We start from the raw sequence: 503,197 nt of genomic DNA on the forward strand, positions 1-503,197 counted from the left end.
TGCTCCTGCGCTCCTTCCTCCTCAGACTTGGCAGCTTGGCTTTTCTCAGGACAGTCTTCAGGAATGATTTCCCCTGGCCAGCATTCTGAGAACTTTGTTTTTCCCAAAGTGATTCTATTGATACATATTAATAAATCCTACCATACGTCAGTGCTTTGGTAACTCGCCTAGTTGTGCATGCATCACTTCAATCATTAGCAGTGTATTTTCATTATTTCAATCATAATAATAAACATGAAAACAAGAAACTTCACCCCTCAATCTGTTTCCCCTGCTGTACAGAGCTGCTAGTACTGGCTATAATAATATAATTATTTATTTATTAAATGGTTTTATTCAGAAATATTCACATACGATACTAAGGTGTATATTCAATGACTTTTATTATAATTGCAAAGTTGTGCGTTCATCATAACAAAAACCTTTAGAATTATTTCTTTACTCTGAGAAGAAAAACTCCACACTTCTTAGATGCCTTCCCTAGCCCTACGTAACCATTAATCAAAATTCATCTTTATAAATTGATTTATATTTATTTTATATAAGAGGAATGATACATCTTTTTAACTTTCCTTTGTACATTTCATAATTGAAATATAAACAATTAAAAAGGAAAAAAGAAAATACATTTGAATAAAAGCATCCATTTCTCAATTAAATTTATTGGATACATATAATTTTTTTTCAATGGTACAATATATTCCACAATATGTTTGGTTCATAGTATCACAATCATACAGTACTTGTCCATTGGTGTCTGGCTTGCTTCGTTCAACATAGTGTCCTCCAGGTTCATCCATTTTGCAAATGTTTTACTTCATTTCTTCCTGCGTAACAGTCCAACGTTTCACTATATCACAGTATGTTCACCCAACCTTCTGTTGACGGACACCTGGGTTGTTTCCAGCTTTTGGCAAACCGCTATGAACATAGGTGTGCAGATGTCAGTTCTTGTCACTGCTCTCAGTTGTTCTGGGTATATGCCCAAGAGTGGTATTGCAGGGTCACATGGGAAATCTATATTCAATTTCTTTAGAAACTGCCAAAGGGTCCTCCACAGTGTCTGTATCATTAAGTATTTCTACCTCTCCACATCCGCTCTGACACATGTAGTTCTTTGTCTTTTTAATAGTGACAATTCTGGTAGGTGTGAAATGATATCTCATTGCAGTTTTTTCTTTTTCTTTCTTATTTATTTTCTTTGTTTTGTTGTTTTATTATTTCATTGTTGCTTTGATTCGCATTTCCCTCATTCTTAGTGATGTACATTTGCACTAGCTCACAAAGGACACCCTTGCATCTGTTACCATCAACCATGATTCTCATCCACCTCTTGGATTACTGTGCTATTCAGTTCCTAGATTATTCTCTAGCATTCTGTCAATTGGCATTTACATCCCTACACTACCATTTCAGCCACGTCCCCTTTTATATACTAGTTGTTACTCACTATGTGTTACCATTCACTCTATACATTTCTACACTTTTGCAATAATGCTAATTAAAACTTCTACATACATTAAACATCAGTAGTCCATCTCAGTCCTCCTCTTATCTCCATTAAGAACCCACCACCTACCACCAGGTCTTGAGGATATTTTCTTACAATTTCTTCCAGAAATTTTATGGTTCTTGCTTTTATTTTTAGGTTTTTGTTCCATTTTTTATTAATTTTTGGATGAGGTGTGAGATAGGGGTCCTCTTTCCTTCTTTCTAGTATGGATATCAAATTCTTTCAGCACCATTTGTTGAATACCCTGTTGTCCCCGAGCTGTGTGGGTTTGACAGGCTAGTCAAAAAAATCTTGATCATACATGTGAGCATCTGTTTCTGAACCATAAATTTGGTTCCGTTGATCTCTGTGTCTGTCTTTACACCAATACCATGATGTTTTTAACACTATACCTAGCTAATATGACTTAAAGTCTGGAGACATGGGTTTGTTTATCTTTTATGATGATTCTGGCTATTCAGGACCACTTATCCTTCCAAATAAATTTGATGATCATGTTTTCAAAATTTTTTTATGCTAGTGGAATTTTTACTAGGATTGCATAGAATCTCTAAATCAATTTGAGTAGAATGGACATCTTAATTATAGTTAGTCTTCGATTCCATGAGCATGGAATGTTCATCCAGTTACTTAGAGCTTTTTAAAAATTTCTTTTAACATTGAGCTGCAGTTTTCTGAATACAAGTGCTGTATATTGTTGGTTAAGTTTATTCCTGACTATTTTAGTTTTATCTGTCATATTTTATTTTCACCACTCCTTTGGCACTTTTAGTTACTATTATTGATATAAACTTCTTTTCTAGACTCTCTTCCAGGCCTCACTCTCCTGACTTTTCTTTTCAGGCTCTAGCACACCCTTTAGTATTTCCTGAAAATCTGGTCTCTTGCTTAGAAATTCTCTCAGTTTCTGTTTATCTGTGAATATTTTATTTGTACCCTCAATTTTGAGAGCAGTTTTGCTGGATATAAGATTCTTGGCTGGAAGTTTTTCTCTGGTAGTATCTTAAACATATCAGAACACTGTCTTCTTGTCTCCATGGTTCTGGTGAGAAATCACTTCATCTTACTGGGTATTCCTTACATGTAATGCCTTGCTTTTCTCTTGCTGTTCTCAGAATTCTCTCTTTGTCTTTGGCAGCTGACGTTCTGATTAGCATGTGTCTCAGCATTTGTCTATTTGGATTTTTTTGGATGGGAGTATGTTGTGCTTCTTGAACATGGATATCTAGGTCCTTCAATAAGGTTGGAAAATTTTCTACCATTATTATTTCAAATATTACTTCTGCCCCTTTCCCCTTCTCTTCTCCTTCCGGGACACTCATGACACTTAACGTTTGCCTGCCTTTTGCTGTCATTTATTTCCCTGAGATCTTATTCAATTTTTCCCATTCTTTTCTTCATCTGTTTTTCTCTATGTTCATTTTCAGAGGCCATTTCTTCAAGCTCGCCAATCCTTTCTTCTGCCTCCTCAAATCAGTTATTACATGATTCTAATGTTTTCTAAAATTTCATTTATTGCACCTTTCACTCCCATAAGATCTATTTTTCTACGTAAGCTTTCAAATTCTTCTTTGCGCTCATCCAATGTGTTCTTAATATCCCTAGTCTCTTTACACTGTTTGGACATCTATGATTAGTTGTCTCAACTCCTTTACATCATCTGGAGGCTAATCTTGTTCCTTTAACTGGGCCATAGCTTCCTGTTTCTTGGTATGGATTGTAATGTTTTGTTGGTATCTTGGCATCTGGTTTATTAGAGTATTTATTCTGGGTGCAGTTTTTCTCTTTAGGGCTTCCTGCCCTGTCTCCCCTGCTGGTTGTGCAGTAGGAGTGAAGGGTGTAGTTGGCGCTATAAGCTGTGGAGGCTCAAGCTGCCCTCATTGCCCCAGGGACTGATCCTTCTCCCCACCTTCTCCGTTGCCAGGAGTAGGGACAGAGTCGCAGCTGTGTGAAACAATCCAAGTCATGCAAGCCTAGACTGTAGTTGCCCAGAGAGACTGGTGAAGCTTCATGCTCCTTTCTCCCCTGCCTGTGGCAGGGATGGAGCTGCAGGTGTGGGCAGCAATCTATGCAGTGCGGATCCAAGATGACCTCAGTTGCCCCAGTAGACTTCTGATTTTCAGTCTGGGCCAGCCAAAATGGACCTGCAGTTAGCTGGGTAGCCTGGTGCAGAGCCCACTAGCCTCCTCCCTGCCAGAGGTGGGGCTGAAGCCAACGCTAGCCCTTTCCTTTGAAAGAAACCGGTTCCTGTCCACACAGAGAGTTTGTCAGTAAGGCTTCCCCTCAGGCTGGGGGCGGAGTGAAATGGCGGCCACCAGCCTCTTTCCGACTTTGGCAGATTCACACCCCAGCTGTTCCTCAGGTTATACCTTAACTACTGGAGTCTACATATCAGTAGCCAAAGCAGTCCACCGTCTCCTGAGCCCTTGTTTTTGGGAAATGGGGCTTCCAATTCCCATCACAGAACAGCTCCTGGGGTGGCTCGTGCCATCAGAGCAGGACAATTACTAGCCTCGGCGGCTTGCCCGGTAATTTCCCAGAGAGGCTGGCGCAGGTCCCCGCAGCTTCCTCCCTGCTGGAGGTGGGACTGGGGCCGAGGCTAGAGCTGCATTCCGACCTCAATGGAAAGAAGCCAGTCCCCACCAGCACTGGGATTCCTAGTCTGCCCCGCTCCCCGTGGCTCCTGGCCTCTTTCTGACTTGGACATGTTGAAACTTTAGCTGTTCTCAGGATTATACTTTAGCCCACTGAGTTTACTCATCAGTAGCTGCAGTTGGTGCCCAACTGTCTCTTCCTCCCCCGTTTTTGGGAAGTGGAGCTTTCAATTCCAGTCACGGAAGAGCTCCCGAGTAGGCTTGTGCCTCCAATAGAGGATGGGCACCAGCCTGCCCATTTTTCAATTGGGTCATTTGTCTTTTTATTGTTGAGTTATAACATTTTTTTATTTTTTTTATTTTTTATTTTTAAAATATTTTTATTATTTATTTATTTTTTAAATTTCTCTCCCCTTTCCCCCACCCCCACCCAGGTTGTCTGTTCTCTGTGTCTATTTGCTGTGTGTTCTTCTTTGTCTGCTGTTGTTGCTGTCAGCGGCACAAGAATCTGTGTTTCTTTTTGTAGCATCATCTTGTGTGTCAGCTCTCCATGTGTGCAGCACCATTCTTGGGCAGGCTGCACTTTCTTTCACGCTGGGCGGCTCTCCTTACGGGGCACACTCCTTGAGTGTGGGGCTCCCCTATGTGGGGGACAATCCCCTGCATGGCACAGCACTCCTTGGGTGCATCAGCACTGCACATGGGCCAGCTCCACATGGGTCAAGGAAGCCCGGGGCTTGAACTGCAGACCTCCCATGTGGTAGATAGACACCCTAACCACTGGGCCAAGTCTGCTTCCCGTAACATCTTTTTATATATCCTAAATATTAAACCCTTATTGGATATGTGATTTCCAAATATTTTCTCCCATTGTGTTGGCTGTCTTTTCACCTTTTTGCCAAAGTCCTGTGAGGTGCTGAAGTGCTAAATTTTGAGAAGGTCCCATTAATCTATTTTTTCTTTCGTTGAATGTGCTTTGGGTATAAGGTCCAAGAATCTACCACCTACCACCAGGTCTTTAGGATGTTTCCCTACATTTTCTTATAATAGTTTTATGGTCCTGGCTTTTATATTTAGATCTATGGTCTATTTTGAGTTGATTCTTGTATACAGAGTGAAATATGGGTCCTCTTTCATTCCTTGGTTATAAATACCCAGTTGTCCCAGTACCATTTGTTGAAGAGACTGTTCTGTCCCATGAACGTGCACTTGGTAGGTTTGTCAAGAACAAGTTGGGGACTAAAAGCAGAACCAAAGTTGGAATTCCAACAAGATGATCATTGTGCTCTCACTTTCACCCTCCCCAAAGTCCTCCAACTGCTTCATCTGCACCAGAATTCCAGTTCTTTGTGCCTCCTGTGGGGCCTCCAGCATGGCAGCTGCTTACACTGTTTCTAACCTTCATTGGTGTGTATTTTGTATGAACCCAAAGTGGGTACACTGAGATTCTTTCTTTTAAAAAAAATCTTGTGGGGTGGGGGAGTGGGGGTATACAGGAACCTCTTATATTTTTTAATGTAACATTTGTTGTGATGTATATATCTTCAAAAAATACAATTTAGAGAAATGATGTATGGGAGGTGGGGATTGGGGTATATGGGAACCTCTTATGTTTTTAATGTTTTCTAATGTAATATTCTTTGTAATCTACTAACTTTAATTTAAAAAGTGTAAAATGAATAGATAAAGAAATAAATAAATGAGACATGGGGGGAAAAATCTCTGCTAGATGATAACTTCCTAGAGATGAGAGTAACATCTTTCATTCTGCACAAAGTACGTACACACACACCTTCAATAGACACATGGCAATTATGCTTAAACAACCAATGCCTGGGGATATCTGTTTTTCCAGAATGGCCAGTTCTTTCTCTCATCTTCGGATTGATAATTCCATATCAGGGGATGTCAGAGCCCAGAGGAAGTTAAAAAGTCAATCGTAATCAGCTAATGCATCTTTTTGCCTTCCCAAAGAGAGGATGCAACTCGAGCAGACTGATGCAACAAGTACACAGAGCCACTGGGTGCTCAGCTCTGGTGGCAGAGCACACCAGCTGTGCTCCTGGCTCCTGGTGCCTCTCAGGGACCCCAAAAGCTCTGGCCATGCCCTGCAGGTCACCTCTGTGCCTGCTTGAGAAAGTTTCCATCCTCGGCCTGGCCTCCAGCCCAGTCTGTGGGGAAGCCACCAAAGGACCTGCTTCCCAGAATGCACTGCCTCTTCCCTCTACGAGGCCAGCCCCAGCCTCACCCGCTGCTGGGCCACTTCCATCTTCTCTGCCTCGCCAGGGCTCTCACCCTCTTTCCGATCATTTTCTCCCAGATTGCTGCAGAAGCACAGACCAAATAAGAGGGTGGGAAGGGATCTTGAGGCCCATCCACCAGACACAGAGAACCCTGTCCACTCTAGCTCTGATTCTGTCCTCCCCCACGGGCAGGCAAGGGTGGGCCAGGTGAGTGGCCAGAGGGTTTTGGGAATGAAGAAACTTGAGCCAGCACCCAGACTGGATTTCATCCATGCTTTGGGGGTAAGCTTTCAGGTGTTCGCTCCTTCCAGGGGAGTAGAACAGCCAGTGCCATGTCTAAGGGAGGAGTTATTGCTCAATGGGCATTGGGTTTCTGTTTGGGGTGATGGACAGTTCTGGTAAAGGGTGGTGATGAGGGAAGCACAACACTGAGTGTGATCAACCGCACTGAATGCTATGCTCCAGAGGGCCGAGATGGGAAAGTCGATGTCGTTTGTACGTTTCCACAACTGGGTGAAGAGCCACTGAAGAGACAGTGACAATTAAATACAATACATGATCCTGGATGGGATCTAACAACAGAGGGGAAAAGTCTCAAGAGGATAATTCTGGGACATAAGAAAAAAAATTGGATTATAGACTGTCAGCTTTATCTCAAGGGAAAATTTCTTGAATTGAAAACTGCACTTCCCCCTATATTTTTGGCATATCACTTATGTAACCTAAACCTTCTTTAAAAAGAAAAGAAAATTGCACTTGTTTTTACATAAATGAATATCTTCTTCTTAGGAAATGGACATGCCTGTAAGAAGTATTCAAGAAGCATGAGTGCACAATCTACCCTGAAAGGTTTAGAAAAGACTTAGATGACAGATAGATGATGGAATGATGCAGCAAATGTGGCAAAATATTAGGCTGGTGGATGTGGGTATCTGGGGAAGTGGTTGGAGTTCTCTGTATGAGTTTTGTACTATTTTTGCAACTGAGCTTTCAAGTTTCAAATTATTTCAAAATAAAAAAATTTACAAAAAGAGAGAGTAGAGTGGTTGAGTATCTGCTTCCCATGTATGAAGTCGTCGGTTCAATCTCTGGTACCTCCTAAAAAAACAGAGGGGGGAAGCAGCTGTGGCTCAATCAGATCAGCTCCTGTCTACCATATGGGAGGCCGTGGGCTCATGTCCCGGGACCTCCTTTTGAAGGCAGGCTCGCCTACATGCTGCGGAGCACTGCCCACCCCACAAGTGCCACAGAGAGCCGACTGAGCAAGGTGACACAACAAAAGAAGGGAGACAAGTGAGAGCACAGAAGAGCACCCAGGGAATGGACACACAGAGCAGACAGCAAGCACACCACAAGGGGGAAGGGAAAATTTCAAAAATAAATAAATAAATAAATAAATAAATAAATAAATAAATAAATACAGACACAGAAGAATGCAGAGTGAGTGGACACAGAGAAGCAGCTGGCACACACAAAATAAAAACCACAGGAGAGAGGGTGGGATAAAAAAAGATGGGAGAGGATGTGGCTCAAGCAGCTGGATGCCTGCCTCCCACATGGGAGGTCCCGGTTCAGTTTTATGTACATCATCAAGAAGATGAGAGACACGAGTGGACACAGTGAGCAGAGAAAACAAGCAGATATTGTTAGCAGACAACTGATAGGAACAATGAACAATGACCAAACAACACAAGCAGGGAACAGATGTGGTTCAAGCTGTAGGATGCCAGCCTCCAATACGGGAGGTAGCAGGTTGGTTCTAGGTGCCTCCTAAGGAGGATGAGCAGACACAGTGAGCAACAATGAGCAGACAGTGAGCAGACAACAATAGCGAGCAAAAACAATGAGTAGACAATGCAGGAGCCATCTCCGTGGGGGGGGGAGGGGGCGGTTCAGGGTATATAATAAAAGAGAGAGTGAAACCCAGGATGCCAAGTTAGATTTGAATTTCAGGTAAACAAGGGGCACTAGAGTTTAGGTTAAGTATGTCAGACTCAAGATCCAATGATGGCCCTGTTAGACATCAATCTGGGACTGGAATAATCCACTCAAAACAAGCTCCCAGCCCAGCTGGGGGGGCACTCACCAAAGCATGAGGGAGGGTCTGGTTCCTTGAGGGTAGAGGGAGTGCTCTGGCTTTCAAAAGTCCCCTCTGGCCCCGTGCTTGTGACCCTGAGCTGGCTCCTCCTTTTGGCCACCTTCCTTTGACCATGACCTGCAATGATCATCCTTCCACACCAGGAAGGGGTCTTGTGTCACTCGTGCATGAGGAGCTAGATGCTTGGCTTCTTGGGGTTGGGGTGGGGCAGGGCAGATCTAGGTTCTGGACCTTTCCAAGGGGAGCTTAGAGAAGTCATCCTGGGTTTTCTGAGGGAGCAGACTTTGGCTGCCTGTCGGCACTTGGGATGAGGAGCACCCAGATGAGGCATGAATGGTTGGAAGACTGCAGAGAGTGGAAAGTGGCCGTGTGGCAGTGCACCAGGTGAGCCGAGGCCACACTGGGAGTCTGTCTTTGGGAAAGCCTACTGGCCTTGCACCCCGCAGACACACAGGTGTCCCCACTGCCAGGCCAGGCACAGGGAGAGGCTGGAAAAATTCCCTGAGAAATAATCCCCTTATCTTCTTGGCTTTGGTTATTGGTTTTGTTTGAAATTTTATTGTGGTAAAATACATATCACACAAAAGTTCCCATTTTAGCCATTTATAAATGCACAACTCAGTGTCATTTATTTCATTCATGTCACCTCCACCCACCACCCAAACTCTTCCATCACCCCAGATGGACCCCTGGCCCCATTAGGTATCACCACTCCCTGTGTCCCCACCACCAGCCCCTTGTCACCTCTGATGTTCTTTTTTTTTTCTTTGAGCAGTTTTGAAATGTGTTCATATATATCTCAATATTCTCATATATCTTCTTCAGGACTGTTTGGCAGTTCTTAAGAAATTTCAATGTAGGTGTGCCACATGGCCTGGAAATGCCACTACTGGGTATATACCCAGGAGAACTGAGAGCAGTGACATGAACAGACATCTGCACACCTGTGTTTGTAGTGACGTTATTCACAATTGCTTAAAGTTGGAAACAACCCAGGTGTCTATTAGCCAATGAATGGATAAACAAACTGTGGTATAGTCACACAATGGAACGTTATGCAGATGGAATACGTAGGTCACATGTCGTGAAGCCTATGACAACATGGGTGAACCTGGAGGGTATTATGGGGAGTGAAGCAAGCCAGACACAAAGGGACAAATACTGTAGGACTGAGCTATTATGAACTAATTATATTGTGTAACATACTGTATGATTCCATTTACATAAAACGCTAATATAAATCAATTCATAAACATGAATTAGATTAGTGATTATGCAGGGATGGGGAAGGACTGCTAAGGAGTATGGACTTTTTCTTTTTGGAGTAATGAAATTGTTCTAAAGTTTTTTGTGGTGATGAATGCACAAAATTGTGATTATACTAAAAGCCACCGATTATACTCTTTGGATAGATAGATTTTATGGTATGTGAATATATCTCTGATCTACTTTCTATTGCCATGAATTTACTTATTCTGGATATTTCATGTAAGTGAAACCAAACAATAGTGGCCTCCTGCACCTGGTCCTATCCCTCAGTACTGTGTCCCCACATTGCAATGTGGGTCAGAACTCCATTCCTGTTTTTACTGTTTGTTTTTGTTTCTAGGAGGTACCACAGATCAAACCTGGGCCCTTGTACATGGTAAGCAGGTGCTCAACCACTGAGCTACATCTGCTCCCCTCCTTTGTGTGGCTGAGTGACTTTCCATCAGCTGGCTGGATCACATTTTGCTTCCCCAGAATCTGCTGATGAATGCTTGGGTGGCCTCCACCTCTGGACTAACTCAAATAAAGCTGAAGTGAATGTTGGGGTACAAGAATCCATCCCAGCCACCTTTTTCAATTCTCTTGGGCAGAAACCTTAGAGTGGGATTGCCAAGTCCTAGGGTTATGCTACATTTAACTTTCTGAGAATCCACCAACCGGCCTTGCTTTTGATGCAGAGCGAGATGCCGAGACAGAAAACAGACCTAGGGGAGGGGGGACCTGGGATGTGACCTGGTGGGCATTTCCTTCTGTCATGCCAGGGGACAGAGGGACATCCTGATGGCAGGAAGAATGTCTTGGAGAGGTGACATCCCCTTTCTGAGGGAGGGGGTGGTTCAAGAGGCAGCCCAGTGGCTGCCAGGTGGGGTCTTCTTGGGAGCTGGGACCACAGATCTGACTCTGGAGCAGCTCCTCAGTCACACCCTGTCATCTCTTGACTGTGCAGCATCTACTTGGTACAGGAGCCTTCACTTGACTCTCAGCCTCAGGCTAGGGGTCACGGCTTGCTGACCTTGAGGGCCCAGCCTTGTTGGGGATCTGTGTCCAGTCAGTCCCAGGGAGGGGGGGAGCCGTGTGGCGGGGAGGTGGCCCCACCATGGGCACATGGGGCTCCAACCTCTGGCCATGGAGCCCTCCATGTCCTTGGCATGGAATGCAGGACATTGGCTCTGGGCAATGCCTGGGAGGCATGTTTGATGGCCCTCACCTGCCTTGGAAAAGCTGCAGGCAGGATGAACAGTTCCAAGGCCACCCAGTGCCCCTGGCAGCCCTGTCACCAGACAGTGGTGGGCCCCATTCCGCTCGGATGTCCATGCCTTGGGACCTCAGAGCAGAGCAGAACAGGTTGGTGGCTCTGACCGCTTGGCCCCCTGCCTGTGCCATCACTTTCCCCACATGTCTGCAGTGGCCCTCTCCTCACTGCGCTCTGCTCTCTTCTCCAGGAGGGGATGACACCTGCTCCCCATCATTGTCAGGCTCTTCAGGAGAATGACCCCTCCCCAGGGGTGGGAATTAGATCCCTCAGGATTCCTGATGCCACCTGGACACAGGAAGCCCTCCTCACATATTTAGGGAATGAACAACACTGACACAACACTGGAATCACCTCAAGCATGGGCACAGGAGGGGAAACTGAGGTAGTGGGTGCAGGCCACCCAACACCAATACTCCATGGGGCAGCACCAGGTCCACAGGCTACCCCACCCGGGTGGCTCCCAGGCCCACAGCGCCTCCTGGTGGAGACGCCAGAAGCACCAGAGCCAGCTGGTTACCTCAGGGGAGACCCCTGCCTGCACCCAGGTGGGGAACCAGATCCTCACCATCACCCAGGCGAGCTTGGCCCCGACGCTCAGCCTGCGCTGCTGTAACAAACACGACGGACACAGGAGCAGGCAGGAGGCATCTACCCTTTCACCGCTTCCGAGGCCAGAAGGCCAAACCTAAGGGTGCTTTCTCCAGGGTCTGTGGCTCCAGCTCTGGCCTGTCAGCCCCCTGACTGCTCCTGCCCCCATCACACAGCATCTGCCTTCTTCCAAGAGCCTCTGCTCTAAGACTCCAGCCACACAGGGTCAAGGCCCCTTCCAATTCTCTTTGGCCTCAAGTTAACCAATAACATCTTCCAAGATCCTACTCACAGATGAGTTCGTGCCTATGGGACCTGGGTTAGGCCTGGAGCTGGTCTTCGTGGGGGACCCCAGTCAGTCCAGAAGGGGTGGGCATACCCCTGTCTGCCTCCCCAGCCACCAGCACCTCACGGCCAGCTGGCCACCCTGAGGCCCACATGGATATCTTTGGGGAAGCTGGAAGGGGACAGGCCAGTGAGTGTCAAAGGGAGGAATTTTTGTCCAGGTGCTGGAAAAACAAGCTGAGATGTCCATCCATCTCAGCTTCCCAGGACTGTGGCATCCAAATGCCACCAACTGGGGACTTACGAGCAGAGATCTGTGGTCTTGGCCCTGTAGGCAAGACCCTGGAATCCTTAGCGTGGAGGCTTCTTGGTGGTGGTGGCAATCCTTGGTTCTCCACTCTGTCATCGTGTGGCCATCTCCCCAGTGTCCATTTGTGTCCATTCTCCCTCTTGGTATGAGGCCACCAGCCCTTTTGGATCAGGGCCCTCTCACCTCCAGTTTGCCTTAGTTTAGCGAATCATATCCACAAAGACCCAATTTCCAAATAAGGCTCCTTTCCCAGGACTGGGAGTTAGCTTGAATGTGTCTTCTAAGGGGATGCAGTTCACCCCATAACACCATCTCACCCAAAAGTGGTTTCTATGGAGCAAAACTTCAACCCAAAAACTCCATGTGGCTTAGGTGGGAAGCTGATGCATGATGGGACCATTTTCCAATCCTCAGGACTCCTTGGGCCCCCTGACCTTGGGGCTGGCAAGCCTGAGCTGCCACTGACAGTCACCCTCACTTAGGCCCCTGCTCCCCACAGTTGGGGCTGTTCTCTGTCCGCCCACCTGCTGCTGGGCAATCCTGCTGGGCCTCGTGCTTAGTTCAAGGGGAATGAGAAGGAGCCCGAGTTCCCAAAGGGGCAGAAAGTGCAGGCAGGAGCCATGTTGTATTCCTTCCCTCCTACCAGGGCCAGGACTGGGCCAGGGACCACCGGCCTCAGTCCATCAGCAATGCCACTTCAGGGTGAGGCTGCCTGGCCCGGCAAAGGGGAGCCTCAGCAGGAGCAGAGGTGCCACCAGGGAGTAGACACTGGGAGATCGTGCCGGGCAGGGAACCGGTGGAAACATGCATGGAGCATTCTGGAACCTTCACAGAGAGGCGAGGAGTTTGGGAAGTCAGAGGGAGGTGTTCTTGCTTTTCTTTGGCCACCAAGTGAGAGTGGCCACTTGGGGGAGGTCGGAGAGGAGGCTGGATGGCTGTCTGATGGGATAATGGGGCGTGGGGGTTCAGACGCCGGGGGGAATGGAGAGGGCCAGGAAGTGTTTGGAGTGGTAAGATGGGAGGGGCTTCAAGGACGCAGGGTGACCCCTGCTCTGGGCCTTTCCCCTTCTCTGCCCATGTGCCCCATGACCCACTCCCTGAGCATGTCCTGCAAGGAGCCCATTTTTGCCTACTGGAAAACACCTGCCTAGCTTTCCTGAGAGTTTCCCATAATTCCATGGCCACGGCATTCTTTCTTCATGTGCTAACACCCAGTGTTTTGTGGAAACTCCTCTGGGAACTGCTGGTACATTGGACCAGATCCCTGCTCTCTGGCCAGATGCCTGCATGGGGCCCCCCCAGCACCTGCCCTCAGCCACGTGTGTATGTACATGGGTCCTCTTCTCCTTCCTGACCCCCAGGCACCCCTCTTGTCACCCGCTTCACCTAGAGGCACCTCCCTGCCCCAGCCCCATACCCTGCCTCAAGCCCACCATTCACGCACGTCTGCCAGGGCAGCTCCTGGGGCACCCAGCCCCCTCCCCAGGGTGGAGTGTGCGCTCGCGGCCTTGTCATCTGGGTTCTGTACCAGCTCTTGGCCACTCTGCATCTCCAGACCTGACTGGCAACACCTTGGAGGGATGTGAAGCTGGGAGGATTCCCTCCTGAACCTTCTCAGCACCTGTTGGGTTCTGGACATGCCGGGTGATGGAACTGGGGGGGAGGTGGATGTGGGCACTGCGTGAGGAGAACAGCACCTGCTTCCCAGGTGGGGTGGTCCTGGAGCCCCACAGAGATGCTGGGAGGCACACCCGACCCCTGGGGGCACTTTATTTGGGGGGGGTGCCACATGAACATCCTCCCTGGAGGCCAGCAGAAGATGTCTGGGTGAGGTCCCCAGTTTGTCCCCAGGGCCAGACATGGGACACAAAGTGATTCAGGACACCAGGGTGCACACCGTGCTCTGGTCAGGGACCTCTGGGCTTACAGGTGGTGAGGCAAGGTGCCCACGATACCCTCCCCTGCCACATGAAGGGCTGTGAGAAGCAAGTATGGCAGAGCTGCCTGAAGCTGCGGTGGGTGGGGTGGGGCGAAGGGACCCCATGCCCTGGGGACAGCTCAGGGAGAGAGGGGCCCACGCACAACCACAGACAGCAGCGAGGGTTCCTGCAGCTGTTTACTTTGAAAATACAGGAACAGAAACCCACCAACAGGGAGCGACATCCTGTGTATATGTCAAATAAATCTTGGTTTGGGAGTGGATGTGCCTCAAGTGCTTGAGCCCCTGCCTTACAGGAAAGGTCCTGGTTTGGTTCCTGGTGCCTTCTGAAACAATAAAAACAAACAACAAGCAAAACAAACAAAGCCACCTCGGGGCAGCCACATGGCCCAGTTTGGTAGCCCCAAATGCATGTTCAGATTGGGGTCACAGGGATATTTTGGGCCTCAAAATTAATGTCAGTTCTGAGTCAGTGTCCAATAATCCCTGAGTGTCTGATCATTTCCTTTTCTCATGGGGAAAGCTGGGAGGAAGATGAACAGTATAAAAGGGGGAAGCATAGCAGGGTGCTACCTGAAGAAGACCCGGGCATCCCTTCAGTCAGGGCTTCCAGGTCTGTAAATGATCCTGATTTTGGAATTGACTGAGGGGGCATGACTGCTTTTTGGCACTTGATCTAAAATCCTTCTCTTATACAAATCAAGAAAGGATTGAGTAGATTTTCTATTTCACTTACACATATCCCACAATCCCCTACCCAATATCATAGGTTTCTGCAGGGCAGACTCTTGCGACTGCTGCTTTGAGTCTAGGGTCATTACACTAGCCACGCCCACTTGGTCTTTGTCAAGTGCTGCCACTTAGCTCCTGACACCCTGGCATTCCATCATCCCTGTTGTGTGGGAAAATTTCTTTCAAAAAAATCAAGCACAAAGTTTCTTAGATGCTATATAAAAGTGTTAGTAACCTGCCAATACCTGGAGACATTGCTGCCATGGATGACGCATTTTGGGCAAGAGGAATGTGTTGCCTTGGGCTTGACTCACCACCCGCTCAAAAGTCACATTTAAGAATTCTCAGTTGGGGGTAATTCTCAGATTACATTACCAAACTGTAAGGGAGTTTTGAGCTACTGTGGCATTTTGCTTTTTCCGTTGGTTAGTGCTTGGTGTGTGAGTTGTTGGAGAAATAACAAATTATCATGAAAAGCAGCGGCTTGAAGGAAGAATAACTTTATTTCTAGAACACATTAGTTCATGTGTGGGAAACACCCTATGCAGCACAATCTCCCCCATTTGAAATGTCTCCCCGAATGTTCTGGGTTTTTTACTTTGTCGTGGCAAACCACTGCGTCTGGCAGGAGCTCACAGGGGGCAGAGTCAGGATAATAAATGAGACACTCTGAGGAAGCCTCAAAGCGGACTTTTCTGGGGTGGGGTTTCCGTGGCTTCTTTCTGAGGCCCCAGTCCCCCCCAGGTCCAGCCTGAGGTTCAGGGAGTGCATTTGGTGCAGCTAAAGCTCCCTTTCGGGAGCAGCTGGATTCAGATTCTTTTTCTCCGGTGCGTGGGGACATCCCAGGGGCTGGTCTTCCTTTTGCTCCCTTTGGGGGTCCTTCCTGCCCCTTGGTCTTTTTCCGGTGTGTAATCCAGTGAAGGGCCCTCCGTACGATGTTGTTTCTTCTGGGTTCCTGGAAATCCTGTGTTTTTTCCAGGCCTGATGGGATCATCAAGAAAGGGTGTCAGGAAAATCTCTGATCTGGGTGAGGGGCTTCTCTTCCCTTGGCCTTGGGGATCCCTCAGCCCTTTTTCTGGTGGACGTTTTCTAAGGAGGACTTTAGATTGTCCCCCAATTGGAGAAGTGGCTGGAACGTGGTCCGATTATAGTGCTTCTTTGTACGGAGGGCTAAGAGAAGTCCTCCTGCCACAGGTGGCTCTCCCTGGTCTCCCTCCAGGATCCACCACCTGCGAAGTGGCCAGGCCCCCACTGGCTCCTCCCTGGGCGTGGCCTGAGAGGCCCCAGAAGCCAACGTACCTGATTCCAGGTTTAAGTCCACTGGGCTGGCCTGGACTTGTGGCTCTATGTCCACCCCAATGGACAGGGGGTTAGTTGGGCTGCTTGAAGTTGTAGCAGCAGCAGCCAGGTGTGCAGGGGTCAGGGGTAGAGGGCGACTGCCCAGGACACCCCTGCACAGCCTAGGATTGGCCCTGATTTCACTGGGCTGAATTAAGGGGAGGGAGAGGGCACAAGGGTGGGGTGCAGGGATGCCTCTTGCCCATGCCCTCTGTAGATGTTCTGAAGGTACAGAGGGCAGAGGGGAGAGGCAAGGCAAGGCAAGGGAAGGGGTGGGCAGGGGCAGGGAGCAGGACAGGGTTGTGGGGGAGGAAAGGGAGGAACAGAGGGCTGGCAGGTGGAATGGGCCAAAAGCCACCTGGGGCAGAGATGGAAGAGCTGCCGGTGGGGATGAGAGGAACTTTGGGAAGACGGTAAAAGAGGAGCGGGGTGTGGGAAGCCAGGATGCAGGGGTGAGTGGGCTCGGGGTAAAGGTCAAAAACAAGGTTGGGAATGTGGGGGGCAGTGCCAGGGAGGATTGTAGAAAGAGGGAAATGGCCAGTGGTGGGGAGGAGGGGGTGGTCAGGGTGGAATAAGGGGGGAAGGAGTAAAAGGGAGGGAAGGAGGAAGGAAATGAAAGGACCAGGATGGTGCCTGCAAAGGGAGGGTGGGCTTCCCCAGACACCACCTGGAGGGAGGTTCTCACCCCCAGCAGTGCTGCTGGGGCCTCCCACAGAGGGGCAGGTGGTTGTGCCCCTGGAGGGAAGAGTGGGCCGCCAGAGGCAAGTCTCCCAGAGGACCCTGCCAGAGATCTCACAGGCGGGTCACTCTGTGGGTGTGGAGGTCGCCTGGCGGCCAGACACCAGGCCACCAAAGGGGTCCCAGATGGAGCAGCACCCTCTGCACGGTCCCCCTTTGGCGGGCGGTCATCCCGGGGAGGTGGAAAGGCCCACGGGTGACAGGTGACGCGACTGTGTCTGGCCGGTCCAGGTTCCTTGCGCAGGGGGCTGCAGGAAAGAAATCAGAGGCTTTAGTCAGAGGAAGAAGGGGGCAGGGAGCCCTAGCAGGCCTGGCCGGGGAGGGGCTGCTGCTGCCTCCGTCCCAACTGATTGCTTGCATCCCGGGTTTCTCGCAGACATTTGACCCAATCCCCATGGCTTTCCTGTGCATTTGTTCTCTCTGTGGTCCCATTTCTTATCCCCCTGAGAGTGCTCTGGGAACCTGGAGAGCACAGGCCATGCTCAGGAGGGGGAGCAGGAAAGAGGGAATAAACAGGAATCACCTTTTCCGAGGAGGACTCACACCTGGTGTCCCCACGGCGCCTCCCTGGCAAGCTCTCCAAGCTGGGAAATCAGGAGACTGGGTTACAGGTGGTGAGGGCAGGAGGAAAACACCTGCTCTGGGGCTGCATGCCATAGCCTGTTGGGTGAGGCTTCTAGAGAAATAGATTCCAGGAGCTCCAAGAATGGGGAGATCATGTCCAATGGTCACGGGAAACAATGGAGGGGCTCACACACGCTTCATGGGCAATCATTTCTCAAGGACTTTCCCACGAATTGTATCATGTGATCCCTACAAATAGCCTGTTCATTCCTTCCAAAAAAAGCTATTTCACGGGAGGAATCTCAGGTTTAGTGTGCTTAAACTCTTTACCCCTAGCAGGCCACACAATTCCTGCTTTCCCATTCCACCAAGATTTGTTGCACTGTATCGCACACACGTTGTATGTCCAGCCTCTTCCCTCTTTCTTTGTCAGGATGTGTGGAGGATGTGAGAGTGTCCCAAGGTCTGAGAGTCTTCCTTGTGTTCATGGCCTCTGGGACCTCTGCTCTCTGAGAGGGTCTTTAACAACTTTGACAGGCTCAGACTAGGAAGGTGACTTTGGCTGTGCAGGATTGAGGCTTTGGTTCACCCTTGGAGCAGTTGTGTTGGGAGAACAGAACCTTACCTGTTAATTCACCCTTTTCCTCGATTCTCCTGCCTCTGCGCTGACACTGTCAAACCAAAAAAGAAGATAGGATCTCATGGGATACAAACTCTGTCTTTTCAAGGAAACCTTCAGAACCCTATCCATCAATAACGTATCCCTTGTAGTAGTCTGCTAAACCTTTTTAGGGAGTTAATTCCAATGATTATCTTTTCATCTTTGAATAACACATTTTTTTCTGGATGAGCTATCAATTGATTTTTAGTGGAGTCTTTTTTGAGAAGAGCCTTCTTATGAAGAGGACACAGAATCTGCACTCTAGAGGAGCAAGTGTGGCTTCACAGAAGGCTGCTGGTCCCTGATATCCCAACTTGGACAAGAACATGTCCTTGAGCCTTCCCAGGGCTCAGCACTGCTCTCCACACCAACCCTCCCACATGGAACCCGCTTGGCCAAGGGATACCTGCTGAGAGATATGAAGAGTGAGCAAGTGTTGAGAGACTGCCTTTAGTTGAATACCCTGAACTTCTTAAAACTTACAATCCATTGCCACCAGTATGACTGAATTTATCCTGGAGCCCTCTGCCACACCCACATGGACGATTTATGAGTTTTGAAATGAAACAGTTGCCCCACTTCAAAACAGCCTTCCCCTACCTGCTCCCTAGATGATAGGGTCTACTCTGTGAGAGGTTATTACTAAGGTGTCCCTCTGGGCCTACATAATGGGTGTAGAAAGTGAGAAGTGGGATAGGCAAAAACAGTGAGTCTCGACCATTAACTGATCCCAGGGTCCCTTACCTCACTCAAGTCCCGGTGTCGCTGGACTCTCCGAAATTTCACCTTCCTCTTCTTAGAGTGGGCCAAGATGGTGAAGAGCCCCACTCCAAGGAAGAGGAAGAAGAGAGATCCGAGTACCGCTGTGGCTGTGCTTTCGCTCAGCCACAGGGTACTGAACAGAATTAGAACGAACAGGAATGCCTCCATACTGCATACGCAATCGCTGCCTCAGGCAACTGGCCCTGAGCAAGCACATTTCAGCCTAGAGTTCTGAGGTGACATCACAGGGCCTCAAACAGTCACAGTGGTTCAGTTGGTGGGGGAGGGGATGACCAGAGGAAGGTGTCCCCACAGCCCATCCCCCCTTGTTCTCAGACCCCACCAACACCCTTCCTCATCCTCTTGTTCTCTCCATAGTTTTCTGTGGCTTCCTATTCTACAAATACACACTTAACTCACTTCATTGGTATATACTTTTAGTGTAATTTTCCATTTCACTCTGGGCAGAAATATATACTAACCAGTGTAGTAATTCATCATTTCCATCATGGCCTTTGACAATGTGACTTTCTCCCAGGAATTTTGCCAAAACTCTTGATTTACACCTAGAGACTCCTCTCAAGCCTAGTGGCCTGTTTTTTGTTTGTTTGCTTGCTTGCTTGTTTCTTTGTATGTGAGTGTGTGAAATACCCTGACATATATCAGAGTTTCTCCCCATGATCACTACTGAAATTTGAGGTTAGATATTTCTTTTTGGTAATGTTTTTGGTCAGATTTTTCTTTTAGGTAGAGAATTTACCTGAACTGGCAGGTCTTCTCTCTACCAGCTTTCTCCAGTGTCAACTTCCCCATCAGCTTCTTGACCCAGGGAACTTACAATTCAAGCCAAGTTCCTGTATGTATTCTCCCTTGACTTCAGGAGGGTTCTTTGTTTTTCATTAAAGTCTTTTCAGAAAACTTGCCATTTAATGTTTCACTTAATTAATATGATTAAAATTTTAATGTATTGAAGGATAACATTAGCTTAAAATCAAGTAGTAGAAAAATGAATATATTTAGACAAATTTAGCCTTGAGAACAATCATTGCCCACTCATAATAGTGTAAGCATAGAACCAAGATTTCACCAAAATTGTCAGAGACTATTTTTCATAAATTCTTATAATTAAAATTCAATTTAAGATGACAAGGCACTCAGAAATGACCTCCCACTTGAAAATATCACAATGCTGGATTATTTAGATTGAGCCCATTTTGAAAAATATTTCTGAGCTCTCCCGAACTTGGAATAAATCCTCAATGGACTACAGCAGTCACCACTACAAAAATTTCAGCAATGAAAATCAAAAGAGTATTAAACTTATGACTGGAACTAGAATGGAGAGACCACACTGCGTCCAGTTAGCCTTGGAATTGTGCCCAATGCATGGTCCTAGTGGTTTACTGGATGTGAGCCCCACTGAGGAACTGCCTTGCAACTTGGCTAATGGGAGGAGCTGGATATGTAATCCCATGTAATCAAAATGTCACATATCTGCTGCAAAAGATCTTTGTCTTTAATTGAAAAGAGGGACTTAGAAAAATTTAGGTGATGCCCAAGTGAATGAAACATCTAGCTTTTGTTGGTACTTGGTGGGAACTTGATAATTACTATCAAAATCTTCCTGAATAATGTATAACTGTAGCCTCTCCCTCATATAATCCAAGTATTTGAATTATACCATTCTCATGGAATGAGGATCCCAATGAAAGAAAGAGCATGAAAATCCATCCAAATTGTTCAGTCCATAGCATCTGGCAGAAACCAAGTCAAATCACCTTTCAACATCTTCTGAAGAGTCCTAAAGTTAAAACTCAAACATATTGCTCCTATTTTATACTTAGAAAATAGATGAGCAAACCATTTACCCTGAGCAAGATTGAAAAGAAACTTTGAGCAAGCAGCAGAAATTAAGTATGAACTGGAGATACTAAAAATGTATGAAGCTGGAGCAGTCTGATATGGTTATGAATTCCAAAAATAGAAATTGGTTTATGTTTTTAATCTGGGCATGATTAAGTGAGGAGTAGGGCTTTGAGTTGGCCATGTCATTAGGGCACTGAGTCCCTGCCTCTTGGTGGGTGGGGACTCACAGATCAAAGGCATGGCAAAGGACAGAGTTAAGGGTTTATGATGTTGGAGTTTGATGGTGAAGCCTTCAGCTGGGGCCCAGGACATGCTCACAGAGGAAAGAGAAGCCAGCCCCAGGAAGAGAGGAATGCTGAGCTCAGGAAGAAGCAAGCCCTGGGAAGAAAGGAATCCTGAACCCAGAGAGAAGCAAGGCCCTGGAAGGGAGGAACCCAGGAAGCCTGAACCCTCACAGTCTCCAGAGCCATCTTGCGCCAACATATGAAAATAGAATTTGGTGAGGAAAGTAAATTTTGCTTTATGGCCTGATATCTGTAAGCTCCTACCCCAAATAAATACCCTTTATAAAAAATAAACCCATTTCTGCTATTTTGTACCAGCACCTTTCTGGCTGACTAATACAGAAGCAGTATACAAAGTAAGCATGCTTAAAGAGTTTCAAAAGAATTCTCAGCTCTAGGCCTCCTTTATATTTCAGGCACACAGTCTCATAAGCATAGTCATCAGTATCAAGGGCTCCTTATTGGACCATTCTTCTTTGTTGTTCTTTGCCGTGACACTTGGGGATTATTGTTGTTCCACTGGGGAATGTGACAGAGCTCCTCTGGGTAGGAACTCAGCACTCCCTCAGTTGACGTTTGTAATTGCAACTACTATAAAAATACCCAACACATTTTTGTAAATTGTAGTTTTTGAAGATACATACATCATAAAAAATGTTACACTAAAAATTGTACTCCCCACATCCCCTACCCCACTCCTCCCACACCAACAACCTCCCCCATCATTGTGGCACACTCATCGCACTGAGTGAACACATTTTGGGGCACTGCTGCAGGTGGTAGATTCTTAAAGGAGATAAGAGCAGGGCTGAGATGGACTACTGATGTTTAATGTGTGTAGAAGTTTTAATTAACCTTACTGTAAAAGGCTGGAAACATATAGAGTTGACGGTAATATATTATAGTGAGTCATAGTTGGTGTATAAATGGGAATGTGGCTGAAAAGTGTAGTCTAGGGATGTACATGTCAATTCACAGAAAGCTAGAGAATATTCTAGGGAATGAATAACACAGTAAACCCAGAGGTGGCTGAGCATTGTGGTTGATGGTACAGATGCAAGAGTGTCCTATGTGAACTAGAGAAGATATACATCTGCAGATATACATATTGCAGGGTGGTAGGAATGTGGAGAAGCATGGAAAATATACAACTGGAATGACCTACAGACTGTGGTTAACAGTAATAATGTACCATTTATGCATCTATGCCTAGGATGTACTGTTTAGATAATGGGGAAGCATGGAAAAAGTGTGCCAAATGTAAGCTATGGCCCTGGTAATAATCTGATGACATCATCACATAATCTGTAACAAATGTGCCACCACAGTGTGGTGTATTGATAGAGGGGTGTTATATGGGAATTCTGCACATGTGTATGATTGTTTTGTAAGTTTACAACTTTGCCATAAAAAGTATTTAAAAAGTAATAATAGGGTATGTTGGAGCAATAACATACCAAATGAAAGATAAGGACTGTAGTTAGTAGTGAGATTTTGACAATATTCTTTCATAATTTGAACAAATGTCTCATAACAATGCAAGGTGTTGGTGTTGAGTTCATGTATGGGACCCCTGTATGATGTTATGCATGTTTGCTTTGTAAGTTCACAACTTTTACTATATACATTGTTTATGTCTGTAAATGTATAAATCATATAAAAAATAATAGAGTGGGTTGGGGGAAAAAATACACCAAATGTAAGATACTTTGGTTAGTAGTAATATTCTGATGATGCTCTTTAATCATTAGTTATGAATGATTCACAACAATGTTAGGCATTGGTGACAGAGTGAAGTATGAGAGCCCCATATGCTGTTATATATGTTTCTTTTGCAAGTCCACAACTATTACTATACACTGATTTTTTATATATTTTGTGTATAAGTGATATATTTCAATAAATAAATAAAAAAAAAGAATTCCACAAGTCAAAAAAATAAAAATAAAAATACCCAACATATAATCAGAACATTTTTATGTCCCCTATACACATGCCCTGGAGAACTACCTCCACTCACGTGCCCCCCCATCAATAACACCCCACACCAGTGTCCTCCCCTGCCAGCGCTGAACCTCTCTGTGGTCCAAAACTTCACAACAGTGAAGCCTAATACATTGCCAAATTCAATTAATAGGAAATTGAAATATAGCGATGGGTTTTAATGTTTAGAAATGGAATGCATAACAATTTAAAAATACTAAAATAAAGTAAAAATAAATGGTTGTATTAATAAAATGAAAAATATAATAATGATTTGTTTCAAACATTTTGATTTTCATCACTCTAATAGCTGTTGCCCTGTATCTACAGTGGCACGGCACTTTCTTTCATTTCTTCCTTGGTGTCTTCATCCTTTTTATTTTTTTTTCCTAATTTTTAAAGTTTGTCTTCAAAAAAGTTTCAGATCATCATCATTCACAAACACAGTATATGGGACTCCCACATATCCAACATCAAACCTTTTTCCCCTTTCCCCAGCAATGATCTTTTTACATGTTCATGTTATATTTTCTGTAGCTGATGTACAGATTTTGAAACATAGCTATCAAACATGTTTCCATTTTGGTTTCCATTATGGTTTATATTTTAGACTGTATAAAATTCTAAATTTTTAGCTTCCTTGTGTTTTACACTATGGTTTACATTTTAGCTTACAGACTTTTATACACTTTTGGTATAAGTTAACATGTCCTATGTCCATCATTGCATGAGCTTGTGGAGCACTTCCATTGCCGCCAAGTTGTCCTGCTTCCATCTATTCTGTACCTCTCTCCCCCTCCACTCAGGGCCCACAGTGACAATCTTCATTACTTGGGGTAGTAAACTAGGCCTAGACCTACAAGGTGTCTAAGAATTACCTCCTGAGATCCTCCGTGTTGCTCAAATGTGGCCAAACTCAGCGTATAAATGCATTACCTTCCCCCTAGCATGGGACATGATTCCTGGGGATGATCTTCCTTGCCACCAAGGGATTATTACCAATCACTAACTGGTGATGCAACTAGAGAGAGACCTTGAATAAAAGGGTCAATTCAGACCAACAGAATATCTCAGTCTACATGTTGGAACAAGTGCTTAAAATTGCTTTTTGACCTTGAATCAAAGGGGGAAATGGCAAAGGCAAAGGAATTCATATGGCTAAGAGTCTTACAAAGAGAGTCAGGAGGTCATCAGAGGGGTCACGCTTAAACACACTTCAGCAGGACCCCAGAGAGAACCAAAGCAGGTACATCCCTAGGTGCTGGTTCTCCTGAAGGCTATGGAAATCCCCAGATATATATGGTCATGGCAGATGGATTTGGAGTTCTGTGCTATGTGAGAGGGCCCTATTTGGAATTTGTGCTCCTGAGTGTGATAGAGCTGGACTCAGATGTGACCTTCCTACATGTATCTCTTCTGTCACTTTTATTGACCCTGTGGTTGGCACTAGGGTTGGTGTATACTCAGGGGATTTGAATCTCTGGACTGCCCATGTGCTAGCTGGGCCATGAACCTCAGCAGAGTTGCCACTCCTAATCTCTGGTTCTTTGGATTTACCAGGTCAGGTACCAGGAAGGTGAAGTTGGTCAACCAGGTAACTAAGAGTGCCAACAACTGCAAGCAGAGGATTGCATCCATTATCCATGTGGAATCTAAGCTTCCTCTTGATCGAGAGGTGGAGTGGATATCACCAAACTAGGGTCCACAGAATGAAGGAATAAAATATGGATTAGCATGTACTTACTGATATTCTACTATAAAACTATTGTGACTAGTAATAGAAGAAATCGTAGCATTGAGGTGGAGAAAGTGGCCACAGTAGTTGCTGAGGGCAGGAAGAGGAAAGAAGAGATGTGATGTGGGGGCATTTTTGGGGCTTTGAGTTGTCCTAAATGTATTGCAGGGTCAGATGCTGGACTTTATGTATCCATAACCCAGTGAATGTACTGGGGGAGAGTGTGAACTACAGGGTAAACTATTATCTATATGTTGCAGTAGTGCTCCACCATGTGTTCACGGCTTGCGATGACTGTGCCACAATGATGGGGGAGGTTGTTGGTGTGGGAGGAGTGGCACTGAGGGATGGGCGGTGTATGGAACCTCATTTTTTTGTCTTTATTTTTTTAGTATTACATTAAAAAAATATGAGGTTCCCAAATATCCCCCACCCGCCTCCTCCCACGCCTCCCCCCATAACAACAGTCTCCTCCATCATCATGAGACATTCATTGCATTTGGTGAATACATCTCAGAGCACCGCTGCACCTCATGGTCAATGGTCCACATCATAGTCCACACTCTCAGTGGGTGATGGGAGGACATACAATGTCCAGTAACTGTCCCTACAGCATCACCCAGGACAACTCCAAGTCCCGAAAACACCTCCACATCTCATCTCTTTCTCCCATTCCCTATTCCCAGCAGCCACCATGGCCACTTTCTCCACACCAATGCCACATTTTCTTCAATTACTAATCACAATAGTTCATGAATAGATTATCAGTAAGTCCACTCTAATCCATACTCTATTCCTCCATCCTGTGGACCTTGGAATGGTTGTGTCCACTCCACATCTGTAACAAGAGGGGGCTTAGATTCCACATGGATGCTGGATGCAATCCTGCCTTCAGCTGTAGGCACTCTTTTTTTATAAAGATTTATTTATTTATTTATTTCTCTCCCCTCCCCCCCCACCCCGGTTGTCTGTTCTCTGTGTCTATTTGCTGCATCTTCTCTTTGTCCGCTTCTGTTGTTGTCAGCGGCATGGGAATCTGTATTTCTTTTTGTTGCATCATCTTGTTGTGTCAGCTCTCCGTGTCTGTGGAACCATTCCTGGGCAGGCTGCACTTTCTTTCGCACTGGGCGGCTCTCCTTACAGGGTGCACTCCTTGTGTGTGGGGCTCCCCTATGCGGGGGACACTCCTGCATGGCACAGCATTCCTTGCACACATCAGCACTGCGCATGGGCCAGCTCCACACGGGTCAAGGAGGCCCGGGGTTTGAACCGCGGACCTCCCATGTGGTAGACGGACGCCCTAACCACTGTGACAAGTTCGCCGCCAGTTGTAGGCCGTCTTGGCTCCATGGTGTCATGGTTGACCTTCTTCAACTCCATGTTAGCTGACTGGGGTAAGTCCAATAAACCAGAGTGTAGGAGCTGAAGTCTGTTGAGGCTCAGGGCCTGCCTGGCTATCACATGGTCAGTCCAGAGATTCAGATCCCCTGGGTATATATTAAAACCCAGCACCAACTATAGCTCCGGTAAAAGTAACAGGAGAGGCTTGTGAACAAAGATCATATCTGAGTCCATTCCATCACACAGAAACACAAACTCCAAAGCAGGGCCAACTGACATGGCACTGAACTCCATCTGCCATGACCATAGAACCTGTGGGTCTCTGTAGCCCTCAGAAGAACCAATACTCGGGGTGGTATCTACTTTACCTGTCCCTGGGACTCTGCTGAGGTGTGCATAAGGCCAACCCCTCTGATAACCTCCTGGCTCTTTTTTTGAGACTCATAGCCATATAAACTCATTTGTCCCTTCCATTTCCCCCCTTGATCCTGGTATTATAGGTAGATTGAGATATTCTGCTGGTCTGAGTTGACCCTTTTATTCGAGGTCTCTTTCTAGTTCTTCGCCAGTATTAAAAACTGCTTTTTGACCTTGAATAAAATAAAAGGGGGAACTGGCAAATACAAATGGGTTTATATGACTAAGTGTCTTCATAAAAGAGTCAGCAGGTCATCAGAGGGGTCACACTTACACACACCTCAGCAGAACTCCAGAAACAGCCAAAGCAGATACAACCCCAGGTACCAGTTCTCCTGAGGGCTACGGAGACCCATACATTCTATGGTCATGGCAGATGGCTCTAGAATTCAGTGCCATGTCAGCTGGCCCTATCTTTTTCAGGACTGTTTGGCAATTCCTAAGGAATTTAATGTAAGTTGGCCACATGGTCTGGAAATGCCCCTACTGGGTATATACCCAGGACAACTGAGAGCAGTGACATGAACAGACATCTGCGCACCTGTGTTCGTAGCGACATTATTCACAATTGCTTAAAGTTGGACACAACTCCGGTGTCTATTAGCTGATGGCAGGAAGAATGTCTTGGAGAGGTGACATCCCCTTTCTGAGGGAGGGGGTGGTTCAAGAGGAAGCACAGTGGCTGCCAGGCAGGGTCTTCTTGGGAGCTGGGACCACAGATCTGACTCTGGGGCAGCTCCTCAGTCACACTCTGTCGTCTCTTGACTGTGCAGCATCTACTTTGTACAGGAGACTTGACTTGACCCTCAGCCTCAGGCTAGGGGCTACGGCTTGCTGACCTTGAGGGCCCAGCCCTGTGTCCAGTCAGTCCCAGGGAGGGGGACCACAGTGTGGTGGGGAGGTGGCCCCACCATGGGCACATGGGGCTCCAACCTCTGGACATGGAACCCTCCATGTCCTTGGCATGGAATGCAGGACATTGGCTCTGGGCAAGGCCTGGGGGCCACTTGTGGTGGCTCTAACCTGTCTTGGAAAAGCTGCAGGCAGGATAAACAGCTCCAAGGCCACCTGGTACCCCTGGCAGCCCTGTCACCAGACAATGGTGGGCCCCATTCTGCTCGGATGCCATGCCTTGGGGCCTCAGAGCAAAGCAGGACAGGTTGGTGACTGACTGCTTGGCCCCTGCCTGTGCCATCACTTTCCCCACATGCCCCCAGTGGCCCTCTCCTCATTGCGCTCTGCTCTCTTCTCCAGGAGGGGATGACACCTGCTCCCCATCATTGTCAGGCTCTTCAGGAGAATGTCCCCTCCCCAGGGGTGGGAATTAGGTCCGGACCCTCAAGATCCCTGTTGCCACCTGGAGACACGAAGCCCTCCTCACATATTTAGGGAATGGACGACACTAACACGACACTGGAATCATCTCAGGGATGGGCACAGGATGGGGAACTGAGGTAGTGGGTACAGGCCACCCAACACCAATACTCCATGGGGCAGCTCCAGGTCTACAGGCTACCCCACCCGGGTGGCTCCCAGGCCCACAGCGCCTCCTGGTGGCAGACGCCAGAAGCACCAGGGCCAGCTGGTTACCTCAGGGGAGACCCCTGCCTGCACCCAGGTGAGGAACCAGTCCCTCGCCATCACCCAGGCGAGCTTGGCCCCGACGCTCAGCCTGCGCTGCTGTAACAAACACGATGGACAAGGGAGCAGGCAGGAGGCATCTAGCCTTTCACTGCTTCCGAGGCCAGAAGGCCAAACCTATGGGTGCTTCCTCCAGGGTCTGTGGTTCCACCTGTGGCCTTTCAGCCTCCTGACTGCTTCTGCCTCCATCACACAGCATCTGCCTCCTTCCAAGAGCCTCTGCTTTAAGGCTGTAGCCACACAGGTTCAAGGCCACTCCCGATTCCATTTGGCCTCAATTGAAGCAATATCATCTTCCAAGATCCTACTCACAGGTGGGTCGCTCCTATGGGACCTGGGTTAGGACTGGAGCTGGTCTTTGTGGGGGACCCGAGTCAGTCCAGAAGGGATGGGCATGCCCCTGTCCTCCTCCCCAGCCACCAGCACCTCATGCCCAGCTGGCCACTCTGAGGCCACATGGATCTCATTGGGGAAGCTGGAAGGGGACAGGCCAGTGAGTGTCAAATGGAGGAATTTTTGTCCAGGTGCTGGACAAACAAGCTGAGATGTCCATCCGTCTCAGCCTCCCAGGACTGTGGCATCCAAATGCCACCAACTGGGGACTTACAACAGCAGAGATCTGTGGTCTCAGCTCTATAGGCAGGAGTCTGGGATCCTTAGCGTGGAGCCTTCTTGGTGGTGGCAGCAATCCTTGGTTCTCTGCCCCGTCATCGTGTGACCATCTCCTCAGTGTCTGTTTGTGTCCAACCTCCCTCTTGCTATGAGGCCACAAGCCCTGTTGGATCAGGGACCTCTCACCTCCAGTTTGCCTCAGTTTAATGAATCACATCCACAAAGACCCAATTTCCAAGTAAGGCTCCTTTCCCAGGACCAGGAGTTAGCTCGAATGTATCTTCTGGGGGGATGCAGTTCACCCCATAACACCATCTCACCCAAAATTGGTTTCTTTGGAGCAGAACTTCAACCCAAACACACCACATGACCGAGGTGGGAAGCTGATGCATGACGGGACCATTTTCCAATCCTCAGCACTCCTTGGGCCACGTGATGTTGGGGCTGGCAAGTCTGAGCTGCCACCAACAGTCACCCTCACTTAGGCCCCTGCTCCCCATAGTGAGGGCTGTTCTCTGTCCACCCACCTGCTGCTGGGTCATCCTGCTGGGCCTCGTGTTTCGTTCACAGGGCATGAGAAGGAGCCTGAGTTCCTAAGGGGGCAGACAGTGCAGGCAGGAGCCACGTTGGGTTCCTTCCCCCCTACCAGGGCCAGGACTGGGCCAGGGACCACCGACCTCAGTCCATCAGCCAGGCCTTTTCAGGGTGAGGCTGCCTGGCCCGGCAAAGGGGAGCCTCAGCAGGAGCAGAGGTGCCACCAGGGAGCAGACACTGGGAGAACGTGCTGGACAGGGAACCGGTGGAAACATGCATGGAACATTCTGGAACCTTCACGGAGAGGCGAGGAGTTTGGGAAGTCAGAGGGCTGTGTTCTTGCTTTTGTTTGGCCACTGAGTGAGAGCGGCCACTTGGGGGAGGTCAGAGAGGAGGCGGGATGGCTGCCTGATGGAATAATGGGGCGTGGGGGTTCAGGCACCGGGGGGAATGGAGAGGGCCAGGAAGTGTTTGGAGTGGTAAGATGGGAGGGGCTTCAAGGACGCAGGGTGACCCCTGCTCTGGGCCTTTCCCCTTCTCAGCCTGTGTGTCCCATCACCCACTCCCTGAGCGTGTACTGCACGGAGCCCATTTTTCCTGACAAGTCCTGCTGGAAAACACCTGCCTAGCTTTCCTGAGAGTTTCCCACAATTCTATGGCCACGGCACTCTTTCTTCATGTGCTAACACCCAGCGTTTTATGGAATCTTCTCTGGGAACTGCTGGTACATTGGACAAGATCTCCGCTCTTTGGCCAGGTGGCTGCATGGGGACCCCCAGCTCCCGCCCTCAGCCACGTGTGTATGTACATGGGTCCTCTTCTCCTTCCTGACCCCCAGGCACCCCTCTTGTTACCCGCTTCACCTAGAGGCACCTCCCTGCCCCAGCCCCATACCCTGGCTCAAGCCCACCATTCACGCACGTCTGCCAGGGCAGCTCCTGGGGCACCCAGCCCCCTCCCCAGGGTGGAATGTGGGCTCTCGGCCTTGTCCTCTGGGTTCTGTACCAGCTCTTGGCCACTCTGCATCTCCAGACCTGACTGGCAACGCCTTGGAGGGATGTGAAGCTGGGAGGATTCCCTCCTGAACCTTCTCAGCACCTGTTGGGTTCTGGACACGGTGCTGGGTGATGGCAGTGGGAGGGGAGGTGGATGTGGGCACTGCGCGAGGAGAACAGCACCTGCTTCCCATGTGGGGGTGGACCTGGAGCCCCACAGAGATGCTGAGAGTAACACCCGACCCCTGGGGGCACTTTATTTGGGGGGTGCCACATTTTTGTCCTCCCTGGAGGCCAGCAGAAGATGTCTGGGTAAGGTCCCTGATTTGTCCCCAGGGCCAGATGTGGGACACAAAGTGATTCAGGACACCAGGGTGCACACCGTGCTCTGGTCAGGGACCTCTGGGCTCACACGGTGGTGAGGCCAAGGTGCCCACGATGCCCTCGCCTGCCACACGAGAGGCTGTGAGAAGCTAGTAAGGCACAGCTGCCTGATGCTGGGGTGGGAGGGGTGGGGCAAAGGGAACCCATGCCCTGGGGACAGCTCTGGGTGAGAGGGGCAGAGGCACAAACACAGACAGCAGCGAGGGTTCCTGCAGCTGTTTACTGTGAAGACACAGGAAGAGAAACCCACCAACAGGGCGTGACATCCTGTGTATATGTTGAATAAATCTTGGTTTGGGAGTGGATGTGTCTCAAGTGCGTGAGCCCCTGCCTTACACAGGAGGTCCTGGTTTGGTTCCTGGTGCTCCTGAAACAATAAAAACAAACAACAAGCAAAACAAACAAAGCCACCTCGGGGCAGCCCCATGGCCCAGTGGCTGAGGGCAGGCTCCCCACATACAAGGTCCCGGGTTCAATCCCCAGCTCCTGGTGCAGGGCAGGGCAGGGCAGAGCAGAGCAATCAGTTTGTATTTACAATTATTTTTCCTGCTCAAGAGCAGCGGCTGAAGTGACAGTCTGCCAAAACCACAGAACACCAGGAACCCAGGGGAGACGTCCTGCCAGCACCTTCCTACAAAACCGTCAGCAGCACCTGCTGCCCAGGGTGCTGCCCCCTCCCGCCTTTGGGAGCCCCAGCAGTGTAGGAAGACCCTGCCAGCCCCCATCGTGACAGCTGGGTGCGCTCCCAGCCACACCATGCCCTGCTGCCCCCTCCTGAACCCCCAGGGACAGAACGTGTAAAACTTGCCGCCCACAGCAGCAGAGCCGCGGGGTGGGGTCACGCCACCCATGTGGAGAGGGCCGGGCCACAGGGGGCTCAGATTTGGGTGGGAACCCAATGCCTGCCCCGCAGTCCCCAGAAACAGCTGCCGATGGGACTGGCACCCGGTAAAGGTGGCGCTTTGGGGCCCGCTAATGCCCCATGAATCTTGGCTGCCGGGCAGCGGCCAGTGTGGAGGCAGCCAGGACGTCTGAAGGCCCTGGGCAGAGCCCGCCACCACGGGACTGCTGTGGAGAGAGGGCAGCATGGCCTCTGCCTCCAGGTGAGGCCTCTGGGCTCCAGAAGGTGCTGCACGCAGAGGTCAGAACGGGGCCAGCGCACACTGGGCATGGGGGTGGGTGGGCCTGCAGTGGGTGCCCAGCAGAGGCGGTACTGAGGCCTTGTCCACACCCCAGCTGCCTCCAGCCCAGGAGCACTTCCTGTGGGGCAGGGCTCTGACCTGGAGAGGGGGTCAGCAGGCAGCGTCTGCTAGAAGGGGCGGCACTGGAACCCCAGCTGCAGTGTCCACCAGGAGACAGCGCAAGCTGTGGTCCTGGGGTCTGACCACAGACGTTCTCTTCCCGTGAGGATGGCAGCTCCCAGCGGTCCCCAGGGATGTGGAAGCCCAAGAAACAGTCAAAAGAGAACAGCGGGTACACCCGTGGGGACACATCTCTAGGGTGTGGCAGCTCCAGCACCTCCCGGTGGGGAAGTTGGAGCCCGTGGAGCCTGTTAGATCCTGTGCTGGCCGTGGAGCCCGTGGAGACTGGAGCCCGTGGAGGCGGTGGAGGCCCTGGGCAGGCCCCGAGGCTGGCCATCCCCCTCCAGGACTGGGCCTCACTCTCGGACCAGCCTCACAGGAGACTGGCCAGGCTGGGGCTGGGTCTCTTCTGAGCTTGAAGCTGAATGGGGGGAGGGCTCAGGCCCTCCATCCACTGCGGGGAGGGACACAGCTGAAGCCCCCGACCCTCCCCACCTGCCCGCCTCCCCCCTCACACCTGCGGCCTGGGCCCCTGGTGCCATCACCCCCTCAGGCAGGGACGTGTGGGGCCTGGCTAAGACCCCAGGACCCAGCGGGCCTGGAAGGGGGTTCGCTGAACAGGGGTGCCTGCCTCACGTCCCTCCCTGTGCCCCTGCCCTGATGAAGCTGTGCTCGGGGAGGCTGCAGGCCCTGATGTGCTCCTGCAGCAGGTGCTGCGAGAAGTTGTGGAGCTTCTGGAAGGCCTCATGGGTGTCCATGGTGAGGCCACACACCTTGTTCAGGTCGGGGGGGGGACGCATGCGTGGGGCTGGGCCACCTGTTCCCTGGCCCCAGCCCTGAAGTTGCCCACCCTTGGCCTGGGGACACCGTCCTCAGAGGGGCTGTGGGTGAGCAGGGAGGGCCTGAGGACAGAGCGGGGGCCAGCTCTGTGGTGGAGCTGGGCCTTGCCAGCCTGGGGCCCACGGAGCTTGCTCGAGCCCCAAGTGGGGCCCACCGGGGCCTCCCCACAGCTCTGCCACGAGCAAGGGGCGCGGGGCCACCACCTCCCCGAGGGGCCTGTTTCCCCAGCTGCAGCACGGGCCAGTGGCAACACCAGCCTACGCCCCGCGTGCGCTCAGTCCTGCCCACCCTGAGCCAGAGCCCCTCAGGGCTCCTGCATCGCCCAGACCCCGCAGTGTCCCCCAGGGCCGCCCTCACCTTGAGCAGCTCTGCTGGCCACAGCGGCTCCAACACGTCCGGGATCTTGCTGGCCAGCTGCATGGCCGGCACCACCATGTGGTTGCCCAGCACGGAGACGATGTGGCCAAGGAGCAGAGCAGCAGCTTTCAGCCGGTCAGGGCCTCCGCAGTGGACGTCTTCAGGTTCCTCACAGAAACTGCCTTCAAGAGGCAGCGGACATGGCCCAGTGGTGAGGGCGTCCGTTTGCTACATGGGAGGTCTGTGGTTCAAACCCCGGGCCTCCTTGACCCGTGTGGAGCTGGCCCATGCGCAGTGCTGATGCACACAAGGAGTGCTGTGCCACGCAGGCCTACAAGAGGATGCAGGGGGCAGCAGGGGGCAGCAAGGGGCAGGAGGGCGCAGGAGGGCGCAGGAGGGCACAGGAAGGGGCAGGAGGGCGCAGGAGGGGCAGGGGCTCTGGAGCAGAGGAGGAAGCCCCAGCCCACTCACCCACCACTCTCGTGGCTTCGCTTTAGTGGCCCTGGAAGAAGACGAGGCTGTGCCTGCAGGCAGGGCGAGCTAGGGAGGGGCAGGTGGGCCCCAAGGAGCGTGGGGCAGGCCCTGCCACAGTGACCACCCCTGACCCCCCAGGAGACCCCAGGAGCCCCCCCAAGGCACTGGGAGGTGCTCACCCGACAGGGAAGCTGTGGTCCAGTCCGCCCTCTCCAGCAGGCTGTAGAGCTGTGAGCAGAGGGGCCGTCAGAGCCCCCGAGGGGCCTGCCCAGACCCCCAGGTCTGAGGGGAGTCCTCAGGAGAGAACACCCCGCCGTGCAGTCTGCCCCTCACAGTCCCCAGCAAGGCCTGGATCTGCAACCACCCTGGGACTCAGGATGAAATGACCCGCGTGGCATCCCTAGGGCCAAGGGGTCCATCCTGGCCCCTCCCGCTCCTGCACGGGCAATGAGGCCCAGGTGCCCCCACCTGCCAGCTGCAGAACAAGGGCTCACAGCTAAGGAGCAGGAGGGGCTATGGCAGGTGGGGGGCAACGAGGGGGAAGGGGTGTGCCTGGGGGGCTGGTACTGAGGGGGCTTATCTGGGGTAACAGGGAGCCCAGCAGGGTGCGGACATTTCAGGAGCCCCTGGACACCTGTCGAGTGGGTGGAGGTGGGGCTGGGGGTCACCTCCCAGCCTGTCTCCTGACTGTCAGAGAAGAGGGAGCTGGGATTCCCCTCCACCACCCCAAGCCCCCAAGCCCACCCCACCTCCGCTGTGCCAACATGGGAGGGGAAATGGCTGGAATGAGCCCCTCTTGAGGGAGGCACCAGGCGCTGCAGGGGCCAGCTCTCCCACCCATGGGCGTCCACACAAAGCCTGAGCCCCAAGTGTCCAACTCCACACCCCACGTGGACCCTTGACCCTGCCAGGCCCCCTGGCCCACAAGCCTGGTCACCCTCACAGGGAGAGAGCCTCTGCTGGGACTGGAGCAAGCCTGGAGCACTTCCCCAGGAGAGCAGACTCAGGCTCTGGAGGGCTTTCAGAGCAGACTCAGGCTCTGGAGGGCTTTCAGACCCAGCTTCAGCCGCGCTCGTGGCCACCGGGGGTGAAGCAGGTAGAGAAGGGAGACACCAGCAGTTGCAACAATCCACAGTGCTGCAGCGCAGGGGTTCAAGGACCACGGGCAGCCGGCTTTCAGGGAGAATATTCACCTGATGATGCCTGGATTTAGACATTTCCTCAGTCTCGAACCTGCAAGTTTGTAAGTTGATAAATTCCCATGATTAAAGACAACTGATTTTATGGCATCTGCTTTGAACAGCTTTAGCAAATGAGAACAATACTATACAATTTTACCTGTAGTTTTATCATCTTTTCTCATAGACATATATATCCCAGAGAAATGAGTGCAAATGCCCAGCAAACATGCACAAGAAAGTTCTTAACAGCCTTAATAAAGAGATAGATATTTTTCTTAAATCCCATCAAAATAAAATGGATGTAAAAAGTGTGCCATATTAATTTAATAGAAATATACCAGGAAATGAAAAGGAATACATTACTTCTACAAATCCAAAGGGTACATCTCACAGGAAATAGTCAAAGAAGATAAAGGCAAGTATAGATTTTGTGATTTCCTTTATTTAAGCTTTTAAAAATACAGGTAAAATTAAACTATGGAGATGGGGATGGAGTAAAATAGGTTTAACACAGGGATAAGGTGTCTAGAGGGGAGGAGGAAGGAGACTTTGGGCATTTCTTCAAACCAGAAACCTATAAATGGGTGATATTGTGAGCTTCTAAAACCAAGGCATAGATGGCACAGCCTCACTTGAGTCATTTATAATTCTTGCAGAAAGCTAGCTGCAAGAGTGTCTGGAAAGGCTTCTGTTCATAACCATCGTCTCTTCGGTCTAGCAGGGGACTAACTGGGATCACTAATTGTGAGGCATGCTTATAATAATGTATGCTGCACCTCTTGATCATGTTGAACTGAAGTTTGAATAATAACCTTTGTTTCAGGAGTTAACCCTTCTAGTTGTTCTGGCATTATAAAAGCTTGATAATACTTGGTGATGTACTCCAATTTCTCCTTAGAAGTTAAAAACTGTAGGCGGCACTTGGAACACTGAAAGACTCTGTCGTTCCAATGTCACCAACAATCCAACACATATGATACTGATGTTTTGCAAATTTTCAGACAAATGGGACACAGCAAGTTTTTGGAATTTTCATGGCATGCTCAGAAATGGGTTTCCATCTCAGCAAAGAGTGATGAACTATAACTACAAACCTGGCAGATAAAGGGCACCTCGCCAGGCTTATGAATGTCCTTCAGGTGTTGTAAGAGAACCTGCTCTGTTTCAAATTACAATTTACAGATTTTACAGAGGACGATTTCTGAGGTATGTGTTCATGTTCAATGTGACACTGCAGCTGCAAAGGAATGGGAAACAGCCAATGGCAGTGCTGGCAGGTGCTGTGAACTTCCCAGCCATTGTCTCTCCTCTTCTCAAGCCCCAAATGCTCTTTCATATGCTTCAAAAGTTTACATTTTTTATAACTTTAAAGCAACTGGCATATTTAAAGTTCACATTTAAGTCTTCTCTACTGGCTGCTTTTCTCCTTCAGGTTGACCATAGAAAAAGTGAGCTATTAACATGATCCTATTTCCTTCCTTAGAATTCAAAGTCTTCTTCTGACTTTTTGTGCTTCCAATGTCTGTTTTTGCTGGTCCTCCAAAGCTATTTGCTATAGCTGGGTTCATTATATACAACGTGCTTTGTCATTTGGACACGCCAATGGAGAAAATGCTCCATTTTGACCATGGTTAAATGAGGTTGAAATCAACTTTGGGTCTTCACTGGGGTTCAATGTAGGAAAGAAACTTTCCTTTTCAGTATCTTCACCGAGTTTAGGCCTTTTGAGATTGCCCCTGTTTACATCAGAAAGAGGACATCACTTTAAAATATGAGGACTTTCCTTCTTGACTCCTACAGAAAGAGAAGGTCCAAGTGAATTCTGAGGCCACGGTGAGAGTTCATCGAAAAAATCTTCAGGCATGACTGGCAATGGATTCCCATTACAACCGGGTTTGGATGAATGCGCCATAACAATAGGATGGTCTGTTGGTCTTGATTCGGGTTGAGGAAACTGCAAATTGGCCACTTTTTCCGAACTTGGGGCTGCTTCATGTGAAGGCTTCCATGAATGATTGCTACTGTCACTCATGATGTGTTTCCTACTTTTTGGACCTGAGCCTGGAGTAACTCTGCTCAAAATCTTTGAAATGACAGATTTCAGATATGAGATCTCCTTAACAAAGGCAATTTCAGCATCTTCATTGACATGTTCCACCCAACAAAGACCATGTCAGCATTTTCACCTCCTTGGCATTTGGAATCTTTGCTATTCTTCATCCACCGTGTTGGCTGCTGATCTTTCTCACACGTGAGATCTGCCATTTTACTATTATTTCCTGCTTGAAGCCAGTGGCCCCTTCAACTGCAAGGTCTTTCTACTGGTCAGTAGCACCTAAAGACAGCAACATGATATTAGTCAGAATTTATTTGAAATGACAATCATTCCCTTTTTTAATCTTATCCCTAAACACTGAGATGACTAATAACATAGCTGTTTTACACCTGAGGAGCATAGGCTGAAACCATTGAATAACACCTAGATAAAGACTGAGCCAGGATTAAAAACCTAGCTGTGCCTGATTTGAGCATCAGATCTCTAAATAACATACCAGTTTATCTGTTCTAAAAAAACATGAGATAAAATTACTGTTGGGAATCACCACAAGAAGGTCTATTTTTAAAATACTAAGACCAGTTCCTAGAACAACATTAGTTCTCAGACTCTCTACCATTTCAATGCAATCACGTATCTTTACTATTTGCTGCTAATTCCAAATTGACTTCTCCTGCCATACACCAGCCACACTGTGCCCCAGAATTGCCAGAGAACTAGTTTGAAAGAGAGGCCCAAAAGGTACAAGATTGAAGGATGGGTGTTCAAACTCTCAGAGAGTAAACCTTTGAAATCCTCAACCACTGGTACCACACTGCCACCTTTTTAGTCCCAGATCCATGTGGACCGTCTTTGAGGGTTGGAATTCCTCAGTAAGTTTGTTCTCAAAGCTCTGCCTAAAACCCTGCTCCTTCTGGACTGTTCCTTTTCCCGTAAACCCAATGGGCTGTTTAGTTCACAAATTTTGGCTGTCTTTCCCTCAAACCTGATAAAGGAAACAAGATAAAATATATTTTCTGTGGTTCAGAGACTTAAAATATAGTCAGGAGGTCATTCTGGAAGTTACTCTTAGGAAGTTCCCAGGTAGGTTTTTACACTGCTGAAGAGTGTAAAGCCTGAAGTAACAATGTTCCTTCAAACTCCAGGACATGTAGACATCTTAAAACAAACCATAAGGTTAAGAACTCACTTAGGTAAACTGAAGGACAATGGTAGTACCCCAAATATCCTCTAACCACAAGCATCTTGTGTATTGTCTTTCCTTTAAAAACCTTTGCCTGGAATTCCACCTTGGGACATGATTGGATTGCTACCTGAATCTTTCAGAATTGAAATTATAAGACCCTAACCAAATACCTTTGGTGACCTGCACCTCAGTGGTTTTTTCCACATTTAGAGTGTCCATAAATAAAGCTTAGTTTGAATATAGCCTTGATAATTGGTGTACTGCTATTTTGTGGCTGCTTTCACAATTATACCCAGGCTAAATTAAAGAACTCAGGACCCTACTATGGCCTGAGTAGCCTAAAGAATTTACTAGGTGGCCTTTCCAATAGCCAAACCCTGGTCAAAGGAAAGTAATATGGAGGCTACCAAATTTCTTATCTCACCAGTTCAATGTTGTGTGTCCAGCTGATTTGGTGTGGCTTGGTATTTTCAATCAGTGCCACAGGGAGGATGAAACCAAAGTATCTTTGCATCCAAGCCACAAAGAAATTTCTCAAGAGTCCCCCTGAGATAATTCTGGGTCTGCACAGCTCTCCCCTTCTCTCTCGAAGATGTTCTGAGGCCAGAACTGAAGATTCAACCCTTTTATAGCTCAAATAATCCCGTCTATGACAGATCCATGGGGCTCCAATCACATTCCTGCACCTGATTAAATTTGGGGATGAGGTCCAATGCGATTGCCAACATACTTCATCTACTCAAAGGGCAGAAAGTGGATGGGGCCTTACTCCAGGCCCAGAGTTCATTAGGGTTGGGGCCAGGGGAGGAAGTCTCCCAGCTCTTTATCCTGCATGAGCCCTAACATCTTATCTCCAGTTTACCAGGGAGCTACTGTGGGTGGACAGAGGTGTCCACATATCAGATCAGACAGTGCTGGAGCAGGGGTGTGGCAGTGTGAGATTAATTATTAATCCAAAAAAAAGATTATATTTGTGAACTGATCTATTCCTCTAAGTGTGATACACTTTGACTGCATTAGATTTGGCTGATATGTTTCGATTAAATTACTGGTTAGGATTTGGGCTTTGAGTCAACCATGTGAGTAGACCCTTAGTAGTATTAATCAATTCTATTAATCTATTAATAGATTAATAGATTAATAGAAAACCTAGACTGAAGCACCTCCATTGAAACTTGGGCTGAACAGCACCATCTGCTGACTGGTCAGAACACGTGAGTAGAGACTCAGAGTTGAGTCCAGTCCCCTTGGTGGGCTGATAGAAACAGATACCCATTCATAAAGACACAAAGAAGAACAGAGCGCTCTGTCATGTTTGATTTTGGGGTCCCCGAGAGAGGTGAGCCATTCATCTGATACTTTGCAGTAGAGAGATGAGTAGATGAGAAAGCCTGGAAAGAAACAAGCCCTATGCCAGACTGATATAAAAGCCCAGAGTGTCAAGCCCTATGCCAGCCCATGGCTGAGAGCAGAAGAATCTGGCCCCATGAAGCCTCAAGGGGAAGAGGGAAGGAGAAGCCGGGCAGAGATCACCCACCATCTTGACTCAACATGTGGTAGCTAACCTTGATGAGAAAGGAGCCTGCGGTTGTACTCTTCAGGGCCTTCTTACTGTAAGCTTTTACCCCAAATAAGTATACTTTATAAAAGCCAACAGATTTCTGGTACTTTCCATCAGCACCTCTTGGGCTAACTAACACAAGGGGGTAAGGAAAAGAAAAGGGAAGAATTATTGCCAGATGCAGTTTATCACTTTTTGGTTGAAAGTGTCTACACACAAAGTTTTATTAGATTGCAGTCATGAACACTGATTTATTTTATTGTCTGTGGATCCTTTCTACCTGCTACACCCTGTAGAGTTAAAAGTAGTGCAAAGTTATTATGGCCTGCATAGCCAAAGGTATTTATTCTTTGGTCCTTCCTGATTCTGACTCATGGTTTAAAAGAAGCAATGTGGAGAGACCAATTTTCCTAAGCTCAACAGTTCCTGAACTGGAGAGAACTAAAACCTGCCTGTGACCACTCCCAAGGTTGTGAGAGGGCAATATCAGCTGCTCTGATTAATCACAGAGTGGTCTGCACTTAATTCCTAATTGCCCCTACATTTTTTATATAGCAGCACTTCCATCCTAAGCCATTTCCCCTGGTACTAGATCATAACATGACTACAAGGAGGCCTCTCACTCTCTCCTTGCCCACCCCTACCACACCTATACTACTCCCTCCCCCACGTTCTAGATTTAAACCTGGGATTTCCTTCCCACCTCATGACTGTCCTCTTCCTTGGATCTTTCCATTAAGACTCAATTGCATGAATTTGGAAAAAGAACTTAACCAAAAGGGAGAAATATTAAATAAAAATGAGTGTTTTTGGTTAAGAGATTTCAAAGTGAATTGGAAGGTCATTTCAGAGGTTACCCTCATGAGTGTTGAAAGAGGATCACATTGACTGCCACAGTAAACCCTGTCTTAATTCGGGGTCCTCCTTAGGACTCTAGAGACATCTAGACACTCTAGGCAGGCCAGACAATCTCAGGAATTCGGTGGACCTTACCTTGAAATATATATTTCCCAATGAAATAGAGTTAAATTCATTTATAAGTTCCCTATATATGCCCCTTCTGCTATTTTATTTGAACCTTTATTTAGAACTATTCTCATTAAATATGTTTACCATAGACTTCAATCTTCAGTTGTTCATATGGCAGCTGAACCCTGAACCTCAGCTGTGTTTCAACACTTACTCTCCGGTTCATCTGACTCACCTAGGACAACTAGCAAAATGATGATGACGGAAAATTCTTATTCCCAAAACAGAGTGCAAGTACAATTGCAAGCATGACATTTCCATCCATCTACCCCATGGTATCCAAGTCCCCCTCTTAGTCAGAAACACAGAGAGCATAACCATCCTAAAAGCCTTAATATTGAAGAGTGAACAAACATAGGAGGGAAATGCAACTATGGGCAAAGTAGACAGGCTAATTTTCTAGCAATGGATGATCTTGTAACAATGTTGTAAAAGCAGTGGTCACCAGAGGTTCTGAGGGGAGGGATAGGGAAGAGTAGATGTAATGTGAGGCAATTTTGGGAAGGACATTTCGATGATAGATAGAGACCATTATACATTTTGTAAAAACCTATAAAAATGTGTGCTGCAAAGCATAAGCTATAATGTAAACTGCTGACCATGGTTAGTAGCAAAGCTTCAATAGGAGCTCACCAATTCTACGGACTACACCACACTAATGAAAGATGTTACTGGGGAACAGTGAGGGAGGGTGAGTGCCTGGCTTATATGGAAATCCACCTATATTTTCGGTGTATCAGTGAAGCAGTTTGGAATTACTTATGAATTCCAAAAACAGATATTGGATTATGTTTGCAAACTGGTCTGTTCCTCTGGGTGTATTAGATTGTATTAACTTTAGAGATTTCACTCTTATTAAATTATGATTAGGGCTTTGATTGTGCCACAGCAGAAGAGGGAGTTTGAGTTTGAGCTGGAGCCCCAGGAAATAAACTCACAGGAGAAGAACACAGAGGAATAGAGATGGCTCCATGGACAGGGCAGAGGCCCCAGCGAGAGAGAGAGCCTGATAATCTACAGCTGACCTTGTAGAGAGACCAGAGCAGCTGAGCCTGGAGAGAAACAACCCCTGGGAGTGGGGAGACTTGGCCCAAGCTACAGCTGATATTGGAATAAGCTGGGACCAGGAAGCCTTAAGGGCAAGAGGATGGCTGGACCCTCCCAGATGTTGGAAGCCATCTTGCTCCAACATGTGACAGAAGACTCTGGTGAGGAAGTAGCTTTCAGTTGGACTCTTTGGGGACTTGTAACTATAAGCTACTACCCAAATAAATATCCTTTATAAAAACCAACTGATTCTGGTATTTTGCATCAGCATCCCTTTGGCTGACAGATACAATCATTTATGCAATCTAAAGCATCTTTGAAAGTAAAAAATAATAATAATAAGTAGAAGAATTCACAGCAATGCTTCTTTGCATTGAAGTCCATCCTGAACACCCTTCTTAAAAGTGCCACTTTCTACTAGTGTTGAATCCCCTGTAGTGCTTTCCCCACTACAGTTCTTGCACAGTGTTCCACCAGCCATCTTCCCCTTCTAAGAGATGTTGAAGGTAATTATTAATAATTATTTTTAAATTAATATAAGAAACAATTCTTAAAAACATTACTAATTGTTCATGTTTATTGTGTGTCTTGATAGGACATAATCCCTATGAATAGAACAATTTTTTATGTCATTCATTCACTAACATATCCCAAGTACCTAGAATAGAGCAGGCATTCAAGAATATTTATTAAGCAAACAATATATATCTGAATATATGGAGAAATAGATTAGGCATAAGGATGTAAATTCTGACTGTGGCTCAGACTATACAAACTGGGAAGTCAGCCATAACTCTCTGTTCTTTGTGATTCATCGACGTGTGTGGTGTGTGATGCCTGTGAACTTGGAGCCAAGAAGAGGAATATCTCCCACCTGAAATCATCACTTCTCTATAATCAAGAGGTTGAACCTATTTTTTAATATATATTTTTTTATTTCTAAAAGATACATAGATCACAGGATTGAACCTTTGAAGCAGAACTGTACAGTTGAGAGCTGCTTCCCAAAGTTCCTTATGGCATTGTGCTTCAGAAGGCAACCCAGTTTGGCCGATCTCTATAACTGAGACTCACTCCTGCTTACTAACAGAAGCTACATCTTGGTTAGAAGATTCCAGGAAGTGTCAGCTTTGGAAGGCGGTGGAAATGATTCCTGTTGATGGTCGTCAAGGTGATGGTGAGTGCCCAGGAACAGCTGAAAATATCTCAGAATGACTCCTTCATCTCATCAGATGTTGTCGCATAGTCTTTACATTTTTAGGTTTATATTTAATTTTTTAAAATATTTGTCTTTTTTTAAAAGGAGCTTTAGATTACATAATTGTTACATCAAAACATATGGGGATTTCCATATGCCACACCTGCTCCCCCTCTTCCTTTCCCACATTAACAACATCTTTTATTAGTGTGGTATCTTTATTACAATTGATGAACACATATTGTAGCATTTCTACTAACCATGGAATATAGTTTACATTATAGCTTACACACTGCCCTGCACCATTTTATAAGTTTTGTCAAAGTGTATAATGGCATGTATCCATCACTGCAATGTCATTCAGGAAAATTCCAATGTTCTGAAAATGCCCCCACATTACACTTATTCTTCCCTCTCACTGCCCTCAGGACCTTTATGGCCCCTGCCTTTATATCAGTGATACAAGTTCTTCCATTGCTGGAACAATAATTCTTCAATAGAATAATAATAAGTTTATTTTAGTCCATTGTCTGTTCTCCAATCTTGAGAATTTGGGGATGGTGACGCCCAGTCTGTTTCTGATTGAAAGGAGGCTTAGTTCCCATGGGTCAGATATACGGAACTATCTTGCTTGCAGTTGCGGGCACGCTCTGTTCCTTGGGATGGGCTATGTCCATCATCATCTCCTTGTTGATTGATCTGGGTGAGTCCAATGAACTGGAGAGTAGCTTTTGCAACTCTGCTGAGATTCAGGATTCAACTGGCACATAACAGACCAAAAATTTAAGTCTCTGGGACATATCTTTAACAAGTGTAGTGTTAATTACAGGTTCAGATAAAAGGGGCAGAGAGCCAGGTGTAGAGATAAATGAGTCTAACTTCTATGGGAGTGACTCCAATGGCCAGAGAGTGGCTCCCTGCCATGTTCCTGGTCTGTGCCCACAGCTGCCTCTCGGAGCATAAGGGAGTTTCCCTCCAGGGCACTTCCTGTTACCACCAGCTCTTGATGCTCTCTGAGACTCTCCACTTTAATGTGAAAATACCCGACATGCTTAGGCACCCAAAGGGTTTTTGCGAATATGAATTAGACAGCAATCACCAAGAAATATATTACAGTATTTTGCTCATGTTTCAATCCACCATATCCTAGGGTATAAAGCCCATCAGGGGTATTTCCATAGACTTATTGAATGTGTACAAGAAATTCACATTACACATATTTATCATGGTATGTGAGTAGGGTTTTATTGCATTTTATTTTCATCGAATATAGCATCTCATATCTAACAGGACCCAATAGAAATTCTTAGTTTTAGTTTTCCTTAGATGCTCCTCTCTCATTTTCCCAAACTCCTGGAAAGACCAACCTCTATGAATGACATTTGACCTAACCCTCACCTCATTCCCTATTCCAGTCCTAGCACACTAGAAAGCAGCTGGCATCTCTTTGGCCTCCATACCATGTATGGGGGCTCTCCTCCTGCCAGCGTCCTTGTCTACACAGAAGACATTGCTGGGTCTGTCCTCTGCACCAGTGACCTCTGCACACCCTGAGACCCTGTGCTCTGAGCTCTTCACCTTCAAGAGGAAAAGTCTCTTGACTTCTTGTTTTCAAGAGGCTCCTAGAGAAAGATGAGTCATCAAAATAATACATAGGGATGTGGGGTCATTGATTGAACTTGACTCTAATATGAATAAGGGGATGGATATAGAATTAGGGGGATGACAACTCCTTAGGGAAGATCTCTCAGCATCACCACAGACCCCACAGGTCTATTTCTTTAAGTCCTTAAGAACTGTGTTCTATAAACCAGGATGAGAAGGGTTCTTAGGTCACTTAAGTAAATGTTCACCTTCAGGACTAGGGTTGATGAAGAGAAAGGCTTGTTATACAGATGTGGTGCTTGTGTGCTTTCTCTATACATAGTATGTGGGCATCATTAATTTTGCTAGACCTCCCTGACATTTTCTTATTAACTTTCTTAGATGTTTCCTTTCAAGAAGCACATCATCCAAATGTAAATCTCAATAATGAAGTGGGAGGGCAGGCTAACTCTTCAGTCATCAGCACATTGAGGAGAGGGCCTGGTTTTAGAGACAGGGGATGGGTGTGTGGCTCTTGGTGCCACCCTAGAAAGTTTTCCAGGTGATTCCCCATGTCTGAGCTCAAAATTCCCCTTCTTTTCAGTATATCTTAGAAGAACCAAAATTCACATTCACCTCCGGCCTTTATTTCTCCACCATCTTTGTCTATTGGTGGGAGTCTCCAAGGGGTGATGTCATGTTTCAAATTAAATTCTAATTTCACCAAAAAATTCAAAGGAGAAGAATTAAGGGAGACAAACTTTTACAATGGAACAATGAAAAACAGATATTTACACTTAGTATTGATTTAGTCGTTCTACTTCATTGAACTTACTGAGAATGAGGAGAGAGAATCATGAGCTGGATGAAAAACCTTCCAAGAGATCACACCACCTGTGTGAGGAGGATTTGGCAGAAACCCATGGTACCCTTGGCTGGGCAAAGACCCATCACAGCCCCATGACTCTGAGGAAAAAAGGTTTACCACCCACATGGAAAAGTAATGGAATGTTCCTTAACATGTTCAGGGTACTGTTTCCTTGGGGAGAGGGACAGATGGACATGCTTGGAGCAGTGGTACATGTAGGAATGGGTGAATGTGTTTCTATTTATGAAAATTGTTTAATAAACTGTACATATTCATTTCATGCATTCTTCTTTAGATATGATAAATTTCAAAATAATAGAAAAAATACTTACATGGCAAACTGAACCTGAATTTTCCTTCTTTCTTTAATCACATAGGACACAGGCAGAGACCAAATGCAGAATTTGAGAATGTTCCCATGAGAAACAACCAGAAAAAGGTGAAAGAGCTAACTCTGAGGTCTTGGAGGAGGTGGGAACAAAGTCACTAGAATCCAGGCTGACTAATTAGGAAAATAGAAGGACAGAGCCAAGGGCAGGACAAAGCTGTCCCCCACTGATCTAATCACGCTGAGACTCAGGCCCAGGACCTCTATCCCTGCCCCTTCCCACCCATCCAGGGCATGTCCAGACAGCAGGTGGAAAGGAAGGGAGATGCCCTTCAACATGGGGTTTCTTGGGAAGCCCAAAGAATGTCACAGGAGAGCAGCCTTTGTCTCTCTTAAAGAAAGACCTAGAGGGAAAATTTTGTCGTGTTTTCTTTTTCATGGGCAGTGATGGAAGTGATATGGTTTCAAAAAACCTTCAGAAAGGATTCCTCAATCTCATGGTTGAGGAAGAAGGCATAGAAAAATAATGAGAGTCCATCAATTGATAAATGGATAACTGAATGTGATATTCCATAAAATGGGATGTTATTGGACCATAAAGGGAATGAACAATTCCTACATGCTATAACATGGACAAATCTTAAAATATTAAATTATGGAAAATAAAAGAAATACAGTGGGTCATATAGTGAAGTAAAATTTAAAGAAATGTTCAGAAAATTCTTGTCATTACAGAGAGTGAAGGGATATTTTAGACTGCCAGATCCTGATTGAGGGCTATTGAAATGAATATGGCGTCATCTTGGGGAGTGTTGAAAGTATTCTGAAATTAGTCATTGTCTACTTATGAATTTAATAACTCTACCCAGTTGGACATATAAGAAAAGGGATTTTTTTTTAAATAAAGGCAACTTTACCTATGTGAATTAGCAAAAAATACAAGTATTGTAGGGTAAAGATAGTGATGTGTACCATGTAGATGCAAGTTGATTAAAAAATGACACATGTATATGGATTGAGGTATAAATAAATACAAAGTGAGAAACAAAGAAGGCAGGGAGAAAAAGAGGATGATGAAGCACATTTGCATATGTTAAAAAATGATCAATGTCAGTAAAGAATGTACAGTTCCTAAGAAAACAAATGAGAGACTGAAGTCACCAGGAAGTGCCCTGAGTGAGCTCAGGCAGGTTTTGGTCTCACTTCACCATGAACTTGTATCACTATGGGAAATGCCGTTGCCCACGTATGAGCAACAATAAAAGTCCTCCTCATCCTCAGGCTGGAACCCAGAGATGCTTAGGGAGGCCGTGTTGCCAGACTTGGAGCCAGAGACATGAGCAGGGATCCCTGAGGGTCATTTATTGGTGTCATAAATGAGGAGTTTGGTGGCCGTGCCTGTGTGCTGTTGGTATCAGGATACATCATTATAACCCCTGATGTTGCGGCTCCTTCCAGCACAGGAGAGGGCGACCATCTGTCCCAGAGCCCCAGACACAGAGGAAGGCTGAATCAGGGCAGACTGAGCCTGGACCCTGAAAGGAAAACAAAGACAGTGAGTTCAGGACCAGGTTCCAGGTGGGTCAGGAAAGGAAGGGCACATCATGAACCAATAACAGGGTGTCTCACCTGTGCAGTGATGGGGACTGACATACATGGGGTTGGTGGGAATGCATCTCTGCAAGTGACAGTCCCTGCAGGGTGGGACCCTGGGAGCTGACTGGGTGGGTGATATCAGGGTGTGAGCAACCACAGGGTGGGGGATGTGGCAGGAGTCACAGCTGATAGTTGGGGGAGGGGTGAGGTCCACACATTTGGCTAAGCAGGTCTGGGGAGCTGAGACGGTGGACCCCGAACTGGCCCACGGCCCACAGGCTACCCTTACTCCAGCCTGATTACCTCTGACTTAACCCTGAACCTTGTTCTGATTTGACCTCTTATCCACCTTTCCAGGGACAAATTTAAATGCCATCACCTGGGAAGATGCTCTTCCCCACTTGCCATAATGTAACCTGTGTCTGTCCTGACAGTGCATGATATTCTCAAAACTCTGTTCATAAAGGTGTCCTCAACTCTATCCTTGAGCTTGACTTCAGTATTGAGACCCTTAAGGATCCTTACCCCCACCAGGATCTCCTTGTCCTTGACTGCTCCCCATGTCCATGTGAACCCAGGGCAACTACCCTGGGGCCCTCAGCCTCCCAAATTAGTGTCCATGGAATACCCATGCCTACCAAGGATGTTGGGATTTCTAAGGTGCTAAGAATGATCAAATGATTTCAGGAAACTAAGTGACCCAACATGAAGCCATTTATCTAATGCAGGACATGTCACTGACTTTACTCAACCCAGGAATCTTATGAAGCACAAGGCCATTGGATTTCACAAAGCTTTCCACACTCCTTGGTGCCTGTGCAACCACTGGCAATTCCTGGGAAATGCTTTTGTCCCTTGCCTGGACCCTGGAGGTGACCCTGATTTTGTGCTGTGACTGTGGCCTTGGCTCCACTGGGCTCTCACTCCCTTGGCCTGTCTCTAGCCCCACTGGGCACTGGGAGCTCCTCATCCCCCCATTCACTCTCCAGGGTGCCCTATCATCTCTTTGGGCCCCTCTCCCTCAGGGCAGCCCCATGACATCTGGTCCTGCGCCGATGGCGGTTTGACTAGCACACAGAATTCACCCAGATTCCCGGGTGTTGGGAGGGTGGGACACTGGGGAGATGGGATCCCTATTCCAGAATGCCCTTGACCCTTGCTGGTGATCCACTCCCCAGAGACATGAGCAGACACACAATGTGCTTTAGACAGAGTTGGATGATAAATGGTGTGCCCTTTATTGAGGAGAAGTGCAAATAGGGGAGAGGTAGGGAAATCATGCATTGGAACCGATCCCGGGAAGGGGCCTGAGGGACAGAGCAGAGAGGTGGGGAAGGGCTGTCTGGGATGAGGGAAGACCCTCCCCAGGGGCCTGCACTCCAGGCTCCCCTAAGGGCTGGGGCCTGAGGTCAGGGAGCTAAGAACTCTGTGCAGGGGCAATGCTGTTCTCCACAGTGCTCCCCTCGTGCGTGACCTGGCAGCTGTACTGATCTGCATCCTTCCACTGGGCAGGCGTCAGCGTCAGGTAGCTGCTGGTGGCTACTTGTTCATCTGTTTGGAGGGCTTGGTGGTCTGACACCCTCGGTGTAGTCATGACCGTCTTTCTTCCACTTCACGTCCACGCTGCCTGGGTAGGAGGCACTCATGAGACATACCAGCGAGGACTTGGTCTTCAGCTCCTCAGGGGATGGCGGGAACTCACTGACCTGGGGTGAGGCCTTGGGCTGATGAGCAGGCGGGGCGGGAGGTGAGTGTCCCGGCGGCCATCCTGGGAGCCCCTGAAACATAGGCTGTAGGTGGGGATATCCGGGCTCCCAGCCCCATGCCTAGGTCCCAGGCAGGGTCCCCCCTGCTCCCAGGATGCATCCAGGGGCTTGGGGGTCCTGATCCTGTACATGTGCCATCAGTTTTCCTTAGTCCCTTCTAGCACTGGCTTCCCACCTGACCCACCCCCTAAACCACCTGTCCACGAGTGTTCTTGGCCACCACCGGGGCTCTGTTTGGAGGGTCAGTCTCTGCCCAAGAGGATGGTGTGAGCCCTTTAAGTCCACTGCAGGGACTTGCATTGCAGTCAGTGAATACATTTTGGAGCACTGCTGCACCACATGGATTAGAGTTTACATTGTAGTTTACACTCTCCTCCAGGACATTCAGTGGGCTATGGCAGCATATATAATGTCCAACATCTGTTCCTGCAATATTCTTGATTTGCAATGTCAGTGGTCATGTCTCATGTTGAGCCCCCAATCACTTGTGGAACCACTCACTCAAGAAGACAGACATAGAGGAGACAACTTTTCACTTTTGATCCTGCCATGTGACAGAAAGGAGAAGGCACTATCAGCTAAAGCCCTGAAAGAGATGGACATTTGGGTGTTTCCAGTTCTTGGTTATTATGAATAATGCTGCTCTAATTATATAGACGCAAACACACACATTCTTGCTGGTAATTTGATTGGTGTAACTACATTTACAGATGGATTTCACAAAAAATAACCTTTGTAAAATATAGAATCTTCCTTAACCTTTCCCTGTTCCCCCTATAGCTTTTCTATTTCTAAAGAGTTTGCCTTGATGAAATACTTCATTAGCTAAATTTCTCATTCCTGTACTTTTTTGTTTGAAGTTGGGAACACATGTGTTGTAGGTTTCAGTTAATATAATACATAATTGTCTGCTCATCATTCACACTTGAATGATAACTTGATTGAGAATATTATTATTAGAATGCACTTGACTCAAAAATTTTTAAACCTAAGTCTACATACTTCTTGATTAAGAGTGAGGGATGGGGAAGTGGATGAGGCTTAACTAATAGAGCATCTGCTACCACATGGGAGGTCCAGTGTTCAAACCCAGGGCCTCCTGACCCATGTGGAGCTGGCCCACACACAGAATTGATGTGCACAAGGAGTGCCATGCCACACAAGGGTGTCCCCTGCATAGGGGCACCCCACGCTCAAGAAGGGCACCCTGTAAGGAGAACCACCCAGCGTGAAAAAGTGCAGCCTGACCAAGCGTGGTGCCGCATACATAGAGATCTGATGCAGCAAGATGATGTAACAAAAAGAGACACATATTCCCAGTGCTGCTGATGAGAATGCAAGCAGACATAGGAGAACACACAACAAATGAACACAGAGAGCAGACAACCAAGTGTGTGTGGGGGGGGAGATAAATAAAAAATAAATCTTAAAAAAAAAGAAAAGTGAGGGATGGATTTGTGATTCTCCTCTGATAAGAGAGTTGCTCTTTCTGCTATTGTGTGGACATTTCTTTCCTTTATTAGTCAAGTTCAATAACAAACCTACTTTGGCTAAATGGCAATTACTCCTTGACAATTTCCCATATATATATATGATATGTGTATATATATATATGTATATATATGGAACCATTTGTCCCATAAGTTTGGCTTTTTGTCCCAATCACAAATGAATGACACCTTTTTAATACTTCGTTGGTTTGATTGCTAGATTTGCTGCATAGATACAATCCATTGTCCTCATGTTGGGTAATTTCTCTGTCTCTACTAGTGCTATCTTCCTTTCCATCCAACTTTTACATTTTTACCCACATTGCACTATGACTAGGTTGGCCCATGCATTAGACAGTCAAAGGGGTGCTGATGCACAATACCAGAAATCTGCTGGCTTTTATACAGGGTATTTCTTTGGCCACAACAGTTACTAGGCCATAAAGACTAAATGACTTCCATCATCAACGTCTATTGCCCTATGTTAGAGCAAGATGTCTGCTGACGTCTGCAAAGGTTCAGGCTTTCCTGGGTTCCTTTCTTCCCAGGGTTTGTTTCTCCCTGCCCAGGAATGGCACCGCCCACACTTCTCGTGCCGCTGATGACAACAGAAGTGGACAAAGAAACAAGACGCAGCAAATAGACACAGAGAAGAGACAACCGGAGGGGGGGGATTAAATAAATAAATAAATCTTAAAAAAAAAATTTCTCTGCCTTTTCCCCTCCCTCCAGTTGTCTGCTCTCTGTGTCCATTCGCTGTGTATTCTTCTGTGACCTCTTCTATCCTTTTCAGCGGCACCGGGAATCTCTGTTTCTTTTGGTTGCGTCATCGTATTGTGTCAGCTATTCGTGTGTGCAGTGCCATTCATGGGCAGGCTGCACTTTCTTTCATGCTGGGTGGCTCTCCTTACAGGGCACACTCCTTGTGCATGGGGCTCCTCTAGGCGGTAGACACCTTGCAGAGGGTGGCACTCCTTGCGTGCATCAGCACTGTGCATGGGCCAGCCCACACAGGTCAAGGAGGCCCAGGGTTTGAACCGTGGATCTCCCATGTGATAGCCAGAGGCCCAATCCATTGGACCAGGTCCGCTTCCATCATATGCTTTTTACTGTTATTGCTTCCTGTTCCTGTTAATTTCTATTTTATGAGGAAATTCTTAAAGTATGCCACCATTTCTACCAATTTTCCAGAATTCAATCATTCATCTTTGAAAGATAGTTGTTTGTTAAACAATTTTAATTGAAAATTTCCTTATTGTTAGCTTTTGAAAGAAATCATACATCTCAATTTAAATTTTGGCAATGCTTCGGTCTTCTCTTTCACTTTCTTATGTTTTGGTTCCACTATGATGTGAATAGAAATAAAGTTTTGAACTCATTTTGCTTCTGAAAGCTGAGAATTCTTTTAATTTTTTTACACTTCTTAAAGTTAATAGATCACAAAGAATGTTATATTTAAAAAGATATAAAAATATGAGGTTCCCATATACCCCACTCCTCACCTCCCCCACTCCATCATTTTTTAAATTGTATGGTTTTGAAGCTATATACCTCACAAAAAAAGTTACATTAAAAAATATCGGACAAAGAAACAAGACGCAGCAAATAGACACCAAGAACAGACAACCAGGGGAGGGGGGGAAATTAAATAAATAAATAAATCTTTAAAAAAAAAAATCAGTGCGGCAGACTTGGCCCAGTGGTTAGGGTGTCTGTCTACCACATGGGAGGACCACAGTTCAAACCCCAGGCCTCCTTGACCCATGTGGAGCTGGCCCACGTGCAGTGCTGATGCAGGCAATGAGTGCCCTGCCTTGCAGGGTTGTCCCCCACATAGGGGAGCTCCTCGCTAAGCAGTGCACCACGTAAGGACAGCCGCCCAGCGGGAAAGAAAATGAGGCCTGCCCAGCAATGGTGCGGCACACAGGGAGAGCTGATGGGACAAGATGACTCAACAAAAGAGACACACATTCCCATGCCATTGACAACAACAGAAGAGGACAAAGACGACGCAGCAAATAGACACAGAGAACAACCGGGGTGGGGGGGGAAGAGGAGAGAAATAAAAAAATAAATAAATCTTCAAAAAAAAAATGAGGTTTCCGGATCCCCTCAACCCCCCCACGCCACTCCTCCCACACCAACAACCTCCTCCATCATTGTGACACAGTCATCGCACTTGGTGAATACATGGTGGAGCACTGCTGCACTATATAGATAATAGTTTACCCTGTCGTTCACACTCTCCCCTAGTATGTTCACTGGGTTATGGCAGGATACATGAAGTCCAGCACTTGACCCTGCAATATCATTTAGGACAACTCAAAGTCCCAAAAATGCCCCCACACCACATCTCTTCTTCCCTCGCCCTGCCCTCAGCAACTACTGTGGCCACTTTCTCCACCTCAATGCTATGATTTCTTTTATTACTAGTCACGATAGTTTTACAGTAGAATATCAGTAAGTACACTCTAATCCATATTTTATTCCTCCATTCTGTGGACCCTAGGATGGTGATATCCACCCCACCTCTAGATCAAGAGGAGGCTTAGATTCCACATGGATGATGGATGCAATTCCTCTGCTTGCAGTTGTTGGCACTCTTGGTTACCTGGTTGGCCATCTTCACCTTCCTGGTAGCTGACCTGGTAAGTCCAAAGAACCAGAGATTAGGAGTGGCAACTCTGCTGAGGTTCAGGGCCCAGTTGGCTCATGGGCAGTCCAGAGATTCAAATCCCCTGAGTATACACCAACCCTAGCACCAACCACAGGTTCACTAAAAGTGACAGAAGAGGTATGTGTAAGAAGGTCACATCTGAGTCCAGCTACATCATAGTCAGGAGCACAAATTCCAACGTAGGGCCCTCTGACATAGCACAGAACTGCAAATCCATCGGCCATGACCATATATACCTGTGGATTTCCATAGCCTTCAGGAGAACCAGCACCTAGGGTTGTACCTACTTTGGTTGTCTCTGGGGTCCTGCTGAAGTGTGCTTAAGCATGACCCCTCTGATGACCTCCTGACTCTCTTTGTAAGACTCTTAGCCATATGAATTCCTTTGCCTTTGCCATTTCCCCCTTTCATTCAAGGTCAAAAAGCAATTTTTACACTTGTTCCAACATGTAGGCTGAGATATTCTGTTGGTCTGAGTTGACCCTTTTATCCAAGGTCTCTCTCTAGTTGCATCACCAGTTAGTGATTGGTAGTAATCCCTCAGTGGCAGGGAGGCTCATCCCCGGGAGTCATGACCCATGCTAGGGGGAAGGTAATGCATTTATACGCTGAGTTTGGCCACATTTGACAACAGGGAGGCTCTCAGGAGGTAATTCTTAGACACCCTGTAGCTCTAGGCCTAGTTTACTACCTCAAGTAATGAAGATTGTCACTGTGGGTCCTGAGTGGAGGGGGAGAGAGGTGCAGAATAGATGGAAGCAGGACAACTTGGCAGCAATGGAAGTGCTCCACAAGATCATGCAATGATGGACATAGGGCATGTTAACTTACACCAAAAGTGTATAAAAGTCTATAAGCTAAAATGTAAACCATAATGTAAATCATAAGGAAGCTAAAAATTTAGAAATTTGTACAGTCTAAAATATAAACCATAATGGAAACCAAAATGGAAACATGTTTGATAGCTATGTTTCAAAATCTGTACATCAGCTACAGAAAATATAACATGAACATGTAAAAAGATCATTGCTGGGGAAAGGGGAAAAGGGTTTGATGTTGGCTATATGGGAGCCCCCTATACTGTGTATGTGAATGACTATGATCTAAAACTTTTTTGAAGACAAAATTAAAAAACTAGGAAAAAAAAAAAAGGATGCAGACACTGAGGAAGAAATGAAAGAAAGTGCCTTGCCACTGTACATACAGGGTAACAGCTATTAGAGTGATGAAAATCAAAATGTTTGAAAAAAAGCTTTATAATATTTTTCATTTTATTAATACAACCGTTAATTTTTACTTTATTGTAGCATTTCTAACTTGTTATGTATTCTATTTCTAAACTTTAAACCCATCACTATATTTCATTTTGCTATTAATTGAAATTGGCAATATATTAGGCTTCATTGTTGTGAAGTTTTGGACCACAGAGAGGTTCAGCTCTGGCAGGGGAGGAACACTGGTGTGGGGTGTTATTGATGGGGGGGCACGTGACTGGGGGGTAGTTCTCCAGGGCATGTGTAGAGGGGACATAAAAGAGTTCTGATATATGTTGGGTATTTTTATAGTAGTTAGAATTACAAACATCAGCTGAGGGAGTGCTGAGTTCCTACCCAGGGGAGCTCTGTCACATTCCCCAATGGAACAACAATAATCCCCAAGTGTAACGGCAAAGACCAACAAAGAAGAATGGTCCAAACTACGGGACATTGTAGATCCCCCCAGGGCCCACTGGATGGAATGTGGGAGAGTGTGGGCTATGATGTTGACCATTGACTATGGGGTGCAGCGATGCCCAGAGATGTACTTACCAGGTGCAAGGGATGTGTCATGATGATGGGAGAGAGTGTTGCTGTGGGGGGAGTGGGGGATGGGGGCGGTGGGGTTGAATGGGACCTCATATTTTTTTAATGTAATATTTTTTTAAAAATGAATAAAAAAAATAAAGTCCTTTGTAAAATAAATAAATAAACACATTACTTAAATATTAAAAAAAAAAAAAAAGAAGAATGGTCCAATCATGAGCCGTTGATACTGATGACTATGCTTATGAGCCTGTGTACCTGAAATATAAAGGAGGCCTAGAGCTGAGAATTCTTTTTAAACTCTTTAAGCATGCTTACTTTGTATACTGATTCTGTATTAGTCACCCAGAAGGGTGCTGGTACAAAATACCAGAAACGGGTTGGTTTTTATAAAGGGTATTTATTTGGGGTAGGAGCTTACAGATACCAGGCCATAAAGCAAAATTTACTTTCCTCACCAAATTCTGTTTTCATGTGTTCGAGCAAGATGGCTGTGGATGGCTGTGAGGGTTCAGGCTTCCTGGGTTCCTCCCTTCCAGGGCCTTGCTTCTCTCTGGGTTCAGGGTTCCTTTCTTCCCAGGGCTTGCTTCTTCCTGAGCTCAGCATTCCTCTCTTCCTGGGGCTGGCTTCTCTTTCCTCTGTGAGTATATGTCCTGGGGCCCCTGCTGAAGGCTTCAGCATCAAACTCTAACATCATAAACCATTAACACTGTCCTTTGCCATGCCTTTGATCTGTGAGTCCCCACCCACCAAGAAGCAGGGACTCAGTGCCCTAATGACATGGCTGAATCAAAGCCCTACTCATAACTTAATCATGCCCAGGTACAGACCAGATTACAAACATAATCCAATATCTACTCTTGGAATTCATAACCATATCAAACTGCTCCAACTTCATCCATTTCTAGTATCTCCAGTTCATACTTAATTTCTGCTGCTTGCTCAAAGTCTACTTTCAATCTTGCTCAGGGTAAATGGTTTGCTCATCTATTTTCTAACTGTAAAATATGAGCAATATGTTTTTTAACTTTAGGAATCTTCAGAAGATGTCTAAAGGTGATTTGACTTGGTTTCTGCCAGATGCTATGGACTCAACAATTTGGATGGATTTTCATGCTCTTTCTTTCATTGGGATCCTCATTCTGAGAGAATGGTATAATTCAAATGTTTGGATTATCTGAGGGAGAGGCTACAGTTATACATTATTCAGGAAGGTTTTGATAGTAATTATCAAGTTCCCACCAAGTACCAACAAAAGCTAGATGTTTCATTCACTTGGGCATCACCTAAATTTGTCTAAGTCCCTCTTTTCAATTAAAGACAAAGACCTTTTGCAGCAGATATGTGACATTTTGATTACATGGGATTACATATCCAGCTCCTCCCATTAGCCAAGTTGCAAGGCAGTTCCTCAGTGGGGCTCACATCCAGTAAACCACTAGGACCATGCATTGGGCACAATTCCAAGGCTAACTGGACGCAGTGTGGTCTCTCCATTCTAGTTCCAGTCATAAGTTTAATACTCTTTTGATTTTCATTGCTGAAATTTTTGTAGTGGTGACTGCTGTAGTCCATTGAGGATTTATTCTAAGTTCCAGAGAGCTCAGAAGTATTTTTCAAAATGGGCTCAATCTAAATAATCGGGCATTGTGATATTTTCAAGTGGGAGGCCATTTCTGAATGCCTTGCCATCTTAAACTGCATTTTAATTGTAAGAATTTTTGAAAAATAGTCTCTGACAATTTTGGTGAAATCATGGTTCTATGCTTACCCTAGTATGAGTGGGAAATGATTGTTCTCAGTATGCTAAATTTGTATAAATATAGTCATTTTTCTAATACTTGATTTTAATCTAATGTTATCCTTCAATACATTAAAATTTTAATCATATTAATTAAGTGAAACATTAAATGGCAAGTTTTCTGAAGAGACTTTAATGAAAAACCAAGAACCCTCCTGAAGTCAAGGGAGAGTAAATACAGGAACATGGCTTGAACTGTAAGTTCCCTGGGTAAAGACACCGATGGGAAAGTTTATACTGGAGAAAGCTGGTGGAGAAAAGATCTGCCAGGTCTGGTAAATTCTCTACCTAAAAGAAAAATCTGACCAAAAACATTACCAAACAGAAATATTTAAACCCAAATTTCAGTAGTGATCATGGGGAGAAACTCTGATATATGTTAGGGTATTTCACACACACTCACATACAAAGAAACAAGCAAGCAAACAAACAAACAAAAAACAAGCCACTAGGCTTGAGAGAAGAGGAGTCTCTAGGTGTAAATCAAGAGTTTTGGCAAAATTCCTGGGAGAAAGTCACATTGTCAAAGGCCATGATGGAATTGGTGAATTAGTACACTGGTCAGTATATATTTCTGCCCAGAGTGAAATGGAAAATTACACTAAAAGTATACCAATGAAGTGAGTTAAGTGTGTATTTGTAAAATAGGAAGCCACAGAAAACTATGGAGAGAACAAGAGGATGAGGAAGGGTGTTGGTGGGGTCTGAGGGGAACAAGGGGGGATGGGCTGTGGGGACACCTTCCTCTGGTCATCCCCTCCCCCACCAACTGAACCACTGTGACTGTTTGAAGCCCTGTGATGTCACCTCAGAACTCTAGGCTGAAATGTGCTTGCTCAGGGCCAGTTGCCTGAGGCAGCGATTGCGTATGCAGTATGGAGGCATTGCTGTTCGTTCTAATTCTGTTCAGTACCCTGTGGCTGAGCGAAAGCACAGCCACAGCGGTACTCGGATCTCTCTTCTTCCTCTTCCTTGGAGTGGGGCTCTTCACCATCTTGGCCCACTCTAAGAAGAGGAAGGTGAAATTTCGGAGAGTCCAGCGACACCTGGACTTGAGTGAGGTAAGGGACCCTGGGATCAGTTAATGGTCGAGACTCACTGTTTTTGCCTATCCCACTTCTCACTTTCTACACCCATTATGTAGGCCCAGAGGGGCACCTTAGTAATAACCTCTCACAGAGAAGAGCCTATCATCTAGGGAGCAGGTAGGGGAAGGCTATTTTGAAGTGGGGCAACTGTTTCATTTCAAAACTCATAAATCGTCCATGTGGGTGTGGCAGAGGGCTCCAGGATAAATTCAGTCATACTTGGTGGCAACGGATTGTAAGTTTTAAGAAGTTCAGGGTATTCAACTAAAGGCAGTCTCTCAACACTTGCTCACTCTTCATATACCTCAGCAGGTTTCCCTTGGAGAAGCGGGTTCCATGTGGGAAGGTTGGTGTGGAGAGCAGTGCTGAGCCCTGGGAAGGCTCAAGGACATGTTCTTGTCCAAGTTGGGATATCAGGGACCAGCAGCCTTCTGTGAGGCCACACTTGCTCCTCTAGAGTGCAGATTCTGTGTCCTCTTCATAAGAAGGCTCTTCTCAAAAAAGACTCCACTAACAATCAATTGATAGCTCATCCAGAAAAAAATGTGTCATTCAAAGATGAAAAGATAATCATTGGAATTAACTCCCTAAAAAGGTTTAGCAGACTAATACAAGGGATACGTTATTGATGGGTAGGGTTCTGAAGGTTTCCTTGAAAAGACAGAGATTGTATCCCATGAGATCCTATCTTCTTTTTTGGTTTGACAGTGTCAGCGCAGAGGCAGGAGAATCGAGGAAAAGGGTGAATTAACAGGTAAGGTTCTGTTCTCCCAACACACCTGCTCCAAGGGTGAACCAAAGCCTCAATCCTGCACAGCCAAAGTCACCTTCCTAGTCTGAGCCTGTCAAAGTTGTTAAAGACCCTCTCAGAGAGCAGAGGTCCCAGAGGCCATGAACACAAGGAAGACTCTCAGACCTTGGGACACTCTCACATCCTCCACACATCCTGACAAACAGAGAGGGAAGGGGCTGGACATACAACATGTGTGCGATACAGTGCAACAAATCTTGGTGGAATGGGAAAGCAGGAATTGTGTGGCCTGCTAGGGGCAAAGAGTTTAAGTGCACTAAACCTGAGATTCCTCCCGTGAAATAGCTTTTTTTGCAGGGAATGAACAGGCTATGTGTAGGGATCACATGATACAATTCGTGGGAAAGTCCTTGAGAAATAATTGCCCATGAAGCGTGTGTGAGCCCCTCCATTGTTTCCCGTGACCATTGGACATGATCTCCCCATTCTTGGAGCTCCTAGAATCTATTTCTCTAGAAGCCTCACCCAACAGGCTATGGCATGCAGCCCCAGAGCAGGTGTTTTCCTCCTGCCCTCACCACCTGTAACCTAGTCTCCTGATTTCCCAGCTTGGAGAGCTTGCCAGGGAGGCGCCGTGGGGACACCAGGTGTGAGTCCTCCTCGGAAAAGGTGATTCCTGTTTATTCCCTCTTTCCTGCTCCCCCTCCTGAGCATGGCCTGTGCTCTCCAGGTTCCCAGAGCACTCTCACGTGGATAAGAGATGGGACCATAGAGATGAACAATGCACAGGAAAGCTGTGGGCATTGGGTCAAATGTCTACAAGAAACCCTGGGACATAAGCAATCAGTTTGGATGGAGGCAGCAGCAGCCCCTCCCCGGCCAGGCCTGCTAGGGCTCCCTGCCCCCTTCTTCCTCTGACTAAAGCCTCTGATTTCTTTCCTGCAGCCCCCTGCGCAAGGAACCTGGACCGGCCAGACACAGTCGCGTCACCTGTCACCCGTGGGCCTTTCCACCTCCCCGGGATGACCGCCCGCCAAAGGGGGACCGTGTGGAGGGTGCTGCTCCATCTGGGACCCCTTTGGTGGCCTGGTGTCTGGCCGCCAGGCGACCTCCACACCCACAGAGTGACCCGCCTGTGAGATCTCTGGCAGGGTCCTCTGGGAGACTTGCCTCTGGCGGCCCACTCTTCCCTCCAGGGGCACAACCACCTGCCCCTCTGTGGGAGGCCCCAGCAGCACTGCTGGGGGTGAGAACCTCCCTCCAGGTGGTGTCTGGGGAAGCCCACCCTCCCTTTGCAGGCACCATCCTGGTCCTTTCATTTCCTTCCTCCTTCCCTCCCTTTTACTCCTTCCCCCCTTATTCCACCCTGACCACCCCCTCCTCCCCACCACTGGCCATTTCCCTCTTTCCACAATCCTCTCTGGCACTGCCCCCCATATTCCCAACCTTGTTTTTGACCTTTACCCCGAGCCCACTCACCCCTGCATCCTGGCTTCCCCCACCCCGCCCCTCTTTTACCGTCTTCCCAATGTTCCTCTCATCCCCACCGGCAGCTCTTCCATCTCTGCCCCAGGTGGCTTGTGGCCCATTCCACCTGCCAGCCCTCTGTTCCTCCCTTTCCTCCCCCACAACCCTGTCCTGCTCCCTGCCCCTGCGCACCCCTTCCCTTGCCTTGCCTTGCCTCTCCCCTCTGCCCTCTGTGCCTTCAGAACATCTACAGAGGGCATGGGCAAGAGGCATCCCTGCACCCCACCCTTGTGCCCTCTCCCTCCCCTTAATTCAGCCCAGTGAAATCAGGGCCAATCCTAGGCTGTGCAGGGGTGTCCTGGGCACTCACCCTCTACCCCTGACCCCTGCACACATGGCTGCTGCTGCTACAACTTCAAGCAGCACAACTAACCCCCTGTCCATTGGGGTGGACATAGAGCCAGAAGTCCAGGCCAGCCCAGTGGACTTAAACCTGGAATCAGGTACGTTGGCTTCTGGGGCCTCTCAGGCCATGCCCAGGGAGGAGCCAGTGGGGGCCTGGCCACTTCTCAGTTGGAGGGTCCTGGAGGGAGACCAGGGAGAGCCACCTGTGGCAGGAGGACTTCTCTTAGCCCTCCGTACAAAGAAGCACTATAATCGGACCACGTTCCAGCCACTTCTCCAATTGGGGAACAATCTAAAGTCCTCCTTAGAAAACGTCCACCAGAAAAAGGGCTGAGGGATCCCCAAGGCCAAGGGAAGAGAAGCCCCTCACCCAGATCAGAGATTTTCCTGACACCCTTTCTTGATGATCCCATCAGGCCTGGAAAAAACACAGGATTTCCAGGAACCCAGAGGAAACAACATCGTACGGAGGGCCCTTCGCTGGATTACACACCGGAAAAAGACCAAGGGGCAGGAAGGACCCCCAAAGGGAGCAAAAGGAAGACCAGCCCCTGGGATGTCCCCACGCACCAGAGAAAAAGAATCTGAATCCAGCTGCTCCCGAAAGGGAGCTTTAGCTGCACCAAATGCACTCCCTGAACCTCAGGCTGGACCTGGGGGGGACTGGGGCCTCAGAAAGAAGCCACGGAAACCCCACCCCAGAAAAGTCCGCTTTGAGGCTTCCTCAGAGTGTCTCATTTATTATCCTGACTCTGCCCCCTGTGAGCTCCTGCCAGACGCAGTGGTTTGCCATGACAAAGTAAAAAACCCAGAACATTCGGGGAGACATTTCAAATGGGGGAAACTGTGCTGCATAGGGTGTTTCCCACACATGAACTAATGTGTTCTAGAAATAAAGTTATTCTTCCTTCAAGCCGCTGCTTTTCATGATAATTTGTTATTTCTCCAACAATTCACACACCAAGCACTAACCAACGGAAACAGCAAAATGCCACAGTAGCTCAAAACTCCCTTACAGTTTGGTAATGTAATCTGAGAATTACCCCCAACTGAGAATTCTTAAATGTGACTTTTGAGCGGGTGGTGAGTCAAGCCCAAGGCAACACATTCCTCTTGCCCAAAATGCGTCATCCATGGCAGCAATGTCTCCAGGTATTGGCAGGTTACTAACACTTTTATATAGCATCTAAGAAACTTTGTGCTTGATTTTTTTGAAAGAAATTTTCCCACACAACAGGGATGATGGAATGCCAGGGTGTCAGGAGCTAAGTGGCAGCACTTGACAAAGACCAAGTAGGCGTGGCTAGTGTAATGACCCTAGACTCAAAGCAGCAGTCGCAAGAGTCTGCCCTGCAGAAACCTATGATATTGGGTAGGGGATTGTGGGATATGTGTAAGTGAAATAGAAAATCTACTCAATCCTTTCCTGATTTGTATAAGAGAAGGATTTTAGATCAAGTGCCAAAAAACAGAGTCATGCCCCCTCAGTCAATTCCAAAATCAGGATCATTTACAGACCTGGAAACCCTGACTGAAGGGATGCCCGGGTCTTCTTCAGATAGCACCCTGCTATGCTTCCCCCTTTTATACTGTTCATCTTCCTCCCAGCTTTCCCCATGAGAAAAGGAAATGATCAGACACTCAGGGATTATTGGACACTGACTCAGAACTGACATTAATTTTGAGGCCCAAAATATCCCTGTGACCCCAATCTGAACATGCATTTGGGTCAACCAAACTGGGCCATGTGGCTGCCCCGAGGTGGCTTTGTTTGGTTTGCTTGTTTGTTTTTATTGTTTCAGGAGCACCAGGAACCAAACCAGGACCTTTCCTGTAAGGCAGGGGCTCAAGCACTTGAGACACATCCACTCCCAAACCAAGATTTATTTGACATATACACAGAATGTCGCTCCCTGTTGGTGGGTTTCTGTTCCTGTGTTTTCAAAGTAAACAGCTGCAGGAACTCTCTCTGCTGTCTGTGGTTGTGCATCTTCCCCTCTCACCCTGAGCTGTCCCCAGGGCACGGGTTCCCTTCGCCCCACCCCACCCACTGCAGCTTCAGGCAGCTGTGCCTTACTAGCTTCTCAAAGCCCTTCATGTGGCAGGCGAGGGCATCATGGCACCTTGCCTCACCACTTGTGAACCCAGAGGTCCCTGACTAGAGCACGGTGTGCACCCTGGTGTCCTGAATCACTTTGTGTCCCCTGTCTGGCCCTGGGGACAAACTGGGGACCTCACCCAGACATCTTCTGCTGGCCTCCAGGGAGGATGTTCATGTGGCACCCCCCCAAATAAAGTGCCCCCAGGGGTCAGGTGTGCCTCCCAGCATCTCTGTGGGGCTCCAGGACCACCCCACCTGGAAAGTAGGTGTTGTTCTCCTCACGCAGTGCCCACATCCACCTCCCCCCCAGTGCCATCACCCAGCACCGCGTCCAGAACCCAACAGGTGCTGAGAAGGTTCAGGAGGGAATCCTCCCAGCTTCACATCCCTCCAAGGCGTTGCCAGTCAGGTCTGGAGATGCGGTGTGGCCAAGAACTGGTACAGAACCCGGATGACAAGGCCAAGAGCCCACACTCCACCCTGGGGATGGGGCTGGATGCCCCAGGACCTGCCCTGGCAGACGTGTGTGAATGGTGGGCTTGAGCCAGGGTATGGGGCTGGGACAGGGAGGTGCCTCTAGGTGAAGCGGGTGACAAGAGGGGTGCCTGGGGGTCAGGAAGGAGAAGAGGACCCATGTACATACACATGTGGCTGAAGACAGCTGCTGGGGGGGCCCCATGCAGGCATCTAGCCAGAGACCAGGGATCTGGTCCAATGTACCAGCAGTTCCCAGAGGAGTTTCCAAAAACACTGAGTGTTAGCACATGAAGAAAGAGTGCCGTGGCCATAGAATTGTGGGAAACTCTCAGGAAAGCTAGGCAGGTGTTTTCCAGTAGGCAAAAATGGGCTCCGTGCAGGACACGCTCAGGGAGTGGGTCATGGGGCACACGGGCAGAGAAGGGGAAAGGCCCAGAGCAGGGGTCACAATTCGTCCTGAAGCCCCTCCCATCTTACCACTCCAAACTATTCCTGGCCCTCTCCTTTCCCCCCCCCCCCCGCGGTGTCTGAGCCCCCACGCCCCATTATCCCATCAGGCAGCCATCCAGCCTCCTCTCCGACCTCCCCCAAGTGGCAGCTCTCACTCAGTGGCCAAACAAAAGCAAGAACACAGACCTGTGACTTCCCAAACTCCTCGCCTCTCTGTGAAGGTTCCAGAATGCTCCATGCATGTTTCCACCGGTTCCCTGCCCGGCACGTTCTCCCAGTGAGTGTCTACTCCCTGGTGGCACCTCTGCTCCCGCTGAGGCTCCCCTTTGCCAGGCCAGACAGCCTCACCCTGAAGTGGCATTGCTGATGGACTGAGGCGAGTGGTCCCTGGCCCAGTCCTGGCCCTGGTAGGAGGGAAGGAACGCAACGTGGCTCCTGCCTGCACTTTCTGCCCCCTTGGGAACTCGGGCTCCTTCTCATGCCCCTTGAACTAAGCAAGAGGCCCAGCAAGATTGCCCAGCAGCAGGTGGCTGACAGAGAACAGCCCCAACTGTGGGGAGCAGGGGCCTAAGTGAGGGTGACTGTCAGTGGCAGCTCAGACTTGCCAGCCCCAAGGTCAGGGGGCCCAAGGAGTCCTGAGGATTGGAAAATGGTCCCATCATGCATCATCTTCACACCTAAGCCACATGGAGTTTTTGGGTTGAAGTTTTGCTCCAAAGAAACCAATTTTGGGTGAGATGGTGTTATGGGGTGAACTGCATCCCCCCAGAAGACACATTCAAGCTAACTCCCAGTCCTGGGAAAGGAGACTTATTTGGAAATTGGGTCTTTGTGGATATGATTCGCTAAACTGAGGCAAACTGGAAGTGAGAGAGCCCTGATCCAAAAGGGCTGGTGGGCTCATAGCAAGAGGGAGAATGGACACAAATGGACACTGGGGAGATGACCACATAATGACAGAGTGGAGAACCAAGGATTGCCACCACCACCAAGAAGCCTCCACGCAAAGGATTCCAGGGTCCTGCCTACAGGGCCAAGACCACGGATCTCTGCTAATAAGTCCCCAGTTGGTGGCATTTGGATGCCACAGTCCTGGGAGGCTGAGATGGATGGACATCTCAGCTTGTTTGTCCAGCACCTGGACAAAAATTCCTCCCTTTGACACTCACTGGCCTGTCCCCTTCCAGCTTCCCCAAAGATAGCCATGTGGGCCTCAGGGTGGCCAGCTGGCCGTGAGGTGCTGGTGGCTGGGGAGGCAGACGGGGCTATGCCCACCCCTTCTGGACTCACTGGTGTCCCCCACGAAGACCAGCTCCAGGCCTAACCCAGGTCCCATAGGCGCGAACCCACCTGTGAGTAGAGCGGCGGCTTGCTCGGTCGGTACAGGTGGGGTCTGGCTGCGGACGAGGGGTCGGTCCAGCTTTGGACGAGGGGTCGGTCCCGCTTGGGACGAGGGGTAGGTCCCACTTGGGACGAGGGGTCCGTCTCACAGGGGTTGCGCGGTTCGGCTGACGGGGTCGCCCGGCAAAGCCAGCGATGAAGGGGTCGCCCGGAGAAGCAGGCGACGAACTGGGGACAAGGGAGGCCAGGCCCTTGTCGGGGGCTCAGGACTGGAGGGCGCATGGCAGAAAAACTACCATGGAGACAAGGTAAACACACAAGTCCACTTTATTGAGGGAGAGGCAACAGTTTTATAGGGGCTGGGGAAGGCTGATTGGTCGAAGCCACACCCTGTTCTGATTGGTTGCCGGAGAAAGGTCAGTGGGTGGTACTGGATGGGGGAGGGGTGGTGATTAGGGATTGGCTGTTGCTGTTGCTGGGGGAAGTGGCAGGGTTTAGTGATTGGTGGCTGCTGTTGCTGGGGTAGAGGGCAGACTGGAGTTTCCCGCCCACGCCTGGCTGTTGCTGCTGTCGGGGGGGGGGGGGGCGGGGGAGGGAAAAGGGCAGACTGGAATTTTCCGCCCTGCGCCTGTGCAGGGAGAAAGAAGAAGGGTGCTGCCCCACAGGCATCGTGTGGCGCCATTTGTGAGGAGGGGCGGCCGCGGAAGCATGGCTGCCGAGAAGGGGAGACCCGAGGGCACTCTGCGCCCATGCCGAGTTCCCTTCAGGGTGGCGGTGAGTCCGACCAGCCACCCTATTATGGGGGCAGCGGCTTGGCCTGCCACGGCTGCTCCCCCGCCAGGCCAGCAAACCACACTTCAGCCCGAGGGGTGACCACAGAGTAGGATTTTGGAAGATGTTATTAGTTAACTTGAGGCCAAAGAGAATCGGAAGGGGCCTTGACCCTGTGTGGCTAGGGCCTTAGAGCAGAGGCTCTTGGAAGGAGGCAGATGATGTGTGATGGGCGCAGGAGCAGTCAGGGGACTGGCAGGCCAGAGCTGGAGCCACAGACCGTGGAGAAAGCACCCTTAGGTTTGGCCTTCTGGCCTCGGAAGCAGTGAAAGGCTAGATGCATCCTGCTTGCTCCCCTGTCTGTCGTGTTTGTTATGGCAGCGCAGGCTGAGCTTCGGGGCCAAGCTCGCCTGGGTGATGGCGAGGGTCTGGTTCCCCACCTGGTTGCCAGCAGGGGTCTCCCCTGAGGTAACCAGCTGACCCTGGTGCTTCTGACGTCTGCCACCAGGAGACGCTGTGGGCCTGGGAGCGACCCGGGTGGGGTAACCTATGGACCTGGAGCTGCCCCATGGAGTATTGGTGTTGGGTGGCCTGCACCCACTACCTCAGTTTCCCCTCCTGTGCCCATGCCTGAGGTGATTCCAGTGTCGTGTCAGTGTTATTCATTCCCTAAATATGTGAGGAGGGCTTCCTGTGTCCAGGTGGCATCAGGGATCCTGAGGGACTTAATTCCCACCCCTGGGGAGGGGACATTCTCCTGAAGAGCCCGACAATGATAGGGAGCAGGTGTCATCCCCTCCTGGAGAAGAGAGCAGAGCGCAGTGAGGAGAGGGCCACTGCAGACATGTGGGGAAAGTGATGGCACAGTCAGGGGCCAAGCAGTCACAGCCACCAACCTGTCCTGCTCTGCTCTGAGGCCCCAACGCATGGCGTCCGAGCAGAATGGGGCCCACCAATGTCTGGTGTCAGGGGCACCAGGTGGCTTTGGAGCTGCTCATCCTGCCTGCAGCTTTTCCAAGGCAGGTGAGGGCCACCACAAGTGGCCCCCAGGCCTTGCCCAGAGCCAATGCATTCCATGCCAAGGACATGGAGGGTTCCATGTCCAGAGGTTGGAGCCCAAGTGCCTATGGTGGGGCCACCTCCCCACCACACTGTGGTCCCTCCCTGGGACTGACTGGACACAGGGCTGGGCCCTCAAGGTCAGCAAGCCGTAGCCCCTAGCCCGAGGCTGAGGGTCAAGTCAAGGCTCCTGTATGAAGTAGATGCTGCACAGTCAAGAGACGACAGAGTGTGACTGAGGAGCTGCCCCAGAGTCAGATCTGTGGTCCCAGCTCCCAAGAAGACCCTGCCTGGCAGCCACTGGGCTGCCTCTTGAACCACCCCCTCCCTCAGAAAGGGGATGTCACCTCTCCAAGACATTCTTCCTGCCATCAGCTAATAGACACCTGGGTTGTTTCCAACTTTAAGCAATTGTGAATAATGTCGCTATGAACACAGGTGCGCAGATGTCTGTTCATGTCACTGCTCTCGGTTGTCCTGGGTATAAACCCAGTAGGGGCATTTCCTGGCCATGTGGCACACCTACATTGAAATTCCTCAGGAATTGCCAAACATTCCAAAAAAGATAGGGCCAGCTGACATGGCACTGAATTCTAGAGCCATCTGCCATGACCATAGAATGTATGGGTCTCCGTAGCCCTCAGGAGAACTGGTACCTGGGGTTGTATCTGCTTTGGCTGTTTCTGGGGTTCTGCTGAGGTGTAAGTGTGACCCCTCTGATGACCTGCTGACTCTTTTATGAAGACACTTAGTCATATAAACTCATTTGTCTTTGCCAGTTCCCCCTTTCATTTTATTCAAGGTCAAAAAGCAGTTTTTAATACTGGCGAAGCAACTAGAAAGAGACCTCGAATAAAAGGGTGAACTCAGACCAGCAGAATATCTCAATCTACCTATAATACCAGGATCAAGGGTGGAAATGGAAAGGACAAATGAGTTTATATGGCTATGAGTCTCAAAAAAAGAGTCAAGAGGTTATCAGAGGGGTTGCCCTTATGCACACCTCAGCAGAGTTCCAGGGACAGATATAGTAGATACCACCCCGGGTATTGGTTCTTCTGACGGCTACGGAGACCGACAGGTTCTATGGTCATGGCAGATGGAGTTCAGTGCCATGTCAGTTGGCCCTGCTTTGGAGTTTGTGTTTGTGTGATGGAGCTGGACTCAGATATGATCTTTGTTCACAAGCCTCTCCTGTTACTTTTACTGGAACTATAGTTGGTGCTGGGGTTTAATATATACCCAGGAGACCTGAATCTCTGGACTGACCATGTGATAGCCAGGCCCTGAGCCTCAACAGACTCCAGCTCCTACACTCTGGTTTATTGGACTTACCCCACTCAGCTAACACGGAGTTGAAGAAGGTTAACCATGACACCATGGAGCCAAGAGTGCCTACAACTGGCGGTGGACTTGTCCCAGTGGTTAGGGCGTCCATCTACCACATGGGAGGTCTGTGGTTCAAACCCCGGGCCTCCTTGACCCGTGTGGAGCTGGCCCATATGCACTGCTGATGTGCACAAGGAGTGCTGTGCCACGCAGGGGTGTCCCCCATGTAGGGGAGCCCCACCCACAAGGAGTGCGCCCTGTAAGGAGAGCCACCCAGTGTGAAAGAAAGTGCAGCCTGCCCAGGAATGGAGCCACAGACATGGAGAGCTGACACAACAAGATGAACCAACAGAAAGAAACACAGATTCCCATACTGCTGACAACAACAGAAGCGGACAAAGAGAAGATGCAGCAAATAGACACAGAGAACAGACAACCGGGGTGGGGGGAAAGGGGAGAGAAATAAATAAATAAATAAATAAATAAATAAATAAATAAATAAATAAATCTTAAAAAAAAAAAAAAAAGAGTGCCTACAACTGAAAGCATGATTGCATCCAGCATCCATGTGGAATCTAAGCCCCCTTTGTTACAGATGTGGAGTGGACACAACCATTCCAAGGTCCACAGGATGGAGGAACAGAGTATGGATTAGAGTGGACTTACTGATAATCTATTCATGAACTATTGTGATTAGTAATTGAAGAAAATGTGGCATTGGTGAGGAGAAAGTGGCCATGGTGGCTGCTGGGGATAGGGAATGGGAGGAAGAGATGAGATGTGGAGGCGTTTTCGGGACTTGGAGTTGTCCTGGGTGATGCTGTAGGGACAGTTGCTGGACATTGTATGTCCTCCCATCGCCCACTGAGAGTGTGGACTATGATGTGGACCATTGACCATGAGGTGCAGCGGTGCTCTGAGATGTATTCACCAAATGCAATGAATGTCTCATGATGATGGAGGAGACTGTTGTTATGGGGGGAGGCGTGGGAGGAGGCGGGTGGGGGATATATGGGAACCTCATATGTTTTGAATGTAATACTAAAAAAATGAAGACAAAAAAAATATGAGGTTCCGTACACCACCCATCCCTCAGTGCCACTCCTCCCACACCAACAACCTCCTCCATCATTGTGGCACAGTCATTGCAAGCCGTGAACACATGGTGGAGCACTACTGCAACATATAGATAATAGTTTACCCTGTAGTTCACACTCTCCCCCAGTACATTCACTGGGTTATGGTAGGATAATAAAGTCCAGCATCTGACCCTGCAGTATCATTTAGGACAACTCAAAGCCCCAAAAATGCCCCCACATCACATCTCTTCTTCCCTCTCCCTGCCCTCAGAAACTACTGTGGCCACTTTCTCCACCTCAATGCTACGATTTCTTCTATTACTAGTCACAATAGTTTTATAGTAGAATATCAGTAAGTACACGCTAATCCATATTTTATTCCTTCATTCTGTGGACCCTAGGATGGTGATATCCACCCCACCTCTAGATCAAGAGGAGGCTTAGATTCCACATGGATGATGGATGCAATTCCTCTGCTTGCAGTTGTTGGCACTCTTGGTTACCTGGTTGGCCATCTTCACCTTCCTGGTAGCTGACCTGGTAAGTCCAAAGAACCAGAGATTAGGAGTGGCAACTCTGCTGAGGTTCAGGGCCCAGTTGGCTCATGGGCAGTCCAGAGATTCAAATCCCCTGAGTATACACCAACCCTAGCACCAACCACAGGTTCACTAAAAGTGACAGAAGAGGTATGTGTAAGAAGGTCACATCTGAGTCCAGCTACATCATAGTCAGGAGCACAAATTCCAACGTAGGGCCCTCTGACATAGCACAGAACTGCAAATCCATCGGCCATGACCATATATACCTGTGGATTTCCATAGCCTTCAGGAGAACCAGCACCTAGGGTTGTACCTACTTTGGTTGTCTCTGGGGTCCTGCTGAAGTGTGCTTAAGCATGACCCCTCTGATGACCTCCTGACTCTCTTTGTAAGACTCTTAGCCATATGAATTCCTTTGCCTTTGCCATTTCCCCCTTTCATTCAAGGTCAAAAAGCAATTTTTACACTTGTTCCAACATGTAGGCTGAGATATTCTGTTGGTCTGAGTTGACCCTTTTATCCAAGGTCTCTCTCTAGTTGCATCACCAGTTAGTGATTGGTAGTAATCCCTCAGTGGCAGGGAGGCTCATCCCCGGGAGTCATGACCCATGCTAGGGGGAAGGTAATGCATTTATACGCTGAGTTTGGCCACATTTGACAACAGGGAGGCTCTCAGGAGGTAATTCTTAGACACCCTGTAGCTCTAGGCCTAGTTTACTACCTCAAGTAATGAAGATTGTCACTGTGGGTCCTGAGTGGAGGGGGAGAGAGGTGCAGAATAGATGGAAGCAGGACAACTTGGCAGCAATGGAAGTGCTCCACAAGATCATGCAATGATGGACATAGGGCATGTTAACTTACACCAAAAGTGTATAAAAGTCTATAAGCTAAAATGTAAACCATAATGTAAATCATAAGGAAGCTAAAAATTTAGAAATTTGTACAGTCTAAAATATAAACCATAATGGAAACCAAAATGGAAACATGTTTGATAGCTATGTTTCAAAATCTGTACATCAGCTACAGAAAATATAACATGAACATGTAAAAAGATCATTGCTGGGGAAAGGGGAAAAGGGTTTGATGTTGGCTATATGGGAGCCCCCTATACTGTGTATGTGAATGACTATGATCTAAAACTTTTTTGAAGACAAAATTAAAAAACTAGGAAAAAAAAAAAAGGATGCAGACACTGAGGAAGAAATGAAAGAAAGTGCCTTGCCACTGTACATACAGGGTAACAGCTATTAGAGTGATGAAAATCAAAATGTTTGAAAAAAAGCTTTATAATATTTTTCATTTTATTAATACAACCGTTAATTTTTACTTTATTGTAGCATTTCTAACTTGTTATGTATTCTATTTCTAAACTTTAAACCCATCACTATATTTCATTTTGCTATTAATTGAAATTGGCAATATATTAGGCTTCATTGTTGTGAAGTTTTGGACCACAGAGAGGTTCAGCTCTGGCAGGGGAGGAACACTGGTGTGGGGTGTTATTGATGGGGGGGCACGTGACTGGGGGGTAGTTCTCCAGGGCATGTGTAGAGGGGACATAAAAGAGTTCTGATATATGTTGGGTATTTTTATAGTAGTTAGAATTACAAACATCAGCTGAGGGAGTGCTGAGTTCCTACCCAGGGGAGCTCTGTCACATTCCCCAATGGAACAACAATAATCCCCAAGTGTAACGGCAAAGACCAACAAAGAAGAATGGTCCAAACTACGGGACATTGTAGATCCCCCCAGGGCCCACTGGATGGAATGTGGGAGAGTGTGGGCTATGATGTTGACCATTGACTATGGGGTGCAGCGATGCCCAGAGATGTACTTACCAGGTGCAAGGGATGTGTCATGATGATGGGAGAGAGTGTTGCTGTGGGGGGAGTGGGGGGTGGGGGCGGTGGGGTTGAATGGGACCTCATATTTTTTGAATGTAATATTTTTTAAAAAATGAATAAAAAAAATAAAGTCCTTTGTAAAATAAATAAATAAACACATTACTTAAATATTAAAAAAAAAAAAAAAGAAGAATGGTCCAATCATGAGCCGTTGATACTGATGACTATGCTTATGAGCCTGTGTACCTGAAATATAAAGGAGGCCTAGAGCTGAGAATTCTTTTTAAACTCTTTAAGCATGCTTACTTTGTATACTGATTCTGTATTAGTCACCCAGAAGGGTGCTGGTACAAAATACCAGAAACGGGTTGGTTTTTATAAAGGGTATTTATTTGGGGTAGGAGCTTACAGATACCAGGCCATAAAGCAAAATTTACTTTCCTCACCAAATTCTGTTTTCATGTGTTCGAGCAAGATGGCTGTGGATGGCTGTGAGGGTTCAGGCTTCCTGGGTTCCTCCCTTCCAGGGCCTTGCTTCTCTCTGGGTTCAGGGTTCCTTTCTTCCCAGGGCTTGCTTCTTCCTGAGCTCAGCATTCCTCTCTTCCTGGGGCTGGCTTCTCTTTCCTCTGTGAGTATATGTCCTGGGGCCCCTGCTGAAGGCTTCAGCATCAAACTCTAACATCATAAACCATTAACACTGTCCTTTGCCATGCCTTTGATCTGTGAGTCCCCACCCACCAAGAAGCAGGGACTCAGTGCCCTAATGACATGGCTGAATCAAAGCCCTACTCATAACTTAATCATGCCCAGGTACAGACCAGATTACAAACATAATCCAATATCTACTCTTGGAATTCATAACCATATCAAACTGCTCCAACTTCATCCATTTCTAGTATCTCCAGTTCATACTTAATTTCTGCTGCTTGCTCAAAGTCTACTTTCAATCTTGCTCAGGGTAAATGGTTTGCTCATCTATTTTCTAACTGTAAAATATGAGCAATATGTTTTTTAACTTTAGGAATCTTCAGAAGATGTCTAAAGGTGATTTGACTTGGTTTCTGCCAGATGCTATGGACTCAACAATTTGGATGGATTTTCATGCTCTTTCTTTCATTGGGATCCTCATTCTGAGAGAATGGTATAATTCAAATGTTTGGATTATCTGAGGGAGAGGCTACAGTTATACATTATTCAGGAAGGTTTTGATAGTAATTATCAAGTTCCCACCAAGTACCAACAAAAGCTAGATGTTTCATTCACTTGGGCATCACCTAAATTTGTCTAAGTCCCTCTTTTCAATTAAAGACAAAGACCTTTTGCAGCAGATATGTGACATTTTGATTACATGGGATTACATATCCAGCTCCTCCCATTAGCCAAGTTGCAAGGCAGTTCCTCAGTGGGGCTCACATCCAGTAAACCACTAGGACCATGCATTGGGCACAATTCCAAGGCTAACTGGACGCAGTGTGGTCTCTCCATTCTAGTTCCAGTCATAAGTTTAATACTCTTTTGATTTTCATTGCTGAAATTTTTGTAGTGGTGACTGCTGTAGTCCATTGAGGATTTATTCTAAGTTCCAGAGAGCTCAGAAGTATTTTTCAAAATGGGCTCAATCTAAATAATCGGGCATTGTGATATTTTCAAGTGGGAGGCCATTTCTGAATGCCTTGCCATCTTAAACTGCATTTTAATTGTAAGAATTTTTGAAAAATAGTCTCTGACAATTTTGGTGAAATCATGGTTCTATGCTTACCCTAGTATGAGTGGGAAATGATTGTTCTCAGTATGCTAAATTTGTATAAATATAGTCATTTTTCTAATACTTGATTTTAATCTAATGTTATCCTTCAATACATTAAAATTTTAATCATATTAATTAAGTGAAACATTAAATGGCAAGTTTTCTGAAGAGACTTTAATGAAAAACCAAGAACCCTCCTGAAGTCAAGGGAGAGTAAATACAGGAACATGGCTTGAACTGTAAGTTCCCTGGGTAAAGACACCGATGGGAAAGTTTATACTGGAGAAAGCTGGTGGAGAAAAGATCTGCCAGGTCTGGTAAATTCTCTACCTAAAAGAAAAATCTGACCAAAAACATTACCAAACAGAAATATTTAAACCCAAATTTCAGTAGTGATCATGGGGAGAAACTCTGATATATGTTAGGGTATTTCACACACACTCACATACAAAGAAACAAGCAAGCAAACAAACAAACAAAAAACAAGCCACTAGGCTTGAGAGAAGAGGAGTCTCTAGGTGTAAATCAAGAGTTTTGGCAAAATTCCTGGGAGAAAGTCACATTGTCAAAGGCCATGATGGAATTGGTGAATTAGTACACTGGTCAGTATATATTTCTGCCCAGAGTGAAATGGAAAATTACACTAAAAGTATACCAATGAAGTGAGTTAAGTGTGTATTTGTAAAATAGGAAGCCACAGAAAACTATGGAGAGAACAAGAGGATGAGGAAGGGTGTTGGTGGGGTCTGAGGGGAACAAGGGGGGATGGGCTGTGGGGACACCTTCCTCTGGTCATCCCCTCCCCCACCAACTGAACCACTGTGACTGTTTGAAGCCCTGTGATGTCACCTCAGAACTCTAGGCTGAAATGTGCTTGCTCAGGGCCAGTTGCCTGAGGCAGCGATTGCGTATGCAGTATGGAGGCATTGCTGTTCGTTCTAATTCTGTTCAGTACCCTGTGGCTGAGCGAAAGCACAGCCACAGCGGTACTCGGATCTCTCTTCTTCCTCTTCCTTGGAGTGGGGCTCTTCACCATCTTGGCCCACTCTAAGAAGAGGAAGGTGAAATTTCGGAGAGTCCAGCGACACCTGGACTTGAGTGAGGTAAGGGACCCTGGGATCAGTTAATGGTCGAGACTCACTGTTTTTGCCTATCCCACTTCTCACTTTCTACACCCATTATGTAGGCCCAGAGGGGCACCTTAGTAATAACCTCTCACAGAGAAGAGCCTATCATCTAGGGAGCAGGTAGGGGAAGGCTATTTTGAAGTGGGGCAACTGTTTCATTTCAAAACTCATAAATCGTCCATGTGGGTGTGGCAGAGGGCTCCAGGATAAATTCAGTCATACTTGGTGGCAACGGATTGTAAGTTTTAAGAAGTTCAGGGTATTCAACTAAAGGCAGTCTCTCAACACTTGCTCACTCTTCATATACCTCAGCAGGTTTCCCTTGGAGAAGCGGGTTCCATGTGGGAAGGTTGGTGTGGAGAGCAGTGCTGAGCCCTGGGAAGGCTCAAGGACATGTTCTTGTCCAAGTTGGGATATCAGGGACCAGCAGCCTTCTGTGAGGCCACACTTGCTCCTCTAGAGTGCAGATTCTGTGTCCTCTTCATAAGAAGGCTCTTCTCAAAAAAGACTCCACTAACAATCAATTGATAGCTCATCCAGAAAAAAATGTGTCATTCAAAGATGAAAAGATAATCATTGGAATTAACTCCCTAAAAAGGTTTAGCAGACTAATACAAGGGATACGTTATTGATGGGTAGGGTTCTGAAGGTTTCCTTGAAAAGACAGAGATTGTATCCCATGAGATCCTATCTTCTTTTTTGGTTTGACAGTGTCAGCGCAGAGGCAGGAGAATCGAGGAAAAGGGTGAATTAACAGGTAAGGTTCTGTTCTCCCAACACACCTGCTCCAAGGGTGAACCAAAGCCTCAATCCTGCACAGCCAAAGTCACCTTCCTAGTCTGAGCCTGTCAAAGTTGTTAAAGACCCTCTCAGAGAGCAGAGGTCCCAGAGGCCATGAACACAAGGAAGACTCTCAGACCTTGGGACACTCTCACATCCTCCACACATCCTGACAAACAGAGAGGGAAGGGGCTGGACATACAACATGTGTGCGATACAGTGCAACAAATCTTGGTGGAATGGGAAAGCAGGAATTGTGTGGCCTGCTAGGGGCAAAGAGTTTAAGTGCACTAAACCTGAGATTCCTCCCGTGAAATAGCTTTTTTTGCAGGGAATGAACAGGCTATGTGTAGGGATCACATGATACAATTCGTGGGAAAGTCCTTGAGAAATAATTGCCCATGAAGCGTGTGTGAGCCCCTCCATTGTTTCCCGTGACCATTGGACATGATCTCCCCATTCTTGGAGCTCCTAGAATCTATTTCTCTAGAAGCCTCACCCAACAGGCTATGGCATGCAGCCCCAGAGCAGGTGTTTTCCTCCTGCCCTCACCACCTGTAACCTAGTCTCCTGATTTCCCAGCTTGGAGAGCTTGCCAGGGAGGCGCCGTGGGGACACCAGGTGTGAGTCCTCCTCGGAAAAGGTGATTCCTGTTTATTCCCTCTTTCCTGCTCCCCCTCCTGAGCATGGCCTGTGCTCTCCAGGTTCCCAGAGCACTCTCACGTGGATAAGAGATGGGACCATAGAGATGAACAATGCACAGGAAAGCTGTGGGCATTGGGTCAAATGTCTACAAGAAACCCTGGGACATAAGCAATCAGTTTGGATGGAGGCAGCAGCAGCCCCTCCCCGGCCAGGCCTGCTAGGGCTCCCTGCCCCCTTCTTCCTCTGACTAAAGCCTCTGATTTCTTTCCTGCAGCCCCCTGCGCAAGGAACCTGGACCGGCCAGACACAGTCGCGTCACCTGTCACCCGTGGGCCTTTCCACCTCCCCGGGATGACCGCCCGCCAAAGGGGGACCGTGTGGAGGGTGCTGCTCCATCTGGGACCCCTTTGGTGGCCTGGTGTCTGGCCGCCAGGCGACCTCCACACCCACAGAGTGACCCGCCTGTGAGATCTCTGGCAGGGTCCTCTGGGAGACTTGCCTCTGGCGGCCCACTCTTCCCTCCAGGGGCACAACCACCTGCCCCTCTGTGGGAGGCCCCAGCAGCACTGCTGGGGGTGAGAACCTCCCTCCAGGTGGTGTCTGGGGAAGCCCACCCTCCCTTTGCAGGCACCATCCTGGTCCTTTCATTTCCTTCCTCCTTCCCTCCCTTTTACTCCTTCCCCCCTTATTCCACCCTGACCACCCCCTCCTCCCCACCACTGGCCATTTCCCTCTTTCCACAATCCTCTCTGGCACTGCCCCCCATATTCCCAACCTTGTTTTTGACCTTTACCCCGAGCCCACTCACCCCTGCATCCTGGCTTCCCCCACCCCGCCCCTCTTTTACCGTCTTCCCAATGTTCCTCTCATCCCCACCGGCAGCTCTTCCATCTCTGCCCCAGGTGGCTTGTGGCCCATTCCACCTGCCAGCCCTCTGTTCCTCCCTTTCCTGCCCCACAACCCTGTCCTGCTCCCTGCCCCTGCGCACCCCTTCCCTTGCCTTGCCTTGCCTCTCCCCTCTGCCCTCTGTGCCTTCAGGACATCTACAGAGGGCATGGGCAAGAGGCATCCCTGCACCCCACCCTTGTGCCCTCTCCCTCCCCTTAATTCAGCCCAGTGAAATCAGGGCCAATCCTAGGCTGTGCAGGGGTGTCCTGGGCAGTCGCCCTCTACCCCTGACCCCTGCACACATGGCTGCTGCTGCTACAACTTCAAGCAGCACAACTAACCCCCTGTCCATTGGGGTGGACATAGAGCCAGAAGTCCAGGCCAGCCCAGTGGACTTAAACCTGGAATCAGGTACGTTGGCTTCTGGGGCCTCTCAGGCCATGCCCAGGGAGGAGCCAGTGGGGGCCTGGCCACTTCTCAGTTGGAGGGTCCTGGAGGGAGACCAGGGAGAGCCACCTGTGGCAGGAGGACTTCTCTTAGCCCTCCGTACAAAGAAGCACTATAATCGGACCACGTTCCAGCCACTTCTCCAATTGGGGAACAATCTAAAGTCCTCCTTAGAAAACGTCCACCAGAAAAAGGGCTGAGGGATCCCCAAGGCCAAGGGAAGAGAAGCCCCTCACCCAGATCAGAGATTTTCCTGACACCCTTTCTTGATGATCCCATCAGGCCTGGAAAAAACACAGGATTTCCAGGAACCCAGAGGAAACAACATCGTACGGAGGGCCCTTCGCTGGATTACACACCGGAAAAAGACCAAGGGGCAGGAAGGACCCCCAAAGGGAGCAAAAGGAAGACCAGCCCCTGGGATGTCCCCACGCACCAGAGAAAAAGAATCTGAATCCAGCTGCTCCCGAAAGGGAGCTTTAGCTGCACCAAATGCACTCCCTGAACCTCAGGCTGGACCTGGGGGGGACTGGGGCCTCAGAAAGAAGCCACGGAAACCCCACCCCAGAAAAGTCCGCTTTGAGGCTTCCTCAGAGTGTCTCATTTATTATCCTGACTCTGCCCCCTGTGAGCTCCTGCCAGACGCAGTGGTTTGCCATGACAAAGTAAAAAACCCAGAACATTCGGGGAGACATTTCAAATGGGGGAAACTGTGCTGCATAGGGTGTTTCCCACACATGAACTAATGTGTTCTAGAAATAAAGTTATTCTTCCTTCAAGCCGCTGCTTTTCATGATAATTTGTTATTTCTCCAACAATTCACACACCAAGCACTAACCAACGGAAACAGCAAAATGCCACAGTAGCTCAAAACTCCCTTACAGTTTGGTAATGTAATCTGAGAATTACCCCCAACTGAGAATTCTTAAATGTGACTTTTGAGCGGGTGGTGAGTCAAGCCCAAGGCAACACATTCCTCTTGCCCAAAATGCGTCATCCATGGCAGCAATGTCTCCAGGTATTGGCAGGTTACTAACACTTTTATATAGCATCTAAGAAACTTTGTGCTTGATTTTTTTGAAAGAAATTTTCCCACACAACAGGGATGATGGAATGCCAGGGTGTCAGGAGCTAAGTGGCAGCACTTGACAAAGACCAAGTAGGCGTGGCTAGTGTAATGACCCTAGACTCAAAGCAGCAGTCGCAAGAGTCTGCCCTGCAGAAACCTATGATATTGGGTAGGGGATTGTGGGATATGTGTAAGTGAAATAGAAAATCTACTCAATCCTTTCCTGATTTGTATAAGAGAAGGATTTTAGATCAAGTGCCAAAAAACAGAGTCATGCCCCCTCAGTCAATTCCAAAATCAGGATCATTTACAGACCTGGAAACCCTGACTGAAGGGATGCCCGGGTCTTCTTCAGATAGCACCCTGCTATGCTTCCCCCTTTTATACTGTTCATCTTCCTCCCAGCTTTCCCCATGAGAAAAGGAAATGATCAGACACTCAGGGATTATTGGACACTGACTCAGAACTGACATTAATTTTGAGGCCCAAAATATCCCTGTGACCCCAATCTGAACATGCATTTGGGTCAACCAAACTGGGCCATGTGGCTGCCCCGAGGTGGCTTTGTTTGGTTTGCTTGTTTGTTTTTATTGTTTCAGGAGCACCAGGAACCAAACCAGGACCTTTCCTGTAAGGCAGGGGCTCAAGCACTTGAGACACATCCACTCCCAAACCAAGATTTATTTGACATATACACAGAATGTCGCTCCCTGTTGGTGGGTTTCTGTTCCTGTGTTTTCAAAGTAAACAGCTGCAGGAACTCTCTCTGCTGTCTGTGGTTGTGCATCTTCCCCTCTCACCCTGAGCTGTCCCCAGGGCACGGGTTCCCTTCGCCCCACCCCACCCACTGCAGCTTCAGGCAGCTGTGCCTTACTAGCTTCTCAAAGCCCTTCATGTGGCAGGCGAGGGCATCATGGCACCTTGCCTCACCACTTGTGAACCCAGAGGTCCCTGACTAGAGCACGGTGTGCACCCTGGTGTCCTGAATCACTTTGTGTCCCCTGTCTGGCCCTGGGGACAAACTGGGGACCTCACCCAGACATCTTCTGCTGGCCTCCAGGGAGGATGTTCATGTGGCACCCCCCCAAATAAAGTGCCCCCAGGGGTCAGGTGTGCCTCCCAGCATCTCTGTGGGGCTCCAGGACCACCCCACCTGGAAAGTAGGTGTTGTTCTCCTCACGCAGTGCCCACATCCACCTCCCCCCCAGTGCCATCACCCAGCACCGCGTCCAGAACCCAACAGGTGCTGAGAAGGTTCAGGAGGGAATCCTCCCAGCTTCACATCCCTCCAAGGCGTTGCCAGTCAGGTCTGGAGATGCGGTGTGGCCAAGAACTGGTACAGAACCCGGATGACAAGGCCAAGAGCCCACACTCCACCCTGGGGATGGGGCTGGATGCCCCAGGACCTGCCCTGGCAGACGTGTGTGAATGGTGGGCTTGAGCCAGGGTATGGGGCTGGGACAGGGAGGTGCCTCTAGGTGAAGCGGGTGACAAGAGGGGTGCCTGGGGGTCAGGAAGGAGAAGAGGACCCATGTACATACACATGTGGCTGAAGACAGCTGCTGGGGGGGCCCCATGCAGGCATCTAGCCAGAGACCAGGGATCTGGTCCAATGTACCAGCAGTTCCCAGAGGAGTTTCCAAAAACACTGAGTGTTAGCACATGAAGAAAGAGTGCCGTGGCCATAGAATTGTGGGAAACTCTCAGGAAAGCTAGGCAGGTGTTTTCCAGTAGGCAAAAATGGGCTCCGTGCAGGACACGCTCAGGGAGTGGGTCATGGGGCACACGGGCAGAGAAGGGGAAAGGCCCAGAGCAGGGGTCACAATTCGTCCTGAAGCCCCTCCCATCTTACCACTCCAAACTATTCCTGGCCCTCTCCTTTCCCCCCCCCCCCCGCGGTGTCTGAGCCTCCACGCCCCATTATCCCATCAGGCAGCCATCCAGCCTCCTCTCCGACCTCCCCCAAGTGGCAGCTCTCACTCAGTGGCCAAACAAAAGCAAGAACACAGACCTGTGACTTCCCAAACTCCTCGCCTCTCTGTGAAGGTTCCAGAATGCTCCATGCATGTTTCCACCGGTTCCCTGCCCGGCACGTTCTCCCAGTGAGTGTCTACTCCCTGGTGGCACCTCTGCTCCCGCTGAGGCTCCCCTTTGCCAGGCCAGACAGCCTCACCCTGAAGTGGCATTGCTGATGGACTGAGGCGAGTGGTCCCTGGCCCAGTCCTGGCCCTGGTAGGAGGGAAGGAACGCAACGTGGCTCCTGCCTGCACTTTCTGCCCCCTTGGGAACTCGGGCTCCTTCTCATGCCCCTTGAACTAAGCAAGAGGCCCAGCAAGATTGCCCAGCAGCAGGTGGCTGACAGAGAACAGCCCCAACTGTGGGGAGCAGGGGCCTAAGTGAGGGTGACTGTCAGTGGCAGCTCAGACTTGCCAGCCCCAAGGTCAGGGGGCCCAAGGAGTCCTGAGGATTGGAAAATGGTCCCATCATGCATCATCTTCACACCTAAGCCACATGGAGTTTTTGGGTTGAAGTTTTGCTCCAAAGAAACCAATTTTGGGTGAGATGGTGTTATGGGGTGAACTGCATCCCCCCAGAAGACACATTCAAGCTAACTCCCAGTCCTGGGAAAGGAGACTTATTTGGAAATTGGGTCTTTGTGGATATGATTCGCTAAACTGAGGCAAACTGGAAGTGAGAGAGCCCTGATCCAAAAGGGCTGGTGGGCTCATAGCAAGAGGGAGAATGGACACAAATGGACACTGGGGAGATGACCACATAATGACAGAGTGGAGAACCAAGGATTGCCACCACCACCAAGAAGCCTCCACGCAAAGGATTCCAGGGTCCTGCCTACAGGGCCAAGACCACGGATCTCTGCTAATAAGTCCCCAGTTGGTGGCATTTGGATGCCACAGTCCTGGGAGGCTGAGATGGATGGACATCTCAGCTTGTTTGTCCAGCACCTGGACAAAAATTCCTCCCTTTGACACTCACTGGCCTGTCCCCTTCCAGCTTCCCCAAAGATAGCCATGTGGGCCTCAGGGTGGCCAGCTGGCCGTGAGGTGCTGGTGGCTGGGGAGGCAGACGGGGCTATGCCCACCCCTTCTGGACTCACTGGTGTCCCCCACGAAGACCAGCTCCAGGCCTAACCCAGGTCCCATAGGCGCGAACCCACCTGTGAGTAGAGCGGCGGCTTGCTCGGTCGGTACAGGTGGGGTCTGGCTGCGGACGAGGGGTCGGTCCAGCTTTGGACGAGGGGTCGGTCCCGCTTGGGACGAGGGGTAGGTCCCACTTGGGACGAGGGGTCCGTCTCACAGGGGTTGCGCGGTTCGGCTGACGGGGTCGCCCGGCAAAGCCAGCGATGAAGGGGTCGCCCGGAGAAGCAGGCGACGAACTGGGGACAAGGGAGGCCAGGCCCTTGTCGGGGGCTCAGGACTGGAGGGCGCATGGCAGAAAAACTACCACGGAGACAAGGTAAACACACAAGTCCACTTTATTGAGGGAGAGGCAACAGTTTTATAGGGGCTGGGGAAGGCTGATTGGTCGAAGCCACGCCCTGTTCTGATTGGTTGCCGGAGAAAGGTCAGTGGGTGGTACTGGATGGGGGAGGGGTGGTGATTAGGGATTGGCTGTTGCTGTTGCTGGGGGAAGTGGCAGGGTTTAGTGATTGGTGGCTGCTGTTGCTGGGGTAGAGGGCAGACTGGAGTTTCCCGCCCACGCCTGGCTGTTGCTGCTGTCGGGGGGGGGGGGGGCGGGGGAGGGAAAAGGGCAGACTGGAATTTTCCGCCCTGCGCCTGTGCAGGGAGAAAGAAGAAGGGTGCTGCCCCACAGGCATCGTGTGGCGCCATTTGTGAGGAGGGGCGGCCGCGGAAGCATGGCTGCCGAGAAGGGGAGACCCGAGGGCACTCTGCGCCCATGCCGAGTTCCCTTCAGGGTGGCGGTGAGTCCGACCAGCCACCCTATTATGGGGGCAGCGGCTTGGCCTGCCACGGCTGCTCCCCCGCCAGGCCAGCAAACCACACTTCAGCCCGAGGGGTGACCACAGAGTAGGATTTTGGAAGATGTTATTAGTTAACTTGAGGCCAAAGAGAATCGGAAGGGGCCTTGACCCTGTGTGGCTAGGGCCTTAGAGCAGAGGCTCTTGGAAGGAGGCAGATGATGTGTGATGGGCGCAGGAGCAGTCAGGGGACTGGCAGGCCAGAGCTGGAGCCACAGACCGTGGAGAAAGCACCCTTAGGTTTGGCCTTCTGGCCTCGGAAGCAGTGAAAGGCTAGATGCATCCTGCTTGCTCCCCTGTCTGTCGTGTTTGTTATGGCAGCGCAGGCTGAGCTTCGGGGCCAAGCTCGCCTGGGTGATGGCGAGGGTCTGGTTCCCCACCTGGTTGCCAGCAGGGGTCTCCCCTGAGGTAACCAGCTGACCCTGGTGCTTCTGACGTCTGCCACCAGGAGACGCTGTGGGCCTGGGAGCGACCCGGGTGGGGTAACCTATGGACCTGGAGCTGCCCCATGGAGTATTGGTGTTGGGTGGCCTGCACCCACTACCTCAGTTTCCCCTCCTGTGCCCATGCCTGAGGTGATTCCAGTGTCGTGTCAGTGTTATTCATTCCCTAAATATGTGAGGAGGGCTTCCTGTGTCCAGGTGGCATCAGGGATCCTGAGGGACTTAATTCCCACCCCTGGGGAGGGGACATTCTCCTGAAGAGCCCGACAATGATAGGGAGCAGGTGTCATCCCCTCCTGGAGAAGAGAGCAGAGCGCAGTGAGGAGAGGGCCACTGCAGACATGTGGGGAAAGTGATGGCACAGTCAGGGGCCAAGCAGTCACAGCCACCAACCTGTCCTGCTCTGCTCTGAGGCCCCAACGCATGGCGTCCGAGCAGAATGGGGCCCACCAATGTCTGGTGTCAGGGGCACCAGGTGGCTTTGGAGCTGCTCATCCTGCCTGCAGCTTTTCCAAGGCAGGTGAGGGCCACCACAAGTGGCCCCCAGGCCTTGCCCAGAGCCAATGCATTCCATGCCAAGGACATGGAGGGTTCCATGTCCAGAGGTTGGAGCCCAAGTGCCTATGGTGGGGCCACCTCCCCACCACACTGTGGTCCCTCCCTGGGACTGACTGGACACAGGGCTGGGCCCTCAAGGTCAGCAAGCCGTAGCCCCTAGCCCGAGGCTGAGGGTCAAGTCAAGGCTCCTGTATGAAGTAGATGCTGCACAGTCAAGAGACGACAGAGTGTGACTGAGGAGCTGCCCCAGAGTCAGATCTGTGGTCCCAGCTCCCAAGAAGACCCTGCCTGGCAGCCACTGGGCTGCCTCTTGAACCACCCCCTCCCTCAGAAAGGGGATGTCACCTCTCCAAGACATTCTTCCTGCCATCAGCTAATAGACACCTGGGTTGTTTCCAACTTTAAGCAATTGTGAATAATGTCGCTATGAACACAGGTGCGCAGATGTCTGTTCATGTCACTGCTCTCGGTTGTCCTGGGTATAAACCCAGTAGGGGCATTTCCTGGCCATGTGGCACACCTACATTGAAATTCCTCAGGAATTGCCAAACATTCCAAAAAAGATAGGGCCAGCTGACATGGCACTGAATTCTAGAGCCATCTGCCATGACCATAGAATGTATGGGTCTCCGTAGCCCTCAGGAGAACTGGTACCTGGGGTTGTATCTGCTTTGGCTGTTTCTGGGGTTCTGCTGAGGTGTAAGTGTGACCCCTCTGATGACCTGCTGACTCTTTTATGAAGACACTTAGTCATATAAACTCATTTGTCTTTGCCAGTTCCCCCTTTCATTTTATTCAAGGTCAAAAAGCAGTTTTTAATACTGGCGAAGCAACTAGAAAGAGACCTCGAATAAAAGGGTGAACTCAGACCAGCAGAATATCTCAATCTACCTATAATACCAGGATCAAGGGTGGAAATGGAAAGGACAAATGAGTTTATATGGCTATGAGTCTCAAAAAAAGAGTCAAGAGGTTATCAGAGGGGTTGCCCTTATGCACACCTCAGCAGAGTTCCAGGGACAGATATAGTAGATACCACCCCGGGTATTGGTTCTTCTGACGGCTACGGAGACCGACAGGTTCTATGGTCATGGCAGATGGAGTTCAGTGCCATGTCAGTTGGCCCTGCTTTGGAGTTTGTGTTTGTGTGATGGAGCTGGACTCAGATATGATCTTTGTTCACAAGCCTCTCCTGTTACTTTTACTGGAACTATAGTTGGTGCTGGGGTTTAATATATACCCAGGAGACCTGAATCTCTGGACTGACCAGGCCCTGAGCCTCAACAGACTCCAGCTCCTACACTCTGGTTTATTGGACTTACCCCACTCAGCTAACACGGAGTTGAAGAAGGTTAACCATGACACCATGGAGCCAAGAGTGCCTACAACTGGCGGTGGACTTGTCCCAGTGGTTAGGGCGTCCATCTACCACATGGGAGGTCTGTGGTTCAAACCCCGGGCCTCCTTGACCCGTGTGGAGCTGGCCCATATGCACTGCTGATGTGCACAAGGAGTGCTGTGCCACGCAGGGGTGTCCCCCATGTAGGGGAGCCCCACCCACAAGGAGTGCGCCCTGTAAGGAGAGCCACCCAGTGTGAAAGAAAGTGCAGCCTGCCCAGGAATGGAGCCACAGACATGGAGAGCTGACACAACAAGATGAACTAACAGAAAGAAACACAGATTCCCATACTGCTGACAACAACAGAAGCGGACAAAGAGAAGATGCAGCAAATAGACACAGAGAACAGACAACCGGGGTGGGGGGAAAGGGGAGAGAAATAAATAAATAAATAAATAAATAAATAAATCTTAAAAAAAAAAAAAAAAGAGTGCCTACAACTGAAAGCATGATTGCATCCAGCATCCATGTGGAATCTAAGCCCCCTTTGTTACAGATGTGGAGTGGACACAACCATTCCAAGGTCCACAGGATGGAGGAACAGAGTATGGATTAGAGTGGACTTACTGATAATCTATTCATGAACTATTGTGATTAGTAATTGAAGAAAATGTGGCATTGGTGAGGAGAAAGTGGCCATGGTGGCTGCTGGGGATAGGGAATGGGAGGAAGAGATGAGATGTGGAGGCGTTTTCGGGACTTGGAGTTGTCCTGGGTGATGCTGTAGGGACAGTTGCTGGACATTGTATGTCCTCCCATCGCCCACTGAGAGTGTGGACTATGATGTGGACCATTGACCATGAGGTGCAGCGGTGCTCTGAGATGTATTCACCAAATGCAATGAATGTCTCATGATGATGGAGGAGACTGTTGTTATGGGGGGAGGCGTGGGAGGAGGCGGGTGGGGGATATATGGGAACCTCATATGTTTTGAATGTAATACTAAAAAAATGAAGACAAAAAAAATATGAGGTTCCGTACACCACCCATCCCTCAGTGCCACTCCTCCCACACCAACAACCTCCTCCATCATTGTGGCACAGTCATTGCAAGCCGTGAACACATGGTGGAGCACTACTGCAACATATAGATAATAGTTTACCCTGTAGTTCACACTCTCCCCCAGTACATTCACTGGGTTATGGTAGGATAATAAAGTCCAGCATCTGACCCTGCAGTATCATTTAGGACAACTCAAAGCCCCAAAAATGCCCCCACATCACATCTCTTCTTCCCTCTCCCTGCCCTCAGAAACTACTGTGGCCACTTTCTCCACCTCAATGCTACGATTTCTTCTATTACTAGTCACAATAGTTTTATAGTAGAATATCAGTAAGTACACGCTAATCCATATTTTATTCCTTCATTCTGTGGACCCTAGGATGGTGATATCCACCCCACCTCTAGATCAAGAGGAGGCTTAGATTCCACATGGATGATGGATGCAATTCCTCTGCTTGCAGTTGTTGGCACTCTTAGTTACCTGGTTGACCATCTTCACCTTCCTGGTAGCTGACCTGGTAAGTCCAAAGAACCAGAGATTAGGAGTGGCAACTCTGCTGAGGTTCAGGGCCCAGCTGGCACATGGGCAGTCCAGAGATTCAAATCCCCTGAGTATACACGAACCCTAGCGCCAACCACAGGTTCACTAAAAGTGACAGAAGAGATACGTGTAGGAAGGTCACATCTGAGTCCAGCTCCATCACACTCAGGAGCACAAATTCCAAATAGGGCCCTCTCACATAGCACAGAACTCCAAATCCATCTGCCATGACCATATATATCTGGGGATTTCCATAGCCTTCAGGAGAACCAGCACCTAGGGATGTACCTGCTTTGGTTCTCTCTGGGGTCCTGCTGAAGTGTGTTTAAGCGTGACCCCTCTGATGACCTCCTGACTCTCTTTGTAAGACTCTTAGCCATATGAATTCCTTTGCCTTTGCCATTTTCCCCTTTGATTCAAGGTCAAAAAGCAATTTTAAGCACTTGTTCCAACATGTAGACTGAGATATTCTGTTGGTCTGAATTGACCCTTTTATTCAAGGTCTCTCTCTAGTTGCATCACCAGTTAGTGATTGGTAATAATCCCTTGGTGGCAAGGAGGATCATCCCCAGGAATCATGTCCCATGCTAGGGGGAAGGTAATGCATTTATACGCTGAGTTTGGCCACATTTGAGCAACACGGAGGATCTCAGGAGGTAATTCTTAGACACCTTGTAGGTCTAGGCCTAGTTTACTACCCCAAGTAATGAAGATTGTCACTGTGGGCCCTGAGTGGAGGGGGAGAGAGGTACAGAATAGATGGAAGCAGGACAACTTGGCGGCAATGGAAGTGCTCCACAAGATCATGCAATGATGGACATAGGACATGTTAACTTATACCAAAAGTGTATAAAAGTCTGTAAGCTAAAATGTAAACCATAGTGTAAAACACAAGGAAGCTAAGAATTTAGAATTTTATACAGTCTAAAATATAAACCATAATGGAAACCAAAATGGAAACATGTTTGATAGCTATGTTTCAAAATCTGTACATCAGCTACAGAAAATATAACATGAACATGTAAAAAGATCATTGCTGGGGAAAGGGGAAAAAGGTTTGATGTTGGCTATATGGGAGTCCCGTATACTGTGTATGTGAATGATGGTGATCTAAAACTTTTTTGAAGACAAAATTTAAAAATTAGGAAAAAAAAAAGGATGCAGATACTGAGGAAGAAATGAAAGAAAGTGCCTTGCCACTGTAGATACAGGGCAACAGCTATTAGAGTGATGAAAATAAAAATGTTTGAAACAAATCATTATTATATTTTTCATTTTATTAATACAACCATTAATTTTTACTTTATTGTAGCATTTCTAACTTGTTATGTATTCTATTTCTAAACTTTAAACCCATCACTATATTTCATTTTGCTATTAATTGAATTTGGCAATATATTAGGCTTCACTGTTGTGAAGTTTTGGACCACAGAGAGGTTCAGCTCTGGCAGGGGAGGACACTGGTGTGGGGTGTTATTGATGGGGGGGGGGCACGTGAGTGGGGGTAGTTCTCCAGGGCATGTGTATAGGGGACATAAAAATGTTCTCATATATGTTGGGTATTTTTATTTTTATTTTTATTTTTTTGACTTGTGGAATTCTTTTTTTTAAATTTATTGAAATATATCACTTATACACAAAATATATAAAAAATAAGTGTATAGTAATTGTTGTGGACTTGCAAAACAAACATATATAACAGCATATGGGGCTCTCATACTTCACTCTGTCACCAATGCCTAACATTGTTGTGAATCATTTATAACTAAAGATTAAAGAGCATCATCAGAATATTACTACTAACCAAAGTATCTTACATTTGGTATATTTTTCCACCAACCCACTCTGTTATTTTTTATATGATTTATACATTTACAGACATAAACAATGTATATAGTAAAAGTTGTGAACTTACAAAGCAAACATGCATAACATCATACAGGGGTCCCATACATGAACTCAACACCAACACCTTGCATTGTTACGAGACATTTGTTCAAATTATGAAAGAATATTGTCAAAATCTCACTACTAACTACAGTCCTTATCTTTCATTTGGTATGTTATTGCTCCAACATACCCTATTATTACTTTTTAAATACTTTTTATGGCAAAGTTGTAAACTTACAAAACAATCATACACATGTGCAGAATTCCCATATAACACCCCTCTATCAATACACCACACTGTGGTGGCACATTTGTTACAGATTATGTGATGATGTCATCAGATTATTACCAGGTCCATAGCTTACATTTGGCACACTTTTTCCATGCTTCCCCATTATCTAAACAGTACATCCTAGGCATAGATGCATAAATGGTACATTATTACTGTTAACCACAGTCTGTAGGTCATTCCAGTTGTATATTTTCCATGCTTCTCCACATTCCTACCACCCTGCAATATGTATATCTGCAGATGTATATCTTCTCTAGTTCACATAGGACACTCTTGCATCTGTACCATCAACCACAATTCTCAGCCACCTCTGGGTTTACTGTGTTATTCATTCCCTAGAATATTCTCTAGCTTTCTGTGAATTGACATGTACATCCCTAGACTACACTTTTCAGCCACATTCCCATTTATACACCAACTATGACTCACTATAATATATTACCGTCAACTTTATATGTTTCCACCCTTTTACAGTAAGGTTAATTAAAACTTCTACATACATTAAACATCAGTAGTCCATCTCAGCCCTGCTCTTATCTCCTTTAAGAATCTACCACCTGCAGCAGTGCCCCAAAATGTGTTCACTCAGTGTGATGAGTGTGCCACAATGATGGGGGAGGTTGTTGGTGTGGGAGGAGTGGGGTAGGGGGTGTGGGGAGTACAATTTTTAGTGTAACATTTTTTATGATGTATGTATCTTCAAAAATTACAATTTACAAAAATGTGTTGGGTATTTTTATAGTAGTTACAATTACAAACGTCAACTAAGGGAGTGCTGAGTTCCTACCCAGAGGAGCTCTGTCACATTCCCCAGTGGAACAACAATAATCCCCAAGTGTCATGGCAAAGACCAACAAAGAATGGTCCAATAAGGAGCCCTTGATACTGATGACTATGCTTATGAGACTGTGTGCCTGAAATATAAAGTAGGCCTAGAGCTGAGAATTCTTTTGAAACTCTTTAATCATGCTTACTTTGTATACTGCTTCTGTATTAGTCAAACAGAGGGGTGCTGGTACAAAATACCAGAAATTGGTTGGTTTTTATAAAAGGTATTTATTTGGGGTAGGAGCTTACAGATACCAGGTCATAAAGCAAAATTTACTTTCCTCACCAAATTCTATTTTCATATGTTGGAGCAAGATGGCTCTGGATGACTGTGAGGGTTCAGGCTTCCTGGGTTCCTCCCTTCCAGGGCCTTGCTTCTCTCTGGGTTCAGGGTTCCTTTCTTCCCAGGGCTTGCTTCTTCCTGAGCTCAGCATTCCTCTCTTCCTGGGGCTGGCTTCTCTTTCCTCTGTGAGCATATGTCCTGGGGCCCCAGCTGAAGGCTTCAGCATCAAACTCCAACATCATAAACACTTAACTCTGTCCTTTGCCATGCCTTTGATCTGTGAGTCCCCACCCACCAAGAGGCAGGGACTCAGTGCCCTAATGACATGGCCAACTCAAAGCCCTACTCCTCACTTAATCATGCCCAGATTACAAACATAAACCAATATCTATTTTTGGAATTCATAACCATATCAGACTGCTCCAGCTTCATATATTTTTAGTATCTCCAGTTCATACTTAATTTCTGCTGCTTGCTCAAAGTTTCTTTTCAATCTTGCTCAGGGTAAATGGTTTGCTCATCTATTTTCTAAGTATAAAATAGGAGCAATATGTTTGAGTTTAACTTTAGGAATCTTCAGAAGATGTCAAAAGGTGATTTGACTTGGTTTCTGCCAGATGCTATGGACTTAACAATTTGGATGGATTTTCATGCTGTTTCTTTCATTGGGATCCTCATTCTGCAAGAATAGTATAATTCAAATACTTGGATTATATGAGGGAGAGGCTACAGTTAAAAACTATTTGGAAAGATTTTGATAGTAATTATCAAGTTCCCACCAAGTACCAACAAAAGCTAGATGTTTCATTCACTTGGGCATCATCTACATTTTTCTAAGTCCCTCTTTTCAATTAAAGACAAAGATCTTTTGCAGCAGATAGGTGACATTTTGATTACATGGGATTACATATCCAGCCCCTCCAATTAGCCAAGTTGCAAGGCAGTTCCTCAGTGGGGCTCACATTCAGTGAACCACTAGGATCATGCATTGGGCACAATTCCAAGGCTACCTGGACCCAGTGTGGTCTTTCCATTCCAGATTCAGTCATAAGTTTAATACTCTTTTGATTTCCATTGTTTGTTGAGATTTTTCTAGCGGTGGCTGCTGTGATCCATTGAGGATTTATTACAAGTTCTGGAGAGCTCAGAAATATTTTTCAAAATGGGCTCAGTCTAAATAATCCAGCATTGTGATATTTTCAAGTGGGAGGCCATTTCTGAATGCCTTGTCATCTTAAATTACATTTTAATTGTAAGAATTTATTATTTGAATTGGGCTGAAAGAAATTTTAAAATAAAGTCCAATTTTTAAATAACTTTTTAAAATAACTAATTTTACTCAGATAATGTTTAGATATCAAGTACTTCTATAAAAATAATAAAAGTTTTAAAGAACAATGAATCTCTTAGTCTCCTGTTGCAGTTACTTCCTTTTTTTTTTTTAAATTTATTTATTTATTTATTTTTCTCCCCTTCTTCCCCCACCCCGGTTGTCTGTTCCCTGTGTCTATTTGCTGCACCTTCTTTGTCCGCTTCTGTTGTTGTCAGCGGCATGGGAATCTGTGTTTCTTTCTTTTTTTTTTTTTTAAACAAGTTTTTGTTTTTTTTAGATTTATTTATTTATTTAATTTCCCCCCCTCCCCTGGTTGTCTGTTCTTGGTGTCTATTTGCTGCGTTTTGTTTCTTTGTCCGCTTCTGTTGCCGTCAGCGGCACGGGAAGTGTGGGCGGCGCCATTCCTGGGCAGGCTGCACTTTCTTTTCTCGCTGTGCGGCTTTCCTAACGGGCGCACTCCTTGTGCGTGGGGCTCCCTCACGCGGGGGACACCCTTGCATCGCACGGCACTCCTTGCGCGCATCAGCACTGCGCATGGCCAGCTCCACACGGGTCAAGGAGGCCCGGGGTTTGAACTGCGGACCTCCCATATGGTAGACGGATGCCCTAACCACTGGGCCAAAGTCCGTTTCCTGTGTTTCTTTTTGTTGCATCATCTTGTGTCAGCTCTCCGTGTGTGTGGCACCATTCTTGGGCAGGCTGCAATTTCTTTCACGCTGGGTGGCTCTCCTTATGGGGCACACTCCTTGTTCGTGGGGCTCCCCTACGCAGGGGACACCCCTGTGTGGGAAGGCACTCCTTGCACGCATCAGCACTGTGCATGGGTCAGCTCCACACGGGTCAAGGAGGCCCGGGTTTGAACTGCGGACCTCCCATGTGGTAGACAGACGCCCTAACCACTGGGCCAAGTCCACCGCCTGCAGTTACTTCTTGAGAACAGCTTCCCAGAAGCAACTTCTTCAAACTATCAGCTCTTACATTCATTATTGACCTCCATACTTTAAAATACTAATTGCCCCATGATTTCATGAATAATTAATTTGACATTTAATTCGACCTTTCCTGTGGTCAGTAAGGACTTTTCTTTCACAACCAAACTCATTATCACCCAATAATCATTATGAAAAATAGTCTCTGACAATTTTGGTGAAATCTTGGTTCTATGCTTACACTATTATGAGTGGGAAATGATTGTGTTCAGTATGCCAAATTTGTATAAATATATTCATTTTTCTAATACTTGATTTTAATCTAATGTTATCCTTCAATACATTAAAATTTTAATCATATTAAGTTAAACATTAAATGGCAAGTTTTCTGAAGAGACTTTAATGAAAAACAAAGAACGCTCCTGAAGTCAAGGGAGAATACATAAGGCACATGGCTTGAATTGTAAGTTCCCTGGGTCAAGACGCTGATGGGGAAGTTGAACTGGAGAAAGCTGGTGGAGAAAAGATCTGCCAGTTCTGGTAAATTCTCTACTGAAAAGAAAAATCTGGCCAAAAACATTACAGAAAAGAAATATCTAACCCAAAATTTCAGTAGTGATCATGGGGAGAAACTCTGATATATTTTAGGGTATTTCACACACTCACATACAAAGAAACAAGCAAGCAAGCAAGCAAACAACAACAACAACAAAACAGGCCACTAGGCTTGAGAGAAGACGAGTCTCTAGGTGTAAATCAAGAGTTTTAGCAAAATTTCTGGGAGAAAGTCACATTGTCAATGGTCATGGAATTGGTGAATTAGTACACTGGTTAGTAGATATTTCTGCCCAGAGTGAAATGGAAAATTATACTGAAATTATACCAATGAAGTGAGTAAAGTGTGTATTTGTAAAATAGGAAGCCAAAGAAAACTATGGAGAGAACAAGAGGATGAGGAAGGGTGTCAGTGGGGTCAAAGGGTAACAAGGTAGCGGGCGATGGGCTGTGGGGACACCTTCCTCTGGTCATCCCCTCCCCCACCAACTGAAACACTGTGGCTCTTTGAAGCCCTGTACGACTGTCACCTCAGAACTCTAGGCTGGAATGTGCTTCCTCAGTGCCAGTTCCCTGAGGCAGCAGTGGAGTGTGCAGTTTGGAGGTGTTTCTTTTCATTGTAATTCTTTTCAGTATCCTGTGGCTGAGCAAAAGCACAGCCATAGGGGTACTAGGATCCCTCTTCTTCCTCTTCCTTGGAAAGGGGCTCTTAAACATCTTGACCCACTCTAAGAAGAGGAAGGTGAAATTTCGGGGAGTCCAGAGACACCTGGACTTGAGTGAGGTAAGGGACCCTGGGATCAGTTAATGGTCGAGACTCACTGTTTTTGCCTATCCCACTTCCCACTTTCTACACCCATTATGTAGGCCCAGAGGGACACCTTAGTAATAACCTCTCACAGAGAAGAGCCCATCATCTAGGGAGCAGGTAGGGGAAGGCGATTTTGAAGTGGGGCAACTGTTTCATTCCAAAACTCATAAATCATCCATGTGGGTGTGGCAGAGGGCTCCAGGATAAATTCACACATTTTTGGTGGCTATGGATTGTAAGTTTTAAGAAGTTCAGGGTATTCAACTAAAGACAGTCCCTCAACACTTGCTCACTGTCCATATCCCTCAGAAGGTATCCCTTGGCCAAGCAGGTTCCATGTAGGAGGGCTGATGTGGAGAGCAGTGCTGAGCCCCAGGAAGGCTCAATGAGATGTTCTTGTCCAAGTTGAGACATCAGGAACCAGCAGCCTTCTGTGGAGCCACACTTGCTCCTCTAGGGTGTAGATTCTGTGTCCTTTCAGAAGGAGGCTCTTCTCAAAAAAGACTCAAAATCAATCGATATCTCATCCAGAAAAAAATGTGTTATTCAAAGATGAAAAGATAATCATTGGAATTAACTCCCTAAAAATGCTTAGCAGACTAATACAAATGATATGTTATTGATGGATAGGGTTTGGAAGGTTTCCTTGAAAAGACAGAGATTGTATCCCATGAGATCCTATCTTCTTTTATGGTTTGACAGTGTCAGTGCAGAGGCAAGAGAATCGAGGAAAAGGGTGAATTAACAGGTAAGGTTCTGTTCTCCCAACACACCTGCTCCAAGGGTGAACCAAAGCCTCAATCCTGCACAGCCAAAGTCACCTTCCTAGTCTGAGCCCGTCAAAGTTGTTAAAGACCCTCTCAGGGAGCAGAGGTCCCAGAGGCCATGAACACAAGGAAGACTCTCAGACCTTGGGACACTCTCACATCCTCCACACATCCTGACAAAGAAAGAGGGAAGGGGCTGGACATACAACGTGTGTGCGATACAGTGCAACAAATCTTGATGGAATGGGAAAGCAGGAATTGTGTGGTCTGCTAGGGGCAAAGAGTTTAATCGCACTAAACCTGAGATTCCTCCTGTGAAATAGCTTTATTGCAGTTTAATGAACATGACATTTGTAGGGATCACATGATACAATTAGTGGGAAAGTCCTTGAGAAATGGTTGCATTAAACATGCGTGAGCCCCTCCATTGTTTCCCATGACCATTGGACATGATCTCCCCAGTCTTGGATCTCCTAGAATCTATTTCTCTAGAAGCCTCACCCAACAGGCTATGGCATGCAGCCCCAGAGCAGGTGTTTTCCTCCTGCCCTCACCACCTGTAACCCAGTCTCCTGATTTCCCAGCCTGGAGAGCTTGCCAGGGAGGCGCCGTGGGGACACCAGGTGTGAGTCCTCCTCGGAAAAGGTGATTCCTGTTTATTCCCTCTTTCCTGCTCCCCCTCCTGAGCATGGCCTGTGCTCTCCAGGTTCCCAGAGCACTCTCACGTGGATAAGAGATGGGACCATAGAGATGAACAATGCACAGGAAAGCTGTGGGCATTGGGTCAAATGTCTACAAGAAACCCTGGGACATAAGCAATCAGTTTGGATGGAGGCAGCAGCAGCCCCTCCCCGGCCAGGCCTGCTAGGGCTCCCTGCCCCCTTCTTCCTCTAATTAAAGCCTCTGATTTCTTTCTTGCAGCCCCCTGCGCAAGGAACCTGGACCGGCCAGACACTGTCGCGTCACCTGTCACCCGTGGGCCTTTCCACCTCCCCGGGATGACCGCCCGCCAAAGGGGGACTTTGCGGAGGGTGCTGCTCCATCTGGGACCCCTTTGGTGGCCTGGTGTCTGGCCGCCAGGCGACCTCCACACCCACAGAGTGACCCGCCTGTGAGATCTCTGGCTGGGTCCTCTGGGAGACTTGCCTCTGGCGGCCCACTCTTCCCTCCGGGGGCACAACCACCTGCCCCTCTGTGGGAGGCCCCAGCAGCACTGCTGGGGGTGAGAACCTCCCTCCAGGTGGTGTCTGGGGAAGCCCACCCTCCCTTTGGAGGCACCATCCTGGTCCTTTCCTTTCCTTCCTCTTTCCCTCCCTTTTACTCCTTCCTCCCTTATTCTACTCTGGCCACCCCCTCCTCACCACCACTGGCCATTTCCCTCTTTCCACAATCCTCCCTGGCACTGCCCCCCACATTCCCAACCTTGTTTTTGACCTTTACCCCGGGCCCACTCACCCCTGCATCCTGGGTTCCCCCACTCTGCACCTCTTTTTCTGTCTTCCCAATGTTCCTGTCATCCCCACCGGCAGCTCTTCCATCTCTGCCCCAGGTGGCTTGTGGCCCATTCCACCTGCCAGCCCTCTGTTCCTCCCTTTCCTCCCCCACAACCCTGTCCTGCTCCCTGCCCCTGCCCACCCCTTCCCTTGCCTTGCCTTGCCTCTCCCCTCTGCCCGCTGTGCCTTTAGGACATCTACAGAGGGCATGGGCAAGAGGCATCCCTCTACCTCACTCACGTTCCTTCTCCCTCCCCTTAATTTAGCCCAGTCAAATCAGGGCCAATCCTAGCCTGTGCAGGGGTGTACTGGGCAGTCGCCCTCTACCCCTGACCCCTGCACACCTGGCTACTGCTGCTACAACTTTGAGCAGCACAACTAACCTCCTGTCCTATGGGGTTGAAACCACTATGGACATAGAGCCACAACTCCAGGCCAGCCCAGTGGAATTAAACCTAGAATCAGGTAGGTTTGCTTCTGGGGCCTCTCAGGCCATGCCCAGGGAGGAGCCAGTGGGGGCCTGGCCACTTCTCAGGTGGTGGGTCCTATAGGGAGACCAGGGAGAGCCACCTGTGGCAGGAGGACCTCTCTTAGCCCTCCGTACAAAGAAGCACTATAATCAGACCACGTTGCAGCCACTTCTCCAATAGGAGGACAATCTAAACTCCTCCTTAGAAAATGTCAACCAGAGAAAGAGCTGAGGGATCCCCAAGGCCAAGGGAAGAGAAGCCCCTCACCCAGATCAGAGATTTTCCTGACACACTTTCTTCCATGATCCCATCAGGCCTGGAAAACACACAGCAACCCAGAAGAAACATCTTACGGAGGGCCCTTCATTGGATTACACACAAGAGAAAGACAAAGGGGCAGGAAGGACCCCTGAAAGGTGCAAGAGGAAGACCAGCCCCTGGGATGCCCTCCCAAAGAGGAGAAAAAGACTCCAAATTCAGCGGCTCCCAAAAGGGAGCTTTAGCTACAGGGAATGCATGCACTGAGCCTCAGGCTAGACCAGGTGGGGACTGGGGCCTCAGGAAGAAGCAACAAAAACACTGGCCAAAAAAAGTCCACTTTGAGGTCTCCTCAGATTGTGTCATCTGTTATCTCACCTCTCCGCCCTGTGAGCTGCTGCCAGGCACGGTGGTTTTCCATGTTGAAGTGAAAAAAAAAACAATATTCGGGAGATATTTTAAATGCGGGAGACTGTTGTAGAAGGTATTTTTCCCACATGAACTGAATGGATTCTAGGAATAAACAGTTATTCTTCTTTCAAGCCACTGCCTTTCATGATAATTTATTTCTCAAACAACTCACACACCAAGCACTAAACAATGGAAAAAGCAAAATGCCACAGTAGCTCAAGACTCCCTTACAGTTTGGTAATGTAATCTGAGAATTTCCCCTCATTGAGAACTCTTAAGTGTGACTTTTGAGCAGGTGGTGAGTCAAGCCCAAGGCAACACATTCCTCTTGCCCAAAATGAGTCATCCATGGCAGCAATGTCTCCAAGTATTGGCAGGTTATTAATACTTTTATATAGCATCTATGAAACTCTTTGTGTTTGATTTTTTTGAAAGAAATTTTCCCACACAACAGGGATGATGGAATGCCAGGGTGTCAGGAGCTAAGTGGCAGCACTTGACAAAGACCAAGTAGGCATGGCTAGTGTAATGACCCTAGACGCAAAGCAGCAGTCGCAAGAGTCTGCCCCGCAGAAACCTATGATATTGGGTAGGGGATTGTGGGATATGTGTAAGTGAAATAGAAAATCTACTCAATCCTTTCTTGATTTGTATAAGAGAAGGATTTTAGATCAAGTGCCAAAAAACAGAGTCATGCCCCCTCAGTCAATTCCAAAATCAGGATCATTTACAGACCTGGAAACCCTGACTGAAGGGATGCCTGGATCTTCTTCAGAAGGCACCCTGCTATGCTTCCCCAACTTTATACTGTTCATCTTCCTCCCAGCTTTCCCCATGAGAAAAGGAAATGATCAGACACTCAGGGATTATTAGACACTGACTCAGAACTGACATTAATTTAGAGACCCAAAATGTCACTGTGACCCCAATCTTAGCATGCAGTTTTGGGCAACCATGGGGCACACTGAGGGTGAATGCTTTGACTGGTTTGGGATCCCAGAGTTGCAGGGAGGAGGGTATCATCTCTGAAGAGATGTGCCATATGGATGCCACAGAGTCCATGACACTGGTTTGCCCATGAACCTTGGGTCTTAGGGTCCTACCTGAAATAGCACCCTTCTGTGGATTAACGCAGCCCAGAAAACACCAGGGCTGGCAGGTGTTGTCAGCCAAAAGCCCACCTTTGAAGAACAACTTTTGGAAGGCTGGGAGGAATGGTCAGCCTAAAAGTCTTGCTTTTAGGCAAACTGAGTCACATCTGCCCAATGTCTGTCTTTAATCCTCCTGGGGGTTGAAGGAAGTGAGAGACACAGTCAATGGATCAGCTTTTGTGTTTCACTTCCCCATGTGCCTCTGTCATTGTGAGCTTCATCACTGCTCTCACCCCCCATTTGACATAAACAGCATTCCCCTGCGACTGGGCCTTTTTCAAACTGCAGTTTCATAGCCTGTCCAAAAAGAATGGATGCTTCCATCACATTACAGGCCAAGTGCTGACATCTCAACCTCAATTTCATGGCAACATTGCTCTCTGTAGGCAGCTTGTTATTCAAATGAGATAGAACCACTTTTACCAAAGAGAAAAAAATAACAGAAATTTCTGACTTTCTTCTTTAGATATTACCTGTTTTCTTTTTTCTTTCTTTCTTTCTTTTCTTTCTTTTTTTTTTTTTTTAAGACTGAACTAGTTCTTCTGGAAATTTGGCTCCCTTAAAAGGATTATAAATGAAATGAATGAATGGGTGAATGAATGAATGAAAGTCTTTGCTCAATGTTCAAATCGACTCTTCAGTTTTACTTTGGCACACCCAGCCATCCAATTCAAATGATAAATGGAACAGGCAGCAAGGATTTGATACTATTGAGTCATAAAGGCCTTTACCCATGAAAGGAAATTTGGGCAAGGGGGTGGGGTCCAGCCAGGAGGAAATACCTGAGAAAAGCTCCAGAGGTTCTCAACAGAGATTCTTAACAAAGGCTTGGGTTTTGTGGTGTCTCCTACGTTGTCCTACTGGCCTATTTCAGGAGCATCTGAGGGGGACTGAGAGGGCTCAGTCTGGTCCCCTGAAGTCGACCTGCCTGACCAGGGTAGGAAGTCCTCAGAGGATGTTGGCCATGATGTCCCCATAGCTTCTGACAGAGCCTCTGGGCCTGGCCTCCTGGGCTGGGCCTGGGCATGGAACAGAGCAAAGTACCATAGTGTGGAGGGCCTGATGTTGGGGTTATGCAATGCCCAGAAAAGGATGATGATGATGGAGATTAGAGTCCACAGATGATCATGAGTAAAGGAGGAAGGAGCCTGGGAAGATGCTAATGGGAAGATTTGGGGCAGGGGCAGGTCAGGAGGGGGAGCTGTATGCAACTGAAGAGGGTAGCAGAGGCTAATGGAATGAGAAGTGACCCCCTCAGAGGGAAGGAGCAGCCAGGGAGGATAAGGGGAGGCCCCAAACCAGGGTTAGCCAGGCAATAAAACTGAGGGCAACCTGTTCTCTCCATCTGGAACGAATTCCCTCAAACACCTGCTTCTGGGCCTGCCATATGGTCATTTCCACCAAAGGGATTAATACGTACGGACGCAACATCTCTCATTTCTGTACATTTGTTGTTTTGCCTGCATCACTCCTTTCTCTTTCACAATCCCTTTTAAAAATATATAATGTCATTACAGAAGTCATGAACTTAGAAAACAGTCAGGCATACATGTGGAAATCCCACGCAACACCCCTTCACCAATACACCACATCATTGTGGAACATGTGTTACAGATTATGAGATAGTTTCATCTGACTATTATCACGATTATCCATAGCATGCATCCGGCTTGTTTTTCCTATGTCTCCTATTATTAATGCAGTACATCTATGGCACTGATACAAGGATATTATAGTATTGCTCTTAACTGTACTTCACAGGTTACATTAATTTTATTCATCCAATGCTTCTCCACATCCTCACCACCCAGCAATAGAGACATCCATCTATTCAAGTTTGCAGAAGGACATTCTTGCCATTGCACTATTAACCACAATTCTCCTCCATGTCTGGGTTCACTGCTCTTTCATTATCACTTTTCATCCTGCAATGAATGCCCTGTGTGAATCAATTTTCCAATCGTGCTCTCTCCTTGTCCCTGACCATTCTGCCAAACCATGGCTCACAGCTCATGAATCATTGTACAAATGCAAATCTGACCATTTCTCCCTCCAGGCAAAATGAACAGCCAGATATACTGCTCTAACTACTGCCCACTGGATGGATTTCCCTTCAACACTGTTTTTCAGGGGTGTCCCAGAATTGGACTGCAGTGCTGCAACTGTCCACTTATAGATGCTACCTATATATCATACAAAACTGTCTGTTAACTGGACCTTAATATTCTTTTCCTCAACTCCTTGTTGGAACTCTCCAAGAAGCCATAGCGTTGGGCTGGGAAGGAGAAGGTAATACAGTGGGAGTTGGGGAGGAACATGGGCATTTGAACCACTTCATATAACTTACTTGTGCCTTCAGGTCTGGCTTGAACCCAGTCTTGTATATCACACTGCCACTTCATAAGGGGTAGTGCTGTGCACACCCAAACTTTATGGCTTTGTGGGTCAGACTACACCCAGTTCATGCTGGCAAGTCAGTTCTCATGGTGACTTGCTGTCCCAGGGTTAAGCATTTGATTTCCACTGAGGCCCAGGAACATAACAAAAACTGTTTCTCAAAAGGAGAGTACTTTATCTGCAGAGGATGGCAGGGTTTTGCTCCAAAAACCTAGGAGTCTGCTGTGATTCTCCCAAAGGGGGTTACTGGCATGTCAGTCTATGTTGTAGATCCAGAGAAAGTGAGGGGTGTCATGGGCTGGGTTATGAGAGAGCATAGAGATATGCTACAAGCCAACTCCCTCCGGGCAGTCCATTGTTTCACCTGGTAAATCATGGTCAGTCTCTTCAAAGGGTGGTGTGCACGATAGTTCTAGAGGAGGTAATTATGGGATGTAATTCCTGGGTGTGACTGGCATAGATTCTTAGGAGAACATTCCAGTCTGTACTGGGTTTGTCTTGACCATGATATGAAGAGTTTCTTTCTTCCCCTTCATGCTCTGATGCATCCCTCGGCCATGAAATATCATCTTTTCTTCTTCCTCAGAAGTGTTTCAGACTTTTCCTGGGTTCCCTGTAGAATGAAGGAGCATAAAACATGGGGCAACTGATGTCCTGAAAAGGTTCCCATCAGGAGCCAGGTAGGAGGCCCCTACCCAGTCAAGCCTGAGGTCCACCTATGGAGTTTCCTGACTCTACCCTGGTTTTGGACTCTGGAAACCCCAGGGAAGCTCAGACAGACACTGACCCCACAACATGATACTGATTCAAAGCAGATATTAATATCAGGGACCCCAAATGTCACTGTGACCACAGTCTCAGTTGAGGTTCATATCTCTGGGAACCTGGCCTAAAGTTACAATGCCTTTGATTACTCAGCTGGTTTGTTGGTTGATACACAATATTCAAAAGTATAAACAATTGGTTTGGGTGGACATCCCTAGGTGGAAAGAAGGTAAAGAAATGAAATGGATTGGTAAGTGCCAAATTCAAGATACAGCATCCTTGGGGAGAAAAAGGAGGGATATGTTCAGGAAGAGACTCTGGGAGATAGGTGTAGGAATGGGGATATGTGTTTCCATATATGATAATTGTGTGAATTGTCAAGGTTCATTTCATTAACTTTCTTTTATAGAATATATTTCATAATAAAAAATGATTTAAAAGGTGAGTTGTACCTGAATTTCCATCTTTATGTAGAACTCTTGTGCCACAGAACACATGCAGAACTGGAGAAAGTTTCCATGAGAAATGATCGGCACAAGGTGAAAGAGCAGCCTCTATGGCCTTGGAGGTGATGGGAACAAAGTCACAGTATTATTAATAAAGAAACTGGAAAATAAAAGAACAAAGCCAAGTGCATGACCAAGCTGTCTCACTCTGACCTGATGATACTGACCAAGGCCCAGTACCACCTTCCCTGACCCCTCCCACACACCCAGGGCCTGTCCAGACACCAGGTAGAAGGAAGGAGATGCCTTCAACATGGGGCTCCTCGGGAGGCTCAAAGAGTGTCACAGAGCAGCCTTGGCCTCTCCTAGAGAAAGCCCTAGAGGGAAGTACTGGTTTGCTTCCTCCTTTTTCAAATGTGAAGTCATGGTAGTGATCAGATCTCCAATATCTCAATAAGAAAGGTTTCCTGAATCCAAAGATTCTATATGAAAGGGTAAATAATAATAATAAGGCCATCAATGGGTGAATGGGTTAACAAACATGGCATAGCCATAAAATGGAATATTATTGGACCATAAAACAGAATGAACAATTCATTCCTACCACAACATAGAGAAGTCTAGAAAATATTGTCTTAAGAAAAGGAACAGGAACACAAAGAATGACATACTGTATAAAACCTTTATAACAAATGTTCAGGAAAGGCACATCCATAGAGACAAAAAATGAATTATTTACATCCCCTGGTGCTGAAGGATGGGGAAATGGGGAATGACCACTATTTGGGATGTAGTCTTTTTTGGGGGGTGTTGAAATGTTCTAAAATTAAATAGTGGCAATGGCTGTACTGCCTGTGGATATTGTGAAATCACTCCATTATGCCCTTTAAAAAGATCATTTTTTGAAAAAAGAGACTTTATCTTTGTGAATTACCTACAGAAATACTTTTTACTGGGAAACTGTCATGATGTATAGAAGGTAGTCTGGAGTAGTTAAGAAACTGAATACTTTCTGTTTATCGATAAATATTTGGTGAGAGTGAGAGACTCACAAAGAAAAAGACAAAGAATGATAAGACAGGTGGTAAAATGTTAAAAACTTATAAAACTGAAGGAAATATAGGAGTTGTTTTATATTTGGTTGGTAATTTTGGATAAGTTAGTAATTATTTCAAAATAAAATAGCAGACTTGGTCCAGTGGCTAGGGCGTCCATCTACCACATGGGAGGTCCACGGTTCAAACCCCGGGCCTCCTTGACCGGTGTGGAGCTGGCCCATGCGCAGTGCTGATGCGTGCAAGGTGTGCCATGCCATGCAGGGGTGTCCCCGAGTAGGGGACCCCATGTGCAAGGAGTGCGCCCCATAAGGACAGCTGCCCAGCACCAAAGAGCAGCCTGCCTATGAATGGTGCCGCCCACATGGAGAGACGACACAAGATGACACAGCAAAAAGAAACACAGATTCCCATGCCACTGACAATAACAGAAGTGGACAACGAAGACGCAGCAAATAGACACAGAGAATAGAGAATCGGGGTGGGGGGCGGGAAGGGGAAATAAATAAATAATCTTTAAAAAAAAAAGAGATCAAATGAATAAGAGATTTAATTAGCAAGGAAGGCTCAGGATGGGTTTTGGTCTCACTTGCCCGTGAACTTGGAGCACTGTGGAAAGTGCGGCTGCTCATGTAAACCATGCAGTGGTCATCAGCCTCGTCCTTGGGCTTAAGCCTGGAGATGCTCAGGGAGGCCATGTTACCAGACCTGGAGACTGAGAGGTGACCAGGGATCCCTGAGGGGCCTTTGCTGACTTCGTAAATGCAGAGTTTGGGGATCTTGCCTGGGTGCTGTTCATACCAAGACACATATCCAAAAACAATGTCGCTGCTGCTTCCAGCACAGAAGAGGGTGACCATCTGTCCTGGAGCCCTGGACTGTGAGAAGGGCTGAGTGAGGGTAGACTGAGCCCAGGACCCTGAAAAGGAAAAGAAAGTTGGTGAGTTCAGGACCAGGTTCCCAATGGGACTGGGACAGGAGAGGAGTAAAGGAAGGGGTCACCCATTCTCCGTTAAAGGGTGTCTCACCTGGGCAGTGAGCAAGGAGCTCTCAGGATGGTCTCTGTGAACACAGTGCAGCTGAATGTGTGTGTGGATGACTCCACCAGTGAGCCCTGCTCTTACCACAACCCCTCAGAGAAGTCCACAGCCCTCCTTGACCTCTGCTCAAGGCTGTCCCTGTTGAGTCCCTGAACTGGGGTGAGTGAACCTGGTGCCAAAATGCAAACATCTTATCATGTCTTAATCAGCGTCCATCCACAGATGCCTCCATTAGATAAAGGAATTTCCCCAGGGGCAGTTCTGTCAACATCAGCCCTGTTCAATGGCACGGCCCTGCTCTTGTAATGACTAAAGTCACAGACCCATCCTCAAGCATCCACAAGGGTCTTGAGTTTCCTCCTCATCTCTGTCACACACTCTGGCCACCAAGCAACCCCACAGAATTTGAAAACTTTCCTCAGTTCATATCTCAGACTGATGTACACAGTTGAATTTTTCCTTAGTAAACCACTATCCCTGCTCTTATGTTCTTCCTCTCCATGACCTTCCTTACCTCCCTCTGGCTCACTGTCACCCAACTCCCAGAGCCACCTTTTTTCTGTGGGACACTCTGAGCAGCCAATTCTGGTCTCACCATGACCCCTGGTGGCAAACTTCCTCTAAGGGTAAATTAGACAGGGGATGAGCTCTGGAGGAAGGTGGGAGAGCAAGAAGAGTGAACAGGGATTTGGAAAAGTCATTGAAGGAGCAAAACCTGCAGAGAAACCCAAGGAGTGTTCATTGTGGAGAGAGGGGAAACCTCAGTGAATCCCACAGGGTCACATCTGCTCCTGTGTCATATTGATGAGGTTGAGAATGAAGAGCAGCTGACATCCTCTCTCCCTGAGGCCTCTGTCCAGGGGCTTTCCTCACACTGGCCTCCTTCTCCTCACAGAGGAGGACACTGGCTCTGTACTGTGCACAGTGGGCTCTGCACATCCTTTTAGCCTGTGCTCTGTGCTCACCTCATTCCTCAGTAAATTTCTCTTGACTCCAAGCAAAGACTGGGTTTCAAGAGGCTCCTAGAAAATGATGCAAGGTCAAAATACTAAATAGAGATGTGAGATCTTACAATGAATGGGAAAGTGCTCATCAACCTGACTCCAATAAGAATAGGTGGATGGATATAGAAATAGGGGGATGACCACTACCTGAGGTTGATCTTTTGCGATAACAGCCCACCCCACAGCTCCACCTTTCTGAGGCTTAAGACCTGTGGTCTGTAAACCATGGTGAGAAGGGTTCTGAGGTCACTCAGCAAATATTCACAGTGAGGACTAGGGTTGATGAGGAGGAAATGTTTGTTATACAGACACAGAGCTTGTGTGCTTTCTCTGTAGAAGCTAAGAGGACATCCTTTACTCTTCCAGATCTCCATGAACTTTTCTCATTAACTTTTTCTCTATTTTTCTGAATGTTACATTCAAAAAATATAAGAGATCCTCATATATCCGCACCCCCTCACCCCGCTCCTCCATCAACAACCTCTTTCATCATCGTCGGACATTCACTGCATTTGGTGAATGCATTTTGGAGCACTGCTCCACCATGTGGATAATGGTTCACATTACATTTTTACAGGTGTCCTTCCATGTAGCACATCACCCAAATGGAAACCTCACTAATGAAGCGGCAGAGCAGGTGAGCTCTTCAGTTGCCAGCACATTGGGGAGTGGGCCTGGTTGTGGAGATGGGATGGAAGTATGTCTCCTGGTGCTGCCATGTAGAGGTCTCCAGTAAAATCCCTACCTCCAAACTCTAAAATCCCTTCCTCTTTGTCTTTTTTTTTTAAGATTTATATCCCTCCCCCGTCATTGTTGTACTCATTGTTTGCTCTCTGTTTGTCTTCTTCTTTAGGAGGTATTGGGAATAAAACCTGAGACATTCCCTGTGGGAGGTAGGCACCCAATCACTTGACACACATCTGTTCCCTGTTTGTTGTGTCTCGCATAGTGTTTCCTCACTGTGTCTCTTGGTTGCATCATCTATGTCTTTTTGTTGCATCAGCTTGCCATACTAGCCCTTGTGTCAGATCACTGTCTTGATCATCCTCTTGAGGACACACCAGAAATCTAACCCAGGACCTCCTATATGGTAGGTGGGTGCCCAACTGCTTGAGCTATATCTGTTTCCCTAAGATGTCCTCTAGAAACACACTTCAGATTTACCTCCATTCTGTGAAGTTTATGCTAAAAAATAAAATGTAAAGAACTAAAAGAAACATATTTTACAATGAAACAGTAAAAAATATTATTTGTACCCAGGATTGATCTAGTTGTGCAACTTCATTGAAATCACTGAGAATGAGGATAGAGAATACATTCTGCATGCTAACCATACCCAGGCGCTTGGAACACAACCTCGGTGTACTTGCTTGGCACAGACACTTCCAAGGATCTTTCATCTAAGTAAAAGAGGCTTCCACCCATGTGGAAAACAATGGAATTTTCTATGCCGTGGTCAGGATGCTGATTATGTGGGGAGATGGACAGATGGATATGCTTGAAGCTGGGGTTAGAGATGTAGGAACGGGTGGACGTTTTTCCATTTAAACAGTTGTTTAAATTGTAAATATTCATTGTATGAACCATTCTTTACATATGATTCATTTCACAGTAGCAGAAAAATGTTTAATAGTGTTACCATAAGCACGGCTATTTCCAAGAGAAGGGCCAGCCTTATCTTTTACACAAAGGTGAAAAATGTCCCTCATTGAGAAGGTGATTTACTCTGCATACCCAAGGAAGGAACTGGGGGAAACTGCCCACAACCAGGTCCAAGTAAGAATGTCAATGAGGGATTTTATAGGCAAAGGTGAGTGGTAGGGGAGGAGAAAGACAGGTGATGCCAGGTGTATTAGGCAGCCAAAGGGGTGCTGATGCAAAGTACAAGAAATCTGTTGGCTTTTATAAAGGGAAATTATTTGGGGTAAATCTTATAGTTACAAGGCCCTAAGGAGTCCAACTCAAGTTTGTTTGCTCACCAAACTCAGTTGCCTCATGTTGAAGATTGACAGCAGGCCATCTATGAGAGGGTTCAGCCTTCCTCTCTTTCAGCTATATCCTGGCATGGGGCTTGTTTCTTTTTGGGCTTCCTAGGGCTGTGGGATCACAGTTCTCTCCTCTGCTGTGTCCTTGGAGCTCTTGCTCTCTTCCTGAGTCTTCTGGGTGTCTTCTTAACTGAGTGTCCACTTCTATCAGCCCATCAAAGGGCTGGTGACTCAATCCTGAGTCTGCCCTACTGAATGCTCAAATCAAAGCACCAATCCTAACAGGTAATTTAATCAAGACATGTCAGCTGAATCTAGTGTGTTCATAGGGTAACATACCCAGAGAAATGCATTAGTTTACAAACATAATCTCTCTTTTTGAGATTCATAAATAAACTCACTCTACCCTCTGAACTCCAAAAAGAGATTATGGTAATTTAAAAAAACTTTAAATCCTTGCAGTTAGCAATGCTAAATACAAACTCACATCACAATCAGTTTACAGAAATACAGTTTGCCTTGGGGGCAAAGTCCTCTTTAGATATGCACCTGTGAAGCTTACAAAACAAGTTATCTCCTTCTAATATACTAAGGGACAGACATAGGAGAAACATTTCCTTTGCTATAAGGAGAATTTTGGAGGGAAACATGAGTCACTGGTCCCCAACAGTTCTGAAACCCTGCAGGGGCATAATACATTCGATTTCTGCATCTGAGAATCATCCTTAAGATGATGGTTTCTTCTCATTTTGGGGGCCAAATGGGGCCCCACCCTTTCCACAGGCTGGCCCAATTACCATTTTCTTTGTTCCACTCTCATGAAGCATCTGGTTAGGGACTGAGCTTCAGACCTCACCATCCAAGAACTTTAGGGTGATGGCCACACATCACCCAATCTCTGGGGTAGAGTTGCAGCCCCCTTAGCACAGTGATGAGGTGGTAGCATTCTCTCTACTCTCTGGTGTATGGGCCCAAACCAATCAGAACATTGAATTGGCAACCTGGCCTTCCCTAATCTATGGGGAGTAGGCCCACCCTCTCAGAGCACTGAGGTATTATTGACTTCACTCTCCCCAACCCATGGGGAACAGGCTCACCCTTCTCAGCACAGTGGGGTGGTGACCTGACTCTCAGAAAACACTTGGGTTTGTGCTCTACCCTCTCTGTTGCCTGGGGTGGAAAAATTCCCTGAACAGTGGGCTGGAACATCCATGCTCGTCAAATGCTTGGGCAAACTCACTCACTCTGAGTACATGGCTGGGGTTCCTCTCTTGGCCCAAGGGAATGTCTTAATTCCAGAATTCAGCCTCCATGGTTTTCCTCTTAAAGTCATTTTCCCTTCCATCTTTCCCCTCCATTCTCTTTTATTCCAGTCTGAACGTGGTAATGTTCATATAGATCTTGCACAAAACTTGTTGGTTTAGCATGCAGGAAGCAGGGATCCAGTCATCAGACAGTAACATTTTCCACAAGTCTTTCCCGAATAATTGCATTTTCAATCCTGGTTCACAAGGTCCAAGGTTAGATAATTCCTCAAATGGGGTATTATAGTCTGGGATCTTGAATGCCATTGGTTTGGAATTTCTGAAATCAGTTTCTGGTTTCTTTGTGCCCAACAATTCAGTTCTCAGCTTAACTAATTCATCTAGCATTTTCCTATAGCTGCAAGGAGAAGCCAAGATTCATTCTCTGAGTTTACTTTGGAAAGCTCTTTACCAAAATGGCCAGGCACTCCATTTTCAAATTCTGACTTCCATATAACATCAGGGGTCAATCTCGCTAAGTTTTCTGCAATTTGAAAACAGACATCAACTTTCCTCTACCTTGCAATAATACTTCTATCATTTCCTTCTAAAGCCTTATTAGAAATAACTTTAGGCCCCATATTCCTCCCAAGAAGCTCTTCAGAGCAACATAAGCATTTTCCATGAAGCTTTCCACAATTCCTCCAAAAAAACAAAAACAAAAACAAACCCTTACCCATTTATAAAAATATGTTCCAGATCTGCAGCTACTTTCCAACTCTTTAGGGGAAAAGAAAGAAGCATTTTTGGTAATTGCAACAAACTGTCCCTCATTCTCCTGGTACCAAATTCCATAAAAGTAGGATTATGTTTACTAACTGACCTGTTCCTCTGGTTATGGTCCCAGTTAGTTGTATTTGGTTCAGATGAGATGTTTGATTAAATTACTTGTTAAAATCAGGGTTGGGTCCCTGCCCCATTCTTGGGCTAATGTAAATGTACATTCACAGAAGACAGAGGGAGAAGAGAGAGAGCTTCAAAGATGTGAAGAGGAGAGAATTTGCTCATTTCGATTCTGCCATGTGACAGAAAGGAGAAGGCTCGAACAGCTGAAGTCTCAGGAAAAGAGATGAGCCCTATGCAAGCCTATAGCAGAGATCAGAAAAAGATGGGCCCAAAAAGCCTTAAGTGGAAGAAGGTCCAAGGGAAGAGGCAGAGATCGCCCACCATCTTGCTTCAACACATGGGAACAGACTTGGATGAGAAATTACCTCCTATGGTACCTCGAGTAGGACTCTTTGCGACCTTGAAACTGTAAGCTTTTTATCACCAAAGTTGTACCCTTTATAATAGCCAACAGATTTCTGGATCTGTGCATCAGCACCCATTAAGCTAACTTAAGCTGTTGGGTTTATAAAGGGTATTTATTTAGGTTAAGTGCTCACAGGTAAAAGGCCATAGAGTGCTTAACTCAAGGTTGCTTTTTCACCAAATTATTTTCCATTCTTTTCCTCATCTGTTCTTTTATATGTTCACTTTCAGAGACCATTTCTTCCACTTCACCAATGCTTTTTCCTGCCTCCTCAAATCTGCTGATTCCAATGTTTTTTAATGTCTTTGATTGCACCATTCATTCCCATAAGATCTGCTGTTTTTCTACGTATGCTTTCAAATTTTTCTTTGTACTCATTCAATGTCTTCTTAATATCCTTAATCTCTTCAGCCATCTCATTGAATTTATTAAGGAGATTCGTTTGAACATCTCTAATTACATGTCTCAACTCCTTTATGTCATCTGGAGGCTTATCCTGTTCCTTTAACTGGGCCATAGCTTCCTGTTTCTTGGTGTGTTTTGTAATTTTTTGTTGGCGTCTTCACATCTGGCTTACTAGAGTATTTTTTCTGGGTACAGTTTTTCTCTTTAGTTTAGGGCTTCCTATCTTTTTTCCCTTGCTGGTTGTGCAGTAGGAGCCAAGCATGTAGTTGGTGCTGTGAGCTGTGGAGGCTCAAGCTGCCCTCATTGCACCGGGGCCCAAAGAAGCTTCTGCCAACTTTCTCCTTTGCCAGGGGTAGGGACAGAGTCACAGCTATGTGGGATAATCCATGTGCAGGCCTAAACTGTAGTTGCCCAGGGAGACTGATGATGCTTCATATCCCTTTCTTCCCTGCCTGGGGCAGGGATGGAGCTTCAGGTGTGAGCAGCAATCTATGCAGTGCAGGTCCAAGATGACCACAGTTGCCCTGGTAGAATTCTGATTTTCAGGCTATACTAGCCACAGTTACCTGCAGTTACCTGTATAGGCTTGTGCAGAGCTCCTCAGCCTCTTTCCCACCAGAGGCAGGGCTGAAGCCTAGGCTAGGGCTACAGGCTGATCTGCATGAAAGAAATTGGTTCCTATCCAGTGCTCTTGCTACCATTTGATGCCATTTCCTTTCATATGTATGAGTTTCTTTAATATTTCTTGTAGGAGAAGTCTTGCAAAAAAGCTCTCCATTGTATTCATAATCTTGGAACATGCTTATTTTTCCTATTTCTTAAAGAAAAACTTTCTATTTTGAAACAATATTAGAATATAGAACAAATAGTACATATTGTAAAGATCATACAGCAGTCCCATCTTCCCTTCAAACAGCATCCTCCAATGTTAACATTACTTATAACCATGGTTTATTTGTAAAAAATGATAAATCTACATCATTATTTCATTATAATACTATGTACTAAACTAAAGAATTATTCACTTTTCACCAGTGTTTTCAAATAATGTCCTTTTTGAGCTTTGATCATCCAATCCAGAATGTTAAAATGTATTTATTTACTTTAAGTTTTGATTTTTAAAGAATTATTAAATTACACAAATGCCACATAAAAAATATAGGGGATTCCCATATACCCCATCCCCACCCCTCCCATACTTTCCCCCATTAACAACATCTTTCACTAGTGTGGTACATTTGCTATAATTCATGAACACACAGTGAAGCATTGCTACTAAACATGGATATAGTTTTCATTGTAGATTACACTTTGCCCCATAAAAGTCTCTAGGTTCTGACAAAATGTACAATGGCCTGTATATGTCACTGCAACATCATGCAGGACAATTCCAACATCCTGAAAACACCCCCATGTTACACCCATTTTTCCCTCTCCCTCCCCTCAGAACCCTTTATATAAACTGCCTTTATTATCAATGATAGAGTTTCTTCCATTGCTAGAATAATGAGTCTACTTTACTCTGTAGTTGCTTCCATCCCTATGTTAGTTCCTCAATCTTGAGGATTTGGGGATGGTGATGCCCGTTTCTCACTGAGAGAGAGCTTAGAATCCATGGGACAAACGGATAGGACCGTCTCACTTGCAGTTGTGGATATTCTCTAATTATTGGTATAGGTGTTGTGCATCATCATCCTTTTGTTAGTTGTCTGAGGTGAGTCCAATGCACTGCAGAGTAGGTGTTGCAACTCTGCTGAGATTCAGGGCTCAACTGGCATATGAACAGACTGAAGATTTAAGTCTCTAGGACATAGACTTAATAAGTATAGTTCTAATTATAGGTTCAAATAAAAGGGGCAGAAGAGTCATGTGTAGGGAAATTATACATGAATCTAACTCAGTTAAATTGGAGAGCATATGTTCAAAAATAAGGCTCACTGGCAGGGTCCCAAATTCTTGAGATTGTCTTCCTTGCCTGTAGCGTTTTGATGTTTAGAGCCCTCAGAAGACCCACTGTTTGAGGCAAGGTGTACTGTGGCAGTCAAAGAGATCCTGCTGAGACATGAATCAGTGTAACCTCTGGAATGAATATCATTCTTCAAACATAGAAACTTAGTAGTTACCATAGTTTCCAAGGGGAGGAAAGGGAAGAATTGAATCGAATAGAATAGAATAGGAGATAGTGAAGCAGGCTAGTAAGATAGGGAATCAATAGCTGGATCTGGAACTTGGCAGAGAGTCCATGTGGACATCAATAACTCGCCAGATGGCTGCCGGAAGACCTGCACCCCCAAGATTCTTCTATTCAGAACAAAGACTTCTTCTGAAAGCCATGAGAAGCCCCAGATATTCCCCAAGGACTTTATCATTGGGCCCTCATGGGGGATTGATGGGTGGGGTAATCAATCAAAACAGCAAACAGCTGGAACCCCTCCCCTGCCATTAGCAAAGGGGTAGAATAATTAAAAGTTCAAAAAGGTAGGCACGGAGCCTAAGCGCACTCTTGTGCTCTGCTCTCTTGCCTCTGGACCCATTCCTGCCCTCCACGCACTGCTCTCACCATTTTTCCTCTGCCACGTGGCCACACAAGTAAACCTGGGCATTTCTAATCCATAATAGGGAATTGTAGCCCTCTTTTTTTAAAATGTTGATTTCTTTCTTTATTTCTCTCCCCCCCCCCCACCCCTCACCCCTGTTGTCTGTTCTCTGTGTCTATTTGCTGCATCTTCTTTGTCCGCTTCTGTTGTTGTCAGTGGCACAGGAATCTGTGTTTCTTTTTGTTGCGTCATCTTGTTGTGTCAGCTCTCCATGTGTGCAGCACCATTCCTAGGCAGGTTGCACTTTCTTTTGCACTGGGTGGCTCTCCTTACGGGGCGCACTCCTTGCACATGGGGCTCCCCTATGCGGGGGACACCCCTATGTGGCAGGGCACTCCTTGTGCGCATCAGCACTGCACATGAGCCAGCTCCCCACGGGTCAAGGAAGCCCGGGGTTTGAACCGAAACCTCCCATGTGGTAGACGGACGCCCTAACCACTGGGCCAAGTCCACCGCCCTGTAGCCCTCTTTACCACGTTGCAGTCCCTTACTCTCTACCTGGGACCTCCTGCTCTGTTATTTTCTCCCATTTCTTTTCTCTCCTTTCCTGAATAAATTACTGGTCTAACTCAACCAACATGCTCTTGAAATTCATTTCTGCAGCATAAGTCAAGAACCTAAATAAAATCTGGTAACAACAGGGCAACTTTAGGACATCAGAACTGCTTTGCATGACCCCGCAATGAAAGGCACAGGACACTCTAAACTCCATCCAAACCTATGAAAGTGTATGGTGCAAATGCTTCATTATATATTCACCAACTGCAACAAATGCACCACACCAAGGCAAAATATTATCAGTATGGGAGTCTGGGAAAGGGGGAAGAATTTGGGTATATGGAAGCCCCTAAAATTTTCCATGTGACTTCTCTGCAACCCACAGCTTCTTTGAAGATAAAGTGAAAAAATAAGACCCTGGGGAAACATATGGAAGAAATAGTCAGTGTACAAGAAAGGGAACTTATCTTATGGTGATGAAAGAAGCAATGAAAAATTACTTTATTCTATTACTTTTTGTATTTTGATACAATTATAATTTTATTATTTTTTAGTGTTTTTAAAAATCTTTAGGGTTCTTATTTATTTTTCTTTCAATCTTTTAATACTTCTTTCTTATAACTAAATCCTTAGGTATTATTTTCAACCTTTTTTAAAAGATACAGAGATCACACACACACAAAATGTTAAATTAAAAAATATAAGAGGTTCCCATATACCCCACACCACACATCCCCCTCAACTCCTCCCACATCAACAGCCTCTTTCATCATTGTAGCACATTCATTGCACTTGGTGAATACATTTTGAAGCACTGCTGCACTTCATGGATTGTAGTTTACATTATATTTTACACTCTCCCCTAGTTCATTCAGTGGGTTATGGCAGAATATATAAGGTCCAGCATCTGACGCTGCAATATCATTTAGGACAACTCAAAGTCCCCAAAATGCCCCCACATCACATCTCCTCTTCCCTCTCCCTGCCCTCAACAACTACTGTGGCCACTTTCTCCATATCAATGCTACAATTTTTCCATTACTAGTCACAGTAGATTCATAGTAGAATATCAGCAAGTCCAATCTAATTCCCTTTTTATTCCTCCATCCTGTGGACCCTGGGATGTTGCTGTCCACTCCACCTCTAAATTGAGAGAGGGCATAGATCCCACAGGTGGATGAATACCATTTTCCTGCTTCCAGTTGTAGGCACTCTCAGTTCCCTGGTGTGGTGGTTGATCATCCTCACCTCCCTGTTAGCTAACCTGGGTAAGTCCAAAGAACCGGAGAGTAGGTGTTGCAACTCTGCTCAAGCTCAGGGCCCAGCTGGCACATGGACAGTACAGAGATTCAAGTCTCCTGAGTATACACCAACCCCAGCACCAACCACAGGTCCAGTAAAAATTACAGAAGAGGCATGTGTAGAAAGGTCACATCTGAGTCCAACTTCATCACACACAGGAGCACAAATTCCTAAGTAGGGCCCACTGACAGAACTCCAGAGCCATTTGCCCTGATCACAGAACTTGTGTGTCTCTGTAGCCCTCAGGAGCACAAGTACCTGGGGTTGTATCTACTTTGTCTGTCTCTGGGATCCTGCTGAGATGTGCATAAGTGCAACACCTCTGATGACCTCCTGACTCATTTTGAAGTCTCTTAGACATATAAGCTCATTTGTCTTTACCATTTTCCTCTGTTATTCAAGGTCTTTTTCTAGTGGCATCGCCAGCTGGTGATTCATAGTAATAGCTCGGTACCAGGGAGAGTCATCCCCTGGAGTTATGTCCTATGCTGGGGGGAAGGTAATGCATTTACATGCTATGTTTGGCTTAGAGAGTGGCCACATTTGAGTAACATGGAGGCTCTTAGAAGGTAACTCTTAGGCACCCTACAGCTCTAGACCTAGTTGAAATTTCAAGCACACAGGCTCATAAGCATAGTCATCAGGATCAAGGGCTCATCACTGGAACATCCTTTTTCACTGGTCTTTGCCCTTCCACTTGGGGGATTGTTGCTATTCCATTGGGGAATGTGAAAGAGCTACCCTGGCTCGGAAAGCAGCACTCCCTCAGTTGTCGTTTGTAACTCTACCTACTATGACAACATCCAATGAATAACTGAACATTTTTATATACCCCATATATGTGCCCCAGGGAACTCCCACCCATGTGTCCCCCATCAATAACACCCCACTCCAGTGTTCCTCTCCTACCATAGTTGAACCCCCTGTGATCCAAAAACTTCTTAAAAAATGAAGCCTAATATATTGCAAAATTCAATTGGTAGGAAAATGAAATAGTAACAAAAGGTTTAAAGATTAAAAATAGAATATATACTAACTTAGAAAAACAAACTAAAAAATAAATTGGGGTGTTAAAAAATGAAAATTATCATAAAACTTTGTTTTTGACATTTTGCCTTTCCTCACTGTAATAGGTGTTGCCCTGCATGTACAGTGGCAAGGCAATCTCATTCATTCCTCAAGGTCTACAAATCCTTTTTTTTTTTTCAGATTTATTTTATATATGTATTTATTTATTTTATAGCTCCCCCCTTTTGGGGCTTGCTGGCACAGGCCATCAGCTCTCCATGGGCACAGGCCAGCATGCCTTCACAAGGATGCTCTGAGATGTGAACCCAGGGCCTCCCTATGGTAGATAGGAGCCCACTCGGTTGAGCCACATCCACTTCCTCCTTTTTGTTCCTTTTTTATTTTTAATTTTGTCTCCACAAAATTTTTAGATGACATTTAAGTCATATATACAAAATAGGGGACTTCCATATATCCAACATCAAAGCCTTTTCTGCCTTCCCCAGCAATGATCTTTTTACATGTTCATGTTATATTTACTACAGCTGATGTATAGATATTGAAACATAGCTAACAAGCATGCTTCTAGTTTGGTTTCTATTATGGTTTCTATTTTAGATTGTACACTTTTCTAAATTTTTATTACATTATGGTTTACATTATGGCTTACATTTTAGACTACACACTTTCATCAATTTTTGGTGAATTTTAACATGGCCTATATCCATTATTGCACGATCTTGTGGAACACTTCCATTAACCCCCTGTTACCCCCACTTCCATCTATTCTCTTTCTCTCTCCCCCTTCCCTCAGAGCCCACAGTGACAATCAAGCTTCACTGCTTGAATGACCAGATTCACAGATATTTGCAACAATGCTGAGGGCTTGACATACTAAAGTGTCCTCCCCCACTAGGAGCCACCAATGCTCTCGAGAGACACCGCTCCCTGTTTGAGAACATCAGGACTCCTCAGGATGTGGGTACACCATTCCACTCACTGTATGGATCTACACCCAGTGATATAACACACCATGAAAAGATGAGCACTCACACACTCCCTAGAAGCCTAACCCTGTGCCAGATGCCCCCCATTAAGCACTTAAACAAGTAACCCTTATATTTTCTGAAGAGTTTTCTCAACATCATAGTTTCAACCACATACCTGAAAATCTCCCATGTTCACCTGCTCCCGCCAACCCTCCCCCCAATTCTTTGGGCCATCTGACCCATCCTCCGAACTCTAGCCCCTATCAAGCTTGCAAAGCCCCACCCAGGAGTATCCCTATGCTCCTGTCTTATCCCTTCCCTGCACAACTACTTACCTCTGCTTTATCATAGATTTCACCCATGTAGACATCAGCTCACAACCTTTCTCTCCCCACCAATTTCCTGTAGGCCTATCCTCCAGTCCCTAGCTCTCTGAAATAGCTAGATTTGCTTATTTCATATCTGAGAGTTCATGTTGTATTTGTCCTCCAATGTCTGGCTTGCTTCACTCAACACAAGGTCCTCGAGATTCATCCATGTTATCCCATGTGTTAGTACTGTATTCCTTCTTATAGCTGGGTAGTATTCCATTGTATGTATATACCACATTTTGTTTATCCATTCACCTGCTGATGGGCATTTGGGTTGATTGTGACTTTTGGCAATAGTGAATAATGCTGCTATGAATATTGATGTGCATAGATCTGTGTCCTTGTTTTCAGCTCTTCTGGGTATATACCCAGAAGTGGAATTGCTGGGTCATATGCCAAATCTATAGCTAGTTTTTTGATGAGCTGCCAAACTGTCCTCCAGAATGGCTGGATCCTTCTGCATTCCCACCGGCAGTGGATGAGGATTCCCATTCCTCCACATCCTCTCCAACACTTGTAGTCCTCTGTTTTTTCAATAGCCGTCAGTCTAACAGGTGTAAGATGGTATCTCGTAGTTTTGATTTTCATTTCCCTAATACCTTGTGATGCTGAGCATCTTTTCATGTGTTTTTTAGTCATTTATATTTCTTCTTGTAGAACCATCTGTTTAAATCTCTTGCCCATTTTAAAAAATGGGTTGTTTTTCTTTTTCTTTTCAAGATATAGGATTTCTTTATATATGCAGGATATTGGTCTCCTATCAGATAGATGGTTACGAAATATTTTCTCCCACTGAGTAGGCTGTATTTTCACTTTCTAGACAAACTCCTTTGAAGTGCAAAAGTCTTTAATTTTGATGAGTTCCCATTATCTATTTGTTCTTTTGCTGCTCTTGACTTGGGTGTGAAGATCATGAAGACATTTCCTATTACGAGGTCCTGTAGATGCTTCCCTACATTGTTTTCCAAGGTCTTTATGGTCTTGGCTCTTATATTTAGGTCTTTAATCCATCTTGAGTTGATTTTTTTTGTACACGGTGTGAGATGCTAATCCTCTTTCATTCTTCTGTATATGGTTATTCAGTTCTCCTGTAGATTTTAGAGCGTTTTATGTTTTTGTTTTTTTAGTTTTGAAAACTAAGCAAGGTACATGCTTTATTCAGTGTTATCTGCTAGTAGGGACTTACAATCATTGTTACAACCTAGAACTCACTTAGTGAACTGTGAAACACAATAGAGATTAGTTTTGAAAACTAAGCAAGATATTTGCTTTATTTAGTGTTATCTGCTCATAAGACTTACAATCAATGTTAAAACACAGACCTCCCTTAGTGAACTTGATACAGAGTTTTTGATGCTGCTCTGTTCACTGAGCAAAGCATCTTGGACAACTCCTCAAAACTAGATCTTGGATATCCCAGGCCAGTGGATACTCTCCTGGATGTGAAACCACTGGGCTTGTAGCAGTGTGCCGGTTCAGTGCTGACAGATGGACCAAATGGCCCTTCAGAGGGGCTAGCCATTCTGATGCCCATTCAGGCAGGGCATGTCACCACAGAATGCTGTAACCTGTCTGTCTCCTCTGTGGAGGAAGGAAGAGCCTCGTTCCCTGGACACCTCCTCTGTAGGCCACACAGCAGGATACGGCCTTGCAAGATCTTACCTCAAACCTTCTGTGTCCTGCCTCCCTATCTCCCTTTCCAGACTCTATCTGGTTGCCTTTCCTGGCTGCCTGCTTGCTGCAGCTTCCTGGTGGACTCCCTTTCTCCACCCTCTTGGTCTTCAAGGACACTATGCCTTTATCTGATTTGGGACTAGCTCCTGCTTCACGTGGCACCTTGACTACAGCCTCATCCTTTAAATCGTTCACTGCCCCAATGTTGAGGCAGGACTCTGCATCAATTTTAGCAATTTGTATTTTGATAAAAATGAATGATTTCATCTATGTTTCTAAATTCACTGGCAAAGTCATTTACATTAATCTCACATAATTATTAGAAAATAATTTTTTGTGATGGTGAGTGTACAACATTGTGATTATACTAAAAGCCACTGATTATATACTTTAGTTCATAAGTTATCTGAATAAATCTCAATACAACTGCTTAATAACTAATTGTGAAAAAAACTATTCCTAATTTCAGCCTTTTATTCCTAATATTAATGCCTTTTTCTCTTGACAGTCTTTTTTTTTTTAAAGATTTGTTTCATTTATTTCTCTCCCCTTCCCACTCTTGGCCTTGTTGTCTGCTCTCCTGTGTCCATTTGCTGTGTATTCTTCTGTGTCTGCTTGCATTCTCGGTGGCACTGGGAATCTGTGTCTCCTTTTGTTGTGTCATCTTGCTGTGTCAGCTCTCCGAGTATGCAGCACCACTCCTGGGCTGGCTGCACTTTTTTCATGCAGGGCGGCTCTCTTGTGGGGCACACTCCTTGTGCATGGGGTTCCCCTATGTGGGGGACACCCCTGTGATTCATGGCACTCCTTGTGTGAGGCAGCACTGCACATGGGCCAGCTCACCACATGGGCCAGGAGGCCCTGAGTTTGAACCCTGGACCTCATATATGGTAGGCAGATGCTCTATCAGTTGAGCCATGTCTACTTCACTCTTGATAGTCTTTTTGGACATTTCTCTATGTCTTTCTTTCACCATTTTTTATTTTGTTGAGGCACCCCATTTTATTTTCCTGGACAATGATTGTTCAGGTTGAGGTTGTTTTTGCTTTTGTTTTCTATAGCTTTACCAAAACAGAATTTACATGCTGTATATTTACCCACTAGAAATATACAATTCAATAATTTTAGTATATTTATTGGGTTGGTTGGCCACCACCACAATCCAGATTTGGAACATTTCTATCCTGGTGTATTTGAAGTGCAAAATTGTTTAATTTTAAAGAAGCCCACAAAGAAAAAAACTTCTGTAATAATAAATAAAAGTATGCCACATCTGAGACATTTTGGACAATTGCTTGATGTCTAATTTTTCTTTTCCTTATGGAACATGCTTTTGGAATCATATCTAAGAACTCATGGCCTAAATCAAGGTCACAATTATTTCTCCTGTGTTTTCTTCTAGATATTTTATAGTTTTAGCTGTTACTATTTGGTCCATGATTCTTAAAAAAAAAAAGGTAAAAAGATAAACCACAGACTAGGAGAAAATATTCTCAAACCATATGGCTGATAAAAGAGTTGTACCTAAAGCATATAAAGTATTCCTATAACTCAATAACAAGGAGAGAAACAATACTTTAAAAATGGGCAATATATTTGAATGGACATTACACCAAAAAAGATAAATGGCTGGCTAAAGAACACAAAAAATTGATATTCAACACTGTTCATCCTTAGGGAAATACAGATTAAAATTGCAATTTAAAATTGCATTTACCCCTACACACACACTAGTATGGCTATAAAGAAGACACATAATATCATGTGTTAATGAAGGTGTACTTCCCATGTATGAGGGCCCAGGTTCAAGACGACACAGCAAAGGGAGACAAGCAGACACAGAAGAATGTGCAGTGAATGGACACAGAGAGCAGATAGCAAGCAAGGCACAAGGGGGGTATAAATTTAAAAATAAATTAATTAATTTAAAAAATATATAAGAGGTTCCCATATACTCCATTCCCCACAACCCTCTGCTCCTGTCCTTTACCATCCTTCTTCCACCAAGGAGGTTGGCTCTGCAGCAGTTCACTGCATCCTTGTTAAGCAACCATGTCCATTCACTCAAATCCCTTGTCTGAATCATACAAAGTTCCCTGAGCAATTCATGATCAGCAACCCAATGTACTGACAGTCACTCTGTCCCCTACCTTCCCTAGAGGACCAGTTGGATGTGATTGCAGGTGTCAGGACAAACATGAAGGTCCCATTAAATCCCAAGATAAGTTTGCCTTGGTTTGTATGAGGTAGAAATGTAGCTTTTTTGATATATTTATTTTAAATCATACTCAGATATGAAAACTTGACCATTTATACAATAGAAGATATATATAATATCCTCGCTGGGGGAGTGTAAAATGGGGGTCTCCTACTAACTGACACCTGTTTCTAGATGGCACTCATAATAAGAAGCACAAACTATATATAGGTAGCCTCATCCTTAATATCAGTTTTCCTTTGCTTGATCAATCACTGTTTCCCATCTGCTTTTCTAAAGCACCAAGGGAGCAAAAGACCCATGCAAACACTGTACACAGGACCTATACATCATTATTCCATAGTGTTTTCTTTTCTGTAATTGCAGGTGACTCAAAGAGCAAGCAGAAAGGTATGCATTATAGAATCACTCACTTCTTAAGGGAAAATTTAGATGAACAGAAAGTCATGGCTTTCTTATGGGATTTAGTATAGTGGGGTACACTGATTACCACTTGCATGTGGGATCAAGGATAGGGTGTATGGTAAAAGAAATTCTTTCCAGACAAAACACTTACCATGTTTCCACCATCACTGAATCAAATGTTTTCTATTTAGGTCATGTGAGCTAGTGTGCCTGGGCAGTGTGATTTAGGATATGAATGTGTCACTGTTTGTCATCTTGACATATGTCACATGAAACGGCACAACTGTCAGTGTCAACATTCAAAATAAAAAATCATTGTGCCCTGAAATTATCAAGATGGCAGGATGAGAAGCTTCAGTTCACAGCCCCCTGCAGAAAATTTGAACAACCAGCAAGAACTGGCAGAAACATCTTTATCGAAGCTCTAGAAAGAGTTAAAGGATTGCAGGACTAGGGATAAGACCAAATCAAGAAAATGGCTACTTGAAAGTGGTACGATCTTGTAGCACATGGGCTGGCCGCTTTACCACCCCTTCCACGGCTTGGCACAGAGAACTCTGGCTCACAGTGTGGATCCCTGATCCTGGTTCCAGTTCTGGAGGGAGCTGAGTAACTCTTGTGTGCATACTGTGAGTATCTATGTCTGGACCAATCTATCTCATAGTTACCTGAGTGACTTGCTGTCCCAGACCATGTCCTGTGTGTTGAAGCTAGCTCACAGAGCTCTCATACAGAATCCTGAGGGAGAGAAGTCAAGTGGCTGCCTGAACCAGGGATTGCTCATTGTAGGAGACACAATGAAGCATGATGGATCATGTGGAAATTGTTTCCTCGAGAAAAGGGGACCTTGATATCTGTGCACATACTTCCAACACAATATGTGTGTGCAGAAAGGACCAGCAAGGCCCCTATACTTTAGCTTCAAGTTACTGTTTAAGGGAAGAGAATATGGCCTAATGGATAGGGCATCCATCTACCACATGGGAGGTCCACAGTTCAAACCCCAGGCCTCCTTCACCCATGTGGAGTTGGCCCATGCACGCAAGGAGTGCTCTGCCACACAGGGTGCCCCCGCTAGTGGAGCCCCACATGCAAGGAGTGCACCCCGTAAGGAGAGCCACCCAGCATGAAAGAAAAGTGCAGCCTGCTCAAGAATGGCACCACACACATGGAGAGCTGACACAACAAGATGATGCAACAAAAAGAAACACAGATTCCCGGTGCCGCTGATAAGGAAAGAAGCGGTTACAGAAGAACACACAGTGAATGGACACAGAGAGCAGACAAACTTGGGGGGGGGGATAAATAAATAAATCTTTATTTTTAAAAAGTTACTGTTTAAATTCACTGTATGGATGAGCTCTGAAGGAGTGCACTCATGCAGACCAACATGCAAAGACAAGGAAAGGTGTTTTCTGTTTTTCCTACTTTTACTTTTGTTTGCTACTTCCTGACATTCAAGGAAAACTGTCAGAATACTACCTGGATAGATGCTGAAGAGTCTAAATTCCATTGATAGCACTTTAATATATCAAAATACTCAGGTTTCAAGATGATGACAAAACATACAAAGAAACAGGAAGTGATGAACTAAGCAAAAAGGAGTACAAAGCATGAGAAACAAAAGACCTTGTGTAGTAGTCCTTAAAATGCTCAGAGTTAAAGGAAAACATGGAAAAAGAACTAAAGGAAATCAGTAACACAATAGAGGAACACAAGGAAGATGACAATAGAGATGGAAATTAGGAAAGGTCAACAAAGAAGAGTGAAGATCACAGTAACATAAATTTAAAATACCCTAGAACAGTTCAACAGCAGATTGCAGCAAGCAGAAGAAATAATCAGTGAACTTAAAGATAAGACAATTGAAATCATCCAGACTGAGGAGGCAAAAAGGTAGTGTCCATATTCATCTGGCTTGAAGCCATGCAAGTACCCTCTCTGGAGGTGACCACAGCCACAGTTCCTGCTTATACTTTTAGACATTTAATAATGGAAAACATGGAACATTTACTCATATGTTATACCTCATAACATAACACTAATAATACTAATAATACTAATACTAATAAGGAAGCCCACTTAATATTTCCACATCACACAACAGGCAACTGAACACAAAGGGGTGACATAACATTTCCTGGCTCAGGTGGCCTGTGTGGGAATTAGGTCATCAGGCAGCATCTGCTATGTTCTTGGTCACTGTGCTGTGCCACTTTGCTACATTGTCCCGTCTAAGTGAACTTATCTTCCCAGTCATATGTTTCTTGAGCAATTAAGAGCACACAAAACTGTAAGATCTTCCTGAAGCCCAAGTTTGCTTCATAGTGTCACCTGGGCAACTGATGAATAAGAAGTTCTAGTATGAACTGTGAATAACTTAATATAACTTTCCCACGGTTGTCTGTGAACAAGATTTCAAAAGCTCTCTCTAGTATACATACATTTCTGAGGTTCTTTTCTCACAAGAACAGAAAACACAGAGGAGTTCCCTGATCAAAATATCTGCATCCCACAGGCTTTGTCAGGACAGTAGCATCAACACGGGATACTGGCTGAAGAAAAGGTGCACAACTGGATATCTCCAACCACCTTGTCCACAGAAGGTACTCTGGAAATGTAAAACATCATGTACATTCAAAAATAATGATTGAGGTTTATTCAGTGTACAGTATTTAGGAGAAAATTCCTTTTTCATCTGTGAAACACTAAATTAACTAATTCACACAGTTATGCTACAAGCACAGAATTACCGTTGCATTTACAACAAAAGTATGGTTCACATTTAATGTAGACAGCATTGCAGGCTAATGATTATTAGCTAGTTTAGCCATTTGTTAACACTAAGTAAAACAGATAAATCCATGGAAAAGTGTCCCCAGTTTATTATTATTCTAAATTAATACACTTCCATTTTTTGGACAGTGTTAGATTAACATAAAAATTGAACAGATAGTACAACACGTTTCCACACACCCAGCAGCCAGCCCGCACAGTGTTCCTACAATTGTCTTATCAATAACACTATGCATTCAATTCAGTATTGGCTAAAATTAATTTACCAATATTGATACATTATTATCAGTGTTCGGGATTTACATTAAAGTTCACTTTTAGTATTCTACAATTCTACATGGTTTTGCAAATGCATACCTTGTATCCACCATTATAGTAGCACATCTGTTATATACTGCCACACTGCCCCATATAACTGTTGAAGTCCTAATCTCCATTACATGTGAATGTGACTTTATTTGGAAAGATTTACTTTAAGAATTGCCACCAAGTTAAGACAAGGTCATAGGGAAACAAGGAAAGTGCTAAACCAAAATGACTAGTGTCCTAAGAAGAGGGAAAGAGACAAAACATGCACACGGAGATGCTGTGTGGACCAGACACACCACTGAGGTCCTGACAGCCAAGATGCTGGAGCTTGGATACTGTTGGGAGCCTTAAATCAGACATGACACCAAAGAACAAGACATTCCCTACCCCTCATCAATGAATACACCTCTGTCAGCCAGATGACTTGGAACCAGTTATTTAATTTGTGATTAGCAGAGATTTACCATCAGTCTTAGAGACATGCTTTATATTTAATATTGGTGATTTTTACTTTAAACAATATTTATTTCTACTAGTCATTTTTAAAATAGCTATTCTATAAAATAAAGCACATATATAGAAAGGACTCTAAACAAAAAACTTAATGAATTATCATAAGACATTCAAGTCCTCTCTCGGGGAACCCTTATTTTCTCTTAGTTGAGCAAAGCAACTGCATATTTAGATCTTACCATTTGTACTAGTGTCAAATTCTTTATAAGAATTCTGTTGTCTCGAGTTGGCTCACTTGTCCCGAAGGGATCTTGGAAGGAATAGGTCCCCAGATCTTACATGATGACTTGGATGTCAGTGCCTTTCAGACCTCAAAGTCAGTTTCTGCTCGATGTGAAATTTATGGCTCACTATTTCTTCCCTCAATTGTCTTAAACATGTAAAACAAATTATTACTGTAAAAAAGGTTCATGAGATTCTATTTTAGTTTTCTTTATCTATCATTTTTCCCTCTCTCTCCAGATGCACAAAGGATTTTTTGTTTTAAAACTCAGTACTTTTACTAGGATATGTCTTGACATAAGTCATTCTGAGTCTATGCTCAGGTTCTCTTTAAATTTCAAAGCTTCTCTTTTTATTTCCACATAAAAATAAATTGTAATCTTTATATCTTCTTTTTGATTTTTCTTTGATTTTCTTTTTCAGGCATTAGAATCATTCATATATTAGATGTCTTCTGTAGACCTTTACTTTTGTCAAATTTCTCAAATACTAATGTTTACCTTGAATAATTTTTATCTCAGATCTTCTAAATAATTTCTTCTTTATCACCTTCAGGTCTTCCTAAGGTATTATTTCTTGCTGCGCTTCTCCTAGTTTACATTTCATTTCTGAAGTGATTTTTCCATTTTGTTCTAAAACTTGCCAGACTTTTGTACCTTCATTTTTGAGTTTTCTACTTCTGATTAAGGAAGAACGAATGGTGCCTGAGAAAAGTTAGGAATATAATGCTGTTGGAATGGAGTCAGCAGGTGGGAACAAGGACCTGACAAAAGGGGGGTGGGGCACAGACTGGGGAGGGTTGTGTTGGACAGTGTTAAGAACTCTAGGTTTCACTGAATGATCCAGGTATGGACAGCAAAGAGTAAAGGGGGTCATGATCTGATTTGGTTTTTAACACTACCTTTCTGTTGGATGAGTATAGACTACAGGAAAAACAGGGCACCTGAGACAGCAGGAAGAAGGATATTGCAGGGTTCAGGTGAGAGTCAACTGGGTGGCTTGGAACAGGGTGGTACCAGTGGAAGGTACCACAAAGTCAGGTTTCACACATATTTGAAATAATTAATGCTGGACACAATCTGTGTTATACATGTGAGAAAGAGTCAGAGGAATTAAAGGAGTTCCAGTCCATACTAAAGAAGAATTTGGGCATTTCCTATAAATATTTGATTTTTCAGTGAAGCAAACAGGTCCCTGACAGAGAGGGCATAGATTGAGATCAACAACAACAAAAATCAACAGCTCCCCATACAATAATACTTTTAACACACAGCCTTTCAACTGACTGGAGAGATGTTCAGCACAGGAGTAGTGGCAGATGACTCTGCTGCCATTATCTCAGAGATCACTCAGGGGAGTGTGAGACAGTGCTGCTGTGGGTAGTCCCAGCCATGTGGTTCACTGGAATGCTTGGACGCTTCTGCTTGGACAGGGGCTTTTCAGTGCTGTGAAAAAACTTGTCCCAAAAATCTTAATGTACCTTCCATGCTTTGTGTAAAGTTCTGTGTTTTGGGGTTTATGATGGAGTATTCGATTACCATATTTGCAAGCACACAGCACTACTGAGATTCACATATTGGACAAAAAGTAACTTTTTTACTTAAGAAATTTTCTAAAATTTTACCGGAACCCAGCACCCAAGAAGTTCTCTCGTGGCCCCTTCTAGTCCAGAAGCTCACATCCCTAAGGGTCATCACTGTCCTGTCTGTTCATAACATCAATTAATCTCAACTGGTTTTGTGCTCCAAGAAATGAAATCGTGATTCCTTTGTACTTTGCTGCTTTTGCTTTACTTTTTGTAATATTCACCATATAGGTGTATGTACTTAAGGATCATTCGTACTTACAGAGAAAAAGCTTACAATTGTTGAAACATGCTAGAATTTATACCTTCCACAGTTGATAAGTGTTTGGATAGTTTATCAGTTTGGGAAATTATGAATAATGCTGTCATGTACACTCCTGGAAATGTGTATTCCTGGAACTGTGCAAGCATTTCTACTGGGTATTTTCATACAGAGGAATCAACAGGTCATGGGAGATGCTTAAGTTCACCTTTGGTGAATACTGACCAAGAGTTTTCCAAATGGAATGCACACCTTATGCTCACACCAACCATGCAAGAGAGTTTAGTTCAACCCCATCCTCACCAATAATTGGTATCTTCTGACTTTCACTTTGGCCATTTTGGTGGATGTGTAAAAAGCACAAAGGAAGTGCAGAGATTCTAGTCAGTTCACAGATGCTGACAGTTGGGAAGTACCAAAGCATCACTTCATCAACCCCTGCCAGCACTTGGGTCACTCCTCAGAATTTACATAAAGCATAAGAACCAGGAAGATATTTTAGTGGTATTTGATAGCATTATGAAGAGCTTTAGAAATATCAAATACTCTGAGCCACACACCTGAGAGACAGTGACAAGGAAGAACTCAAAAGACCACTTTATTTTTAGCTTGGTGTTCATCATCCTTGTTGTAATTTCCTTGCCAGCTGGTATATGGAAGTAAAAACGTATTTCTCTATATATGCACTGTTCTCGATTGGGAAGGGCTTCTCATTCCTAGACAAGTCTAATTAAATTTCCTTTTCCCAAAAGAGTTTGTGCCAATTTTATTGTGAATGTTTTGGGTTTTGCCTACTATTGTCTCTTGCTTTTCTCTTTTCCCTCTTCATATTTTACTTAAAAATTTAGAACGTTATAATAATAAATAGTTACTGTGCTCCTCCATTCTTTTCTTTTTAGTTTTTCCAATTAATTCTGGGGCCCTTTGATAATTCTCCATTCAGTAAATATTATCTCACTTTTCATCCATCTCATATCCTAGTTTTCAGGAGTGTAATATGGTAACACATTGGTCAGGTTCCTTCTTACATCTTTCAAAATCACCCCCTCAGAACCTACATAATCTCCTTCCTCACCCCCTACAAAACACATTGGGAGGAAACATTCTACATTGCAGATAGTGCCACCATTGGAAATTGGTTCTCCTGATGCTTCATTCAGGCCCAAAGCTAAGCTGTGGCCACGTACATGATTTGGCAACTGTCTCAGGTTTGAAGCACTTAAACTTAAGAAAATAAATGATACAAGATGGTCTTCTTTCACAGATGGCAGAACACAGATGTTACAACAGACAATGACCCTCTATGTAGTAAAACTCATTCGGTCTGTTTCTGTTGAGAACAGGTCAGACAACTGGTTCACTCGAGAACAATCCTGCCCCTTTCTATGGAAGTGGCTCCAGAAAACGGACTCAGGCAGTCACCAACAGAACTTTTTGATACCAGGGAGTGATCCATTCAAAACTGGGTGTGGGTTAAAATAGAGTGGCTGTTTTCAGACAAAGCAGCTGTGCCTCGTGGAAACAGCACTGGTCTGAAAGCTCCAACGCATGTATTGAATCCAGTTCTGAGACTTCCTAAGCTGAGAGATTTCAGGCAAGACCTTTGATTTCCAATATGAGACTGCAGTAATCACTGAGTCCCTACTCTCTCAAACGCTTTTGGCATTTGAATGGATATGTCTCCCACAGATAGGACACTCCTACCTCTTCCCTCATTGCCAAACTTGTTTTATTACAGTGGCCTCTGAATTAACCCTCTCACCATCTTCAAAGCTTGGAGTGCTAGGGCTGGCTCCTTTTCTGCACATAGCTCCTGGTGTAGGTACATGCCACACCCAGTTGAGAGGTATCTGAGTAAGGAGACACCTCTAGGTATAGCTGGGGGATACCTACTCCACATTTCACCAACTGAGGCCTAAAATTGCACTTAACATAACGTTACCAAGAATAGAAAATGCCATTGTCATGTGGAAATTCTCTCAGCACTTATTATGGCAGCCATGGTTTCTGTGGGGTAGGGGTAAGAAACACCTTGTAAAATGAAGAAAGAATCAAGAGCTCTTCCTGAATCAAAGCCCAACACAACCTCAGGCCCCTTTCACATGTCCTTTGAATAGGATGAATTGATTCAATCAATTGATGGGAGATGGTGGTAGTGTAGAATTGATCAGTCCTCCAATGTTCCCATACCAGAGAGCAATGTGATTGGTGGAAGGTGACAAGGAGAAAGGAAATGAGCAGTCATTAGAAAAAAAAGGCAGGGAAGAGATGAGGGAAGGAAGAAATGTTTCAATAGTCTCACCTTCACTCCACTGATAAGGCAGGGATTCCCCTCTAGGGTTTAGGGGAGGGCCAAACACACAACACCTGCCACTGAGAGATGAGATCAACAGCGGATGGTTAATCATACATACACAACAACCTGTAGAACGGAACACAGGATGCCATGCAGGGTCACACTAGTGTTGCACTTGAGATCACATGGCACACAAGGAGTGGCTGTGGGAGGCAGGCTTTGTGAAAGGGAGCAAAAGGATGAGATGACTCCTGGTTCTTGGCATGAAGATGGGATTGATTTGTTTGAGTGATTATGGAGGCTGAGATGGACCTAAAGCCTGCTCCTGAGGGGTGAGCAGGAATTGTACCTGGTGCCCATGAAAAGGAGGATCACTTGGTTAGGAGACTTATATGAGAGCAGAACAGGGAGGTGAACTTTTAGTTAGGACATTCAAGGCCCTCCAGGTGTTCCCCAATGTCAAGGCAAATGTAATACTGGGCCATCTACGAAACAATGCCAGGAAAGAAAGACATGGAGACAGTGACTGTCTTCTTAAAGAACAAGACACAGGCATACATCCTTGGCCACAGTTAAAATATTGGAGGGCTGGAAAAGGGATGCTGGAACTCCTAGACCCATTAATTGCAGTGATGAATTGACTGAGATCCTGGAAGAGAAGTATAGCGGTGAGGACAGAATTGGACCCTGGGGTCAGGCTACATCATGCAATGAACATCAGGAGCCCAAGGTCTCCCTCAACCCTAATTCTATCCCCACTGTCCCCAAAGCTTCCCCATCCCTTCTGCTGCTCTGGCCCATGCACAAGTCAACGTCTCAGAATAAGCGGATTCCAAACAAGAGAAAGCAGCCATTTCTTCTCTCTTTCTCTTTTTTGTTTGAGGAACCATGATGGGGCATTGATTTCTGGACCTCATATTTGTGAAGTCAGGACTGAAATACTGAGCCACACTGGCTCCCCATGTTGGTTATTTCATTTGTTGTTGGTTTTTGTTGTTGTTTTTAGGAGGCACCAGGAACCAAACCTGGTACCTCCCACATCCAAATGTTTGAGCCACATCCACTCCCATCTCTCACTAAAGTTTCTCTCTTTGTTATTCATAAGCATTTTCCCATTCCACCTTTCCGTCTTTTTATCGTTCTCAACCTTAAAGACCTGGTCTCTTACACACAGAGAAGAGTATAACAACGTCAATGTGTATAAAACTTTTCTGTGGAAGTGTGAGGGTTCAATGCTGACAGATGGCCCAAATGGCCCTTCAGAGGGGCTGACTATTCTGATGCCCATTCAAGTAGGGCAACTGTCACCACAGCGTGCTGGGAACTGTCTGTCCACTCTGTGGAGAAAGGAAGGGCCTCATTCCCTGGACATCACCTACTTCAGGCCACAAAGCAGGGTCTGGCAATTCAAGATCTCACCTCAACTCTTCCATATCCTGTCCCCTCATCTTCCTTCCCAGGCTCTATCTGGTCTCCATTTCCCAGCTGCCTGCATGATGCAGCCCCCTAGCTCACTCTCTGACCTTACTCTCTTGGTCTTCAGGAACTCCACGCCTAATGCCATTTGGGACCACCACCTGGTCCATGTGGCATCCACACTGCAGCCTCATCCTTCAACACCTTCAGTGTCCACATGTTGAAGTGATGCACTGCATCAATTTTAATAATTTGTGTTTTCATAGAAATTAACAATTTCATCTATGTTTCCAAGGATGTGGCATCAAGATATTTACCTAAATCTCACAGAATTACTAAAAATATATATTATGCCTAATTTTAGCCTCTTTTATTTCGAATGTGATTTATTGATGCCTTTTTCTCTTGATCATCTTGCTGGAGACCTCTGTAGTCATTAGTTCTTTTAGGACCCATTAATTTTCCTTAGTTTCTTCATTTTATTTTCTGGGTAATCACTGCTTTGATTGAGTTTGTTTTTTGTTTCTTTTTTACAGCTGTATTAAGGTGTAATTTACATACCATATATTCACCCATTGAAAGTGGACATTTCAACATTTGAGTATATTTATTACATTGATTAATTTTCACCACTTTCTTGTTTTGGAACATCTCTAGCATGGTATTTTCAAGGCACCAAAATGTTTCATTATAATGATGTTCAATAGTTTATCTTTTAATTTATGTCTTGTGCTTTTGGAATCACATCTAAGACTCTTTGGATAACTCAAGGTCACAAGGATTTTTGCCAGTATTTTAATCTAGATGCTTTATCATTTTAGGTCTATGATTCATTAAAATAAAGACAAGCCACATACTGGAAGAAAATATTTGCAAATATGTCAGAAAGCCGACTTGTATTCAAAATTTAAAAAGTACTCTTATCACTAAATAAGAAGACAACACTTAAAAATGAGAAAACATGTGAATAGACATTCGCTAAAGTAGAAACGCTCAATACTTTTCATCTCTAGGGAAATACAAATTAAAATCTGCTATGAGCTACCACTATACACACACTAGAATGGCTATAATCAAGAGGGATAATAGCAAGTGTTAAAGAAGATAGGGAAGATTAGAGATTGTGGCAAGATGGTGGCTGAGTGAACTTGCCTGGTAATGTCTCTGCAGGGGGCGGCTGGGCAGCATTGAAGGCTCTTTGGGACCGGGCTGTTTTGGGGATTTTTGCTGGTTGGAAGGTGTCTGGACTTCGATTTGGTGGGAAGGTAACAGAGAGGATACGTCTATAATATATAAACGGAGGTCCCAGCTCGGCGCGGAAAGTTCCCTCCTTGGGTGGGCAGAGCCACGGTATCGGTCGCTGCTGCAGCTCGGGGAGCCGCCGCGGCCAGGGGTTGTTTTTTTTTTCCCTTTTTTTGGAGGCTCTGCAGTGCTGAGGAATTTGCGGGTACTAGGTGGACTGGTGAGGGGTTGATGGGACAGGACTCCTTGCAGATCGATTTGGGGAGACAGACGGTGTTTTGTTGTGAAGCGGGGGACGTTTTGGTTGCGGACAGGGGTGGTAGCGCTTCCGCCTGGAGCCCCATCCCCACAGGTCCGGCTGCCGATCTGCAATGGAATTGGATTTTTGGCAATAAGGGGACACAATTGGGAGACTGTTGCAGGGTCCAGTGAGGGAGGGGGACACGTCCGGAAGCCGATTGGGGAATATTTTGCGAAGTTTGGGACTTCCGGTTTTGGAGTCTGTTTTCGGCATTTCCAGCTTAAGCCCAGCCCACCCGGCGGGGCTTGGGATCTGGGTCATTGAACTGGCTGTGGTGTAGAGGCGCCCTCTAGTGGCCGTTGCGTGGGAGCACAGGGAGGGAGCTGTCCAAAGGCTGAAACCCTGAGGAGTAGGTGATTTGCAGGGTTCAGACATTAAATATAGAGTTTGCGGATCTGGCTTCCCCCATGGGGCTGGCACCCAGCTACAGGGATCCCTGAGGGCTGTGTTGCACTGCGGGGCTCCTAAGCTTCCTGTTGACCAGATTTGAGGTTGCCAGGTCTGGGTCCCCTGGACTCTGGTGGTCCACACCCCAGACTCACACCTCTTGAGTCTTCAGTGTCTCAGACTTGCCACCCCTGAATCCATCACGCCCTGGGGTCTACCTGGGATCCTTGAGTGCCCTGGGCCTTAACGTTTGCATTTTATCTTTATTGGTTCATATTGTTTTGTTATTATTTTCATTTTATCTTATTTTTTACTCTTTTTGATGCCCTGATTGCTAATATTGCATTATCCCCTAGTCTTTTCTCCTAGCGTGTCCACCAAAGTCCTTTTTTTATACAGTTATTTAGGGGTTTTTTCGTTGTTGTTTTAGATAGTGTTGCAATTGTGGCTCGTGTATACCTGTATTTCTCTTCCCCTTACCTGTTCCCCACCGTTTGCCCACCCTCTTTTTCTTTCTTTCTTTCTTCTCGTCTTTCTTTTTTTCTTTATTATTATTAGTTTTTCTTTTTCGGTTTTCTCTCTCCCTCTTGTCCCTCATTTTCCACTTATTTTATTTTAATTCAAGTATACAATAGGTGCTACAGGAACACCTCACATTTGCTGGGTTTTCCCATCCTCCACTGCCTCATTTCTGTGTGAACTGATTTAGGCTACGTACACTATCCCCCTTCCCCTGCATCTTGATATCCGCTATCATCTACTGTCTCTCCTATATTCCACCCCCCGTTCTTTGATCCACAAAGTGTCTAACTCTTAATTTTTAATACCTTTGTTTTGTTTTCTGTCTGGTATCCACTCTTGAAACTGTTACCTTTCTTTTCTTTTTCCCTCTCTCACGAAAACAATAGCTTTGTAGCTCATACCATATTCCTCCCATATTCAGTCATCTACCTCATAATAGGTACTCTACCTACAGCTATAACTCTGCACAATCTACATGAATCTAACCTCCATCCTCCCAGATCTCATATTCTTGCTGTGTTAATATATATCACCAATACTACTCTACACTTTTTCCTTGCTTACACAATTGCCTTTCCCCGGCACTAATACTGTCCTTTAAAGTGAACTTAACCAGCAACAAGAAATTAGAATAAGAAGAACAAAGTGACAAAAAGAAGATATAACAGTTACGCAAAAATAACAGCTAATTAATCTCCAAGACTAGACAAAGAAGCTAAGGAACTCATTAAACCCGTCAAGATAAAAGGATGACCAGAAAGCAACAAAAATCGACAAACCAAATCAGTAATCAGGAAAACATGGCTGAATCCAATCAACAAACTAAAAATCAGGAAGGGGAGCAGAACTTCGCACAAGCAATGAAAGATCTCAGAACATTTATCACCAACAAATTTGATGAAGTAATGAAAGAGGTTAACAACATGAAGACAACACTGGGAGGGGAAATTGCAGACATACGCAAAAACATAACAGACATGATGGGAATGAACACCACAGTTCAAGAAATCAAAAATACACTTGCAGCAAATATCAACAGACTAGAAGAGGCAGAGCAGAGAATTAGTGATGTGGAAGACAGTACATCAGAAATCAAATAGATAGTAGAAGGGGTCGATAAAAAGATAGAAAAAATCCAGCTAGGATTTAGGGACCTGAATGACAATGCAAAATGCTCAAACATACGTATTATAGGCATTCCAGAAGGTGAAGAGAAGGGAAAGGGGTCAGAAGGAGTGTTGCAGGAAATAATGGCTGAAAACTTCCCAAATCTACTGAAAGAGACAGACGTACATATCCAAGAAGCACAGGGCACTCCACTGGTCATAAACCCCAACAGGCCCACCCCAAGATATATACTCGTCAAATTATCCAATGCTGAACACAAAGAGAAAATCCTAAAAGCAGCAAGAGAAAAGAAAACCACCATATACAAGGGAAGCTCCATAAGATTAAGTGCTGATTTCTCATCTGAAACCATGGAGGCAAGGAGGCAGTGGTATGATATAGTCAAGGTACTAAAGGAAAAAAATTTCCAACCAAGAATACTATATCCAGCTAAACTAACATTCAAACATGATGGAGAGTTCAAAATATTTGCAGATAAACAGAAACTGAAAGAGTATACCAACAAGAAACCTCCCCTTCAAGAAGTTCTAAAGGGAGTTCTGCAGGAAGAAAGGAAAAAACAGGACAGGCAGAGTTGGAGGAGAGTATAAGAGCAACAAAAAAAGACAAACTAGACGGGGAAAAAAAATACAAACAAAATATGACAAACACAAATCCAATAAAAATATGGCTAACACAAATAATTCCTTGAAAGTAATAACACTGAATGTCAACGGATTAAACTCACCTATCAAAAGATTCAGACTGGGACACTGGATAAGGAAATATGACCCATCTGTATGCTGTCTACAAGAGACACATCTTAGACCCAGAGACGCATGGAGATTGAAAGTGAATGGCTGGAAAACAATCATACAAGCAAACAATAACCAAAAAAAAGGCAGGAGTAGCTATATTAGTATCAGACAAAATAGACTTTAAATGTGAAACAATTGTGAGAGACAAAGAAGGATACTACATTTTAGTGAAAGGGAAAATCTGTCAAGAAGATCGAACAATCATAAATATTTATGCTCCTAACAAGGGTGCCTCTAAGTACGTGAGACAAACGCTGGAAAAACTAAGTGAAACAATAGATGCATCTACAGTCATAGTGGGGGATTTTAATACACCACTATCTACCTTGGACAGAACATCTCAAAAGAGAACCACTAAAGAAACAAAACATTGGAACAGTATATTAGAGGAGCTGGAACTAATAGACATATATAGATCATTACACCCAAACACAGCAGGATATACAGTCTTCTCAAGCGCACATGGATCATTCTCCAAGATAGACGATATGCTAGGCCACAAAGAAAGGCTGAATGAATTCAGAAAGATTGAAATCATACAAAACAATATCTCTGACCACAGTGGAGTCAAGCTGGAAATTTGCAAGGGACAGAGGCCCAGGTTTCACACCACGATTTGGAAATTAAACAGCACACTCTTAGAAAAACAGTGGGTCAAAGAGGAAATCTCAAAAGAAATCAATGACTACCTTGAAACAAATGATAATGATAACACAACATACCAAAATTGATGGGATACAGCAAAAGCAGTACTGAGAGGGAAATTTATAGCCATAAATTCATATATAAAAAAAGAAGAAAGAGCAAAAATTGAAGAATTAACTGCACATTTGAAGGAATTAGAAAAACAACAACAAAGTGACCCAGCAGGAAGAAAAAGGAAGGAAATAACAAAGATAAAAGCAGAACTAAATGAAATAGAAAATAAGAAAGCACTTGAAAAGATAAACAAGACCAAGAGCTGGTTTTTTGAGAAGATCAACAAAATTGACAAACCTTTAGCGAGACTAACAAAGAAAAAAAGAGAGAAGATGCAAATACACAAAATAAGAAATGAGAAAGGCGATATCACCACTGACCCCACAGAAATAAAGACTATCATAAGAGGATACTTTGAAAAACTATATTCCAACAAAAATGACAATTTAGAGGAAATGGACAAATTCCTAGAAACACATAAGCAACCCATATTGACGAAAGAAGAAATTGATGATCTTAACAAACCAATCACAAGCAGAGAGATAGAATCAGTCATTAAAAGTCTCCCAACTAAGAAGAGCCCAGGGCCAGACGGCTTCACAGGTGAATTCTACAAAACATTCCGGAAAGAACTAACACCAATCCTGCTGAAACTATTCCAACAAATCGAAACAGATGGAACATTGCCGAACTCCTTCTATGATGCCAACATTACCCTAGTACCAAAGCCAAACAAAGACACCACAAAAAAGGAAAATTACAGACCAATTTCTCTAATGAACCTAGATGCAAAAATACTTAACAAAATACTTGCTAATCGTATTCAACAACACATTAAACGAATTATACACCATGACCAAGTGGGATTTATTCCAGGTATGCAAGGATGGTTCAACATAAGAAAATCAATCAACGTGATACACCATATAAACAGACTGAAGGAAAAAAATCACATGGTTATATCTATAGATGCAGAAAAAGCATTTGACAAAATACAGCACCCTTTCTTGATAAAAACACTCCAAAAGATTGGAATACAAGGAAATTTTTTGAACATGATAAAGAGTATATACGAAAAACCTACAGCCAGCATTGTTTACAATGGAGAAATCCTAAAATCCTTCCCTCTAAACTCAGGAACAAGACAAGGATGCCCATTTAACATTGACATCCGCTCCTATTTAACATTGTCTTAGAAGTACTTGCTCGAGCACTGAGGCAAGAACCAGATATAAAAGGCATTCAAATTGGAAAGGAAGAAGTCAAAATTTCATTATTTGCAGATGACATGATCCTATACATAGAAAACCCTGAGAGATCTACAACAAAGCTTCTAGAACTCATAAATGAGTTTAGTAAAGTTGCAGGTTATAAGATCAATGCGCAAAAATCAGTAGCATTTCTGTACACCAATAGTGAGCAAGATCAGGAGGAAATCAAGAAACAAATACCATTCACAATAGAAAATAAAAAAATCAAATACTTAGGAATAAATTTAACTAAAGAGGTAAAAAACTTATACACTGAGAACTATCCAAGACTGTTCAAGGAAATTAAAGAAGACCTAAATAAATGGAAGAATATTCCTTGTTCATGGATAGGAAGACTGAATATTATCAAGATGTCTATCCTACCAAAACTGATCTATACATTCAATGCAATCCCAATAAAAATCAACACAGCCTTCTTTAAGGAACTAGAAAAACTAACTATGAAATTTATTTGGAAAGGAAAGAGACCCCGAATAGCCAAAGACATACTGAAAAAGAAAAACGAAATTGGAGGAATCACACTACCTGACTTCAAAACATACTACAAAGCTACAGTAGTGAAAACAGCATGGTATTGGCATAAGGAGAGACACACAGACCAATGGAATCGGATTGAAAGCTCTGATATAGAACCTCACATATATAGCCATATAATATTCGATAAAGCCACCAAACCCTCTCAACTGGGAGAGAGTGGCCTATTCAACAAATGGTGCTTGGAGAACTGGATAGCCATATGTAGAAGAATGAAAGAGGATTACCATCTCACACCTTATACAAAGATCAACTCAAGATGGATCACAGACCTAAATATAAGAGCCAAGACCATAAAAACCTTGGAAAGCAGTGTAGGGAAACATCTACAGGACCTTGCAATAGGAAATGGCTTCATGAATATCACACCAAAAGCATGAGCAGCAAAAGAACTAATAGATAAACGGGACTTCCTCAAAATTAAAGCCTTCTGCACCTCAAAGGAGTTTGTTAAGAAAGTAAAAAGGGAGCCCACACAGTGGGAGAAAATATTTGGCAACCATATATCTGATAAGAAACTTATAACTTGCATATATAAAGAACTCATAGATCTTGAAAATAAAAAGATAAACAACCCATTTAAAAAATGGGAAAAAGATTTAAACAGACACTTCTCCAAAGAAGAAATACAAATGGCTAAAAAGCACATGAAAAAATGCTCCAAATCTCTAGCTATCAGGGAAATGCAAATCAAAACTACAATGAGATACCATCTTACTCCCATAAGATTGGCAGCTATGAAAAAAACAGAAGAATACAAATGCTGGAGAGGATGTGAAGAAAGGGGAACACTCATCCACTGCCGGTGGGAATGCAGAAGGATCCAACCATTCTGGAGGACAGTTTGGCGGTTTCTCAAAAAGCTAACCATAGATTTGCCATATGATCCAGCAATACCACTGCTGGGTATATACCCAGCAGAACTGAAAACAAGGACACAAACCGATATATGTACACCAATGTTCATAGCAGCATTGTTCACTATCGCCAAAAGTTGGAATCAACCCAAATGCCCATCAACAGATGAGTGGATCAATAAAATGTGGTATATACACACAATGGAATACTACGCGGCTGTAAGAACAAATACACTACAAACACACGTGATAACATGGATGAATCTTGAGAACCTTATGTTGAGTGAGGCAACCCAGGCATTGAAGGACAAATACTACATGACCTCAATGATATGAAATAAACAAGCTGCCTCAGAGAGCTAGAGACTGAACGATAGGCTTACAGGAAATCGGGGGGTGGAGGAAGGATGTGAGCCGACGTCTGCAGGGGTGGAATTTATGATGAGCTGGTGGTAAGTATGAACACAAAGAAGAGATAAAATGGGGGCAAGGGGTTGCCTTTGGGTGGGGCTTTGCGGGTTTGAGGGGGGCTGGGGATGGGCGGATGGGTAATATTGCCCAAAAAGTGAGGGGAGGGAGGGGTAGCATACGAACACAGGAGAGTGTTAGGTGTTGGTTGAGAGTAAAATGCTGAGAAAATCGTATCAAAATATAATTAAGAGGGTTACCTGTTTAGGATGCTCGGAAGGGATGGTCCGATGCGGGACGGGCTCCTGGGGAATGTCTGAATGCTCATTTTGCCAGAGTGGGTGATACCATTGGGTAGAGACCCAAGTAGTGAGAGTGGGGGTGGACCCACATCCTGGGGAGGACTAATGCCATCAAATAGAGGGAACTGTATCTCTCGAGAGAAAGGGTGGCTCCCAGGGCATTGGGGCAGCTGAGCAATTTAGGACCTGAACACTGTTGAAAGTATCTCTGGACGTGGCTCCTCGGGAAACGGAGGTTGGCTGTCACTGTGGGCACCAAGAGGATGGGAAAACGGATGTTAAATGTGTGTAACCAAGGTAAATGTGGGGTAAGAGAGGAGTTTCGTGAGAGTACACAAGAATGGATATAAAATATGTAATATTACATCATAAACATATAGGGGACGACAGAATGATAATGTAAACCATAATGTAAAACATAGGATAACTAAAAATGTTAGAAAACTGCGTGTCCTAAAGTATGCACCACAATGTAAGCACAGATGTCACCTGGTTTGAAAACTATTGTCTCAGACTCTGTACATCACTTCAATTAAATATGCTGTGAATAGGCTGTTAGAGTATCGCTGTGGAAGGGAAAAGGTTTGGTGGTGGATGTGTGGGAGTGCTGTATATTGCATACATGAATTGCTGTGGTCTAGGGCTCTTGTGAAGAGAAGTTCAATAATTAGGGGGGAAAAAAAAAGGGAAAAGAAAAAGATAGGATGTAGAATTTTTCCAAGTCAACATGTATTTTATATCTAACCTTTAAACCCATCGCTATATCCCATTTTGCTAGTAAGAGATCCTGACATGATATTGGGGCTTCAATATTCAGGAAGTTCTGGATCCCAGAGTGGTCCAACAATGGCAGCGGAGGAATACTGGTATAGGATACTATTGACAGGGGATATATGGCTGACAGGGAGCTATACAGGGCATATGTCCAGGGTGCATGGTAATGTTTAATTGTTGGCAACAATTAAAAACTAAAGCTGGGGAGGTACTGGGTCCCTGGCTGGGGGTGCTGTGCCGTGGTCCCTAGGGGAGCAGCGGCAGTCCCCCAAGTACAGCAGCAAGGACCGAGAAGGAATGAGGGTCCAACAGTGAGCCCCTGATACTAATGACTATGCTTGTGAGCCTATATGCCTGAAATAAGAACAAGGCCTAGAGTAGCACTGTGCCTGGGAATTTCCTCCTGACAGCCTTCATGTTACTCAAATGTGGCCAGTCTCGAAGCCTAACTCAGCATCTAAATGCAATGCCTTCCCCCCAGCGTGGGACATGACACCCGGGGATGAGCCTCCCTGGCACTGAGGGATCACTATCAACTAACAACTGATAATGCAACTGGAAAATGACCTTGAATTGAAGGTTCGATGCGGATCAGTAGACTATCCCTGTCTACATACAATAATATGACTTTAAAATGCTGTCTGATCTAATGTAAGGGGGAAATAGAAAGGAGAAATGAGTTTATATGGCTATGAGTCTCTAAAAAAAAAAGAGTCTGGAGGCTGTCAGAAGGATTGCCCTTATGCACAACTGAGCAGAGTCTAAGAGACAGATAAAGTAGATACAATCCCCAGGTATTGGTTCCTTTGAGGGCTAAAGGGACCCACGGGTTCTATGGTCATGGCAGATAGGGTTCACTGCCATGTCAGATGGCCCTTCTTTGGAGCTGGTGTTTCTGCGTGATGAAACTGGACCCAGAGGGGATCTCTTTTCATAAGACTATCATGTTACTTTACTGGAATTGTAGTTGGTATTGGGGTTTCAGATATATTTAGGGGATTGAATCTTTTTACTGACAATATGATAACCAGGCCCTGAGCCTCAACAGACTCCAGCTCCTACAATCTGATTTATTGGACTCACCTCACTCAGCTAAGACGGAGTTGAAGAAGGACAACCACCACACCATGGAGCCTAGAGTGCCTACAACTGAAAGCAGGAGGATTGCATCCAGTAACCATGTGGAATCTGAGCCTCCTCTTGACATAGAGGTGCAATGGACCAATCCAAGGACCTCAGAGAAAAGGTGGCATTGGAGTGGGAAAAGTGGACATGGTGGCTGATGGGTATGGGGAATGGCAGGAAGAGATGAGATGTGAAGGCGCCTTTGGGACTTGGAGTTGCCCTGGATGGTGCTTCAGGGGCAATCACCGGACATTGTTAATCCTCCCAGGGCTCACTGGATGGAATGGGGGAGAGTGTGGGCCATGATGTGGACCAATGACCATAAGGTGCAGAGATACCCAGAGATGTACTTACCAAATGCAATGGATGTGTCATGATGATGGGAGTGAGTGTTGCTGGGGGGGGAGGGGTGCAGTGGGGGTGGTGGGGTCGAATGGGACCTCATATTTTTTTAATGTAATATTTTTACAAAATCAATTAAAAAAAAAACAAACAAACAAACAAACAAAAAAGAAGATAGGGAAAAACTGGAACCCTCAGAGATTTCTGGTGAGAATACAAAATGATGCTGCCACATTGGGAAACATTTTGTCAGTCTATCAGAAATATAAACTTACCAAAATTCTTGCTCATTCCACACTGAGAAATCTCTCCAAGATAGATAAAAACATGTCCATGCAATGAATTCTGTGGCAAGTTCACAGTAGCCAGAACTGGGGGAAAAAATACAAATACCCATCAAATGGTATGGGAAAGAAAAGGTAGTACATCCAAACCAGATTTACAGCTTTAATTATCTAAGTTCATTAAATTAATTTTCACAAAATAGACAAGTCAATTGGTATCTGAAAAAATGCCCAAGATTAAACATACTTATATTGTAAACAAAGGAAAAATTACATAATGGCAACCAGTCCTCCATGACTATTACACAATCACTGGAGTAGCCATATACATGGCAAAAAAGCATGATGACATATTTCAAGTAAATCATTTGACTTAAAAATATAAATTATTGAGAACTGGTGTTGTCACCAAAAATGGCATAGTAGGGGTAAGAAGATGTGGCTCAACCTGTTGGGCTCCCTTCTATCATGTTGAAGGCTCTGGGTTCACTTCCCAGTGCCTCCTTGTAAAGGCAAGCTGGCCCACACCCATGGAGAGCTGATGCCCCTGCCCATAGAGAGCTGGCACACCAAGATGATGCAGCAAAGGGAGACAAGCAGACACAGAAGAAAGCGCAGTGAATGGACACAGAGAGCAGACGGCAAGCATCAAGGGGGTGGGGATAAATTAATTAATAAAAAAAAGAGGACAAAACTTGCCTTTAAAAAAAAAAGGCATCGTAAGAAACCTTGAAACTCCTCTGCTAAAGCAATGATCAAGCTAAAACTACAGTCAGAATACCTTTTTCAGAGCTCGAGAATCTAACGAAAACTTAAAACAACCAAAAGAATCCATAATAAAGCAGCAGCTAACTTTCAGTAAGACAGTGTTGTGTCTTTTTAACATACCCACCTATCAACATCATGCCTCAACTCAGCAAAAGTCATGGAGACAGTGGCCCATATTCTGTGGAGGCTTGTTAATGCCACAGGAAGAAATATGGAGGTTGTCTCAAAGAAATGCAGTTGTGTGTTTTGACCTGTGTGGTGGCTCCCTGAGGGAATGCCTCAGGGAGTTGCCTTTGTTTTGCCCACTTTGGACATGTCTCAGAACTGGAACAGCCTCCCAAATCACATTTGTTGAAAGCATATAAGGCAAATACAGTATCCATAGCTGCCTGTGACAAGGCCTAATAGGCAGGGGAAACAGACAGACCAAATGCACTGGAAGAAAGAAAGACTCTGGAAGGGGCATATACATGGGGTAATCAGGGCTTTGAAAAGCTCTGCCATATAGCTAAGGAAGCTGAGAATCAAGAAGGTCACTGAGTTATGCTGGAAAAGACCTGAGAAAACACTAAATGCTCACATCTGGATAACCTGTAGGCTCTACCTAAGCAGTATGTGAAGGCTAAGACAGAGTGGTAAACAGTCTGGGTGAAGCATAGGATGGAGTCCTCCAACAAAAAACCAACAAGAAACAAACAGGAGATTTCCCCAACCCCACCCAAATGGGCCCCAAACATGTAAGGAAGGAATAGATACCTCTACAAATATACTGGGGGACATTAATACACCATTATCACCATTAGACAGAACATCTCAACAGAGACTCAATAAAGAAACAAAGACTTTGAATAATAAAGAATCTGGACCTAATAGACAAACACAGAACATTACACCCAAATACAGCAGAATATACATTCCTCTCAAGTGCATATGGACCATTCTCCAACAAAGACCACATTGTAGGCCACAGATAAACTCTCAATGAATTCAGAAAGATTGAAATCCTACAAAATAATTTCTGTGACCACAGTGGAATGAAGCTGAAATTCTGCAAGAGCCAGAGAACCAGATTAGGCAGAAAGATATGGAAGTTAAGGAACATACTCTTAAGAGTGAGTCAAGGAGGAAATCTCAAAAGAAATCAGTAACTACCTTGGAACCAATGAAAATGACAACATATCAAAACTTATGTGATGGAGCAAAGCTGTACTGAGAGGGAAATTCATACCCATAAATTTATACATTGAAAGAGAAAAGCAAACTAAAATCAAAGACCTAACTGCTCACATGAAGGAATTAGTAAAAAAAACAACAAACTAACCCAAAAGGAAGGAGAAAGAAAGAAATAACAAAGATCGGAGCAGAATTAAATGAAAAGGAAATAATAAAGCACTAGAAAAAATAAATAAAACAAAGAGCTGGTTCTTTGAGAAGATCAATAAAATTGACAAACGATTGCACAGACTAACAAAGAAAAAAAGAGAGAAGATGTAAATACACATAATAAGAAAGGGGGTATCATCACTGACTTCACATAAATAAAGACTATCATAAGAGGATACTTTGAAAACATATGCCAACAAAAAAGGACAACTTAGAGGAAATGGAAAAATTCCTAGAAACACATAAGCAGCCTACATTGATGAAAGGAGAAATTGTTGATCTCAACAAATGAATCACAAGAGATAGAAACAGTCATTAAACACCTCCCAACTAAGAAGTGCCCAGGGGTAGATAGCTTCACAGGTGAATTCTTTTTTTTTTTTTTAAAGATTTATTATTTATTTATTTATTTGTTTCTCTCCCCTTTCTCTCCCAGTTGTCTGTTCTCTGTGTCTATTCACTGCTTGTTCTTCTTTGCCTGCTTCTGTTGTTGTCAGCGGCACGGAAATCTGTGTTTCTTTTAGCTGTGTCATCTTGTGTCAGCTCTCCGTTTGTGTGGCGCCATTCCTGGGCAGGCTGCACTTTTTTTCACGCTGGGCAGCTCTCCTTATGGGGTGCACACCTTGCGCGTGGGCCTCCCCTACGCGGGGGACACCCCAGTGTGGCACAGCACTCCTTGCGCACATCAGCACTGCGCGTGGGCCAGCTCCACATGGGTCAAGGAGGCCAGGGGTTTGAACCGCAGACCTCCCATGTGGTAGACGGACACCCTAACCACTGGGCCAAGTCCACTTCCCCACAGGTGAATTCTAACAAACATTCTGGAAAGAATTAACACCAATCTTGCTTAAACTCTTTCAAACAAAATCAAAATAAAAGGAACACTGCATACCTCATTCTATGACGCCAACATTACAGTAATACCAAAGCCAAACAAAGACGCCACAAGAAAGGAAAATTACAGACCAATCTCTCTAATGAACCTAGATGCTAAAATCCTCAACAAAATACTTGCTAATCATATTCAACAACACATCAAATGAAATATACACCAAGACTAAGTGGGTTTCATCCCTGGGATGCAAGAATGGTTCAACATAAGAAAATAATCAATATAATATACCACATAAACAGATTGAAGGAAAAAAATCACATGATCTTATCTATAAATGCAGAAAAAGCATGACAAAATACAGCAACCTTTCCTGTTAACAACACTGCAAAAGATAGGAATAGAAGGAAACTTTCTGAATATGATAAAGGCTGTATATGAAAAACCCACAGCTAACATCATTACAATGGTCAGATCCTAAAATATTTCCCTCTAAGATCAGAAACAAGATGAGGATGCCCACTATCACCCCTCCTATTTAAAATTGTGGTAGAAGTACTCACTCGAGCACTGAGGCAAGCACTAGATATAAAAGGCATTCAAATTGGCAAGGAAGAAGTCAAAATTTCACTATTTGCGGACAACATGATCCTATACAAGAAAGTCCTGAAGAATTTACAACAAAGCTTCTAGAACATACAGATAAGTTCAGTAATGTTGCAAGTTATAAGATTGATGTTCAAAAATCAGTAGCATTGGGGAAAACCAGCAAGATGGCGGCAGAATAAGGAGCTCCTAGAGTCAGCTCTTGCTACAGGGTATTTAGCAAATACCCAGAGCAATTTGGAGCTATCCCAAGCACCTGTTTGGGGGCTCCAGGAGACCAGAAGAGCATCCTGCAACATCCCTGAAGCAGTGGAAGGAGAAGACTGCCCATGTGCAGAGAAGACTCATAAGTAGAGTGCTCCATCCTCCACTAGATGCCAGTGCCCATCCTCCACTAGAGGCACAAGTTGCCTCGGGAGCTGTTCTGTGGCTGGAATTGAAAGCGCCACTTCCCCAAAACAGGGGAGGAAGAGATGGTTGGGCACCAATTTCAGCTACTGAGGAGTAAATCCAGCTAAAGTATAATCCTGAGAACAGCTGAAGGTTGAGCCTGTCCAAGTCAGAAAGAGGCCAGGAGCCACCACCTTTACTCTGCACCTGGCACAAGGGGAAGGAGGGTGGACTGAAAATTCCAGTTCTGGTGGGGACTGGCTTCTTTCCACCCAGATCATATTGCAGATCTAGCCTAGACCCCAGCACCACCTCCAGCAGGGCAGAGGCTGCAGGGACCTCCACCAGCCTCTCCGGGAAGTTGCCAGCCAGGCCATGGGGGCCGGTGATTGCCCTACTCTGGCTGCATGAGCTCCCCCAGGATGGTTGGCTGCTGATTTCAGCTACTGATTGGTGTACTTGGCTGGCTGAGGTATAGCCCTGGGAATGTTGGGGTATGAACCAGCCCAGTCAGAAGGAGGCCGGTAGCCGCCATTTTGACTCCACCCCCAGCCTAAGGGGAAGCCAGGCTGACTGAAACTCTCAGTGTTCGCAGGAACCAGTTTCTTTCATGCAGATCAGCCTGCAGCTCTAGTCTAGGCTTCAGCCCTGCCTCTAGTAGGGAGGAGGCTGAGGAACCCTGCACCAGCCCATAGAGGTAACAAAAGGTAACTTTGGCTGGCATAGACTGAAAATCAGAAGTCTACCAGGTGTTCTGCTGGGGAACTATTGTGATTAGTAAGGGAAGAAATTGTAATATTGATGTGGAGAAAGTGGCCATGGTAGCTGCTGATTGTAGGGAGATGGAAGAAGAGATATGATGTAGGTGCATTTTCAGGATTTGGAGTTGTCATGGGTGGTGCTGCAGGGACAGATGCTGGACATTATGTGTCCTGCCATGGCCCACTGGGTGGAATGGGGCAGAGTGTAGACTACAATGAAGACCACTGTCCATGTGGTGCAGAAGTGCTCCAAAATGCAGTGCAGTGAATGTAACATGATGATGGAAGAGGTTGATGTGGGAGGAGTGCGGGTGGGGGGCGGTATATGGGGACTTCATATTTTTTTAATGTAACAATTTAAAAGAAAATAAAGAAGAAAAAAAGTAAAAAAAAAAAAGAAGAAGAAGTCTACCAGGGCAACTGCGGGCATCTTGGACTCACGTTGCATAGATTGCTACCCACACCTGCAGCTCCATCCCCGCCCCACGCAGGTGAGAAAGGGATGTGAAACTCCATCAGTCTCTCTAGGAAACTACAATCTAGGCCTGCACTTGGATTGTTCCACATAGCTGTGACTCTGTCCCTACCCCTGGCAAAGGAGAAAGTTGAAAGAAGCTTCATTGGTCCCTGGTGCAGTGAGGGCAGCTTGAGCCTCCACAACTTACAGTGCCAAGTACATGCTTGGCTCCTACTGCACAACCAGCAAGGGAGAACGGATAGGAAGCCCTAAACTAAAGAGAAAAACTGTACCCAGAATAAATACTCCACTAAGCCAGATGCAAAGACACCAACAAAAGACTACAATCCACACCAAGAAACAGGAAGCTATGGCCCAGTTAAAGGAACAAGATAAGCCTCCAAATGACATAAAGGAGTTGAGACAACTAATCATAGAAGTTCAAGCAAATCTCCTTAATAAATTCAGTGAGATGGCTAAAGAGATTTAGGATATTAAGAAGACACTGGACGAGCACAAAGAAGAATTTAAAAGCATACATAGAAAAATAGCAGATTTTATGGGAATGAAAGGTGCAATAAATGAAATTTAAAAAACATTAGAATCACATAATAGATTTGAGGAGGCAGAAGAAAGGATTGCTGAGCTTAAAGAAATGGGCCTCTGAAAGTGAACATACAAAAGAACAGATGAGGAAAAGAATGGAAAAAATTGAACAATGTCTCAGAAAATTAAATGACAGCAAAAGGCATATAAACATACGTGTCATGTGTGTCCCAGAATGAAAAGAGAAGGGAAAAGGGGCAGAAGGAATATTTGAAGAAATAAAGGTAGAAAATTTCCCAACCCTACTGAAGGACATAGATATCCATGTCCAAGAAGGACAATGTGCTCCCCTCAGAAAAAATCTGAATAGACCAACTCCAAGACACATACTCATCAGAATACCAAATGCCAAAGACAAAGAGAGAATTCTGACAACAGCAAGTGAAAAGCAATACATAATAATATAAGGGATACCCAATAAGATTAAGTGCTGATTTATCCCCAGAAACCATGGAGGCATGAAGAAAATGGTCTGATATATTTAAGATACTACAAGAGAAAAACTTCCAGCCAAGAATCTTATATCCAGCAAGACCATCTTTCAAAAATGAGGGTGAAATTAGAATAATCACAGATAAACAGAAACTGAGAGTTTCTAAGCAAGAGACTAGACTTTTAGGAAATACTAATGGGTGTGCTAGAGCCTGAAAAGAAAAGACAGGAGAGAAAAGCCTGGAAGAGAGTCTAGAATGAAGATTATATCAATAAAAATAACTACAAGTGGCAAAAGAGTGGTGAAAATAAATTAGGACAGATAAAACTCAAATAGTCAGGAATAAACTTAAACAATGATGTAAAGCACTTGTATTCAGAAAACTGCAACTCAATGTTAAAACAAATTTTAAAAGCCCTAAATAAATGGAAGAACATTCCATGCTCTTGGATTGGAAGACTAAATACCATTAAGATGTCAATTTTACTCAAATTGATACACTGATTTAATGCAATCCCAACAAAAATTCCACCAGCATTAAAGAAAAAATTGAAAACATGATCATTAAATTTATTTAGAAGGGTAAGGGGTCCTAAATAGCCAGAAATATCTTTTTTTAAAAAAAAGATTTATTTATTTATTTAATTCCCCCCCTCCCCCGGTTGTCTGTTCTCTGTGTCTATTTGCTACATCTTGTTTCTTTGTCTGCTTCTGTTGTCGTCAGTGGCACGGGAAGTGTGGGCGGTGCCATTCCTGGGCAGGCTGCACTTTCTTTCGTGCTGGGCGGCTCTCCTTATGGGGCGCACTCCTTGCGCGTGGGGCTCTCCTACGTGGGGGACACCCCTGCGTGGCACAGCACTCCTTGCGTGCATCAGCACTGCGCATGAGCCAGCTCCACACCGGTCAAGGAGGTCCAGGGTTTGAACCGTGGACCTCCCATGTGGTAGACGGACGCCTTAACCACTGGGCCAAGTCCGTTTCCCCAGAAATATCATGAAAAGGAAAAATGAACCATCATCTCTAGACTTTAGATCATAATAACTACCAATAGTGGTAAAAACAGCATGGTACTGGCCTTAAGACAGACACAATAGACAAATGGAATCAAATTGATGGTTCAGAAACAGACCCTCACAGGTATGGTCAAGTGATTTTTGACTAGCCTCTCAAACTCACACAGCTTAGGAAGAACAATCCATTCAACAAATGGTGCTGAAAGAATTGGATATCCATGGCTGAAAGAAGGAAAGAGGACCCCTATCTCACACATTATCCAAAAATTAACTCAAAATGGATCATAAAACTTCTAGAAGAAATTATTGCAAAATATCTTCAAGACCTCGTGGTAGCTGGTTCTTAAAGGAGATAAGAGGAGTACTGAGTGGACTACTGATGTTTAATGTATGTAGAAGTTTAAATTAGCTTTACTGTAAAAGTGTGGAAATGTAGAGTGGATGGTAACATACAGTGAGTAACAGCTAGTTTATAAACGGGGATGCGACTGAAAATGGTAGTCTAGTTATGTAAATGCCAATTGACAGAATGCTGGAGAATAATATAGGAACTGGATGGTACAGTAAACCAAGAGGTGGATGAGAATTGTGGTTGATGATACAGATGCAAGAGTGTAATTTGTTAGCTAAACAAATGTATATCACTACTGCATGGTGTTGGGAATGTGGAGAAGCATGGGAAAAATACAGTTGGAGTGACCTATGGACTGTGGTTAGTAGTAATAATATAGTATACTTGCATCTATACCAAAAATGTACTGTGTTGGTACTGAATCAGTATGGAAAATGTGAGCCAAATGTACACTACGGACATGGTAACAATCAAATGATATTATTTTATCTGTAGCAAACGACACACCAAATTGTGGTATGTTGATGGAGGGGTGTTGTTTGGAAATTCTGCAATGTGCATGATTGTTTTATAAGTTTACAACTTCTGTCATAAAAAATATATTTTAAAAATAATAATAGGGTGGGTTGGGGGAAAAACACACCAAATGTAAGATAAGGACTATGATTTATAGTAAGATTTTGACAGTGTTCTTTCATAGTTTGTAACAAACGTCTCATGACAATGCAAGGTGTTGGTGGACGGTTGATGTATGGGACCGTGTATGATGTTATGCGTGTTTGCTTTGTAAGTTCACAACTTTTACTATACAGTTAATTGTTTATTTATGTTCATATACAAATGATATAAAGATAATAATAACAGGATTGGTTGGGGGAAAATACTTTGTTTAGTAGTAATATTTTGACAATGTTCTTTAATCATTAGTTAAAAAGGTTTGACAACAGTGCAAGTTATTGGTGGTAGGGTGTGTTATGAGAGTTCTGTGTGATCCTGTGTATGATTGTTTTGTAAGTTTGCAACTATTATACACTTATTGTTTATGTATGAGTGCATATACTTCAATAAATTTTTAAAAAACAGTAACATTTCTGTAAACCAATAATGAGCAATCTGAGGAGAAGATCAAGAAAGAAATTCCATTTACAATAGTAAATATAAAAATCCAATACCTAGGAATAAATTTAACTAAAAATGTAAAAGACTTATACACAGAAAACTATACAACACTGTTAAAGGAAATCAAAGAAGACTTAAATAAATGGAATACCCTGTTAATGGATAGGAACACTAAATATCACCAAAATGTCTACCCTACCCAAACTGACCTACAGATTTAATGCAATCCCAATAAAAATCAAAACAGCATTTTTTAATGAACTGGAAAAACTATGAAATTTATTTGGAAGGGCAAGAGATCCTGAATGGCCAAAGACATACTGAAAAAGAAAAATGAAATCAAAGGAATCATACTACCTGCCTTTAAAACATACTGCAAAGCTATAATGATTAAAATGGCATGGCGTTGGCACAGGGATAGACATACTGACAAACTGAACCAAGCTAAGCGTTCTGATATAGATCCTTGCATATACAGTCCTCTGGTATTCAACAAGACAACCAAGCCCACTAAACTGGGAGAGAATGGCCTCTTCAACAGATGGTGCTTAGAGAACTGGATATCAATATGCAAAGGAATGAGAGAGGATTACCATTTCACACCTTATACAAAAATTAACCCACAATGGATCAAAGTTCTAAATATAAGAGCCAAGACCATAAAGACCTTGGAAGACAATGTAGGGAAGCATCTACAGGACACTGTAATAGGAAATGACTTCATGAATTTCACACCCAAAGCATGAGCAGTGAAAGAAAAAATAGATAAGCAGGACCTCAACAAAATTAAAGCCTTTTGTACCTCAAAGGAGTTTATCAAGAAAGTGAAAAGACAGCCTACCCAGTTGCAGAAAATATTTGGTAACTATGTGTCTGATAGGAGCCTAATGCCCAACATATAGAAAGAAATCCTGTGTCTCGAAAACAAAAAGACAAACAACCAATTCAAAAAATGTGCAAGAGATTTCAACAGACACTTCACCAAAGAAGAAATACAAATGGCCAAGAAGCACATGGAAAGATGCTCAACATCACTAGCTATTAGGAAAATGCAAATCAAAACTACAAGGAGATACCATCTTACACACAACAGACTGGTTGCTATTAAAAAAAAACAAACAGAGGACTACAGGTGTTGGCGAGGATGTGGAAGAATGGGATCCCTCATCCACTGCTGGTGGAAATATTGTAAGATCCAGCCATTCTGCAGTACAGTTTGGCAGTTCATCACAAAGCTAGCTATAGATTTGCCATATGACCCAGCAATTCAACTGCTGGGTATATACCCAGAAGAATTGAAAACAAGGGCACAAACTTATATATGCACACCAATGTTCAAGGCAGCATTACTGACTATTGCCAAAAGTTGCATAGAACCCAAATGCCCATCAGCAGATGAATGGATAAACAAAATGTGGTATATACATACAATGGAATACTACTCAGCTGTAAGAAGGAATACAATACTAACACATAAGATAACATGGAAAAATCTTGAGAGTGCCAAGCCAGGCAATGAAGGACAAATACTACATGACCTCTCTGATATGAAGTAAGCAGATCAAGCTCTCTCAGAAAGCTGGAGACTGGACGATAGAATTACAGGAAATTGGGAGTGAGAGGAAGTTTGTGACCTGACGCCTACACCAGAGAAACCTATGATAAAGTGGAGTTGAGTAGTTGTGCAGTGAAGGGATAAGACAGTGGCATAGGGATAATATTGGGCTGGGCTTTGCAGGCTCGGCGGGGGCTAGGGTTGGGAGGATGGGTCAGATGGCCCATGGATTGGAGGGAGGGTTTGGGGGAAGCAGGCGAACATGGGAGATTGTCAGGTACACGGTTGAATATTGAGAAAATATTGAGAAAACTCTTTAGAAAATATGACAAGGAAGGGTTACTTGTGTAAGCTGTTTGACAGGGTGCATCGGGCACAGGGTGCACCTGGGACAGGTTCTAGGGAGTGTGTGAGTGCTCAAGTTGACATAATGTGTTATATCAGTGGGTGGAGATCCATACAATGAGTGGGAAGGTGTTTTACCCCTATCCTGGGGAGGCCGGATGTTCTCAAACAGAGGAGAGGGTGTCTCTCAAAAGCATGGGTGGCCCCCAACTGGGGAGGACAGACTAGTGTGTCAAGCCATCAACATTGCTGCAAGTATCTATGAATCTTGTCCTTCAAGCAGTGAAGCTTGGTTGACACTGTGGGCCCTGAGGGGAAGGGGAGAGAGGAATAGAAAAGATGGAAGAGGGGGTAACTGTGGGGCAATGGGAGTGTTCCACAAGATCATGCAATGATGATATAGGCCATGTTAAATATCACCAAAAATTTATAAAAGTGTATAGTCTAAAATGTAAACCATAATGTAACCAAAAATTTAGAAAAGTGTACAGTCTAAAATATGAACCATAATGTAAACTATAATGCAACCATGGTTAGTAGCTATGATTCAATATCTGTACATTAGCTGTAGCAAATATAAAATCCATATGGAAAAAGATCATTGCTGGGTGTAGCAGTTTGATATGGTTATGAATAACAAAAATAGATATTGGATTATGCTTATAATCTGATCTATACTTGGGCACAATTGAGTTACGATTACGGTGTTGACTCAAGACCCCTTGGTGGGTGGGGACCCACAGATAAAAGGCATGGCAAAGAACAGAGCTGAGGGTTTCTGATGTTGGAGTTTGAATGTTGGAGTTTGATGCTGAAGATTTGAGATGGACCCCTGGCAAGTAAGTTCACAGAGGAAAGAGAAGCCAGCTGCAGGAAGAAAGGAACCTTGAACCCAGAGAAAAGCAAGCCCCAGGAACACAGGAACCCAGAAAGCCTGAACTCTCGCCGACATTGGCAGCCATCTTGCTCCAAATAGACTTTGGTGAGGGAAGTAACTTATGCTTTATGGCCTGGTATCTGTAAACGCCTACCCCAAATAAATATCCTTTATAAAAGCCAACCCATGTCTGATATTTTGCATGAGCAACCCTTTGGCTGACTAATACACTGGGAAAGGGGGAAAAGTGTTTGATACTGGGTAAATAGGAATCCCCTATATTATATATGTGACTTTACTGTGATCAAAAACTATTTTGAAGACAAAATTAAAAAGTTTTAAAATATGATCTAGACACTGAGGAAGGAATGGAAGAGATTTCCTTGCCATGGACACACAGGGCAATACCTATTACAGTGATGAAAGGAAAAACATCAAAAGCAAAGTTTCATGATATTTTCCATTTTTTAATACCCCAATTTATTTTTTACTTCTTTAGTTTTTCTAAATTATTATATATTCTATTCCTAATCTTTAAACCTATTGTTATGATTTCATTTTCCTACTAATTGAATATGGCAATATATTAGGCTCATTTTTTAAGAAGTTTTGAATCACAGAGGGGTTCAACTATGGCAGGGGAGGAGCACGGTTGCGTGTCATTGATGGGGGACACATGGTTGGGAGGGAGTTCTCCAGGGCATGTATATAGGATATACAAATATGCTCAGATATTCACTGGGTATTGTAATAGTAAATAAAGTCACACATGACAACTGAGGGAGTGCTGAGATCCTAGTCGGGGGAGCTCTGTTGCATTCCCCAATGGAACAGCAACAATCCAGCAAGCGCAAGGGCAAAGACCTGTGAAGAAGGATGGTCCAGTGATGGGCCCTTGATCTTGATGACTATGCTTATGAGCCTGTATGCTTCAAATTTCCACTAGAGCTACAGCTGCAGGGTGCCTAAGAGTTACCTCCTGAGAATCTCCACGTTGCTCAAATGTGGCCACTCTTTAAGCCAAACTCAACATGTAAACGCACTACCTTCCCTAGCATGGGACATGACTCCCAGGGATGAGCCTCCCTGGCACAGAGGGATTACTGCCAATCACCAGCTGGTGATACCACTAGAAAAAGACCTGGAATAAAAGGGGAAATGGTAAAAACAAATGAGTTTACATGACTAAGAGACTTGAAAATGAGTTGGGAGGTCATGAGAGGGGTCATGCTTCACACGTCTCAGCAGAATCCCAGTGACAGCCAAAGTAGATACAACCCCATGTACTGGTACTTCTGAGGGCTATGGAGACACACAGGTTCTATGATCATGGTAGATGGCTCTGGAGTTCAGTGCCTTAACAGTGGGCCCTACTTAAGAATTTGTGCTCCTGAGTGTGATGAAGTTGGACTCAGGTGTGACCTTTCTACACAAACCTCTTCTATCTGAACTTGTGACTGGCACTGGGGTCAGTGTATGCTCAAGAGACTTGAATCTCTGAACTGCCCATGTGCCAGTTGGGCCCTGAAACTCAGCAGAGATGCAACACATACTCTCCTGTTCATGGGACTTACCCAGGTCACCTAATTGGACAGTGAGGATGGTCAACCACCACACCAGGGAACTGAAAATGGTCTACAACTGCAAGCAGGAGAATCACATCCATCAGTCATGTGATCTCTAAGCCCTCTCTCAAATTAGAGGTGGAGTGGACATTGCCATCCCAGCATCCACGGGATGGAGGAATAAAACATGGATTAGAGTGGAATTACTGGTATTCTACTATAGAACTACTGTGACTCTAGCAATGGAAGAAATTGTATCATTGATGTGGAGACAGTGGCCACAGGAGTTGCTGAGGGTATGGAAAGGGAAGAAGAGGTGTGATATGGAGGCATTTTCAGGACTTGGAGTTGTCCTGAATTCTGTTGCAGGGACAGATGCAGGACATTATATATCCTGCCATAACCCACTGAATGGACTGGGGGAGAGTTTAAACTACAATGCAAACTATATGCAGTGTAGCAGTGCTCCAAAATGTATTCACCAAATGCAGTAAATGTGCCACAATGATGAAAGAAGTTGTTGATGTGGGAGCAGTGGGGGTGGGGTGGGGTATATGGGAACCTCATATTTTTTAATGTAACATATTGTGTGATCTATGTACCATTTCAAAAAAGATAATAAAAAATTTTGCTAAAATAAAATCAGAGAGACAAATGAAATAGCAATGTACTACTGGGGAAGCTTAGATTGAGATGTAAATACTAAGGGGTGCAGTATTTTTTTTTTTTGTCTAGGTTTTTTGCTTATTATTACTATTAATGTTTGTATAATGAAAATAAAATTATTGAATTGATGAATGAACAACTGTGTAATTCTTCCAAATAACGTTGATTATACACATTGCATAGATTATATGCTTTAGTAATATGTATCAATAAAAGTGATAGGTTCACTTTTATTGGGGAGGTTGTTTTCATTTTATTTTGGACCTAGAAAATCATCCAAAAACACTGCACCTCATCTAGAGAGTTTGGGACTGGCATCAAGATTCCTGGGCTGATACAAATAAGGAAAGTAAGCTCACTTCTCTGTAACAAAGGAAAATGACAATTCTTATTCCTCAGCAATTCTTGTCATCCTACTTTAAAAAAAAAGCATGACGCCATGAATACAGCTCTTTGTTTTGTCAGGAATATAGATGGATGGGGACCATTGGGTGGGAGGAACAAGCTAAACTTAGTTAATAATTTTTAAAAAGACTATAAATCTCACAACTTTCCTCTGATGTAGGTATTTTCAAAAAACATTTTCACTTTTACAAGTGAGGAATAGGTACCATGATTTTAAGCAATTTGTATAAAGTTACTAAACAAGTAAATTCTAAATCCTAGATACAGATAAATTGGGCTCTACTCTAAAGAATGGCAAATATCAAGTCACAAGAATTCTAATTTCATCCAAGTTGGGTTGATTCCAAATGACATACTGTGTAGTGTCTCCACTACACTGACTAGTTAAAAATGCAATTCTTTTAAAGCATTTCATCACATATGCATCATAAGAGTCCCAGAAGGAGAAGCAAGAAAGGGGCAGACAAATTATTTGAAGAAATAATGGCCCAAACTTTTCAAGTCTGATGAAAGACATGAATCCACATTCCCAAGATGCTCAACAAACTCCAAGCAGGACACATTACAAGAGATCCACACCTAAACAGACTGCAGACAAATGATCAAAACCAAAATGAAAACGACTTTTGAAAGGAACACTAGAGAAGCTACTCATCATAGGCAAGAGATCCTAAATAAGATTAACTGCTGATTTCTCATCAGAATCCAAGGAAGCCAGAGGAGAGTGGAATTATATATAAAATCCTGAAAGAAAAATGAATCAAACCAAGAACTCTCTATCTAGGAAAACTGTCCTTCAAGAATGAAGCAGATTCTGCAAAGTGGTGGAGAACAAAATGAATATTCAAAAATCGGCATTGTTTCTACACATGGATTTGAGTAATCCAAAAAGGGAATCGAGAAAAAAAATCCATTTACAGTAGCAACCAAAGCATAAAATAAATACGAATAAATTTATCAAAGTATATAAAGGACTTATATGCAGAAAACGTTAAGTCATTACTAAAAGAAATTAAAGAAGACCTAAATAAGTGGAAAGATATTTTGTGCTGAAGGACTGGAAACCTTACTATCATTAAGATGTTATTATTATGCAAAGCTATCTGCAGATCTAAAGGACTTTCAATAAAAATTTCAACAGCCTTCTTTACAGAAATGGAAAAGCTAATCATCAGGCTCATATGGAAGAGCAAGGGACACTGAATAATCAAAAACATCTTTGAAAAGAACAAAGTTGGAGGACTCACACTTGCAAATTTCAAACCTTAAAGCTGCAGTAATAAAAAATATATAATACTGGATTAGGACAGACATACACATAAGACCAATGGAACAGAGTTCTAAGGGTAGAAATACACCCACTCATCAATGTCCAATTAATTTTTTAAAAAATATTTATGTATTTATTTATTTATTCCCCTCTTGCTTTTTTTTTTTTTTTTCCTGTCTGTTCTCTGTGTCCATTCGCTGTGCATTTTTTCTGTGTCTGCTTATCTCCCTTTGTTGCATCATCTTGCTATGTCAGCTCTCCTGGCCAGCTTGCCTTCAAAAGGAGGCCCTGTAACACCAACCCAGGGCCTCCCACATGGCAGATGGGAGCACAGCTGCTTCCCTCCAGTTAATTTTTGACTAGGGTGCCAAGTCCACGCAAAGGGGAAAGAACACTCTCTTCAACAAATGGTATAGGGAAAACTGGATATCCATATGGCAAAGAATAAATGTGATCAGACAAAACACAATATCTACTGAAAACAGATAACAACCTTGATGTAATAACTAAACCCATAAAACTCTTAGAAGAAAACATAGGGAAATATCTTCAGGACACTGTATTAGGCAAAGGATTCTTATTTTTTATTAGAGAAAACATATGTTTAAAGCAAATCATACATAAAATACAGAGTTCTCTTATACCATCCTATTATTAACACCTTGCATTAGTGTGCTACAGTTCTTACAAGAGAAGAAAGAACATTTTTATACTTGCACTCTTCACTATCATCCTTTGTTTACATTAGGGTTTACTCTGTATTGTACAATTCTATGGTTCCTTTAGAATTTTTATTCTAGTAATATATATACAACTTATTAACTAAACCCTATTAAAACAGCTAAAATATAAAAGTGACAATAGCAAATGCTGGTGTGAATGCAGAGAAACTGAATCTCTTATACATTGCTCGAGGGAATGTAAAATGGTACAGTCACTCTAAAAACTAGTTTGAGCAATTTCTTATAAAACTAAATATATACTTACCATAAAACCCAGCAAGTACACTCGTGCACATCAATCAGTTAGAAGTGAAAACTTATGCCCAAACTAAAGCATCAGTTTGTTCTTTGAAAAGATTTATCAAACTGATAAACATCTAGCTAGGCTAACCAAACATAAAACACAAAAGATACAAATGAGCACTACCAGGAATGGAAGAGGGGTCATCACTCCTGGTTCCACAGACATTAAGAGATAATAAAAAATAAAAACAAAATAAAATAAAAAAAGTAAAAATAAGAGGATACTCAAAGCAGACTAGGAACAACCCTATTGCCAATAATTAGATAACTGAGATGTAATGGGCCCAACTCCTTGAGAGATGCAAACTCTCAAAACACACAAAAACATAGATAATCAGAATAGCCTTATAACCATTAAACTTTTGAACCGATAATTAGTAACATTCCACATTTGGATGTGTCACTGGCATACTCTACCAAACACTGAAGGAGAAATGAAACAAACTCTCCACAATCTCTTTCAGAAAACAAAGCAGAGGGAATATTTCTTGACAAACTCTAAGGCCAACATTATCCTAATACAAAATCAAATAAAGATAGTAAAAGAATGGAAAATTACATACCAATATGTCTCGTGAACATAAAACCAAAACTTTGTCCCATTGACTGGTAAAGTCCAGCTGACTAGGGGCCTCCTGAAAGGAAAATTCATATAACACACTATAGTTCATAAGCCTGTCTTGATCCATCCACATAATCATTATAATTAAAGTGCATTTTGTTGGAAAGTCACACTTGCTCATATGAATAAAAGCCAAACCATATTTGAAAAAGGTACACAATTCGAGGTGTGCCTCCCTCTCATCCAGCCCGTTCCCTCAGTTCTACCCCTCCCAGGCACCCACTTGCCAATTGCTTGAATATCACTGCATGAAGAGGCCCAGGTACAAGCATGAATGTCTACGTCTGATTGTACATCCTATTTTTGTGTGCCTTTTAAAATTTTTGACTTCAATTGTTATTCAGTCAAACTTTTTAAGAGAAATTTCCACAACAGACCTAAGAGCATGACCATATAACATAAAGTCACATCAGGAAACTCAGTGAAAGGGGGTGACATTAAAAGGTAGGACGACAGATATAACCCAGGACTGCTGCAGACAAATGGGAACATGCAGTCACCCTGGAACTAACCACTCTTTGTCACAGCTTTACTGCCATCCAGCCCAGGGAAGCCCGTTAACTTACAAATCTGTGATCTGAAGTTCCCCTGGGTCCACCGCACACAAATCCACCACCTCCTACTCCAGCCAAGAGCGTGGGGAGGTTCAGTGGATTAAAGAGTCAGAAACTCAGCAGAGGGGTCAGTCCCCCGTCAGTGCACAGGACTAACACCCTCCACAAACACCCCCAGGCCACAGAGCTCCAGGCGGCCGAGCACCTGTAAGAGCGACAACGACCGCCAACAGCTTCCAACGGCCTAAGTCTGCAGCCTGCCCCTAAGCATCATGGGAACCGAGGCAGCTTCTGGCCACACCCCATGTAGGCTCCGCCCCCAACCTGCTGCAGGGGGCCAGTGCCTCTGACAGTGGGGGGCCCCGCCCACTTCCTGGAGGGGAAACCGTTTTCCTCCTGGAAGGGCGGTTCCCTAGCCCCCTCTCTGGTAGCTCGCGGTAAGGCAGGTTGGCTATTTAGGAAGGCTGTGCCCAAGGGTGGCACCGCCCCCCCCCCACCCCCCCGACATCTGAGTAGCAGGAGGCCACACCCAAAGAGGTGCCCCCCAGCCACCCCACTACTCCTCAGAGGCTGAGGCCAGGTTCTCAAAGCTCTGTGCACTGAGCCACTAGGCCCTGGAGAATCCGAATAGTAGGGTTTCAATGATAAAATAGGAGGCCTAAATTAAAAGATGAATTTTCCTGACTTTGAAACTTTTACTAGCAGAGACAGAATTTTACCCTACACAGGAAAACTTACAGCACTCTGCTCTAAAGCTCTATGCAAGTGAGAACCAAGGCCATGTCTCTCAGTAAAATCGGAAAGACAATCCAACGAAGAGGCACGGTGCAGTCCTCAGTGATCCAGAAATCACTGCCAATCATCAGTGGAGGAGGAGGGGCCTGGGAGGCATTTCCACCCTGAGCTGTCAGTACCCGGACTGGCTGCTATAGATGGTGACTCCTGGGCAGATGGTTTGGTTCCTGCCACCCACTTTGCAAAGTCTCGCTCTAATAAGGAGCTGAAATTTGGGAGCGTATTACATAAAACTGGGAAAATAATTCATTACTCTAGGGTTATGTGCAGCTATTTACAGCAACTAGTTGAACCCTTTAGAGTCCTCCAATTAATAAAAACGAAAGCACCAGAGTTTGCCTCATCTGCACATTTCTCCAGGCCTGCTATACTTAAATCATCAGAAAAATTATAAAACCAATACAAAATCTTACATATTTTTACAGAGCAGAGTGTACCTATAGGAGAGAGTCAGAGGGAGGTCTGCCACAGAGCTGAGGGAGGTGTGGAGATGGGGGAGAGGGAGACTGGAAGATGCCACCCTTGATGTGAAGAGTTACACAATCAGAGCCACCAGGAGCTGGGACAGGCAGGAACAGATTCTCTTCTACAGCCTCAGGGGAACAGAGCCTGCCAACACCTTGAATATGGCCCAGTGACAGTGACTCCAGACCCCCGGCCCCCAGAACTGTGCACAAATATGTTTCTGCAGTTTTAAACCACAGAGTTAGTGCTCACTGGTTGCAGCAGCCGCAGGAAGCTGCATCAAGGGCCTTCTGTTTCTGGATCTGCCCCTTCCTACCCTGTGGCCCTGTCTGATCCCTGGTCACAAGTTCTCCTCCCTGTTTAAACAGGGATTCTCACCACTCCTTGTCCACAGCAGAGGTGCTGGTGGGAACTACCTTGTAGCTTTGTGATGGTTTCAGGAGGGAAGACATGTAAAGCACAGATAAGTCACGGGCACGTAATAAGTGCTCAAGAAATGGGAGCTATCACCACCACCACCGATATCATCATCATCACCACAGGTGAGAGAAGCAAAGAGGCCATATATTCTGTTTTTATTCATCCACTTTAGATTCAGCATTTAAAGGTCAGATAAAAAACATAAACAGTTTCAGTACTGATGTCAGATGTGATATTTATTTCTATGATTTTATCTTATACAAACAAAAATAAATCCTCGTCATTGAAAAATGTAACAAAATCTCAAGTATATATTTTACTGCTATAATAATTAGAAAGGACTGAGTGAGGAGCACAGAAGAGACTTACTGAGTACCTATGAATTCCAAGAACTCTTCAGGTCCACTCACATTCCAATCACCACCACACCCCTATAATACAGGGATTATTTGTGCAACTTGGGAGACAGAGACTCAGAGATGGGAAGTAACTTTCCCAGGGGCACACAGACAGTGAGAGGAGCAGAACTGAGACGTTCATGTTCTAGGTGGAAAAAAGAAGTAATCCTAAGTGTGGAGAGTGTTGGGGTGGTGAAGGGAACAGTGGGTGAGAATAACAGAAAGAGCTAAGATGGAAGGGAAGTCTACTAGTGAACCGGCCATTATAACACATGGTGACGCATATGGGAAAGCTCAGAAATCTGTGTGAACCCACAGGAGGCAGCTGATCCTGCCTGGAAAAGTCAGAGGCATCTTCCTGGAGGGGGTGTGCCATGTCATGGTAGTTGACCCTCCCACATCCACCTCACCAGAGATGACTGGATTTGTCAAAGCTAAGGATGGTGATATAATCCTCCTACTTCCAGCTGTTGGCTCAGGAAGGGGCACGTGACTCAATCCCACCCAGGAAGACATGAGGAAAGTCTGTTGGGAAGCTACAGGGAAAGGTTTCCTTGAGTCTGAAAATGAGATGCAAGGAAAAAAACTCTATTTCTCTGGATGTGGCTGGGTTTGGATATGATGGCAAGTCTATTGCAGCCACCTTACAGCCCATCTGGGATGAAGCTCGCAAAGCAAAGAAGGGGAAGGAATCTGGGTCCCTGAGTACACCATTGGACTGCTGCCTCAACAGAGCCAGGATTCTCCTCCCCCAAGCCCTACCTCTGGATTTCCACTTACAATATATTGAATTTTCTTATGGGTTGTACTAATTTGAATCAGGGGTTTCTCTTATCTGTTGCTACAAGCTGATACAGGTGAAACCTGAGCTGGGTCTTGAAGGATAAGAACGAGCTTTCCAGGTAAAGAGAGGAAAAGCCAACCCAGGGGGAGGGTTGGACACATTCTGGACAAAGGCATGGGTGTGTTTGGAGAAGTGTCACCAAGGGAACACTGGTCCAGACCTCCAGGCAGGAAGTCCAGGAGAGTGCCTGTGATGCCAGGCTGGGGAATCTGGCCTTACTCTGAGCATGCTTCCCTGCACATCAGGTGAGATTCTCCAGGAGGCAGTACAAGGCAAACTCTGGAATCAGACAGGCCTGAGTTCCAACCTTGTTCTCCCCACACAAAAGCAATCTGCATTAGACAATATAAACCTTCCGGGGCTTCAGTGTCCTTCTCTGTAAAATGGGGGTGATAATACCTACCACAGAGGGACACTGTGGGAATTAAATAAGGTAAAGCATATAAAATCCTTTTCCTAGTCCCTGGAACACAGTGAATGGTAGCTCTTACTGCTACTATGATTTTATTATTTTCATATCATTATCATCAGGCACACACTGTATCATTTAGCTAGTGCTGCCTAACAAACCATCCACAACTCATAGCTTAAACCATAAACAATTACTGTGCTCACTGTCTACGGGTCACACAGCTGGTTGGTTCTTACGGCCTTGGCTGGGCTCACTTATGCATCTGACTGCAGCTAGCAGCCAGGTAGGTGGCTCTGCTGGTATCAGCTGGGCTTTCTCATGTATTTGGGGGTCGACTGGGTTTAGGCTGGTCTAGGCTGGTCTTGGCTGAGACTACTAGGTGTCTTCCACAGGGTCTCTCATTCTGTAGCAGGCTAGCCTGGGGTCTTCCTCATGGCGGCTGGGCAAGATTCAAAAGAGAAAGCAAAGTACCCTAGTCCCCTTGATCCCTCAGCTAGGAACTGTCTCAGCCCCACTCTATAGCCCCAAACAAGAGACAAGGCCAGTACAGATTCAAGGGATTTCGAATCCCTTAAATGGGAGAAGCAACAAAGTGACGTTGAAAAGAGAGTGGATACAGGGAAGAGTAGAGGGTTGCAGCCATTTGTGCTTCTGCCTGCTATATACCATACACATATGAAGCCAGAAGACCCTAGTGCCCCATTCAGGGCTTGCCCAGGAAAGGGTCCCAGACAGCCAGCATCCAGAAAAAGCTCTGGCCTCTTCCTCTGCTGTATTTACACATTTTGATTGGTTCCCCTACTTATCATCCACCCCAGCAGGAAGAGTCTTTCTTGTTCCCAACCCTGGAGAATGATTAAAAGTCTTCATTGTTGTCCAGAACTTAAAATGAGAATCCAGGAGGCAGACCTGACTTGCCCTAATTTTTCCATAATTAACTAGTCAAAACACCTGATGTGGTTGGTGCTCTCGGTGGTGGGGGGCAGGGGGGGTGTAGGTTTGGCTTTCTCCCAAGCTACCCAGTGAGTCCCTGCCTCCTCATCTCCTGGGGGAAAGTGTGCTACTGTTTCTTGAAGACCTACTATGTACCCAATTCTTCGGTGGGTGTTTGATGTGTGTGAAACTATTGCTCTTCTCAACAGTCTTGCAAGGTAGATATTATGATTCCCATTTTACAAATGAGCAAAGTGAGGCTCAGAAAGGTAGTTACTTGCACAAGGATACAGAGCTGGAAAGTTCCAAAGCCCAGGTTAATGGTTACTTGGTTAACTAAGGTCCATCCTTGCACAGGTTCCAAAGAAACTGAGGATTATAACCAATGTGGGTTCTTTTCTCTGGGCAAGGTAGGCCTCCTCAGGGCATGTGATTGGATGCTGGTTTTCTTCTCCCACTGCTGTCAAAATGCCTGGAATCCCTTAATTATTCATTCCTTTCTTTGGGTCTTTCTTTTTCTACCACCACCATGCAAATTCAGCATCAGACAAGGAGACCCCGTTCAAATACCATGGATCTACAAAGTGAAAAGTGCAGATTCTTTTAAAACCAACTCTTTAGGAACAAGGCCTAGGAATCTGCATTTTAATATTCTCCTCCTTAGGTGATTCTGATTCACAAGCCACTGACTTCGTCATTAATGGAAATACTCACATTGTCGGTTGTTGTTAAGTGATAAAAGCATCACCCCATGTTTGACAAAGAGAAGAGATCTCGAATAGGCACAGAAAAAAATCTGGATAAATATGTTAACAGTGGAAAGTTCCCACTCAGAGGGGAGCTGCAGAGGCTGGTCATGACTAGCGGTATTGCTTTATAGTGTGTAAAGAGCGTGTGTTCCCATGTAACCAGAACAAGCAATGAGCATCTTTTAATGCAAATATTCTTGGAGCGGGGTGGGCATAAACAGCTGGAGGGCAACATTGAAATGGGAGTTTTGGCTGTGGCAGCTAGCTAAGAGCAAAGCCTTGGGGGAAAAGCCACTTTAGACACTTGAGGGAGAATGGGGGGAGTAAGGAAAATCCCAGCACAGGAGGCAACAAAATCCAGGTTTTTCTGCTTACAAAGCCCATAACCTTAACCTCTACATGGACGGTTGCGGCAGATTGGAATCATGGCCCCAGTTCTTCACCTCTCCCCGTGTCCATGTCCTTGGCATGTGACTACAGTGCTCTCTCTCGCTCTCTCTTTCTCTCTCTCACTCTTGCTCTCTCTCTGACTTGCTTTATGTTACTGAGGTTGTTTGTTATGTGGCATGATTTTGGTCATAAGTAACTGATACAAGTGTGGACCAGTTCATGCAAGTGTCTTCCAGGAAACTAGCTAGGAGTGGAGTCCCCTGACTCGGATTCATCTCTGGGGGGAGTCTGGCTCCGACAAGAGGGATATTCCTAGCAGGATTTTCCAGTGGAACTGGCTCATAGCCCCCACCTTAGTTATTTTTCTGATGTATCAGATACCTTCTGTGTTTATGATCTCCCAAGTGTGAGTACTATTTTTTCTGTCACAGAGGAAATGACGGAGCCCTGTCAATCCCACCACTCATCAGTCAGGCACATATTAGAACTGACCTTGGTGACAAGGTCTCCTGCCCTGCCCCCTCACGTGGACACTGACAGCAACATTCTTTCTCCCTTCTCCTGGGAGTTCACAGGTACAAATTCAAACTACTCCCTCTCGGGCCCTACAACTTGAACTAAAGTCATCTGCAAACACACTTCCAAATAACTCCAGAACCACGTACTCACCCTTAAGACTTGGCGATAATAGAAATGATTTATTGAACTGTATCCTGGGAATTCTGCTAAATGTTTTACATACATTAGGTAATCCTCACAAGAAAATGAAAAAGGACAAAATATAGTTATTTAAAAAAACTTTAATGGAGGTAAAAGAGAAACATTGATGCCATATTAGGATAATATCCATACTATATTAAAGAGCTCTCAAAATTGACAAGAAAAATGACAAATGATCCAAGAGAAAAAGGAGAAAAGGGAAGGAAATCACAGAAGAAATCCAAATGGCCAACAAGTAAATATAGTAAAAGATGATCAAATTCTCTATAAGTTAGGGAAATGCAAATTAAAGTAACAATGAAACCCCATATTATACTCACTGAACTGGTAAAAATTAAAGCGCTGTAACACCTCCTACTGGCAGGGATGAGGGGAAAGGGGACTTTCATGAATGGCTGGAAGATGATGAAACTGTGGCCTAAGGAAGTCATCTGCCTTGCCCAAGTTAACACAGCTGGTAAATGGTAGCCTCATCATTCAAACCTAGAGGATCCAGCTCAAAGCTCGTGCTATTAACCACTGAATAACTGGAAGGAACTTAGCCATCTAGGACAGAAAACTCTCTTCAAAGAATATCTAACAGAAAATTCCAATCTATAAAAGAAATAACAAAAGAGTTGCTGTACTTGAAGTTGGGGGTGGGGGTCAGTCTAGTCCCTGCTTCTATGTCTCCTCATTACAGAATTTGTTCCATCACATCTCAAGCTCCAGTGAGTTCAGTTCGAAAGCCATCAGTCATGCCCAGCCAACTGATGGGCCCCAGAGAGGACTTAAAATTGCTTAAGTCACACAGCACATCATGGCAGAGCTGGGACTAGGACCTGGGTCTTCTTGCCGTCAGATCAGCTATTTATACTACATAACTTTCTAACCAGCATAATTATCATCATGGTAGTCTTCACCTAGACAGCACCTTCTCCATGTCCAGCAATTTGCAGGCATCATACTGTTGGCTTCTCACAACAACTACACATGAGGTAACTGAGACAGAGAGGTGACCAGACATATCCAAAGTCACACAGCTAGGAAGGAGCAGGGAGAAACTGAGTCTGCCTGACTTGAAAATGAGAGTTATTTCACTGTACCAAGTTGCCCCAGGTAAAGCAGCTGTTAGCAATGACTTCGTTGTTCTGGCAAGTAGCAAGGTGGCTGTTAAATTTGCAGGTGTCACAGCTACACACAACTACAAGCAGTGAAGAGGAGTGCTAACAGATTTCCCTCCATATCCTATTGGGCAAAACCAGGTCATATGCACACCCCTAAGCCAATCATTGCAAGGGGAATAGGATTTCTGTGATTAGCTTAAACTAATAATCTGCAGTGCAATGGCTCATGGGAAGCCCAGTGTGACCTTGAAAGAATACATTTAGTGAGAATCTGCTCTGTTACGTGGCCAAACAGTGGTTCATCTCTGTCTTTTTCAATTTTGAGTCCCCAGCTGCTAAGGCACTGCAGAGACTCAACACCTGGTGAGTCAGCATGTGAGTGAGTGAATGAGTGAATATCTGGAAGGGTTTCTTTCCTTCCCTCACGTTCTCCACTGCCCAATTCAATAACCTCACAATGACCTCAATGCCCAAGAAAAGTCAAAAAAGATCATGTATTTGGAACAAATGAAGAAGTAATTTGAACTCCCCAGAATATTCTGCTGAAGAAATGAGTGGATCTGGGCCAGGATTAAGTTCCCTATGTCCAAAAAATACTAATCAACTGCCTCCACCAGCTCCCCTGGGATAGGGGGGCACTGCATGACCACTGGGCAATTTTGTTGTCATGTTCTTGTGGGCTGCTGTTGTTTTCAATGACAGTTCCTGGTTCTGAGATGATTTTGGAAGCCTTGTTTATCAACATGGTTAACAATTACCATTGGTGTCCCAAATATGGTTTTGGCAGAGGAACACTCAGAAATTTTTACCAGAGTAAATGGGAACAGGCAGTGTTGGCCACTGCTAATTAGATTATGAGTGGTAGCTATCCAACATGGGGGGCCATTTGGCTATTTTCTCTCACATTGGAGCCTCAGTGGGCCTGAGGGGGGACTGCCTTCCCATTCCAGCAATAAATTAGGCCCTCTCTGGGAATTCCTGCTGGAGGATAGGGAGCTGAACCCTAAGGGAATAAAGAAACACAGAATCTTACTGGAACTCCCCCTCACTCACCAAGACCCTCTGTGAATGGAGACAAACCATGGAAATGGGCTTATCTCAGTATCAGCCACTGAAACCTTCAGGTGACTTGCTAAACTATGTGAACCATGGAAGACAATGTTGGTTGGATGCTAGGATTGTATGGCCCACATTTATGCTATGAGTTTTGGCAACTGAGGCATTGGTGTGATTTGTTTACCGTTCTTCCTTCCCTCTCCACCCTTACTATGGCTCAGGGTGGCTGCACTTTCTGCCCCACTGATATCGGACTGGACCCCATGTGACTTGCTTTGGCCAGGAGATGTGTTGAAGGAAGTAACTGTGACCAGTTCTGAGCCAAAGCCTTAAACAAAGCAATGTTCCATGTTCCCACTTACCCCTCTTGATGCTTATGTTCCCAGCCATTAGAATGGCATGTTCTCGGGGGCCACAGGTCCCAGAATGAAAAGCAAGGGGAGCCAACTAAACCTGACCTGCAGAGCCACCCATGGCTGACCCACAGACATGTGACACAGAAAAATAAATGTTTGATCGTGTAAACTACTGTCATTTTTGGCATTATTGCAGCAAAAACCAACTCAAACACAAATCTTGTCATTAACAACAAAAAAAAACAATAGTCAATGGGCACTAATTATGTGGAAGGCTGCACTCGCCATGAGACAGGAATCATCCTTCCCATTTTACAGACGAGAACATTGAGACTCTCAGGAATCAGGAGACTTGCCCCAGGTCACATAACCAGAAAGCTGCAGAGTTCAGATTTGAATGGCTCCAGAGGCTGGGCCTTTCCCTCTTCTCTGCTTTACTGAAGTTAAGTGATCAAAAATCCAAGTGTGATTCCTGCTCTGCCATCTGAGCACCAGAGGGGGAACTGCAGCCTACTCCGGAATGCTTCTCTCCAGAGAGCCAGTGGAGCCAACCTCAGACTTGAAGCTCTTCAGAAGGCCTGGAAGCGGTTCCCACAGATGCGTCATTGTCGTCCTGGACAAGTCTGCACGCTGCTGTTATGTGAGCATCCTTCAGGGGGCAGCCAAGAGCAAGCTCACTCCCTACTGCTGGTGGTGGCACTGTGTTCCTGCAAGCATTTACTGAGCACCTGTTTACTACCAGTCAGAAATGGGATGGCAGGAGAAAACAGAGGATCTGTCTGCCTAAGGGAACAAAATACACTGTCAAAGCCCTCAGCCTCACATCCCAGGCTCTTCTCATTCTGGCTTCGAACGAACCTCTGTTGTCATTTACCACAAACTCCAGCTTCCTTCCCACTTCACATCCAGACTCGGGTACATGGGAATTGCTTGCCTCCAGGCCTTGGCTGAACTTGTTCCTGCTGACTGAGACGCTCTTCCCCACCTTCCATTTCACTTATTAAATTATGTTCCTCACTACAGAGCCAACTCAAGTGTTGCCTTCTGACCCCTTCCCCAATCCCCACTCCTCTCTTCTCTGACCATTATTACAGCCCATCTCACTGTCTGATCTAGATCGAGGTCTGTCTTTCCCACAAGTCCACAAGTTTCCTGAGGATTGAGACTGTCCCTTGCTCATTTGCTATCACTTCTCAACCCAACATGAAGCACAAAGCCAGGCACTGGGTAGACAGCCTGGTTAAAAATTATGCCCTTAAAATCGCAGCGCACTCTGCAGTTTATAAACTGTTCATCAGACAGCTCTAGTAGATCCACTTTCTAGCACCATCCGTGACTGTGGCAGAGTTACTCCTCTCCCTGAGCACCTGCCTGATCATGTTTTTAGAGGCTTCCATGAGATAATCCACAGAGAGTGACTAGCTCAACAACTGGCTAACTCATAGCCAGCACCTGATAAATGTGAACTATGCCTATTCTTGTTGTTGTTGTCTGTTACCCTGGATTCTGGGGTACTGGGTAACGATTATCCCCGATTCTAGGGCTCAGCACACTTTTTCTCTGAAGGGTGAGGTAGTATTTACTGTAGCCTTTGGGAGCCATATGTTGCCTGTTGCATTACTCAGCTCTGCTGTTGTAGTGTGAAAGCAGCCATAAACAAGATGTCAATGAACGAGCATGGCTGTATTTATAAATTTTGTTATAAAACCAGGCAGTGGGCCAGATTTGGCCCACAATCTGTAGTCTGCTAACCTCTGCCCTAGGAAATCAGAGGAAGCAAAGATGAACTCTCACAGTGCACTTACACAGGATCCCCATTCTTCAACTTGGAATCTGCATAGGGGGAACCTGGTTGGGGAGAGGGGGATATTCCCCTGTTCATACTCTAATTTCTGCGTCTACAAAATGAGAATAGCAACAAGCTTCAAGTCACAAGCTTGTGGGAAGGATAAAATCACGACACTACATCAAATGCTTAGCAACCTTGTCAGAAGTTGTAGGAACTTCTTCAAAATGCTGAAGGGAGCATTACAGAGACCCTGGGCAGTGAGAAGGGAAAACATTGAAATGGAAAATGCTGACCTTCTATTAGCTTCTAGGACATGGAATTTCTCAGCAAGACCTTGTAAAGCGCTTAACTTTCAGCAAGGCTGCCATTTGGTGGATGATAAGCTTGGGTGTTGCTCACAGCCCAGAAGGTTTTTTTTTTCATTTAAGAGGACAGCATTGTGAATCCAATACCTCTAATCTCACCCCCAAACAGGTGCAGGCAGAGGAATGAGTTTCAGGCACCTCTGGAGCTCTGAGGGCCAATCTTCATTTGGAGCTGGGCCCCCTGCTTCCTCCAGTGCAATGGGGGCTGCGGGCAGAGGGTTTTCGTGGGTTGGTATTGCTCTTGTGATCATCTGAAGTAGAGGGGAATTGAGGGGGAATACAAGCATTAATGCTAGCAAGCAAGAGGATTAAAAAAGATTAGAGAGTAAAGAGCAATGAACGCTCATGTACTGGATACTTCTTAACTCAGAATGGCAGGATTTCCCCCCCTGATTCCAATAAGTGCTTTAAAAAATTAATGAGGTTTTTGTCTCTGCCTATTTATTTAGGTCCCAGGATATACTCATGAAAAGCAGCTTCCATTGTGGGTGAGTCCTGGGGGGAAAGGTGTAATGTGTATAGTTCAGGACAATAAATTACAAAATGTCAACATGTTCAGTCACTGATGCCCCACAGCAATCCAGACCCTATGAGGAGGGGGTGGCCAGAGTAAAAGAGGAAACCTCTTTCTCACCCCATTCTTCCTTTCTTTGTTTCCTTCCTTCCTCCTTCCCTTCCACTTCTGAAGGCTTTCTTGGTGCCAGGCACTGGGGTATAGAGAGGAAAAGGCCACAAGAATGTCAGGAGTTAGTAGGGGAGACAAAACATTAATAGAGAGTCCTGAGGCCATGAGGAAGCTGCTAGAATAGAGGTTGAACAGGCATCCTTCAGGCAGCCGGAAGGAAGCAATTATTGTATAGGCACAGCTGCCCTGGGGACAGAAAAGGGCAGGAAGGTTCCCCAGGAGAAACCACGACATGCAAACCCTCCCATCCTCCTGCTTAAATGGGGCCCACGAGCCCCACAGAAAGGGAAGGCCCTGAAACACTAATAGTTTTATCTATAAAAGTGAGAGCAAGGATTTTCCTAATGTCCAACAATAGGACGCCAGTTACATAAACTAGGCTACTTAGTGGAACATTACGCAGCCATTGAAGCTTGTGGGGCAAGGCAGGAAAAGATGATTACAAAATAATGCCAGGAATGGAAGGTAAAAAACCACATTTTATCAAAGGATAAAATGGAATAAATCTGAAGAGGACCTGAAAATGATCTATTCCTGCACCTGACAGAAGTTGATAGATGAGGTAGGATCTTGAAAAGTAACTGTTCTTTCAGCACTGTGAGATCAAGGTGATTTTATCTCTATTTTAATTTCCTTTCATTTATTTGCATATTGTTTTAGTAGAAGGTTAAAATGGGGCAAGGTTGGGGACAGGGAGCTGTGGCGTCCTATGCATGGCCCCAAGCCTGGGGGATCGGGTATCTCAACCTTGTTAGGGACACACCATGGCTCCTTGCCCCTTGACCATGCTTGGGGCTGGTGGCTGTCACCTTCAAAGTCCTTTGGAAGACAGAAATCGCAGGTAGATGCATGGGTGGGGAGCCAGGATAATCTGTCAGGCCTGCTGCTTCTAAGTTGGCCAGGGGCACTCACAGCCTACCTTGTTGGAGTGCAGCTGAGTTGAATCCAGAGGGGACCGTATTGTGGTAATCGGCCTGCATGTCTGTCTCCCCACTAGACTTGGACCACTGGAGAGCAGGGACTGTGTCATATTCTTTTTATGACTAGCCCTTAGCCCTGTTGCCTGGTGGAGAAGAAAGGATGTCTGTGCCACCCACCCCTGATTACCATGCAGAGCACAGTATCTCACAAGGAGTGACTGAAAGATCAATAATGGAAGGGGTTGGGCGGGGGGAGGGATGGAGAGACAAGAAAGGAAGGAGGGAGGGGAGAAAGAGAAAGGAAGAAAATGACAGGAAGAGAGAGAAAGAAGGAAAGAGAAAAGAGAAGCAAGAAGGGAAGGAAGGGATGATTCTGCCTCCATTTAAATCACTAAGAAGATACCTGTATAAGAATCAAGCTAGAACACTACACCTTGTACAGTGAACGCCCTTTAAAAGCTGTGGTCCCCTGGAACCCAAAGCCAGAGCTCCTGGAAAATGCAGCCTTGGCCCCAGGCTTGGTGTGAGCCTAGGAAGCAGAATGGAGATGTCTCCTTGGGCTAGCTGCCCCTCAGCCACTGCCTTCCTTGTGACCAGCCTCTTGGGCTATGAAATTCCAAACTATACCCGAACCTATCTCTGAGGGCATTGGCAGATGACCTAGATCTTACTGAAAGTTTAGTGGGGGCCAAAGGATGGAGATTAGACTCATTTACAGGTTCTCTACACATGGCTCTTCTGCCCTTTTTTATTGAACCAATAATTAGCACTATACTTTATAAATACATGTCCCAGAGACTTAAATCTTTGGTCCGTCCATGTGCCAGGTGAGCCCTAAATCTCAGTGGAGCTGCAACACCTGCTCTTCAGTTCACCCAGGACAACTGACAAGGGATAATGATGGACGACGCCCATTCCAAGGAACAGAGAGTATCTGCAACTGAAAGGAAGACAGCTCCATCCATCTGCCCCATGGGATCTAAGCCCCTTCTCAATTAGAAGCAGAGTGGGCATCATCATCCCAAAATTCTCAAGATTGGGACTGAAAAATGGACTAAAGTAGACTTACTATTATTCTACTACAGACTTATTATTCTAGCAATGGAAGAACTCTTATCATTGATGTAAAGGCACTGGCCACCAGAAGTCCTGGGGGATGGGTGAGGGAAGAACAGGTGTAATATGGGGGCATTTCCAGGACACTGGATTTGTCCTGCATAACACTGCAATGACAGATATGGGTCACTGTGTATTTTATCATTACTTAGAGAATTGCATGGGACAAAGTATAAACTATAATGTAGACTGTAGTCCATGGTTAGTAGCAATGCTTCAATATGAGTTCATCAATTGTAACAAATGTAACACACTAATGATGGATGTTGTTAAGGTGGGAAAGTGTGGGAGAGGGAGGGAGTAGCGCATGTGGGAAGCCCTTATAATTTTTATATAACATTTATGTAATGTAAAGTTCCTTTAAAAATAAAAAAAGAAAACTAAAAAAAAAAAGCATCAGAGAACAAAGCTTCCTAAAAATCCCCTTCAAGTGTCTGTCTTCCCCAGATTTCCATTTCTTTTGGCAGAAAGAGAGAGACTCCACTCTTTTCTTTCTCTTGCCCAGCCTCCTCCAGTCAACCTTGTTTCTCTCTCCTTTACTCATCCACCTGACCTCCCCGTGTGCTTTCAGCATGCCCATCCACCCGGCAATATCAATCCCCAGCTACTAGACAAACCCATCTATGTCCAGCTCCTCCAGCCTGCCCCTAAAACTCTTTCCCAGAAGACTGAAATGCCTCACAATGTTCTTTCCATCTAGTGTCTAGCTGGAATGTGGTTAAGGGTAGAATGCACTGGTGAACAACACAGGCTCTGAGTTCAGGCTTAATCTTTGTGAGCTGGGTGACCTCAGACAAGCATCATCATCTGTCTGAACCTGCTTTCCCATCTATAGATGAGGATGATGTGAGTATATGCCCACAGACATCATTGTGAGAATTAAACAAGATGGGGCATGCTGAGTGCCTGGCCTGTAGAGCATGCACAGTAACTAAGAGCCATCAGGATTATTAGTCATCCATTGGAAAAGTCTGTAGGGTCAGTAGGGCAAGGACTATGGTTCCTATTTAGTTAAGAACAAATTAAGGCCCGGAGGGGTGATGTGACTTGTCTAAGTGGCATAACAGTAAGGAGCTGAGCCGGAGGTCAAGCCCAGTTGCCTGACTCCAGAGCCTTTGGATTACACCCCAGCTCCTTGAAGTCAAGGCTGATCAGGCAGGTACTGGTGATGCTTGGATGCTGTTTAAGCATTCTGGAGACAGGAGTTTCTCCTTCCTGGCTTCAGTTATCACAGCATCAACATTAAATTATGATAATGAATGACACGGGGTTGTGCTGCCTTCTAGCCCCTGCCAATTACATTTGTTCCAGGCACGACTCCAGAGAACCCATTTTGCTGTTCTCGGCAGAGTCTGGAGTGACCTACTCGAGTCCCTCAGCTCAGGACAAGAAGTTTAGTGCCCTCACAAGACATTTCTCACAGCGGCCACTCGGGGGACTTCTCTGCCCGCTGGCTATGGCTTGCTTGGATTGCTGGGATGAACCTGGCCAGCATGTCGTTTGGTTGCCCATGGTGCCCCTCTTTGGAGCACTGTCACAACCAGACACCAGCTAAGAGCCCAAATTTTGTCCCCGACTACTGCCAATGTCATCACTTGCAATTTCACAGTATAGCATGGGGTTAGGGAATTCTGGAGCCAAACATGTGTGTTCAAAGCCTGGGCATCCCACTCACTGATTCTGTGAATTTGGGTAAATATCTAGCCCGTTTGAGCCTCTATTTCCTCATCTGTAAAATGGATAGTAAATAGTACTCACGTCACAAGACTGATAATTCAATGAGATTGTATCATTAGCTATGACTAAAATAGTGCCACATAACAAATAATCAGAAAGCATTATTGGAACATGATGATAGGCAATCCACACAAGAAAAAATACAAGTAGCCAACAAGAACATAAAAAGGCTTCAATGTTTTAGTAAACAAAGAAAGGGAAATTAAGGAAATCTCAAGATACCATATTTCAACTATATCCAATTGGAAATGACATTTTTAAAAGAGACTTCATTTTTTAGTTCAGTTTTAGAGTGACAGAGAAATTGAGAAGCTATTATGGAGAGTTCCCATATATTCCACATCCACTTTCTCCTGTTAGTTCCATCTTACCTAATCAACCAATATTGACACATTATTATTAACTAAAGTCCAATCTTTATTCATTTTTTCTTAGTTTTTGACCAAATGTATTTTTTCAGGTCCAGGATCCTATCCAGCACATACAAAGAGTTGTCAAGCTCTTCAGGCTCCTCTAGATTGTGACAATTTCATAGATTTCCTTGTTTTGACCTTGACAATTTTGAAGAGTACTAGTCAGGGGTTTTGTAGTATGTCCCTCTATTGGGAATTGTCTGATTTTTTCCCCCATAAATTGACTGTGGTTACAGATTTTGGGGAGGAAGACTAGAGATGTAAAATGTAATTTTCATCACATATCAAGAGTACATACTATCAACATGATTTGTGACTGTTGATATTGGCCTTTATCATCTGGCTGAGGCAGTGTTTTTCAGGTTTCTCACTGTAACATTACTCTCCTCCCTTCCCCATACCATATACTTTGGAAGGAAGACCCTAGGTATAGCTCACACCTAAGGAATGGGAGTTATGCTCCCTTCTGTGTGTGGGAAATCTACATAAATTCTTTGGAATCCTTCTGCATGGGAGATTAGTCTCTTCTTCCCCACTCATTAATTTTTCAGTCATGTATTGTATCAGCATAGACTCATGGATATTTATTTTAGACTTTGGGTTATAATCAAATGCTACTTTGTTTATTTTGTTTTCAAATTGTTCCAGCTTTGGCCATTGGTAGTTCTTTCGTGTAGTGCCTGTGCTCCTTTGCCAAACACCCTGTTGAAGCTACCTATACCCCAAAAAACATGTTCTTAAAATTCATCCATTCCTGTGGGTGTGAACATTGTAAGGAGGACTTTCTGATAAAGTTACTTCAGTTAAGATGTGGCCCAGCCCAATCAAGATGGGTCTTGATTCTACTTCCATTTGTGGTTTTTTTTAGGAGGTACCGGGGATTGAACCTGGGACCTTAAATGTGAAAGGCAGGTGCTCAACCACTGAGCTAAGTCTGCTCCCCTACTGGAGTCCTTTTAGGTAGAATTAATTTCAGACAGAGTGACAGAAAGCCACAGAAGAAGCAAGAAACTGAACATCAACAGATCCCAGAAGAGAAGGTAAAGACCAAGAGATGCCACCATGTGCCTTGCCATGTGACTAGCTAAGGACCAAGATTCATCAGCAGCCAGCCCCAGAAGGCCACAGACTTCAGGAACAAAGCATCACTTTGGTGATGTCTTGATTTGGACTTTTTCCCAGCCTCAAACTGTGAGCAAATATATTCCTATTGTTTAACCCAAACCATTTCATGGTGTTTGCTTGAGCAGCCTAGGGAAACAAAACACACCCCCTTCACTTGTTTTAAGCACTTCCTTCCTTCCCTATTTCTTTACTTAGTAGCCCTATAAGATGCTTCAGGCTTACCTTGTATATATATTTACTGACCCATAGAATCAGCCATTTCTCCAAGGAGCACTGGTTTCTTCTATTGGAGAATAGTATTAGGCCAAAATCTGGGCTTCTCACACTGGGATGTTATTTCATTTAGATCCTCTCAGGTGGCCGGGCAAAAAATGTGTTTGTACTCACATATGTATATACACATATCTATACATATTTCTATATGTAACAACATGTATCGATATTAAGCTAAACAGCAGTTTATACTGATGTCTCCAACTCTAATCCATTGCAACATGGATCATTCTTGCCTCTTCCCTTGCTTATATGCAAACTCCCAATCCAACAGTGAAAAACTTGGCTCCCACCATCTGCCAATCATTTATTTAATTTTTCTACCTTAGTATATACATTTAACAGTATTATAATTGCTAACCCTACTTCTGCTCAAAACAACTCTATCAACTAGAGTACAGTGCTTATGTGCCTTTAGTCTTACAAACTTCACTTATTTCCAGAGTTACTTAGGTCAGCACCTTTTATCCCAACCTCCTTCCGTAAGGTTGGTTCATATTTTTAGGTTCTCCTGTCACAGTTTGCATTCCTTCTTAAATGATTTTTTATTGCATTCATTAAGGTCACTCTTTGTGCTGTACAGCTCTATGGATTTTGACAAATGCATCATGTCTTGCATCCACCATTTCAGTCTCATGCAGAATAATTTCACTGCCCTAAAAAGGTTCCATGCTTCACCTATTGATCCTCTCTCTTCCTCCCAAGTCCCTAGCATCCACTATTCATTTTAATATCACTATAACTTTTACTTTTCCAGAGTGGGCAATTGAAATTTTAAATGCCAATTATTAGTACTATTGAGGATATGAACAAATAGGCCATCTGTTATGCTGCATGTTTCATTTTGCCCATCCATGGCTCAAATGTTCCCCCCCCTTTTTTTTAAAGATGCTTCTTCTCTGACCCTGCAAATTCCACTTCTGGAAAATTATCAAAAGGACAAAATTCTAGATAAGTGCAAAGATTTTGCGATGAGGATGTTTATGGCAACATTATTTATCATAGTGAAATCATCCATCCATTCAACAAATATTTATTTTACATTTGCCATGTACTAGGCACTGTTTTAGATACAGGGAACACAGAACCTAGACAAAACACACTCAAATTTCTGCCCTTGTGGGGCTTATATCTTAATGGTTGACACACATATATATGCACACGTTTATACAACATATATTCAGATGATGATAAGAACTATGGAGAAAATAATGCAAGAAGGGCATTAGGCAATGCCTACATGGTTGATGGGTGCTTTGCCTCCCTGTTCACAGACGTGTGGGATTAAAGCAGGGCATGAGGGTTCTGCCTGGGCTTCTCAGGGAAGAGGGTATGTGAAAAGGTATAAAGGGAAAAATGAAATTATTTCTGAGATTCTCAAGGCAGAGACTGGTAATGAGACTGTGAACACTGGGAATGGGGCAGAAGAAAAGGGTGGGGGTCTTGCTGGGAGCATGCAGAGTTCCAAGGCCCCTTCTTCACTCCTGCCCATGGTGATTAAGACTGGGGATGGGGCATCTTCCCTGGAATGCAAAGAGCTCAGGGTCTCCTCTTGGCTTCAAGAGAACACCGTCCAGTCATTAAAACCAATGTGTTGACATATACTTGATGACATGAAAAGATGTTCATAATGTATTTTAAAGTAAATAAAGAGCAAGACTAGATTCAATATGGGAATATTTTGGTTACATAAAATGTAAATACTTCTGTGTATATAAACATGTAGAGAAAATGAAATAGAATGTTGGCTCTGGGTGATAGGATTATGATTTTTTAAAAATTTCCTCTTTTACTTCTCTGTGATTTCTTAAGTTTCTACAGTGAATATAAACATGACAGAGCACAACTAAAAAGAATGCAGGAATGGATTTAGGAACTGTCTTCAGATGAGTAAGAGTTTATTGTGGGGCTTGGAGACATCTGCCACTCTCCCCCAAGGGTACTGCCCCGCATCTGCCCCTCACCCAGCCCAGAGGGGGTGTCTCACTCCTCTTCTGCCTCCCTGCAGAAGGGACACACCATCTCCAACCTGGAGATACCACATTTGCTTCTCTGGAATCTTCTGAGGCTTTTTCTGGTGCTTGGTGGGTCTTTGGGAGTGAATCCTCAGCCTGGACTCAAGACTTTCATCTAAGCAGACAGAGAGGGTTCTCTCTCACTTTCAACCAACACTTCTAAATCATCATCCCTACTCCCTGCCTTGAGGCCACCTTAGTGATAATTTCCTTGAGCCCAAGACCTGGCATTAGGAGGGTGTTTGTTCCTAGAGATTGAGCTGGTGGTGGTGCTGACCTTGACCTTGATCAGCACACAAAGTGAATACAAGGAAATATCAGCCAGAACATCAGAGCAAGGGCCACATGTTTGCTGTAGACACTGGCTGCAGTGCCTCACATAAACTTCTCTCTCATCTAGAGAATTTACCAGACATCACTTCACTTCCTCCCCCACCATCACCCATACTTTGGGCTCAGACATGAATACATAGACAGAGCCCTCAGGAAGTTCCAAGTCCAAGAAGTTACATAAATCACAGGCACAGCTCACCCTAATACCTGGCAGACAATGAAAAAAAAACAAAACAATATAAAAGAGTGCACAGTTCAGAAGACAGAGCACTGATTTCCAGCTGGGCTTGGAACCCTAGAAAGATGTGGAAATGTTGACATTGTGCAAAATGAGGTCCACAAACAACAGGAAACCCTATACTGAGGGTAAAAACACAGAGATAGAAAAAAAGAAAAAGGAATTCTGTGAATGTGAAGCTAGTTTTCTGATATTTTATTCCACTTCTGAAAACTAAAATAGCCTTTTATCTTTTTTCTGACTGGATCCCATGCTTATAAAAAAATAGCTAATATATCCCAGCATGGGGTTTCTACTGTAATTTACTCAACTAGTCTCATTGGTCAGACATTTGGGTTATTTTCAAGTTTTCACTATTATAAGTGACACGCATATGTAATTTTTACACTTGTCCAATTTTTGCCCAAGGATGAATTTCTGGAAATGTAATTGTTTGATCAAAGTCTATGTATGTTTCAAGGTTTTCTATGCATATTGCAAAATTTCCCTACCAGACTCAGAAGAGAGCACGGGAGTGGCCATGTATGTGCAATTGCCTGAGTTCATATTATTATTCTTTTTAATCTGCTTTCTCTGTGGAGTGATGCCATAGAGCCGCTTGAGCTCAATGATATCAACTACATCTATCACCCCTAAGCCCCCTCCCTCCATGAGCTCACCTCTGAAACAACCCCCAGCCCCCACTGCAACATGCCACAGATGGAAAGGTCCTTGGACCTTCTTTATGTCTTTCCCAGTCACAACTTCTCTCACAGGTCAGATACTGAAAACCTGAGCTGGAGGCAAGACAGAAGCGGCCATTGAGAATATTTTGCTCATGCCCCTGGTGGGCCTCAGCCTTTCTGCAGATGCTTCTTCCCTTTACACAAATCACTTAGGGCCTCCAAGCAGGGCTTCACTGTGACCTGTCACTGGTGTCACTCCTGTCACTCTGACCACACTGTGCCCCGGTCACTGGTGAGCCTGCTCTTCCACCATTGCAGGTAGGATGGGGGACAGCAGGAAGCTCGAGGAGTTTGAAAGAACATGGGGTGGCATTTATCAAAGAACGTGGACAATCTCTAGTTCCAAGTTTCCCTTTGCTTTGCACTGGGAAAACCAGGGTCATTAAGGTAGAAAAGGTGAGCACAGAGAAGGGGAGCCACCTGCCTGGGGTTGCACAGCAATCACCATAATCACCTAGTCTGAGACCTCAGGACACCCAGGCGCTGTTGGACCTTGCTGTCTCCCCACGGCAAATGTCTGTTCTAAATCTCAGCACCCTGTGTGTCTCATGTGGAGGGTTGTTTACGAAGCCGCATTACCAAGCTTTTAAAAGTCCAAATGGTTCCAGTTGTGGGGGGTCTATGGGCCGTAAAACTGTTATCCTCACGACTCAAACCTCTCTCACAGTCACGATGTAATCTGTTTGCAGAAAACGGCCCCACTCCAGGCTGTCGCCAGTGCAGTCACCCCAATGGAGGCACAGCCGGGGGGAGGGGAATATTCATGATCATTCTATTATGAGCTATGCAAAGTAACTTTCTTTCATCTCTGTTCTCTAGAACAAAGGGGCTGACTGTGTGCCCAGGATCCAGGACAATGGCCTGGCACACAGTGGTCATTATATATTGGACGGATGGATGGATGGACAGACAAACCAATCATGGTCAAGTGTCAGCCCCTTGTCATGGATAAGAAAATTTCCATCAGTGAACACCTTTGGTAATTTAGCATAGCCAGATGTATTATATTGTCTTAAATAGAAAATAATTCAATCAGTATTTTAAAAACTCATAGGCTAAGAACTCGCTGACTGTGAGAATTTGATCTCTTCACCTTGTATTATGTAATGATTACAATTATGCGTGTAAATATATTTATGAAATTCACAGTTTTGAAATACATGGTTGTGGTTTCTATTGATGCCTCCATGAAAGCATTGGGACAAAACCAACTGGAACGTGAATGAGAACAAGTATTAATTTAGTGTGCATTAAACATCAAGTTGTTTGATTAAATGTTATCCTATTAGAGCCTCTCAACATCTCTACAAGATAGGGAATTCTGCCCCCATTTTACAGAAGAGAGAACTGGAGCGCAGAGAGTTGCATGTCTTGTCTGAATCTACACAGCTAGTAAATGGCAGAGCAGGCTTTGAATTGAGATGGTCTCAGTCCCAAAACCATTTCCCCACAAGGCCTGTCTGGGAAGAGTGCCCTCGTGAAGGAAGGGAAGGGGGTAACTGTTGCATGGGATGCACTGCTGTCCTGGTTTTATCTGACTAGTGCCCCCAGCAGCCCTGTAAAGAAGGTTCTGTGAGCACCCCTCCTTCACAGGTGAGGAAACTGAGATTCAGAGCAGAAATGCCCCTTGCAAGGGTGTTGATTTCATCCTCAGGAAAACTCTGAGGCTGACAAGATTTCATGGCAATGTAGCCTCAGCGAAGCAGACAACAGCCCTGGGACCTCATGGCTTACTCAGTGCCCTAAATTCCTTCATTACACTCTCCTTGGAGGCACAGCATTTTGACTCTGGTTAAAATGCAAATCGTCCCTGGAAGGGATAACACAGAAAGCCATTATCAGCCTGGAATAAAGCCAGGCCACATTCATGTCCAAATTCCATTCTCAATAGGTTTGGGTTTCTTTTTAATAACTTTTTAAAAATTGCAAGTAATTCATGTTCATTGTAGAAATTTAGAAAATGCAGAGAGGCAAAAAATAAATGAATAAATAAAAAGAATATTAAGAATCACCCAAAAATTCCCTGAGGTAGACATGTCAGATTTATCCCTACCAACAGCTCTTCCCCCTACATCTAGAAACAGTACTCGAATTTTGCTCTGGGAAACCATACACCCCTGACTCTTCACTTGTGAATTAGGGTAGGGTTGACCCCACCCCCAGGCTGGTGGTGGTGGTGGGGGACATGACCCAGAAATGGCCATTACAGCATCCCAGCCCTTGCCTCCATGACGTTCAGGGAAGGGCACATGACCACGCCAGCCCATAACAGCCCTGCCAAAACTTGCACTGCAGTCCCTGGGAAAGAGGATTTCCCCCTCTGCTTTTCCTAAGCTGCAGAGTCCGGGAACAGATGATGGCCATTCTTGCCATAGCCTGAGGAGAACCTGCCTGAGAATAAAGCCAACTCTACAGAAGAAAGGAAAGCTAAGGGATGTAGAGAGAAGGATTTCTGACATAGGCTGAGAACCCAGATCCAACTACACCTGAAGTCATAACCCCTAGACTTTTCCAATATTCTTATCCGAGGCACCCATCAGTCAAAGAAAATCAACATTCACATTTAGAATATCTCCTTCTATACTATTTATGTGAGTATATCATTAACCACAGCTGCCCTTGTAATCCATCATGACACTCACTTTTCTTAAGACATTTATGACCATTAGAGTCGACTTATTACTTGTGTAATTAGTTGTCCACTATCTCTCTTTCCCTGTGTTCTATAAGTTTCAGAATAGTATGTGTTTTATTCCAGATTAGCCCATAGTGGTTGCACAACAAATATTTGTTGAATATACCAATACATGACTATACTAAAACCTGGATCCAGTTTGGAAAATGATTTAAGGAAAAGTCAATCCACAGTCAGTCATATAGCCATTCCATAAAAGTGAGATATACTGTTTCATAAGAGTGAGGCCTAGATGGATGGCAAACAATGAAAACTGAGTGTAAATATAAATGTCAACCTAGCTAAAACCTGGTGGAGTTAGATCAAAGACTGGCACTTGCTGAAGAAAATGTGTTGGTCAACTCATCAGCCTTTGAAAATGTTAGCAGCAAGGACAGGGGAAAGCATAGAAAAGAAATCCAATAGGAAGATGCATGGTTTGAACCCATAGAAAGAGATTCAGCAGAGGAGACTGGATGAATCTTCTGAAAGCCACTGCACAGACCACAGGTCCATCACGGAACACTGCCTCCTCCAGGTGGTACAGTGAAGGTGCAGGGATGGTGAAAGGCAGTCAGTCAATAATGCCACCACAATTATCACTGGATCGTCGATGATCAAACTCGGAGCTCTGTTGTTCCTGCTGTTATCACAACCATTATCAATATCAACATCAACAGCAATAAGAATGGCTGGCATGTAGTGCCAGGCATGGCGCTAAGAGGTCCTCGTGCAGGATCTCACTCAGTTCTTACAAGAGCCCATCAGGCAGTTACTATTATGTTGCCATTTTTTAAAAAATTATTTTTATTTTTAAAGAAGCATTATGGAGAGTTGGCCCACAGGGAGTGCTGGCCCACACAGAGTGCTGGCCTGAGCAGAGAGCTGGTGCAGCAAGATGATGCCACAAAAAGAGACACAGAGGAAAGACAATAAGAGATGCAGCAGACAGGGAGCTGAGGTGGCGCAAGAGATGGAGTGCCTCTCTCCCACTCTGGAAGGTCCCAGGATTGGTTCCCGGTGCTGCCTAAAGACAAGAGAAGCAGATGCAGAACACACATGAATGGACAGAGAGAGCAGTGAGCACACACACAAAAATTGGGGGTGGGGGAGGAATAAATTTAAAAAAAAAGAAGCTTTAGATTACATAAATGTTACATAAAAAACATAGGGGAGGGAAGCAGCTGTGGCTCAACCAATTGGGCTCCCATCTGCCATACGGGAGGCCCTGGGTTCGAGTCCCAGGGCCTCCTTGTGAAGGCAAGCTGGCTCGCGCCTATGGAGAGCTGATGGCCCGCACCCATGGTAAGCTGATGGCCCATGCCCCTGGATAGCTGGCACAGCAAGATGATGCAACAAAGGGAGACAAGCAGACACAGAAGAACTTGCAGCAAATGGACACAGAGAACAGACTATGACCAAGCCACCAGGTGGGGGAAATAAATAAATAATCTTTAAAAAATAGCAAACATAGTGGATTCCCATATGCCGCAACCCCTTCCCCTCTGACACTTTCCCACATTAACAAATTTTTATTAGTGTGGTACATTTGTTACAATTGATGAACAACACACTTTGAAACATTGCTACTAACCATGGGCTATAGTTTCCATTATAGTTTACTCTCTGCCCTGTACAATTTTATAGGTTATAACAAAATGTTTAATGGCCTGTATCTGTCATTGCAATGTCATGTAGGACAATTCCATTTCCAGGACATTGTCCTGTATGTTCCCATTTTACAGATGAAGATGCTCAGGCTGTGAGAGGTGAAGCCACTCGCCCAGTGGCACACAGTTGGTAACTGGCAGAGCTAGGATTCAAGCACAGGTCTACTGACGGTTCCTGCTTTGTTGACTTTCTGGATGACCTAGTCAAGCAAGGGCAACCAGGATGACAGGCCAGTAACTCTGAAGACGTAACCGACACTGCACAGCTATTAGGCCCTTTACATCAGAATACTGAAAATTTACCTTTTCAAAACTGATCCCAAGCAGAGAGTGGGGATGGTTCTGATGCAGTGGGACCTGGCCATACCTCCAAAGACCCTGTTGAAAAAGGGGGCCACAGCCTGACCCATCTTGAAATATTTAAAGATAATATTTACAATGGGTTCGCACTCACAGGGACATGAATTTTAAGATTAAGAACACATCTTTTCTGGGGGACGTGATTCAATCCACCCTGGCCATAGCACCAGCTATTTATCTCATCAGGATTAAATGAGACAATGCACAGAAAGTGCCGTGCGCAGCACAGAGCAGGTGCTCAACAAGGAACACTCTTGTTCTTGTGGGTGGGGGCAGGGGTGCACCTCGGGTGAGGGGAATAGCAGCGACAAAGGCACGAGGCGGGACTGCACACAGTACCACAGGGCTTTTGTTTTCAGTTTTCTACTTTAAAAGAATTAAAGCTGGGTGGCTGGCTCTTCGTCCTTCCCCAGCCTCCTCCACAGCTTAATTCCTGCATAAAATAGAGGGTGAATGATCATCTGGGCCAATTTCATCAGTGTTAGCCCTGTGTAATGGTGAAATGACAGGGAAGTATAGTGCAGCCTACACTTTCCAGACCGTGGCTCCAGCCCTGTGAAAAAAAGTGCAGCAATGGGATTCCAAATGTAAAGCAGAGTTGCCTGAGGATGTGGGGTCTGCTGCAGCCAGATAAAAAGTCCTAGCTGAACAAACAGGGACAAGGGGTAGACTTACCATCCCAGTCTAGCCGCTGTCCCTGACTAATACAAGTACTTCCAGGCAGTTGCACATGAAACATGCTTATGTACCCCTGGGCAGAACACAGGCTTGTGGCTACCCTAGCTGCAAGGAGTGCTGGGAAATGAAGACTTCAGTACAGGACACCATCCACGGTCCAACGAAAAACCAGGGAAGAAAACAAGGGAAGGCCTATTGGGTAGAATGAGGACCCTTGTGATCTTGGCCACTGTGCCATTATTATTAATAATAATCCTGCTTTTCAAATAGGGAAACTGAGGCTAAGAGACAGGAAAGGGACTTGCCAAAGGCCACCCGAATAGCAGGTAGCAGAGTCAAGATTTGAGCCAAAGTCTGTCTGACTCTGAGCCATTGGGTCTTTTGAAATCTATATAAGAAGATATAGATGGGAACTTCCACAAACAGGAGAACCCCACAGGGATGCACCTTCAAAGTCACAGCCTTCAGGGCTGGGATTTATATACAGAGTTTCAAACTGGAGCCATTTTTTTTTTCATATTTTTTTTTATTGACTTTGTAATAATATTACATTAAAAATATATATGTGAGGTCCCATTCAACCCCACCCCCCCACTCCCCCTCTCCCCCCTCCCCCCAACAACACTCGTTCCCATCATCATGACACATCCATTGGATTTGGTAAGTACATCTTTGGGCACCTCTGCACCTCATAGACAATGGTCCACATCATGGCCCATACTCTCCCCCATTCCATCCAGTGGGCCCTGTGAGGATTTACAATGTCCGGTGATTACCTCTGAAGCACCATCCAGGGCAGCTCCATGTCCCAAAGACGCCTCCACCTCTCATCTCTTCCTGCCTTTCCCCATACCCATCGTCCACCATGTCCACTTTTCCCAATCCAATGCCACCTCTTCTATGTGGACATTGGATTGGTTGTGTCCATTGCACCTCTATGTCAAGAGGAGGCTCAGAATCCACATGGATGCTGGATGCAATCCTCCCATTTTCAGTTGTAATCACTCTAGGCTCCATGGTGTGGTGGTTGTCCTTCTTCAACTCCATCTTAGCTGAGTGTGGTAAGTCCAATAAATCAGATTGTAGGTACTGGAGTCTGTTGAGGCTCAGGACCTGGCTATCACATTGTCAGTCCAGAGATTCAAATCCCCTAAATATATCTTAAACCCCAACATTAACTGCACCTCCAGCACATTAGCATGAAAGTCTTATGAAGGGAGATCCCATCTGAGTCCAGAGTCATCACACATAAACACCATTTCCAAAGAGGGGCCATCTGCCCTGGTAGTTAACCCCATCGGCCATGATCATAACTCCCATAGGTCTCTTTAGCCTTCAAAGGAACCAATATCTGGGGGTTGTATCTGCTTTATCTGTCTCTCTGACTCTGCTCAGTTGTGCATGAGGGCAATCCTTCTGCCAGCCTCCAGACTAACTGGAGCCATTTTGACAAGTGAATCCAAATCCCCAGGAAACAGTCATTTGCAATCGAGGCTGTGACAGTCTTAATTACAGCAGCCCAAGGAACCCCACTTCTGCAGGCTGCAGGAAAACAGGCCACAGATTCCCTTTAGAAGGTCCCTCCCCTCCACGTTAGACCTGGTGGGGGGAGGGAGGTTTGCTTCAGCTTAGAGAGGACATCCGATCAACCCTCCCCAAGGTAGACCATTTGTCTTCTTCCCTCTCCGGCTCTGAAGTTGTGCAAATAATCGTGGATATTTGAATCACCTCACAGAGCGAGGAGAAAATGACATCCTGCTGAGGAGTCAGCAAGGAAGGACACCTCCAAGGTGAACTATTCTATGCAAGACTGAAGTGCTGGGCCCCTGGATCCTGATCGCTGCCTGCAGGTGTCCATGGGACTGAGCCAGTTTCCCTCCTTCTCCCCCTCTATCCTGGTGCAAATCAGGGGAGGAGATGAAAAAAAATTCAATAATTAAAGTTCAATCACCCCACATAAAAACACCTGACTCCTCCTTGCAATGACCCTGTGAGAGAGTTACATACATTATCCCCATTTTACAGGAGAGAAGACTGAGACAAATGGTACAACCACTTTGGAATTCTGCTCATTAGTTTCTAATTAAGTAATACACACATTTACTGTACGACCCAGCAACTCTAGTGTGAGGTATTTGCCCAAGAGAAATGAAAACAAATGTATACAAAATGACTTGTACTGGAATAGCCAAGAAACTCTATTCATGATGGTTCAAAATTGGAAATGATCCAAATGTCAATAAACAAGAGGATGGACGGAATACTACTCAGAAATCAAAAGGAACGAATCCCTGATACATGCAACAGCTTGATGAAGCTCAAAGAAATTATGCTGAGTGAAAGAAGCCAGAACCAAAAGAATATGTGCCGTAGGGCTCCATTCATCTGAAGTTCAAGAACAGACGAACTTAATCTACGGTGATAGAGATCAGAAGAGCAGTCACTTGGGAGGAGAAGGAAGCTTCTGGAGTTATAAAATTGTCATATAGGTTGATATGGGTGATACAAGGGTGTGTGCATTTGGCAAAATTAATTTCACTATAGGTTTAATATTGGTACATTTTGCTGTCTGTAAATTATGCCATAATAGAATATTATGGGGAACTATATAAAGGGGAACCTATATAAGGAAGGGAGAACTATATAAAGAGGTGAAATGACTTGCCCCATCAAACACCTTAAAAATGACTAAGCTGTGCCATCAACCAACAGCCAGCCTGAACCAAGTGGTGAAAGGAAAACCTTTTCCCAAGGATTCGGACACATGTATTCCTGAGCATGCTCCCTGCGTCAGTCCCGGCGCTGGGGTGGTGTAGCAGTCGGCAGGACAACCATGGCCCTGTCCCAAAGAAGCATTTAGCCTGGGGGACAGAAGGACAAGCAGACATTCCAGGGCAGCATGTGACATTAAGTGGACACTTCATGGAGGGGAATGGAATTCTGATTTTCTAGAGGAGAAGCAGTGAAGCTAGAAGGAAACAAGGGAAGGAAGGAACATAGGCAGGCATAAGGAATGGCATGGGCAAAGACCCAAAGTGAGGAAAGAGAGAATGTGGTACATGTAGGGAAGGAACTGCAACTAATCCGGTCCTTAATGTGGGGATAGGAAGTAATGAGAGGGGCCGCTAATAAAAATAATGGAAGTAGCTACCACTTACACATCACTTATTCTGTGCCAAGCATGCTTCATTTATTAACTGATTAAATCCTCACAAGGATCCTATGAAGTAGATAATATTATTGTCCCATGTTGCAGAAGATGAAACTGAGGTTCAGAGAGGCAAAGTAGCCTGTCCAAGATCACACAGCTGGTAAGTAGGAGAGATAAGAGTTGAACCCTGGTCAGCTGATCTAGAACCTGTGCTCGCAGAGATTCTGCTGCACAACCAGTGGGTGAGGAAGGCCAGATCTCAAAGGGACTAATCAGCCATAATAGGCTTCATCCCACAGGTCATGGGTATTCCTCCACTCCCTCTGCGATTCAGTTTCCTCACACAAAGCCTGGGTGTCAAAAGTTTCTACCTTAAAGTATCGTTAAGGGGCTTCTTAGAGAAAATGGCCTTCCCTGGGACACAGAGACTGACACGATGCAGGCAGGCAGGAGGTTTATTGGGAAGCTCTCCCAACAGAGGGGGTCTGAAGAATGGACTTGAGCCCGCTTGTGGAAGGTGGTGGATAAGACTTTACATAGTACTCCAATGGGTGGCAAAACTTTAGTCTCTGGGGTGGGGGTTAGAGTCCGAGTCTAGCCCGTGGATAATAAGGGGCTGTAAAAGTAAATTCTTCTCGTGCATGGCTTGGGGGTAGTGGGCTAGGAGGTAGGGTATTTTTGGAATGTAGGCATCTGGTGGTCTGGAAGGGATGAGGGTCCTTATCTGCTCCACTCCCATGTGATATGGCCATTCTTGGGGGAAACACGCTGTCCTCTGCACCTAGGCATCTTGCTTAATGATTCAGAATGGAATCACAGCCTTATCACCTGTTAACCATTGCAAACCTTGTAAGGCGGAAGCTCTAACAGGGCTCAGAGTGGTTGAGGAATGTACAGCACCCAGCAAAAGGCCTGGATGTATTAAGCCATCCTGCAGATTAGCTACTATTATTCTATGGCAATAAGGATGTCATAGCTAACATAGGAGGGCCTGCTGAAGGTTCTTTGCATATATCACAAGGCAGCCTGCGAGTTAGGTGTCATTAGCATCACCATCTTCCCACAGGCCAGGAAGTGAGGAAGAGGCCATGTTGAATTTTACCCCAGCCCTGATCCTGGAAAAGTGTGGTGGAGAAAACCCCCAATCCTTCATGTTCTGGAAAATGGTTTACTGCAAAGAACCCCACTGCCTGGCCCACATGACTTAGTTAAGACTCACAGATGCCCCTTTGTTTACCTATGTCAAGGACAGACGCAGACCCTCAAGCTGAACTGTTTGTCCCAGTGATCAGTCAAAATGAAGTTATCAAATTTTGGTGAAGCTTCTCTCCTTCCTCCAGGTCCCAGAACTTTAGAGCACCCTCAGTCTGAGCTACTACACAGACCTCCCATGAAGGGCGCCTCCTGGAAAATAGGCTGGCCTCAGCTTGAAACATTCTCTAAACTACAATCCGATCAAGCCACCCTTTTATCCCACTTCCCCACTTCCTCTCACCTGGTTCTTTACTCCTCTCTATAAAAGAAAAACCCCTTTAGCCCAGCCCTTGAGAGCTTGCTGAGCTTCTGGTCAGAGTTGTCCCTGCATTGTGACAGTTTCCTCCCTTAATGCAGCAGCCTCCTCCCTTCCTTGCCCCTTTGCAATAATCCTTTCAAATATAGTTTCTCCTTACAAGTCTGGATTTGCTTTTATTTTTTGTTTGTGACTGAATTATGATTTATTTTTTAATTAATTGATTTTTAAAATGTTACATTAAAAATATATAAGAGGTTCCCAAATACCCTACCCCCACACACACCCTATTCCTCCCACATCAAGCTCTTTCATCATTGTGGCACATTCATTGCATTTGGTGAATACATTTTGGAACACTGCTGCACCATATGGATAATATTTACATTGTAGTTTACACTTTCCCCCAGTCCATTCAGTGGGTTATGGCAGGATATATAATGTCCAGCATCTGTCCCTGCAATATCATTTAGGACAACTCCAAGTCCCCAAAATGCCCCCACATCACATCTCTTCTTCCCTCCCCCTGCCCTCAGCAACTACCATGGCCACTTTCTCCACATCAATGCTACAATTTTCTTCCATTACTAGTCACAATAGTTCCATAGTAGAATATGAATAGTCCACTCTAATCCATATTTTATTCCTGCATTCTGTGGATCCTGGGATGGTGATGTCCATTCCACCTCAATACTGAGAGGGGGCTTAGGTTCCACATGGATGATGGATGCAATTCTCCTGCATGCAGTTGTAGGCCCTCTTGGTTCCCTGGTGTGGTGGTTGACCACCTTCACCTCCCTGTTAGCGGGCCTGGGTAAGTCCAATGAACCAGAGGGTAGGAGTTGCAAGTCCGCTGAGGCTCAGGGCCCAGCTGGCACATGGACAGTCCAGACAGTCAAGTCTCCTGAGTATACACCAACCCTAGCACCAACCACAGGTTCAGTAAAAGTGACATCTGAGTCCAACTCCATCACACTCAGGATCACAAATTCCAAGGGAGGGCCAACTGACATGGCACTGATTTCCAGAGGCATGTGCCATCACCATAGAACCTGGGGGTCTCTGTAGCCCTCAGGAGAAGTAGTACCTGGGGTTGTATCTACTTTGGCTGTCTCTCGGGTCCTGCTGAGTCATGTGTAAGAGCAACTCCTCTGATGACCTCCCAACTCTTTCTTGAAGACTCTTAGCTATATAAATTCATTTGTCTTTGCCATTTCCCCCTTTCATTCAATTTTTGAAGAAGTTTTGGACCACAGAGAGGTTCAACTAAGGCAGGGAGGAACACTGGTGTGGGGTGTTAATGATGGGGGGCACATGATTGGGAGGGATTTCTCCAGGGCATGAGTAAAGGGTACATTAAAGTGTTTGGATATATGTTAGGTATTTTCATAGTAGTTACATAGTAGTTACAGTTACAAACGACAACTGAGAGAGTGCTGAGATCCCAATGGAACAGTGCTGAGATCCCAATGGAACAGTAACAATCACCCAAGTGCAAGGGCAAAGACCAGTGAAGAAGGATCCTGCAATGGTGAGCCCTTGATATTGATGACTATGCTTATGAGCCTGTGTGCCTGAAATTTGAACAAGGCCTACAGTTGCAGGGTGCCTAAGAGTTACCTCCTGAGAGCCTCCATGTTGCTCAAATGCGGCCACTCTCTAAGCCAAACTCAGAATGTAAATGCATTACCTTCCCCCCAGCATGGGACATGACTCTTGGGGATGAGCCTCCCTGGTGCTGAGGGATTACTACCAAGTTCCAGCTGGTGATGTAACTAAAAAAGACCTTGAATAAAAGGGTCAACTCAGACCAGCAGAATATCTCAGCCTACATGTAGGATCATATATTAAAACTGCTTTTTTGATTTGCTGTTTTAATTGACAGAAGAGAGAAACACAACATGTCCAGTGTAGGGTCTGAACCTAGAGACTCAGGCTTCGCGGTGCATGCCCCAGCCACGTGCCACCCTGGGTTACTGAGCATGAGAGGGTGGAGTCCGAACTGAGATGTGCTGTGAGTATAGAATACACACTGAATTTTGAAGACTTCATTTGAAATAGCTCATTAATAATTTTTCATATTGATTTGATAACACATCAACGCAATAGTGCCCGCATATACCAGGTTAAATAAAAGATTAAAATTAATGACACCCATTTCTTTTTTACTTTTTTAAATGTGGCCATGAGGATATTTTTAATTGCACTTGAGACTTGCTTTCTATTCCTACTGGACAGCGCTGCCCGAAAACCACAATGACCGCTTTGCTCCCAGTCCTTTCTTTGTTTGGACTCCCTTGTTTCTCATGCCCACTTGAGTGTATACAAGGATGTGTGTGTGTGTGTGAATGAGTATGTGTCCTCTTCAAAGACATTTCCTGCTGGGCTCCCATGTGACCACTTTTTTTTTTTATGTTTTTTTTTTATTGACTTTGTAATAATATTACATTAAATATTTATATATATGAATTCCCATTGAACTCTACCACCCCCACCCCACCTCTCCCCCCCCAGCAACACTCCCTCCCATCATCATGACACATCCATTGCATTTGGCAAGTACATCTCTGGGCACCCCCGCACCCCATGGTCAATGGTCCACACCATGGCCCACACTCTCCCCCATTCCATCCAGTGGGCCCTGTGAGGATTTACAATGTCCGGTGATTGCCCCTGAAGCACCATCCAGGGCAGCTCCATGTCCCAAAGACCCCTCCACCTCTCATCTCTTCCTGCTGTGACCACTTTTAACATCATACCACATCAGTGGCAAGGGGAAACAGGCAGAGGCCCCTCATGCAAGCACAGAGTCACTCAGCTCTTCTCCCTCCCCTGCTGGCTGCTCCATCTGAAGCCTCACAGCCCTGCAGTTCCAGGTTCTGGCCCCCGGCAAGGTTACTGAAACAGAGTTCAGTTGTCTTCCCTCTCCCAGGGAAAATAAAAATATTCTAATTAAAGTTGGGAAGGCCCTGGGAACAATAGTGCTGGCGCCAGGGCTGATGGATGTAATTCAATTTGGAGCGTGAAGAACAGGAATCTAGGTTCTCGCTGTTACCAAGCCATTTGGAAGGCAAAAAGGATCCAAAAATGGACTTAACAAATGCAGGCCAGGCCACGTCAGGGGTGGGGGGTTGAACTGAGGGACTGAAAGACTTCTGTTTCATCCAAAGCCAAGGCATTGGGTCAGGTAAGGTCATGGCGGTTTGGGAACTGTGATGCCCCTTAGCTTCTCCAAATGTCAGTTCCATGTCTGGAAATTGGGGGGTTGGGGGGCACATTTGGTGCCCTACCTCCTAGGCCAGTAAAGCACTCGGTTCAGGGGCTGGCACAGAATAAGTGCTCAATTAAATGGGAGCCACTCTATTTTATTTTTGGACCCAAACCTTCCCTACCTCCCATTGAACACCATCAACTACCATGTGTTTAGCAGATGCCTGGAATTGTGGGCAGATACCTGGTTCCTGGGATGGTGGCCTTGGAAGGCAAGGAAAGGAGTCATTGGGAGCAGTTACTGTGCTGACCTGTGGCCATGTCCAAAAATAATCGTTGCGACAAGGCAGATAAAGTACCATTATCTGAACAGCTGGCCTCTGAAATCTCAGGGTTAGGAATCAAAGGTAAGTTATAAGGTCCTGGGTGCCAAACCTCCTAAAGGCTTTAGTGAAAAGGATGCAGCAGCTCTGTATTAGACACAGAATAATTTATTTTTTCTTCGAGGGTGAAGTTGGGGAAGGGAGACTGGAAAAGCTTGGAGAGAGGAAAGGAAGAGAAAAACAAGCAAGATGGCAAGACACAGGAAGTAGGTGAGGGAATCAGGTGTTGAATCACGCCATTGTCACCACCAACCTCAAAGAGTATTAATCAAAGGACATTTTAAGAACCATGGAGCCTAGTGCTCCATTTTGAATTGTTTGTGTTAAAGCAAGTAAGCCCCCTTCTGACATATACCCCCAGTCCTGAAATCTGCAGACAATTATGCTATCCTCACAAATGATTAGCACAATTAGATCTCTTTCTATTTTTTTTAATGGAATTCAAAGAGGAAGCCAGGTTTCACATCTGGAGTGATGTGGGGCCACAAAGAATGGAAGAAAGGACCATGGAATCATAAATCCTTCTGATAATTGGCAGAAGTCTTGAAGAGGACTCTGAAATCCTCAGGCCATTGCTCAGCTAGCATTTTGGTAAAATTACCCAATCCCCCCTTCAAATCCTCCTCCCAAGGCAGACATTCCAGACACGTGGGGCACATCCTCCCTGCCGATGGCCAGCTCTGTATCATTAGGGAGCCTTTCAATGAGGAAACAAAAACAGACTGAATTTAACTTAAGCAAGGGGAGGGTAAATTGGAACATTACTGGGTAGCTCACCAAACTGAAGCAGAAGCTAAACAATGGACCTCAACAGGCCAGCAGGCAGAGCGCCTAGGACCTGAGCAGCAGGAGGATGAGCTGGCTATGGACAAATAAACAAACGCTTTCCATCCCTCTCTGTAGCCACTCAACATTCAGGTTCCCAAGAAAGAGACCACCAGTCAATAGAAACCTAAGGAAAGCCACAGAGGCAATTTTAGATTTTCTTGTAGTCACATTTTTTTTTTAAGTAGAAAGAAGCAGTTGAGAGTAATTTATAATTTATACTATATTTTATGTAACCTAATCTATCCAAACGTTATTTCAAAATGCAATTAATAGAGAAAAAAGTATGAATGAGATATTTTATGTTCATTTTTTCATACTAAGTCTTCAAAATTTGGTGTTTAATTTTACACTTACAGCACATTTCAACCTCTTTGGAATCTCCACGTTTCTGCAGTGGACAGTGCAATGGAGTAGACCCGTGAGGTGTTAATAATCCTGTTTTGTAGATGAGGAAATGGTCTCTGCAGGGTTAAGTGACTTGGCCAAGCTCACACAATTAGAAGGAGCTGAACAATCTTGCGGGCTGTCTGGCTTGTTTCAATATGGTTCCGCTGGAAACAGGGTCCTTCCACCTCCTCTGGAACCCCCACACCCCGCTCAGGGTTGTCTACTCCCCAAGGAAGTGACTGCTGCCATGATTTATGGCCTTTCTGTCGGGCAGCCCTAGAGATACAATTCATTTGTTTCTGCCAACTGTCTCCTGGCCTGGACACCCTCAGCTCCCTACACCACCTCTGCTTTCAGCTGGGACGATCAATTCTCAGCTTATCAAAGCTACCGCCAAGAAAACTACGCTGGAGTTAGATTCGCTTAATCAGGCACTTGCTCAGAGCAGCACATCTGACAATTTTATTGGGCCGGGAGCATCATATTTCAGTGTCTGTTTCCGCCCGGGATCCTTGTTCCCAGATCAGCCATGGCGGGGTGTTGGATCGGCCGCTTTACCTATTACAGCGGCACCCACATTCCTTCCAGGTAAGAGGAACCCACTGCTTGTAATTTGATTATCTGACCTGGAAGGGGTCAACTGTCAATTGAGCATCCTTTATTGAGCTCCATATGTGGGCTCTGCTCTCAGGGGGGAAATTATTCTTGATAATCCCAGTAACCATAACAACAATAACAGCTAATGATGGCTTAGCCCTTACTGTGTTCACTGTGCATATACTAGCATGTTGCTCAGACACTACCAATACTGAAGGGTAGACTCTATTTTACTCCCACTTTATGAGAAGAAACTACAGCTCAGAAACATGAAGGCACTTGCCCAAGGCCACGCAGCTGAGAAGGGGGTACTTTTGGGATTCAGTCCCAAGCAGTCTGGCTGCTCTCAAGAGCCTTGTAGAAGAGACAAGAAACATACCCAAGAAAAATGTAGTGATAAATACAAGGGAGAAAGCCAGTGGGTCTATTGTTTCTGGACTAATACTATTACAACAAATACTCAGTGAAAAATGCACAATGTGCCAGATACTGTTTCAAGAGCTGTACATTCAGGATTTCATTAAAGCCTCATAAAACCCTAGAAATAGTGATTATCACCGTCTTGTTTCACAAATGAGGATAGTGAGGCTAGGAGAGATAAAAAGACTTGGCTGAAGTTACTGGGCCAACCCCAGTGAATGGAGGATTGTGAATTTTCCTGTACATATAGTTTGTTGCTGATTCTCTCCCACACATGCCCCAGGGATTGTAAGGCAAGGATGACCCCCCAAGAGATACATCTGAGCTGCAAGAACCCAGCATTGACCAGGGTGCTCCTACCTGGAGTTGGCACTGTGTGTGCTTTCAGAGGAGAGGATCCCCAGTGTTTGTCAGACTCTCCAAGTAGTAAGACCTACTGCTTTAACGTGTGTTTGGGGGAAGAAGAGGGGTTCACATCTTGATGGGAAGTGCTACATAATGCAGTGAGCAGGATGTGGGATATGGCGCTACACCTAGGCTCAAATTCAAGTTCCACCATTAAATAGCAGTGTAAACTTCAGCGAATTAAGTCACTGTCCCTAAAATGATGCCAACATAATATCTAGTTTATAGAGTTGTTATTGTGGGATTAAATGAGATAATATGTGTAAAGTTTAGAGAAGAGGATGCCCTCGGTGAATCATAGCTGCTATAAAGTTGGTTTCTTTATCCTCTAGCCCTCTTCTCCCAATCCCAAATTGGGATTGCTCTAAATGTAAAATTAAAAAGCACCTAAGCTCACCCTTTATCATTTGCACTATTCACTGTTCCTCGCACGGGTCATTTTTGTTTGTTTGTTTTGTTTTTTTATTTTTGGGGTTTTTTTTTGGTTCTATGATCTCTTTATTATTATTTTTTAAATATTACATTCAAAAAATATAAGAGGTTCCAATGTACCCCCCATTCCCCTCTTACCCCACTCCTCCCACATCAACAACCTCTTGGGGTCATTTTTCACAAAGCCAGTTCAAAGCCAATGTGGGATCAAAAGATGCCTCCGGTGTAATATCAAGCAGATGTTTCCTACAACAGCTCAGAACCCTCATTCTCACATTTATCCAACCCCCACGGCTACTGAAACCCTATCAATCCCTCCTTCCCCATCTGCAGCCCAACGGGAATGAATAGTACCCAAATGAATGACGCTGGTAGTTACTAGGAAAGTCTCCAGGACAAATTCTAAGCTAAGACCTGGTCTCAAACATCTGCTGTTGTAGATGCTTGTAACAGCCATAGCTTTTCCTGTACTAAGCACTTCATATACCTTTGCTCATTTAGTCCTCATCTCACAGCCCCCCTCCCTGGTAGATTATTATATCCCCATTTTCCAGTTTAAGAAATGAAAACTCAGAGAAGTTAAGTATCTGCTTGGAAATCACACAGCTAATGAGTATCAGAAACAAGACACCACCCGAGTCCACAGGCTTGACCACAGCACTCCGCTGCCTCCAAGCCCCAAGCAAGTGGTCTGTTTTATACACAACACTCTTTCAATTTGAATTTTAAGAGTAACCATAGCCAAGTAGATCTCTGTCTATCCCTATGTGCATCATAAAGATAGGAAAAAATATCCAGGGAGGAACTGGTGACAAGAGACTGCTACAGGAAGAGAAGACTCATCTGAAATTACAGAGATCATAATGGGTATCTGTCATGAGAACACATAAACAGAAGTCAGGAGGACACCTAGAGACTAAAAACAGTCTAAGAGTTTAGAGTAAGTTTTCAAAGGGGCTACAGAAATTTGAATAAAGACCTGTGAAATAACATAATGTTCTGGAATATCAGCTGAAGTTGTTTTCCCCACTGCATTTCCTCATAGCTCAGGACCTTCCCCCACCCCACAACCAGGGAGCCATTGATAACAGAAGATTCGAGATGACAAAACAGTCAACTGCCTGCCTTGTGAAATTTGAAGTCTAGACCATCTGAATCAGAATCTTGGGAAATTTGGCCTGAGGAAATCTGTAGTTTTATTAAGTTCCTTGGGTGATTCTGATGTATTCTAAAGTTTGTGCTGCAGATAAACTGTTTGGAAGAATGTTATTAGTAAAGCTAGGTGTTCTATTTTGAGAAAATAGAATTTGAGGAAGAAGAGTTGTAAGAGGCCATCAAAGTGTTCTGATGGTGATAGGGCCCTGAGAAAGCATGCTACTCACCCACCCACTCCTGATTCTGGGGGTGATGAAGGACCCTCAGGTAGGCTGGGCATCTGAGAGCAGCAGGCACCTGGGCCATCTCTACCCTTGGGTAGAACCTGGGAGGAAAGGTGGCGAAACTTCTGATAGGTGACCCTGAGACCCATCCCTCTGAGACCTCCATGCTGTACCATGGCATGGGAACAGAAGAAGAATCTACACTCCCAAGAGGCTCCTTGAGATAGTTTTCTAAATACCAGACTGAGAACAGCAGCAGGATTCCTATGGCCAGAAATATCTACTCATTCAATGAAAACCTACACACTGATGCACGAAGAGTAGCCGGGTCAAGAATGCTGAGCTGTGGCCAGAGAGACTGGACTAGGACAGAAGGAACTGGTCCCCACCCCACTGGCCTACTCTGATAAGATGTACACCCCAGGGAATCACCAATTGGACTTAGTCTCGTTTTCTGCTGAGATAGGATGGGATGTGGAGCACCGACAACTCTCAGACCCTTTACCGTTCTCACGCACGCCAACTCCCGATGGCCAGCACCGACCTCTCTTGAGATAGGGATGCTGCCCTCAGCCTTCCAGAACCTCCTTTAAGCCTGAAACGTCTAGGGGTTCACATCCCCACAGGACAACCCTTAACTCATGCCTGACAGTTTCAGGGGGAGAAGAATGTAAATTCTCCAGCTTCTGTATCCTGCTCCCAATCAGGATTGAATGAAGGTGACCCTCGTTGGGACCTGGCTTGGCCACTTCCCTTCCTGGTCTCACCTGCCTGCTCCTTAATCAGTTTTTCCTGGAAAAACTTCCTTATAAGTCACTTTGATGTGAGTCTTCATCTCAGTGTTTGTTTCTGGGGAATCCAATATAAACAGGAACGTTTAGTTTTAGAAAAAAAAAATTTAAGTTACATTTTTATGCCTGTCGGAGTTTACAGACTGAGATTTATCACTTGTTATTAGTGTGTATACTAAAAGCTACTTCTATTTAGCACTTGTACATTTCCTTGATCTTATTAAACTCATGAATCAGAAACCATTGTTATCCCCATTCTATAGATTTCAAGTGATTCATAACAATGGGGAAACCATTGTTATCCCCATTTTATAGGTTTCAAGTGATTCACTGATTGACTCTCAGTTCCAGGATTACACAAATATTTGCATACATCACAATCACCTGAGGAACTGAATAACCTATAACTATAGGTTTTCTTAGGCCAACTGTCTAGAGATCCTGATTCAGGGGGTCCAGACTTCAAAATTCAGGAGGCAGGAACTTGACTCCTTTATTATCTTGACTCTAAGCCTGGGGCTGGCTAAAGCCCCTGCTCTGAGCTGAAGCACTGAGGGGATTGAGAGGCACAGCCTTCAGGATGGGGTGCCCCAAGCTCCTCCAACACAACCAGTTCTGGGCTGGGGCAGCCTTTGAAGCAGGAGACATGAGCAGAGATGGCCTAGTAGAGCTCAGAGAACCAAGGTTCCGAGTTCAAATCCCAGCTTCAGCACCTACCTGCTGTGTGGCTTTGGGCAGATTCCGTCACCTCCCTGAGCCTCGGTTTTCTCATTTGTAAAATGGAGTTAAAAATTATTTAAAAGACAAATTATCTGGCTAGTGATTCAGGGGCTTGGATGTGTGTTCCTGACATGTGCATTCTTCAAAACATCCCCTGTCAAAACATACTGATGCCGCCAGTATATTCTGAAGTGTGCCAAAAATAAATACATATACATTCATATATACGTACATACATAAGCAAGCATGGGTTGATTGATAGGTAAGTGGTAAAGCAAAAATAAAAGAAAATACAATGCTTGTGGTAGAATCTAGTGTTAGAAAAAATTCTTTCAATTTTGCTATAGGCTTGAAACTTTTCATAATAAAATGGAGGAAAAAGTCTTCTGACACATTTCGTGTTGCAAACAGTTCCTGTCTGCATCTTTCACAAGTCACTTTGATGCCCAAAACAGAGGAGAGGAGACGCTATAGAAAGCAAGGGCCTGAAATGCATCTCTTGCCAGGACCCCGTCTTGGGCATTTCAGTCTTCTCTTTGTATTTTGTTTGGGAGTGGTCGGGCCAAGAGAGGGTGTTCCAACAGGGTTCTCTGCTGAGAGTGCTGGTTCTGGTGGTATGATAGGGGGAGCAGGGCTGTGGTGCTTGGGGGAGAGACAGAGATGAATGTCACTGGGCACAAGATGTGTCTTGCAGCCACCAGATGTGACTTCACCGTGGGGCCTGCTATATTTCTCACGGCTTTGGAAATCATGTCTACTCCTCACCCCTTATGTTTCTGATTCAATTTGCAGGCAAGATAAACCGTTTTATGCTGTAGCAAGAAAGACTTCTTTTGTAGCCCTCTGAATCCGTGGACTGTCTCTTCCCTCTCCAAAAGGCTTCTGGCAGAAAATGTGGGATCCGTCCAGGTTCATCCCAAAGTGTTTCTCGTCCAGCAGACAAGGCTGCAAGCTGCTGCTAACCCTGCCAGTAATTCACACAAGTACAGGGAGAAGGCCATACCAGTCAAAGTAACAGAGTCGTGGTGAACAAGGTACCTTTACATCAGAGGTACCGAGGAAATGGCGAGAAGACACCAGCACCAGTTAAGGACTGAAGGGTGGAAAACCAGCATCTCTTCTGGAATTTATTTGTTCCCTTTATATGATACAGAAATTAAACACAACTTCTTTGTAGTAGTTTAATGCCCAGCACACCAAACTTTTCAACATGGATCCTGGCACAAGGTGAATGCTCAACATATATTTCTGAATGAATAAATTGGGTGGGCAATATAGAAAAATATATTTGCCCTCATCGATTAATAATACTAGGTCCCATTTATTGAGTAAATTGTGTAACATGTTTTGGAAGATTGTCCGTGTATCTATGCCCCTTTGCAATGTGACTTTGCATCTCCTCCCATTAAGAAGTGGCATCTGTTTTCCCGCCCCTTGGATCTTGACTTGCTTTGGCTAATAGGATGTGCTGGGAGTGGTGGGGTGCCATTCCAAGCCCGAGCCTCAAAAGGCCTTGTGTGCCTTCCTCACCATCATGGATCCCTGTCACCAGCCAGCTCAGGGTGGCCTGCTGGAGAATAAGAAACTATGGGGAGTAGGGGTAAGATGGTCCAGCTGAGTTCATCCTAGATCAACCAGACCCCAGCCAACCCCACAACTGACTGCAGCGGGTAAGTCCCGCTGAGATCAGCTGAGACTACAAGGACTCCGGTGTGCCCAGCCCACACTGCCAACTCAGCATTGTGAGCTTAGCTGGTGGTTTTAAGACACCAAGTACGAGGGTTGTTTTTTTTACCCAGCAAAAGCTGACTGATACCCAAGGACTGTGTTACAGACATAATATCATTAAAACTATTCAACAACCCTCCAAAGTAGGTGTGGTGGAATCAGTTATCTGTCCTCAAAAAAAAAAAAAAAAAAAAAAAAGCATTCTTTCCTTATTCGACGGCAATAGAGTTTTAGTTGGGACACAGCTGCCTAGCAGGGGACTAAGTTTCCCAGCTCTCCTTACAGTTATGTGTGGCAATATGAGTGAGCTCTTGCCCAGAGAATGTGAGCAGAAATCATGTGTGCAAATTCTGCCTCGATTGTTTAAGGGAAAATCCCCAGTCCCAGAATTCTGCTCTTTTCCCCACTCTGCTGACTATGATGGAGATGACTGGAGTGACTACATGTGTTGGAGACAGCAGAGTTCATTAACCTGAATCCCTGCATGATTCCATGGAGGGGACATTCCTTAGACTGTTATTATGGGTAAGAAAGAAACTTCTGACTTATTGGAGGCACTGCACTGTGAAGTCCGTTCGTGACAGCAGCTAGTGCTGAGCTAGTGCAATGGAGATTATTACATCCATTTACAGGGGAGGAAGTTAAGGCTTACAGAGGTCACATAACTAGCCAGGACAAGTAGGCACTAGCCAAGTGCAGCTATTTAAATTAAAAGCAGATATTTAAATTAAAATTCATTATAGTTTAAGTAAATTAAAAATTCAGCTCCTCAGTCACACACCATATTTCAAGTGTTCAATCGCCCCACCTGGCTAGTGGCTATTGGACAGCACAGACATAGAACGTGTCTGTCACCACAGAATGCTCTATCAGTTGGAGCTGGTCTACAATGAGGAAGAACCGTGGTTCTGACTTGGGTCTGAGTGACTTCAATGCTTTGCTTGCCTGCCTACCTCCTGCCACGCAGAGCTCTTTTCAAGAGCTGCTCCCAAGAGCACGTACATGTTTGTTTACAGGTCATTATTATCTATTTGTCAGAGATGCTGGGGGAAGGGGGAATTATAATTAAAGGGTGGTGGCAGCTGGAAAGAGTATCAATGAGGGAAAAAAGTCATCTCTGAAATGTTCACATTAAGTTGTTCAGAAAATATCACTTGATTTGCCAAAATTGGACATGAAACAATATAGATGTCACCATGCCTACCCGAATCTTTAAATTTAGGGATGAGCCACCCACCCTGGACAAAATGAAGTGCTCCTTTCCTTGAAACTGCTAAGCAAAGGGTCCCTATTGAGCTGCCTGAGATGGTTATGGTTGAAGGAAGCCTGTTGGTAGGGCAGAGATGACGAGGCCTGCTGGATACACTGAGCCCCCTAGGCTGGTTGAGCGAGATGTGAGCACGGGGAGGGCAGGGTGGCCAGCTAAGGAAGAGAAAGCCCAGGAGTGAGGTTCCAAAGCCGTAACTGAGCAGCAACAGCCCCCCTCCACCTTCCAGCCACAGGTCAGCCTCCAGCGGAGCGTGAGTCTTCCTTCTTACCTCATTTAATTCTATGGGTGGCCAAAAGAGCACCTATATTCATGGACTTTACAAATATTTGTCACCTACTTACTATGGGGCAGGCAGTATTCTAGGGATAGAGCAGTGACCATGATCTAGTCCCGGCCCCCTCAGATGTGCAGTCTGATTAGGGAGAAAGAGAAATATCCATCCAATTTTGTAGAAAGTGATCATTTATGAGATAGAGGAAAGAGCTGGGGTGGGGGCTACTGGTACAAAAAGAAGGGTCACCTAATTAGAGTGGGAGGACAAGTCAGTGAATACTTCCCAGAAGGGTGATTATTGAGGCTCAGCATGTGTAGGAGAGAGCCTGACAAAGGGGGAGGCGAGAGGCTGAAGGTTCCAGGCACAGGGAACAGCATGTGCAAAGTCCTTAGACTAGTGTTTTGTGGAGAGTACCTGGGTAGGAGGAGTCAAGGAACGACAAGGAAAAGAAAATCAAAGTTCTAAATCATGGGGAACCTGTGAGCCAAATTAGAAAATGTGGTCTTTCCTGGAGGCAATAGGGAGCCACTGGGGGGATGAAGCAGAGGCGTGGCATGATCAGGCTTCACTTTATAGAGATCACCCTGGCTACAGTCAAATGATAGACTTCAGAGGCAAGATCAGAGGCTGGGAGACCACTTAAGAGGCTGGGGAGTGGTCCAAGGAAGAGGCGGTAGTGGCTTGGACTCAGCCAGTAGCCACAGGAAGGAAGAGAGGGGATCAGATTGGAAAACTGTTTCAGGAGATAGGAGTTGGAGATTGAGAAATTCATTTAGGAGGGGGAGGTAGAAGAGTGGGAAAGTGAAGCAGGAAGGGAAGGCAGCCAATAAAGGATCTATTACCTGGTTAGCTACCACTGTGGACAAGTGGAGCTTAATCCTGCCAGGGAGCTCTGCGAGACAGTGTAGAAGATATGCTTCAAAGTTACCCACCCGAGCAGCAAGGGCGCTGGGGTATTTACTCATCAACCCCTGGCAGTATTAGTTGAAGGCTGCTCCTGGGGGCGTTACTTCCCCAGCACTTCTGAGCCGCCATGTGGGTGGCAGAGTGGGTTCTAATGATAAGACAAGACTTCAGGTCATAAAACACAGGTGCTGGCAGATGGAAGTCCATCTGGCATGCAAGGATGAGGGATATGGGCAGAGCACAGACAGATTTCCCCATGGGAATCAAGCATGTCCCAGCTTTGTGGCTTGGGTATCCAGACATACTGAATTGAAGGATGAAAGGAGGAGCAAGAGATCGCTTTAGATCCATTGGTGCTGAGGGTGATTCCCAGGACCTGGCTGGCATATGGGCTGCAGATCATGTGGGAGACAAGGCTATGAGGATACAGGAGCCAACAGTATACGGCTGGTGCCTAAAGTTATGGGAGAGGACACAATGGCCCAGAGAGGAGCAGCGTGAAGAGATGGGCCCTAGGACAGAGCCTGAAGAGTGCCTCCAGACCGTCGCAGCCAGCCACCTTCCACGCACCCTCCCCAAATTCTAGCCTCTGGTCCAGTGCACTCGGGCTGCTGAGACCATCCATTAAATGAGCTGTAGATAAAATCTCTGGGCAGCACAGGAAGAAGTGATTACTAAGAAGAAGTATCTGAATTAAGGAAATAATTCTCTAGCATTTTTAATTAAAACCTCCACCCAAGAAGCTTGTTAATTTTAGCTGTGGCAAGTGGTTCTGCCGCCACTTGGCATCCTGCTGCCTGAGCACTGTCTGAAGTGGCTGCCTCTGATTTCCCTAATTTGTGAGGTGCTGGCACTTTGGGTGGCAGGCGGGTGGGTGATTGCAGCCAGATGGAAAACCCCTTCAGAAGCAGATTACTGTGGGATTTTTGCAACCAGCAGGAGGCCAGAGGGAATCCTGGGGTCTTTCTCATCCCCCAACTCCCTCCTTAGATTAGATGCACTTAAAAGGCCACAAAATCTCAGTTGCAGGGTGGTTGGCAAACAGGACTGGCTGGCTGAGCAACTCCTCCTGTCTGTATAACAGAGTAATGCTAATTACTGATTAGCTTCACAGTGAGACAATTAAGAGTAGATAATACCTACTGAGCTCTTACCATGTGCCAAGCATTGTGCCCTTTGCTTGTACATTCTCCTTCTTCCCTGCAATAACCTTATGAGCTAGGCAGTGTGAATATCCCAACTTTTCAGGTAAGGAAACTGAGCTGGTGGGGGGCAAAACCAGGAATCCAGATTCCAAATAGTAGATAAAAGAAACACCACTGAGCAAACCAAAAACAGAATTTGGAGGCAGAGAAAGTAGTTTAGAGTCATTTGCCCAAATGTTCAATAAACATTAACTATTACTGATATTATTAAAATGGGCTTAATAAGACTACTTACTTCAAACACTCAGAGATATGGGAAAAGATTCACATTCAAGGACATTTATCCCAGCCTTATTTATTCATAATTGTGAAAAGCTGGAATCAATCTAGATACCTAAAGATAAGGAACTGGTGTAATACATCATAAATGATGGTGGATCCATACAGTGTAATAACATGCATGTGTTGAAAACCAGATGTAGGTAAGTGCTTAATGGTACGGATGAAAATCCAGGATATATCATTAGGTTTCAGAGGTTTCTTTTGTTTTTTGTTGTTTCGTTTGTTTGTTTTTGTTTTTTATTTAAAGGAGGTTACCAACAGAACAGTGTTTGCATAAAATGTCTGGAAGAAACAGCCATTACAGCCTTCAGGGGAGGGGTCCTACAGAATGGGGACAGCAAAGGGATGTCAACCCACTCCAATACTGGTGTCAGGGTCATCACGAAAGCGTGAATTACAGAGTTGCTGGACGGAACAACATTTGCTCACATAGAGAAGGGACTAGGCAAGGTCAGCTTCCCTAGTGGGCATCAGCACCCCATGGCCAGCAGGCCTCGGGAGCAGCCGGTGCAGGGAGGTGGTCTACACACACCCTCTCCCATACACTCCAGGTCAGGGACCCCACTCACTCCCAGCTGGGAACAGATAGAGCAGAGGGGTGAGCCAGGTGCCTTAAAGGCCCTTTCTTCACCCCAAGCTAAGTCTCCAGGGAATATTTAAATACTCTCAGGGTAAAAGGAGAAGGAAAGTGTCAATAGGCTGCTGTCTACTAGGGGATGTGTTTTTATCTCCAGGCATGGGAAGGGAGTCAATTCACAATTACCATCATTCCTAGAAACCAGGCTAACATCTAACCCAAAGCACAAGGAAAAGTAGCAGGCAGTGCTCAGACTGTCCCCTCTACAAAAAAAAAAAAAAAAAAAAAAAAAAAAAAAAAATTGAAAAATAATATGATGTGTACATAGATCTGAAGACTGAAAATAGATTAAAATAAAAGCTTTCTTTCAATGTTGTGACTGTAAATGATTTTAATTTTCTTCTTTCTGCTATTCCATATTTTCTACAATTAGCATATATGCTTTTGTAAGAGAAAAAAATATTTTTGCCATGTTTTTAAATTTCTACACACTGTCATTTATCTTGTAAAACCTCGCTCTTGCTTTATGAATGCAATATCCTCTCATCCCCTTCTAAATATATTCATCATGTTTAGTTTTCCTCTGTTTGCTCCCTTATCTCTGCATAGTTGGGTATTCATTTTTCTCTTTTGGAATGGGTTTTTATTTTCTATTTCTTGATGATTCTTGGTTTGTGTTCATCTTTGTGTTTGAGGCCTATGAGTGATAATTCTATTGATTGTTGCCTGTCTTTGAGGACTGTGCTACAGGCTGAAGAGTGTCAGCAGCTTGGCTTCTGGTTTCCCATCCCTTCTGGGGCCAGAAGCTCCCCAGGGAGCAGCCTTCCACTTGGGCCCAAACATCTACACTTCTCCCCTCTACATAGTGGGAGGAGAGGACCCAGCCAGCCTTGCTGGGCAGAACATAGCCCCTGAATAATCCCGATCATCACTTTTTGTCTGTTCCTCTAAGCTTGGAGCTGGGTTTGGGGATATTATTTCCTCCAGAGTTTCTTCTCCTTACATCAGGTATCTAAATGAAATCTTTCTGATTTTCTTCAAAATGCCTGGTCCATGAATGACATCCCCCTCCAATACCACCAAAGTTGTAGATTGATTAGGATAATTTGTAAGCCATGTTCCTTTTATTTTTATGGAATTTGGGGCAAGAGGGAAGGAAATGTATAGGTCCTTCATCTTGACCTACTCTCTAAATATTTGAAAAAGAATTTTTAACTGAGATTAAATAAAGAACTTAAAAAACACTGCCTATTTTTTGGTGAGAATTAACTCAGATAAAGTTTGTAAAATTTTTTGGTTTTTAAACTATAAAGCTTCCTATAGATGGGATTGTTCTTATACTGCTATGTTCATGATGCAAAACAGAACGGAGAGGATGCTGGGAAGTGAGGGGTGAGAGGAATCTCAAAGGCTGGGGTTTTCATGCAGACTGGCATGGAGCCCTTTCTTCAAAAGAGGGCTGACACAGAAGCCCAGATAAACAGAGCTGCCGCCCCTCCTCATTTTATGGGAAGTGAGGCACAGAGAGATTAAGCCCCATCTTCTTACCCTAGTCAGGACTTGAACCTAGAGTTCCAGGTGGCTGAGGCTACAGGAAGGCAGGAGCTCCTGAGCAAGTGAAAGGTTGAGGACTGAGTGAAAACATACATATATCTACATGAAAAGGAAGAGCGTGGTAGAGGCTTGAGTTGTCACAGACCTAGGTTAGATCCTGACTTCAAGATTTGAGAGCTGAGGTAAGTGAGTCAACCTTTCCCAAGTTAAGAGTTTCCTCACTGCAAAATGGAGATAATAATAGCACCTACCTTTTAGGGTCATTACGAAACAAAAGAAAATACTTCATGTCAAGTGAACTTCATTGAGCCTGGTAGGTCCTCAAAAACATTACCTGTCAGCTTAATTTATTCATTAAACATATATTTACTGGTCATCTACTATGTGTCAGGCAATGTTCCAGGCATGAGGTCACAGTCCAGAACATAACACAAAACCCCCTGCCCTCCTGGAGTCTCCATTCTAGAGGGGAAACAGCTCTACCAAACAAACAAGGAAATCTCAGATGGGAGAAGTGCTGTGCAGAGAATTAAATAGGGCAGTGTGATAAAGGCTGAGGAGAGGTAGTTGTCCATAGGGGGTCAACAAGGCCTCTTGAGGGAGAAGTATCAGGCTGAGACTTGAACAATAAGAAGGAGCCAACAAAGAGTAGATCAGGATGAGGGTATCCTCGGGCGCCGGCCGCTGGTGCAATGTCCCTGAGGTTGGAATGTGGAGTAACCAAGGACCATTGGCCACTACCAAAGGTGGATCACAGTGAGGTCAAAGGGATAGTTGCAGCCAAGTATATCAGACTTTATGAGCCAATGTCAGAAGTTGATCCAAAGGACTCAGGAAACCTTTGGAGGATTTTGAAGAGGAGGTGAAGTGACTTCCATCACTTTTATCAGCAGTTACAGTTACTTGCCTGAGCCTCCTCTCTCTCCTGTAAACTCTGAGAGCAGAATTCATACCTGATTCATCTTTTCAACCTCTTGCATCCAGGGTCTAAGATACTGCCCAGGGCCCCACAAATGTTTGCTGAATGAATAAAGAAACAAAGGAAAGATGGATGGACTTGTTTCTTTGAATTCATCTTAAACTTCCTCCTGGTTCTGCTGCATCATCTTGGAGGGAAAGGACTGTCACCTGTGCGCTTCTTCCATTATCTTGTGAGAGATGCCTCGGGGCTGGGGCGAGGAGAATTTCTGTCCACGCTCCAGTGAGAGACCCTCCCCGACGACGGAGGGGCTGAGAGTGATGACTGGGAAGCGCGGCAGTTGGCGAGATGGCTGGCAATTCGTTACAGCCCGTGGAGGAGGCCAGCTGCATGGCACAAGATAAATTGGGCCCTTGGAATTCTAAATAAACCTGCTTCCCAGGGTGAAATAGCCAGGATTCAATCCCAGCCTAGAGGCATAGCCCTGGAAGGCCGTCTAGTGAGATTGCCAGTGTTCAGCTCCAGCCAAAACAGGATTTGTGCGGGCTCAGTCGCCCCTCCCCCAAGAGGAAAGAAACACTCAGAGAAGAAAAAGTCCCATATCTGACCTGTCACTTTAACCCTATTAACCCCGCCTGCTGGAAATTCTGCTCTCAAGCTCTTCTTCTCTCTTTCCTTGCCATTTTCTATCATTTTGGAGTTTCTGGGGTTCTGACACCTTTTTTTTTATCACGACACTAATGATCCAAGGCAGGACTGCACATAAATTTCATCCTTTTGCCAGTTCAGATTGATGGGTAGGGGCTGCCTGGGTTGAGAATGCTCCTGAGGTTTCATCAGGGCTTAGCTTAAAGAGAATCTGTGATTGACTAGTGATGTCTGCAAGCACATGAAAAGATGAGACTCAAGTACCACAAATTTGTCATCCTTGTTTTAAGGGCTAGAACCCATAATATCTTGTATTACAGAGAGAAAAAGGAAGAAACATTTATTTTTCTACACCACATATAATTCTGATTTTTCTTTTGCTTCAATGGAATAAGAGTATCTCTCATAATTAAGTATTTAAAACATGCCAGGCACTGATTATGTGTAGTCTCTTATTTAATCTGTACTGCTGCCCTAAGGTATCATCAAACCTATCTGAAACATAAGGAAATTTAGACTAAGAGAGCTAAAGTGACCTGCCCAAAGTCTGTTGGCCAATAGTGGTGGAGCCACGATGCAAACCCAGCTCTGTCTGACTCCAGTGGGATAAAAATTTCACAGCCTCTTTGGAGAGTCCATGTCCACATATGAAAAACCCACCTTCACAAGGAGATGTTGCTGTATTTACTCTACATCTCTCTTGCTGCAACAAAAGTACAGGCCATCTTAGAAACCCATGATCTAAATTCAAGGACCTGTGTTGCCCTGGAGTCGAGTCACCCAATAAAATGGCCCCTGGTCACATGGTTACAGAGCACTTGAAATGTGGTTAATTTGAATGGAGATGTGCTATAAGTGTGAAATACATACCTGATGTTGCAGATTTAGTTGGTATGGTGGTTTGGAGCATACACTCCAGAAAAACATGTTCTTAATCTTTTCTCTTTTTTTAAAGACTTATTTATGTATGTATGTATGTATGTATGTATTTCATCCCCCACCCCCCACCAATGTCTGCTCTCTGAGTCCATTCACTGGTGTGTTCTTCTGTGTCTGCTTGTCTTCTCTTTAGGCGGCACCAGGAACCAATCCTGGGCCAGCATTCCTGCATGGGCCAGCATGCTGCATACGTCAGCAATCTGCGTGGACCAACACTCTGCATAGGCCAGCTTGTCTTCTCCAGGAGGCCCTGGGAATCAAACCTTGGACCTCCTATATGGTAGATGGGAGCCCAGTTGTTTGAGCCACATCAGCTCCCTTGTTCTTAATCTGGATCATCACTCAGAGGTCTCTGAAACTACCACATAGCAAGGAGCACACATGATTCCTGCACAAATGGAGGCTGATACACACTTTGAGATTGATTCAGTCTCTAGAGTGACAGTCCTGAAATTCGGAGCTCACTCTGCCATCCACTTAAAAAATTCTCAAAGGCTCCCTATTGCCCCCAAGATAAAGATTGTATTCTTCAGCTGAACTAGGTGCAGGAGGGAGACTCTACTGGGTGCCTCCAGGTTGCCTCCTGCAGCAGATGCTCTCAACCCCCCACCAACATCCCTCCCACCCTACCATTCCAATCTGCTCCCCATGATTTCCCATGCCACCATCTGCATCACTTACCCCAGGGCTCTCCTGAACTTCAGGGCTGCTTTGCTGCTGGCCAGAAGTACTAGAGATAATTCATGGGGGAGCAGCCCTGAGGGGAGCTGATGTCTAAATCTCCCAGTTCTCTTGTCCCTGAGGGGAGTAACTGTGGGTTCTACACCATTTCCCAGGGTCTCCCCTGGATTTAGGCTCCAGCTGCCCTTTGTTAGAGCTGTCTGATTAGACTCCCTTGATTGGCTGCCTTCTGCATAAACCACCTGCACTGAAATCCTTGTCTCAGGATAAGCCTTTGGGGGAACCCAAACAAAGACACCTCCCTAAATACCTGCTTTGCCCTCTTTCCTCCTGAATTCTCTTCTGAGAGGGGGTGATTTGTCTCCTCCCCATTATGTAGCAATCACATGATCTGGTGGGGATTGGTTGAGCCAATCAATGAATCCCATCTCCTCACCCTCAGGAATTGTTTAAAAGATGGACATGTCATAGAATTTGGTCAATGAAAGAGAGCAAGACTCAAGGTTTATATGGATACCTCTAGAAGTCTCCTCTTTCTCCCTTGGGCGTGAATAAGGAGAATAAGGAAGTTTGTGTCCACAGGACAGTTTTTGACAGATCTTTTTTTTTACAATATGGGAAAGCAGACTTCAGATTAAGCCAACACATGAAAAGGAGAGAGAGGAGAAACTAGGAAGGGGAGGGAAAGATCCTTGGTGACAATGTACAGCTACTTGACCCAGTTTCACACTCAATGTTAGACTTTTGGGTTACATTAGCCCATACATTTCTTTGATTTTAGTGAGTAAATGTTATGTTTGTAACAGGAGTGGCTCCTGTCAATGGCTCCCATTTCAGAATGGCTTAGGGTGCTCATTCCAGCTTCAGTGGTTGGTTAGAAGGCCCCATGCCTCCATTTCTGGAGTTTCAGACGGTCTGATGAGGGTTAATGAGGGACCTTAGGTGTTGTTCCAGGAGAGAACCTCACAAGGTGGATGACCAGGATGGCCTTGATGCAACAAAGGTCCTGATGCCCAGGAAGGGGCTAGTTACCTTTCTGTGCAGGATATCCAGGCTGGGTGAGCATGAGCCAACCCCAAAACACTGGGTCAGTCCCCAGGGTGCCTGGGTTTAAACACTGTCCCTCACGGCCACGAGCTTGGTCTTCTGCTGCCCACTGATTACTATGATGATCCTTTCAGGAAAGGAGCACAAGCTTTCAAGTCTCCAGCCCCAGATCCTTTTTCTTGTCCTGGGTTCTGCCACTTCCACCTTTAAGCTCACACACAAAATTCCTTTATGCTACAATAATATTTAATGGCACATCAGAAATAAAACGTTGAAAGAAACCCATGCCAAGACAAGCCAGGGAGGGCCCAGTCTCTAGGAACACAAAAACCGACCACTTTTTCCTAAAGGGGAATTGTCCTCTTCTTCCTAGAAAGTCACCTTCACTCCAAATATGAGTCAAAAGGCTGCTTCTAATATGAGGGTGGGGTATTAGGTATTGTATAACTGTCAAACCTTAAATTATAAGGTGGCCCAGCATGCTGGGACTATCCAAAGGTCACCATCTTGCTTAATCACAAGACGCTAGAAGCTTAACCTCTGCTTCTAGAAGACTGTGCTCCTGGAAGGCAGAGACACTCTGTTCAGCTCTGTTTATCCAACACTGGGCTTCTCTCATAGCCCTTATTCACCAATGTTGCCTGGATTGTATAGGAACAGGGCCCAGGCAGTCTCAAACCAGCATAGAACTTTATTTCTACCCTCCCATTGCACCATGTCTAACTCCCTCCCCCATTTAAGCCAGTGACCTTGCAATGCAGCATTACAGTATAACACTCTCCTCCTCTAGATGAGTACATCAAATCCAGAAATTCACACAGGCACCAGAAGGAGAAATAGGAATTTATCATCAGTGATCAAGCTCTTACATGGGCTGAATATTTTACACAGAATCATTCCTCATTTATTCTTCACAATATTCCTATGAAGTAATTTCTATTATAGCCCCCATGTACTGACAGAGGAAACTGAGGATCAGAAAGGTGAAGTCACATAAGTCAGGCTCACACAGCCAGCTACTGTCAGAGCCAGGAGGATTCAAGCCAGGGAGTCTGACTGCAGAACTTTCCTCTTCACCTGTACTCCACACTGCGTGGGGCCAAGCACCACCGCTGCCACCATCACACCCCCACTGTCATCACCCCTCCCCCATGAGTCTGGGGACCATTAGGAGATACACTAAGGGAAATTAGGAATTTCTTTCTCTTGGAAAACAACATCATGCTATACCATTCTTAGCTGAGCCTCCAAGAGAGCATCTCTGCTGAAACTAAAAAAGATTCTTGTTTCCGTCAGGGATAGTTGATATTTTTACCATCAGAAAAGATGTTTGGTTGTGATCTCTGTTCCATTCTGGACCCCCTTCCTTTCTGGTCATCTTCTTACTAAAAATGAAAGATCCTCTCTCCCATTGGCTATCATGGCTGTACTTGATTTAGCTACACCTCCCATTCTGTCTCATCTTTCCATTCAGGAACCATCACTGAGGACCCAGGTAGAGTCAAGTGCTGTGTCCCACACTGGGTACTGCAATGAGCAACACAGCTAGAGTTCTTCCTCAGGACTCCAGATTCTAGAAGGTTTATGCTGTAATTTCGCTTCGCTTCCCAAAGCATCACATTCTTAAACTTTGGGGGCTGAGGGGGAGAAAAAAGGGTGGGCAGGAAACACTCTCCATATAATCTGAAGAGTGGGAGGTTAAATGTAGTGGACAGATAGCTGCGCTGGACTCAGCCCCGCCACAGATGGAGGAAAGGCAGCAAGTTCTGCAGCTGAGTCAGCCTCCTGGCTCCCCTGGCCAGAATCTGGGCAGCCCTCCTGCCTGCTGCAATCCTGACTGCGTGGTCATTAGCAATCAGGAACTGAGGCAGCTCTCTGTGTGAGGCAGTTCTCCCAGCGTTCTCAGCACTCCCCAAATGCTTTTCCTCTCCGCTCAGCAAAAAGCCTCCATGGCAGATGGCTAATGGCCTCACTCACTGCAGTTCCACATTTCAGGAATTTAAAGAGGAGGAGTTGCATTTTGGGAGGCCATTGGGGCTGACCTTGGGTTGTGGGGAAGAGCAATGCAGGCCTGGATGGAACTCTCTGTGGATGGTCCAAAATGGAGTATCTTGCCCGGGACCCCAAGTCCAGCCTCCTTTTCACTCTTCGGGGAGGCTATTCTGCTCTTTTAGGCTTTAAAGGACAGAAAAATGGTGCTGCTAATGTCCTCTTCATGGAGTGGCTCTGAGGAGGAACTGTGGTGGCACATGTCTACCACATGCCTGCAGGGGCCAGTTGTTGCTAATTCACCTGCAGGGAGTCCCTGCACCTGAGGAACTGTCCTAGATCACGTGACCCGGCCCTCACCCCAGACACAGCTGACTGGACAGGGATGGGCATGTGACCTAAGAGCAATAGGTTAGCAAGATGAAGAGGCTAGGGAAACCTCCCTTAGTCCCCTCTAAAGTTGATGGTCCTGATACTCTCTATTCCCAAAGAATTTGGGGTCCCCACATTCTCTGAAAAGGAGGTGAAAGAGCTGGAGCAGTTAGGAGCGACCCTGTATGATCAAGGGAGATGGCTCCTCCCAGATGGTAGGCAAATGTTGAATAAACAAGTGATGAGAGAGGTATTAGGAGCCTTACATCAAGGGAGTCATTGCAGGGGACAGGCCATGTGTGATCTGGTTCTTAAATATTTTGAATGTTCTTTATACTATAGCTAAACATATAAGTGAACAATGCATAATTTGTCAAAAGGTCAATAAGACAGTATTAAGGAAGCAAGAACAAGGGGGAAGGGAGCGGGCCTCAGGCCATCAGGGTATTCAGGTTGATTACACAGAAATGTCCTAGTGGGTCTGCTAAAGTATGTCCTGGTTATTATAGACCATCTGACAGGATGGGTGGAAGCATATCCTCTGGCCTCAGCTACAGCATCAGGAACTTATAAAATTATCCTGGAACAAATCATTACTCATTATGGGTTAGTGCAAAATATAGACTCAAACAATGGTAGCCACTTTACCTCCTGTGTACTGAAGAATTTTATGCAAAGCCTGGGTGTCGCATGGAACTTCCATACACTTTGGTAGCTGCCATCTTCAGGGAGAGTGGAGAGAATGAATCAAACTTTAAAGAAGCATCTTTCTAAGTTGCTGTTAGAAACAAAGTTAACCTGGGTTAAGTGCTTACCCATAGCCCTACTGAGGATTAGAACTGCCCATAGGAAAGAACTGGAATCTCCCCTTATGAAATGCCTTTTTCTAGGAGGACTGGACACCTCCCTTCCTCAGAGTCAAAGGAGCTCTTCCTTAAGAATTATATACTGGCTTTGTCCTCTACTTTGCCATCCCTCTAGCATCGTGGTTTGCTAGCCCAGATCCTGACACTTGAATTCACTGTCCATGCACACCGATCCAGTAGTTGTGTCCTAATCAAGTTGTGGAAAGAGTCCAAACTTCAGCCAACCTGGGAAGGACTCTGTCAAGTTTTGTTGACAACTAATATTCAGTCCAGATAGTAGAAAGAGGCTGAACCCAACAGACCACAGTGAAAAAAAGAACCAGTGCCCAAAATGGATGACAAGTACCCAACAATACCATCTAAATCCTGGGAAATAACTCCAACCTTGGATCCCTTAAGGATCACTCTGAGAAGGTAATAGTTGGGAAGGCATAGCAGGACAGGGGGAGGGACTGGTCGGACTCTGTATCAGGGAACTTTGTGGGAAGGCATCCCTCCCCTTAGAGAGCAGGCTATTACCCATATCCACCTTGTCTAGTGCCTTGAGAGATTAGCAAATAAAGGCTTTAAAGTTTCTGAAAATGAGAATAAGTATACTGACTATGATGTTTCAGGATCAGGTATGCCAAGCTCCATTAAATTGATAGTAAATGTAACTGAAGGCCTAGGGTCCAGACTGTGTAGTTTGATGCTGGCCAAGTGATAAAATGTGGGGATTTAGGACATCAGTGGTGGCTGAGTAGGCAAAATATATATTTATGCCTAGAGTCACCAAGAGGTTATCTCAACCTCCCCCCCCCATCTCAACTGGAACTTTGTGTGGGGGACTACCAAGCACAAGGGGTGGATGACCAGGAACGGTGGAGGCCATACTCTGTGGAAACCAGTGGAGGACAAAACAACCTTTTAGAAAGGTAATACTGTACGAGACTAGAAAAAGCACCAGTGTAACCCGGTGGTAATAACCATTAAAAAGGCAGACAAATTCAGCAACAACAACCATTATTCTTCCCCTGACAGTGGACATTACAGGTAAAGATCCTCTGGGGAGGTTCCATATTCGAGTCCTTCCTACCCCTGTGGATATGACATAAACAGTGCCCCTGCCAGCCTACCCTTCAGAGATACCAGGGAAAACCAACCAAAGGCCAGTTCCCCAATTCAGAATGATCCCAAAGCAGTCAGAATACTTAAGGAGAAGATTTAAAGCAACCATAGAAATTGAGACAGGATATGGGGATGTAAATATCTGGGTAGAATGGGTCAAATATAGAGTCCAGAGTCTGAACAAAAGCAACTTTAGGCTTGTGTAACAGAGTGGCCCACTGCTCATATCGTACCCTTTCCATTAAGTATGGAAGAACCTGAAAATGAGTCAGTGCATGGTGTTCCTTTTCCAGAATGTAGTACATTGTCCTCTCTTTTCCCTCCTCTCAAAAGGGAAACATCAAAGCCACATTGGATTCCCACTTTGGTCCAGGAAGTCACTCTGCCTATCTCTCTAGATGGGGAAAAGAACTCCAGGACCTTGAGACCATGGCCTTGCATACACAAGTATGAAATGTGAGTGAGGACAGTACTGGCAATTTCTCCAGTTTGGCCATAACCCGAGGAGATCTTTGATGGTACTGCAGAAAGGATGTCCTCCGACCAGTGTTACCTGAGAAGTGGGGAGGAACCTGTGCTCTGGTTCAACTGGCCATTCCTTTTCCCCTGGCATTTGAAAAAGAGGAAGAAACAAAACCAGGGAAAGAGAAAGGAAAGAAGTTTACCTGATTCCTTTGCTGACCAAATTTATCTAGATAATATAGGAGTTTCCTGGGGAGTGAATTTAATGCTAGAAATCAGGTAGCTGAGGGATTTGAGTCATTCTTGTGCTGGTGGGTTACCATTAAAAAAATGTGAGTCGGATTAATCATATATATTATAATCAACAAAGATTTATCAATTACACCAGGGATGCAGTTAAGGGAATAGCAGAACAGTTGGTTGCTACTAACCGAATGGCCTGGGAAAACAGGATAGCTTTAGACATGATGCTAGCAGAAAAAGGAGGCATCTGAATTATGATTGGAGGTAGTTGCTATACGTTCATCCCCAATAATACAGTCCCAGATGGGACTATCACCTAAGCCCTGCAAGACTTAACAGCCTTATCTGAAGAGTTGGCAGAAAAATCTGGCATTGACAACCCACTCAAGGGATGGTTAGAGAGCTGGTTTGGAAAATGGAAAGCAGTGGCACTGTCTGACCTGACTTCCCTTATCGTCGTGGCTGGGTTACTCACAGCAGTTGGATGTTGCATCAAGCCATGTGCCCGAGAGTTAGCTCAAAAACTTACTGAAATGGCCGTAATCAAACAGATACCTATACAGAATAAGTGAAACAACTCATGCCCCCTTAAAGACGGAGATCTCTATGATGAAGAATGTGAGGAAGCTCTTAGTAGATTTCAGAAACTAAATTGTAAAAACTAGAGTCTAAAAGAAAGAGGCGGGATTTGTAAGAAAAGGGTTAGGTTTAGTTTTCACATGAAGGTGAAGCCGAAACTGGCTCTGCAATTGGAGGAAGGAGGGAAAGGAGTTCTAGCAGTTTTGTTGCCAAAATCTGAAAGTGGCACCAAGCCGAAGGTGGCACCAAAGCGAGGGCAGGCCAATTGTGAAAAGTGGCACCCAATTTGAAAGTGGTGCCAATCCACCAGAATGCAGGGAATGGGAGCGGCAACTCAGAGAGGGTACCCACATAAGTTAATTAGACTTCTCGGATAGGCTGTATCCCCTGAAGTACCCAATCAATGGGGAACAGGAGTGGGATCTGCGAGTTAAGCTTAGGGTATAAATGTCATTGTTTCTTGTTGTTTGGTACACCAGCCATTTTATCCAGGTTGTGCACCCATTCTTGCAAGATTGTTAATAATATTCTTTTTTCCTCCACAATCAGGTGAGCTTTTGTTCTCTTACAGGTGTACCTTTCTTTCTAACAGTATCTTTGTTACAAATGGTGAACCAATATTAATAGCATTATTAATAACTAAAGTCCACCATTTGCATTAGGTTTGCTCTCTGTGTTGTACAGCTCTAAGTGTAATGCCTAAGATCATGTATCCACCATTATGGTATCAGACGGAATAGTTTCAGTGCCCTAAAAATGCTCCGTGCCCCACCTATGAATCCTTCCTCCTCCATCCTTTTTAACAGTCTCTGTATTTTGCCTTTTCCACAATGTCATATACTTGGAATCATACAAGTGATTCAGCCTTTTGAGACTGACTTCTTTCACTTACCAATGTCTTTTCATGACTTGATAACTCATTTTTTATTATTGCTGAATAATACTCCATTATATGGATGTACCAGTTTGTTTATCCACTCACCTATTGCAGGGCATCTTAGTTGCTTCCAGTTTGGGACAGTTATGAATAAAACTGCTATAAACACTCATGTTCAGGTTTTTGATTGAACATAAGTTTGCAGCTCCTTTGGGAATGTGATTACTGGATCCCATCCAGGGTAAGCCTATGTTTTGCTCTGTAAGAAATTACCGGGAAACGGACTTTGGCCTGGTGGTTAGGGCGTCCGTCTACCACATGGGAGGTCCGTGGTTCAGGCCCCGGGCCTCCTTGACCCGTGTGGGGCTGGCCCATGCGCGGTGCTGATGCGTGCAGGGAGTGCTGTGCTACACAGGGGTGTCCCCCGCGTGGGGGAGCCCCACGTGCAAGGAGTGCACCCATAAGGAGAGCCGCCCAGCGTGAAGGAGGGAGCAGCCTGCCTACGAGTGGCGCCGCCCACACTTCCAGTGCTGCTGACAACAAGAGAAGCGGACAGAGAAACAAGACGCAGCAAAAAGACACAGAAAACAGACAACCGGGGGAGGGGAGGGGAGGGGAATTAAATAAATAAAAATAAACCTTTAAAAAAAAAAAAAAAGAAATTACCAAACTGTCTTCCAATAGCTATGCTATTATTTTAAGGTATATCAGAAAAATGTTGGTTTTCCAGGTATGATACAAAGTTCACTTGATTATTAAATACATTAAAACTTCCAGTTAATTGATCTAAAATGTATTAAGTAAATTTTTGCCCAGTTTGTATAAGTCTTTGACAAATATTGCATGGGTGGCAGGTTAATGATTGACACTTCTTGTTAAGATCATATTTCCTCTCTCAGGAATTGGAAACAAGGGAAAGGAGAGGGTGGGTAATTTGCTGAGAAGCTGAGGGTGAAGGGCCTGGAGTTGAATTGGAACCACAGAAAATCAAAGCCATATCCTGGTTGCAGTTGTGAGGGAGAGAGAATAACAAAGAATATAGAGAAATGGGTGGTGGTAAGATAGAAGACTTAAATAAATGTTCATGAAGGAGGATAGTGAGATAGTGAAACAGCAATAGACACAGAAGTGGAAAGACAGAGAGAGAAACAAACAGATGGAGATGCCCTGAGTTTCCTACATCCGTGATCACTTCCTGATTCTACATCCAGTCCACATATGTTCTTATGATGGATACTGATTTTTCCCTGAGATACCCACTCAAGATACCCACCCGACTTGATTGGGTCTCATTACTCACATCAGGAAAGCCTAAAAAAATGGATGAATATGAAGGTACTTTGTATTTTAAAAATTCTTGGGCACCAGCCAGCAGCATTTACACCTAACTGGCAGACAATGAGGGAGCCATTGTGGATTCTTAATAAGGAAAAAGGCCTGACCTAGAGACAAATGAGGCACTCAGGCTCAAGTTCAAGCATCCAATTCCAGCAGATGGCTGATTTTTAGGGCTCTTCTTGGAAGATCAAAAAGAGCATAAACAGGGAAACGGACTTTGGCCCAGTGGTTAGGGCATCGTCTACCATATGGGAGGTCCACGGTTCAAACACTGGGCCTCCTTGACCCGTGTGGAGCTGGCCATGCGCAGCGCTGATGCGCGCAAGGAGTGCCGTGCCACGCAAGGGTGTCCCCTGTGTGGGGGAGCCCCACGCGCAAGGAGTGCGCCCGTGAGGAAAGCCGCCCAGCGTGAAAAGAAAGAGCAGCCTGCCCAGGAATGGCGCCGCCCACACTTCCCGTGCCGCTGACGACAACAGAAGCAGACAAAGAAACAAGACGCAGCAAATAGACACCAAGAACAGACAACCAGGGGAGGGGGGGGAATTAAATAAATAAATAAATCATTTTTTTAAAAAAAAAAGCATAAACAAGTATGTAAGGTCCCACTCCTTCCAAACCAATGGGTGCCCATATCTAGAATTTTGCTATGCTGGATGGAAACTGAAAAAACCCATTGATATATAATTTAAATTCTGCTAATGTTTGTTTACTATCTACACCCAATTATCACCAATCAATATAACAGTTATTACTTAATGGGTAAAAATTGCAATTCTAGTGCCCCAAATTGGCATGGGGCTAATTGGGACAGAACTTATTCAAGAGTGTAATGAAAATGTACATTCCCACACATTAATCAAACAATAATTTCTATAACAACAAGATAGCCAATCCTAAACCTAATTAGGAAATAAACAAACTTTCTCATTGAACAGACATTTACTAATCACATGTGTCCCACAAAAAGAAATAGTAGGCGAGTCATTAGAACATTCCAAACTTCAACCACTCTATGATTCCTAATAATAAAGCTGTTCAGCTTTGAGGGAGCACTGTCCCAATTTTGATTAAAGAAATTTTTCTGCTTTAGGGTTGAAGAGGCATCAGAGAACAAAGAAATATATTATCATCTAATATAAATAATTGCACTTATCTTAAATAACAGAAGCAAGAGCCAGAAATTTTCTTAAATGATGTGGCGGAGACCATCAAGCTCACATGGAGCTTAATTATCAGAGTTTAGTTCTCTTCAAGTGAGTGAGAGAGGGGCAAAGGAAGCTAATTCTAACGCAGTATAAAAAATATAAGAAGACGTAAACCACAGTCAATTGCATTTCTTTCTCCACTGCACATCCTTAGGTTCTGTCAAAATTGCTGCCTGGAACAATTTTGGGGACCAAATGTGGATTCTTCTCCAACTTTCTTTTGCTGCTGATTGGTTCCTGGGGCTTTCACTGTTCTTGATGGCTCTGTGAGGCTCCACCCAGCCATCATGAGAATCTGTTGATGGTGTAAACCCTTGTGAAAATTTCCAAAAGGATGTTCATTTTCTCCTTCTGGAAGTAGCAAATGCACAGAATGAAGAAATGTGAGAGGTTGCTCGGAGAGGTTCTGCAAGTACAAAAATTTCCCTCAGTTTGGCCAAGATCAGACACTAAATCCAAAGGCCCCTTGTTTTTCTGATTTACCATTTCTCCCAATCCCCAGCAGTGGGAATGACATCTGGCTTCAAGAAATTTGTTGGAAACTGGATAAATGAGTCAGGAAATGGACATGGTTGCTCTTGTTCTTCCCCGATAGCTCCTCAAGCCTCCAGGACTGTGGAAAGAGGGTGTTGATGTCAGAAGGAAGGAGTAGTCCATGAAGCCCCAGGCTCAGAAACAAGTTCCATAGAGAGGTTGGAGGAGATATTCAGTTACTACCTTTGAAGGGAGTAAAAGAAACAGACTTAAAGCTTGACAGTAAGAACTTGACTCCTGCCAGGCCTGGCTCACAAATTATTGCTGTCACTCCTAGAGAGCACAAACAGACTCCCAATGTGGTCAAGGCTGTGGCTCAGCAGAATGTCAGTGATCTTCTTCCCTCATGACATGTCCCTCCCAGCCTCTCAGTGGGGCTGTGTTTACTGCTTGCAAAGGAGATGAGAGTTTTCGCAGTTCTTCAACAGGAGCTGTCTGCCAGCCTAAGCAGAGGGGTAGAGAGGCAAGGCTGGAAGTTGGAAATGATGGGGTATATATTTTGGAAAGATAACTCCAAGTCAGATCCTTCCCCTCTAAGCCAGGGTGCCACCCCGAGTGAGGCCTAATGGGATGTTAATCCCTCTCTCACCTGCCCCCAAAGGGGAAGGCCTGGCTCCTCACAGCACCCAAATCCTCAGATCTTTCCATATATTTTATCTCATTACTCCATATCTTCATGGGGTAACAAGTTCCAGAAATGTCTTCATTTAGGTATAAAGAGAAGAGGCCTTCAGAATGAAGTTTTCTGAGATTCCAGTCTTGCTTGACTATTTTTGAGTTGCCTAGGTCTGCTGTAATGAAGTACCAAAAACTGGGTGACTTAAAGCAACAGAAATGTGTTGTGGAATGGTTCTTGAGGCTAGAAACCTGCAATCCAGGTGCTGGTGGGGCTGTGTACCTCCGAAGTCTGTACGTTTCTGGCAGGGAATAGTAATCCTTGGCATTCTAGGGCTTGTGTCATAGCTCAGTCTCTGCTGTCTTCTTTCCCTGTCTGCTTATGTTCAAATTTCCTTTCCTTGTTTGGCAGCTCCTCAGAAAACTAAGCAGGGAATTACTACATGACCTAGCAATTCCACTGCCAGGTATATGCCCAAAAGAATTGAAAGCAGGGACTTGAACAGATACTTGCAGACGAATGTTCACTTCAGCATTATTTACAATAGCCAAAAGGTGGAAAACAACTCAAGTGTCCACCAACAGATGAAAGGACAAATAAAATGTGGTATATGCACACCATGGAATATTATTCAGCCATAAAAAGAAATGAAGTTCTGATACATGTGACAACATGGATGAACCTTGAAGACAACATGTTGATGAAATAAGCCAAAGAACAAATAATACATGATCTCACTGATATGGAATACTAATAAGCAAATTTATAGAGTCAGAAACTAGATTATAGTTTACCAGGGTCTGGGGTGGTGGTAAGGAATGGATAGTTAATGATTAATTGGTACAGAATTTCTGACTGGGGGATGGAAATGGATGGTGGTGATGGTAGCACAACACTGTGAATGTAATTAATACCCCTAAGTTATACATCTTAATGTGGTTAAAAGAAATTTTAGGTTGTACGTGTTAGAATAATTTTTAAAAAAATACCATAGGCCTGTACAACACAGTGAACCCTAATGTAAACTTGACAATAGATAATAGCACAATTATAATACAAATGGTTCATGAATTGTAAGAAATGTACCACTTTGTTGCAAAATGTTAATAATGGGGGCAGGTACTAGGGGAACTCTGTTATTTTCTGCATGATTTTTCCATAAATCTACAACTTCTCTAATAAAAAGTATTTTTAAATCAAATTTTCTCTCCTTATAATCAGACTTATTGGACTGGACCCCATCCTAATCCAGTTTGGCCTCATCCTAACTATCTTCAAAGATCCTATTCCAAATAGGATCACATTCATGAGACAGGAGTTACAGCTTGACATGACTCTTGGAGGGACATGACTCAATCCTATCACTCTTGCCCATATCTTGTGTGTGTGCAATGTGAGAAAGGCTGAGAAAGTTCAGAGCAGAAATTTTTGTAAAAGATTTATTTATTTCTCTCCCCTTCCCCCCCCACCCTGGTTGTCTGTTCTCTGTGTCTATTGCTGCATCTTCTTTTGTCCGCTTCTGTTGTTGTCAGCAGCATGGGAATCTGTGTTTCTTTTTGTTGCGTCATCTTGTGTCAGCTCTCTGTGTGTGCGGCACCATTCCTGGGCAGGCTGTACTTTCTTTCATGCTGGGTGACTCTCCTTAAGGGGCACACTCCTTACACGTGGGGCTCCCCTCCGCGGGGGACACCCCTGTGTGGCAGGGCACTCCTTGTGCGCATCAGCACTGTGCATGGGCCAGCTCCACACGGGTCAAGGAGGCCCCAGGGTTTGAACCGCGACCTCCCATGTGGTAGACGACGCCCTAACCACTGGGCCAAGTCCACTGCCACAGAAATTTTTAATGCAAGAAAAACTCTGGAAACAACCCAAATGTCCATCAACAGTAGAAGGTGATGCTCTAAGGAAAAACAAGGAAATGGAAATCACAAATGTCAGGATAGCTGCGCTTAGAAGGGAGAAAGGAGATTATGATTGGGGAGGGTGCATGGTGGGCTCCAGGGATTGCTGAATATGTTCTGTTTTTTGAACCAGGTGGGTGTGCACTTTGTAATTATTCATTAAGCTGTGTTAGTGTTTTTATGAACTTTTCCGTATGCATCTCACAATAATAAGTACTTTTTAAGGGATAGGAAGAAAGTAAGTGAGGAAGAAAGGAAGGAGGGAGGAGAAAACTTTCCATTTCACATGGAACGAAAGGTATTTTAGAAATACAAAGGTTGCCATTGGGAAATGGTACAATGATATGTAATATTTTACCTTTTTTTAATTTTCTCCTTTCCTTCAAAGCACATCAACTTTCATGTGAAAAATAAATTTAATTTGAAAATAGTAATATTTTTGCGCAAATTAAAAATTGTTCTGAACCAATTTTAGACCTTTAGTTGAGGACATTACATTTGATTAGTCTGTGAGACCTAGTTTCAAGTTCCGGTCATTCTGTGGCTTAAGACAACTTTGTGGCCTCTCTGAATACCAGTTTTCTAAGTTGCATAGTTATATCAATAACATTTACTTTGTAGCATTGTAAGCACTAAAGGAGATAAGTGCTTGGAAGGTAGTAGCATTCAACAAATAGGAGCAGTGATGATGATGGTGATGATGGTAATGGTGATGAGAGTGAGGACGATTATGATGATGATTAAATGAATTGGAGGAGGGGAAACTATAAGTTACATTTCCATCATTCCACTAACTCTGCCCTCTGAGTGAAGCATGTTTAAGGGAGGGGACTCTGGAGGCAGACACCTGGGTGTGAATTCCAGCCCTACACTACACTGCTCTGTGACCTTAGGCAAATGACCTCAACCCTTTCTGGTCTTGGTTTTGTCATTTGCAAAATGAGGATCATACTAGTACTCCTTTCCCAGAGTCTTTGTAATGAGACCATCCATGTAAAGCCCAAATAGGACTTAGCACAGAGTAAATCTATATAAATGTGAGCTGTTTAAAAAAAAAAACAAAAAAAAAAACAAAAAAAACCCCACTATATCTCATCAAATCTGAGATGCCACTGATTGTAAAACAAAATCTGAAATGTCCTTCTTTGTAAAACAAATCATTATTTCCTGAACCTTAAGAAAGAAAAATATGCTGTCAATTACTCAATGATATAACACTTTCAGGTCAGTTGACAGTAAGAACCATCCTGATTTCAGAGATGTTAGGATGTGGGGGAAATGCACATCTTAGAACTGATGAAATACAGTAGGAAGATAAAATTCATTTCTTTCTCAATTACGCTCCCACTGGGACAATTCTGTACTTTTGGCAAGTAGCATGTCCCAAGCACCCTTCCATCCACAGCACACACACTGACAGAACCTCCACAATCTTCTCGTTTTAGAGAATGAGCCACTGCCACCCGGGCAAGGTGAGGGGGCAGCCCTTCTCCCTCAAGGCTGAAGCAGGAAAAGTGAAGTGGATGTACCTCCTCCTCTGCTCAGGCTGATGCAATCCTCCAGCCACCCAGACTGTGTGTTTACAAACCTGGCCGGCTGAGTGGGCTTTTATATTCAGACTCAAGGAAAGAATCCAGCTTTAAAAAGATATTCAGAAACTGACCCCACTCTCTGTGGCCTTTGGCCAGTGCCAGGACCTGGGATGTGAACCTCCCTGGAAAGCCATGCTTCACACCCTCCTGAAATCTTGACATTGACCTCCCAAAATCTGTGCGGCCTCTCTAGTGAGAAATCAAAGTGTGTGGGCATTTCAAAACTTTACCCTCCTGCCACCCAGAAACAGTGGTTGAGGATCCGGGCCAGAGTTGCAAGTAAGGAGACACAAATTAAGGCATTCCAGTTCCCCAGTCTGAAAGAACCACAAGAAAATTTCAAAAGTAACTGGCCAGGAGCAATGAGCGCCAACCTCAACTAACCATACTTATCAGCTACTGTTTCTTGAATCTTTATTTATGATGCACCAGGTAGTGTTCAAAATGTTTTACAAGCATTACCTTGTTTAAATCTCACAGCCCTCTGAGGTAGATAATCCTAAACTCCATTTTATATCCTCCACTTTCTGAAGCTTAAAATCACAACGCTAGAAAAAAGGTGGAAAGAGGATTTGGACCCAGGAAGCACTGCCTCTTAACCATGACCCCAGGGAGAGGTGAACGATGTGATCTGAGACCGCGGAAGTGCCTGACAGAGTATGGTGTATCAGTCTGGGGGAGACGCTCCATGCTTAGCAGCAGGAATGGGTTTGGAAAGCGTTCTAAGCACATGGCAGCTGGAGCTGGTAAAGTTCTCCTTCCATCACCCCAGCACAGAATTGATTTTTTATTCGTGGCAGTCCTCACTTAAGAGGCTCCCTCTGAGTCTCAGTTCATTCTGAGTCTGCATGATGTTAGGGGTCACACCTTGGCTCAAGCAGAGATCTCTGTCAATCAAAGTAAAGTTCATGTTGACGTGACATAACTTTGTTTAAAGGAAAATAAGTTACAAATTGACCTAAAGCATGACCTAAGGGAGAGGATGTCAGAGAACCCACCTTGAAAGAGAAATATTTTGCCCAAGCCAGACCCCTAGCATATCCCCAATGGCATTGAAAAGCCATGCCTTTCACGTCTTGCGATTAAATTTCCATTGGGAGCCCATTCCCAACTGCTGAGAAAAAGCAGCAGGGAGATAGGGAACGATCCTCATCATTCATATCCGGCATGTATTTTCAAGAGAAAATTGTCCAGCATGGGAGAGAGGGAAGATGGGGAGGATGCCCAAACCCAAAAGCCCTCATCCTTTGCATGGCTTGGATGGTTGAGTTATGTTCCTGGTTTGGAAATGTCATGAGCACATCTCTTTCCAGTGCAACCAATTGTCTTCCTGCCTGCAGGAGCCAGTGGGTGCATTCACAGGAAACTGATGTAATTAGCACAAAATGGAAATATCCATTGTGGGACAAGAGCAACAAAACTGCAATTTCAATGACACTTGTCGAACTCTGAGCCCCATTGACTTTTCACTGGCCACTAAATTCAGCTACAGACCATTCCAGTTCCATCTGGCCACTGAGCCATAAAATACTATCCTCTGCCTCCTGAGTGGAAGTCCTGGGAAGGGAAGGCAGGGAATCCCAGATGGAGAGTTCAGAGGCTGGGCAGACAGTCATTCTAAGGGCAGTAGGAGTCAGACATACAAATGAGTCACTCCCCAAAAAATACAATAGCCACAGTGTGCTAGAATTTACAGGAGATCCTTCCTGGGTGCCCTGCTCACACTTAGGTGGTTCTTCAGGAGCAGGGAATTAAATAACAATGAGAGAAAGTCATTTCCTTTTCAGGGTTCAATAGTCTGGAGAGGATCATTCCTTTGTTAACTCCCTTAATCCTCCTGATTCCGGAGGAATTCTCTATTTGGTGATAACAGGTCTTCAACATCTAACACTTGCTAACTTTTCCTAATTTAAGCAAGAAAGACCAGGCCCCAGGTCAGACTCCCAACCTGGTAAAACAGTCCCTAGCCTGAATTGAGTAACTTTTTTGTTTTCCTTTCATTTGTTTTTATGGTGCCCTTTCATTTATAGCAACAGATGCTGGTTTTTCATTTAGAGTATTGATATTGCAGAGATTTATTTTTAAATAAATGTATTTGAGCTTTTCAAAGGTGAATTACCATGAAGAAAAATACTGAAGAGTGATGGTTCAGGTGGTGCATGGATACGGTAAACATTAAGAAATGTATTTAAAAGATGCTGGTCTGAGCCGACCCCTCATTTTGAAGACCTGAACCCATGTGTTTGGCATTTAGCTCCCCACACATACACACACCCTTTCTTTTTGTCTTGAGCCTCCTCTACAGCATGAAGATATGATGGGGCTATGTGGTGCCTGCCTCAGAGAGTTTATTACCCAGGGTGAAACACAGAAGAGTAACAGGCAGTTAGTGAGAGAAAGAAAGAGAGAGAGAGAGAAAAAAGATAATGTGGAGAAAGAGTAAATTTGTGTGTTTGTTGTTTAACTGGTTTATTTTTATCAGAGTAATATGCATACAATGTAAGCATGAAGTAGTACAGAAAAGCTTATGATGAGAAACTAGCATCTTCTCCCTCATCCCCAATCCCATGTCCCAGAAGTTTTTAATTCTTGTGGTGGTTACCTCCACAAGTCTAAAAAACAGAAGTATACCACAGTTTCTTGACTTTATAGCTTTAGAAATACCTACTGACTCTCTGCCCTGAAAGTTGAGGCTTTAGCTTCCTTATGTATGTCCCCACCCCAGTATCTGTCCAGTCCTCAAGGTCTCTTGGACCTGACCTTGCCTGCCCCAGCCTTCAGCACTTCCCACTACTCCCCACAAACGCCTTCCTCACTAGACAGGCCCACAGCCTCACAGCTCTGCAAATGCACCAGGAGCCTTCCACCTGAGCTTCCTTCAAGCTCCCCCTTTTTTGGAAAGCCCTCCCCACTCCCAATTCTTCTTCCAGGTCTGGAATCTCCCCCTCTCCCTCCAGGGAGCCTGCTCTACTTGCCCCAGCCCTCCCTGGCTTCTCTTTCCTCTGAGCGCCTAGACCTCCAATGTCTTCTGGAGGTTGAACGCCCCCAGCACACCCACCTTTACCAGAGGGTTAGAGGCCACTTTGAAGGGCTTTAAAAAAAAAATGTTTCTCATGTATTAAGTATTTCATATTTTCCTTTAAGCAACACACATTGGCTCAGACCTACTTTGTGCTAGGGCCCAGAATTCATTAAAGCACAATCTAAAAGAAGTTTGTCACGACTTAGACCCTTGGCTTATTCTTTATCTGGCCCTCACTGGGCCCAGCACGGGGCCAGACACAGACGGGCGTCCAGATGATGTACACAGATGGAGGTGAGGTGCTGGAAGAAGGCAGAAGAACCAAGGCCTGCTGCTGTAGGCTTGTAGTCAGCAGCATCAATAAAGGATGTATCATAACAGGCCCAGGTGACAGTGACAATGAGGACCACAGCACCAGTGGTAGTTTACAGCTCTTCTGACAGGCCAGGTCCTGTCCATGGCATATCATATACCTCTGCTCATTTAGTCCTAGGAGGTAGGTATCAAGATGTTCATGCTTAAGAGGAGGACATGGGCTCAAAGAGGGGAGGGCCCTTTCGTGAGGACATGGAGAAGCTAGGATCCCCATCAAGCCAGTCTGGTTCCAAAGTCTATACTTGCAACCATTCTAATATGCTGGGAGATTTCTCTGATTTTCAGACTCCTGTGCCCTTGGCCTGGGTTCCAGCTGGCCTAATTTAATCCTCTCTCCAACCTTCTCTAACCACTGCACTGGGTGTGAGGGGCCTACAAGCTCATTTGAAAGCCCCTTCTGTGGGTCTCATCATCCCGTCCTACTCCTGTCACAGTGCTGTCCCTCACTTTGGTAATCACCTGTTCGCCCATCTGTCATCTCTACCATAACAAGGGCTTCACGAGGCAGGGGTCATGTCTACCTGGCTCACAGCTGTGCCACCAACTCGGATAGACACAAATTCATTTCACACAAGTTTGATGAATGAATGAACACGCTCAGCTTTGTATCAGGCTCCCTGGGGAATGGAAACATCAGTATGACATCCTATCCCTGCCTTCTGGGCTTTTCTCACAACACTCTGAAGTAGTAGGAATACTGGAATCAGGGCCAGAAGATTGAGGAGTGACGCCTGCCTCCAATGCTGACACCTCTGGTGACCTTCAGCAGCTGAGTCAGCATGCTTCAACCTCAACATAATCATCTGCAGAATGGGAAGGAGACTCCTTGGCCACGCCCTTGGGAGATACGATGACTTATTCATCACAACTTAGTGAATGAATGGATGCATTAGTGGATACACAAGTAAAACGAAAGGATGGATGTGTTCAGCATATCCTCTGTGCCAGACGTTGGGCAGAGATCAAGAGGCAGCAGAGTTTAGGGGTTATGACCTTGAATCCTGCAGTGAGAATTCTACCTCTGCCACTCATTTGCTCTGTGACCTTCTCAAACTCAAGGTTTCCTCATGTGTCAAATGAAATGGTAAGTGCATCATCTTCCCAGCCTGCAGTGAAGCTTCAGCTGTCGTTAGGGATCCAGAGACCATCAGTTGTGCACAGGCAGTGGGGAGATGGCCCTGAGACCCTGTGTTCCTTGTTCCCAGGGCACTGGCCTCCAGAGACTGTAAATGCCATTGTCTTGGCAGCTACTATTTCTGTACAGTCTCCAAGTGTAATTCAGACCTCGAAGAGAGAATCTGCAAATGAGTCCTTCTGTAAATCACAGCTGACCACACTAATCAGGCAGCTTGTGCCGCTTTCAATTCCAATAAAGCCAATCCCTATCACCCGACCCATTACACTGTTCCCCAGCCACCATCAGCGACTCTAGAAGGCGGATAGCTCTGGGGCTAATGATCTGAGACCCATGTCTCTGCCATGCCCACAAATGAGTTGTGAAGAACTCACAGGTCTCCACACTATTTTGATTACACCCTTTACTTCCCTGTCCACTTAGGCCATTTGATCCATCTCTCACATTTAATAAAAGTGGCGTCCTCCCCATCACCCACCAAGGTGGGAGTCAGGCAGGAGCCCTGAGAAGTTTAAACCAGGCCAGGCCTTCATTAACTGGCAACATCAGTATCATTTATCCCCCATGATTAACTTTTCAAAATAAACTTCACATCCAGGCTGTCAGCATCCAGGAGCCAGGAAGAGGGCTGCTCTGTGCAGAAAGATTAAAAAATCACACCAGCAAGGGCCTGGGATTTCAGAAACTCAGCAACTTTACCGAGGTCCCTTCCTCTCAGTTGCTGATTTCATGCCAAGGTCTCTGACTGGCTCCACTTTTCCCATTCTGTCCTCAGGCTGACCTACATGCTACAAGACCTCAGGCAAAAAATGGGCTGGAGATACCACAAAGGGCTATATACTGAGGGCCCCAGGCAAATCCCCCTCTTACCCTCCCCCCCTTAGCAAATGTGTCCTTCTAAGCAGGGGATTGCATAGCAAAGCCTCCATTTCTGGCTTTTCTTGAAAACTGCAAGATCTGGTCACACTGAGCTCACTTCTTCAGGCAGCAGCAGAATAAACTGTATAGAAGCTGCCCCTTCAGACAGGTGAGGACCCTTCAGTTTGCCACAGGCCCCACAGTTTGCCACAGGCCCTACTGTACTGTGCCTGGCTTTCTTGTTTATGATGGGTCTGGCCCCTGGGAGACTTGAGTTTTGGTCCCCTAGTACAGGGAGTGGGTCAGTGGAGGCAAGACTGGCTATGAGAGGCGATGAAGGAAGAGGCAGGAAGTTGAGGCAATGGCCCATAGACCATTCAGAGGCGGTGAGACCAAAGGGGACACCTCTCAAGAAGAAGAGGAGACCACAGGTAGAGGGGAAGGCCTCATGGGGAATGAGGGAAAGACCAATCAGAGGGGTCGCAACCTTCCCCCACCTCGAATGCAAATGAACTGGGTTCTCATGAAAATCTGAGAGTGGAGGTGGGGTGGAAAGAGCACCAGGATGCGGGGCAGGAGAAATGGGTCCTTGCCCAGCACCATTAACCTGATAGGTCAGCCTGGACAAGTTCATTTGTGCCACAGTTTCCCCTTCTGTAAAGTGAAGTTGCTGCACTGGGTAACTGGCCTCCGAGCTTCCTTATAGCTACTTGTCACTTATCCCAAGGAGGAGGCTGAGTAACCAGAGGTCTCTGAGCTCTGTAGAGGGACAGAGCGACCCTCCGTAATATCTTTTTTTTTTTCATTAGAACCAACAATTTTATTATGTATTTATGTACCTTGACTGATGAGAAATTAAGTGCACATCTACAAGGAAGGATGTAAAGTTATACAAGACTAAATGGCTTTTATTAGCAAAACAGAAGATAACTGTGTACATGCCAATCAACTAGGAACTTTTTTTTTAGGTTTTATTTATCCATTTATTTTAATTCTTTTTTTAAAAAGATACATAGATCACAAAAAATTTTAAGTTAAAAAATACAAGAGGTTCCCATATACCCCACCCCCCACTCCTCCAACATCAACAACCTCTTTCATCATTGTGGTGCATTCATTGCATTTGGTGAATACATTTTGGAGCACTGCTGCACTGAATAGATTATAGTTTACATTGTAGTTTACACTCTCCCCCAGACTATTCTGTGGGTTATGGCAGGATATATAATGTCCAGCATCTGTCCCTGCAATATCATTTAGGACAACACCAAGTCCCCAAAATCTCTTTAGATGCCCCCCACCACCATATACATAACTCTCCATCACCTGAATCTGCTTGTTGATATAAATTAACATTTTCTTAAATTAGGTGAAGGTTTATTCTGTCCATTGTGCAGCTTCCAGTTATACCTTAGTCCAACCTTCCAGGCAACTGCTCCCTTAAGTCCCTCCCCAAGAGGAATTCTGAAGTTAGCCCTGAACCCACTATAGAGGGTTTGGACCTCAGTCTGTTTTCAATGCTGCCAGTCTACATTTTTCATTCAACATATACTCATTAAATTTGTTTTAAGCACCTTTCATATGCTGGCCGGTACCCAAGGTCCCAGGGCTGTGGTGTCAAAGGAGGTGTGAGGAGAGTTCTGTTACTGATCCCCACCCTCTGTCTCACTCAGGCTCAGGCAGAGAAAATGAGGGTAATGATCGTTTACTGAGACCTGCTGTGTGTCAGGCACTGAACTAGGCACTTTACCTCCCATTCTTCCACTGACTTTTCACAAGCCTGTAGAGATTCTATTATCATCCCCATTTTACAGATGAGGAAACTAAAGGTCAAAGAGGTGAAGCCTCTTACCTGAAAGTTACACAGCTAAAAAATGGTAGAAGATTAATTTGTCCAATCCCAGAGTCTTCGACTTCAAGTACAAAGACACAAAGTAAACAAAAACCAAAATTGCAAGACGCTCTGTCTCTCTGGTTTCATTGCATTTGGTACATAAGAGCATTTATCATACTGGTCAATGACAGTTTATAAGTCACTCTAATTTCCTGAAGAGCAAAGATAGGCAGTTCTTCCATATCCTTAGAACCTAGTAAAAGCCCCATATATAGCAGTAACTTCACACAAGTTAGGTGAATTGAATAAAATCTAATTGAAAGGAGTCAACTGGAATGAAAGAGAATCAAACAGAACCAAATTGAATTTAAATGAATTTAAGGGAATTGAGCTGAACTCTGACCAAGTAGAGGCTGAGATTATGGCTCAGAGAGATGGCACAAAACACTATCACCCCTTGCATGTTTTCCTTTCATTTTTTATTTATTTCTTATTTTTTTAAATACACTTTTTAATTTTTCTAAAAGATACTTGGATTACATAAAATTACATAAAGATATAGGGGATTCCCATATGCCCAGCTCTCAACCCCTCCCACATTTTCTCACATTAACAACATCATTCAGTAGTATGAAACATTTGTTACAATTGATGAAGACATTTTGGAACACTGCCAATAAGCATGGATTATAGTTTACATTGTAGTTTATACTCTCTCCCACACAATTTTGTAGTTATGACAAGATATATAATGGCCTGTATCCGTTATTGCAACGTCATTTGGGACAATTCTAAAGTCCCCCCATTCAATTCAAAGACAATTCAAAAATGCCCCCATATTACACCTGTTTTCCCTCTCCTTCCCCTCAGAACCTCCAGTAGTGAATGCCTTTACATCCATGATAAAAGTTCTTCCATTGCTAGAATCACAATACCTGTATAGTAGAATAACAGTAAATCTACTCTAGTCCATCATTCATTCCCTAATCCTGAGGATTCTGGGATGGTGATGACCACTCCACCTCTAATTGAGAGGGGGCTTAGATCCCGTGGGACAGATGGATGGGACTATCTTGCTTGCAGTTGCAGATGATGGTCGTTGTCCATCATCATATCCTTGTTAGTTGTCTGGGTGAATCCAATGAACTGAAGAGTAGTTGTTGCAATTCTCTTGAGACTCAGGGTACAGCTGGCACATGGACAGACCAAAGATTTATGTCTCTTGGACATACACCTATCAACTCTACTACTAATCATAGGTTCAAATAGAAGGGGTAGAAGAGCCTTGTGTAGGGAAACTACAACTGAGTCCAACTCTGTCACACTGGACAACATAAATTCCCAAGTAGGGCCCACTAGCAGGGCACCAAACTCCTGAGCTGTCTGCCCTGCTTATAGTGTCTGGAAGTCTCTGCTATTTGAGGCAATATTTACTTTAGCAGTCAATGAGATCCTGCTGAGATGTTCATAAGGATTACCTCTGGAATGACCTCCCGACTCACTTTGAAGCCTCTTAGCCAGAAAAACCCATTTGTCTTTACTTTACCCTTTTCCCCTTTTGGTCCAGGTTTTTTCCCAGTTGAATTGCTAGTTGGTGCTTGGTAGTAATCCCTTGGTGCCAGGGAGGCTCATTCCCAGGAGTAATGTCCCACACTGGGGGGAAGGTGATGCATTTATATGCTGAGTTTCCCTTAGAGAAAGGTCACATTTGAGCAACAAGGAGCCTCTCAGGAGGTAACTCTTAGGCACCCTTTAATACTAGGCTAAATTTCAATTTCAAAAGGAAAGTTTCATAAGTACATTCATCAGTATCAAGGGCCTGTCAATGGACCATCCTCCTTCTCTAGTCACTGCCCCTGTACTCAGGGGATTCTTGCTGTCTCATTAGAGAATGTGGCAGAGCTCCCCAGGATGGGAACTAGATTTTCTTTTGGTTATTGTGTGAATCTCCACCTGCTGTGACAATGTCCCATGAACATGTGAACACATTTATATGCCTTATATGTATGACCACATGAACTTCCTCCCATGTATCTCCCATCACTGATACCCCACATAAATGGTCCTCCCCTCCCACAACTGTAAACCTTCTGTCATCCAAACTTCTTAAAAAATGAAGCTAAGGAAATAACCAATTACTATTAATAAGAAAGTGAAATAACGATAGTTCAAAAAATAACAAATAAAATACAAAAAACTTTAAAAAGTTTGGAAAAATAATTAAAAATATAAAATTAATTTTTTGACATTTTGTCTTTCATCACTGTAAGATGTTATCTTGTATGTACAGTGACATTTTCTTCTGTTTATTCCCCTAGTGTCTTATTTTTTTCATTTTGTCTTTAAAGAAGCTTTAGGTTACAGAAAAGTCTCGTACAGAATATAGGGTATTCCCATATACCCAACATCCTCTCCCTTTTCCCCTTCTTGTTATAATAGATGTATAACTATTTAAACATTGCTATTAACTATGGTCAATGATTTGTATTATGGTTTACATTTTGGAACATGCACTTCTATAGATTTTGATGAAATTTAACATTGCCTGTATCCATCACTGCAAGATCATGTAGAACATTTCCATCACCCCCAAAGGTCCCCATGTTCCATCTATTCTATATCCCCCTTCCTCTCCCCTCAGGATGCATGGCAACCACCAAGAAAAATATGGAATACTTCATGAAGTTGTGTGTCATCCTTGCTTAGGGGTCAAGCTAATCTTCTCTATATCTTTCCAATTTTAGTTGATGTGCTGCTGAAGCAAGCACACCCCTTGCATATTAGATTTGTGTTAATCAGGATTCTTTTGGGTTGCAAGTGATAGAGAGAGACCTAACTCAAAAGTACTTCAATAAATATAAGAATATACTGGCTCATGAAATAGGGAATTCCAGGGTGAGTTCAGGATTCAGGGACAGCTGGATCTGGGATTCAGGGACAGCTGGATCCAGGAGTTCAGATGGAACTCTGTCCAGGAACTCTGTCTTGTTATCTCTCTTCTCTGTTTGGCTATCAAAATGTGACGGGAACATGGCCAGAGGCAGCTCTGAACTCTCAATGTCCGGTTAAACCACCTCATCAGAGAAGACATCTTTCCCAAGAGCTCCAGTAGAAAAATTCCAGGGAGGGTGTATTAGTTAGCCAAAGGGATGCTGATGCAAAATACCAGAAATTGGTTGGTTTTGAGAAAGGGTATTTTTGGGGTGAGAGCTAACAGATACCCAGCCACAAAGCACAAGTTACTTCCTTCACCAAAGTCTATTTGGAGCAAGATGGCTGCTGACATCTGTGAGGGGTCAGGCTTCCTGGATTCCTATGTCACTGGGGCTTGCTTTACTTTGACTTCAAGGTTCCTTCCTTCCTGAGGCTGGCTTCTCTTTCTTCTGTGTGCTGACTTCCCAGAGCTCCAGTTTAAGTCTCCAGCATCAAACTCCAAAATCAAAACTCCAACATTAAAAGCTCTCAGCTCTGTTCTTTGCCATGCCTTTTATCCATGAGTCCCCACCCAACAAGGGGTGGGGACTCAACACCCTAAATCATAACTCAATCATGCCCAGGTACAGATCAGATTACAAGTATAATCCAATATTTCTTTTTGGAATTCATCAATTACATCAAACTGCTACAGAGGTTCTGACTGGCCAGCTTGGATCTTTTTTTTTTTTTTTTAAGATTTATTTATTTATTTATCTACCCCCTACTCCCATTGTTGTTTGCTCTCTGTGTCCATTTGCTGTACATTCTTTTGTGTCTGCTTCTCTTCTCTTAAGGTGGCAACAGGAACCGATCCTGGGATCTTCCGGAATGGAAGAGAGGTGCTCAATCTCTTGTGCCACCTCAGCGCCCTGGTCCTGCCTGCATCTCTTTTTGTCTCTCCCTCCCCTGTGTCTCTTTTTGTTGTATCATCTTGCTGTGCCAGCTTTCCCCTCAGGCCAGCTTGCTATGCGGGCCAACATTCCTGCACGGGCAAGCATTCCTGAGTGGGCGAGCACTCCTGCACAGGCCAGCACTCCTGCATGGGTCAGCACTCCACTTGGGCCAGCTCATCACGCAGGTCAGCACTCTGAGTGGGCCAGCACTCCACTCAGGCTAGAATGTTGTGCGTGCCAGCTTGCCTTCACCAGGAGGCCCCAGGAATCGAACCCTGGACCTCCCATATGGTACACGGGAGCCCAATCGCTTGAGTCACATCAACCTCCCCACCGTGGTTCTTGAACTCACCATCTAATCAGTCACTACAACCAGAGGATGAGACATCCTGATTAACTACACATGGCTACATGTCCACAGTTGTGGTTGGTGGGAGTGGGGAGTCAGCCCCCAACCAAGCCGCATGAAATGGGATTAGATGCCAAAAGAAGAGAGCTGGTATACTTCCAATAGAAACACATCTTAAAACCCCACTTTTCAGACCTTCCCCAAGACAGATGTGGATGAAACCATTGAGCACCCTTCCCCAGCAACTGCTTGAAATAGAAACTGCAGTCTTCCTTAGAGCTTGCTGAGTCAATCTGGCTTCATTCACTTCCCTCCACCCAGGGATGTCAATAACTTGTTAAATTGATTCTGAATAGAGAAAAGATCACGGAGCCCCTCCTTCCTGTAGCAGGTGCCACAGGAAAATGATTCATTTTCATTCATCTAGAAGCCAAACCCAGGAAAACTTCTTCCCATTCAATTCTTCCAAAGGGAGGGAAGCAGTCTGGGACATGGCTCTTTCCAACTCTCTCTCAAAGCCAATGGTAGGGCAACTAACTTCATATCTTCTCAGAATTCTTTCTCTAGTTCAGAAACATATATCCCGAGAGCCTTAAAAATCAGAGAGGATTCCTGACATGCTCATGTGGCTACGGGACTGCCATTTTGTCACACATTTTATGAAAGATACTTTCTTCAAAAATAACTAAGTTTTTAAAATGTAAGCATGATGGAGGACAAAAAACAAAACAAAAACACATTTGATTGTTTATAACTTTCCCTTCCTCGACCTGCTGAAGATAATTCCGTGGTTGCTTGTTTAGCATTCTCCTTACCCACAATAGGGAGAATTCTGTCTTATTTATCTTGGTTCCAGAGCTTTCATGATGCAAAACTGGGTATAGAAAAAATTAGATATATGAGGACAGTGGATTCTTGGTCTTGTAAAAAGAAAAAAAAAAAAGATGGAAAGAAATGGCTAGGGGGAGAGAGTCAAGATCCTAAGAAGCATGGACAGGGAGTGGTTCAGGAAAACTGCAGGGACATGAAAAAACAGTAATGGAAAAAGAGTTTTTGGGGAAGAGTTGCTAAGGATTACAAAATTGAGTCCCTTTTGATGTTCTCTGAGAGACTCCAGCAACATTTTGCATTGCTTTTGGTAATTTATTTTGCAGGATTATGCATACTAGTCCCATTTTTCCATATTTCTATTTATTTAACCAATTCCCTTTGGTGGACCATTTAGGTTGTTTAATATTCGTTGATGATTTAAAAAACACTGAGATGGATAGAGTGATGAGGCACTTTACCTGCCTAGGATGAGTGGATGAATGGATGGATGAATAAATGAATGGGTGGATGCATGCATGGATGGGTGAATGGATGGACAGATGGGTGGATGACTGGATGGACAGGTAGGTAGATGGACAGATAAATGGATAGATGGGTGGAAGGATGGAAGAACTCCACAGCTCAAGTCTTAACTACCTCCCTGTCCTTCATGATTCTTCCTTATTTTCTTGCTCTCTCATTACCGCTCTTACATTCTATCCCTTTCTTCCATCCTCTGTGCTTTTCAGCTTGAGAGGGCAGAGCTCCTCAGACCAGAAGCCTGTTTACTGCCCCTGATCTCACCTGTTTTTCTGGAATTTGGATCCTGGTCCCAGGCTGTGGGATATCCCCATGGTCTCCTGAACCCTGACACCTTCTCTCCATGTGTCTCACTTAGGGCTGCCAAGAAACACCTGCTATCTCAGCCTCTGCCCTTTGGAGCAGAGCCCCCCAGTGACAGGTCAGTGCCTCTACCATTGACAAGTCCACTTTCCCTGGGAGCCCCTAGATTCAAGGGAGGTAAGTGTAGATGGAAGATGGAGAGAGTTGAGAAATTGAGGATGCTTCTGAGAACTCAGCAGTGGCTGGGCTGCTACTGGAGATGGCATTCTCTTCCCTCCTTACAGGCTTCAAGCACTCTCCTGACAATATTTACTTTGGCATCTGCAGGAAGCTGGCAGTGTGTGCATGGTTCAGAGGAGGGCTAGGAGCAGGCTAGACAGGCAGCTGCTTTCCAAGTGAGCCCAGCTCCTCCCTGCCAGACCAAAGTCTCCTGCAAGAGGGAGGCTTCTCTTGCTCTCTCTCCATGTCTCTCTCATCTTACCTCCAATCTCTTTGATATCTCTTTGTATTTCTTTTCTGTTTTCTGTTTTCTCTTTCTCTTAACTCTCTGTCCCCTTTCTCTTTTCTCTCCATCTCTCATCTCACATTCTCATCAGCAAGGAGCCTGAGTGACCTTCAGATCAGCAACCCTCCCCTCTACCTTGCATATTAGGGAGGCCACATGGCTGAAAGATCCAGCCCTAGTCCACTGGGTCCTTGGAGGTTCATACGTGCATTTTTCCAGAGGAAGGTCCTTTACGTCTACCAAATTATTAAAGGGGACAGTGACCTCCAATAAGTCAGTGCTTAACAAATATTTGATGAATGAATGAATGCTTTCGGACAGGTCCCTTCCCTTCACCAAGCCTCTTTCACAAAATGAGCAGTTTGGACCACAGTAATGATTTTACAATTATACTCTCTGAAGTCTTAAGTCCTGGGGACTTAGAAGATGAGAAGGTGGTTCAGTTGTGAAAGGTCCTAGATGCTCACATCCACGTCCATCTAGGGGCTCAGTGTTCTTAAAAAATGCAACAGGACAGGTTTCATTTGCACAAATGATTCTGAAGCTTAAAAAAGGAAAGTGCTGCAGTATTTGTTACTCATGGTTGAAATTTATATTGAAATGCATCATAAATAGATAGGTATGTTAAAGCAAGTATAGTAAAATACTAATGGTAGGATTTAGGTGGTGGGTTTATGGTCTTTCATTGTAACATTCCTTCAACTTTGAAACTTTTCATAGAGAAAGACAGGAAATGACTAGGTCCTCTGAGGTCCCCACTCTTTCTTCAGAGTCCCTCTCCCAGTATTTCTCTTTTCCTCCCCTGAGACTCCTGACTAGAAAATAAGCAACAAAGAGAGAATGGACATGTCTGAATCAACAAGGGGAATCCAATGTGCCTGAAAAGAAACAAACAAGGCAACTGAGGAGGATGTCGAGAAACCAGGGTCTCCACTGCCAAGCCTTTTAGGGTCAGGAGATGGAATGTGATGACATGTCCGTCACCTGAAACAACTCATGTCCACACCAAGACAGACAATTCTGGGTGGCCTGAAGGATCTGACGATTGGCCAATCAGGGATTCTTAACCTGCAACAGGAGTGCTGCTTCTCAGGGTGCAGCCCCATGCTCCTTGCTTCCCCTGCCTTCTCCATCAACAGCAATACCAGTTAGCATGACAATAACAAGCAGCTGCTGTTAAAACAGTAAGTGGTGCATTTCCTGTGTACCGGCCTTGAAATCACTCAGTTGTTTCATCCTCAGAACAGTCCATCAGACAGATGTTCTATCAAATGCATACCACTTATTAGTTGTGAGATCTGGTGAGTTGGTTAGCCTCTTAGCCTCAGTTTTCACACCTATAAAATGGGGATGATGAAGCCACCTACCTCATTAGATTGTTGGAAGATTTTCTGTGCGTGCAAAGGTCTTGGCTCAGTCAAAAGTGGGAACTGTGTCTTTACAGAGGTCAAGTGATCTCTCTAGGTTCACAGAGCCAGCATCAGGCTTTCCTGACCCAAAAGCCAGCCTCTTGGCCATAACACTATGGCTAAAATCAGAGTTCTTTGCAGCTGAAAGCCCCAAGGGAAAAATCTATGCTTTCCCGTAATTAGATTAAAAGATCCATCAGGAGCATGTAAACCAGAGAGCTATAATCCACAGACGCCATTGCATTTTAAACAGAAATCAAGGCAAATGATTCAGATGGAGCAGCTGGTGGTTGCTGATGGCACATGCCATGCTGTCGGGGCTGAGGGGTGTTTGCAAAAGGCCGGTGACATTGCAATACCGCCTCTGAGAGGGTGAGCCTCTTTGTGAGATGTGTGCACACCACATCTCATTTTGTTTGCTGTAATTTTGAAAGCAGAGAAGAAAGGTTGAATCTCTTGTCTCTGTGCTTCCTCAAATTGGCTCAGCATCACATCACCTAGGAGACTTGACAAAAATGCACATCCCTAGACCTATTAATTCAGACACTGCAATAAGGTGTGATAAAAACATTTTGAAGGCAGCAGAAAACCACCACACTATGTCATTTAATTCTCACAAAATTTCTGAGAGTTGAGATTTTTTTTTTAAAGATTTATTTATTTATTTACTTCACCCCCCCTCCCCCGGTTGTCTGTTCTCTGTGTCTATTTGCTGCGTCTTGTTTCTTTGTCCACTTCTGTTGTTGTCAGCGGCATGGGAAGCGTGGGCGGCGCCATTCCTGGGCAGGCTGCACTTTCTTTTGCGCTGGGTGGCTCTCCTTACGGGGTGCACTCCTTGCGCGTGCGGCTCTCCTACGCGGGGGACACCCCTGCGTGGCACGGCACTCCTTGCGCATCAGCACTGTGCATGGGCCAGCTCCACACGGGTCAAGGAGGCCCGGGGTTTGAACCACGGACCTCCCATGTGGTAGACAGACGCCCTAACCACTGGGCCAAGTCCATTTCCCTGAGGGTTGAGATTTTTATACCCATCTTTTGATGAGGGTTCTGAGGGTCCGAGAGAAGAAAACTTGTTCAAGGTCACATAACCACTACGTCAGGATTAATTCTGAGAAAATTAATCTCCAAAAAAAGAAAGCCCCCCAATTTTAAATGGCTCAATAGTTAGGGTTGAGCAGTTCAGACACCCAGGGTCCTTCTGGCTTGTTGATTTCTACCTCATCAGAATCCTTTCACTTCATGGTTCAAAATGGGTGCTCCCACTCCAGCCATCATATATACCATCCTAGTCTTTGGGAATAAGTAAAAGAAAGAGTATTCTCTTATATTCACTTACTTTTATATCTCATTGGCTGTTAACTTACTCATATAATCATGTCCAGCTAGGGAGACTGGGAAATACAGTCCTTAGTCCTAATTCAAATTCAGAGATTCTCTTATTATAGAAGTCAGGACGAATGAGTAATGAGGACCTACTCATAGCCTTTGCCATAAAAGTGCCAGGTGCTTTATTATTTCTCATTTAACTTAATCTTACCAACGGCGGGGGCTAATATCTCCATGTTACTGATGAGGAGCTGAGACGAAGAAGAGTTACACAGCTTGCTTTGAAATCAGGATAGCCAGTACATGCAGAGTTGGGTTTTCTTTCAATCTATGCTTTCTCCTCCTTATTCGGTGCTATAACACCAGCAGAGGGCAGGAGAGAGAACCCTCTGCTAAACAAGGCCTTCGCTATGGGACAGGTATCTATATTTTTATTTTTTTTTACTATTTAATGCATTTATTTGTTTTAATTTCTTTGTCTTTATTTTTTTTAAATGTTATGTTAAATAAATATGAGGTCCCCATTAACCCCCCCACCCCCCTCACCCCACTCCTCCCATAACAACAACTTGCTCCATCATCATGGGACATTCATTGCACTTGGTGAACACATCTTTGAGCACTGCTGCACCACATGGTCAATGGTTCACATTATAGTTTACACTCTCCCTCAGTCCACCCAGTAATTCAGCCTTGCTCCTATGCATTTGGGGAAAATCACAGCTTCCCTATCAGCCTGCCTTGGGAAGTAAAAGAGGGTGGCTTCTGTAATGTGAAACAACTCCCAACAATATTTGGGGGAAATGTCAAGATGCTGCATGTGTTGTGTGCAGGGATAGACCCCACAGACCTAGCTGCTGCTGCTGGAGACACTGTCTGGCTTGCTCAACCCAAACACTATTTCTTACCCAGTATGATTTAAAGTAGCTATCCTGTATTGGCCATACTAGAGATAACCCCAGGAGCCTAAGAATCACATGCTTCTCCTTGGATATCAATAACTTCTGCCCATTTGAAAGGGAATTTCCTTCCCTCAACCAGCTCTCTTCCCTGGTTTATGAAAGTAATTTTCAGAGGTGTTGCTTTTCCTTCTGGGATGCACAGAATGGACTGGACATGCATACACCCAGGGGCTATATTAACTGTCTCTTGTTCCCATTAAGGGCAAAAGAAGGTAAGAGAGGCATTATTGCCTAGTGAAGGGAGGTCTTGGCAAACTTTACCCATAAAAGGACAAACAGAAAATATTTTCCCTCTTCAGGCCATATAATCTCTATGGCAAGTATTGAACTCTGTCACTGTAGCATGAATACAGTCACAGACAATTCATAAATGAATAGCTGTGTTACAATAAAACTTTACCCACAAAAGCAGGTGCCAGCCCTATTTGGGACGTTAGCCATAGTTTTCTTTTCTTTTTCTTTTTTTTTTTTAAGATTTATTTATTTTTTATTTATTTCTCTTCCCTTCCTGCCCTCCCCACCCCCACCCCAGTTGTCTGCTCTCTGTGTCCATTCGCTGTATGTTCTTCTGTGTCTGCTTGTATTCTTGTCAGTGGCACTGGGAAACTGCGTTTCTTTTTTGTTGATCTTGCTGCATCAGCTCTCTGTGTGTGTGGTGCTACTCCTGGGCAGGCTGCACTTTTTTCGCAGGGGGTGGCTCTTCTTACAGGACTCAGTCCTTGCGTGTTGGTCTCCCTTACGTGGGGGACACCCCTGAGTGGCACTGCACTCCTTGTGGACATCAGTACTGCGCATGAGCCAGCTCACCACATGGGTCAGGAGGTCCTGGGTTTGACCCCTGGGCCTCCCATGTGGTAGGCGGATGCTCTATCACTTGAGCCAACATCTGCTTTCTGAGCCACAGTTTTCTGATGCCTGGCCTAGTGGTATACAAGCTGGCATCCATCAACATCAGCTGCAAGCCCCAGCTCACCCATCTTCTAGGACAGGATGGGGCAGGATGGAGATACCTAATTGCCTTGGGCCTCAGTTTCCTCATCTCTCAAATGGGATAAACATACCTACCCACCAAGACTAGAGTAATAAATTTTCTGTTCCCCAAACAGGCCAAGCTTGCTACCATCTCAGGGTCTGTGCACTTGCCCTACTCTTTCTTCTATTCCAAAATGCCCTTCTCCAAGATCTAGCATGGCTGGGTCCATTTCCTTTTCAGTCTCTTAAGTCACATGCTCAGAGGCTTCCCTGACATTCTTGTGCAAAGCGGTGAAACCTCCAGCCTAGCACAAGGAAGATGTAGAAACTCACCTGATTAAACAAGGTTGATTCTTTTCCAGATGTGGAAAGATGTGATTTCTGTGGCCAAGGAATTCCTCACACAGGGAACACCAGCTTCTTTCCTTTTCCCGAGTCCACAGACCAGGTTGCATGCAGGAGCTAAAGCTCAAAACAAGGGGAATCCACACACCCTTTTCTCTCCTGTACTTTTTAACCCTGAGAACATCCTGCTTCCATCTGAGTGACTATCTGGACTGACAGTTAAAAGAAAATGAAGGGACAACTTCAAGGCCCTTTGTCCAAGCCGAGAACACACAGTTTTGCTGTCTGGTGACCCATCCCCACTCTACCGACAAGGCTTCCATGAGTTGCTCAGAATTTGCCACCTAGATTTATGAAATCCATTTTCCCTGAGATAGACAAAGCAGTTTATAGAGAACCAATATCATTAGGTTAATGATTCCCCATAAATTATTATCCACACGGCCCAGCAAATCCTTCAAGTGGAGCATTCATGATGGAGGATCAGTTGTTGGCTTTTCACAATCCCCGGGACAATCCTGACGTAGGCAGGCAGTGCTCCCTAATAAAGGACTGCTTATCAGGGTTGGATCCTCAGTCTATAGTAAGCACAAAGCTGGCCACTTTGGGGCTCCTGCTGCAGCCTGGGTGTGACTTCTCCATCAGAGATGCCCCAAATGAACAACACGGCTGGGACTGATATCTCATTTCATTCTTGACCATGACTTTTCATTTCCCATTGACATCTGATTTATTTATCTGTTTATGAAGAAACCTGTTTGGCTGAAACTGACAGCAATAGGCATTTGATCAAAAAGAGTCACAAATCTCATCTTCCACCATCCTGAATTTTTATTCCTTCATTACTTAACAAAATAGAATTAAGTTAGGGAGGAAGCCTGCTCTTGCATTATGCACTGGCCTCATTTCATTGGTCTTTATGCTTCTTCCTGGTGCTGTAGCTTTTCCATGCTACCAAGTATACCTAGTAGGGAACAGTTCCATCTCTCATGTCTGAGGAATTTTGTTCTCCACTCTGATTTTCCCTGGTTCAGAAAGCTGGTAGAGGTGTGCAAGGGACATGAATTTCAAGAGCATCAGATCATCTTTAGCTAAGGTAATTCTAATTAGCCAACACTCTGGGAGGGTTTTCAACAGAACAGCAGAGCTCCCCCCAAATTTAACCTCCTTAGCATCAAGAATATATTTCAATTTGTCCTAAAGCTTTGCTCTTCCTTCCCCAAGAAGGCATCAAGTTCATGTCATCATTACCAAAATTAGCAGAAACTAATTGTCTTGCCAGGTGCCAGGAAGTATGTGGTGTTTTTACATATTTATCCCCATTCTACACATGAGAAAACTTGAGGTGCAGAGAGGATAAATTATTTGTCCAGGGTTCTCTTGCGAGTAAAATATAGAGCTGGGATTCAATCCCTATCTATCTACCACGAGAGCCCAGGTTCTTTAAAACAGTGTGATTCTGACTCACAAAGGGTATTTTCTTTCTCTCCAAGGAAGGAGGGAAAGTAATATCAACCAGGCACCTCTGAGATAGGCAGGTTTCCATCTTATCTCATTTAATTCTTAAAGTCCTACTATAACATATGCATCAGCCCAGAATGAAAACTGGGGTTTAAAGATATCAAGCTATTCTGACTCTCAATCCTGGATAACAATCATCACCATTTAAGGCACTGGTTTTCTGTGGAAACCTATCCAGACAACAGCTTCTACAGCAGGGGATCCCGCTGTAGAAGCCTAGGATGGGCTTCAGGGCATTCACGAATTCTTATGAACACCATAGCACACATGAATGTTTCTCAAGAAAGGTCCTTGGCTCTGATCAGACACTTGAAGGGGTTCTAAATCCAAAATAAGTTAAGAAACACTGGTGTAGAAGATGGGAAGCTACATAGAAAATGGTTTAAAAACCCTTGTTGACTTCCAGCTCTCAGCACTCAAGTACCTCCTCTGCAATCGTGAAAAATAGAAGACTGATGCCCGTCCACCTCTTCAAGGAGAGAGATAACAGGGGGAATGAAATCAGATCTTGTCACTCCCCTGCTTAAATCTCTTCAATGGTTTTCCATCTCACTGAGAATAAAATCTAGACTCTTACCTGCAGCTACAAACAAGGCTCTGTAGGATCTGTTCCTGTGTGCCTCTCCAACCTCAGAACTTGCCATCCTCTCCTTGGCTCATGATCCTGTTGACATCCTGCATGTCAAGCTCTTTCCCATCTTGGGACCTTTGCCCTTTGCTGTTCCCTCTGCCAGAAGTGCTCCACCTTGCTCTTATAGCTGGTTTCTTCTTACTCTGGGACTCAGAACAAAGGTCACCTCATGAGGCCTTCCTGGAGCTCATAGGATTTTTAGCATCTTTTGGGTTCCTTCTTAGCTCTTATCACAACCTGTGATCATTTTGTCTATGTTTACTTATTCACTGTCTCCCTAGCTGGAATAACAACTCATGGGGGCAGGGGCACATCCATTCTGTTCACTATCCCCAGGATCTGGCACTGCACCTGACACAGAGGTGGTGGTCGACACTACTCAGTGGATGGACACATCACTTCACCTCTCTGAGTCTCAGTTTCCTCATCTGAACCTCATGAAATGAGGCTCAGACATGGGTGATCTTTAATATACTCCCCAAGACCCAAGTGGTTTCCCAAAGTACCTCAGTACTCCACAGGGAAAAACAAGCAATCAAGTTTTTACTCTCCTAACCCCACCTCCTCTCTATTTTTTTAATATTGCAACATGGAATAAAATTTCATTTGAATGAAAAAGCAGTTGAAAGATAAGGTTTTAAACTGCTAGACCATGAGCATCTTTCCAAGTCTAAACCTGTAACCAACTATCATGAGAGGTGCCGAGGCAAAGGAACGCTCTGGAGCACAGAGGAGGGAAGAGATGCCACTCAGCTGGGTTAGTCCTAGAAGGACAGATGGAGGAAGGATTTGAACAAGACCTCCAAGGGCAAGTTAGGAAAGCAGGAACAGGGAGGCATGGAGTGTAGAAGCTGTGGGGACCTGTACAAGCCTTGGAGACTGGTGATTATCCTACTCTGGTAGCACGAACCGCCCCAGGAGCTATTCTGTGGCTGGAATTGGAAGCTCCATTTCCCCAAAACAGGGGAGGAGATGGTTGGCTGCTGATTTTGGCTACTGATTGGTAGACTCAGCTGGCTTAAATATAACCCTGGGAACAGCTGGGGTATGAATCTGCCCAAGCTGGAAAAAGGCTGTGCTGCCATTTTGACTACACCCCAGCATGAGGGGAAACCCAGCTGACTGAAAGAAAATTGCAGTGTGGGTAGGAACTGATGTCTTTGACCCAGATCAGCCTGCAGCCCTAGCCTAGGCCTCAGGCCCACCTCTGGCAGGGACGAGGCTGGTAAGCCCTGCATCAGCCTATCCAGGTTAACTGTGGTTACCTTTGGCGGGCACAAACTGAATCATCAGAAGTCTACTGGGTCAACTGCGGTCATCTTGGACCCGCACTATATAGATTGCACACCTGCAGCTCCATCCCTACCCCAGGCAGGGGAGAGAGGGATGTGAAGTTTCATCAGTCTCTCTGGGCAACTACAATCTAGGCTTGCATGACTTGGATTATTCCACACAGCTGTGATGCTATCCCTACCTCTGGCAAAGGACAAAGTTGGGAGAAGCTTCTTTGGTCCCTGGGACAATGAAGGCAGCTTGAGCCTCCACAGCTTAAAGCACCAATTACTTTGGTGCTTGGCTCCTACTCCACTACCAGCAGGGAGAAAGGGCAGGAAGCCCTAAACTAAAGAGAAAAACTGCACCCAGAATACTCTCATAAGTTGGATGCCAAGACACCAACAAAAAAATTACAATCCACACCAAGAGACAGGAAGATATTGCCCAGTTAAGGGGACAGGATAAGCCTCTAGATGACATAAAGGAGTTAAGACAGCTAATCAGGGAAAAGGACTTGGCCCAGTGGTTAGGGCGTCCGTCTACCACATGGGAGGTCCGCGGTTCAAACCCCAGACCTCCTTGACCCGTGTGGAGCTGGCCCATGCACAGTGCTGATGCACGCAAGGAGTGCCCTGCCACGCAGGGGTGTCCCCCGCGTAGGGGAGTCCCAGGCGCAAGGAGTGCACCCGTAAGGAGAGCCGCCCAGCGCGAAAGAAAGTGCAGCCTGCCCAGGAATGGCGCCGCCCACGCTTCCCATGCCGCTGACAACAACAGAAGTGGACAAAGAAACAAGACGCAGCAAAGAGACACAGAGAACAGACAACTGGGGGGGGGGGGATTAAATAAATAAATAAAATAAATCTTTAAAAAAAAAAGACAGCTAATCATAGATGTTCAAACAAATCTCCTTAATAAATTCAATGAGATGGCTAAAGAGATTAAGGATATGAAGAAGACACTAGATGAGCACAAAGAAGAATTTGAAAGCATACACAGAAAAACAGCAGATCTTATGGGAATAAAAGGTGCAATAAATGAAATTAAAAAAAACACTGGAATCATATGATAGCAGATTTGAGGAGGCAGAAGAAAAGACAGGTGAGCTCGAAGAAATGACCTCTGAAAGTGCACATACAAAAGAACAGATGAAGACATGAATGGAAAAAATTAAACAAGGACTCAGGAAATTAAATGACAGCAAAAGGCATGCATACGTGTCATGGGTGTCCCAGAAAGAGAAGAGAAGGGAAAAGAGGCAGAAGGAATCTTTGAAGAAATAATGATAGAAAATTTCCCAACCCTATTGAAGGACATAGATATCCATCTCCAAGAAGCACAACATACTCCCATTGGAAAAAATCTGAATAGACCAACTCCAAGACACATACTAATTAGAATGTCAAATGCCAAAGACAAAGAGAGAATTCTAAGAACAGCAAGAGAAAAGCAATGCATGACATATAAGGGATATCCAATAAGATTAAGTGCTGATTTCTCACCAGAAACCATGGAGGCAGGAAGACAGTGGTCTGGTATATTAAAGATACTACAAGAGAAAAATTTCTAGCCAAGAATTTTATATCCAACAAGACTGTCTTTCAAAAATAAGGGTCAGATTAGAATATTCACAGATAAACAGAAACTAAGAGAATTTCTAAGCAAGAGACCAGATTTTCAGGAAATACTAAAGGGTGTGCTAGAGCCTGAAAAGAAAAGACAGGAGAGAGAGACCTGGAAGAGAGTCTAGAAATGAAGATTATATTAAGAAAAGTAACTACAAGTGTCAAAAGAGTGGTGAAAATAAATTAGGGCAGGTAAAACTCAAATAGTCAGGAATAAACTTAACCAACAATGTAAAGCACTTGTATTCAGAAAACTGCAACCCAATGTAAGAAGAAATAAAGTCCTAAATAGCTGGAAGAATCATTCATGCTCATGGATTGGAAGACTAAATATCATTAAGATGTCAGTTCTACTCATATTGATGTACAGATTCAAAGCAACCCTGATAATTCCACCAGCATTTAAAAAAAATTGAAAACATATTATCAAATTTATTTGGAAGGTTAAGAGTTCTGAATAGCTAGAAACATCATAAAAAGGAAAAGTGAACCTTCATCTCCAGACTTAAATCATATTACCTAGCTATAGTTGTAATAACACCAAGGTACTGGCATAAAGACAGACACTAGACCAATGGACCCAAATTTATGGTTCAGTTACAGACCCTCATGTGTATGGCAAGTGATTTTTGACTGGCCTGTCAAACCCATACAGTTCAGGCAGAACAGTCAATTCAGCAAAATGGTGCAGAAAGAACTGTGTATCCATAGCTGAAAGAAGGAAAAAGGACACCTCTCTCACACTTTATCCAGAAATTAACTCAAAATGGATCAAAAACCTAAAAATAAAAGCAAGAACCACAAAAGTTCTAGAAGAATTGTAGGAAAATATCTTCAAGACCTCTTGGTAGGTGGTGGATTCTTAAAGGATATAAGAGAAGGACTGAGATGGACTACTGATGTTTAATGTATGTATAAGTTTTAATTAGCTTTACTGTAAAAGTGTGGAAATGTATAGAATGGATGGTATAACAAATAGTGAGTAATAGCTGGTTTATAAATGGGGAGGTTGCTGAAAATGATAGTCCAGGTATGTGAATGCCAATTGACAGAATAATAGAGAATAATCTAGGAACTGAATAGCACAGTAAACCAAGAGGTAGATGAGAATTATGGTTCATGGTACAGATGCAAGAGTGTCCTTTATGAGCTAGAGCAAATGTACATCACTACCGCAGGGTGCTGGGAATGCATGGGAAAATACAACTGGAGTGACCTATGAACTGTGGTTAGCAGTAATAATATAATATTCTTGCATCTATGCCAAAGATGTACTGTGTTGATAATGGGGCAGTATGGAAAATGTGAGCCAAATATATATCATGGATGTGGTAACAATCAGATGATATTATCTTATCTGCAACAAATGTTCCACCACTGTGTGGTATGTTGACAGAGGGGTGTTGTTTGGGAATTCTGCACATGTACATGATTGTTGTAAGTTTACAACTTCTGTCATAAAAAATATATTTAAAAAATAATAGGATGGGTTGGGGGGGAGAAACACACCAAATGTAAGATAAGGATTAAAATTAGTAGTAAACATTAAACGAATTATACACCACAACCAAGTGGGATTCATTCCAGGTATGCAAGGATGGTTCAACATAAGAAAATCAATCAATGTGATACACCATATAAACAGATTGAAGGAAAAAAATCACATGATTATATCTATAGATGCAGAAAAGCATTTGACAAAATACAGCACCCATTCTTGATAAAAACACTCCAAAAGATCAGAATACAACAAAACTTTTTGAACATGATAAAGAGTATATATGAAAAACCTACAGCCAACATTGTTTACAATGGCGAAAACCTGAAATCCTTCCCTCTAAACTCAGGAACAAGACAAGGATGCCCATTGTCTCCACTCCTATTTAACATTGTCTTAGAAGTACTTGCTTGAGCACTGAGGCAAGAACCAGATATAAAAGGCATTCATATTGGAAGGGAAGAAGTCAAAATTTCATTTTCATTGTTTGCAGATGACATGATCCTATACATAGAAAACCCTGAGAGATCTACAACAAAGCTTCTAGAACTCATAAATTAGTTCAGCAAAGTCGCAGGTTATAAGATCAATGCGCAAAAATCAGTAGCATTTCTGTACACCAATAATGAGCAAGATCAGGAGGAAATCAAGAAACAAATACCATTCACAATAGTAAATAAAAAAATCAAATACTCAGGAATAAATTTAACTAAAGAGGTAAAAAACTTACACAACGAGAACTATACAAGACTGTTCAAGGGAGGACGAGGGGCAAGACGGCGGCTGATTGAACTTCACTGTTAGTATCTCCTGCAGGGAGTCGGATGGGCGGCGTTGGAGACTCTTTGGGACCGGGCTGTTTCGGGATTTTTGCTGGTCCGGAGCTGTCTGGACATCGATTTGGAGGGAAGGTAACAGAGAGGATCCGTCTGTGAAATATACACGGAGATCCTAGCTATGTGTGGAGGATTCCCTCCTTGGGTAGGCGGAGCCAAGGCATCTAGCACCGCGGCGGCGGGGGGAGCCGAGCCGAGCCACGGCGGCCGGGAGAGCCGAGCAGAGCTCGGCGGCAGGGTTTCTGTTCTTTGGTGTTTTTTTTTGGAGGCTCTGCAGTACTGGGGAGTTCGAGGGCCCTGGGCAGCCTATTGGGGGGTTGGTGGGAAGGGAGGGGCTTGCAGACCCATTTGGGCAGACAGACGGGGGTTTTAGGGCAAAGCGGGGGGAATTTTTGATTGCGGACACAAACAATAGCGTTTCCGCCTAGAGCCACGCCCCTCCCCACCCCCAAGCCCGGCTGCTGACCTACAGCAGTCTCAAAGTGATAGCAACAAAGAGACGCTACCAGGGTCTCGCGAGGTGGTAGACGTTTGGAAGCTGATTAGGGGAATATTTTGCGAAGCGTGGGAATTTCGGGTTTGGACTCTCTTATTAGCGTTTCTGGCTTGAGCCCCTCCCTCGGACCTGGATATTGATCTCAGTCATTAAATTGGCTGCAGCCTAGAGGAGCCCCCAGGTGGACGCTCCCAGGGACCACAGGGTGGGAGGGTTCCTGAAGTCAATTGGTGATATATCCACACAATAGACCCTAGTAAGTGAGTGAATTGTAGGACACAGAACACAGGATAGAGCTTGTGGAAGAGACCTCACCCATAGGGCTGGCACCCAGCTGCGGGGATCCCTGAAGGCTGTGATGCACTGTGGTGCTCCCAGGCTTCCTGTTAACTGGACTCGAGGTTGCCAGGTCTCAGTTCCCTGGACTCTGGCGGCCCACACGCCAGAGACTCACACCTCTTGAGGCCTCAATACCTCAGACTGTCCCTCCCTGAATCCACCACGCCCTGAGGTTCATCTGAGGCCCTTGAATGTCCTAGCCCTCAACGTTTGCGTTTTTTCTTCTTTGTTTTACTTTGTTTTGTTTTTATTTTTATTCTATTTCTATTTTTTATTCTAGTTTTTTAATGTTCTGATTCCTGGCATAGCATTATCAACTAGTCTTTTCTCCTAGCGTATCCCCCAAAGTCTCTCTCTTTTTTTTAATCCTTTCCTTCTTGTCCTCGATCTTCTTCTTATTCTATTTTATCTTAACAATACAATAGGTCCTCCAGGAAACACCTCACATTTGCTGGGTTTCCTCATCCTCCACTGCCTCATTTCTCTGTGAATAGATTTAGACTATCTACACTATCCCCTTTCCCCTACAACTTGATATCCTCCACCATCTGCTATCTCTCCTATATTCCACCTCCCTTTCTTTGATCCACAAAGTGTCTAACTCTTAATTTCTAATACCTTTGTTTAGTTTTCCATCTGGTATCCGTCCTTGAAACTATTACCTTTCTTTTCTCTGTCCCTCTCTCACGAAAACAATAGCTTGTTAGTAGGTACCATATTCCTTCCATATTCAGTTGTCTACCTCATTATAGGTACTTTCCTACTACTATAACTCTACACAATTTACATGATCTAACCTCCATCCTCCCAGAACTCATATTGTTGCTTTGTTAACATATATCACCAATACTACTTTACACTTTTTTCTTCCTTACACAATTGCCTTTCCCCAGCACTAATACTTTCCTTTAAAGTGAACTTAACCAGCAGTAAGAAATTGGAATAAGAAGAACAAAGTGACAAAGAGAAGATATAACACTTACGCAAAAACAACAGCTAATTAATCCCCAAGACTAGACAAAGAAGCTAAGGAACTGATTAAACCCGTCAAGAAAAAATGATGACAAGACAGCAACAAAAATCTACAAACCAAACCAGTAATCAGGAAAACATGGCTGAATCCAATCAACAAACTAAAAATCAGGAAGGGGAGCAGAACTTCGAACAAGCAATGAAAGATCTCAGAACATTTATCACTGACAAATTTGATGAAGTAATGAAAGAGGTTAACAACATGAAGACAACACTTGGAGGGGAAATTGCAGAAATGCGCAAAAAAATAACAGATATGAAGGAAATGAACACCACAATTCAAGAAATCAAAAATACACTTGCAGCAAATATCAGCAGACTAGAAGAGGCAGAGTAGAGAATTAGTGATGTGGAAGACAGTGCACTGGAAATCAAACAGAAAATAGAAGTAGTCAATAAAAAGGTAGAAAAAATCCAGATAGGACTTAGGGACCTGAGTGATAATGCAAAACGCTCAAACATATGTATTATAGGCATTCCAGAAGGAGAAGAAAAGGGAAAGGGGTCAGAAGTAGTGTTGCAGGAAATAATAACTGAAAACTTCCCAAATCTACTGAAAGAGACAGATGTACATATCCAAGAAGCACAGTGCACTCCACTGGTCATAAACCCCAACAGGCCCACGCCAAGACATATACTTGTCAAATTATCCAATGCTCAAGACAAAGAGAAAATTCTGAAAGCAGCAAGAGAAAAGAAAACCATCACATACAAGGGAAGCTCCATAAGATTAAGTGCTGATTTCTCATCTGAAATGATGGAGGCAAGGAGGCAGTGGTATGATATAGTCAAGGTACTAAAGGAAAAAAATTTCCAACCAAGAATACGCTATCCAGCTAAACTACCATTCAAAAATGATGGAGAGTTCAAAATATTCACAGATAAACAGAAACTGAAAGAGTATATCAACAAGAAACCTCCCCTTCAAGAAATTCTTAAGGGACTTCTGCAGGAAGAAAGGAAAAAACAGGACAGTCAGAGATGGAGGAGAGTGTAAGAGCAACAAAAAAGACAAAAATAGAAGGGGAAAATAAAATAATACAAACAAAATATAACAAAAACAAATCCAACCAAAATATGGCTACCACAAATAATTCTCTCAACGTAATAACACTGAATGTCAACGGATTAAACTCACCTGTCAAAAGATTCAGACTGGGACACTGGATAAGGAAATATGACCCATCTATATGCTGTCTACAAGAGACACATCTTAGACCCAGAGACTCATGGAGGTTGAAAGTGAATGGCTGGAAAACAATCATAAAAGCAAACAACAACCAAAAAAAGGCAGGAGTAGCTATATTAATATCAGACAAAATAGACTTTAAATGTGAAACAATTGTGAGAGACAAAGAAGGATACTACATTTTAGTGAAAGGGACAATCTGTCAAGAAGATCGAACGATCATAAATATGTATGCTCCTAACAAGGGTGCCTCTAAATACGTGAGACAAACGCTGGAAAAACTATGTGAAAAAACAGATGCATCTACAATTATAGTGGGGGATTTTAATACACCACTCTCAACTCTGGACAGAACATCTCAAAAGAGAATCACTAAAGAAACAAAACATTAGAACAGTATATTAGAAGAGCTGGATCTAATAGACATATATAGATCATTACACCCAAACACAGCAGGATATACATTTTTCTCAAGCGCACTTGGAACATTCTCCAAGATAGACCATATGCTAGGCCACAAAGAAAGGCTTAATGAATTCAGAAAGACCGAAATCATACAAAACAATATATCAGACCACAGTGGAGTGAAGCTGGAAATTTGCAAGGGACGGAGGCCCAGACTTCACACCATAATTTGAAAATTAAACAGCACACTCTTAGAAAAACAGTGGGTCAAAGAGGAAATCTCAAAAGAAATCAATGACTACCTTGAAACAAATGATAATTATAACACAACATACCAAAATTTATGGGATGCAGCAAAAGCAGTACTGAGAGGGAAATTTATAGCCATAAATTCACATATCAAAAAAGAAGAAAGAGCAAAAATTGAAGAACTAACTGCACTTTTGACGGAATTAGAAAAACAACAACAAAGTAACCCAACAGGAAGAAGAAGGAAGGAAATAACAAAGATAAGAGCAGAACTAAATGAAATAGAAAATAAGAAAGCACTTGAAAAAATAAACAAGACCAAGAGCTGGTTTTTTGAGAAGATCAACAAAATTGAGAAACCTTTAGCGAGACTAACAAAGAGAAAAAGAGAAAAGATGCAAATACACAAAATAAGAAATGAGAAAGGTGATATCACCACTGACCCCACAGAAATAAAGACTATCATAAGAGGATACTTTGAAAAACTATATTCCAACAAAAATGACAATTTAGAGGAAATGGACAAATTCCTAAAAACACATAAGCAGCCCATATTGATGAAAGAAGAAATTGATGATCTTAACAAACCAATCACAAGCAAAGAGATAGAATCAGTCATTAAAAATCTCCCAAATAAGAAGAGCCCAGGGCCAGACTGCTTCACAGGTGAATTATACAAAACATTCCGGAAAGAACTAACACCAATCCTGTTGAAACTATTCCAAAAAATCGAAACAGAAGGAACATTGCCGAACTCCTTCTATGATGCCAACATTATCCTAGTACCAAAGCCGAACAAAGACACCACAAGAAAGGAAAATTACAGACCAATTTCTCTAATGAACCTAGACGCAAAAATACTTAACAAAATACTTGCTAATCGTATTCAACAACACATTAAACGAATTATACACCATGACCAAGTGGGATTTATTCCAGGTATGCAAGGATGGTTCAAGATAAGAAAATCAATCAATGTGATACACCATATAAACAGATTGAAGGGAAAAAAATCACATGATTATATCTATAGATGCAGAAAAGGCATTTGACAAAATACAGCACCCATTCTTGATAAAAACACTCCAAAAGATCGGAATACAACAAAACTTTTTGAACATGATAAAGAGTATATATGAAAAAACTACAGCCAACATTGTTTACAATGGCGAAAACCTGAAATCCTTCCCTCTAAACTCAGGAACAAGACAAGGATGCCCATTGTCTCCACTCCTATTTAACATTGTCTTGAAAGTACTTGCTCGAGCACTGAGGCAAGAACCAGATATAAAAGGCATTCAAATTGGAAGGGAAGAAGTCAAAATTTCATTGTTTGCAGATGACATGATCCTATACATAGAAAACCCTGAGAGATCTACAACAAAGCTTCTAGAACTCATAAATTAGTTCAGCAAAGTCGCAGGTTATAAGATCAATGCGCAAAAATCAGTAGCATTTCTGTACACCAATAATGAGCAAGATCAGGAGGAAATCAAGAAACAAATACCATTCACAATAGTAAATAAAAAAATCAAATACTTAGGAATAAATTTAACTAAAGAGGTAAAAAACTTATACACTGAGAACTATACAAGACTGTTCAAGCAAATCAAAGAAGACCTAAATAAATGGAAGAATATTCCTTGTTCATGGATAGGAAGACTGAATATTATTAAGATGTCTATCCTACCAAAACTGACCTACACATTCAATGCAATCCCCATAAAAATCAATACAGCCTTCTTTAAGAAACTAGATAAACTAACTATGAAATTTATTTGGAAAGGAAAGAGGCCCAGAATAGTCAAAGACATATTGAAAAAGAAAAACGAAATAGGAGGAATCACACTTCCTGACTTCAAAACATACTACAAAGCTACAGTAGTGAAAACAGCATGGTATTGGCATAAGGAGAGACACACAGACCAATGGAATTTAATTGGAAGTTCAGATATAGAACCTCATGTATATAGCCATATAATATTCGATAAAGCCACCAAACCCTCTCAACTGGGAGAGAATGGCCTATTCAACAAATGGTGCCTGGAGAACTGGATAGCCATATGTAGAAGAATGAAAGAGGATTACCACCTCACACCTTATACAAAGATCAACTCAAGATGGATCACAGACCTAAATATAAGAGCCAAGACCATAAAAACCTTGGAAAGCAGTGTAGGGAAACATCTACAGGACCTTGCAATAGGAAATGGCTTCATGAATATCACACCAAAAGCACGAGCAGCAAAAGAACTAATAGATAAATGGGACTTCCTCAAAATTAAAGCCTTCTGCACCTCAAAGGAGTTTGTCAAGAAAGTAAAAAGGGAACCCACACAATGGGAGAAAATATTTGGCAACCATATATCTGATAAGAGACTTATAACTTGCATATATAAAGAACTTATATATCTTGAAAATAAAAAGATAAACAACCCATTTAAAAAATGGGAAAAAGATTTAAACAGACACTTCTCCAAAGAAGAAATACAAATGGCTAAAAAGAACATGAAAAAATGCTCCAAATCTCTAGCTATCAGGGAAATGCAAATCAAAACTACAATGAGATACCATCTTACTCCCATAAGATTGGCAGCTATGAAAAAAACAGAAGAATACAAATGCTGGAGAGGATGTGAAGAAAGGGGAACACTCATCCACTGCTGGTGGGAATGCAGAAGGATCCAACCATTCTGGAGGGCAGTTTGGCGGTTTCTCAAAAAACTAACCATAGATTTGCCATATGACCCAGCAATACCACTGCTGGGTATATACCCAGCAGAACTGAAAACAAGGACACAAACCGATATATGTACACCAATGTTCATAGCAGCATTATTCACTATCGCCAAAAGTTGGAATCAATCCAAATGCCCATCAACAGACGAGTGGATCAATAAAATGTGGTATATACACACAATGGAATACTACTCGGCTGTAAGAACAAATACACTACAAACACACGTGATAACACGGATGAATCTTGAGAACCTTATGTTGAGTGAAGCAAGCCAGGCATTGAAGGACAAATACTACATGACCTCAATGATATGAAATAAGCAACCTGCCTCAGAGAGCTAGAGACTGAACGATAGGCTTACAGGAAATCGGGGGGTGGAGGAAGGATGTAAGCCGACGTCTGCAGGGGTGGAATCTATGATGAGCTGGCATTAAGTATGAGTACAAAGAAGGGACAAAATGGGGGCAAGGGGTTGCCTTCGGGTGGGGCTTTGCGGGTTTGAGGGGGGCTGGGGATGGGCGGAGGGGTAATATTGTCCAAAAATTGGGGGGAGGGAGGGGCAACATACGAACATAGGAGAGTGTCAGGTGTTCGTTGAGAGTAAAATGCTGAGAAAATCGCATCAAAATATAATTAGGAGGGTTACCTGTTTAGGATGCTCAGGGGGGATGGTCTGATGCGGGACGGACTCCGGGGGAATAGCTGAAGGCTCATTTTGCCAGGGTGGGTTGTACCATTGGGTAGAGACCCAAGAAGTGAGAGTGGGGGTGGACCCACATCCTGGGGAGGACTAATACCATCAAATAGAGAAAACTGTATCTCCTGTGAGAAAGGGTGGCTCCCAGGGCATTATGGCAGTTGAGAAAGTCAGGCCCTGAATACTGCTGCAAGTATCTCTGGACGTGGCTTCTCGGGAAATGGAGACTGGCTGGCACTGTGGGCCCCAAGGGCAGGGGAAAATGGATGTGGAATGGATGGAACCAAGGTAAATGTGGGGGCAAGAGAGGAGTTTTGCGAGAGTACACGAGGATGAATATAAAATATGTAATATTACACCAAAAACATATAGGGGACGACAGACTAATAATGTAAACCATAATGCAAAACATAGGATAACTAAAAAATTTAGAAAACTGTACATCCTAAAGTATGGACCACATTGTAAGCACAGATGTCACCTTGTTTGAAAGCTATTGTTTCGGAATCTGTACATCAGTTTCAGGAAATATGATATGAATAAGTTAAAAGATTATCGCTGTGGAAGGGAAAAGGTTTTATGGTGAATCTGTGGGAGTACTGTATATTGTATATATGAATTACTGTGATCTAAGACTCTTGTGAAGAGAAGCTCAATAATTAGAAAAAAAAAGAAAAGAAAAGATAGGATGTAGAAATTTTTCCAAATCAATATGTACTCTAGATCTAACCTTTAAACTCATTGCTATATTCCATTTTACTAGAAAGGGAAACTGACATTATGTTGGGATTCACTTTACAGGAAGTTTTGGATCACAGAGTGGTTCAACAATGGCGGTGGAGGAATACTGATATGGGATGTTATTGACAGGCTATATATGGTTGACAGGGAGTTATACAGGGCATATGTCCAGGGTACATGGTAATGTTTAGATATACTCATAGTGGAAACAATTAAAAACAACAGCTGGGGGGGTACTGGGTTCCTGGCCGGGGGTGCTCTGTCGTGGTCCCTGGGGGAGCAGCGGCAGTCCCCTAGGTGCAACGGTAGGGACCAGGAAGGAATGAGGGCCCACTAGTGGGCTCCTGATACTAATGGCTATGCTTGTGAGCCTATACACCTGCAATAAGAACAAGGCCTAGAGTAGCATTGTGCCTGGGAGTTTCCTCCTGACTGCCTTCATGTTACTAAAATGTGGCCACTCTCGAAGCCAAACTCAGCATGTAGATGCAGTGCATTCCCCCCAGCGTGGGACATGACACCGGGGATGAGCCTCCCTGGCACCGAGGGATCACTACCACATACCAGCTGAAGATGCAACTAGAAAATGACCTTGAATTAAAGGTTCAATGCAGATCAGCAGAATATCCCTGTCTACATATAATAACATGACTTCAAAATGCTGTTTGACCTAATGTAAGGGGGAAATGGAAAGGAGAAATGAGTTTATAAGGCTACAAGTCTCTAAAAAAGAGTCTGGAGGTTGTCAGAAGGAATGCCCTTATGCACAACTGAGCAGAGTCTAAGAGACAGATAAAGTAGATACAACCCCAGGTATTGGTTCTTTTGAGGGATAAAGAGACCCATGGGTTCTACGGTCATGGCAGATGGGGTTCACTGCCATGTCAGATGGCCCTTCTTTGGAGCTGGTGTTTCTGCATGATGGAACTGGACTCAGAGGGGATCTCTTTTCACAAGACTTGCATGCTACTTTACTGGAATTGTAGTTGGTGCTGGGGTTTAAGATATATCTAGGGGATTTGAATCTCTGGACTGATAATATGACACCCAGGCCCAGAGCCTCAACAGACTTCAGCTCCTACACTCTGATTTATTGGACTTACCCCACTCAGCTAACATGGAGTTGAAGAAGGTCAACCACCACACCATGGAGCCTAGAGTGTCTACAACTGAAAGCAGGAGGAGTGCATCCAGTATCCATGTGGAATCTAAGCCCCCACTTGACATAGATGTGCAATGGACACAACCAATCCAATGTCCACAGAGAAAATGTGGCATTGGTGTGGGAAGGGTGGCCATGGTGGCTGCTGGGTGTGGGGAATGGGAGGAAGAGATGAGATGGGGAGGCGTTTTCGGGACGTGGAGTTGTCCTGGGTGGTGCTTCACGGACAATTATGGGACATTGTAGATCCCCCCAGGGCCCACTGGATGGAACGTGGGAGAGTGTGGGCTATGATGTGGACCATTGACTATGGGGTGCAGTGATGCTCAGAGATGTACTTATCAGGTGCAATGGATGTGTCATGATGGGAGAGAGTGTTGCTGTGGGGGGAGTGGGGGATGGGGGCGGTGGGGTTGAATGGGACCTCATATTTTTTGAATGTAATATTTTTTTAAAAAATTAAAATAAAATAAAATAAAATAAATTAGTAAGATTTTGACACTATTCTTTCATAATTTGTAAGAAACGTCTCAAGGTAATGCGAGGTGTTGGTGGAGGGTTGACGTATAGGACCCCTGTATGATGTTATGCATGTCTGCTTTGTAAGTTCACAAGTTTTACTATACAGTTAATTGTTTATGTATGTTCATATATAAATGATACGAAGATAATAACAATAGGGATCGTTGGGGAAAATACTTTGTTTAGTAGTAATATTTTGACAATGCTCTTTAATCATTAGTTAAAAAGGTTTAACAACAATGTAAGGTGGTGGTAGGGTGAGTTGTGAGAGTCCTGTATGATGTTATATATGTTTGTTTTGTAAGTTCACAACTATTACTATACACTTACTTTTTATGTATGTTTGTGTGGGGGTGATATATTTCAATAAATTAATTTAAAACATAAATAAATAAATAAAAATATAAAGATTAAAAAAAGAAATTCAGCCAGATAGTTTAGCCTGGCTGGGGTTCAACCAGCTTCTGTAGAGGCTGATGGGTGTATTCCTTAGGAGGGGAAATTAACATATTACAAGGGGAGGGGATGTATTGAGTTAAACAATAAGCATAGGGAAAGTACCTTATAGACCTTATAGGAAGTTCTGTACAAGAGAGAGAGGAGGAAGAGGAGGAGGGAAGTGGAGGGGAGAGGAGAAAAGGAGATGTGAGTGTGTGATTGTGTTATCTTTTGAACAGAATGCACTGGATCAGCAGAATTAGATGAAATGGCCCGACAATAAAGGGAAAGGGGGGTCTAGAGTGGAATTTAGGAGGATATTATGTAGATACAAGGGAAGATCATTCCAGAGACACAGTAGTCAGGGTTATGGAATCTGGAGTTGGACACTGTTCTGGTTTCCTAAAGCTGCTGAAGTAGATACCATAAAATGGTATAAAATGGGTCAGCTTTTTAAAGTGGGAATTTTATTAATATTAACCTACAAGTTTACAGTTTTGCAGCTGAGAAAAATGTCCAAATCTAGGCATCATCAGGCAATGCTTTCTCTGTGAAGACGGCTACTGGTGATCCTGGACTCCTCTGTCACATGGCAAGGCACATGATGGTGTTTGCTGGTCTCTCCCTTCTCTTCTGGATTTTGTTGTTTTCAGCTTCTTAATTCAGCAGCTTTTTTTCTTTGTCTGAACTTCATTCTTTTATAAAGGACTCGTAAGATGATTAAGACCCATCCTGAATTAGGTGGGTCACATTTTTAAGACCCTGTTTACAATGGGTTCACACTCACAGGAATGGATTAACTTTAAAAACATACTTTTCTGGGGTCTATACGGCTCTAAACCATCACAGACATCCTGGGATCAAATCCCATCTCCACCATTTCATTGCTACAGGACTTCAGGCACAATGCTCAACCTCTCTGGACTAGTTTGTTCATTTGCAAAATGGGGATAACAACAGCATGTACCTCACAAGGCTGTTGTTATGATCAAATGAGTTTATCCATGTGGATATTTACAGCCATGTCTGGCACTCAGCAATGGGTAGCTATATTAATTGTTGTTTTGGGTTACAAGGTGGCAAGTAAAAAGGCATGACTGAACCAGGAGCTTACAGATTTCTTGACACAGGGTCTGCTTCTTTTCTACCCCCAATGGAATGGTAGAAACTCTGCAAATAAGCTCTATGTTCACGAGCCCATGTAGTAGCAAGTATTCTACCTGAGTTGACTTAGCAATTGCAGCTAAGAAGGTACTGCTCCCCTGCCTCTGGCCATCACCAAAGAGTATCAAAGCAATCCTGAGAGTGTAGGGAGAGCTCAGAGAACTCCAGTCAACACGGTAGCTGAGCAGGCAGAGATATAATGGATAAAATATAACATAGAAAACATCAAATGCATAGGTTGGCTCAAAAGTGAAAATAGAAAAAGGAAAAGAGGACCCAGGTATCAGAGAGTAACAGAAAACTAAATCAGCCAAATAGTCCATGTGCTACAGAACTGCTGAACTTAGTGGGTCAGAATTTCAATGTCTGGGGAGCAGAGTGGAGGCCACAGGAAGGGGGCTGATGAAGGGCTCCCTTCCCAACACAGGGAACCACAAAGGGCTTTTCATTTATGAGAGGGCCAAAAGAAAGTTTCCCCCACTGGGTCAATCACCCCAGACCATGGGTGGAAAATGAATCACTGGGAAAAATTCAACTATCAAGACTGTATCATGAGCTTTCTCAGTCATGGGCCCCTGGGAATCCCAAAGTAAAATTCCCACTGATGATGAGTCCACAGATAAAAATTATAAAGAAACCAAGTGCCCATGTGAATCACAGATACAACTAATGAAAGATTTCAAACCACAGAAGCTATATGCAGGAGACCTTTTTAAAAAGTCTCTTTGAGGTTGTTGTGTATGTTCAGTAAAATAAAGGAAAGAAAAATGAAGTCAGCAGTGGCTGCTAAGCATTAATCACAAGTAACAAAGCCACATGAAGGTGATTTATGTGGTAAGCTTTGTATTATCACCTGTTTAGTCTCTGTGTTCCAGTTTTAAGGATGTGATGCAGAGGAGTCACAAAAAGGACACTCTTGGCTATAGGACTGTAGGCTGGTACAACTTTTCTAGAAAAGTCAAGTTACCAAAATGGATCAGAAGCTTTAATTTTTTGTACACATTTTGGAAGAATCCACTTTCAAAGATTATTCTAAAGAAATAATAATGGATATGGGCAAAGATTAGTGACAAGAACATTTTTACAGTGCTGTTTACAATAATGAAATATTGAAAACATCTTAAACATCCAGCAGCAGGGGATATGTCAGATAAATGAGATACATCCAGATGTTGTGATTCTAGGCAGGCATTAAGATGGATACTGTGGAATGTTTGATGACATGGAAAGAAGTTCATAATATTGTAAGTAAAAAAACAGGTTATGGAACTGCATGGGCAATATGATTCCATTTTTATAAATATAGGATAAATACTATGGCATAATTGTAAATTATGAAATTATGAAAAGATATACTACAGAAAATGAATGCCTCATACAGGATCATCTTTGAATAATAATGCATTCTCATTGATGGAAAGACAAAACTGGTCCAGCAGAAGAATATAAAATCTCTTTTATTGGAAAGAACATGGAAACTCTAGGCAAAGTTATATGAAGCGCAAAATAACAGCCGCTCCCAGATAGAAATATGGTTTGGTTTTGTTTTTTAATGATTTATTTTTTATTTCTCTCCCTGCCCCACCCTCCCATTGTCTGCTCTCCATGTCTATTTCCTGTGTGTTCTTCTGTGTCTGCTTGCATTCTTGTCAGCAGCACCAAGAACCTGTGTCTCTTTTTGTTGTATCATCTTGCTGCGTCAGCTCTCCATGTGTGCGGCGCCACTCCTGGGCAGACTGCACTTTTTCACATGGGGCAGCTCTCCTTATGGGGCACACTCCTTGCATGTGGGGTTCCTCTACACGGAGGACACCCCAGCATGGCATGGAACTCCTTGCATGAATCAGCACTGTGCATTGGCCAGCTCACCACACGGGGCAGGAGGCCCTGGGTTTGAACCCTGGACCTCCCATATGGTAGATGGATGCTCTATCAGTTGAGCCAAATCCACTTCCCTATGGCTTTCAATTTGTCCAAAGTTCTCCATGAGGGTGATAGCCGTCAATGATACTATTTTAGGAGCATTCACCGCTTGTAGTGAAGGTTCTCATCCTTGCTCCCCAGGCCTCCCCTCTTCCCTGCCTCCTCTGGATAGTCTGGCTACCTGTCCACCTGATCACCTAGACAATTCACTGTCTAGAGTTGGTCACATGGTAAGGCACTGCAAAGTATATTTTTCTCTTGCACCAGGAAGTAGTATAAGCCAGACAAGGGGGACTCAGGCAATTCTGATCACCCTATTTTTTAAAGCACTTGCCATGGTGAGTGATACTGTCCCAAAAGAATTAATCTAAGAAGGAAATATGTGCTTTGTCTCCAGAGGGAAACCATTCACATAAGTTTACTGGCTTTTGTTTTGTTTTGTTTTGTTTTTAAGTGCAAGGAATTTCCAAGGTCTTGTCCCCCTTCCACAGACACCTGAAACTTACCCCTTCAGGAAGAGACCAAATTCAGAACATAAGTCTATGCACTGTGATAGGCCCAGTGCTAACCCAGTGGCACAGGAGCAGCATCCAGATCCCATGTGCTTTCCATCTTTTTATGCTGTCACTCTCATGGCCTCAGGATGACTGCTTCTGCCTCCCGGAATTCCATCCAAAGGCGGGAAAAGGCATGTCTCATGGTGCAACACATTTATCAAAAAAGGAAACCCTTCCCCAGATCTCCCACCCAGATGTGCACACCCCCTGCTCCCACACCTAAACCAGTCACTGGCAGGAGAACTGAAATGATCATGGTTGTACTGAAATAACCAACATTCATCACCCGGGAGTTTGGGAAGGGGTCCGTGGGACACATCAATGCCCAGGACCTGATCTAAATTGGGGCTCTGTTAGCAAGAAAGAAGGGAGAAGTAGCTGTTCAGTAGGAAACCAACTGTCTGCTACAGAAGGAATGGGTAATGCTTAATGTAGGTCAAGATTCTTCAACATAATCTCTCAAGAATGATTTCTGGAACAACTACTCAGTGCCAGATGCCACAACAGGCACTATGGCATCAAAGGAACCAGACATAGAGCCTACTCCCAAAAGACTCTCAATCCAGTAGAACTGGGTCAAACATATATCAAACATAAACATAGGTTGTGACAGAGGTAAAGATTGATGTCTTATTCACAGATGAAGCATGGAAGAAGGACTTGAAGGCAATCAGGGGAGGCTTCTCAGAGGAGGTGACATTTAAGCTGGATCTTGAAGGCTGAGTAGGAGTTTACCAGTTAGACAATGTGAAAAGAGTAGTTCATGGAAAGGCAGGGGTGAGTGACTGAATGAATAAATGAAAAAAAATATATAAGAAGAAAATTTAAGGGAAAACAAGCTTTCCAGTGAGAGAAGGCCCTAACCAGTAAGCCCCTTGAGAATGTCGAGAGGAGCCTGTGGGTGACAGTACTGTGATTATATGCACCACTGACTGTACAACTTCAGAATAATTACAGGTTAAGAAAGTGAAGTGCATTCAAGTATGGGCAGAAGCCTTCAGTGAAGTAATAAATCCAAAACCCTTCCAGACACAGACCTTCATGGGTGTGAAGCATCCTAGGAACAGCCAAAACCACGTACAACGGAGACCTGTATCCTAATGCAATGGAAGCTTGGAACCACCTTCCTGCGTGTCTGGGATTTTTCCAAAGAATGAACACGTTGGTGTCTACTATTCTTTCTGGTGATGGGGGAGATTTGAGAGGCTTAAGCAAAACAGAAGACCTGGAGGAAGGAAATGGCCAGTCTTCACTGTGAGCTTCCCCACATTGCAAGGTCTTCCTGAGACCCTGGAAATGTGTGATCACAATGAACTGACTGGGGACTGTTTAGCCTGTGAGATTTTGTTGCTGATTTTTCCTGAAAAGAATAGTCAACTCTCTTCAACGATTAGACTACAGGCTCACCTGGAGGCAGAGGGATGGACTGTTTGTCCTCTCAGGTCTCCTGTCAACCTTATTCTACAGGAGGCAGAATGCCAGAGGGAATGATGATGGTGGCTGACATTTATTGGGCACTTACTATGTGCCAGGTGCATATGAGGCCTTTCATGTGCATTTCCTCAGATAAGAACCCAAAACCCCACCCCTTCCCAGGAGGCTTATTTCTCTTTGCATAAAGGATAGATTTTTCCTCATCAGTACCTTTAAGTCAGGCCACACTTTTCCTTGGAATGACCTTCATCCAGCCAGAGATTCTAAACCTCTTGCTTTAGGTTTCCCTCCCCATCTTACAGCCCTTCCAGCAGGCAGTTACAGATCTGTAAACCTTCCAATGATGCTATTTAAAGGCAGCCCTTTGTAAACCAAAGAGTGCTTTTGAAACACAAATGGATGTAATCACCCCCTAATTTTCCTGGTTTATGGGTTTGGATTGCTTGCCTGCTTTATTTAGACTATTAGCGATCCTGTTGAGGGCTGAGAGTCAACAACCTCAGCCTAACTACTTTTGCTCTATTCTATTGTGTTCTATGGAACTCCAGGCATGAATCCAATGGAATAATTTTTGTTTTTCAACAAGTGAGCATTTTCAAAGTTCTCATCTTAGGAAGGTTCAAGTTTTTCCTACCACTCTTCTCTGAGTACATGAAGCATCCCGGCAACATTCGTTCCATGAGAGCCTGAGGGTTTTTCTAGGGAGGAATTGTGCTGGTTTAATTTATATCCTTACACGTAGCATATGACTGGATCCTACTCATCCCCACACCCCCCTTCGTCGTTCCTCTCATTCCATTCAAGGGGCAAGAATGCAAATAAGGAGAAATGGGTTTCAGGGGTTCAGGCGTGAGATGACAGTGGCTTGGGCTAGGGTAGTGGCAAGAGGTGACCAGGAGAGGTGAACTATTTTGTAGTATTGGTCACTGGAAGTATGGGGTGTGGAGGTGAAGAAAATGGGGGTCCCTTATATAATCCCTCATCAACATATTTTACTGACCCTTCAGAGCCCTTGTCAAATTTTGTAATCACAATTACTTGTCCATTGTCTCTCTCCTAGACTGCAAATTCCAGGAGAGCAGGAACAATGTCCCCTTTGTTCTCTTCTCTATATTCAGTGGGCAGTAGAGGGCCTGGTAAACACAAAGCCTCAATAAATATATGTGGAATGAATAAATAAATGAAAGAATTCATTAACATCCTCACCCCTCTCAAACACATACACATAGAAGCCTAACCACAAGAACGTACATGCTTCATCCAATGATTGAGCTCCCTAAGTTGGCTTTAAATCTTGAAAGATGGAAACAGTGACAGCTCTCCTTAGCAATACTCCAGGCACAGAAACACAACTATCCAGTTTCAGGGTGGCTGATCAGAATCATAGCCTGATGCAGAACTGAACCAAGACTTAACAATCATCTAACCCAGGAGTTCTCTAGTTTTGGGAGTCACAGACACCTTTGAGAATCTGATAGAAGCTTCTAGAGCCTCCCCCCCTTTTTTTTTTTTTTTTTTATTGACTTTGTAATAATATTACATCAAAAATATATATGTGAGGTCCCATTCAACCCCACTCCCCCACCCCCCCCTCTCCCCCCCAAAACACTCGTTCCCATCATCATGACACATCCATTGGATTTGGTAAGTACATCTTTGGGCACCTCTGCACCTCATAGTCAATGGTCCACATCATGGTCCATACTCTCCTCCATTCCATCCAGTGGGCCCTGTGAGGATTTACAATGTCCGGTGATTGCCTCTGAAGCACCATCCAGGGCAGCTCCATGTCCCAAAGACACCTCCACCTCTCATCTCTTCCTGCCTTTCCCCATACCCATCGTCCACCATGTCCACTTTTCTCAATCCAATACCACCTCTTCTATGTGGACATTGGATTGGTTGTGTCCATTGCACCTCTATGTCAAGAGGAGGCTCAAATTCCACATGGATGCTGGATGCAATCCTCCCATTTTCAGTTGTAATCACTCTAGGCTCCATGGTGTGGTGATTGTCCTTCTTCAACTCCATCTTAGCTGAGTGTGGTAAGTCCAATAAATCAGATTGTAGGTGCTGGAGTCTGTTGAGGCTCAGGACCTGATAAAGCCTCCCCCTTTCCCCACACATTCACTTGAAAAGTATTTCAAAAACTTCACTGACCACACATGGACCATTCCAAGGTCTGTTTAAGAATCACTGATTTCTAATCCAAGTCTGTCATTTTACAACCTGTGGCCAGAAAGGGAAAATGTGCCCAAGATCACAACTAGAAAGACAGAAGGGAAAGGGAACCCCTCTTTGGGCTGTGAGTTGTTACACCTCTCTCATTTTCCCAGAAACAGCCAATGCATTCATCTAGCGCTGGACTTTTCCACTGAAAATCACCTGTATGGTATGCAAATGCATCTTTAGAAATTTCTTTGGGACCAAAATCTCCCCAAAATAGGTTTAAGGTTTTCTGTGTGTGTTGCAGCAGTGGGGAGGAGGGAGATATAGCTTCTGTTGTTAGTTGGGAAATATTTTTCTTTTTAATTTTCTTTTTACTGTTCTCCCAAGTGTTTTCTGGCTCAGAGGTGAACCAGAAGTCAGTTCTCCTCCATAGGATTAGTTAACAATCTTTGACAGGGCTGCATTCTCAGTGGAAGTCAGAACCCCTGCAAAACACTGAATTATTCACACCAAACAATTGCTGATGGAGCAAGTAGAATTTTGCATGTCAAAGCAAGACTCATTAAACTCAGGGCCTTAGTAAAGCAAGCACCATTGGGGTCCAATTTATATGTGCTGCTTGACATGTGTCTCCCAAAAGTGTTGGTGTGCCTCTGCCCACATGGGCAGAAAAAAGCAAGCCCATTTCTGTCTGTGGCCACACTCTGCCCTTCATCCATGCTATCAGAATTTGGACCATGGAGTCTTTCAAGTCCAAAGCCCTGTGTGTGGCTGAAAGACAAGCCTGGTCACATTTTTATGGGGATTTCTAATCCAAAGATGCTACCTTTCTCAGGAATCGCTGGCTGCAAGGAAAGGAAACCACCTTTATCGACTCATATGAAAAGATGTTCATCGGAAGGGTAAAGAGAAATTTCGTAGATCTCAAAGGTGAAGAGCACCACTGGACCTTGTAAGAACTAGAAGTCATCATATACCTATGCTTTCCATTCTTCCTCCACTCTCTTCCTCTCTCTGGAGCCACATGGTAGAATGAATGAATGAATGAATGAATGAATGAATGGAGAGGATGAATAATAAGTGAGTAGGTGAATATTAGGCACCCAGGTGCATCACTTAAGGCAGGTGGCCACACAAGTTCTGCTTAAAATTGGCCCCTGATAACCTGGGACGAAGTGTAGCCTGAGCCCTTGGGGGGAGGTAAACATGAATATCCATGGTCCAAAATCATCACTGAGCACAGTTTTTCCCTCCTAACACTGAGACTCTGGGGACTTCATCCAAACTCGCTTAGCATATCTGAATGAGATGCGGGGAGAGGTGGGACGGTAGAGAACAGAAGAGAAGGAGCAAAAGAAGAGTGAAAGAAAGAGACAGAGGACATCAGAAAGGCAGCCTGCTATCGATGGTAGGAAGTAAGCATCGCCATTGGATAAGCTATATCAATGTACACGTGGGTATTTTTGTATTTCTTGTTGCTGTAGCTTTACTTCTATTTTGATGAAGACTTTATTTTTTCACGGTTTCAGGGAAATAGAATTACCTACCCTGAGCCATTCTGAGGACATACTTACAAGTGACAGGAACTCATAACTTTGTATTATCACCTATTTCCTCTATTATAAGAACCTGGTTTTCAAACGTTTCTTACATTAGACTCAGTCTGCTCTCTTGGAACAATCACCTCTATTCGTATTTCTGCTGCCTTTTCCACATGGCAGCCCTTCAGTCAATTAAAGCTAACTCTCCCCACCCACACAAATGACTGCATCTTCAGACTCAACATCCACCAGATGCTCAGTCAACCCCAGTTACCCTGGGCATCCTGTGCTACAGCGGCCCATCCTGACTAAGCATCATGTGGCCCACAGAGGTTGAGGTGGATCTGATGAGACAGGGGTCTGGGATAATGACAACATCTGGATGTTCATTCTAACCATTCCAAGTCCCACCCAGTTAGAATCTGCAAGAAGGAGTCTGTAATAGGCCTAGGAGAGCAAAGAACCCAATTAACTTGCTTTTGTCTCAGCATAATTTGCCCATTTTTATGAAAGTGCAGGTGTATGTGCTCAACGAGCAGTTCTTGTCAGCTTGTCAACAGAAAGAATGCTCCCACTTTCTTCAGAGCTTCTATTCCAACTCCCAGGGAAGAAGCTGAGGAGATGTGCAATCCAGTATGTGGCTCTCCCTTAATAAAGTCCCTTAAAGCTGCTGCCATCAGGATCCTGTGGTCCTGTCAGGCCTTCAGGTAGGTCTAAGAAAGGTGATGTTCACACACTCCACTGTTGTTTATGGGGGTCTGGATGCTGGATCATCCAGGGTGGGGCCTCACTTTTACTGGATAAAATACAGTGAACACCTTAAGGGCATCTGCCCCACCCATCACCTCCCTTTTCTGAGAACTGCCTCCTTCATGTATGGGCTGTTATTCTGCACCATGTCATGCCCCCTGCCACTGGCGACTGGACCAGGTGTGTACACCAGATCGCAGTTTGGCTAATCAGATTGTCCATCCCAGAAGGTTGGAATTAAGATTGACAGATGCTGGTTAGTCTGTGCTGTGTGTTGGCAATGGCACAAGCAGGGCAGTTGAGGCTGCTGTGGAGAGCAGAGGGGATATCTTTCACAGGGAAGTAAGTTTGCCAGGAGAAAGAGACAGAACAAGAGAGAAAAAATGAACAAATGCAGCAGGAAATAGAGACAGGACCCAGAAGCATCTTGCAGAGATACGGAGAAATGGAGAAAGAGAGACCCCCCTCCTCACTAATACAACCCTTAGAGCTGAGGTAGCTGGGCCTCTGCTGAACCCCACGCCTCAGAGAGCTTTAGACTTTGGAGCACCTTCCTGGAAATATTCTAAGTCCCCTCTCTGGTGTCTAGAACCTGCCAGTGCTGACAGTGCCATCAAGGAGAGGTACCCTAAAACCAGCCCAGCCCCTGTGTCTCTCCTTCAGGGTACTCTCACACCCGCTACCCCATGCCTGTGGTTGACCAGATGACCCAAGCATTGGGGATTGTCTTGGGGTGGTCTGGTGAGTTGATAATTCTACAGGCAGGATCAGTCTTTCTTTCATGATACTGTGTGAAATTGATTCACAGAATAGTACCAACACACTGTTTTGGGGTGACTCACATAATTATATAGGTGGGGCCCCACGGAAAACATTATCCCAGGCCCCGCAAATCCCAGAGGCAGCCCTTCTCTGAGGTTCCTGACAGACATTTCATGCTTCCAGTTCTCCTTCATGATCCAGGCTTTATTAGATATGCCATGCCTCCATCTAAATTCCCACATTTGCTTCAGTCAAACTGAATGAATTCTTTCCTACAGTACTGGCAGCTCATTTTGACAAAGATAGTAGCTCCAACCAGCCTTTCCAACCCAGAGCTTCCATTGCCTCCTCCTTGAGGAAATGGCAAGATAATTCCCGTATCTCCTTAAATAGCCATGTGAATGTTCAATGAACTCATTTATTCATGCATTTATTCATTCAGCAAATAGTGAGTGCCTACTCCATGCCAAGTGCTATTCCAGGTGGAAGAGATTCAACAGTGGACAGGCCTACCCCAGCTACATCTCTTGTAAACTTTACACCCTAGAGGGAGGGGACAGACAAAAAACAAACAAAAGAGTACATAGGCAGGCCTGTGCTGATAAGCGTTGTGATTAAAAATAGGGCAGATTAAGAGGATAGAGATGGGATTATGTATATGTGCATGCTATTTTCCACAAGGTGTTCAGGAGAGGCTTATACGATAAGATGATCTTTCTAGAGACCTGAAGGAAATGAGGGGATGAGCCATGTGGGCAGCTGGGCAAAGGTTCATCAGGCATGGGAAAAGCAAGTATAAAGTTTCCAAAGCAGGAGCATGTTTGACATAGTGGAATAACAGCACAAAGTCCAGTGTGACCACAGCAGAGTGAATGAGGGGGAGGATGATCAGAACTGAGACCAGGAGGAGGGCTGACATGCAGGGCCTTGAGGGCCTTTGTGAGGACTTTGGGCTTTCTCCCTGTTTGAGATGGGAGCCATGGGAAAGTTTGAGCAGAGGAAGGCCCTGAGCTGACTTACATTTTCGTAAATTCACTCTGACTGCTAGGTTTAGGTTAGAAGGAAGGGGAAAGGAGTGGAGGGGACATGGGCAGAGAGATCAATGAGGGCACTATTACAATCATCCAAGCCAGCTGTAATGGGGCTTAGACCAGGCAGCACCAGCAGAGGGGGTGAGAAGGGGTGGTGTTCTGGAAATATCATGAAAGAAGGGTGGACAGGTCTTGTTAATGTGCATTGTGAGAATGATGCAAACAAAACACATGGCTACCATCGAGCCTGGCTAAAGGGTGGAGATCTGGTATGCTGTGAACAAGGATTTCTCGCAGTCTATGCAGAGGGTACTGTTGCACCAGTTTCTGGACTTGGGCCATAGCACTAAGACATGAGCCCTGGTCTCCCCTCTGGCCCCAAGACTAGACAAGATAGGAGATACCATTCTTACAAAGGAAAGGAGGCTCTACTGATGGTTCTCCTACCAGTGCTCCTCTCAGGGTTAGATGCAGCAACCACATATCCTGGAATTTCTAGACCAGATGTCAAACATTCTGTCCCATTTTCCCCAGGAATTAAAAAAAGAGACTGTCACAGATCCATGCTCCGAAACATAACATGCATTCTTCTATTCATACATTAAACTTTTACTGAGCTGCTATCATGGGCCAGGCACAGATGATAAAAGGTACTTAAAATCTAGAAGCTTCCCCAAAGAAGCTCATGGTCTGATGGAGATAGAAACATATGAAAACCATAATGTTATAACAAAATAGCTCTTAAGTAAGGACGAAACTTCATATATAAAGAAGGGTCTTAGGGACATTACGGAAAGGGAGTGGCTTCTACATCTTTATATCAGAAAAGGTTTACAGAAGAGAAGACATTTGGTCTGGGTCTTGAAGGATGCATAAGAGTTTTCTGGGTGGTAAATGGAAATGGTGAGGAAAGGATTACAGACAGAAGAAGCTGCATTTGCCAAGGCTCACAGGTTTAGGAATGCATGGGGTATTTGTAGAAGGGATGATGACTTCATGGGACTCAAGCCAGTAAGTCAACCAACAAGTGGTAATGAGCCCCTACTAAGTGCCAGGGACTGTGCTAAGCACTGGGGATACAGCAGTGGACACGCATAACTTCCTGGAGCCTCTACTGGGAACTTAAGGAGGTGAGATGCCATGCCTCCTCCCCCCGATCTTCCCTTGGATATGCTCCCATAACATCCATAACAGTGATGGATAGCACCCATCACTCTCTGGAGAAGTTGTCTGTCAACTTGTTATCTGCTCTGATTAGACTGTGAGTTCCTTAAGATCAAGAAGTTGTGTCGTTCACTACTTCTGTATGCCCTACACCCAGCACAGTTCCTGGCACACACTGGCCACTCAATAAACATTTGATGAATGAATGAATGTACGAATGAAAAATAGGTTGGGTGAGTTTATGAAGGGCCAGTTCTACCTCCCAAACCTCTTAAGGGGGAAACATCATGGTTGCTTGTATTCAACGCAACAAGGCTGGATTTTTTCTAAAGCAGCAATAATTGCATTGCCTTAACCCACAATTGAATTAGTAACAGCATTTAACATGAGTTATTAAAAATGCTTTACTTCTCCCACTGCCACTTAGAAGTCATTTCTCCTCCTGAGCCATTCTTCTCTTTCATTGACTTCTCCTTATCAAGAAAGTTAAGACCACTGGCATTTAGAAAGCACATTATGTTGGTTCTTTTCTTTCCAAACACTGGAAAAGAAGTGATTTGACCTTTCATAAGGAAAATGGAACCCCCAGCTTCCCCCTTTATGGCAGTTGTGTCTGGGATTTCTTATCTCCACACCAGGAGATCTTCTCTCCAGCTTTGTGTGACTGGGGCTGGGAGATAGATGGAACCAATTTGATATCATCCCCTTGAGAGAAAGTGCTGAGGGCGAGGTTTATTAATAGTGCAGACGAAGCTGCCAAAGGCAACTCTGAGGAGATGGGAGAGCGAGGGGGAGTGCGTAGCCTCCAGGGTCACAGTGAACTCTGCTGACATTTCATTTCTTTGACATCTGTGCAGAGAATCCAGGCTGTTGTCCTAGGAAATGAAAAGGAGAGGATCTCTGCTCTCAGAAAACTAAAACAGAAAAAGTTGATTGACACAGTAGTCAAAGGGGACTGAGTGAGTTCCCTCATGGGAAAGGGCAGATTTCAGTAAGTCTCTTCTTTGGCTTGGAAAGATAAAAACTAGGACCATTGCCATCTTCTGCTCACCAGAGCTCTCTTTTATGATTACTTTTATACCTGGTAAGAATTAGGAATGTCTAAATCCTTCAGGTAGATGGCCAAAATTACCTCGATTCATCCTTTTCCTGTGTCCATACTCCTTTGCAATGAGACTTTGGTGCTGTTTCCATCAAGGCATGGAAACTATCTCCTTACTCCCTGAATCTGGATAGGACTTCATGAGTAGCTTTGGCCAACAGTATGTGGTGGAAGTGATACTGTGCCACTTCTAAGCCTAGGCCTCCCATATACAACATGAACAGCCTGGACTCACCTGTGGGAAGATGAGAAACACATGGACTAGAGTCACGTGAGACCAGTTATTACCAGCTGAGGCCTCAGCAATGTAGGAGTCAAGAAGGATCAGTACAGCTACTATCCAACCTATAGCTAAACAAAGATGCATGAATGTGCCTGGCAAAGGAGAAACACCCAGCTGAGCCCAGCCTAAACTACCAATTGTATAATTGCAGCTAAATAAATGGTTATTTTAGGCCACTAAGTTTTGAGGGTGTTCTGTTACACCGCAATAACTACCTGATGCACTCCTCTTCTTGTTCAAGTACCCCTAGTGGACAGGAGGACATTGAGCATTTTGATGAGAAGACATAAGAACTCTATGTTGGAGTATAAGTTCCAGGAAGACAGAAACCATGTTTTCCTGGTTAAATCCTATGGCACAGAAAATGGCACAAAGCAGGGGCTCCATAAATTTTGCACTAAGTTTGAATATGAGGCAGAAAATTGCGCATCTTCAAAAGGATGCCTTCATGAGATTTTTCCCAACTTGTCTCTTGGAGTTCTTATCACCCTCATTCTAGCTTCAGTAAGAGTATCTGGAAAGATCACATGAGCACATAGAATTGAGCCTCAAGAGATGTGTGACCTGGTTAAGAAGAGCCAAATAATAGTTAAAATATCTACCACACATACTTCCTGCCCCACAAAATTGAACTGTTTACCATTTGAACAGTTACCTAAAATCCTGGTGTCATTCTTGACATCCCTTCTTCATTCTGCCCCCTCATTCAATCCCCGTGCCCTGTTCCTTGGGCATGTAAATATATCTTCAATCTATTTTGCCACACAGTAGCTTAAACCTGAATGATCACATCTGGTCTCCTAATTAGCCTCATGTTCTCCACTCCACTCTCCCCAGAGCAGCCAGTGCAATCTTTCCAAAACACCAATCTGAGTGTTCCTCCTGTGCTAGCTTCCAATGGCTTGTCATTGTCCTCAGAATCAGAGGTACACTCCTGAACAGGGGCTCAAGGTCCATGTGTCCTCTGCTGACTTTGCACCTCATTTCTTCCTGTTCCCAGCTTTTATCAAAACATAGTTTTTCTGGCAATACTGAAACATTTACAGCTCCCCAGGCATGGGACAATCTTGAGCTGGGATAGTCCCCTGCTCCCTGTCCTGTGGCCTGCCTATTTCTCTTCCTCTTTTTAGGACTTATCTTAGATATCATGATCTCCTCCCCTGACTCCAGGTTGTGTGAAGTGGAGGCATCTGCTCTGCAGTCCTCAGCTCCCTGGATATTTCCATGACCTCGAGAGGTGTCAATGCCCATTTCTGTCCACCCTCTCCCCACTAGACCATAAGATCTATGAGGCAAGGGCTACTCCTTTCATCTCTGTGCCTACCACAGGTCTTGACTTATTTTAAGTGCTCAGTAATATTGGTTGATGGAAAGAATGGACAGATGGATATGGACGGAGGACAGATAGATAGATGGATGAATCAATCATGTTAAATCAAAAGAGAGACTAAGCAGTCCTTTCTAAGAATTAATCATAGAAAGAACTGAGAGAACCAGTTCCCATTTTCAAATATTAACAATTCACACGATCTTCTGGGATTAGAAGCAAAGATGAACAGTAAGGGTCTGCATACGGCACAAACAAAGAGAAAATTGATGAATTGGTGGTTCCAATTAGACTTCACTTACCAAGGGTGAGATTTGTTAGGAGCCAATAATAAGCACTGTTGTTTACAGAAGACTTATTGCATGCCAGCACCATACTAAGGACTTTACAACTCTTTTCTCATTTAACCCTCTCATCCTCCCCAATAAAGTAGGTTTCATCATCATCTCCAATTTTCAGGTGAGAATTCAAAGGCACAGGAAGGTTACGTAATTTGTCAAGGTCATGCAGCCAGTGTGCTAGGTTAAGTAAAACCATATGCTTTGAGTGTAGGCTATATAGTCCTAACCAGATCCCCTGCTATGAAATGGAAGGAAATTAAATAAAAGTACCTCATTTAACATATTTCTGTTTACTTATGGATTCAAATAAAGATAAAGTATCACATTTAAAAGATTAGCCTAGTCAGTATAAGAACAAACAGGATTCCAGTCAATAAACATACAGCTTCTTTTCTCTTTTCTTTCTAAGATTGTGATCTTCAATGCACATTTTCTGCCAAGACATAAGCATTCTATTTCCTAAGAGTAAAGAAGGGAAAATTAAACATGCATTTAATGTGGCCAATTAGCACAACACTTCTCTACTAGTTTCTACTATTAACTACCCTCCACTGTCAATGAGACACTTTCCCTGCAGTCCTACTAACTTCACCACCTCCTGAGCTCCCTTATCAGAGAGTCACCCCATCCAAATCTGCCATTTAAGGTCAAGTTCAGGACCCACTGCCTTCTCTCTTACTGTATCTTCCCATTCTAGAAAATCTCACAACTCACGTTTGTAAGAATTTACATTTATTTTGCTGTCTGGAATAAATCCATCCTTCCTCCTTTCCTCCCTCTCTTACTTCCATATATACTTTGGGGACCTCCCCTGTGCCAGTGTCTCTGTGAGATATACATGCCATCAGAGGCACTGGCATTTTAATTGTCTCAGGTCTGTTAGTCTTATTCCTTGTATGTGTATCTACTCTCGGTCTCTTTCTGTTTATTAACTTTAATTCTGAAAACAACTCCTCAACAGGGCAATTGGTGGTCACTGCTTGCTGAGGACTTCCTGTGAGCCCATCACTTAGTTGTTCATAAGAATTATCTCATTTCAATCTCACAACTACTCCTTGAGGTAGGTTCTTTTATTATCATCATCCCATTTTCTGGTTGGGAAACTGAGGCTCTGAGAGGTTATATCCTTTGCCCAAAGTCATAAAGCCCATGAGTAGAGGAGCAGAATTTACACTGTGCCTGCCTGATTTCAGACCCCCAAGATCCTACATCCCCACATTACAGGTAAAGGCATGGGCAGCTCCCCATATCTCAGAGAGTGAAAGCGGCCTCCACAAGGCCACACAGTCCATGAATCCCAACGCCTGCACTTGAATACAAGCGTGTCTAGATTCAAGGGCATCTTTTCCACCACAACCTCCCACAGCCTATGGCAGAGCAGTGGACTCACAGAGAACACATGGTCATAGGGCTCAATGCTCTCTGCATTCCTTCTTGTCTTAAGCTAGACTGCATTGGCCCACAGTCATATTTTGTTTGGCCTGCATGATTTAGCTGTACACAAATATTATTTTAAATTTGAATAAGTTGCCAACTTTCAAAAGTAATGAAATTTTATGTAAAGGTCAGACTTATTTCATTTATTTGATATAAAGATCGAGATTCTGTACACTAGGCCCATATTCCTGCATGGCTACAACGATCCAGAATTAAGTGGCTGCTTCTTGGTAATAAACAAGGCACAGTAGATGCTGCTGTTCCCCCCTCTCCCTCTACTCTCTCTATTAGTCAGCCAAAGGGGTGCTGATGCAAAATACCAGAAATCTATTGGCTTTTATAAAGTTATTTATTTCGGGTAGAAGCTTACAGTTACCAGGCCATAAAGCATAATTTACTTCCCTCACCAAATCTATTTCCACATGTTGGAGGAAGACAGCTGCTGACATCTGCCAAGAGTTCAGGCCTCCTGGGTTCCTCTCTTCCCGGGGCTCTGTTTCTCTCTGGGCTCAGCTGCTGTGATTTCTCCATAAGGCCAGCTGTAGACTATCAGGAGACCAGCTCTGTCTCTCTCACCAGAGCTTCTGCTGTGTCTAAGAAACCATCTCTATTTCTCTGTGTTCTTCTCCTGTGTGTTCACTTCCTGGGCTCCAGCTCAAAACTCCAACATCAAAAACTCAAAAACTCCACTCTCTGATCTGCCATGTGGTTTTCTCTGTGAGGCCCTGCCCACAACTGATGTGGCCCAATCAAAGCCCTAATCACAAATCAATGAAGTAAAAGTGAAACCTCTGAATCCAGTACAATCTAATATGCCCAGACCAGTTCACAAACATAATCAAATATCTATTTTTGGAATTCATAAACAATATCAAACTGCTACACCCCCTAACAATTGCCATAGACTGTGGCCTACTTCAGGCCAACCTCCCAGCAACTCCTGACCACCTGCACCTGTGATTTCCTGTGTGCCGCCTCCCTCTGCCTGTGGAGACAGTCTCATTGCAGGGCAGTTAGAAAATACCAGGGAATAAATACCCACTCACTTGTCCCAGGAACAGTTATTAACCAATGACTGCAAGAAGTTGGCGAACCTCCTTCATCATCTAAAGGTTTCCGAACACCAATATCCTGGAGGTCTGCTTGTTATCTATGCTGCATAATAAACACCCCCAAAATTAGTGGCTTAAATCTTAAACCTCCCTGGGTGGTTCTTCTGCTCCACGTGAGGTCAGCTCTTTGGGTGGCTGCACTCATGTAGAGGTTCATTTAGGCTGGACCATTCAAGATGGCCCACTCACAAGGGAGTTTGGGCTGGATGTTAGCAGGAAACTCAGTGGGGGCATTGATTAGCTGCCTGCATAGAGCCTCTCTACGTGTCTCAGGCTTTTCACAAAAAGAAAAATGTGGCTTCCCAGAGGGAGTAGCCTATGAGTGAGCATTCCAAGAGACCAAGGCAGCAATGGTAAACTTCTCATGACCTAGTCTTAGAAACCACATGGCATCACTTCCAGTACATTCTGTAGGCCAAGCAAGTCACAGGACCCAGTCCAGATCTAAAAGGAGGGGAGTTAGTTTCCACCTCTCAGTGGGAGGCATGACAAAGAATGTGTAGCTATCTACAAAATCTAGAATCTGTAGCTAATCTACCAGCTGGTCTGTTCTAACAAATGAGCACTGGCTTCCACTTCATTACTTATATCATTCATTCATTCAACCCTTATTGAGCTTTAGAGAAACAAAAGGAATCAGACATGGTGTCTGCCTTGGAGGAGCTTACTGGGTAGGTCAGTTTTTAACACTAATGCACTGAGCTCCACGTCCATGTTCACCAAAATTCTACTGGTGGTTGCACATTAGTATCACCTGGATCTTGTAAAAAAAATACTGACCACTCATAAAGAATTCCCTATTTTGGGAAAAGGAAAAACTATGTGTCTGTATTTTTATATGTATAGAAAATCTCTGAAAGAATACACACCAACCATTGAGAGAAGTCGTATCTAGTGGTGGGAAGCAGTGGTGGCACAAAACAATGTATTTTTTATTTTCTGCACAATTTGAACTTTTTACAATGAATTCCTATCACTTGTTTATATTTGTATTTCTTATTTCTTATACAAGTGAACTGTTCACTTCATGAACCTTATGTTGGCAGTCATTAGTGCTGGCCATAAAGTAATTCCAGCTTTCTGCCTTTAAGGGAAGGTTATACTTCCCTGTCTCCGTAAAGTTAGGAATGGCCATGGGACTTTTTGTAGCCAGTGAAATGGGAGTGAAAGTGATAGATCTCTTTGGAATGGAAGAATTTAGTCACCAGTGCTCAGTGTCAACCATCCCTTCTCACTGCTGAGGTGACTGTGGAAACGTGTGTGGAGAGAAAGGTTCTGTCATCTGAGGCACTGAGTGATTAACAGAGCATCATTCACCAACCAAGCCAAGTTAACAAGTAACATAAGCAAGACAGAAACATTTGAGTGATATGCCATTGAGCTTTGGGGATGCTTGTTGCTGCATCATAATCATAATTTTACTAACCAGAACATCATTATTTTTTAAGCAATGAGATAAAGCATGTTAGGAAAGTGGCTCTCAATTCTGGCTCTGCATTCAAATAGGCTGGGGATATTTTCAAAAACAAATGCTTCACAGGAGAATTGCATCCAGCATCCACGCGGAATCTAAGCCCCCTCTTGATACAGATGTGGAGTGGACATGGCCATTCTAGGGTCCACAGGATGGAGGAATAGAGAATGGATTAGAGTGGACTTACTGATATTTTATTCATGAAAAATATTTGTGATTAGTAATCGAAGAAAATGTAGCATTGGTGTGGAGAAAGTGGTCATGGTGGCTGCTGGGGGTAGGGAGTGGGAGGAAGAGATGTGATGTGGGTGCATTTTTGGGGGTTGGAGTTGTCCTGGGTGGTGCTGCAGGGACAGTTACCAGACACTGTATGTCCTCCCATGGCCTCCCACTGGGTGGACTGTGGGAGAGTGTGGGCTATGGTGTGGACCACTCACCATGAGGTAGCAGTACACAGAGATGTATGCAATGAATGTCTCATGATGATGGAGGAGGTTGTTGTTATGGGTGGAGGAGCAGGGTGAGGGAGGTGGGGAGTATATGGGGACCTCGTATTTTTTTAATGTAACATTAAAAAAATAAAGAGAAAAACAAACAAACAAACAAAAAAACCCACAAATGCTTCAGGCCCCCTCCTAAAGATTCCAATTCAAATGGTCTAGAGTCGGACATTAAGCATTGCTGGCTTTTAAAAAAGTGAATCATATTTGTAGCCAGGACTGTGAATCACTGTGCTAGGGGGACAGCAAAGAGGAAAATTACTTCTTGTTGGATAATCTGTTAGAGACTTCATGAAAGAGATGGTACTCTGACCTTGACCTTGGACTTAAAAAATGTATGGATGGAAACGGATGTGGCTCAACCAATTGGGTTCCCATCTACCATATAGGAGGTCCAGGATTCAATGCCGAGGGCCTCCTGGTGAGGGTAAGCTGGCCCATGCGGTGAGCTGGCCCACGCGGAGTGCCGGCCCATGTGGGAATATGGCCCGCACAAGAGAGCCACCCTGAGTGGGAATGCTGCCTTGAGTGGGAAAAGCCACCCTGTGCATGAGTGCCAGCTGACATGGAGAGCTGGCACAGCAAGATGACACAACAAGAGACAAAAGAGGAGAGAAAATAAGAAGACATATCAGAATAGGGGAGCTGAGGTGGTACAAGACAGTAATTGCCTCTCTCCCACTCCAGAAAGTCCCAGGATCGGTTCTCAGAGCTGCCTAATGAGAATACAAGCAGACACAGAAGAACACACAACGAATGGACACAGAGAGCAGGGAATGGGGCGAGAAGTAAATAAAGTAAATCTTAAAAAAAATAAAAAAATATCGTATGGCATTTAGACTAAAGGTTCCCCTCACCATCACTGACTATCAGAATCATCGGGAGCTTGGTCCCATCCCAAGGCAACTGGGGCATTCCCTTTTTCTTCATTATTAGCAGAAACCCAATTTTGTCTGGATATGCCCCAGAAGTTGGTGTCTGTTTGGCTGAAGCCAAGCAAGGCAATCCCATGGCCCTTTGACAGATCTTTCCTCTCCTAGATTCCCTTGTAGCTAGGGGTTATGTGACACAGTTCTGGTCAATGAGACAGACTAAAGGCTCCTAGATGATTCCTAAAAAAAATTTTCCTTACTAGTAAAAGGAGAGAGGGTCCCAGGAAGGCCCTTTACTACCATGGTCACCATCTTCCCATTGCTTCCTCAATCTCTGCTGCCTACCTTTGAAAGCAGCTGCATGAGGCTATGAGGTTAGGGTGCTGCTGCAGCTAGCTCACCATTATGAGAAGGAGACTGGAGAGTAGCTGGAGAATTATAGAGGTCTTACTCCAGAATCAGGAATGAATCTTGGGACCATCTCCATTCAGAACTCTTGCTAATGGAGGTAACTGTGCTAGTGGTTTGAGCCACTGTTATGTTCTTTGTTACTTAGAGCCAAATGCATTCAAATTGATGCACCGGCTAACTCCAAATCCGGGGTCGAGGTAGGTATCACTTGTAAATGTTTCTCATATTCTGATATACAGCCAGATATGCAAGTGCCCTGATGTAGTACATCTCAGGGTATGCACAGATCTCCCTAGGACACCAAAACATTGATTGCTCCAGTCAAAACAGTTCACTCTAGTTTAAGAGTTAACAACAGTTGCACCCCAGGATTCCAGGAATTCGAAAAATACCATCCAGCCTTGCATAGCAGTGACCCTCAATGGTACTGGACACTAAAACTGCCTTGGGTGCTTGTTAAAATTCAGATTCTTGGGCCTCCCTCTCCTAAAACATTTGGATTCATTAGGTCTGGGGTGGGGACCAGTAAACTGCATTTTTATTTAAAACTTCTGGTGAGTCTCTCTCAATGATCTATAGACTCTCCTTGTGTTTCCCAAACTGCATTTCAAAGGAAGTGATTTGTTAGGTAAAGTTGTATATATATAGGTAATCTCTATAAACACCTGTGATCGCTGAATTTAATTGGACCACAGCTGGTGTTGACTGCATATTTTTTAATGCATTTTTTTTCCAATACTCACTCCCCTAGCACAGCCTTTGTTTGAAAATCAGCATTGAGCCCAACCTTGGCTGTCGATTGTAAGGTTTAAAGACACACAACAGCAGGAACTGCTCCTTCTTCAGCTAAATGATTCTACATATGGACTTAAGAGTTTAGGAGCAGGATGTTGGGTAGCTGTCAGTTCATTTTAAAAATTGTTACTCGCTTGCTCTCAAAGTTGGCTTGGACAGATTATACCACTACCCACCCAGCAGAAGGCTCTGTGCCCTGAAAATAGTATCAAGGTTGCTGCAAGCTTTGATGGGCATCTACAAGTGAACTGGAAAAGAATGTCTCTTCCATCAAGCAGAAACAGCCCTGTTTCAGCCTGGCTTGATGGGTGGTATGCAGGCTGGAGAGTAGAGGGAGGAGGTTCCTAAAACAAAACAAAACAAAAAATAGGGATGTTGTTACTAAAAGAAGGGAAGAAATTCTGTCTAATGTGATCCACTCACCCTCCTAGCCAGGCACCTCTCGTACAATGCACAACTGATACAACTAAATATGGAAGCCATGTAGGAGTTACCACAGGTCTTGTTGCGATTTAAGAGTTGGAAGAATTCCAAACTTCAAATTGGAGGCTACTGGTATTGGTAGAAAAATGAAAACACAATGACAAGATTGTTAAATAATCCAGCTGGTACAGGCCTCTTCTGTGAAGGATGGCAGCAAGGAGTGAGAATTGAGACAGCATTCAGCCCTGAGCAGCCAAGTGAGTTTTCCCCAAAGGTCATACTGGATCATGGTCACGTGGGCTTGTTCATCAGAGAATGTCAGCCCTTGGAGCTTTCCATCAGGAGTGGGCATCCCAGTTGTCTTTGGAAGAAATGCCTCACCTCCACTCTCAGTTTTTATGATTTAGGTGCTTTAGCAGTTCCAGGGATGGGACAAAGAGGCAGATAAATGACCCAAGCTTCAATGGTCAGGGTAAGTCTCCCAGAAAAGGCTTTGGATTTCACAGGCTGTGAAATCAGTTGACAAGACAGCATAGTGTTAAGTGTCAGTTCTGAAGTAAAATTCCAGCTCCACAAGTAACCAGCTTAGTGACCTTGAGTGTCTTAGCCCCTCTATGGTAGACAGATTCAAGGGAGACCCCATGATCCCCACCTTCTGGTGCTCATGTCTTGTGAGTCCCTCCTCTTGAGTGTGGGCAGGACCTGTGTTTGGCTTATAACCAATAGAAATATGGCAAAAATGTTGGAATGCAATAGCTAAAAGGTGGAAACAACCCAAGTATCCATCAACAAATGAAAGGATAAACAAATTGTGGTATGTAGACATGATGGAATATTACTTGGCAATAAGAAAAAATGAAGTTCTGAGACATGCTGAAATATGGAAGAAGCCTGAAAGCATTATGGTCAGTAAGAGAAGCAAGACATAGAAAGACAAATACTGTTCGATATCACGTATAAATTTTGCTAGAAATAGCAAATCTGTAGAGCCTGAAAATTAATTAGAAGTTACCAGGGCATGGGGGGAAAGGGAAGGGGAAGTATATGTTTGGTACCTATGGAGTATGTGTAAAGTAAAATTAATTTTTAAAATGATGTACTATGGCGTCTGGGATAGTGTCACATTAGATGGTTACATCTATCTTGACTGTAGATTCTCTTTTTCCACCTGGCTTGGAAGAAGAAAGTGACGATGTTGGGAAGGCCTATTTGGCAAGAAATTGAAGGTGGCTTCTGGCCAAAAGACAGCAAGAACTTGAGATCCTCAGCTCACCAGCCCACTAGGAATGGACTGCTGCCAACACCCACTTAGTAGCAGATCCTTCCCCAGTTGAGCCTCAGACGAGATCAGACTCCTGGCCAAGAACTTGAGGACAACCTAGAGAATCCGTGAGCAGAGGACCAAGACTCCTGACCCATGGAAACTGGGAGATAATGAACTGTTGTACGCTGCTACATTTGTGGTAATTTGTTTTGCAGCAAAGACAACAAATGCATTCTCTCAGTCAAAGGCTTCCTAATTTCGAGGAACAGAGGAAAAGAATGAAAAGACAAACATGTGACTGAGAGCAAGGCCATCAGTAATAATGTCAAGTACCCACAGGCTGCTTTGAGAGTTAAAATGGGATATTGTAGGGATATGGTAGCACACAGTAGGCACTCAAATTTTAGGCCACTTCCTCCCCTCACTTAACCCAGTGTCATAAGCTGGCAACCTCAGAATGACATGCATATGGGAAGGGTTCAAATGAAAGCCAGCAGCCAAGAACCAGGGTCATCCGAGGAAAATGCCAGCAAAAGACAAAAAGCCAAGCCTCCTCATGGAAGGTAAAGTCATTTCACACTGCAAAAAAGGCTGTGCACGAGGAAAAAATAAAGTTTCATAATCACATCATGTAAACCATACATGTAAACTTCACATAAATTGGATTTTGATTTATATGTCAACAAATGCCCTCAGAAACCTCATCATTTGAAAGTTCGTCAATCTCAGCTGGAACTGTAGAGATACCCTTGAGGAGACTTCCAAGGAAATTCAGTTCTCATTTACCACTCCCACCGGCTGATGGGTGCATGAGAAAGGGAAGGGGAGGTAGGACAGAGCCTGAGGAGATATGGGGTCACCTTACAGGGATTCACAGGCTCAGGCCGAGAGCTTGAGGATAAGGAGCCGGGAACGGGTAGGTTTTAACCAGTCTTGAATCCCAGGATGCGCAGTTTGGGCTTTGAAGCAAAGGAGTGGTACTCCAGATTTAAATCTGAGAAACAGCACTCTAGCTGCAGTGTGGAGAAGAGTATGGAAAGGCAAAACAACAGACAAGGAGAGCAGTTTAGGAGGCTGAAGCAGTCCTTGGAATGAACAATAATGGCACCCTGGATGGGGCAGCAGTGGGATGCAGAGAGGAGGGGTGACTGATGGAAGAGCTCTTAGGGAATTGGTATCGGCATGCTGGGTAACAGAACTGGACAGAAATGGCTGCTAGGATGGCAGCGGTTTCTGACTTAAGTCAATGAGAGAAAGGCGGCAGCATATAGAACTGGAATTGGAGAAGAGAAACAATATATTCAATGGCCAACTGGAATTCTCAGTATAGTCTCCAAGCAAGTTTTCACAGAGAAAGTGAAATGTCAAGTCAGGAGAGTACGGCTTCTAACTGGAAGGAAATTGTCCTAAATCAGCTCCTTCATGCATCACAGGGCAAAGCCCGTTCAGACACTTCTTAAAATGTCCTTTCTGGGCACATTATGACCCAGCTACAAGTAAGTCCCATCATTCCCTTTAAACTTAATGAAGGTTTTTCTATACAAGCCATGACTACTTCAGGTGTTCTGACCCCAAGGGATTAAATGGATTTGCTTGAACTTTTCCTGAACTAAGGAGATGTTTGAGCAGGAAAAAACTGACAAATATGTGCTGTGTGTCTGGGGTCTTTTTTACTGCTTTCCCATAAATGAGGATTATATCAAGTCTCAAAAGACTCTAATAAGTCTGCTTTTCAATGCATCCAGCACACAGCCAATTAGCCAATATTCTAGTTCACTGTGAGGACTGGGTGTCATGATGGAGGTAAAGCACTTAGCACTGTTCTTATTACAAAGTAAGAGGTCAAAGTGCCACTGTCATTATCATTATCTTTATTATAAAAATTTTTGGTTCTGATCATAGCACTCCCATACTCAAAAACCTTCCATGGCTCCCCACTGCCTTTATACAAGTCTTATTTCTTCAGCTCTCCAACATTATGTCCTTCATTTCAACCATACAAAAAATGTAGGTATTTACCGCATTTTACCAAACACTAGCAGGACCCTGACATGAATTAGACTTTCTCTGACTTCAAATAATTCACACTCAATTTGAAGTGTAAGACATATCCCCCATTGAGAGTCCAGAGAGCTAAATGCTGGGCAAGGGACAACTTTTTAACTAATTGGGGTTTTGAATCCTGGCCCAGAAGATCCCCTCAAGAGCAGGGCAGAAGTCTAGAAAATCCCCTTACCCAGACCCAGGCAAGGCACTGTGTTGAGTATACATCAATCACTGTTGAAGCTTTGGGACCAGACACTATTCTAGCTATTTGGCATACATAAGCTCACTTAATTAAATCACAACTCTATGAAGTATTTTTATCCCCATTTTACAGAAGAGGAACCCAAGGCTCAGGGAGATTAACTGACTTGTCTAAGGTTATGTAGCAACTAAGTAGAAAAGCTGATCCAAGTCCAAGAATTTCAAGCCACTGGACTAGGTTTCAGGTTTGGAGTGTAACTGAAACTCACCAGCACAGGTTTACATCACTTTACAAAGGGTGCAGAACATGGAGTAAAACAGCAGGTTGGTCTAACAGCATCATGAAGGCCTTGCACACCAGACTCAATGTCCCAGTGACAGTTTTGGCCATAAAGGATGAGTGCTGTGTGTCCAAGCATCACATCAGCACAGGGTAGCTAGGGGTCCTGGGTTCCTCAGCTTAAATACCTTTCTAATGATGTAATGCCTGCAGGGTATGTGCCAAACCCCCATCCTTTGATACAGCGACAGATTTTGCAATAAACAAACCCAACAACAAGTACAGCCTATTTGGAGAAATTCTTGGGTCAGTAATCAGCATAAAACCGACCCAGGAAGACTGTCATTTATCTCTAATGAATGCATTCCTTTAGTTGATATTGCAAAGGGTCGAATTTTCCTCAAGCATCCTTGAGGATGGAAGAAAGATTTACAGTCCAGCTGTTACATCTTCCCTATACTACTACTACTGCTACCACTACTGCTACTGCTACTGCTTCTACTACAAACCAATATTTATTGAGAACTCACTATGTGCCAGTCCATGCAATCTGCATTATTTCAATTAATCTTCACAACCCAATAAAACAGGTTCAATTGTTATTGTTCCCATTATACAGATGAGGAAATTAAGTTTAAATAAGGAAGTTCAGTGGTTTCCCAGTCACACAGCGAGAATGTAAAGGTGCCAGGATCTGACCCTAGTGTGTCTGACTTCCAAACTGGTATTTCTAATCAATCTACAAAACTGGTTAATAGACTCAATAATGAATTCATCCCTAATAGTTAAGACTGTTACGTGCACAAGTCCCAGATCAAAAATGAACCAGTTCAGGGGGAGAAATCTGTCAAAACAATATATTGTTTAATTTGGTCAGTTAATTAACTAGCTGACAAGTTAGTTGTGTATGTAGATACCACTGCTGACTTACAATGCTTAACAGCTTTGCCTAATTTTATCACTTCCAAGGTGTATTCCTGGAAGCATTCTCTAAGAAACCAGAGCTCTGTAGGCGGTGGACCATGGTCAGCGATTGGGAAAAGAGGACCAAAGCCATGTAAGGAACGGCTTTGCCTCTCAATAGCACAGCCCCAAACATGACCCTATACACTGTGAATCTCCCACAAGCCTCAGAGGCTCAAGGACCCCCAAAATTCTGCCCCATGGGAACCTTCTTAACTTATTATTGTGAAATAATATCAAATTTCAAACTTACATGACAGGTGCAAAAACAATACAAAATTAATACAGAAAACTCCAATATACCCCCTACCCAGATTTATCAACTCTTTACCTTTTGCCACATGTTATATCTATCATCTATCTATCTATCTATCTATCTATCTATCTATCTATCTATCTATCTCATCTATTTTCTAAACAGTTGAGAATAGGTTGCATACATCATGGTCCTTAAACACTCAATGCTTCCATGTAAATTTCTTAAAAATAGGGATATTTTGCCACATGTTATATCTATCATCTATCTATCTCATCTATTTTCTAAACAGTTGAGAATAGGTTGCATACATCATGCTCCTTGAACACTCAATGATTCCATGTAAATTTCTTAAGAACAGGGATATTCACTTATATAACCACATAAAACATAGTTATCAAGACCCAGGAATTTAATATTCATGTAAACTATACAGTTTATATTCCAATGTTTTCAATTGTCCTGGTAATGACCTCTAGGTCATTACTCCTATATTATTAGATATTATTAGATCCAGTTCAGGATCCATCATGTATTCCATTTAATTTTCGTTGTCTCTTCAGTCTCTCTCTTTTTTCAATTGGGAAAAATATATTCAACATATAATTTTCCATTCCAGCCACTCCCAAGCATACAATTAAGTGAGATTCATCACATTCACAATGTTTTGCTTCCCTCACCACCATCCACTACCAAAACTTTTCCATCAGCCACAACAGAAATCCTGCAGCCATTCAGCATGAACTCCCTATTTTCCCTTATTCCCAACCCCTGGTAACCTGTATTTTACTTTCCAATTCTATGAATTTGCATTTATAGTTATTTCATATAAGTGGCATTATACAAAAATATCTATCCTTTTGGGTATGACATTTCACTCAAAATGATATCTTAAAGGTACATACATGTTGTGGCACGTATCAGAACTTCATTCCTTTTTATAGATATATAATATTCCATTATATGTATATAATGCATTATGTTTATCCATTCTTCTACTGATGATCATTTTTGCTGCTTCCATCTTTTGGCTATTGTGCACAATGCCATAATGATCACTGATGTATAAATATCTGAGTTCCTGCTTTCAATACTTTGGGGTATATACCTAGAAGTGGGGTTGCCAGTTCATATAACTCTGGACTTAACTTTCTGAGGAACTAAAAGCTGTTTTCAGAAGTGGCTCAACAATTTTCGGTTCTTACCAACAATGTAATGAGGCTCTTATTTCTCAGCATCTTCACCAGCACTTGTTATTTTCTGTTTATTTAATTACAGCTGATCTAGTGGAGGAGAGGGGCTATTTCATTTGTTTTGCATTTCCCTCATAGCTATGGATGTACTGGCTATCTGTATATCTTTAGAGAAATGTCTATTCAAGACCTTTGCCATTTTTTAATTGTGTTGTTTGTCTTTCTGTTGTTGAGTAGTATTTAAATATAAATATTCTGGATATTAAACCCTTTACAGGTTTGTGGCTTCCAAATATTTTCTCTCATTCTGTTTTGTTGTCTTTGCACTCTCTTGATAACATCCTTTGATGCACAATAGCTTTTCATTTTAATGAAGTACAATTGATCTATTTCTTTTTCTTTTGTTGCCCACGCTTTTGGTATCAAGTCTATCCAATGCCTAACACAAGTCTTGATATTTCCATCAGTTTCCTTCTAAGTTTTATTGTTTTAGTTCTTAAAGGTTGTTGACTCATTTTGAGTTAATCTTTGTATACAATGGTAGTTGGGGTCTACTTTCATTCTTTTCCCTGTGGATATCCAGTTTTCCCAGTACTGTTTGTTGAAGAGACTATTTTTTCCCCATTAAGTGGACATGGCACACCCATCAAAAATCAACTGAGGGGGGAAGTGGATGTGGCTCAAGCGACTGAGCTCCGACCTACCACATGGGAGGTCTATGGTTTGGTTCCCAGTGCCTCCTAAAGAAGACAGCAAGCTGGTGTGGCAGGCAGGCATGACAAGCTGATGCAACAAGATGACACAACAAGAGACACAAGAAGAAAAATATAATGAGAGACACAACAAAGCAGGGAACATAGGTGGCTCAAGCAATTAGGCACTTCCCTCCCATATCGGAGCTCCCAGGTTCAGTTCTCGGAGCCTCATAAAGAAACAAAGAAGGACGAACAGACACAGCAAGGGCAAACAATGAAGAGTGGGGAGAAATAAATAAATCTTTTTAAAAAAATAATTGGGGAGGGGGGAGTAGATGTAGCTGAGTAGCTGAGCACCTACTTCCCATATACAAAGTCCTGGTTTCAATCTCCGGTAACTCCTAAACAACAACAACAACAACAAAAATCAACTAGGTTGATTTCTGAACTCTCAGTCCTGTTCCATTGCTCTATATGGCTGTCCCTGTGCCCATACCACACTTATTTAATTACTGTAGTTTTCTAATAAGTTTTGAAATTGGGAAATATGAGTCCCCTAGCTTTGTTGTTCTTCTTTAGTGTTTTTGGCTAGTCGGGGTTCCTTACCCTTCAATAAGAATTTGATGATTAACTTTTTCATTTTTTAAAAAAATTCTTTTGGAATTTTGATAAGGATTGTGTTCAATCTGTAAATTGCTTTGGGTAGTACTGACATCATAATGAGATTAAATCTTCCAATCCTTGATCATGGAATATCTTCCCATTTATTTAGACCTTTCAAAATTTGTTCCAGTAATGAATTGAAGTATTCTGTGTATAAGATCTTTACATCCATGGTTAAATTTACTCCCAGATATTTTATTCTTTTAGTTGCTATTGTAAATGGTGTTGTTTTCTTGACTTCCTTTTTGGATTGCTCATTGCTAGTATATAGAAAAACCGTTGATTTCTGTTTGTTGATCCTGTATGCTCTCACTTTCTGAATTCATTGATTAGTTTTCTTATAGATTCAATGGGGTTTTCTATATATAGAATCATGCCATTTGCAAAAAAGGGATATTATCTCCTTCTAATTTGGATGACCTTTATTTCATTTTCTTGCCTAATTGCTCTGGTTAGCACTTCCAGAAAACATTGAGTTGGAGTTGTGAAAGTGGACATCCTTGCCTTTTCATTCCTTAGCTTAGAGGGCAAGCTTTCAGCTGTTCACTGTTGAGTATGATGTCAGCTGTGGGTTTTCATACATGCCCTTTCTCATGTTAAGGAAGTTCCCTTCTATTCCTAGTTTTCTGAGTGTTTTATGAAGAAAGAGTACTGGATTTTGTCAAATCCCTTTTCTGGGTCACTTTAGATTATTATGTAGCTTTTTTCCCCTTCCATTAATGAAGTTCATTACATGATTGTTTTTCTTATACTGAACCACAGCTGTATTCCTGTGATAAATCCCACTTGATCATGGTGTACAACCATTTTAATGCACTATTGGAATCAGTTTGCTAGTATTTTCTTAAGGATGTTTGTATTTATATTCATAAGGGATAGTGGTCTATGATTTTCTTTTCCTGTGACTTCTTTATCTGGCTTTGACGTTGGGGTGGTGCTGGCCTCAAAGAATGAATTTGGAAGTGTTCCCTCTTCTTCTATTTTTTGGAAGATTTTCAGAAGGATTGGTGTTAATTCTTCTTTGAATGTTGGTTAGAATTCATTTGTCAGACTATCTGGTCCTGGACTTTTCTTTGTCAGGAGGCATTTAGACACTGATTTAGCCTCTTTATTTGTTTGTCTGTTTAGATCTTGTGGCAGTTTGATATTATTAAAAAATTCCAAAAAGAGAGATTATGTTTATAAACTCGTCTTTTCCTTTGGGTGTGATAATCCTTTGATTGTATTACATTCAGGTTTCACTTTTATTTGGTAAAATTAAGATTAGGGCTTTGATTCAGCCACATCAGTAGGATGTTGAGTCCCCACCCCCTTGGCAGGCGGACACTCACACAGAAAACTACATGGCAGAGGAGAGAGCTGTGTTTTGATGCTGCAGCATGAGGGAGAGAGCTGAGCCATTTGCCTGATAGTTTACAGCAGAGCAGCTGAGCCTGGAAGGACAAGCCCTGGGATGAGAGATGAGCCTTACGTCAGCCCACAGCTGAGATGGGAAGAAGCTGGGGCCATGGAGTCTTAAGAGGAAGAGGAAAGCTGAACCCTCACAGAGACCGGCGGCCATCTTTCTCCAACATGTGGCAACAGACTTTGGTGAGAGAAGTAACTTACACTTCATGGTCTTGTGACTGTAGGCTTCTACCCAAATACCCTTCATAAAAGCCAACAGATTTCTGGTACTTTGCATCAGTACCCCTTTGGCTGACTAATACAGATCTATTTCATCTTGAGTTAGTTTAGGTAATTTGCATATTGCTAGGAATTTATGTATTTCATCTATGATATCTAGTTTTTGGTGTACAAATGGTCATAGTATTCTTTTATTTTTAAAGATTTATTTATTTATTTCTCCCCCTTTCCCCCACCCCCACCCCAGTTGTCTGTTCTCTGTGTCTATTTGCTGCGTCATCTTCTTTGTCCGCTTCTGTTTTTGTCAGCAGCATGGGAATCTGTTTCTTTTTGTTGCATCATCTTGTTGTGTCAGCTCTCCATGTGAGCGGCACCATTCTTAGGCAGGCTGCACTTTCTTTTGTGCTGGGCAGCTCTCCTTATGGGGCGCAATCCTTGCACGTGGGGTTCCCCTACATGGGGACACCCCCGTGTGGCACGGCACTCCTTGCACACATCAGCACTGCACATGGGTCAGCTCCACATGGGTCAAGGAGGCCCAGGGTTTGAACTGCAGACCTCCCATGTGGTAGATGGACGCCCTAACCACTGGGTCAAGTCTGCTTCCCCATAGTATTCTTTTATAGTCCCTTTTATTTCTCTAAGGTAGGTAGTAATATTCCCTCTTTCTTATTTTTGTTATTTGTGTTCTCTCTCTTTTTCCCTGTGTCAGTCTAGATAAAGGTTTGTGAATTTCTTCTGAGTAGAGCAGGGAGCCATGTAAAAATGACAGCTTCCCACCAAACAGAGTGTTATGTCAGAACAAAGACTCAGACAAGTACAGCTTGGGGAGCAAAAGAACATTTAATAGGGGGCTTAAGTGGTATATCACACAGTGGTAGATCCAGGCCTGGTCATGGCCTAAAACCTTTCTGTGGCACTGGGCAGGGAATGTGGGACTCCCAAGGTTCAAGTCCACCCTTGCCACAAAGCAAGAGGATTCTTTTATGCCTCATGTCCATGTGTGGATGGGGAGGGCACGTGAAGGGGGAGCATGATTTAGAAAGTGCAGTGCTCAGGGAGGATAATCAAAGATGGGACATTCACAGTGTTCCCCAGCAGGCACTTTCACAGTAATTATGTAAAATGAGCATTTACAAAAGCGATCAAGCAGTTCACAAATCAGATTATTCTTATATTTCCTGGGAGAGAGGTCTAAGCATCCTTTATCAGTTATAAGTTCACAAACAGTTATTTCTCAAGGCTTGCTGTGTAATTATTAAGAAATGAAATGCTGACTAAAAGGGGAAAGAACTGGAAGGTTTCTGGGAAAAATACAAAGACATATATGATACAGAATTTAATTGCTCTTTTCAAGTTTTCAGTTTTGTTGATTTTCTCTAGATTCTCTATTTCATTTATCTTTGCTCTAATCTTTAATATTCCTTCCTTATGTTCACTTCGGGTTTAGATTTTTCTTTTTCTAATTCCTCCAGGTGTGAAGTTATGTCACTGATTTGATATCTTTTTCAGTGCAGGCATTTATAGCTATAAATTTACCTCTGAGCACTGCTTCTGTTGCATCCAATAAAATTTGGTATTTTTTTTTTATTTGCTCAAGATATTTCCTAATTTTCCATGTGATTTCTTCTTTTACCAACTGGTTGGTTAAGAGTATATTTAATTTCCACGTAGTTGTGAATATTGAAGTCATCCCTCTGTTACTGATATCTAGCTCCCTTCCACTATGGTAAAAGAAGATACTTTGTATGATTTCACTCTTTTTAAACTTACTGAGACTTGTAATCTGTATGGTATATCCTAGAGAATAATGCATGTGCACTTAAAAAGAATGTACATTCTACTATTGTTGGGTGAACGTTCTACAGGAGTCCTTTAGGTCGAGTTGATTTATAGTATTGTTCACGTCTTCTATTCCCCCTTGAACTTATGTATAGATGTTTAACCCACTATTGAAGGTGATATATCCAAGTATTATCAATTCTTGAGTATACAATTATATCAATAACTATATTATTGATAATAATTCTATATCAATAGAATTCTACTTCTCCCTTCATCTCTGTCAGTGTTTGCCTCATATATTTTGGAACTCTGTTGTTAGTTACACATATATTTAAAATTGTTATATCTTCTGGATGAATACCCTTTTATAAATATATGGTACCCTTCTTTGTCCCTTGTAATAGTTTTTCACTATTTTGTCTTATTATAATATAACCACCCCATTGTCTTTTAGTTGTAATATTTGCATGGAATATTTTTCCATCCTTTCACTTTTAATCTACTTCTGTCTTTGAATTAAGGTGAATCTCTTATAGACAGCATATTGTTGGGTCATATTTTTATGTTGTTCTCACAAATTACATATTTATTTTCATACACCCCAAACCTGTGATTTATAATTTTTTATGCATTTGCATTTTAGATCCTGTAAGAAGTAAAAAGCAGAGTCACAAGCCAAAATTTAAATAACATTGGCATTTATATTTATAGTATATCATGCCATTACCTTTACTGATCTTTTTTCTTCATGCAGATTACATCCATTGTGCCCTTTTCTTTCAACTTAAGAACTCCCTTTTACACTTCTTGCAGGGTTGGTCTAGTGGTGACAAATTCCCTCAGCTTTTGTTTATCTCTCTCTCATTTTTGAAAAACAGTTTTGCCAGATATAGACTTTTTGGTTGGCAATTTTTTTCCTCTCAGCACTTTAAATATGTCATCCCACTGCTTTTTACCTCTATGCTTTCTGATGATTAATCAGCACTTAATCTTATTGAAGGCCCTTGTACATGAGGTGTTATTTCTCTCTTAAACCTTTCAGCATTTTGTCTTTGTCTTTGGTATTTAACAGTTTGATAATAATGTATCTTGGTGTGTGTCTATTTGGGTTTTCCTGAATGGAGTCTGTTGTACTTCTTGGATGCGTATACTATGTCTTTCATTAAATTTTGCAAGTTTTCAGTCATTATTTCTTCTGCCCCTCTCCCTTTCATTTCCTTCTTAGACTCCCATAAAGCATATCTTGGTATGCTTGATAGTATCCCACAGGTCTCTCTGGCTCTATTCACTTCTCTTCATTTTTCTTTTTTCTTTCTGCTCCTCAGACTGAATAATTTCAATTTTCTAATCTTCAAGGTCACTAATTCTTTCCTTTACCTACTACAATCTGTTGCTGAACCCCTCTAGGGAATATTTTGTTGTTGTTGTTACTGTGGTCTTCAGCTGTGTTTGCTGCTTTCTTATGATTTTTATCTCTTTTCTGGTCTTTTCTTTATGTCCCTCTATTGCTTGCCTTCAGTTGTTGGTGTTTTCCATTATTTCTTTGGACATATTTAGAACATTTTTAAAGTCTTTTCTGGTATGCCCAGAATCTGGTACTCCTCACTTATGATTTACAATGCTTTATCTGGCTCTTTTGCATGGATCCTCATTTCCTGTTTCTTTGTATGTCTTGCAATCTTTTATTGCACCCTGGATATTTTGACATTTTAATGTGTTATTTCTGAAATTTAGTCACGGAAGCATCTGTCCCTTTAGTTTGTATCCAGCTAGTGTTATTACAGAGAGTTCCTTGAACACCAGGAAAAGCAGGGGGAAAAAGAAAAAGAAAACAGCTTTCCCAGTCTTTGCAGATTAGTCTGTGCAAGTGCTTTCCTTCAGAGCTTAGCCTGCCTTACAATAAGTTTAAAGAACAGCCTCCTTAGTCTTTTCTGACTTAGATCTTATCCTGGGAATACATTTGTGGTCCTAGGAATTCTCCCTTTACATGGATCCAAATGTCCCTTTTCCCCTAGGACACAGTCTTTCCTCCCAGTCCCAGGTTCTGCACCATATGTTCCACAGCTGGAAAATGTTTACCCAAGGATGCTGTGATTTCACTGTTCTCCTGCAACAGACTAGCTGCCCTGAGAGCCACCTCTATGTATAGGGCCAGGCCTGAGATGGTGAAGCTGAAACAAGTGTCCTGGTTCAGACCCTCAGTCTGCCATCAGAGAGACTAGCAAAGACATACATGCATTGGAGTATGTGCACAAGAGTTAGCATGTTTCCTACAAAACTAGGACTGTGGACCTGCGGCGGTTTGCTCGGTCGGTAGAGGTGGGGTCTGGCTGCGGACCAGGGGTCGGTCCAGCTCTGGACGAGGGGTCGGTCCCGCTTGGGACGAGGGGTCGGTCCCACTTGGGACGAGGGGTCGGTCCGGCAGCAGACGAGGGATCGGTCTCACAGGGGTTGCGCGGTTCGGCTGATGGGGTCGCCCGGAGAAGCAGGCGACGAACTGGGGACAAGGGAGGCCAGGCCCTTGTCGGGGGCTCTCAGGACTGGAGGGCGCACGGCAGAAGACCTACCGCGGAGACAAGGTAAACACGCAAGTCCACTTTATTGAGGGAGAGGCAACAGTTTTATAGGGGCTGGGGAAGGCTGATTGGTCGAAGCCCCGCCCTGTTCTGATTGGTTGCCAGAGAAAGGTCAGTGGGCGGTACTGGATGGGGGAGGGGTGGTGGTTAGGGATTGGCTGTCGCTGTTGCTGGGGGAAGAGGCAGGGTTTAGGGATTGGTGGCTGCTGTTGCTGGGGTAGAGGGCAGACTTGAGATTCCCGCCCACGCCTGGCTGTTGCTGCTGTCGGGGGAGGGGAAAAGGGCAGACTGGATTTTTCCGCCCTGCGCCTGCGCAGGGAGAAAGAAGAAGAAGGGTGCCGCCCCACAAGGCATCGTGTGGCGCCATCTGGGAGGAGGGGCGGCCACGGAAGCATGGCTGTCGAGAAGGGGAGACCCGAGGGCACTCTGCGCCCATGCCGAGCTTCCTTCAGGGGTGGCGGTGAGTCCGACCAGCCACCCTATTATGGGGGCAGCGGCTTGGCCTGCCACGGCTCCTCCTCCACCAGGCCAGCAAACCACACTTCAGCCTGAGGGGTGACCGCATGGACCCACTAGGAAAGCAGGCCAGCTCTGCACAGAACTAGGGAGTGGGTAGGAGAAGGTTCCTACAAGTTTTTTTTTCATTTCTCCCCCCCATTTCCCCTTTCCCCCCATTGTCTGCTCTCCATGTGCATTTGCTGTGCATTCTTTTGTGTCTGCTTGTATTCTCATCAGGCGCTCTGGGAACTGATCCCAGGACCCTCCAGAGCAGGAGAGAGGCAATTACTTTCTTGCGCCACCTTAGTTCCCCTGTTCTGTTATGTCTTCTTACCTTCTCTCCGTCATGTCTCTTTTTGCATCATCTTACTGCGTCAGCTCTCTGCACTGGCTGGCACTCCTGCGTGGGACAGCTTTCCCGCATGGGACAACATTCCCATGCAGGGTGGCCCTCCCATGTGGGGCCGCATTCCTGAGTGGGCCAGGAATCTGCATGGGCCAACTCACCACGCGGGCCAGCTTGCCCTCACCAGGAGGCCCTGGGGATTGAACTCTGGACCTCCTACATCCTACCAGTTTTAAGTTGACTTTTTCTTGATTTGGCACTTACCCTATTACTGAAACCATTTAACTGTTTTCTGGATTTCTAAGGAAGTGGTTCTGCTAGATTTTGCTTGTTGTTTAAATCTTCTGTAGAGGAACAGGATTCTAGAACATCTCATTCTGCCATCTTGCCCCTCATATTCATCACCATGAGCCCCTCTTTGAATGGGGACACTCTATTCCTGAGAACACATGCTGGGAAATACTGCAGTGTCGTTCTCACCATTATAATCCTCCTGGTTTCTCTCTTCCCTGAATTAGAGCATTTCTTTTGTCCCCATCTGTCAAAGTCTGATCAGCTACCAGCATGCCCATCTGCAGCACAGCAGACACCAAGAATAGTACAATTACCCAGGGAACCAGAGAGACATGGAATTCTTTTTGCATTAGATAAGCCCAGGCTAGTCACTGTTGAGTGCATCAGCTAAAAGAAATGATTTACAAAGGACACCAGAACAAAAGAATTGTTAGTATCCATACACCCACACATGCACACACACATAAACCCCTATAAATGTTATTGGGCGTCATCCATCAAGATGCCTTTGAACAGATCTCATAAACATAAAAAAATGTTTATGATGGTGAACAAGGCACTTTAATATCTCTTGAATAACTTGTGTTGTCAGTAGTGTCCATTGCAGTATTTTCTCATTTTTTGTCCTCTCTTGCTGCTGCTGGCCACTCTGAAAGAAATGAGCTTCCCAACTGTATTAATAGCTTTTTCATCTTCCTGCCACTGCTCCCTCTAAATGGCTTGCCTTTATCTATTCATGAAATAAATAACTGCTGCCTTTCATGTCTCCCAAACTCTCCCTGTGCCTGGCGAGATTAGAGAAGTCAAATCTCTCCAAGGGGCTCTTCAAATTCCTGCATTGTAGGAATCTTGGTAAGGCTGGCTGGGTGTGGAGTCAGTGGGAATTAGGCAAGTCTGGACATCTTTTTGTCACAGGGGAATTTGCACAGAGATCTTCAGTTTGCAGGTATGTTGGGTGAAGGCTTCACTGGGTTCATAATCCTCTCCGTCAATTACCTGTGTGTTCCATAGCCATTTCTCTCCATTGGAAGCCACATATTATGGCAGTTAAACAGCACAGGCCCAGAGCCAAGCAAACATGGGCTCAAATCCCAGCGCTGCCAATTACTGTGTGACCTCAGGCAACAAGTTGCTTACTTGCTCAGAGCCTCTCTTTCCTCCTTTGTAAAAGAGGGGTGATAATTATACGTAATTCACAAGGGAGCTGTAAGCATGAAATAAGTTAATATGATAAAGAGCCTAAAACAATGTTGAGCACATGATGAGCACCATGTCAGTACTTGGTAAGTACTTTCTGAATGAAGAGTTTTCTTTTTCATTCTTCTTTTTAATTGAGAATGAATGTAAAGACCTGACACATAGTAAGCATTCCATACATGGCAGCCATTATCATTACTATGACTATTCCTTTTTACCGTATATTTTAACATGTGGTAAGACACTTGACCTATATTAGCTGTATTTCATCTGATTCTTATTTAGTAATAATCATTAATATTATTATTAACTTCACTTCGCATTTGAGATATCCAGTCCAGGAATGTTCAGTAGGTTTTTTTCATGTTCACAGGTGGCTGCAGTGGGAGTTTAATCCAGTTTGATCCGCTGCCAATTTTGTATTTAATCCATCTAGATGGTCAGCACCAGGATGGCAGAGCCTTGTCTGAGTATAAGATGCAACTTTAATAAAACTAAAAAAATGATGACTAACTTGCATTAGTTCCTACCAGGCCCTTCTTAGGCATTTTATATGCATTGTGCCATTTAATCCTCACCATACCTCAATGAGTAGGTAACATTTTATTCTCATTTTACAGGTGAGGAAACTAAGGCTCAGGAAATTGATGTAACATGTCCAAAATCACTATATTGGGAAGTGGTATAGCCAGAATATGAACCTGACTCCTAAATCTATGAAACTTCCACCCTCATTTACTTGCTGTGTGACCTTTGGCAAGACATGCTCTAAGCCTTCATTTCCAGTTATCGAAGAATTGGAATCTCATTTGTTTTCCCTTTAGACTTGATTAGCATCTTAATTCAATCCAATTGGGCTGATATTTGAGCCTGTCTGCTGGGATAAAACAGCATCCTAGGCTCAAAAAGGATGTAAAAGATCATCCAGTCAATCTTGGCAAAAAGTTTGTACCTCCCAATCCAATTCTGAAAAACCAAAGGCAATGGGAGCCTGGAGCCCTCCACTGAAAAAGGTTTTTAAGATGACATCTGGTCTGAAGAGGCAATTGTGCCATGATCTACTAGTGCTGTCTGGTGTGGATGAAGATGTGGAGAGCAGAGCCCTCTGTGATGCAAAAGTAACTTTTGCTAGACTTAAATGGATATAGAAAATGTTCACTTATTTTCTCTGATCAAGGTAGAAAGCAATTTACTTGAAACCAGTTACTGACTTAGATAATGTAAACCGGAACTTCTTTCCTTCATTCTTCATTCTTTCCTTCTTTCGACATTAGCTAGTACTTGGCCTTTATCCATTATCGCAAGTATCTTTGACAATCGGCAAAGAAACAAAAAAAATTTTTTTCAACAACTTTTGAATTGAACATAGCAGGAAACCAAAGAGACAATTCCCTAGTTAGCAAGGAATCTGGTTTTCTTGAGAATCACTTAATGAATGGCCAGCCAAGAAAGGCAGGTAAGAGTGTTGTCCAAACTGCTGACCTACACATTTCACACTTAGGGACCCTTCCATTTCAACAAGTTCTGAGAACCTCATAAGTTACAACACGGCATAACAAAGAGACCATAAAACAAGATGCCAGCTGGGGAAAGCAGACTCCTTCCTACCTGGAGAAGAAGGATTTACACAGGTACTTGCCAAAAATAATTTCCACATGTGAAAGGATAAACTGCATCAGTCAACTTCAATTATCACAGATGGAGGCAGCCTGGGACACAGCTAAAGCAAATGGAAGAAATCCAACAGTTGTTCCTTTTTAGCCTGGAGTTCTCTGCAAAGGCTTGGGAGTTTCAGACAGACCTATTCCAAACCCTGTCTCACCCTCTTCCTGCTGTGTGAACTTGGGTAAGTCATTCTACCTCTCCTGAGCCTCAAATTCCTTATCTATAAAGTGGAGCTCATACCATATCTTGTTCCTAGCACTTATTGTGAGGATTAAATGAAACCATGAAGAGATAGTACCCAGCAGAAGGCCTGCAATATGGTGAGTCCACTATCAGCAGGAGCTCTGTTTCTCACTGGTGATGAGGGAAGCATATTTGCCTTCCTGAATGAGGGTTACGCAGACTAATAAGGAAACAAGTCAGCAGGCCCCATATCAAATGCTAGAGTTGTAGTGGTGAAAGCTGCTAGATAAGAAACCAAGTCCCTACTCTGCACTCACTTGCTATTCAGCCATGGGAATTTTACTCACTTCTCTGAGCCTCAGTTGGCCCATTTGTCTCATGGGTGGACAGCACAAGATTTAAGAACAAAGACAGAGGATTCAGGCCCAGCGCTGCCATTTTCTGTATGTGTGACTAACCCTTGGTTTCCTGGTCTATAAAATGAGAATGATAATAACACTACCAGGCTCCCAGTGGAAATTAATAAAAATACAATTTACTTTGTGTGCTGAGCTGAGAGTTGCCTGGATATCAGCTACCACCACAAGACTCTGCTTCCCTCAAACATCCCATTCTCCTCTCTCCTCCAAAGGCAACCAAGATTATTCAGAAGCTTTAAAAATGTAAATGTCTCCTTCTCCAGTACTCTGTAGGAAAAATTCTAAGAAAAAGCAAAGCTCCTATATCAGCATTAATTAAACTGCCAGCTTGTAACACTCCCATTATTCAACCGATAAATCTACTTCCTATCTGTTCGGTAGGAATCCCCGGGTCACATAAACACAGGCTGGAGGTTTATGGAACCTTAAAGGACTCTTGATAGTTCCTGGAGTCTTTTTTGGTCCCCACCCATCTTGCAGTATCGAGAAGGTCTGCTGTGCAAGTTAATGGGGGAAATGACTTTCCTCGGCACTTTCCCCATCTGTCTTAATTTTTTAAATTATACTTTTATTAAACCCTTAAGGAAAATGGACTTGTTGGATTCTCATTAAACAGGGAACTACGCACTGCATAAAAGAGACATGATTTTTTAAAACTACCTTCACAATTTGCCTTAATGAATTCTCTCTCTGCTACTGTATTACTGTGAGTGTGCAAATAAATAGAACATGTTGTGAGTGGGAGGTGGAAAAATGGATATTTAAATGGCTGATAATATTTCTTGTGGCTTCCAGTTGGGATCTTTCTTCCTAGGAACTCAAAGCCCTTGGATCCTTATGGTACAGTCTTTTTCCCCTGGAGAATGACTTAATGTCAGGGTGGAACGTGAACTCACCCTGGGAATCAAACATGGAGGAAGGACTGGTCTCACACAGCAGTCTCAGAGCAATTCTGGGATCTGCTCTCTAAGAGAATATGTGACATTTCTTGAGCATCTACTCTGGCCAGGCACCTGCTAGGTGCTCTTCCTAATCAATGGTTCTCAGCTGCGGCAAATTAGACTATATTTCCCAATTCCGCCTCTTCCCTCAACAAAACTATACTGATGTATTCTTTGCCATGGGACTTCGCAGTGCTTCTCACACAGATGCAGCCTACTTCCCATCTCATTGGTTTTGGAATTGGTCATGTGACTTGCTATGATCACTGGTCACTGGAATGTGGGAGGAAGTGATAGTGTGACAGTTCCAATCTGAGCTTCAAGAGGTGTCACATATTGGCAAATGCCCTCTTGCACTTCTGCCTTCACCATAACAAGGACATGCTCCAGAAAGCTAGTGGTTCCAGAACAGGATACATGGAACAGACCCACAACCTGGAAACAAGTTCAATTAGGATCAGTAAAACCCTAGCCCATCTACAGGCACAGGAGTGAGAAGAAGAAATGTTTGTTATTTATTTTGGGAGTTATTTGTTTCACAGCATTATTGCAGCAGGAACTGACTAATACATCAACCATGCATCACAATCACCTAGGGATCTTTTAAAATTTTGATGCTTAGGCCCATCCCAGAGATTCTGATTCAGATGTCAGCCAGTGTTGGGAAACACCAATCTGCATTATCACATTACCACATCTCTATAATCCTATATGGTCAGCCTTAACGACTGCACTTTACAGATGAGGAAACTGGGTCTAGGGGACAAAGAATACTTGTCTGGAGGCTTTCCAGCTAGAAAGTGGCAAAGCTGGGATTCAAGGCAAGATCTGTGTAACTCAAGAGTCTCAAAGTAGTTGGGAAGCTTGCTGAAAAATGTGCACTCCTGGGTCCCACTAAGCCTACTAAATCAATTCTCTAGGGAACGGAACAATAAACCTGTCTTGTTAACTGGCTTCTGTGGTGAGCATAATTCTACAATGGCCCCCAAGATCCCCAGCCCCTGATGTATACACCCTACATAGTCCACTCATTTAGAGTCTGGATGGAACAAGTGAATAGATGACTATTCACCCTGGTGATTTGGTTATATTTATATGGCAAAGGTAAAAGAATTTTGCAGATATAATTAAGATGCCTAATCAAGTGTCTTTAAGTTAATCTAAGAGGAGATGTTCCTGGGTGGGCCTGACCTAACCAGGTGGTCTTATACTAAAGGGCCTAGAAGTCACAGACAGAAGAACTTGGCTCTGAAAAAACACTGTAATGCTATGAAGAGGTACACAAGGCATAGAACAGCAAGTGGCTGCTAGATGTTGAGGGCCTTAGTTCTACAACTTCAAGTAAATGAATACTTCCAATAACCAGGAGGTTGGAAGAAGAACCCAAACCTCATGTGAGACTCATTTCTAGCAGACTCCCACTCCTTGATTTCAGTCTAGTGAGACCCAAAGCACAGGACCCAGCTAACCTGTGCCCAGACTCCTGCACTCCTGCCCCCTTGGAAATGGTGAGTTAATAAATTAATGTTGTTTTAAGCTAAATTTGTGGTAATTTGTGGTAGAAATGTGGTAGAAACTAACATGGCTTTCCATGCAATTTTCCTTGGGCCCTACTTGAGAGAAACTGGAACTCCGTTCCTCTAAGCCTGTTTGGAGGTGGGAGCCAATGAAATTAACCAGATCAAAACTAAACCAGGCCTCAAAAAATTATTATTGAGATAGGCTTAGGGTTGTGTTGTTATTGTTGTCCTGGCTTAGATTGAGGTTAATTGAGAAATGAATTGCTGATTACTAGGTATATTCAAATAGCAACATCCCTGCTAAGGCTTAGACCAGTGCTGAAACTGTTTATGGTGAAGGCCAGCTCTGTTTTTCTTTCCAATACATCCTAGATGGATTTGTGGTCCTAGTGAGCATGATTAATGCTAGCTCACACCACAAGCAGCTCTCTACTGAGTTGCAGCAACTCCTGAACTGCTCTATACCCGGTTCAACAAAACGGGTATCCTGACTGTGCCCTTGGATGTTGTGCGGTATTGAATTGCTATAAAAGGTTCTAACTGCTAGCTCTCAGGTTTTGACTTATCTTGTCCTGGACAGGTAACAGTCACAGACTGGAACAGCTCAGCAGACTACATTTTGAGGGGCACTGGCTTAGAGTCAGGCAGTGGCCCTCACCCCTCACAGCTGCAGTCCAGGGGAAGAGACTGCAAATGATGCCGAGACCCTGCATATCCCCAGATCATCCACATCATGTTTCTTTTCATTCTCAGCTTCCCCAAAGTCAATAGTCATACTGCTGTACTTCCTTCATCAAGAAAAGGCTTCTGGTTGTTAGAGATTTGGCATGCAGTGTGGGACCCCACAGGAGACTAGGGACCAGAGCAGATTTACCATGAGGTTCATGAGGCATGTTTCAGGACCCCTCACTTGAACACATCCCTCCTAAAACATTCCTCCCATTTTGGGGAGGTCCCCTTAAATTTTATAAGCTTCGGTGCCTCCCAAATCCAAATCTACCCCCTATAGAAGACTTGGGCATTAGAGCCGCTAGATGAACCTGCACACATCCTGCAGCTCTGAAGTTAGGTATATCTTATCTACACTCTCTCTGCCTTCCCAGGGTATTTAGAGGTGTAACCAGAGAGCACTCGAGTGGAACCTCAGCAATGCCACCCACTCATTGAACTTGGATGAACAGCTGCCCTTCTCAGGGCCTCGGTTTCTTCATCTGTACAATGGAAGCAAAAACAGAATCCTTATAAGTTTAGTGAGGACATGAGCAAATGGATGCCGTACAGACCTTGATGTTCAACAGAGAGGTTGTGTATAGTGACTCAGCACTTAGCCTCTGAAGGCAGAATATACCGGGCAACTGGGTTCACTCTGAGGTGCTGGGTGACCACACAAGCCACCCAATGGTATAGATCCAATTGTGTCCCCCAAAAAGACATGTTCAAGCCCTAACCCCAGGTCTTCTGCATGTGATCCTATTTGAAAACAGGAACTCTGATGAGGCCAATCTGAATTATGTTGGGCCCTGATCCAATATGACCAGTATCCTTAAAGGGAGAGGAAATTTGGACACAGACAGACAAAGAGGGGAGACAGCCACGTGATAGAGGGTGAGTATGTTAATGGATTATCAGAAAACCACTACCAGAACCCTAAAGAATTCAGAGGAAGTATGGCCTTGACAACACTTTGATTTGGACTTTCAGCCCCCGTAACTTTGAGATGATAAATTTCTGTTGTTTTAAGCCGTCTTTTTTATGGAAGCCCTAGGAAACCAAGACACCTGACATCCCTGAGGCTTCACTTCCTCAGATGAGAAATAAGTCTAATATAGTAACTCCACTTTGGGTCACTCTGAGGATTAAAAGATGATGCATGAAAACAAGTCACAGACACCCTGAGGCAGGGTGAGTACTCACAAATAGCAACAATCACTACTTTACAAACACAAAGTGTGTCGGGAAGATATCTGAGTGCTCTGGTAGGGTTAAAGGATCCAGGAGCCTGGACCCAGGGCTCAAACCCACCCCCTTGGGCTCGTTGGTGCAGACGGAGCCCACCACCCACAAAGCCAGCCCACCACAGGCCACCAAGCCTGCTTCTGTCGGCACAGGCCTGCAGATGCGTGCACTCACTGGTTCTCAATTCTCTCCTGATTGCCCACTAATATCTCTCTGGGGGCTGATTGATGATGACAGGAGACAATCTATAGCTGTGTGACAGAATGTTTACTACCAGCCCTCTAGGAAATGATTACTTCGTGGTAATTTTGAACCTCCAGACTATGACGCAGTGTCTCATATATTAAACCACAGCAAGCAGTGTATAAAAGTGTTACAATGAGACCTTGTATTTCACAGGGTAGTGGGGCAGGAGCAGGCAATGCCAAATGGAGTTCGGGAAAGACAAGCACAGAAGATCCAAGTTCTTCACATTCAGCCTCATGCAAGGAACAGGAATAAGCTTCAAGTCTACACAGCCACGGACAATGCTGTTTATATTCTTGGACCGCTCCAGGGTCCACCCTATGGAAAAGGTCTAGAGAAGAGGTCTCAGACAGTAACTCACACTGCCACCCACAAACTCTAGACCTGCACAGGACACAAACTCTAGACCTGCCACAGCTGGATGGATTTCTCTCTGCCTCTCCCTGTAAACGTACCAAAAAATGGATTCCTTGAGGCATCTCCTCCTTCCAAAACCTTTCTTTAAAATGAAAGTTTCCTGAAGGATAGGAATGGGATTAAAAGGGCCAATGGGATAAAACAGAGAACAGAAATAGACTCACACATATATGACCCCTGGCTTATGAAAATGTCACACTGTGCGCACAGGGAAAAGAATGGTCGTCTTAAAAGTAAGAGTTGGACAGACTGGATATCCACATGGAAAAAAGATTCTTCACCCCTACTTCCCTACTTCATACCATATAAAAATCAATTCCAGATGGACTGTGATCTAAATGCAACAGATAAAACAATTCTATGAAAACACAGAAGAATATCTTCACTCCCTTGGGGGGAGGCAGAGCTTCCTTAGCCAGGTCACAAAATGCTAACTAAAGGGAAATATTGATAAATAGGACTACAGAAACAACTGATAGTAGTAATCAAAAGATACCTAAGGGAATGAAAAGACAGCCAGTAGAATGGGAATTCATTTTATCTGAAATGCATCAAGAACTCCTATAAATTAGTAAGTACAAGATAGACAACCCAAAAGGAAAATTAGCAAAACACATGAACAGGCAGTTCACGAAAGATAGTATCCAACTGGCCAATAAGTAAGTGGAAAGGTCTGCAGACATCATTAAAACTATAACTACAAAACTCAGTCCTAACTTAATGGACTAAAACTAAAAGGACAGAAAACATCAAGCATTGGAGCAACTATAACTCTTATATATTGCTGCTGACAAGGTAAACTAGGTATAAACACATTATAAAATGGTTTCACAGCATCTATTAAAGCCAAATTATGTGTTTATATTTATATTTATGTACATACTCTATGACCCAGCAATTCTACTCCTTGGTATATGCACCAAAGAATGCATACATGTGCTAAAAAAAAGTACAAAAACATTTATAGTAGGGCTATTTAAAATAGCTAAAAACTGGACATAACCTAGGTGTCTGTCAAGAGTTGAACAGACAAATAAATTATGGTATATTCATGAATCAGAACACTATGTTTTGACGAGAATGAAAGAACTATAACTGCATGCAATAACATGGATGAATCTCACAAACAAATGTTGAGTGAAAGAAGCCAGATACATAAGAAGGCATGCCGTTTAATTCCATTTATACAAGGTGAAAATTTTAGCAAAACTAAGCTATGCTCTAGAAGTTGGGATAGTGGATACTTTTGGGGGAAAGTGACTGGAAGGGGCTTGATGGGTTCTTCTGGGAGCTGGTACTGTTCTGTTTCTTGCTTTAGGTGCTGGTTACAGGAATATATTCAGTCAGGTAAGTTTTAACAAGCTGTACACTTATGATTTGTGTACTGTTCTACTGCTACAGCATTAACCTTCAGTAAAAAGTTTGCTAAGAAAAAATTCAAGTCTTCCAGGACTAGAATACGTGCCTGCAAAGGTGAAAGGCAGAGTGAGTTTCTGGCCTTTCCTTTAGGGGTGTGATTCCTAATAAGGGAAATTCCCCCCAGCTTGAAAGGACATTATAGTGATGCTGACTTGCCAAAAAGCATGACAAATGTCCACCAGGAGGGACGAAGGTGAGAAGAAGAGCTTCGTTATTAAGTATCAAGCCCTGTGTAAACACCTGTGTGCACGTCGCTTCATTCGAGCCTCAGCCTGGATCATGAGGTAGGCACCGAACAATCCCATTTTACTGAAGACACTGAGGCACAGAGAGGGCCCTGCCCAAATGCATAAGGCCAGAGAGTGGCTGGGCCAGAACACACAGCAGGTCTCAATGACTCAAAGTCTGTGTTTCCACCCTCCTGGAAGAGCCCGCAGCACCTGGCAGCTGCTGGCTGGCTGGGAACAGCTGTCCTTCCAGGGCTCTCTGTCCTAGTGACATCCCCGCAGAGGCTCCACTTCTCAAGCCTGCCTTTATATTAGCATGACCTACTCCGCAATAAGGAAAACATTTATGGTGTTAACAAGGCAAACTGTTCATTAAAGGAGCAGTACCTTTGGGGGATTTTAATTTAGGGTAGGCACCAGCTGGGATAAAGAAGACATGTAAACCATTGGAATTGTGCTGTTTCTACACCCTACTGCAATGTGGAATTTAATTAAGATGCCTTCTAATTATGACTTCCAAACACCTGGGAATGAACGAGGCCTTGGCTGTCTGGGAAGGTCTCTGGGTCTGCACTGAGGGTGCTGACCAAAGAAAGAAGGGGAGGATATGTAAGGCAAAGAGGTGGATGGTGAGGCGTTAGGCTGCCCTCGTTCAAATTCCAGCCCCACTGCTTACCACCTGTGATGAGTTATTCAGCCTGATGGAGCTTGTTCCTTTAAATGTAAAATAAGGATGATGTGCCCAGAGAGTAACATTTTGGGATTATTAAATTATAATGACTATAAATATGTATGCATATACATACATTGTACATAAATAAATATATATATACCTTACATAAATACATACATATGCATAGACACATCCATATACTGTGGTAAATTGAATTATGTACACCAGAAGGAAAAAAAACACAATCTCATCCATTGTAAACAGGACCTTTTGGAGATGTTCTTTTTAGTTCAGGTGTGGTTCACCTGAATCAGGATGGGCCTTAATCCTATTTTTGGATGCCTTATAAAAAGGATGCTCCAGAGAGGAACCAGAAAGAGGAAGTGGAAGTCAGCTAGAACCCAAAAGAGAAAGGACAGGACACTGCCCTGTGACAGGAAAGCCAAGGAACCCCAAAGAGTGCCAGCCAGCAGGAGCACTACCAACCCAGGATAGAAACGAGCCTCCTCTGGAACCACGAGACAATACATGTCTGTTGTTTAAGCCAACCCATTGTGTGGTATTTGTCACAGCAGCCATGACGTTAAGATGTGTGCACAATGTACCACACTAACATAACATATTAAAAGGGAAAATGTGGGAGTGGGGTGGGGTATATGGAAATCCCGTATACTTCCAATATAACTTTTCTGTAATCTAAAACTTCTCTAAAAATTATGTTTATTATATGAGAAAAAGATATGTGTGCACATACACACACACATATATCACTCAGTACAGCCACAGGCACATAATAGGTGCTTAATGGTCGTTATCAGTTATTAGTATTCTGCTCATGGCTCACTGTCCTGGTTTCAGCTTTGAGAAGCAGACCCAGATGTTATAAACGCCTTCACCTCAGTTCAGAGAAATTACCAGGTTGCTCAAGGTCACTCAGCTTAGCAAGAGCCAAGGTGAGGCTGGATCCCAACTTTATCTCCCTCAAATTCTTCCTTTTCCCTGCACGATATTCCAGACATGAGCTGGACTCAGCGCTCCCAGCACTGTACAGTCACCGGGATCAGAGTAGCTTATTCTGAGGGGGAGCTGGGCACAGAGCACGAGGCCTGTGGAGACAAAGCCCACCACCTGCACACATCTGCTCCCCTGCCTCACAGGGGTTGACACTCACAACTCTTCTTGGCCAATGATGAGAGAGTTGGTGTGTTTCGCAGCATCAGGGGAGCCAGGAAAGGTTGAGGGTGGAGAGAAGTGGCAGAGGGAAAAGATTTAGGAAGTGGAATTCCCCCACAATATGGCAGCTGAGGGGCGGTAGAAGAGAGGAGCTGAGGAGGGATGCTGGTGCGCAGGATGGGGCTTAGTCTTGTGGGAGCAGTGGACTGTGGGACCATTCACTGAGAGCAGGCATGTGGGGGAAGGAGATGAGTTTCACTTTGGACCCCCACCCACCTACAGCACCTGAGCCAAGCTCGCTCTCCTTGCTGAGAACTAAGCACCAAAATATACTCTGCACTGGGGTGCGATGGGGCAAAAACTTGGGCACAAACTACAAATCATATTCAAGAAGGCTTCAAGATACTATTCCCTTTATTTTATTGGCCATCTTACTGCATACAAAGACCCTTCCTAGGCCTAAGCAGACATTAGGATAAACACACCATGGGGTCTGCCCTCTGGAAGCTTACAATCCTGTGGGAGAGACAAACACACTTGCCAATGACTTCCATAAACCTCACAAAGAACTAACAGGGTTCCAAACCTGCTCCTCAGTTTAACTGCTGGCTTCTTTTCTTTTTTTTTTTTTAATTTTTTATTACATTCATAAAATATGAGGTCCCCATATACCCCCCACCCCCTTCCCCCTCTCCTCCCCCCACAGCAACAATCTCCTCCATCATCATGAGACATTCATTGCATTTGGTGAATACATTCTATACATTACTTAACCCCTTTGAGCCATAGTTTCCTCATCTGTAAAATGAGGGTGAAAACAATAGTACCTAACTCATGGGCTGGTGTGAGGATTAAGTAATACTAAATAATAACTGGCATTGATTGCACCTCAATAATTCCAGCACTATGTACTTAGCACATAGTAGAGGTTCAGTAAATATTTGTTGAAGGATTGAGCACTTACTATGTGCTAGAAGCTGTGGAGATTGCTGCTCCACAAATGATATGATTGTTACTAGATTCATATTATTGCTATTTTATTAATCTTCTCAGCAACTTCATGAGATGGGCACAATTGTCATCCCCTTTTATCAAGTGAGAAACTTGAGGCCCAAGGACTTCAGGTTCATGACCCAAGGTCACAGTGCTGGGAAATGACATAGAAAGATCCAAACCCAAGCAGGCTAAGCTCTTAGCCAAGAGTATTAAATTAGTTGAAATATGGGCAAGTGGGTGTTGCTCAGTGGTTTGAGCACCTGCTTCCCATGTATGAGGTCCTGGGATCAATCGCTAGTACTTTCTTAAAAATATATTTTAAAAAAACAACTTTGTGACCTTACCATTTGGAGAGCAGATGTAGCTCAGTGGTTGAGTGCCTGCTTCTCATGTACAAGGTCCTGGGCCCAATCTCCAGTACCTTGTAAAAAATAATAAAAAATAAAAAAAATAAAAAGGATTTCTGTAGGAACATCCTTATTAAAAAAGTGAGTTGAGGTATATATATCACAGATCCCAGTTAGGGTACCCAGTGTGTGCTCCTTCCATCTCAGAAGCCTCTAAGAACCAGGCTTGGGCAGCAGGAAGCCCCCAGAGGGTTTTGGTCAGGACTTGACATGACCACACATACACTTTAAAGAGAGAATTCTGGCTCCCATGCAGGGACAGGACTAGAGTGAGGCGAGTGAGGTATTTGCCAAAGGCAAAAAATTTAAGGGATGTAAAAAAACTCAGTAATCAAGATAAAGATGGGGTCAGTATTACCAGTTTTTCCTCTTGCCTCAGCGAGACATTACTAATCCTATCCTGTCTTTACTTAGCATTTTGATATTTTGTTCATTATAGCTTTTTGCATAATTTAAAAATATTGCATTAAAATATTATTTTTCGGGAAACGGACTTTGGCCCAGTGGTTAGGGCGTCTGTCTACCATATGGGAGGTCCGCGGTTCAAACCCCAGGCCTCCTTGACCCGTGTGGAGCTGGCCCATGCGCAGTGCTGATGCGCGCAAGGAGTGCCGTGCCACACAAGGGTGTCCCCCGCATGGGGAGCCCCACGCGCAAAAGGAGTGCGCCCGTGAGAAAGCCACCCAGCGTGAAAAGAAAGTGCAGCCTGCCCAGGAATGGCGCCGCCCACACTTCCCGTGCCGCTAACGACAACAGAAGCGGACAAAGAAACAAGACGCAGCAAATACACACCAAGAACAGACAACCAGGGGAGGGGGGGAAATTAAATAAATAAATCTTTAAAAAAAAAATTATTTTTCTTGATTGCTGCATTTTTTTGGTACCCTTTAATTTTGAACCCAAACCCTCACCTTAATTGAAGCCCTACTTCCACAATTTGTTTATTCACATTTACGTCAAGCAAAAATTGCCCCAAGCCCGTTTCTCCATCTCTGAAATGGGAATCATAGCACCTACCTCTCAGAGTTGCTATGAGTGCTAGATGAGATTCTGCAGGTACAAGCCTTGCTAAGCAAATGAGGATGTGTGTAAACGTGTAGGAAGTCATCTGTACTCGTGAAGCAAGGTCATCCCAGCAATCCGCTCAGCAGAGCTGGGAAGCATTTAGTTTCCTTGTCACACTGTTCCCCATTCTATTTCCTCCTCTGCTACCTCCTAACCTGTCCACCTCCTTTGCCCCTAAAGACAACCTCACAGCATGGCTATTCCCAAAGCACTCAAGCCAGAAATATCCCCAAGAATTCACGGCGGAACACGACCTTGTTCTTTGGGAAAAGTCCATGAACCTAAGTGTTGAAAACAAACACGGCTCCTTCCCCTATTGTCAGGAAACGTACACTATGTTTTGAGGCCTTCAGGAAAGGGCTGGAATATTCTTTTTCTCCTGGGAAATGAAACTCCACCTCATACACTGCAGTTGGGACTGTTTCAAACCCCACATTGAGGGCATCTGCTATTCTGATTGTATAAGCACGAGTCAGCTACATACACTGGGACTTCTGAATATATTTACAAGGAAATCAGCATAATGCACAGTTAATATTCAGAAGGTAATTAATCCAAAAGCCCCATTCCATATTCCAATTACATCCACTGCTCCCCCACATGGGCTGACTTTTGCTTAAATGCATATGGAGTCAATTGGAGCACCGATTTATGGCTGCTGCCGAAAGCCTGGCGCTCCAATGGCAATAAGTTATATTCCTATTATGTGGTGGGCAATAAAAAAATCTGATATTTATTCTGCTGGATTTTAAGAAACTCTTGGAAAGAGTCTTGGCTGCTGGAACACTGCATTATATTTCACAAACAAATGTCACCACTGCAGTTTGGCTGTTTATAGGAACTGCTGCCACCTTAGAAACTCAGTCTCTGCATACCTGAGGAGGTCAACCAGCATCCCCATCATGTGTGCGAGTTTACCACCACCATGGAGAGGTGCCTGGTTCTGTGCACCTGGAAGACGCCCAGGTCATGCAGACAGCTGAGCAAGACCCTCGGACCTCTCTGAGACATCTCTTCTCCATCTGTAAAACGGGACTACAATGGCGACTTCAAAGATTTGTCACGAGGATTAAATGAAATAAAGAGCATGAAATTCCCTAGGCCAGTGCCTGGCACCTAGTAAGCACTGAATACATGATTTTAAAAGCAGCAGCAATGGAATTTACAAATGAATAAAAAGATCAAAAAGTTTTTTTTTTTCAGTTCATGAAGGCACTTATCAGAACAGTGTGTTCTCAAAGTGTAGCACTTGGGGTAGAAGGGATGGTTTTTAGATGGTACGTGGATAAGGATTTTCATTTTAAAAGTTATATACTAATTTTAATGTGATTTCATGAATATTACCGCTTAGGATAAGGCTAAAGAGAGTTGACTATTAGAACAGATCTTAAATAAAAGATAATGAGGTATAACAAAGATCTGGCAAGAATCTTGAAGGTGATGTCGTCATAACTGCATTTTGGGGAATACTGGTCTAAAAGTAGAAAAACGGTGGCTTTAAAAAAATCTTGAGGTTAGCAAAAGCCTTTCTAAACATGACAAAAATAATTCCAGGACCATGAAGGGCAAGATAAGAGTTCTGTGGGTATCCCAGAGATATTCAGAATTCCCCTGATGGCCTCCAGTGCCCCACTCCTGCCTGGCCCCTGGCTGAAGGAAAGCACAACTGAGAATAAGGCTGTGAAGACAGCATCATCACAGGGATAAACCAGAATGTTCTCAGATTTTTAAAGCAAATAATTGGTCAATTTTGGTATTTTGAAATAGTTCACAAATTATTTCCTCACATCCTGGAGAACTCAGGGCCACCCAGCAGGGCACAACAGTGTGATGGCTGAGAACTTTGTCTCTAGAACCATACCACGTGGGCAAATCAAATCCACCCTCATCCAGACCCTGAACCCAGACTAAAAACCGAGAGAGCTGGATCCAGCTCCTTCAGCTAGTATGTCAAGTGCCAGGAAGCAGCAATGCCTTTGTCATCTGCTACCCTAATTACAGAGTTTCCTGCTCGCTGGAAGATAAAGCATCTCAAGCTGGAAACTAGAAGGAAAGACAAGCTTCTGAGGTTGGAAGCATGGAGTTTGGTTGGTTGGGGGTGCATCTATTTTCGCACAAACTGTCTGGAGTTCTCTCATGCAAACAGAAAGACAAGAAGCTCTTTTCAATTTGGCAAATGCTAAGGAATTGAAGGCATTTCAGATCATCAATGACAGGGGGTTCTCAACCAGAAGCCGTGACTGAGATTCAGAAAGTCTGAGGACCCCATGAAACAACAGCCAAACCAGTACGTGAGTGTGCATGTGCATGTGTGTGCCTGTGTGCCTTTGTGAATGTGTGTGCTTGTGCACATGTGTATGCATGTGTCCATGTGTATGTGCACATCCATGTATGTAAGAATTTCTCTGGGAGACATTCAATGGCTTTCATCAGATTGTCAAAAGGGTTGGCTGGAGTTTTTTCAGCTGTTTGGTAACTTACTATTGTAGAATGTGGAGGAAAAGGGAAACGAGAGGAGGATAAGTAGTGCCTCAGTTAAGAGTGAAGAAGGCAGTTTGGAGGGAAGCTTGGACAGAGGGGTTTGGGAGTGGCTGTGGTATGTGAGAGAATTGGTGACAAGGGACAAAGGAGAGCTAAGGAATATTTCTGTGGACTATGAGTCCCCTTCCTTGTATGAGGAGTGAATGTGAGTTATTTCACAATGATTCCTGGGACTGTTAAGACTGCATTCTTTTGATCACAACAGCTGTCTGGACTGGCTGTGTGAACCACTGCATTTCACAGATACTTCTCTCCAGGTCTCATCTCTTCCACCAGGTGCTGTGCTCTAGAAGCCAGGAACTGGCTAATTCAACATCACATGCCCATCCACCACTGAGCTTCCAAAGCTGACCCTCAGTGAATACTAACCAAAGAAATGATTGTGCCTATCTTCAGCAGTGACTGGTCAGAAGAGCTTGGGCTTTGCATCCAAACAGACCTGGATTCAATTTGTATCTCCACCACATAGAAAAATGTCTCCTTGGGCAAGTTACTCAACCATTCTCATCCTCCATTTCCTCATTTGAAAAATGGGGGTGAACTTCCCTATTTTATTTCACTGATTAAATGAGTGAAGAGTGGATTTAATGTGCTTAACACTAGAAAGTATGCAGCCAATAGTAGTTATTGCTCTAAAAACTCACTCATTTGAAATGTTTAAAAGCCATTTAAGGGGAGCAGATGTGGCTCAAGCAGTTGAGCACCCAACTCTCACATGGGAGGTCCCAGTTTTAGTTCCCAGTACCTCCTGAGAAGACAAACAATGAGCAGAAACAACGAGCAGACAAGAAGCAAAACAAACAAGCAGGGAGTGGATGTGGCTCAAGCAGTTAAGTACCGCCTCCCACATGGAAGGTCCCGGGTTCAGTTCTGGTGTCTCCTAAAGAAAAAAAAACACAGACAACAAGCAAACAAGCAAAAAACAACAAGCAGACAAAGACCAAAAAACAATGAGCAAACAGACCAGAGAGCCATCTATCTTGGGAGGGGGGAAATCATTTCAGACAGCAATACAAATCTGAAAATGCCATTAACGTCAATATATTATTATTTCATATTTGCAGAAAGCTTTCTATTGGGGGCTGTGATGATACAGTTCTTGCCTTCATGGAACTCATGGAGAAGAAGGCAGGAGTAGACACTTTGGTCAAGTAGTTGCAAGCTCAATGGGTGCTACTAAGAGGAAGAACTGGGGGCCATGAGTGTTTAACAGAGAGCACTCCCCTGGACTTGTTCAGAGAAATCTTCCCAGATATAAAGATGTTGAATAACAATGCCTAAAACTGAGTTGGGGAGTTAGTTAGAGAAAGAGGGGCTGAAATAGTATTCCCGATGAAAGTCAAGAAAGAGCTTAATGAGTTAAAAAAAAAACTGGAAAGAAAACTACTGTGGCTGCAGGAGAATGAAACAAGACACCCATCAGACTGCCCTGGCCCAGGGCTGCTGGAGTGCTCCTTCCTGTTCTTATGATGACTCTTGAGTCTCTCACCCATTCTCCCCATGCCAATCAGAGTCACTGAAAAGTGTAACCTGGACCTGCTTCCCCTTTTTATGGCTCCCTGTTACCACTAGGATAAAGTTCAAGTTCCTTTTCTTATCCTAAATTGCCCTACTGACCCTTGCTGACCTCTCCAAATCACTCCATCCAAGGCCCCGCTCTTTCACCACACACACTGCGCTTCAGCTTCAATTGCATCCTTTCTCCTCCTCCGCTCGGCCACACTTATCCCTGCCTCAGGGCCTTTGCACTTGCTCTTTCGTGGACCAGGAATGCTCCTTTTACAAGTCTTAGCCTGTCTGCCTCCTTCTCAACTTTTAGGTCTCACCATTGCTGTAATCTTCTCAGACAGGTCTAGCCTGACTGCTCTATGTCAATCCCTGCTGTTCTCTGTCACATCACCCTATACTTCCTTCACATTCCTTACTATTTTCTATGATTATTTTCTTCATTGGTTTTCTTATTTATTTTATGCCCAGATGAGAATATAAGTTCCATAAGAGCAGGAACTTCACCTAATTTACCACCCAGTGCTTAAAACAGTTTGGAATTATAAATTCTCAAAACAACCTAAAGAATGAGGGAATTAAATGTATGAAGGCAAATGAGTATTGAGCAATCTGAGATTTGCCTCAGCTGAGGTTCTAGTAACCTCGCAGGGCATCTGTATCCAGTGGCAGTGACTCAGGTAAGTGTGCACTGCCCCATGCCTTTCCCTGCATTGCCTTTCCCAATGGAAGTAGCTCACTCCTACCTTCATACAGTCTACTCTGGGGCTCACCCTTGATATGACTGCCCTCAACAAGCATTAAATGTGGAACTATGAGTGCTGAACCCTAGAAGTATACATCCAACATATGAATAAAATCATAGGTTCCAGGGGCAGTCTGTCCTGGGTTCAAGTCCCAACTCTGCCATTTAATGACCATGTGAGCTTGGGCAAGTCTTGTCCCCCTCTCTGATCTTCAGTTTCTTCATCATGAAGATGGGCATAATAGTAGTCCCTGCTCCATGAAGTGGTAGGTGGGGAAAGATGAGAGGGTATATTTAGAGTGCCCAGCAGAGACAGACAAGGTTAAGGGGCAAGACAGTGAGTCAGAGCGTACAAAAGTAACCTTGGACTAGATTGGGAATGTGGGACCACTTAACTCAGGTTTACACACACAAACAAAGGGCAAAATGAGAATCAGTCCTGTCCCTCAAGAGCAGACAACTCACACAAGTGAAAAATTTACCAATATTCATCACTGTGTCAGCTCTGGACTTGTAAGAATTTTTGCCCTGCACTAGTGCATAGCACAGAGCTACGGAAAGCAGGAAATGAGATTTATTTCCTGATCCAAATGTTGGTCACTTTAACATGTCTCCAAGAAGTCACAAAGGAAAACTGAATGATAGAAGAGAGACAAGGAAGAAATTTCCCAATGTTTTTAGGTAGCTGATTCCATGATGGTCCTTGTGTTTAAATGCGTAGACTTGAATCTGTCCCCCTGTCCCTACAGTTTTGGGATGAAGAAACTAATCAACAATCTGACTTTGGAAGAGGCATATCATTTTATTAATACAAAGTTTCCCTGACCTTTAATAAAGAGATGATGAATGGATATTTTAAAAATACAGGCATACTTTGGAGATATCGCAGGTTGGGTTCGAAACCACTGCAATAAAGCAAGTCACATGAATTTTTTTTTTGGTTTCCCTTGCATATAAAAGTTATGTTTATACCATCAGTAGTCTATTAAGCATGCAATAAGATTACATTTGCAAAAACGATGTACATACCTTACTTAAAATATATTTTGCTAAAAAATACTAACCATAATCTGAGCCTTCAGTGAGTTGTAATCTTTGTTCTGGTAGAAGGTCTTGCTTCTGTGTTGATAGCTGCTGACTGATTAGGGTGATGGTTGCTGAAGATGGGGGTGTCTTATTAGAACAAGACAATAATGTAGTTGTTCTCATCAACTGACTCTTCCTCTCACGAAAGAATCCTCTGTAGCACGCAATGTTGTCTGATAGCATTTTACACACAGTAGAACTTTTTTGAAAATGGGAGTCAATCCTCTCAAACCCTACCACTGCTTTATCAGCTAAGTTTATGTAATATTCTAAAACCTCTGTTGTCATTTCAACAATGTTCACAGCATCTTCACCAAGAGTAGATTCTATTTCAAGAAGCCATTTTATTTGTTCATCTATAAGGAGCAACTCTTCCTCTATCAAAGTTTTATCATGAGAGTGCAGCAATTCAGTCACATCTTCAGGCTCCCCTTCTAATTCTAGTTCTCTTGCATTTCCCACCGCATCTGCAGTGACTTCCCCCACTGAAATCTTTAAGCCCTTAAAATCATCTAGGAGGGTTGGAATCAACTTCTTCCAAACTCCTGTGAATGTTGATATTTTGACTTCCTCCCATGAATCACGAATATTCTTAATGGCATCTAGAAGGGTGAATCCTTTCCACTTTGCCCAGGTCCAACAAGAGGAATCCCTATCTATGGCAGCTATAGTGTTACAAAACGTATTTCTTAAGTATTAAGACTTGAAGGATGAAATGACTTCTTGACCCATAGGCTGCAACTGATGTTGTGTTGGCAGGCATGAAAACATTAATCTCATTGTACATCTCCATCAGAGTACTTGGGTGACAAGGTACCTTGTCAATAAGTAGTAATATTCTGAAAGGAACTTTTTTTGTGAGCAATAGGCCTCAACAGTGGGCTTAAAATATTCAGTAAACCATGATGTAAACAGATGTGCTACTATCCAGGTTTTGTTCTTCTATTTATAGAATACAGACAGAGTATACTTAGCATAAATAGTAAATGAGCATTGGCTTCAAGTTTAAGTTACCAGTTGCATTAGCCCCTAAAAAGAGAGTTAGCCTGTCCTCTGAAGCTTTGAAGACAATCACTGACTTCTCCTCTCCAGCTATGAAAGCCCTAGATGGCATCTTCTTCCAGCATAAGGCTGTTTCATCTACACTGAAAATCTGTTGTTTAGTGTAGCCATCATTTATCTTAGATCTTCTGAATAACTTGTTGTGGCTTCTATATCAGCACTTGCAGCTTCATCTTGTACTTTTATGTTCTGGAAATGACTTCTTTTTTTAAACCCTCATGAACCAGCCTGCTAGCTAGAAACTTTCTTCTGCAGTTTCTACAGCCTTCATAGAATTGAAGAGAGTTAGGGCCTTGGCATGCATTAAGCTTTGGTACGCATTAGGGAATGTTGTGGCTGGTACAATCTTCTATCCAGACCACTAAAACTTTCTCCCTATCAACAGTAAGGTTTTGTCACTTTATTATAATTTGTGTACTCACTGGAGTAGCACTTTTAATTTCCTTCAAGGACTTTTCCTTTGTACTCACAGTGTACCTGTTTGGCACAAGAGGCCCAGCCTTTGACCTACCTCAGTTTTCGACATGCCTTCCTCACAATGTCTAATCATTTCTAGGTTTTGATTTGAAGTGACAGATGTGCAACTCTTCCTTTCATTTGAACATTTAGGGTCAGTGTAAAATGGCCTAATTTAAATATTGTTTCATTGCAGGGAAGAGGGAGGCCTGATGAAAGAGAGAGAGATGGGGGAACTGCTCGTTGAATGGAGGAGTCAGAAAACACACAATTATCATTTAAGTTTGCCATCTTATATGGGCATGGTACATGGTGCCCTACAAAAATTACAAGAATAACATCAAAGATGGTTGATCAGATATCACCATACTGTATTTTTCAATATAATTATAATAAAAAAGTTTAAAATATTACAAGAATTTCAAAATATGACACAGAGACACAAAATGAGCCTATGCTAATGGAAAAATGGCACCGAAAGACTTGCTGGAAGCAGGGTTGCCACAATCCTTCCCATTTGTAAAAAATGCATTATCTGTGAACTACAATAAAGTGAAACGCAGTAACGCAAGGTATTCTTGCAGTGATATAAGAGGTGCCAAATTAAGACCCTGCCTGGGAAACCCACAGGTCTCTGACAGTCTTTGGTAAGTTCAGGAAATTACTTAATAATCATAAGCTGATATGGTTATTTTTATATGGTAGTGGTAGCCATTAAATTGTTAGACAACTGACACCACCAAGCCATTCTCTGTCTTTAAAAGGAGTAAGTCATGTGTCTGCAGGATTAAGTTATTTTAGCCCATGTGGGCCTCTGGGGATAAAGACAGCACAGGCATAAAATCAGATGGCTACTTTTCAATAACCAGGCCCCATCACCTGTTCAAAACAGAAAGACCTAGCTGTTCTGAATCAGACCTTTGCATCACATCTGATAAAGAACTCTCCCCAACTCTACAGGGGCTGTGCTTCTCCAGAAACTTCAGGACTTACACAGCATTTCTATCTATGCCACAGGAAACTTGATTTCAAATCCAGAACACCCCTGACTGATCATAAGACCCAGGGATTAAAGATTCTGGTTAAGTGAATTTTCCAGTCAAATGACCGGTAATCAAAAATCTTTTGCATTTTAACCCCTGTGGTTGGTTGTCTTTCCATAAGTGTGTTGGTTCCTCTTGTTCTGAGTCCTGGCTTTATCAGTGAGTACCTGTGTAGCCATGGACAAGTTAGCTAATGTATCACTAGGCTGTGCAACAAATTAATACAAACTAAGCAGCTTCAAACAACACACAGTTATTATCTCACACTTTCCATGAGTCAGAAGTCCAGGCCTGGCATGGTAAGCCCTCTACTCACGATCCCACAATGCAACACTCAAGGTGTTGGTGGGCTCCTTTCTGGAGTTTAACATCTCCTTCCAAGTTCACAGACTTGGTGGCAGAATTCAATTCCTTGCAGATGTAGAACTAAGGTTCCCATTTTTTCCTGGTTACCAGCTAGAGGATGGTTTCAGTTACTAGAGGACATCTTTAGTTCTTTCCCATGATGTTACCTCACAACAGCTGCCCTAACATTAACTTGTTTAATGCTGATCATGAGTCTCTGAAGTAGATACAAATATTATTCCTACTTAGCAGATAAGAAAACTGAGGTTTAAAGAAATGTTGTGATTGGTGCAAGACATCTACCTAGCATTGCAGAGCCTGAATCAAAGTCAAGTTGGTCTGGCTTCAAAGCCCTATGTGCATAACTACTATAAGATGCTACCTTCTGTTTGTCATGTCTTATATAAGGTTAGTTGAGTTTTGTCTTTTTTAAAAATTCAGATTAGATCTCTGGATCTACTGAACCTTCTTGGGAGAAGGATCTAGTCTTGGTCACATGTGTGCCAGGTCCACAGCCTGAGCCCTGGCACAAAATGGGTAACTAATAAATGCCTTATAAATGAAGAGATGGAGTGGGTGGGTAGTAGATGAATGGATACATGGATGGATGGATGGATGGATGGGCAGGTACCTGGATAGGGTGGATGGATGATAATGAATGGGATGGGGACTGGGGCAAAAAATTAGAAGGATGGATGGATGAATGGATGGAGTGGGTGATAGATGTTTCAAAGAGGAATGGGATGGGTGGAGGAATGGATGGATGGGGAATGTGGTGGGTAATGGGAAGAGGGATGAGTGGGTAGCTAGATCAGTGATGGACAAAACATAGGTGGGTGGTAACTGACAACAGTTTTTTTCCTATTTGAATATCTTCCTAGATATTCTCTGCTTTTCTTCTGCAACCAACTTATATTATGCAAATCCGTACCTAGAGGTTCAGGCTGGCCAAAATTCACCATTTAATTGACACCTAAAAATGTAGATTCAAAGGGAAGAATTAAAATCCCCAGGACTGGCACCAGAGTGATTTTTCCCATGAGAAGTGACCTGCCAGGTGTGCCAGAACCACTGGGAGTCTGAAGGGTGCCTCAGCTCCTACCTGCCTGGAAAGGAGGGGTGTTTTGCTTTTCCAAGAGCCAATGGAATGCACTGACAGAACTATGCATAACTCTCCCAACTTCACGGATGTGAAGCCAGATGCTGTGGCATCAAATAAAGCATTCCGTGCCAATCTCAGGCCCAGTCCAGGGCCACATCCTTCCTCCTGACCTCATTAAGGAAGTGTGTAATAATTATAATTTACTAAGCACTGACAAAGTGCTGTGCTAAGGGCTTTAATGTATATAAGATTTAATTCTCAAAGCGGCCCTATGAAATGGGTGCTGATAATATATGCTGATAATCTTCCACTGGATCAGAAGCTCTGGTGAGGTCACCTACTCAAGATCACCCAGTCGCTAACAAGGAAAGCTGGGCTTTAAAAACACGTAGGTCTGACCTAAAACTCTTGGTATGTACTTTTGTGCTAAACTGCTTCTATTTAAGAAAAAGGAAACCCAGTTCCTTTGACTGGCAAGAAAATCATAGAGGACAGGTTGGAGCTGGGACTCTTATGAATGACACACAGGACCACATGGTTTGTAAAGACACTGGGAGGCAACAGAAGGAGAAAGTTAAATGAAGAAAATGTTCCCTGAATCTCTCCATCAGCCAAAATAATCTTGGGAACACCTCCTGTTTGACTGATGGGCTGGGGAGGGAAAAAATATGAAATAATTGTACAGTTGTTCAAGGAGGCCCTGCTGACTAACTCCACAGTGATCCCAAATAATGTTTTCAGTGTTAATACAGAATAAGGGAAAAGCTGGAAAATCAAGAAAAAGTTGGGAAGAAAATACCCAAAGAGCTGCAGATGGGATCTCTTTGCACCCACCCTCCTTCCTTTTTAACTGTGCTGGATAATTTCCATTTGCCCTTCCACATGCACCCTCCACCCTTTTCCACATTGCTTTGTGCCCTGGGGTACTGATCTTTACTGGCTCATCAGTGGCATCCTTGCTCCCAACATCCAGTCCAGCCAATGGATGGGAGGCACTGGTAGGAGACAGAAGGGAGTAAAGCTGAGCCATCTGTTCCCCTTCACTGAAGTCACAGCTCCTGTTAAGCATTCCAATCCAGTAATCACACATCCCCGTGCCTGTCTTCTTCTAATCTATAGGTGGGTATTAGTTTTATGATATAACAAACAACTTCAAAATCACAATGGCAATAAAAGTAAACATTTGGGGTTTTGCTCAAGGGTCTGTTGGGCTTTGGCTCTCTTGGGCTCAGCAGAACTTAGTCCAGGCTGTTATTTGGTTCAGATCTGCCCCCACTGGTTTCTTTACTCTGGAGCCATCAGAAACCCTGAACATGTTTTTCTTGTGGCAAATGACAGAAGCACAAGAGGGCAAGCCATGCACATATTTAGCCTCTGCTCATATCACATCCTACATCCTATTCTATTGGCCTAAGCAAGTCCACGGCTCTAAGCCACTGGGGTGGCATATACACTCTATTTTACTGCACTACAAAGTCATGTAGTGGTACAATAATCCTATTGACATCAAGGTGGTAACTGCTTCCCATTGTACATGACCACACGATTCAGCACTGCCCCATGCTGGTTTTCCTATACCCTTTCCACATCCTTGTAAATAGTCCATGTATGTATAATTTTAATGGCTATTTTATGATTTCAATGTTTTTAGTTCATTAATGTTTTTTACTAAACTCTCCTCAAATTACCCATTTTGATGACGCCATCTGTTTCCTGAGGAATACATTAATCCATCATGCATTGAGTCAATGTTCCCTGAGAACCTCCTCTGTGCCCAACTTGTGATGGATAAGAATCAGATTGACCAATGTCCACAGAGAAAATGTGGAATGGGTGCGGGAACGGTAGCCATGGGGGCTGCTGGGTGTGGGGAACGGGAGGAAGAGATGAGATGTGGAGGCGTTTTCGGGACGTGGAGTTGTCCTGGATAGTGCTTCACGGACAATTACGGGACACTGTAGATCCCCCCAGGGCCCACTGGATGGAACATGAGAGAGTCTGGGCTATGATGTGGACCATTGACTATGGGGTGCAGTGATGCTCAGAGATGAACTTACCAGGTGCAATGGATGTATCACGATGATGGGAGAGCGTGTTGCTGTGGGGGGAGTGGGGGGCGGGGGCGGTGGGGTTGAATGGGACCTCATATATATATTTTTTTAATGTAATTAAAAAAATAATAATAAATAAATATTTAAAAAAAAAAAAAAAAAGAATCAGATTGAAAAAATATTACCCTCTATTTGCTGAGCTCATACTAGGCTCCATGCACTGTGCTAAATTCTTTACATTTATTATTTAACTTAATTACCACAACTGCCCTGGGCAGGGTTTTCTATTATTATCCCAATATAAGGAAACTGAGGTTCCAAGTGACTTACTCAACTGGGTGAGTGAAAAAGGTGGACTTCACCTGGGTCCACCTGCCTCCTCAGCCCTTCCCTGTCAAGGACTATTCTCAGCCTCCCACTGCAAAAAGCAACTGTGTTGCAAACATAGCCTCATCTCATCTTCACCCCAGTTCTGTGCAACAGGTTCAGCTATTTGCCCATTTTTACAGGTGAGAAAACTGGGTCTCAGGGAGTTGATCCCAATTCCCTAGAGTTCTGATAGCTAGAAAGTTGCACAGATGAAATATAAATCCAGTTCTATTCTCTTTCTCATACACCCCACTGTCAACCACATCTCCTTTCCCACCAGACTCTGTCCTGAGCAGATCCCAACTGGAATGCTGGCCGGCTCTGACCATGGCCCAGTGGAGAGAGGCTGGCCTCCTCCCCGCGCTGCTTCAGCTCTCCTCTTTCTGGCCCAACTCCAAGGCTTCGCAAGCTCTTTACTCCCATGTCAGCCACAATTTTGAGGCCACCTGCCAGCCACGTTCTATATAGCCTTCTTGATAAAGAGCAAATCTGTATTGATTTTAGAACAACTCAAACTGTAAATTACTAGTCATGATTGGTTTGGTCACCCTGAGATGAGAATCTATTGATTGCACTGGGGATGTAAATTAATTATCACCCCAAGGAAACCCACTGGCAGGGAGGCCCAATGACTTTGTGAGAAAGAATCATTAAAACAGCCAAGAGTTACCTGCAAAAATGCACACCACCTAATTTAAAGCATTCTGTGGTCACTGTCTGCCAAATCCAAGTCTAGTGACTTCCTTTAAACAATGGACTAAATGTGACAACAATTAACTTCTGATAATAATAGCAGTGATAATGATGATACATCAACAATAGCTAATATTCATTGACCACTTTTTATGCATTATCTCAATTTAAAGCCTCACCAAAACACTGTTACTTATTAGCAGTGTGATGTTGGGCAACTTACTTAACTTTTCTGTGTCTCTGTTTCCTTATCTTCAAAATGAGGACTAATAGTGATACCTACTTCATTAAATTGAGGTAAAGATCAAAGGAAGTAATTATGTAAATTGCTAAGATCTCTCACTAGGTATATTCCTACCTCCATTTTATTGATGAAGAAATAGAAAATCATAGATGTTAAAGGACTTGCCCAAGGTCACACAACTAACAGTGTCCAGTTTCTGCAGTATTGGTACTAAAACACTGTTAATTGTCAGCATTTACAACTGGAGCTGGCTTCCTGCTTCTCCTGAAAATGTGAAAAATCTGGTAGTACTGGGCGTACATTCCAGAATGCCCTGGATCAACTGATGCTGACGAGCAGCTACTCCCTCTGCATGGGATTTGTGGTCTCAGGTTTACTGCAGTCCCCACCACTCCCAGCTGCCTGAACCTGGCTCACTTCTCTCATTTACAATGCCTGCCTGGCCCCTGTAGGAATTTGAGTTTGTAGAATGGATTAGCACATTTAATTCTCACATCAAACACTGGAGAAATGTATTATTATCACGCCCAGTTTACAGGTGAGAAATTGAGGGTCAATGAGACAGTGACTTGCATAAGGTTCACATCAGTCCTTGTCCTGATATGAACAAGCCTAACAGAGCCCACCTTCCCTGTCCCTTCTATTGCCAAGGTTCCTTCCCAGGCTAGAAGGAACACTGCAAGAAGAGACAGGAAAGAAAAATCAGTGTCAGTCTTACACAGTGGGAAGCAATGAAAAAGAGAGCTCCCGTGTCCACTTTCAGACCTGAGAGACATCTCCCACAACTATTTCCCTGAGGACAAAGGACTGTTTCCAGGGACTAATAGCTCCCTCGGTGCAATCCCTCCAGTGAGGAGAATGTAGAAGCTTACATTTGTCCCTGTTTTGTAACAATCACAAAGGATTCTGCATTTAGTCCCCTCCCCCCCCCCTTTTTTCATTCTTCAGACCCTGAGGGCAGCAAGAGGCAGGGAGGGCTGTGGCTGACAGACCCCATCCCCACTGCAGCCCCTGCCCCAATGGGAGACAGTCCTGTCACCCAGTACAAACAGACAGTTCCCTCCACCCCAAATAAAGCAATCTCCACAGTCTGGGGTGGGGGAGGGATGCACCCAGGGAGAGAGATTTCATTTCTTCTCCTTCTTTTGGGGCTGACAGCTTGGGCAGTAGCTTCCCAGGACAAACTTGATTCTCTGGAGGACAGACAGGGCTTTGAAGGTTTCCATGAATATTTACGGCTTTTCTCCCTGCCTCTGCCTCTGCCTCAGCCATGGCCACTACACAGGGCTCCCCACGTGCTGTCTGTGGGTGCCTCATTATTGCCCTCCCTGGATCAGCTTGTCTAAACTGGGAAAAGAGCCACGAGGTGGCACTGTTGTCTCGAGTTAATAATGGCACTGATAAGGAAATAGTCAGAAGCTTATACATATAACACGGTACTACCTGCTTTTCAAAGACTAAGTCATTTACTTATCACAACACCCCATGAAGGAAGCAGTGAGGTGCAGAAAGGTAAAGCTGCTTCCCCAAGGCCACACAGTCAGGGAGTATTGGAGAAAAGATTCAAATCCATAAACGTTCATCAGAAGTTTTCTAAAGCAAAAATGTCAATGTGAGGACACAACTGCCCCTGTGTGGGAAGGGCTGCATTTTTCCCTTCAAGTTATGTTCTTCCTGTTCTTTAGGTATGAAATGGCCTTTCTTTTATGAAATGATAGGGACAGAGGATGTATGTTTTTTCCTTGCTTTTAATCACCAAAGTATAATTTGCTATCATACGCCTCTCCCTCTACTACCACCAATTTCCAGGCCCCAAATATCCAAGATTGAGGACTACTTCTGTTAATGACCAAGCTATACTGCTGAGTTAGGAGGAAATTCGGGTTCCTAAGGAGCCAACAAGAAATACGTTGATAAATTTTTAGTGTTAGTAATGTTTAACCCCATTCCAAAAAAAAGTCCCAAAATTACATTGACTGATTATTCATCATTTATTCCTGTAACAAATATCTACCGAGCAACTATTTTATGCCAGACACAGTGCTAGGTTCTGGGAATACAATATCAAGCAAAAAAATTACAGTATAAACCTCAAAAAGCTTACAGTCCACTAGGGGAGAGGAGAATGAATCAAATAGACACAAACCTGCCAATGAGACGTCGTTAGTTATGCGGGGGAATGGGGGGACTGTTGTGAGGAGGCTGTGATCTGGACTGAGGTCAAGGAAAGCTTCCCGAAGGAGGACACTGGAGAGTGGAGAACTGAGGGATGAACAGGCATCAGGTGGTAAGACAGGGCCAGCAAGAATATTCCATGCTCAGAGAACAGTATGTCAAAGAGTCTAAGGACAGAGGGAAAGACAGGAGGGGCAGAACCACAGCAACTTGAGGGGCCAAGACATAAAAAGAAGGCAAGAAGGGGGCGGGCTTGGCCCAGCGGTTAGGGCGTCCGTCTACCACATGGGAGGTCCGCGGTTCAAACCCTGGGCCTCCTTGACCCGTGTGGAGCTGGCCCATGTGTAGTGCTGATGCGCGCAAGGAGTGCCCTGCCACGTAGGGGAGCCCCACGCACAAGGAGTGCGCCCCGTAAGGAGAGCCACCCAGCGCGAAAGAAAGTGCAGCCTGCCCAGGAATGGCACCACCCACACGGAGACCTGACACAACAAGATGATGCAGCAAAAAGAAACACAGATTCCCATGCCGCCGACAACAACAGAAGCGGACAAAAAAGAACACGCAGCAAATGAACACAGAGAACAGACAACTGGGGGTGGGGGGGAGGAAGAAGGGGAGAGAAATAAATAAAAATAAATCTTAAAAAAAAAAAAAAGAAGGTAAGAAGCAGACAAGAGTCAGCCAAGCCTTATGGAGCTCCTTAAGGGGTTTATTCTTTATCATGGGAATACTGGGGAGTCACTGAAGGGTTTTAAGCCACAGGCACCACAGGAGAGGGCCCTGGCATCAGATTACTTTCTTAAAGACCCCCTTGGCTCCAGTATGGGGAAGAGGCCAGAGGAGCTGTGGTGGGTGGGAGAAGACAGATTCTGATGTTACCAAGCAGTCAGCTAGTGTAGGACCAACATTTGAACCAAAGCTAATGCATTCAGGTTCCTAAGATCTCCAGAGAGATCACCTGGAACAGAAAGGATCAGTTCTTCAGTGCAGTGTTAGCTGAGCTGATGAGAAGCGTGGCACTATCTGCAAAGGCCTGGCCCACCCACAACATTTCAAGTAGGGAGAAAACTTATTATCCCAGTTTGCCAAGGCCTTCCCAGTTTTTGTGTTGAAAAGCCCCAAGTCCTGGAATTCCTCATTCCAGTCAAACCAAGACAGTGGATCACTCTAATTTTAGAATCACACCTATGGTGTAAATCAGTGTACACCTGTACCTTCCCCTAGCCAGCATTTCATTAAAAGGTACCAGGCAACCTTAATGATTTAACTTGAGATCCTCCCATTTTCATGCTCCATGCATTTAATAAACTACATTCTCCTTGTACTAACTGTGATAGGAATTTTATTCCTATTGCTTTATCAAAATACAGATAAATAAAAGTAATTATATTGGCCACTAGAAAATTTAAAAACAAAAAATTGGTAAGTAAACATTTTACTTGTAGAGTAATTACAAAGGACCGAGGAGCAGGGATATGACATTTACTGAATATAGACTCTTCTCAAGAGCTACCATGCAATCACTCTGTTTGCCCCCACGACCCTGTGACGTACGGGTTTTCAGTTTCACTGTGGGAGACAGAGGTTCGGAGAGATGGCATGACATGCCCAAAGTCACACAGCTAGCAAGAGGGCCAGAATGAAATTCTGGTCTCAGTTATGCTCTTCACACCTCATTAGACTGCCCCTCTCTCTTAAAAAATACAAAGCAGACAAATATAAAACTCACTGAAGTCTGGGGAACCATTTGCAGGAGCAAACCAAGTCGGAGGATTGGGGTATATTACATCCACAGGATAAGTTGCAAATGGCCTGCACCCCCATAGACAGCTTCCTTTGAGCCTTGAGATCAACAGTTGCTTGTTATTCCCCTGCGTCCCCCCATCACCTGGTGTGGGCTGGGCCTCGGGCTGACCAGGGAGAGGCCTCAGGCTCCACCCAGCCCGTGGGTGCGGAGGACAGCGATTCTGCCCACTCTGCTGGGTAGGAGCTGAGACTCATCTGAACTAATGTGCAAACAGAGGAGGTACTGTTACGACATTCCAGGTATGACCTAGGGCCAAGAGTAGGGAGAACAGCTGCCCCGAAGGCCCCGAGATAGGACCTGGAAGAGGGAGGACCCAGTGAAGCTTCCCCACTTCTCTCCCTAACTTCATCCTTCTGCCTTTGTCTTTCCCTCTGTGTCCCCCCATCCCCTTCTCTGCCTCTTCTCCCACTCCAGCCGCTCTCTCAGCAGTGCTCTCCCATCCCTGCTTCTCTCTATGCTTGTTGCTGTCTCTGCCAACTGCCCTCCCCAGTGCCCAGCACAGGAGCTGCCCCTTCTCAGCTCCCCAGTGCACCCACCCTCAGTCCAAGTGTCCAGCACAGACAGGTCAGATTCAGGAAGGTCAACTCCTAGTCCTTGGGAGAGAGGCAGTGTGGGCTCTGGGGGGTGTCAGGGGCACAACTGGGGCTTGAGGGCCACGTCGGTGAAGACAGGTGCCGCTCCTGCCCCCAGGCAAGACATCCTACTCCAAGGAGCTCTAGGACACAGGCAGGGTGAAGGCAGGTCAGGAACCCAAGTCCAGCCCAGGCCTTGAAGCCTGGTTAGGACCCAGCTCAGAGTGTGGACTCTCGAGCCAGAGCACGTGGGTTCAAAGTCTGTTCCAGCAACTTACTGGTTGGGTGATCCAGGACAGCATGTTAATCCTCTCCATGCCTCAGTTTCTCCACCTGTAAAACAGGAAGGATAATAGTACCTACTATACATACCTGTCTTGAAGATAAATTAAAATATGTGAAGAATTTAGAAGAGAACCTGGCAAAAGTCACCCCTATATACATGTTTGTCGTGGCTGTCGTCATTATCATTATCATCGCCATTGTTAGCATCACCATTACATATGACAAGAGAGAGGGAGAGCCCAGGCCATCTGTAGGGAGGCCTGCCAGTGCCCCTCAACCTGAGACCACCAAGCACTCACCTGCAGCTGAACAACTGGGGTTCTTACTCATTGCAGCGTGGGAGAATACATACCACAGAACACAAACCATGAAAAACATGGGGCATCTTATTAACGGGGTGTACGAAAGGATCTATGTAGGACTTGGGCTTTGCCTGGGTAATTGTGGGGTAGGTCTCAGTAAGCAGTGGTTCGCTAGACACTGGGTGCTATCAAAAACTGGGCACACTTCTATGATTGGGTCCAAAAGTAAATCTTACCTACAGGGAAGGCAGTCTAGAGTGAGGACCAAGCTATAACTGGTAAAGAAGGAGTTTTTTTAAGAAGCTAATCTGAACAGAGCCTGGAAACACTAAATGATCAGCAAGTTACAGCTGCTAAGGTTAATATCGCTGCCCTGACAGAGCCCTGGTGAACACGTCAGTCTCCTTTCCACCAGCTGCTGCATGAGGAGGATTGACCAGATCAGTTCTGTCTTCTACACTAGGATCCTAGGACTTAAAAGTGGTGGATTTTTGGGAGCTGTTTATAGAGCAGCACCTAGTGGATGAGAAGAAAAACTGGCAAGATATCATCATGACATGTGCAAGAGAAATTTTAAAGATGGGACAAAGGTTGGCAGAGTGGCAGTGCTAGGAGTCCCCAGCAGGTAAGGACAAAGACTCCTTGTTACAAGGTCTCCCAGGTGCCTGAGCCCCCCACCAGCTAATGTGGGAGGAGGCCCTCCCCTCTCCTGAGGCCTCCTGGGAGCTGAATCCTGCAGGCTCAGAGGCACATCTTTTGTGTTCCGTTCTGTCTGCCTCTGTGTCCAGCAAAGGACTCTGCCTCCCACTGCCCCCCCCCCCCGCAAGCCCCCAGGGCTCAGGATGCCAGGGCAGTAGAAGGCTCTGTGCCAGGCTGGGCCCACGTGTCTCTTGTGACATCAGGTCTGCAGAAGGCCGATTAACAGCCCCGAAAGATACCAGGTCCCTGGAATCTGTAAATGCTACTTGTTTGGAAAAAGGTTCTTTGCAGATGTGATCAAGTGAAGGATTTTGCAATAGGGAAATTATTCTGGATTATATACTTGGGCTCTAATACACTCCCTAATGTTGTTTATTTAATGAATTGGCAGGAGCCTGGAGGCAACTTGTCCATACATGTGTAAAACAAAGGCTGACTTATCTACACACGACTAAATGCAAACCTAATTTATCTGTACATGTTGAAATCATCCATACATGGCTAAAACAAGTTATCTGTGAGACAAGTTATCTGAGCCTCTTGGAGATTGTACAACTGCTAGGATGTTCTGACATTCTTTGAACCTGCATCTTGAGTTCCCCCCCAAACAGGGGCTTTTACTGTTTTGTTTTTTTTTAGGTACTGGCACCGGGGACTGAATCCCAGACCCCATATGCAGGAAGCCTGAGCTCAACCACTGAGCCATATTGGCTCCAAGACAGGGGTTTTTGTTGGGGTGAATAAATTTTGTTTGTTAGCATTCCATTTCCTTATAAGGCTTGCTTTTCTTATTGTTTTTGTCTAACCAATCATATTTTTCCTTGATAACCTCACCGAATTTACTATATAAACTGCCTTTCACAGGGAAAAGTGCAGCACTTTTCCCTCTACATTCAGTATTCCCCAATTTGTAAGTTGTCTCCTTTTGATAAATAAATGCTCTCTACTAAATTTTCAAAATTTGTTTTTTAACACCCTTGTGAAAGGAAATAAAACAAAAGGAAGTAACTGAGGCTAAAAGACTTAAGAGACCCTTGTCCTTTTCAAAACCCTTGCCTGAAAACCCCAATGGGGACACATTTTAAGTTGCCACCTGAACCTGTACAGCCCGAATTGCAATTCTAAGACCCCAAATAAGTGCTTCTGTTGCTCTTCAGCTCAGTTTGTTATTTCTCAGCTGACTTTACATGGTGTCAGAAGAGGGATCTGAAGTGACTGCCACCCCAACTCCAGAGCCACTGCTGGACTCAAGCACAGTATCTGCTACAGTCCTTTGTTCAGTCATCTCCCTGATGGCCCCGGATTTCTGCTGGTGAGTCCTCTCACATCCAAACCCCTTCCTTAGGTTGAGATTCTGGCCTTTGTTTGGGTGTCTTCTAGTTATAAGGGGATTTTTAACTTTGTTTTTCTGGTTGTATTTTGAACTTTGTTCTTTTGGTTTGGTCTCGGGGAAAAAGCAGTCCTTCTGGTTTCTCTTTTTGTTTACAGGAATCTCTCCTGTTTGGTGAGTACTGAAATATTTGGAAATTCCTTTTTTTCTTTTCTCTTCTCTTTTCTTTTCTCTCCTTCCTTCCTCCCTCCCTCCCTTCCTCTCTTTTTCTCTTTCTTTCTTTCTCTGCTTTTCTATGGAGGGATATCATCCCTAACATTTTTTAAAAAAATATTCATACATGTAATTATATTATAGTTGAGAATTTCTCTTCCTCAAAGGATAAGGACAAGTTCCCCTAACATTTTGATTTACCTTTGCCCTGACTGACAGCAATCACAGAATCATTTAGGTAGTTATGGATGAGCAAAATTGTCAACAGGTTGCTTGTCACTCTCAGGACAACTTCCATGAAAACAAGGACACTGGTTGCAGGTGGGACAACTGGAAGAACAGGCTGTCGGCCAGATTAAACAAGTATCCCATGTAAAGCACTCTCTAAGACAACTCATTAACCGAACTCTAACACAAATCCCATCATATTTTAAGACTTTAGGATTGCTCTCAATCAGAAACAATGGGTTCTAATTCTAATAGTGCACTGTCATCTAGCATACCATCTGGTTTCATGGACAAAAGTTATGGTCCTGCCTCATATAAATCTTCTGGATCTGGCATACTAGAGACTATCTTAAATTACCATGGCTATAATAAAACTCTTTCAAGATAACCAAATTAATGTATTCAGGATAACCAATTAGAGGATAAGGGTTATAAGGTCAAACAACCTAAACAGGATAGCTTTCTAAATCGGTATTTAGAAACTTCCAAATGTAATACAAACTCCAAAATTGCCTCTATTCAAGAAACAAATAACAAAATAAAATTAACAAATTAACAAAATAAATTAACAAAATAAAAACTCACCCAAGCATAGCTAAACTTAAAGTTCTGCCTGAAACTTCCAGATTTTTCAAGGCTGCCTCAGTTTCTCTTCTGCTTTCCCAACCTCCTCCTATTTCTTCTAGCCTTGAAGAGTTGCCCTTTTATAATAAGGGCCCTGAAGCTCCTTCAGTCCTACCCGTCTTTTCTATCCCCTTTTAAAGTCAAACCTAAGAAGTAAAAAACTGCCTCTATCACCTACACTCCTTGAACAAAAATTAAACTAAGAGCCATAACCAAGGAAATGCAAATCCTACTAAGGATCCCCTAGAAACAATAATATGCATTTTTTTCCTCTTGATTTAAAAAAAAATGTTACATCAAAACAATATGAAGTCCCATATACCCCCCGCCCCCCTCACCCCACTCCTCCCATATCAATAACCTCTTTCATCATCATGGGACATTCATTGCATTTGGTGAATACATTTTGGAGCATTGCTGCACCACATAGATAATGATTTACATTATAGTTTACACTTTCCCCCAGTCCACCCAGTGGGTCATGGCAGGACATACAATGTCCAGCAACTGTCCCTGCAGTACCACCCAGGACAACTCCAAGTCCTGAAAATGCCCCCACATCATAACTTTAATTGACATCCGAAACCAGCCAAAAAAACACCTATCTCCACACTTGCTTCTTTGAAAAAGTCCTTGCAGAGAGTTTGACAAGAAACCTTACAAATGTCGCATGTAGAGAGGTTCCCAAAATGCTTGCCAAATTGCTAAGGATTTATTAAATGCCACACCAAAGGTTTTTCCTAGGGGGAAAAATGGATCAGTCAATAATCCAAACTTATCAACCAATCAGTCAATAAATTCATCTGGGATTAAAAAACAAACAACTGTTTCATACTGTTGGTGCTTATTCAGGTCTTTCATCTTTTGCTGATATATTTAAAGGGACACTGTCTTCATTCACAATGATTTAAACCTAATCTTAAAAAGTTCGTGAAAAAAATGAAATAAACTCAAGTGGGATGCTGCTCCTGTAAATAAAGTTTAAAAAAAATAGCTAAATATTGTACAAGAATTCTGCACCAGGATAAATCCATTTTAAAAGACAAAATCATAGCTTTAGAATTACAGCAAAAGGGAGAAATGTCAAAGAAAATTTTTAAAAATGAAGTAACTCAGGCTGAGAGACTTAAATAAGAGTCAGAGAGCTGTGCACACAGAAACCTGAGCCCTTATACCACCCCTGAAATCCTGAAAATGGTTGTTATAAGCAAAACCTAAGCAGCTACAAAAACCATACCCTTTCTGAAAAATATAACATGAAGCCTTTATTATTCTCCCTCTTTTTCCTTTTAAAAACATTTGCCTGACAGCCCCAACGAGGAACATAATTTAGGTTGTATATTAGTCAGCCAAAGGGGTGCGGATGCAAAATACCAGCAATGGGTTGGTTTTAAAGGGTATTTATTTGGGGTAGGAGCTTAGAGATACCAGGCCATGAGGCATAAGTTACTTCCCTCACTAAAGTCTATTTTCACATGTTGGAGCAAGATGGCTGCCAATGTCTGCGAGGGTTCAGGCTTCCTGGGTTCCTCCCTTCCACGGCCTTGCTTCTCTCAGGGTTCAGGGTTCCTCTCTAACCAGGCCTTGCTTCTTCCTGGGCTCAGCGTTCCTCTCTTCCTGGGGCTGGCTTCTCTTCCTGGGGTTTCAGGTTAAGGCTTCAGCATCAAACTCCATCAAAACTCCAACATCAAAAACCCTCAACACTGTCCATTGCCATGCCTTTTACCTGTGAGTCCCTACCCACCAAGGGGCAGGGACTCAAAACCCTAATGACATGGCCCAATCAAAGCCCCAATCATAACTCAATCGTGGCCAGGTACAGAGCAGATCACAAATATAATCCAATAACTATTTTTGGAATTCATAACCATATCAAGTTCAAGGTTGCTACCTGAATCTATGCACCCCAAATTGCAATTCTAAGACCCCAAATAAATGCTTTTGTTGCTTTGCAGTTCCGTTTGTTATTTCTCAGCAAACATCCTATAAGAAAGAAGCAGAGGAAGATTTGACACAGAAACACAGAGGGGGAGGAGATGTGAAGACAGAGCAGAGAGAAATTCAAAGGTGCTGAGCTTGAAGATTAGAATGATGCGAGCACAAGCCAAAGAATGCCTGCAGCCACCAGAAGGTTGAAGAGGCCAGGAGCAGACCCTCCCCTAGAGACTCAGGAGGGAGCACGACCCACCTGAAAATTTGATTTTGGCCCAGTGAAAGTGGTTCCTGAATCTTGGCCTTCAGAATTGTGAGAGAATCTGTTCCCATTTTTTTAGGCCACCAGGGATTTTTGGTAATTTGTTATAGGGGCAACAGGAAACTAATACAAGCTTCTGGCACTGCCCCTCTCTGTCCCAAAGCTCCATCCCACCCACAATGCAGACACTAACAGACACCATGCCCCGCAATCCTCTCTTCTTCATACTCCTTCTGCCTTTTCTCATGTCCCTAATGAAAAACTCTTTCTCCTCATCCTTCTGTGAAAAGAATCCTGAATACACTAGTCTTCTCCTTTCCCTTGTGCACAGCAGAGATTTCTATAGGATCCTCCTTTAGGGTTGTGAAAGAAGTTGTGTAAAGCAAGTACTGAGTAACTCTGAAAAGTAAACAATAGTTGGCAGATGGGAACTGAAATTGAAGCTAGAGATAACCTATAATGGAGTGATTATGGTAGGTTTTTTTCTTCCTTTGTTTTCTTTTTTTTTAAACATTACCCAGGAATTTTTTTTTAGGATTTATTTTTTATTTATTTCACTCCCCTTCCCCCCTCCCCCCAGTTGTCTGCTCTCTGTGTTCATTTGCTGTGACCGCTTCTATCCTTATCAGTGGCACCGGGAATCTGTGTTTCTTCTTGTTGCATCATCTTGTTGAATCAGCTCTCCATGTGTGCGGTGCCATTCCTGGGCAGGCTGCACTTTCTTTCACGCTGAGTGGCTCTCCTTACAGGATGCAGTCCTTGTGAGTGGGGCTCCCCTACGCAGGGGACACCCTTGCGTGGCAGGGCACTCCTTGCGCACATCAGCACTGCGCATGGGCCAGCTCCACAGGGGTCAAGGAGGCCCAGGTTTGAACCGCAGACCTCCCATGTGGTAGGTAGACGCCCTAGCCATTGGGCCAAGTCCGCGTCCCTTCCTTCCTTTGTTTTCTGATTTACCCAGGGCAAATGGAGTCATGGAACTGTGGAGCAGGCATGGAAAGTAAAAACTCTAGAATAAATCCCCTGTTTCTAGCCAGACAGTTGGAAAAGGCAACCCCTGCATGGTGGAGAGTGAAGGGGTAATGCTGGTTTCTCCTGTTTTCCTCTTTCAGCTCTGCAACCTCAGAGGTGACAAAGACACATGACACCATAGGCATTAGTTGTGCTTATGGCAAAGGAAAAGGTAAGTCTTATGTCTCAAGCATGGGGGCGGGGAATCCTAGTTTTGCTTCCTTTTCTCTTGCTGCTTCATCTCAAAATTGGACCTAGGCACCTAAAATACACGCCAGCAGAGGGGGCTAAAACACTGTGAGAATGTCTATAGAATCCAGAAGAGGAGAGAAGGGAACGACTTAAATCTCTGTCTAAAACATTATAAGCCCCAAGCTCACATGCTGCAGGCTGCACAGGCATTGAACAGACCCAAAGCAAGAGAACAAAGGTTTTGAATACTGAACTGCAACAGGAACCACCACTCATCTCTGAGTTAAATCCCAGAGTGGACACAAAGAGCTCAGCAAAGGCTTTAACACTGCGACTTATTTTTCTTTAAAATACACTAGATTTGGCTTTTACTGTAGAGTACACAAATCAGATCAAAGTACTATATACACAACTACAAATGATTTTGCTTTCAAAAGGTATACATGTATTTTATGAGGAGAAAAAAAGGCTACTATTTGCCCAGATACTTACCATTCTTTGTTTTTCCTTTATTTCTAATGTTCTAAATTCCATCTTGTATCATTTCTCTTTCGTTAGAAGAAGCTCGTTTAACATCTTTTTACAGCAAATCGTCTTAGTTTTCTTTCATTTCCATCCATCTTTATTATTGTTGTTGCTGTTGTTTTGTTGTTGTTTTGTCTTGAATCTTTAAGGGTATTTTTACTGCATAATACAATTCTAGGTTGATAGTTCTTCTCTTTCAGCAATTTAAAAAAATGTTATTCCAATCTCACCTGGCCTCTTTATTTGCTGATGAGAAATCATAGGCCTTCCCAGTCTAATTCTCAAAAGTGTTGTTTTCCTCTGACTGCTTTCAGCCTATTGATTAAGATATCACATAGATTTTCCCGAGTTTCTTGTATCTGTGTTTTACAAATTTGGGGAGTTTCGGCCATTTTTCCCCAAATATTTTTCTGTACCTCCTTTAATCCCTCCAAAGGCATAAATGTTTAAAATGTTGATATTGTCCCATATAGCCCTGAGGCTCTGTCAATTCTTATTCACTCTTTTTCTCTTTCTTCTGCAGATGGTATTATTTTTTTTTTTAGCATTTATTTATTTTTTACTGTATTTTTTTGAAGATACATAGATCACAAAATAATGTTACATTGAAAAATATAAAAGGTTCCCACATATCCCGTACCCTACCCACCCCCTCCACTCCTCCCACATCAACAATCTTTCATCATTGTGGCACATTCACTGCATTCTGTGAATACATTTTGGAGCACTGCTGCACCGCATGGATTATAGTTTGCATTGTAGTTTACAATCTCCCCCAGTTCATTCAGTGGGTTATGACAGGATATAAAATGTCCAGCATCTGTCCCTGCAATATCATTTAGGGCAACTCTAGGTCCCGAAAATGCCCCCATATCACATCTCTTCTTCCCTCTCCCTGCCCTCAGCAACTACTGTGGCCAGTTTCTCAATGCTACAGTTTCTTCCATTACTAGTCACAGTAGTTTTATAGTAGAATAAAAGTAAGTCCACCTTAATCCATATTTTATTCCCCCATCCTGTAGACCCTGGGATGGTGATGTCCACTCCACCTCTCTATTGAGAGGGAGCTTAAACTCACATGGTTCATGGATGTGATTCTCCTGCTTGTATTTGTAGGCACTCTCGGTTCCCTGGTGTGGTGGTTGACCATCTTCACCTCCCTGTTGGCTGACCTGGGTAAGTCCGAAGAACCGGAGAGTGGGAATTGCAACTCTGCTGAGTTTCAGGGCCCAGCTGGCACATGGGCAGTCCAGAGATTCAAGTCTGCTGGGTATACACCAACTCCAGTGCAACCACAGGTTCAGTAAAAGTGACAGAAGAGATACGTGTAGAAAGTTCACATATGAGTCCAACTCCATGTCACTCAGGAAAACAAATTCCAAAGTAAGGCCCACTGACAAGGCACTGAACTCCAAACGCTGTGACCATAGAACCTGTGTATTTCTCCGTAGAAATTTCTACTGATTGTTCACTGACTCTTTCCTGTGTTCTCTTCATTGTGTTATTGAGCCCATCCTGCTAATTTTTTGTCAGCTATATAATTTTAAGCTTAGTTCTAAAATTTCCATTCGCTTCTTTTCCCTAGTTTCTGTTTTTCCACTGGGAACTTGTATCTCTCCATTTGTTTTAGAAATATTTACCTTACCTTAATGAATATGATTGTGATATCTGCCTTGTCTGAGATTTCCTTTATGTAGGTCATTTGTCGATTGTCTTTCCTTTGAGAACTACTGAGAGTTTCCTAGCTCTTTGTTTGTTATGTCGTATGATTTTGGATAGGATTCTGAAAAGTTTGTTTATCATGTTTTAAGACTCTGGTTCCTACTAAAATCCTTTGGATAACATTTCTTTTTTCTTTTTTGTTGTTTTATTAAGCAATCAACACAGTTAAGCTCAAACTGCAAGGTCTTTCTCCACCTTTCAGCAGTTGGAGTCCCTCATCTCAGGGCTTGGGTCTGAAGCTGAAGATCCCCTCTCAGGGGCCAGAACTCCTTTACCAATGTGGATTCCTTATGTTAAGATGTTTAACTAAAGCAGTGGCAAGTATTTTTTTTTTTAATAACTCTTTTTCCAAAAATGAGTAAATCAAAAATTATACCCCAGACGACATCAGTGAAAATGGTGGAGTCAGGAGTTCTGCGGGCCTGCCCTTCCACAGAAGCGATGAGAAAATGACCAAACACTATGAGACTCCAACTTGTGGCATCTCTGAAAATTGGCAAAAGCTTACAGAAAACAGGTGAATGCTGAATCAACATAAATGTGACTTAAACACAGTGGGAGAACTATATGCCCTCTCACTTTGCCTTGCCCTACCCACTACTCTTGCCTGGTAACTTGAAGATGGCAGCATGGGTTCCTGGTGTGGGCATCTGATCCCCAATGGAGAGGTGAAGACCTTGTTCCCAAGGATTTCTGTTTGTTTTGGTCAATTTGGACTGGCACAAGGTACGTGCCTTGGTTCACCTAATTTGGAACTCTGTCAGGGTGGAAGAGCAGCTAAATGGAGGACGTTCCTCCAAAATACTGAAAGGCAAATGAAGGAGCCACTGTGGCTTGTGGTAAAACACTACATTTGGGACAAACACTATACATGTTGAGAACTGACAGGAAAAGTTAGAGAGAGAGTTACTTTGGGGAATAAGGGCTGTGAGAGCTCCTGTGCATAGTATGGAATTTAGCCCAGAGCAGGACTTATGCTCAAATAAATTCTGAAAAGACACTTAGCTTTCACCTCTGGTTGATCTTTAGGCTCAGCACAGGAAGGAAGTGAAAGCTAAGGCAGAGTATTAAATGGATTGACTAAGCATTTATGGAGTGCTCCAATACTAAGTCAGCCTGCAAAGACCTAAAGAGAATTTTTTTCTAGTTCCCTTCCTTTCTTCCCTCCTCCTTCCCTCTCTCCCTCCCTCTCTTCCTTCTTTTTTTTTCACTGAACATTTAAGGAAATCTCTGTCAAACTGTTGCAGCAAAGCCAGGCGTTCTGAACCACAGAAATACCCAAAACCATCACTCCAGAGAGGTGGAGCGACAGATTTATTGTGCACGGGCCCAGAGGAGAGTCAATACCCAAATTGTGAGCCCCATTTTTCAGTTTTCAAAGGTTTATATAGGATTTTAGATGGGATCAGCATAACTTTTGCTCATTGGCTAACGTGTTGCTAGGTGAAATTTTGCAAGCAGGGGGGTTACAGAGGCAGAATGCAGTTGCAAGATTGCGGTCTGATTTACAGAAGCAGGGTGGGGGGAAGTCACTCATTTGATATCTTCCTACTAGGCCATGTTTTCACAGGCTGATTTACAGAAACAGGGGCAGGAGTTATTCACTTGATATTCTCCTGCAAGGCCATGCGCTCACAGGCTGATCCTCAGAAGCAGGGGCAGAAGTGACTTGCTAGATATTTTGCAAAGTTATGCTTTTTATTTCTCAACAAAACCATCACTGACCATAAGCGAAAGCAACCAAAACTTTAGAGACCACAACAGCAAAGAATAGAATTTTTCATAAATGGTTTGGAAAAATCACTAAGCAAAATGTCACAAAATAGGGCAGCAGACTTGGCCCAATGGTTAGGGTGTCCGTCTACTACATGGGAGGTCCACGGTTCAAACCCCGGGCCTCCTTGACCCGTGTGGAGCTGGCCCATGCGCAGGGCTGATGCGCGCAAGGAGTGCCATGCCATGCGGGGGAGCCCCAAGCGCAAGGAGTGCACCCCGTAAGGAAAGCCGCCCACCATGAAAGAAACTGCAGCCTGCCCAGGAATGGCTCTGCACACACGGAGAGCTGACACAACAAGATGACCCACAAAAAGAAACACAGATTCCCATGCCGCTGACAACAACAGAAGCAGACAAAGACACAGTAAATAGACACAGAGAACAGACAACCGGGGGGGGGGTAGAGATAAATAAATATATAAATAAATAAATAAATCTTTTTAAAAAAAGGTCACAAAATAGTAAGTAAGCAACTACAGCCCAATATAAGGAACAACCACAAACCCTAAGATTGGGGAAGAATCCAAGTTGATGGTGGCACAACACTGTGGACTTCTACATGCCACTGAATTATACCCAGGAAAATGATAAATTTTATGTAATGTGAATTTCACCTAAATACAAAAAATACATCACAGCCTCATTTTTAGAACTAAATGTACAATATGCAGAATTTAAAAAATCACTGAGTGTATGATAGGTTGAATTATGCGCCTGATTTAGATATGTTCTTAATCTTTTTTCTTCTAATTAAGAATTAAATTAGATTTTTTTTTGAGAAGGTGTGAGTTTAGATTGCAATCATGCATACCATACAGGATTCCCATAGACTATCCTACCGCAAACACCTTACATTATTGTGACACATTTGTTACAAATAATGAAAGAATGTCATCATAATATTATTGCTATAATCCACAGTTTATATTTGGTGATTTTTCCCACAAACCATCTTATTGATACCAAGTACTAGGACTGTATTTATTATAGTTTATGAGGACATATTCTTAATCCTAATCTGCATTCCTGTGGGTGTGAACTCATTGGAATTAGGGCCACTTGAAGATGTTATCTTAGCCCAACTGAATAAAGATGGGTCTTACACTGTATTACTGGAGGCCTTATACAGAGCCAGAAACTGGAAGTCAGAAAACACTACAAGAGCAGAAAGAAAGGTGAACATATCACCATGGGATAGGAAATCCAAGGAACCTTAAGGATTGCCTGAAGCCAGCACCAGAACACTACAACCTTTGAAGAAACCGCGAGTCTGGTCGATATTTAGATTTTGGACTTCTCTTAGTCTCAAAATTGTGAGCCAATAAATCCCTACTTTTTAAAGACAAAACCAATTCGTGGTATCTACCACAGCAGCTCAGGCAAATGAAGATAATGGGCCCAACAGCACAATGGAGAAAACACAGGCAAGAGTCAGGGATCTTGAAGAATGACCAAGAGAAATAATGGAGTCTGCAGAAGAAAGAGAAAAAGAGTGAGCCAGAGCTGACAGAGCCTGGGCGATACATAGGACAACACCAACTGTTCTAATATTCCTGCCATTGGAAGGAGGGGAGAAAGAGGTTGGTTCAGGAAAATATTTGAGGAAAAGTTTATGAAAACTTTTCAAATGTATGACACACCAATCCAAGAAGATCAGAAAACCTCACTGTGGCACATCATAATCTGCTGAAAACCAAAGATAAAGAAAAAACTTGAAAGTAATCAGAGAAAAATAACACATTATATATAGGGAATAATCATTTTAAGGCTTATGGACTCTCATTCTAAAAAACAGAAGCCAGAAGAGGGTGGAACGGTATCTTCAAAATGCTGAAAGGAAATAACTAACATCCAGAATTCTATATGCAGCAAAAAAACCCTTAAGGATTGAAGAATTTTTAAAGACTGATGGAGATGAAGAAAACTAAGAATTCAACATCAGTCAACCTAGTATTCTTAGCATGACGTAAAAGATAGAGAAGGAAACATGGTACATCAAGAATGAAGGAAAAGGAACAGAAAAAAAATCTAGGTAAATAAGGTAGCCAATTTTTCTCCTCTTAAATTCTTTAACATGAGTGACTGTTGAAAACAAAAAGTATATCATGCAGGGGCAATATAACAAAAAGTGGAGGGAGGCAGCGAGATTTCAACATTTTACTTAATTAGTAAAATATTAACACTAATTAGACTGTGCAATGGTTGGCATATATAGTACTAGACCGGAACAACCACAATAAAATGATTTAAAACGCATTAAAAAATTATGTAGCCCCAATAATCCTATATCTAGGAGATACGAATAAAGCTGAAAACATTCACCTACCATTTTCTGACGGGAGGTAAGTGTCGCCTGGGAGGGCACTGCTGAGTCACACCACGAGTCCACCGCTCCCGGCCGCCCGTGGCCGCCACCTCGCCCGCGGCCTGGCAGCCCGACGTGGGTGGCTTCCCTCTTCTGTCTGAGTAACTCTGCCCTCCAGTACCGCGGGGGAAAGGGCCGGGTGGATTCACAGGCCTGACACCAAAGCGCCGCCTCGTGCGGGAGCTGCGGGGCCTGGAGGCCGGGGCGCCTGCGGGAACCGCTCTGTGGGAGGCCGGGACCCCTGTCCTGCCCCTCCCCCGGCAGGTCCGAATCCCGTCAGGGGACGAGGGGGTCGCTGCTCGACCAACAGGCTCATCGCCCTCACGCCAAACACCTTCAACCCCCATAGTCGAAGCACCAGAGGACCCGGGCCTCTGCTCACGCACTTCCTCAGGTTTCCTTGGCGCGCGCCTTTCTGGCGCTTCCTTGGCCCGCGTGCCCGGCCTCCTTTGTTCTGCGCACGCGCGTCTGCTCTGTGACTGATAAGGGTTCCCACAAGAGCCCGAATAGTGCGCTCTTCGCTTTTGCACAAAGTTGTCTGATAAAAGAGAACACTCAGAGCACACCTCTCTGATCCAAGGACCAGGTCTTACACATCTGCTGCTCTGGGCGGTTACCTGGGCAAGTTTTGCCCCTCGCTGCTGCCCCTCGTACTGGGGGGCGAGGACCTGCCGGGGAACCTTGTCGCCTCTAGCCATTCACCGCGCCCGCCGTGTTCCCTTGGCCAGCTGGGGTCACACAGGGGCTCCTGCCCCTCGATCGCCTGGCAGTACATCCTCAAGTATCTGATGACCTTCCATTGGTGGTTGGTCAGAGCCTCTCGGAGACCAGACCCCGTCATCCTGCAGACCCTGTGTTCCCTTCTGGGGACTTTACCTCGGTGTGCAGGTGTCGCTATCCAAAGAAGCCTGCGCTGTCTGCTCTCAACTCCAGAAGTCGTGCATCTCAGGGGCTGTGGTGGGCAAATGGACTCTCTGGTTCAGGACCCAGAGCTGCTTCTCTGCGGCCAGCGGCTCCCAGGGAGACCCAAAACGCAAGTGCCTAGAAGATTATGTTCAGGGCCATTGGACAGAGTGGAAAGAGATTGCTCGTCAAAAGGAGGACCCCAAAGTCATGGAGAGGCAGGACAATCAGGGACGGGAGTCTGATGGCATTCGGAGTGCACCGTTTGCATTTAGGCCCCTGGGGGTCAGTGGAGGCCTCTTCTTCCTGCTCCTGGCAGCCCCCAGCAATTATCCACAGCTAAGGAGAGGTGAGGAGGACTCCCCAGGCCCAGGGGCAGTCCTGGGATCTGCTGCAGTGGCCACCTCCGTGGTCCTTTACTCAGAAGAAACGCTGCTCAGCAAGCCCCGTCCTCCCCTCCCTGTCCGGCCCCCTCTAGGCACACTGGCAAATGCTCTCCCTTCAGCCCCTTTCACCTTGCGGAGCCCTGCTGCCACCCCATTATCAGATACCAGCCAGCCTGGCCTGTGCACAAGGGCCCTGCACCCTTTTGTGCACTTAAAAGGAGAAGCCCCGATCCTCCTCCTGTGGCTGCTGCTGACTGTCTCCCTCCTTCATATGCAAGCCCATTTTGGAAAGACCACTGACTGGGGACAGAAGAGGCCCTCTGCATCCCAGAGCCTCAGTCACAGCTGCAACTGGGGCTGGTCAGCCTTCCCCATATCTCCCAGCACTTCTGCCTTCCCCTGGTAGCCCATCACATATAGAATGGAGTCACAGTCTCCTTCTCACAGAACCCCCCTCCTACCTCTAAGCCTGGGGCCCCTCCCTCCACAGGCCCCTCAACCAGCACATCTGCAGCCTGCTTCTGACCTTGGGGTCACCTTGATAAGCATCAACCCCTTTCCCCCCAACCTCATACCCTCTTCTACTCTAGGGGCCTCCCATGGGCTCCAGTGCATGCTTATTCCCCAGTGACCAGGCCCTTCAGCCACAGACACCCCCAGCCTGCCTGCACTCAGGTTCTGTGGCCCCACCCCAACCCATATTCTCCCCTTTTAAGCCTGGAGCCACCCCCAGCCCCTATTTGGGGTGCCTGATGGGCAGCCTCACAGAGCCACCAGCTCTGAACAATCTTTCCAGTTTACAAACCAGCAGCTCCAGCCTCAACCTCTCTCTCTATATATATATAATAACCCACACCTTCCAACTTGGGCACCCACAGAAGCAACCACTTTGCCTTTGGGGCCACCCCAGGTATCTTCTCGAGTGCAGTTACTGCCTGTGGCTTTGCAGGTGCCCGCTACCTGTCCAGCACTGTGACCAATATCATGACATTTAGCAGCACCACCCCAGCCCGCACCAGGTCAGGGGTTTCAGCGCATGCAGGAGCTTTGGGAGCCAAGATCTGAGCTCCAACATTGAAGCACTCAGAATAAGAGCAGAAAGGAGTGGGGTCCCCCACACCACAAACGGCTATGGGGGAACTTTGGGCCTGAAGGCCTGGGGCCCTGCCAGACAGGTCATGATGGAAGCCTTACACCCTACGGTTTCCCTGTGTTTGGAGGCACTAATGTCCCTACCTGCAGTCAGAGGCCACCCCAACAGGGCCCCCGTACTTCCCGTGGAGGGCCCAGCACCCCTCAGAGCCATGCTGGATTTACACACATGTTCATCCCAGCCTTTATTTCCACCAACCATGCCTCGGGTGCAGGCACAGCAAGGAGCAGCCTTGCCTTTAGGGCACCGTCATCACTATCCCAGGGCTCTGCAGGAGACAGAACTGAGGGGAATACATGGTTCACTTCCCTCCAGGTCAGGCTCCATCACCTCACGGTCTAAGAGGGGAATGCTGGCCTGAGGGTACGGCACGGGGAGAAGCGGCCGTGTCCACTTTTCCCCAGGCTGGATTTTGGGTTGTCCAGTTTAAATGTTATGCAAATCGACCCTGATCTTTGCATAGTTGGGCACAGCTGGAGGCCCAGAGATATAGGTAGCCATTTCCACCAAGTTCCCTGCGATTTTGTTCCCAAAGTTGGGTCACTTGTGTGTGTCATCTTGTCAGATCCCAGTAGTCAGATTACTCGGACAGTAGAGGAGGTATCAGCCTGTCCCCTCCAGATGTGGAGCTGGCCCTTCTGAATCTTCCTCCAGAATCCCTTGTCTTCCGAGAATTTTATAAATAAAAACTTTTTTTCTTTTATGTAATTCTCTTGTATCTGTGTTCTGTAAATCTAGTGTAGAGAAAGCAGTGACTTGTATGCGTGGAGACACGTGAAGCCAGACTTAACTGTGGAAAGTTTCCAGTGGTCCAGCTAAACGGCCACGATCGGTGAGTATGATGGCTGACTCCTTAATATTAAAAATGTGTTTTGGTTGTAAGGGATGGGAGCCCACAATGAAGTGAGTCCAGGGTAGGTGGATAGGTGAGGGCGTGCCTGGGGTAAGCAGGCTGTGGAGAGGAGGGATAAACAGGGAGACTCATCCTTGCCTGTTGGCTCTACTGCCTCTCACCACCTCCTTGACCATGGAATGGGCTGGATCACTGCTGGTGCACATGAGTAAACACATTTGCCGTGTTTATTTTTATTTTTTATATATATTTTTTCATGATACTTAGATTACATAAATGCTACATAAAAAATATAGGAGATTCCCATATGCCACACTCCCAGCTCTCCCACATTTTCCCACATTAACAACATCCTTCATTAATGTAGTATATTTATTACAATTCATGATACATTTTGGAGCATTGCCAATAAGCATGGATTATACTTTACATTATAGTTTACACTCTCTCCCACGCATTTTTGAAAGTTATTACAAGATATATAATGGCCTATATCTGTTATTGCAATGTCATTCGGAACAATTCCCAAGTCCTGAAAATATCCCCATATTACACCTATTTTTCCTTTTACCTCCCCACAGAACCTCTGGTGGCCACTGCCTCCACATCAATGATGAAAGTTCTTCCAATGCTAGAATTACAATAAGTCTATAGTGGAATAACAGTAAGTCTATTCTAGTCCATCTTTCATTCCCCAATTCTGAGGATTCTGGGATGGTGATACCCATTCCACCTCTAATTAAGAGGGGGCTTAGGTCCCATGGGGCAGATGGATGGAACTATCTTGCTTGCAGTTGCAGATTCTGTTCCTTGAGATGGTCATTGTCCATCATCATCTCCTGGGTGAGTCTAATGAACTGAAGAGTGGGTTACAAATCTGCTGAGATTCAGGGCCCAACTGGCACATCAACAACCCAAAGACTTAAGTCTCTTGGGCATACACCTATCAACTCTAGTACTAACTATAGGTTTAAATAGAAGGGGCATAAAAACACATGCAGGGAAACCACTACTGAGTCCAATTTTGTCACAATGGGAAGCATAAATTCCAAAATAGGGCCCACTGCACGGCACCACACTCCTGAGGTGTCTGCCCTGCCTATAGTGTCTGGATGTCTCCAGAACCCTCAGGAGCCCTGCCATTTGGGGTAGTGTTTACTTTGGCAGTCAATAAGATCCTGCTGAGATGTGCATAAATATAACCTCTGGAATGACCTCCCAAATCATTTTGAAGTTTCTTAGCCATATAAACTCATTTATCTCTATCCTTTCCCCCTTTTAGTCAAGGTCTTTTCCTAACTAGTTGGTGCTTGGTAGTAATCCCTCAGCATCAGGGAGGCTCATCTCTGGGAGTCATGTCCCACACAGGGGAGAAGGTAATGCATTTATATTCTGAGTTTGGCTTAGAGAGAGGCCACATTTGAGCAACAAGGAAGCTCTCAGGAGGTAACTCTTAGGCACCCTATCATACTCAGCTAAGTTTCCATTTCAAAAGAAAAGGTTCATAAGTACAGTCATCACTATCAAGGGACCATCAGTGGTCCATCCTCCTGCTCTAGTCACTCCCCCTCCACTCGGGATTCTTGCTGTCCCATTAGAGAATGTGGCAGAGCTCCCCAGGATGGGAATTCAATATCTTTTTGATTATTGTATGAATCTCCACCCAATGTGACAATGCCCCATGAACACTTGAACACATCCATACGCCTTATAAGTATGCCCCAGGTGAACCCTCTCCCATGCCATGTTTATTCTTTTTATTGTGGCAATTTCTTTTTTTTATTGTTTTTCTTTTAATCAGGACTTAGAGGATCCCATACTGCCACTACAGCTCACCTAGAGTGTGGGTCTGGCATCAAGGCCCTGGGACCACTGTAAAGAGGGAAGGAAACTCATTTCTGTTCAGTAATTAAGGAAACATGTCAGTCTAGGATGTGACAAAACCTGAGCTATTCTTGTCATCCTACTTTTAAAAAGCAGAAGGATCCCCTGAGTACCTAACTTCCCTTGTCAGAAATAGGGATGAAAGGGAACTATTGGGTGGGGTGGTGGGCTAAAGTAAGATTTTAATTATTAAAAAAGAGTAGGAGTTTCAGAACAGTATTATGATGTAGGTGTGTTTTATTATGCTCAGTTTTACAGATGAGGGATAGGCACGAAGACCTCAGGTAATTTGCCTGAAATCATGTCAAGTACATGTTAGGGTCTAGGTATAGGGAAGTCTGACTTTAGGCTAAACCATTGCATATATGACTCCACAAGAGTCAGAGTTTCACCCAAACTGGGCTGACCTCAAACCCATGCATGTCTCACCTACATCCAGCTCCCGCAAATGTGATCCTCTGAAAGCCTCTCCCCAGCTAGGCAAGTCATCTCCCAGAAAGAGCAGAACTCCAGGCACTATCCTCCACTCTTTACATGCTATTAATGAAAAGGTAAGTGAGTGATGACTGTATGTGCAGTCCTGTGCTGGGTGTGGGGCAGGGAGAGCTGAATGGAAACCTTCTGGGAGGAGTTGACAATCCAGTGAGTGAGAGGATAACAGAGCAGGTAAGAAAGATGTTACCTAAGTCGAGGAGACAAGACACAAGCTGGGGATCAAAGGAGGAGGAAGCAGCCAGGTGGTGAGGGACTATTTCCACATCAAGGAAATAACCAGTGACAAGTGGAGAAGGAAAAAAGAGCTTGAATCATTGGCTCCCCTCCAAGGGAGGTGGGGGTGGCTGGGGTATAATGAGGGATGCCAGCCTAACCCATCAGGGGACTCTGGCCTTTATCTTCAAAGTCACTGGAGCAAGAGAAGACTGAAACAAACAGGTGATGAGGTGCTATGTACATTTAAGAAGGAACTCCATGGCTCTGAGTGAAGGGAGAATGAATGGGCCCACCCAGTGAAATGGGGAGACACAGTAGTGACCCCAGAAAGATGGCCCATTGAGTTCCTGCTCAAGTGGAATTAACTGTGGGGACAGTGACGTCGTCTCAGGAAGAATTTGCAACAGAACTGGGCTCACCTAACATTCTGGCTAAGATGTGTAGATTTTTATAAATTTTCGGACAAATATAGTAAGATGCCAATGGAACAGGCAGCCAATAATTTACTTAAATTTATTGAGCACCTGCTATGTTTCAGTCACTATTCTATGTTTAAGCATCAACAGAAAAAACTGCAATCCTATGAAAGTTAAATTCTGTTGTGTGGGAAAGAGAAAGTGAACAGATATAAAAAGTAAATGTTTAGTATGCTGGAAAGTAATAATGCTGGAAAGGGAAAAGCAGTAATAGAGGATTGAGATTGGGTGTAGAAGCCGCATTGGTTTCTTTTTCAACAGGGAGGTCAGGATGGGTCTCATGGGAAGGTGAGATGTGAGAAGAGCTTGAAGGAGGTGATAGAGTCACGGGGATATCTGAGGAAAAGAAGAGAATCTGGGTAGGGGAAATATTTGAGTGTGACCAAGACAGTCTTCACTTCCCTTTAGCAGACTGAACCTCAGACAGGCTTCTCCCTGACTCCAGGCCCCTGACTTTCCAATCACCCAGGCCCTTACACTCTGCAGGCACCTAACAGGCCCCTAATCAGGGAGTACCTTCTCTCCCTGTCTCTTTCTCAGTCCTTGCATTCAGCTCCAGGTGGCCTCAGCGCACCAAGAGAAAACTTTGCGAACCAAACACTCCTAACTGCAAACTCAGTAAACCACTCACCCAGCCCATAAATGTCCTCTAGTACTTTCCCACTAGCCCATCCCCATTCCTAAAACCTTGCCATCCCTTGTCTCAGTGGAGGTGAGTTCTAATCTCTCCCCTACTTTAGTAGCCCTGGAACCAAATCGCCCCTCCCTGTTTAACATTATTGGGTACAAAGTTTTCTTTGACACATATAAAGAGGAAGGATGAATGGTGCCTGAGAGAACAGTTAGGAACCTGAAGCTGCTGGAATGGAGTCACCAGGTGGTAGCACAGAAGATGACGATGGACGGTCCATGGAGCACAGACTGCAGAGGGTCATGTTAGCCAGTGTAAGGGCTCTGGATTTCACTGTGAGTGATCAAGAGATGGGCTGGGGGATTCTGAGCAAAGAGTAAAGGGGGCCATGATCTGACTTGGCTTTTAACAGGATCGTTCTGGCTGCTGGATGAAAATAGAATTAGGACAAGCTGGGAAGCTTCAGCTATCATAGGGGTTCAGGTAAGGGGCCACTGGGGTCTTTAGGTAGGTTTGGCACCAGTGGAGGGGTGCAAGGTGATCAGGTTTTATGTAGGCTTGAAGGAGTTGATTCAGGACATAATGTGGGTTATGACTGTGAGAAAGAGAAAGCCAATGGAGATTCATTGTACACTAAAGGAGAATTTTGGTATCGTCCACGTATATTGGATTTTTGAAATGAAGGAACCAGATCCCTCTGGAGAAAGAATAGATGAGATCAATAACAAAAGGCAATAGCTCCCTGTATAAAATGACATGTGGTAAATTGAATTATGTATTACAACCAAGACATGTTCTTAGTTCTTAATCTTTTTTTTTTTTTTTTTTTTAAAGATTTATTTTTATTTATTTAATTCCCCTCCCCTCCCCCGGTTGTCTGTTTTCTGTGTCTTTTTGCTGCGTCTTGTTTCTTTGTCCGCTTCTGTTGTCGTCAGCGGCACGGGAAGTGTGGGCGGTGCCATTCCTCGGCAGGCTGCTCCCTCCTTCGCGCTGGGCGGCTCTCCTTACGGGTGCACTCCTTGCGCGTGGGGCTCCCCTACGCGGGGGACACCCCTGTGTAGCACGGCACTCCTTGCGCGCATCAGCACTGCGCATGGGCCAGCTCCACACGGGTCAAGGAGGCCCGGGGCTTGAACCGCGGACCTCCCATGTGGTAGACGGACGCCCTAACCACTGGGCCAAAGTCCGTTTCCCAAGTTCTTAATCTTAATCCTCATTCCTAAGGGTGTGAACTCATTGTAAATGTAAGATGTGGACCATATGAATCAGAGTAGGCCTTAATTCATATTTTGGCAATTCTAACCAGACACAGTAAGAGAGGAAAACAGAAGAATACAGTGGAAGGCAGTGAGAACCGGAAGGGCAGACAGGTTGGAGATGAGGGATATCGCCGTTATCAAGGCGATGAAAGCCTAGGAACCAAAGGACAGCAGCAAGCCAGCACCAGAATGCTACAGACTTAGAGAGGAAGCAGGGTCTTGTCGATGCCTTGATTTTGGACTTCTATCCTCTGAAATCATGTACAAATAGTTGTTGTTTAAGACAACGCAATGTGTGTTGTTTGTCATAGCAACCTGGCAAACCAAGAAGTTCGTTCAGCTAACTAGAGAGCTGTTCAGCATGGGAGAAGCAGCAGACACTGAAGACTCTGCTGCCCACATCCTAGGGATTGCTGAGAGGGGAGTGCTGGGAGAGCTGCTCTGGGTGGTCCCAGCTATGTGAGTAAATGCATGTTTTTTTTTTTTTTTTTTTTTTTTTTTTTTTTTTTTTTTTTTTTTTAAAGATTTATTTATTTATTTATTTCCCCCCCTCCCCTGGTTGTCTGTTCTTGGTGTCTATTTGCTGCGTCTTGTTTCTTTGTCCGCTTCTGTTGTCGTCAGCGGCACGGGAAGTGTGGGCGGCGCCATTCCTGGGCAGGCTGCTCTTTCTTTTCACGCTGGGCGGCTTTCCTCATGGGCGGCACTCCTTGCGCGTGGGGCTCCCCCACGGGGGGACACCCTTGCGTGGCACAGCACTCCTTGCGCGCATCAGCACTGCACATGGCCAGCTCCACACGGGTCAAGGAGGTCCGGGGTTTGAACCGCGGACCTCCCATATGGTAGACGGACGCCCTAACCACTGGGCCAAAGTCCGTTTCCCTAAATGCATGTTAACACCCAGAGGCTCCTACAGTCATCTGGGGCTTTTTGCTGCAGTGAAAGGAGTTGCTCTAGAAACCTCAATGTTATTACTGAACTTGTGTAGAGTTGTGTTTATTATGGATGACGCAATTACCCTGTCTGCAACCGCATAACACTGCCGAGATCACAGCCTGTTGGGAACATATTGTCCTTATTTTTCTTTTGTTTTAATTAAAGTATCATATATGTATAAAAATATTCAATATTTTAAGTGTACAGTTCAATTAATTTTCAAGAACTGTACAACCTGTGCAATTAGTACCAAGATTTTAAAAAAAAATTGCTGGAACCCAGCACCACAGAAGTCCCCCTGAGGCACCTTGCAGTCATGAACATCCCACACCCAAGGGTCAACACCATCCTGTCTATTCACACCATCCATTCATCTTGCCTGATTTTGAACCCCATAGAGAGGGAGTGCTGACCCCTATTGTGTCTAGCTTCTTTTGCTCTACATTTTGTGAGATTCACCTATAGAGTCATATATATTTTAGGATTGTTCAGTCTTATTGAGCTATGGCTTACAATTGTTGAAATGTGGTAAATTTATTTATGCATTCCACTGTTGATGACTGTTTGGGAAATTACAAAAAATACTGCTATAGAGAGCAGAGCACAGTATGTGCCAGGAGGGAGTTGAGAGATAGGGCCACACCCTTTATACTCACAGATCTTAAAGCAGCACCTTCATGTTCTATCCTCACCGCTGACTCCTGCCATAAAGGCACACCCAGGGTTGGATGAGGGAAAGCACATTTCCTCAAGGCTTACTTTCCTTTGTGCTGGAGAAGTACAGCAGGAAGCACATCCTTAAGCACATTTCTAGTCTCCACTCTTCAAGCAAATTCCAGATTCTAGGGTTGGGAATAAAACCTGAATTTGCTTCCCTATGTCAGAAGTTCATGTCCAGCTGCCCATCAACACTCTCCAAGCCCAGGGTTTCTGGAGGATTTGTGTGAAGGGACTTCTGGCTTGCTTCACACACTGGCTCTCAAAGTACCACTGACCTGGTCTCCTGGAGCAGGACAGGGGGTCCTTGTTCCTCTCAGAACCCATGGCCCCACCAGTCAGCTCTTCCTTGTCCCGCATTCCAGACATGTCTCTTTCCTCAGGCCTGCCCAGGTCCCCTTCCCTCCCAGTCCTTCCAAGTCTCATGCAAATCCTGGAAGGTTCATTTATTTATGTGGCCACACCTCATTTAGAATTCCTGTTATCTCACAGATGAAGGGAGTTTGGACAAGTAACTTTATGTCTAACTTCACAGTCATCCTTTCTAATGGGTCATGAAAACTATGAGGCTGTTGTGAGGACATAATCTGAAGTACCTAAAGTCATAGGCACAGGACAGTCACTTCTTCTGTGGGGTTAGCCCCTGATGGTTACTTCCTGGGTAGGATGGATTGGTTACCTGATCAACTGCCTGACTGGAGAGAGTGGCAGTAGACCCATGATGATGACTCCAATGTTTCCATATTAGACAACAATATGATTTGTGGTGGTTGACAAGGAGAAAGGAAATGGGCAGTAATCAAGAAAGAGGAAAGAGGCAGTGAGGTAGTGAGGGAGGGAAGAAGTCAGGAAGACAATCTTTTTAATCTCCTCGTCACCTCACTGATGAAGGACAGCTACACACTCTAGTGTTTGAGGATAGACGAACACACAATACCCAAAAGGACAGATGAGATTGTCAGCAGTTTATTAATTACATGCACTCATGGCCCTGGAGAAGAGGCCATGCAGGACCACAATGAGTTGCACTTAGGAAAGCCATGTCCAAGCAGTGGCTCAGGGAGGCAGGCTTTATAATAGCAAGAGGGGGAGTTGACCCTTGGTTCTCACATTATGGTGTGGTGGGCTTATTTGAGTAATGCCACATGTTTGCAGAGACTGAAGCCCACTACTCAGAGATGAGCAGGAATTGTGCCTGGTGCCCATGAAAAGAAGTGATGTTTGGCTAGGGGACCTTATCCATGCGAGCAGAGTGGAGAAGAGAACATTAAGTTAGGACATTCACGGCCCTCCGGGTATTCCCCCAGAGTCAGGTCCATGTAATGCTGGCCTTGATTTTAGGCTTTATACCAAACGATGTCATGCACAGAAAGACATGAAGACAGAGACTGCCCTCTTGGAGGAACAGGATACAGACACTCCTCTTTGGTCAGAGTTATAATATTTGAGGGCTGGAAAGGGATCCTGGAACTCCTGGACCCATTCTCTCATTGCTGAGGTGAAGCAACTGAGGCCCTGGAAGGGGCCTTGGGAAGAGGACAGAATTGGGCCCTGGCTCAGGCCCCATCTTACCAGAAATGATACAGGGTCCAAGTTTTCCCCTCAATAAATTTCCTTTTCCAAGGTCAAGCAATTACAGTTATTACCCTGGTTCATTCAGAAGCCAACTTCACAGATTCTGAAGTATCAGATACAATGACAATCTACATATAACTTATTTCCTTTTTCTATCTCTAAAAATCTCTATTATTCATAAGCTCCTTCCCATTCCATCTTGCCCTCTTTTTATGATTTTCATTTTGAAGGACCTGGTCTCTTCCACACAGTGAGTTCAATGTAATGCCAATGTCTATAAAAACTTTCTGCAGCCCTCCTCACTCATTTCCTTAGCTCTGCTCTGGTTTCTGAACCTTGGGATGCACCACTGAATCATGCTGACGAAGCCCGAGGGGGCCAGGCAGGGAGCTGGGCTGGGAGTCAGAAGCACTGGGCCATACCTTGTGGAGGGAGCACCAGTAAATTCCAGTTCTGCCAGAGCACTCCTCTCCCAGGCTTTTCCCTGCACTGGGTGACCAGGGCATGCATGGCTGTTCTCTTCCCCCAGCTGTCAACACTTCCAGGAGGAATTTGGTTCCAGAAATTATCTTGTACTAGACCAAGAGAAGAGATCTAGGAAGTAAAAAGAGATGAAAAGGAAGATGAGGAAATGTGAGTGGAGAGTGGGTACAATGAAACCAGTTTCACATGCACTCCTTTGATTCCCTTTCTTTCTGGCACTTCATAAAATTCAGAAAAGCTACAGAGAAACTTGACATGGCTGCTAAAGCCTAAAACCTTGCAAGAGAGGACAACAGGAGGGTAAAATCAGTGCAGGCAAGTGAGGGGTGTACTCAGACCATCTTCACAGGAAACCACACCAATTCAGTATATCTCCTAGCATTGCCTGGCCACACCCTCCAGCGGCTCCTTACTTTGGAGGAGTGGGCTGTGGGTGCCTATGGGGCTGCCATGTGCGTGACCCCAGAGTTTGCCATTCGCATCGCAATTTTTGTGAAATGCGCCCTTGGCCTTAGTCAACATTTTAGTCCTGCAGGTCCCAGCCCTGCTGTTCCCACCTCCTTGAGGTCAGCAGGGAGCACCCCCAGTTCATCAGTACACTGCTGAGGGAGTGTGAATGACCCTGACCTCCCCTCTTCAGCCCTGTCCAGGGGACCTGCCAACTGGAGCCTACTCACAGAGTGTCCAGGTTAAATGGCTTCTGTAGATGAATCTCAGACACTCTATGCTGACAGACAACATCAGCAGCAGAGAGCAGAAAACAGGCTTCAGTGTCCTGCGGCTCTGACTCCTGGGGATGCCAGGGACCCTCGCACTGACTGAAGAGCCCTCTGGGTCCTACTACGCAGCCTAGCGAGCTCCCTCTCCTTCCATCTCTGTGCTTCCCTGCATTTATTGAACCTGTGCTTGTGTTGCAGCTTCTGGTACTGACATCTTGGAAGCCACCACCAGAAGGCCTCAGCCTGAGCCTCAGAGAGGGTCAAGCTTGCACAGCAAAGGCAGGTTTAAATCAGGCATGAGGCCAAAAACAAGAGCTGCCTTACTGCTTGCCCTTGAATATCATCTCCCAGGTTATTTAATTTAGTGCCAGATCCCACTCATTGTATGGGTCTCCACCCACTTATATAACACCCTATGTCAAGATGAGCACTCACACACTCCCTAGAAGCGTGCCCAGTTGCACCCTGTGCCACATGACCCTGTGTAAAACAGCTTAAACAAGTAACCCTTCCTTATATTTTCTAAAGGGTTTTCTCAACATTATAGTTTCAAGCATGTACCTGAGAATCTGCCATGTTCACCTGCTTCTCCCAAACCCTACCCAAATCCATGGACCATCTGACCCATCCTCCCAACCCTAGGCCCCCTCAAGCCTGCAAAACCCAACCCAATAATATCCCTATGCCACCGTTTTATCCCTTTACTGCACAACTACTCACCTCCACTTTATCATAGGTTTCTCTGGTATAGGCATGAGGTCATGACCTTCTTCTCACCCCCAGTTTCCTATAATCCTATCATCTAGTCTCCAGCTGAGACTACTTGATTTGCTTAATTCATATCAGAGAGATCATGTAATATTTGTTCTTCATTGCCTGCCTTGCTACACTCAACATAAGGTCCTCAAGATTTATCCACATTATCCCATATGTTACTACTGTATTCCTTCTTGCAGCTGAGTAGTATAATATTGTAGGTATATTCCACATTTTGTTTATCCATTCATCTGTTGATGGGCATTTGGGTTGATTCCAACTGTCGGCCATAGTGAATAATGCCGCTATGAACATTGGGGTGCACATATCAGTTCATGTCCTTGCTTTCAGTTCTTCTGGGTATATACCCAGCAGTGTAATTGCTGGGTCATGTGGCCAATCTGTAGCTAGTTTTTTGAAGAACCACATACTGTCCTCCAGAATGACTAGATCTTTCAACATTCCCACAACATCTTCTCCAACACTTGTCCTCTGTTTTATTTTTTCTATCTTTACTTTTTTTAAATGTTACATTAAAAACACATGAGGGCCCCAAATGCCTCCCGCCCCTTACCCCACTTCTCCCACATCAACAACCTCCTTCATCATGGGACATCCACTACATTTGATTAATACATTTTGGAGCACTGCTGCACCACATGGGCAGTGGTTTACACTGTAGTTTATACTCTCCCCCAGGCCACCCAGTGGGCCATGGCAGGACATACAATGTCCAGCATCTGTCTTTGCAGTAACACCCAGGACAACTCCAAGTCATGAAAATGCCCCCACATATCTCTTCTTCCCTCTCTCTACCCTCAGCAGCTACTGTGTCCACTTTCTCCACATCCATGCTACAATTTCTTCCATTACTAATCACAATAGTTCCATAGTAGAATATCAGTAAGTCCACTCTAATCCATACTGTGGACCCTGGGATGGTTATGTCCACTCCACCTCTATATCAAGAGGGGGCTTAGATTCCACATGGATGATGGATGCAATTCTTCTGCATGCAATTGTAAGCACTCTTGGCTTCCTGGTGTGGTGAATGACCCTCTGTTTTTTTAATAGCCACCAGTCTAATGTTTGTAAGATGCTATCTCATTTTGTTTTGATTTGCATTTTCCTAATAGCTAGTGAGGTGGAGCATCTTTTCATGTGCTTTTTAGCCATTTGTATTTTTTCTTTGGAGGAGCATCTGTTCACATCTCTTGCCCATTTTTTGAATGAGTTGTCTTTTTATTTTTGAGATAGAGGATTTTTTTATATATGTTCGGAATTAGGCTCCTATCAGGTATATGGTTACCAAATATTTTCTCCCATTGGGTAGGCTGTCTTTCATTTTCTTGATAAACTCCTTTGAGGTGCAAAAGGGTTTAATTTTGAGGAGGTCCCATTTATCTATTTTTTATTTCACTGCTTGTGCTTTGGGTGTGAAATTCATGTAGCCATTTCCAATTACAAGGTCCTGTAGGTGGTTCCATACATTCCCTTCCAAGTTCTTTATGGTCTTGGCTCTTATATTTAGATCTTTGATCCATTGTGTGGGTTAATTTTTGTATAAGGTGTGAGATGGTAATCCTCTCTCATTCTTTTGCATATGGGTATCCAATTCTCCAAGCACCATTTGTTGAAGAGGTCATCTTCTCTCAGTTGAGTCAGCTTGGTGGCCTTGTCGAATATCAGAGGACTGTTTATGTGAGGACCTATATCAGAACTCTCAATTCAGTTCCATTTATCAGTATATCTGTCCCTGTGCCAATACCATGCCACTTTAACCACTATAGCTTTGTAGTATGTTTTAAAGTCAGGTAGTGTGATTCCTATATTTTCATTTTTCTTTTTCAATATGTTTGCTGATTCAGGATCTCTTTCCCTTCCAAATAAATTTCATAGTTAGTTTTTCCAGTTCAAATGCTGTGTTGATTTTTATTGTGATTGCATTAAATCTGTAGATCAGTTTGGGTAGGATAGACATCTTAATGATATTTAGTCTTCCTATCCATAAACAGAGAATATTCTTCCATTTATTTAAGTCTTCTTTGATTTCCTTTAACAGTGTTATGTAGTTTTCTGTGTATAAGTCTTTTATATCTTTAGTTAGCTTTATTCCTAGGTATTTGATTTTTATATTTACTAAAGGAAATGCCATTTGTTTCTTGATTTCCTCCTCAGATTGCATCTTATTGTTTTACAGAAATGCTTCTGATTTTTGAACATTGATCTTATAACCTGAAAATTCATTTGTAAGTTCGAGAAGCTTTGTTGTAGATTCTTCAGGGCTTTCTTGTATAGGATCATGTTGTCTGCAAATAGTGAAATTTTGATTTCTTCCTTTCCAGTTTGGATGCCTTTTATGTCTAGTTCTTGCCTCAGTGGTCGAGTGAGTACTTCTAGCACAATTTTAAATAGGAGGGGTGATAGTGGGCATCCTTGTCTTGTTTCTGATCTTAGAGGAAAGATTTTAGGATTTCACCATTGTAATGATGTTAGCTGTGGATTTTTCATATATACCTTTATCAGGTTCAGAAAGTTTCCTTCTATTCCTATCTTTTGCAGTGTTTTTCATTAAGAAAGGGTGCTGTATTTTGTCAAATGCTTTTTCTGCATCTATAGATATGATCATGTGTTTTTTTCCTTATATCTGTTTATGTGGTGTATTACATTAATTGATTTTCTTATATTGAACCATCCTTGCATACCTGGGATAAATACCATTTGGTCATGGTGTATAATTCATTTAATGTGTTGTTTAATGCTATTAGCAAATATTTTGCTGAGGATTTTTGCATCTATGTTCATTAGTGAGATTGGTTTGTAATTTTCCTTTCTTGTGGTGTCTTTGTTTGGCTTTGGTATTAGGGAAATGTTGCATCATAGAATGAGTTAGGCAATGTTCCTTCTATTTCAATTTTTTAAAAGAGTTTAAGCAAGACTGGTGTTAGTTCTTTCCAGAATGTTTGGTAGAATTCATCTGTGAAAGGATCTGGCCCAGGGCTCTTCTTAGTTGGGAAGTTTTTAATGGTTTTTTAATCTCTTTACTTGGGATTGGTCTGTTGAGATCATCAATTTCTTTTTTCATCAATGTAGGCTGCCTATATGTTTCTAGGAATTTGTCCATTTCCTCTAAGTTGTCCTTCTTGTTTGCATATAGTTTTTCAAAGTATCCTCTTATGATAGTCTTTATTTCTGTGAGGTCAGTAGTGTTATCCCCTTTCTCATTTCTTATTTTGCATATTTACATCTTCTCTCCTTTTTTGTTAGTCTAGGTAACGGTTTGTCAATTTTATTGATCATCTCAAAGAATCAGCTCTTTGTTTTGTTAATTTTTTTCTAGTGGTTTCTTATTTTCTTTCATTTAGTTCTGCTTAGATCTTCATTCTTTCTTCTTTCTTTGGGGTTAGTTTGTTGTGTTTTTTTCACTAATGCCTCCATGTGTGCTGTTAGGTCTTCATTTTAGCTCTTCTTTTTTGATGAATTTATGGGTATCAATTTCGATCTCAGTCAGCTTTGCTGCATCCCATAAGTTTTGATATGTTTTGCTGTCATTTTCATTGGTTCCAAGGTAGTTACTGATTTCTTTTGAGATTTCCTCCTTGACCCACTGTTTGTCTAAGAGTTTGTTCCTTAACTTCCATGTCTTTGTGCCTAATCCGGTTTTCTGGCCCTTGCAGATTTCCACCTTCATTCCACAGTGGTCACAGAAATTATTTTGCAGGATTTCTATCTTTCTGAATTCATTATGAGTTTATCTGTCACCTAGCATGTGGTCTATCTTGGAGAATGATCCATGTGTGCTTCAGAAAAATGCATCTCTTGCTGTATTTGGGTGTAATGTTCTGTATTTGTCTATTACCTCCAGATCCTCCAGTAAATCATTCAAAGTCTTTGTTTCTTTATTAATTCTCTGTTGAAAAGTTTTATCTAATGGTGATAATGGTGTATTAAAGTCCCCCAGAATAGTTGTAGAGGCATCTATTCCTTCGCTTAGTTTTTCCAGTGTTTACCTCATGTATTTGGAGGCACGCTGGTTAGGTGTATACCTGTTTATAGTTGTTATTTCTTCTTGAAAGATTACCCCTTTTACTAATATGTGGTGTTCATCTTTGTCTCTCACAATAGTTTTGTATTTAAAGTCTATTTTGTCATATATTAGTATAGCTTCTCCTGCCTTTTTTAATTTTTTTATTTTTGGCTATTGTTTGCTTATAAAATTGTTTTCCAGCCATTCACTTTCAATCTTCTTGAATTCCTGGGTCTAGGGTGGGTTACTTGTATACAGTACATAGATAGGTCATATTTCCTTATCCATTCTGTCCATCTGTGTCTCTTGACTGCGAAGTTTAATCTATTAACATTCAGTGTTACTACTCTCAAGGAATTACTTACTTTAGCCATATTTTCTTTGGATTTCTATATGTCATATGTTGGTTTTTTTTCTTTTTTTTCTTTTCAGTTGTTCTTACACTCTCCTCCAACTCTGTGTCTCCTTTTTCTTACCTCCTGCAGAACTCCCTTTAGTATTTCTTGAAGGGCAACTTGCTTGTTGGCATACTCTTAGTTTCTGCTTATCTGTCAATATTTTGCGCTGTCCATCATTTTTGAATGCCAGCTTTGCTGGATAGAGTATTCTTGGCTAGAAATTTTTTTCTTTTATTACCTTGACTATATCATACCACTGCCTTCTTGCCACCATGTTTTCAGATGAGAAATCAGCACTTAATCTCATTGAGCCTCCTCTGTATGTGATGGTTCTGTTTTCTCTTGTTGCCTTCCACATTTTCTCTTTCTCTTGAGCATTGGATAATTTGACAAGTATATGTCTTGGGGTAGGCCTTTTGAGATTTATGCTGTTTAGGATGCATTGTGCTTCTGGATATATACTTCCATCTCCCTCAAAAGGTTTGGGAAGTTTTCAGTCACTATTTCTTCCAACACTTCTTCTGTCCCCTTTCCCTTCTCTTCTCCTGGGATGCCTACAACCGCAGAAGGAAATTTTTTTCAGGTCCCTAAGTGCCTGCTGGATTTTTTCTTTTTATCTATCAATTCTAATATCTTTTTTTATTTCAGATGTACTGTCTTCCACATCACTAATTCTTCCCTCTGCCTATTCAAGTCTGCTGTTATTAACTGAGGGTGTATTTTTCATTTCTTGGATTGTGCCATTCATCACCATCATATCCATTATCTTTTTGTGGATGTTTACATTTTCTTCCATATGCTCTCCAAGTGTTTTAATATCCTTAGTCTCTTCCTTCACTTCATTAAGTTGATCCATGATATTTGTTTGGAGAGCTTTGCTTAGTTGTTCAATGTTCTGTTCCTCCTTCTAGTTTTTAGTTTGCTGATTGGACCATGTATTCCTGATTATTGGTATGGTTTGTAATTTTTTGTTGCTGTCTGGTCATCATTTTATCTTGATGGGTTTGTTCAGTTGATTACCTTCTCCATCTAGTCTTGGGGTTTATTTAGGTGCTGTTTTTGCATGTGTTTTAAGTCTTCTCTTTGACACTTAGCTCTTCTTATTCTATTTCCTTGTTGTCTGAGTTCCCTTGAAGGAAAATATTAGGGCCAGGGAAAGCAAAAGAGGTAAGGAAAGAAAAAGTATAATAGTCGTACTGATAGTAAATGTAAGCAGAAGAACCATATAAGACTTAGGAGAATTTATATTAAACTCATGTAAGCTGCGGAGAGTTATAGGAATAAAAGAGTTATAGGGGAAAAAAAGGAGTACCTACAATGAGATGGGAAACTGAATATGGAGAAGAATATAGTATGAATTAAAAGGCCAGTTTGATCAGGACAGAAGGAAAGAGAAAAGAAAGAACAATAACCTAAAGACTTAATAAAAGATAGAAAACAGAATACAAATGTTAGAAATAAAAAACCAGAAAATTGGGGATAAACAAAGAGAGGTGGAATTTAAGAGCAACAACAGAAGATGGAAGATAGAAAGACGTAAAGGAAAGGAGCTAGCATTGGTAGCCAAAATTAGTACACAGAGAAGAGGAAACCAAGGATGATGAAGCACAGCAAACAAGAAACACCATCTGCAGCAGCTAATAGAAAAAAAGAAAAAAATGGGGGAAGCGTGTGGGAGTATAAAGAAAAAGGAAAGGCAAGAAAACAAACCAAAAAAACCAGACATGCCCTCAAGCAAGGAGTTGTCTTCCCAATTGAATAAACTGAAGAGGAATCTGTCCATCCCCTTTTACCCTTCCACTCTTCACTCTCTCCCAGGGCATCAGGAAGCCCATGTGAGAGCTCCCCTCTGAGACTCAAATGGGATTCTTTCCCCAGGCCTGCTGTACTTAATTCATCATAAAAGTTATAAAACCTATACAAAATCTTAGATATTATTACAGAGCAGAGAATATCTATATGAGAGAGACAGAGGAAGGTGTGCCACAGCTACACAGGGCAGAAGGAGTTATGAAGATAGAAGAGAGGGAGATTGGAAGATGCTGGCCTTGGTGTTTAGAGTGACAGCCTGCAGCACCAGGAGTTGGACTAAGCAGGAACAGATTCTCTTCTACAACCTCAGGGGGAGCAGAGGCTGCCAACACCTTGAATATGGTCCAGTGACAGTGACTTCAGACCCCTGGCCTCCAGAACTGTGCACATGTATTTCTATAGTTTTAAACCACAAAGTTGGTGCTCATTGGTAACAGCGGCCCTAGGAAACTAATTCAAGAGCCTTCAGTTTCTGGCTCTGCCCCTTCCTACCCCGAGGCAATGTACGATCCCTGGTCACAAGTTCCCCTCCCTCTTTAAACAGGTATTCTCCCAGCTCCTTATTCACAGCAGTGCTGCTGATGGGAACTACTTTGTAGTTTTGTGCTGGCTTCAGGAGAAAAGTCATGTCAAGCACAGAAATGTCATGGGCACATAATGAATGCTCAAGAAATGGAAGTTATCACCACCACCACCAATACCATCATCATCATCATCATCAATGAGAGAAGCAAAGGGTCCACACCTTCCGTGAATTTTTTATTCATCCATTTTGTATTTATCATTTCAAGGTTGGATTAAGGTCATAAACAGTTGCAGTATTGATGTGAGATGTGAAATTTATTTCTATGCTTTTATTGAAATACAAGCAAAAATAAATCCTCTTGTCATTGGAAAATGTAACAAAACTGTCACGTATATATTTTACTGTTATAATAGTTAGAAAAGACCAAGAAAGGAGCAGAGAAGGGACTTTTACAGAGTACAGACAAATTCCAAGAGTTTTTCATGCCTACTCACTCTCCATTCACCACCACACCCTTGTAATTCAGGGATTATTCATGCAACTTGGGAGACAAAAGCTCAGAGAGAGGAAGTAACTTTTCCAGAGGCACACAGCCAGTGAGAGGGCCAGAATTTAAGTCCTTGTCTCAGGTCTGCTCTGCCCACTTCAGCAGGCTGCCTCCGTCTCTTACACACACAAGACAAATAAATTACCTCACTATTCACCTGGGATATCATTTGCAGGAGCAAACCAGCTCTGAGGCTGGGGGAAGATGACATTCCCAGGACAAGTTACAAAGGCCCTGTACCCCCCCTAGGCAGCATCCTTTGGGCCTTGTGGGCAACAATTGCTTGTGTCTCCCCTGCATCCATCCCTCACCAAGTGTGGGCTGAGTATTGGGCTGACCAGGGAGAGGCTGCAGACCCCAACCAGCTCCAAGGTCTTTGCCACCCTGAGCCCAGAGGACAGCAGAGGCCACCCACACCCAGGCAGGAGGGGAGACACCACAGACTAATGTGCCCACAGAGGAGGGACATGTTGTGACATTACAGGTGTGACCTGGGGACAAGTACAGGGACAGCAGTCTCCATGAAGCTTAGTCTTAAGACCTGGGTGAAGGAGGACTCAGGCAGCTTGTCTCCTCCACCTCTCCACACCTCTCCTCTCTGGCTCTCTCTTCCCTGCCACCTGCCCTCTCACCTCCTCTCAAGCTCTGTCACTCTGAATTTGAGTCTTTCTCCCTAGGGGTGGTTTGTGTGATTGTCTTGTCTGTAAATGTCTGTCTCTCTCTCTCTCCTCATCCCCCTCCTTTCATCCCTCATTCTCTTATCCTTCACTGCCTCAATTTCTCTTTTCTGCCTGCAGTGCTCTCCCATCCCTGCTTCTCTCTATGCTTGTTGCTGTCTCTGCCAACTGCCCTCCCTACTGCCCAGCACAGGAGCTGCCCCTTCGCAGCTCCTCAGTTCAACAACCCTCAGTCCAAACCTCCAGCACAGACAGATCCAGGAGGGCCAAGTTCTGGACCCTGGGAGAGAGGCAGGGTGTGTTCTGTGGGGGTCAGTTGTAGAACTGGGGTCTTTAAGGCCACCTCGGAGAGGACAGGTGCTGCTCCTGCTGCCAGGACTGATGTGCAGACTCCCAGCACCTTCTCCTCCACTCTACTCCAAGGAGCTCTAAGACTTAGGCAGGGTGAAGGCAGGTCAGGAACCCAAGTCCTGCCCAGGCCTCAAAGCCTGGTTAGGACCCAGCTCAGAGCATGGACTCTGGAGCCAGACCACCTGGGTGGAAACCCACTCCAGCAACTTACCAGATGCACTTCTCAATTCCTCAACGGTAAAGCAGGAGTGATAAAAGTCTGTTCCTATCAGCAGTGTTGTTGGGAGGATTAAATTCTGATTAATACATGTGGAGAGCTTAGAATGGTTCTGATACAAAGTAATTCCAGTTAATGTTTGTCATCATCATCCTCATCACCAGCATTAAATGATAAGTGAGGGTCACAGCCCAGGAGTCCCTTGAAGAAGGTAGCCAAGTCCCTTCATGAGAAACCAGCAGCACACACCTGAGCTGAACAGCTGGGGTTAGTGCTCATTGCAGTGCGGGAAAGCATGCACATGGCCAAGTGTGGGGTGTCCCCATGAGAGGGAGAAAGAAATGATTCTCAGACTGGGTTTCCTTGCAGGACTTTGGGGAGGGTCTCGTGATGCTCTGGACGGGATGCTGTCAGAAAGTGGGGATGATTTATGATTGGTGTCTGAATACATCTTATATACAGGAAGGACTGGCCAGAGCAAGGAGGAAGCTGCATGTGATTGGTAAAGAAGTAGCAGCCATTCATTTCAGCTACAGGGAAAGGTGCTTAACCTGCTATGGGCTGTACAGGGACCATGATTTTTCTCACCTTCTCATGGTCTCAGATTGGCCTTGTCAGATGGTGACGTTCTGTGAGATTATGTCCAAATGGAGAACATCATGTCCAAATGTTAGTGTCAGACCTGAATCCCCATGGCAGGGGCTGTTTGTGTTTCTCAGGCCTCACCACTCACATACATTCACTCAACAAACATTAAGCAAGTCCCTGCTGGGTACCAGGCCCTGCAGCAGGGGCTGGGCACAGAGAAGTGAACAAGAGAAGCATGTCTCTGTCCCCTGGAGCTCCCACCATAAAGGGGAAGTAGGGAGAGGGGAGAGAGTAAAGGAGAGGGGCAGGCACTGCTCTCTGAAGGGCAGAGGAGGGTTCCGTCAAGAAGGGACAGCAACAGGAGTGGGAAAATGTTGGCTGGTGGGGAGGAGGGGCAGCCCCTGGAGGACCAGGGATGGTTTGGAAAGTGAAGCTGCAGCGCTAAACCAGGGCTGGAACTCTAGGCCTTGGAGACTACGTTATGGCTTCTCAGAGCATACGGTTTATAGAGACCACAAAAAAAAAAAAAAAAAAACAGAAAAGGAAGGAAACAAGGCAAACATTCAAGAACTTCTAATATAAATAGCACTATACCCAAAAGTATGTATTGGTATGGTAGTGTCTGCAATATATAAAGTTAAAAAAAACTGAAGTTTCTAAAGACTAGGTAGAATATGCGCCAATAAAAAAACAACATATATATATACCAATACTATGTATGTCCAAATGCCATGTGACACCAAATCTAAGTCAATTTTTATGATAAAACAATAAAATTTCCCTGTGAAACAAGAAAATCTGTTGAGGTTTTCCTTTTTTTATCTAATATTTAGGGGAAATCAAATGTTTACTTATTACATTTATTAGTAACAATGCAACTATATATTTACTTTTATATGAAATAATATGTATTGCTCTTTTCCACTTGCAAACAACAAAAAAATTCATACAGCAACCTTATCTCCTTGTGCTAATTTATATCAGAATCTTTGCTTTCTGAATCCAGTAGTGTAATAGGAAATTCAAATTAGAACTACAAATGGGATGTATATACTTTCAAGGCTGGGCATGAAAGTGTTGAAATACTTGAACATATGTTCTAAGCTAAGCTGACCCCCATGTGCTGTTTTCCAGGTGCAGTCCTGCCATAGATGCTACTACAAGAGATGTTGAGTCAGTGGGACACCTCCAAGGTATTCAGATGTGCCAGGAGTATTAATACACGAGGTCGACCTTGACACCAGATAGGATTTGGACATTAAATGGAAAATGATGGTGGGCCATGAGCCATGAAGCAGAGAGGGGACGTGTAGAGGGCTGGGATTCCAGCTGGAAACAAAAAGTACAAATGACACGCTTGTTCATGTGAAAACACGCATGATGAAATAGCAGCCATTCAACCTTACAATGTGGTGAGTGTGTTCACCCTGAAAAGTCTGTGATGACCCATCACCATGTTTACCTGCTGATGTACATAGTGTCTACAGTTCTGTCACTCAGTGTGCACAGAGAGTCAAAGTTGGTTACAAGTAGAAAAGCTTTCAGCTTCGTTCCTACAGTCCTTAAACATTGGAAATCTCAACATACCAGAGGTATGTTCATATGGATCTTCTTAGTTCAGTTCCCCATAATGGGCTAGTTAACTCTTCCTAAAATATTTCTCATCTTGTTTCAATCTCTCCTCTCCAACCTGTAGACCCTTAGGTGTGTTTTATAATTCTATGCCTGAATTTATATTTTTGACTCTTCAATCAAGTTAGTTGCCTTTAAACTTTTGCTCCATTTAGGAAGTACAGTAATTCGTATTACATACTAAATTCTTTACCTCTTTTTGTATAAGCTATTCATGGGAAAGTATGTCAATGTCTATTTTATTGCTGTTTTGAGTTCATCAAAGACCTATGAAAATTTTTAATTGCAAAATATTTGAACATTTTGAGTGAATCCAGCACCGTGGAGATGAGTATGGAGGCATTTCAATGACGTGTACCTACTCTTGTCTTACCTATGCTCTCTACTCTATTTCCTGAAATATATACTTAGTTCACTATATTTTGGGGCACGTTGCTTATATTCATATAACTAGATTTCCAAAACAAACCATAAGACTGTGTGTCTAGGTTTCAGTTTATAAACAGCAACAAACATTTACTTTTATACTCTGGGGGGTTATCCAAAATTCTCATTTTGTAGAGACATCAATTATATGCTACCATTCACCACCCACAGGTAAACATGGTGAACGTATACTGAATTTTTCTCTCAGTTAACCAAAATATAGCCAGTCTTTCCACAGAAAAGATAAAGAAATAGGCCAAGAATCAGTAAAGACTGACAATGAAGTATGGTCAGTTACATACCGAGAAAAGCAGGCAACTCTCAGAGATGAGAAGAGAAAGAAGAATTTACATAAACAGATAATTTCATACATTTGTATATAGAGAGGTGGCTTTAAAAAGAATAAGTCTCCATCTATACTGTTTTTTTGTAATGAAAAACTCCATTCTCACAATTCAACCAGAGCTCTTTCCATGACTTGGCACCTGTCTCAGTTTGAGGCACTTACATTAATGAGGAATAGAAAATACATTGTGAAATTGTTTCATAGGGCAGAGTCAGAGAGACAGATAAAGCAGATACAACCCCCAGATATTGGTTCCTTTGAGGGCTAAAGAGACCCATGGGAGTTATGGTTATGGCCAATGGGGTTAACTACCAGGGCAGATGGCCCCTCTTTGGAAATGGTGTATATGTGTGATGAATCTGGACTCAGATGGGATCTCCCTTCATAAGACTTTCATGCTAATGTGCTGGAGGTGCAGTTAATGTTGGGGTTTAAGATATATTTAGGGGATTTGAATCTCTGGACTGACAATGTGATAGCCAGATCCTGAGCCTCAACAGACTCCAGCACCTACATTCTGATTTATTGGACTTACCACACTCAGCTAAGATGGAGGTGAAGAAGGACAACCACCACACCATGGAGCCTAGAGTGATTACAACTGAAAATGGGAGGATTGCATCCAGCATCCAGGTGGAATCTGAGCCTCCTCTTGACATAAAGGTGCAATGGACACAACCAATCCAGTGTCCACATAGAAGAGGTGGCATTGGATTGGGAAAAGTGGACATAATGGACAAAGGGTATGGGGAAAGGCAGGAAGAGATGAGAGGTGGAGGCGTCTTCGGGACATGGAGCTGCCCTGGATGGTGCTTCAGAGGTAATCACCGGACATTGTAAATCCTCACAGGGCCTACATGATGGAATAGAGGAGAGTATGGGCCATGATGTGAACCAATGTATATGAGGTGCAGAGGTGCCCAAAGATGTACTTACCAAATCCAATGGATGTGTCATGATGATGGGAACGAGTGTGGTTGGGGGGGGGGGAGAGGGGGGGTGGGGGGGTGGGGTTGAATGGGACCTCACATATATATTTTTAATGTAATATTATTACAAAGTCAATAAAAAAAAATTGTTTCATAGGTTTTAGAACACAAGACTTTATCATAGATAAGGCCCACCTCATTCCATTAGGCACCAACCCCTGTACTGTCAGCCACAGGGCTGTGCTGCCTTTCTTTGTTGCCACATCTAAACAAATTTATCTGCCAGTAAACTCTGTTGAGGTTTTCATGTGCACAGAAATCTGCAAGATCTTCCTAAAGCCAGACTTTGAACGAGGTGGTACATGTAGGTTGGCGCTGGTGCGTTAAGAGGATCAAAACTGAACTGCGTATAAACCAATGATTTTCCTATGGTCATCTGCCAGAAAGATGTTAACAGCTCACTCTATTTGAAGGCACTTCCCAGGTTCTTCTGAAAGCAACAGAAAAAAAGTTGTTCCTGCACATGGAAAACCTACGGGCAGCCATCTCCAGCCAGAGGGCAGTGAGAAAAAGGGCATCTGGCCAAAGAAAAGCCGGCTCTGAAAGGTAGCCCTGATCAGGGCCTCTGAGGGAGGTACTGGGGGAATTCAACCATTAAATTGATTCAAGAATAATGACTGAGGTACATTCAATGTCCCATGTTTGGGGAAAATATAAAAAGGGTAAGCCCTATTCTTTTGTTTTTCACCTGTAAAAATTTGAATTTACCCATAATCAGTAGTGTTATAACCCTAGAATTACAGATGAATTTGCAACTCAACTTTGGTTCACATTTAATCTTAGACAACATCTCGAGCTAACATTTAGACATTACCTGTTTGTTGAACATAGGCTAGAATAGTTCTCCTAAAAGAATATGGAGGAATTTTTTTTAATTAACTGACTTTATTTTTTTAGAAGTATTTCAGATTTACACGGAAAAGTAAGCAGATATTAGAGGAAATTACCATATCCCCCCCCCCCGCCTACACTGCCCTACTCTTATGTCACATGGCTTCTCCTATTATTACCATCTTGCTTTAGTGTGGTACCTTTGTTTCAATGATGGACCAATATAGATACATATAGTTGGCTTCATAGACTATGTAGCTTTGTCAGGTTGACTTTTTTCTCTTAACAGTATGCATTTAAGACTTCTCCAAGTTTTTTTTATTCTTTTTTTCTTTCACTTGATAGTTAAATTCTTTCTATGATGCATAATATTCAATTCTGTGAATATGTTAAATTTGTCAGCACATTTACCTAGCGAAGGATAAGGATATCTTTGTGGCTTCCAGTTTCCAGTAGTAATGAAGAAACTGCTATCATATAAATATTCTCAAGCAGTGCTTTTGCATACATGACTTTTTAACTCAAAGGCAAACACACCTAGGTAAATAATTGCTAGATCGTATGGTACGACTACGTTTTGCTTTGTAAGAATTTGGTAGCATCCAGCAGTGAAACTTTCTGTGTCTGGTGCTTTCTGTTTGGGAAGATTATAGATTACTGATTTAGTTTATTTATAGGGGAGAATTCAGATTGTCTTTTTTCCCTACATGGGTTTTGGTAGCTTGTGTCTTTCAAGGAATTGGTTCATTCATCTAATTACCCAATTTGGGGGCACAGAATTTTTCATAGTATTTCTTTATCATCCTTTTCATAGGCATGGGATCAGCCTATATGACACTTCAATATCTGGTACAATTTTTATCTTCTCTCTTTTTTCTTGTTTGACCAGTCCAGAAGTTTATAAATTTTATTAATCTTTTCAAAGAAACAGATATTCTTTCTCCAACGATTATCTGTTTTCAATTTTTTTGTGATTCTTTTTCTAGTTCTATAAGATGGAAGCTTAGATTTTTGAATTTTAGGTTATTCTTCCTTTCTAATACATTCATTGAATGCTATAAATTTCTCTAATGCACTGCTTTCACTGAATCACTCATATTTTGATAAATCGTAATTTAATTTTAATTGAGCTAAAAATGTTTTCTTAAAATTTTTTTGTATTTCTCTTGAAAAATCTTCCTTGACTGGTTAGTTATATAAAAATATGTCATTCAATACACAAATGTGTTGGGATAGCTCACCTATCTTTCTGTAATCAAATTCCATTGCAGTCTGAGTGCATACTTTGTATCATTTGTATTCTCTTGCATTTCTCTCTATGTGTCTTTTGGCCCTGTATGAGATCCACCTTTGTGTAAGTCCCATGTGAGATTGAGAAGAATTTGTATTTTCCTATTGTTGGATGAGATATTGTATAAATTTCAATTAATCCAGTTGATTGGTGGTGTTTAGTTCAACTATATCCTTACAGATTTTCTGCCTGATATAGCTTTCAGTTATTAATAGAGGTGTGTTGAAGTCTCCAGTTAGAATAGTGGATTTGTCCATTGTACCTAGTAGTTCTATCAGTTTTTCCTCATTCTTTTAGACACACATTTCATGGATTGTTGTTATCTTCTTGGAATTTTTTCTCTAAAGATTTATTTTATTTCTCTCCCCTTCCCCCCTCCCCCCCGCCCCACCGCACCCCATTGTCTGCCCTCTATGTCCACTCACTGTGTGTTTTTCTTTGTCTGCTTGCACCCTTGGTGGAACTGGGAAACTCTTTTTTATTACATTATCTTGCTCCATCAGCTGTGTGTGTGCGGTGCCACAAATGGGCAGCCTGCACTTTTTTCATATGGTTCAATCCTCCTTACAGGGCGCACTCATTGCATGGGGGGCACCTGCACATGGGGGCACCCGTGTGGCATCACTCTCCTTGTGCACGGCAGCTCTGCACATGGGCCAGCTTATCACATGGGTCAGGAGGTCCTGGGTATCGAACTCTGGACCCTCCCATATGGTAGGCAGACACTCTGTCAGTTAAGCCACGTCCACTTCCCTCTCCTTGGAATACTAACCCCTTTATCTTCATGTAATGCCACTCTCCATCCATAATACTCCTTGTTTTCAGTATGCTTTGCCATTTTACATGCTTTGTAATTCTCCTCTTGCCCAAAGGCTGAAGTGATGTATCAGGATTCAGAAACTGAGGGAATTAGGCTTTTAGTGTGAGGTTTTTTATGTTAATCTAGCTCACTGTGGGACTGTGTTTACTTTTCCAGTAGTGTACTGTAGTTTGTTTCCTCTAGTTTCCTTCTAGGGTTCCCCTAAGAAATTCTTTTTAAATGGAGTCCACATCTTCCCACTCTTTCAGCTGTAATGCACTATTCTATCAAAGCCCCAGTAATGTGGTGGTAAGATGTGGGAGAGGAGCCATGTCTGATAAGCTTAGGACTAAACCTCAGCTTTTTCAGTGGCCATGATTCCCTGGGCTGAGACTTTCAGAAGGGCTCCCTGGTCATCTTTTCTCACCTCACGAGCCAGCAAGGCTCCAGAGGCCTCGTGTGTCAGGACAAATAATACTCTGGTCAAGTAGTTTGCCCTGGATATAAAAATTATGATTGTGTGGGCCCCTCCCTTACACCCAGACTCCCAAGAGTTCCTAATTCTGAAGCTAGTCCACACTGAGCCTCCACCAAGTCATCAAAATTACCACAATATTTTCTTTCCAGTTACTGGCTACAGCAGCTTCTGCTCTAGGTAACTCATCTTGACTGAATCTCAGTGTTTGCCTCTTGGAAGAAAAAATGTAGGGATGGCACTTAATCTGGTAACCTCAATTTTCTGATGGACCTAAGAAAAGTCATTGGATTTCAGATTGTTTAACTTTTGTGTGTGTGTGAAAATGGGAGTGAGATTTTCAAGATCCTTACTTATTGGGGTTGAAACTGAAACCCATATTTTTTTGAGCTATTATTTTTTTCACCTATACTTCACATCCTAAAAAGTCACCCTTTCAAAATGTACAATGAATTGGTTTTTATTACAGTCATCCGTGTTTGCAAATACCACCACCATCTTTTTCCAGAATATTTCACTACCCAAAAAGGAAACCCCATACCAACTAGTAGTCACTCCCATTCCTCCCACCCCAAGCCATAGCAGTCATCAATCTACTTTCTGTCTCTATGAATTGGCCTATTCTGGATATTTCAGACAAATCAAGTCATACACTATCTGGACTTCTTTGGCCGGTTACTTTCATTTTAAAGTTTTCATGGTTCTGCCATGTTGTAGAGATTGAAGCTGTTAAGATTTTGACAGTTTAGCTGAGTTTCAAAACAGGCAGGAGGATTGCTGTCCTTGATACAGCATCTATTTTAGTACCATTTATGGATCAGCAGTTTCACCTGGTCTTTAGGAACAACGCCAAGGATTCAGTCTCACTTCTTTCCTGCTCCCCTTCTTTTGCCTTATTCTTCCACCAAGGAGGATGGCTCTTCAGCCCATACTGCTTCTATACACTGTATCCCTTATCCAAGTCAAGATCTTTGAGTAATTCATGAGCAACATTCATGAGATGACAGTTACTGTGTCTTCCTAGCTCCCACTTAGGTCTGGCTAGAAAAGCTTTCAAGCAAGACAGTAGATGTTGCAGTCTCTCTAGTGCCACAGTAAGGTCACCTTATTTGTTCAGGGTAAAAATTTTGCTCCCTTGCTTTCATTTTAAAATCATGTAGATGTGGGAATTTGACCATTCACAGTATGGAGGACATATAGGTTCCATTGGCTGGGACAGTGCCAAGTGGGGGTCTCTTCCTGAGTGATCCCTGGTTCAAGAGGGTACTCACAATGTGCAGCATGAACTCTATGTAGGAGGCTTTAATAGAGCACCAAGGTTCCTTTCATTGATAAAAGATTTTGTCACTGCCAACCAAAATATAAGGGAGAGACATCATGCATGAAAAGTTCCTACATTTTCCAAGGTTGTCCTCTTTGCTTGCTATAGCTGTTTGATATAATTGATGAATTCCAAAAAGAAATATTGGATTATGCTTATAATCTGATCTGTACCTGGGCATGATGGAGTTATGACTGAGGTGGTAAATTCCCACCCCTTGGTGTGTGGGGACTTACAGATAAAAGGCATGGCGAAGAGCAGAGTGGAGGGCTTTTAATGTTGGAGTTTTGATTTTGGAGTTGGATGCTGAAGACTTGAACTGGAGCCCTGGGAAGTCAGCATGCAGAGGAAAGAGAAGCCAGTGCCAAGAAGGAAGGAACCTTGAAGCCAGAGTAAAGCAAGCCCCAGGAACTTAGGAACCCAGGAAGCCTGAATCCTCGCAGACATTGGCAGCCATCTTGCTCCAAATAGACTTCGGTGAGGGAAGTAACTCATGCTTTTGGCTTGGTATCGGTAAGTCCCTATCCCAAATAAATACCCTTTATAACGCCCAGCATTTTTCTGGTGTTTTGCAAGAGCACCCCTTTCAGGGACTAATACACTTGCTTACTGGAGTCTTTGACTTAACCACTGTTTCCCATGTGATTGCAAAAAGGACCAAGAGAGCAAAACACCAGTTCAAACATCCCAGAGCATGTTCTCATCCTCAGAGATCTCTTATCTTTTCTGTAATTGCAGGGAGCTCCAAGAACAAGCAGAAGTGGTATGTATTCTGGAATACCTGATCGCTGAGGGGAAATCTAGATGATGAGAATGCCAGGAGAGTCTTACAGGATTAAGTATGGAGAGGGATCCTAATTCCGGTGTCCATGTGGGAACAAAGTTAGGGGTATCCACAAGAAACTCTTTTCCAGGTAAAAATTTATCATGTTTCCACTATCACTTACACAGCTGTGTTCTCTTGAGGTGGTGTGGGATTGTGTGCATGGCAGTTGAGAGTTGTCTTTGTATATGATTTTGGATGTGTATGTGTTAATGTATTTGTTTTCCGTATACAAGTCACAATAACACAGCACAATTATCAGTATCAAGGTTTTAAATTTTAAAAATTCCATTGCACTTCAGATTTTACATATATTAAATCATTTGTCACATAGCCTCTGTGGTAGGTTGTTAACTATCCCCATTTCTCAGATGGAGAAATCAAGGCAAATAGATGAATGTGCCCAAACTCATGAATTCCTTAATGGAAGAGCTAAGTATGAAGCTGGCCTGTGCCCCTTGTTGATTCTCTGAACTGTGACTGGCACTTGTCACTCAGCCCTGGGAGCCTTTGAAGCCAAGCAAGAGAGTTCCAGTGTCTGTATATGTCTGGAATCACATGGGCCTACAGAGTTCCCAACCTGCCCATCCCATAAAGGTGGCAGTAGCCTCAGGGGTGATACAATCCAGGCCTGCTCCAGATGTATTTTCCTGCAGTCTTTCATGTGGTCATTAGCGTGGAAAGCACATGGAAAGCCCACATGTTTCTGGTCAGCTCACAGATTTTGGGAGTTGGGAGGCACCAAGAAGTACAACCTGTTCAACCTCTGTCAGTGCTGGCATCACTCATCAGCACCTGGTCCTAATTCAATAAAAATGGAGATAATTTATTGTATTTATGTATATTCATCACGAGCCTTACACATGCCCAAATTCTGTAAGCTACATACTCCATGGACAGTGACCTGTAAGAACTCAAATATCACATGGTTCCTAGTGCAGTGTCCATTGCCCTTGTGGCAGCGCTCTTGTCCAGCTGGGTCAGACAGACTTGGGGCTCAACCTCATGCTTCCCCTCGTCAATGAACTTCCACATTGTTGCCGGCATAGTGCAAGCTTAGAGCATCACAACTCAATGAACACACCCACATAGTGTAAAAAACTAAGAGTGGAAGGAAAAATAGCATCAAAGCCGTTATTTCTAAATGGTAGGATAGCAATTCTCCCTTCTTTTTTCTTAACATGGATTATCTTTATGATAATTGATTAGTGAGTAAATACAGAAGAATGTTTTACCAGAATTGGAGGCACTCCACCAATACAATCCTGTAAAAGAAATGATAAATGCAGTGACAGAATATGTGGATTCCTGGAGGGTGACCTGGGAATAGAAGATGTAAAGTAGATGGTAAAGGATGATCAGAAGGAGTGATGGGGCTCTGTCTTTGAATCATAGTGTGTATTTTGCTCTTTGCTAATTAGTAAATTGACTGTTTCACATTGCTATAGGTAGCAGTTAGCTAGAAACCCTAAGAAAGTCTCATTTCTTTCCTGATCCACTACTTTGCTTCCTCTTCCACACAGATATCAAAATTGCCAGTGTTGGGAACGGATGTGGCTTAAGCAGTTGAGCACCTGCTTCCCACAGTGGAGGACCTGGGTTTGGTTCCCGATGCCTCCTAAACCACCACAACAAAAAACAAACAGCAAGAAAACAAGAGAAAAAAACAACTCAGGGAAGCCGATGTGGCTTAGTGGTTAAGTGCTGGCTTCCCACATACGGCTTCCAGGGATGAATAGCCAGTACTGGTACCTCAAAAGAAAATAAAAAAACAAAAACATTGTCATTTTAAATCCACTTAATTGTCTTTTTTTTTTTTAAGGTACATGGATCACAGAAAGTGTTACATTAAAAAATATAAGAGGTTCCGATATACCCCGCACCCTCCCCACCCACTCCTCCCACATCAAAAGGCTCTTTCATCATTGTGGCACATTCATTGCCTTTGGTGATACATTTAAGAGTATTGCTACACTGCATGGATTATAGTTTACTTTGTACTTTACACTCTCCCTCAGTCCATTCATTGGGTTATGGCAGGATATATAATGTCCAGCATCTGTCCCTTCAATATCATTTACAACAACTCCAAGTCCCCAAAATGCCCCCACATCACATCTCTTCTTCCCTCTCCCTGCCCTCTGCATCTACCATGGCCACTGTCTCCACATCAATTACACAATTTCTTCAGTTGCTAGAATCATAATTGTTCTGTAATAGAATACCAGTAAGTCCACTCTAATCCACTCCACCTCTAAATTTAGAGAAGGGACTTGGATCCCACATGGTTGATAGATGCAATTCTCCTGCTTGCAGTTGTAGACACTCTTTGTTTGCTGGTGTGGTGGTTAACCATCTTCACCTCCCTGTTAGCTGACCCGGGTAAGTCTAACAAACTGGAGGGTAGGAGTTACAACTCTGCTGAGGCTCAGGGCCCTGCTGGCATACGGCCAGTCCAGAGATTCAGGTCTCCTGAGTATCCACCAACCTCAGTGTCAATCACAGTTTCAGTAAAAGTGACAGAAGAGGCATGTGTAGAAAGGTCACATCTGAATCCAACTCCATCAAACTAAGGAACACAAATTCCAGAGTAGGGGGCTCACTGATGAGGCACTGAAATCCACAGCCATCTGCCACAACTGTAGAACCTGTGTGTCTCCACAGCCCTCAGAAGCACCAGTATCTAGGGTTGTATCTACTTTGGCTGTCTCTTGGGTTCTGCTGAGGCAAGCAAAAGTGTGATCCCTCTGATAACCTCCAGACTCTTTTTTGAAGACTCTTAGCCATATAAACTCATTTGTATTTACCATTATCCCCCTTTTATTGAAGATATTTTTCTGGTTGCATCACTCGTGATTGGTAGTAATCCCTCTGTGCCAGGGAGGTTCATCTTTGGGAGTCATGTCCTATGCTGGGGGAAATGTAATGCATTTACATGGTGAGTTTGGCTTACAGAGTGGCCACATTTAAGGAACTTGGAGGTTCTCAGGAGGTAACTCGTAGGCACCTTGCAGCTTTTGGCCTAGTTGAAATTTCAGGCACACAGGCCCATAAACATAATCATCAGTATCAAGGGCTCATCATTAGACTATCCTTCTTCACTGGTCTTTGCCCTTGCACTTGGGGAATTGTTGCTGTTTCATTGGGGAATGCGCAGAGCTGCCCTGGGTAGGAACTCAGCACTCCCTCAGTTGTCATTTATCTGAACATTTTTATATACTCTATAAATGCCCTGTAGAACTCCCTCCCATCCACGTGTCCCCCATCAATAACATCCCACACCAGTGTTCCTCCCCTGCCTTAGTTGAACTCCTCTGTGGTCCAAAAGTTCTTCAGAAATGAAGCCTAATGTATTGACCAATTCAATTAGTAGGGAAATGAAACAGCAATGATAGGTTTAAAGATTAGAAATAGAATACATACTAATTCAGAAAAACTAAAATAAAGAACAAATTTGGGTTTTAAACAATGAAAAATATCATAAAACTTTCTTTTTGACGTTTTGCCTTTCATCACTGTAATAGGTGTTGCCCTGTATGTACAGTGGCAAGGTAATTTGTTTCACTCCTTCCTCAGTGTCCGCATCCTTTTCTTTTTAATTTTGTCTTCAAAAAGTTTTAGATCACAGTAAAGTCACATATACAATAGATGGGACTCTCATATATCCAACACCTAACCCTTTCCCTCCTTCCCCAGCAATGATCTTTTTACATGCTCGTGTTATATTTGCTGCAGGTGATACACAGATATTAAAAAATTGCGATTAAACATGGTTCCATTTTGGTTTACATTATGGTTTATATTTTAGACAGTATGATTTTCTGAATTTTTAGTTACATTATGGTTTACATTGTGGTTTACATTTTAGCCTACAGACTTTTATAAATTTTTGGTGAAATATAACATGTCCTATATCCATCATTGCAAGATCTTGTGGAAACTTCCATTGCCCCCAATTTCCACAGTCAGCCCTTGATGGGCTCCCTTCTATTCATCACTGCTCTTGTTGACCTTGCCTCTGGTGCTATCATGTCTGCCAAAAGAGGACAAAATGGCAGGGAACTTTCTGTCTTGTGAGATTGTGATAGGTCAAATTATGTCAATTATGGAAGACTTTAGTTAAGGTCTTGACAATCTAGTTATACAGGAATTTGTGAGTTCCTTTAAGGGATGTAAGGGATGTGATTCTCCTCTGATAATGTGGGGTCTCCCTTAAAGCAGGGGAGCTGCTCTAAGTGAACAGGGGACTCTGAGAAAACAGGGATATGGGGTCTCCCAGAAAAGGGCTGTGTGTCTCCTTTGGGGAATTTGGGATCTGAGAGAAGGCTGGGGTTCTCAGAAGAATGGGGGATTACTGAGGAGGGAAATAATTACCGTGCCCTTCTATCACATACTTTAAGTCATAGAAAAGCCTCAGTGAGTCCAGTATGATCAAGCACATGTAAATGTGCTCTACATCACCAGTGACAGACAAGTGCCTGACATTAAAATGCCAGGTCTCACTCCTACACCTACCAGAAGGGACATGATTAGGGTTAACAGCACTAAAGCCAATGAATGCAGAGGACAGGAAGCTGTCAAATGTTGCTGTGGGGTGTACGATGTTTCAGTCACTTTGGTAAATGTTTTTACAGCATGAATTATACTTCTGTGTATCTATTCCCCAGGAATCCCACTCCTGCCATATACAGCCAAGAGACAGGAATGAGACATGAATGCTTATGATCACCCAAAGGAATGTACAGAATTACAACTGCATCTTTCCAAGGAGCCATCATGAAAAATAACAGTTTCCATAAAGTATAGTAAGAATAGACATATTGTGCTATGTCCTTACAGTGATATATATTGATGCAGCAGCAACCCAGAGATCTGGACCATCTGACATCCCAAGGAACATCCCACTTCTTCATTACATGGATGACATCACGCTGAGTGTGCAGGATGAGAGAGACATGCCTAGTACCCTGGAGGTTATCAGTATCGTGACTCTAGCAAGCCACTTGGCCTCTCTAAAGTTCAGGTGCTGAGCCATAATAAACAGTTTATAGTCCCTGTGCTGCCTATACCACTGGACTCATGTCTCATCACAGAATATGATAGCAGATGTCCATGAGCTGTAAAAGATCACACCCACATAAAGGCTGAAAATTAGCACCCATATTCACCCGTCCTGAAGCCATCCCAATCCGCTCCCTGGAGGTGACCACTATCATTTCTTGCTTATTCGCAGGCATTAATAATTGAATACCTATAAAACATAAGTGTGATGGATCATGAGGAAATAGTTTCCTAGAGAAAAGAGGACATCTGTATCTGTGCAAATAGGGGAGGTCCTAGGACCAAACACATCTTTCCAACACAAGATGTGTGTGCAGAAAGGACCAGCAAGGCCCCGATACTGTAGCTTCAATTATTGTCTAAATTCATTGTATGGATAAGCTCTGAAGGTGTGTACCCATGCAGACCAATGTGCAAAGAGTAGGAAAGGTGTTTTCTGTTTGTCCTACTTTTTCTTTTGTTTGTTACTTCCTGACATTCAAGGAAAACTTTCAGAATACTAGCTGGATAGAAGCCTAATGAACATATGCCTCAGAGTCCAAATTCCATAGATATAGCACTTTAAAATATCAAAATGGCCAGGTTTCAAGCAGATGACAAAACATATGCAGAAACAGAAAGTGATGAGCCAAGCAAAAAGAAGATGAAAGCTGTAGAAACAAAAGACATTATGAAGGAGTCCTTAGTAGGCTCAGAGTTAAGGAAAATATGGAAAAAGAACTAAAGAAATCAGTAACACAATAGATGAACACAAGGAGGATAATAATATAGGTGGAAAGTATGAAAGGGCACCAAAGACTCCAGCTGGGTCTGTTTCTGTTGCAGAGGCTGATAAAACTGCTAAGACTGTGACATGCAGGCCTCAGCTTCAGCCCATCTGGTGGAGCTTGGATAGTGTTGGGAGCCCTAAATCAGACATGACACCGAAGAACCAGACACTCCTTACTGCTCCTTAATGAGTACGCCTCTCGCAGCAGCTGACCTGGAACCAGTTATTTCCTTTCTGATTAGCAGAGATTTACCATCAGTCTTAGACATATGCTTTATATTTTACTTGGGTGATGTTTACATTAAACAATATTTATTTACTACTAGTCATTTTTAAAATATTTTACCTGTAAAATAAACACATATATAGAAAAGGACTCTAAACAAATAATGAAATATCATAAGATATTCACTTCCTCTCTTGTAGAACCCTCATTTATGCTTCGTTGAGCAAAGCAGCTGCACATTTATATCTTACCTCCTGCACTAGTATTGATGCCTTTCTCGGAATTCTGTTGTCTCAAGTTGGTTCATTTCTCTGGAAGGATCTTGGAAGGAGTATGTCTCGAGATCTTGGATGACTTAGACCTCAAAGCCAGTTTTTGCTGGGTAGAAAATTCATGGCTCATCATTTCTTTCCTTGATTATCTTAAACATCTAAAACAAATTATTCTGTAAAAAAGGTTGATGAGACTCTAGTTTGGTTTTATCACTTTTGCCCTCTTTCTCTAGATGCACAAAGGATTATTTTTTTCTTTAAACATTTTACTAAAATATGCCTTGCCATAAGTCATTCTGAGTCAATGCTCAGGATTCTCTTTAAGTTTCAAAGCTTATCTTTTTATTCCAGACAAATTGTAATCTTTATATTTTATTTTTCATTTCGATTTTCTTTTTCAGGCAGTCAAAATATTCATATATTAGATCTCTTATGTGGACCTTTACCTTTTGTCATTTTTCTGATCTACTGATTATCTCCAATAAATTTTATCTCAGATTTTTAAATAATTTCTTCTTTTTCACCTTCTGTTTCTTATAAGGCATTATCTCTAACTGTGCTTTCTCCTAGTTTTTATTTCATTTCTGAAGAGATTTTTCCCATTTTGCTCAAACTTGCCAGAGTTTTGTACCTTCATTTTTGAATTTTCTACTTATGATTAAGGAAGGATGAATGGTGCCTGAAAAAAGTTAGGAACCCAATGCTGCTGGAATGGATTTAGCAGGTGGGAGCACAGGAGATGACAAAAGAGTCATGGGGCACAGACTGCGGAGGCTTGTGTTTCACAGTGTTAAGAACTCGAGTTTTCAGTGTGAGTGATCCAGGGATGGACAGCAAAGAGTACAGGGGGCCATGATCAGATGTGTTTTTTAAGAGGATCATTCTCTCTGTTGGATGAGTATAGACTACAGGATAAACAGGGCACCTGGAACAGCAGGATATTGCAAGTTCCAGGTGAGAGTCAATTGGGGAGCTTGGGACAGGGTGGTACCAGTGGCAAGGAACAAGGTAGTCAGGTTTCACATATGTTTGAAATAATTAATGCTGGACACAATCGGTGTTATACATGTGAGAAAGGGACAGTGGAGTAAAGGAGTTCCAGTCCATGCTAAAGAATTTGGGCATTTCCTATGAATATATAATTTTCCAGATGTCACAAACAGGTCCCTGATGGAGAGGGCATAGAATGAGATAAACAGCAGCAACCAAAATCAGTAGCTTGTGGGGTTGTCAGTCACGCTGCGTGCGCTGAGCAGCCTGGACGAACAGGTCCCATGCCCGGCCCAGTCCTGCTGCTTCAACTCCCGCGGCTGCAAGAGCCGCCACGACCCCCTGGCCAAGGCCGGGTGTGTGCAGCCCCCACCCGCGGTGGACCCCGAAGAGCTCTTGTTGCTGACTGAGCGCTATCGGAAGGGCCATCAGAGGTTGTGCGCGAAGCCAGCGCACGGGTCCTGGAAGAACGCCAACCCGGAGAACGCCGCTGAGCATCAGGAGCTGCTGACCTGAGCCAGGTGGAAACCAGCGGCTGCAGGAGCTCTGGCTGGCGAGGCTGCGGCAGGAGGCGCGGGAGCAGGAGCAGCAGCAGGCAGAGGAGAAAACCTGCCAGGCCCGGAAGGTACAGGCTTGGGTACAGCTCAAGGAGAAGGAAGTGCTGCCGCTGCAGAGACGGCAAGAAACTTCATCACCCAAGAGAACCTGGAAGCCCTGGGGGAGGAAGCACTGGACTCACCAAAGAGGTACACCTGGGTGCTCAGGAGAGCGGGGCCGCGGGTCAAGAAATGGCACAGGGGCGCCTAGGAAGGATAGGGACCTACCTCGAGTGTCTGGGGGTGGGAGGGCTGGGCCTGATGTGGAATAAGGCAGTTAGTGCTTGTAATTACCAGGAAGACACCGCCTCCTCTGGCCTCTGCACCCACCACTTGGTAGGAAACTCCCGACCATGGTGCCCTGTTCTGCCCACAAACACCCCAGCAGGTCACAGACGCCGGAGTAGATGACATGCTCAGCAGTGCCCTGGGCAGCCAGGTCTCCTCAGTATCGTCAAGGGCAGGGGTGGGAAGCCACTGTCTAGGGCCACCCAGCTGCTGCCTGCTTTTGTAAATAAAACTTTATTGGAGCACACACATGCACAAAAAGTCATAGCTTGCCCAACAACAAGACTTGTAACACTCAGCCTTTCAGCAGACTGGAGAGGTTCCGCCTGGGAGGAGGCAGATGTCAAAGACTCTGCTGCCCAGATCTCAGAGATTGTCAAAGGGAGTGCGGGGCAGGGCTGCCTTGGGTCGTCCCAGCCACAAGGCACACTGGAAGGCTTGGAGGCGTCTGCAGTCACCAGGGGCTTTTCAGTGCTGTGAAAAGACTTGTTTAAAAACCTTAATGCAACTTCCATGCTTCGTGTAAAGTTGTGTGTTTTGGGGTTTGTGATGGAGTATTCAATTACCATATCTGCAACCACACAGCACTACTGAGATTCACATCATGTACAAAAAGTAACTTTTTTACTTTTAATTCAAGTATCATAACTAACAAAGACTCTCAAATCATAATTTTGTAGCTCAATGGCTTTTCATGAACTGTACAAACTGTGTAATTAACACCTAGATTAGAGATTTTTTTAAAAAATTACTGGAACCCAGCACCCAAGAAGTCCTCTTGTGGCCCAGTCTAGTTTGGAAGCTCACATCCAAAGTGGTCATCACTCTCCTGTCTATTCTAATCATCAATTAATCTCAACTGGTTTTGTACTTCAAAGAAATGAAATCATGATTCCTTTTGTATTTGGCTTCTTTTGCTCTACCTTTTATAATATTCACCCATATAGGTGTATATACTTAAGGATCATTCACACTTACTGAGCTAAAGCTTACAATTGTTGAAACATGCTAGAATTTATACCTTGTACTGTTGATAAGTGTTTGGGTATGTGATGGTTAGGCTATTGTGTCAACTCTACCAGGTAATTGTGCCCAGTTGTTTGATCAAGCAAGCCCTGGGCTAACTATAATACAAGGGCATTTATGGACTTTAGTCACCATTGACTTTACTGCAGTGGTAAATCATAGATAGCTGGTTCTAATTACATCAATCAGGGAGATTGACAGCAGCAATGAGTGACGCTTAACCCAATCGCTGAATGCCTTAAAAAGGGAAGTGATTCCAGCATTGAGAGAGAATTTCCCAGCTCATATTTGGACAGCCAACATCTCCCAGAACTCATCAAGAATCTTCACTGGAATTTCAGTGCAGCCCCTGGTTGCAGCCTGCCTGTGGAACCTGGAATTGTGCATCCCCATGGCTGCGTGAGAGACTCTTACAGAATTGCATACTGTTGACAGATACCTCTTGTTGATTCTATTTCCTTAGAGAACCCTGACTAATACAGGATAGTTTATCGGTTTGGGAAATTATGAATAATACTGTTATGAACACTCCTGCAAATGTGTATTCCTGGGATGGTGCAAGCATTTATATTGGGTGTTTTTTTTTAAGGATTTATTTATTTATTTATTTCTCTTCCCTGCCCCGGTTTTCTGTTCTCTGTGTCTATTTGCTGTGTTTTCTTCTTTGTCCACTTCTGTTGTTGTCAGCGGCATGGGAATCTGTGTTTCTTTCTGTTGCATCATCTTGTTGTGTCAGCTCTCTGTGTGTGCGGCACCATTCCTGGGCAGGCTGCACTTTCTTTCGCGCTGGGCAGCTCTCCTTATGGGGAGCACTCCTTGCGCGTGTGGCTCCCCTACGCAGGGGACACCCCTGCGTGGCAGGGCACTCCTTGCGCACATCAGCACTGCGCATGGGCCAGCTCCACATGAGTCAAGGAGGCCCAGGGTTTGAACCGTGGACCTCCCATGTGGTAGACGGACGCCCTAACCACTGGGCCAAGTCTGCTTCCCTATTGGGTATTTTTGCACAGAGGAATGAAGAGGTCATACGAGATGCTTAAGTTCACCTTTGGTGAAAACTGATCAAGAGTTTCCAAATAGAGTGCACACCTTATGCTCACACCAACCACAGAAGAGAGTTTAGTTCCACCCCAGCTCACTAACTGGTCTCACTGACTCTTTCATTTTAGGCATTTTGGTGGCTGTCTAAAAAGCACATAGAAAGTGCAGAGATTCTAGTCAGTTTACAGATGCTGACAGTTGGGAAGTACCACAAAGCATCACTTCATCAACCCCTGCCAGTGCTAAGGTCACTCCTCAGCATCTTGCACCATGCATAAGAATCGGGAAGAGATTTTAATATTATTTGATAGCATTTTCAAGAAACTTAGAAATACTCAAATATTCTGAGCCAAACACACAAGGGACAGTGACAAGGAAGAACTCAAAAGAAGGCCTGATTTTAGCCTGGTGTCCATCATCCTTGTTGCAACTCTCTTCTAGATCTGGTATATGGGAGTAAACATGTATTTCTCCATATATGCACTATTCTCACTTGGGGAGAGTTTCTCATTTTGGAACAGGTCAAATTTAATTTCCTTTCCCCTATTACAGTTTGTGCCAATTTTATTGTGAATGTTTTGGATTTTGCCTAAGTTTGTCTCTTGCTTTTCTCTTTTCCCTCTTCAGATTTTAGTTAAAAGTTTGGACAATAGCTTTACAACAATAGTTAACTGTGCTCCTCATTTCTTTTCTTTTTAGATTTTCCAATTAATTCTGGGGTCCTTTGATAAGTCGCCATTCAGTAAATATTATCTGTTTTTTCACCAATCTCATAGCCTAATTTTCAGGAGTCTAATATGATACCACATTGGTCAAGTTCCTTCTTATGTCTTTCAAAACCAGCCCCCTCAGAATCCACATACTCTCCTTCCTCACTCCCCACAACACACATTGGGAGGAAACATTGTCCATTTCAGATGGTGCCACCATTGGAAATTGGTTCTCTTAACCCTTCATTCAGGCCCAAGCTAAGCTGTGTTCATTTACACGATTTGGCAACTGTCTCAGGTTTGAAGCACTTAATCTTATGACAAATAAATGATGCAAGATGGTCATCTTTCACAGAGGGCAGAACACAGATATTATAACAATTACCCTCCATGAAGTAAACTCATTGGACCTGTATCCTTTAAGAACAGGTCGGATAACTGGCTCACTCTGGAGAACAATCCTGCTCCTTTCTTTGGAAGTGGCTACAGAAAATGGGTTCCGGCAGTCACCAACAGCACTTTTTGATATCAGTGTCTGATCCATTCAAAACTGGGTGTCGGTTAAAACAGAGTGGTTGTTTTCAGACAAAGTAGCTGTGCCTCATGGAAAGAGCATTGGCCTGAAAATGCCAACTTACATACTGAATCCAGTTCTGAGACTTGTTAAGTTATGAGATTCTGGGCAAGACCTTTGACTTTCAATTTGAGACTGCAGTAATCACTGAGTCCTTACTCTCTCAAATACTTTTGGCATTTGAATGGAATTTCCCCCACAGATAGGACACTCCTATTCCTTCCCTCATTGCCAAGCCTATTTAATTACAGGAGACCTCTGAATTAACCATCTCAACATCTTCAAAGCTCCAAGTGCTAGAACTGGCTCCTTTCTTCTGCACTTAGTCTCTGGTGTAGCCACACTCTACACCTGGTAGGGAGGTATCTGTGTAAGGAGACACCTCTAGGCATAGGTGGGGGAAACTTGCTCAACATTTCACCAACTGAGGTAGAGGACTGCACTTAAAATAATGTTACCAAGAATAGAAACTGACATTCTCATGTGGAAATTCTCTCAGCCCTTATAACAGCCATGGTTTCTGTGGGGTGGGGTAAGAAACACTTGTAAAATGAGAGAATCAAGAGGTCTTCCTCACAACACAACTTCAGGCCTTTTCATGTGTTCTCTGAATAGAATGGATTGGTTCATCGATTAATCAATTGATGGCAGAAGGTGGCAGTGTATAATTGATCGGTCCTCCAATGTCTCATACCAGAGAGCAATGTGATTGGTGCAGGGTGACAAGGAGAAAGGAAATGAGCAGTCATTAGAGAAAAGAGGCAGGGAGGTGGTGAGGGAAAGAAGAAGTCAGGGAAGGCAAAGTGTTTGAAAAGTCTTGTCTTCACTCCATTGATGAGGCAGGGATTCCCCCCTAGGGTTTTGGGGAGAGCCAAACACACAACACCTGCCACTGACAAATGAGCTCTATGGCAGTTGTTTAATCACACATACACAACAGCCTGGAGAATGGAACACAGGATGCCACAGAGGGCCACACGTGTGTTGCATTTGGGATCACATGTCACAAAGGGGGCTGTGGGAGGCAGGCTTTGTGAAAGGGAGCAAAGGGGTGAGGTGACTCCTGTTTCTTGGCATGAAGATGGGATTGATTTCTTTGAGAGATTATGGAGGCTGGGAGGGACCTAAAGCCTGCTCCTGAGGGGTGAGCAGGAATTGTACCTAGTGCCCATGAAAAGGAGGATCACTTGGTTAGGATCCTTATCCATGAGAGCAGCACAGGGAGGTGAACTTTTGGTTAGGACTTTTGAGGCCCTCCAGGTGTTCTCCAAAGTCAAGGAACACATGATATTGGGCCTTATACCAAGCAATGTCATGACAGAAATACATGGAGATAGTGACTCTCTTCTTAAACAATCAAGACACCAGTATACTTCCTTGGCACAGTTAAAATATCTGAGGGCTGGAAAAGGGATGCTGGAACTCCAAGACTCATTAACTGCAGAGGTGAATTGACTGAGGTCCTGGAGGAGAAGTATAGCGGTGAGGATAGAATTGGGCCCTGGGGTCAGGCTACATCATGCCATGGACATCAGGAACCCAACTCTATCCCCGCTTTCCCCAAGCTTCCCCACCCTGTTTGCAAGTGCTTTGGTCTGTTCACAAGCCAACTTTTCAGAATAAGAGTATTCCAAACAAGAGAAAGTAGCAATTTTTTCTGTCTCTCTTTTTTTTTTTTTTTTTTGAAGTACCAGGTATGGGGATTGAACCCTGGACCTCATATGTGTGATGTCAGAACTCAACCACTGAGCCACATTGGCTCCATGTTGGTTATTTCATTTGTTTGCTTGTTTTTGTTGTTGTTGTTGTTTCTAGGAGGCACCAGGAATGAAACCCCATACCTGCCATGTAGGACGTAGGTGCCCCAATACTTGAGCCACATCCACTCCCCTGTCTCTTTCTAAAGTCTCTCTCTTTATTGTTCATAAACTCCTCCCCATTATACCTTTCCCTCTTTTCACGGTTCTCAACCTGAAGGACATGGTCTCTTCCAGACAGAGAGGTGTATATACAATGTGTATAAAAGATTTTTCTGTGGGAATGTGAGGACTCAATGCTGACAGATGGTTCCCTTCTTCAGGACCCAGCGGTCTGTTTCCCAGGTTTTGGGGTATTTTCTCACTGGGTTTCATGGATGATCACTGGGAGACGATCATGAATCCAGCTTTGCCCTGGGTTCCTTCAGCATCTGAGGGAGCAGAGGGTGCTGCGCCTATGGACCCACAACCCGACCAAGTCAGTCAACTCTCTCCCCAGAGACCCAGCATTCAGTGTCTACATCCTTTCCTGCAGATTTTCCCTACATTTGTGGGGTTTGAGGCAATTAGCCTGGCAGATGCCAGTAGCCAGAGTCCTTTGATAAGAGAGGGAGGCCCTCAGCCCTGTTCCTTTCAGACTTGGGGTAGGCAAGATGCACATTCTGTCTACCATTTCTTTCCTTCATTCTGCATTTCTCTCCCAAAATCCTTGCCTGTGTCTTCTAAATATTTTATTAATAAAATCCTGTACTTGTTCCTTTATGTAACTCTTATGCATCTATGCTCTGTAAATTAATTGTAGAGAACACACTGAATTGTATGAGTTGTGACATGTTAAATTAGACCTAAGCCTGACATAACTTTAAAGGTCCTCAGTGAGCCATCTAATGCAGTGTGGAAAGGAGCACAACTTGATAGCAAATGTGCTCGGAGTTCAAGGGAGCCAAAGATAAAATGGGCTGAGGAGAGAGAACAGAAAGGAGACTTGCCTTTGCCCATTGATCAGCTGTGCCTCAAACACTTCCCTGCCCTTGCTGCAGGGAAAGCATCCGTAATGTTCACTAGGAATTCACACTCTACTCATTGAGGATTTTTAATGGGGCACTTTCTTTGGGGAGATTTTTTTCCTTTTATTTTGGACCTAGAAAATCATCCATAAACACTGCACCTCACTCTGACACCAGACTTTGGCACTTGTATCAAGATTCCTGGGCTGATGCAAAAAAGGAAAGAAACCTGACTTCTTTGAAACACAGGAAAATGACAAGTCTTGCATATAACTTATTCCTGAGCAATTCTTGTCAACCTGCTTTAAAAAAAAAAAGCATGACCCCTGAGTACAGCTATTCATTTTGTCAGAAACGAAGATGGATGGGACCATTGGATGAAAGGAACAAGATAAAATTAGCTAATAATTTTCAAAAGGAATACAAATTTCACAGCCATCCTCTGAAGTAGGTATTTTTTTTTAAATCTTCACTTTTACAAGTGAGGAATAGTCACCATGATTTCAAGTAATTTGTCTAATCTTCAAACAAGTAAATTCTAGATCCCAGATTCATATGAGTTTGGCTCTACAGTAAAGAGTGGCAAATATCAAACCACAGAATTCTAATTCCATGTACGTTCGGTGGACCCCAAGCAACATTCTGTGTAGTGTCTCCACTACATTTGAATAGCTAAAACTGCAATCCTTCTAAAGCATTTCATCACATATATATCATAGGAGTCTCAGAAGGAGAAGTGAGAAAGGGGCAGAAAATTCTTTGAAGAAAAAATGGCACAAACTTCTCAAACATGATGGAAGACATAAATCTACACACTCAAGATACACACAAAAAACAAGCAGGACAGATTCAAACAGAGCCTCACCTAAACACATTATAGTCAAACATCAAAATGAAAAAGAATTTTGAAAGTAACATAAGAGAAGCTACGCATCATATGCAAGGGATCTTCAGAAAGATTAACTGGTTATTTCTCATCAGGAGTCATGGAGGTCAGAAGACAGTGGGATTACATATAAAATCCTGAAAGAAAAGGGAAGCAAACCAAGAATTCTCTACCTGGAAAAAATGTCCTTCAAGAATGAAGGAGATTCAGCAAAGTGGTGGGGTACAAAATCAATATACCAAACAATGCTGTTTCTACAAATGGATTTGAATAATCCAAAAAGGAAATAATTCCATTTGCAATAGCAACCAAAAGAATAAAATAAATACAAATAAATTTAAGCAAGTATGTAAAGGACTGATATGCAGAAAACTATAAATCATTACTAAAAGAAATTAAAGAAGACCTAAATAGGTGGAAAGATATTTTGTGCTCATGGACTGGAAGACTTTCTATCATTAAGATGTTAATATTATGCAAAGCTATCTACAGATCTGATGGAATTCCAATAAAAATTTCAATAGCGTTCTTCATAGAAATGGAAAAGCTAATCATCAGACTCATATGGAAGAGCAAGGGACTCTGAATAATCAAAAACATCTTGAAAAAGAACAAGATGGACTCACACCTCCTAATTTCAAATCTTAAACAAACCTGCAGTAATAAAAAAAAAATGTGATACGGGATGAGGACAGACATACACACAAGACCAACTGAACAGACTTCCAAGTGCAGAAATATAACCACTCATTGCTGTCCAATTAATTTTTGACAAGGTGCCAAGTCCACTCAGAGGGGAAAGAATCTTTCCAACAAATGGTATTGGGAAAACTGGATATCCATATGACAAAGAATAAATGTGACCACACAAAACACAGTATCTACTGAAAACAGATGAACAACCTAGATGTAATATCTAAAAACATAAAACCCTTACAAGAAAACATAGGGAAATATCTTTAGGACAGTGTATTAGGCAATGGACTCTTACTTTTTATTAGAGAAAGCAAGTTTAAAGCAAACTCATGCATAAAACACAGAGTTCCCTTATACCACCCTATTATTAACACCTTGCATTAGTGTGCTACAGTTCTTACAACAGAAGAAAGAACATTTTTATACCTACACTCTTAGCTGTCATCGTTTGTTTACATTAGGCTTCACTCTATTTTACAGCTCTATGTTTCCTTTAAAATTTGTATTCTAGTAATATATATACAATCTAAAATTTGCCCTTTCAACCACATTCAAATATATGTCAGTGTTATTCATTACATTCACAATGTTGTGCTACCACCACCACCATCCATTATCAAACTTTTTCTATCAATCCAAATAGAAACTTTCTGAAAAACTTAATCATTATATCCCCTGTTCCTGGTAACTTACATTCTAATTTATGACTCTATGTATTTTCCTAATCTAATTATTTCATATCAATGAGGTCATTTAACATTTATCCTTTTATATCCTGATTACTTTACTCAACATTATGTCCTCAAGGTTCATCCATACTGTAGCATGTATAAGGACTTCACTCCTTACATAGCTGGATAATAGTCCATGTTATGTAAAAAACCTTTGTTTGTTTATCCATTCCCCTCTTGATGAACACATGGGTTGCTTCCATCCTTTGGCAATTTTCAATAATGCCACTATGAACATTGGTGTGCAAATATGTGTGAGTCCCTGCTTTCAATTTTTTGGGTGTACACCTAGAAGTGGGGTGACAGGTCATATTGTAATCCTTTACTTAATGTTCTGAGAAATCACCAAACTGTTTTATATAGCAGGTACACCATTTTACATTTCCACCAACAATGATCAATTGTTCCAACTCTACACTCCCTCCAAAATTTGTAATTCTCCATTTTTAAAGAGCAGCCAATCTCATAATGGGTTCAGTCAAAGGGACCCATGAAAAGGTATCACATTGTGGTTTTGATTTGCATTTGCCTAATGGCTAATGATGTTGAGCACATTTTCAAGTGCTTTGTAGCCATCTGTTAGGCAATGGATTTTTATACTTCACAATGAAAGCATGAGCAATAGAATTTTAAAAAAACATATATGGGACATAATCAAAATTAAAAAATTTGTGCATCAATGGACATTTTTAAGAAAGTAAAAGGACAACATACAGAATGGGAGAAAACATATGGAAACTACACATCTAATATGGGTTTATATCCAGGATATGCAAAGATTTCTTACAACTCAATAATAAAGGGCAAACAGGTCCATTAAAAATGGGCAATATATTTAAGTGGACATTTCTTCAAAGCAGACTAAAAATGGCAAATAAGCACATGAAAAGATGCTCAACAGCATTAGCCATTAGGGAAAGAAAATCAAAAGCATGATGAATTATCAATTCACACTCAGGAAAATTACTCATTTTATTTTATTCTTTACATTTTATTATCTTTTTTTTTTTAAGGTACATAGATCACACAAAAGACTCTTATTTTAAAAACTGGAAAATAACAAGTGCTGGTGAGGTTGCAGATTAATAGGAAATCCTGTACACTGTGACAGGAATGTAAAATAATGCAACCAATTTAGAAAGCAGTTTGGCAGCTCCTAAAATGTTAAAATTAGAACTACCATATGACCTGGCAATCTCACTTCTTGATATATATATATAAAAGAATTGAAAGCAGGAATTTGGACAAACATTTGAACACCAACATTCACAGAACAACAGACAAAAGGTAGAAGCCAAATATCCACCAGCACATGAATGGATAAACAAAATGTGGTAAATATGTATGATGGAATATTATTCAGCAGATATTATTCTGATGCATGTAAAAACATGGATGAACCTTGAGGACATTATCCTGAATGAAATAAGCCAGACACAAAAGACAAATATTGCATGATCTCACAAATATGACCTAATTATGATAAGCAAACTCACAGAATAAGAATCTAGAATACAAGTTACCAAGGGAAAAAATGGGGTAGTGAATGGAGAGCTGATGCTTAAGTTGTGTAGAATTTTTTGTTGTTGTTGTTGATTCTAAACATTTGGAAATGGATAATGGTGATGGTAGCACATTTTTGTGAATGTACCTAACTGTGATGAACTATGTTTCTGAATGAGGTTGACAGGGGAAGTTTGGGTCATGTACATTCTTAGAAGGAAAAGTCAGAATCTAAAACATGGGTCTGTATAACCCAGTGAACACTGTTGAGAATGATGGACTGGGGCTAATAGTACAAATATGAGATTGTTCTTTCATGACTTATAACAAATACATGACACTATTACATAGTGCTAATAATAGGATGGTATACATCCTATTGGGATAGAAAAAATACACAATATAAACTATGGACTGTACTTAACAGCAATATCTTAATATTCTTTCATCAATCCTAACAAAAGTACCTCACTAATGCAAAGTGTTAATAATAGAGGGGTATATGCAAAGATTGTACTTTTTATATAACTTTTATATAAATCTACAACTTCCCTAATTAAAAAAAAAATTGCAAATACTTAAAAATTATGCTAAGTGAAAGAAACCAGACACAAAGTACTACATATTCTATGATTCCATTCACATAAAATGTAAATATAAATAAAAATAGAGATGGAATTATATTAGTGATTATGTAGGGGTGGGGAATGACAGAAGAGTTGAAAGGTGACTGCTAAAGAATATAGGGCTTTTCTTCCTGGTGTGATAAAAATGTTCTAAAATTGATTGTGGTGATGAATGCACAACTCTGTGATAATACTAAATGTCTCCGATTGTACACTTCAGATAGATTGTATGGTATGTGAATATATCACCATAAAACTGGTTTTAAAACTTGGAGCACACATTGTAGAGAGCCTTATAGTCCAGCATAAGAACTTTGGATTCTACTGGGAGCTGGGACTGAACAGGGGTTTCAGCAAAAAGTAACAAGGGACAAGACCTGAGTTAGAGTTTAACAGAATCATTCTGGCTCCTAGATAAGAATGGACTGCACTGGCCAGCAGCACAAGAGGCAGACCAGTTAGGGAGCCATCACCGTAGTCCAGGCGAGAGATATGAGAGATATGGTGGCTTAGTGCACCAGCAGATAGGGAAACCAGGTGGTCAGGCTTTGTACATATGTGAAATAGTCAATGCTAAGAATGTGACACAATCCCCCAAATCCCCAAAGTAGAGGACCGAACAAACATAAGGTGAAAATACAACTATGGACTAAGGTAGACTTATTATTATTCTGGTAATGGAAGAACATGTAACACCGAAATAAAGACAGTTGTCACCAGAAGTTCTGAAGGGAGGGAGAAGGAAGAATAGGTGAAACATGGGGGTATTTTTAAGATTTTGGAAGCTTTTGCATGCCTTTGCAATGACAGATATAAGTCATTAAACATTTTGTCAAAACCTATAAAAACGTGCAGTGCAAGGTATAAAACAATGTAAAGTACAGACCATGCTTAGTAGCAATGCTTCAATAGTATTCATCAGGTGTAATAAATGTACCACAGGAATGAAAGATGTTGATAATGGGGGAGATGTGGGAGGGGGCAGAGGTGGGGTATATGGTTAATTCCCTCAATTTTCGATGGTATGTTTATGTAATCTAAAGCTCCTTTAGAAACAAAGGAAAAATTAAAAAAAAAAAAAGAATGTGGCACAGAGGAAGAAGAATCAGTGGAGTTGTCAGGCTAGGCAAGAGAAAGAATGGGGCATTATGACACCTATTTGATATTTAAAAACACCAGGAAGTGGACTTGCCCAATGGATGGGGCGTCCACCTACCACATAAGAAGTTGGAGGTTCAAACCCCGGGCCACCTTGACCCGTGTGGAGCTGGTCCATGTGCAGTGCTGATGCGCACAAGGAGTGCCGTGCCACGCAGGGGTGTCCCCTGTGTAGGGGAGCCCCACACACAAGGAGTGCACCCCGTAAGGAGAGCCGCCCAGAACAAAAGAAAGTGCAGCCTGCCCAGGAATGGCGCCGCACACACAGAGTAGATGCACCAAGATAACGCAAAAAAAGAAACACAGATTACCGTGTCGCTGACAACAGACGCGGGCAAAAACAAGAACACGCAGCAAATGGACACAGAGAACAGACAACTGGGGGGGGGAAGAAATAAATAAAATAAGTCTTTAAAAGAAAAAAAAGAGTACTAGTGGAAGGCAGAGGTTTCAGAGTGAGGCCAAACCGGTCCCAATCCTAACTCCTTGCTTCCTACACATTACACATCTTCGTAAGGCCTTTACCAGTCAGAACCTCAGTTTATTCACCTGTGAAATGTTTAGTGTCTATTTCACATGGTACTTGAGAGGAGTAAATGAGTTAATGCACGTAACGTGATCAGCACAGTACCTGCAACATGGTAAGTCAATGTTAATCACGATTATCATCTCTTTTTGACAGATGAGGACATTAGGATTCAGGGAGGAAGACTAACTTGTTTAGGTTAGCACCAGAAGCTCATCAAAATTCAAGAAGCAAAGGACCTCTGACAGAAAGAAAGGGCTAGCCTCATGCCTGTCAATAGAAACCTAAGGAAAGCCACAGAGGTAATTTTAGATTTTCTTGTAGCCACATTTTTTTTAAAGTAGAAAGAAGCAGTTGAGAGTAATTTATAATTTATACTATATTTTATGTAACCCAATCTATCCAAATGTTATTTCAAAATGCAATCAATAGCGAAAAAAAGTATGAAAGAGATATTTTGTTCATTTTTTCATACTAAGTCTTCAAAATCTGGTGTGTAGTTTTACACTTACAGCACATTTCAGCTTGGATTTGCCATGTTTCTGTAGTGGACAGTGCAGTGGGGTAGACCCGTGAGGTGTTAATAATCCTGTTTCGTAGATGAGGACATGATCTCTGCAGGTTTAAGTGACTAGGCCAAGCTCACACGATTAGGAGCAGAACAATTGTGCAGGCTGTGTGGCTTGTTCCAATAGGGCTCCACTGGAAATGGGTTCCTTCCACCTCCTCTGGAACCCCTGCACCCTGCTCAGGGTTATCTACTCCCCAAGGAATTGACTACTGCTATGATTTATGGCCTTTCTGTTGGGCAGCCCTGGAGATACTATTCATTTGTTTCTCCCAACCGTCTCCTGCTCAGACACCCTCAGCTCCCTACACCACCTCTGCTGTCAGCCCGGATGATCCATTCTGAGCTCATCATCGGTGCTGCCAAGAAAACAATGTTGCACTTAGAATCGCTTAATCAGGCACTTGCTCAGAGCAGCTTATCTGACAATTTTATTGGGCTGGGAGCAACATATTTCAATGTCTGTTTTTGCCCCAGATTCTTGTTCCCAGATCGGCCATGGTGGGGTGTTGGATCATCTGCTTTATATATTACAGCAGCACCGTGTTCCTTCCAGGTAAGAGGAACCCACTGCCTGTAATTTGATTACCTGACCTGGAGGGGATCAACTGTCAACTTAGCAGACTTTATTGAGCTCCATATGTGGGCTCAGCTCTCAGGGGGGAAATTATTCTTGATAATCCCAGTAACTGTAACAATAGCAGCTAATGTTGGCTTAGCCCTTACTATGTTCAGTGTGCATATACTAGCACGTTGCTCAGACACTAACAATACTGAAGGGTAGACTCTAATTTACTCCCACTTAATGAGAAGAAACTAAAGCTTAGAAAAATGAAGGGACTTGCCCAAGGCCACACAGCTGAGGAGTGGGTACTACTGGAATTCAATCCCAAGCAGTCTGGCTGCCCTCAAGAGCCTTGTAGAAGAGACAAGAAACATACCCAAGAAAAATGTAGTGATAAATACAAGGGAGAAAGCCAGTCGGGCTATTGTTTCTGGACTAATACTATTGCCACAAATACTTAGTGAAAAATGCACAAAGTGCTCATTTCTCACCAGAAACCATGAAGGCAAGAAGACAGTGGTATGACATATGTAAGATACTATGAGAGAAAACTTCCAACCAAGAATCTTATATCCAGCAAGAATGTCTTCCAAAAACGAGGGTGAGAGTAGAATATTCACAGATCAACAGAAACTGAGAGAATTTCTAAGCGAGAGACCAGATTGTCAGGAAATACTAAAGGTTGTGTTACAGCATGAAATGAAAAGACAGGAGAGAAAGCCCTGGAAGAGAGGACAGAAATGAAGATTATATCAATAAAAGTAACCAAAAGTGTCAAAGAGTGGTGAAAATAAAATATGACAGATAAAAACTCAAATAGGAATCAAATTTACTGATGATGTAAAGCAGCCATATTCAGAAAACTGCAACTCAAAATGTTAAATCAAAAAAGGTCTAAATAATTGGAAGAACATTCCATGCTCACTGGTTGGAAGACTAAATACCATTAAGATGTCAATTCTATTCAAATTGGTATACAGATTCAATGCAATCCTGATAAAAATTCCACCAGCATTAAAAAAATTGAAAACATGATGATCAAATTTATTTGGAAGGATAAGGAGTCCTGAATAACCAGAAACACCATAAAAAAGAAAAGTGAACCATCACTTCTAGACTTTAAATCATATTACCTAGGTATAGTGGGAAAAACAGCATGGTACTGGCATAAAGACAGACACAGAGATCAAAGGAACCAAATTTATGGTTCAGAAAGAGACCCTCACATGTATGGTCAAGTAATTTTTGACTAGCCTGTCAAACACACACAGCTTGGGAAAAACAGTCTGTTCAACAAATGGTGCTTAAAGAATTGGATATCCATAGCCGAAAGAAAGAGGACCCCTATATCACGCCTTATACAAAATTAACTCAAAATGGATCAAAAACCTAAAAATAAAAGAATCATAAAACTTCTAGAAGAAATTATAGGAAAATATCTTCAAGACCTGGTGGTAGGTCATGGATTCTTAAAGGAGATAAGAGGACTGAGATGGACTATGTTTAATGTATGCATAAGTTTTAATTAGCTTTACAGTAAATGAGTGGAAATGTAAAAAATGGATGGTAACACATAATGAGTAACAGCTAGTTTATAAAAGGGGATGTGGCTGAAAATGGGTGTCTAGGTATGTAAATGCCAACTGACAGACTGCTAGAAAATAATCTAGAAACTGAATAGCACAGTAATCCAAGAGATGAGAATTGTGGTTGATGGAACAGATCAAGTGTCCTTTGTTATCTAGAGCAACTGTACATCACTATTGCAGGGAGGTAGGAATATGGAGAAGCAAGGGAAAAATAAAAGTGGAATGTCCTATAGGCTGTGGTTAGCAGTAATAATGTAACAATCTTGCATCCATCCCAAAGATGTACTGTGTTGATAATGGGGCAGTATGGAAAATGTGTGCCAAATGTACACTATGGATGTGGTAAAAATCAGATGATATTATCTTATCTGTAGCAAATGCTCCACCACAGTGTGGAGTGTTGATGGAGGGCTGTTGTTTGGGAATTTTGCACATGTGCATGATTGTTTTATAAGTTTACAACCTCTGCCATAAAAAAACATATTTTAAAAATAATAATAAAGTGGGCTGGGAAAAACACACAAATGTAAGATAAGGACTATGATTAGTAGTAAGGTTTTGTCAATATTCTTTCATAATCTGTAATCAACATCTCACAACAATGCAAGGTGTTGGTGGAGGGTTGATGTATGGGACCCCTGTATGATGTTATGCATGTTTGCTTTGTAAGTTCACAACTTTTACTATACATTTAATTGTTTATGTATGTTCCTATATAAATGATATAAAGATAATAATAGTGTTGTTTGGGGAAAAATACTTTGGTTCGCAGTAATATTTGGACAATGCTCTTTAATCATTAGTTTAAAAGGTTTAACAACAGTGCAAGTTATGGGTGGTAGGGTGAATTATGAGAGTCCTGTATGATGTTATTTAACTATTGTTATACACTTATTCTTTACGTATGTTCATGTATGAGAGATATACTTCAATAAATTAATTTCAAAATATTTTCTTCAGAATCCTAATCTTAAGTATAAACCATAACTTATCAAACATAGCACAAACACTAGAAAATAATGCTCCCATTTAGATTTATATGCTTCATCCGTAAAATTTATCTTACAAAGAGGAGTTTTGCAGTGTTTCTCCAGAATAAATGTCTCTATGTTTAAAACTTTAAATGATAAAGAAACACAGAGTCAGATAATTCATGCTATGCATGTTCCTTCATGGGGCTTTGGTAAAAACAGAGCCGTCTGCTGTTGCAGCACCATCTTCCTTCTCAGTTACAGTCTCTACCTTCCCAGAAGCAGACAAAACAACCACTGTTTTCTTTGTGTCAAGATGTCTTCTGTTTCCCAGCAATAGCTGCACAAACAGCAACAATCTCATCACTTTCTGAGTCATAGCCAGAAACTGACTTTCATGAGAAATCCATCACTTCTGCTGATAATTCACTCTTTTTAATCCTCTGTGCCACTCTGCGCTGCTCCTGGAGGGTTCTTGCCCAAGAAAGTTCTTCTTTCCATATTTCAGGGTTCATTGGATAATGTGAAGGGCTACTTGAAAACTTTGAATAGCTTCATCCATTTTGTCCTCCAGCTCTCTGTTGTCATACTGTTCTATTGTCTGTCTTCTTATCCTTTAGTTTACCCTTCCTAATAATCTTCATTTCTAAACTCTTCTCCCAATCTCTGTTTTTCCTTTCAGGCTGAAGCAAGGTAAACGCTGATACCCCTTTAGTATCTCGTGCAAATCTGGCCCTTCAGTAACATACTTTATTAGTTTTTATTTCTTTGTGAAGACTTTGAACTCATGCTCATTTCTGAAGGACAGCTTTGCCAGACACAGAATTCTTGGCTGGTGGTTTTTCTCTTTCAGTAGCTTAAGTACATCATACCACTTTCTTCTCCCCTCTGTGGTTTCTGATGAGAAGTTAGCACTTAATCTTACTGAATTTCCTGCTATGTGATGCTCTTCTTTTCTCCTACTGCTTTCAGAATCCTCTCTTCATCTCTGATATTTGTCATTTTCAGTAGTAGGTGTCTTGAGGTAGGTCTGCTTGGATTTATTCTGTTTGGGGTGTGTTATCCTTAGACACTGATATTTGTGTCCTTTTTAAGGGTTGGGAAGTTCTCAGTTGTTATTTCCTGAAATATTCTTTTGGCCCCTTTTCCATTTACTTCTACTTCTCAGACACCAATAATGCAAGTATTTCAGCATTTTTAGTTGTCATTCTACTCCCTGGGACTTGGTTCCATTTTTTCCCATTCTCTTCTTTTCCTGTTTTCCTGTCTTTTCCAGTTCAGATGTTTCATCTTTGAAATCATTAATTTTGGCTTCAAGCAATTCAAATCTGCTCGTATGTTCTTCTAACATGTTTTTTTAAAATCTCATACATCGTGTCTTTCATTCTCATAGTGTCTATTACTTTTCAGGATTTCAAATTGTTCTTTATGCTCTCCCAGTATCTCCTTAATATCCTTTACTTCTTTAGTCATATTTGCTTTAAATTCTTTTAAGTGACTTAGGAGAGTTGTGTGATTATCACTGATTAATTGTATTAAATCCTGTATCTCTTTAGGATATTTGGATGGTACTTTTGGCTGGGCCATCTCTTCTAGTTTTCTAGTATGGCTTGTATTTTTTTAATGATGTCTAGGCATCTGGATATGTGGCTGTATTTACTCTGATGGCTAATCTCTCTCTCACCTCATTTATTATTTTTCCACAACTCTTCATATTTGGTTGAACATATTTTCACTCTTAAAAATTGACCAGCTTAAGGTACTCACTAGTGGTGCACAAATTTTCTCCCTGGGATTAGATACACAAAGCAGGAGTAGTGTTTGTCCATGCAGTTTCCAGTCCAGCCAGGAGATGTTTCTAGTCAGCACCCCTTTCCACAGAGGTGTTTCAGTCTGGGCTTTCCTATGTTCCTGTATTGAATCTCCAGGTCAGAGATTTAAAAAAGACTCTACTGGCTGATTTCACTGCAGAAAAGCATCCCACTCTCCCCTGCCTTTTTCCTTGAATTAACTGACAAGGAAGAAGTTGTCTGTTCCCCTTTCAGTCAGCCACAGTGACACAAGGGTCTTACCCCACCCTGAGTATGTTTGGGGGTGGAAGGGAGCCCTTTGTGGCTGCTGCAGGAGCTTGGTACTTCATGTTTGTCTTTTCACCTTCTTCTGTCCCACACCATCCTGGGAATTGTGTTACACTATCCTGGTCTGCTGACCCCCAAAGAAGGTCCCTTGGACAGCTTTTGGCTTTTTCTCTGTTCTTTTTTGGTGAGAGCATTGAGCTCTGCTGGTAAGTCCATTACCATCTTCTCACAAATCCTTTCAATGAGCAATAATATTTTAAAGGACTCTTTTCTGAGCAGTTGTTCTCACCAGAGGGGTTAAAATATTCAGTAAACTGTGTTATCAACAGACGTGCTCTCATCCAGGTTTTTTTTTTTCCATTTATAAAGCATAACCAGAATAAATTTATCATATACTTAAGGGCCAACAATTTTCAGAATGGTAAATGAGCAGTACTTTCAAATTAAATCACCAGCTACATTAGTACCTAACAAAGAGTAAGTCTGTCCTTTGAAGCTTTGAAGCCAGGCAATGACTTCTCCTCTCTAACTAGGAAAGTCCTAGTACGAGTACATATCCTTTTGTTGTGGAGCCCATGCTTGGTGTCTGTGGTAAAGAAATGTGCATGTGGTAACAAGATGAAGGAGGCTACTCCTTGTACAAGAAAATGGGCTTCTTCCTTCACAACTGTAATTACATCAAGGTCAGTCTAAAGACGATATTTTATTCAATATCTTGGATTATTCCCTTGAACAAAGGTGAAATCCATCACAGAAGAGGGGAAGATGTGCATCTCAGGAGAACTTCATTCTCTTTTCATCAGTTTTTCCTCTGAAGGGCAATGGCCCTTGATCACTTCATTCCCTGTTTTCAGTTCAAAGGTTTGGTCTTTGTTTCTTGCTATTAAATGAGAAGTAGAAATTTTCTTTGAGAAGCAGAGGAGTGGCCACTGGGAACTTTCTTCCACTCAAGGGTGTTTATCCAGGACAGAAGATACTGCCATGAAATATTATCACGATGAATTCTTGATCTCTGTAGAGGTTCAGCTCCTCAAGGCAGTCAATTTCACTCAGGTTGCCAGGACATCACAGTTGCATAAGCAGCCACAGGTGGACATGGAAAGGAGGCCCATGTCTTCGGCAGCTTCTCATGAATTCCCTGTTATTGATTTCAATTATTAATCTTGCACCCTGTTACTCTTCTGGACTCATCTATTAGTTCCGGTTGCTTTATAGTGGATTTATTAGGATTTTCTAGATAAGGGTCGTATCATCAGTGAATAGTGCATGTTTTACTTCTTCCTTTACTATTTTGGTGACTTTTATTTCCTTATCTAGCCTAATCGTTCCAGCCAGATCTTCTAGCACACTACTGAATAACAATTGTGAGAGTGGACATCCTTGTCTTTTTCCTGATCTCAGCAGGACATCATTCTTTCACCATTGAGTACACTGCTATAGGTCTTTCATATATACACTTTACAATATTGAGAAAGTGTCCTCCTATTGCTACCCTTTGGATGGTTTTTGTTTTCAGGAAAGAGTGCTGTATTTTGGCAAATACCTTTGCTACATCAAGCAAGATAAAGTGATTTATATTCTTCAGTTTATTAATACGGTTCATTACACTAATTGATTTTTTTGTGTTAAACCATCCTTGTATACCAGGGATAAAATCCACTTGATCATGGTGATTTTTTAATGTGCTTTTGGACTCAGTTTGCAGGTATTTTGTTGAGAATTTTTACATTTATATTCATTATAGATATTGTTCTGTAATTTTCTTTTTTTGTAGTATCTCTATCAGGTGTTGATGTTAAGATGATTTGGTCTTTGTGGAAGGATTTGGTAGATTTTTTTCTGTATTTTTTTTTTTTGAAGAGCTTGAACAAAACTGGTATTTGATTGTCTTTGAATGATTGTCTAGAATTCATCTGTGAAGCAATCTGCTCCCAGGCTTTTCATCTTTTGGAAGATTTTGATGACTATCTCAATCTACTCACTTTTTTTTTTAAGATTTATTTTATTTATTTTTCTCCCCTTCCCCCCGCCCCGTTGTCTGCTCTCTGTGTCCATTCACTGTGTGTTCTTCTGTGTCCACTTGCATTCTTGTCATGCGGCACCGGGAAACTGTGTTGCTTTTTTTGTTGCATCGTCTTACTGCATCAGCTGTGTGTGTGTGCAGCGCCACTCCTAGGCAGGCTGTGCTTCTTTTACATGGGTCAGCTCTCCTTGTGGGGTGCATTCCTTGCATGTGGGGCACCCCTATTTGGGGGACACCCCTGCGAGGCATGACATTCCATGCATGCAGCAGGACTGCACATGGGCCAGCTCACCACAGGAAACCCTCGATATTGAACCCTAGACCCTTCATACGGTAGGCAGATGCGCTATCACTTGAGCCATAACAGGTTCCCAATCTATTCACTTTTGATTTTATGTTTTCAATTTCTTCAATTTGTCATTTGGGAGAAATTGTTGATCTCGTCTACATTGTCTAGATTTTTGGCATGTGGTTGTTCATAGTATCTTTTTATGATCTCTCATTACTACGGGGTCAGTGGTAATGTCTCCCTCTCATTTCTGATTATTTGCATCTCCCCTCTTTTTTCTTCATCAGTGTAGCTAAGGGTTTGTCAGTTTTCTTGAACTTTTCAAAGACCAACTTTTGGTTTTGTTGGTTGGTTCTTTCCACTGTTTTTTGGATTTATTTTTGAATTTTATTTCATGTATTTCTTCTCTTTATTACTTCTTTCCTTCAATTTGGTTTGGGATTAGCATTCAAAAGTGAACAGACTCAAACAGGTATGCAAGGGAATGAATGATTAGTTTCCTGTTCTTTTTCTAGTTCCTCAAAGTGTGCAGTTAGGTCTTCAATTTTAGTTCTTTTTTTCTTTTTTCTTTTAATGTAAGCCCTGAGGGTTGCAAATTTTCCTCTCAGCACTGCCTTTTCAGTGTCCTGTAGTTATTTTTTTCAGGAGGTAAAAGGCATTGAACCCAGGATCTTCTACATTGGAAGGAGGCAGTCAACCACTTGAAATACATCCACTTCCTGTAGGTTCTAATGTGTTATGTTCTCATTTTAATTCATCTCAAGATATTTGATGAATTCTCTTACAAATTCTTCTTTAATCTAGTGTGTGTGTTATTGAATCTCCATATATGAATTTTCCCTTTTTCTGTCCATTATTCCTGTCCAGTTCCCATGGAAATGAAACCACTCTTCACCCTTCATCAGACCCCTCTTCCTCCCAGGAAATGCTCCCTCCTACTCAGCTGGCTGGTGAGAGCCAGAGGGTCCATGGGAGCTATCTGCCTTGAGGGTAGGGCTTATCCACCTGCTATTTCCTGCCACAGGGATGAGCAACTCATGGTTTCCCACTGGGCTTTTTATCTCTTTGTCCGGCTCCCTCCCGAACAATACCCTGCAGCCTTCTGCTTCTGTTGTGGATTCCCAAAACTGCTACTCAGGTAGGATTTTGCCCCTGTTCTGCTATTTTTTACAAAAGAGCTGAGCAGTGCCTACCTACATCAATGCCATTTTCCCAGAACTCCCCCCATTAATTTTCTTCAAGGGCTAGCCTTTGTTGGTCTCATTTCCAGTACACCAAGTCTCTTGCTTCCATAGTATGATTAACGGGGTGTCTGTTATGTGGGCAAGGAAGGTTAACCTTTACCTATTAGAGATAATCAGAGCATAACGCAGTAAAGATTTGCAAATTTGTTCATGTCATGATTTCACCATAAGTGATTAGTCTCTTTATTCCCAGAGACATAGGACCGCCCACATTAACTTTTTGCCTTTATTTTTTAATGTAACATTAAAAAAATATGAGGTCTCCATATACCCCTCACCCCCCCCCCCATATTAATTTAATATGGGGAGAGTTTGTATTTCCCAAAGGGAGTGTTAGGAATGATTATCAGGAGCAAAGGTAAAACTTTGGGCCAGGGAAAACCACTTTCTTCAATTCATTTAAACAGTTTTAGGTTAAGTTTATAATCTCAGCTAGTTTAGTAGTTGCTGATACCTCATAAAAATCTGCAAGGACATTTTTTAATATTCAGGCTCAGTTCTTTTTGTGTGAGCCTGTATATTAATGATGGCAACCATGGCTAGGAGTAAAATGGCAGAAAGGAAATTATTACTTAGACATTTTTAGGTGGAGGTCCAGAAGTAAGGCACACCTTTGTTTCAATAGCAGGCTGACAAATTGTGGATTGCACCTAGAGCATATCTGTTATCAGTGTAGATCTTAACAGATTTTCCTTCAGACAGAAAGCAGGTAAGAGCAGGGGTCATCGTGTTGGGAAGAAAAGTGTTGTCGAAGGCTATCTCACTGAAGTGAGTGGTAACCACATTGCCTGCTTGGAACTGACCATTAGAACTTCTATCATAAGAAGCATTAAAAATCAGAATGGCATCTGGGTTGGCTAAAAGAGCATATATTAAGCCATTAATTGCGAATTTACCAGTTTACAGTCATGGGGTTCCCGCTCATTAGTTAAGAGCAGCAAAGCAGTAGGGTTAAGAAAATTGCAGCACTTTAGGTGAAGATGAGGAAAGTAGAAGGATCTCATAAGAATTCAGATTTCTTGAGGAAAGATATTGTTAGCAATCCCATGAACCCATCAGCTTCTTCATTAGAATTATGGAAATCTTGACATAGCTAAGTGGTATTCTTTCAAAATTACTTAATGTCATTGCAATCTGGTGCCTTAGGGAACGTGGCATATAGTCATTTCCATAGGTCTCTAAGGTGGTCCTTTATTACCGAAGAAGCACACTGGCCTGTAACTCATTTCAACTGTATCAAGAGAACCATAAGAATTAAAACATTCTGTAGATGACAAACATATCCAGCATATATAAAGAAATCCTAGCCTCAAAAATAAAAAGATGAATAACCCATTTAAAAATTGGGTAAGTGATTTGAGCAGACACTTCTACAAAGAAGAAACACAAATGGCTAAACAGGAATGATGCTCAACATCACTAGCTATTAGGGAAATGCAAATCAAACCTACAAAGAGATATCATCTTGTTCCCATTAGACTGGTGGCTATTAAAATAAGAGAGGACTACAAGTGTTGGAAGGGATGTAAAAGAATTGGAAGACGTATCCAATGCTGGTAGGAATGCAAAATAGTGCAACCACTGTACAGGACAGTTTGGCAGTTCCTGAGGAAGCTAGGTATAGAACTGCCATATGATCCAGCAATTCCACTGCTGGGTATATACCCAGAAGAATTGAAAGCAAGGACATGAGCAGATACATGCATACCAATGTTCACAGCGGCATTATTCTCTATTCCAAATGTTGAAAACAACCCAAATGTCCAACAACAGATGAATCAATAAGCAAACTGTGGTATTAACCTACAATAAAATATTACTCAGCTATAAGAAGGAATGCAGTATTAACATATGGGGTAACTTGGATAAACCTTGAAGACCTTACATTAAGTGAAGCAAGTCAGGCAATGAAGAACAAATATTATATGAACTCACAGATTTATAAATTAAACAAATTGATCAGACTTACAGAACTATATTCTGGAAGACAGGTTCACAGGAGACAGAAAGAGTAGATTATTGTGAGCTAATGCCAATATGGGCAAAATATATGATAAGGTGGAAAGGAGTAGCTGTGCAGTGGATGGGCTTGGCAGCGGTACAGTGATGTTGGGTTGGGTGGTGCTGCTCTGTGAGGATGGTAGGGCGGAGGGTTGGTCTGCACTATCCATGGAACTGGGGTAGGGTTAGGGGAGGGAACAGATGGGCACAGGGGATTTTCTGGTATGTGGTTGAACTATAATGTTGGGAATGTTCTTTTGGCAAACACACAAGGGGAGGGTTACTGGTTTAGGGTGTTGGATGTGGCGGGAATGCAGGAGAGGGTGCATCTGGGGCAGGCTTCTAGGGAGTATGTGAGTGTTCATCCTGCCATAGCGAGTGGTAGCAGTGGGTGCAGACTCATGCAAGGAACACGACAGTGTTGGACACTGGGGAAATAAATGGAAGAAAATATCACTATACATACAAGACAAAACATCTTACACTGATAAATAAAATGCCAAAAAATTTCAATTTTCTTTTTTTATTATATCAAAAAATTTAAAAATTTTTGTATTTTGTTATTTTTAAAGCTATGTTATTTCATTCTCTTATAAATTTTATTTTTTATGTTTTGGCTTCATTTTTAAAGAAGTTTTGGATCACAGAAGGATTACAACTGTGGGAGGGGAGGATCACTGATTGGTTCAGGGTATCAACAATGGGGGATGCATGGGAGGAGGTTCAGATGGGGCATACCTATAAGGCATATGCGTGTATTCAAGTGTTCATGGGCATTGCCACAGTGGGTGGAGAGCCACATAACAACTGAAAGAATATCCAATTCCCATCCTGGGGAGTTCTGTTACATTCTCTAATGGGGCAGCAAGAACCCCCAATTAAAGGAGCAGTGACTTGTGAGGGACAATGGACCACTGATGGGTCCTTGATATCGATGACTGTACTTATGAACCATTTCTTTTGAAACTGAAACTTTAATCAGTATTATAGATTGCTTGAGTTACCTCCTGAGAGCCTCCTTGTTGCGCAAATGTGACCTCTCTCTATGTCAAATTCAGCATATAAATGCATTACCTTCCCCCCAGTATGGGACATGACTCCCAGCGATGACCCGCCCTGGCACTAGGGATTACTACCAAATAACAACTAACAAAGCAACTGGAAAAAGACCTTGACCAAAAGGGGAAAGGATAAAGACAAATCAGTTTATATGTCTAAGAGACTTCAAAGTGAGTCAGGAGATCATTCCAGAGGTTATGCTTATGCATGTCTCAGCAGGATCTCATTGACTGCCACAGTAAATATTACCTCAAATAGTGGGGCTCCTGAGTGTTCTGGAGACATCCAGACATAGGCGGGGCTAACAGCTCAGGAGTTTGACACCCTGCCAGTGGGCCCTACTTTGGCAATTATGCTCCTAAGTGTGACAGAGTTGGACTGAGTTCTGACTTGTGGTTTCAAAACACATGGTTTTCTTCCCTTTCTATTTCAACTTATAGTTGGTACTAGAATTGATACGTTTATGTCCAAGAGACTTCAATCTTTGGCTTTCAATGTGTCAGTTAAGCCCTGATGTTCAGCACAGTGTCACTGCTTACTCTCCGGTTCACTGGACTCACCAAGGACAACTAGCAGGGCAATGATGATGGACAATGACCATCCCAAGGAAAAGAGAGAGTCTACAACTGCAAGCAAGGTAGTTCCATCTGTTTGCCCCATGAGATCTAAGCACGACCTCAATCAGAGGCTGAGTGGGTATCATCATTCAAGAATACTCAGAATTGGGGGATTGGACTAAAGTAGACTTATTGTTATTCCACTATACACTTGTTGTTGTTCTAACAATGGAAAAACTTTTATCACTAATGTGGAGGCAATGGCCACCAGAGGTTCTGAGGGGAGGGAGAAGGGAAAATATGTGTAATAAGGGGGAATTTTCTGTATATTTGAATTGCTCTGAATGATGCTGCAATGACTAAATATGGCCATTATATATCTTGTCATAACTTACAAAATTGTGAAGACGCATTAAACTAAAATGTAAACTATAATCCATACTTAGTGGCAATGTTTCATTATGTACTCATCAAATGTACCACACTAATAAAGGATGTCAACAGGGGAAAGTGTAGGAGGGTTAGGGAGTGGTTCATATGGGAATCTCCTACATTTTTTATGTAACATTTAGTAATCTAAGTATCTTTAAAAAAATAAAAACAAGTATAAATGTTTTAAAAGATAAAAAAGTAAATGATTTAGAGTTCATTAAATATTATTTTAAGAATAAATGAACTTATGAACAGAAATAATATTGTTGTCCAATATCAGGTTCACAAATACCTGGACATCTCCAAGACAGTGAGCATATTGAGAAATGTCTACAAACTTTATAAAACTTCTGGAATTACTATACTCATGACATTTTGTCACATAAATTAACCAAAGGAATCTTAGAAAATCCTTTTCAATTTGATACTATTTCTCATGCAGCTGATAACTTATCAATAAATAAAACTAGTTTTAGCAAGGTGAAAGAAAAAATTCTTTGTGATTTTCCAGGGACTCTCTGGAAAATCCCAACGATGGTATGAGTTCAAGAATACATCATTTATGGTTTGATTGTGGGAATGTTATATGTCATGTTACCAGGCTTGGCTTTGAGAATGAACTTTGAAGGCATTATGTAGAATGAAATAAGTCAAACACAGAAAAACAAATATTGTATGGTCTTGCTAATATGAACTAAAACAATGAGTAAACTCACAGAGGTAAATTCTAAAGTATAAGTTACTAGGAAATTTAATGTGGGTTAAGAATGGGATCTGATGCCTAACGTTTGTACAATTTTTATAAGAATTATTGTAAATGTATGGTAACGAATAAGGGTGATCGTAATACATTATAGTGAATATAACCATAGATTTATAAATGTGTTTGGGGCAGAAAGGCATAGCCTGTGGATGTAATATTTCAACTGAAAGGAAGCTAGAGAATAATGTAGGGATTATATAACAATAATTTCAGTGGTGGTGTTGAAGACTGTTGTTAATAGTGTAAGAAAGTTTTTCCCCCACAAACTGTTAAGTATATGGTAGTTCATGGGAAAATTACAACAAATGTAACTCTATGGAATAGAGTTAACAGTAAAATTGTAAGATTTTTGCAGCAATGGCAAAGATATTATATCAATTCTTACAGACTGCAATAGGGGTATAAGTAGATATGGGATGTTTCCTTTTGGAGTAATGAAAATGTTCGAAAATTGACTTGAGTGATGACAAGACAACTCTGTGTTGAACCTGAGAGCGAATGAGTGTACACTCTGAATGGACTGTACAAAACATGAGACTGTATAACACAACAAATCCTGTAGTAGGAGATGTACTATGATTAATAAAACAAATATGAAAATATTCTCTCATTAACTATAACAAGTCTATAATACTAACAAAAGGATATTATTAACTGGGTGAGTTTGGGCAAAACTACACCAAAGGTATACCCCAACTTATTTTTCACTTCATTTTAGTTTTTCTAAATTAGTATGTATTCTATTTCTAATCTTTAAACCTATCATTACTATTTTATTTTTCTACTAATTGATTTGGCAATATATTTGGCTTCATTATTGAAGAAGTTCTGGATCACACAGGGGTTCAACTATGTCAGGGGAGTAGCAATGGTGTGTGGTGTCATTGATGGGGGATGCATGGTTGGGAGAGATTTCTCCAGGGCATGTATATAGGGTATATAAATATGTTAGGATATTCCTAGGGTATTTTTATAGTAGTTAGAGTTACAAACAACAACTGAGGGAGGGCTGAGTTCCTAGCCACAGGAGCTCTGCCACATTCCCCAATGGAACAGCAACAATCTCCCAAGTGCAAGGGAAAAGACTAGTGAAGAAGGATGGTCCAGTGATGAGCCCTTGATACTGATGACTATGCTCATGAGTCTATATGCCTGAAATTTCAACTAGGCCTAGAGCTGCAGAGTGCCTAAGAGTTACCACCTGAGAGCATCCATGTTGCTCAAATGTAGCCATTCTCTAAGCCAAACTCGGCATGTAAATGCATTACCTTCCTGTAGTGTAGGACTTGACTACCGGGGATGAGCCTTCCTGGTGCTGAGGAATTACTACCAACCACCAGCTGGTGATGCACTATAAAAAGACCCTGAATAAAAGGGGGAAATGGTAAAGACAAATGAGTTTATATGGATACGAGACTTCAAAAAGAGTCAAGAGGTCATCAGAGGGGTTGTGCTTACACTTGTCTCAGCAGGATCCCAGAGATAGCCAAATTTGATACAACCCCAGGTATTGGTGCTGTTGAGGGCTATGGAGACAAACAGGTTCTATGGTCACGGCTCTGGAGTTCAGTGCCTTGTCACTGGGCCCTGCTTTGGAATTTGTGCTCCTGAGTGTGATGGAGTTGGACTCAGATGTGACATTTCCACACATGCTTCTCTTTTGTCACTATTACTGAAATTGTGATTGGTGCTGGAGTTGGTGTCTACTCAGGAGACCTCAATCTCTGGACTGACCATGTGCCAGTTGGGCACTGAGCCTCAGCAGAGTTGCAAATCCTACTCTCCAGTTCATTGGACTTACCCAGGTCAGCACAAAGGGAAGGGAAGATGGTCACCCACCACACCAGGGAACTGAGAGTGCCCACAACTACAAACAGCAGAATCACTTTCCATCAACCATGTGGGATCTAAGCCCTCTCTCAATTTAGAAGTGGAGTGGATATCACCATCCCAGGGATCACAGGATGGAGGAATAAAATATGGATTAGAGTGGACTTCCTGGTATTCTACTACAGAACTACTGTGACTCTAGCAATGGAAGAAATTCTATCATCAATGTGGAGATAGTGGGCATGGTAGTTGCTTAGGACAGGAAGAGGGAAGAAGAGATGTGATGTGGGGGCATTTTTGGGACTTGAAGTTGTCTTCAATGATATTGCAGGGACAGATGCTGGACATTATATATCCTGCCATAATCCACTGAATGGACTGGGGGAGAGTGTAAATTACAATGTAAAGTATAATCCATACGATGCAACAGTGCTCCAAAATGAATTCACCAAATGCAATGAATGTGCCACAGTGATGAAGGAGGTTGTTGATGCAGAAGTTGGGGGTGGGGGTGGGATGTGGGGTATATGGGAACCTCTTATATTTTTTAATGTAACATTTTTTGTGATCTATGTATCTTTATTTTTTAATAGCACTATTTTCATTTGTTTTTTAATTGTCTTTTTTTTTTTGGATCTATGTATCTTTAAAAAATGACAATAAAAAAGGGGGAAAAAAGATACTGGCTATATTTGTAATAATGTTTTCACAATGCTTTTACATCATTTGTGACAAATGTTTCATAACAATACAAGGTATTGGTGGTGGGGTCATGGATGGGAGACCTGAATATATGATGATATTCATATTTGTTTTATAAAATCACAACTTAAACTTTACACTTACTGTTTATGGATGATCACATATGAATGATAATTTCAATAAAAAGTTTAAAAAGTCCAACCTGGGTAAGTCCAATGACCTGGAGAGTAGGTGTTTACCCAGGTCAGCTGACAGGGAGGTGAGGATGGAAACCACACCAAGAAACCGAGAGAGTCTACTACAGCTGTCGGGCATGAGAGTCCCATCCACCAGCCATGTGGGATCAAAGCCCAGCTCTCAAATGAGAGGTAGAGTGGGCATTACCATCCCAGGGTCCTCAGAATGGAAGAATAAAACATGGACTAGAGTGTACTTACTAGCATTCTACTACCAAATTATTGTGAGTCTTGCAATGGAAGAAAAAATTTTTTTAAGATTTATTTATTTATTTAATCCCACCCCACACACACACCCCACACCCCCACCCCCCACACCCCCGGTTGTCTGTTCTCTGTGTCTATTTGCTGCGTCTTGTTTCTTTGTCCACTTCTGTTGTCGTCAGCTGCACGGAAAGTGTGGGCAGCGCCATTCCTGGGCAGGCTGCACTTGCTTTAGCGCTGGGCGGCTCTCCTTACTGGGCACGCTCCTTGCGCATGGGGCTCCCCTACATGGGGGACACCCCTGCGTGGCGTGGCACTCCTTGCGCGCATCAGCACTGAGCATGGGCCAGCTCCACACAGGTCAAGGAGGCCCGGGGTTTGAACCGCAGACCTCCCATGTGGTAGATGGACGCCCTAACCACTGGGCCAAGTCTGTTTCCCGAAGAAATTTTCTCATTTTCTCATCGATATGGACACAGTGGCCATGGGAGTTGCTGAAGGGAGGGACAGGGAAAAGGAGTTGTGATGTGGGGCATTTTCAGGACTTGGAGTTGTCCTGAATGACATTGCAGGGTCAGATGCAGGACATTATATATCCTGCCATAACCCACCGTAAGGACTGGGAGAGTGTAAACTAAAAATGCAAACTATAATCCATGCTGTGTAGCAGTGCTCCAGAACGTATGCATCAAATGCATTGAATGTACCACACTGATAAAGAAGTTGTTGATGTGGGAAATGTAGGGGGTTTGGGGAGTGGGCTATATGGGAGCTCCTATATTTTTCAGTGTCACATTTTGTGTGATCAATATGTCTTTTAAAAGTAAATAAAAAATATATTTTTAAAATGACGGCATGATGGGACTAATTCACCTGTGAATTCACTTATATTGGAGAAAATCAGATCTTAAGATAAAGTAGAAATATTTTTCCATTTCTAAATTCAAAAATCGATCACTACTAATGCATACAAGTTCAAATATATATAATTTGACTAAATAATATTACTATATTGTCAATGATATCAATGTATTCTCAGTGTTTTAAATAACATTTAATAAAGATAACTGAAAAGGCAAAAAAATTTAAAAACAAAAGATTTTTTTAAAGTAAAGAGGGGAGGTAGCATGATTGTAAATTATACATAATTATTTCAAAACTGAGGAGAATTGTTCTCCAAAACGATAAAGGATGATAAGTTAAATATAAAGCACAGGAAGTTATTCTGATAAGATACAAAATGTTTGCCTTCTAAGCAAGATATTCAGTAAAGGAAAACCTTTCATAATTTCTTATTAAGAGCAGACAAATAATCAAGAAAATATTCCTTTTAACAAGAGAAAATCGAATTCTAGCATTGTATGAAGATATCATCTGGTAAGAAAACTCCTCAAAATCTTATAAACCTATAAAGTCTTAGCCAACCAGGACCATGACAAATAAAATTCATTTTCTCCAAAACTTATACAAATTTCTATATCAATTCATGATTGTCCAACATAATCCTGTTTCTGATTCTGCAACCACCAGTTATTCCATTTTGAGACAAAACTTTCTTTCCCTTAACAAAACACATCTTGCAAACCTTACATACTTAAATGAGCAAAAAGATCTTGGAAACAGTCTTCAAGCTAACAGCCTTCAAAACACAATTATTCTTTCAATATAAATTTACATTTTCATCAACTTAAAGATCTATTAGATATAATGCCATTTTATTTGACCAGTAACTTCATAAAGTTGGGAATACACACCCAAGTAGAATGAAATTATATGTTTATATTGTATTTAAATTAATAATTCCAAAGACATGCCCATTATTTGACTAATAATATTAAATGAGCCCTGTTTTCCAAAGGTTTATCCTAATTTGTGAACTTTAATTATCTTCAAAATATTTAGATTTAGTTCTAGCAACAATTTTTTCCCACTGGCAATATCAAACATTTGACTTACTTGATTTCTATAACATTAGGAGTGTTAATTTATATGTCATCTCTAAGCCAATTTGAATAGAGCTCTTTGAAGGAGTTTTATAAGTTAATTTGGAAATGAAATTCAAAGGTAGGAAAATATCATACACCAAGTAGACAGACACAATTGGAGTTTACACTTCCAATTTAAAATTTAAACCACTAATCAAACATAAAAACAGAGAAATAAAGAAAACATCGACATCTCTAGCTTTTAATTTCTCATTTGCCTTTTTCGAAGAATCATTCAATGAAACTTTTAAAATACTGCAATTTCTTTAATTTTTTTATTTTTAAAGACGCTTTAGATTACATAAATGTTACATAAAAATTATATTTATATGTATCTCTAAGCCAATTTGAATAGAGCTCTTTGCAGGAGAGATGTCCCATTAGGGAGCACACTCTTTGGATGAGTAATTTTGTCTACTTGAAATGTTTCACAGTGATATTAAAATTCTAGATTGTCAGGAAGCGGCTGTGGCTCAGTCAGATGAGCTCCCATCTACCATATGGGAGGCCCTCAGTTTACACCCCAGGGCGTCCTTGTGAAGGCAAGTTTGCTCGCACACTGAGCAGCGCCGCCCAGCCAGCAGACACCACAGAGGGCTGACTCAGCAAAGGTGATGCAACAAAAGAAGGGAGACAAGCAAGAACACAGAAGAGCCCCCTGCAAGTGGACACAGAGAGCAAACAGCAAGCAAGCCGCAAAGGGGGAGGGAAAACTAAATAAATACAGACACAGAAGAATGTAACAGCAAAATGGACACACAGAGCAGACAGCATGCAAAAAAAAGGTAACAATGCAGGAATAAAAAAATTTTTTTGATTATCTTTGGTCAGATACTGCAAATTTGTTTGATATGTACAGCTTCCAGCACCGTAATATTTGAACATGTAATATGCCAGTGTGCCAGAGGGTGAAGAATCAAAATTTTAAGAGTATGAGCATCCTATCTTTACCATTTCACTTCTTAACTCATGTACAGGTTAAAGAAACCAGTCACAGGGAAAATGAAACTGTGGACTGAACCTTAAGGCTAAAGACTCAGGGTCAAAATTTGAATTTTCTCATCAAAAAGACTGACCCATGACCTTTAGACTGAAAGCTTGTGATGTTGGAGAGCTCAGACACAAACGAGTGGAGCTCAGATCCAAGAGGGACTCACTCATGAATCTTGGAGATGGTCGACAGGATAGAAAACTCAGTTCAGCAGGAACCTTCTTCTGTCTTTCTTGTCTCCAAGGCCCTTCATGGTGCATTCAGATTCTGTTCTCATCACCAAAACTGTGCAAAAAAATACCCAGGAGATTAATATTTTGGATCTTATACCTTTATTAACTGACTCCTGACTTAGGTAACATTCAACCCAAGAGCAAGGCTCATATACTCAGAGTAAGATAGTCTTAAAGAACATAGTTTTAAGGATAGCTCACCTTACTTGGCTTAGCTTTTATTTAGAGGAACTAAGCTACAGGAGGAAAAACGAGCTGGTGAGTCATGACTGGGTATTCTCAGATTTCAGGTTCTGGGAGAAGAACCCTTCACAAGACACAGGAACTTAATTAGGCTTTGGTTTACTCATACAGACTTAGCATGAAGTCACCATGTTGGGCCTACTAAACTTATTTATCATCTGTTATGCTTTTGTCTCTTACGTATTTTGATAAGGGCAATACCAGTTTCTCAAAATAAGTAGAATGGATTCCACGATTATTCAACAAATGTATATACAAAAGTACAACATCCCAAAGAATGAAAATTTATCTCAAAGGAGTTCAAGGACATCATACAAATGATTCACAAAATAAGATGGAGGGAAACTTCAAAAATTTGGAAGATATAACCAACATTCCCTACTCAAAAGAAATACCAGAAAGTAATGAAAACAGAAAATATAATCTAAGAACTGAAACTTAGGGAAATAAATCTCTTCTAAATAATCTTGTCACAAATTTAAAAGTATACATTATGAAAAGCTAATAATAGTTGAATATATTATGTAAAAGTGTCAAAGTCACAAAGAATAAATAATTTTCCCAGGAAAATTCTTCACCTGACATAATGAAAAACACTTATATTAATTAATAGAAATACTTAAATGATATATACCCCTTACCTTAAGAATTTAAACAAAATACAATAAAAATAATTCGAGTAAATACACAGAAGGGAATTAATAGAAAGAAAAATAAATGACTTATAATCATTAATAAATAGAAAAATAGAATACCTACAATTAAGATCAATATGCTTATGAGTAGTTTCTGCAATGAAAATAATGTTCCTTATTGGCACAATGCATTACAGAAGCCACTGGCCATATGTAGCTATTCAATACTTGCAATCTGTATAGTGCTCCTGCAGGACTAAATTGTTAGTGTTAGTTAAATTTAATTAATTTAAATTTAATAGCCAAATGTGGCTAGTGCTTACAGCAGTGAACACCAAAGACTTAGAATCTTGGAAGAGGCAATTAAAGCAATGAAACAGATTCAAGACAAAAGTAGGGAAACCACATGAACTGCCAAAATAGGACGTGAATATGGTGAGGCAAAGGTTGGCCAAAGAAAATGTAAGATGGTCCTTTGATATTAAAAAAAATCTGAATATAGTCAGGCTCATAAAAGTATAAATAAATGAGGTCTTCTCACATCTATTGTTTGGAGAACTCATCAGAACCCAAAACTTGGAAGACAGGGTGAGGCCAATTAGGTAGTGATGCCAGTTCCAGAAGAGAGTAGTACTTTGCTCTTCTCCCTAAGTCCTGCCCTGTCCAGCTTCTTCTGCTCAAGGTGAATATAACCTCGGCTGTGCATTCCATTGAAAACACAGTCCATAAATCTAATAAGGGCTATATTCCAGGGCTCACACCTTGATTACACATATAATAAACCTAGTCAATGCTTTATTCTTTGGGACAGACACTGTACTTCTTGATTGGATTCACCAGATGATTGCAAAACTATAGCCCTCATCCGATGTTGGATACATAAAGCCATTGTGAAGGACAGTTTTCCAAAATTCATTCATTCCTTTATACACTCATAAACCCTTTTGACGTCACGTGCATCCTGGAGAGTCAGCAGGGAACCTAATACACTGGGTCCCTACAGGTAAAAGAATGGAATTCTCTGAAATAAATCTGGAAATAATAATCAGTGGAATATGGATCAATACAAACATTTTCAACCAGCATAGTGATGTGACAAAAATAAAATGGTTACACGGATCAAGAATGCAGGTGGGAGTATTATGGTAGAAACCACACACAACTCTCTAGAAGAGGTTGAAAAAGTAATTATCTTAAAGAAATCAGGAAGCCAACTTCACATTTGTTTTTGATAAGGGAAATTATATAAACATTATAGCATCTTACACAGTATGTGACATTATTTTATTGACATTTCATTTACAATTGAATTGGATATTTGAGAGGAATTTCTGGTGTTTCTAATTTAACATTTTTAGTTTATATTTCTCTCAATAAGGTATCTTTTTTGTTACTTTTTTGGGGAGACTTTAATCTTTGTTCATTTTTACATATAAAATTTGCATGTTTGAAATGTCTGCAGGTAGATGTCACTACTGGATGGTTAGTTGGGGAATATCTATTACAAGGTAAGATCAGGGAGGACGTGGGGCAGCTGGAGAGGGAGATGCTTCCTAGAACTGGGGTTCACTTGAGACATGGCACATGCCTGCCCTTTTCGTGGCTTCACCCACACCTGCCAGTTAAGAGCTGACTGTTTAAAGGGAACCAAATAATCTTGATAGTGTCTGTCTGTAAAGGATGATTTTCATGATCTCCTCATTCCAGGCCCCCAAGAAACAAATCACAGCCAGGGCTGCAAACTGAGCCAAGGATTTTGGCAACTCCTAGAGCCAAGAGGTGTCTTTTAGTGAGACACAGGTGGGTAATCTCATCAGCCATCAGTTAAAGAACACACAGTGCTGCTCACTCACCATTCTCATGCTGCCAGTCACCAGAGGAGCTGACCTCCTGCCCCACTGGGGACTTTGCTGCCTGGCACTGGGCACTTCTGCTCAGACCACCACGACAAGCTCCTGGAACAGGAGGGCCCAGCAGGCCAGGAGCCCTGGTGCTCTGGGAATGGACACATGGGCTGTTTTGAATTAAGGACAGGTCTAACGCCTCCCACACCGCTGCCTCCAGCTTGTGGCTGAGAACAAGGAGGCCTGTGGACAGACTTGACAACAGACATGAACCTGCCTGCTGAACAGGTGGACATGGGCTGTGTTTTTGAAGGTGAAAGACAGCATCGGCATTTGCTTGTGTTACAGAGAAGACACCTAGGGTTTCTCAGAAAGATAGGGAGAAATTTAATTTGCACGACTCTAGGGCCCCATGTGAGGAAAGATGGGAAGGAAGAGGAAAGGGCTGAAATGAAAGAAACTACAAAAAAGCAATGAAATAAACTAACACTCCCGCAAACACAACACTGTTAATAAACTAGCAAGTCTACACACACACTAATAAAATGACACGTTCTGGCCCACAGCTGGCAGCACTGCTGCAAGAGGGGGATTTAACTGACATTTTACAGATTTCCTCCCCTCTATATACAGTAAAAACAAAAGAATGGGAAAAGAGACCCGATTTTCTCCTTGACAAAATCTGGTTGAAAACCCATAAAGGACTCAAAGTGAGAGGGGTGACCCTTTAAAAAAAAAATCTGTCAAAATAATCAACAAACGGTGCTTTCTACCTCTTCTTTGTTCTGTTTAATCTGGGCTGAAGCTGACTTAGATCCTGGGTAGGTGCTTGACCAAGTCCCAAACCCAGGGGACCTGACAATTCCATGCAAAAAAGGACAGATGGGGCAGGGCAGGGAGCAGCAGGAGATCCAGTTCCCCTGGATTCCAACTAGCCTGTGCCCCTACAGGGGCATGGAAAGTTCTAGCTGGGCATCTCGGTGCTGCCAGCCCTGGGTTCCCAACTATGGTCTGGGATTCCACTCATGAAATGTGCCTTAAGGATGGAAAGAGCATCTGCTCTGGAAGATGCTTTCCCCAGAGGAGAAAGAAAGCCTGTGGCGCCTGAGGAAAGCCATAACCTGCCAGCCCCAGGAGGCGCCTCCGCCCTCTGCACCCCAAGGGCCTCTGCTGGGGCCTTCCAGGGATGCCGGTCCTGCCTGGGGGAGCTGACAGCATTAGCACGAAGGTCTGACGAGCCAGAGGAGCTAAGCTGGCCACACCAGGTGGGCGCAAAGCAAGAGGGAAGCCCGGGACTGGGAGGGAGCAGTGATGGCCCTTAAGGCACACAGCAAGCAGCAGAAGCAGATCAGGGAGACTGCACCCAGGACAGAATACTCCTCCACTCTCCTCTCTCTGAATTAACTCACCCAAGACATACTGTCTCCAGCTCAGAAAAGTTAAAAAGACTCCCTGTCCCCATCCTTCCCCAGTGGACACAGGTGGTAGGAAGGACACAAATGGAGCCACACAGGAGGGCCTCACCTCACCAGAGGGCAGGTGCCCGCTCAGCCCCGCAGCAGACACGGGGCTGGGGAAAGAGGAGGTGTGTACCAGGTCTGGAGAGCTGGAAAAGGGAACCCGAGAAATCAACAGCCACCAGTGAGTGCTTCCTACCTTTCAGTAAGCATCGGGATGACTGGTGTCAACAGGGAACACAGCTCTGTGCCCTGAGAGGTGCTGGTGGGAGGGTGACGATGACAAACAGGATGTTAGACATGCTGAGTGTTACACCCACAGGGTAAGGGGGATCTGAAATGTTGGGCATGCACAGAGCAATTTTAAATTGGATGTCAGAGACCAATTGGAAAAGGGGTCCTGTGTACAGAAATGGCAAGGAAGTGGGGGTTCTCAGTTTGGAGCCTGTTTGGGGTGTGGCAGGAGGGAAGAAGCCATGAGGACCACTGGGGTGGCTACTTGGGGGGAAGGGAGGAAACAGGTGCAGCAGCATGTCCAGACCCAGTGACTGCCACACGGCCCCTGCATTCCACTCCGAGGTTTTTACCCGAGAGAAATGAGATCAAATGGGATGCTGACACTAATGTGTCCCCGGGTCACAGCAGCTTTATCTGCAGAGGCCCAAAGCTGGAGTCAACCCAGATGCCCAGCAAAAGGGTAGAGCATGAAGCACATGTGGCCTGTCCGCACCGCAGAACCCTACTCAGCAATAAAGAGGAGTGGACTATGATGCACACCCCATGGACGGATCTTCACCTAATTATGCCAGGTTAGAGGAGGCAGACCAAGGGGCACAGGCAGAGAAGAGAGAGAGGGTAATCTGTGCAATTCCACTCACTGAGATTCGAGAAGGTGCGTAGAAGGTGCAAGTGACTCCACCGTGAAAGGAAGTGAATCAGCTGACCTTGTGGAGACAGGCAAGTCTAGAGAGCCCCATAGTCTACAGCTGACCTTGTGGAGAAAACAGAGGAGCTGAGCCCAGAGGAACCCAGGAGGCCTGAACGCCCAAAGACATCGGCAGCCATCTTGTTCCAACATGTGAAAATAGACTTTGGTGAGGGAAGTAACTTATGTTTATGGCCTGGTATCAGTAAGCTCCTACCCCAAATAAATACCCTTTATAAAAACCAACCAATTTCTGGTATTTTGCATCAGCACCCCTTCGGCTGACTAATACAACCACGACAGGGCTTCCTTCTTGGCTTTAGAGTGGGTAGCGCAGTGATTCCACATCCCATGTGAGAACAAGGATTATGGGTGTGGTGAGAGAAACTGATTTTTCAGGAAAAGAACTTTCATCATGTTACTACAATTCCTGGAATCAGCTAGGTTCCCTTAGGGTGGTCTGGCTTATCATAAAGTGGAGTTGCAGATTGTCAATGTATGTGTAGTGTGATTGTGCATGTTTGTATGTATGTGTGCTACTGTATATTTCTCCTAGACATAGGTCTTATTTACACAGGACAATTGCCACTGTCAACTACATCAAGAATATAATCGCATCTTACCCTGCAAAGTTTACATAGAGGAATGCGTTCAGTCCTCATCACAGCCATATGTAGTGGGTTTCTTTTTATACACACAACTCAGACGGAGGATCCCAGGCATAGAGACAAAAGTTCCCAATCTCATGTGGAAGAGCCTAATATGCACCCCATCAAGTAACCTCAATGTTGATACAATGAACCTACCCTTGAAACTGTGGAATGGGAATAGTAGATTCTACACAAAGGAGATTTAGCATCTGTGCACACTGCTGAAATTTACCAAGCCTACAGAGTTTCCAAATATTGCCCAACTAAGTAGTCACCTCACCTACTGCAAATTTCACAAACCTTCATATCTATCCGTTGGGTATTTTAAGTCAACATAAAACAACAAGATTTTCTTGAAACCCAACTTTAATTCACATAGGTCCCCTAGGCAACTTATAAATAAGGGGATGAAAACTGTAAACTTTAAATACAGCATTAATAATGTTCTTACATTTGACTCTAAGTTGTCAATAGCTCTTTCAATCATGAAAGATTTTCCCAGGTATTTGCCTCAAGATTAAAAAATGAAAATTTGCTTCTTAGTCAAAAAACCTACTGCCCATGATACCCAGTCTGAGAGTACCATGAAAATCACTATCTGGCTTAGAAGAGGGAGTACCGGAAGATATCATCGAGCCACTGCCCTAAAGAAGGTAATGTGGAAAAGCAATCATTATGTCGATTCAAGAATGACGACTGTAGCTTACTCAGTCCCATACACAGGGAAAATCCATAAAATGCCTAAGTCATATTCTTCTTTTACATGTGAAAAGTGTAATTTAATAATTAAATCAGAAGTGCCACAATTACACCAATTAAGGATGCATTCACAACTCAAGATTGGTTCACAACTAATAATGGGCAGTGTTTCAGCCTAAAGTTTGGCCATTAGTTTATTTTTGAACATTAGATGAAATACATCCCTCCTGTAGCAGTTTGATATTGTTTATGCATTCTAAAAAGAGATATTCATCATGGTTGTAAGCTGGACTGTTCCTGTAGGCATGATACCCCTTTGTACTAAATTCAAAGGTTTCACTTTTACTTTACGAAATCAAGATTAGGCAGATGCTCACTCAGGGAGAACAGTGAATAAGATGCACAGAAGAAAAACACAGAGATGAGGCTGATAGTTTGGAGGTGAAGAGAAGAGAGCAGCTGAGAATCCCTGGGAGCTGAGCCTCATGCCAGCCTACAGCTCAGCTGGGAGGAAGCTGGGATCATGGAGCCTTAAGAAGGCAGGCTGAACCCTTGCAGACATTCCCAACATCATGTTTCAACATGTGGCAAATGAGAATGCTCCTCTTAAACTACCTTGAAAGGAACTTTTTAGGGCCTTCTGATTGGATGCTTCTACCCCAAATAAATACACTTTATAAAAACTAACAGATTCCCAGTTCTTTGTATCAGCACACCTTTGGCTCACTAACACACCTGAAATAATGCTTCCAAATTTTGAAAACATTAACAGACTTTATTCAGAGCAGTTTTAGATTAATATAAAAATTAATGGATACTTCTAAAGTTCCCTAATCTTCCCTTCCCATCTTTCATCTTCTCGCTCAGCATCCTACATTAGTTGTTTAGTTTGCAAAATTAAAGAGCCAGTATCAATACATCTACCTCTATGAAGGTTCAATATCCGTTGAAAAGCTCTGAATGCTGACCAATGTATTCTATTCTGTATTGTGGAAAACAGTTGGGCAGTCCCTCAAAAAGAGAAACAAAGAATTACCATATGACCGGCTACCTAACAAAATCTGTATATACATGCATATATATACATAGGTATACATATGTATTGCAAGGTGGGATTAAACACATACTTGCAAAGCAATGTTCACAGCAGCATTATTCACAATAGCCAAAGGTCACAACTACACAAGTATCCATCAGAAGGTGAATGGATAAAAAAAGAAAAAGTGCTACCTCCACACTGTGGAATTCAGCTATAGAAAGTAAAGAACTTCTTAGACATCCTACTACATGGCTGACATCAACATGATTATAGTGAGTGAAATGAGATGACAAAAAAGACAAAAGGGTGTATGATTCTGTATATGTGAAACATCTAGATAAAGAAAATAGAGAAGGAAAAGAGATTAAGGAATATTAGGAGAATTACGGGAAAGGGGCAAGAAATTAATAGTTAATACATAAAGAGTTTCTGTTTCAGGTAATGAAGAAATTTGGCAGTTTAACAGTGATGTTAACAAAGATTGTTAATGGAATTAATGCCAATGAATTAAGTGTACCGATATAAATGGTTTGAATGGAAAGTTTCCTTATAGACATATCAACTTGTAAAATTTACCAAAATCTTATAAAATACATGGGACAGACAGGGAAATCAGTAATCAAGGACATACAAGAAATTTAGTTGGGCTTCAAAATGGGCAGGACACGGGTAGGGGCTGTGTTCGAGTCAGTACGTACTTTAGCACCTTTACTACACGAACGATTTCACATTCATCTTAACTGCCTTTAGCTACAAAGCCAAGGACTCTATTTCTGATTATTGTCCCATCCTCATTAGTCTTTCTTGCACAAAGGAAGTCTGAGTGGCCTCACATAATGCTTTCTAACCAACCAGCCCTGGACGCTGTAGCCCCTCGTCCTAGTCCAGCAAAGTTCCCTAGGTCCTACATGAACTGCACCCCTGTGCCCTGAGGCTCCTCTGGGTCCCCCTAGCTCCCATGGAAGACCTGATGGAGGGGCCTCCTGGTGACAGGGCAGAGGAGGAGACTCCACCTAATGCTGAGGTAAGGCCACCTGACCTCACCTTAGGTTTCTGTCTAAGATAGAAGTGTTTCTTTCTCACATTTCTTTTCACATTGCATACAGATCTTATTACATGAGGTTATACCTACACATACTTGTTGATGTTATGTAGAAGGAAGAGCTGAAAGGGAGAATCCTATGAGCAGATCCGACACAAGAGGGCTTTAAAAATGGCAGCATCTGGTTATAAACCAAATTGAAAGGTTGTTTTAATTATCTCAGCACCATTTTCCCTCGTTTGACTAAGATGTTTGTCACTGCCACCAAAATGGACTTGAGAATCACATCCCCCAGAAAGAGCCTGAGCCTTTCCCACAGGTGTGTGCTGAGCTTATTCATGGGGTGTTCGCCTTTACCACAGTTTCCCATCTTGTTTTTTTAAATCACCAAGACCTGAAGAAACAACACAACATGGTCCTGCCCTCTTTGTATTCTCTTTTCTACCACTGCAGGTGACCTTGAGAGCAAATGAAAATGGAGGATATTCTGGGCTTATCCAAAACTGTGGGAGAAACTGAGATAAAATAAGGGGCTTCCTGCAAACATTAGGCTGGAGACCTAGCCCATCTGAGTCTCACTGTAAAATGAGGATATGGGATAGGATGAATGGTCTTCCAGTAAAGAGTTCTGCCCTCCCTTCCACAGTCCTCTGGAGTCAATCTGTTCCTTTTGGGGGTTACAGGTTAGGCTGTGAGAAGGCTTAAGGGAATCCATGTGTAAGTCTCCGTTGTGTGACAGTGTTTTAGTCAGCCAAAGGAGTCTTGATGCAAAATACCAGAAATCAGGTGATTTTTAGAAAGGGTGTTTATTTGGGGTAGAAGCTTCCATTTACCAGTCATAAAGCATAAGCTGCTTCCCTCACCAAAGTCTTTTCCCATGTGCTGGAGCAAGGCAGCTGCTGACATCTGCCAGGGTTCAGGCTTCCTAGGTTCCTCTCTTCTCAGGACTTGCTTCTCTATGGGCTCAGGGTTCCTATCTTCCCAAGGCTTTCTTCTCTCTGATCTCAGGGTTCCTCTCTTCCAAAGGCTTGCTTCTCTTTCCCCCCAACCAAGCTCCTTTGTGTGCTTACTTCCTGGGGCTTCAGCTCCAAATTCCAGCATCAAAAATCCAAAATCAAATTCTCCAACTCTGTACTTCACCATGTCTTTCATCTCTGAGTCCCCACCCACCAGTGGGAGGGGACTCAATACCCTACTGACATGCCCCAATCAAAATTCAATCATGCCCAGGTAGAGACCAATTTACAAACATAATTCAGTACCTATTTTGGGGATTCATAATTCTAACAAACTGCTACAGACTATGAGACTGTGTGAGCTTGTGGGGGTTATTGTGTGTAATTCTCCCAGGTGAGGTGGACTGCTCCAGATCTGGCGCTCCAATGCTCTGCACTTCAGACCTGCAGTCATCACTCAGTCATGGGGCCACGAGAAACCATGCAGGGAAGAGGATGTAGTTCAAGAGATGAAGCTCCCACCTATGAAATGGGAGGCCAATGGTTTGGATCCCAGTGTCTCCTAAAGAAGACAGCAAGCTAGCATGATGGGCAGGCACAGCAAACTGACACAACAAGAGACACAAGAGGAAAAACATAATGAGAGACACTACAAAGCAGGGAGAAAAGGTTCCTGGTGCCTCCTGAAGAGAGCAAGCTGGCAAGGCAGGCAGCCATGGCAAGCTGACATAACAAGCTGATGCAACAAGAGACACAAGAGGAAAAACAGAAGGACAAAAACAAAAAGGACATGGAACTCAGGAGGCGTAAGCGATTAGGCACCTCCCATCAATATCAGAGGTCCCAGGTTTAGTTCCTGGTGCCTCCTAAAGAAACAAAAGAAGAGAAACAGAACAGCAGGTGTAAACAATGAGGGGGTGGGAGATATAAAGAAATGAAAATAAATCTTTTTAAAAAAAGAACCAAAAAACAACCAAAACAAAAAAAAAAAAGGAAACCTTGCAAGGGAGTTCCACCATCCGTGCATGTGCTTAAAATTACTGAGCCTACAGAGAGTCCAAGCTGTCCATCTTTATAAGGTGGCCTCCATGATCACACGGCCTAGGGAAGTTAGCTGTGTAGATAACTTGTAATACTGGCATAGATCCTGCTGTCCAAAACTAAAAGAAAGCTTATATCACTCTGGGTTAGATCAAAATCCTGAGAGTTGTGAGGCATCACATACAATGACCTGTCAACCATCACAGTGATACCACAGCCAAGAGCTCTTCCAAAAAGCACAGGCATTGGGAAGAAAAGTTAGTGTACTGGATTATATAATTAATGTGGACCCTCTAGAGGCTCAAATTTCTGACAAAGAAGAACTTAGATTCCACTTGGTTCTTAACTTGGTGTCCAAAACTTTTGTTGAAATGCAACCGGAGATCCACATTAGAGGGAGCCAGCACTGACCCTATGCATCCTCCATAATGACTGTCCCACTGTTAATGGCCAAAGATGGAGAGTCAGTAATTCAATCAATGAAAACACATGTGGAGAAAAGGAAGACTGGATGGAAAAATACACTATAATTGATTATTTTTAAATGCTAAGATATCAATATTTTCAAATCTATAATTATTGTATTTACCACAAAGATTAGTGAATAAATGTGATAGAATAGATTGCCTAGGATTCAAATGATTCCACCTAAAAAAAACTTTGCTTCTAATCAAGTAGAAATTCCTGTAGGATATATGGTAAATGCAGTGTCAGTTTATGTAGATCCATGGAGGCTGAATTCACTGGAGATGGCAAGAATATACTAGTGAGGACTTTCAGGAAGATGATGGATAAGAAATACATGGACCTCTCCTCCTCTAGAAAAGTAGCTGGAGCACGGGATGATGGGCTGGAAAAAAGATCTTCTAGGGTTTAGGACAGCAGGGAAAGGCTGGACACCACCCAGAACAGAGAGGGACAAAGGAAGGGAACCACACAGCAAAACTGTGAGATGAAAGCAGCAGCTTCTGCTCCTGGCACCCTCCCTAACTCTAAACAGTCTTTAGAATACTCAGGTCTCTGAGCGAACTCTAGACAAAGGAGAGCCACCACACCTGCAAAGGAGAGGAAGAGGGACACAGCCTAAGGCTGACAGCTACTGACCCACAAATCTGGTCGGTTGTGTCCACACCAGCCTTTCCAGGTCAGGTGGGACCACACCGTTGTTTACCTTGGGAGACTAAACAGGGATGAAGAAATCGGACACTCTCAGTCTCCTGCTCTTATACCCTGGACTGACTGTTGAGGATGCACCTCCCCAGGAAACAGGAGAGGGACACAGCCTAAGGCTGACTCAGCTTCTGAACCACAAATTTGATCTGCTGTGTCCCATGAGCCCTACTGGGCCAGGTGGGGCTGTGCCATACTTTGCCTTGGGAGCCTGCAAGGGACTAAAGAGATCTGACCCTCTCAGTCTCCTTTTCTACTAAAGAGGAATGACTGTTGAGGACAGAGAAGGGAGTGGAATCATTTCCTACCCAGGAAAAGGGAGAGGGCTGCCAGAGAAAGCTGAATAACTGTTTCTGAGAAAGTATCTATTACAAGGCTCTTACTCTCCAGGCAGGAACCTCCATCACACTCCTCCAGTCTGTGTTACAGCAAAAACACTCCAACCCTGCATTGAACTGGAAGGGCTGCCAAGGAGTGCCATTTGCTGGCAGAACTAGGTAGTACACATGAGAAAATAAGTAAGTTAGGGTTTCGCTGGCCTTTCCGCAGTCCCTCCCAAGACCCTAGGAAGCAGGTCTAAAACCCATTACTGGCTGCAGCACTTTGATATGATTGATGAATTCAAAAAGTAATATAGGATTATGTTTGAAAACTGGTCTTTTCCTCTGGCCATACTAGTTTATACTGGTTTCCGAGGATTACAAGATTAAAGAACGATCAAGGCTTTGATTGGGCCGTGTCAGTAAGACATTGCATTCCTACCCCCTTGGTGGGCAGGGACTCACACAGAAAACATGGCAGAAGAGACGGTTGGAGATTTTCAGCTGGAGCCCAGGAAATGAACACACAGGAGACCACCACCAGAGGAACAGACACAGCTCCTCAGACACAGCTCAAGCCCCAGGGAGAGGATACAGCTGTCTGCCTGTAGGCAAAGCCTAAAGAGCCACAGAGTACAGTGGACCTTGTGGAGAAAACAGAGGAGGAGATCCTGGAGAGAAATGAATCCTGGGAAGAGAGGAATGCAGGAAGCCTGAACCTTGGCAAATGTCGGCAGCCATCTTGCTCCAACACGGGGCAACAGAATTTGGGGAGGGAAGTAGTTTACACTTTATGGCCTGGTAACTAAGCTTCTACCCCAAATAAACACACTTTATGAAGGCCAACAGACTTTTGGTACTTTGCATCAGCACCCATTTGGCTGACTAATATAGTGGGACCAGAGTCCAGTTTTGGGCAACGAACAGGGACAACCCTAGCAATCCAGTTTGAACCAAGAATCAAAGAGCAGCAGTAAGCCACAACCTCCTGCATTAAATCCCAGTAAAAGAAAAAGATATTGAGCATGTGAGTAAACTGCATCCGAATCAGATGCTCACACATCAGCAAAAATTGACAAGACAGACTAAGAAAATTCCAGGAAAAGGAAGATATCAAAGCCCCAAAGAAATGCAGAATTTCAGAGAACTAATCAATGAGATTCACACAAATTTCTGAAATTAATGAAATGAAGGCAACATGGCTAAAGAAATAAACAAGATCATAAAGATACTGAACAAGCGCAAAGAAAAATTTGATATCCAGAAGAGAAAAGTAACAGAGTTCATGGGAATGAAAGACACAATAGGTGAGATCAAAAGCTCACTAAAGCCACACAACAGCAAACTTGAAATGATAGAAGTGACACCGAAGACAGAACAGGTGAGACTGAAGAGAGAGAAAAGAATGGGAAAAAATTGAGCAGGGGCTCAGGGAGCTGAATGACAACACAAAAAGCAACAATATATATGTCATAGGAGTTCCAAATAGAGGAGAAGGAAACGGCAGAAAAAAAGAGTATTTGAGGAAATAATAGCTCAAAATTTCTCAACTCTCAAGAAAGAAATGAACCTGCATGTCCAAGAAGCCCTCCATACCCCAATTAGAATAAATCCTATTAGACCTATTCAAAGAAACATGCTTCTCAGAAAGTCAAATGTCAGAGATAAAGCGAAAATTCTGAGAGCAGTAAGGGAAAAGGGAACCATCACTTCCAAGGGATATCCAGTAAAATGTAGTACAGATTGCTCACCAGAAAACATGGAGGAGAGAAGACAGTGGTATGATACAATGGGGAGACTGAAGGAGAAAAACTGCTAGTCAAGAATTCTGCATTCTGCATAATTTTCCTTCAAATATTCAGGTGAGAATATAAAATACTCACAAGCAAACAGGAACTGAGACAGTTCTAATAAAGAATCCATCTTGAAGAAGAGATAAAGAAAGCTTTAGAACCTGAAAAAACAAGACAGGAGAGAGTCTTGGGGAAGAGTACAGAAGAAGAAATAGCAAAAAAGATAAACAAAGTCTGAAAAGACAGACCCAAATTTGATATGACACATGATAACCAAGGAACAAAATGGTGGAAATTAATAATTCATTTACAGTAATATCAGTGATTGTGAATGGATTAAACTCTCCAATCAAAAGTACAGGCTGACAGGATGTATTAAAAAAAAGAAGCATGAGCCATCCATACGCTGTTTACCAGAGACCCTCCTTAGACCCAGGGAAACAAACTGCCTGAAAGTGAAAGGCTGGAAAAAGACACTCCATGCAAATAGTAACCAAAAAACAGCAGGGATAGCAGGGATAGTCCATATATACATATGGGCAAAACAGACTATAAATGCAAAAAAGTTTTAAGAGATACAGAATGCAATTAAGTATTAATAAAAAAACAATTGACCAGGAAGATAGAACAGATATAAATACCTATGCACCTAACCAAGGTTCCCCAAAATTCATGAGATAAGCGCAGGGAAAACCGAAAGGAGAAATAGGCATCTCTACAATAATCACTGGAGACTTCCACACACCTCTCACATCATTAGATTGAACTAGACGGAAGATCAAGAAGGAAACAGAGAACTTAAAAACAATATGAGAAATGAGTTAGACCTAACAGACAAATACACTATTGCACCTCCCAGGGCTTTCTCAAAAGGGTGAAAAGACAGCCGAATCAATGGGAGAAAATACTTGGAAATCACACTTCCGAAAGGGTTTAATATCCAGGATATACAAAGAGATGTTACTAGTCACCCATAAAAAGAAAAATGGCCCAATTAAAAAATGGGCAAAAGATATTAATAGACATTTGTCCAAAGAAGAAATACAAAATGAAAAATGTTCAACATCAGTAATGATTAGGGAAATGAAAATCAAAACAATGAGATATCATTTCACTACTACCAAAATGGCCACTATTAAAAAGCCAGAGAACTGCAAGTGTTGGAGATGTCAAGGGATAGGAACACTTATTCACTGCTGGTAGGAATGCGGAATGGTACAGCCACTGTGGAGGAGTTCCTGTGTTTGGCAGTTCCTGAAGAAGTTGAATAGAAAATTGCGACGGGATCCTGCAATAAGGCTAAGGACGGAGAGTAGCAACACGAATAGACATCTGCACACCTACATTTACAGGGGCGTTAGTCACAATTTCCAAAAGCTGGAAGCCACCCAGGTGTCCATCAGCCGATGAACAAATAAACTGTGGTGGATTCACACGGCGGACTCTTGTGCAGAGGTAAGAAGAAAGTAAGTCATAAACCATATGACAGCATGGATGAACCCGGAGGACTTTGGTCGAGGGAAGCAGGCCAGACACAAAAGGACAAATGCAGGAAGCTTGTGTTACAATGACCTATGTGGATTATGGAACATAATGTATGCTTCCATTTATATAAAATGAATATGAAACAATTTATACAGGGAAAAAATATATTTGTGCAAAAGTAGCCAGAAATGGGATCTGAGGACAGCAAGGGAAGCCGAGAAAGATGGCGAGGGCATGGATTTTCTTACTTTACATTTATTATTATCATTATTATTACTAAAATAATGAGAACACTGTAATGATGACCGAGGTGATCAAGGCACAACTATGTGACTGTGCCAACTACCACTGATAGTGCACCGTGGATGAACTGTATGCTTTCTTGATATGTACGAATAAACTTGTTTTGTTTTGTTTTTTAAGGGCAAACAGCACTTAAAAATGGAAAAAATGGGAATACACATTGACCAGAGAAGAAAAGTTCAATCCATTTTTTCACTAGGGAAATACAAGGTGAAATCTGCTGTACATACTAGAAGGGCTAAAACCAAGAGACATAACACCAACTATTCAAGAAGATATGGAAAAACTGGAGCCCTCAACCATTTCTGGTGAGAATGCAAAATGGTGCTGCTACTTTGGGAAGCATTTTGTCAGTTTCTTGAAAATATAAACTTACCAAAATTCTTGATAATTCCACTCCAAGAAAACTATCCAAGACAAAGGAAATCATGTCCCTGAGTCAATTCCTAGGATAAGTCCACGGCAGCCAAAACTGCGGGGGAAAAAATACGAACAGGAATGTCTATTAGCTGTGACATGGATAACAAAAGGTGGTAAATCCCTAAACAAATTTAAGTCTATTTATGGGGAGACCAGGGGGCGGGAGGGGGAGGGCAGGAGGGATCCTGGAGGGGGAGGGACAGTACAGGGGAGGAGGGACTTTGGGGGGTTGGAAGGAGAGTGGGGGTGGGGGAGGGACCATGGGGGGCTGTGGTGGGGGAAGGACTGTAGGGAGCGGTGGAGCGACTTTGGGGGTCAAGAGGGACCACGGGGGGTAGGATGGTCCGTGGGGGGGTAGGAGGGACCCTGCGCGGAGGAGTGACCGTGGGGGGAGGGGGCAGGCCACCCTGCCCGTGGGCCTCGGGACCCTTATTCTGACACCGGGCCCCGTGCCGCAGGCCGGCAGGGCTGGGCGAGGACCCCCGACGGGACCCTGCACCCCCCGCCCGTCCCCTCCACACCTGGGGAAGCAGCGACCCAGCCAGGCGCCGCCCTGCCCGGCCCCCACCCGGGCCCTGAGGGGCGCAAGACCGGCGGCGGCGGCGGTGCCGCGCACAACTTTCCGGGACCCCGCGCCCCGCCAAGGCGAGCGAGCAGAAACTTGAAGGGGCGCGGGACGGGCGCCCCCTCAGCGCAGCACGGGGAGGCTCGCTCGCCCACTTCTCCGCGCCTGGGGGGGTCCCCGCCCGGCCTGCGCCCGCCCGGACGCCACGCCGGGTACAACTTACCGCTTCCGCGGGGCGGGGGACGCGGGCGGGGTCCCGAGGCGCGGGGCCCAGCGCTCTGCGCAGCCCGCCCACGCCGCGGGCCACTCCACGTCCCTCGTGCCCTCCTGCGTCCCGGGGGCTCCGCCGGAGGCCGCGCAGCAGTTCTCCGGGCGCCCCCAAACGCCGCAGTTTCTTCTGGCGCCGCCTCCACGTGCACTGGGCGGAGCTCCGACGGCGGCCGCACTGCCAGCACCGCTGGCCAATGAGGTCTGGACCCGAAGGCGGGACTCCACCCTGAAGGGGGCGTGGCAGCCCCGTGACGGACAGTTCCCGCCATCCAATCAATGCGCGGTCCGTCTGGCGAAGGTGTCTTGCTGCTGGCGGGGTGGGCCTACGCGGTCGGGGATGCGGTGACTGGCAGTACGCCAGCCACCCGGAGCGCGGGGTGAATCTCCGGGCTTGCGGAGGCGGGGCTCCAGCCACAGGGCGGGAACACCCGGAAAGGCGGAGCCCCGGGCTTCGTCAAAACCTGGCCTGCTCGCTTAGAACTTGAGCGCGAGGTTGTCTGGTCGCCTCATTGCTGGAGAGTGGCAGGACATGGGGATCCCCCCACAGCGGGGTTTCCCCACCCTCAATTCACCTGGAGGCCGCCTGGCCTGGGTCGGGCGTGTCTGGGTCCCTGATGCCGGGCTGCCTTTGGGGGAAGCGCGATCTGAAGTGGCTCTGGGCGGTCGCACCCCGACCTAGGCCCTCAGCGGGTCCAGTGCTCCTGCGCTCCTTCCTCCTCAGACTTGGCAGCTTGGCTTTTCTCAGGACAGTCTTCAGGAATGATTTCCCCTGGCCAGCGTTCTGAGAACTTTGTTTTTCCCAAAGTGATTCTATTGATACATATTAATAAATCCTACCATACGTCAGTGCTTTGGTAACTCGCCTAGTTGTGCATGCATCAGTTCAATCATTAGCAGTGTATTTTCATTATTTCAATCATAATAATAAACATGAAAACAAGAAACTTCACCCCTCAATCTGTTTCCCCTGCTGTACAGAGCTGCTAGTACTGGCTATAATAATATAATTATTTATTTATTAAATGGTTTTATTCAGAAATATTCACGTACGATACTAAGGTGTATATTCAATGACTTTTATTATAATTGCAAAGTTGTGCATTCATCATAACAAAAACCTTTAGAATTATTTCTTTACTCTGAGAAGAAAAACTCCACACTTCTTAGATGCCTTCCCTAGCCCTACGTAACCATTAATCAAAATTCATCTTTATAAATTGATTTATATTTATTTTATATAAGTGGAATGATACATCTTTTTAACTTTCTTTTGTACATTTCATAATTGAAATATAAACAATTAAAAAGGAAAAAAGAAAATACATTTGAATAAAAGCATCCATTTCTCAATTAAATTTATTGGATACATATAATTTTTTTTCAATGGTACAATATATTCCACAATATGTTTGGTTCATAGTATCACAATCATACAGTACTTGTCCATTGGTGTCTGGCTTGCTTCGTTCAACATAGTGTCCTCCAGGTTCATCCATTTTGCAAATGTTTTACTTCATTTCTTCCTGCGTAACAGTCCAACGTTTCACTATATCACAGTATGTTCACCCATCCTTCTGTTGACGGACACCTGGGTTGTTTCCAGCTTTTGGCAAACCGCTATGAACATAGGTGTGCAGATGTCAGTTCTTGTCACTGCTCTCAGTTGTTCTGGGTATATGCCCAAGAGTGGTATTGCAGGGTCACATGGGAAATCTATATTCAATTTCTTTAGAAACTGCCAAAGGGTCCTCCACAGTGTCTGTATCATTAAGTATTTCTACCTCTCCACATCCGCTCTGACACATGTAGTTCTTTGTCTTTTTAATAGTGACAATTCTGGTAGGTGTGAAATGATATCTCATTGCAGTTTTTTCTTTTTCTTTCTTATTTATTTTCTTTGTTTTGTTGTTTTATTATTTCATTGTTGCTTTGATTCGCATTTCCCTCATTCTTAGTGATGTACATTTGCACTAGCTCACAAAGGACACCCTTGCATCTGTTACCATCAACCATGATTCTCATCCACCTCTTGGATTACTGTGCTATTCAGTTCCTAGATTATTCTCTAGCATTCTGTCAATTGGCATTTACATCCCTACACTACCATTTCAGCCACGTCCCCTTTTATATACTAGTTGTTACTCACTATGTGTTACCATTCACTCTATACATTTCTACACTTTTGCAATAATGCTAATTAAAACTTCTACATACATTAAACATCAGTAGTCCATCTCAGTCCTCCTCTTATCTCCATTAAGAACCCACCACCTACCACCAGGTCTTGAGGATATTTTCTTACAATTTCTTCCAGAAATTTTATGGTTCTTGCTTTTATTTTTAGGTTTTTGTTCCATTTTTTTATTAATTTTTGGATGAGGTGTGAGATAGGGGTCCTCTTTCCTTCTTTCTAGTATGGATATCAAATTCTTTCAGCACCATTTGTTGAATACCCTGTTGTCCCCGAGCTGTGTGGGTTTGACAGGCTAGTCAAAAAAATCTTGATCATACATGTGAGCATCTGTTTCTGAACCATAAATTTGGTTCCGTTGATCTCTGTGTCTGTCTTTACACCAATACCATGATGTTTTTAACACTATACCTAGCTAATATGACTTAAAGTCTGGAGACATGGGTTTGTTTATCTTTTATGATGATTCTGGCTATTCAGGACCACTTATCCTTCCAAATAAATTTGATGATCATGTTTTCAAAAATTTTTTATGGGAAACGGACTTTGGCCCAGTGGTTAGGGCGTCCGTCTACCACATGGGAGGTCCGCGGTTCAAACCCCGGGCCTCCTTGACCCGTGTGGAGCTGGCCATGCGCAGTGCTGATGTGCGCAAGGAGTGCCGTGCTACGCAAGGGTGTCCCCCGCGTAGGGGAGCCCCACGCACAAGGAGTGCACCCCTGAGGAGAGCCGCCCAGCGTGAAAGGAAAGAGCAGCCTGCCCAGGAATGGTGCCGCCCACACTTCCCGTGCCGCTGAAGACAACAGAAGCGGACAAAGAAACAAGACGCAGCAAATAGACACCAAGAACAGACAACCAGGGGAGGGGGGGAAATTAAATAAATAAATAAATCTTTAAAAAAAAAACTTTTTATGCTAGTGGAATTTTTACTAGGATTGCATAGAATCTCTAAATCAATTCGAGTAGAATGGACATCTTAATTATATTTAGTCTTCGATTCCATGAGCATGGAATGTTCATCCAGTTACTTAGAGCTTTTTAAAAATTTCTTTTAACATTGAGCTGCAGTTTTCTGAATACAAGTGCTGTATATTGTTGGTTAAGTTTATTCCTGACTATTTTAGTTTTATCTGTCATATTTTATTTTCACCACTCCTTTGGCACTTTTAGTTACTATTATTGATATAAACTTCTTTTCTAGACTCTCTTCCAGGCCTCACTCTCCTGACTTTTCTTTTCAGGCTCTAGCACACCCTTTAGTATTTCCTGAAAATCTGGTCTCTTGCTTAGAAATTCTCTCAGTTTCTGTTTATCTGTGAATATTTTATTCGTACCCTCAATTTTGAGAGCAGTTTTGCTGGATATAAGATTCTTGGCTGGAAGTTTTTCTCTGGTAGTATCTTAAACATATCAGAACACTGTCTTCTTGTCTCCATGGTTCTGGTGAGAAATCACTTCATCTTACTGGGTATTCCTTACATGTAATGCCTTGCTTTTCTCTTGCTGTTCTCAGAATTCTCTCTGTCTTTGGCGGCTGACATTCTGATTAGCATCTGTCTCAGCATTTGTCTATTTGGATTTTTTTGGATGGGAGTATGTTGTGCTTCTTGAACATGGATATCTAGGTCCTTCAATAAGGTTGGGAAATTTTCTACCATTATTATTTCAAATATTACTTCTGCCCCTTTCCCCTTCTCTTCTCCTTCCGGGACACTCATGACACTTAACGTTTGCCTGCCTTTTGCTGTCATTTATTTCCCTGAGATCTTATTCAATTTTTTCCATTCTTTTCTTCATCTGTTTTTCTCTATGTTCATTTTCAGAGGCCATTTCTTCAAGCTCACCAATCCTTTCTTCTGCCTCCTCAAATCTGTTATTACATGATTCTAATGTTTTCTAAAATTTCATTTATTGCACCTTTCACTCCCATAAGATCTATTTTTCTACGTAAGCTTTCAAATTCTTCTTTGCGCTCATCCAATGTGTTCTTAATATCCCTAGTCTCTTTACACTGTTTGGACATCTATGATTAGTTGTCTCAACTCCTTTACATCATCTGGAGGCTAATCTTGTTCCTTTAACTGGGCCATAGCTTCCTGTTTCTTGGTATGGATTGTAATGTTTTGTTGGTGTCTTGGCATCTGGTTTATTAGAGTATTCTGGGTGCAGTTTTCCTCTTTAGGGCTTCCTGCCCTGTCTCCCCTGCTGGTTGTGCAGTAGGAGTGATGGGTGTAGTTGGCGCTATAAGCTGTGGAGGCTCAAGCTGCCCTCATTGCCCCAGGGACTGATCCTTCTCCCCACCTTCTCCATTGCCAGGGATAGGGACAGAGTCGCAGCTGTGTGAAACAATCCAAGTCATGCAAGCCTAGACTGTAGTTGCCCAGAGAGACTGGTGAAGCTTCATGCTCCTTTCTCCCCTGCCTGTGGCAGGGATGGATCTGCAGGTGTGGGCAGCAATCTATGCAGTGCGGATCCAAGATGACCTCAGTTGCCCCAGTAGACTTCTGATTTTCAGTCTGGGCCAGCCAAAATGTCCTTGCAGTTAGCTGGGTAGCCTGGTGCAGAGCCCACTAGCCTCCTCCCTGCCAGAGGTGGGACTGAAGCCAACGCTAGCCCTTTCCTTTGAAAGAAACCGGTTCCTGCCCACACAGAGAGTTTGTCAGTAAGGCTTCCCCTCAGGCTGGGGGCGGAGTGAAATGGCGGCCACCAGCCTCTTTCCGACTTGGGCAGATTCACACCCCAGCTGTTCCTCAGGTTATACCTTAACTACTGGAGCCTACATATCAGTAGCCAAAGCAGTCCACCGTCTCCTGAGCCCTTGTTTTTGGGAAATGGGGCTTCCAATTCCCATCACAGAACAGCTCCTGGGGTGGCTCGTGCCACCAGAGCAGGACAATTGCTAGCCTCGGCGGCTTGCCCGGTAATTTCCCAGAGAGGCTGGCGCAGGTCCCCTCAGCTTCCTCCCTGCTGGAGGTGGGACTGGGGCCGAGGCTAGAGCTGCTTTCCGACCTCAATGGAAAGAGTCCCCACCAGCACTGGGATTCCTAGTCTGCCCCGCTCCCCGTGGCTCGTGGCCTCTTTCTGACTTGGACATGTTGAAACTTTAGCTGTTCTCAGGATTATACTTTAGCCCACTGAGTTTACTCATCAGTAGCTGCAGTTGGTGCCCAACTGTCTCTTCCTCCCCCGTTTTTGGGAAGTGGAGCTTTCAATTCCAGTCACAGAAGAGCTCCCGAGTAGGTTTGTGCCTCCAATAGAGGATGGGCATCAGCCTGCCCATTTTTCAATTGGGTCATTTGTCTTTTTATTGTTGAGTTATAACATTTTTTTTATTTTTTTTATTTTTTATTTTTAAAATATTTTTATTATTTATTTATTTTTTTAATTTCTCTCCCCTTTCCCCCACCCCCGCCCAGGTTGTCTGTTCTCTGTGTCTATTTGCTGTGTGTTCTTCTTTGTCTGCTGTTGTTGCTGTCAGCGGCACAAGAATCTGTGTTTCTTTTTGTAGCATCATCTTGTGTGTCAGCTCTCCATGTGTGCAGCACCATTCTTGGGCAGGCTGCACTTTCTTTCATGCTGGGCGGCTCTCCTTACGGGGCACACTCCTTGAGTGTGGGGCTCCCCTACGTGGGGGACAATCCCCTGCATGGCACGGCACTCTTTCGGTGCATCAGCACTGCACATGGGCCAGCTCCACATGGGTCAAGGAAGCCCAGGGCTTGAACTGAAGACCTCCCATGTGGTAGATAGACACCCTAACCACTGGGCCAAGTCTGCTTCCCGTAACATCTTTTTATATATCCTAAATATTAAACCCTTATTGGATATGTGATTTCCAAATATTTTCTCCCATTGTGTTGGCTGTCTTTTCACCTTTTTGCCAAAGTCCTGTGAGGTGCTGAAGTGCTAAATTTTGAGAAGGTCCCATTAATCTATTTTTTCTTTCGTTGAATGTGCTTTGGGTATAAGGTCCAAGAATCTACCACCTACCACCAGGTCTTTAGGATGTTTCCCTACATTTTCTTATAATAGTTTTATGGTCCTGGCTTTTATATTTAGATCTATGGTCCATTTTGAGTTGATTCTTGTATACAGAGTGAGATATGGGTCCTCTTTCATTCTTTGGTTATAAATACCCAGTTGTCCCAGTACCATTTGTTGAAGAGACTGTTCTGTGCCATGAACGTGCACTTGGTAGGTTTGTCAAGAACAAGTTGGGGACTAAAAGCAGAACCAAAGTTGGAATTCCAACAAGATGATCATTGTGCTCTCACTTTCACCCTCCCCAAAGTCCTCCAACTGCTTCATCTGCACCAGAATTCCAGTTCTTTGTGCCTCCTGTGGGGCCTCCAGCATGGCAGTTGCTTACACTGTTTCTAACCTTCATTGGTGTGTATTTTGTATGAACCCAAAGTGGGTAGGCTGAGATTCTTTCTTTAAAAAAAAATCTTGTGGGGTGGGGGAGTGGGGATATACAGGAACCTCTTATATTTTTTAATGTAACATTTGTTGTGATGTATATATCTTCAAAAAATACAATTTACAAAAATGATGGTATGGGAGGTGGGGATTGGGGTATATGGGAACCTCTTATGTTTTTAATGTTTTCTAATGTAATGTTCTTTGTAATCTACTAACTTTAATTTAAAAAGTGTAAAATGAATAGATAAAGAAATAAATAAATGAGACATAGGGGGGGAAAATCTCTGCTAGATGATAACTTCCTAGAGATGAGAGTAACATCTTTCATTCTGCACAAAGTACGTACACACACACCTTCAATAGACACATGGCAATTATGCTTAAACAACCAATGCCTGGGGATATCCGTTTTTCCAGAATGGCCAGTTCTTTCTCTCATCTTCGGGTTGATAATTCCATATCAGGGGATGTCAGAGCCCAGAGGAAGTTAAAAAGTTGATCGTAATCAGCTAATGCATCTTTTTGCCTTCCCAAAGACAGGATGCAACTCGAGCAGACTGATGCAACAAGTACACAGAGCCACTGGGTGCTCAGCTCTGGTGGCAGAGCACACCAGCTGTGCTCCTGGCTCCTGGTGCCTCTCAGGGACCCCAAAAGCTCTGGCCATGCCCTGCAGGTCACCTCTGTGCCTGCTTGAGAAAGTTTCCATCCTCGGCCTGGCCTCCAGCCCAGTCTGTGGGGAAGCCACCAAAGGACCTGCTTCCCAGAATGCACTGCCTCTTCCCTCTGCGAGGCCAGCCCCAGCCTCACCCGCTGCTGGGCCACTTCCATCTTCTCTGCCTCGCCAGGGCTCTCACCCTCTTTCCAATCATTTTCTCCCAGATTGCTGCAGAAGCACAGACCAAATAAGAGGGTGGGAAGGGATCTTGAGGCCCATCCACCAGACACAGAGAACCCTGTCCACTCTAGCTCTGATTCTGTCCTCCCCCACGGGCAGGCAAGGGTGGGCCAGGTGAGTGGCCAGAGGGTGTTTGGGAATGAAGAAACTTGAGCCAGCACCCAGACTGGATTTCATCCATGCTTTTGGGGTAAGCTTTCAGGTGTTCGCTCCTTCCAGGGGAGTAGAACAGCCAGTGCCATGTCTAAGGGAGGAGTTATTGCTCAATGGGCATTAGGTTTCTGTTTGGGGTGATGGACAGTTCTGGTAAAGGGTGGTGATGAGGGAAGCACAACACTGAGTGTGATCAACCCCACTGAATGCTATGCTCCAGAGGGCCAAGATGGGAAAGTCGATGTCGTTTGTACGTTTCCACAACTGGGTGAAGAGCCACTGAAGAGACAGTGACAATTAAATACAATACATGATCCTGGATGGGATCTAACAACAGAGGGGAAAAGTCTCAAGAGGATAATTCTGGGACATAAGAAAAAAAATTGGATTATAGACTGTCAGCTTTATCTCAAGGGAAAATTTCTTGAACTTGAAAACTGCACTTCCCCCTATATTTTTGGCATATCACTTATGTAACCTAAACCTTCTTTAAAAAGAAAAGAAAATTGCACTTGTGTTTACATAAATGAATATCTTCTTCTTAGGAAATGGACATGCCTGTAAGAAGTATTCAAGAAGCATGAGTGCACAATCTACCCTGAAAGGTTTAGAAAAGACTTAGATGACAGATAGATGATGGAATGATGCAGCAAATGTGGCAAAATATTAGGCTGGTGGATGTGGGTATCTGGGGAAGTGGTTGGAGTTCTCTGTATGAGTTTTGTACTATTTTTGCAACTGAGCTTTCAAGTTTCAAATTATTTCAAAATAAAAAAATTTACAAAAAGAGAGAGTAGAGTGGTTGAGTATCTGCTTCCCATGTATGAAGTCGTCGGTTCAATCTCTGGTACCTCCTAAAAAAACAGAGGGGGGAAGCAGCTGTGGCTCAATCAGATCAGCTCCTGTCTACCATATGGGAGGCTGTGGGCTCATGTCCCGGGACCTCCTTTTGAAGGCAGGCTCGCCTATATGCTGCGGAGCACTGCCCACCCCACAAGTGCCACAGAGAGCCGACTGAGCAAGGTGACACAACAAAAGAAGGGAGACAAGTGAGAGCACAGAAGAGCACCCAGGGAATGGACACACAGAGCAGACAGCAAGCACACCACAAGGGGGAAGGGAAAATTTCAAAAATAAATAAATAAATAAATAAATACAGACACAGAAGAATGCACAGTGAGTGGACACAGAGAAGCAGCTGGCACACACAAAATAAAAACCACAGGAGAGAGGGTGGGGTAAAAAAAGATGGGAGAGGATGTGGCTCAAGCAGCTGGATGCCTGCCTCCCACATGGGAGGTCCCGGTTCAGTTTTATGTACATCATCAAGAAGATGAGAGACACGAGTGGACACAGTGAGCAGAGAAAACAAGCAGATATTGTTAGCAGACACAATAAGCAGACAACTGATAGGAACAATGAACAATGACCAAACCACACAAGCAGGGAACGGATGTGGTTCAAGCTGTAGGATGCCAGCCTCCAATACGGGAGGTAGCAGTTTGGTTCTAGGTGCCTCCTAAGGAGGATGAGCAGACACAGCGAGCAACAATTAGCAGACAGTGAGCAGACAACAATAGCGAGCAAAAACAATGAGTAGACAATGAGGGAGCCATCTCCCTGGGGGGGAGGGGGCGGTTCAGGGTATATAATAAAAGAGAGAGTGAAACCCAGGATGCCAAGTTAGATTTGAATTTCAGGTAAACAAGGGGCACTAGAGTTTAGGTTAAGTATGTCAGACTCAAGATCCAATGATGGCCCTGCTAGACATCAATCTGGGACTGGAATAATCCACTCAAAACAAGCTCCCAGCCCAGCTTGGGGGGCACTCACCAAAGCATGAGGGAGGGTCTGGTTCCTTGAGGGTAGAGGGAGTGCTCTGGCTTTCAAAAGTCCCCTCTGGCCCTGTGCTTGTGACCCTGAGCTGGCTCCTCCTTTTGGCCACCTTCCTTTGACCATGCCCTGCAATGATCATCCTTCCACACCAGGAAGGGGTCTTGTGTCACTCGTGCATGAGGAGCTAGATGCTTGGCTTCTTGGGATTGGGGTGGGGCAAGGCAGATCCAGGTTCTGGACCTTTCCAAGGGGAGCTTAGAGAAGTCATCCTGGGTTTTCTGAGGGAGCAGACTTTGGCTGCCTGTCGGCACTTGGGATGAGGAGCACCCAGATGAGGCATGAATGGTTGGAAGACTGCAGAGAGTGGAAAGTGGCCGTGTGGCAGTGCACCAGGTGAGCCGAGGCCACACTGGGAGTCTGTCTTTGGGAAAGCCTACTGGCCTTGCACCCCGCAGACACACAGGTGTCCCCACTGCCAGGCCAGGCACAGGGAGAGGCTGGAAAAATTCCCTGAGAAATAATCCCCTTATCTTCTTGGCTTTGGTTATTGGTTTTGTTTGAAATTTTATTGTGGTAAAATACATATCACACAAAAGTTCCCATTTTAGCCATTTATAAATGCACAACTCAGTGTCATTTATTTCATTCATGTCACCTCCACCCACCACCCAAACTCTTCCATCACCCCAGATGGACCCCTGGCCCCATTAGGTATCACCACTCCCTGTGTCCCCACCACCAGCCCCTTGTCACCTCTGATGTACTTTTTTTTTTCTTTGAGCAGTTTTGAAATGTGTTCATATATATCTCAATATTCTCATATATCTTCTTCAGGACTGTTTGGCAGTTCTTAAGAAATTTCAATGTAGGTGTGCCACATGGCCTGGAAATGCCACTACTGGGTATATACCCAGGAGAACTGAGAGCAGTGACATGAACAGACATCTGCACACCTGTGTTTGTAGTGACGTTATTCACAATTGCTTAAAGTTGGAAACAACCCAGGTGTCTATTAGCCAATGAATGGATAAACAAACTGTGGTATAGTCACACAATGGAACGTTATGCAGATGGAATACGTAGGTCACATGTTGTGAAGCCTATGACAACATGGGTGAACCTGGAGGGTATTATGGGGAGTGAAGCAAGCCAGACACAAAGGGACAAATAATGTAGGACTGAGCTATTACGAACTAACTATATTGTGTAACATACTGTATGATTCCATTTACATAAAACGCTAATATAAATCAATTCATAAACATGAATTAGATTAGTGGTTATGCAGGGCTGGGGAAGGACTGCTAAGGAGTATGGACTTTTTCTTTTTGGAGTAATGAAATTGTTCTAAAGTTTTTTGTGGTGATGAATGCACAAAATTGTGATTATACTAAAAGCCACCGGTTATACTCTTTGGATAGATAGATTTTATGGTATGTGAATATATCTCTGATCTACTTTCTATTGCCATGAATTTACTTATTCTGGATATTTCATGTAAGTGAAACCAAACAATAGTGGCCTCCTGCACCTGGTCCTATCCCTCAGTACTGTGTCCCCACATTGCAATGTGGGTCAGAACTCCATTCCTGTTTTTACTGTTTGTTTTTGTTTCTAGGAGGTACCACAGATCAAACCTGGGCCCTTGTACATGGTAAGCAGGCGCTCAACCACTGAGCTACATCTGCTCCCCTCCTTTGTGTGGCTGAGTGACTTTCCATCAGCTGGCTGGATCACATTTTGCTTCCCCAGAATCTGCTGATGAATGCTTGGGTGGCCTCCACCTCTGGACTAACTCAAATAAAGCTGAAGTGAATGTTGGGGTACAAGAATCCATCCCAGCCACCTTTTTCAATTCTCTTGGGCAGAAACCTTAGAGTGGGATTGCCAAGTCCTAGGGTTATGCTACATTTAACTTTCTGAGAATCCACCAACCGGCCTTGCTTTTGATGCAGAGCGAGATGCCGAGACAGAAAACAGACCTAGGGGAGGGGGGACCTGGGATGTGACCTGGTGGGCATTTCCTTCTGTCATGCCAGGGGACAGAGGGACATCCTGATGGAAGGAAGAATGTCTTGGAGAGCTGACATCCCCTTTCTGAGGGAGAGGGTGGTTCAAGAGGCAGCCCAGTGGCTGCCAGGTGGGGTCTTCTTGGGAGCTGGGACCACAGATCTGACTTTGGAGCAGCTCCTCAGTCACACCCTGTCATCTCTTGACTGTGCAGCATCTACTTGGTACAGGAGCCTTCACTTGACTCTCAGCCTCAGGCTAGGGGTCACGGCTTGCTGACCTTGAGGGCCCAGCCTTGTTGGGGATCTGTGTCCAGTCAGTCCCAGGGAGGGGGGGAGCCGTGTGGCGGGGAGGTGGCCCCACCATGGGCACATGGGGCTCCAACCTCTGGCCATGGAGCCCTCCATGTCCTTGGCATGGAATGCAGGACATTGGCTCTGGGCAACGCCTGGGAGGCACGTTTGATGGCCCTCACCTGCCTTGGAAAAGCTGCAGGCAGGATGAACAGCTCCAAGGCCACCCGGTGCCCCTGGCAGCCCTGTCACCAGACAGTGGTGGGCCCCATTCCGCTCGGATGTCCATGCCTTGGGGCCTCAGAGAAGAGCAGAACAGGTTGGTGGCTCTGACCGCTTGGCCCCCTGCCTGTGCCATCACTGCCCCCACATGCCCCAGTAGCCCTCTCCTCACTGCGCTCTGCTCTCTTCTCCAGGAGGGGATGACACCTGCTCCCCATCATTGTCAGGTTCTTCAGGAGAATGTCCCCTCCCCAGGGTGGGGAATTAGGTCCCTCAGAATCCCTGATGCCACCTGGACACAGGAAGCCCTCCTCACATATTTAGGGAATGAATAACACTGACACGACACTGGAATCACCTCAGGCATGGGCACAGGAGGGGAAACTGAGGTAGTGGGTGCAGGCCACCCAACACCAATACTCCATGGGGCAGCTCCAGGTCCATAGGTTACCCCACCCGGGTCGCTCCCAGGCCCACAGCGTCTCCTGGTGGCAGACGTCAGAAGCACCAGGGTCAGCTGGTTACCTCAGGGGAGACCCCTGCTGGCAACCAGGTGGGGAACCAGACCCTCGCCATCACCCAGGCGAGCTTGGCCCCGAAGCTCAGCCTGCGCTGCCATAACAAACACGACAGACAGGGGAGCAAGCAGGATGCATCTAGCCTTTCACTGCTTCCGAGGCCAGAAGGCCAAACCTAAGGGTGCTTTCTCCACGGTCTGTGGCTCCAGCTCTGGCCTGCCAGCCCCCTGACTGCTCCTGCCCCCATCACACAGCATCTGCCTCCTTCCAAGAGCCTGCTCTAAGGCTCCAGCCACACAGGGTCAAGGCCCCTTCCAATTCTCTTTGGCCTCAAGTTAACCAATAACATCTTCCAAGATCCTACTCACAGATGAGTTCGCGCCTATGGGACCTGGGTTAGGCCTGGAGCTGGTCTTCGTGGGGGACCCCAGTCAGTCCAGAAGGGGTGGGCATACTCCTGTCTGCCTCCCCAGCCACCAGCACCTCACGGCCAGCTGGCTACCCTGAGGCCCAACTGGATATCTTTGGGGAAGCTGGAAGGGGACAGGCCAGTGAGTGCCAAAGGGAGGAATTTTTGTCCACTTCCTAGACAAACAAGCTGAGATGTTCATCCATCTCAGCCTCCCAGGACTGTGGCATCCAATTGCCACCAACTGGGGACTTACGAGCAGAGATCTGTGGTCTTGGCCCTGTAGGCAGGACCCTGGAATCCTTAGCGTGGAGGCTTCTTGGTGGTGGTGGCAATCCTTGGTTCTCCACTCTGTCATCGTGTGGCCATCTCCCCAGTGTCCATTTGTGTCCATTCTCCCTCTTGGTATGAGGCCGCCAGCCCTTTTGGATCAGGGCCCTCTCACCTCCAGTTTGCCTTAGTTTAGCGAATCATATCCACAAAGACCCAATTTCCAAATAAGGCTCCTTTCCCAGGACTGGGAGTTAGCTTGAATGTGTCTTCTGGGTGGATGCAGTTCACCCCATAACACCATCTCACCCAAAAGTGGTTTCTTTGGAGCAAAACTTCAACCCAAAAACTCCATGTGGCTTAGGTGGGAAGCTGATGCATGATGGGACCATTTTCCAATCCTCAGGACTCCTTGGGCCCCCTGACCTTGGGGCTGGCAAGCCTGAGCTGCCACTGACAGTCACCCTCACTTAGGCCCCTGCTCCCCAAAGTTGGGGCTGTTGTCTGTCCGCCCACCTGCTGCTGGGCAATCCTGCTGGGCCTCGTGCTTAGTTCAAGGGGCATGAGAAGGAGCCCGAGTTCCCAAAGGGGCAGAAAGTGCAGGCAGGAGCCACGTTGCGTTCCTTCCCTCCTACCAGGGCCAGGACTGGGCCAGGGACCACCGGCCTCAGTCCATCAGCAATGCCACTTCAGGGTGAGGCTGCCTGGCCCGGCAAAGGGGAGCCTCAGCGGGAGCAGAGGTGCCACCAGGGAGTAGACACTGGGAGATCGTGCCGGGCAGGGAACCGGTGGAAACATGCATGGAGCATTCTGGAACCTTCACAGAGAGGCGAGGAGTTTGGGAAGTCAGAGGGAGGTGTTCTTGCTTTTCTTTGGCCACCAAGTGAGAGCGGCCACTTGGGGGAGGTCGGAGAGGAGGCTGGATGGCTGTCTGATGGGATAATTTGGCATGGGGGTTCAGACGCCGGGGGGAATGGAGAGGGCCAGGAAGAGTTTGGAGTGGTAAGATGGGAGGGGCTTCAAGGATGCAGGGTGACCCCTGCTCTGGGCCTTTCCCCTTCTCTGCCCATGTGCCCCATGACCCACTCCCTGAGCGTGTCCTGCACGGAGCCCATTTTTGCCTACTGGAAAACACCTGCCTAGCTTTCCTGAGAGTTTCCCACAATTCCATGGCCACGGCACTCTTTCTTCATGTGCTAACACCCAGGGTTTTGTGGAATCTTCTCTGGGAACTGCTGCTACATTGGACCAGATCCCTGCTCTCTGGCCAGATGCCTGCATGGGGCTCCCCCAGCTCCCGCCCTCAGCCACGTGTGTATGTACATGGGTCCTCTTCTCCTTCCTGACCCCCAGGCACCCCTCTTGTCACCCGCTTCACCTAGAGGCACCTCCCTGCCCCAGCCCCATACCCTGCCTCAAGCCCACCATTCACACACGTCTGCCAGGGCAGCTCCTGGGGCACCCAGCCCCCTCCCCAGGGTGGAGTGTGCGCTCTCGGCCTTGTCATCTGGGTTCTGTACCAGCTCTTGGCCACACCGCATCTCCAGACCTGACTGGCAACACCTTGGAGGGATGTGAAACTGGGAGGATTCCCTCCTGAACCTTCTCAGCACCTGTTGGGTTCTGGACATGCCGGGTGATGGAACTGGGGGGGAGGTGGATGTGTGCACTGCGTGAGGAGAACAGCACCTGCTTCCCAGGTGGGGTGGTCCTGGAGCCCCACAGAGATGCTGGGAGGCACACCCGACCCCTGGGGACACTTTATTTGGGGGGGGTGCCACATGAACATCCTCCCTGGAGGCCAGCAGAAGATGTCTGGGTGAGGTCCCCAGTTTGTCCCCAGGGCCAGACATGGGACACAAAGTGATTCAGGACACCAGGGTGCACACCATGCTCTGGTCAGGGACCTCTGGGCTTACAGGTGGTGAGGCAAGGTGCCCACGATACCCTCCCCTGCCACATGAAGGGCTGTGAGAAGCAAGTATGGCAGAGCTGCCTGAAGCTGCGGTGGGTGGGGTGGGGCGAAGGGACCCCATGCCCTGGCGACAGCTTAGGGAGAGAGGGGCCGACGCACAACCACAGACAGCAGCGAGGGTTCCTGCAGCTGTTTACTTTGAAAATACAGGAACAGAAACCCACCAACAGGGAGCGACATCCTGTGTATATGTCAAATAAATCTTGGTTTGGGAGTGGATGTGCCTCAAGTGCTTGAGCCCCTGCCTTACAGGAAAGGTCCTGGTTTGGTTCCTGGTGCCTTCTGAAACAATAAAAACAAACAACAAGCAAAACAAACAAAGCCACCTCGGGGCAGCCACATGGCCCAGTTTGGTTGACCCAAATGCATGTTCAGATTGGGGTCACAGTGATATTTTGGGCCTCAAAATTAATGTCAGTTCTGAGTCAGTGTCCAATAATCCCTGAGTGTCTGATCATTTCCTTTTCTCATGGGGAAAGCTGGGAGGAAGATGAACAGTATAAAATGGGGAAGCATAGCAGGGTGCTACCTGAAGAAGACCCGGGCATCCCTTCAGTCAGGGCTTCCAGGTCTGTAAATGATCCTGATTTTGGAATTGACTGAGGGGGCATGACTGCTTTTTGGCACTTGATCTAAAATCCTTCTCTTATACAAATCAAGAAAGGATTGAGTAGATTTTCTATTTCACTTACACATATCCCACAATCCCCTACCCAATATCATAGGTTTCTGCAGGGCAGACTCTTGCGACTGCTGCTTTGAGTCTAGGGTCATTACACTAGCCACGCCTACTTGGTCTTTGTCAAGTGCTGCCACTTAGCTCCTGACACCCTGGCATTCCATCATCCCTGTTGTGTGGGAAAATTTCTTTCAAAAAAATCAAGCACAAAGTTTCTTAGATGCTATATAAAAGTGTTAGTAACCTGCCAATACCTGGAGACATTGCTGCCATGGATGACGCATTTTGGGCAAGAGGAATGTGTTGCCTTGGGCTTGACTCACCACCCGCTCAAAAGTCACATTTAAGAATTCTCAATTGGGGGTAATTCTCAGATTACATTACCAAACTGTAAGGGAGTTTTGAGCTACTGTGGCATTTTGCTGTTTCCGTTGGTTAGTGCTTGGTGTGTGAGTTGTTGGAGAAATAACAAATTATCATGAAAAGCAGCGGCTTGAAGAATAACTTTATTTCTAGAACACATTAGTTCATGTGTGGGAAACACCCTATGCAGCACAATCTCCCCCATTTGAAATGTCTCCCCGAATGTTCTGGGTTTTTTACTTTGTCGTGGCAAACCACTGCATCTGGCAGCAGCTCACAGGGGGGAGCGTCAGGATAATAAATGAGACACTCTGAGGAAGCCTCAAACCGGATTTTTCTGGGGTGGGGTTTCCGTGGCTTCTTTCTGAGGCCCCAGTCCCCCCCAGGTCCAGCCTGAGGTTCAGGGAGTGCATTTGGTGCAGCTAAAGCTCCCTTTCGGGAGCAGCTGGATTCAGATTCTTTTTCTCCGGTGCGTGGGGACATCCCAGGGGCTGGTCTTCCTTTTGCTCCCTTTGGGGGTCCTTCCTGCCCCTTGGTCTTTTTCCGGTGTGTAATCCAGCGAAGGGCCCTCCGTACGATGTTGTTTCTTCTGGGTTCCTGGAAATCCTGTGTTTTTTCCAGGCCTGATGGGATCATCAAGAAAGGGTGTCAGGAAAATCTCTGATCTGGGTGAGGGGCTTCTCTTCCCTTGGCCTTGGGGATCCCTCAGCCCTTTTTCTGGTGGACGTTTTCTAAGGAGGACTTTAGATTGTTCCCCAATTGGAGAAGTGGCTGGAACGTGGTCCGATTATAGTGCTTCTTTGTACGGAGGGCTAAGAGAAGTCCTCCTGCCACAGGTGGCTCTCCCTGGTCTCCCTCCAGGACCCACCACCTGCGAAGTGACCAGGCCCCCACTGCTCCTCCCTGGGCGTGGCCTGAGAGGCCCCAGAAGCCAACGTACCTGATTCCAGGTTTAAGTCCACTGGGCTGGCCTGGACTTGTGGCTCTATGTCCACCCCAATGGACAGGGGGTTAGTTGTGCTGCTCGAAGTTGTAGCAGCAGCAGCCAGGTGTGCAGGGGTCAGGGGTAGAGGGCGAGTGCCCAGGACACCCCTGCACAGGCTAGGGTTGGCCCTGATTTCACTGGGCTGAATTAAGGGGAGGGAGAGGGCACAAGGGTGGGGTGCAGGGATGCCTCTTGCCCATGCCCTCTGTAGATGTTCTGAAGGCACAGAGGGCAGAGGGGAGAGGCAAGGCAAGGCAAGGGAAGGGGTGGGCAGGGGCAGGGAGCAGGACAGGGTTGTGGGGCAGGAAAGGGAGGAACAGAGGGCTGGCAGGTGGAATGGGCCACAAGCCACCTGGGGCAGAGATGGAAGAGCTGCCGGTGGGGATGAGAGGAACTTTGGGAAGACGGTAAAAGAGGAGCGGGGTGTGGGAAGCCAGGATGCAGGGGTGAGTGGGCTCGGGGTAAAGGTCAAAAACAAGGTTGGGAATGTGGGGGGCAGTGCCAGGGAGGATTGTAGAAAGAGGGAAATGGCCAGTGGTGGGGAGGAGGGGGTGGTCAGGGTGGAATAAGGGGGGAAGGAGTAAAAGGGAGGGAAGGAGGAAGGAAATGAAAGGACCAGGATGGTGCCTGCAAAGGGAGGGTGGGCTTCCCCAGACACCACCTGGAGGGAGGTTCTCACCCCCAGCAGTGCTGCTGGGGCCTCCCACAGAGGGGCAGGTGGTTGTGCCCCTGGAGGGAAGAGTGGGCCGCCAGAGGCAAGTCTCCCAGAGGACCCTGCCAGAGATCTCACAGGCGGGTCACTCTGTGGGTGTGGAGGTCGCCTGGCGGCCAGACACCAGGCCACCAAAGGGGTCCCAGATGGAGCAGCACCCTCTGCACGGTCCCCCTTTGGCGGGCGGTCATCCCGGGGAGGTGGAAAGGCCCACGGGTGACAGGTGACGCGACTGTGTCTGGCCGGTCCAGGTTCCTTGCGCAGGGGGCTGCAGGAAAGAAATCAGAGGCTTTAGTCAGAGGAAGAAGGGGGCAGGGAGCCCTAGCAGGCCTGGCCGGGGAGGGGCTGCTGCTGCCTCCGTCCCAACTGATTGCTTGCATCCCGGGTTTCTCGCAGACATTTGACCCAATCCCCATGGCTTTCCTGTGCATTTGTTCTCTCTGTGGTCCCATTTCTTATCCCCCCGAGAGTGCTCTGGGAACCTGGAGAGCACAGGCCATGCTCAGGAGGGGGAGCAGGAAAGAGGGAATAAACAGGAATCACCTTTTCCGAGGAGGACTCACACCTGGTGTCCCCACGGCGCCTCCCTGGCAAGCTCTCCAACCTGGGAAATCAGGAGACTGGGTTACAGGTGGTGAGGGCAGGAGGAAAACACCTGCTCTGGGGCTGCATGCCATAGCCTGTTGGGTGAGGCTTCTAGAGAAATAGATTCCAGGAGCTCCAAGAATGGGGAGATCATGTCCAATGGTCATGGGAAACAATGGAGGGGCTCACACACGCTTCATGGGCAATCATTTCTCAAGGACTTTCCCACGAATTGTATCATGTGATCCCTACAAATAGCCTGTTCATTCCTTCCAAAAAAAGCTATTTCACGGGAGGGATCTCAGGTTTAGTGCACTTAAACTCTTTGCCCCTAGCAGGCCACACAATTCCTGCTTTCCCATTCCACCAAGATTTGTTGCACTGTATCGCACACACGTTGTATGTCCAGCCCCTTCCCTCTCTGTTTGTCAGGATGTGTGGAGGATGTGAGAGTGTCCCAAGGTCTGAGAGTCTTCCTTGTGTTCATGGCCTCTGGGACCTCTGCTCTCTGAGAGGGTCTTTAACAACTTTTACGGGCTCAGACTAGGAAGGTGACTTTGGCTGTGCAGGACTGAGGCTTTGGTTCACCCTTGGAGCAGTTGTGTTGGTAGAACAGAACCTTACCTGTTAATTCACCCTTTTCCTCGATTCTCCTGCCTCTGCACTGACACTGTCAAACCAAAAAAGAAGATAGGATCTCATGGGATACAATCTCTGTCTTTTCAAGGAAACCTTCAGAACCCTATCCATCAATAACGTATCCCTTGTATTAGTCTGCTAAACCTTTTTAGGGAGTTAATTCCAATGATTATCTTTTCATCTTTGAATGACACATTTTTTTCTGGATGAGCTATCAATTGATTTTTAGTGGAGTCTTTTTTGAGAAGAGCCTTCTTATGAAGAGGACACAGAATCTGCACTCTAGAGGAGCAAGTGTGGCTTCACAGAAGGCTGCTGGTCCCTGATATCCCAACTTGGACAAGAACATGTCCTTGAGCCTTCCCAGGGCTCAGCACTGCTCTCCACACCAACCCTCCCACATGGAACCCACTTGGCCAAGGGATACCTACTGAGAGATATGAAGAGCGAGCAAGTGTTGAGAGACTGTCTTTAGTTGAATACCCTGAACTTCTTAAAACTTACAATCCGTTGCCACCAAGTATGACTGAATTTATCCTGGAGCCCTCTGCCACACCCACATGGACGATTTATGAGTTTTGAAATGAAACAGTTGCCCCACTTCAAAATAGCCTTCCCCTACCTGCTCCCTAGATGATAGGCTCTTCTCTGTGAGAGGTTATTACTAAGGTGTCCCTCTGGGCCTACATAATGGGTGTAGAAAGTGAGAAGTGGGATAGGCAAAAACAGTGAGTCTCGACCATTAACTGATCCCAGGGTCCCTTACCTCACTCAAGTCCAGGTGTCGCTGGACTCTCCGAAATTTCACCTTCCTCTTCTTAGAGTGGGCCAAGATGGTGAAGAGCCCCACTCCAAGGAAGAGGAAGAAGATAGATCCGAGTACCCCTATGGCTGTGCTTTCGCTCAGCCACAGGGTACTGAACAGAATTAGAAGGAACAGGAATGCCTCCATACTGCATACGCAATCGCTGCCTCAGGCAACTGGCCCTGAGCAAGCACATTTCAGCCTAGAGTTCTGAGGTGACATCACAGGGCTTCAAACAGTCACAGTGGTTCAGTTGGTGGGGGAGGGGATGACCAGAGGAAGGTGTCCCCACAGCCCATCCCCCCTTGTTCCCCTCAGACCCCACAACACCCTTCCTCATCCTCTTGTTCTCTCCATAGTTTTCTGTGGCTTCCTATTCTACAAATACACACTTAACTCACTTCATTGGTATATACTTTTAGTGTAATTTTCCATTTCACTCTGGGCAGAAATATATACTAACCAGTGTACTAATTCATCATTTCCATCATGGCCTTTGACAATGTGAGTTTCTCCCAGGAATTTTGCCAAAACTCTTGATTGACACCTAGAGACTCCTCTCAAGCCTAGTGGCCTGTTTGTTTGTTTGCTTGCTTGCTTGTTTCTTTGTATGTGAGTGTGTGAAATACCCTGACATATATCAGAGTTTCTCCCCATGATCACTACTGAAATTTGAGGTTAGATATTTCTTTTTGGTAATGTTTTTGGTCAGATTTTTCTTTTAGGTAGAGAATTTACCTGAACTGGCAGGTCTTCTCTCTACCAGCTTTCTCCAGTGTCAACTTCCCCATCAGCTTCTTGACCCAGGGAACTTACAACGAGTGTTGTTGGGGGGGGGGGGGAGAGGGGGGGTGGGGGGTGGGGTTGAATGGGACCTCACATATATATTTTTAATGTAATATTATTAGAAAGTCAATAAAAAATTAAAAAATTAAAAAAAATAAAATAAAATAAAATGCAATTTAAGATGACAAGGCACTCAGAAATGGCCTCCCACTTGAAAATATCACAATGCTGGATTATTTAGATTGAGCCCATTTTGAAAAATATTTCTGAGCTCTCCCGAACTTGGAATAAATCCTCAATGGACTACAGCAGTCACCACTACAAAAATTTCAGCAATGAAAATCAAAAGAGTATTAAACTTATGACTGGAACTAGAATGGAGAGACCACACTGCGTCCAGTTAGCCTTGGAATTGTGCCCAATGCATGGTCCTAGTGGTTTACTGGATGTGAGCCCCACTGAGGAACTGCCTTGCAACTTGGCTAATGGGAGGAGCTGGATATGTAATCCCATGTAATCAAAATGTCACATATCTGCTGCAAAAGGTCTTTGTCTTTAATTGAAAAGAGGGACTTAGAAAAATTTAGGTGATGCCCAAGTGAATGAAACATCTAGCTTTTGTTGGTACTTGGTGGGAACTTGATAATTACTATCAAAATCTTCCTGAATAATGTATAACTGTAGCCTCTCCCTCATATAATCCAAGTATTTGAATTATACCATTCTCACGGAATGAGGATCCCAATGAAAGAAAGAGCATGAAAATCCATCCAAATTGTTCAGTCCATAGCATCTGGCAGAAACCAAGTCAAATCACCTTTCAACATCTTCTGAAGAGTCCTAAAGTTAAAACTCAAACATATTGCTCCTATTTTATACTTAGAAAATAGATGAGCAAACCATTTACCCTGAGCATGATTGAAAAGAAACTTTGAGCAAGCAGCAGAAATTAAGTATGAACTGGAGATACTAAAAATGTATGAAGCTGGAGCAGTCTGATATGGTTATGAATTCCAAAAATAGAAATTGGTTTATGTTTTTAATCTGGGCATGATTAAGTGAGGAGTAGGGCTTTGAGTTGGCCATGTCATTAGGGCACTGAGTCCCTGCCTCTTGGTGGGTGGGGACTCACAGATCAAAGGCATGGCAAAGGACAGAGTTAAGGGTTTATGATGTTGGAGTTTGATGGTGAAGCCTTCAGCTGGGGCCCAGGACATGCTCACAGAGGAAAGAGAAGCCAGCCCCAGGAAGAGAGGAATGCTGAGCTCAGGAAGAAGCAAGCCCTGGGAAGAAAGGAATCCTGAACCCAGAGAGAAGCAAGGCCCTGGAAGGGAGGAACCCAGGAAGCCTGAACCCTCACAGTCTCCAGAGCCATCTTGCGCCAACATATGAAAATAGAATTTGGTGAGGAAAGTAAATTTTGCTTTATGGCCTGATATCTGTAAGCTCCTACCCCAAATAAATACCCTTTATAAAAAATAAACCCATTTCTGGTATTTTTTACCAGCACCTTTCTGGCTGACTAATACAGAAGCAGTATACAAAGTAAGCATGCTTAAAGAGTTTCAAAAGAATTCTCAGCTCTAGGCCTCCTTTATATTTCAGGCACACAGTCTCATAAGCATAGTCATCAGTATCAAGGGCTCCTTATTGGACCATTCTTCTTTGTTGGTCTTTGCCGTGACACTTGGGGATTATTGTTGTTCCACTGGGGAATGTGACAGAGCTCCTCTGGGTAGGAACTCAGCACTCCCTCAGTTGACGTTTGTAATTGCAACTACTATAAAAATACCCAACACATTTTTGTAAATTATAGTTTTTGAAGATACATACATCATAAAAAATGTTACACTAAAAATTGTACTCCCCACATCCCCTACCCCACTCCTCCCACACCAACAACCTCCCCCATCATTGTGGCACACTCATCACACTGAGTGAACACATTTTGGGGCACTGCTGCAGGTGGTAGATTCTTAAAGGAGATAAGAGCAGGGCTGAGATGGACTACTGATGTTTAATGTATGTAGAAGTTTTAATTAACCTTACTGTAAAAGGGTGGAAACATATAAAGTTGACGGTAATATATTATAGTGAGTCATAGTTGGTGTATAAATGGGAATGTGGCTGAAAAGTGTAGTCTAGGGATGTACATGTCAATTCACAGAAAGCTAGAGAATATTCTAGGGAATGAATAACACAGTAAACCCAGAGGTGGCTGAGCATTGTGGTTGATGGTACAGATGCAAGAGTGTCCTATGTGAACTAGAGAAGATATACATCTGCAGATATACATATTGCAGGGTGGTAGGAATGTGGAGAAGCATGGAAAATATACAACTGGAATGACCTACAGACTGTGGTTAACAGTAATAATGTACCATTTATGCATCTATGCCTAGGATGTACTGTTTAGATAATGGGGAAGCATGGAAAAAGTGTGCCAAATGTAAGCTATGGACCTGGTAATAATCTGATGACATCATCACATAATCTGTAACAAATGTGCTACCACAGTGTGGTGTATTGATAAAGGGGTGTTATATGGGAATTCTGCACATGTGTATGATTGTTTTGTAAGTTTACAACTTTGTCATAAAAAGTATGTAAAAAGTAATAATAGGGTATGTTGGAGCAATAACATACCAAATGAAAGATAAGGACTGTAGTTAGTAGTGAGATTTTGACAATATTCTTTCATAATTTGAACAAATGTCTCATAACAATGCAAGGTGTTGGTGTTGAGTTCATGTATGGGACCCCTGTATGATGTTATGCATGTTTGCTTTGTCAGTTCACAACTTTTACTATATACATTGTTTATGTCTGTAAATGTATAAATCATATAAAAAATAACAGAGTGGGTTGGGGGAAAAATATACCAAATGTAAGATACTTTGGTTAGTAGTAATATTCTGATGATGCTCTTTAATCTTTAGTTATAAATGATTCACAACAATGTTAGGCATTGGTGACAGAGTGAAGTATGAGAGCCCCATATGCTGTTATATATGTTTGTTTTGCAAGTCCACAACTATTACTATACACTTATTTTTTATACATTTTGTGTATAAGTGATATATTTCAATAAATTAAAAAAAAAAGAATTCCACAAGTCAAAAAAATAAAAATAAAAATACCCAACATATATCAGAACATTTTTATGTCCCCTATACACATGCCCTGGAGAACTACCCCCACTCACGTGCCCCCCCATCAATAACACCCCACACCAGTGTCCTCCCCTGCCAGAGCTGAACCTCTCTGTGGTCCAAAACTTCACAACAGTGAAGCCTAATATATTGCCAAATTCAATTAATAGGAAATTGAAATATAGCGATGGGTTTTAATGTTTAGAAATGGAATGCATAACAATTTAAAAATACTAAAATAAAGTAAAAATAAATGGTTGTATTAATAAAATGAAAAATGTAATAATGATTTGTTTCAAACATTTTGATTTTCATCACTCTAATAGCTGTTGCCCTGTATCTACAGTGGCACGGCACTTTCTTTCATTTCTTCTTGGTGTCTTCATCCTTTTTTTTTTTTTTTTTCCTAATTTTTAAATTTTGTCTTCAAACAAGTTTTAGATCACCATCATTCACAAATACAGTATATGGGACTCCCATATATCCAACATCAAACCTTTTTCCCCTTTCCCGAGCAATCATCTTTTTACATGTTCATGTTATATTTTCTGTAGCTGATGTACAGATTTTGAAACATAGCTATCAAACATGTTTCCATTTTGGTTTCCATTATGGTTTATATTTTAGACTGTATAAAATTCTAAATTTTTGGCTTCCTTGTGTTTTACACTATGGTTTACATTTTAGCTTACAGACTTTTATACACTTTTGGTATAAGTTAACATGTCCTATGTCCATCATTGCATGATCTTGTGGAGCACTTCCATTGCCGCCAAGTTGTCCTGCTTCCATCTATTCTGTACCTCTCTCCCCCTCCACTCAGGGCCCACAGTGACAATCTTCATTACTTGGGGTAGTAAACTAGGCCTAGACCTACAAGGTGTCTAAGAATTACCTCCTGAGATCCTCCGTGTTGCTCAAATGTGGCCAAACTCAGCGTATAAATGCATTACCTTCCCCCTAGCATGGGACATGATTCCTGGGGATGATCCTCCTTGCCACCGAGGGATTATTACCAATCACTAACTGGTGATGCAACTAGAGAGAGACCTTGAATAAAAGGGTCAATTCAGACCAACAGAATATCTCAGTCTACATGTTGGAACAAGTGTCAAGAATTGCTTTTTGACCTTGAATGAAAGGGGGAAATGGCAAAGGCAAAGGAATTCATATGGCTAAGAGTATTACAAAGAGAGTCAGGAGGTCATCTTAGGGGTCACGCTTAAACACACTTCAGCAGGACCCCAGAGAGAACCAAAGTAGGTACAACCCTAGGTGCTGGTTCTCCTAAAGGCTATGGAAATCCCCAGATATATATGGTCATGGCAGATGGATTTGCAGTTCTGTGCTATGTGAGAGGGCCCTATTTGGAATTTGTGCTCCTGAGTGTGATAGAGCTGGACTCAGATGTGACCTTCCTACATGTATCTCTTCTGTCACTTTTAGTGAACCTGCGGTTGGCACTAGGGTTGGTGTATACTCAGGGGATTTGAATCTCTGGACTGCCCATGTGCCAGCTGGGACATGAACCTCAGCAGAGTTGCCACTCCTAATCTCTGGTTCTTTGGACTTACCAGGTCAGCTACCAGGAAGGTGAAGATGGTCAACCAGGTAACTAAGAGTGCCAACAACTGCAAGCAGAGGAATTGCATCCATCATCCATGTGGAATCTAAGCCTCCTCTTGATCTAGAGGTGGGGTGGATATCACCAAACTAGGGTCCACAGAATGAAGGAATAAAATATGGATTAGCGTGTACTTATATTCTACTATAAAACTATTGTGACTAGTAATAGAAGAAATCGTAGCATTGAGGTGGAGAAAGTGGCCACAGTAGTTGCTGAGGGCAGGAAGAGGGAAGAAGAGATGTGATGTGGGGGCATTTTTGGGGCTTTGAGTTGTCCTAAATGTATTGCAGGGTCAGATGCTGGACTTTATTATCCTACCATAACCCAGTGAATGTACTGGGGGAGAGTGTGAACTACAGGGTAAACTATTATCTATATGTTGCAGTAGTGCTCCACCATGTGTTCACGGCTTGCAATGACTGTGCCACAATGATGGAGGAGGTTGTTGGTGTGGGAGGAGTGGCACTGAGGGATGGGCGGTGTACGGAACCTCATTTTTTTTTGTCTTTATTTTTTTAGTATTACATTAAAAAAAATGAGGTTCCCAAATATCCCCCACCCGCCTCCTCCCACGCCTCCCCCCATAACAACAGTCTCCTCCATCATCATGAGACATTCATTGCATTTGGTGAATACATCTCAGAGCACCGCTGCACCTCATGGTCAATGGTCCACATCATAGTCCACACTCTCAGTGGGCGATGGGAGGACATACAATGTCCAGTAACTGTCCCTACAGCATCACCCAGGACAACTCCAAGTCCCGAAAACACCTCCACATCTCATCTCTTTCTCCCATTCCCTATTCCCAGCAGCTACCATGGCCACTTTCTCCACACCAATGCCACATTTTCTTCAATTACTAATCACAATAGTTCATGAATAGATTATCAGTAAGTCCACTCTAATCCATACTCTATTCCTCCATCCTGTGGACCTTGGAATGGTTGTGTCCACTCCACATCTGTAACAAGAGGGGGCTTAGATTCCACATGGATGCTGGATGCAATCCTGCCTTCAGTTGTAGGCACTCTTTTTTTTTAAAGATTTATTTATTTATTTATTTATTTATTTATTTATTTATTTATTTCTCTCCCTTCCCCCCCCATCCCGTTTGGTTTATTCCTCCATCCTGTGGACCTTGGAATGGTTGTGTCCACTCCACATCTGTAACAAGAGGGGGCTTAGATTCCACATGGATGCTGGATGCAATCCTGCCTTCAGTTGTAGGCACTTTTTTTTTTTAAAGATTTATTTATTTATTTATTTATTTATTTATTTATTTATTTATTTCTCTCCCTTCCCCCCCATCCCGTTTGTCTGTTCTCTGTGTCTATTTGCTGCATCTTCTCTTTGTCCGCTTCTGTTGTTGTCAGCGGCATGTAAATCTGTGTTTCTTTTTGTTGCGTCATCTTGTTGTGTCAGCTCTCCGTGTCTGTGGCACCATTCCTGGGCAGGCTGCACTTTCTTTCGCACTGGGCGGCTCTCCTTACAGGGCGCACTCCTTGTGCATGGGGCTCCCCTATGCGGGGGACACCCCTGCGTGGCACAGCATTCCTTGCGCACATCAGCACTGCGCATGGGCCAGCTCCACACGGGTCAAGGAGGCCCGGGGTTTGAACCGCGGACCTCCCATGTGGTAGACGGACGCCCTAACCACTGTGCCAAGTTTGCTGCCAGTTGTAGGCCATCTTGGCTCCATGGTGTCATGGTTGACCTTCTTCAACTCCATGTTAGCTGAGTGGGGTAAGTCCAATAAACCAGAGTGTAGGAGCTGAAGTCTGTTGAGGCTCAGGGCCTGCCTGGCTATCACATGGTCAGTCCAGAGATTCAGATCCCCTGGGTATATATTAAACCCCAGCACCAACTATAGTTCCGGTAAAAGTAACAGGAGAGGCTTGTGAACAAAGATCATATCTGAGTCCGTTCCATCACACAGAAACACAAACTACAAAGCAGGGCCAACTGACATGGCACTGAACTCCATCTGCCATGACCATAGAGCCTGTGGGCCTCTGTAGCCCTCAGAAGAACCAATACCCGGGGTGGTATCTACTTTACCTGTCCCTGGGACTCTGCTGAGGTGTGCATAAGGCCAACCCCTCTGATAACCTCCTGGCTCTTTTTTTGAGACTCATAGCCATATAAACTCATTTGTCCTTTCCATTTCCCCCATTGATTCAGGTCAAAAAGCATTTTTAACTCCTGGTATTATATGTAGATTGAGCTATTCTACTGGTCTGAGCTGACCTTTTATTCGAGGTCTCTTTCTAGTTCTTCGCCAGTATTAAAAACTGCTTTTTGACCTTGAATAAAATAAAAGGGGGAACTGGCAAGGACAAATGAGTTTATATGACTAAGTGTCTTCATAAAAGAGTCAGCAGGTCATCAGAGGGGTCGCACTTACACACACCTCAGCAGAACTCCAGAAACAGCCAAAGCAGATACAACCCCAGGTACCAGTTCTCCTGAGGGCTACGGAGACCCATACATTCTATGGTCATGGCAGATGGCTCTAGAATTCAGTGCCATGTCAGCTGGCCCTATCTTTTTCAGGACTGTTTGGCAATTCCTAAGGAATTTCAATGTAAGTGTGCCACATGGTCTGGAAATGCCCCTACTGGGTATATACCCAGGACAAGTGAGAGCAGTGACATGAACAGACATCTGCACACCTGTGTTCGTAGCGACATTATTCACAATTGCTTAAAGTTGGACACAACTCAGGTGTCTATTAGCTGATGGCAGGAAGAATGTCTTGGAGAGGTGACATCCCCTTTCTGAGGGAGGGGGTGGTTCAAGAGGAAGCACAGTGGCTTCCAGGCAGGGTCTTCTTGGGAGCTGGGACCACAGATCTGACTCTGGGGCAGCTCCTCAGTCACACTCTGTCGTCTCTTGACTGTGCAGCATCTACTTTGTACAGGAGCCTTGACTTGACCCTCAGCCTCGGGCTAGGGCCTACAGCTTGCTGACCTTGAGGGCCCAGCCCTGTGTCCAGTCAGTCCCAGGGAGGGGGACCACAGTGTGGTGGGGAGGTGTCCCCACCATGGGCACATGGGGCTCCAACCTCTGGACATGGAGCCCTCCATGTCCTTGGCATGGAATGCAGGACATTGGCTCTGGGCAAGGCCTGGGGGCCACTTGTGGTGGCTCTAACCTGCCTTGGAAAAGCTGCAGGCAGGATGAACAGCTCCAAGGCCACCTGGTACCCCTGGCAGCCCTGTCACCAGACAATGGTGGGCCCCATTCTGCTTGGATGCCATGCCTTGGGGCCTCAGAGCAAAGCAGGACAGGTTGGTGACTGTGACTGCTTGGCCCCTGCCTGTGCCATCACTTTCCCCACATGTCTGCAGTGGCCCTCTCCTCACTGCGCTCTGCTCTCTTCTCCAGGAGGGGATGACACCTGCTCCCCATCATTGTCAGGCTCTTCAGGGAATGTACCCTCCCCAGGGGTGGGAATTAGGTCCCTCAAGATCCCTGTTGCCACCTGGAGACACGAAGCCCTCCTCACATATTTAGGGAATGGATGACACTAACATGACACTGGAATCATCTCAGGGATGGGCACAGGAGGGGAAACTGAGGTAGTGGGTGCAGGCCACCCAACACCAATACTCCATGGGGCAGCTCCAGGTCTACAGGCTACCCCACCCGGGTGGCTCCCAGGCCCACAGCGCCTCCTGGTGGCAGATGCCAGAAGCACCAGGGCCAGCTGGTTACCTCAGGGGAGACCCCTGCCTGCACCCAGGTGGGGAACCAGACCCTCGCCATCACCCAGGCGAGCTTGGCCCCGACGCTCAGCCTGCGCTGCTGTAACAAACACGACGGACAGGGGAGCAGGCAGGAGGCATCTAGCCTTTCACTGCTTCCGAGGCCAGAAGGCCAAACCTAAGGGTGCTTTCTCCAGGGTCTGTGGTTCCACCTGTGGCTTTTCAGCCCCCTGACTGCTCCTGCCGCCATCACACAGCATCTGCCTCCTTCCAAGAGCCTCTGCTTTAAGGCTGTAGCCACACAGGTTCAAGGCCACTCCCAATTCCATTTGGCCTCAATTGAAGCAATAACATCTTCCAAGATCCTACTCACAGGTGGGTTCACCCCTATGGGACCTGGGTTAGGACTGGAGCTGGTCTTTGTGGGGGACCCGAGTCAGTCCAGAAGGGATGGGCATGCCCCTGTCCACCTCCCCAGCCACCAGCACCTCACGCCCAGCTGGCCACTCTGAGGCCACATGGATCTCATTGGGGAAGCTGGAAGGGGACAGGCCAGTGAGTGTCAAATGGAGGAATTTTTGTCCAGGTGCTGGACAAACAAGCTGAGATGTCCATCCGTCTCAGCCTCCCAGGACTGTGGCATCCAAATGCCACCAACTGGGGACTTACAACAGCAGAGATCTGTGGTCTCAGCTCTATAGGCAGGAGTCTGGGATCCTTAGCGTGGAGCCTTCTTGGTGGTGGCAGCAATCCTTGGTTCTCTGCCCCGTCATCGTGTGACCATCTCCTCAGTGTCTGTTTGTGTCCAACCTCCCTCTTGCTATGAGGCCACCAGCCCTGTTGGATCAGGGACCTCTCACCTCCAGTTTGCCTCAGTTTAATGAATCACATCCACAAAGACCCAATTTCCAAGTAAGGCTCCTTTCCCAGGACCGGGAGTTAGCTCGAATGTATCTTCTGGGGGGATGCAGTTCACCCCATAACACCATCTCACCCAAAATTGGTTTCTTTGGAGCAGAACTTCAACCCAAACACACCACATGACCAAGGTGGGAAGCTGATGCATGACGGGACCATTTTCCAATCCTCAGGACTCCTTGGGCCACGTGACGTTGGGGCTGGCAAGTCTGAGCTGCCACCTACAGTCACCCTCACTTAGGCCCCTGCTCCCCATAGTGAGAGCTGTTCTCTGTCCACCCACCTGCTGCTGGGTGATCCTGCTGGGCCTCGTGTTTCGTTCACAGGGCATGAGAAGGAGCCTGAGTTCCTAAGGGGGCAGACAGTGCAGGCTGGAGCCACGTTGGGTTCCTTCCCCCCTACCAGGGCCAGGACTGGGCCAGGGACCACCAACTTCAGTCCATCAGCCAGGCCTTTTCAGGGTGAGGCTGCCTGGCCCGGCAAAGGGGAGCCTCAGCAGGAGCAGAGGTGCCGCCAGGGAGCAGACACTGGGAGATCGTGCTGGACAGGGAACCGGTGGAAACATGCATGGAGCATTCTGGAACCTTCACGGAGAGGCAAGGAGTTTGGGAAGTCAGAGGGCTGTGTTCTTGCTTTTGTTTGGCCACTGAGTGAGAGCGGCCACTTGGGGGAAGTTGGAGAGGATGCGGGATGGCTGCCCGATGGGATAATGGGGTGTGGGGGTTCAGACACCCGGAAGGAATGGAGAGGGCCAGGAATAGTTTGGAGTGGTAAGATGGGAGGGGCTTCAAGGACGCAGGGTGACCCCTGCTCTGGGCCTTTCCCCTTCTCAGCCTGTGTGTCCCGTCACCCACTCCCTGAGCGTGTCCTGCACAGAGCCCATTTTTTCTGACAAGTCCTGCTGGAAAACACCTGCCTAGCTTTCCTGAGAGTTTCCCACAATTCTATGGCCACGGCACTCTTTCTTCATGTGCTAACACCCAGCGTTTTATGGAATCTTCTCTGGGAACTGCTGGTACATTGGACCAGATCTCCGCTCTTTGGCCAGGTGGCTGCATGGGGACCCCCAGCTCCCGCCCTCAGCCACGTGTGTATGTACCTGGGTCCTCTTCTCCTTCCTGACCCCCAGGCACCCCTCTTGTCACCCGCTTCACCTAGAGGCACCTCCCTGCCCCAGCCCCATACCCTGGCTCAAGCCCACCATTCACGCACGTCTGCCAGGGCAGCTCCTGGGGCACCCAGCCCCCTCCCCAGGGTGGAATGTGGGCTCTCGGCCTTGTCATCTGGGTTCTGTACCAGCTCTTGGCCACGCTGCATCTCCAGACCTGACTGGCAACGCCTTGGAGGGATGCGAAGCTGGGAGGATTCCCTCCTGAACCTTCTCAGCACCTGTTGGGTTCTGGACATGGTGCTGGGTGATGGCAGTGGGAGGGGAGGTGGATGTGGGCACTGCGCGAGGAGAACAGCACCTGCTTCCCATGTGGGGGTGGACCTGGAGCCCCACAGAGATGCTGAGAGTAACACCCGACCCCTGGGGGCACTTTATTTGGGGGGGTGCCACATTTTTGTCCTCCCTGGAGGCCAGCAGAAGATGTCTGGGTGAGGTCCCTGATTTGTCCCCAGGGCCAGATGTGGGACACAAAGTGATTCAGGACACCAGGGTGCACACCGTGCTCTGGTCAGGGACCTCTGGGCTCACACGGTGGTGAGGCCAAGGTGCCCACGATGCCCTCGCCTGCCACACGAGAGGCTGCGAGAAGCTAGTAAGGCACAGCTGCCTGATGCTGGGGTGGGAGGGGTGGGGCAAAGGGAACCCATGCCCTGGGGACAGCTCTGGGTGAGAGGGGCAGAGGCACAACCACAGACAGCAGCGAGGGTTCCTGCAGCTGTTTACTGTGAAGACACAGGAAGAGAAACCCACCAACAGGGCGTGACATCCTGTGTATATGTTGAATAAATCTTGGTTTGGGAGTGGATGTGTCTCAAGTGCGTGAGCCCCTGCCTTACACAGGAGGTCCTGGTTTGGTTCCTGGTGCCTTCTGAAACAATAAAAACAAACAACAAGCAAAACAAACAAAGCCACCTCGGGGCAGCCCCATGGCCCAGTGGCTGAGGGCAGGCTTCCCACATACAAGGTCCCGGGTTCAATCCCCAGCTCCTGGTGCAGGGCAGGGCAGGGCAGAGCAGAGCAATCAGTTTGTATTTACAATTATTTTTCCTGCTCAAGAGCAGCGGCTGAAGTGACAGTCTGCCAAAACCACAGAACACCAGGAACCCAGGGGAGACGTCCTGCCAGCACCTTCCTACAAAACCGTCAGCAGCACCTGCTGCCCAGGGTGCTGCCCCCTCCCGCCCTTGGGAGCCCCAGCAGTGTAGGAAGACCCTGCCAGCCCCCATCGTGACAGCTGGGTGCGCTCCCAGCCACACCATGCCCTGCTGCCCCCTCCTGAACCCCCAGGGACAGAACGTGTAAAACTTGCCGCCCACAGCAGCAGAGCCGCGGGGTGGGGTCACGCCACCCATGTGGAGAGGGCCGGGCCACAGGGGGCTCAGATTTGGGTGGGAACCCAATGCCTGCCCCGCAGTCCCCAGAAACAGCTGCCGATGGGACTGGCACCCGGTAAAGGCGGCTCTTTGGGGCCCGCTAATGCCCCATGAATCTTGGCTGCAGGGCAGCGGCCAGTGTGGAGGCAGCCAGGACGTCTGAAGGCCCTGGGCAGAGCCCGCCACCACGGGACTGCTGTGGAGAGAGGGCAGCATGGCCTCTGCCTCCAGGTGAGGCCTCTGGGCTCCAGAAGGTGCTGCACGCAGAGGTCAGAACGGGGCCAGCGCACACTGGGCATGGGGGTGGGTGGGCCTGCAGTGGGTGCCCAGCAGAGGCGGTACTGAGGCCTTGTCCACACCCCAGCTGCCTCCAGCCCAGGAGCACTTCCTGGGGGGCAGGGCTCTGACCTGGAGAGGGGGTCAGCAGGCAGCGTCTGCTAGAAGGGGCGGCACTGGAACCCCAGCTGCAGTGTCCACCAGGAGACAGCGCAAGCTGTGGTCCTGGGGTCTGACCACAGACGTTCTCTTCCTGTGAGGATGGCAGCTCCCAGCGGTGCCCAAGAAACAGTCAAAAGAGAACAGCGGGTACACCCGTGGGGACACACCTCTAGGGTGTGGCAGCTCCAGCACCTCCCAGTGGGGAAGTTGGAGCCCGTGGAGCCTGTTAGATCCTGTGCTGGCCGTGGAGCCCGTGGAGACTGGAGCCCGTGGAGGCGGTGGAGGCCCTGGGCAGGCCCCGAGGCTGGCCATCCCCCTCCAGGACTGGGCCTCACTCTCCGACCAGCCTCACAGGAGACTGGCCAGGCTGGGGCTGGGTCCCTTCTGAGCTTGAAGCTGAATGGGGGGAGGGCTCAGGCCCTCCATCCACTGCGGGGAGGGACACAGCTGAAGCCCCGACCTTCCCCACCTGCCCGCCTCCCCCCTCACACCTGCAGCCTGGGCCCCTGGTGCCATCGCCCCCTCAGGCAGGGATGTGTGGGGCCTGGCTAAGACCCCAGGACCCAGCGGGCCTGGAAGGGGGTTCCCTGAACAGGGGTGCCTGCCTCACGTCCCTCCCTGTGCCCCTGCCCTGATGAAGCTGTGCTCGGGGAGGCTGCAGGCCCCGATGTGCTCCTGCAGCAGGTGCTGCGAGAAGTTGTGGAGCTTCTGGAAGGCCTCATGGGTGTCCATGGTGAGGCCACACACCTTGTTCAGGTCGGGGGGTGCGCATGCGTGGGGCTGGGCCACCTGTTCCCTGGCCCCAGCCCTGAAGTTGCCCACCCTTGGCCTGGGGACACCGTCCTCAGAGGGGCTGTGGGTGAGCAGGGAGGGCCTGAGGACAGAGCGGGGCCAGCTCTGTGGTGGAGCCGGGCCTTGCCAGCCTGGGGCCCACGGAGCTTGCTCGAGCCCCAAGTGGGCCCCACCGGGGCCTCCCCACAGCTCTGCCACGAGCAAGGGGCGCGGGGCCACCACCTCCCCGAGGGGCCTGTTTCCCCAGCTGCAGCACGGGCCAGTGGCAACCCCAGCCTACGCCCTGCGTGTGCTCAGTCCTGCCCACCCGGAGCCAGAGCCCCTCGGGGCTCCTGCATCGCCCAGACCCCGCAGCGTCCCCCAGGGCCTCCCTCACCTTGAGCAGCTCTGCTGGCCACAGTGGCTCCAACACGTCCGGGATCTTGCTGGCCAGCTGCATGGCCGGCACCACCATGTGGTTGCCCAGCACGGAGACGATGTGGCCAAGGAGCAGAGCAGCAGCTTTCAGCCGGTCAGGGCCTCCGCAGTGGACGTCTTCAGGTTCCTCACAGAAACTGCCTTCAAGAGGCAGCGGACGTGGCCCAGTGGTGAGGGCGTCCGTTTGCTACATGGGAGGTCTGTGGTTCAAACCCCGGGCCTCCTTGACCCGTGTGGAGCTGGCCCATGCACAGTGCTGATGCACACAAGGAGTGCCGTGCCACGCAGGCCTACAAAAGGATGCAGGGGGCAGCAGGGGGTAGCAGGGGGCAGGAGGGCGCAGGAGGGTGCAGGAGGGCACAGGAAGGGGCAGGAGGGCACAGGAAGGGGCAGGAGGGTGCAGGAGGGGCAGGGGCTCTGGAGCAGAGGAGGAAGCCCCAGCCCACTCACCCACCACTCTCGTGGCTTCGCTTTAGTGGCCCTGGAAGAAGACGAGGCTGTGCCTGCAGGCAGGGCGAGCTAGGGAGGGGCAGGTGGGCCCCAAGGAGCGTGGGGCAGGCCCTGCCACAGTGACCACCCCTGACCCCCCAGGAGACCCCAGGAGCCCCCCCAAGGCACTGGGAGGTGCTCACCCGACAGGGAAGCTGTGGTCCAGTCCGCCCTCTCCAGCAGGCTGTAGAGCTGTGAGCAGAGGGGCCGTCAGAGCCCCCGAGGGGCCTGCCCAGACCCCCAGGTCTGAGGGGAGTCCTCAGGAGAGAACACCCCGCCGTGCAGTCTGCCCCTCACAGTCCCCAGCAAGGCCTGGATCTGCAACCACCCTGGGACTCAGGATGAAATGACCCGCGTGGCATCCCCAGGGCCAAGGGGTCCATCCTGGCCCCTCCCGCTCCTGCACGGGCAATGAGGCCCAGGTGCCCCCACCTGCCAGCTGCGGACCAAGGGCTCACAGCTAAGGAGCAGGAGGGGCTATGGGAGGTGGGGGGCAACGAGGGGGAAGGGGTGGGCCTGGGGGGCTGGTACTGAGGGGGCTTATCTGGGGTAACAGGGAGCCCAGCAGGGTGTGGACATTTCAGGAGCCCCTGGACACCTGTCGAGTGGGTGGAGGTGGGGCTGGGGGTCACCTCCCAGCCTGTCTCCTGACTGTCAGAGAAGAGGGAGCTGGGATTCCCCTCCACCACCACAAGCCCCCAAGCCCACCCCACCTCCGGCTGTGCCAACATGGGAGGGGAAATGGCTGGAATGAGCCCCTCTTGAGGGAGGCACCAGGCGCCGCAGGGGCCAGCTCTCCCACCCATGGGCGTCCACACAAAGCCTGAGCCCCAAGTGTCCAACTCCACACCCCACGTGGACCCTTGACCCTGCCGGGCCCCCTGGCCCACAAGCCTGGTCACCCTCACAGGGAGAGAGCCTCTGCTGGGACTGGAGCAAGCCTGGAGCACTTCCCCAGGAGAGCAGACTCAGGCTCTGGAGGGCTTTCAGACCCAGCTTCAGCCGCGCTCGTGGCCACCGGGGGTGAAGCAGGTAGAGAAGGGAGACACCAGCAGTTGCAACAATCCACAGTGCTACATCGCAGGGGTTCAAGGACCACGGGCAGCCGGCTTTCAGGGAGAATATTCACCTGATGATGCCTGGATTTAGACATTTCCTCAGTCTCGAACCTGCAAGTTTGTAAGTTGATAAATTCCCATGATTAAAGACAACTGATTTTATGGCATCTGCTTTGAACAGCTTTAGCAAATGAGAACAATACTATACAATTTTACCTGTAGTTTTATCATCTTTTCTCATAGACATATATATCCAAGAGAAATGAGTGCAAATGCCCAGCAAACATGCACAAGAAAGTTCTTAACAGCCTTAATAAAGAGATAGATATTTTTCTTAAATCCCATCAAAATAAAATGGATGTAAAAAGTGTGCCTTATTAATTTAATAGAAATATACCAGGCAATGAAAAGGAATACATTACTTCTACAAATCCAAAGGGTACATCTCACAGGAAATAGTCAAAGAAGATAAAGGCAAGTATAGATTTTGTGATTTCCTTTATTTAAGCTTTTAAAAATACAGGTAAAATTAAACTATGGAGATGGGGATGGAGTAAAATAGGTTTAACACAGGGATAAGGTGTCTAGAGGGGAGGAGGAAGGAGACTTTGGGCATTTCTTCAAACCAGAAACCTATAAATGGGTGATATTGTGAGCTTCTAAAACCAAGGCATAGATGGCACAGCCTCACTTGAGTCATTTATAATTCTTGCAGAAAGCTAGCTGCAAGAGTGTCTGGAAAGGCTTCTGTTCATAACCATCGTCTCTTCGGTCTAGCAGGGGACTAACTGGGATCACTAATTGTGAGGCATGCTTATAATAATGGATGCTGCATCTCTTGATCATGTTGAACTGAAGTTTGAATAATAACCTTTGTTTCAGGAGTTAACCCTTCTAGTTGTTCTGGCATTATAAAAGCTTGATAATACTTGGTGATGTACTCCAATTTCTCCTTAGAAGTTAAAAACTGTAGGCGGCACTTGGAACACTGAAAGACTCTGTCGTTCCAATGTCACCAACAATCCAACACATATGATACTGATGTTTTGCAAATTTTCAGACAAATGGGACACAGCAAGTTTTTGGAATTTTCATGGCATGCTCAGAAATGGGTTTCCATCTCAGCAAAGAGTGATGAACTATAACTACAAACCTGGCAGATAAAGGGCACCTCGCCAGGCTTATGAATGTCCTTCAGGTGTTGTAAGAGAACCTGCTCTGTTTCAAATTACAATTTACAGATTTTACAAACAGAGGACGATTTCTGAGTTATGTGTTCATGTTCAATGTGATACTGCAGCTGCAAAGGAATGGGAAACAGCCAATGGCAGTGCTGACAGGTGCTGTGGACTTCCCAGCCGTTGCTTCTCCTCTTCTCAAGCCCCAAATGCTCTTTCATATGCTTCAAAAGTTTACATTTTTTATAACTTTAAAACAACTGGCATATTTAAAGTTCACATTTAAGTCTTCTCTACTGGCTGCTTTTCTCCTTCAGGTTGACCATAGAAAAAGTGAGCTATTAACATGATCCTATTTCCTTCCTTAGAATTCAAAGTCTTCTTCTGACTTTTTGTGCTTCCAATGTCTGTTTTTGCTGGTCCTCCAAAGCTATTTGCTATAGCTGGGTTCATTATATACAACGTGCTTTGTCATTTGGACACGCCAATGGAGAAAATGCTCCATTTTGATCATGGTTAAATGAGGTTGAAATCAACTTTGGGTCTTCACTGGGGTTCAATGTAGGAAAGAAACTTTCCTTTTCAGTATCTTCACTGAGTTTAGGCCTTTTGAGATTGCCCCTGTTTACATCAGAAAGAGGACATCGCTTTAAAATATGAGGACTTTCCTTCTTGACTCCTACAGAAAGAGAAGGTCCAAGTGGATTCTGAGGCCACGGTGAGAGTTCATCGAAAATATCTTCAGGCATGACTGGCAATGGATTCCCATTACAACCGGGTTTGGATGAATGCTCCATAACAATAGGATGGTCTGTTGGTCTTGATTCGGGTTGAGGAAACTGCAAATTGGCCACTTTTTCCGAACTTGGGGCTGCTTCATGTGAAGGCTTCCATGAATGATTGCTACGGTCACTCATGATGTGTTTCCTACTTTTTGGACCTGAGCCTGGAGTAACTCTGCTCAAAATCTTTGAAATGACAGATTTCAGATATGAGATCTCCTTAACAAAGGCAATTTTAGCATCTTCATTGACATGTTCCACCCAACAAAGACCATGTCAGCATTTTCACCTCCTTGGCATTTGGAATCTTTGCTATTCTTCATCCACAGTGTTGGCTGCTGATCTTTCTCACACATGAGATCTGCCATTTTACTATTATTTCCTGCTTGAAGCCAGTGGCCCCTTCAACTGCAAGGTCTTTCTACTGGTCAGTAGCACCTAAAGACAGCAACATGATATTAGTCAGAATTTATTTGAAATGACAATGATTCCCTTTTATAATCTTATCCCTAAACACTGAGATGACTAATAACATAGCTGTTTTACACCTGAGGAGCATAGGCTGAAACCATTGAATAACACCTAGATAAAGACTGAGCCAGGATTAAAAACCTAGCTGTGCCTGATTTGAGCATCAGATCTCTAAATAACATACCAGTTTATCTGTTCTAAAAAAACACGAGATAAAATTACTGTTGGGAATCACCACAAGAAGGTCTATTTTTAAAATACTAAGACCAGTTCCTAGAACAACATTAGTTCTCAGACTCTCTACCATTTCAATGCAATCACGTATCTTTACTATTTGCTGCTAATTCCAAATTGACTTCTCCTGCCATACACCAGCCACACTGTGCCCCAGAATTGCCAGAGAACTAGTTTGAAAAAGAGGCCCAAAAAGTACAAGATTGAAGGATGGGTGTTCAAACTCTCAGAGAGTAAACCTTTGAAATCCTCAACCACTGGTACCACACTGCCGCCTTTTTAGTCCCAGATCCATGTGGACCGTCTTTGAGGGTTGGAATTCCTCAGTAAGTTTGTTCTCAAAGCTCTGCCTAAAACCCTGCTCCTTCTGGACTGTTCCTTTTCCCATAAACCCAATGGGCTGTTTAGTTCACAAATTTTGGCTGTCTTTCCCTCAAACCTGATAAAGGAAACAAGATAAAATATATTTTCTGTGGTTCAGAGACTTAAAATATAGTCAGGAGGTCATTCTGGAAGTTACTCTTAGGAAGTTCTCAGGTAGGTTTTTACACTGCTGAAGAGTGTAAAGCCTGAAGTAACAATGTTCCTTCAAACTCCAGGACATGTAGACATCTTAAAACAAACCATAAGGTTAAGAACTCACTTAGGTAAACTGAAGGACAATGGTAGTACCCCAAATATCCTCTAACCACAAGCATCTTGTGTATTGTCTTTCCTTTAAAAACCTTTGCCTGGAATTCCACCTTGGGACATGATTGGATTGCTACCTGAATCTTTCAGAATTGAAATTATAAGACCCTAACCAAATACCTTTGGTGACCTGCACCCCAGTGGTTTTTTCCACATTTAGAGTGTCCATAAATAAAGCTTAGTTTGAATATAGCCTTGATAATTGGTGTACTGCTATTTTGTGGCTGCTTTCACAGTTTACCCAGGCTAAATTAAAGAACTCAGGACCCTACTATGGCCTGAGTAGCCTAAAGAATTTAGTAGGTGGCCTTTCCAATAGCCAAACCCTGGTCAAAGGAAAGTAATATGGAGGCCACCAAATTTCTTATCTCACCAGTTCAATGTTGTGTGTCCAGCTGATTTGGTGTGGCTTGGTATTTTCAATCAGTGCCACAGGGAGGATGAAACCAAAGTATCTTTGCATCCAAGCCACAAAGAAATTTCTCAAGAGTCCCCCTGAGATAATTCTGGGTCTGCACAGCTCTCCCCTTCTCTCTCGAAGATGTTCTGAGGCCAGAACTGAAGATTCAACCCTTTTATAGCTCAAATAATCCCGTCTATGACAGGTCCATGGGGCTCCAATCACATTCCTGCACCTGATTAAATTTGGGGATGAGGTCCAATGTGATTGCCAACATACTTCATCTACTCAAAGGGCAGAAAGTGGATGGGGCCTTACTCCAGGCCCAGAGTTCATTAGGGTTGGGGCCAGGGGAGGGAGTCTCCCAGCTCTTTATCCTGCATGAGCCCTAACATCTTATCTCCAGTTTACCAGTGAGCTACTGTGGGTGGACAGAGGTGTCCACATATCAGATCAGACAGTGCTGGAGCAGGGGTGTGGCAGTGTGAGATTAATTATTAATCCAAAAAAAAGATTATATTTGTGAACTGATCTATTCCTCTAAGTGTGATACACTTTGACTGCATTAGATTCGGCTGCTATGTTTTGATTAAATTACTGGTTAGGATTTGGGCTTTGAGTCAACCATGTGAGTAGACCCTTAGTAGTATTAATCAATTCTATTAATCTATTAATAGATTAATAGGTAAATAGAAAACCTAGACTGAAGCACCTCCATTGAAACTTGGGCTGAACAGCACCATCTGCTGACTGGTCAGAACACGTGAGTAGAGACTCAGAGTTGAGTCCAGTCCCCTTGGTGGGCTGATACAAACAGATACTCATTCATAAAGACACAAAGAAGAACAGAGCGCTCTGTCATGTTTGACTTTGGGGTCCCCGAGAGAGCTGAGCCATTCATCTGATACTTTGCAGAAGAGAGATGAGTAGATGAGAAAGCCTGGAAAGAAACAAGCCCTATGCCAGACTGATATAAAAGCCCAGAGTGTCAAGCCCTATGCCAGCCCATGGCTGAGAGCAGAAGAATCTGGCCCCATGAAGCCTCAAGGGGAAGAGGGAAGGAGAGGCCGGGCAGAGATCACCCACCATCTTGACTCAACATGTGGTAGCTAACCTTGATGAGAAAGGAGCCTGTGGTTGTACTCTTCAGGGCCTTCTTACTGTAAGCTTTTACCCCAAATAAGTATACTTTATAAAAGCCAACAGATTTCTGGTACTTTCCATCAGCACCTCTTGGGCTAACTAACACAAGGGGGTAAGGAAAAGAAAAGGGAAGAATTATTTCCAGATGCAGTTTATCACTTTTTGGTTGAAAGTGTCTACACACAAAGTTTTATTAGATTGCAGTCATGAACACTGATTTATTTTATTGTCTGTGGATCCTTTCTACCTGCTACACCCTGTAGAGTTAAAAGTAGTGCAAAGTTATTATGGCCTGCATAGCCAAAGGTATTTATTCTTTGGTCCTTCCTGATTCTGACTCATGGTTTAAAAGAAGCAATGTGGAGAGACCAATTTTCCTAAACTCAACAGTTCCTGAACTGGAGAGAACGAAAACCTGCCTGGGACCGCTTGCAGGGTTGTGAGAGGGCAGTATCAACTGCTCTGATTAATCACAGAGTGGTCTGCACTTAATTCCTGATTGCCCCTACATTTTTTATATAGCAGCACTTCCATCCTAAGCCATTTCCCCTGGTACTAGATCATAACATGACTACAAGGAGGCCTCTCACTCTCTCCTTGCCCACCCCTACCACACCTATACTACTCCCTCCCCCATGTTCTAGATTTAAACCTGGGATTTCCTTCCCACCTCATGACTGTCCTCTTCCTTGGATCTTTCCATTAAGACTCAATTGCATGAATTTGGAAAAAGAACTTAACCAAAAGGGAGAAATATTAAATAAAAATGAGTGTTTTTGGTTAAGAGATTTCAAAGTGAATTGGAAGGTCATTTCAGAGGTTACCCTCATGAGTGTTTAAAGAGGATCACATTGACTGCCACAGTAAACCCTGTCTTAATTCGGGGTCCTCCTTAGGACTCTAGAGACATCTAGACACTCTAGGCAGGCCAGACAATCTCAGGAATTCGGTGGACCTTACCTTGAAATATATATTTCCCAATGAAATAGAGTTAAATTCATTTATAAGTTCCCTATATATGCCTCTTCTGCTATTTTATTTGAACCTTTATTTAGAACTATTCTCATTAAATATGTTTACCATAGACTTCAATCTTCAGTTGTTTATATGGCAGCTGAACCCTGAACCTCAGCTGTGTTTCAACACTTACTCTCCGGTTCATCTGACTCACCTAGGACAACTAGCAAAATGATGATGACGGAAAATTCTTATTCCCAAAACAGAGTGCAAGTACAATTGCAAGCATGACATTTCCATCCATCTACCCCATGGTATCCAAGTCCCCCTCTTAGTCAGAAACACAGAGAGCAGAACCATCCTAAAAGCCTTAATATTGAAGAGTGAACAAACATAGGAGGGAAATGCAACTATGGGCAAAGTAGACAGGCTAATTTTCTAGCAATGGAAGATCTTGTAACAATGTTGTAAAAGCAGTGGTCACCAGAGGTTCTGAGGGGAGGGATAGGGAAGAGTAGATGTAACGTGAGGCAATTTTGGGAAGGACATTTCAATGATAGATAGAGACCATTATACATTTTGTAAAAACCTATAAAAATGTGTGCTGCAAAGCATAAGCTATAATGTAAACTGCTGACCATGGTTAGTAGCAAAGCTTCAATAGGAGCTCACCAATTCTACGGACTACACCACGCTAATGAAAGATGTTACTGGGGAACAGTGAGGGAGGGTGAGTGCCTGGCTTATATGGAAACCCACCTATATTTTCGGTGTATCAGTGAAGCAGTTTGGAATTACTTATGAATTCCAAAAACAGATATTGGATTATGTTTGCAAACTGGTCTGTTCCTCTGGGTGTATTAGATTGTATTAACTTTAGAGATTTCACTCTTATTAAATTATGATTAGGGCTTTGATTGTGCCACAGCAGAAGAGGGAGTCTGAGTTTGAGCTGGAGCCCCAGGAAATAAACTCACAGGAGAAGAACACAGAGGAATAGAGATGGCTCCATGGACAGGGCAGAGGCCCCAGCGAGAGAGAGAGCCTGATAATCTACAGCTGACCTTGTAGAGAGACCAGAACAGCTGAGCCTGGAGAGAAACAACCCCTGGGAGTGGGGAGACTTGGCCCAAGCTACAGCTGATATTGGAATAAGCTGGGACCAGGAAGCCTTAAGGGTAAGAGGATGGCTGGAATCTCCCAGATGTTGGAAGCCATCTTGCTCCAACATGTGACAGAAGACTCTGGTGAGGAAGTAGCTTTCAGTTGGACTCTTTGGGGACTTGTAACTATAAGCTACTACCCAAATAAATATCCTTTATAAAAACCAACTGATTCTGGTATTTTGCATCAGCATCCCTTTGGCTGACAGATACAATCATTTATGCAATCTAAAGCATCTTTGAAAGTAAAAAATAATAATAATAAGTAGAAGAATTCACAGCAATGCTTCTTTGCATTGAAGTCCATCCTGAACACCCTTCTTAAAAGTGCCACTTTCTACTAGTGTTGAATCCCCTGTAGTGCTTTCCCCACTACAGTTCTTGCACAGTGTTCCACCAGCCATCTTCCCCTTCTAAGAGATGTTGAAGGTAATTATTAATAATTATTTTTAAATTAATATAAGAAACAATTCTTAAAAACATTACTAATTGTTCATGTTTATTGTGTGTCTTGATAGGACATAATCCCTATGAATAGAACAATTTTTTATGTCATTCATTCACTAACATATCCCAAGTACCTAGAATAGAGCAGGCATTCAAGAATATTTATTAAGCAAACAATATATATCTGAATATATGGAGAAATAGATTAGGCATAAGGATGTAAATTCTGACTGTGGCTCAGACTATACAAACTGGGAAGTCAGCCATAACTCTCTGTTCTTTGTGATTCATCGACGTGTGTGGTGTGTGATGCCTGTGAACTTGGAGCCAAGAAGAGGAATATCTCCCACCTGAAATCATCACTTCTCTATAATCAAGAGGTTGAACCTATTTTTTAATATATATTTTTTTATTTCTAAAAGATACATAGATCACAGGATTGAACCTTTGAAGCAGAACTGTACAGTTGAGAGCTGCTTCCCAAAGTTCCTTATGGCATTGTGCTTCAGAAGGCAACCCAGTTTGGCCGATCTCTATAACTGAGACTCACTCCTGCTTACTAACAGAAGCTACATCTTGGTTAGAAGATTCCAGGAAGTGTCAGCTTTGGAAGGCGGTGGAAATGATTCCTGTTGATGGTCGTCAAGGTGATGGTGAGTGCCCAGGAACAGCTGAAAATATCTCAGAATGACTCCTTCATCTCATCAGATGTTGTCGCATAGTCTTTACATTTTTAGGTTTATATTTAATTTTTTAAAATATTTGTCTTTTTTTAAAAGGAGCTTTAGATTACATAATTGTTACATCAAAACATATGGGGATTTCCATATGCCACACCTGCTCCCCCTCTTCCTTTCCCACATTAACAACATCTTTTATTAGTGTGGTATCTTTATTACAATTGATGAACACATATTGTAGCATTTCTACTAACCATGGAATATAGTTTACATTATAGCTTACACACTGCCCTGCACCATTTTATAAGTTTTGTCAAAGTGTATAATGGCATGTATCCATCACTGCAATGTCATTCAGGAAAATTCCAATGTTCTGAAAATGTCCCCACATTACACTTATTCTTCCCTCTCACTGCCCTCAGGACCTTTATGGCCCCTGCCTTTATATCAGTGATACAAGTTCTTCCATTGCTGGAACAATAATTCTTCAATAGAATAAGAATAAGTTTATTTTAGTCCATTGTCTGTTCTCCAATCTTGAGAATTTGGGGATGGTGACGCCCAGTCTGTTTCTGATTGAAAGGAGGCTTAGTTCCCATGGGTCAGATATACGGAACTATCTTGCTTGCAGTTGCGGGCACGCTCTGTTCCTTGGGATGGGCTATGTCCATCATCATCTCCTTGTTGATTGATCTGGGTGAGTCCAATGAACTGGAGAGTAGCTTTTGCAACTCTGCTGAGATTCAGGATTCAACTGGCACATGAACAGACCAAAAATTTAAGTCTCTGGGACATATCTTTAACAAGTGTAGTGTTAATTACAGGTTCAGATAAAAGGGGCAGAGAGCCAGGTGTAGAGATAAATGAGTCTAACTTCTATGGGAGTGACTCCAATGGCCAGACAGTGGCTCCCTGCCATGTTCCTGGTCTGTGCCCACAGCTGCCTCTCCGAGCATAAGGGAGTTTAGTTTCCCTCCAGGGCACTTCCTGTTACCACCAGCTCTTGATGCTCTCTGAGACTCTCCACTTTAATGTGAAAATACCCGACATGCTTAGGCACCCAAAGGGTTTTTGCGAATATGAATTAGACAGCAATCACCAAGAAATATATTACAGTATTTTGCTCATGTTTCAATCCACCATATCCTAGGGTATAAAGCCCATCAGGGGTATTTCCATAGACTTATTGAATGTGTACATGAAATTCACATTACACATATTTATCATGGTATGTGAGTAGGGTTTTATTGCATTTTATTTTCATCGAATATAGCATCTCATATCTAACAGGACCCAATAGAAATTCTTAGTTTTAGTTTTCCTTAGATGCTCCTCTCTCATTTTCCCAAACTCCTGGAAAGACCAACCTCTATGAATGACATTTGACCTAACCCTCACCTCATTCCCTATTCCAGTCCTAGCACACTAGAAAGCAGCTGGCATCTCTTTGGCTTCCATACCATGTATGGGGGCTCTCCTCCTGCCAGCGTCCTTGTCTACACAGAAGACATTGCTGGGTCTGTCCTCTGCACCAGTGACCTCTGCACACCCTGAGACCCTGTGCTCTGAGCTCTTCACCTTCAAGAGGAAAAGTCTCTTGACTTCTTGTTTTCAAGAGGCTCCTAGAGAAAGATGAGTCATCAAAATAATACATAGGGATGTGGGGTCATTGATTGAACTTGACTCTAATATGAATAAGGGGATGGATATAGAATTAGGGGGATGACAACTCCTTAGGGAAGATCTCTCAGCATCACCACAGACCCCACAGGTCTATTTCTTTAAGTCCTTAAGAACTGTGTTCTATAAACCAGGATGAGAAGGGTTCTTAGGTCACTTAAGTAAATGTTCACCTTCAGGACTAGGGTTGATGAAGAGAAAGGCTTGTTATACAGATGTGGTGCTTGTGTGCTTTCTCTATACATAGTATGTGGGCATCATTAATTTTGCTAGACCTCCCTGACATTTTCTTATTAACTTTCTTAGATGTTTCCTTTCAAGAAGCACATCATCCAAATGTAAATCTCAATAATGAAGTGGGAGGGCAGGCTAACTCTTCAGTCATCAGCACATTGAGGAGAGGGCCTGGTTTTAGAGACAGGGGATGGGTGTGTGGCTCTTGGTGCCACCCTAGAAAGTTTTCCAGGTGATTCCCCATGTCTGAGCTCAAAATTCCCCTTCTTTTCAGTATATCTTAGAAGAACCACAATTCACATTCACCTCCGGCCTTTATTTCTCCACCATCTTTGTCTATTGGTGGGAGTCTCCAAGGGGTGATGTCATGTTTCAAATTAAATTCTAATTTCACCAAAAAATTAAAAGGAGAAGAATTAAGGGAGACAAACTTTTACAACGGAACAATGAAAAACAGATATTTACACTTAGTATTGATTTAGTCGTTCTACTTCATTAACTTACTGAGAATGAGGAGAGAGAATCATGAGCTGGATGAAAAACCTTCCAAGAGATCACACCACCTGTGTGAGGAGGATTTGGCAGAAACCCATGGTACCCTTGGCTGGGCAAAGACCCATCATGGCCCCATGACTCTGAGGAAAAAAGGTTTACCACCCACATGGAAAAGTAATGGAATGTTCCTTAACATGTTCAGGGTACTGTTTCCTTGGGGAGAGGGACAGATGGACATGCTTGGAGCAGTGGCACATGTAGGAATGGGTGAATGTGTTTCTATTTATGAAAATTGTTTAATAAACTGTACATATTCATTTCATGCATTCTTCTTTAGATATGATAAATTTCAAAATAATAGAAAAAATACTTACATGGCAAACTGAACCTGAATTTTCCTTCTTTCTTTAATCACATAGGACACAGGCAGAGACCAAATGCAGAATTTGAGAATGTTCCCATGAGAAACAACCAGAAAAAGGTGAAAGAGCTAACTCTGAGGTCTTGGAGGAGGTGGGAACAAAGTCACTAGAATCCAGGCTGACTAATTAGGAAAATAGAAGGACAGAGCCAAGGGCAGGACAAAGCTGTCCCCCACTGATCTAATCACGCTGAGACTCAGGCCCAGGACCTCTATCCCTGCCCCTTCCCACCCATCCAGGGCATGTCCAGACAGCAGATGGAAAGGAAGGGAGATGCCCTTCAACATGGGGTTTCTTGGGAAGCCCAAAGAATGTCACAGGAGAGCAGCCTTTGTCTCTCTTAAAGAAAGACCTAGAGGGAAAATTTTGTCGTGTTTTCTTTTTCATGGGCAGTGATGGAAGTGATATGGTTTCAAAAAACCTTCAGAAAGGATTCCTCAATCTCATGGTTGAGGAAGAAGGCATAGAAAAATAATGAGAGTCCATCAATTGATAAATGGATAACTGAATGTGATATTCCATAAAATGGGATGTTATTGGACCATAAAGGGAATGAACAATTCCTACATGCTATAACATGGACAAATCTTAAAATATTAAATTATGGAAAATAAAAGAAATACAGTGGGTCATATAGTGAAGTAAAATTTAAAGAAATGTTCAGAAAATTCTTGTCATTACAGAGAGTGAAGGGATATTTTAGACTGCCAGATCCTGATTGAGGGCTATTGAAATGAATATGGCGTCATCTTGGGGAGTGTTGAAAGTATTCTGAAATTAGTCATTGTCTACTTATGAATTTAATAACTCTACCCAGTTGGACATATAAGAAAAGGGATTTTTTTTTTAAATAAAGGCAACTTTACCTATGTGAATTAGCAAAAAATACAAGTATTGTAGGGTAAAGATAGTGATGTGTACCATGTAGATGCAAGTTGATTAAAAAATGACACATGTATATGGATTGAGGTATAAATAAATACAAAGTGAGAAACAAAGAAGGCAGGGAGAAAAAGAGGATGATGAAGCACATTTGCATATGTTAAAAAATGATCAATGTCAGTAAAGAATGTACAGTTCCTAAGAAAACAAATGAGAGACTGAAGTCACCAGGAAGTGCCCTGAGTGAGCTCAGGCAGGTTTTGGTCTCACTTCACCATGAACTTGTATCACTATGGGAAATGCCGTTGCCCACGTATGAGCAACAATAAAAGTCCTCCTCATCCTCAGGCTGGAACCCAGAGATGCTTAGGGAGGCCGTGTTGCCAGACTTGGAGCCAGAGACATGAGCAGGGATCCCTGAGGGTCATTTATTGGTGTCATAAATGAGGAGTTTGGTGGCCGTGCCTGTGTGCTGTTGGTATCAGGATACATCATTATAACCCCTGATGTTGCTGCTCCTTCCAGCACAGGAGAGGGCGACCATCTGTCCCAGAGCCCCAGACACAGAGGAAGGCTGAATCAGGGCAGACTGAGCCTGGACCCTGAAAGGAAAACAAAGACAGTGAGTTCAGGACCAGGTTCCAGGTGGGTCAGGAAAGGAAGGGTACATCATGAACCAATAACAGGGTGTCTCACCTGTGCAGTGATGGGGACTGACATACATGGGGTTGGTGGGAATGCATCTCTGCAAGTGACAGTCCCTGCAGGGTGGGACCCTGGGAGCTGACTGGGTGGGTGATATCAGGGTGTGAGCAACCACAGGGTGGGGGATGTGGCAGGAGTCACAGCTGATGGTTGGGGGAGGGGTGAGGTCCACACATTTGGCTAAGCAGGTCTGGGGAGCTGAGATGGTGGACCCCGAACTGGCCCATGGCCCACAGGCTACCCTTACTCCAGCCTGATTACCTCTGACTTAACCCTGAACCTTGTTCTGATTTGACCTCTTATCCACCTTTCCAGGGACAAACTTAAATGCCATCACCTGGGAAGATGCTCTTCCCCACTTGCCATAACGTAACCTGTGTCTGTCCTGACAGTGCATGATATTCTCAAAACTCTGTTCATAAAGGTGTCCTCAACTCTATCCTTGAGCTTGACTTTAGTATTGAGACCCTTAAGGATCCTTACCCCCACCAGGATCTCCTTGTCCTTGACTGCTCTCCATGTCCATGTGAACCCAGGGCAACTACCCTGGGGCCCTCAGCCTCCCAAATTAGTGTCCATGGAATACCCATGCCTACCAAGGATGTTGGGATTTCTAAGGTGCTAAGAATGATCAAATGATTTCAGGAAACTAAGTGACCCAACATGAAGCCATTTATCTAATGCAGGACATGTCACTGACTTTACTCAACCCAGGAATCTTATGAAGCACAAGGCCATTGGATTTCACAAAGCTTTCCACACTCCTTGGTGCCTGTGCAACCACTGGCAATTCCTGGGAAATGCTTTTGTCCCTTGCCTGGACCCTGGAGGTGACCCTGATTTTGTGCTGTGACTGTGGCCTTGGCTCCACTGGGCTCTCACTCCCTTGGCCTGTCTCTAGCCCCACTGGGCACTGGGAGCTCCTCATCCCCCCATTCACTCTCCAGGGTGCCCTATCATCTCTTTGGGCCCCTCTCCCTCAGGGCAGCCCCATGACATCTGGTCCTGCGCCGATGGCGGTTTGACTAGCACACAGAATTCACCCAGATTCCCGGGTGTTGGGAGGGTGGGACACTGGGGAGATGGGATCCCTATTCCAGAATGCCCTTGACCCTTGCTGGTGATCCACTCCCCAGAGACATGAGCAGACACACAATGTGCTTTAGACAGAGTTGGATGATAAATGGTGTGCCCTTTATTGAGGAGAAGTGCAAATAGGGGAGAGGTAGGGAAATCATGCATTGGAACCGATCCCGGGAAGGGGCCTGAGGGACAGAGCAGAGAGGTGGGGAAGGGCTGTCTGGGATGAGGGAAGACCCTCCCCAGGGGCCTGCACTCCAGGCTCCCCTAAGGGCTGGGGCCTGAGGTCAGGGAGCTAAGAACTCTTTGCAGGGGCAATGCTGTTCTCCACAGTGCTCCCCTCGTGCGTGACCTGGCAGCTGTACTGATCTGCATCCTTCCACTGGGCAGGCGTCAGCGTCAGGTAGCTGCTGGTGGCTACTTGTTCATCTGTTTGGAGGGCTTGGTGGTCTGACACCCTCGGTGTAGTCATGACCGTCTTTCTTCCACTTCATGTCCACGCTGCCTGGGTAGGAGGCACTCATGAGACATACCAGCGAGGACTTGGTCTTCAGCTCCTCAGGGGATGGCGGGAACTCACTGACCTGGGGTGAGGCCTTGGGCTGATGAGCAGGCGGGGCGGGAGGTGAGTGTCCCGGCGGCCATCCTGGGAGCCCCTGAAACATAGGCTGTAGGTGGGGATATCCGGGCTCCCAGCCCCATGCCTAGGTCCCAGGCAGGGTCCCCCCTGCTCCCAGGATGCATCCAGGGGCTTGGGGGTCCTGATCCTGTACATGTGCCATCAGTTTTCCTTAGTCCCTTCTAGCACTGGCTTCCCACCTGACCCACCCCCTAAACCACCTGTCCACGAGTGTTCTTGGCCACCACCGGGGCTCTGTTTGGAGGGTCAGTCTCTGCCCAAGAGGATGGTGTGAGCCCTTTAAGTCCACTGCAGGGACTTGCATTGCAGTCAGTGAATACATTTTGGAGCACTGCTGCACCACATGGATTAGAGTTTACATTGTAGTTTACACTCTCCTCCAGGACATTCAGTGGGCTACGGCAGCATATATAATGTCCAACATCTGTTCCTGCAATATTCTTGATTTGCAATGTCAGTGGTCATGTCTCATGTTGAGCCCCCAATCACTTGTGGAACCACTCACTCAAGAAGACAGACATAGAGGAGACAACTTTTCACTTTTGATCCTGCCATGTGACAGAAAGGAGAAGGCACTATCAGCTAAAGCCCTGAAAGAGATGGACATTTGGGTGTTTCCAGTTCTTGGTTATTATGAATAATGCTGCTCTAATTATATAGACGCAAACACACACATTCTTGCTGGTAATTTGATTGATGTAACTACATTTACAGATGGATTTCACAAAAAATAACCTTTGTAAAATATAGAATCTTCCTTAACCTTTCCCTGTTCCCCCTATAGCTTTTCTATTTCTAAAGAGTTTGCCTTGATGAAATACTTCATTAGCTAAATTTCTCATTCCTGTACTTTTTTGTTTGAAGTTGGGAACACATGTGTTGTAGGTTTCAGTTAATATAATACATAATTGTCTGCTCATCATTCACACTTGAATGATAACTTGATTGAGAATATTATTATTAGAATGCACTTGACTCAAAAATTTTTAAACCTAAGTCTACATACTTCTGGATTAAGAGTGAGGGATGGGGAAGTGGATGAGGCTTAACTAATAGAGCATCTGCTACCACATGGGAGGTCCAGTGTTCAAACCCAGGGCCTCCTGACCCATGTGGAGCTGGCCCACACACAGAATTGATGTGCACAAGGAGTGCCATGCCACACAAGGGTGTCCCCTGCATAGGGGCACCCCACGCTCAAGAAGGGCACCCTGTAAGGAGAACCACCCAGCGTGAAAAAGTGCAGCCTGACCAAGCGTGGTGCCGCATACATAGAGATCTGATGCAGCAAGATGATGTAACAAAAAGAGACACATATTCCCAGTGCTGCTGATGAGAATGCAAGCAGACATAGGAGAACACACAACAAATGAACACAGAGAGCAGACAACCAAGTGTGTGTGGGGGGGGAGATAAATAAAAAATAAATCTTAAAAAAAAAGAAAAGTGAGGGATGGATTTGTGATTCTCCTCTGATAAGAGAGTTGCTCTTTCTGCTATTGTGTGGACATTTCTTTCCTTTATTAGTCAAGTTCAATAACAAACCTACTTTGGCTAAATGGCAATTACTCCTTGACAATTTCCCATATATATATATGATATGTGTATATATATATATGTATATATATGGAACCATTTGTCCCATAAGTTTGGCTTTTTGTCCCAATCACAAATGAATGACACCTTTTTAATACTTCGTTGGTTTGATTGCTAGATTTGCTGCATAGATACAATCCATTGTCCTCATGTTGGGTAATTTCTCTGTCTCTACTAGTGCTATTTTCCTTTCCATCCAACTTTTACATTTTTACCCACATTGCACTATGACTAGGTTGGCCCATGCATTAGACAGTCAAAGGGGTGCTGATGCACAATACCAGAAATCTGCTGGCTTTTATACAGGGTATTTCTTTGGCCACAACAGTTACTAGGCCATAAAGACTAAATGACTTCCATCATCAACGTCTATTGCCCTATGTTAGAGCAAGATGTCTGCTGACGTCTGCAAAGGTTCAGGCTTTCCTGGGTTCCTTTCTTCCCAGGGTTTGTTTCTCCCTGCCCAGGAATGGCACCGCCCACACTTCTCGTGCCGCTGATGACAACAGAAGTGGACAAAGAAACAAGACGCAGCAAATAGACACAGAGAAGAGACAACCGGAGGGGGGGGATTAAATAAATAAATAAATCTTAAAAAAAAAATTTCTCTGCCTTTTCCCCTCCCTCCAGTTGTCTGCTCTCTGTGTCCATTCGCTGTGTATTCTTCTGTGACCTCTTCTATCCTTTTCAGCGGCACCGGGAATCTCTGTTTCTTTTGGTTGCGTCATCGTATTGTGTCAGCTATTCGTGTGTGCAGTGCCATTCATGGGCAGGCTGCACTTTCTTTCATGCTGGGTGGCTCTCCTTACAGGGCACACTCCTTGTGCATGGGGCTCCTCTAGGCGGTAGACACCTTGCAGAGGGTGGCACTCCTTGCGTGCATCAGCACTGTGCATGGGCCAGCCCACACAGGTCAAGGAGGCCCAGGGTTTGAACCGTGGATCTCCCATGTGATAGCCAGAGGCCCAATCCATTGGACCAGGTCCGCTTCCATCATATGCTTTTTACTGTTATTGCTTCCTGTTCCTGTTAATTTCTATTTTATGAGGAAATTCTTAAAGTATGCCACCATTTCTACCAATTTTCCAGAATTCAATCATTCATCTTTGAAAGATAGTTGTTTGTTAAACAATTTTAATTGAAAATTTCCTTATTGTTAGCTTTTGAAAGAAATCATACATCTCAATTTAAATTTTGGCAATGCTTCGGTCTTCTCTTTCACTTTCTTATGTTTTGGTTCCACTATGATGTGAATAGAAATAAAGTTTTGAACTCATTTTGCTTCTGAAAGCTGAGAATTCTTTTAATTTTTTTACACTTCTTAAAGTTAATAGATCACAAAGAATGTTATATTTAAAAAGATATAAAAATATGAGGTTCCCATATACCCCACTCCTCACCTCCCCCACTCCATCATTTTTTAAATTGTATGGTTTTGAAGCTATATACCTCACAAAAAAAGTTACATTAAAAAATATCAGACAAAGAAACAAGACGCAGCAAATAGACACCAAGAACAGACAACCAGGGGAGGGGGGGAAATTAAATAAATAAATAAATCTTTAAAAAAAAAAATCAGTGCGGCAGACTTGGCCCAGTGGTTAGGGTGTCTGTCTACCACATGGGAGGACCACAGTTCAAACCCCAGGCCTCCTTGACCCATGTGGAGCTGGCCCATGTGCAGTGCTGATGCAGGCAATGAGTGCCCTGCCTTGCAGGGTTGTCCCCCACATAGGGGAGCTCCTCGCTAAGCAGTGCACCACGTAAGGACAGCCGCCCAGCGGGAAAGAAAATGAGGCCTGCCCAGCAATGGTGCGGCACACAGGGAGAGCTGATGGGACAAGATGACTCAACAAAAGAGACACACATTCCCATGCCATTGACAACAACAGAAGAGGACAAAGACGACGCAGCAAATAGACACAGAGAACAACCGGGGTGGGGGGGGAAGAGGAGAGAAATAAAAAAATAAATAAATCTTCAAAAAAAAAATGAGGTTTCCGGATCCCCTCAACCCCCCCACGCCACTCCTCCCACACCAACAACCTCCTCCATCATTGTGACACAGTCATCGCACTTGGTGAATACATGGTGGAGCACTGCTGCACTATATAGATAATAGTTTACCCTGTCGTTCACACTCTCCCCTAGTATGTTCACTGGGTTATGGCAGGATACATGAAGTCCAGCACTTGACCCTGCAATATCATTTAGGACAACTCAAAGTCCCAAAAATGCCCCCACACCACATCTCTTCTTCCCTCGCCCTGCCCTCAGCAACTACTGTGGCCACTTTCTCCACCTCAATGCTATGATTTCTTTTATTACTAGTCACGATAGTTTTACAGTAGAATATCAGTAAGTACACTCTAATCCATATTTTATTCCTCCATTCTGTGGACCCTAGGATGGTGATATCCACTCCACCTCTAGATCAAGAGGAGGCTTAGATTCCACATGGATGATGGATGCAATTCCTCTGCTTGCAGTTGTTGGCACTCTTGGTTACCTGGTTGGCCATCTTCACCTTCCTGGTAGCTGACCTGGTAAGTCCAAAGAACCAGAGATTAGGAGTGGCAACTCTGCTGAGGTTCAGGGCCCAGTTGGCTCATGGGCAGTCCAGAGATTCAAATCCCCTGAGTATACACCAACCCTAGCACCAACCACAGGTTCACTAAAAGTGACAGAAGAGGCATGTGTAAGAAGGTCACATCTGAGTCCAGCTACATCATAGTCAGGAGCACAAATTCCAACGTAGGGCCCTCTGACATAGCACAGAACTGCAAATCCATCGGCCATGACCATATATACCTGTGGATTTCCATAGCCTTCAGGAGAACCAGCACCTAGGGTTGTACCTACTTTGGTTGTCTCTGGGGTCCTGCTGAAGTGTGCTTAAGCATGACCCCTCTGATGACCTCCTGACTCTCTTTGTAAGACTCTTAGCCATATGAATTCCTTTGCCTTTGCCATTTCCCCCTTTCATTCAAGGTCAAAAAGCAATTTTTACACTTGTTCCAACATGTAGGCTGAGATATTCTGTTGGTCTGAGTTGACCCTTTTATCCAAGGTCTCTCTCTAGTTGCATCACCAGTTAGTGATTGGTAGTAATCCCTCAGTGGCAGGGAGGCTCATCCCCGGGAGTCATGTCCCATGCTAGGGGGAAAGTAATGCATTTATACGCTGAGTTTGGCCACATTTGACAACAGGGAGGCTCTCAGGAGGTAATTCTTAGACACCCTGTAGCTCTAGGCCTAGTTTACTACCTCAAGTAATGAAGATTGTCACTGTGGGTCCTGAGTGGAGGGGGAGAGAGGTGCAGAATAGATGGAAGCAGGACAACTTGGCAGCAATGGAAGTGCTCCACAAGATCATGCAATGATGGACATAGGGCATGTTAACTTACACCAAAAGTGTATAAAAGTCTATAAGCTAAAATGTAAACCATAATGTAAATCATAAGGAAGCTAAAAATTTAGAAATTTGTACAGTCTAAAATATAAACCATAATGGAAACCAAAATGGAAACATGTTTGATAGCTATGTTTCAAAATCTGTACATCAGCTACAGAAAATATAACATGAACATGTAAAAAGATCATTGCTGGGGAAAGGGGAAAAGGGTTTGATGTTGGCTATATGGGAGCCCCCTATACTGTGTATGTGAATGACTATGATCTAAAACTTTTTTGAAGACAAAATTAAAAAACTAGGAAAAAAAAAAAAGGATGCAGACACTGAGGAAGAAATGAAAGAAAGTGCCTTGCCACTGTACATACAGGGTAACAGCTATTAGAGTGATGAAAATCAAAATGTTTGAAAAAAAGCTTTATAATATTTTTCATTTTATTAATACAACCGTTAATTTTTACTTTATTGTAGCATTTCTAACTTGTTATGTATTCTATTTCTAAACTTTAAACCCATCACTATATTTCATTTTGCTATTAATTGAAATTGGCAATATATTAGGCTTCATTTTTGTGAAGTTTTGGACCACAGAGAGGTTCAGCTCTGGCAGGGGAGGAACACTGGTGTGGGGTGTTATTGATGGGGGGGCACGTGACTGGGGGGTAGTTCTCCAGGGCATGTGTAGAGGGGACATAAAAGAGTTCTGATATATGTTGGGTATTTTTATAGTAGTTAGAATTACAAACATCAGCTGAGGGAGTGCTGAGTTCCTACCCAGGGGAGCTCTGTCACATTCCCCAATGGAACAACAATAATCCCCAAGTGTAACGGCAAAGACCAACAAAGAAGAATGGTCCAAACTACGGGACATTGTAGATCCCCCCAGGGCCCACTGGATGGAATGTGGGAGAGTGTGGGCTATGATGTTGACCATTGACTATGGGGTGCAGCGATGCCCAGAGATGTACTTACCAGGTGCAAGGGATGTGTCATGATGATGGGAGAGAGTGTTGCTGTGGGGGGAGTGGGGGGTGGGGGCGGTGGGGTTGAATGGGACCTCATATTTTTTGAATGTAATATTTTTTAAAAAATGAATAAAAAAAATAAAGTCCTTTGTAAAATAAATAAACAAACACATTACTTAAATATTAAAAAAAAAAAAGAAGAAGAATGGTCCAATCATGAGCCGTTTATACTGATGACTATGCTTATGAGCCTGTGTACCTGAAATATAAAGGAGGCCTAGAGCTGAGAATTCTTTTTAAACTCTTTAAGCATGCTTACTTTGTATACTGATTCTGTATTAGTCACCCAGAAGGGTGCTGGTACAAAATACCAGAAACGGGTTGGTTTTTATAAAGGGTATTTATTTGGGGTAGGAGCTTACAGATACCAGGTCATAAAGCAAAATTTACTTTCCTCACCAAATTCTGTTTTCATGTGTTCGAGCAAGATGGCTGTGGATGGCTGTGAGGGTTCAGGCTTCCTGGGTTCCTCCCTTCCAGGGCCTTGCTTCTCTCTGGGTTCAGGGTTCCTTTCTTCCCAGGGCTTGCTTCTTCCTGAGCTCAGCATTCCTCTCTTCCTGGGGCTGGCTTCTCTTTCCTCTGTGAGTATATGTCCTGGGGCCCCTGCTGAAGGCTTCAGCATCAAACTCTAACATCATACACCATTAACACTGTCCTTTGCCATGCCTTTGATCTGTGAGTCCCCACCCACCAAGAAGCAGGGACTCAGTGCCCTAATGACATGGCTGAATCAAAGCCCTACTCATAACTTAATCATGCCCAGGTACAGACCAGATTACAAACATAATCCAATATCTACTCTTGGAATTCATAACCATATCAAACTGCTCCAACTTCATCCATTTCTAGTATCTCCAGTTCATACTTAATTTCTGCTGCTTGCTCAAAGTCTACTTTCAATCTTGCTCAGGGTAAATGGTTTGCTCATCTATTTTCTAACTGTAAAATATGAGCAATATGTTTTTTAACTTTAGGAATCTTCAGAAGATGTCTAAAGGTGATTTGACTTGGTTTCTGCCAGATGCTATGGACTGAACAATTTGGATGGATTTTCATGCTCTTTCTTTCATTGGGATCCTCATTCTGAGAGAATGGTATAATTCAAATGTTTGGATTATCTGAGGGAGAGGCTACAGTTATACATTATTCAGGAAGGTTTTGATAGTAATTATCAAGTTCCCACCAAGTACCAACAAAAGCTAGATGTTTCATTCACTTGGGCATCACCTAAATTTTTCTAAGTCCCTCTTTTCAATTAAAGACAAAGACCTTTTGCAGCAGATATGTGACATTTTGATTACATGGGATTACATATCCAGCTCCTCCCATTAGCCAAGTTGCAAGGCAGTTCCTCAGTGGGGCTCACATCCAGTAAACCACTAGGACCATGCATTGGGCACAATTCCAAGGCTAACTGGACGCAGTGTGGTCTCTCCATTCTAGTTCCAGTCATAAGTTTAATACTCTTTTGATTTTCATTGCTGAAATTTTTGTAGTGGTGACTGCTGTAGTCCATTGAGGATTTATTCTAAGTTCCAGAGAGCTCAGAAGTATTTTTCAAAATGGGCTCAATCTAAATAATCGGGCATTGTGATATTTTCAAGTGGGAGGCCATTTCTGAATGCCTTGCCATCTTAAACTGCATTTTAATTGTAAGAATTTTTGAAAAATAGTCTCTGACAATTTTGGTGAAATCATGGTTCTATGCTTACCCTAGTATGAGTGGGAAATGATTGTTCTCAGTATGCTAAATTTGTATAAATATAGTCATTTTTCTAATACTTGATTTTAATCTAATGTTATCCTTCAATACATTAAAATTTTAATCATATTAATTAAGTGAAACATTAAATGGCAAGTTTTCTGAAGAGACTTTAATGAAAAACCAAGAACCCTCCTGAAGTCAAGGGAGAGTAAATACAGGAACATGGCTTGAACTGTAAGTTCCCTGGGTAAAGACACCGATGGGAAAGTTTATACTGGAGAAAGCTGGTGGAGAAAAGATCTGCCAGGTCTGGTAAATTCTCTACCTAAAAGAAAAATCTGACCAAAAACATTACCAAACAGAAATATTTAAACCCAAATTTCAGTAGTGATCATGGGGAGAAACTCTGATATATGTTAGGGTATTTCACACACACTCACATACAAAGAAACAAGCAAGCAAACAAACAAACAAAAAACAAGCCACTAGGCTTGAGAGAAGAGGAGTCTCTAGGTGTAAATCAAGAGTTTTGGCAAAATTCCTGGGAGAAAGTCACATTGTCAAAGGCCATGATGGAATTGGTGAATTAGTACACTGGTCAGTATATATTTCTGCCCAGAGTGAAATGGAAAATTACACTAAAAGTATACCAATGAAGTGAGTTAAGTGTGTATTTGTAAAATAGGAAGCCACAGAAAACTATGGAGAGAACAAGAGGATGAGGAAGGGTGTTGGTGGGGTCTGAGGGGAACAAGGGGGGATGGGCTGTGGGGACACCTTCCTCTGGTCATCCCCTCCCCCACCAACTGAACCACTGTGACTGTTTGAAGCCCTGTGATGTCACCTCAGAACTCTAGGCTGAAATGTGCTTGCTCAGGGCCAGTTGCCTGAGGCAGCGATTGCGTATGCAGTATGGAGGCATTGCTGTTCGTTCTAATCCTGTTCAGTACCCTGTGGCTGAGCGAAAGCACAGCCACAGCGGTACTCGGGTCTCTCTTCTTCCTCTTCCTTGGAGTGGGGCTCTTCACCATCTTGGCCCACTCTAAGAAGAGGAAGGTGAAATTTCGGAGAGTCCAGCGACACCTGGACTTGAGTGAGGTAAGGGACCCTGGGATCAGTTAATGGTCGAGACTCACTGTTTTTGCCTATCCCACTTCTCACTTTCTACACCCATTATGTAGGCCCAGAGGGGCACCTTAGTAATAACCTCTCACAGAGAAGAGCCTATCATCTAGGGAGCAGGTAGGGGAAGGCTATTTTGAAGTGGGCAACTGTTTCATTTCAAAACTCATAAATCGTCCATGTGGGTGTGGCAGAGGGCTCCAGGATAAATTCAGTCATACTTGGTGGCAACGGATTGTAAGTTTTAAGAAGTTCAGGGTATTCAACTAAAGACAGTCTCTCAACACTTGCTCACTCTTCATATCCCTCAGCAGGTTTCCCTTGGAGAAGCGGGTTCCATGTGGGAAGGTTGGTGTGGAGAGCAGTGCTGAGCCCTGGGAAGGCTCAAGGACATGTTCTTGTCCAAGTTGGGATATCAGGGACCAGCAGCCTTCTGTGAGGCCACACTTGCTCCTCTAGAGTGCAGATTCTGTGTCCTCTTCATAAGAAGGCTCTTCTCAAAAAAGACTCCACTAAAAATCAATTGATAGCTCATCCAGAAAAAAATGTGTCATTCAAAGATGAAAAGATAATCATTGGAATTAACTCCCTAAAAAGGTTTAGCAGACTAATACAAGGGATACGTTATTGATGGATAGGGTTCTGAAGGTTTCCTTGAAAAGACAGAGATTGTATCCCATGAGATCCTATCTTCTTTTTTGGTTTGACAGTGTCAGTGCAGAGGCAGGAGAATCGAGGAAAAGGGTGAATTAACAGGTAAGGTTCTGTTCTCCCAACACACCTGCTCCAAGGGTGAACCAAAGCCTCAATCCTGCACAGCCAAAGTCACCTTCCTAGTCTGAGCCTGTCAAAGTTGTTAAAGACCCTCTCAGAGAGCAGAGGTCCCAGAGGCCATGAACACAAGGAAGACTCTCAGACCTTGGGACACTCTCACATCCTCCACACATCCTGACAAACAGAGAGGGAAGGGGCTGGACATACAACGTGTGTGCGATACAGTGCAACAAATCTTGGTGGAATGGGAAAGCAGGAATTGTGTGGCCTGCTAGGGGCAAAGAGTTTAAGTGCACTAAACCTGAGATTCCTCCCGTGAAATAGCTTTTTTTGCAGGGAATGAACAGGCTATGTGTAGGGATCACATGATACAATTCGTGGGAAAGTCCTTGAGAAATAATTGCCCATGAAGCGTGTGTGAGCCCCTCCATTGTTTCCCGTGACCATTGGACATGATCTCCCCATTCTTGGAGCTCCTAGAATCTATTTCTCTAGAAGCCTCACCCAACAGGCTATGGCATGCAGCCCCAGAGCAGGTGTTTTCCTCCTGCCCTCACCACCTGTAACCTAGTCTCCTGATTTCCCAGCTTGGAGAGCTTGCCAGGGAGGCGCCGTGGGGACACCAGGTGTGAGTCCTCCTCGGAAAAGGTGATTCCTGTTTATTCCCTCTTTCCTGCTCCCCCTCCTGAGCATGGCCTGTGCTCTCCAGGTTCCCAGAGCACTCTCACGTGGATAAGAGATGGGACCATAGAGATGAACAATGCACAGGAAAGCTGTGGGCATTGGGTCAAATGTCTACAAGAAACCCTGGGACATAAGCAATCAGTTTGGATGGAGGCAGCAGCAGCCCCTCCCCGGCCAGGCCTGCTAGGGCTCCCTGCCCCCTTCTTCCTCTGACTAAAGCCCTGATTTCTTTCCTGCAGCCCCCTGCGCAAGGAACCTGGACCGGCCAGACACAGTCGCGTCACCTGTCACCCGTGGGCCTTTCCACCTCCCCGGGATGACCGCCCGCCAAAGGGGGACCGTGCGGAGGGTGCTGCTCCATCTGGGACCCCTTTGGTGGCCTGGTGTCTGGCCGCCAGGCGACCTCCACACCCACAGAGTGACCCGCCTGTGAGATCTCTGGCAGGGTCCTCTGGGAGACTTGCCTCTGGCGGCCCACTCTTCCCTCCGGGGGCACAACCACCTGCCCCTCTGTGGGAGGCCCCAGCAGCACTGCTGGGGGTGAGAACCTCCCTCCAGGTGGTGTCTGGGGAAGCCCACCCTCCCTTTGCAGGCACCATCCTGGTCCTTTCATTTCCTTCCTCCTTCCCTCCCTTTTACTCCTTCCCCCCTTATTCCACCCTGACCACCCCCTCCTCCCCACCACTGGCCATTTCCCTCTTTCCACAATCCTCTCTGGCACTGCCCCCCACATTCCCAACCTTGTTTTTGACCTTTACTCCGAGCCCACTCACCCCTGCATCCTGGCTTCTCCCACCCCGCCCCTCTTTTACCGTCTTCCCAATGTTCCTCTCATCCCCACCTGCAGCTCTTCCATCTCTGCCCCAGGTGGCTTGTGGCCCATTCCACCTGCCAGCCCTCTGTTCCTCCCTTTCCTCCCCCACAACCCTGTCCTGCTCCCTGCCCCTGCCCACCCCTTCCCTTGCCTTGCCTTGCCTCTCCCCTCTGCCCTCTGTGCCTTCAGGACATCTACAGAGGGCATGGGCAAGAGGCATCCCTGCACCCCACCCTTGTGCCCTCTCCCTCCCCTTAATTCAGCCCAGTGAAATCAGGGCCAATCCTAGGCTGTGCAGGGGTGTCCTGGGCACTCGCCCTCTACCCCTGACCCCTGCACACCTGGCTGCTGCTGCTACAACTTCAAGCAGCACAACTAACCCCCTGTCCATTGGGGTGGACATAGAACCACAAGTCCAGGCCAGCCCAGTGGACTTAAACCTGGAATCAGGTACGTTGGCTTCTGGGGCCTTTCAGGCCATGCCCAGGGAGGAGCCAGTGGGGGCCTGGCCACTTCTCAGTTGGAGGGTCCTGGAGGGAGACCAGGGAGAGCCACCTGTGGCAGGAGGACTTCTCTTAGCCCTCCGTACAAAGAAGCACTATAATCGGACCACGTTCCAGCCACTTCTCCAATTGGGGAACAATCTAAAGTCCTCCTTAGAAAATGTCCACCAGAAAAAGGGCTGAGGGATCCCCAAGGCCAAGGGAAGAGAAGCCCCTCACCCAGATCAGAGATTTTCCTGACACCGTTTCTTGATGATCCCATCAGGCCTGGAAAAAACACAGGATTTCCAGGAACCCAGAGGAAACAACATCGTACGGAGGGCCCTTCGCTGGATTACACACCGGAAAAAGACCAAGGGGCAGGAAGGACCCCCAAAGGGAGCAAAAGGAAGACCAGCCCCTGGGATGTCCCCACGCACCAGAGAAAAAGAATCTGAATCCAGCTGCTCCCGAAAGGGAGCTTTAGCTGCACCAAATGCACTCCCTGAACCTCAGGCTGGACCTGGGGGGGACTGGGGCCTCAGAAAGAAGCCACGGAAACCCCACCCCAGAAAAGTCCGCTTTGAGGCTTCCTCAGAGTGTCTCATTTATTATCCTGACTCTGCCCCCTGTGAGCTCCTGCCAGACGCAGTGGTTTGCCACGACAAAGTAAAAAACCCAGAACATTCGGGGAGACATTTCAAATGGGGGAAACTGTGCTGCATAGGGTGTTTCCCACACATGAACTAATGTGTTCTAGAAATAAAGTTATTCTTCCTTCAAGCCGCTGCTTTTCATGATAATTTGTTATTTCTCCAACAATTCACACACCAAGCACTAACCAACGGAAACAGCAAAATGCCACAGTAGCTCAAAACTCCCTTACAGTTTGGTAATGTAATCTGAGAATTACCCCCAATTGAGAATTCTTAAATGTGACTTTTGAGCGGGTGGTGAGTCAAGCCCAAGGCAACACATTCCTCTTGCCCAAAATGCGTCATCCATGGCAGCAATGTCTCCAGGTATTGGCAGGTTACTAACACTTTTATATAGCATCTAAGAAACTTTGTGCTTGATTTTTTTGAAAGAAATTTTCCCACACAACAGGGATGATGGAATGCCAGGGTGTCAGGAGCCAAGTGGCAGCTTAGACAAAGACCAAGTAGGCGTGGCTAGTGTAATGACCCTAGACTCAAAGCAGCAGTCGCAAGAGTCTGCCCTGCAGAAACCTATGATATTGGGTAGGGGATTGTGGGATATGTGTAAGTGAAATAGAAAATCTACTCAATCCTTTCCTGATTTGTATAAGAGAAGGATTTTAGATCAAGTGCCAAAAAACAGAGTCATGCCCCCTCAGTCAATTCCAAAATCAGGATCATTTACAGACCTGGAAACCCTGACTGAAGGGATGCCCGGGTCTTCTTCAGGTAGCACCCTGCTATGCTTCCCCATTTTATACTGTTCATCTTCCTCCCAGCTTTCCCCATGAGAAAAGGAAATGATCAGACACTCAGGGATTATTGGACACTGACTCAGAACTGACATTAATTTTGAGGCCCAAAATATCCCTGTGACCCCAATCTGAACATGCATTTGGGGCAACCAAACTGGGCCATGTGGCTGCCCCGAGGTGGCTTTGTTTGGTTTGCTTGTTTGTTTTTATTGTTTCAGGAGCACCAGGAACCAAACCAGGACCTTTCCTGTAAGGCAGGGGCTCAAGCACTTGAGACACATCCACTCCCAAACCAAGATTTATTTGACATATACACAGAATGTCGCTCCCTGTTGGTGGGTTTCTGTTCCTGTGTTTTCAAAGTAAACAGCTGCAGGAACTCTCTCTGCTGTCTGTGGTTGTGCATCTTCCCCTCTCACCCTGAGCTGTCCCCAGGGCACGGGTTCCCTTCGCCCCACCCCACCCACTGCAGCTTCAGGCAGCTGTGCCTTACTAGCTTCTCAAAGCCCTTCATGTGGCAGGCGAGGGCATCATGGCACCTTGCCTCACCACTTGTGAACCCAGAGGTCCCTGACCAGAGCACGGTGTGCACCCTGGTGTCCTGAATCACTTTGTGTCCCATGTCTGGCCCTGGGGACAAACTGGGGACCTCACCCAGACATCTTCTGCTGGCCTCCAGGGAGGATGTTCATGTGGCACCCCCCCAAATAAAGTGCCCCCAGGGGTCAGGTGTGCCTCCCAGCATCTCTGTGGGGCTCCAGGACCACCCCACCTGGAAAGTAGGTGTTGTTCTCCTCACGCAGTGCCCACATCCACCTCCCCCCCAGTGCCATCACCCAGCACCGCGTCCAGAACCCAACAGGTGCTGAGAAGGTTCAGGAGGGAATCCTCCCAGCTTCACATCCCTCCAAGGCGTTGCCAGTCAGGTCTGGAGATGCGGTGTGGCCAAGAACTGGTACAGAACCCGGATGACAAGGCCAAGAGCCCACACTCCACCCTGGGGATGGGGCTGGATGCCCCAGGACCTGCCCTGGCAGACGTGTGTGAATGGTGGGCTTGAGCCAGGGTATGGGGCTGGGACAGGGAGGTGCCTCTAGGTGAAGCGGGTGACAAGAGGGGTGCCTGGGGGTCAGAAAGGAGAAGAGGACCCATGTACATACACATGTGGCTGAAGACAGCTGCTGGGGGGGCCCCATGCAGGCATCTAGCCAGAGACCAGGGATCTGGTCCAATGTACCAGCAGTTCCCAGAGGAGTTTCCAAAAACACTGAGTGTTAGCACATGAAGAAAGAGTGCCGTGGCCATAGAATTGTGGGAAACTCTCAGGAAAGCTAGGCAGGTGTTTTCCAGTAGGCAAAAATGGGCTCCGTGCAGGACACGCTCAGGGAGTGGGTCATGGGGCACACGGGCGGAGAAGGGGAAAGGCCCAGAGCAGGGGTCACCCTGCGTCCTTGCAGCCCCTCCCATCTTACCACTCCAAACTCTTCCTGGCCCTCTGCATTCCCCCCGGCGTCTGAACCCCCACGCCCCATTATCCCATCAGGCAGCCATCCAGCCTCCTCTCCGACCTCCCCCAAGTGGCAGCTCTCACTCAGTGGCCAAACAAAAGCAAGAACACAGACCTGTGACTTCCCAAACTCCTCGCCTCTCTGTGAAGGTTCCAGAATGCTCCATGCATGTTTCCACCGGTTCCCTGCCCGGCACGTTCTCCCAGTGAGTGTCTACTCCCTGGTGGCACCTCTGCTCCCGCTGAGGCTCCCCTTTGCCAGGCCAGACAGCCTCACCCTGAAGTGGCATTGCTGATGGACTGAGGCCAGTGGTCCCTGGCCCAGTCCTGGCCCTGGTAGGAGGGAAGGAACGCAATGTGGCTCCTGCCTGCACTTTCTGCCCCCTTGGGAACTCGGGCTCCTTCTCATGCCCCTTGAACTAAGCACGAGGCCCAGCAAGATTGCCCAGCAGCAGGTGGCTGACAGAGAACAGCCCCAACTGTGGGGAGCAGGGGCCTAAGTGAGGGTGACTGTCAGTGGCAGCTCAGACTTGCCAGCCCCAAGGTCAGGGGGCCCAAGGAGTCCTGAGGATTGGAAAATGGTCCCATCATGCATCATCTTCACACCTAAGCCACATGGAGTTTTTGGGTTGAAGTTTTGCTCCAAAGAAACCAATTTTGGGTGAGATGGTGTTATGGGGTGAACTGCATCCCCCCAGAAGACACATTCAAGCTAACTCCCAGTCCTGGGAAAGGAGACTTATTTGGAAATTGGGTCTTTGTGGATATGATTCGCTAAACTGAGGCAAACTGGAGGTGAGAGAGCCCTGATCCAAAAGGGCTGGTGGGCTCATAGCAAGAGGGAGAATGGACACAAATGGACACTGGGGAGATGACCACATAATGACAGAGTGGAGAACCAAGGATTGCCACCACCACCAAGAAGCCTCCACGCAAAGGATTCCAGGGTCCTGCCTACAGGGCCAAGACCACGGATCTCTGCTAATAAGTCCCCAGTTGGTGGCATTTGGATGCCACAGTCCTGGGAGGCTGAGATGGATGGACATCTCAGCTTGTTTGTCCAGCACCTGGACAAAAATTCCTCCCTTTGACACTCACTGGCCTGTCCCCTTCCAGCTTCCCCAAAGATAGCCATGTGGGCCTCAGGGTGGCCAGCTGGCCGTGAGGTGCTGGTGGCTGGGGAGGCAGACGGGGCTATGCCCACCCCTTCTGGACTCACTGGTGTCCCCCACGAAGACCAGCTCCAGGCCTAACCCAGGTCCCATAGGCGCGAACCCACCTGTGAGTAGTGCGGCGGCTTGCTCGGTCGGTACAGGTGGGGTCTGGCTGCGGACGAGGGGTCGGTCCAGCTTTGGACGAGGGGTCGGTCCCGCTTGGGACGAGGGGTAGGTCCCGCTTGGGACGAGGGGTAGGTCCCACTTGGGACGAGGGGTCCGTCTCACAGGGGTTGCGCGGTTTGGCTGACGGGGTCGCCCGGCAAAGCCAGCGATGAAGGGGTCGCCCGGAGAAGCAGGCGACGAACTGGGGACAAGGGAGGCCAGGCCCTTGTCGGGGGCTCTCAGGACTGGAGGGCGCATGGCAGAAAAACTACCACGGAGACAAGGTAAACACACAAGTCCACTTTATTGAGGGAGAGGCAACAGTTTTATAGGGGCTGGGGAAGGCTGATTGGTCGAAGCCACGCCCTGTTCTGATTGGTTGCCGGAGAAAGGTCAGTGGGTGGTACTGGATGGGGGAGGGGTGGTGATTAGGGATTGGCTGTTGCTGTTGCTGGGGGAAGTGGCAGGGTTTAGTGATTGGTGGCTGCTGTTGCTGGGGTAGAGGGCAGACTGGAGTTTCCCGCCCACGCCTGGCTGTTGCTGCTGTCGGGGGGGGGGGGGGCGGGGGAGGGAAAAGGGCAGACTGGAATTTTCCGCCCTGCGCCTGTGCAGGGAGAAAGAAGAAGGGTGCTGCCCCACAGGCATCGTGTGGCGCCATCTGGGAGGAGGGGCGGCCGCGGAAGCATGGCTGCCGAGAAGGGGAGACCCAAGGGCACTCTGCGCCCATGCCGAGTTCCTTTCAGGGTGGCGGTGAGTCTGACCAGCCACCCTATTATGGGGGCAGCGGCTTGGCCTGCCACGGCTGCTCCCCCGCCAGGCCAGCAAAGCACACTTCAGCCCGAGGGGTGACCACAGAGTAGGATCTTGGAAGATGTTATTAGTTAACTTGAGGCCAAAGAGAATCGGAAGGGGCCTTGACCTTGTGTGGCTAGGGCCTTAGAGCAGAGGCTCTTGGAAGGAGGCAGATGATGTGTGATGGGCGCAGGAGCAGTCAGGGGACTGGCAGGCCAGAGCTGGAGCCACAGACCGTGGAGAAAGCACCCTTAGGTTTGGCCTTCTGGCCTCGGAAGCAGTGAAAGGCTAGATGCATCCTGCTTGCTCCCCTGTCTGTCGTGTTTGTTATGGCAGCGCAGGCTGAGCTTCGGGGCCAAGCTCGCCTGGGTGATGGCGAGGGTCTGGTTCCCCACCTGGTTGCCAGCAGGGGTCTCCCCTGAGGTAACCAGCTGACCCTGGTGCTTCTGACGTCTGCCACCAGGAGACGCTGTGGGCCTGGGAGCGACCCGGGTGGGGTAACCTATGGACCTGGAGCTGCCCCATGGAGTATTGGTGTTGGGTGGCCTGCACCCACTACCTCAGTTTCCCCTCCTGTGCCCATGCCTGAGGTGATTCCAGTGTCGTGTCAGTGTTATTCATTCCCTAAATATGTGAGGAGGGCTTCCTGTGTCCAGGTGGCATCAGGGATCCTGAGGGACTTAATTCCCACCCCTGGGGAGGGGACATTCTCCTGAAGAGCCTGACAATGATAGGGAGCAGGTGTCATCCCCTCCTGGAGAAGAGAGCAGAGCGCAGTGAGGAGAGGGCCACTGCAGACATGTGGGGAAAGTGATGGCACAGTCAGGGGCCAAGCAGTCACAGCCACCAACCTGTCCTGCTCTGCTCTGAGGCCCCAACGCATGGCGTCCAAGCAGAATGGGGCCCACCAATGTCTGGTGTCAGGGGCACCAGGTGGCTTTGGAGCTGCTCATCCTGCCTGCAGCTTTTCCAAGGCAGGTGAGGGCCACCACAAGTGGCCCCCAGGCCTTGCCCAGAGCCAATGCATTCCATGCCAAGGACATGGAGGGTTCCATGTCCAGAGGTTGGAGCCCAAGTGCCTTTGGTGGGGCCACCTCCCCACCACACTGTGGTCCCTCCCTGGGACTGACTGGACACAGGGCTGGGCCCTCAAGGTCAGCAAGCCGTAGCCCCTAGCCCGAGGCTGAGGGTCAAGTCAAGGCTCCTGTATGAAGTAGATGCTGCACAGTCAAGAGACGACAGAGTGTGACTGAGGAGCTGCCCCAGAGTCAGATCTGTGGTCCCAGCTCCCAAGAAGACCCTGCCTGGCAGCCACTGGGCTGCCTCTTGAACCACCCCCTCCCTCAGAAAGGGGATGTCACCTCTCCAAGACATTCTTCCTGCCATCAGCTAATAGACACCTGGGTTGTTTCCAACTTTAAGCAATTGTGAATAATGTCGCTATGAACACAGGTGCGCAGATGTCTGTTCATGTCACTGCTCTCGGTTGTCCTGGGTATAAACCCAGTAGGGGCATTTCCTGGCCATGTGGCACACCTACATTGAAATTCCTCAGGAATTGCCAAACATTCCAAAAAAGATAGGGCCAGCTGACATGGCACTGAATTCTAGAGCCATCTGCCATGACCATAGAATGTATGGGTCTCCGTAGCCCTCAGGAGAACTGGTACCTGGGGTTGTATCTGCTTTGGCTGTTTCTGGGGTTCTGCTGAGGTGTAAGTGTGACCCCTCTGATGACCTGCTGACTCTTTTATGAAGACACTTAGTCATATAAACTCATTTGTCTTTGCCAGTTCCCCCTTTCATTTTATTCAAGGTCAAAAAGCAGTTTTTAATACTGGCGAAGCAACTAGAAAGAGACCTCGAATAAAAGGGTCAACTCAGACCAGCAGAATATCTCAATCTACCTATAATACCAGGATCAAGGGTGGAAATGGAAAGGACAAATGAGTTTATATGGCTATGAGTCTCAAAAAAAGAGTCAAGAGGTTATCAGAGGGGTTGCCCTTATGCACACCTCAGCAGAGTTCCAGGGACAGATATAGTAGATACCACCCCGGGTATTGGTTCTTCTGAGGGCTACGGAGACCGACAGGTTCTATGGTCATGGCAGATGGAGTTCAGTGCCATGTCAGTTGGCCCTGCTTTGGAGTTTGTGTTTGTGTGATGGAGCTGGACTCAGATATGATCTTTGTTCACAAGCCTCTCCTGTTACTTTTACTGGAACTATAGTTGGTGCTGGGGTTTAATATATACCCAGGAGACCTGAATCTCTGGACTGACCATGTGATAGCCAGGCCCTGAGCCTCAACAGACTTCAGCTCCTACACTCTGGTTTATTGGACTTACCCCACTCAGCTAACACGGAGTTGAAGAAGGTTAACCATGACACCATGGAGCCAAAAGTGCCTACAACTGGCGGTGGACTTGTCCCAGTGGTTAGGGCGTCCATCTACCACATGGGAGGTCTGTGGTTCAAACCCCGGGCCTCCTTGACCCGTGTGGAGCTGGCCCATATGCACTGCTGATGTGCGCAAGGAGTGCTGTGCCACGCAGGGGTGTCCCCCATGTAGGGGAGCCCCACCCACAAGGAGTGCGCCCTGTAAGGAGAGCCACCCAGTGTGAAAGAAAGTGCAGCCTGCCCAGGAATGGAGCCACAGACATGGAGAGCTGACACAACAAGATGAACCAACAGAAAGAAACACAGATTCCCATACTGCTGACAACAATAGAAGCGGACAAAGAGAAGATGCAGCAAATAGACACAGAGAACAGACAACCGGGGTGGGGGGGAAGGGGAGAGAAATAAATAAATAAATAAATAAATAAATAAATAAATAAATCTTAAAAAAAAAAAAAGAGTGCCTACAACTGAAAGCATGATTGCATCCAGCATCCATGTGGAATCTAAGCCCCCTCTTGTTACAGATATGGAGTGGACACAACCATTCCAAGGTCCACAGGATGGAGGAACAGAGTATGGATTAGAGTGGACTTACTGATAATCTATTCATGAACTATTGTGATTAGTAATTGAAGAAAATGTGGCATTGGTGAGGAGAAAGTGGCCATGGTGGCTGCTGGGGATAGGGAATGGGAGGAAGAGATGAGATGTGGAGGCGTTTTCGGGACTTGGAGTTGTCCTGGGTGATGCTGTAGGGACAGTTACTGGACATTGTATGTCCTCCCATCGCCCACTGAGAGTGTGGACTATGATGTGGACCATTGACCATGAGGTGCAGCGGTGCTCTGAGATGTATTCACCAAATGCAATGAATGTCTCATGATGATGGAGGAGACTGTTGTTATGGGGGGAGGTGTGGGGTGAGGCGGGTGGGGGATATATGGGAACCTCATATGTTTTGAATGTAATACTAAAAAAATGAAGACAAAAAAAATATGAGGTTCCGTACACCACCCATCCCTCAGTGCCACTCCTCCCACACCAACAACCTCCTCCATCATTGTGGCACAGTCATCGCAAGCCGTGAACACATGGTGGAGCACTACTGCAACATATAGATAATAGTTTACCCTGTAGTTCACACTCTCCCCCAGTACATTCACTGGGTTATGGTAGGATAATAAAGTCCAGCATCTGACCCTGCAGTATCATTTAGGACAACTCAAAGCCCCAAAAATGCCCCCACATCACATCTCTTCTTCCCTCTCCCTGCCCTCAGAAACTACTGTGGCCACTTTCTCCACCTCAATGCTACGATTTCTTCTATTACTAGTCACAATAGTTTTATAGTAGAATATCAGTAAGTACACGCTAATCCATATTTTATTCCTCCATTCTGTGGACCCTAGGATGGTGATATCCACCCCACCTCTAGATCAAGAGGAGGCTTAGATTCCACATGGATGATGGATGCAATTCCTCTGCTTGCAGTTGTTGGCACTCTTAGTTACCTGGTTGACCATCTTCACCTTCCTGGTAGCTGACCTGGTAAGTCCAAAGAACCAGAGATTAGGAGTGGCAACTCTGCTGAGGTTCAGGGCCCAGCTGGCACATGGGCAGTCCAGAGATTCAAATCCCCTGAGTATACACGAACCCTAGCGCCAACCACAGGTTCACTAAAAGTGACAGAAGAGATACGTGTAGGAAGGTCACATCTGAGTCCAGCTCCATCACACTCAGGAGCACAAAT

At 44.4% G+C, this 503,197-nt stretch overlaps 3 protein-coding genes, 6 long non-coding RNA genes, 1 other non-coding gene and 2 pseudogenes across 14 annotated transcripts; 5 read left to right on the top strand and 7 right to left on the bottom strand.

The window, feature by feature from the left end:
• Positions 1 to 15,310: 15,310 nt before the first annotated feature.
• LOC131277429 (uncharacterized) lies at positions 15,311 to 16,372 on the bottom strand. Its single transcript, XR_009184601.2, has 2 exons — positions 16,126 to 16,372; positions 15,311 to 15,807 (listed from the first exon to the last, which is right to left on the bottom strand). It is a non-coding gene; the product is annotated as an uncharacterized lncRNA (long non-coding RNA).
• A 182-nt stretch (positions 16,373 to 16,554) lies between these two features.
• Positions 16,555 to 19,119, bottom strand: LOC139438481 (uncharacterized). Its single transcript, XR_011648154.1, has 4 exons — positions 18,872 to 19,119; positions 18,092 to 18,137; positions 17,426 to 17,486; positions 16,555 to 17,150 (listed from the first exon to the last, which is right to left on the bottom strand). It is a non-coding gene; the product is annotated as an uncharacterized lncRNA (long non-coding RNA).
• A 16,137-nt stretch (positions 19,120 to 35,256) lies between these two features.
• Positions 35,257 to 37,193, bottom strand: LOC131277425 (zinc finger protein 280A-like; annotated as a pseudogene).
• A 20,567-nt stretch (positions 37,194 to 57,760) lies between these two features.
• On the top strand, positions 57,761 to 61,447 carry LOC131277426 (uncharacterized). The gene is made up of 5 exons (XM_058292446.1): positions 57,761 to 57,884; positions 58,620 to 58,665; positions 59,271 to 59,331; positions 59,608 to 60,632; positions 60,951 to 61,447. Exons 4-5 carry the CDS (start codon positions 60,191 to 60,193, stop codon positions 61,412 to 61,414), a joined length of 906 nt encoding a protein of 301 aa, XP_058148429.1. The 5' UTR covers positions 57,761 to 57,884; positions 58,620 to 58,665; positions 59,271 to 59,331; positions 59,608 to 60,190; the 3' UTR covers positions 61,415 to 61,447.
• A 12,803-nt stretch (positions 61,448 to 74,250) lies between these two features.
• On the top strand, positions 74,251 to 77,937 carry LOC131277427 (uncharacterized). Its single transcript, XM_058292447.1, has 5 exons — positions 74,251 to 74,374; positions 75,110 to 75,155; positions 75,761 to 75,821; positions 76,098 to 77,122; positions 77,441 to 77,937. The coding sequence occupies exons 4-5, from the start codon at positions 76,681 to 76,683 to the stop codon at positions 77,902 to 77,904; spliced, it is 906 nt and encodes a 301-aa protein (XP_058148430.1). The 5' UTR covers positions 74,251 to 74,374; positions 75,110 to 75,155; positions 75,761 to 75,821; positions 76,098 to 76,680; the 3' UTR covers positions 77,905 to 77,937.
• Positions 77,938 to 87,062: 9,125 nt separating this feature from the next.
• Positions 87,063 to 432,308, bottom strand: LOC131277428 (uncharacterized). Of its 4 annotated transcripts, XR_011648155.1 has the most exons (11): positions 432,134 to 432,308; positions 431,302 to 431,397; positions 415,257 to 415,375; positions 329,858 to 329,912; positions 310,655 to 310,731; positions 157,717 to 157,788; positions 140,717 to 140,812; positions 122,798 to 122,964; positions 102,895 to 103,220; positions 101,253 to 101,361; positions 87,063 to 100,648 (listed from the first exon to the last, which is right to left on the bottom strand). It is a non-coding gene; the product is annotated as an uncharacterized lncRNA (long non-coding RNA). The 4 variants fall into 4 exon arrangements; XR_011648156.1 differs by lacking the exons at positions 415,257 to 415,375; positions 431,302 to 431,397; positions 432,134 to 432,308 and adding exons at positions 138,159 to 138,446; positions 343,007 to 343,501; XR_009184594.2 differs by lacking the exons at positions 310,655 to 310,731; positions 329,858 to 329,912; positions 415,257 to 415,375; positions 431,302 to 431,397; positions 432,134 to 432,308 and adding an exon at positions 158,342 to 158,594.
• LOC111759570 (U6 spliceosomal RNA) lies at positions 233,899 to 234,005 on the bottom strand. Its single transcript, XR_002793510.1, has one exon. It is a non-coding gene; the product is annotated as a U6 spliceosomal RNA (small nuclear RNA).
• LOC139438482 (uncharacterized) lies at positions 313,704 to 317,503 on the top strand. Its single transcript, XR_011648158.1, has 2 exons — positions 313,704 to 314,069; positions 314,600 to 317,503. It is a non-coding gene; the product is annotated as an uncharacterized lncRNA (long non-coding RNA).
• Positions 332,027 to 340,814, top strand: LOC139438483 (uncharacterized). 2 transcript variants are annotated; one of them, XR_011648160.1, is made up of 3 exons: positions 332,027 to 332,177; positions 336,567 to 336,637; positions 339,058 to 340,814. It is a non-coding gene; the product is annotated as an uncharacterized lncRNA (long non-coding RNA). The 2 variants fall into 2 exon arrangements; XR_011648159.1 differs by lacking the exon at positions 339,058 to 340,814 and adding an exon at positions 338,299 to 338,935.
• A 16,238-nt stretch (positions 432,309 to 448,546) lies between the features above and the next one.
• LOC131277423 (uncharacterized) lies at positions 448,547 to 450,719 on the bottom strand. Its single transcript, XR_009184593.1, has 3 exons — positions 450,660 to 450,719; positions 449,360 to 450,384; positions 448,547 to 449,042 (listed from the first exon to the last, which is right to left on the bottom strand). It is a non-coding gene; the product is annotated as an uncharacterized lncRNA (long non-coding RNA).
• Positions 450,720 to 461,821: 11,102 nt separating this feature from the next.
• Positions 461,822 to 469,737, bottom strand: LOC131277424 (zinc finger protein 280B-like; annotated as a pseudogene).
• Positions 469,738 to 491,088: 21,351 nt separating this feature from the next.
• LOC131277431 (uncharacterized) lies at positions 491,089 to 494,755 on the top strand. The gene is made up of 5 exons (XM_058292448.1): positions 491,089 to 491,194; positions 491,929 to 491,974; positions 492,580 to 492,640; positions 492,916 to 493,940; positions 494,259 to 494,755. The coding sequence occupies exons 4-5, from the start codon at positions 493,499 to 493,501 to the stop codon at positions 494,720 to 494,722; spliced, it is 906 nt and encodes a 301-aa protein (XP_058148431.1). The 5' UTR covers positions 491,089 to 491,194; positions 491,929 to 491,974; positions 492,580 to 492,640; positions 492,916 to 493,498; the 3' UTR covers positions 494,723 to 494,755.
• Positions 494,756 to 503,197: the final 8,442 nt, after the last annotated feature.

This window comes from Dasypus novemcinctus (assembly GCF_030445035.2).
Source record: "Dasypus novemcinctus isolate mDasNov1 chromosome 19 unlocalized genomic scaffold, mDasNov1.1.hap2 SUPER_19_unloc_1, whole genome shotgun sequence".
Taxonomy (NCBI): Eukaryota; Metazoa; Chordata; class Mammalia; order Cingulata; family Dasypodidae; genus Dasypus; species Dasypus novemcinctus.

What these genes read in the sequence shown, in the direction of transcription:
- LOC131277427 (XM_058292447.1), top strand. Translation starts at nt 76,681, where the DNA reads ATGTTCCTCTCATCCCCACCGGCAGCTCTTCCATCTCTGCCCCAGGTG. An exon ending in GGACTTAAACCTGGAATCAG is followed by an intron (nt 77,123 to 77,440) that starts GTACGTTGGCTT and finishes TGATCCCATCAG; the next exon opens with GCCTGGAAAAAACACAGGAT.
- LOC131277431 (XM_058292448.1), top strand. Translation starts at nt 493,499, where the DNA reads ATGTTCCTCTCATCCCCACCTGCAGCTCTTCCATCTCTGCCCCAGGTG. An exon ending in GGACTTAAACCTGGAATCAG is followed by an intron (nt 493,941 to 494,258) that starts GTACGTTGGCTT and finishes TGATCCCATCAG; the next exon opens with GCCTGGAAAAAACACAGGAT.
- LOC131277426 (XM_058292446.1), top strand. Translation starts at nt 60,191, where the DNA reads ATGTTCCTCTCATCCCCACCGGCAGCTCTTCCATCTCTGCCCCAGGTG. An exon ending in GGACTTAAACCTGGAATCAG is followed by an intron (nt 60,633 to 60,950) that starts GTACGTTGGCTT and finishes TGATCCCATCAG; the next exon opens with GCCTGGAAAAAACACAGGAT.